Raw genomic sequence first — 560,359 nt, 5'->3', positions numbered from 1 at the left:
GTTATTATGACTACATCAAAACGAATTCCGTTGATAGGGTTGGTCTTTTCACAGAAAAATTGCTCCTTTTTATCGGAAATTGCTGAGAATTACTTCTTTTTAGAAAGTTGGTGGAACTTATTTTCGTAAACAATAAGAGTAATTTTAATAAACGTATGACGATCTATCCTAGCTTATCCTCGACGGATGGTCAATGAACCAGAATTTTTCCCCAAGCAAACTTGAAAATTTAGTTCTAGAAAATTATTCAGTTTTGTATATTTATTTTTATAAATATTTTTTAACTCATACATGTCTACAATATCCATAGATTTATTTCAGACGTTTTACCAAGATTGAAAAAAAGGTGGTAAATTTTTACATTCCGGGGTTCACAACGAATAACATAAACCATAAACTTTTGATATTTAAGCATCTCGTTTACGTCTACTTTGGGCCACCGGAATAGAAAGGATCGTCCAGTAAATGCTTTTTCAAAGAGCATTATGAACATTAATGCCGGTCAGCTGTTTCTTCTTCATTCCAGTAAATTTGTTACAGTATAGCGACAAGGCCTTTCTCTACCAATATTTCTACATATGAAGGTGTCATTGATGGGGGGGGTCTAGCCTCTTACTGTGGATCACAGACGTGTTGATTCCAGGGCTATGTAGTAGGAGGTGTAGCTACAGCAACAACTGATATAGAATTTCAAGTTTTTCTCCTCGATACATCTGACTGTACATACATCGATGACGTAATAACGGAGAACCGCAGCAATGAAGCTTAACATTGTCAATATTTCGATTTTTTTTTTTCAAGTTCTTAACTTTCAAACAAACATTTACATAACAGTCTTCTAGAAACATTTCCAGAAGCACTAAGAAAACCTTTAGGAGGGCTGTTTTTTATGTTTATATTTGCCACCTACAATTTATATCTTATACTCTAATTAGCGCTGAAAAGTGCTTTTCAGAGAACTCGGAAAAATCCCAATAATGTGGAATAAGCGAATACCGAAGGCCGACAGTATTATTTAATTATTATTCCTTTAATTTTTGTTTATTTATCATTTGTTGCTTCTCCGTCCCACATTTTTGATTTTTCATTTCTATAACCTTTTTGTTCCAGATTCAACGGCTTTGAATGGTCTTTAATGATTATTTTTTCACGTTAAAACCTGGGGCACACGTATGTATATCTAACTTAGATGATCGTGGTAAAGTTATCGAACCAAATTAATTAATTAAGTGATGAATGTTTAAAGAGGGCATTTTGGTCAATAAATGCAACAATAAATACAAATCAATCAGAAAAAAATGTAATAGTCAGTTTCAGCTTGGGTGTGAGAATATAATAAAAAGAAGTCTTTATATATATATTTGCTTCAAATAACTTATATAGTTTTAAACCAGGAGATATACATACAATTCTTTTATGATTATATAATTTCATTTTAATTGAAATTATATAATTCATTAATTCCCCGGAGGTAGTAAATTGTAACAAAATTGACAAGTTTAAACAGAAGTATGATAGACATGGGGGTAAACCGAAAGCCACCTCGTTGGGCATTTTGCCTGTTGTGGCCTTGTATTTGTATTTAATTTCTATGCTTTATAGAGAAAACGCTTGTGAGCTTTTTTTCGTTTAGAATGTTCTGGATTTGTAAAAATATTGTATTTATTTATTCATTTCATTAAAGTGTTTTTGCTTTTATTTCTCAGAGATGTTCATTAGTACGATGTTGCGTAATGTTTCGATCACTAATGGTGGATCTTTTTAGAAAAATACATTTTTCTTTAAATAGAGCTTTATTCTTTCTTCCTGTTTTTTTAAGAGTCTTGAAATTGTGTTTTTAAACATTAATGAATAATCTTAAATACGGCAATTTACGGGTTTACTAATCGGGTTTGTTAATCGTAGTTAAAAAATTTAGTTGAGGTTATCGACTCGCGCGTTGAATCCGATTAAAGTTCGATTAAAAGTCAAGTAAAAAGTTAGTAATTTGACTTGACTTATTCAACGAAACCCATTAAATGTCCTAAATTATTGTACTGATATATAACATTTTCGATAAGTAGTCATATTTAAAAACATTTGAAACAATGTTTTGATCAAATTTTTTACCATTGGGAAATACAAATCTTTGTGATCCTTTCAGTTTCAAATTGAGTTTAATGGAAGTTTTAGAAGGCAAGACCAAAATTTATTGTCTCCGCCAAGAACATTAGTTGTTCGTATTCTTAACAGTATCAGTTCCCCCCCCCCCCCCCGTCACAATCTTCATTTAGGAGGAATTTGATAGAAAACAAGTAGCATTATGATCAAAAGTAGTTTCGAAATCAGTGACTAACCTAAAATAATCGATTTTACCAAAAACCACAAGATCCAAATGAATAAATTCCAGGGTTTAAACAAAAATATGTTCAGCATACGAGTATTAAATTGCTTCAAAAGAGTGGCAACCGTAATTTCTTTATCTATACTTCTTTACACACAGCGAATAGGTGAGTGAAATGAGTAAATAACATTCTTATATCATCAATTAATATGATACAGTTATGAAAAATATCCGATTAAAATTCGATTAATTGGTCGATCAATCGATTAGAAAATTGATCCAGTTAATAATTTTAATCGATTTCCAGCCCTACATTTTACCCTGAGTTCCTTTGCAACGCACGTTGTAGACTATGAGAGATATTTGAATATATGCAGTTGTTTCTTGCGCATGATGTCTTCCGAAAATATTAAAAACAAACCGATGAAAACGTTTTCAATATCCTAATGAGATAAAGTTTTCTAACTTGATGCTTTATCGAATTTCTCGATGAAGAGATATTTTGGACAATGGAATTTTCAATTTTCATAAGAGCATAGTTCTACTTGGGAAGATTGCGTCGTAACTCGGAGAGATCGAAACACATCCAGACGTTTTTTCCACAACTGCGGCTGATTATAGGTACTCTGACGTGTGTAGACATGAAGTATAATTCATTCATATTATTCATCTGTATATCATGTCTCAAATTTGACGAGCTCATTCGAAAAAATGAATGGAAAAACTAAACGTGCAGCGAGATAGACATGCACTATTTGCGGCATTTTGTGCTTTTGAAAAACATTAATTTTTTAGTCAGACGGAATTCCAAAACCGGTCACAAATTTTTTCAACAAATAGCACTAGTGTCTAAAAAATATCTACGATATTTTCGAAAAATTTACCATTCGCAACACTCTTTAAAGTTAGACTTTTATTTTAGCATTGATAAGCTCATGTATTTTGTAAAGTTGGTTTCTCAATGGAACACGTTTCATAATACCTTTTAGTTTGAACCTGCTGAAAATTGGAAGAAAAGCCTACTGCATTTAAAAAAGATATAATATTCTTACAAAAATTGTTTCAACCTGCTTCAGTGCGATAAATGATTACTTGCGACAGTAAATTTACTCACCATTTAATTATGGAGAATAATAATAATTTTTTTTAACTAGGCCCCGGAGAGTACGGAGGTTGTGATTACTCGAGCGTCTACTGTATTTTCAAAATCCTTGCTGAGTTGTTTGCACGGGTTTCTGCGAATTTGAGACTACACCATGCGGTTGCTGCAAATACAGTAAAACCTGTCATCAACGGAATCGCAAGGGACCGAGATTTTTTTTCCGTTGAACACTTTTATCTTTGAAAACATCGTATTTTTTTAGACTGCAGTGCCATCTGTTGCTAAAAATTTGTAGCTAATTTTGAAACTAACTGACTAAAAGTTTATTGTTTTTGCCGGGCACAATGTAACACACAAATTTCTATGGTTTTTAATTTTTATTTAAATATTTTTAATAGACAAGTCAATTATGGAGCACCTTGTATATTTATCACAAATAAAAATATTGTTATATTATAAATGTCTAAATTTTCTTTTGTATTCACAATTTTGAAATTTTTTAATTTAAGACGGTTGGTCCCCCCTCTATAGGGGATGAATTCACTGTGATCAAGCTGTACCTTCAGGGGGGTACATTCTTCGGTCACACCTCCTCACAAGGTGAATCTGGATATGCCCTCTTCAAAAGAATGGGCCGTCCCCTTTCTTATCCACTTTTTTACGTATGAACTCGCCATTACATGGCGCTCAGCAATATTAATTATATTGCAAAAAAATAACTTTTTTACACTCACCACGGGAATTTCTGCACAACTGCAAAAACAATCGGCAGAATAATGATGAAGATGCCACAAGGGCACCTCGGTCAGACGAATTATGGCTTTGACTTTAGGATGAATATCTCTTCCGCTGAAAATAATACGTGGATTTTCGTAAAGAAATGTTATTCTTGAATCTTAGAACCTTGTTTTTCGTATTAATGGAAAAATATCATATCAGCTGATGCGATGCCAGTGTATATGGCCCCCACATGGGCGAGACTGACAGGGCTCTAGCCCTGCGATCCGGGACAATTCCCATCTTTTTTTCTTTTTCACGCTATAAATTAACTTCAGAAGGGCCCATAAAAAACCCCAGCCTAGGGTCCCTGCTACAGGATGTGAGGACCATCCCTGTGTGGATCACTTCTATTGTGAACCACTAATGGCGGTCTTGGAGGCAATTCTAAACATTCCTCGGAATTTCTAACGAATCGGTACGTACCAGAGTGTGTTTGTTCTGAGTGTATGCGTTGCCCCTAATGTGAATTCATGTTGACAGAATTATGATTGTCTCGTTTCAACTCTTTTGCTGTCATCTGTCTCCCATCTTCCGAAGTGCAAATGGCAAAAGGCTTCTATTACTGTAAATCAAGGATTCTCAACTTCGAGCCTCGGCACCTATGGACGTCGAAAACTTTTGTCCGAGGCAAGCTGGCGATATTGATATGTGCCTGATTAGTGTTTTCAAGCGGTATTTTATTAAACTATTCTGGGGGAGTCTTGGATAAACGTTGACTCATGTAAAAGAGAAGTGGTGGCAAAAGTTTTAGAACCAATGATGTAAAGGGTTTCTTGGAACCGTTACAGACATTTTAAAGGCCCTGGGGTCTATAAATACTTCTAACAACTTTACAATGCGGAACAACTAACTGAATTTTGTCAATCAATCGCGTCTATTGTATGGCACCGGCCCATGTTAAATATTGTTGTTGTGATTATTGTTGTGGTTATCACCTGCCAGTAATGGTAGGTTTCGTGATTTTCTTAAAATACAATAAACGCGGAGGTGTCGTTGCGAGGCGAGTGCAGGAGGCGGATCCGGTAGTGGTTTCCTGTGGTTCCAAACTTCGAGGCGCAAATGCCAGCCGATCTCCCCATTAAAAAGTCTCGCCACAGAAAGCAACAGGCCTACAACGATAAATCATTCAATCATTACACTTCACTCATAGTTAGAGAAACTGGTGGCAGATGGCAGCACCACATATAACAAGCATTACACAGAAACAAACTTCACTTCAGGTTTCACAACACGCACGCGCACATTCCAACATGTACCAATTCGTTAGAGGTTCCGCGGAGGAATATGGACGAGGTGCATGTCTGGTTTAGTAGTAGCATACTCACACCCCTTGGGGTAACCAGCTTATAGCCATGGCCCCCACATCCTGTAGCGGGGCCCCTAGGCTGGAATCTTTTGCGGGCCCCTCGGTCAGACTTTTAAAGGGCCCCCTCTGTAGTTAATTTATAGCGTGAAAAAGCAAAAAAATTATGACAACCGTCCCGGGCCCTGTCAGCCCCCCCCCCTTATGTGGGGAGCCATGCTTATAGCCCCCATGGAGACAGAGCGAGAGTATGTTTGGACGTGGTGGTGTCAATCAATTACAACTTTTTGTTGCGAATAAATGCTTGTAAATGCATTTTATGGTAGTACCAAATATGTCAATTCAGAAAAGATGCCAACAACAGTATAAATTTGGTGGCGACTGATAATGAGTACTGCTACCTCTCGATATAAAAGTATAACAATAACGGTAATTTTTCCTTAGTTCGCAGATTACATCGAGGTTCCTCAAAGTAGAAGGCGGACAGACACCCACAAAGTTTCTTTTGTGATTATTCTCAAAAGAATCTTTCGTCGAAAATACTCTTTTGCGTAGTGTTAATTAAGGGAATGATGTAATTATTATCACCTCTAAAAGCCGGTTAATTCCTTCCGCCGGGATCTTTCCTCGGAGAAAATAACGCCGAAATATACGAATTCCATTGAAGGAGACTGTTTCCCGAAAAGCACGCCTCTTATCAGCTCATACATGCATTCTTCATGAAGGATCTACCAGAAATATGTTGAGAATTTTTCACTCGAGCACCGTTGCAGCAGCAGCATTCTTCAGATCATCCCTACCGAGAGATTCTTCATAAGTCACCTCTGCTATTCTGCGTTGTGTCTTTCATGGTACGGCTCTTATAAGAGCATAGCTCATATAACTTGGGTCAAGTTTGATAAAATAACTTGAATTCCTTCACTCGCAAGACTCCATTATTCGCGTTTCAATAGAATAACCATGGAACCGGTTTAAAATACGTTACCCTAAGGAAATCAGATGTGTGTGAATATTTTGAATTTTTTGGAAATAGTCCAACTCGGTTATAACGACATCGAAGATTTCACGAAATGTTGTCGTTATAACCGAGGTGTTGTTACAAACCAGGTTGAAGTTTTTAAGACCTATTTTTGACAAAAAATATAATCAGATGAAATCAAATAACTGTACGCATTCCTCAGCGGATTTTCTAACGAATCAGCACATGCCAGATCGTGCGTGGGTGTGCGCGCGCGTGGCGCTAACGTATTTATGTTGTTGCGGTTGTGCTTGTTTCGTGTTCTGCTAGTGCTTCCATCTGGTTAGGTACAAACAGAACGGCAGACGAACATTCCCTGATCAGCTCTAAGCTTAGGAATTTCTTGAGAAAACGCATCGAAACGGAAACAAGAGCGACGGAAAATTTGTCGTTATAACTGAAGTGGTTCCTTGTGCGTGACCTAGTGTTCTCACCAGTTTCAGAACACTAAGTGGTCCGTGGCGCATTTAGAGATCCCTTATGTGTCACAGTTTTAGAGCACTTAAGCGACCCACAGTGTCGTTCTACATCACTCAAGTTACCGGCGGCTCATTCCCAGATTACTTAAGTGATAGGCGGCATATAATCACTTGAGTGACGCACAGAGTTCCAGAGCACTTGAGTGGCCCGTGACACATTTCGGAAACACCTAAGTGACCCGCAACACATTTCTGGAACACTTGAAGGATCTGACGAACATTTAGAGATCACTAAAGTGGCTCTATGAAGGACTTATCAATAGGGAGAATGTTAGTGTCAGGTGCCCACAAAATAGAAAAGTTTCCTTTTTTCGCATTCTTTTAGTAAAGATGCCATTAAGAATATTTCGTATTTTTATATAGAGGGTGGTTGATGACGTAAGCATCATTCAATCTCCCACCTCCGGTCATCAAAAGTCAGCAAACCCGAAACCCCCTCCTGCCCTACCGTTGCTGATGTACACTCATGTCCATAAATTAAGGATAATTCAGAATCACACGGAAATCGAAATCTAAAGTAAAAATTTCACCTGTAGAATTATCACATACATCTGCAAGAATGATATGCAAATTTCAGGAAGCCACCAGATGATGCCGATAGTACGTCACAATGACGAGAGTGTAAGAGGGGGGTATATAAGGAATGGTGGCAAAGAAGTGAAATTGTTCACAAGAGTTCTGTAAGGCGCTCAGTGCCATAAGCGAATAGTTATGACACAGAGGACGCACGTGGATGATTTTTTACGTGGTAGAATTATCGGCCGCCTGGAATGTGGGCGTACTCAGATGGAAGTATCCGAGGAACTTGCAATTGCCCAAAGTTTCATCTCTAGGCTTTAGCAACGATTCCAAGATAACAGAAATGTCAGTAGACGTCACAGTACAGGTCGCCCCCGAGTTACAACGCCGAATGAAGACCGGTATTTGGCAGTAACTGCCAAAAGAAGCAGACAGAGCACAGCATCCGACCTGTCTCGTCAGCTATCTGCAGCGACGGGTACCACAGTCTCAAGGCAAACCGTGTACAGACGTTTGGGAGATATTGGTTTATATGCTCGCAGGCCTGTCAGATGTGTTCCGCTCACGGCAACTCACTGTCGGCAGCGATGAGCCTGGAGTAGAGAACATGCAATGTGGAAAACATCACACAGTGGGCTTGTGTGATGTTTTCCGACGAGTCCAGGTTTAGCTTGCAGTCTGATTCACGTCGGACTTTCATATGGAGAACGCCAGGTACCCGTTACCACCAAGACAACATCATTGAACGACACCGTTACGGTGGTGCAGCATTGCTCGTTTGGGGTGGAGTTATACTGGGTTCCAGAACAGATCTGCATGTTCAAACCGGAACCATGGAAGTCCAAATTTATCTGGACATCATTCTGGAACAACATGTACGTTTGTTTAGGGGTGCCATGGGCGCAGATGATCCGATAGAGCATGTGTGGGACATGCTTGGCCGGCGAGTTGCAGCCCGTCAACCACCTCCTACATGTGTACCGGAACTTCGGAGAGCATTGCTTGCTGAGTGGAGTGATCTTCCCCAAGATCAGATCGATAATTTGATACTCAGCATGCCTAGGCGTTGTACGGACTGTATTTCATCGCATGGGAGACATACAATGTATTAACCATCATACCAACCATGTAATAGCAAGTTTTTGTAAAGGAGATATTTTTTACAATTGCTCCAGGGAGCAAAAATGGTAGTTTTTATGAATGGTATCATACATACACCATCGTTTTTGTTCTTTATCTTTTGTTTAATAAATGGGCTTTATGAATGAGTAACGTTTGTTTTGTTTCTGAGCCTTTTTTTGCCGGAGCTGGCATTATCCTTAATTTATGGACATGAGTGTAATACTTGAATGGCCCCAAAATACAAATTACTGTTATCAATTAGTAAAATTTGGGGAATTTGTTTCCAAGTCCGACTGTATTTAGTAGTGGTAGTTCACTAGATGGCACTCTGCTGTCGCATCGCATTTACTACTACTACTACTATTTAACCAAACACCAACTCTGGCCATATCGCTATATAGCAATTTACTGCCATTAGTGAGATGGGTTGGAAGTGAAGGCACTGTCTATCGGTGGTCGCCTCGAGTTCGTTAGGGACTACTACTACTACTGGGTATAACTTCCTCCCTTGTCCGAGAACATTCTCGATGATAGATGGCTGTAGTTTCTGCGGCTATAAATGGGGTCCATAGCAGATACCAAGATTTCCGGTGGGGGGGGGGGGGAGTGAAGGGTCTACGATTGAAATTATTTGGGAACCACTGCTCTATAGGAATCAGCCTAGGCGGAAGATAATTATTGACGTTAAGGCCGAGGGGTATCGTTTTAACCGTAGTCGCTATAACAGAGTATGATTGTATATCAAGAGAGAAACCATCTGACCATGAATATTTTTAAGTATACTATATATATATATATATATGTGTGTGTCATAAATCAGTTATTATGCATAATAACATATTGTTATGCAAACTTACCGATCGTCTTGGTAAGTTTGATAAATTTGCCGCTTTTTTACCGGTGATTGTGCAGGATCATCATAATTGTCACTGGTAAATTTGATAATTACTTGAAATTTATCGCGTTTATGAGTGATTATGCACATAATTCCCCTTAGTGGAATTGGTGAATTTGATAAATATGAAAAAAATTCCAAATGAGTCTAGTGTGTGTGTGATGAATATAGTCGTACCCCGATATAACGATAGCAAGTTTTACGATCGTACCCCGATATAATGATACAATACATGTGTGAATTATCATATATAGTATATCATATAGTACGATTTATCATGTTTACTAACGACGCGCTTGGGTATTATGCATAATCGCCATGAAAATGATAATTTTTAGTACATATTAAAATTAATAATGATGCCTCTCTTAGGTACTATGCACAATCGCCGGTAAAAGCGCGACAAATTTAGGGAAATTTAGCAAACTTTTCGAGAATACTCTTGCGATTATGCATAATAACCAGTTATTATGTACAATAGAATTTATCACATATTTACCGTAACACACAAATATCTCTCCTGGATTTTTAAAAATTCATATTCTCTTCACCAGACTGTATTTGCTAGGAAATTTGAAATCCTATCTTTATTTCGTCAAGGAGAGCACATACCGTGGCTATACCGTGGTATGAAACTGTTAGCTTTTCTACTCTAGGAATATATGAGCTACTCTGACGTCACCGTTGCGGGAAATTTTTCCTTGTTTGCTTAATGAAATTGAAGTTTCGTGTATAACTCGTGAATATATATATACCTCACTTTTCTAATGAAAAATTCATGCGCCGAGCTGGAAATAAGCTGTGGTCTCTTGAGGAAGGATCGCATCGAGAGTGAAGAGACGCTTATAACGAACGCCCCAGTTGCAGTATGAGACACTTTAAGTCTTCGCTATATATATATATACATATATATATATATATTTTTTTTTTTTTTCATTTTGTAAAAAATAATGGAAAAAAAATTTTTTGCCTTTGAATTATGATCAAGACAATACGTATGTCGCGCCTTGTCACGACATAGTATTAAATTAAATAATTTATTACGCAATAAAAGACAGAATATTGTGTTATACGTTTAGCGTTGACAGGTGCATGGTCACTCATTTCGGTTCGAGCAACCCGTTTCTCTTACGATTTGAATGGTGTCGCTGTGTTGATTTTTTCAAAGTGTATTGATTTCCGTGAGTAAAATTTTCAAAGAAAAGAGATTATAAAAAAATTCCCGAATATTAATTTAACCCGAAAAAAATTTCAATAAAATTTGAAAAACTTAAAATTATTTTACATTTTTTAAATTTCGTTGAAAGGTATTCATTAAAGTATCCGACAATCTTTCGTGTCACTTTTCTATAAAATGATACTCGAGTGAACGGTAACAATATTTTCTGATAGGAAGTGTCCGGAAATGGTGAAAACAATAATAAACTTTTTACTAACCATGTAATTTTTTATGAAAAGTAATTTTGATACGCCAAAATTTAAGCAAAATTCATGTAATATTCCAAACACGATTGCAGCAAAATTGCTAGAGTGGAATGTGTTTTGTTATTTTCACAATATATTCAACTAAAATGATGGTGCGGGCTATGAAGAAAACTTTAAAGAATTACGCGTGGATTTTTGAAAAAGGAATTGTTGGTATGCTTGTAAGTTACTGAATCTGTTAATGTACGTGTGGATTTTTTTGAAATTTCATTCCACATTTCGTCTATAAAACACTGCAATTAGACAAATATGTGTGATAAACTTTAGATTTTTGGTCCATAATCTTAACAATATATAGCGAAACATCATATTAAAATTTCGTAATAATACAACGAAAGGATTTTTAGAAATCATGTTCCAAACTCAGGTAAAATGTCAAAAATATCATTCTACGTAAAACGCGTTTAAAGTTTTTATTCACTGTTTACTCGCATGTAAAAACGCAACACTAAAGTGGACGTAACTTCAGTTCTGAGCGTCATATAAAAAAAACAAGGGTTGTTTAGGTGTTACGAAATGTCGGGCTTTCATAAAAAATGAAAACATGGCAATTGATATTTTCTTCCAAAATGACGTTTCCAACGTATTCGGATAACTAATGTGATTCTAATAAGCGGCGTCGACTGTATTTCGTTTTCTCCGCTTCAACAAGAAACTAATTGTATTCGAAATTTCTTCATTAATATGACGACATCAGCGGAGGTGTTTCTCAAAGCAAATAAGATAACGAAAAGTTCGGTTTTATAGTCTTTATTTCGTAGCATATTTCTAAACGTTATCATTATTTATTTTCAGCATTCTGACAGGAAACTGATAAGAGTAAGTTATTACTTCTTACAACATGTACCTTTTTATCTGACGTTACATTGTGCCTAATAGAAATTACTTCAGCCTGGTTATTATTGTGTGTAAAGGATATACCAAACCTCTCTAAAAGCTTGAAACATCAATTGCACGTTCATTTCGAACCGAAGAAAAGTGAACAAAGTCGTTGATAATAGTCGTAGATAATTTATGACATTGAAACGGGACTATGAATACTTTCCTAGCAATATTATATTGATCTCATCGACAGAAACATCTGATATACAAGGATGAATGTTTCATTAAGCGTAAGAAAACAATCATGGAGATATTTCCATTTTTTCTGCTGCTGCTGCTGGCAACAAAGTACGCGTCCATCAACGGTATCGGTTCGTGCGAATCGATTTCTTCAATATATGACAACGAGACAATGTGGATAAAATGTGAAGGTAGTTTCTTCGAATTCAGCGATCTCCAGAAAGCAGTGCCGCAACTCCAACCAATCCCGACCGTGAATTTCCACCTAAAAGATGTCTCAGTCGACGTTCTACCTCCAAATTTGTTCTCCAATATGAGTTCCGTGAAAAGAGTGATTCTAGAAGATTCGTCCGTGAAGTTCTTAAATCTCTCGGTTTCGGATAATAATAATAATAATCATCCGTTCGAGTTCTTGAAGGACGATCTCGAGTGGTTTGAGATATACGGTTCGTCTGGAATATACTCGTGGGATTGGTCAGCCGTGCCGACGTTGAAAAACTTGCGAAATTTAGTTATGGATAACACTAAAGTTATATCTCTGCCGAAACATTTTGATTTTGCTGCCGGTTTGCGTCTCGTGGAAATAACTAGAGCGGAAATCGAATTTGTCCATCCTTTCGTGTTTCGAAATCATTCCGAATTGGTGTTTTTCTCTTTGGCGCAGAATCGTATTCGCCACGTCGAACGATCCATGTTCCCAGATCCGGCTTCGAAGCTGTGGAGCTTAGATTTGAGGTACTTTTGACCCCTTTTCTTTCCCCACATTATGCAAAATTTTCTTCCGAAATATTAATTACTTATTAGTTTTGTACTAAATAATTTGTTTCAAATCAGGGCTGGACAAATCTCCAAAATTTTGCATGTCCGGTCAGGCAAGTAAATTATAAATAAACTTAAATGCTTCCCGAATCCATATTTTGTATGGGGGCCGTTCAAGTATTGCGTCAGCAAATTTTTAGCAATTTTTGACACCCTCCCTTCACCGTCAGCAAAAGTCAACAAAACTCTGACCTCCTGTCAGCAAAATTTCGTCATCAGCTCTACCCCCTGCCTCTTAACGCATATTGGTGGGATCAGAGACGTACGTTGGGGGGGGGGGGGGCATAGTGGGGCTCCTCTCGGTCCTCCCTCCCGACGATTAAAAATTTACTTTTTTAATGCAAAAAAATTTTTAATTCCCATTTCGGGAGAAAACAGCTTTGTGTTATAATCAATTTCTGCTAATTTCAATGCTATTTGAAAAGAATTCAAAATTTCTTTTTAAGAAATTCATTGCGACCCACCCTCTGAGCCATATGTGATAAGCCCTTGGCCCGCGGACCAAATGCGGCCCTGGGGGTTATTTGATGTGCTCTGTACCCCTCAAACCTAATTTTGTAAAAATGAACTAAGAGGCACATTCACAGATCGCTCAAGTGACCCGTTACGCAGTTCTTGAACACTTAAGTGACACGTTACGCAGTTCCAGAACACTTAAGTGATCCGTGTCACATTTAGAGATCCCTGGAGTGACATGTGGCACAGTTTTAGAGCACTTAAGTGGCACCCAGTGCGGTTCTACATCTCACTCAAGTTACCCGCGGCCCATTCCCAGATTACGTAAGTGATCCGCGACATAATTACGGATAACCTCAGTCACGCGCGGCACAATTCCAGAGCAACCACTTGAGCGGCCTGCGACACATTTCCGAATCACTGAAAGGATCCGCGGAACATTTAGAGATAGTTTAAAGGATCCGCGGAACATTTAGAGATAGCTTAAAGGATCCGCGGAACATTTAGAGATAGCTTAAAGGATCCGCGGACATTTAGAGATAGCTTAAAGGATCCGCGGAACATTTAGAGATCACTTAAGTGGCTATGTAGAGGACTCGCGATCACCCCTCCCAAGAGCCGAATAATATGAGAGAAATTTTCCTGTCCTGTATATATAATACGGGACTATTTAAAGCACTTAAACAATAAGTCGCTTCTCCGACATATCGCCCTGGAGAGCAACTGGCCTACAATGGTAAAATTATTTAATCATTGCACTTCACTCAAAATTAGAGAGATTGATGTCAGATGCAGCACTATACACACATATCAACCATTACAAAGAAACAAACTCCACGTCAGGTTTCACTATACGTACACGCACGTTCCAACATGTACCGATTCGTTAGAGATTCCGCAGAGGAATATGGACGAGGTGCATGTGTGGTTTAGTAGTGGTAGTAGTATCTCCCCTCCCAAGAGCCGAATAATATAGGGAAAATCTATCTGTTCCGTGGAATACGGTACGATCTAACGATTTTACACAATTTGTCCCTCCCGCCACATCGTCCTGGATCCATGCCTGCCCGTTAAAGCCTCAACGAAGTACTTTTTACAATACCGAAAAATTTTCTGATTCGATTTATGTAAAATGTAGTCTCTTTTTCTATCGCAGTTTATTTTCATTATATTTTTATACACTTTCGATATCAACAAACAGCTTGTATGCCAACTTCATAAGCCGGATACACGACCGCCGTGCTACGCGACTCTGAGCTGCGTAAAACTGGTTTTGGAGGAGTGGCTGCGTAAAATCGACCATTAAAATAGCCCACGCTGTGCCAACCACAACTGAAAACCGGTTTTTCCGTAAGTTGAATCTGCATAGCGCTGCGGGTGTGGATCCGGAATTATAGAGAGTCAGGTTCTATATAATCTACTTTCGTTCCTAATATAGTTTCAACCGAATCGAAAAGTTGCCGAAAAATATGTTTGATGGCATGAAATCGTTGAACGAAGTTAAACTGGACGGAAACCTTTTGAAGAGTATCGATGCACTTAAACCTGCAGAGCTCTGGAATCGTATCAGTCAAGTCTGGCTTCAAAGTAAGTCGAAATCTCTGAGACTAGACTCCCAAACCTCTTTATATCACAAGTGGAAACCAAGAAGTAAATTTTTTTACGGTAAATATGATAAATGCGGTTATTATGCATACTTACCAACCATTTTTGTAAGTTTTATCAATTTTCCTATAAATTTATCACTTTTACCGGCGATTATGCATGTATAATATATATATATATATTTTACATCACTGATTACTTCTGTCCTTTCCAGATAATCCGTTGATATGCTATGCCCTATGTTGGATGGATAGGAGGACGTATAGATCCTGGATACTCGATTCTGCGAAATGTTACTTGAGAGGTCCCGTGAAAGGGGAGAATGTATACGTTCCACTTAAACAAGGATCGTGCAATAATTTCAAATTCCATTAGATCTGTCTCTTTTATTGCATAGTTTCAAGCGTAAATCATCTTATTTTCCTAAATTCGCAGCTGGTCTTCGGATTACAAACAACTCTCACTCGTTTTTGAAGTATATTATCATCATCAAAATAAATTTCATTTTCAACTCGTACAATTTTGTGTCAAACTAATCCGTTCACGTTTCAAGTTCATTTTCCTGGGCGCAAATCCGAAAACGTTTCACAACCGCACGCGTTTTACCCAAAACATTAAAACTCGTTCAGGATAGATTTCCCCTCGGCGTCAGTTTTCTCACCTCGAAGTTAGAAAATAGATGGAACCACATGCGAAACACGAGCACGCGCAGTTCGCAGTTCTCAGAAGACACGATCTCGCTTCAATGCTTTTTTAAGGCACATTAAAACAGGGTTACCAGATCCGAAGACTGAGAAAGGAGGACGTCATTTATCCCATTTTTCCCAATACATAGCGCCACTGTTCCGACTAATATAAAAAACCGGCCTCTACAATAATTTTCCCAACTCTAAAACAGAACTGGTAAAAAAAAAACTGGAACAAAAAGTTCTCTGGGAATTTCGACGGCTATTGGTGAATGCGTGTGGGGGAAAAAAACAAAAATGCTCATATAAATGAACAAATTTATGTTTCGAAATGGAAAAAAATAATGAAAAATATTTCCGGAAACCTGAAAAGGGGAACAAAAAAACGCGAATTTTCCGAAACGTAGGAGGGCCCTTGAAATGACATCTAAAAACAGGACATGGTAATCCTAATCTGGTAATCCTAATTAAGATCTCATCTATAAATTCTTATAAAGAATATCTTACTAATTTCTTCCCACAGTGTCCCATATCCATATATTCGTAAATACTATAGTTTACAAATTCGTGAAAATTGAAGGAATTGGTATATTTGAATTTATTATTGCAAAGGGGGATTTCTTTTCATTTTGGAATTATCTCTCTCCCTAATTCTGGAATTATCTTTCAATACTTAAATTATCTTTCATTGATTTTGGAGAATTATATTATCGCTTTTATTTATTTATTTTTTTGGAATTATCACTTCATCATTGCTGAAATTCTCTTTCATTAATCCTAGACGTTTTTCTTTCATTGATTTTGAAATTAGCTCTTTCCTTACTTCTGGAATTATCTTTCATTACTGAAATTATCTTTCATTACTGAAATTATCTTTCATTACTGAAATTATCTTTCATTGGTTTTGAAATTATCTTTCATTGGTTTTGAAATTATCTTTCATTGGTTTTGAAATTATCTTTCATTGGTTTTGAAATTATCTTCTTCATTGATTTTGGAATTATAACTTTCATTGATTTTGGAATTATAACTTTCATTGATTTTGGAATTATAACTTTCATTGATTTTGGAATTATAACTTTCATTGATTTTGTAATTATCTCTTACATTAATTTTAGAATTATAACTTTTTCATTAATTTTGGAATTATCACATTCATCAATGCTGAAATTCTGTGGAAAAACAAAATTATCTATCATTAATTCTTTAACTATCTTTCATTAATGCTGAAATTATAGCTTTTATTTTTTTGGAATTATCACTTCATAAATGCTGAAATTATCTTTCCTTCATTCTGGAATTATTGCTTCCATTGATTTTGGAATTATTTCTTTCATTAATTTTGGAATTATTTCTTTCATTAATTTTGGAATTATTTCTTTTATTCTTTCATTAATACTGAAATTATCTTTCAATACTGAAATTATCTTTCAATACTGAAATTATCTTTCAATACTGAAATTATCTTTCAATACTGAAATTATCTTTCAATAATTTTGTAATTATCTCACACTAATTTTAGAATTATCACTTTCATTTTTTTTAATTTTGGATTTATCACTTTCATCAATGCTGAAATTATTTCTTCCATTAATTCTGAAATTATGCACTTGCCAACGCACGGATCATGCAACAAAAATATCATGTTCCAATCGTTAGCTCAGGCTGCAATCATTCAAGTTCGTTTGGAGCCTCTCCCTTTTGCTTTGATTCCCGACTACCCCCATTAGTTTCACGTCATTTGCGAATTCGCTAGCAATCCCTACGATGCCCTAATCGAGTTTATCGATAAAAAAGTGAAACAAGTATGGGATCAATGACACTTCCTTGAGGAAATCCACTTGTGACGCCTGTCCAATCAGCGAATTTCCCGTTCACCATAACTCGTTGTGACCCATCACTTAACCACGAATCTATCCAGTTCAGCAAGTTTCCCCCAATCCCAATCTCGCGTAAATGCCTCAAGAGTTTACCATGTTGGACCCGGTGGAATACCTCATGAAAATCAAGATAAACAACGACGTTTTTGCCTTTTCCCATAGATCCGGGTTCGAACCCCACAGTGGTGGTCGGATGAAGTTGGTTTTCTGTGGTTCCGAACTTCAAGGCGCGAATTCGAGCCGATCTCCCCGTTAAAAAGTCTCGCCACAGAGAGCAACAGGCCTACAACGTTACAAATATTCAATCATTACACTTCACTCACAATTTGAAGTATAGGTAGCACTACTGAAATATCAGACACAACACTAGCTACACACTCAGACTGTTAGGTGTACACACTCACTTTGTTCCAGACTCTGCCACGAAGCTGGGCTGGAAGAGATCTCGGCAACTGGATAAGTCTGGTGGCAGAGACCCTGGCATTCATTCATTGCCTTTTCCCATAGCCTTAGTCATGTGATCGTAGAAGCAAAGGAGGTTGGTTACACGACTTCCCCTTCCTGATTTCCCGACACTATTCTCGTCTGTCCACTTCACCAATTACCTTTTGATGACAATTTCCAAAATTTTCGTGATGGAACTCGTCAAACTCACTCGATGATGCTTCGACACGGTTCCTTTATACCCTTTTTATGTATCAGAACATTAACAAGCCTTCCAATCCCCTGGAACAATACCCTCAGCAACACTATTCCGGTAAATCTATGCAACTGTGTGGCCCAACAATTCACTAACACATTTCTTAAAGACGCTAAAAAATATCTGGTGTCCTGGGGCATTGCTTGCACCTACATTAGTTCTAGGTCTTCCACATCTTCCACTTAAATTTCATTGAGGACTTTGTCACCCCATGACACAGCGGTACTTTGAATATCGCCTTCAATATTAAAAACTAATGTGAAAAAAAAGTCATTGAAAGCATTACATATATGCCTACATTGCTTCCTACCCTAGACGCTCGTATGGAGAGGGAGCCAACTGTCCTTTTGCATCCATAATTGACGTACCTAAAAATGATTTTGGGCCAGAGCCAATGCTATCTGCCAACCAAGATTCAACTTCTCTTTTTGCTACCCTTTATTATCGCTTTCTTCAACGCCCTTCATATTTTTCAGTAAATGATGACAGGTTACCTTTTCCACCTTTGTATTCTCTGAATGTCCTTTTTTTTCCCAAGATAAAAATTATGCATGAACCCGATAGGGTGCGACGAACCCTGCTTTTTACGAGCAAAGGGAGGAATTACATGATGCAAAAACAGGAGTTTTATTCTGAATTCTTCTTACTGACTTGCCACCAACTTGATACCAACCGGTCCTGTGTATTCCTTTTCTTTGTGTTCATTGCCAAAAAACTATTCTCAGTGGTACAGTTCAAACAGTTCAAGAATCATTCAAAGCATCGCGCTAATTGCTGAACCGATTGTGAATGATGTATTGCATCACTCTCTAATGCATACACACCTTCAGCCAGTTCTCTTCTCGAGCTAACACACACAGCTGGGAGTTGGCTAAACTAATTCTGGTCTGGTAAATCCTTGCTCAGCTGTATATTGCTCATTAAAATTTGCGCTTATTATAGGTCGAGACAAAACGATCAAAATGAAATAAGAAAAAAATTGAATAAATGCACGCATAGAATTTGTATAAAAAAACAGCAAAAAATTTTATTAGTTCGCATCAACTATGCAAAAAACACTCAATACAAAATAAGAGCAAATCTCACTTTCTTAATTTCTGTTAATACCCTCTCATAATATTGCATTGTTTGACAACCCTTATTAATAAGATAATTTCGTAATTATCACAAAAAACACAAATTTATTAGCACACTAAAATACATAATTACTGCTGTTCATGTTGGTTTTCAATCAGTAGTTGGTATTTGGAGGTCATAACTAAAACTTAACAAATAAACACTTTTATTACAACCTTGAGAGAAACAAACTTTATAAATTAATTTTTCCGTGTTATGTTCGAAAAATAGTAATGATGGAATGATTAATACAAATTCTCCATATTAACTGAAAGGGAATACAAAAGTGTTGATTGATTGCATCAGCAGTGGCTTTCAGACTTTTGACACATGGTCCAAACATGAATTAAACAAAAGGTTGACCCCTGTAGAATAAATGTCTAGTCCTATCACTTTTGGTTTGTGACTTGATAACCCAAAAATGTTGTGTTGGTACACTGTATCTCTCTCTCTCTCCCAGTTCCAATTTATCTTAACCCACTTTTAACTGACATTGCATTTGCGCAATTCTTTGTTTAAAAAAAATTTTTAACTAATTTTCTTACAAATTTTCGTAGGAAATAAACTTTTTTTTTGGAATTAAGAGGTCTAATGAGTGTCATAGTATTTTTTACAATTTGTTTACAGAGGAATTTACTTTCAAATTAGAAATTTTATCCTGGTAAAAATAATTTAAGCTTTTTTCTTTGTTACAGGGAAGATTAGGTTTTCCAAAATATCAATTGTTAATTACTCTGGTTGAATTATGAGACAAATTAATTGAAAAATTACATCGAATAAAAACAACGTATTGGACATTAAGTCAGTTTCTTCTAAATTAATGTCCAATTTTTGTGAAAATTCTCAAATGCACACCGAAACTTTGCTACAACAATACTCAATATAATTGTTAATCCCTCTACAATACTTTTCCGAATCTTGTTTGGAATTGCCTACAGTCTAATATTAAACTCTCAATACACCAATATCCTTTATTACGATGAATCTCTTTAAAAAAGAATTTTTTAAACTTCTACAGCGATATTTCATTATATCTTGCTACAGCACCTTCAGTATATTTTGACCTTATCACCAGTTTTTGTTCTTCCGAGTGTCTCTAATAATGTCAATACTTCCAATACTTGATCCCAAAAGTATCAATGAAACCATTGATATTGCCACTTTCTGTGTAGCACACAAAAGTCTGATGCACAAATTACTCTACGGCATGAAGCATCTAACCAAATTTTATTACAATTGCATTTTCTAATGCTATTAATAACACCAATTTAGAAGAGGCATCAAAAACAGCACGAATTCAGAAGTGTGTGTTGAAAATATGGTCTGTCTGCCTCTCAATACGATAACCCCTCTACAACATTCTTTTCTTGGTCCACACAGTATTGTTGTATCAAAGTTTCACCATATGATAAGTAAACCAGTAATCATGAACACAAAAATTGTGCAATTTGGTCATGAGCTGGAAGAGCAGTCAAAACTTGGTTGATGGAACCCTGACAGGGCCAATAAATGACTTTGAGAGGCCCACATACAAAATAATGAATTTCCCTTTTGTTCAAAGGTTCTCGGGGCAGGACATTGAATCAAATTGCCAACAATTAAATAAAAGAACATAAAAATAAATAAAAAATCTTCAGTGATTTGGTGGATGCCATGTTTGACTTAGAGGCTTTATCCATCAAGTTATCATTGCTGTAAAACAATTCTCAAATGCACTATTATACATAATAACAAGCATCAAAAACCTTTTTATTTAATATTCACAACACAGATCTCAGTACAAAAGTGTTCTATTTCAAACTCATATAGATGTTTCTTAATTCTATAAGCATTTCCCATTCCATTTAATATTTCAAATTGTAAAATCTTCAGGCTTCCTTCAAGAAACCATACCATAGATAATCACATGTACTGTAGTACTTGCATATGAATGAGTTAATTTATAAAAGCACAAAACAAAATTTCCAACATGAACTGCAGATAACAAACAATAGAAACAAAAATAATTCTGACAATCGAACAAAATTATATATGTATATAGTATATTAGTAATAGACACTAAAAAAGAAATCCACAACAAAAACTTGCATTGTTAACAGTAGGTCATAAGCCTACTACTCAAAACACGTGGATATATATATGGCGATATATAAGGCAATATACTCACATATACACACACACACACAACACAATAATAGGTTCTAAATATGTATTTCTTTTTTTCATCTAACATAGGTACTGTGACCTTTGGATAAAAATTACAGCTCTAAACCTTGCATTGAAACTTGCATTGATATATATATCACTTGAATCACAATGGGAAGAAACAATTCCACACATCATCTCTAGCGCACCATAAAGTTGGAGTTTATGGCACCGAATAAATAGAACAGTGAAAATGAGAGGTTGTAGCCATTACGTGTTATAAAAACGAAGTAGAGATATATGAAATGTGAAGAGAAGAATGGGGAAATATACCACAGAATTGTTCTTTGCATTGTTTTAAAACAGGAAGAGAATAAGAATAGTCAAAACTAATACATTTAGCCACACCTTGTGCTCTATTGATCTCAGGAACAACACACCATTTCAGTGAGAAAATGTTACAATAGAGCCTATTTTATCCAGCCTTCCTAGATCTATCCCTGAATCTGCCTTAAAAAATTCCATTTCTCACTTCATATAAGTGATCTTATCTCATAGCTACTTTAAGTAGCTATAAGATAGGATAGTAGTAATTTGTAGTATGTAGGTCCTTGCTGACTTTATAAAAATACTTCAAATGTATTTGTGCAATGCAATATTTATCTTTGAAATATCTAACGGATTCGATACATAACTAGTTTAAAACATATTTCCCCTTGTTTATCCAGATTTTTCATTTAAATCGACAGTTGACCCTCTGTCCCAATTAGGCTGGATAAGAGCGGTTCTACTATACATCCAAGATATTTAGCAACAACTTGCACGTATCACTTGAAAACCAATGTAAAATCCCTGTCAATGAAATAAACTTACAAAAACATTAAGCATATTATTGCATTGAATTCTTTAAAGCATGATGAGAAAACATGCACATGAAATAACTGTTATATAATTACACAATATTTATTGCAGAAGGAATTTTAATTATATTTCACAAATTTCATATTCACCCCACAATACATTGACAGAAAAGAACCCAAACAATCAATATTTGGTAATGCTGCAATTCCTGTTTCATTCACTGATAGGATAAGGTGAATATAAATCTATTTTAATATTTGCAACTGCCATTTTGTGAAGCAAAAAAAATGGCTCAATATTTAGTTGTTAAGACTAGCACTTTGAGCTTTAAAATTGTGACATCTTTAAAAAAAAGGGTTATTTCCAAACTACAAAAGCTGTTCAAAGCAAGAAAAGTGACCTGAAGTTCATGCAAAAACAAATTTAGTTCATATTGCAATCAATATTATACTAAAACGGCATCTTTCTCATCAATCCAAATTGATTTATTCCTGAGATTTGAGTATTGTGGCTATTTAGCCAATAAGAAATCTTATATTGCTTTGTGCATGGAAATAATTTAGGATTATATAATTTTTATATAATCAAAATAATAAACTAATAGCAACATATTTCTGGGAAAATTTTCATAAAAAAAAGTTGTTTAATCAGTTAGCTGCCTTGCATCGCATTTAAAAGACAACATGCAAAAATGCAATTTACAAACGAAATCACAATCAGTAGATGGAAAAAAAAATGTGTTTTCACTGAGATCCGAAAAAAATGACTTCCTAGAAATTAACCTCATATGCTTATTTTATTATTTTAGACATGGAAAATAATTCATAACTCTTGAATTTAAGAAAAATAAATATGGCTTAATAATGCTAAAAAAGCAGTATATTTAACAAGAGTTTTTTTTCCACATCTGTTTTGCGCGTAGATTTTGAAATAATTTTTTGATTCTCAACATCATGTATTTCAAATCGATGAAATCCACCTTCATTACCTTCAGATGAGCTCCACAAATTTGCATAAATCACACACACCAATGGAAATTAAAAGAAATGAATCTGGACTTTGATGACAAAAAGCAAAAGATTTAAAGAATGTTTGAAGGAAGCACCTGCATATTGATTGTTTTTGAAAATTTATAATTACTAAAAGAAATTCTATATTTAAAAAATTAATAAAATAATACCAGCAATAAAATACAAATGATGAAAATCTCTAATAAAGGCTTTCCTACATGCTGAAAATTTTCTCCGAAAAAAAAACAAAAAATATATATAGCTTGTAATAACAAAAAATATATATAGCTATATATATAAAAATATATATACCTTCTTATGCAGCATTAAATATAACCAAATTTTTTTTCCTCTCAATAAGTTATCCTTCTAAGATTGCTCAACAACTCTGCCTTGAAGCGATTTTAGTGACAAGGTATCGTCTGGTGTTGAGAAATGGGAAAAAATCCTTTAAATAACACCACCCACTACAAATAATATTTTTTAACATTCTCCATGAAATTTGGAAAACAATGGTTTAAAAAAAAATTATTTGGAAGCATCTGATTAATGGCAACAAAATAAATATAGAGAAACGCATGTATATGTATGTAAAACAGGTGCAATAAATAAAAGTATTTGATTAGACTTTTTTCTTTTCTCTTGTGAGAAATCTGAAAAAATAACTCCTTTAAACATGTCTTTGTTTTCTGTTTAATAAGTAAAACTAAACGTAAAAGTAGATGTGCCCAGTAATGCTCTGACTTCTTCGAAAAAGACCTTGGTGGCATCAACAACACAGCCCCTCATGAGACTTAATTCTTTTTCTCGAAAAGATCTTTGATATCCTTCAAAGCCTGCACAATGTGAGAACTAAATCTCTGAGAGTCCTAAAATAAAAAGAAATTCTAAACTATACACTAAAGTCTACTACTAACAAATCCATGATACAGTAAAAATCAGTTTATGGAAATTTCACCCTGACGTGTTTCGTCCCTGGACATTTCGCTTGCCCTGCCTGTGTAAGTAGCAAAGTGAGTGGGTGAGTGGTCATATGAGTGAATGAATGACCATAAGACTGGCCAAGTGAGTGGGTGCATGAGTGACAGATTAAAGGGGTGACAGACCTATGAGTGAACGAATGACCATAACACTGAGCAAGTGAGTGACCAGATGAGTGTGTGCATGACTAAATGACCAATTCAAGGGGGTTAGTGACTCTACAATATGTATACATGTGAGTGTGTGCATGACTTGAGAGACCAAGTGATTGTGACTACTCATATACTCATTCCCTTCGTCATTCCTATGGTCATTCACTCACCCATCTTGTCGCTCACTTGATCATTCACTCATCCATACAGTCACTCCCGCATAGTGAATCACACTCACTTGGTCACTCATATGGTCAATCACCCACTTATATGGTCACTCACACAGTCAGTCATTTACTTAGTCACTCATACAGTCAGGGCAAGCAACATGTCTAGGGAGAAAATTTCTGTGGATCCCGTATAAATCAACACATTGAAAGCTGGCATCCCATTTCACGAAAAAAATAATACAAGAGGCGAGAAAATTTTCAGCTAAAATTGCATAAAATTAATAATTTTATAAAATTGTTATAACTTGAAAGTTCTAGGTTTTCTTTCAACCAAAACTCATCTTACATAGAAATACTGTAAAACTCCTATTTTGCAGACACTCGCGGGACAAAAAAAAATTTCTGTAAAAAAGGGGCGACTATCTGAGGGTAGGGGTTCTTGTTGAAACTGTAAAATATAGTATTAACAACTAAAATAGTTGATTATTTGAAAATGAACAAAATTCTGACATTATAAGATGTTTTTAAAGTCATAAAAGTGCACATAATCATTGCAATAGTCTGCAACTAAAATTGGAAAATAAATAGTATACAAAGAAAAGTTTAAGACTAAAAAACTTCCTGGACAGATCATATGGATCTCTTGGGAATAGAAGAGGATCACGTTATCTGAAGTTTGGATACTAAATCTATATCTTTTGGAAAAATCAATCAATCCAATAGCTGAGTATTCCAACTCCATAAGCTGCACGACTAAACAAAATGCCTTCCCGTCATTGTGTTCACAGGAAAATGTATTTAATTCATGTTGGAAGATGTGCTGATATAAATTCCAAACATTTTGTGTGGTTCTAAGACTCTAATTCAGCAGCTGCATAGAGAAAATTTTAGGTGTCAATACCAATTTTTCAGTTGCCGGGAATTTGTCCAGCTGTGACATAGCGAATAAAATACCCCATGATTTTTCACAGAAAAATACAAAAACCGCTTGCAACCGGAGGTTAACAAAATTCAAAATTTCATTCAAACGTTACCATGAAGTGAGAAATATACTGGAAATAATGCTTCAATCTAGTGAGCATAATTTGAATCAAAATTACACCTATTGGTGACCATACAGGGGTTTTAGTCCAATGAAACAAATGATGAAAATGGTGTCCGTGGCCACATCTGAAGGTGACTGCTAAGCAAGGGTTCAAAACGCATTATTTGAATACGATTTTTATTTGGTTATAAAACAAGGGTGACTGTTAAGAGGTGTTTTACTGTATGGATCTTTTCTTATTGCTTTCTTTTATTATTTATGATCTCAAAGAAACAAAAACTCGTCCCCTTTTACAGAAATCAGAAATAATTCCTTTGTAACAAGACAGGAAAAAGGTATAAAAAATGACTAACTATTAAACAGTTACTAGGAACGTTTAAATAAGAAACCATAAATGTTTAACAAAACAGTTATGATAAGCAATTGAAAAAAAATTAATTCATATTCATTAAGCAAAATACTAATGGCTGATCATTAATTAATTTTGCATGAAATTAATCCTATTCAATCATTTCAACAAACTACATAAAAGACATATAATCAGAGAATTCAAATTACTGTTTCTGGCGAAGATATTTTGCTTGAAACATGGAAAAACACGATGTCTTCCCCAGCAATAATGTAAGATACTCCATAGCCATCATCAGCCACCTACAAAAAATAATCTGAGTGGTTAGTAACCCTAGAATACTAACTAAAATAAAAGCTGATAAAAACTGCATGTTAACTTTCCATACATCTACGTTTCTGAGACGTAAAGTTAGTATTCTAGGGTAAATGCAATTGCATACCAGTAATATATAAATTCTTTTCTTCTGAATTTGAGACAGGAGTTAATTACATGGCAATCCTTGGCCTCTGTCTGTGGCCCAATCCCTTTGTTTTGTTCAATGTTAACCCCAATATGCTTATCCGTTTTGAACACCAATGCTATGAGCATAAACCATAAGCAGATACAGGCTATCCCAATGGAAGGGGGCAATAGCCAACCTCTCACCTCTGCCCTTTTTCAAGTGTAAACTGTCCCCCATCTCTGAATGAACTCCAACTTCCAAATCTCTCAATTTAACAAATTTTTTCAGAACTCTCTGGATATATATTTGTATTATCTCAAACCCAATATAACAATTTCTTCAATTTAATTAATAAGAGAGAGAGAGAAAGCTGGTTTCATTTGATTCGTTAAATCAGAGTTCAACTGTATATGCAGATTATTAATGATAGGTTAAATAATGAAACACTACTATGTGAGTGATCATCATCCCACCAATATTTATACATAGACATGATCCTAAAACCCAATTACTGAAAATAATTTTAATAATCAATGTGAACTTTTATCAACCGTTATAGTGGTGGGTTTTGTTTAAGGCTATGAGGAAGATTGGAGAATTTCCTGACAATAACCACTGATGGGATATAAAAAAATGTTTATCATTAATTTAAATATTAAATTCAAACTTACAGGACCAAAACCTCCACCAGCAGATATGTGATGAGGATTTTTTTTCAAATCCATAAGATCAGTCTGGCCATGAGGAGTCTAAATAAAAGCAGAAAATTGTGATTACTTGTGCCAAAAAATAATAATTACAGTAGACTCTCACCTATCCGGCTCGTGACTATTCAGCCAAGTTAAAAAATAATTACAATAGTCCTTAATAAAATTATGAATAATTTACTTTGCCAAGGCGTTACAAGTTTAATTAAAATTTGTGTAATCATTTATCAATGAAATAAATTGAAATATTTTTGTAAGAATTAAGCTTACGTTTTATGTTAATATTTTGTTTATTTTAACTCTCCCAATGGCAGAGTAAAAGTTACTAAACCTTTAGTAAAATGTCATAATTCTATAACGTCATCTTACTAATAAAGTAGGCTTTCTTCCGATTTTCAGCAGGTGTAAAGCATAGGGTATCAGGAAAAGCAGTCCAATGAGAAATCATCTATACAAAATATCTGGGTTTGTTAATGCTAAAATAATAGTCTTTTAAGGAGGCAAGAGATCTTGTCACTACAGCTGAGAGTGTTGAAAGTATATGTATTCATACTGTACAGTGGGCAGGATTTTATATATTTCTTGCAATTAAGTTGACATTATAAAGGTTAACTGTAAAAACTTATCTTACAAGGTGTAAAATGTTATTTTTTCTTGGAAAATTTATCTGTAAAAATGTATCTTAAAATACTGTACAATATTTTTATTCTTGAACTTTCTTTTTCTGTAATAAATTTTTAAAACGTACAGTAGACTTACATAATAAACATCTATGAAGTTCTTGCTTGTACTAAGAGGTCAGAATATATGAGAGCAGACTTTGGTATAAAAAGGATATCTGCGATGGTATGATCTGAATAAGAAGTGAACATTTATAGAAGTCCAACCTACCCATCTTTTTTATTAACTGGCTTGCCCTTCCACCACATTAGGCCGGATCATTCAGAGTCTACTGTAATTGAATGGTTGTTAAACATTTGAGAATGATATTTGTATTCACTAAACTTGAGCTGTCCCTGGCACACTCACAAATTTAAAGATGGTGCCTTTTTTCCCTTATCAGTCACCACTAAATAAACCTCAGTACTGCCTCTTTTCAAAGAAAAGAGTTTTTACTGTCACAGAAAGACGATGTCCTAAAAACCTTTTATAATAGAACAAACAATGACCACGAAAGCTTCTTAATATATTTCAATGCCAGACTAAACAGACATGATTGCTTGTGGACACCTAATTAGGTGGTCTGTGATTCTAATTGTAGAGTTAGTGTATCAAGATCAACCTATCCAAAATCCTTTCCCTGAACAGAAAGACTGGCAAAAAATCTACTACTACTACTACTACTTAACTTTACATACATCTCGTACACATTCCTCTACAGAATTTCTAAGAAATCGGTGCAAGTCAGAATATGCTATGTGTGTGTATGTATATGCATGGTAAAACATATGCAGGCAGAAGCAGCTATTGTCAAAAAGTGAAGTTGAATGCCAGAAAGAGAACACTTCATTGAATTGTGACAAAAAATATGTGAGACTTTGTCTTTGAAAAAATATAAGACCATGGCATTACAAATCCCAGTGTGAAATAAAATGCTTGCTAATCATATAGTTTTACTTGAATTTTCATAATTATATCATGATTTAAAAGGGAAGAAAACAAAGTACCTGACTTGTTGAAAGTCTCCATGGCTCACTAAGAACTTCATTCAAAAATGGGGATTCAACTTCCAAATAGCGTGCAACAACATACAGGCAGAACATGTGACGGTCGATTCCTTTCCCACACATTGCATCTTGATAACCTCTTTGATGTCTATCACAAGCAACTCGTAGCAGTTGTTGCTTTTCCGAGTCCTACAAAGTAGAAATAGAATGCAGTATCAAGAATACATTCGAAATGTAACTGCACAGTCGAAACTGTAATGTTTAAAGAAGTGAAGTATAAGCTGTAGAAACTAAAAAAATAACTAATACACAACTTACTGTAGCATTGGGATTCAGCATAGACCTCACCCAAGTGCAGGACTCTACAGTAACTGGTCGGACGGTTTCAGTTCTTCCTTCACGATATAACCTTGTCATAGATGCTTCATATGTCAAGCTAAACTTATTGGAATCCTTCAAGTGGTAAAATTTGAAGGAAAAAAAAATTGTACACCAACATATTGATGAAATGGGGGAAAAAAACAAATTGGCAAATAAAATATTTCACTACATACTTCGGCAATTCATTGCAATATGCCAATTAAAACCATTTTTATGTACAACCGAAAAAATATACTTTGACTTCATTTAAAAGTAGACCATATAGTAAGGAAAATTTTACATGTTTGTACTTAAATTATAATAATGAAAATTTGTGTAGATATATATTCACACACATAAAAAAGAAGTTATTACTCACCCGAAAATATGCCAGCTGCAATGCCATCTGTATGTAAGCATCAGGACTAACTTTGCATTTCTTCATGAACCCTTTTCCATATGCATCATGCATTATCAAGCGAAGATCCACATCATCAATTGCAGATAATGATGAAACAACACACTGATCAATGACCTTAGCACACTGCAGTGGAAAAACTGTGTTAAATTTGCTTATTATTAACAGAAAAATCCAACTTCACATCAGTGATTGATGAATTTTATAAATATGCTACTTCTATTAATTAATAGTGTAAGATCCTTCCAGTAATTACAGTAGAGTCTCAATAATTGGAGTTGATTGGGACCGAGGCCTCCTCAGATTATTGAAAAACTTGAATTGTCCGAAAACTAAAAAAATGCTTTAAATGTTGGTTTTACTTAGTAAAAAAAGGCAAGCAAAACCAGTACTAGCATACTTACTGCATTTGCAATAATTTTAATTGTTTCGCCTCTATCCAGTCTTTTTGTAGCTTCAAACTTAGCAAAAAAGCAAACTGTCTTTCACTTGTACAGTACTTTTCGAAGTTATTTTGTATAATTTCATAAAGATTACAAACAGCATAGTGTAGAGATCTTAGCCATATGTGTTTTAAAAAAGAATGAATGTGAAAAGGCGTGAATATGAAAGAGTGATTGAGAAGAGTTTGAGAATGCTGAGATACTGATAGCTTTCAACTAATACTACTACACTATACACATGCACCTCATCCACATTCTAACAAACTGGTACATGTTACCCATTATGAGACAGGGCTGCGTGGTCCCTTTCAAACTGAAATAACTAACTGTACAATGCATAAGTACTACATAGTATTCCTGGAACAAAAATAAAGAAGTTTGGTTCCTGGTGGAAAAAAAGAGGGAAAGAGTCTCATGAAGGTAATTTGAAAATTTTCATGCCTCCCCACAATTTTTTTTTCCGGAAACTCAAAATTTTTAGGCTCTACTGTACAACAAATCAATAATTTGAAAAGTTATTCCAACCAATCCGAATTTAAGAACTTTTTCAGTGAAATTTTACCTGTGGAGGTAAATCCCATCTCAGTCTCACTGGTGACGGTACTGAACATTCAGTATAATCTTTGCAGTTCCCATCTTCACTATATCTGAGGTGGAAATTATACCATAAATATAAAAGAACATTTTAATATACAGGATGTTGCTTTGAAGTAGCAACAAACTTAGAGGGGTGGGAGGAACAAAAATCGCCATAGAACATGGTATCATAAACCATGTTTAGTCTGTGAAAATCTCGAAAATACTTATGAAGGGTGGATGTCGAGTGGGACGAAAAAACCAATAATAAGTAGAAAAAACATTTGACAACATGATTACAACACAGCGTGTGGAATACAAAATAAAGTACAATAATAAGTACAAAATCATTTACTTCACAATATGATTACAACACAGCTTGAGCAGCACAGTTCAGTGTCAGAAAGTATTTGAGAAGAAATTATATTGAAGTTGTTGTTCAAAGAATTATTGTACATTTTTTTCCCACACTACAGGCTGTGTTGCAATAATCATGCTGTCAAATAGATGTTTTTTTCTATTTATTATTAGTTGTTTTGTCCAACTCAACATCACACCCTTAATAAGCATATTTGAGATTTTCATAGACTAAATGTGGTTTGCGATACCATGTTCTACGCCAATTTTTGTTCCTCTTGATGCATAATATCACCCCTCTGAGTTTGTCGCCACTTAAAGGCAACACCTGTATTATGCAGTGAAACACTATTAAGACAAAGTCAAAGAAATGATTGAAATATCTTGTATAAATGAAAAAAACAGTGCAATTTGGTTATGCTAAAAAAAAAACCATGAAATATATAATTCACCTCAAGGAAGTGAGTCTCAACGAGATTCACTGAACAAATTTTTACCATTTATTTGAATGGTAAAATCAGAAAAAGAAATTTTAATGAAGGAAAAACAGCAAAAATAACACATAATCATTCAAGTGAGTAGCTGCATGGATTTCTGCAATAGCATGTGGTTAATTTAAATTTAAAAAATTATATTGATCAAAATTATAATCACAAAGGTATTCACATTGTAGAGAAATTAATTCAGCAGTTTAATATGTTATAAAAAAAAGTAAAACAAGACAAGCAGTAATTGATTACATAAAGAATTTTATTTTTTACCTAAAAAAAATCAAAAAGTAGAATATTAGTAAACATACTCATTGATGTCATATGCTAAGCAGAACTCCCATAGGTGTGACATTATTGGAGCATCAGCCCTAATAAAATACAACATAATCTTTGAATACAGTATGAAACTAATTTAATATTTCAGAACATGGATGAGAAAAAGTAATGAATAATAATTATGATGTACTCTATTGAGTTTTTGATGAAACAAGATTTTTAATAGGGGGGGGGGGTAAGTATTGTGCAATCAAATAAATATTAGAGAAAATTATACAAGATTATCCTTAATTTTTATCCAAGAATTCTACAAAATAACAAATGCATAAGTAGGAATGAAAAATACAGTAAGTGCCAAACAACAAATTTCACAGGAGTGTGAAAAATAAGTTTCAGGCCACCTTACTATGTTTTCCAGGTAAGTGCTGATAAAATGATAATGGCAGCAAGGGCATTGCACAATTACTACATTCTGTAGGTACCTCCTTGTAGTACTAATGCCACTGACAGCATATATTTACTACATTTTGACACTGAAAAAAACTTTTTTTTTTTTGGTACTTACTGCGTTTTTCATTTCCAGTCTTCAAATATCCAAGATGTTATAGGAGGAAATGTGCTATTACCTACTACCACACCACCCATGAACATCATCCATATTTCTCAGTGAAACTTCTAATGAATTGATACATGTTGGAAAGTGAAGTTTGTTTCTGTATAATGCTTGTAATAGTGCTGCTATCTGCCATCTATTTTTCGAACTATAAGTGAAGTGTAATGATTGAAGATTTGTACTGTTTTAGGTCTGTTGTTTTCTGTGGTGAGACTTTTTAACCAAGAGATCAGCTTGCATTCGCACCTTGAAGTTGGGAAATACAGAAAGCTAACTTCAGCCGACCACCAACAATTATTTACACAAAACCTAGTCCTAACGTTGGCTGTATCCCATTATCTTAAAAACCAATAACTATAATTATTAATGAAGACATCTTGGAACTGTGGCAAGGAAAAAAAATACTGTTCCGGTTTTTATGCCCTTAATAATCAAAAATTCGAGGAAAAGGCATAAAATTTTGTAGAAATAAGATTCCTCAGTAAATAGAAACATTGGTCCAATGGTATAAATTTTTTATGTATATATATATATATATATATGTGTGTGTGTATCTGTGCCAAAGGTAAAGCTAAATTTTACAGAAAAAGAGTTTGTAGGTAGGGTGGGTGGGTGTGTGTGTGTCTTTCTATGGAGCTAACTTGTTTTATAAAGTGAATATCTCTGTTATTTATTGAAATAGAACTTAGTGTCCTCTGTGTAGTGTAATAAAAGTACAGCAAATTAATAGTGTTCTTCCAATATTTAAAAAAAATAGTCATAGTGTCCTTTACCTCTCTCATACAGAGATATATAAGTCGAACTCTGATAATTCTAATAATCTCTTTAAATGGAAGTTTCCCACTCAACCCCCAGAACTTTTCTGTATTGGACTGTTAAAATTTTCCCTAAAAACTTGAAGTTTTCTTCCTTTAAGTCAGGGAATTCGGGAATGAGAGAAAATTAAAAAACAGAAATTGGTAATAGAATTTCGCACTTAGCAACAGAAAAGATTTAGTACTTAACAACAGAAAGAATTTAGCAGTATAATTCAATATTTAGGATTTCATAGATTCATTTAGAGAATTAATTTGTCTGCTTGAAAAAAGTGAATGATTTTCTCACAAAAGGAGGACTCTTATTTTTTGACAGAAAATAATCTTGCATACACTTTATTTATAGTTTGTTTCATTTATATGAGTATCATGTATGTGTCCCTTTTCATATATAATGAAGTATGTACATCTAGCTTAATTATAAATTTTCTCATTCAGTAATTAAATATGGTTGAATTAGAATAACTATAGTCTGTTTCATGTTAACTTTGCAGTGAAGAGAAAGGTAGAGAGTGTATTCCTTCGCCGCAAAATATAGTTCTCATATATCGGAGGTTTAAGGTGAACCTTTATACAGAATATTTCGATTTTTTCTATGATTTTGAAAAAAAATACTGAAAAAACATCGTTTTGAACCGATGTTTACTTGTTTAAAATTTTTAAATTGTAAAAAATATTGGTTACCATTATCAAAAATCCATAGCAACGACAACGACACTCTGGCGCGATATCCTAGAAATTTTCCCCGCCAATATCACTGTCGTGTTTTTTCCGTTACACAATGTACTGTATATTTTTATTTTTTTTTCGTTATTTGGTTGAATTTTCCATAACGATACAATTTTTCATTGTTTTATATGCAGTTATAGGCTTGCATAAAAACGAATATTCAATGAGTTTTATTTTCTCCCAAAAATAGGCTCAGTGAGTTCAGATATTAACTCATAGATTACAAGAAGTGTTTCTCTTCCACGAGAGTGCCGATACTATTGTGAGAGGCTGTTTATGGGTGCAGAAGTTTTGATTAGGTTTTTCTTTTTTTTTAATTATTTATTTTTTGCCATGTTTATGGGATAGTTTTAGTTTCCAATCACAGAGAGTGTTGACAGAGTCGCGACTTCCACTCACACGAACGGACGCCATCTTCTACCCACCTGTTTCTCTCGATGCGCCCCTTGCCTTTAGTGTCTCTTTAGATAAAATAAATGAGAGGGGGGGGGGGGGTCCACAGTGGTTTGGGATTTCATCTTTTATGTGACAGTTGTGTCTTTATTTTCACCAGAGAAAGCCACGCTAAAGTTCTCGGCTCTTCCATTCCTGAATACTATATTTTTGGTTTTTGAATACGCGCTGTAAACAAAACTCGATAAGAATCATCCGTAATAACCATGAGCACCACATCAACCGTAACAAAAGACTAAAGCTGTCGTGAAAACAAGTGGCATCGACGTATACCGTTCGGGGAAAGGGGGAGGTTGAGCGACGAAAATTTTGGCAAGAAAAGTAAGTAGAAAAATTCTAAACTTTTCCGTATCATTATTATTATTTGGGGATATTCCTGCATTTACACGTGAAAACAAAGTTAATCTGCTTCTTCTCAATTTTATTTAATGTTAATTTTTTCCATTTAAATTTTTAAAAAAATTAAAAATCCCCAAGTTTTTGAGAGCCATGGTTAATATACAGTATTTTAAAATTATACGTTGCTTTCATAATATTGTTTTGGATTTTTTTTTGTAAATAAATTTCAGCTGAGGGAAGGGAAATATCGCAGAAACATATGACTGTTTTTTGAAATTTTTAGTGTTACTTACGGCACATAAATGAAGAGTAAGTGACACGCTGATAGAAGATAATTATTTTTTTTCTAAATTTTAAAACACTTTCTAATCAAAAAACAAAACAAATGATTTCAAAAACCTCACTTTAATTTCTGAAAGTATCGGCAACGGTTTTCTTTTAATTCTATAATTATTACTAATTTAACTGTGCAATTACGTTACACGTAAAAAATATTTTTCTCAGTGAGATTGGCGAGAATCGGCCATACCTTACCGAGGCAGTGCATCGATACATTGGTTAAGAGGATTTCGTTGTCATAGCAACGAGTGATGCAGCTCCCTCGTAGCTTCTGCTTCACTGCAAAGTTAACCTGAAACGAACTATAATGTTTTCAAATTTGTTTTTCACCAGTGATTTGGCATGTTTTAGTAACACAATATTCTTAAATAGCACTGTCATTTTAAAAAATCTTTCTTTTTCCCACTCTGAAATCAGAATTTCCGATATATAAGTCAAACTATTCATAACTCAAAAAAAATTTCTTTTGGCTGCTGCACATTTGACTTATCGAGATTTGACCACATAATAAAATTATAAATCTAATAGCTGCATACGACATAAAAGTGACAAAACTCAACTCAAAACTTACATCTGAAGTTATAAATGTGTGAGCGAGAGGAAATTTTATCAATTTAATAAGTACTAGGTATAGTGAAATGAGGGCTTACCAGGAATGTTCAGCATTCAATCCAACCTAAAAAATTTTGTGGGAAAAACAAAAACTTCAGAGGCAATGAACCAAGCAAGTAATAAAAGGTATTATTTTCACTAATAATACAAATACAATGCCACAACAGCCAAAATGCCCAATGAGGTGGCTGAGAAAAGAAGCTAAATTTTTTTTTTAATTCATGAAAAGAATTTTCACTAGAAACAATGGGATTTCAAGTGTGAAAACTTCTTTTAATTAAAAGCTCTGCGTTGGCTACTAATACCAAAATTTTAAAAAAAAAGCATAAAACGCAAACTTTTCATAAAAATTAGCTTTAGTGCTGCTACATTTTGAGAAAGTAAAGCAAAAAATATAACTAAAAGTGAAGTAATAAATAACCAAAATTCATACTCGTCCATTTTTGCCAACAATGATGCTGAAGGACTTATCAAACCAGCGATCATATCCTTTTCCATGGAGCATTGCTCTACCAAAATGATTTAGTTTACTTGGGTCAGCCTGAAATACATAAATAATTTAAGCAAATTTTAGAAAAAAACATTAAAATGCATAGAAATTCATGATAGCTGTGCCAGATGTAAAAATTAGCAATATACTTATGAGAGAAAGCACAGGCTGTATTAACTTACTTTATCAAATTCATAACATTCATCATCCAAAGAGACAAAAAAAGCAGCCTACAGAAAAAAATTAAATATAAATTAGAGAAGCTAAACTGACATGTTGAATAGCAAAATGATCATCAATCAACACATATTGCCTCTGTGAATACTCAGATAAGTATGCTTCACTACGATGACTGGATTGAAACAAACCAAGATGTATGTCTGCATCTGCAGCAGACACTGAGGAAAAACACAGACAAGTGTTTCAAGCATTAAAGCAGTTGACATAATAGTTTAATTTAAAACTTTCTCATGGAGAAAGCTATGATAACATCAATGACCCCTAATAAAGTCAATAAAATTCATATGCAGAATTATTACAACCTTTTTCATGCACAGAGCTGAACTTTCAACCGAGTAATTTGAATGTATTCTTATTAAACCTTTACTTTTTTTACGAAAATTCAATTTGAATTGCTTCAATCCAGCTTAATAATAAATTTTCAATCTAAAATATAGTTTCCCAAACTTTTTTTCCCCCATTGCCCCTTCTTCAGAAATTTTTTTCTCTCATCACCCGACTCAAACAAACCCATAGGATCCTATGTTATGCCCTTCTATCGCCCACCTAGACCATTCCATCACCCACCAGGAGGTGATGTTGCCCACTTTGGGAAACACTGATCTAAAAGATAATGTTTATTAATGCTCAATCAGTAATATTTTCAAAAGAAACTTAAATATGGTATGTTAATTTTATTGAAATACTATGGCAGTCTCTCTCTCAGTATTTTAAATAAAAATTATATATGTGCAGCATATAAAAAAAACTGCAACATTCCTGGCAAAGCATTGAATATTTTCATACAGAAACAGCTACATTAAAGCTATATTCAGCTTGGGCACACTTAGAAATCACCAAAATCAGTTTCAATAACTAATGTGAAAAAACATTAAAAAATATTACAAATTTATTTTTAATTTAAATTTTATTAGTCTTCAGAGTTTCATCCATTTTCATCTATTTATGCAACTATATACCTTTTCAATGCTGTCCAATGATGCCTTGTTCACACCTTTAGAGAAGTACTGTAGCCGAACTTCCGACCATAATGACCTTTAAAAAAAGATTTTATCTCAAAATTCTTTCAATTTTAAGAGAGTTTTTTACACAATAATAACAAACTTTCAAACATGAAAAAGGTTCATTGAAAAACATAAAAAATAATTAATGTTACCTTTCCACAGCAGTAAGAGCACCCAAATGTTTCTCACCAAATTCAGGTTCAGATGTATCATTCAGGATTTTTTCTATTTGCCTTGTTTTGATGAAAACAAACAATAAATTAGACAGCTTTTCACTCAGGTGCAGTTTTCATTTTCTGAATTAACTTCAAAAACAAAAATACTTCTGATAGCAATAACTGCAGCATACATAAAATGGTGCATGGTCAAAAGCAATAGGCAAATGATACAAAACTCAAATTGTTTTAAAGAATGCTATTTTAAAGTTCACAATGCAATAAGTAAAATAGTGTTATTTCAAAGTTTTAAAAAAACACTCTCTTAAACCTTGAGCAATTTAATAAAATATTAATAGTGAATAGTAACAACTAAATTATTAGTTTAAACATTATCTCAATTTGCCAATTTGAAATAAAAACCAGTGAAGCGCAGCATTTTCTCCCCAAAGTGAAGTGCTGTTGTGCACTCCCTAAAAACACCCACCACCATCTCTGCTATTGAGATTTGAATTCTCATTCTATGACCAAAAATGCTTGTTTAAGAGTCTTATATCACTTCTTAAAGATTGTCCCGTGAATTTAGAGTCACACTGTATGTTGGTAAAAGACCATCCTACCTACAACTAAGACTAACAACATAATGGGGGCAGCGATCAAAGCAACGAATGTGAAGGAAGAGAAGCGAGTTGAGAATATAGCTGCAAGCAAGGAATATAGCACACATAGTTGGGGTATTTGATATAATAGTTTAAAAAATAGTTAGTTAGTTTAAAAAATAGTTTGATCATTTGTTACGGTCTCATGTGATAAGTTGAAAATTATGAGTAGCAATTTACATTTTCATTTATAGAAATGTGTGTTCAAAAATATCATTTTTACTATAACCATACACAAAAAAACATATATACCCATATATTATGTAATTATGTGCATGGGTATATAGGAAGAATATACACCTATAAATACATGCCCATATATATCATATATATATACCATACACATACCCTTTTAAATCAAAGGAACAAAAATGAAAATGGAAGACAAATAATTTTAGTATTACTTTTTCTCTTATGTATTTCAATGTTCTCTAGTTGAGCCTAAACCTTTGATAATTTAAATCTCATTTGTAGTTTTCTCGAATGATTCAAACTAAATTTATTTCATTTAACACAACACTCATTACTGGTACATTAATGTACACTTCATACCTATGTCCGAGTTCAAAAAAATTAATCTATTTTTATAGCATGTACCCCATGTCTGGGACACAGTGTGGGATACATTTTTTCGTAAAAAAATAATTTTTCATACAAATACTATTAAGATTCATGCTTTAAGAAAATTCTCAAGTAAATATAAGTAATAGAAGGATATTCATTATTTTTATTCATATGAAAATAATATAATAGTTACCATTGTACAAAGAAACATTATCCATCTTTCGAATGATACCAAATATGCAGGGATCATGAAATACAATGCATTCAAAAAATTAAGATACAAGTTGGCCGCCATGACATACTGAGTACGTCACTCGAAGTTGAGGAGTTAAATGAGAGTTTTTTGATTTGGTTATGGAAACCAGAAGATTGAAATCACACTGAATATGTAAAAAATTTGATAAAAACCTTTGTATTTCAGCAGGCTTCATTAGACGTCCCAAGTAATACACGGTCAATTTGTAATAACGGCCATTATGATAAACAGCCACATGCTGACTATCACTCAAATGAACAAGTTTGTCTAAAAATGAATTCATAACAGCAAGGTTTTAGTTCGTGACAGGTTAACACACTGAAATAACATATACATTGCAAAAGTAAAAAATAAATAATGTGACATGATCTACAACTTGTATATTAAATATACATAGAAGTGTTTACCAAATTATTCAATACTAGCTGATACCCGGCGACGTTGCCCGCCCCGTAAAAAATTTATATATGTATAGCTTAATAATTATATCTTGATGAAAAAAATTTCTGCATCAAGTAAAAAAAAATTACTTTTATTTTTAAATATTTTAATTAAAAACTTGAGGCAATCGCTTGTGGATACACAATATTTTTGTTTGTCCATCTGGTGTGTAGATGTACAAATTTTTGCTATTACCAACACGTGAACAGGTGACGAAAAGGTGTCTGTGTGAAAAACAGGGCTCAAGTAAGTTGATACCTGGGTCATTCCATTTCAAATCACCCGGCAAAATGCCAAAATGACACCCATAGTCTCAGATTTCAATGATTTTTTTTTTATTTGTTGCATTTACCATCCTTATTAACTATGTGAAATATTATTTGCATATCTCTAAAACTTTTTGAGAAAAAAAATGTTGAAATTTAACAAAAATTGATGCAGATTACTTTTCCGAGGCTCAATTTTTAAGCGGTATTGTTTGAGAAAATAAATCATAACTTTTTCAATTTTCAATATATTCAAGTGAAATTTTCACTAAAGTGTTCACAAAAACATACAGAATATGAATGAATAAAAATAATTCATACACTTACATTTGAAATTTACATGCAAAAAAATTATGTAAACTTTGTTTTTGTGGTATTTTTCATTAGAAAAAATACAATTTTTCAAACGTATTTTTAGACCAGAGGCACAGCAGTTACCAAAACAACTTTTATTTTAAATTTCTCCTAAATATATGAAGTAAAATACTGGAGAAAAAAAAATAATGGTTTTTTGACCGTTAATATGTTTATTCTGGCTCGCAACACAAAATTCTTCAAAATAAGACTGGATCGTTCCGATTTCAAATCATTCAACTAGATACTGAAATGCAACCCATCATCCCGGATTCCAATTATTATTTTTTATTTATTGCTTCTACCATGCTTGTTGACCATGCAAAGTTTCATGTACATATCTCGAAAAAATTTTGAGGAAAAAAAATGTTTTCTAACCTCACGAATGACGTCTCTTAGGCTAACCCATTCAAGCAATATTATTTGTGAAAATATATCATAACTTTGCAGATTTTCAATATATTCAAATGAAATTTCCACTAAAATGCTCACAAAAAAATGTAGATTATGACTAGGAAAGAAAATTTAAACCTTTGCATTAAAAAATTAGATTGCAAAAAAATTGATGAAATTTAATTTTTGATTCTTTTTACAATAAAAACACAATGACTCACCTTTGCTTTTTCATTTACAAAAGCTCTCCTGCTTTTCGCACAGCATATTCAGTGACATTGAACTCTTCAGATTTTTTTCCTTGTTCCCCTTTCCTAAAGCAGGGGCCAGAGTTAAAATTTGCAGTTTTCCCCTTGTTGTGATGGTTAAATTGAGTCTTATTTCTAATTAACTTTATCAAAATAATCATATTTGCTTTCTGTTTAATATCTTCATTAAGTGTGCTTTGAGATTCATTTTCTGGTAATTCTTCAAAAACTTTACAAACATTTGGTTTGAAAGTGTTACAAGCAGATTCAACTTTTCTTTTGGCATTGTTTGACTTGCACTGTGGAGCTACCCCATGAAGTTTAATTGGTGACTCTTCTATGTTCTGTAGACATGAATTTATTTCTTCAAGTGCTTCTTGTTTAATAATTGACATTTTTCCAAGTTACTTCTCTACATTGCTATCACTGTTCATCTCTTCACAGTATTCAGTTTCTTCACCTAACTTGTTGTTTATATTCACTGTCCCTACAGGCATTCCATATTTTTTGCCCTGGAATTGATTTTGTACAACCATTTATTTCATTTATACATGAAAAATACAAGTTTACTATCCTTAAACCTTTTGTTATTTTTTTTCTTCTGACATTTTAAAGGATTAAAGCATGCTTTTGGATGTATTTCATACTTTGAGAAAAAAGCTCTATGATGCTTAAACATACAGTAGATAAATGTTCAGAACTTGCTCCACTCCTCAATATTGATGTCCGATGGGTCCAATGATGTAATGGGTAACAGATTTTACACTTTTGCGTAACACTTTTTATGACAGTCAGATCCAGTTTTTTTTTCCAACACTATAAATTTCAAGTGTCTTTTCTGACATTTTACTTTGAATTCCAAAATGATATAAAATATTTAGCTCAAATGGAAATTGTGTTATCATAAGAAAAATTTTCTAACCCTGAGTTGGCTACTGTATGGAGCACATTCTGTCTTCAGGAAGATCATAATTGAGACTTGCATCATTTTATGGGGAGCAGTTTAGTTCTAACACTTTTGTTTTAGTTTCCTCAATGAAGCAGCAGCAGTGACTTTATCATCACCTGCTGGGATGATAAAGTCTTATAATTAAATAAAACACCAGCTGCCCTCTGAAGGACAAAGACCAGTGTGCCATAGTTTATATCTTCACAGAAGCTATTATTATTTCTTACAATCATCATCACAACAAGAAACATTACATCTTATATATCACCACCAGGCAATATATACATTAGGTTTTCAATTCTACTCTCTTCCATCTGCCTCAGCTACAACAATTAGGTTGTAGCTGATAATTTCATTCTTTGTTATTTAATGCCTCATATTCTGGCTTTTTATCAGCAATTTTAAATTATTTCTTGGGAAAAATATATAGAGGCTTGTGTTAAATATTATAATGTAGATTTTTTTTTCACACAAGTATAACCATTTCATATTTATCATATACATTAAATGTATATGATGTATTAAATGTATAATGTTTATTAAAATATATGCTGTAAAAATCAAAGTAATTAAAAAAAAATTTAACACTGTTGTGGTAAAATAACTTTATAATTAAGCATATTAAAAAACTTCAAAAATTAATCTATATATATATATATATGATTAATATTATCTGGATTTATCAAATACAAAATAATTCTTTATGCAAAAATATATCAGATTGCAAAAGTTTGTCTTTGTTGCATCATAAGAAATATTTATAGATCAATTAAAAGTGAAATTAATTATTTGGAATTTGAACACTTCTAAGAATCTGAACATGAAGGTTAAATTTGAAAAATTATTTTGTTCACCTAAAACCTTTTTTTTTTCACCAACTCCCATTTGACATATTACATTAGCATTTCTAATTATTTCATAAATTCATTTAATCCTAGAATTTTAAAATTTATTAATTGTTTTGAATTATTGCATTAACTACTCCTGAAACTTAATTTAGTGAATACTGTAATAAATGTATAAGCGTACATGAAAAATAAAATATAAATTTCTCTTTACTAAGCATGAATCATTATATTAAGTCAAAATGTACAAATATAATTAATATAGTCATATAAGTACAATTGTGTTTTGTTACTCAAATGTATTAACTGTCAAAATAATGTTTACTTTTCTACAGTCTTCTTAATATATTAATAGGGTTAAATTTTAAAAAAATTGAAAATTCCTGCTGTGCATCCAAAAAAAAGTGTTTAAAAAATTGTGTTAAAAATAAAAAAACAATAATAAAAAAATTAAATTTAAATGACTTTTTTCCTCTAAGGTTTAAATTTTCTTTCCTAGTCATAATCTACATTTTTTTGTGAGCATTTTAGTGGAAATTTCATTTGAATATATTGAAAATCTGCAAAGTTATGATATATTTTCACAAATAATATTGCTTGAATGGGTTAGCCTAAGAGACCTCATTCGTGAGGTTAGAAAACATTTTTTTTCTCAAAATTTTTTCGAGATATGTACATGAAACTTTGCATGGTCAACAAGCATGGTAGAAGCAATAAATAAAAAATAATAATTGGAATCCGGGATGATGGGTTGCATTTCAGTATCTAGTTGAATGATTTGAAATCGGAACGATCCAGTCTTATTTTGAAGAATTTTGTGTTGCGAGCCAGAATAAACATATTAACGGTCAAAAAACCATTATTTTTTTTCTCCAGTATTTTACTTCATATATTTAGGAGAAATTTAAAATAAAAGTTGTTTTGGTAACTGCTGTGCCTCTGGTCTAAAAATACGTTTGAAAAATTGTATTTTTTCTAACGAAAAATTCCACAAAAACAAAGTTTACATAATTTTTTTGCATGTAAATTTCAAATGTAAGTGTATGAATTATTTTTATTCATATTCTGTATGTTTTTGTGAACACTTTAGTGAAAATTTCACTTGAATATATTGAAAATTGAAAAAGTTATGATTTATTTTCTCAAACAATGCCGCTTAAAAATTGAGCCTCGGAAAAGTAATCTGCATCAATTTTTGTTAAATTTCAACATTTTTTTTCTCAAAAAGTTTTAGAGATATGCAAATAATATTTCACACAGTTAATAAGGATGGTAAATGCAACAAATAGAAAAAAATCATTGAAATCTGAGACTATGGGTGTCATGGCTGGGTGATTTGACATGGAATGACCTACCTGCCACTGCTAACGACTGGCGTTGCGCTTTGTTGATTGTCACGACAAAAGCGCTAAATGAATCGGGAACTGTGATCGCTTGAAAGTGAATGGCATTTCTTCGCTGATAATTGGGATACGTGGAATGAAGACATTTTTCTTTGTCACATCCAGTTAGAATCGTTGCTTCAATGATGCAATTGTGCAATTTCTTCACGCAGAGTCTGGTGCCATTGCAGAGTCTCGGTGTGTCCAAATTTCTTAAAAGCATTATAGGTGCTCCGACTTTGAGGGTCAAATTGTGTGGTGGCACACCCGGAATATCCAAAAGAGTTCAGAAATTCTGCAGGATACAGAACTAAATGTCTGTGCCGTGTCTGTGACAGTGTCAACCGATTTGTAAGATGTGGAGTCTCCTGGAATAATTTTTAGGATTTTTTCGTCGATCTTGCTCACACTGTCATTTTTCAGTGCCAGAATCGCTCTCAGAAAGCCACTCATGGTTTTGGTCATTTTGTTGAATGTTTGGGAAGACTTTGTCTGCAAGTTCTTGAACTGAGTTTAACAACTGCCAAAATCCATTTGGGAACGTAATCGGTCCAGTGCTTGTGTCTACTGTTTGGTCAACTGTTGAGAAAATGATAGCAGTGCTGAGTCATTTTGCAGTTGAACTCGCATGTTTGTGGATAATGATAATTTTTTAACTTCGTGCAAGAGTGTTGATGATTCGAGGCAAGCATTGAGTTCATCAGTTGGCGTTGAACATTTTTATTCCCAGTTTTGTCAGCGTAGTTGTTGTTCTCTGTTGTTAGCGACGTCATACGTCCTGCTTGTGCAGCGAATATTATTCAAACGCCTTTTACACATTTTTTAAATTGTAACTATACCTATACGATGGGCGGTTGATGAGATAAAGGCCGCATTAGCACTTACAGGACACCCTGTATACAGGCAAGCAAAAATACCCGGCGCTTCCCGGGTTTTCTTCAATTACTGGGAGGATTGGAAATGTGACAAACCGTTATAAATGAATAAACTGTTATAATAATAGAATTAAAGGTGTGGCAAACCATTGTAAAGGCATATATTCACGTCTGAAACGCATTGTTGGAAACCACGGTAACAAAAGTAAACGTTTCGAAAGTAATTGTTGAGGCCCCAAAACCATTGTTGCCCGACAGTTTTTTGCCCATTTCAGGTATTTGCCCAGCTCTGACGACGTTTTAAAGTAGCCTACGGTTCAATCCCGGACCTGTTTGGTATATATGCAAAATCTGGTGACGATCCGTCTAAAACTGTAGATTTGTATAAAGAGCATACATACTTTCACATTTATATATAAGATAGGCTACACCTATTTTTCAATTGCATAAATAAATTATCTTAACAAAAATTTGTTTTCTGTTGTTTCTGATTAGGAAAAAAAGCTAATACAGATTGAAAAAAATACAGTATAGGATGGGCTAGTAGCCCATTCACTTCACTTAAGGTGAGAAAGCCCAGCTCACAATGCTGCAGTGCTCTATACTTACAATTTTAGTTATGATTCTAGCACATAGGTGTGGTTTGTATTTATAGGGAAGAAAGAGTTAATAAATAGTGTTTACATGTGAACAGTGTTCACTGATTCTATCTCGACTGAAAATTTTTTTTTATCTGTCTAATCTATATTTTTCAGAGCTTTCAGTAGCCGTCATGACCGCAGGGAGCTACTATAGCTCTTCATTTGGAGGAATATAAGGTGTGTCCCAAAATGATAAAGCCACATACAATATTCTATACATAACAATTTATTTTTTCGAAGTGAAAATTATTTTCTAACTAGAAATCTCTGACTGCACAGGATTAAAACTACAATAAAGGTATATCTGCATTTCTTATGACAGAAAAAAAATTAGATCAAACAGAGGAATCAAAACCTATCCCAAAAACCGCACAGGGATACTCTTAGATGCATGAAGTCTATAGTGGACATCTTTATAAAAATAATTGCGATTGTGATTCATGCTAAGTTTTTGAAAATGCAAATGCTCTCTATAGGGCCTACTGCACATAGTCTGGATAGATCTGCGACATATTTTTGTAGTGATCTTTGGAACATTGAGATAGAAAGTTCTTAAAATGGCGCCAGTCATATAGTTTTCTTTTATTGCACATACGTAGAACTCTATCTGATCTACAGGAGATCCTACAAGGTGGGATATGGTCTTGGGAGTGATGATAGAGAGTACATCTACAGCTGGGATGAGCCCCGCCAGTGCCTGGTTGTAGACCTCTGTGATGACAGAAGATAACAGAGTAGTTGGCCTTAAAGTAATTCAACGATGAATTGGATTGTTCATCTGAGGTAATAAGTAACGAGAAGTGAAGCGTAAGATGAGGCGGGTTGTCACTGTAGCAGAATGGGGGGAGTGAAAAGTATTTTTATAGAGTTTTTTTTTTTTCAACAGCACTTTGCCATAAACAAGCATATTTTCAAGACGGATTTGCTGAGATGCATGCTATCAACCATTTGAGGGTGCATATGAACATTCAGATTGGATTGAAGTTTGTTTTTCATCGTGCAAGGGCCAACAAGGTTATGCTGCACCAAACAATGATCAAGGGGTATAATGACTTGTGGTAGACATAGTTTGGAACCAAACGTAGTTTTCAAAAAAATTATCCTAAATAATGTAGGATTTTTTTTTACTACACTCAGTAAACATACTAGAACTCAGAATATACATTCACTGATATGCATGCAATAGTATTACTATGTTGTATTTTCTGCAATGGGAAGTAAATTAAATCCAACTTCTCTGTTACTCAAGGGAACTTGAATATGATGCGAATTGGTTAAGAACATTGAAATAAGAATAAGGCACAAGCTCTTACCAACATCTTTTCCAGGAATACGTGTGGTATTGAACAGTCTTTCATATTGAGCTGAACATAAAGGAACCATGCCTTGGACCATAATCTAAAGATTAAATAGTTTGAAATATGAGCAGTGAATATCACAAGGGTATGAATTTTTTCCCAAATAAAATATGACCAAAAATAACATATAAAGAGGTTCTAACACACAACAATTAGAGAATAAATAACATGGTGCCGTAACATATTTTTGGGATATAAGATTATAAATTCATAAATAAAATTGTTTCAAAAAGAATCTGAAAAATACAAGGGGAAAAATGCAAAATCATAATTTAAAAAAAATTTACATAGGAGTTAGATTTTGGGCAATACAGTAAAAGTCTATTATAACTAGAGCTTAAAAGGACAGGAAAAATTGTTGTTATAATGCTTTTATTGATACACTGTCTTGAACATTGCAAGTCGCTTCAAATGGAGAAATTTTTTCCATGCTTATTGCATCAGACATTTAATGTACTTTAGACATTACCTGGTGACGAAACAATTCTGGTCAACTGAATCAATAACCTCAATTACAGAGTCCAAAAAAAAAAACATGGAGAACTTACAGGATTCAAAGTCTCACGATCAATGGATCTTCTGAAGAGAAAACATGCATGGATGATGTTTGCTGCTCTTGCTGCTTGATTTGACGTTGGATAGACTAGAATGGCATCCTGAAATAGATTAAAAACAATAAATTTCAGTTGAATGTTTAATATTAAAAGAAAAACTTTAAAGCAGAACAGGAGAAAGTAAAAGAGTGGTGCAATGGGAGGCTTTTAATAGTACAATGACCTATAAAAGGTCATGATCTGTCAAAACTGTGATAAGTTGGATGACAATAAATTAGCATACAGAAATTATGGTATCTTACAATGCCGTAGAAATTGCTGTTGATCATGAGAGGTCCTCGACCACGTAGGTAAATGAATTCTTCCCACCAATCAGATACCTATGTATAATAAATTGATAGAGTTATATTGTAAGTATTTTACACACCAACACCAAATAATATGAAAAAATTCAGTCGCGACTAGAGCTCATGTAATCTTCGGCCACCTTATTGTAAATTTGCTTGATGTGATCTTTGTATTTATGTAAGTTTAACAAAGAATTCTAATCACTCAATCGTGTCAACCAAAATGATTTCAATAATTAAGTGTGCGAAAAACATGTGGCTGTACCAAAGGACTGGATATGGTCTATACACAGAAATAAATTGAAGAGTTCAGCCATAACAGTAACAGTTTATGTTAAATTTTTTGGGAAATTACAATTTCGATTAAATAATGTTCTATGTAGCTGCTGTTATAAGTCTCTTAAGTTCTTGCAGAAACCACCACAATTGTTGTTGCTACCACTCCATACTCGGCTGCAATTCAAACAAAACACAGGTGTATCCCTAATGCAGCTATTTTTATTGTGCCACCTCTAAAGTTCAAAAAACCACAGGTAGTCATTTAGCCCAAATCTTCAATTGATGTTTCTGCTGATAACATACAAGCTTGCATGGGAGTACACTCAAGAGCACATATTTTCATATTACCTAAGTATACTCACATAATTGGAGGACCACCATGACTTGGCAATCAAATAACGCTGCAGCCTTCGTCCAATTCCATCTTCAAACTCTTTGGTGAGCTTTTTCATTCTTTCAAATTTTTCATCATCAAGTAAAGGTCTTACAGAATGTAGATACTTTACAAATTAAGAGTAAAAATAATTAATAACCAACAATAAAAAATTTCTAATAAATTACCAGCCATTTAGTAACAAAAAATGTAAGCAATCAGCTAAAATGAATTAGAAAATCAGATTTTGATTTATCTTCTTTTATAAGAGGATGTGTGAAAACCATGAGGTGGGTATGGTATTAGATATGCCCCAATAAGCACAGGATAAAAATTCTACAAAGTATGGTGGATTCTGCTTATAGCGTTTTAAAAAAAAACTGTTGTGAAGATCATTGTAACAGGGAAAATGTTTTAAATATTGATGAGTATTAGTAAGAGTTTGGATAACAAAAATTAGTTGAGTCATTCTAAATGGGAACCTTAGCAAGATCTAATGTATACTGTTCGGAGGACAATAAATAAATGAGAGGGATTGAGTTCATTTAAATTATAGTCGACTATCGTGCATTAATCCGGCACATATCAAATCAAGGTGTGCCGAATCACTGGAAGTAAATTGGAAAAGCCCATTTGAATTATATAAACTGCTGCGCACTAACACGAGTCCAGACATAAATTTCTCCAGTGCACGCATTCTTTCAATGCAAGATTCTTAGCATCAAATTGCATAGCTAGCCAGGACTTTCTGGTTGGCTGAAGTTGATTTTCTGTGGTTCCAAACTTTGAGGTGCAAATACGAGCTGATCTCCTCGTTGAAAAGTCTCGCTACAGAGACCAACTGGCCTACAAACAGTACAAATATTCAATCATTACACTTCACTCACTCCACTTCTAAAATATAGATGGCAGCACCGAAAACTCAGACAGAACACCAGATACGAACTCAGAATGTTAGGTGCATACACACTTCCGGCAAAACTCACTAGGTAGTAAATTGCCCATGGCGATAGACCTGAGTTGTGGTCAGTTTGCAAGAAAGAGACAGAACTTTCTAAAAGCTTATCTTGTCCATTTGCATGTATAAAACACAGAAATGAGCTGATCAAATCACAAATGGGTGGGATACCTACTAATCAGACTAGATCGTGTACATAGCATAGAATATACACTTTCAGTATTTAATCTTCCTGTAAATTCAAATTTATCTAACTTTGAAACTGTTAATTTCGGCTTTGGTAGGTTTTTGTCTTTTTTATAGTGTTCTAAGTGTATATCGTACATACACTTAAAACATACGTTCGGGTAGGTACCAACTCGAAAGAAATTCCTCAGTGGAATGCTTCTGAGGTTCATGTGCAGTTGAGTAGCAATAGATAAATCACGGAATTTAAGGAATGACTGGACAAAAAGATTGACCGACTCTGTGGGAGGCAGTGAAGGTCATTTACGATCATATGTTCTACCTACATCATGTAAAAATTAAAGTAAAATAACCTTTTAAATATATTTGTAATTCATTAACACAAATAATAACACTATTTACGGAAAATGACCATGTATATACTAATAAATTCACAAAATTACGAATATTCTCTTACACACACTTCTCTTGGTGTTTTAAAAAACATGTCTTCAAATTTTGGGAAGTACCAGGAACAAACTAAACAGTTTCCCGTAGAAACTGATGAAAAATTGCACTTCAGCTAATGAATGTGTGATTCCAGAGCAAATTATCTTCATTAGCTAAGGTATTACTGTATTAACTCAACCTACGTGATACTTATTGACTATAATCAAGAAACATGCAGATATTCAAACAATAAGAAAAACATTAAGATTACATACCCGAGACATGGTGTCCTTTAGACCAGGCAGAGGAAGATTCGGCAATGATCCTTGAAAGCTGTACAGTTTTGGCTTCCTCTTTACAATCATCTTTGTTGCAAACTAAATTTAATTGAAAAAAATAATCTACTCAAATTTCCAAATGAACCACTCAATACTTAACACAAACAAAAATCAGAATCTTCTAACAAAGAGCTATAAAGAAGGCAAGATGAAAACTAACATTACTATGTTACATGAAAAAAAGCTTTCCTTAGTTTCAGCTATATAAGAATCCAATGCAAATTTGATGAGAGATTTCAAAAGCATCAACCAAAACTTGAGTACTGTCATTTCATTTGAAGCTGGACATACAGCTCAAATTAATGATTAAACCTCAGTTTTATGAGACAAAATTATTTCTTAATATTCTCAGACCGTGAGAGACTCTAAAATTTTTTTTATCAGTATCTAATTTTATGAATGTGACAGCTCATGCCTAAACGATTCCAACAAGTGATTGGCAATAAGTTTTTTTACATGAATTTTACTATACAGTAGATGAGGGTTGTTACTTACAGTTTTACTAAGTAGAACATAGTACATCTCTCACTTATGCATCGTTGCAAGGCAGAACCGTGCTTAAGGGGTGTGTAACCAATGTGGTTGCACCAGGCCCTGCACTTTCTGAGGCTCCACACTCTCATGGTAAATTATTAGAGGCTTTCACCAATTCTTAGATTATTTACTTATATTTATCCTGAATTTTCATCAATTCTGGAATTATTCATCAATTATGGGATTTTTCTCATTAATTTTGAATTTCTGTCAATTATGGAAAATTTTCTCATTAATTCTGAATTTTCATAGTCTAGGATTTTATTTCTCTAAAAATTTATTCCAAAATATTTTTCCATTATTAATTTTGGGATTTCTTTCATTAATTCTGAATTTTTATCGATTCTGGAATTATTTCTTTCATCAATTTTGAATTTTCATTGTTGCAGGAATTACTTCTTTCAATTACCTTTAATTCATCAATTATAAAACTTTTATTAGTTTCAGGGGAATTGTTTCTCTCATTCATTTAAAATTAGCTTCAGTGCTGAATTTTCATTAATTTTTGTGTTTACAGTTTTTTGAGTGGATATTACATTCCAAAATAATGAAAAGATGCTGATTCCTCTCCCCTACAAGATATATACAATTGGTGCAAAGGGGTCTTGAACAGCTTTGATTACCCAAAATCGTTGAGATGCACCAAGCCCATGCTATTTCTTTGGCACCAGACCTGCGTCTTGAAAGGGTGGCCCAAGTGCAAAGGAACAAGAAAAAAAAGAACCATAAATGAGAGGCATATAAGTGAATAGCAGTATTTATACCTATAGCTGACTTGAAATGTAGAAAATTGTATTATAACAGAGAGAAATGTATAAGTTAGAGATCACTGTATCTGTTTGTATCATGAACAGAACAGTGTGAGTATTCTTCCCTCTCCCCCCATTTAAGGTCAGCTAGTTAGTCATCTATCTGATCAGTGTGCAAGGTTTCATTAAATTATTATTGCTTACATTTCAATTTCTAAATGCAAGGTATGGTCATGAGATATTCACCATAGAACACAAGTTGTTTGAAATGACATGGCAAAATGTTTGCCCATGTGCACTAAAAAAATATAAAAATATCTATCCTTCGATATTTCAGGATAATCACGTAATAACAATTTACAATGGATGATTTAACACAACAAAATCTATATGAAAGTCGTCTTCTATTACAAAGAAAAATCAGGCATATCCTTTTGCAACGCAAGATATTCTATTCACCTCACCGAAATTATTTTAAAATATTGCAAAATTATGAACTAAAGGGTGAATTACACACATTTAAATAGATCAAACAAATTTAATTTATAACAAAGATCAAATATCATTAACACGGAAAAATTTGCTTAAAATGAATTCCAGCTTACCAGCCAAAACCGGGTGTATACAGATATTTTTCTACCTCCACGACTTTCATACATCCATCCTTTGTACATGAAAAGAAGTTTTACCATGTACCGAAGAATATTCACAAAAATCAACCATAGAACCAACGTTTCCATCAGGCAAAGCGCTACAAAGCTGAACGACTGAAAGATGTGCGCCCTGATAAAAATCAAAAGGATAGCATTCTTAGTATGCAAGTTAGAACTTCATAAAAATGAGAGAAAAATGTACTTAATATTTTTCTTCACCATCCATTATGTCAATGTAATTTTATTATTTTGCAAACACAACACGCTCCAATAAATAACAGATTTATGCGACAATAAACAACATAAATGAATATATGTTGTATAAATGGGATTTTTAAACCTTAAAATTTATGATAAAAATACATTTACACAATCAAGAAAAATTTTCATTACCAAAAAAAAAAAACTCACAAAATAGAACAAAAAAATTTAAAAAAAGTTATACAAAAAAGTCAACAAAAAAAATCAGAAAAATTCTTAGGAGCACTTCTTTACCTGCTAATAAATGAAATATAGTCATCAATGAAGTTTGCTAAAAATGCATGATGAAAAATAATATAAATTTAACCATTTTGAAAGATAGGCGAATCCGACAAGGCATTTTGCCTGTTTAAGCATTTAACTTGATATTTATGCTTGACACTCACAACATGTTACTTATATTTTTAATATTTTATTTCCCACTTGGGCAAGCACTGATACTCAGAATAATTCTTTTGTCAATTTCATTTCTTTCTTTTTCTTTTTTTGTGTTCCTCGCACTTTTACTTGTCAATTTTATGGGGACAACAGATTTCTAATTTTTCTCTGCTTTGCTACAGCATGAGCTGCATTCTCAAAACAAAGTCTTTAGATGAGTGACAACCCTCACTTGGTCTTTCATACAGTCTCACACTGTCACTCATTCAGGTAAGATACAATTTTTCCTTTTTGTTTTGGGAGAAGTTAAACCCTTCGGGGAAGCCCAGAGTGAGTTGTGTTTGCTAGGCCAGGGTTAAGTACCTTATAATCGAATCTGACATCATTAGGCTCTCCGAGACCGCCCATCCCTTTTCGAAAGAGCACAAACCATTCCAAGATGGTGTCTCTGGACGGTCACCTGTCATGTCTGTCTGTCACTCACATGATCACCCACCACTTGTCCACTCATATGGTCACTCACCCCTTCAATTGATCACTCAGTCACTGATGTCTTTACTTGGACACTCATATGGTCACTCAGCCCCACGTTCACTTCATCACTCGTGTAATCACTTACTTGGTGACTGATCCACTCCAAATCAGGGCAGGTGAAATGTCAAGGGCTAAATGTTGGAGGCAAATTTCCATAAACTAGTGAAGGTATGACTATAATAATTTGCACTTTTCTGAAGGGGAGGGGAATACTGTATATGCCCCCCTAAACCTATCACTACCATATATGCTTGTTTCCTATGATTTTTAAACATTTTTATTTCCCAGTGAAAAATTAGGACAAAACAATAATTCCATGAAGTAAAAAGGTGTAAATATGTAAAGAGATTCTTACAGTCCAATGTATGAAGTAACACTATGAGTAAAACTGAAAGGCATCTCTGTATTTCTCCAATTTATCATAGCAACCACAGCTGCAACAAAAAGAAAGCTGTATGGTGGCACAGGATACATTGTGTTCCAGAGATGATTCTAAAAGTGAGAGAAAAAATATATAATATAATATGTACCCGACAGCATTAATGGACAAGATTAATATTTTTACATATATACACACATAGGCAATAGAACCTACGGGCTGATGCCATTTGAGCCCCTCTAATAAATTTTGTAAGGGGGCTGAATTCTGCTTCACTTGGCCTCCTAGACATATCACTAATTAAGTATACACCAGAGCCAACGAGAATAACTTATAATCCTCTTTATTTACACAGACGCCTAAACCAGAGCGTCCGACATCTCTCATGTCCAACAGTCAACAATTTTCTATCTCTTTGGCCCCATGGCCTTTTCACCCGATCCGATTATTATACATCACTTCATTTCACTTCCGACACATTCCCCCCTTTTATGTTTATTTTTTTCATAAAAATGACTCTAGTTTATAGTGTCAGTGAGCGGATAGTGCTGGGGCTTCCGCACCACACGACCGTATCGTGTTGCTCTGATGGGGACGGATGTTTGTACTCCTGAAGACTCTCCAGTTGGCCTTCTCAGCGTAGTGTCGTTATCCGGAACTGTCGCACCAACGGGTGGAAGTTCTACAATTCCTGGATCTGATTCTGAACCAGGCTCGGGGCGTTCAGTCCTGTTCAGATGGAACTGATTTCTTCTCACGGATCCCCTTGGCGTCTTGATGATGAAAGATCTTGGGGTATCTGCTCTGCGCTCGATTTCGCCCCACGTCTTCATGTCCGCCACCCACACTGTGTCTCCTACATTCAGCTGCTCTCGAGTGCGGACACCATGGCGATTATCGTAATTTTTCTTCTGCTTCTCAATCCTTGCCTTCTCCTTCCCCCTTAAGCGATCTTTGTCGGGTTGGCAAGGCTTTAGCAGATGTGGGTAAATCGGAACCTTTGTTCTAAGGCGACGCCCCATCAGCAGCTGAGCTGGACTATACCCATTCTCCAATGGCGTGTTTCTGTACTGGAGCAGTGCTAGGTGTGGATCTGAATTTTTCTTCATCAGCCCTTTGGCCACCTTGACCATGGATTCGATGAATCCGTTTGCTTAAGGAAATCTTGGACTTGACGTCAGGTGCTCAAATCCATACGTCCGTGCAAATTCTTGGAATTGGGAGTTTCTCACTTTCTCGAATTGGCCCCCGTTGTCACTGCGTACCTTCTTCGGAATGCCATGGCGGGCAAAGATTGATTTGCAGTGCTCAATGACATTCGCTGAAGTGAGCGAGTTCAACAACGCGTACTCTGGGTACCGAGAGTAGTAATCAGCGAGTAGCAAATACCATTTCCCGTTCAACTTGAACAAATCAATGGCTACCATTTCCCATGGTCTAGAAGGGAAGTCTGTCGGAATTAGTGGATCATGCCTGTAGCTCCTATTCTGACAACAAACAGCGCACTTCTTGATCCTGTCTTCAATTTGCGTTGACAGACCGGGCCACCAAACACACTCTCTCGCAAGGGTACGACACTTGTTCACCCCCAAGTGACCACAGTGAAGTCGTTCTAGAATGTCTTGCTGTAAGACTGGTGGTATCACAAGGCGACTGTTTCGTAGCAGTAAGTCATCCTCGATGAACAGCTCGTCCTTGACGTAGAAGTATGGTAATTCTGCTTGGCTCAATGTTTTCTTATCTGGCCAGGTGCCAGCGATGAAAGAAATTATCTTCGAGATCGTGACATCTTTTTTCTGTCCATCTTTGATCTCTAATAGCCTAGCCTCCGAAGCAGGAAGTGTAGAGATGACAAGTCTCATGTAGGCCTTAGTCTCTTCCTCCAATTCACCGGAGTTGTCACTTTCAAGAGGGGCTCTTGAGAGGGCGTCTGCTGCTAAGAGCTGTTTACCTGGAGTGTATGAGATTGTGAATGAATATCTCATCATCCGTAGCCTGAAGCGTTGTAAACGAGGTGTTAATTCATCCAGTTGCTTCGTTGAAAATATGGGCACGAGTGGTTTGTGATCGGTCTCAAGACGCACTTCCAGTCCCATAATGAAGTCTTCAAATTTCTCACAAGCCCAAGTGAGTGCTAGCGCTTCTTTTTCGATTTGAGCATATCTTCTTTCTGCAATGGACATAGTTCTTGACGGGTAGGCCACAGGGTGTAACGTACCGTCCTTGTGTTCTTGAAGCAACACACTGCCCAAGCCGTAAGACGATGCATCCGCAGAGACGATGACCGGTAGCTTAGGATCAAACCGTGCTAGGACTGGTGCCGACGTAAGCAAGCGTTTGATTTCCTTGAAGCATCGAGCTTGCTCGGAGTCCCACACAAAGTCATTGGCTGTTTTCAGTAGCGCTTGAACTGGAGCCAAAATTTCGCTCAAATTCGGTATGAACTTGGCCAAATATTTCACCATTCCAATGAAACGTTGCGCTTCACGTAGATCTTTTGGTGGTTGAAGATTTTCAATGGCTTCTACTTTCATCGGGTCAGGCCGGATTCCTTTGTGGTCTATCAGATGACCTAAGAACCTTAGTTCAGTGACACCGAAGACACACTTGTCCTTGTTGAGGGTGACGTTCGCATCATGGAATCGTCGAAGAACTTCTCTGAGACGTCTGTCGTGTTCTTCTTGAGTGACGCCCCACACTAAAGTGTCGTCTGTCAGGTTCGTCACGGCTGGAATACCCTGTAGAAGGTCTGCAATGTCTCGTTGAAAAACTTCTGGAGCTGAAGAAATTCTGAACGGAAGTCTCAAGAAACGGAACCTTCCGAAAGGCGTGATGAAAGTTGTCAGCCTTCGGGACTTCTCTGCTAGTTTCTTCTGCCAAAACCCTGTTGTGGCGTCCAGCTTGGAAAAGATCCTGGCGTCTGGTGGTATTTGGCCCAACAGATGATCAACTGAAGGTAACGGAAAGTTCTCGCGTTGAACGCTGCTGTTTAACTTGGTCAGATCGACGCAGAGCCTGATGTCTCCATTCGGTTTTGCTGCTAACACCAGTGGAGCACACCATTCACTAGGTTCTGTCACTGACTCGATTATTCCGTCCTTCAACATCGCATCGAGATGCTGTTTTATTTTATCCATTAATGGGATAGGAACTCGCCTTGGAACATGAACTGCAAAGGGCACGGCACCGGGCTTCAGCTTGATTTCGTATGCTCCCTTCAGTTCTCCAAGGCCATCGAAAATTCGTGGAAATTCTTTTTCCGGGTCGACTTGAGTTAGGCTGTGAGCCGCCACTTCATTGAGTCGTTGAATCAACTTTAGTTGGACGCAATGTTCTCTTGACAATAGTGGATGATCGGGTCCCTTGATCACATAGACTTTTGCTGACGTAGAGACTGACTTGCAAGTTAGCTGGCACTCGAACATTCCCTTGACTTTCAAGTTCGCTGCACCGGGACTCGAAAGATTCCGGTCAGGAGGCTTGAGTTTCGGAAATCTGCTTTTATTCCGTTTGTAGAGACTGTCTGGGATGACTGTCACATCTGCTCCTGAATCCAGCAGAAAGTTGACTCGGACATCTCCGACTAAGACGTCTTCTTCCCAAGTCTCTTTGTGCGATGACGCGGATGATACCAAGTAGCCAAGGAATGTCCTCGACGTCTTCACCCCGACTTTACGCACTGACGAAATGTTCGCAGCTACCCTTGACTTGCAAACCCTAGCGAAGTGGTTTTTCTTACCGCACTTACGGCACGTGGCGTCCTTGGCCGGGCAGGAATTCTTGTCATGAAACTTTGCTCGTCCACACCGAAAACAAGATGAAGCTTCAGTCTTACTGCGAGCCTGACCCTGCTTTTCCTTCGTTGATTGCTCTTGTTTCTTGAACTGTGAGCCATGGCTTCTCCGTGGATTTCTGTGACCCTGGCCGGGTTCCTGGCTAGCTCCGAGCTGGTTTAACGCAGGATTATGTAACTCCTCTTGCTGCTTCTTGACCGATTCGTATCGTCTTGCCATGGTCGTAGCTTTCTCCAGCGTCAGACCTTGCTCCAGCTGAAGCTTCTCGGACAATCTTCGGTCGCTGACACCCACGACGATGCGGTCGCGAATCATCTCCTCTCGGAGAGCTTGATACTCGCATGACTCCGCTAGCACACGGAGAGCAGAGATGAACTCCTCCACTGGTTCTCCGGAGTGTTGAACACGGTTGTTGAACTTGGCCCGCTCGTATATGATATTTTTCCTGGGCAAGAAATGTCCGTCGAATGCCGCGGTAACCAAATCGTACTTCTCTTGGTCCGCTGATGGCAGGTGAAACGAGGCGAAAATGTCCTCCGCTTGATCACCCAACAAGTAGAGAAGCGTGTTGACTTGGTCTTTCTCGCCCTTCTTCGCTAGCCCTGACGCGTCGCGAAATCGATCGAAGCGTTTCTTCCATTTTGGCCATTCGGATGGCGTTGTAAATGAAAACAGTTCGGGACACGGCACTTGAAACGTCGACGACATGTTCTTAGCCCTAACCATAGACTTATGCAAAGCGGCGATTTAGGCTTAGTTATTCGAACGTTAGTAATCAAGCTAAGACTTACTCAACGACGTTCGAAAACTGGATCGGCGGATCTTTCTGGATCCCGCAGCTGCCACCATGCTTCGCTTGGCCTCCTAGACATATCACTAATTAAGTATACACCAGAGCCAACGAGAATAACTTATAATCCTCTTTATTTACACAGACGCCTAAACCAGAGCGTCCGACATCTCTCATGTCCAACAGTCAACAACCTTCTATCTCTTTGGCCCCATGGCCTTTTCACCCGATCCGATTATTATACATCACTTCATTTCACTTCCGACACAAATTCCCCCCCCCCAAATAATTTCTGAAAAAAACAATGCATTGCACCTCCCCTCTCCTGCATAGTCCCTTATATACGGGACAACCAGCAATTTCCAGTCCCTCCAATGTTTTCTTCATGTTCGCACCTCTGGCTACATACATTTCGTCCAAAGAAAGAAAATCAAAGGAAAAAATTTCAGTGCTTTTTTTCTTATCATTGAGTGAATTATTTTTTTACTTCATGTGCATTAAGAAAGTTTCAATTCATAAACAAAAGCATACTCTTACATGTGCTTACATCTCTCACAAGGCTACATCGACAGTATAAAAGCACTTAGTGTATTAACTTTCATAATACTCTGCCACAACATGTAAAATGTGCTGCCAATATGAAGACATAGTATGGAGGTAATGAATAACTCTCAATTCTCAATCTTGTGTTTCAAGGTGATAAGAACTCTTTAATTTGAAGCCATGTCTGGCTACACATACAGGGTGATTCCATAATTTCCTTTGCCGGCTTTTTACTAATGAACTGTTGATCCTAGATGCCTGGCTTTCTAGTCCGCAAATTATCAAACCCATTTGCTCACCAATAAGGTGTTAAACGATATGACTCGTTCCGATGGATATTTTATATTTCACAATAAGATTCTCATTTCATTTGTTTTTACATCCTATGTACATAATATGGCAAGTGTAAGATAACAGATGAGATGGCATGGGCCCTGCCTCCAATTGCTTATAAAATACACCTCCATCCTAATATGCCTACATTCATACGTTTAACGAAACCCAGAAATTTTTCTCAAACTCCCAATTCCATCTCGTCTGCAATCACCACAAAATTTGTTAATCCCGACAATACCCAATTGTCCGGGGAAAATATGTTGTAAAAATTTTGTTCGTATGTTTTTTTTCTCTTATTTTTTTCCCTTTTTGACACAAAATAAAGTGTTCCAGACTTTGCCACGAAGCTGGACTGGAAGAGATCTCTGCAACAAGGTACGTCAGAGGCAAAGTTCTGGCATTCATTCATGATCCTAGAGGCATGTTTTTAGTTAGAAAAATATCCAAATAATGTGTGGAACTCAGATGTGTCATATTCATGTTGCAAAGGGTTGTACAGTTATTAAAATATAAGCATTAGCCTTTTAAATACACACCCTCCGCTCAAAATCCAAATTAGAAAGTATTTCCTTAAGACAACAACAAAAAAATTCATGTTTCTAAGTGAAATATTCGCTGAGATATTTGAATTAACAATGGAGGGAAAAGTTGGAAAAGAACAGCATAAACTAATGAAAACACTTCTTTCATGTATTTATGCTCTTTCCCAACTGTTTTCCCATTTTTTACTTCAAATGTCTAAGCAAATGTTGCACTTAAAAACGTGGGATTTCTTTGTTGGCCTCAGGAGATACAGGATAACAACTTTCTAATTGGGTTTTGGAGGACAGGACGTCTATATAAATAGTTTTACATTTTAAGAACTATACACCCCCTTGCACCATGAGTGATGTATCTTAAACTTGCATGTTATTTGGATACTTTTTTCAATTAGAAGTATGTTTCTTGGATCAACGTTTTTCCAAAAAGATGCAGCAAGGGGATTTATGGAATATCTTATATACATGCACATAGCATTTTATAAGATATATATATATATATATATACAGAAAACTGGCTATATTTAGAGAGTTGCTGGTGTTTTTTTTAGAAAGAAAAATTTGTATCTTCACATATAGCCAGCTTTCCCTAAATCGTATGTGTGCGCCACTTGGTGGCCAGATGTCATTTATAAGCAATTTAACTGATTGTTGTCATTGTCTATTGCAAAGTGCCATTTAGCATACACACGCTTTAAGGAAGAAATATTCCTTCTCCATAGCTCAGTGGTAGATCATTCGTCTGGTGTACAACAGACCAGAGTTCGTGTCCCAGTGAAGGCAGAAAGGAATTTTTTTTCAGCAGCTCAATTAGTAGTGTTTCCCGTATATCTTGTAATTAAAAAACGTAGAGGACATCGTTGACTTTTTTTGCACTTTGTTTATAAGAAAGTCGTCATGTTGAATAAGGTATTGGGAAACAGCTCAAATTACGAATTGAAGAATTGAAGCTGATCAGAAACAACACTAATTTGTAAGTTTCAGGCAATGAAAGATTACCATAGTATACCAGTCATTAGAAATGGCAAAATTGAAATGAAATTTAAAACATGTCACCTGCCAAGTAAATCAAGAAAGACTTAGTAGGGGGGGGGGGGGGGAAATGTAACTTTTCTGCCTCTCCTTGGTTAAAATCATCTCGGAGGAATGTTCACGCGGAACTAGTGTAATTATAACCATCATTAACATACCTTTTCATGGGTTTAAAGAAAGACTGGTCTGGTACTTTCAAGAATTTTGGTGACATTTTAATGGACGATTCTTAATTTTGCAATCTCTATGAATGCATAATTATTGTATCTTTAACATTAATTTTTTGACAGTGCGCCACAAGTTACTCAAAAAAGCAATATTCTCGTTATAAGCTACACTTTATATGTCAAATTTTTATTATATATATAATTTGATGATTTGTCACTCCACATTTTTTTAGATATAGTGTGATATTTTTGGAAATTTTTTTTTTTGTTTACTTTATAGTAAACAAAAAAAAATTCCACTTACTTGAATAGGCCTACTTATTATGAAAGATACTTCTATGATACCAAAAATATCAGATTGAAAAAGTTATTGCTCATGTTATTATAAGTTATTTGACTATACCCAGAATTTTGTCATTCTCTTCCTCCATGATCTGATTCCACTTTGCCAAACAGCATAAATGAGTTCAGTATCATAGTTAATGTTAAATCCTTCATGAGATATGGTGAAGCTGAACGCTACGGCCGAATGTGCTTCCGCCATTTTCTGAAAAAGAAAATAAAAATATATGTATAATAAGTATTATCATAAACCTTGATCAACATCTCAAAATTACCATATATTTCCGGCTTAATATATTTATAGTGGTGAATTGTGAGAATGTCTTGATTTGAAAGTATAATCCACATTAAATGCGAGAAATATTATATACAAATAAGACTTGAAAGCATCAATTATGCAAAATGTGACCATTTAAAATTTCAAATCTTTGACGCTTTTCAACAAGTAAAAAAAAAATTGGCAGCAATATCAGATTGTGTAGCCTACGGCATTTATCTAGTAAACCATTCTTCAACCTTTGTAGACCTGTGGACCAGTAAACAGTTTGGAATATTTTTACAAACCAGCTGAAAATGGTACAAATAATTTGTGGACCTGCTAATGACTAACAAAATAAAAACCAATATATAGATTATATATTTATCCCAAAATTCTACAACACGTTACCACCAGAGATCACTCACAATATTAATTTATTCTCCTTTAGAAAATTTTTCAAGCAATACATGTTCTTATTTGATGGTGTACAAAATCTGTTTTAATGTTTTTTCGGTTGCTCACATGTAATTCTTAAATAACACTTGAATATGAGCCATACTTTTGTGCCAAAGGATGCACAAAAGTATGCCTTGTTCTACACATACGTGAAGCGAGCCATTAATATCTGCTCTTCACAGATGCTACTAGATGCTGAACTGAATATCCTAAGAGCAATAGCCGTTGATCAGGGCTACCGCAGCTCTCTCATTTATAATCTACACCACAAATTTATTAAAAACACTTGCGCAACCACAAAAACTTGATCATTTTGCCTTTCTTCCCAAAAACCAGCCAACGCATCGCTAAAATCCTACGAAAATACAATTTTTCTGTGGTTTTCATCCCTGTGAATAAACTTCGCTTCTCTAAACTAAAAGAACCCATTGACACACTCAACAACTGGGGCATCTACAGCATTTCATGCCAATGTGGATCATCATATATAGGCCAAACTAAATGTGCCCTAAAATAAAATTTAAATGAGCATAGAAGATACGTAACCAACCAAGACTAACCGCTCATCCATAGCCCAACACTGCTGGTCCTTTGACCCTAAATTTGACTTCTCTTCTGCCAAAATCATCCAAAAATTCCCCTCACTGTCTGACTCAGACTTCTTCGAATCATTCCTTATCAACAAAAACACAAACCAGTTGGTCAACGACCTAACGAGCACACCACCATTCTCAAAAATCTGGCAACAGTTTCAACAATAATTATTGTTCTTCATCAGCATCACTATCACATTCTCGTTTGTGATTGGCTCTGAAATTTTTTTTCCCATCCTCCTCTACTCTTTTGTTGCTGGTTCATTTTAAATTTGACTCTTTCGTCTACAACAGCGAGTAACTCCCGCTATAAGGAGTTTTTCTTCTTTGTTTCTGCGGCTGATGAAGGAACTTCATATAGTTCCGAAATGCATATAGCCATGGTTCTTTTGCAATTTTGGGTTCAACTACGTCAGCTTTCAATTGTATTATCTAACCCAAAAGGTAATTCATTTCCAATAGTATCATCTGTTGGGAGATTAACTGTTCCTGGCAAAGTACCTAAACCATAGGTAAACAACATCTTCAAGCCATCAAGTACGGATTTCACTTCATGAACTCGTTGAAATTCCTCCTCTTCCATCGAAATCAAGTTTATTTGTACTGCTGCAGAATATCCAATTAATGACTGCGTATAATCATCTTCAACTATCACAAATTCAACATTGAACTTTCTAAAATTTTTTGGATTTATCAGATATTCTCTGTGTACTCCTAGTGGCTTTAATATACTGCCATTCCACATCTTTAAGGTCTGATGAGAGGTATCTATACCACCCGCACATTTTCTAGGAAGAATATTGACAGAATCTCTGATGCCAATTTGAAATTTCACTTCCTTATCATTCACTAGCATAAGAAATATAACATCACGAGACTGTTTGGCTTTAATAATATTCACCCAATGCTCACTTGTTTTTTCATTATCAAAAGGGAAACCATTATAACGTTTGAAAGCTTCATCACCTTATGTATGTAACAGCAGCGCAACTTGATATTCATCAGTTTGATCCTGTAATTTAGCCGAAATCGAATAGTTCTTCCATTTCTGTACGAATATTTTACAGTTAGAAACTAATTCAGGGTCAAACATCAACATACTGGGAGGCCTAATCCCAGGGATGTAATTTCAACTTTTTCCGGGGGTGGAGGGGATGGGGGGTAAAGAACATGTACTCAATGTATCTGTATATATATACCATTTTTAGTGTATTTTCAAAAGCCGGGGCAACAGCTCCGACCCCCCAAATGACAGGCCTTCATAATCCCATTTATCGGAGGACTTGTTATCACGCTTTCATCTGTCATGGTGCTAATCTGATTTTTTTACCCCTTTGTCTATGGAGAAACTTCTTTCAGTAAAACAGTTGTTGCGTCTTTTTAGCAACTGTTTTTTCTCTCTTTTACTGCTGCCACCATGTTCTGTTTTGAATCTTTTAAACAAGTAGAGGCGAGATCATAGAGAGACATCTTTAGAGAGCAATACAACTTTTTATTCTCCATAACATCAACCATAATAACTCTCTCGTTGCCATACAAGTAACGCTAAACTCTCTGAAATATGTACAGCTTTGACTTCAAATAAACTTACTTCAAATTATGTAACAATTACAAGGTTAAGTCGTAAGCAGAGATAGACTCAAAACGCTGTAGGCCACATGATGATAATGTAGATAAAAGTTTATACATGGATCTGTCTCTCTCAATGCTTCCCAAATACTTTTAGCTGTGGACCCCCCCCCCCCCTCCCAGAAATCTGGATGTATGCCATGGACCCCCATTTATAGCAGCAGAAACTGCATGGTGAGCAGTTTCCGCTATATACCGCCATCTATGAGAGAGAACTTCTTGACTACCAGCACAATTTTTGTGAAGTCATAACAATATTACTGTTGCAGTCTACCAACGTTGCAGCGTGGCTTTTGCAAATAAATTTAATTAAAACTTCTTTTTAAGAAATAAGAGATATATAGTAAATATAGCCTATCTTTTTCAACTTTGCATTAATTTTTCTAATTCTACATTTGAGAAGTGAGCCCCTGGAGGTCCAAGCACCCCAAACGGGAAACTGCTGATCTATATATATTAGATCTGTTGGAGCTATCATTAATGCTGGATGACCCCACCACATAGCCCCTTCATGACCAGTACCTCCGTCCATGGATCAGGTATCATAAAAGCTAATTAATCAAATTCAGAGGTGCATTTATGGTTTTGCTCCCTGTGGGCTACACAAATTTTATTGCTCTTCTCCCATCCAGTATAATTTTCTTGACTACTCTTTTATCGAATTTGCCACCCGCTTGGCCTCCCCCTCCACCCCCATTCCTGCAAATACATCTCTAAGTCATTCTCTTGGTCACTTCCATGATCACATTCTGTTTTGGTGACTTTTGGTTGCTCACTGACATGGTTCTTTGCTTTATGGGTCACTATTGATCATTTACATGTTTACCCATAATCTAGGTCATTCAAATGCTTTCACACGCTCGAGGTCACTCTTTTGCTCACTCACTGACTTGGTCCCCAGCTGTCTGAGCAGAGAGGTAAATTTATGGAAGGCTATACAAATTTTGCTGCTCCCTCCCCCCCCCCCCCCAATTGCACTAATTTTTTTGGCCACTCATTCCTCAAATTTGTCGCCTTGGGCTATAATAAACCATTAAGCTTCCTTGTAAATATGCCACTGATCAAATTATAATAGGCCTGATCTGGTCATCTTTCGCAGCTGATACAAATTTTTTTTGGCAACATGCATTTCAATATTGTTGCTTGCTCAAATCACTCAGTTTATCAAGAACGAGCTCTAAATTATCATCAATAGTTATTTGCACTCATCAAGTTTCTTTGCTGTTGTCAACACCTTCATTTTCACGAGTAGGAAAATTTCTGATATCACCAATAAATTTCCTCACTTAAAAAAAGAATTATCACAAATTCAGCCAAAGTCTTTTAATGCAGAATCCTGTATGTAAAAAGAGGGTTGGGTAATAAACAGTTCTATTTCATTGACAAAATTGCTTATTTACAATTTGGCAATATATTGGTAGGTATGTTATGGTAAATATGATAAATCAGTTATTATACATAATAACCAGTTATTATGCATACTTACCAATCATTTTGGCAAGTTTGATAAATTTATCACTTTTACCAAAGATTAGGCATAGTATCAAAGCATTGTTGGTAAATCTGATGAATATTTGAAATTTATTGCATTTATTTGTGATTATGCATAATATCATAGTGTAATTAATTTGATAAATTCTAAAAAAAAATCCAAATGAGTCTAGTATGTATGATGAATAGAGTCAAACCTAGATATAAGGATAAAAAATTTTACGATCGTACCTCAATATAATGATACAATCATGTACAGCATATCATATAGTATGATTCGTCAATTTAACAAAAAATACAATGCTCTTGGGTATTATGCATAATCTTCAGTAAAATTTTTCAATTCGGGAAAATTTACGAACTTAAGTAATGCTCTGGGATTATGCATGATAATTGGTTATTATCAGGGCCTGTTTCTCGCATGGGCAAACAGTGCAAGTGCCCGAAAAATTGGCTGTTTTTATATTATAAGCACAGGCCCTTCTCCCCTCCCTATGCCTTTGCTTCATAGAACACCATATATAAGGGGCCACAAAAATATTGATTTGCCCTGGGGCCCCCCCTCCAAACTTATGAGAAACAGGCCCTAGTTATTAAGTACAATAACTGCTTTTATCACATTTACTATAGAATGATTAAATGAAATTTGAATAAGAGTTCCAAATACTTCCAAATAAATGAGTGGTAATATTCCTTAGAGAGCACTTCACATTATATATCACCATAAATAAAAAACCATTTCCTAACCTTTTCCACCAAATCAGTTGATCCCTGTACATAACTCGTAGCACAGCATTGCATTTCACCACCACACTCCATCTCAACCACGCACACACACATCTACTGACTTACATAACAAACCTCTCACAGTGACACCGCTCAATATAATCATTACTCAAAAGTATAACAAACCTGTTCTTACGAGGAAAGATCCTCCAACTCTGATTAATTATCAACACACAAAAAAGGTCAACAAGAAACGTTGTCCGAACAACAAAAGTTGATATACCAACCTATCACTCAACACCTTCCTGGATGCAAATCAGTCTTTCTTCAAAGCCGGATCATAAGCCTGGGAAGAGAGAGGAAAAAAATATTATAATGAAATATAATAGCTTCCTACAAACCACATATTCAAATTACTAGACTTTAATTGTGTATAGGAAGTTTTATAATAAAGGTAAGCGAGTTATGATTCCTCTTCTCCCCACTCTTAGTCTATTACACAATAAGGAAAATCATACTTAGGGGTTATGCAATGGAAAAATGATAAGAGACATGTAATGAATTGGACATCTAATATGGGGAGTGGATTGAAAAAAAAAAAGACATTGGAGGTGGCATTGAGACACAAAATGAATGTCATTAATATATAAATTACATTTAAAATTGTCCAATTTAGGGGAAAATGAGTCTGTGGTAAACAACAAGAAAATCACGTTTATACTTACTACGTTGCAACAAAAAAACTGCTTTTCTTCTTAGTATTGTTATTATTATTATCTTTTTTTTATCAATGGGAGGAAGAGGAGGAGGAGGATGGACGGAGGTGAACTCTCTTCTTCCTTCCTGTACGCGGTGATCTTTCCGCCTTGTGACGAAATAATAAAGTGTGGCCCCTTCTTCTTCTTTACCCCACCCCCCTTTGCTGAAATGGTAGGGGTCAAGGACGTGCAAGCGAAATCGAGTTTTTTAGGCACTTTCTGAGGATTGTTTCATGAAAGCTGCGTATTTAAATGGAACCTGTTTTTTCGTGACCACTCCGAGTTCCATGACGAATGGCTTCTTTTTTTTTTTTGTATTCACGGGGCAGCTTTTTAAGAGGAAGAAAAATGTAATGTCAGAAAGCGTCTTATTTGCTCTGGGGGAAAAAATACTGAGGCCGTTTAGTTTCATTTTTATATGTTTTAGGGATCTATCCCTATTTATGGAATGGGTTTCTAAGAAAGTTCCAAACGGGGTTTTGCCAAACCTCGCAATCACGATAAAGTTTTTTAGCAGGGGTTCTTTCATGGTCCCCACATCCGGGAGCAAAGCCCCCTAGGCTGGGATCGTTTACGGGCCCCCGCGGTCAGACTTTCCACGGGCCCTTCTATATTTAATTTATGGCGTGAAAAGGAAAAAAAATGATGAGAATTGTCCCGGGGCTAGCCCCTGTCAGCCCTTCCCATGTTGGGGCCGTGGGTTGTTGACACCATGGATGCAGAAGCGTGTTTACGGTTTTTCTGACTGTTGGCTACCTGAATTTTGCTCAGCCCTTCTCTCATTTTAGTTTAACACCCTTGACAACTCATTCCTCGAATTTGGTGTCCTATGCTATAGCCTGCTTAGCTACCGCCCCTTGAAATACGCATTTGTCTCTAAGTCACTCTTTTGGTCACTAACATGCCTGCACACTTTCTTGGTCACTCCTTTGATCATTTACATGCTAGCGCACTTTCTTGGTCACTCTTTTGAGCATTCACATGATTGCGCACGCTCTAGGTCACTCTTTTGCGCACTCACATGCTTGCAAACTCTCTAGGTCAGCGGTTCTCAACCCTTTTTGACTCTCGGAGCCCTTTTTGGCATATAATTTCTATGGCGGAGCCCCGTAGACCTATTTTTTACTTATTTAGCAAAATTACTCATTTATTTTTATTATTTTAAATTATTTTATAATTTTTCTTTCCAAATAACTGGTTTTTTATATTTTCCTCGAGTGGCCGCGGAGCTCTCGAGGAGGGCACAAGGAGCCCCAACGGCTGCACGGAGCACCGGTTGAGAAACGCTACAGTAGGGTGCAAACGTAGTCCGTGGACAATTTTAAAGATGTCTGTTTGTTTGTGTTGATACTCACGCATTTTTTTTTTTTTTTAACGATGACGGATAACAGAAACTGACGGTTGAGCGAGTGACGGTTAATGAGAAATAAGAATAAGTGAAGGAGTGCTGAGCAAGTGAGTGGAAAAATAAGTAGGTGAGTGAGTGAGAGTTAGTGGGTGGGTGAGCAAGTAAGTAACTAGATGAGCGTGTGAAAGAGCAGGTGAGCAAGTGAGTGGGCAGGTGAGCGTGTGAAAGAGCAGGTGAGCAAGTGAGTGGGCAGGTGAGCGTGTGAAAGAGCAGGTGAGCAAGTGAGTGGGCAGGTGAGCGAGTTAGTGAGCTGGTGAGCACATCAACACTTTAGTGACTTACTAGCTTGTTCACTGGCTGATTCAACTCTCATTCGGTCGCTCACACGCTCACATATTCACACTCACTTGTTCAATCACTCGCTCACAGATTCACTCTTACATACTCGCTCACACATTCATTCACTGGCTCACATATTCACTCACTTGTTCAATCGCTCAATCACACATTCACTCGCTCGCTCAATCATCCACCTCACTCACTCGTGACGAACTGTTTGTCCGTGAAATTTTCATATTGGTGAATTGCGTGGCGAGATGAATTGCTGTCGACGAATTTTCCCATGAATCGAGGATATAAGATATTCTTCAATAATGACTGATTTGCATAATTTTTCAATATTACTTCAATATTTTCGCTCAATAAAAAAATCAATGATGCACTAATTACTAATCTCTCACGTGATTAACTTTCGGCTTAGCAGTGTTGATAAGTTTCGGTTTTACTCCACGTTGGAGAGAATGTGGTTATGGTTAATATGTACAGTTAAATGTGAAATTGATATGTTTAGTGATACCTCGGCTAACGAACGCTACGACTTACGAATTTTTCCGCTATCGAAGATTTCTTTTCGACATTTTTCCTACCTTGGCTAATACGCTGAAACCTCCCGTTCGCGAACGCCGATGGGATAAAAAAAAATTGTCCGTAAAAGAGGGGTTATGAATCAACGGTTTAAAAAGCATAGTTTTATTATACAAGGGGGAATTATTATTTTGTCGTAAAAGAGGGCTGTCCGTTATGAGGGATTTTTCTGCAAATAAGGATTCGGCTAACGAACATTCTAATGTAAGGGTGCACAACCTTGTATATATATATATGTTACTACCAAAGCCTGAACCCGGCCAGTTCGCGCGAAGTGGCTAGAGATCCCTGGCCAAAGTCCGAAAAGAAAAGGTGATTCGAGGTCATCACCATTTAGCGTATTTTTTCGTGATAATCATGTCCACGCCCGCTAATGGCAATCCATCATTATCACAGCCCCAATGCGGTAATCATTTTTGTTTTTTCAAAATTTTACAGTCAGATATGACCGCTGACAGGTTACAGCTGTCAAAATCTGACAGAAACTGTATCTATATAATTATATAAATAATTTTTTTTATCTCAAATTTCTTTTTTCTCTCTCGTCACATGAAGCTAATCCAATGCAGCTACTATATATCGCCACGTATCACACGTTGGCGGTGCAAAAATATGGATTTGGCGCCCACCGGACCTTTTTTCATCAGCACATCGAACTTTGGCCAAAACTCTCGTCCAATTCGCGAATCGGCTGCATTTCGGGCTTTGGCAGTAGTATACATAAAATTTGAACATATGACTCATAGTTCATAACTTTCATAACTTTTTCGACTGTAAATTTCAACTTTGCTCGTTCGCCATTGACAATATCTTTTCGGCCATAAAGTGCAACTTTACTTGCCTCTGACAATTTTTTCGGTTGGTATTGGCAACTTAATTTGTCTTTGACAATTTTTTTTTCAGCTTTAAATGGCAACTTCCCTTGTCTTTAACAATTCTTTTGGCTGTTACTGGCAACTTGACGACTTTTTTTTGGTAATATCCCGTATTTTTTTTATAAAAGAAATATGGTCATGTTAGATATTTTTCGTGTTGCATGTCAACCTGGACAACTTTCGCTGGCCAGATGGAAACCACTTGGAGTTCCGAATTTGGTCAATATCTCACCAGTAAAATGCCGAGCGTGCCGTTACCTGTGCATCCTGTATATGTATAGCAATACAAGATGCATAGGTAACAGCACGCACGACATTTTACTAGCGAACTATTGATCCTAGAGAGACATACTTACATACAAAACTTCTAAATGTATTTTTTTGTTCATCAAGTGAGTCCTATGTTTTCTCAGTCATTACGTTTACAAATACGTTTTAATTCGGTTAGAACGACCACGGTTGTTACGACAACTCGGTTATAACGTCAATAAGTGGCGGTTGTAACTAATTCTCATAGAGAATAGTGTTAACGAACCTTGCCTTTTATTTTTCTCTATTTTCAACAAGGCTTAGTTGAAGTTTTGAAATCAATAATTAAGATTATTTACATGACATAAATTATATCATGATAATTATGACTCAGTATGACTATATAATTAATTATAATCACATAAATATATTCATCCCACATTATTGTCAATGAAAATGCAACGACCCCGCGGTTATAGCGACTCGTTTTTTTCCCTGTTAATCAGTGTTCTTTATAATAATTAGGGTGATAATGTTACGGTAAATGTGATAAATCCGTTTATTTTGCGTTATCACCTACCATTTTTGTAAGTTTGATAAGCTTCCCTAAATTTATCACTTTTACCGTCGACTATGCATAATACCCAAGCGTCGTCCATGACATGATGAATCGTACTAAACTCATCACATTTGTATAATCATATTATGCATAATCGACATTTCGTATTGGTAAGTGATATATCGGTCCCATTTCCGTGATAACATTTTATTATCCAGATGACTATCGGAATCAGATATAATGAACTCTGATTTAGCGAATTTTTCCGAACATCTTCGACACCTATAATTAGGTCATATTTGACGAAACCTGACCTTGATATAACAAACGCCTGTTTGACAAATTTCACGATTGTTACGATTTACATGCAATAAATCTTTTCCCCAACGTTAGGTATAAAAAACAGACGAACATTCCCGAGATGTAATCAGCTGTAATCTCAACAATTTCTTGAGAAAACGTCATCAGCATGGGAACAAAAGTGACGCTTGCCGCCTGGCAGTCGAGCCGTTAGGAAACTAGCCTCTCACTGTGCAGGTCTGGGTTCGAATCCCGGTTCGGGCATGAATGTTTACTAACAAAGTCCCTGGACGAATCATGCTGGTCCCTTGGGAACACGTGAGGATCACAAATTTAATTTAATTCGTCGTTGTATCCGAGGTGGTTGCATTTTATCGACGCTAAAAGCAATGTTCATTAACATTATTCTTTTAGGGAATGAGTACGAACAGTCAATAACTACAGCCGAGGTGTCGTTACAACCGAAGTCGTTATAACCGAGTTTGACTGTACGAATATGCACACTTCCCAGAGGAATGTTTACGAGATGCATGTGCGGTTAAGTAGTACGGTAAAACTCCTCTTAACGGGGACACTCCACTGATGGAGTCACCCCTCTTTTACGGCCAAATAGTATTTTCCCCTGGTGTAATAAAAGTATGTCATTGAAACCCTTGATAAACGGTCACCCATTTTTTACGGACGAATTTTATTTTCGTCCCACCAGTGACCGCAAAAGAGAGGTTTTACTGTACTTAATCATCTCATTAATTACACTAGTAAACGAATTAATACTTTCTAAATCTCTTAAGCTAAGCAAATGGGTGGCTTTACTTAATGGGCGGCTTTCCTTGGATCAGCGTGGAGTCACTTCGGTTATAACTGGAGAAACCGCGAGACACCCAGACTGACGCAAAAATCAACGTAAGCACTTCAGCTCTCCCAGGGTATCTCAGGCAAAACCAGAATTTATTGATATGCCAAAGATTAAATGTAGTGCATCGTAATGAACATTATGTAAATCGAAGAATCAAATAAATCAAGTGAAAGTCAAAGTGCAACGAGCACCAATAATAAATTATAGAAAGTTGGGTAAAATCATGTCACGGGAGCAATCAAAAGTTTGATCGATCAAGGATTACATGACAGAGGGGTGGAACACCCCATTCCGCTCAGACTGTTCAAACGGTACTAGTGTCCTTTCGTCGAAGCAGTCGATTGACGGTGTATTGATAACTCATGTGGTCAATCCTAATCCTATCCATCCCGATGAAAATTTTACGAGAACCACAGAAAACCAACTTCAGATGAACCAACTTTACCCCCGCTGTGGAGACGGTAGAGTTCGATGTAGTAGTCTTGAATGAAACGGTTTCTGCTCAGCTCTGCGGACCCTTAGCCCACCACCTCAAAACCCGGCACCATTGGCACAGTGACTCGAAACAACGAGCCAGTGATACCATTGCCACGACGATGTTGAGTGTAAGTGGCTGAGCAACTGACCTCCAAATGCAGAGAGGACGAACGCAAAGGGTTCGCTCACTCAAACTGCCGGGGGTCACGATGCTCGGTACCTCTCTGGTCCACAGAGCTAAGCCAAACTAACAGGGGAGAAAGAACAACGAACCACAAAAACATCAAACGAAGACATTGGGAACCTTTCCCAGAGCTACCTAACCGTGTCAATGCCCACGACCGAAGCCCTAAAAACTGTGATTCTTACCTGAATCTAGATTAAGCCTCATACAGAGGCCTTCCTTCGAGGTTAGACGCAAACACACGTCTTACCGGAATGGAATCTCCAACACGAATGATTTTCAACAGACGTTTCAACGCCTCCAAAATGTATTTTTAAGAGATTCCGTTGCTCAATAATGAGTGAGAAAGTAATTCATTTGTTGAAACACATTGTTATTCAACTATGGTAAGAGTCAATCACAGTGGTGCGCAAACCGGGGGTCGTGTCAATGAACTGAGGTGAGGTTGGGGTGGGGCGGGGGTCATGAGAGATTCTCCAAAATGATAACTTACAAATACGAAATTTTTATTAAAAGATGTGTCAAAACTAAAGAATGCCTTTGTTCAGCTGAGCTAATTACCATGTATCATACTGTAATTTGTTTTGTAATGTAATTTTGTCAAATTCTGCTTGTACAATAACGAATATATCGGCTACGTCATGCTAGAATCACGAATGTGCAATGTCCTCGCAAAAAAAAAGAACGTGGGAAATGACATTTGAATGGATTCTCTACCCATGTTACTCTATGGAAGCTATTTTCCTAATATGTTTTGTAACGTCTGCTTCAAAAGGGATGCATCTGTATGTTGTGCTGAAACATCCGCGTTTCAGGAACAACTTAGATCAGCGGTTCTCAACCTTTTTTGAATCGAGGAGCCCTTTTCAGTACATAACTTTTAAATGGGAGCCATGTTTGACTCGAGGAGCCCTTTTTGTATATAATTTTTTATGGTGGAACCCTGTAGGCCTCTTTTTTTTCATTTTATATATATCTATCAAATTTACATATTTATTTTATTTTCCTTAAGTCACCGTGGAGCCCCTAAGAAGTGCACACGGAGCCCCAAGGGATCCGCGGAACACCGGTTGAGAACCGCTGCTCTAGGTCATTCACTGACCTAGTCTTCCGTTCTCTAGGCAGATGCGAATCCGTGGTTGTGAAATTTTGCTGCCCTTCTCCCATTATGTACTAAATTTCTTGACCATTCATTCCTTTCGGACTGGCCACCCTGGGCTATAACGCGCTATAAGCCCCCTGTGAAAATACGCCACTGCATGGATTCATGGTTATATTTGCTATAACATATGCTATAACAGTCTCTTATAAAACTGCGAGGGTCCGTAAGGGTTTAGTTTTTGTCTTCGTACAAACACAATGTTATTTTTGAGCATTATCTCCTCCAAGCTCCACATCAATTTCTCGTCTCCCATGATTTTCAAATTTCTTTACCCCTTCAGAAAATTTCCTGATGGTAACTCAACCCCTGAAAGGGTGGAACACTCAAAGTGGTCATTTATAGCTGCGATGGTCTCTTCATTTGATGTAAAAAAAAAAAATTTCCACCAAGGATGGAATTATACTATAAAAGTTTGATAAAAGTTATTTTATAAAACTTCAAAAATGCAACCAATAAGCGTATCGGCTACGTCCGAGTGAATGTAATCAATAGGCTTATTGGTTGTTGTTTTTTTTTCAAGATTTATAAAAGAGCATTTATCAAACTTTTATAGTGTAATCCCGGTCTAAACTTTCAATATTGGAAGCAGAGAAAAGTCACGTGAGGCCACATATGTAGAATTCAATGGATGAGAGATTGGTGCAAAGCCTTATCCAGGCAATTTGGTCATTGCGATATGATAGATCTGTGAGATGTAGCATGTCTTAGACCGGTATAACACTATAAAAGTTTGATAAAAATTCTTTTATAAAACTTGAAAAATGCAACCAATAAGCACATCTGTTACATTCGAGCGAACTAAACTGAACCGTTGGCTGAAACTTGGTTGCATTTTTCAAGTTTTATAAAAGAACTTATTTAAACTTTTATAGTAATCCAGGCGTTAGAGCTTCAAGAAGTTTGAAATGATCTGCTGATTCATGGGCTCCATAAGAGGAGTCGTATTTGGGAGTGTGAAATTCTCTCTGAAGAAATCTGATTTTCATGGCCTCCAAAGCTTGGTTTTCAACTTTGAGGTGTGAATGCGAGCCTTAAAAAGTCTCGCTAGAGAGAACAACGGGCCTACAACGGTACAAATATTCAATCATTACACTTCACTCATAGTTAAAAAAATAGATGGCAAATGGCAGCATCATAACAAGCATTGCACAGGAACAAATTCCACGCTAGGTTCACAGAACTTGTATTCACATTTCCCAGCATGTGGCTGGCTGTTTTCTTCGAACACCCGCTTATATCTCTTAATTGAGACAAAGCGGTGGGCCATGATCTGGTTAGAAAGAGGACGTGATTTTTAGAAGAAGAAAGTTTTGACCTTTGTATGTTTTTACGATAATTTTTTCAAATATAAATCAAGTTTTGCAGCTTTCAAAATCTGCTTAGCAGATACAGTAAAGACTCTCTTTTGCGGACACTGGCGGAACAAAAAAAATTCGTCCGTAAAAAGAGGAGTGACCGTTAATCAGGGGTTTGAAATGCGTACGTATATTATACAAAGGGAAATTATTATTTGGCCATGAAAGAGGGGGTGACCGCATCTGATAGTTGTCCGTTAGGAGAGGTTTTACTGTAATAGCGAATTGTTTTAGAGGAAATAACACCTTACAGTAAAACTCGATGGCCTCCGATCGATATATGGGCGTAATACATTCAACCTCTTCCTTAAGGAATTCTGACCCGGAGAAAGAAAAATGACGTAATAGTTTTTGATTGAAAATGCAAATGAATTCAGTGCGTCGACTTGAAAGTGCTGAATATTGTTGCTGTCACTAACGTTAACGATCCTTCCGCATGGATAATAGTTTGAAAAGGAAAACGAAAATGTGCACGCGCACTCACAACACGTTCAAGGTTGAAATCTGCATTGAAGCATTTTATCTTCTACAAACGCTCGGGGCATTATAAATCGACTTATTCCCTTCACCACACTATTTATCAAGAATTTAAATCATACATGATCGGCCCGCAGTCCAAATATAATCTCCGAGTCGTCTAATGTGGCCCGCAGCCGCAGACCTAATTTTTTAAAACTAAGCGGCACATTCCCCAATCAATTAAGTTACCCGCGGCACATTTACAGATAACTTAATGGACCTGGGGCACAGTTCGAAATCACTTGAGCGGCCCATGGCACATTCTTATTTCAATTAACTCTTTCGTGGCACATTTATAGACCACTTAAGTGATCCGCGGCACTTTTCTACATCAGTCACTAGCGACACATTCCTACATCACTTAGGGCGGTATTCACCGACATGTTTTAAACTATAGTCACAATTTTTTGATAAGAGATCGACACGGATTGGTTAAATTCAGGTTTTTTACCAATCTATGTTGATTTCTTATTCAAAAATTGTGACTACAGTTTAAACCATGTCGGTGAATACGGCCCTTAAGTGACTCGTGGAACATTTACAGATAACTTAAAGGACCTGCTGCTCTGTTCCATATAACTTGGGTGGCGAACGACACCTTCTCACTTCAATAAAGTGATTTGTGGCACATTCCCAAATCATTTAAGTGACCCGCACAGGGCCGGATTAACCATTAAGCAGAATAAGCACGTCCTTAGGGCATCATGAGAAAAGGGGCACCACAAAAAGTTGTCAAAATGTTTTTTTTGCATGTACAACTTTTTTCTAGCATCAAGCATCCGGCAGAAAATCCTAAAATTTTCGATTGATTGTATAGTTGACGATATTCATCAAAAGGATGGCACAAATACAGAAAAACTGATAATATTACAAACTAGAGATCACTTTAACGCTGAGGTTTTGGAAAGAGTTTTCATGCAATTTCTATAGCGTTAACTTGTGCAATTTCTATAGCGTTAACTTGTGCCATTTTAACAGCATCATGGGGACCCTTTGACAAACTGATTTTTCTGAGGGGGCCCTCTCTACCAGCTAAAAATCCCTGCCTACCAATCTGCATACTAACTCTCGCAAATTGTAAACAGGTCTACTTGTCACGAGGTCCTCGGGTTGTGTCTGGGTGAGACCCCAAGCGTTAATAAAATAAATCATTACCATTCCCAACCAATATGATTAATGCTAAATCAATACAAAAATGACGAATTTAAGACTAAGCCAAGTTTTTACAGAATCAGGACTTGAACTTAAAAATGCTCAAATCATTGAGCCATTAGCGAATCTACTGCGTGGTTTCAGGGGGTTTTATCTCATAGTTAATTATTATTACCCGTGCGAGAGCTTCGGAGAGTCTTTGGCGTATAAGTCGCACCAGTAAAGTAACCCCGGAAACTCACTGATGTGTTCCCAGACAGATGAAATGCATCAAAAATTGTAGCCTGACAGTCCAGTTAGGGGTCATTCCAGTATTACGTCAGCATCGAGGGGCGGGGGGAGGTTTCGGATTTGCTGACTTTTGATGACAAGGTGGGGGGGGGGGGGAGGGCGTTTGAAGGTTGCTTACGTTATCAACCACCCCTTTTTGAAGATATGAAATGCTCTAAGCTGCTGACGAAATTTTGCTGACGGGGGGAGGGGGGGGGAATCAGTGTTTTGCTGACTTTTGCTGACAGCTGCTGGGGGGGGGTAAAAAATGACTGAAAATATGCTTACGTAATACTTGAATGGCCCCTTATTAGGGAGCTAGTAGCCTCTGATTGTGCAAGTCTGAGTTCGAATCTCAGTTCTTCGATGTCTACTAACACTAACAAATTTTCTTTCATAACGGATATCTTGGGAGTTCTTGAGTATCACTTAAAAAAATCTGTGCAGGTGAAATACACTCATGTCCATAAATTAAGGATAATTCAGAATCACACGGAAATCGAAATCTAAAGTAAAAATTTCACCTGTAGAATTATCACACACATCTGCAAGAATGATATGCAAATTTCAGGAAGCCACCGGATGATGCCGATAGTACGTCACAATGACGAGAGTGTAGGGGGGGGGGGTATATAAGGAATGGTGGCAAAGAAGTAAAATTGTTCACAAGAGTTCTGTAAGGCGCTCAGTGCCATAAGCGAATAGTTATGACACCGAGGACGCATGTGGATGATTTTACGTGGTAGAATTATCGGCCGCCTGGAATGTGGGCGTACTCAGATGGAAGTATCCGAGGAACTTGGAATTGCGCAGACGGAGCACAACATCCGACCTGTCTCGTCAGCTATCTGCAGCCACTGGTACCACAGTTTCAAGGCAAACCGTGTACAGATGTTTGGGAGATATTGGTCTATATGCTCGCAGGCCTGTCAGATGTGTTCCGCTCACGGCAACTCACTGTCGGCAGCGATTAGTTTGGAACATGCAATGTGGACATCGTCACAGTGGGCTTGTGTGATGTTTTCCGACGAGTCCAGGTTTAGCTTGCAGTCTGATTCACGTCGGACTTTCATATGGAGACCGCCAGGTACCCGTTACCACCAAGACATCATTGAACGACACCGTTACGGTGGTGCAGCATTGCTCGTTTGGGGTGGAGTTATACTGGGTTCCAGAACAGATCTGCATGTTCAAACCGGAACCATGGAAGTCCAAATTTATCGGGACATCATTCTGGAACAACATGTACGTTTGTTTAGGGGTGCCATGGGCGCAGATGATCCGATAGAGCATGTATGGGACATTCTTGGCCGACGAGTTGCAGCCCGTCAACCACCTCCTACATGTGTACCGGAACTTCGGAGAGCATTGCTTGCTGAGTGGAGTGATCTTCCCCAAGATCAGATCGATAATTTGATACTCAGCATGCCTAGGCGTTGTACGGACTGTATTTCATCGCATGGGAGACATACAATGTATTAACCATCATACCAACCATGCAATAGCAAGTTTTTGTAAAGGAGATATTTTTTACAATTGCTCCAGGGAGCAAAAATGGTAGTTTTTATGAATGGTATCATACATACACCATCGTTTTTGTTCTTTATCTTTTGTTTAATAAATGGGCTTTATGAATAAGTAACGTTTGTTTTGTTTCTGAACCTTTATTTGCCGGAGCTGGCATTATCCTCAATTTATGGATGAGTGTAAAAGACAATATGAAGGGCAATGTTCATGTAGGAATAAAATTTTTCCTTTCCCCGGCGTGTGTCTCAGTCCTTATCATGTCCCCCCTCCGTCCTGGCAATACCTTCTAGAGCAGTTCTCTGCTCTAGAAGGTATTGGTCCTGGAGCTTGCCTTTCCCCCCCCCCCCCAAGACTAATGAGATCTTAGGTGAAGCCTATAGTGTAAAAAAAACAATGAGGGCTGTCCCGGGTCTCCGTGCTAGAGCCCTGCCCTTGTAGAGGGACATATTGCTCACTTAAACCATTGAGGATAGATACTTGATTTCATACTCAAGAGATATTCACCGGGGCAACTCAGATAAACACTCTATGATCACCCCCCAATGATTAGCATCATGATTATTTCAGTTACAGCCAGAGTTCTTGTGCTGGTGCTTTTCTTCTGGTGATGGTTACAATCAAGGCACTTGATTCGTGAATATGCCTCCCGGCGCTGACAGGGCTCAAACCCCGTGAATCCCAATAATGAGTTCATCCGGGCACGGCGAGCAATGGATAACATCCCGTAGTAGGGGCCCCTAGAATGAGGATAAATATTCTATCTTATAAATATTTTTTTGATAAATTTTCAAAAATTTGCTCGAGTTCTATAGAACAGCCTCACTTTCATCAAGGATCATTATTATTATTATTAGTATTCCGTGGAAGAGCCTTAAAACTATCAAGGGTTCCGTGAGAGAAACTTTACGTCGTAAACCCTTGATCTACACCACCGGAGACACGACCCTGACTTCCTTATTTCATGCACTGTGTCGTGAAGTGCGGAAGTAGTCAAATTTTGTAAATGTTCCGTCTTGAAAGAAAATTAATAGAAATGTTACCTTTTGATCGAAATTGGAGCTTATTTAGTCTAAAAAAATTGAAATTCCTGCGCCACTTGTTCATTCCAGAAGGTTTCGCTTAGCCATGCAAAGTGCTCTCACTTCTCTCTCGTGAATAACGTAAGAAATGCGATCATTCTGCAATGGAATCTCCCAATAATGGACACCTACATTAGCGAAACTTTTTTGAATTACATCGACGGGACTCAATATATTTTACTGGGCATTAACGGATACGTCAGTGGACAAAATTTTTCGGTCCCATGGGTGTCCGTTATCGAGAGGTTCTACTGTAGAATGTGACTATGAAAGCGCTTCTGAAAAATGTACCGTTTTGAAAAGAAAAAATCCCTGAACTCCAATAGGACAACCGCTTTGTTTGCTGGCCCATCGGTAAAGACGCCACTGCACCTTAAGGCCCGTTTACACGACGCAAGCGCTTTAGTTGGTAACTTAATTTTTAGTTGCCAAGTACGATACGATGTATGCAGACGATAAGGGCCGTTTACACGGCTTTAGTTGACAAGTGCGCAAGTGCAGAAGTGATTTAGTTGGTAAGTCAGATAAGAACGGTTCTATTTTTTCCGGTTAAGTAGACGTATGCGCATGCACCAGTGGGCGTGGCCTGCCGCGCTGGAGGGGTCATTTTGCTCTCTCACGGAGGGGTTTATTTTGATCTCAAGCGTGAACCTGTTCATACTCCGTCGTCTCCTGAAGTTTCGCTAGAATTCCGCAGAAATATTGGATGGTGAGGTGGCCAGAGGACACAAGCTTCAAGTTTGTTGAAAAATATCTTCGCCATGAATGTTTGTTGAACTATAGAAATGAAAATTACCTTAACAAACAAGCTAAAAATTATTCGATGTTGGAAAAAGCTATAGAATATTCTGTCGACGTGATGTCAGGAGTGGAAAAAAATTGAAGATTCAAAAATATATATCGGGTGGGTATATATTAGAAACTGGAGGGGGGTTTCGAATATTTCTCTCGTCCAGAACGAATTTGCTGCCATCTGTTGTAAAAATACATGATCAAATATTTAATATAAAGATGTCGTCTATAGATTAAATTAAAAAAATAATAATGATTTCGAAAATTTGGAAATAATTTTTGTTTAATGAATTTTTATTATTTAATTTTTAACCCTTAGAATTTCCTACGAATGCCAAGAATCTTCTCCCGTATTTTCGGCTTACATAATTCATAATTATCTCCTCTTTAACATAGATTAAAATATCATATAATCGATATTTACAACTTAGACGAGAAATAGAGAAATCTTATATTTCTTCTCGATGACTTACATAAGTTTATAATATGTTGTGTATTCTTTTTTCCCCTGTGGCGTCATCTCTCGCCCCCCTTACGTGGGTGCAGAGGCGAAAAAAGGGGACAAGCGAACTGTTTCCCTTGCGTGACCTACTTCTTGCTCAGTGTGTTCCTCTCGCGCAAGTGATATAGTTTCTCCTTTTTTATTGAATAAATTTATTTAAGTGAATAAATTTATATTCTTTAAAAAAAATATCATATAATGTGGCTCTGATCACAGTATTCTTAAGTTCTACCTGATCATCTTCATCCATCGTTACGAAAGCTATGAGCTTTAAAAAAAGCACCTCTCTGAATGCCAGATAAATAAAAACTCCCGCACGTTGCGTCTCTCTCCGTGGATTTGAGTAGACTGAAGCGCGCATGCGCTAACTGCGCTCGCCTCCGTAAAAATTATCCAATGAGCATCTACTTGCCACTTATACGTGTGGACACTTTCAAGAAGAATCGGTAAGTTAAAATTAAGTTGCCCACTAAAGCGCTTGCCTCGTGTAAACGGGCCTTAATATCAAGTCCTTGTGAGACGGTAGACCTTCTCACATTCCGAAATACTTTATATGTACCAGACTATGACTTACAGTTAGGGGCCATTCAAGTATTACGTAAGAAGATTTTCGGCCATTTTTTACCCCCCCCCCCTCCCTTCCCTGTCAGCAAAATTTCGTCATCAGCTTAGAATATTTCATATCTTCAAAAAAGGGATGGTTGATGTTGTAAACAACCTTCAAACCCCCCTCCCCCTTTGTCATCAAAAGTCAGCAAATCCGAAACCCCCTCTCCCCCTCGATGCCGACGTAATACTTAAATGGCCCCTGAGCTCCTCGCAGTAAAATTATTCAGTCATTACACTTCACTCTCTTCACTTCTGAAATATAGATGGGGAAGGGGCGGATGTAGCACAGAAAAATCATACACAACACTAGATTACGCACTCAAGACTGTTAGGTACACACACACTTACACTTCCGGCGCAACTCACTAAGGTAGTAAATTGTCCATGGCGATAGACCTCAGTTGTGCTTGGTTTGAAAGAAAGAAAGAAAAAGTTATTTCCTCGCAAAGACCTACAAACAATACAAATATGTTATTCCATCATAACACATCGCTTACTTCACTTCTGAAATATAGATGGCAGCACTGAAAAATCAAACGCAACACTACATACGTACTCAGACTGTTAAGTACACACACACACGGTTACACTTCCGGCACAACTCACAGAGGTAGTAAATTGCCCATAGATGATGATAGACCTGAGCTGTGCTCGGTGTGAAAGAATAAAAGTTAGTTCCTCGAAGGCTTCATTAATTTTTTTTTAGCCCACAATGTCTGAGAGATTGAAGAACGATGTAGGCAAGGGTGCTCACAATTTAGGAGAGTGCGGGTCACTTCAATGGTTTGAAAACGTGTCCCGGACCACTTCATTAAGTGATCTGTTCTGAAACTGTACCGCATGTTATTCTAATATTCGAATTATATGTAAATGTGGTGCGGGTCACTTAAATTAACAGGAATACGCAACGGGCCTCTCGGTGATGGCCGCAGTAAACTGCACACTCAAGTGATTTGTTTAATGCTCCGCTCTTATTGTTTCCACTCGACTCGGTATATTTCTTGAAACTTGATGATCTATGCAAACTTCTTACTTCCGTCCATTGGTGTACGCAAGGGGGGGGGGGGTTCTAACCCCACCCCCAAGCCGAGATTATAGTGTTATTTTGCAGGACAAAACGTAACCCCCCCCCCCCATCCTTGAGAAAATTCTGCGTACGCCTATGCTTCCGTCACTACCTTAACTCTTTAATTTCTAAATTCAAAATTTTGCTATGTAATTTATCTAAAAATGTTATCACTGATACACATACACGTATGTAATTGCATACACAAAAAAGAAGCACATCTGCATTCAGCGCCGCAACGAGTAGGGGGGAGGAGCAGGCTACTAGACCAGCGGGGGCGCAAATTTTATTCTCAAACCTCTCCTTCAACATTACAGGGGCGCCAAAATGAGCACTTGCTCCGTGTGACCAAACATCTAGTTGCGGCCCTGTCTGCATTCACGAATATTTTTATTGGTACTATAAAATTTTTTTTTCATCCTATAACACAACATCTTTGTGAAATTTGCCCTGCTATATAGCCCGTGTTTCCTGAATTATAAACTGTACAATCTGGGATACATTTGGCTAATCAATAACAAATGAAATAACTATTAGACGATTCATATTTATAGTGAGTTTTATTAGATTTCCATGACTACACGCGTCTATTTGATTCTCATGGTTTCTGTTTTTGGCATCTCTTTGATGCTACAGCGACATCTGTGAATAAGAATTCTCACTACGTAACTTACTATAAAATACGTAAAAAATACTTATATTTAGAAAAAAAAACTCCATATAAATAATGTTATTAATGTCTTAAAGTGCAAAAATATGATTTTTTTGTAATTTTTTTTTTTTTGCTAACATATACCTGTTACTGTACCGTTAAAAAATATTGTTTTAAATATAAAAAAATGCACATAAATTAATGGATTTTGAGATGAAGCGATATCAAAAATTCCTTCTGAAACGGTTGGGAATTGAGGATGTAGCCGAGACAAATATGATAGAAATTCTAATGCCGGGATTACGCTATAAAAATTTGATAACAGCTCTTTTATAAAACTTAAAAAATCCAACCAATAAGTATATTGGTTACATTCGAACAAATGTAACCGATGATCTTATTGGTTTTATAAAGAACTTTTCTAAAACTTTTATAGTGTAATGCCGGCCTTAGATACAACTGATTGATGAGAAACGTTTGGTAACACATTACGCGATCAATTATTTTCTCAAATTTGTCGCGTAAGACGAAAACGCATAACGGGAGTTAAATTTAACATGGGAAAGATAGGGGCTGGGTTTTCGACCGTTCATGACGATGCCATGAGAAATTTAATCGAAAAAGCGGTTCCAATGAAACTGGAATTTTCATATTTGCGAGAAATATGCGGAATTCTCTGGCTTTGATACTAAAGTTTTTATAAGGAAACGAAAAATGCTGCTTGTTGGCCGAATCTCGACTGTTTCATTCAAAAGAGTTATCAGCCTATCGTGCGAGGCTGTTCAGGAAAGAAAACACCCACACTCACTAGAACGAATCAGAAGTAGTGAAGACACAAGTATTAATTTATTTCATTCTATATTGCCTAAATTCACGGGATTCATTTAGATATAAGTTTGGATAATTAATTCATTTAAAAAGGTTCCTTTGCTAATGCGTTCAATTCTTTTGATCCTTCAGAAGAAAACCCAGCCCCTGTCTTTCAATGTTAAATTTAACTCCCTTTACGCGTTTCCGTCTTACGCGACAATTTTGAGAAAATAATTAATTTAAAGTGAGACGCCTGTATTCTGCTATGGCACCCATGCTCTTCGAAATGGAGCAACGTGATATCGTGTCAATGTTGCGCAAGGTCCTGATGACTCCTACATCTTGCAGCTGGGCCACTGGGCTAGGATCACCGACGAGCCCCTTTATAGTGTGAAAAAAATTAGAAGAATAATCGTCCAGGGCTAGTGCCCTGCTCTTGTGGAGACGTTCGGATTCAGGTCCACGTTTTTACACAATTATCTCTTATAATTTCAAAGGTTACCTGCGTACGTGAGAGTAGAAACTGTGACAATACTCAATCCGCGTTTCAAGTGAGAATTTTTTCTTGGCTTTAACTGCATACTTGCCAATTATTACGGAATTCTGTTTTTTTTTTAGAAACTTTTTTGTTCAAGGATTTCTTTTAGCCTCTACCGTTGCTAGTTGATGCGAAGTACCGAGCACTGAGCTCTCGTCTTCGTCTTGGTTTCTCTACTTAGGTAGAGATATTAAATTTTAGCCTCTAGATATAGCCTTATTCTAGTCGCCTTACATTATCGTATTATTCTATGGAGTGAAAATGACTTCACACACAAGGACCGAATCTCCAAGAAACATCAAATTAATAACAAACTGACGTAAAATGGTGCGCACACACACACAGTTTGCACTAAGATAACTTATCACGGCCTAGAGTTCTTTTTGATAAATGAAGTTAAAATTTTACGCACAGATGGCGCTGTGAAACGAAAAAATTTATGTCTATATACATGTACATAAAATTAATTTTATGAGTCTGTGTGCATGTTCCCTATAAAAATCTATAATGTCGTATACTAATCTTTGCCAAATTCTGTGTGTTTAAAATAGGTTCCAACTTAAACGATAGGCTACTTTAAAAAATCGTCACAGTTGCGGGCCAAATGACGATAATTTAAATGACCGATAGGGCCAAAAAATTGTGCAGCAACAATGACTTTCGGAATGGATATTTTGATAAGGATGGCTCTCTCTCTCCCAAACAATAGTTTGTCACTTTTAATGCCAGTAAAATGTTATACGCCCTGTTTGCTCCCTGTTTTCAACCTGCTTTATAGACAGTAAATTTTATATAAAAAATGAAATTTTGGATGCTTTTGCTTTCAAATAATATAAGAGTTTAAGTTTTCTAATTTTTAAATGCATTTTATTCTTTCTAATTCAGATTCTTTATTTCTTACGGTTTTTATTTTGCGTTTTGCAGTTTTTAACTGAATAATTCGCCTGAACGCTATAAATTTGACTCCCATAAGATGGGAAGATTTTCTTCTTAAACTTCTATTTTGCGTTTTTTCCACTTCTTACTTTTGTTTATTGTTTGTTTGGTTGTTTTTCCACCACATAAATATAAAGATAAATTCACACACTCGCATTTTCAAACTTTTATTGGTACTATGGAATTCTTCGTGTGTAAAAATAATTTCCGTCGTATGTTTTTAAATTAGCACTTTTGATAAACTCGTAGTTCCTGAACATGATAGAAATTTTCGACGCATTTGACATCGATGACGGTCTCCGAGCTGTACGCTATGTTGTTAATTATCTTCTTGACGATTATCCCCATCTTTTTATCATTCATGTTGTGTTAGTTATACTCACAGGCGTACGCAGAATTTTCTCAAAGGGGAGGGGGGGTCGTTTTTTTCTGCAAAATATCCCTATAATCTCGGCTTAAGAGCCGAACCCCCCCCCCCTTTGCGTACGCCAATGGTTATACTATATGTAATACAAAGAAAGGAAGTTTCTTCCTTGAGCAGGGAAATCCATGAAAAAGTAATTGAGATAAAGAAAGTTTAATTTCATTCTTACATCTCTGACAAAAAAAAAGAAAAACGAAGTATGATAATGTGTATTTAAATTTCCTTAAAAGATTCATATCATCTAGAGATTATCGTGAACTTGAGAACCACCCTTAAGTGGTTCACAAAAATACAGTTTTTCTGAAAATCTTTTTAAAAAAATCAAGGGGTTTTCAAACTTTTCGACTGTATTGACACTCCCGGACTTTCGATATGTACACTCGCTTGAGTATTGCTTAAAAAACAAAAATCGTGAGTTAGTATTTTTAAAATTTCTATGAAATTTTCATATTATGAACCTTCCTAAGAAAAGTAAGTTGAATTATATTTTACTTTTTCCCACATCTTATGTTTTTTTAAATTTTCTTCCTGCTACACAACTAACAGTACACACACATTCGCATTAACAAACATTTATTAGTATTGTAAACTTCTCGTGCGTAAACAGAAACTTCGTTGTATTGTTCCAATTTATGATATTTTCAGCACTCTCAATAACCCCTTAACTCCGGTACATTGTAGAAATTTTCGAGGCATTCGACATTAATGACCGTCTCCGGGTTATACGCCATGTTGTTGATGATCTTCTTGACTATTATCTCCATCTTTTTACCAGTCATGTTATGCTAGTTAAAACAAAAATAACGAGAAAATTCTTAATTCACATAAGAAGTTCATTTGAACCAAAGTTATAATATAATAGCATCAGTATCTCATCAAAACATAGTATCGTCCATCTTATTCCAGAAACATGATTGTGTGCAAATTTTCAGTTTTTTTTTATCAGTTGATTGGAATCTATTATATAGCTACCTAAGTTTTACCAGAAACGCAAGAAACACATGTTGCAAAACGTTTTAGGAAAATGACCTCCATGGACTAACATGGGTAGAATAAACATTCAATCGTCATTTCCCGAGTTCTCTCCCCCACTCCCAAAGAATTTCCACATTCATGTTTCTGATATAAGGGAAAATATTTTAACAACGAAACAGATGAGATATTAAAGCAAGCAATGGATGATAGCAGGTATCGAAATACAGTAGAATCCGGACTATTCAGCCCAATATGGTGGAAGGATAGGCCGGATAATAGAAAAAAACGTATAGGCCGGAGTTCTATAAATGCTCACTGCCTACCCTCACCATATACCATCAAAAACACCATTTTAATACCAAAAACCGCTTCTATGTATATTTTGTGACCTCTTGGTGCAGGTCAGTACATAAATAAATCAGTCATACATAAATGTTAATGTAAATGTTTGTTATATGTACTGTACGATTTAAAAATTTATTACAGAAAAGGGATGTTCAGAAATGCAAATAGTTCTTGTTCATCATTTTTAATGCCATTTTTCGGCTGCATATAATCATTATCTTATGTAAAAATGAAAATTAACGAATTCCTCTGTAAACATCGCTAAATTGGCAACAAACTTGAAGTTTGGCGACAGCTCCGATGATTTGGTGACGTCATGGTGCCGAAACTAGGCAATACCTTCTAGAGCAGGCTCTGGAAAATATTGGACTAGGCCGGATAGTCGAGATTCTACTGTATTACTATATAATTCGTCAATTTCTGTGAGAATTACGAGACTTACGGGAATATCTTGGGTTTCGAGTATAATCTCAGGAATGTGATCTTTAGAGAGTTCTCTTTCGATGGCTCTCCGTATTCTCTCCACTAAATCCGGCGTGAAAAGTTGTCCGTGGCGCATCTTCAGGAATAGAACGGCCCTTTCGTCCCTTGTTTCGTTGTATTGTGAAACGCATATACTGTCCAGGACTTCCGGAAACGTATCCACTGTGTAAAATAGACATAGTATTAAAGATAGATTGTGTACATGAAATTAATTGATTCAGTGGAAATCATTAATCTACCTCAAAATATTATCACAGTTTGAAATTCAGCAACCACCTAGATAAATACACAAAAAGAGGAGATAAATAAGTTTGTGCACCTTAAGGGGTATCCGACTACGTTTAAACATCATTTGGGAAGAAAATATCGATTTTTATTTATTTATTTTTTATGGAATTCTTTGTGATTCGAAAACAGGTCTTGTTTTATACAAAAATTGCCGCGTTTTCAAGACAAATAAATTCAATTGGTCGAATGGTCGACGCGTTTCGGCTCTTCAATGGAGAGCCGTCATCAGGACCTCGTGGTCAGAATTCGCACGAATGAGTCGTGGAGGGGTCACTCGTGTCATTTTTGTGATAAGGTCTTGTTTTGTTTATATGACGCTTAGAACCGAAGTCACGTCCACTTCAGTGTTGGGTTTCCACATACATACTAGTCCTTGAATGAAAACTTTAAACGTATTTATGAAGAATACTATTTTTGACATTTTACTTGAGTGTGAAACATGTTTTCTGGAAATCTACTGACTTTATCGTTATAAAATTTCAATATGGTATTCTAACATAATTGGATTTTTAAACGGTTTTTTTTTACTAAAATATAATGTCTATCACATGTATTTGTCTAATTCATTGGTGTATGCAAAGGGGGAAGGGTTATATACCCCCCTCAAACCGAGTTTATAGCGTTGTTTTGCAGGAAAAAACGCACACCCCCCCCCCCCCCGAAAAATTCTGCGTACGCCTATGGTCTAATTACAGTGTTTTATACACACGATGTATTGAAGGAAATGTCAAAACAAAAGTTTCACTCGTACATCAACAGATTTGGGTGCAACTTATAAATTATACCAGCATACCATAAAATTCCTTAAATTTTGATACGAAACCTGCATCACCACTAGCTAAGTCTACTGTGAAAATAACAAAGCATTTAATTCGTAGAATTTTTTTGCAATCGTGTTTCGAATATTATATGAATTTTGCTTGAAATTTGACATAAAATTAATGCTTTCACAGAAAATGACATAGATAGTCCAAAATGTGTTATTGTTTTCACCAGTTTGAAGCACTTTCTATCAGAAAATGTTATTTAAGTTCACTCCAGTACCATTTTACAGAAAGGGGCTAAAAAAAAGGTAATCGGATATACATTAAATAAGCGATAAACGTCAATGACGCTTTTCCGAAGCGTCATCAAAAGTAAGAATCTTACCGACGTTGTATATTTCTGAGCTTCCGAATCTGGTACCTTTAGGCTTCAGAGTATCATCACTGCAAGTATAAGATATAACTGTAAGCAAGAATTTCTGGTAAAAACCCGTGTGTGTTCAATAAATTTCACTCTAAAAATTCGTTCGAATTGTGGTTAAATGCAGCTCAATATAGCATATTTCTGTATAAACTATTTGGGAAATTTTCCAACAAATAGTTTAGTCACTGCAAAGAGCCCAACCTATTTATTTTACGGACCAAATATGCAAGTAGGCTTCTGGACGCGGCCACGTTTAGAGCGCCCAGTGGCCTTTTCTGGACCAGTCAAATGTTAACTTCACAAAGAATATATAGGTAGTGACTGTGCCCCAAGATGATGATAAAATTCAGTGTGAAAAGAAAAGAAATGTTATGAATTTCTAAACAGATCCTGTGTGTGGTGGGCACTCTCGTTAATTTTACAATGGTGATAAATCATGGTTCTTGATGAAAAAACAACTCTATAAAGTGGAATTTACTTTTGGGTTGTTATGAGCGAGTCCGCTCCGCTCATAATTATTCGTAATTATTTGAATGAAAAGGTAATTAGTGAAAATTGTAAAAATTGTTAATACAGTATATCTAAATGGGTAATTGTTTAAGGATGTTTTGTATTTAAAAGATTATTTGGAAGGTGACTAGGTAACAAGTGTGGTATTAATTGAGGCTTGACTTTGGGTAGTTGTAAAGAACACGTGCAGGACGGCCACGAGTGATAAAAGATTATGTAAGAAAGGAAGAACGTGCTTTAGGCCAACTGCCGATGAAGCACAATTCATCTGGCAAGGTATGAAGCTATGAAATAAGAATGTAAGATGGAAAATGCATGAATAGTGGATGTCAATGTAAGATGGAAAATACATGAATAGTGGATGTCAATGTTAGATGGAAAATACATGAATAGTGGATGTCAATGTTAGATGGAAAATACGTGAATAGTGGATGTCAATGTTAGATGGAAAATACATGAATAGTGGATGTCAATGTTAGATGGAAAATACGTGAATAGTGGATGTCAATGTTAGATGGAAAATACATGAATAGTGGATGTCAATGTTAGATGGAAAATACATGAATAGTGGATGTCAATGTTAGATGGAAAATACATGAATAGTGGATGTCAATAGATTCTCTGAAAGAACCTTCACTGAAAAGAAGATGCAATTTGAACGCAACTTGAAAAGAAAGAGGGTATTGAAGAGTGAGAATATTAGAAAGAGATCGAATCGTCATGCATAGGTTACCCTATACACCCGTGTGAAAGTTGCGACTTTCACACGGGTGTATAACCGTCACCTGGCATGATCAAGGCTTGGTGACAGGAGAAAGGTGTTTTCTAAAATGCATGAATAGGAGCTGTCACGGAATGAGATTCGATTCTTGAGGCGTAGGTGTGGAGAAGTTATGGAGAGCGAGAATAATAAAATGTTAAAATTAATGAATAGTAAGAATATTGCTCACTCTTAGAAATAGATGTAAGAGAGGAAATATAAATACAAAGCGGCATTGCCCATTAGAGCACCTGTTCTTCTGATTGTAACGTGGGGGTCGCCTTAGGTATGGATATGAAGGTGACCGGTGCACGTAGGCGCTCTAAGTATTTAGGAACGGGCGAAATTTATTAGGGATGAATAGTACCGATCTTCTCCGTAATGGTCACGTGAAAGCCCAATTGAATTGCCCTTGCTTGATGCCTCAAATTAAAATGTAGCACGGAAAGAAAAATTACCAGACGGAGCAAATCCTGAGTTCTAAGGAGGAGCCGAAGAGGATGTAAAAATCAGGAGGCCCGAGGAAGAGGAGAGAGAGAATGATAGAAAGTGAGATGTAAGTTGGAAATGGGTTTGTGGATAGAGGACTTTGGTGAAGAGAGTTATGAGAGTTGAACATTGGTTTGGCGGAGAGAGAGAGTCAGACTCTATATATATATATATATAGTAGAAAGTAGCGGAATATGAAACGTCTGGAGTACCGTGTGTAAGTGCCGAGTGAAGGAAGTGCCGGAGTGTGCGGAAGCAGCAGCACCAAGGATCCAAGGATGTTAAGGAAATCACCAACGATGACCGGGATGAGTACACTTATCTACTTTTCCTGTGACCTGAATGTCCAGTAAACAATCAGGATGTTACATGTTCTCAGACGCATAAGGTAATACCTTGACTCACCGGTCGGGTATGGTAATATACATATTCTTAAATATGTATAGGATGAATCTTTCTTAAGGTTAATGATTGTAATTGATATTTATAAATTAAAGAAATTTTTTTTATACTTTAACTTGCCTCCGTCCGTTTTATCCCTGGGTTACGATAATTTTGTTTTTATATGTCTAACACAACGCAACTATACGATCGAATCTTGAGAATTAACAATTGATTTAATACTTAGTTAATTAACCCAAAAGTCATCCCGAACGGAGGGCTGACATGTTAGTCATAAGAAAAAAACTCTCTCTGAACAGCAATGCTTTTAAATTTAAAATATTGCATTATATTTGATGAAGAAACCATTCTTAGGATTAATGAATCAATATATTTTATTTACTTTTCAAAGATTATTATTGATTGTAACATTATTGATTACTAAATAGGAAACAACCTCACTTTTGATTTTCACTTACCTACGTCCATAAATAATGAAACCCCTTGTTATTGGATTAATTATACACAGATCTCCTGGGGCGAATACGCCTGCAATATCAAAAAAAAACCTAATTACCATCTTGTTTCCTGGATTACGTTACGTGAAAAGGAAGATTCTGAAATTATAAGGAATTATCAGAAGAAAAAATGAATAAATCTCATGATGGTTTCTACCCCTGTGAATTCATAACACTATGAATTAACAAAAAAAAAATACAAATTCTTCTCTGTTCCTCGTTACAAGTTTTCTCCGCCTGAGTAATTATGAATATTATGATAATTCCCCTCAAACTTGCTTTTGTGGTAACAGGATCAATATTAGTCAAGTGGCCATTTACCATTGGCTAATTGGGTAATTGGAATAGTGAAAATGAGAAAAGAAGAGGTTTTTCACACTAATAATCGTTTTAGAAACTTCAAATCACTTTCAAAATAGGTCATGTATCTAGACATTTCACAAGAAATAAAATTAGAGTTAAACTAAAACTTTAAATTTAAAAATAAAAGAGAATTGGGGCTTTTTTCCATATATACATATATTCCCATATAAACTTGATTTTCACGTTTTAGCTAGAAAATAATCTCATAAATAATATCTATGATATTTTCATTCGGTTCTACCTGATCCAGTCGAGAATTCACTGGTGATGGTGCGTTTTTGAGTAAGTGCCCATGCATTCTTTAAATTTGTCGATATGAGCGAGGAGGATGGGATGTGTCACTTGGCTAGAAATTGGGCGATGACGTATTTACTGGGGGGGGGGGGGCTTAGTGGGCTATAGCTCACTTGAGGAATAATTGTCCAAGGAAATTAGTAGAATGAGAGAAGGGCGGCAAAATTTGTATAACTCTCAATAAATCCACCTCTGCCCAGACAGCTAATGGCTAGGCAGATTGATTAAGAAATTGACCTAGAGGGCTTGCAAGCACGTGATTGAACAAAAGAGTGACTTGGAGCGTGAGCAAAAACAGTGACCTAGAGTGCGTACGAACAAGTGAATGACAAAAAAGAGTGACCTAGAAAGTGAAGCATGTCAATGACCAAAAGAGTGATCTAGAGCGTGTGCAAGCATGTGAGTGGCTTAAACAGTGTGTGATCATAGGAGTGACCAAAAGAGTGACTCTGAAACACAATTATACTTGCTGGAGTGGAGGGAGTACAAGCAGGTTATAGCACATGTGACGAATTCGAGGAAAGAGTAGTAAAAAAAATTATACTAGAATGGGAGAAGGGCTGTGCAAAATTCGTGTAGCTCACATGTGGGAAAAACCATAAATATACGCTTTTGATATTGGAAATCCCATTTTTGCACTGATTTTCCATGTTTTTGCACAAGCTCAAGAGGGTTTTGGATCCTGCGGTTACCTAGGAAACATGTGCAAACACATCTCAAGCTTCTTTTTCTCTCATCCTTTAGTTTTTTCGGAAGCTGTTTGTATATGACGGAAGACGTCACTCTCCCTTGTTGATACGACAGATACAGAAAACTGGCTAAATGAGGAGATATCGATGTTTCAGGAAAGGAAAATTCATCTATGTCACACATCAATAAAATTCATAGTGTCACTCCAATGACATTTTTATGTTAAGGATTAATTTTTCTTTTCTCTTTACCAGGAAATCTGCTGAAGTACGTTTCTTTGTATTTTGACTTGTCTTTATCACCCCATAGCCTCAATGGCAGCGACGGTGTTGGAGTTCGGACCACTAATTCACCGAGTTCACCCAAGATTGGCTTCCCTTGAAAAAAAAATATATTTTACAGTATATATATATACATTTTTCATTTTAAAACAAATAATTTGTAGCCACTTGAAATATGATATAAACGGTTTCAACACACAATATCCGATTAAGTGGGGTTTTCGATAATGTGGGGAACGTTTCAATTGCTGTCTAACACCGTTCGGCACGTCCGCGGTCTTATCACCACTGTGCTTAAACTGCAATAGCGATATAGCCTGGACGTGCTCGGTTCATTCTGTATTCTGTCTCACACCGTTAATATAATTTGTATGTTCAAAACTGATGAAAAGTATCGATATTAATAAAGCTTGTGGAATAAATCGGACATCAAAACGAAATGATAATTACAGTGTATTGAATCACATTGATCAAATACCAAGATTTTTACTTTTCATTACGGAATTTAGCGTCATTCATGGGCTTGATTTGGCAAAAAAAACACACACACACATATATACAAACTGTATATATACATTATATATTACGACGATTGATGTGTATTGATAGTTATGTGAATCATATAATTTTATTTTATAACAATTATATTGTAGAGATTTCTTACGTTCATTAGTTTATGTGAGAATCTTTTAAATATTGTTTCTCTATTGATGAATTTTGGTTCCAGAGGACATCATCCGATTAAGCAGTGCGACTGTATTTCAATTTGAACTGAACAGCGAATTCGGCAAATGTGAAAAAAATTTAGAAACACTGGTGAAGTGAGAAAGCTGCTCACCTTCATCATTGTAACAGCATACATCCATTCCTAATGAGGCGCACGTGATCTCTCCTCTGTGCAAAGGTAGAGTCTGTTCCAATATCATGCAAGCGCCCATCATCTCAGTCGATGCTGTAAGGTAAAAGGTGATCTAAAGCGCAATAAACTAACCACGATTTATCCCTGTGTTAATGAATAATCACTCTTATGTTGTCAATTATTACCCGACAAACATTCGAGTGACTTTATAACAAATTTTCCAAAAAAAAAGTTTAGCATAGATTGCCGTTCTTTCCAAAAATTCTTTGATTTCTCCAATCTTTCACGCGAAAAAGCTCACTTTTCATTTATTTATCTCAAATATACAAATCGCGGAACCAATCAGACAAGCTCTTCAAGCGTTCAATCGATCATTTCATTTCATACACACTAATCTCATGATTGTACTGTGTTAATCCGTCACTGCTTTGAGTAGTTTATATCAAAATGCGCGTCACACTCACCATAAACAGATCCAAATATAACGTTTGTCTTCAGTCTTTTGTAAACGAAGTCGTAATTTTGAGGTTTGACAACACTAGCACCAGATACGATTGTCTTCAAAGAGGAAAGATGGTGTTTCTCCGCTACAAATACCAAAGAGAAGAATCATGTAATCTCATGAAATACTTGTAAATTTCATTATTATATTACACCATATATCATTGCATATTAAAATATATCTTTCCATAAAGAGCAATTAGGCGTAAAACATTTGAAACTCCGGCATAATACAAATGGCAAAATAACCTGCCGAGTGGTTTGCTTCCGAACTCAGAAGACAGGTGGCAGCACTTAGTAGGCAATACAAAGTTCACGTTAGGTACAGAAACTTGCGCGGCATATTCCGACATGCACCAGTTCGTTAGAAGTGTGCCTGGGCCGCTAATTAAAAATTTTCATTATTATATACGCAAAGACACACACACACACACACACACACAATTGAATATTTTTTTACAAAAACATATGTAGACGCAGTTTAAAATATCGTGTGATCTGAATACTTTTTCTTAACAACAATTTTATACCCTCAATTTTCTTCCATATTGAAATTATCAATAAACAAGTTGTATGTCTGCTTTTTTAACGCGTAAAATGCAGAGTAAAGCATCTGAAATTCCACTGAGCACCAAGTGCGTAGCCCACTAAACAATTGAATGTCTAGTCGGCCGTGACCAAGTGTCAGCATAAATAACTACCGTGACTCTGATTTGCATACAATAATAAGAAATGCGGTTAGTTTTAATACGTAAAAGGTGTGTCCAAAATCATATTTACTCGGCAGATATCCTTTTTTCTCGAATTCGTCTAAGGTGCTTGGTGTCAGAAACAAGTTCGATATGCCGTATTCATCAACCATGTCCCATAGACAGGTCGGTGAGAGGTAGAAAGGAACGCCTTCGTAGACGACGATCGTTATCCCCAAGGACATCATCGAGCAAAATATGTTCCAAGAAGCCCAACCTGACTGCCAATGGGCGAAAATAAGATTTAAACTTTATCAAATTTATTCGATCATGTTCTCTCTGATATCAATTGTTATAAATTGAGGTAGTTTTTTAAATATAAACTACGCGCCATAAATTCTCATACTTTAGAATTTGAAAATGTAATTAGAAATTTTAGCGTAATTTTGTACCACTTTCGTTACTAATCGTCACTTGCTTTTTTGATCATGATAAAATTGAATTGTTTATTAAACATCCATATCATCGAAACCTACTCTATCCACCCGCTTCTATAACGTGACAATCTACACAGTGTGCATAGCAAACAGGGGATATGGTATTTTACAGGCGAACTGTTGATTCTAAAGGTATACTTCCAACTAGAAAAAGTTTCTAAACAACGTGTAGTACTCAGATATGTCATTCGTGTTTCGGTTGTTGTATATAATTATTAAAATTAAAACTCTTCATACAGCCCCCGTGTGCCTCAAAACCCAATTAGGAAGTTGTTGCTCTGTCTCTCCTGATACCATCAAAAAGCTACTATGTTTCTTAAGTGCAATATTCGCTGAGAGATTCGAATTCGAAAAAAGAGGAAATTTAGAAGAAAAAAAACCAGCTCTAAGTTCTGAAAAACTGTTTTACCCGCATTTATTTAACGCTGTTTTTTCCCAGATTTCCACAGTTTTTAATTCGAATGTCTCAGTGAATATTGTACTTAGAAACATGGAAATGTTTTCTTGGCATCAGGAGAGACAGAGCAACAACTTTCTAATTGGGTTTCGGGGCACACGGGGGCTGTATGAAAAAAAAGTTAATTTTTTTTATTTCAGTAACTACACAACCCCCCGAAACACGAATGACATATCTGAGTACTACACGTTGTTCGGAAAATTTTTCTAGTTGGAAGTATACCTTTAGAATCAACAGTTCGCCGTTAAAATGCCATATCTCCTGTTCGCTATGCATCTTGTATATACAAGGGTGGATACTATCGACCGCCCAATAATTACACTCATGATTCCTTGTAAAAAAACTAATGTGCAAGAGTTTTTTCAGTTTTTTCATTTGATCAATAATTATGGAATTATAACGCATTTTGAAAATTGATGACGTCATTTTCGAATTCTGCCAAATTCACCGAAGGTGCACCAAACGTATAACTTATCGTTTCTGAGCTGATAGCATAAAACTATATAACCCTGAGAGTAATCAAGAAAGCTAAACCTGAGCGAACAAGTTCTTTTTTCTCCTTTCCCCCCCCCCCCTTCAAATTTGACTTGACAGTGAAGAAAAAGAAATTATCACATTTTAGCAAAAAAAAGTGTTAATTTTGGCAAAACAATTTTCCCAATGAATCTCGTTTGTCTTGTTCTTTACAAATCTGGTGATAAATTTGCCAATTTGCGGGTTGAAGGGGTAACATGTGATAACAAGGTTAGCATCCTTCTACACGAAGAGGGGAAAGTGCCAATCGTGAAAGAAAATAACTGAACTTGGCTTCTAACGGATTGGGGGGGGGGGGGGGATTTTATCTTTATTGGAGCAAGAACCAATTAGGTCAAACCATAGACGGAGATAGACTTGGAAGTCTGTGGGGGGGCACGATGATGATGATGTCAATTCACATATGCATATATACGTTAGATCAGTCAATTTCACCTTTGACGCCCCCCCCCCCGTATCTCCGCCCATGGGTCAAACTGCACCAAAGCAAATAATAAATTGAAAGTAAGAAAAAACTTTTCCTTGTCTTGTCAAGAGTAAAACTACGCACGGCTTTTAGTGGGGTTGAATATTTCATTTCAGGGGCGCGGTAGCCCGGTCGATAAGATGCTCGCCTAAAGTACCAAAGGATGTTTAGAGGTGTCGCGAGTTCGATACCCGGTTCGTCCTTGTCAGAAAACTTTCCTGACACAGGGGTACAACAAAAAACGGCGACTTGACCGCAGCAAAAAGTTGCTACAGCAGGGAGTCCCCCATCGAGGGGTTAGCGCACCAACCTCTCGATGAGTATAAAAAACAAGCCTGCCGTTCGGAATCGGCAATAAATTGTAGGTCCCGGTCTAATTAGCCCTCGTGTGCAGAAAATGACCGTAGTGCGACAAAAATGATCAAAATGATCAAATATTTCATTTCATTTCAAATTAGCAGCAACCCGCTGCATGGGGGAAATGTTTTTTCGTTGGAAGTTTGGCACACGTAACTGATCGTTAGAAAACTGACCCATCACAAAATTTCAAAACGTTATAACTCCTTTAACCACTTCACGTGCAGGTTTTTGGCAACAAATTCGTATTATCTCTATCTGACGAATCAGTGATAAATCTGGGAACATCGTCCTAATCTAACCGCACTTTAGAAAAAGGAAGGGGAGAGAAGGAGAAAGTACAATAGATAATCCTCTTTTCACCCTCACCCTACGGCCGAACACATACTGGGGATGTGAGCGGAGAGGTACGAAATAGCGGCGAAAACAAATGTACTGTTTTGTTCTGCGCCTCACATACTCGGGCAGCGAGACGAGAAGGAGAAAGAGGCGGCTCAAGAGGTACGCGACTCTTTCAAGCCGGTTTGTTTTCATCGCGAGGTAAAATCAGACGCTATTTGGGGATTGGTCAGTTTTCTCCCCTTTTTTTTTTCCTCACTCTCTTGGAAAAAAAAGAGAACTTCTGAGGGGGGGATCATCATCATCACACCATTTGGTTTGGGGGGAGTGCTACGGATTTTTTTTCACTTTTGGCGCTCTCTCTTCTTTTCGATTCCCATTTTTTGTGCTTAATTTAAATCCTAATTAATTTTGTCCTTAATTTTGATCCTTAATTTTGTATCCTAATTTAAAAGTTTGACGATTGTTGTGGTAGCATTTTACGGATTAATTCCCCCCGTCATTTTTTTAGACGTGAATATTTTTAAAAATTTTACTGGGACTAACGAGATAGATATTTCGCAAATTTCCGCCCATCCCATTGCGCTTTTTGCATGGAAAACTACACTATGTGCAAGAGAACTAACTTCCTTCTGATGAACGGACAGTGCTGCAACTAGGGGGTGGGGTTGGTCTGGTTTCCTGGGCGTAGTATCAGGAGGGGCGCAAATTCCATCCTTCAAATTTCATCTTTTCAATTGTCTCTGAATAGCTTTTAATAAGAAACGTACTGCCATGGGACGTAGGCACCAAAACATGGCGGGGGGGGGGGGGCTATTTCAACCCCCCCCCCCCCAATAAATTTTGTGTTGGGGGGCTGAGAACCCCCTTCCCCAATTAATGAATGAATAAAGCGGGGCACTGCATCCTTCTACATACGGGCTCGAGGCTCGTCACGGGACGACTGGAAACTTTCAGCCCTCTCAATGTTTTTTCATGCCCACGCCTTTGCTCTGGGCTGCAAAATGTAAAGGGTGGCAAATTTCTGTCGGAAACTGGAAAACCACTATAAAATCATAAGTTATATATCACTATACATCATTATGCAGTCGCTGGGGCGGAAAAAACCTGTCCTCCCCACAAACACATCAAAAATCTTTTAGAAAGAAAACTTTATCTATGTACTGTCTACACCAGCGGTTCTCAACCAGTGCTCCACGTGCACTGGTTGAGGGTGCTCCTCAACCATTAAAGTAAAGTGAATCAGTAAATTTTATGACCAAATGAAAAAAAAAAACGTGGCGTACGGGGCTCCGTCGTAGAAATTATATTCTAAAAAGGGCTCCGTGACGCAGAAAAAAGGTTGAGAATTGCTGGTCGACATTAATTTTCTACTCAATACTGAACATGTTCTTAGAATTTCAACGAAAATTTGTAGAGATTTTTCCAGGAACGTCATTTCAACGTTTTCCAGGGAAGAGGGCAGGCAAAGAACATGAACTCAATTTATGTATATCTACTCTATAATATAAAATCACAAACTCGAAAAGGGCCTGTTTCTAAGCAACCGAAATTAGTGACGATTTTATGTTACGGAAGTGAGTGACGTTTTTTGAGTGATGGAAATCGGTTACGATTTTAGGTCAAGTATTCATTTAACTCTAGCATATTCGGGACCCATTTAACCCATCGGGACCAAGTTACGTGCATGTACTGAGAGGCTCCCACATCCTACAGCAGGGCCCCTAGACTGGAATAGATGGCGAGCCCCCAAACCAGCTTTTCGGGGGCCCTCTGTGGTTAATTTATAGTGTGAAAAATCAAAAAGTGATAAGAATCGTTCCGGCCCCTGTCAGCCCTGCCCTTGTGGGGGAAGGGGGGGGGGGATCATGCTGAGAGGTATGTATATGTATCATATACATATAACACCAGTGCTCCCAACACACAGGGTCGGGGTACCCGGGGGGATTGCACATATACCTTAATGGGGAAGTTAAAAGGTTTGATTTCCAGGGCCCTTGATGGATCTCGTTGTTTTCTTGCTGCTTTAACATTGAAAAATTTGTGATAGCGGAAGCTCAAGCTATATCCAGTCTGGGGACCCCATAAAATTTGCGAATTCGGTCACGGGTAATTGAGGGGGGGGGGGGCTGGAATTTATTCGTTGGTAAAATGAATACAAATGAACATTTGCCGTGGTACTCACAGGGGGGGATGTCGGATATTGGGTCCCTGCTGCTGAATGGGGGCCCTGGATTTCATTCGTTGTAAAATTGATAAAAATTTAAAATTTTCGTAGCTCCTCACCGGGGAGATGTCCGACAAATCTCCAGGTCGGGGCCCCATGGAAATGTTGACAAGTTTCATTTTGGGTGTCCCTTGATGAATCTCATTGATTTTTGTTGTTTAACAATGTAAAATTTGCAACACATCGGTAGCCCGAGATAAATCCAGTCTGGGCCCCACTAAAATTCAGCGAATTGGAGTCTGGGGACCCCCATGGGCAAGTTTTCTGGGGGTACTTGATGAATCACATTTGTTTTTTGTTGCTTTCTTATTATAAAATTCGCTTCTTCAGTAAGCTGGTGCTTTCACATGTCCCTTTCCATAGTACGCTGATGAAGTGGGACGAAATAAACAAGATATGTTGTGATGAGAAAAGGGGGGTGGGGGTTGGTTGCCAAAGGTGACAGGGGGGGGGGGCAGAGCCCCCTAGTATATATATATATTTGTATGTATATATACCATTTTTAGTGTATTTTCCAAAGCCCCCCCCCCCCTCCCTCGAATGACGGCCCCGTATTTGTCAACACGTTGATGGATTAGCAGGGGTTCTCAAACTGTGCGCGCCAACCTTTGTCCGGGGTGCAGTTTCGCAGTGGTCTTGACAAAGGTTTTTCAAAGAAATGCTTTTCTTACAACTGCTCTTCACGTAGACGTACGCAGAATTTTCTCGGGGGGTGGGGGTTCAGATTTGTTTTTCCTTCTGGGGGGGTTTACGTTTTTTCCGGCAAAATAACACTATAATCTTGGCTTAAGGGGGGGAGTGTTAGAACCCCAAATCCCCCCTTTGCGTACGCCAATGGCTCTTCATAAGAGAAATGGGCGGCGCGGGTGGAAAATGTTTGAGATTGAGAACCCGTTTTTAGGAAAACGGATAAATATTGTCGAAACACGGTTTCTGTTTTTTTTCTCTTTTATTTTATTGTACTGAATATCTGTTATTTCCGTGGATTTGAATTGGAATGTCGTGTGTTATGAAAGAGGCACAAGATTTTTTCTGATGCAAATAATGAACATCTCACACGCAATACATATTTCTGTATTTCTTAAAAAATCGAAACCAGTTGATTGCAGCATCCGTGCGTTCATTGAAATTGGTTATGCACAGAACATGGCGGTTATAAGCAGTGCCGTCGTAAGGCATGAGCCCACCAGGGCAAGGACCGTGGGACCTAAAGATAAAAAAGGCTTCACAAAAGTGAGATGTGGTTGAGATTTTCGGGAATTTGCCTGGTAGGGCCTCAGAAAAATCATTTGGCCCTTGGGCCCATGATGCTCTTAAGACGGCCCTGCATATAGGAGGAATCTGTAATTCTGGGATTTCATAAATAATGGATCCACACTGATCATTTGTGCTTAACGACCACGTATACATTTATCGCTAATAACAATCATTTTCATAATGATACGGTGGCCATAAAAAAATTACGGTTTCATCATCGAGGGGTGTATGGATAACTTCTCACTTCATCTCATTAACGGTGATATTTTGTTTAGAAAGTATCGAAATTATCTTCTGCGGATTATAGGCATGTATTTTTATTCAGTGTCTAACTAATTCTGTTGTCTCTATCTTGATTGAAGTGTAATTATTTAAATCGTTATGCAATAATATTATAATATAATAACATTATGCAATAATAATATTCGAAACAACGGTTTGATACAAGAAGTCATTAAAAACATATATAAACAGGACTTGTAGTCTTTTGAGGATTAACGCGTTTATTGCAGCGCTTCTCAACCTTTTTTGACCCACGGAGCCCTTTTCCGGTATGTAATTTCTATGGCGGAGCCCCAGACGCCTATTTTTTTTATTTATTCATCAAAGTTTCTGACTTATTTTTATTATTCAAAAATATTAATTATTTTTTTCAAATTTACTGGTTTTTTTTATTTATTTTCCTCGAGTGGCCACGGAACCCCTGGGAGTTTGCACGGAGCCCTAAGGGATCTGCGGGGCACTGGTTGAGAACCGCTGGTTTATCGGAATCCTCCAATATTGCCAAACTGATTGATTTGGCATGAACAGGCTGGTAGGGTTACTAGTTGGCGAGATGTCACTTTTCCCGCTCAAAGGCTTCTCTTCTTTACCCTTCGGAACGCCTGCGGTCATTTTCGCTCTCTCCGCCTCGTCAGTATGTGAGGGGACATCGAGATAAGCATCGATGTATTTTCTCTTTTGAAATCGCTCTCTTTGTCGTCTCCCCAGTATGTGTTCGGACTACGAGTTCTCTTTCGCTCTCAGAGGTACATAGTGGAAAGATACATTATATGTGTGAGAAAAAAAATCATTAACAGTAGTATAGAGAGAAAGAGGGGGGAGAAATAGCAATTTCCGTAGATAGGATTACTATAAAGCTTTGATATGGTAAAGAAAGAGGAAAGACACCACAGAGAACTTGTTTTAATTTATTTCAATGGCGTTTGGACGTAATATTACGTCCATGATCTTAAAGGGGTTAATAGTCGTCTGATCCTCAAATGAAAAACAGTTTTTCCCAGTTTTACGTGTGTAATTATTGTGTTGTCGATAGTATCCACCCTGTATAAAATAACATGTCCTGACTGACAGATTCATCATTGCCGAGCCAAAACCGCTGAAGTTATAAATATAAAATTTTGTCAGTAGTTTCGTTTCATAATTTAGGGACTGACTAAGAATGGATTTTTCATAACTCAACCCCCTAAATTAGTTTTTAAGGGAAATTTTCCTTAGGGGAAAATTTTCCTTTTCTTTAGGGGAAATTTTCAGATTGCCAAATCCACGCGTGTAAAGTCGCGGGTAAAAGCTGTTGTCCTATATAATAATTTCGGTTGTTTCCGTAGAGATGGAAGGGTCTTCGGGCATTGATTGCGACCAGAGTCTTCAAATAAGAGTTTACCACAGCCGTATTTGGTTGCATATAAATCCGCGAAAGTTTATAATCCGACTTTATCACAATTTTGTTCTCGAATTATCAAAATTTATTAATAAGGAAATCTTACTATCATAATTTGATGTTCGCTTCCTGCCCTGAAAATCTTGGTTGGATAGAAGGGGCTGCTAGTCACGTTTTTCTAGAAAAAATGTCGACTTTTGTACTCCGACTTTTATAATTACCGGCTGTGAATCTTCAAACGATGACAATTATGGCGTTAGCGATGGTATAATTCTCCCAGCTTTGACATTTTCTGCGTTTGAATCTCCTTCGATTGCCAGTGCATTAACCTCCATTGCGTAACGCAGTGACTCTCAAACTTTTGTCACCCGCGGCTTCTTTGCCCTATTCATGGTTCACCTGCGGCTACCCAGAGAATAGTTTAGCAGATATTTTAACTCATAAACGAACCATTTTAAAACATAAATGGGTACACAAATCAATATCTCTAACACCTCACGATGAACACTTTGAGATATCATGGCGTAAGGGGCCATTCAAGTATCAAGTCAGCAGATTTATATAGAAATTTTTTACCTTCCCCCCCCCCCGTCAGCAAAATCAGCAAAACACCCCATCCCTTCGAACTTAAGATCCCCCCTTCCCATCAAAAGTTAGCAAATCGGAACCCCCCTCCCCCACGTTGCTGACGTAATACTTGAATGACCCCTAATGTGTTAAAACAGCCTATAAAAAATGTTCATGTTCCCTCTGATCAAGGGGCTGAGTGATAGGTGTTGGGTTAGAAGGTACATAAGTAGATTGGCATGTGTCATTAGGTTTGAATCCATCGACATCTGGATGTCCATTATCCAGTGAGCCGAAATAATTACGGGGAAAAGACCATGAAAACGAAACCCATGGAGAAATCGGGATCTAACGTTTGCAAACTTTAACGTTAGATAGCGCTGTGACGCATCGCAAAATACAATAACTAATATGAATCCGTTTTCGGCAGGTTTTTTTTTACAGTGATTGGCATAAACAAACGAAGAAAAATTGGTTTCAAATAGTTAATAATATACTTCAATATTAATTGTTAATTTTTGATGAAATTATTTCATTATTATTAATTGGAGATGGTAACTTAACTGCATTGAAACAAAACTCTCTTCGTATTGATTATATATATATATATATAAATGAATTACCAGAATTACATTGAGTAAAATATTATGCATACTGGTGACGTGGAGAGCCAGCAGCTGTCTCTGGTTGAATCAGAGTGCAATTGGAAATCTCTGACTATAGACACGAGACCCTGAAGGAAATTTAAAAAAATATATAGAGGGTGATTCGGAAAAACATCGGCAAACTGAATTGGCAATTCAAGCATACAATAACAATCCAAAATCACATAGGATCATTGGTGCGCAAACGCCATCCGTAGCCGCTACAGGGAGTTGTAGCGTCACCAACTTTCAAAGCAATCCCGAACTCAGCAAACACGAAGTCGAAATTCTAATCCAACATGAATACGTTAGGAGGGGTCACACATGCACTCAGAACATACATTCCATCATGTGCCGATTCGTTAGAAATCCCGCATGGACTGCATGCTTGCTGCTACTACTACCGTGCATGCACCTCGTTCACATTCCTCTGCGAAATTTCTAACGAATCGGTACATGCCAGAATGTGTGTTTTGCGTGTATGTGTGGGGCTTCTAATGTATGTTTTTTTTTCAGAAATGCGACTTCATGCTTGTGCTAAGTTCGGGATTGCTTTAAAAGTTTGTGACGCTACAACTCCCTGTAGCGGCTACGGATGGCGTTTGCGCACCCATGTTCCTATCTGATTTTAGATTTGGAGATGTTGTTTTTGTGGCCCGAAATATACTGAGAAATTTAATTTTCTGGATGTTATGCCGAAACGAATATTTGGAAAGAAAAATGGTTTGTCTCCTCCGGGAATTTCGGATTGTTGTCGTATGCCTGAATATTACCCTTTCAGTTTGGCGATGTTTTTCTGAATCCCCCGTATATATATACATACAATAATGGTAATGGAAGAAACTTTATTGTAGGATTTCTTCAAAAATATGTCCATATTATTATGTAGTTAATTGGATTTTACCCCAGATCCATGGACCAATGCTTTTGGTGTCCCAGTTGTCCCGGATGTATAACTTATGTATACAGGGTGGTCGAAAGACACTTGTTCGAATTTCAAATCAGGAACGGACCCATCACTATTCAGACCAGATGCCAGAAATTCATCGAGGAAGCAGCTGCGAGAGGCATAAACAATATAAACTTATTGGCCATTGTTATCACTTCCATTTGCATTCAAACTTGATTCAAGAGTAAAACGAAAATATTTCACATAACAGTTCGAGGAATTTGATTTCGAATTATGTAATTTAAAATAGAAGGGGGAGGGTTGTGTACAATAAACTTCAGTCGTGAGATGAATCTTTCAAAGATACATATCTATATAATATTAATTAAAAACGACGTCCATGAGATAAAATATTGATTCAGAAAGTCATGTGTCACCAGAATACGAGATAGTGTAAATAGCCAGACTGAATTGAAATCCAATAGCAAATGTTTGGAATTAGTATTTTTCACAAGGGTAAGATTCTATAAAATGTTTAAACTTTCGAAACGTGGTGTAATAATCGTTATTGGAAGCTTAAAAGTTTTAATTTTCCGTATAAAAAAATGCCAGAGAGGCATAGATATCGTACTTATGTTTTCCGTTTGAAGTCAGCTATAAATTACGATTCATATCCACTTTCTCTCTCACTGGCTCTCTTAAGCTTAAAATATCTGTAATAATTACAGAGTGGTTTGATTTCTATAATTATTATAGGAATCAAACCACTCGAAAACAGCAAAAATTGACAAAAAAGCAGATGCTTGTTCATTTACGGAATGAAAAGAAGAGGTTATAAAATCAATTATAACTTGACTTGGTATAAAAAAAAACGAATTTTTGAAATGTCTTACCTTTTTCTAATTCCTGATATGTTTTCACTTCTAGATTCCGTCCTGGAAGGAACGATTACAACTTTTTCAAGACTTGGCAATCCTGTGAAAATATAATATATGTGTACATGCATGCCTCATTTCGATTTATTCTTGAACTACAATATATTACTGTCTTTTAACGTATATAAGGAACGCCAATCATTTTTTTTGGGCATGAAATTTTAAAAAAAATTTGAAAAGATATGTATTTAATACTATCCAATGAATAAGAAATCCCTCCTGTTTTTTGGGACTCAATTTTTTGGCAAAAACTGGTCCCTTATACACGTTGAAATACGGTATGTCACAAGAGACATTGAACCAGCTGGTCGGGGATGTAGAAAAAATTATTGATTCATTTCCCAGAGAGATTCTACTCCGTTTCCTTCACATATTCCACCTCATTTCCCTATCATGATAATTATACTCTGTCCAAAACGTATTTATTGACATTCTATCAATCAAAATGTCAAGTTATTCCTATCGAGTTCGACAAAAACTCTCCATGTCGCCAAAGTCTAGCCCAGGGGTGTCCATTCCGCGGCACAATTGCCAAAGTGGCAAGCGAACGCTTTCCAAACATTAAAGAAAGTTTATATTCCATTTTTCAATAAAAGAAATTCTCTCCAACTTTTAAATGAATGATGTTCTTGTAGGCTTCTAGTCCTATATTCAGTATTGTAGGCACTATTAGAACAGGATAAGATAACTTTCCATTCAATGCGTTTGTGTTCAATTTTTCATCTTTGGGCATAGGTTCTCTGAATGTCCCATGCTTACGAGATTCAAGATCGTCCGCATGGGAGAACGTGCATTGTATGATCCAAATCCACTCGTGCAGAGTGATCCAAAAGTCACGCAACTCGTTCTAAAATATTTTATTTTTAAAATTCTACAAAGAAATAAATCAAAAACCATATTGGTTTGAATAAAACATTTATGTATATGTTACTGTCAAAGTCCGAAATTGGCCAGATCGCGAATTGACCAATTTCGTTGTAAATTGACTTGGTCAGTGTCAGAATTTTGAGTTTTGGCCAGCCAGTTCGTAGCCGGAGAAGTCCGGTAACAAAAGAAGTGGTTCGAGGTCATCGCCAAGTTTGCACATTTTTTCCTAACAATTATGGTCACGTTAGCTAAATCGCGGTCTCAATTCGGAAATATTGTTTTTTTTCTTAAAAATTTGACAAAAAATTATATGTCTATTATTATTTTTATGGTTTTTCTCTCAAATTTCTCATTTTATTCTCTCGTCACATGAAGCTAATTGAATGCAGCTACTATGTACAGCCATGTATCGCACATTGGCGATGAAAAAAAAGTGGATTTTGTGCCTACCGGACCATCTTACATCAGCACGTCGCACTTTGCCCAGGGATCTATGACCACTTCACGAAGTGACCGGCCACAGCTCGAATCATTTCTGAAAATCTGACATAGGCCGCGTGTCGGGTTTTGGCAGTATAACATATACAAGGGAAAAAAAATTATTTCAAATTTCACAACGTGTGTTTAAAATGTGAGAATTTTTCGTGATTGTCAAGCGCAAATTCTTTTTGCCAGAGTTCTGGCCACTTATAATCTTTGAAGGCGAGTTCAACATTTTTCCCTCAACTTCACACATCCCACTCTGGCTCAGTAGAGCTATACGCCCATTTCGCCTGTGGTCCCCAACATTTCTAGTTTCGTGAAAACGGGACACCAATCGGAAAATTGTTGCCTTATTGGGCGCAGAAACATTTAAAAATCCATTTCTGAACGACTCAATAACGTCCTCAAATTGAAGTGTCGCAGTTTATCCCAAAACTTTGCATTTGCAATCAGCAAAAATTTGATAAATAAAATATTTTGTAACGTATGACATGACTTTTGGATCACCCTGTACAATTACATTATATATGACTGAATTCTCGGGGATGGGGAGGTGGGGGGGGGGTTAAGCCCTTTCACAACGGCCCATGCACCCCGAGTTCTTGGATTCCAGTGTCTGTGCCCAACATAGTGTAGGTAAGATGAGCCTGCTACCGATATACGAACATATACAATCTGCATTGAAATAGTTGAATTTGTGACAAATAAAAGCAATTTATAACTCATAAGTGACAAATTGGACATTTTTTATGAGAATAAGAGGACAGCCGCACAATATTTTGCAGAAATTTAGAAAATTATCTTTTCCCGTCCGGGACGTATGGTCTACGCAGACTGTCGGGAGCATCGAAATGATCTTGACTATGGCATGGCTTGGAAAGAGGATAGCCACTCCCTGATCTAGCGCTATCTTTCGTTGGTCACAGCCTTGATCTATAAGGTCGCAACAGATGTCGTTTCCATTTGATAGCTTGCATATTTTCACAGGTTGTCTACTTAGACAGTCCAAGTTCGCGATTAAAGTGTACCGCCAAGGAGTCTCCGTGCCACGATGGAACGGCGGAGTACCTTGAACCCCTTAAGCTACTTTTCACGTACAATATTCTGAAATATTTCACTGTAGCCATGAATTTACACGACAATCGCAACGAAAGGATGGATATTGTAATTATTTGCACCACGTACAATATATTATTGATTATTTTCCTGTTTGCCTCATATTATTATTTTTTTCGTGAATGTGAAAACAATTTTTGAACTTGAAAAAAAATTGAAAACTCTTTAAATCAATATTGTATTGATTTTTTTTTTTTTTTTTACCTTCGGCGATTTCTTTGATTTTCTGGAGCATTTGTTTCTCTTCTTGATCGTATTGAAACCGATCGACTGTGAACATTAACTTCGGATCGGTTTGATGGAACCTGTTCAGCACAGCCTGAGATATGATTGGAACAAAAGTGTTAGAGAGAAAAATATTATAATAATACGGGAAAACCCCTCTCTCTCTTAACGGACACCCTCCTCAGATGCGGTCACCCCTCTCTCTTTTACGGCTAAATCATAAATTTCCCTTCTATAATAAAAAAAATATGCATTTCAATCCATTATTAACGGTCACCCCCTCTTTTAAGGACGAATTTTCTTTGTCCCCGCTGGTGTCCGCATAAGAGAGGTTTTACTGTAACGCAGTTGTATTGTGTCCAATATCCAGCGAAAGCGTTCATTAAATGTTTGTTAGTTGTTTCCACTCAAACAAAATAAGAGCCATCTAGCGATTGTTTAAGTATCAACTCATATTCAAAATTTTTATGTAATTTAATATGAAAACTAAATAAATGGTTTGTATATATTAAAAAATGTAAACATAAGTTATTTGAACTTCAAATATAATATCTTTTTTATGCCAAATAATGTAATTTAATATTAGTATTTTTATGTTTCTAAATCTGCTTTTCAAGGGTTCTGTTGGAGGTAAGGATATGGACACCTTCGCGTTAGCTCAATCGAGATCTACGGTATTCGGGTGTGGCCAGCTTCAACCGTCGCTTTACTGGTGTTCGTAACGGTTTTTTCAACGGTTTTCCGTGCAAGTCAAGATGAATTCTTGCAATATCGCTGGTTCTAATACCAGTGATACTTTGTGTGTGCTGTGATCGACCAGTGTTTCTTCCCCCTCCCTAGTGCATACGTCTGCCCCATATTTTCCCTTTTTATAGGTTTCTGAATGCACTTGGATAGCGCGGATTTACAGCTGGAAGTGAAACAACGACACGCATTGACAGTGTGAATCCAGGAGAGGCTTCGACTATCATCGACTTTTTGTTCGAGTTGTGGTCATCAGTGGACAAAAGAACCCTCAACCTGTTTTGTATTTCAGTGTCGCGGATCGATCTGTGTTTTTCCGCTATCTACGGTTGTTTCTTTTGGGCGAGATATGTATGTTGTGAAGTGAAACCCGGTCCAGACCAGAGACGTGGCTCATCAGGGGTAAGTCTTTGCTTTTTGAGTGCTCACTTAAAATGCCCCTTCGTTGTCCCTATGCCGATCCGGCGGCAATCGCTGAAATTGTGGCTTTTCGCCGGATGGCAGAGAGTTTCGTTTTCGAGGGGAATCATAATTTTGAGACACTGACAGAGAAATTTCTGCCTTGGATTGAGAACATGTATGATTTGAGTAACGATGGCATTAGTGATGAATGTTCTGTGGTTGATCAATTGCAAAATCTGATAACATATTTTGTTGAGTTCAAAATGTCACATAACAATGATACTGTACTCAAAAAACTAATTAGTACAGGTTGTTTATTTTTTGGAGATCTTGAGGGTATTGATTGTGTTCATAAGCTGTCTAACAGCTTTAAGAAAACGCCTGTAAACTTGGTAACTGATCCTGGTCCCAAGTGTGCTAAATCAATTCGTAAGAGTAAGAAGGTAATGGCTGATAATTTATGTGTTAAAAACTCTGCTACAGGTAAAGAATTTGTGAATGGAAATGTTTCAAAGATAAATGATAAGGTAATCAGCCCAAATAATATTTATGATTGTGTCAAATCAATCGATAATTCTGTATATTTTTGTGATAAAAATGACTTTAATTTTGAAAAGAGTGTCAATGATATGAAACCATGTGATAATGTTAAGATGGTATTAATTCATGATGCATGTATCAACAAATCGAACGAAAATGTTATCAAATCAGTTAATGGTTCCATGTATGTATCAAACAGAGTTATTCATGATAATGATCATGACAAGTGTGGTGTAAATGAAAAGCTAGCATTTGATAATGATAATAGTAACCCAAAAGTCAATGTTAACAATACAGATGTTGTTGATGCTATAATTCTGGGTAATGTGGTCTGTAATGATGAACATGGTATCAATGATGTCAATGTAACCGATTGTTTGGTAAAAGAACTTGTCATGAATAATAATGTCACACTACTACCTAATTCTGATGTTGAGAAATTGAGTAAATTTGTTACTATCAGTGAAGGTTGTGATGATGATGCCAACATATCTGATAATTTGGTGAAGGCCTCAATCAATGGTTTCAGTAAAAAGCGTCATATTTCAAGTAAATGTAAATCACGTAAGCATAATGAAGCCCTTAAAAAGAAGTTGAAAAGATGTGTGTTATCCAAACTTGTGTCATCTCAATGCCCAGTGCCGAATGAGTGTGATGAGCCTCAGCAAAAACGATCGGACTCTGACACTGATACTGATCATGATGATCCGGCACTAGTAAATAGGATCACCAAGGAACTTTCCGACTGTGTTAAGTTATCTAATTCAACGGCTAATCCAGTTTTGCCATCTGTAACTGGAAATTCAGTGATCCCTGACGAAGGCAATGGCAACGAAAAAAGCAGATTCAACGTAGGAAAATTGAAAACCAAGAACTCTAAAAGTGACAAGCATGCTAACAAAAATATCATTGTTGCCAAGGCCCCTCCATCTAATGCATGTATGGCAAAAACTTCAGATCGTTATCTGCCGTCTCTTCAATCCAGGATCTCGAAAGAGAAACCGGATCCAGCACTTGGTTCCATGGTCACAACTGACGAGCCAGATAATCACCCAAAATTGACGAAGTCACAGAGATCAAAAGCTAGAAAAAAGGCAAAAAAGATGTCTACAAGAGCAAATGAGGTGATGCTCTCCACAGGAAATAACAACTCCACTGGAGCTACTGCTACCCCCATATTTGAAGATAAATCAACAAATGAGTTTGCAATCGCTTCAACAAGTCATCGAAGTCCAGTGAGAGACTCAGGTGGGGTTGGAGAGTGCAATGCAGAGTCGGATTCAGTGGAACCGAGTAGGGTAGAATCTAGAATTGACAATGATTATCCTAATGGTGACAACGATGAATTCACTCAAGTCAACAGAAGACGAAAAAAAGTTAATGTACCCCAAATTGTCTTATCCTCTTGGGGATCCAACTGGCTTGCAACCTTTCGAGATATAAAAAACAATTGTGAATTTGCTCCAGTGTCTAAAACGACAGAGAAGAACATTCTGTTAAATTTATTTAGTGAAAATGATCACAGGAACGTCACAAGGTTCTTGGACGATAACAGGTTTGAGTATCATACGTACCAAATGAATAGTGAAAGGTCCTTAAAATTTGTAATACGTGGTCTACCAGCAAATGTTAACCACTCTGACATCACCAATGACTTATCAAAACAAGGATTCGATGTGATAAAAGTATGCAATCTCAAAAACTATACTTCAGGAAGAGTACTCCCGCTCTTCTTGGTGGAAGTTCCGATCAACTCTAAAGAAATTGCCAACTTGGTCGACATCGACGGGGTTCCAATAGAGATTGAAAGATACAGAGGAAATCGTTTTCCCTTGCAATGCAGGAACTGCATGAAATTCGGACATACAAGTTATTTTTGCCATAATCAAGCCATATGCGCATTTTGTTCAGAAGGACACAGTACTAGAAGCTGCTTGGTTAAGGGAGATCTGAACAAGATAAAGTGTTACTTCTGTGGAGGCCCTCATACAGGAACGTATTCTAAGTGCCCTGCCAGACCTGCTTCCACAGGTGAATCTGGAAGAACCTTCATCTCCAAGCTTCCACCTTCGCTTCGAGATTTCCCCCTTCTAGGCAGCGTAGGAAATAACGTAGTTTTAGAACGAGGAAGGGACAGAAATGGGGGAAACAACTTTTCTGAAAATAAGTTGTCTACTAAAACGGAGTCAAATCCTTGGGTTAAGGCTAGTACAATCCCGTTGGTATTACAACGTTCTGTAGACGAAGTCTTAAAGGGACCACATATTCTTGGAATAGGCAAAGTGCATCTCACGGAAGCCGAACTGGTCGAGGAGCTGAACAGAAAGTTTAACGAAGCCGAGCAACAGAAAATATTAGATTACAAAAATAATCAATTTGGAATTAATTTCACAGATGTAATTCATGAATTCAACAAACATCTTAATAATCGTGATGATTCTTTCGGCGATCACATAGTTAAGCCGTCTAAACTTTCCAAATCTTATAATAATTCTGTAAACAGGCAAATGCCAGTACCTTACCTTGTCATTGATGAAACTGATGTCAATGATGCGTCTGTACATTCAGTTTGTATGTCTTCAACTACTAATGAAACAGTGGAGAATTCACAGAAGAACAACATCGAGAACTTTTCCAATGTTGTGCGAGAACTTTTGGTAAATATGGGCATTTCTGAAGATAAGGCTCATAACCTTATTCAAATTCTGATTGGTTTTATTTCAGCGCTCAAAAATTAATACACCAGTGTCAACTATCAGCAAACCGCTGAAAATTCTGGCATGGAATGCCACTGGGCTTAAACAGGAACTACAAGAATTCAAACAATTACTCTATGACCTACAAATTGATGTAGCACTGGTTTGTGAAAGTTTTTTAAAACCTTCTCATACTTCCAATATCTCTAATTTTATCTGTTTACGTGAAGACCGTCTACATGGAAGGGGTGGTGGAATTGCGGTGTTCGTTAAAAAGGACATTCCTCACCAAAAACTTTCGATTCCTTCTTCAACTGAAATGGAAGCTTTGGCAGTAAACATCTTCATCAACAGATCACCAATAACCATTTGTGCAATTTACAAACCACCTAATAACCATGTTGATATCAATCTCCTAAACTATCTCGTTAATATCAACAATCCGGTACTAATTGCTGGCGACTGGAACTGTAAAAGCCCTACATTCTTCAGCCATTCCACAAATAGACAAGGTAGAGTTCTAGAAAGATTTTGTAGGAATAATTGCTTGTGCATTCATTCATCGAACATTCCAACCAATTATCCTACTAGTCGATTTTATCGACCCGATGTTCTGGACTATGGAATCTCCAAAAACTTTAGGCACAACATCTTTTTCGAAACAACTGCCAAACTTAATTCAACTCACAACCCTATTATTTTCACCATCGATATAACTAGACCAAAGGATATTCCATATCAACTGGTTACCAACTGGGAAATCTTCCGCTCTACGCTGGAAACATTACCAGTGTGGAACTCAGCGGAATTGACGACAAACTGTATTGAAAATGCAGTAGTTGATGTGACTGAACAAATTAAAATCGCTATTCAAGCCTCTACCAGGAAGATTAAGGCAAAAGAAAACAGATTTGGCATTTCGGAAGAATTACGGGACAAAATCAGACTAAAAAACCGGGTCCGAAAACTCTGGCAAAGATTTAGAAGACGGTCTGACAAAACCACTCTAAACAGACTAGAAAAGGAAATAAGACAAGAAACAACTGAATATGTCAATGAGAGATTCACCCACTTCATTGAGGAGGCCACAGCATCCGATGGCTCACTTTGGAAGGCGTGGAAAATCTGTAAACGAAAATCTCCAGCGGTGGACAAAATTACAAACGAACAAGGTCAACTGTTGTATACAAATGAAGAGATTGTTGAAACGTTTGCTGATAACTATGAAAAGCAATTCATGCCAAACAGTCTGCAATCTCGAAGTATTGCTTCAGCTCATCATGGAAAAGTTCAAGAATTCCTGGATAGAGTTCGCTCGGATGCCTTGCGCGGAATGGGTGCTGCCGGTTTGACCAATGTTGACGAAATCAGGGGCATGATTAACAAACTCAAAACTAAAAAAGCTTCTGGTCATGATGAAATTTCAAATCTCGCTCTTAAAAATCTTCCTCTTTCTATCCTCAAATCATTCACTAATATATTTAATAGCATGCTTCAGACAAGCTATTTTCCTAATGTCTGGAAACTTTCTATTGTCAAACCTCTTCATAAATCTGGAACTGACCCACTTTTCTCTCAAAACTTCAGACCTATCAGCTTACTCAGTAACATTTCTAAAGTCTTTGAACGTATCTATATTTCACGTCTTGACGCTTTCCTGTCCTTCAACAGCATTCTTCGAAGTGAGCAGCACGGATTCAGGCGGGGGCATTCTTGCGTTACTCAGCTGCACAAAGTTACCGAGTTCGTGATGACTGCGTTCAACTACAAGGAACATGTCTGTGCTCTCTGTCTGGATATATGTAAGGCCTTCGACAAAACGAATCACACGACCTTATTATCCAAACTAATTGACCTGGGTTTGCCTGACTATTTCATCATCTTTTTAAACAGTTACCTTTCCAATCGAAGATTCCAAGTCAAAAATGGCAACTGTCTCTCAACTGTTAGACCAATAAGAGCGTCTGTCCCGCAGGGTTCTTGTTTGGGACCACTGCTCTTTGCGCTATACATCAATGACTTCCCAGCTCCTCAGCGCGGAATGCTTGGTCTATTTGCTGACGATGCCATCCTGTTGACCAATCACAAAAAAGGGAAAAAATGTATTGAAAATTTACAAGAATCAACTGAAGACGTTGAGGACTGGTGCCAAGACAACGATATAAAGTTGAATCATCAAAAATGTCAATATATTCTCTTCACAAGACGGTACAAGTTTCCAAGAACTCCCATATACATCGGCAATACGGTGTTGACAAGAAAACTCCAAGTCAAGTATCTAGGTTGTATACTAGATAAGTCGCTCTCATTTTCTCCTCAGGTGATGTACGTAAGAAATAAGGCCTCACAAGCAGTTGGGATGCTATCCAGAATCACATTCCCACAGGCCAGGCTAACGTTGAGGAATAAAGTAATTCTTTTTAAAACTATTATTCGTCCTATTCTGACATATGCTGCCCCAGTGTGGGCTCATGCCAGTCTTGCAAATATGAAACGTTTACAGACACAGCAGAACATCATTCTTCGTCAGTTTACCAGAGCCCCCTGGTATGTGAGAGGAAAAAACATCCGTAAAGATCTTGACTTACCACTAATCTTGGACTATATCAAGGAGCTTGCCAATGCTCATTTTGACAGGCTACGATCTTCTGAACACCCGCATCTTAGAGAAATTGTCTATTATGACCCTAGAATACCCACAGTACACTCTAGGCCAATGGACTTGCTGAGCGTGGATTGGGTGACGAATTGATGTAATTTGCAGAACATTTTCATGATTTTGATTTTTTTTTTTTTTTTTTTTTTTTTTTTCAAAACAATTTATCAATTTAATATCAGTTTTGTTTGATATTGCGGATGCTGTGATCGCAATTCAGAGGCATTTATATGTTTTTTTTTCGCAATTAATAATTTTTCTCATTTATTCATAATTTGAGCTTGCATAAAATGGTGCATTGGGTTCGTATCGTGTTGAAACTGATGTTATTACAATACAGAGATGGTATGTGTCATGTCTTCATTATAACTTTTTCTTTGACGTTCTTAATTATGGTTATATGACTGATGACGGCTCAACAGTACCTCAAACATCTCTGGTCAGTGTCTCTCGATTATGTAAATATTTATAATGTTGGGGTTTTTGGGTAGCATATCATCAGCTACTTCCCTTAAGACATTGCCCCCTTGTTCTTCGATTGTGTTGTGTTTTATCTCGATGAGCATTCATTTCGCGAAGATTTGTAAACAATACTCTCCTGGCTCATTCATTCTCTACACACACACATACACTACATACCTTACACACATGCACAAACTTGTCTTTTTCCTTCTCATACCACCCCTGGTGATCTGTAAGTCGCCAGACAGCCTGCAAAGGCTGGGCAGCGACGGAAACGTTCAATTCTGGTCTGGTCTGGATCTGCTTTTCAATGGCATTTATGATTCTCGCCACACACTGAGAGCAACAGGCTTACAGTGGTATAATTAATTAATTAATTGATTTATTCATTACACTGCACTCACTATGAAGGCTGGAAAAAACTCATAGTTAGGAAGGCAGATGGCAGCACTGCACATAACAAGCATTACACAGAAACAAACTTCACGTCAGAATCACAACATGCACCAATTTGTTAAAAGTTCCGCAGAGGAATATTGACGAGGTTTATGTGTGCTTTAGTGGTAGTATGGGTAGTCTGTTAAATCTGGAGTTATGAATTATCCAAAGTATGTACATGTGAGACACTGAACAATGGCCGTCTCTTACTTCAGCGCTCGATATATTTCCTAACACCTTTCCTAATCATTTTTTCTTGTTCTTCAAAAGTTACCCTCTCGTTAAAAAAACAATTAGGGCAGGGGTTATTTACTTTTTTTGCTCCACGGACCCACTGTGCCAAATGAAGGCCACGGACCCCTTTACAAAATAATATTCAGTACAGTAAATGTAGAAAATGGGTAGTGTTTTCTCATTCATGCTCACGGACATCCTGAAAAGACCACCAAGCTGTCCAGCCCGTGGACCTGTATTAAGAGCCACTTTTTTCCTTTCCAACAGAGCGCAACTCCGATCTATCGACATGGCAATTAATAACTGAATGAATTGCGCCAGAAGTGTGCGCGCCTATTGGTTTGAGGGCATCTCTAGTATTGTGCATGAATTTTTAGTGCTGCCATATATCTATTTTTCAACCAATGAGAGAAGTATAATGATTGAACATTTGTACCTTTGTAGACCTGTTGCTCTCTGTGGCGAGAGACGAAACTTTATAACGGAGAAATCGGCTCGATGTCGGAAACCACAGAAAACCCCAGAGAGGGTGCCTAGATTGTTTTCGCTCAACACAAACGATTTTTGAACCCTACAGAATAGCATTTTTTTTTTCTCGAGTACGTAGAGACATTTGTAACCATAAGGAATGGAAACAAATGTAGAAACTCTTCGTGACACCACATAAGAAATAGAAGATTGGGGGTGATGAAAACGTGATCATCCCTATCGTAACCTTTTGTGTGAAATGCAATAAATGAAAGTTTATGTTGTTAAGAAGTAAGCGTAACCTAGCGAATACCTCCCTACACATAGAAAATCTAGTTACAAACTGTTAAAACAATCAAATAAACTAGGAAAATATTTGTTTTGAAAAGTATAACCACTATGTGAAAATTGAAAGCCACTTCAGAAATGAGAATGTGGTCCCTCGAATTAAAAACTATCCAATGAGGCTCTCGCAGAGAAATAAAATCATTACATTCGGTCAGTTTTTCCCATACGCCCCAGTTTGGACGGATGCGCCCGAGTAACGCAGTGGTAAGATGCTTATCTACCACAATGAAAGTTACACTGGCAAGATCCACGGGTTCGAATCCGGGCAAGAGCAACGGAAACAAGTTCCTTACATATCGAGCCTGGGGCGACCACCGATAGATGACGCCTTCATTTCCCACCCAACTCCACTGGTTGGATATTGCCGTATGGCGGTATATGACCCGAGTTGGTGTGCGGTAAAGTATGTAGTGATTGGCAATGGAATAATCTATTTAATTTACTTTAATTAACAAAAACAAATCCCAAAAATCACTACAAACGCATGGCACGGACATAACACACGCGAGCAACAACGTGCCAAAACCACAACAAAAAACCAAGAGCCATATCACGACGGCTTTTACTTCTCCCCAACACAACGAGGAAAAATATTACATCCGGACGGCTTTGACTTCTCTAAGATATTTACAGGATAGTCCCTAGTGGTTGGCTGAAGTTGGTTTTCTGTGGTTCCCAACTTCGAGACGCAAATGCGAGCCGATCTCCCCGTTAAAAAGTCAGAGAGCAACAGTCCTACAAACAGTACAAATATTCAGTCATTACACGTCACTCACTTCACTTCTGAGATATAGATGGAAGCACTGAAAAATCATACACAACACTAGATACGCACTCGGACTGTTAGGTACACACACTTACACTTCCGGCACAACTCAATAGACCTGAGTTTTGCTCGGCATAAAAAAAAAAGGATAGTCCCTACAAGTAGTATAAACGGATGCCTTGATTTTCAAATTACCTGTGAACCAAGAAGAGGGAGCGTCCCGCTCCAAACTGCACCAATAGATGTGGTGCCAAGCATTGCGTAAATTGCCTCTTTCCGATTCGACATGTAACCTAGAAAAGAAAATTTACATGAACTTCATAGACATATTTTCCAAACGCCATATATCAAATATGAATGAATATGCATGTGAATTATTCACTCTTATCTGATATCAAATTTCTCAACCACTTATCTTAGAGCAGGGGGTTCTTAACCTCTTGTGGTCGCCCGACCCCTTGGGCCAATTAGACGAAGGCTATCCCGACTCTCTTTACAGAACAATATTTAGCTTATGGTAAGGCAAAAACAATAACTCACCATATTTTTACGTGTACAAGGAAACCTGCTGATTTTTTGAGCATTTGGAAAAAATTTGCATTAGACATTTTTTGATTGAAGGTATAAAAAAAAGAAGATACTTTTATGTATATATATATCTCTATGATGAATATATACACTGCTCAAAACAATTAGGGGAGCACATGGTTTTAACAAACTTACGCAAAGATGTATACCGATAAGTAACATAAAATGAATCATCCATAATTTAAAGCCTAGCAGGAAACGGAAGAAGAAAACTTCATATGCAAATCAAAGTTCATGACGTCAAAAACCAGAAAAAGGAGATAAGGTTTTACTGTCGTAACTGTGAAATTCGATTGCGCAGTATTTTTTTTTTGAGACAAGGTGACTTGAGGATGTCTCAACAACGTGACTTACCGGAATCCATGGCATGGCGTGTTATAGGCAGACTGGAATCCGGGCAAACACAACGTAGTGTCGCGGACGCTGTTGGAGTCGCCAGAAGTGTTGTTGTGGAATCGATTCCAAGAAACCGGAAATGTTAGACGTCGACCAGGGCAAGGTCGGCCACGCGCCACTACAGCAACTGATGACCGGTATATACGGTTAACAGCCCGTCGAAACAGAACATAGAATGCTACGCAGCTGCAAAGACGGTTGCTCTTGGCAACAGGACGAAGGGTGTCCAGCCAAACAGTACGTAATCGGCTTCATGATTCAATTTATGTTACTTATGCTCTATGCACGTAGGCCAATGGTCTGCATTCCGTTGACCCCACGCCACCGTGCGGCCCGAAGAAGATGGGCTGCTGAACATCGAGATTGGGAGCAACATGATTGGAGCCAAGTGCTGTTTACAGACGAGTCCCGATTCAGTCTGGAGTGTGACACCCGACGTGTTCTGGTATGGAGGGACAGGGGCACTCGAAATAACCCCGCATTCGTTCGTGAAAGGTCACAATACAGACGATTTGGTTGGATGGTATGGGGTGGAATCAGCATAGGCGGACGTACGGACCTGCATATCATTCGGAATGGCACTTTGACGGCCCGAAGGTATGCAGACGAGATACTGCGACCTCATGTCATCCCTTACGCTGGAGCCATTGGAGATTCCTTTGTTTTCCAGGATGATAATGCATAGAGCTCATCTGGTGGAGAACATGCTTGAAGCTGAAACAATACAGCGTATGGAATGGCCAGCGTGCTCTCCTGACCTGAATCCAATCGAGCATGTTTGGGACATGCTCGGACGACGCATTGCCGCGCGACCAAGACCGCCTGTTACTGTCCGAGACTTGCAGATTGCACTTCTTGAGGAGTTGAACAGTATTCCCCAAAGTCTGATCGATAACCTCATCGCATCCATGGCAAACAGGTGTGCAGCAGTCTTAGCTGTTCGAGGAGACCACACGCCCTATTAAAACTCATGCATCATGTCTAAACAGTACTTTTTTTTTATCGTTTACATGTAACCAAATTGTTGCCCTAAATCATCTTTTCATGTTTTTCCCATATTTTCAAAGAATTAAAGCTTAATTCCAAATTTTTTTACGTCTTTTTTCTGTATTGCGCATTGACACGCGTGTACTATCCATTGTATGCCAATACGTGGCTGTCTCGCACGGTTTTCTTCACTGTTTTGCTTGCTCCCCTAATTGTTTTGAGCAGTGTATATATATATATTCTATATTCTATTATATTATATTACTTCTCTATGATGAATATATATATATATATATATATTCATCATAGAGAGGTAATTACCCCCCCCCCATGCACACATACACACACATGATGAAAACCTCAACACTGAAATAAAAAATTATATAACATAGCCCCCGGGCTTACAAATTCCTCTCTAAACCAACTCCCCACCCCCCAGACAGAATCTCTGAAACCTCCCTTGCTCTAATATATGATAAATCACAATCAACTGCACCAACTAGCTCATTATTATCATCAGAGTCACTCTCATCGTAAATTGCAAGGAATTGAGTAATTTGTTAATATCCCTAATACTATCCGTGTATACGGTACCCTCCTATCTTCAGTACACAATTTTTGAAAAAGAAGGATTCCTTATACACGTTAAAATACGGTAATTGCTTTCTGATCCAAGCTTACGGACCTCCCCCCCCCCCCCCCCACCCGAAACCTCTCGAAGGACCCCAAATTGTTCGTGGACAAGTAGCCTTTCTTCCGATTTTCAGTGGGCGCGAAGTAAAGGGGGAATAGGTAAACGTGTTCGATGAGAAATCAGCTCAACAAATAAATATCTGGGGTGCGTCATTACTAAAATAAAAGACTTTTAAGAAGGCGAGATATCTCGTCGATGCCAATGAGAGTTTTAGAATCCCTATCATAAATAGGATAGAGGAATCATCAAATCATAAAATATCAAATGTTATCAAAAATCATCCCCGAAATCATTCCAGTGAAAAAAAGAAAAAAAAATTTACAAATTTTACGACTTGTATTGTATTTGTACATGGAGATTACAAATCTCCACCTGTAGTTTTTCAATCAATCACCTGTAGTTTTTCTCACGAACTACTCATCCGAGCACAGCCAAATTTTCAGGATATCTTAATGAGACTATGGTAGAAATATTTACGAAATAAACAAAAAAAGTTCAATTTTTGACCACTTATGAAAAAGTGGCGCTTTTTTATTGCATTTTCCTTTTCCCCCACGGAACATATAGCGTATATATCAAGTTTCAATGAAACACGTCCACCTGAACGGGCCCTACAAAGGTCTGAGTAATTTCAGTATACTGACACTTCTCAGAACAATAAAGCGCCCAATGCGATGGAAATATTCCATCGAAACCTGGTATATATATATATATATATACGTTGGAAAATTGGAAAATTCAGTTAAAAAAAGTGTCACTTATTCACCTGGTGGTCAAAAATTGAACTTTTTCTAATTGCATAAATCTCTCTCCCATGGTCTCATTAAGATATCCTGCAAATTTGGCTGTGCTCGGATGAGTAGTTTTTGAGAAAAACTACTGAGAGTACGGGAGCTTTAATTACAATCACCCTGTGCATCTAAGATTTCTTGAAAATTCATTCAATGAGATAACATAAGGAGTTGTTATATATATAAGGTGTTCCCGATAATAAATAAATTGAATCAATCACAAAATTGTTTGCGTTGGGAATGGTTTTGCATATATAACCCCTATTTTTCATCCCAAAAAAAAAAGTGTTTACATTTTAATTAGCTATAATTCAGCTTTAATTTGGTTGTTAAGTTATGGATTTGGATTTTATTCAATTTAAACGGCTGGTTTCTTACAAACAACAGTGTCTCCTTTCTTAATTCCAAGTTTTCTCATCGCAGCACCATACCGGCAGGTTTCTTCGTATACTTCGGCATAAGGTATTTTCTCGGCCTCTCGGTCTTCCCCTGCGATAATGATAAATAAATATAGCTCGGTGAATCAAAATACAAATCATTTGATATTGCTTATTGTGAAATTATGAGACTCTACCCAGTTACAGTAAAACCCCTCTTTTGCGGGCATTCGCAAGGAAAAAACATTTGCTGAAGAGGAGGGTGACCGTAACAGAGGGGGTTAGTATTGAAATTTTATACAAATACAAATACAAATACAACGCCACAACAGGCAAAATGCCCAACGAGGTGGCTGATAAAAAGATGCCCATAAAAATATGGATGTCATATGTTTCAAAAATACAGCAACCCCATTAAAAATGCAATTAACACAAATTATAAACAATATATACACATGATAAAATATTATACAATGCCCATAAAGAATACTTATGGTTGTCTTATTCTAAGAATGGATAGCTTCTCGATTTACCCCAACATGTTTATCGTATTTCTTTTTAAACGTGTAATACGTTTCTTTTAATACGTGTTTTGATACGTATTACACAGTAAAATTTCTCCTACACACCTCAGATGCGGTCACTCCTCTTCTACGCCCAAATAATAATTCCCCTTTGTATTATAAAAGTATGCATTTCAAACCGCTGATTAACGGTCACTCCTCTTGTACGGACGAACTTTTGTCCCGCCGGTGTCCTCAAAAGAGAGGTTTCACTGTATGAACAATAACTGAAATGGTTCTTATTTGAATGTTTATAAATTCTGACAATTTGAGATGCTTTTAAAGTCATGAAAATACGTTGTTAGAGATAAGATAGTTATATTATAAGATAGTTAATAGATATGCAATTAAAATTACAAAAGGAATATTATACAAAGTCTATATTATACTGAAATTGCATCTTTTGAGAAAACTGACCAATCGACTTGGTAGGTTTTGCTGAGTATTCCAGCTACTTAAGCAATGCATTTTAAGCTTCGAGACTGAAGCCAATGAATTTCCGTCCTTGTGTTTGCAGGAAAATGTATTTAAGTAATTCATTTACAAGAGCACAAACTCCAATTTTACGTTTTTCACTCTATATCCGATGACATCAATTTTTTTTTCTCTTAGTGATAGAGAGCGACGGTTACTAGAGCTGGCAATATTAAATAGCATGGTAATAATGTAAAATATACGAGAACAACCACCCAACATGTGAATTCAAATTATTAATGGACATCAGGGTTGCGAAACATTAACTTCAAGCCAAAATGTTTCAAAAGTAGCCAAATATAAAAAGATTAAACAAATATGGGTTCCCCCCTTAGGTACGGTCACGCGGACACCATTTTAATCTCTTTTTTTTCTATTGGACTAAAATTCTTATACGGATACAAAATTTGCAATTTTGGTATTAAACTTTTGCTGCCATCCAGTGATAATAAATAATTCGAACCAAAATTGCAACTTTTATATCGGTATAAGAGTTTTAGTCCAATGGAAAAAAAAAATGATTAAAATGGTGTCCGCGTGACCGCACCTAAGGGGGACCGTTCGAAATACATTATTCAAATAGGCTTTTTGCCGGGATATTTTTATTTGGCCGTAAAACAGGGTTGACCGTTAAGAGGGATTTCACTGTATGTGTTGCAGTATAAAGTAATGATGCACTTATATCTCATATACCAGGGGTTCTCAAACTGTGCGCCTCCAACATTTGTCAGGACCACCGCGGAGGTTTTTTTGAAAATATTCTTTGCTAAACAGCTCTAGGTAGCAGGCGGAGCTCACGGATAAGCATTGAATAGAGAAAAGGGGCACCTCGGGGTGAAAAAAGTTGGAGAACTCCTGTCATATACAGTGAACTCCTTTAAATGACAGCTTCTCGGCGTTCAGCGGAGGTGAATACAGGTTGTATGGCACAGGTTGCAAAACACATTTCAGGGGCATTCAGGGGATTTTGTTCTCTTCTCGTTATTTTGTCTTGCTTATTACACTCGGAAAATTATTACTGTTCGATACATTCTTTGATTGCTCTCTCTGCCTATGTTATTTAAGAAGAAAAATAAAATTTACACAGAATGAAACTTGAATATATAATACCTGCAGCAATTAAAGCTAGATGATCGTCCCTGTATCTGAGTAAGTTCTCTGCGTAATTCAGCTTGGCACCGTGAAACCATAAATGCGTATCCTCCATCTTAGCACCTTCGGGTAAAATCTAATTTTTGCATAAAAGAAAAAAAAATACTTGAATAACTTCTAGCTCATGTACGAGCTATTGCAATTCCAATGAACTGCATTAGTAATCGATGTCCTCAGTTTTAAAACCTGACATCAAATGTATACTATACCTCGTCGTATTTCTTGGAGCAGATGACGTTCGACATATCCCATATCTCCGACCAGAATATACGATAGTTCTCGACGGACCATTGGTGAAGGTCCCAGTAATCATCTGGTAACAACCAAAAAAATAATCCATGCTATATATATATAAACATCACTCATTTTTTTATTCACAATCTATAACAATTACACGTTTCTTACAATTATTTTGACAATTACAGAACTTTTACAACCATGAGTTTAATTTACATTTTGCAATTTGTGAACTACACCCTAAAATCATTGGCGATAAATGCTGAAAACGTCATATACAGGGTGTGCTGTAAGTGCTGTTTTGCTGCCTTTATGTCATCAACCGTCCGTCGTAGAGGGGGGGGGGGGTATGGTTTTAATTCAATAAATGCTCAAAAGTGTTCAAAAATTACTCTGTTTCAGTTTTGAGAGTGGAAACACATTGTCACAAAATAAAAAAATCTAAATTTTGTAAGTTCCCCCTGCGCTGTCACTTAGAAAGTAGTCGCCCTGTCTCTCCTGAGGACAACAAAAAGATTCCAAGTTTCTAAGTGCAATATTCGCTAAAATAATCGAATTCAACAAACGAAGAAAAGGACAGCATAAATAAGGGAAAGGACCGTTCTCCGTTAGCTTTTGCTGTTCTTTCAAAACTTTTCTCCGATTTTTGAGTTCAAATATCTAAGCGAATTAGAACCTAGTCCTTAATGCACTCAGAACTACAATGCACTTCGAAACATGGAATTTATTTCTGTTTGCCACAGGAAAGACAAGGCAACAATTTTGCAATTGAAACTTAGAGGACAGGGGGACCGTATAAAAATGTAGATTTCTTTATATTGTGACACATTGTAATCCCACTCTCACAACGGATACAGGGTAATTTTTGAACGCCTTTTGAGCATACCTCTACGACGAGCGGTTGATGAGATAAAGACTGCATCAGCACTTACGGGTCTGCATTTCCAAATCACATCATCTTTTCGAAGAAATGTTATTACTGAGTTTATTACAGAGAATGAAAAATACTTTACACAAAGTGTGAACATATTACCTATTTTGACGTTGTATTTTTTGCTGATAAGACGACAGAACTCTTTCACCAATTTGCCAGAATCTTCTGATGGCTCCCACAGCACCGGGACGTTTGCAAAATCCTTCTTATGCATTCCTGTCGATCTGAAAATACAACCACATGATGTATTTTTCTTTAAGTGAACTATAGAGAACAGTGTTCTCTACAACCTTTTTGCAACTGCTGACCGGCGAAAGAAGTTGAACAATTTCGCGGGCGGGCGGACGAAAATGTAAGAAATGATTTGTGGGCCGGCAAAATAAAATTAAATAAATGGGATAAATAAGTTGTGCGCGGGCCAGCAAAAAGGAAAAAATAATTTGCGGACCTTCGCAAACTCAATAAATGAGAGAAATAATTTGCGGACCAGCAAATATAAATAAACAGGGGGAAGAAATTTGAGTTCCAGCTTAAAATTTAAAAATATATAGAAAAATTATTTGAGGACTAGCAAAAAAAAACTGAATAAATGAGAAAAATTATTCGTTTGGCCTCTCGACCGTTAAAAAATAAATACAGTCGAGTACACTTATATAAGATACGGTTGTAATTCCCAAATTTTTGCCGATTCACTTCCGTATATTTTCGCCTCTATTATTACATACTCCGCTTAAAACATGCACTGCGGATATAACATACCTAAAAAACACTCCCTAAACCTAGAAAATTATTTGAATATAAAATACTGAAAACAAAAATCTGGAGAAATGTAGCCAAAAATTGTGTGTGTGTGTGTGTGTGACTCATTTGTTCAACATGTATAATGTGCAAGTGATATCTTGAATTTTTTTTCAACGAATATTGAACTTAGAAATGTGAAAAATGTTTTGTTGGCATCAGGAGATTGCCACAGGGTAACAGCTTTCGAACTGGGTTTTCGGATCCAGGGTGTTCATATAAAAAGTTTGATTTTTTTTTTCATCTTAATAACTATACATCCCCCTTGCAACATGAATGACGTATCTGAAATTCCTGACTTCGCACATTTATATTCCACAAAAATAACTTTAATATCTGTCACCATTTTCATGCTCTATCCCATTTTTAAAACCGTCAGTCGAGCTGGACACTCCGTATTCACTAATATGAAATGACGATTATGCATGTAAACGTAAATGCGATTATTTAGTATGACTTATCAACGACGTTTGGGTATTATGCATTAACCAACGATAAAATAAATAAATTTATTAAAATTTATTCCTTTTATACTTTTATCATACTCATCAAAACTATCGGCGATTACGCATATTAACCGGATTTATCACATTTATCACTTATTAATTATTCCCTCTATAATCGATCAGATTCACAAACAAAAATAGATTTTAAGCTTTAAAGTTACGTTGGAATGACACAGAATCTGATGCAATCTGACCATACTGAAATTATTACTCTTTATTCACTCATGAATAAATAGGCTTAATATGTTTTTATACAGTAAAACCTCTCTTTCCCGGATACTAGCAAGACGAAAAAAATTCGTCTTTAAAAGAATGATGACCGTTAATCAAGGGGGTTTGAAATGCATACTTTTATTAGGCCGGTATTATACTATAAAAGTTTGATAAAATCCCTTTTATAAAACTTGAAAAATCTAACCAATAAAGTTATTGGCTACATTCTAGAAAATGCAACCTGTGACCTTATTGGCTGCATTTTTCAAGTTTTATAAAATGACTTATATCAAACATTTATAGTGGAATTCCGGCCTTATACAAAACGTAATTATTATTAGGCCGTAAAAAGAAGGGTGATCGCATCTGAGGTGTATACGTTAGGAAGGGTTTTATTGTATTTCCTCCTGTGTGAAATTTTATGTTTGCTCTTCATAAGTAAGAAAGCTGCACTTCTTTATTATTTCTTTGTGGAAATTATTCACAGATTCAAATATTTATTTCCCGAAAAAAGAAGTTTGGAACATTTTCTCACTTTTTCGTACAATTACGGGAGCAAAAGAAAAGCATAAAATTAAGACTGACTTACCTCCTAAAAATAATTAGAATCGTTTCTTTTTCTATGGTTTGTAATTATTATGAATGCGATTTTCTTATTTTATCCACATTCGATCTTACTATAACGTGTTACACACATGGCCTATTCTTTTTATTTTTGATCAATGTTCTTTAGGCCACAACCTTGAGCTGAAGTTCCCGTTATCTAAGAAATACTAAAGATAATACAAAGACAAGAAGCCTCTTCCTTAAACAGAGAGTGATAAACAAAGTGTAATTTCATGTTTACGATACATCTCTGATAAAAAAAAAAGTAGTGAAAGAGAAATATCGTATATGAATTTCCAAATTACTGATAATATTTCATTTCCCTTATGTTTACAAACCACAACGGAAAGGTTGGTTACGTCGTAACAAATCATAGAGATTATCATGGACTTGAGAACTAACTACCCTTCGGAAAAGTACGGTTTCTTGATAGCATTTTCTCACATTTGAAGTACTTTCAAACTTTCTGATTGTAGTGAATTTCCTAAGCTTCCAAAATGCGCACGCTCTTAAATAGTGCTAGAAAAAAGAAAACAATGTTTTGCTTTCTTTTCCAAAATTTCCTAGAAGATTTTCGTGATATAAGCCTGTGTTCTTTCTTCAGCCGCTGGTGTCCGTGGGTATTTCTTACCAGTCGACGAAAAATTTCAAGAAATTCGTGTAGCAGCAACACGATTTTATAGGGGTTTTAATTTCAAATACTAAACCGCAGGCTACTTTAACTGAAAGAAATTTAAACTGGTGGGGCCACTGTGGGAAAAAAGGGGCACTCAAAGGCATAGTTGTCCCCGGGGTGAAAGGTGTATAAGCTCCCTATCCCCTGAAAATTGAATTCCTGAAGTGAAAAGAAAATTTTTAAATGTTTTTTTAAAAACGGAGATGTTTCTCATAGGAAAGCATGGGAAGCCACGGTTTGTTTGGACTTACTTGGTCCCTTTAATAGAGCGATCACTGGCTTCATCTGGCAGCCCTGATTCCGATACTTTCTCAAAGGACATTTCAGAACCCTTCTGGCCAACAATGCTTTTCCCCATTCTTAATGTATGTCCGCTGATTTTTGACTTTTTAATTTATTTTTGACATGTTTTTTGCAATATCTGTAAAATATTCCCTATACTTTCTGTATTCTTGTAACTTTATGTATAATTCATGCTTCATCTTGCTTATAATCTGAAGCTCTGTAATTTTTTTCTAGTATTTTATTTCTTCTACATAGTTTTTTCATTGTCATTTTTTCGTCGGGGAACAAGGGTTGGCATTTTTAATGCAATCAGGCATAGCCACTCTTTTCGAACCATAAAGAGGGGTTTCCCCTGATGACGCCCCACTCACTGCATAGGCTCTATTTCACTCTCATAAAATTCCATCTTGTATTAATTTTTTCTTCAAAATCACAATCGTTCGTCGTAAAGGTATGGTGTTTCAATTTAAAAAAATGCTCAAATGTGTTCAAAAATTTCCTTGTACCAGTTTTGAAATTGGAATTACAGTGCGTCACAAAATAGAAATATTAGTTTTCATACGGTCTCCCTTGTGCTCTAATTTTCAATTACAAAGCTCTTGCCCTATCTTTTCTGAGTCCAAAAAAGTAAATGCTTTTAATTACAATATTCGCTGAGATATATTCGAATTCAAAAATCGGTGAAAAGTTGGGAAAGAATAGCATAAATGGGGAAGAAACATTCTCCGTCAGTTTATGTAACAAAACATTGAAATATTTTGGGTATTAATGGTGTTTTGCCTCAATAGAAATGGAACATAAGTACGAACACTAATTGAAAAAAAAACAACTTTTGCAAAGCGAATTTCATGTGCTACATTTCTATAAGAGAAAGTTAAAAGATAAGTTGTCAAAATGTCTGCATAATTCAAGATTTTTTAAGACTCAAAAAATTCAGTTTTGGTCATAATTTCAATTTTTCCTGAATAATCAGTCAACATGTTGTAATTATCACAAAAAATGAGTAACTTTGCCTGGTTTTAATTTATACAAAAATTGCCACGTTTTTAAGACAAATAAATTCAATTGGTCGAATGGTCGACGCGTTTCGGCTGGCGAACTCTTCGGACGACCAGACGTAAACATCACTCTTCATTCGTGTGAGTTCTGACCACGAGGTCCTGATGACGGCTCTCCATTGAAGAGCTGAAACGCGTCGACCATTCGACCAATTGAATTTATTTGTCTTAAAAACGTGGCAATTTTTGTATAAACATGTTGTAATTTCTTTTCCATCTCGCACCCCCATTCAGGATCCAATGGCTTAAAGGCTGATAATTTTTATTTTCAGGGTTTCTCTCTCTCTCTCTTTACGTTTAGCTTTTTTTGGAACGAATTGAAAATATCGGTTATCACCAATTCTCTCCAGAGTGATCATAGGCAGAATATGATGTGAATATTGTCAAGTGCAAATTTCATTTGTTTGGAAAGTTCCCCCCACCCCTCCGCTTTTTCTAGTTTTTCCTTGACATCTTCGAAACCAATGTGAGCAACGCATCTGCTTATACTTTTAGTAGAGATGAAGCATCAAGCCTCTCTATTGTTCTGCAAATTTTTGTTTCAATGCTTGATATAATTCTGACTTCAAGATTAAAAAGTTACATTCCGATAGTTTTTTCATTGCAATTTTTCCTGGGAGAGATTCAATATTTTTCTTAGTTAAAAATTCTTATGAATTTTACATCTTGTTCCATTGCCGGAGGGTTGGCAGCCTCCTTTTCACTTCACAACATGTCTTGTTTATTTCGTCCCACTTCATCAGAGTGCTATGAAAAGTGGCAAGTGAAAGCACCAGCTTACTGACGAATTTAACAATAATAAAGCAACAAAATACAAAATAATGCGATTCATCGAGTACCCTCAGACAACTTAGTTACATTTCAGAACCCTTCTGGTCATTTTCTATTTCCCCCTCCCCGCTCCTCCTTTACCATGTGCCGACAGCTCTTCCTCCACCCCTATGCGATTTTCTGTCCGTAGTCGCGATTCTTATAACTCGTACCTCTTCGTATCACTATGTGCTCGGCCCACGGCGGGCAAAAAAAATCTTCAGCGACAATCTATCGAAGTTATTCTTTTCAAAGCCGTCTCGACAGCATTATCTGTTTTCTGTGGTTTTCTAACTTCGAAGTGAGAACGTGAATCGGTCTCACATTTGAAAAGCTTAGACAAACAAGAAAGGCTTCTGCCATTTTTACTTCGGAGAATAGATTTTCGGAAGCGAAACACGCATAACTCTGGCATCATCAATACTTCACAATCACACACATTTGCACTTTCCGGCATACACCTACTTCTTGGAAATCACGGTTTTCGAGATCCAAGGTGTAGGTAGGGTTTGACAGTAGTAATCGACGACACTTTTTGAATAGAGAAAAAAATTTTATATTTTGTGATCCGGGAACAAAAAGAAACTAGGAAAAAGACTGAATCAAAAGTTAAAACTTTATAGCCTAGCCCTTCAATCAAATTATTGCATTGGTATTAGGATTGTGATAATTGATTATAATCAATTTTTGACGTAAGTTGATAACTTTCTTTTTGTCCAAGTACGATATTCATTTTGTACCAAAGTATTCGTAGATTTCGGGGGTTGTGGGATAGGTTGGTAGACTCAAGAGGCTATAAATAGACTCATCCCACAGACAACGACCCACCCGTGAATCTTGACACACGCCCGTCCGAAATCAATCACAACCATATCGAAGATGAATCCGATTGCACACACCGCCAAAATCTACAGCGACATCTGAAACGTTTGAGAGAGATAAGACGTTCTTCTACAGAGCCGGGTCACGCTATATAAAAGAGGCCAACCACCGCCCCACGCCTCTTCCTTCCTCTTTCGTGTCACGTGGTAAGTGATGAGAAAAAAAATTGGCATGATCATACCTAGTGGCTTTACCTCCTAGATAGCTTAAGAGTACCCTGGAGGCACTGCCAGTAAGGTCACATCATGTATCTCCGCCTCCAACACACGCACACTCTTCTCTCATCATTCCCTTCCTACCCGGACCCCATTCTTCGGAAAAAGAAAACTTCTTTTCACAACTTTAATCCTAAATTTCTGAATCTTAATGCTCTTATTTTACTCTAAATCCGCCCCATTTATAGCCTCTGATTGCGATTTGTGGGAATTCTTATACATTGTTAGGATCCATTGTTGAAATTTTTTGTTTCAACAGTTACTATAGTCCGTTTCAGGTTAACTTTGCAGTGAAGGGGATGCTGCGACGGAACCGCATCACTCGTTGCTATGGAAACGAAAGCCTCTTAACCAATGTATCGATGCGCGTCTTTGTAAGCTATGGCCGATTCTCGCCAATCTCACTGAGAAAAATCTTTTTTTCGTGTAAGAGCCGTTCAAGTATTACGTAAGCAAATTTTTAGTCATTTTTGACCCCCCCCCCCCTTGTCAACAAAAGTCAGCAAAACTCTAACCCCTCTCCCCTTGTCAGCAAAATTTCGTCATCACTGCCCCCCCCCACCTCCCAACGCATATTGGTGGGATCAGAAACATACGGGGGAGGGCATAGGGGGCTCGTGTGCTTCCCCCAGACGAAAAAGAAATTATTTTTGTAATTTCAAAAATATTTTTAGAAAATTGAAATTTCAAAAGAAAATACCTATATATGTTATTATAATCGATTTCTGTTAATTTCAATGCTATTTGAAAGGTAAGAACTCAAATCTCTTTTTAAAAAAATTCATTGCGACCTTACCCTTTAAGCCATAGATGGCAAAGCCTTGACCCGCAGACCAAATGTGGTCCTGGAGGTTATCTGATGTGGCTTGCCCCCCCCCCCCAACCTAATTTTGTAAAAATGGACTAAGCGGCACATTTACAAATCTCTTAAAAGACCCGTGACACATTTCCAGATCACTGAATTGGGCCTCAAAGATCACTTTCGCATTTAAAGATCACCTAAGTAACTCGCGACACAGTTGCAGAACACTTAAACGATCCGTGCAGGGCCGTCATTTCAACTTTTTCCAGAGGGGAAGGGGGGCAAACAGCAAATGTATGCTCAATGTACTCAATGCATGCATATATATATTTGTGTATATATATATACACACCATTTTTAGTGTATTTTCAAAAGCCAGGGGGGGGCAACGGCCCCTCTGAACCCCCCCCCCCAAATGACGGGTCTGGATCCGTGACATATTAAGAGATCCCTTGAGTGATATGTGGCACAGTTTTATAGCACATAAACGACCCGGGCACATTTGCAGAGCACTTAATGGATCCGTGAAACATTTAAAGATCACTAAAGTGGCTCTGTAGGGGACTTACTAATAGGTAGAATGTTAGTTCAGGTGCCCAATAACTATCGAAAGATTTTTTTCCGTTTTTGGCGCACCGAATAAGATGCCATTAAGAATATTTCATATCTTCATAAAGGGTGGTTGATGACGTAAACATCATCCAAACCCCCCTTTCCCTGGTCACCAAAAGTCAGCAAATCGGAAACCCCCCTCCCCCATGGATGCTGACGTAATACTTGAATGACCCCTAACGTAATGCGTGCAAAAAAAAATTCACAGTAAATTAGTAATTATTATAGAATTTAGAAACAAAAAAACACATATATATATATATTATAAAATAATTATCTTATATCAGCGTGTCACTTTTAGCCCCAAAGTAGACAATTCTCATGAACGGATATTTCGTTATTTTTAGAAAAGAATGCACTAAACCTCGAATCGACTCCACGTTCCGGCCAGCCTCTTAACAAAATTTAAGATACGTGGAAGTACCGGATCATGTAAGGTCATTCCAGAAATCTTCCTTTTTGCGCACCGAATAAGATGCGTGGAGGCATTAGTGGAGGCATTACCTCCTAGATACTAAAGGAGGTGCTGGTGGAGGACACTCCAATTCTTCCATAAATAAAACTTCCAGGGTGCCGGGGGGGAGGAACGGCTACATCTCCGACGGAAACAGGAAACCTACTGAGTCAACACCCCCCCCCCCCTATAGATAAGATCTTATCTATAGGAGGTGTTGCCTATCTTCAGCGTGGCCTATTTCTTGCCTGCACGGTGAGAGAGAAGTAATGTAAAATCATATAACATTTAACATATATACACTCATTGCCATAAAAATTTGCGCACCCAGAAGAAGTCGTCAAAATGAAACGACATTTTACACATGTAAGTACTACGTTGATATAAGTAAGTGATTAGAAAATCCAAGAAAAAGGATCATTTATTGCAGAAAAAAGTACAGATGAACAGAAGTTTTAGTACTCTGTTCGACCCCCTCTAGCGCGAATGCACGATGCGATACGAGCGGGCATTGAGGCATACAAGTTCCGTATGATGTCCTGAGACATCTCGTTCCACAGTTGCTGTAAATGCGCCTCTAGTTCGACCAACCTCGTAGGGTGTCCAACTTGCCGTCCCAAATGATCCCAGATATGCTCGATTGGTGACAAATCTGGGGATAGAGCAGGCCAGGGAAGGGTGGTAATGTGGCGGAGGCAGTCTTGTGACATCCTTGCAATGTGCGGCTGAAACGTCTCTCACTAGACATTTATAAGAGTCAGACTGAAGGAGCATTCGGAATTACACAATATCATAAATGCGCTTTATTCCAACATTAGTACAATAGTTACGGAGAAACACAACCGACCGCCATGGCCGCCAGAACTCGAATCCTCACAGCAATCGAACGGCGCGCGCGTATTGAAGCTCACGCTCTGCGCTGTTGCCAAGTCATACATATAAATATAACATATATATAACACCTTCTAAAAGAAAGTCTGCACTACAATGCACGAGTTCAGTTACGCAACCCCCTACACGCCTAGTCTTTCAGGTGGTCGCCTGCAACGTTGTGATCGCCTCAGATGAGGAGGTGATGAATCAACAGCTTGAGGATCACTTGCCTTCGTCGGTTCATTTCTGGTGGACTCGGTATTCTTCGTCTGATCGGGGCCCTCTGATTTATTGGGCTGCTGGGATATCTCGGAACCAGCTGAACGCGAAGGTGACACCAAAAGCCGTTGACGCAATTGGTCCCGATGCCGAACCACGTGACCCGAAGGAGTACTTACTTCCGACATGACCCTATCCCTTGAAGCGGAGACCGTTCCTGGCATCCACCTTGGGCCACTTGCGTAGTTTCTGCACCATACCTTATCCTCAGGTGCAAACTTGGGTTTGAGATCGGGGTCCATCGCCAGATGATGACCATGTTTCAACAGGTCCAACCTGCTTCTCATGACTCTGTTGAACATCGCCGTACCAGGAGCTTGACCAGTTGATGAGACAGGTGTCCTTCGATAGTGAAACAGAAATCTGTCAAGCCTTTCCTGGAAAGGGCAGCCCTTAATTTTCCTCAACGCATCCTTCATGGAGCGCACCGCTCTTTCAGCCAACCCATTTGACTGCGGGTGATACGGCGCATCTCGGACATGGATGATCCCGTTCCTACGGAGGAAATCTGAGAGCTCCTGACTAGTGAACGATGTTGCGTTATCACTGACGATTGTCCTGGGCAATCCGAATCTCGCAAAGAGGAATCGCAATGCTGCATTTCTAATCATTTGCATATCTGCCCGACATGTACCTTCAGGCCAACTTTCGTTTCGATCCCACAATTATTTCTTGGTGCGCAAATTTTTATGGCAATGAGTGTATATATTTGTGACCATCGCAACATTCTTATAGAAAGAATTTCGGGAGTTGCCCTGGTTCGGTTGAAGAGACCCAATAGAGGTTGGTGGTCAGTTCCAGAGAGAGAGTGAATTTCCGTCCATATAAAAAATGATGGAATTTTTTAACTGCCGATACCACAGTTAGTGCCTCTGTCAATCTGAGCGTAATTTCGTTCAGTTGACATAAGTGTCCTCGATGAGAATGCAATGGGTGCCTCGCGGCCATCCGGAAGCTGATGGCTCAACACCCCTCCAACTCCATAAGAAGAAGCATCACACGTGATACTTAATCGCAATGACTCATCGAAAGGCACGAGCACCTTTGAGGAAGAAATCAATTTTTTTAAACGATTGAAAGAATCCGTATGTTTTTGTCCACACCCATGGTGTGTTATTATTGTCCAACAATCTATGCAAAGGCTTAGCAATGTTGGCTTTATTTTCTAAAAAGCTATGGTAAAAATTTATCAAAAAGGTTTGCAATTGTTGCTTGTTAGCTGGAATTGGTACTGCTTGAATTGCTTCCACCTTTGATTTCGCTGGGTGTAGCCCTTCCTTATAAACACGATAACATAGGAACTATACTTCTTTTACACCGAAAAGACATTTTCCTTTTTTGGCACGCAGTCCGGCTTTTTTTAGTCACTTGAGAACCACTCTTAACCGACATGCCAATCGATTTAGAGTCTCCGCCCTAACCAAGGCATCATCAAAATAGGGCACTACCCCTTCGAGACCTTCAAATAATTGTTCAATTAAACACTAAAATAATCCCGGTGCGATATTCACTGCAAATTGTAGTAGATTTACTTTAAACGTACCTTTGTGCATGATTAATGTTTGGGCCTTTGCCGAATCTCCATCAACTCGAAGCTGTATATAGGCTTGAGCGAGCAGGGCCGTCTTAAGAGCATCATGAGCCTCCGGGCCAAGTGATCTTTCTGAGGCCCTACCAGGCAAATTCTCGGAAATTTCAACCAGATCTCATTTTTGTGAGGCCCCCTTTTCTCTTGAGGCCCCCGGGCCGTGCCCTGGCGGGCCCATCCCTTAAGATAGCACTGTGAGGACAGATTTTCAAGCTTAGTACGACTTATTTTCGTAATCCTAACTTTTACTAACACTCATCGAAACTTCCCATTTAAAGCGTTTTCCCACCTACAACGTTTTTATGTCAAGTTTGGGGAAAACTCTATTAGTAGGATTCGCTATGTATGAGCTCTCCAATGTTATCACTTGTTTAAAACAAACAGTTTCTTGTCACAAATAAACTTAAAGATTGCAATCTCAATATTTGAATATTGAAATTCGAAATTCAAAAAGACGCCCTGGTATAGGTTGTCTAATATTAGCAACACTAGCAGCAATCAGCCTAAACCTCAGATATAATTTATTTAATAGTTGTCAAACACACACATTTTCTTATCAGAGAATCAACTGCCGTGTCTGCAAGCAACGTAGCCTACATCCTAAATTTTCGGACCTTTGTGCTCTTAAATATTTTATGCATGTGAACTCTCTGTTCATGAAACAAAATATTTCCAATGTCGGTACTGTACTAAATGAGTATTTAGATTGAGAAAAAAAATAAGAGAGAGACGTCTTACCCCTTTTTCTTTCGGAAATTCAGTAGTAAAAATTGTCAAAATTTAGAATTCATACATTGTATATCCGTTTTCCGAAATATAAGTTCTCAAGCCTCCCAGAGAAACATCATGACATTTCAGAGGTTCCTATGAAGGCATGCAATTAACACTCCGAAGGACAGTCAAAGTTGCCTCGCTCTGGGGCAGTTGTCATTTAGAAATGTCTATGCCAGAGGCTACTATGGCTAGTGGAACCACCGCGGGATGAAACTATAGACATTCACCTTGTGCGGGAAAAATTACGAGATTTCTTATATAGTGTCCCTTTTCGTTTGATGCCCTAAGCATGGTTTTTTTCCTTGGTTAATGTAGCTTTGTTATTTCTTTAGTGGCAGAAAGGCCGGAGTGTGACCACTTGCATACACTCTTTTCCTGTTTGAACTAAGCACTCTAAGCTAAGAAAACCTTTTCGAAGAAAAATCTTTGAATTCAACCTGAACCAAACACCTTCCTTACAAGACCGACCTTGTTTTTTTGAAAATCAGAAAGTTCGAAAGTGGTAGGCAGTATTTTCAACTTCATTGGATTTAATAATTTTCTTAAGGTACCTAATGAAATACTAGAATAAAATGACCCCGAATCAACTTCCATTTCAATGTCACTGCCTTTAGTTTTGACAGTTACATGCTGTTTAAGAGAATTGCATTCTAAGGAATTCAAACAATAATCAGAATCAAAAGAATTCACAACGCTTAACTCACGCAAGGGGTACGAGGTTTTTTTTTTCTGATCATCTCGTTTTGAGTGGCAAACCCTTTGAATGTGCCCTTTTTCCCGCATAATCTACGTATAGCATTTTTGAATCTACAAGAGGACCGATCATGTTTTTCCTCGCACCCAACGCCTGAATTGAATCCAGTGGAGCCCAATTTTTTTTGTCAATTCAGGTTTTTGCTGCACAGTGGAATGAAAAATTTCTTGCTTTTAATTTGATCAACTGCATCGGCACACGAATTCTTATTTGGATTTTGCGAATGTATTTTCTTTTCATTAGCAAGAGCTGCGGCATCGGCAAAAGTCAGATTTGCTTCTGCTAGCAATCGCCGTTGCACACTCCCGTCTCTAGTCCCGCATACGAGCTGATCTTGCAGCCTCCTTGACAAAGTTTCTCCGTAATTCGCATGCCTCTGCTAGTCGTCTCGAGAATCAGCTACATATGCATTTATTCCCTCACTAGAATTTAGAACTCGGCTGTGAAATTGAAAACGGGAATAAATCACAGACGATCGGGGATTGAAATGATTTTCTAAGATCCCTAAAATATCTGAGTACGACTTTTCAGCGATTGTTGCTAGAGCAATAAGTGATCGAATTATACTGACCGTTTTTTATACCGAGAAATTGATTTTGTTCGTCTTTTTTTTTTTTAATCTATGGGCTGTCTTCCGTCCGTAAGATTACATGGAGGATTAGATGGTTGTTCAGGGCTGCAAGTTTTCGTTTTCGTTGTCGTCGTCGTCGTCGTCCTGCGATGTTGGTCGTATAATTCTGGCCACGCGAATTCGAGCCCGAATTTGTATATCGAGCTGGAAAAGAAATATTTCCGACCATGGGTGCCTCGGATTTCCTGCTTCTATATCATCTGGTTCGAGCCATGGTATTTCTGCAGCGAAAGTTTCTGCCGCAGGTTGCATATCCAGATCGCCTTGGTTGAAGAACTCCGCTGACTGTGCAGCTGTCGTTTTCGAGGTATCTGGCGCGTCTGGTCCAAATGGCCCATCCTGATCAAAGAGCCGCGCAGTTGTAGTGGCATCGGATTCGACAGGTTCGGAATGAACGTTTTGTGGTCCACCATGGAAAAGTCCCGTTACTACGGATGATGTTGTCTGGCAGTCGGGAGCGTTTTTTTGCGCGTTTAGTTGGTGCACTTGCAGCGGACACGGAATTAGGTCCCTTGCCGCCCTTACCATCCGCTTTATCTTGTAGAGGCGCTCTGTTATATCGACGCCATAGTTCTTCATGGAGAAGTCTTTCAGCTGCGAGAGCTTCATATTCCCCTTGAAGTACTTGAGCGCCTCGCGAAAATCTCGGATTCATTTGGTAGTTTCTTCTCTTCCTGATCGGAGATCTTTTCCTCCATCTGGACTGTCGGCGGTGATCAAAACGCTGGAGAAAGTCCAAAACGCTGAATTTGTTTAAAGCATAACTCTGATAACACAAAAACAAAAATCCCTGCTACACACAATCACCTGTATTTGACTATATGGCTACTCAAACAGAGTGTTTTCCTTCAAAGAAAAAAAACGCCTCAACAATGTCTTCACTAATACAAGGTTTTCATTTTTATTTTATTGAATAGATTTTTGTTTGTTTCTTTTAATATTCAAGAATGTGAAATGAGCCATAGACAATGTCCGAACGGTGAGAATTCTTGAAATCATAGGCCACATTTTGCATGTAATGGAGAAGGCATCTTCAGGGCCATATTTTGCATATTCGCCAATTTACATTTGACAGTCACCGAAAGCCAAAACTTGACATCTGTAAGATAAGAAAAAACCAAATTATCATTATGTCAGTGGTGGCTTGCCGGAAAAAAATCTAGGGGTGGGGGCGCAAAATCGTTCGCATTGTATTATGATATGGGCAGGGTGCCCGTTTTCCCCAGGTCAAGTGGGGCATCTTCCATGGACTTCATGATTTTGGGACCCCCAAAATTCTGACACATTTATTCACTCCGGGTGCCCTTATCAGCTGCGGGGCCCGGTGCGAAAATTATTTCGAGCTCCTTATCCCCCATTTTATATACAGTATTTTAGGGGGAAAGTATATTCGCATCCAAAGTGCCATTCATTATGAAGAAATAGACAGGAATGCTGAAAAATATCTACTCGAAAGAACAAAAAATAAAACACAATTAAATGCAAATTAACACAAAAATTTTAATGAAAATTTTGAATCGATGAAAATTTCAAATTAATGAACTAACTAGGATCAAACCAATGAAAATTAAGGGGACTGTTATAATCTGAGAACTAATGGAAACCTAAAGAATTGAAAGTTTTCTTTCTAACACCAAAGAAAATTCAAAATAAATGAGATTAAAAAACCTCAAAATTGTGATTAAAATTTATTTTTAATGAGAGGAAAATCTCAGAATTGCGAGATGAAAATTCTCTGGTCTAATTCAGCAGGGCCGCCCTTACCTGAAGTGGGGCCCGGTGCGAAAATAATTGCAGAGCCCCTTTGTCCCGATTTTTTTTCTTCTGAAAGAAATGAAGAAAACGAAAATTCAGAACAAATGCAAGAAATAATTTCAGAATTAGTGAGAATTTAGAACAAAAGAAAGATATAATTTCAGAATTGATAAAAATATAAAAAAAATCGAAAGAAATAATTTCAGAATTGATGGGAATCCAGAATATAAATGGAAGAAATAGAAATAGTTTCAGAATATGAGTGAAAGAAATAATTTGAGAATCAATGAAATAAATAGTTTCACAGAATGAATGAAAGAAATAATTCCAGACTTTTTTTCTATCCAAATGAAAATGCAGATTTCTAGAATTGATGAAAATTCAGAATTTATGAATGAAATAATTTTTACCGTAAATGCGCCCCCCTCACTCCCCCCCCCCGAAGAAAAACCCCCTGTGTGACCACACCTAATGCATACTCCTATGGACTGCTCTGCGTCCACTAACTATGTATAGCGTCATCTTTTCTGTAAATTTCGTAAAAATTGGTTGAAAACTCGGCACGTTATAAGCAAAAAAATAATGCGATGAAAATTGGAATTTTTATAGAGAACATACATATTTTCGTGAACATTCGTGCTCTTCTCTCGAAAATCCACACAAATAACACACAGAGTTAGTAAAACATTTTGTGAACAATACAAATGCAAGTCATTTGCAGCTTTTTGTGATACAGGGTTCATCATTTTTTTTTAAATTTAATTTTTTGTCGGTCCCCTAAATGCACTGGTGACTAAATCTTAACTGGAAGTGGTGAGAACCACCATAGGGTATGTATATGACCGAAATTTAAGAACGATTCGCCTAGTATTTTTCCCAGAAATTCAAGAAAATGTCTAAACTCTAAAAAGGACACAGACTTTTGACCTCATAGTGTATGTTGTATGTTACTGCCAAAGCCCGAAATTGGCCAATTTCGTTAAATATTGACCCAGCCAGTTCACGAAGTGGCCGGTGATCCCTGGTCAAAGTCCGATAATAAAAGACATGATTCGGGATCATCATGAAGTTGGTGTATTTTTTCGTGATAATTATGGCAGTCCATCAAACCATAGTCACGATGCGGTAATAATTTTTTTTCTTCAAAATTTGACAGAAAAGCATATGTTTGTATAATTATTTTTATAGTTTTTTCTCTCAACCTTCGCTTGTTTTCCTGTGAAACTTTACCTTTTTTCTATCGTCACTTGAAGCTAATCCATACAGCAACTATATATAAACATACATCACACGTTGGTGATTGAAAAAATGGATTTGGCTGGCTCGGTCGTCTTACATCAGCATATCGAGTTTTCGCCAGAATTCTCCGGCCAAAGTCCGAATCATTTGTATAATTCGGACTTTGCCAAAAAAACTCTTGGCCAATTCGAGAAGTTGTCGGTCCTTTCGCGAATTGGCCTCACTTCGGGCTTTGACAGTAACTTATATGTGTCTGGACGTGCCACGAGATTTTTAATGGTGGGGATGGAATGGATTTTCAAGAGATTTTGAAGTAGGCAATATCGCATCCTGGTGGGTGATATTGAAGAAAATAAAAAGAAGAAATATCGTTCACACGCACACATTAAATCAGAAAATATTACCTAAAATTGCCAACAGATAGAAGCATCGTCTAGTGAAACCGAAACTAATTTTGATTGGAACGCGCAAATAACTAAAATGAATATTAATATAATGATTTCAATCATTCAGACCACGAGAAAAAAGTGAATTAAAATTGTTTTAACCGATATTTGACGATTAAATTTCTCTCTGATTGAGCTCAATTGTAATAAATATCATCAGAATAATAACTCTCGCGATGTGAATTTCTGAAAAGAAAAACATATTTGTTAAAATAAAAATGAATCAATTCAGAAATTAGTGTTATAAATCAATAGTAGATGACGCTAGTGAACCCATTTCTCTAACATGGCATTTTCATCAATCACACGCGTGTTTCCGACTACTAATTTCATTAGTAAATACACCTGTGGGCCGAACTAAGTTCGGCGCGGGCCTGTAGCCCGCAAACGGCCGCCTCGCTTCGCTCCTCCGGCCGTTAAAGGGGACCTTTGCCTGAAATTATCAACTATGTTTTCACCACAACCAGAAACATTGCAAAACTGATAAGTTCAAACAGAATGTTCCAAAAACCTGCTACGAGCAATACTATACCGCGGCCGGAAATGTTCCGAAGTTCCAATTTTTACTAGAAAGATCAGAACCAGAACAATTAAAATTAATTTAAGAGATCAAGAAATGAAGATGGAAGGGAGGAAGAAAAAGCAACAGCTGATATAAATGGGATTCAAAACCACAACTTTCGATACTAGAGCCTCCCATGTTAACCACTACACCAATTGCGGTTGCGAGTCCTATGTAAAATTAAGTAACAAATCGTTAAACGTAGCCAGGTAATATGTTGGCGCCAAGCCGGCAACCCATTCATTTTCGTTGCATTATGACCAGCCAATTGTGTCACTGTCCCTTTTGAGAATTAACGGCTTGTAAGAAAACAGAAAAGAAAGCTCAGACGTAGAAACGTGTATTGAAAGGAAGGGATGTTCTAAGACTGCGCACATATTCAGGCCGAAAGGTTAAGCGGTACGAGGATCGCAAGTAGAAAGGAAAAATCGCATTGTGGTGGAGGAAGAGATGTCTGCACATACTCCGGAGCATGAGGAGAAGAATAGAGCAAACGACCAAGGGCTTAAAAAAATGAGCTTTTTAGCGGGAAATATTGCTTACCGCGATCGTTTTCCCGTAAACAAATTCCGCCAACTAACAAAGCATCTTAGGCTGGGATTACACTATAATAGTTTGATAAAAATTCTTTTATAAAACTTGAAAGATCCAACCAATAAAGTTATTGGTTACATTCAATTTGACAGGTGACCTTATTGGTTGCATTTTTCAAGTTTTATAAAAGGACTTTAGGCCGGGATTACACTATAAAACTTTGATAAAAGTCATTTTATAAAACTTAAAAAATGCTACCAATAAGCACACCTGTTACATTCGAACAAACTCAACTGATCCGCCTATTGGTAGCATTTTTCAAGTTTTATAAAATAATTTTTATCAAACTTTTATAGTGTAATCCCGGCCTTAGATAGACTAAACAGTTGTATCTAGGAGGCTTTGGTACTGGCCTCAAAGTATTCAACTTGTTTTCAGTATATACGTGCATTGGATTATTTTTCCCCTCTGTTGATACCATAAACGGTGATGGAAAATAAAAAATCTCAGGTACTGCGATCATATGCCTATCCAAGGAAGGAACTTCCCCCTCCTCCTCGAGCCGAAATTATAGTGTTATTTTGCAGGAAAAAATAACACTATAACCCCCACCTCCCACGAAAAAAAATTTGAAACTCCCTTCCGCCCTGAGAATATCCTGCGTATGCTTTTGATTGCGATTTTTGCAATTCAATATAATTTTCATTTCATTTTGATGTCTGATTTATTGAAAGCATCATTAATATTGATATATCCTTCTTCAGTTTTCAAAAAGTGCAAACTATACTAACGGTGCGAACCGCTTGATCGGATATTACGTGAAGGAAACGTTGATATCCGTTTAATCGGGGCCAAAGCCTCTTGTAAAAAGCTGCATTAAGTTACTTTTAATGCAGCTTTGATCGGGCCGACTTGGTATCAAAATTTCTGTGTATGTGTGTGTGTGTGGGGGGGGGGGTTTACTATGCTACATTAGGTGACTTTACAAGTTCGTCAGAGCAGAGCAAATACCCAAAATTGGCGAAAAATCATCGGGCAATAATGGTTCTTATTTGTATATTGAGAAGAGTTTAACATTCCATAGGCCAGCGGTTCTCAACATTTTTTGACTCGTGGAGCCCTTTTAAGTAAAAAATTCTATGACGGAGCCCAGTAGGCCAATTTTTTAATTATTCATCAAAGTTACTGATTTATTTTTACTGTTTAAAAATATTTATAATTATTTTTTTTTATTTTACTGGGTTTTTTTTTATTTTCCTCGAGCGGCCGCGGAGCCCCTGGAGAGTGCACAAGGAGCCCCAGGGGCTCTGCAGAGCACCGGTTGAGAACCACTACTATAGGCAATTCCAAACAAGATATGAAAAAATGTCTTTGTAGAGGGATTTATCGTTGCAGCGAGGTTTCACTGTTTTTAACTTGAGTCTCATACTTCACACACTGCGGGAGACCTACATCTCTTTCTGTGTGATTTTTAATTTTTTTTTAATATGAAGAATTATACAAGGATGACGTCACTCTCCGCTACCATACGAAGGTTTTTAACAACTGGCTGTTGCGAAGATATATTTCGGAAAGAGAGAAAATTCAGCGGCCCCTGCGGGGAATCGAACCCCCGCCCTAGACCACTAGACTACAGAGGCACAGAATCTCTCAATCTTTCCTTGGAGCTCGTGTACACTGAAAGGGACCGTACATGGACGGCCGGACCAGACTCAGGCCAAGCTCACAACTGGTGACGTTGCCACCAGATGGCGACTTATACAAGGATCTTCCTTGCGGCGTTCACCCGGAAAGTGAAAGAACGTGGGTTCGATTCCCCGCAATGGCCGCTGAATTTTATCTCTCTTTCCGAAATGTATCTTCGCAACAGCCAGTTGTTAAAAACCTTCGTATGAAGAATTAGTATGACTAAAAGAAAATATCCACTTTTTCTACTCTACTGGTACTTTTGATATTGATGACGGGCCAAATATTGAACTCCAACTTGATCACTGTAGAAACATTTCTGTTACATTATAAGCCCTTGACCTTTAAACTGAGATAACGACGATAAGGGGGAAAAAAAATTCAATGTTTACAATTACAGGTTATGGTAGATTGTTTCCCTTTCTCCTAAGTGTATAAGACGATTCTGGAAAAGATGGGCAAGTAATTCCAGACGAGTCACACTTGCAAATATTAATTTTCTTTTAAAAAATTCCTGGTTTTCATTTATCTCAACATATTTCATCGTAACCTATACTCAGCTCCTCCAAAAGCCTTCGGCATTTCCCAGATTTTGATTGACAATTTTTATGACATTGGTTTGTAATTATTGCCCTACTTAAATTTAAATGACTATTGTCAATGATAAAAGTTTCCCCAAAAACAATTGTTTCATTCTCACCCCTTCTTGTTTTTGCAAACATTGTAGATTCGATAGTGGCGGAATCACTCTCTCATCATTGTGAAACACACACAGTCGCAGTATTTCTTTGTTCATTCCTGTCGAGAAGAATAATGATCAGGATTCCTGATCAGGACCCTGTGTCACCCGACATCTGATTTTAATGGTTTTATCCAAAAATAGGATGTTTCACTCCCCGTTTCCCTTGCTGACGAACCATTCACTTTGTTTCAGTTTCCTCAAATAAGGTCGTAAGAAATCTGCAATAAAAATGGGACAAAATAAACATTTTTGCTTTAAGCTTCATCTTTAACTCTCCGTCACATCATTAGGTTTCGCGATCATTAGGTATTGAAGCGTATTCGACAGAAATAAAGAAAAAGGACAGTGGCCCATTGGTGACCATTTTTTCACTTCACTGGTGGGCCAAATAGAAAGGCTAGGGGAGCAAAATACCAGTTAACATGTAGAAAAAAAGGTTTTGGATTATGCGCAAAACTTAAATCATAATATATGCACCAAAAAATTGATGGTTCTGTTCAAAAGACCAAACGGCTTTGACTTCATGGTCGACCTTGACTTGTGATTATAGTTTCTTTTAAACGATTATTCTCTCGTGGATCATCTCATAAATGAAATAAATAATTTTTTTTCATTGCCTAGGGCCTTAGGACGGGTTTTAAATAACACATTAGAGGGGTTCACAAACTTTCCCCAACCGCGAGACTCCTTTCCGCTAACCAACGTTTATCGCGGCTCTCCCGACCAGTTCGACGAAGAATCTCTCCGAAAAACCCCTTCGTGAGGTCTGGGGCTCGGCGCAACGCCACATTAGAAACATAATACAGTAGAATCCCGTTATAACGAACTCTAAGAGACCGGAGAAATCACTTCGCTATAACGAAATTTCGTTATAAAGGAATTCCAGGTTTATGCATTGTTCCTATTGGTAAGCTTATCTGAGAAATTAGGAAAGTGTTCGCTAAAACGAGATTTTCGCTATATCGGTATTCGTAAAAACGGGATTCGACTGTATATTTAGTGTGGTGTTTCTCGGCGGTGCAAAGTTTGAGAACCCCTTAATCAGATTATATAAGAATTTTAAAAAAAAAATTAACTTTCGGTTTCGTTCGGAAGACCAAGACGGCTTTGACTTTTCGATCAACATTCGAATGAATATAATTTTTTTTAACAACTATTTTCTAATGAATTATGTCATACGTAAGAAAAAAAATAAAAATTCCAAAAGAATTTCATCATTCATGCATTTCACGCAGTATAAACAATGCATTATTATTAGGCTGACCATATTCCCTCGAGAGAAATACGGGAAATTGACATTACAAATACGGGAAAATACGGGACATTGCCAATTATCGCCAAGAACGACGCCAAATGAGAACAATGTTGCTAAATATTGCTGAAATTACGGAAAAATCGCAATGGTGGGATACGAAGCATTACTGCAAATTGCAGTGGATTTCACGAAATAAAACGTTCACCAAGGCAAATGTGAGAGATTAATGTGTTGTTATTTGTAGTTGTATTTATCATAATATAATTTAATAATTCAATTATTTATTTTATAATTCAATCTTTGACTTCAATGAAGAATAAAAAATCAAGTAGGCGTCATGCAAAAAACGGGAAAAACCGGGACACTTTTGCCAAAAAGTCGGGACGGCTAGAAAAAGAAAGAAAACCAGGACTGGACTGTCCCGGGACATACGGGACGTATGGTCATCTTAATTATTATAATTATTTATCATAATTTGTGTGAGTTTCCTCATCAGAAAACTCAGCACACCGTTTGTTAGTTATTTAGGTCTGTGATCGCTTGACTGACCTTTTAACAAAAAAAAAGAAAAAGGGAAGAAGAAACATTTTTAAAAGAAAGAATAAGAGAGAGAAAAAGATGTTTTTGTAAGTGGCGGCGATGCCTTCAGGGGCGATAATTGCTGCCTTCCTCGGGCACGCTTCACTTGACGCCAGGAATAGACATGGTGGTTTACGCCACTGCCGCTTCCCCCTCGATGGTACCACCTCGACTTCTCCTCGCAGTGTTTTGTTGTGAGAATTCTTACATTAAGTGATAGTTCCCGTCATGACCCCGCCGCAGCAACTCAAGGTAACGCTTTTGTTTGAAAGACTCTACAATTGCCGTTTTAATGACATGGTACTGTCCCGCTGTGTGAGTATATATGTATAAATAAACCCGCCCTTTCCTTTATTAATAAAGCTTCAACCAAATCATCATTTATCCATTGACTCCGGATAAGTTCATGGACAATAAGTGTCATTTAAAGTTAATTACTTGTTATCAATTGGAACTGGAAGGAAAACTTTTAGCAATGAGTTGTCTTTATGAGGATGTTTAGATTCACCATTTTTTAATTGTATTTATTTTATTTATGCATTTACAAAAAGCTGGTTGCACTTACATTGGGGGGGGGGGGGTGGAGAGCACCGAAAAAGGAGCAAATAATAATGTACACAGTGGCGTATTTACAGGTGGGGGTTTATATATATATATGTGTGTGTGTGTAGCGGGAAGCAAATTTAAGGAATGAGTAGTTGAGAAAAGTTAGAATGAAAGAAAGGCGTCAAAATTTGTATAAATCTCAATAAATCTCCTTTCCTAGACAATAAGGTTCTAGATAAGTAAGTGGCCTAAAGAGTTTACATGCACAGGAATCAACGAAAGAGTGACTTGGATCATGAGCAAGCATGTGAATGACCAGAAGACTGACATACACACAGTGCCGGATCGTGAATCGTGCGAACTACATAGCCTCAGTAAGTGTCAACTGAAGGGGGCCAACATATTACGCTGCCAAATTGTAAGGGAGGGGGTAATTTTTATGTCACCAAAATATTATTCGCGTACACTTGGAAAAAGCCCAGAACCAGCTCTTCATACAGAATAAGGGAATTAAGGGACCAGGTCAGTAAATGACCTGGAGCAAGTGCAAACATATGAATGACCAAAAGAGTGACTTACAGAGCATGAGGCCAGGCCAGTTAGTGACCTGGAGCAACTGCGAGCATGTGAATGACCAGAACAATGACCTGGAGCATCTGCGAGCATGTGAATGACCAGAACAATGACCTAGAGCATATGTAAACCTGTAAATGATCAAAAGAGTGACCTATAAAGCAAGGAACCGTGTCAGTGAGCGACAAAAAGAGTGATCTAGAGCATGGGTAAGCATGTGAGTGATTGAAAGTGTGGCAGAGTGTGTGAGCATGAGAGTGACTTAGAAACGTATGTGTACTCGCAGGAGTGGGGAAGATCTAGCCGGTTATACAGCATGGTGGCGATGGTTGATGTATGTTTTGTGAGCCTAATGTGAAGTTTGTTTCTGTGTGATGCTTGTTATATAGTGCTGCCATCTGTCATTCATTTTTCAAAAGATGAATGAAGTGATGATTGAAGATTTGTACCATTGTAGGTCTATGGCTCTTTGTAGCAAGACTTTTTAATAGGGGGATCAGCTCACATTCGCACCTCGAAGTTAAGAACCATTGCAAACCAACTTCAGCCTACCATGACTGTGCCGCCAGTAGGTTTGAACCCTTGTCCTCACAATTTGAGTCCATCACTATGACCACTCTACCACCACACCGGCACGTATATCAGGCTAGATTATGCTGGATTACTGGACGGTAGTTTAAAAGAGCCCATCTTATATAGTATAAGCTTCTGCCCACCAACTCTTTCTTTCAAACCGAGCACAGCTCAAGTCTACCACCACGGGCAATTTAGGTAGTTGTGCTGGAAGTGTTAGTGCGTGCACTTAACAGTCTGAGTGCATATCTAGTGTTGTAGCTGATTTTTCAGTGCTGCCATCTACATTTCGGAAATTGAATGAATAAAGTGTAATGATTGATAATTTGTATCATTTGCAGGCCTGTTGCTCTCTAAAGCAAGACTTTTTAATGAGCAGATCGGCTAGCGTTTGTGCTTCAAAGTTTGGAACCACAGAAAACCAACTTCAGCCAACCAATCACTGTGACACCAGTGGGGTTTGAACCCTGGTCGTTGTGATGCGAGTTTGTCACTATGACCATTTAACCATGACAGCGGCTCCCACAGACATGCAGTGACATGTTTTCCTAGTATACATTCATAGGAAACATCCCTAAAAATATCAAATTACCGCTCATGGCCAGATCATCCCCCGCCTACACAAGGGTGGTGCTCACAAAGCTCCAGCCCAGGTGCCCAGGATAATTACCATAATTTTTTTGTTTTGTTATGCTATAAATTCACTTTATAAAACAGCCTGTGGAAAGTCTTTCTTGGAGCCTGGGTAAAGATTCGGGGTCGTTAACTAGGCTTGGGCACCAAAAAAATTTACTTATTTTGCCTAATAACCCTTCCCAAAAAGGGCCCCCCCAAGGAAGAGTTCGCCCTGGGGCCCAGAAAAATCACTATGGCCCTGCAAAGATCCCAGTCTTAGGAACCCTACTCTAGGATGTGGAGGGGGGGGGGCATGGGTCGGATTAAAGAGCATCTACTGTATTAATCTTTTTGTAATATATGTGAGAGGGATTATGTACTTAGTGTGTGCTGTGCATATCTGGTTATCGCAGCTCCTGTTAATTTCTTTTGTAATCAAATGAGTCTTTGATTATATTATTATATATATATTATCTTCCATTTCATTATAGATGTAATGTTTCAATCCATTGTCTTTTGATAAACCGGACAGTGCTCTTCCAGCATGTATCGAGCAAAAGGCAGGTATTATAGACCACCATTTCGAATAACAGAGCTGCTGCAGGTATGGCAATTCTTATGTTCCTATGTACCACTGTTATACTGTGGAACCTTGATTAACTGAGGCATGGGGTCAGACCAAGGTTGGCTGATCACGTCCATAAAATGAATTAGATAAATTTTGAGTGTTTTAATTTTTTTTTTTTTTGTGAATTAAAGTTTTTATTTTCACTCCCGATGATTTAAGCATGTTTTTCAGTTATCCATGTTCCCCTTTCCCACACAGGTGTAGATCCTTGACGATGTGTCGGGAGAGGTGAATTGTGTAGTTTCGTTGGCTGGTCCCTGTATGTTATGAGACAAATTTGCCTGTATTATTCAGCTCTTGGGCGGGCTATCGATCCTATCACCCCCTTCCAGATCAGTGCATCAGCAAAAGTAGCCATCTTCAGTGGCGAATGAAGCTGAGGTTGATATCTTCATCCAGATTCAGGTGAAGTAGAAACAGACATTTTCAGATTCAGGTGAAGTAGAAACAGACATCTGTTCAGCTGTGAATGGAGTGGAAACAAGTATCTTCAGCTGCAAATGAGCCGAGACAAATATCCTCACCTAAGACAGGAAATGAGGTAGGTATCTTCAGAAGAATGGAGGCAGGCGAATCCAGGGCAACATGTCAGAAAATAGACTTATTTTATAGGTGCACATTGGGTCATCCATTTTTACGGGACAGACAAATTTCTCTTATATTTGCTCTCCTCTTTGATTCAGTTGTTCCTGCCATTAGCTTGGATAATCAAGGTTCTGCAGTATGTTGATTATTTAATTGCTTTGAAATCAGGTTCCCACTACATATTCCTTTTCAATATATGAATTCACTTCTAAACTGTGAAGAAACATTTCCTTCATAGTTATCAAGATATATCTTTATTTTTAAATTTCAACCCAGAATTTTCTTTATGCAGCTAACTCATTTAGGAATTCCCTTGGAGCACATAACGTGGTCGAGGGTCACAATGACATCTAATGAATGGATCTGTGTCCGGCATCGAACCTGCAACAACAAGTGAGAATTTTTATTGATGTCATTTGTATGCAGTTGCCTTATTTGTTACCTTGATAATTTTTTAAATTGCATGATGGATTATGCTATGTAGCGCAATTTTCGATCTTTGGGTAGCTGACGTTATTTCCCAACCACTTAAGACTAAAAAGGGCAGGAAATAACAATTTTATGTTTTAGAATTTTCTTGGATAATGGATTTTTATGTAGGAGAGTCATTAAGTAAGTCACAAAAGGTAATTAAAAAATAACTTACGGCGATAATCGCTTCAAAATTATTTTTATTTAGCGTATCAACATAATCTCCACCAATATTTGTGCACTTATCCCATCATTTTATCGGTGAATCAATACCTGCTGCATAAAAGTTATTTTGGTTGCTGTCTCAGCCTTGAACTTCATCATCTGCACAGTGTTTGTCTCCAAGATTTTTTTCTTTAGTGGACTAAACAGATGAAAATTGCTTTGTGCTAAGTCGGTGGATGTTTAAGTTTCCAACCAAAGTTTTTAATTGTCTCCTGTGTTAGGAGAGCTGTATATTGATCAGCCTGAATCAGTTCTTCCACCTGCTGCACTATTGATTCTGTCTCAATCAAAATGGGATGCCCTCTTTGATCATTGTCATGAATTTTTAAGTGACCATGAGAAAATTTCTTGACCTAATGTACACTGCTTTAGGTGATAAACACTTCTCTTTTGATAAAGAGGAAATATTTCTTTATGAATATTTTTTGCATCAAGTCCTTTTGCTAACAAAAATCGGAAAACAATGTTCTGCTCCTCTATCACACAATCATCGAGCACCATCACTATTTTGAAGCTGAATTATGCATGCGTGCAAATGCCGCGAGTTGATATGAAATGAATATCATAAAACTGGATAATACTGTCATCTAGTGACATTTTTTAAAATTATTTGTTATTAGGATACTTATTCTCATATTTTAAAGGCCAAATACTTCAAAAAACAAGATTATGTTAGTTTTAAGAAACTTCACAAGAATTTTATGTGATAAATGACAGTGTTATCCCTAGAATTGCCAGTTATTGGTCTTACAAATCTTAAGAATACCTAAGAATAACCATATTTCATTGAAACTAAAGGAAGATATTGTTGCCAATCAATCAATCATCAAAACCGTTGAATTGCCTCCCATTACCAAAAACCAAGTTACGCTGGGCAAGCATAATTCTGTAGCTTATTTTCTGTAGTAAAGATTAGAGGAGTGGCTATTATGAGATTAGAGTAAGTGCAATGGTGTAGTAAAGAATTCCCCAAAAAACTCAAGGGAGAGAAGCTCTGGGTATCTTTCTTTGCATGTTTAACAGAACAGAATGGACTGAGCATGACCAGGTTCTGTTGCTTAAATGATATAAGCTCATCTCTCTACAGGGCATTGTTATGCCAGAGAAAATTCTGAGTTACAAGGAGGAATTTTAAAAAAAGAAAAATAATTGGGTCCCTATCATGGGACCTAAAAGACTCCTGGTCTCTCTCATGTATATGCATTTGTATGCAATCACAGAAAACATGTGAGATCAGACATATACAAATAGAATCAAGTTAGAGTATGCTTAACAGCTTCGTAGGTACTCGCAGGACCAAAAACCATCTTGAGCCAGTGGGGAAACAAAAATGAAATGCACAATGTCTCTCCAAGTATAGTACATTGCAGCCTCTGCGCTCATCCAAATTCACCTTTAAAAATTCAAAGAAAGTGTGGATGCTAACTCAAAAGAGCACCTACACTGAGAAATTTTTGACTTTGAGCACCTACATTAGGGACAGCACGTGAAAAATATCATGGAGGTGACTTTTGTAAATGAAGTGTATATGAGAGTAAAGATGGAAAAAGTTAAATCATTTTTTTATTTATTAAAAATTCTATTTTTAATCTTATTTTGTTTTGATTTTAAGGAGAATAATAACCCTTTTCACATAATAATCCAGGTTAAGCAAACAATTATTTCTACCCAGAAGCAAAATAAGTTTCCTCTTTTTTATTATTTTATTACATAGCACAATTTAGCAATATAATTTCTGCAAAATCTGATATTTTATTATATTTCCATTGAGGGGAAAATGCGTAAAAATTCATTTTTTCAATTTTTAAGATTAATTTTTTTTTTGGGTCAGTTTCTCTCTTTATTTTAAATTTTTTGTGATAAAATTTTGAGATTTTGTGTATTTAAATTACGTTCACATAGTATAAAAACCATTAAAAAAACATATAAGCGCATGTTCTTTGTGAGCTTCGTTTAAATTTTTGTGTGTGTTTTGTATAGCAGTGACATTCAAACTATTTTTTTTTCCATTTACATCAGGAACTTGCATCAGAAGTGTGGAACTGCCATCACTATCCTTAATCCTCAAAATTCTCAACCTCATACTTTCCAGGCGTATTGTGCCACCAGTGCCAAAATGAATCCTGTTAAGCCATTGTTAGCATTAAGAGGTACAAAACATTTCTTGAAGTTGCTTATTTTATTTTTCTATTCCTTATGCAGTAGAAATTCTTCAAATTATTATTACTCTATATTCTCATGTATAAGCTGATTCCCACTCGCACCATTTGTGGATTACCCAAGCTGTTGAGGCAGGTCAAGTTATAGTTTATTTTCTCTTAAGCATGCACGATTTTCCATTCTGGCTGATCCTGAACAAAGAAATTTCATGTCATTTTAGTTGTTTTTCATACATTGTTTCATACCAGTATTTTACTCACTTTGCTGCCTTTCTGGTCAACCAAATGGATAATAATCCCTAAAAAGCTGGAAATTATTTAATAATCGTTTTTGGTGTTTGTTGCACATAATGTTGACAAACATTATGTGCAGTATTTAAGGTTTTTGAAAGTTCCCTTCAAACTATGGTTAAATTGTCATTAAAGCCAATAATAACCAACCAACTCTGTTCTTAGATTAACTTTTAAGGTTATTTAATTTTTTTCCCAGCTATAAAATATTTAAATGTGAAGGACTCTCCAAGGATGATATCACTCTCCGCTAGACCCAAAACTGTTGTATTTTTCTATGGATTCACACATAATTTGTACTCTAATAAGAAATTTTGCTCTGTATTAAATTGTACTCTTTATTTCAGCTGATTCCAGGTTCCATGTCTATGATTTAGAAAGCAAGAAATGCTGTTACCGCTGCCGTTTGGACTTCGATGTGAATCTGTGGACTTGGATAAACTCTTCCACGATAGCTATTGTGTCTGATTGTTATGTCTATCACTGGGACCTATTAGAAGGTAATCGTACTCCATGTTCTTGTCCTTGTCACTTCATCTTTTCAGTATTTTTAATTTGTTTTTTTAAAATTATTTTACTCATTTAAATTTTCAGTTTTACTCAAATTCCCAAATGTTTGTTTTTTTTTGTAGAAAATGTTTTTCCTGAAAGGGTTTTTCGGTTAGACAGTCGTATGGAAAACACCCAGCTGATCCGTTATACCGTCAATGATGGGTTAAATTGGTTTGCCCTGACAGGTCTTTTTGTTGAGGTATATCTTGATAAATATGCTGATCAAATTGCTTAGTTTTGTTCATAGTAAACTAGGATTAAAACCCCACCTTCACTCAAAGCAGAATGCTTTGCATGCAAGCAAAAATGTTCTGTGATGAAAAATTCCCATAGTAGGGTTTTTCTGCACAGAAAAATTATTTTCTTAAAATCCTTACTGAGATTATTTTGCAGCAGGACATTTTTGTTCTGTGACGTATGTCACAATTTTCAGCATATTCTGTTTTGGGGCTTAAAGTTTTTTTTATGTTATAAATAGAAAATGTTATTTGTGCTATATTGAACTTATATATTGTGTGTATAAATCAATGTCAGTTGAAATGTTCCCTGCCACCTTACAATTGCCAGCGTTAAATGCTCGTCTTGTATCTGGTACATCCCTACACTATGCCACGCTGCCCAGAAACGACGTCCTTCCACTTCTGTTCACTGGCTGTCCATCTCCACACATCATAGATTCTTGGCATACTACATTGAGGGGGGAATCAAAAGAAAAGATAAGAAAATTGTTGTGTGAAATTTTCTTTAAGCAACATCCGCAGAAGATAAGGGATTTATCTCCTCCATTCCTGTAAATCTGGATTGAATTGGATTTCGCGTTTAATACCACAAGGACCAATAAGGTCAAAATGTGCCAAAACAAATGATTAATTAAAAATAAGGTGAACCTTATTCTCGTCATGTTAAGAAAGTAAAACTATGTATGAAGCGTAAAACAATGACATGCTGTAAATCTGGTACCAGTGCCCCGTTAAGGACATTGGTTCATCTTCACCCTGACAGTGTGGTAGTGGCACTGTTTACAAGTGAGGATCATAATCAATCCATATACTAGTGAAGCTCTGAAGAAATTTTAAAGACCTTCAACAGTGCTCAAGAGTTGAAGTTGGTTTTCTGTAGTTTCCAACTTCAATGTGCGAATGCCAGCTGATCTCCCCATTAAAAAGTCTTGCCACAGAGAGCAATAGTACAATTACTCAATCATTACACTTCACTCACAGTTCGAAAAATAGATGGCAGATAGCAGCACTGTACATAACAAGCATCAATAATTTGAAATTTGCATCAAGAAAGCTGGGTTTGGTCATCTTAGTGATGAAGGACCAGATCTGATGGTTCACTAGAATTTCAACGATTCTCAGAACAATGTTGATGAAATTTCAAGATTTTATTTATTAATCAAAAAAAAAATTAATATCAAAAAAATTCAAGCTAGAAATTTAATTCGTGATTTTGTGGAAATGGACAGAGTTCACTACAAACTTGCAGCACCTTGACTGATACCAAAATTATTGCTGAATGTGTGACCGACTCAGGTGATTAAAATACAACATAAAATGCTTCAGAGGAATTCGAAAAAGTAACAGTGTGAAATATGCTGAACACATACTTTAAATATACTGCACCGTAATTAGGACCAAACTGAGAAGATAAGAGGCCCAAAATATTTGCAACTCTTGCTGGAGTATAGATGAAATTGTGAAGGCTCAAAAGAGCAAAAGAATATGCATCAATCTAAGCTTGCATATTAATAATAAATATGCATTTAAATAAGGTATGTAAATAAAATTGAATGGAACAAAAAAAATGGAAACATATTTTAGTACATATATTATGCATATAGTCTGATCAATCATTGATTGTGTAACTTATCAAATAATTTCATTAGTATGAAGTAAAATGTAGTATGGTATTTTTTAGTTTATATCAATCAAATTTTTCCTAATTTTTGCCTTGTATTTTCTTCCCTACTAAAATAACTATTTCTCAAACTCTATCTCAATTTTATTTTGGTCCCATCAGTTTCAAGATAGAGAGATTTGACTGAATATTGCATTTCAAGTCATTTTTTAAAAAATTGCTCTTTTATTATCATTGTAGGACAATAGAGTGGCAGGTGTGACACAGATATATAATAGTGATAGAGATCTTTGCCAGACCATTGAAGCTCATTGTGTACATTTTACATCTTACGTATTCAAAGGAAACATGAATCCTTCTTGGGTTTTAATTGTTGCTTCGAGGGGTATAAATGCCACTGGGAAGGTACATGATTTAAATTACAAATTGATAGAAATATATATCAATGTATATTGTTATAAATGCATTAAACATGAATAGTGTTAAGAAAATTTTTTTAGCCCTTTACATATAAAAAGGTTCTTTTCAGAAGTATTCTAGTAAGTTTTTATTTTGTAGTATGATTGCCATTGAACTAGTTTACCAATATCAGAACTTTCATTAGGGGCCATTCAAGTATTACGTAAGCAGATTTTCAGCCATTTTTGACCCCCCCCCCCCCCCCCCACCCAGCAAAATTTCGTCAGCAGCTTAGAATATTTCATATCTTCAAAAAGGGGTGGTTGATGACGTAAACAACCTTCAAACACCCCCCCCCCCTGTCGTCAAAAGTCAACAAATCCGAACCCCTACCCCCCGATGCTGACGTAATACTTGAATGACCCCTTATCATTGAAAATGATTTGAGTTAAAACTTCGAGCACATGTCTATATAGAACTCAAAAGGTTAATTATTAGTTTAGAATAGTATGTTAGATATACAAGCAAGTCTTCATGAAACAAAGTTGCCTCATTTCATTAAAGAAAAAAAAAGACCATATGTAATTCTCTGCAAAAAAAAAAACCATAAATATTCTTAACCAGGGATGCACCACCTCTGCCCATGAAAGGTGTTTGAGTGGGAAAGTATGTGTCAGTAGTAAAAAAGCTGACTATATTTTCTTCATAAAAATGTCCAAGTTGGGACCGACTAGGGGTATTGCCAATTATTGCTAAAAGAATTGTCGAAGAGGCGTGTAAAGTTGCCAATTTTTGCCAAAAATGGTTTTTAAAATTGCCAATTATAGTCAAAAAATATTTTCAAAAGTAAATAAAATTGCCAACTTTTTACTAAAAAATTGTCAGTGGTGGGAAATTGGCTACTGACTGCAACTCACAATGGATTCATTAAGATGAATGTATTTATTTGACTATAATTAATTATGATAATTAGTCATTATTACAATATAATTTTAGAATAAAGTTTTGAGAATAATACGAATCCTTAATTTCAGTAAAGAATAGCAATTTAAGCAATCTTTGTTAAAAATACAGGGAAAAAATGGGGCATTCTATAAAAAAAAGTTGGCATGGTTAAAATTATGGCAATGTCTCATAAAATACTGGCCTGCATATGGCAGAAATTCAGTGTTTTGGCCGGCAGTCTGAAAAAGGTTGTATACCCCTGATCTTGACTGTTCAGTTTTTAAAACGTGATTAGTGAAGCTTGGATTTTTATGACCTAAAAATTGTAGAGATAAATATTTGACCTAAAAAACATAGAAATATGACCTTAAATTAAAATAGAAATAGCAGATTCTTTTTGTGATTTGCATGATTAAAAATTTTTCAATGATTTTTTTTAATTTAAACGATCTTTCCAAATTCAAATGAAAGCCGTGCCCACCTTGCACACTATTACTATTATCTTTCAGAACGTTCTAGAATTGCACTTACTGAATTATGAGGTGCATTTTCAAATGTCCAAACAAAAGGGGTAAAATAACTGCTGTGTTATTTAGTTTCACACACCTTATAACTTTCTTATCACTAATTATAGTGCCTTCATGAGTTGGGAAATGAATTCATGATTTCCTTTCAAAAGAAAGAAAATCATGAAAAAAATTTTCTATGAATAAAATTTTATATTTCAACGTATCTGACTGTATAAAGGAATTATTATTTGCACAGAGTTTTGGAACTTTATTGAATAATGCTTGTCAAAATACATTTTTTCTGCAGCTCCATGTGATGGAATTAGGACCTCATGTGAGTGGCAACCTTGCTCCAACGTCACACACTGGAATGTTAGAATTTTATGATGTTTGGTGCCATTATGATTTCCCTTCGTCCATACAGGTAATATTTTTAGTTTCTAATCAAATTGTCAGTGGCATCTGTCTGGAACTAATCATTCTTTTATGTACAGTGGATACCCGCTTATTTATTTTTTTTCAAGAAAGAAGTCATTGTAGAAAATCTGTGTTAGTGGGAAAACACTTTAAATGGGAAATCTTGATGAATATTAGTATAAGTTGAGAGAGACATCGTAACAATAAGTCTTACTAAGCGGGAAACATTCTAAATGGGAAAGTTAAATGTGGGATCCACTGTATCTTTTTTTTTCATGTCAGTCAGTAATTACATGAATACAATTATCACAAACCTTTTGACAACTTTTTCCTCCTCTTAAAATAAAACTCTTAATTTATGGAAATTGAAATCATAAGATTATTACATATTTTATATTGTTTTGATTATTTTGTTTCAAATTTCTTATGATTTTACCTTAATGAAATTAATCGGAACTTAGCTTCTATACCCACCTTTAAGAAAATCTTTAAAAAATACCTCTTTTACTGACCGAATTACAATTTGAATTGATTTTATTCAAAATTGAAATTTTATTATTCCTTAAAAATAGGTGATTTAAAAATTTTTTAATTTATGGTGCTAGTGCTGATATGAATGAAATTTTTGTTTTGTATATTAAGTTTGGAATCTTTTATGTTCACGAAAAAAAGCAAAAAAAAAAAAAAAAAATCAAGTACTTACATGTGAGAAAAATATTTTTTTCTAACTAACAAAACTTACGTTCCTGATTGGGAACATTGGCTGTTGAAAGGTTAATATCACTAATATTAAACAATTCTATTTATATAACAATTTATGATGTAATGCAATTCTATTAGAATATTCACCTCATCACTCCCTTCACATTTGAATTTTTTCTTTGTCTAAAATCCACAGGCCCCTCTTGTTGAGTTAATTGCAATCACCTTCATAACAAAATTGTTTTTAATCTCTAAGCTTTTTTTCTCAAATATTACTTTTTTTTTCATTCTAGCAAAAATTTACGATAAAAATGTAACCCAATATTACTGCCACCATCAAATTTATATACAGTATTTTGTGTTTCCTTCCCCCACCCCCTTTCAATTATTACAATTATTATTATCTGTTATAATTGTACTGAGTTTTCTATCAGTATGTACTCTACAATGTTGTGATTACCAGTATGATCCAAGTCGGCTTCTTGGCAATCCCCCCCCCCCCCATTCTTTGTATTATATTATGATTTCTAAAAGGGAATAAAAATTACTGATTGGTTGAAGTAGTATAGTGACTCACAATCACATAGGCATTTATAACTAAGCTTTTTCAGAACAAATGGTGAAGAAAGTGTCTCAAATAGACGACAATGTACAAAAAATTCAATGTGTTAAAATTCTAGTTCCCCCTATTCAGATTTTTCTTTTGCATGTAAGCTGTGTTGTATTGTTTCTCATTTATGATAATGGATTTATATTTTTCTATTTTCCATTATATTATAGGTTAGTTCTAGAGTTGGCTTAGTGTATATTGTAACAAAGTATGGTATGCTTCACGTCCATGATCTGGAAACTTGCACTGCCCTCTGTTACTTGAATATATGCCCTGATGTTGTGTTCACCACTGCATTCAATTATGAAACTGAAGGAATCATCACAATATCAAGGAATGGTCAGGTATGATTATATTACTCAAATGTGTTTTTTCCCCTCTAATGGAATGATTGGCTTTTTTTTTGTCTTGCTCAGAAAAACATTGTTTAAAATCTATTGTTAATGAAATTGAGAGTATAGTTTGGTACAGGTATGGGCCAAAACTGTCTGGTCTTCATAGGTACACCTAAGCCATGTTGAAATCCTTTGGTGCATGGATGGGGTTGGAGATAATCTTGTATTGCAATTACTGTTTGATTAAAGGTGAAGGAGTTTTTAAGAATACTCCGATAAATCCAATCCCGAGAGATTGGAAACTGGCTAACGTTGTTCTGATATTTAAGAAGGGTAGTAGAGAAGCAGTGTTAAATTATCGTCCAGTGAGTTTGACGAGCTCCCTCTCGAAAATTTTGGAAATTATCAAAAGGCAGTTTGTGAAGTGGATAGACGAGAATAATATGTTGTCGGATAATCAGCATGGGTTCAGGAAGGGGAAGTCATGTGTAACTAACCTCCTTTGCTTCTATGATCACGTGACTAAGGCTTTGGGTAAGAGCAAAAATGTCTACGTTGTTTACCTTGATTTCCAGAAGGCATTCGATCGGGTCCAACATGGAAAACTCTTGAAGCGTGTACACGAGATTGGAATAGGGGGCAACTTGCTGAATTGGATAGAATCGTGGTTAAGAGATAGGTCGCAACGAGTTATGGTGAATGGGGAATTCTCTGGTTGGACAGACGTCACAAGCGGAGTTCCTCAGGGAAGTGTCCTTGACCCCCCATACTTTTTTCACTTTTTATCGACAAACTCGATCAGGGTATCGATGGGATTACTAGCAAATTCACAGATGATGTGAAGCTAATGGGGGTAATCGGGAATGAAAGCGATAGGGAGTTGCTGCAGACAACTTAAACAGGATTGTAGCGTGGGCAAATGAATGGAGCATGACATTTAGCGTAGATAAGTGCATGGTCGCTCATTTTGGTTTGAACAACACACGGTTCTCTTACGAGTTGAATGATGTCACTATCCCGGATGCAACTAGGGTCACCGATTTGGGAATTCTCATTGACGAGCGACTTAGGTTTTCTGAACATTGTTCAACGGTGGTCAAAAAATCGAATAGAATGCTTGGTCTCATTTTCAAAAAGGTCTCTTCGCGTTCTCCTAAAGTCATTCTTCCGCTTTTTCGAGGCTTAGTTCACTTAGTTCGTTCTGGACTGGGGTATGCTGTAAGGTTTTGGAGACCATACCTACAGAGGGACATAGACTTGGTTGAAGGGGTGCAGAGAAGAGCTACGCGTGTCCTTATTGGCACACAGGGCTTGAGTTATGAAGAGAGACTTTATTTTTTGAATGTTTACATTGGATGAGCGCAGGTGTCGAGGAGATATGATCGAAGTGTTCAAAATTTTCAATGGAATGGATAGGATGGACCATGAACTTTTAGTACACCGCCAATCGACTGCTTTTACAAGGGGACACCAGTATCGATTGGTGAGGGACAATGCAAGGCTACGGTGTCGCAGGGAATTTTTCTCTAATAGGGTTGTTAATAAATGGAATAGCTTACCCCCGGAGGTAGTAAATTGTAACACAATTGACACGTTTAAAAAGAAATACGATAAACATGTTGGGGTAAATCGAGAAGCTATCCATTCGTAGAATAAGACAACCATAAGTATTCTTTATGGGCATTGTATAATATTTTATCATGTGTATATGTTGTTTATAATTTGTGTTAATTGCATTTTTAATTGGGTTGCTGTATTTTTGAAATATATGACAACCATATTTTTATGGGCATCTTTTTATCAGCCACCTCGTTGGGCATTTTGTCTGTTGTGGCGTTGCATTTGTATAAACAAAATTTTGGGTTAACTGAGGTAGTTTTTCACGAATTCATTTTAAAAATTAAAAATTAGGTTCAATAAAATGATGTGCTAAGCCCTTAGCTTTGTGACAAACTCATTAAGATAATGCTACATCACGTAAAAGAGCTCCACAGATTACAAAGGTTACACAAATGCTTCTTAAAATAGGTGATGAAGCCCTTAGGGAAGGTGCTGGAGTAGATCAGGGCTGGGGTAGAAGTAACGGATACATGAAATCTCATGAGTTGGCTGAGCCGGGGGGCAGTGAGAATTTAATTTTTCAGAAGAGGTTTTCAAGAGTATAATAATTTTTTTTAATATTTTGAAGAGCAAAATATGATTATATAATATTGTTTTCTCCCCATTTTGGATACAGGTGTTGTCCGTAGATCTGAAGATGGATCATCTGGTTAGATATGTTTGGGAGGTTTGTAAAAGGACTCATATAGCTGAACGTCTTCTTCACGTGCTTCAGAAAGACAGAGAAGAAGAGGAGAATGAAAATGAACATATGTTGACTACAAAGCTTTGAGCAAAACAGAGACAACAGGTAGAGCTGTTGACTTGGGAGAGAATATCAAGTCTTAGTTGGTGATAAGAGAAAACAAGAAGTTTTTTAATTGGAATCTGTTTCCAAGATCTCAAATATATCATCAGAGTCATGTTATTTATTTCAAATTATGATCGAAGAGTTATTGTGATTGTTTTTGCTTTTTTTTACTTGAAAGTTAAAACTGCAAGTAATTATCATTGCATTCCATTGTTTTATTTATTTTATTTTACTTTTTTTTGTATAAATTCACGATGCTAAGCAATGTTTAGTGCTTTGAGCTGATTGTTTGATTATTTTGGTGAATAATGCAGCCATATTGATAATTTTTCAATGCATTTTTCAAATTAATTGCTCAGGAAATTCATATGGTTTGGTATTGGAAATAGTTTTTTATTTCCCCCAGGTAAATGATAATAAACTTTTTAATGAAACATTCAGGTATAATGTTCTAAAGTTAACCTCAGAGCAAAAATTTCTATCACTGTGTGATTTTTCTTTTCCTAATAAGTTAACATCATCCAGCCATTTCAGCAAGAAACCTACAATATATCTCTAGATATTTCATTCCCTTCTTTCCTGTTTTCATTTTGATGTGTTCTTTCTCAATAATAAAAGCCTAGCAAATATGAAGTCACATGGTTTTTGATCTGATATATCACCAGATGTCCATATGATGCTTTCTATGAACTTATTGCCAAGAATATTGTAATGGGACTATTGTAATTCCATACTCAAAAAAAGCTTTTAGCTGACATATCACTTCTGCAAGAAGGGATTTCACTTTAAGGAGACAACACTTCACTTTATGATGACTAAGACATCAGCAAAGGAAACATGATCTGGTTTTTGATTGTTCATGGTGAGATGAAAATCAGTTTTTTTCATCTCATTGAAAAACATTGTTAGATCTTCTGTACTGTTGCTTCATTGTGTAAAAATTTTAGGCACTCTCCAGTGATTTTTGAATTGTGGCTAATTTGCTGAGTACATATTTTTCAGCACTGGTCATAGAGTTTTTATATCACTATCTGATTATTTATTATAAAGTTTCATTTATTAGAGATTAACTGCTGGCACTTTAGTGAAGTCAATCATGCTCTATTTTAATTTTAACTCTTTAATGCCCAGATTGAAAGCCTGGGAGGTTCGGGGAAAATACCAAGTTTTTTGTGTTCAAAGTGGACTCCTCCAAATTTCGGCCACTTTCCTTCTCCCCACCCTTTCTCCATGAGTTTCTATTCATGCTACCCTTTGCATTGACGTTCACCCTTTCATTTCAATGAATTTTCAAGAGATAGTTTGTCTATACTGAAAACACCCCTTTCCTCTGAGTATTATCTCTTTGTAAAATGCATTGAGTACCCTTATCTTTCTATAAATGAAAAAGACTGGTATACATGTGTGTGTGAGTGCAAGGAGGTGTGATCCATACAGGTCTATTGTGTGAGAGAGTCTACTCTGTGTGTCAGTAAGGAAGACAGTAACTTTACTTGGATATAATCAGTTCATTCTCAAGGAGCATTCTAGTACATCAGCTTTTAAAATCCCATTGATAGGGCGTTGCAGTTGTCTTTTCTGTTCCCGCCTCTGACAAGAGCTTTCATCTTCCAAGTTGGTGACAAAAGTCCACCGAAACATACCCATACCCCCGTAGCTGGGCCGACTTGATGCGGTTACGGGCCTTAACCTACTCGGCCGATCTGGGCATTACAGAGTTAAATTTAAAATTTAAGTTGGGAACTTTCTATATGTAGTTGTATTGAAAAGTTTCTCTTGTGTGAAATAATAAATGTTTTTCTTCTCGAATTATGGTAATAAGTTCCTTAAAAACCTATCATTTATGACCAGTGTGTGGTCACAAGGACTGCATTGGGACTGGGTGAGACTGTCTACTTTGGTGGGTGCGAGTCAAGCCTGGACCAGCATCAGTATCATTCTGCAGCTGCGCCGGAATGCTGCAGCTGCGCCGGGAGGGTACTCTCCGCAGTGTGCGGTATCTCATACAAGATTCTTTATCAAGGTCTTTCCTCCCCCCCTTATAAAATAACTAAATGTTCAAAATTTTTATTAAAATGTAAATGCTGATACACATGAATCAGGGTTTTATGGCTTGAGATCATCAAGTTAAAGATAGGACAAGGATTAAATCTTCAAAATGGCAGCTATATTTATAGAGACACATATATTTTAAGTATTGATAAGAAACAAAGTATAAAGACAAATGATAAATGTATCACCCAAATAAAATGACAGTGCTCCATGAGTTAATTGTGCTCTTTTGTCTAGCTACATAAATTTATCTGACTATATTTTTTTTACGTGTAATATTTTGAGTAAAGGGATTTTATCCATAGTTATATATCATATATGATATAATATATGGATGAAATTAAGCAATGGCCAGTTTTCTTAAGATTTGTGTGTTCTGATTAACCTTATTCTATCAGAAGTTGTATTAAAAATGAGTTAGAAACTTGATAAGTTTATTATATAAAGTGTAAAAAATGTATTTACGAGACGAAGAAGAAGAGGGGTTTTTTTTTTTGCATTTTGATATGTACATAACTGCCATGACTTTTTTTTATAAGCATATAAATTTTATGGCTTAATTTTTTTCAATTATGTTTCATGAGCTTGTATGTGTATGTTTTTTGTGTTTTGTAACATGTTCACATAAGGTCTAAAAATAATTCTTTAAACCGGTGCTCAAAACAACTTAAATTCAAAATTGACTTTCCACTCATGTCAATTGGTCATACAAACATATTTAAATTAAATTCATTAACTATTTATTTGTATAATTCAGTTTTGTAAGTGAATTGCCATCTTTCCATACTTTCACAGTAATGATAAAATATGTAATGAACGATCCTCTTCTCAACCAAGAATAGGGAGGTTTGTACAAAAAATTAGCTTTATTTGTTTGAAACACTTGAATACCTTCTGAGTAGGATGTTCGAGTTGGAAGATATATGTATTTTTTTACATTACAGTGAAACCTCGCTGCAACGATACTCAATGTAATGATAAATTCATCTACAATATTTTTTTAAACCTTGTTTGTAATCCCCTACAGTCTAATGTTGAACTCCTCTCCATAGAATGATATCCTTTACTGCTACTGTAAACCCCTGTATAGCAATAATTTTTGAGATTTTGAAACTGCTATACAGCAATATATTTTTTAATCTAAATATCCTTCAGTATATTTTTAAGTTCATTACATTTTAGTTCTTCTGAGGATGTCTAACAATATCAGTGTTTGGTGCTACCTGATCATCAAAAGTGTTGAAGTTTTTTGGAATCACTACTTTTTGTGTGATAAACTAAACTGTATTGCAATATACCTCTTTACGGGAGCAATACACACACACGCACATTGAACTGAATTTTGTTAGTCAACTGATCTGTTACAATTTTTTGCAGTGAATAAATACTCAAAAGCACTTTTTTTTGTGGTACTAACAACGGCTATTTAGGAAAGATGCCAACAATAGCATGAATTTGATGGCACGTGATATTGTTACCTTTTGATATATAAAACAATAATCCCTCTACAATGATATTTTTTTCTTGGTCTACAGAATATTGTTACGTCAAGGTTTCACTGTATTGATGTGTTGTTCATTCTGAGTGTATCTTGCAATAAAATAGTATTTCCCCCATAGGTAGGCAATAATAGCTGATCTGTTACAATTTACGTCTTGATATGTTCCTTATTTTTTTTAAATGTGTGACTTATGTAAACATGAAACTCAAACAATTGTATATGAAGCATATATATATTAGTGGTCGAAATGAACATTGTGTGTAAAATTATTTGGTTGAGTTCCGGTTTAATTTTTCAGAGGGTAATTTTAGTAATGCATATGCTATGTCTCTGTTTGTAATTCATTAACAAATAATATTTCAATTAAAATAAGCATAAAAACCACCCTGGAAGTTTGCCGCAGCTATATCTTTTAGATAGTATCATGGGGACTATTAAGGTAATTACTCATGCATTTATTGTAAGGATCTAGAAAATTAAGTTTTTCTAAGAGATTTAATTGTAATGTTTTGATTTTAGCTTCAAATAGCAGTAGTTTGGGATAAATGCAAGGCTGAACTTGGTCATTTAGCAGCCAGGTGTGAAAATAGTTTTGTGGCCGCCTTCAATATTGTGAGACAGATGTGATAGGGATGATGTGGCATCCTAGAGATAAACTCATTTCTGCTCTGTATATCCACTGAAATTCAGTTGAGGGTTTTTGCTAAAAGTCTTCAAATTCAGATCCATAAAAAAAAGTCTTTGATTGGGTTTCAGAAAACAAGGCCGTTTTAACACATGGGCATACTGGATAGTGCAGGTGGTTAAGGACCCTCACTTCAGTGAGACACATGCACAAGGTTGCAACTAGAAATTACAATTTACTCTCTCACCCGGGGGTCAGTATTCATTTTTGCACTCCCTCCCCATGATTTTGAACAAAAAAACTAATATCAATGCTCTTGGTTCAGCACCCAAAGCACCAGATCTCTGACCCTCCCCTATTTGCATCCCTGCATATGCAAAACAATAATGCCTAATATATGAAATAAAATTTTAAATAATGGTTTATTGCCACTTAAGTTTGATAGGGTTGATGAGCCAGTCTTTTTTTCCAAGGGCTGATGTTGCTATCAAGATTATGCCCCCTCCCCACCATTGGAAAGGCTAAAATTTTTTTGGGGACCTTAAATACTGGTCCTATATTTTTACAATATTTGAAATTATAAGTTTTTTTGAAAATAAATACTAGGAGCTAGAAAAAAATCTTAGTCTGGGGTCCAGTCAAAAACCAAGTTTTTTAAAGCAGTTACCATAAAATACTATTTTAATTAATGCAATGAAATCCAGTTTTATGGCCGCAAATATTTTGCTGCATGGTGTGATTGCACCTTTTCCATCTGCTTAAGTCCAGCTTTAGATGAATGACATTTTGAACAGCCAGAAAGTTGAATTCCAGAATTCTTTTAAAAAAGGGAGGGGGGGGGGGGTTAAAAAAATGTGAAAGTGTCTTGATGTACTAGGAGGGAATACTTTTGAAGGGGAAAAAGTGTGAACTATCGGAATCATTTTGCTGCTTAAAACTTTTAGAGTGGCCTAAGTATAGCCATATTTAACTTAACATTTATGGCTTGCATTTCAGTAGTTGGCTGCCTCTTTTGGTATTATGAAATTATTTCATTTTCATCTTTTTTGTTAAGTGTACTCGTATCATGACATTTATTTCTGTTGCTTAGTTTCACATATTTTTAATTTTGATGATTTTTGCAGCATTATTTAAATTCTAAAACATATTTCCACTGAGTTTTTTTTTTAGGATATTGACTATGTAAATCTTGTGTTTTACATATACAAATTTCTCAATTATCCACATATAAGTTTTCCGAATGTTTCTGCTATAGATTTGTAATTGGAGTCATACAATGTCTAAAGATTTTGTGGCAATTGAATATTTTCCTTTAGAGAGGGAATTCAATTTATATGCAGATCATTTTTTTTAAATATATGTGGATCATTCTCACGAAATTGGCGTAAATTGTGTCCCAGTAGTTTGAATGTATTTGACACACAACTTTTCTTTTCATCACTTTCTATATTCATATTCCAGTTTCTAAAAAGTTGCTTCTCTGTTTTTAGTTTTTTCATCAATAAATTTTTTTTTAATTTGCTTTAACAAATTTTCATTTGTTAAGGAAATGTCTTTCTCCTGACTGTCACCACTGCATTTTCCAAATTTGAAAATAACCTTTCTATCTTAATGCAAAAATATATTCTTATTTTCATTAATATATGTTTTTAGGGCCAGTATACTTTCATATTTCATCTTTTTTTTTACAATTTTAAATATTTTTTTATCGATAGTTAATAGCCAAATGAAATTTTTTTTCCCGACTTTTTTTTTTCTATTTGTGACATTTGAATAACATTGGTGCAAGACCTGTTGCCACCTATCAAATTTTTTATTGAGAAGGTTATAAGAAGAATGTAGCCATCACTTGAACCTACTTTAAAATCAATTACCATTGTAAATCAATTCATGGATTAGGTTTATTTAATTTTCATGCAAATTTGTGATTTTTTTATGTCTGGTTGATGTCAAGATTACGATTAAGAACTCTTAATGTGACTTACGTGGATTGCATTAATTCTTTCTTGTTTTACATTATGATAGTGGACAAACGATTAAAGTGCAAAAAATCTCTACCCAATTCTAATGAGAATGTGTTCTCAAATACAATGCAATCCACCATAATAGTGGGCAAATTGCTATGTTAGCATCTTGCAAAGGGTGGTTCAGAAAGTAACAATAACATACAGGCTGAAAATATTGTTTCATTATGTGCATTAGTAATGCGCATAATGAAACTTTTACAATGATGCTTTAACTTTTCACTGATGGTATTTTGTCATTACTATATTGACAATTCCAACTTGAGTATTAAGAGTTGACAATGGTGGCGGTGGCTCACAATCTCACCAGTTGTGAAGTGCACTTTGCCATACTTATCCTCAAATGAGAGCACTCAGGAGATATCCACAAAGAAATTGTCTCGTTTATGAGAACTGAATACACAAAGCTTAACGATGTGATACCATGAATTCTCTTCCAGTAGGATATATGTTTGTGAATCCAAGTAGCAATCATTAGCAATGACACCAAATATACTCATCAAAAGCCTTGAATTCAAAACTATAGAAAACCTCGATTTCAGAAGAAGAAAAAAATGCTTCTTAAATGTGATTTATTTTCTTTCTTTTACGACAAAGAAGGCATTTTTCTGATTGGCTTTTTGTCTCCCAGTGTCACAATTTAAGCTGCTGCATATTGTCAAACTTGCAACACCTTTGACGGGCAGTTCAAAACAAATGGAAGGTAATGTTAACAAGTGATGTCTACTTGCTCTGTCTCGCACAGAGAATGCCACTAATGCATAGCTCAAAAAGATTCAAGTGGTGAATTTCGGCCATGCATCATGTGGACCCTCTGCCCAGCGCCTTTCATTTATTTTTCCCACTGAATAATCATCTTGAGGCAACAGGTCCATGACATTGATGCAATAAAAATGAAGGTGCAATGTGGTTTTGTTAGCCAGCGGTAGATTTCTCTGACACTAATGATATAGAGACTATTTCACCAAACACCAAGTATAGGAACTTTCTTTCAAACCGAGCACAAATAAGGTCTATCACCATCTATAGGAACTACTTCCCAGACTAAATAAATGTTGGGACACTGGTTACAATTATGTCGAAAAATAATGCATGTGAACTGGTGAATAATTTTTAGTAGACAGTTTGTCAAACAAAAATGTTTTGAATAGATGGTAGCCGTTGTATCTTTACTTTCTGAACAACCCTTTTTACATTTTATTTTATTATTTTTTCAGCTATGATTGTTAATGCCATTTGAAAAAGCTCAAATACAATTTCTCCTTTCTCAGCATGAAAAAATACCTTCACCCTTTGATGGTACATAGATATGCTTCAATAGAAAAGTATAAAAATTTCATAATGTGATGGAGATCTTTTGTGAAAAATGGCATTTTGATTTTTTTATTTTAATTTTTTAATTACTTTTTTGCTTTTGATAACACAAAAAAATTATACCGAGCTTATTTTACTCATTTAACATGTATCTTAGGGCTAACGTGTGTACCTGAAATATGTTTCTCATATGATCAAAGGTTGTATGAATATGACACATTCAATCAAACCTGTGATTAGAATATTTATCAGAAATTGAAAGTGTGGTGTCATATTTTGTTTTTGAAACAAGAAAAGTTTGGTGATATTGTTTAACAGGAAATATGATTTTATGTGTAATCGATACCATGTTAAACTTTGCTCTCTCTTCTATGTCAGTGTTTTTCATAAGCATTTACATGGTATTGTTTCTTGTCTAAGAATTCTTGGGATTTCATTTCTGCATGCAAATTCAAATCGCCATATACTTAAATCAAGCTAGATTCATATGAAAGGACCTGTGTGAACAGTTGTATATCTCGGTGGACAAAAGAAAAATCTCTTGGTGCATAGAGTAATTATATTTGTAAACATGCTTTTGATATCAATTTGATGACCCTTGGTAAAAAAAGGGAGAAAACATATATACTGTATACCCGAATCTTGCCTCAACATGAAAATTTTGTGCAATATTTTAGTTTCGTTTATTAGACCTACTATTTTTTTATTCATTTATGTGCAGATATAATGCATTGCTGTTTGTGACCGCAGAGTACGTGATTTGTAAAAAAAAAATTGTGTAGTACAAGATTTTTATATTTGTTCTTATTTATTAGTTGTATGTTTCCTTATTGTATTTATAAAGCTGATTTAATTCCTGTTTCATTGAACTCATTCATGCAAGTTTTCTGTCTTCTATTAGGTAATCGATTTTTTCGGAACACTAGTTAATATTATTCATGGAGAAGCTGTTAATTTTCAGTGAAATCGCCTATGAACGATAGAAGTGCTAAGAAATTACATCAAATTATTATCAAGACCTTAAATTATTAAGAAATTTAATTATTAAATCAAACTACTAATCAAATTAACAATTCAAGCATTAAATTTTATGATTTTAGTTACTCTAATTAAAATTATCGTTCGTGAAAAACTATTTATATAACTACCTTACATGAAAATTATATGCAATTTAGGGTTAATATCGATTAAAAATGCTTTTATCGGCGTCATCTGCTATTGATTTGAAACACTAATTTTTGAATTGATCCATATTTTAACAATGTGTCTTTTTTTTTTTCTTTTTTTTTGGAGAAATTTACATTGCGAGTTATTATTATGATCAAATTTATTACAATTAAGCTCAATTAAAAGAGAAATTTGATGAAGTCGAATATCGGTTGAAATCATTTTTATATATTTTGTTCGTGGGATCGGAAATCATGTCCTTTATCAATTTCGGTTTCGTTAATTGCGCGTTCCAATCAAAATTAGTTTCGGTTTCACTAGAGGCATCTGTTGTCAATTTTAGATAACATTTTCTGCGTACGTGATCGAAATTTTCTCTTTTCATTTTCTTCTGAGAAGCAATTTAAAAATAAAATAGGTGCTGTAACTTATTAATTCAACAATGTTTAAGAAAGTTGAGTTCGCTTTCAACAAAATGGGAATTACACTGAAAAATATCGATTAATACTATTTTCCCTTAGAACTTCGTGAACCTGAAACCATGAAACGTGCCGTGATGAATTAGCTTTGTTTTCTAGAGACATCTATCTTTGACTTCAAATGAAATCTTCTGATTTCACGGGTATGAATATTTTTGGCATCTCTTTATTTTCCATCGTTTCCTTCAGCCAAAAAAGTTAGTTTCTCAGAAATTTACAGAAAAAACTTGATTATTAACTTATTCTAATTATTAAACTTACTAATTATTATTCTAATCTCTTATTGAAACTTATATATATATATTCAGTGGCTTTCTTCTGGAGGCAATTTATAACAACCCTTTATTTCTCGCTATTGGTAATATTTCAGTGTTTTTTCGGTGTCTGACTGCTTTAAAGATAGGTATGACCAGTAACTCATCCAGGCTCCATTGCTTTTACGATATAAGCTCATTGATAGTGAGATCGTTCGTTCCGACATCCGCAACAAGGGCCTCAATCGGCGCGTTATTCTTGACTACTTATGAAGTTATTTTATTTGTCGACATTCAAGCTTGTTCTCCTTGCTATTTCCTGCACCTCCGAACTGTCTGGTCTCTTGTCCTACTTTTCACTTGAGGAGCCACATGCAGATGCGACAGTCAAACCTGCAATTTGCCAAAAGTCGTGTGCAGAGAAATGCACTTGTGCCACATATCAAAAAATACTACAGATATATTAAAAAAACAAACCCATGTGCAGAATAAGAGTACAAACAATCGAAAATCGTGCGCTGCTTATGCATGTATGACATATAAATTCAAAAAATGGTACCACAGCACCAAATGGGGGTACAATTTACATGGGGCGCCGGTGGGCCAATCTGCCTCAATCGAGTCTATAGTTGGGTCTGGTATCCCGGGCGCTGGACTGGGGGGGGGGGTAGCACCGAATGCACCCTTTAACTGCCCTTTCTACATTACATGGGACACCAAAATGTGTGTTGGCCTTGAGAATGACCCCTCCCAATGTTGGAGTTGATATGTTTGCGGTGCGGAACGATATTTTGTTTGCTATAAATTCACTGGGGGGGGGGGGGGGGGGCATTTGAAAATTCTGACCTGGGAACCCCACGTCAGGATTCGGAAGGGGGTCAATGCCGTCTTAACCTTAGAGGAGAAATACAGGATTTTATTTCTCCTCGATGGTCTTAACACATGAGCCTACCCGGTCACGGCCCACCGGGGCCTCACAAAAATGAGACCTAGATGAAATTTTTTGTTTACTAGGTAGGGCCTCAGTAAAACCACTTGGCCCGGGGGGGCCCGTAATGCTCTTAAGACGGCCCTGGGTGGAATCATGCCTTAGCATAGGTATGGGGAAATATTTTTTTATGCCATTGGACAGTGTCCCGTTTTTAATTTGGAAATATATGGTTAGCACAAAAAATAAATTTTAATATCCCGTAAGATATGGGTTGTATGGTCAAGAAAATTATTAGGAGCATGTGCAGATCCAGTCAGTCCTTACGTAACAACTGTACAGTTTTTTCTTCCTCCCTTATTATGTCAACAAAACTGAAACTTGCCCACAATATCCCAGACATGATCATGAAATAATGATGATGGTGCGCTTCTCCATATGTCATAGATTGGTGGTAGCTCCGACCCTCGTCCATCTGTTCGCGGTACTTCTATCGCTGTCCAATGATGTCTCTTGCGAAGACAACTTGAGCGGTGCCACCGCCGCCTTCAACACAACACATTACCACAGATACGTCGATCTGAAGAGGACTCTGTTTGAATTGAAAGAGCAATATGCCGATCTCGCGGACGTCTATTCGATCGGCCGGAGCGTCCAAAACAGGGACCTCCTCGTCATCAGGATAAATAACAATCGGTCCTCCTCGGAGGACGTCAAACCCATGTTCAAGTATGTCGCGAACATCCACGGTAACGAAGCGTTGGGCAGGGAGCTGCTGGTGTACTTGGCCGAGTACTTGCTGTCGAACTACAACAAGTCCGAGCGGATCGCGAACCTGGTCGATTCCGTGGACATCCATTTGATGCCGTCGGCGAATCCGGACGGATTCGAGAAGTCCCGGGAGGGGGATTGCAGTGGATCCGGGACGGTCTCCGGTAGGGAGAACGCCAACGGCGTCGACTTGAATAGGGATTTTCCGGACCAGTTCGTGAAACTGGATTACCATGACATGACTGTCGGACGGCAGCCGGAGACCGTGAGCCTCATGTCGTGGATAGTGTCCAACCCTTTTGTGCTCTCGGCCAACCTCCACGGAGGTGCTTTGGTTGCTAGCTATCCGTTCGACGACTCGAGGGCTCATAAGGCTCAAGGTTTCCCGAGTTTGTCACCCGATGACTCGATATTCAAACACTTGGCTCATACTTACTCTGATGCGCATCCGCACATGCATGAAGGTAACGTGTGTCAGTACGATGACTTTACTGACGGGATCACCAATGGAGCGGAGTGGTATGATGTAACAGGTAGGTACGACGGGTTCTTGATTGAGATCTGTTTAAATCACACGCACTCGACCCATGGCCCGTGGAGTCATCTGAGGTGGCCCATGACCTCAGACTTAATTGTGTGTTAAAAATGAACTAAGTGGCACATTTCTGGGTCACTTAATTTCTGGGCACATTCTGGGACAAATTTACGGATTTATCACAAGCAGCTGTAGTCATATTTTCAAATGATTTGAGTGTCCTGTGGCACATTCGTAGATTGTTCGAATGACCCAATGCATACTTACAAATCACTGAGGCACACTTCCAGAGTACTTAAGCAACTTGCGGTGCATTTATATATCGCTGTATGAAGTGGCTGACGGTACAGTTTTGTATCTCTTGAGTGGCCTGTGGAATCAGTTCTAGATCACTCAAATTTCTCACTGCACACTGATAGATCACTTAAGTTGCTCTCGATATATTTACTCTTTACTTATGTGATCCGTAGGAGATTTATATATCACTTGTGTGACCTGCAGCACATTTAAAGATGACATGAGTGACCCTCTGTGCTGTCTCAGATCACAAGTGGCCCACATCTGGTATGATGTACCGTACAGTGGAGTCTTGAATGTTTGAGCTGCTGGAGTTTTTCAAAAATTTTCCCTTTCAAAACCTCTGTTTTTCGCCAAGCACAAGTTTTGTTTCATCAACGAATGTGAGTAATTTAAATTAAAAAAAAAAGTCATGGATCCCCAGGCTCCTCTATAGTCAACAGGCCTACAGCGGTACAATTGTTCAATCATTACACTTCACGCGTAGTTATAGAAATTGATGACAGATGGCAGCACTACATATAACAAGCATTACACCGAAACAAACTTCACGTTATAGGTTCACAACATGTATACACACATTCCAATATGTACCAATTCGTTAGAAGTTTGGCAGAGGACTATCAATGACATGCATGCTGGTTTAGTGGTAGGTTCCTCTATAATAAATCTTTATTGCCAAAAAAAAAATAATTAATATCGGACTGCCTGGAGCCTTTGTCAACCTCCGTTAATGAGAGTCTATGGATCTTGGCAGTTGCAGTTGTGTAACGAATTCCAGCATTATATTAAGGGCATGGAACAGCTACAGTATTATCACTTTTGGCAATTTTTTCATTGACAATAAAAACACTCAAAAGTATGACGAGAAGTCACCACGAGTAAAACAGAGTCATGTTTTCTGACGACTTTCTTGCCAAAGAAAAAAAAATAGCCAACACATCATCAAAAAGGGCTGTTATATGAAAAATGACGATGAAAAGAATAGCAAACAAAACAACATTCATAGACTAAATGAGAGATAAGATATAAAGTTTAAAAAATATAATATCCTCAGACCAGATACGGGATTGGAGATAATAAAAACCGGGACTCCTGTTCAAATAATACAACAGCCATTCCAAAAAAAGTTTGGTCAAAAAGTCTCTGGGTTCAATGAAAACACTATTGCGGGATTAAAAACATAACAGCTATTCTGAGGAATTGAATTTTCTGGATGTTATGCCGAAACTAATTTTGAAAAGTGATTTGTCTCCTCTGGGAATCGAACCTGGGTCCCCTTGCATACCAAGCAAGTGTGATAACCAATATACCAGAGAGACTGTTTTCAATTCCTTATAACACGCATTAGTAGCGTGAAGCTCTGAGTGGAGATGTAGCAGCCTCCCTTAACTTTTAACCATTTTTATTCCAGTTGGCGTTTTTGTATTAAGAGATGGTATTTTCAAATATTATTTTGAATTTCAAATATTGGAATTTTCTTTCCAAATGTTAGTTTTTCGGTATAACATTAAGAAAATTCAATTTCTCAGTATATTTCGGACCAAAAAAATACCATCTCTGAATACAAAAACACCAACTGGGGTAAAAATTGCTGTAGTTAAGGGAGGCTGCTTTGTCTCCACTCAACGTGTCATGCTACTAATGTGTGTTATAAGGAATTGTAAAGTTGTCTCTGGCGTATTGGTTAGTGCACTTGCCCGGTATGCAAGGGGACCTGGGTTTGATTCCCGGAGGAGACAAATCACTTTTCTTTCCAAATATTAGTTTTGGCATAACATCCAGAAAATCCAATTTCTCATTATATTTCAGGCTACAAAAATACCATCTGTTAATAACAACTATTACTCAAAAAATTAATTAAAATGGAAATATGACATGTAGAACCTAAGAAAAAAACAAATCCGAAGTGAGAGATATTCCGCGCGCGACAATTAAACCTTTTTACAACATACTGGGGAAACGGCAAATACAACACATAACAAACAAACAAAAAAAATTAAGTAAAGCAAAATTCCAGCAACCCCCTAGGAGGTGACGGCACCTTCAGACGGCAACCTAGTAGACTAAGGAAATAATAATAGCAGATAAATAGAAACCCCATGGTAACTTTTACTCATTACCAGAGTAGGCAATGGCACTCTATTCTGAATGGTATCAATGGTGTGTCTTGACCACGTCAGGATTTTCTCTTGTTTTGCTATTTGCCTTTATCTTTGGTCTTTTTTATATTATTTTTGGGCAAAAGATTTCTTTTCAAGGTGTGATTTACTGTGGGACTTGATTACATTAAAGGTCTACTTAAAAATAATTGTGTACCTTCCTATACTGTGAAACTATACTGTGTATATATTTTCTACCTACTTTAGGTGGCCTTCAAGATTTCAATTACGTATTCAGCAACTGTTTCGAAATCACCTTGGAACTGTCCTGTTGCAAATACCCAAGGGCGGAAAACTTAACAGAAGAATGGAATAATAACAGAGAAGCTTTGATTCGTTACATTGAAAAGGTAATATGTGCATAAATTGTGCTAATAATTATGATAAAAACAATATATTCTGCATTATAAGACACTGAAATGTTCGTGAATTGGAAGTTTCATTCTGAAACTTTGTCATGAGAATTAATTGCTCGAAAATCTCCATTGTTAATTTTTATTCTCATTGCTTAGATTTTTCATTATTTTTTATTCCAGGGAAAAAATTGTTTGAAAAAAATAAATAATTGAGGAGTCATTATATATTCGAGGAAGTATGTTAATTGATTATAATTAACATACTTCCAATATTGCTAGGCCTCTGCCGAACAATATTGAATGAATAAATAAATAAATAATGGTAATTGTGGGGGGAGGGGGGTTGAGAATGCAAGTGGTGTAAGTCGATTTGAAATCATTTTTCAGGAGCAAGAAATTTGAATTTGAGATTATTAGCTATTATCGTGTCAGGAAAATTATATTATTGCCATCTGTTGGCTGTTTCATCAACTTGAATCATTCCTAAGTAGGTACCGTAATTCTTATTATTTTATGTATCTAAGTACAATTCAACCAAATCTTGACTTACACCACTTGCATTCGCAACACCCCAATTATTATTATACACAATCTTGAGCCACATTATTGTGATGGCTAGGATTTTTGTGACGTAAAAAATGACAGAATATGCTGCATAAAAAATGCAATTATGCCCTAAAAACATATGCCGTAAAAACAAAATATGACTTTATAAATAGGCTGACCATATTTCCTCGAGAAAATTTCAGAAAAACAACAATCATTGTCCAAAGTGATGCCATAGGCACACAAATAAAATTGCCAAAAAATCACCAATCATTGTCAAAAAGGATTCCAAAGGTAAGTAAAATTGTCAGTTATTGCTAATATCATCGATAATGTACGTAATATTGCCAATTGTGCTAATAAAAAATAAGCTAATAAAAAATAAGTTTAAGGAAAACGAATACCTTTTCATCATTCTGCTAAAATATGCAAATTGATGTTCTAAAACATGAAAATATGAATTAAATTTGGAAAACTGCGAAAAATACTTTGAAATCATGATCTTGGAAGTCATGAAAAAATACATTAAAAATACAGTAAATCATAGGAAAAAAAAGCCTTAAAATACAAAAAAATCACGAAACAAACAATCTATTACTTGAAAATAGGGAAATATGCATAAACATAAAGAAATATGCAAAGTCATAGAAATCTCAGCCCTAGTGATAATCTATTTTTGACATCAACTGCATGTGGCTGATGAAACAAGACAACAGTTAAGAGCTGACTTAGTGCAAAATTATTGTCACAGTTTGAACAAATTTTTCAGCAAAGCATAGTGGCATGTCTGAAACTGTGTAATTAGTGAAATATTCATGAGTGTGTGTGCTGTTATTATTTAATTGTATCATAACTAGACAAATTGTACTATTGTGAATAACTGAAATAATATCAGAAAGAAATTACAGTGAACAAACATAACTCCATGTATTGCACTGAAGACTTATTGAAGTAATTTTTTTGGCCCTGTGGCAGCTACCTGATGATCCCCATAAACTTTTATTCAGAAAGGCTCTCATAGCTGCCTCAAAAAAACCCATTCTTCTTGGTTTTACAAAGTCTCTCACAAATACCATTTGTTTGAGGAGAATATGCTTTGGTCATAGGATCTGTTAACAAACTTCTAATTTAATGAAAGTGAAAGCTAGGAATGAAGAGTCAAGTTTATCAAAGTGCATAGATAAGTTCCTGTTTGCTTTTTTATTCTGTAAAATAGATTCTCTATCTTATAATGGTATCTATAAACAGTTTTATGAAATCTAAATTTTTTTTCTATTGCGTTTATTCATAGATTCAGAATAAATTTAAAGTTCTCGAAGTTTTTCAACCCACTGTGCCTCTTTTCCCTATTCAATGCTTATTCGCCAACTCCCCAGAGCTGTTTAACAAAGAATATTTTTAAAAAAAACCTTTGTGAGGGTCACTGCTCCACGACGCCCCCTGACAAAGGTTGGTGGCGCACAGTTTGAGAACCCCTGGCCTAAATAAAAGTTTAAAGGGTTTTATTATGAAGGTAGTGCAGAAAAAGTTATATATATATAACGAGAGCTAACCTGTGGTAAATAGAAAGTAATGTGATTTAGAAAAGGGGTTGTTGAATGAAAATTTTAAAAGAAATGTTAGTGATCATAAAAAGATATTTTTTCAAGATTTTCTTAAAAGTGGATATGGATGCTGTTTTTTTAGTAATTTCATTTAGTAAGTTATTGTAAAAATTTGGAACCAGACAGGTGGAATGCTTTTTACCAGTTGCTCTATCAATTTTTGGAATCAAATAAAAATGATTGAATCATTGGGAAGATCTAAAGCCATTAATAGGTAAATAATTTTTTCCCTTCAGAATGAAAACTGACTTATAACATATATTTAATGAATACTAAAGCTTGTGTGATCGTGATCTATTGTTTAGTTATTCTACGTCTGATTAGTAGGGCTCCAATTTCTATATATAAATACAAATACAAATACAACGCCACAACAGGCAAATTGCCCAACGAGGTGGCTGACTTAAGAACATCATGGATCCCCGAGCCCCTACCTACTACTGCTACACCACACATGCACCCCCCCCCGCGCGGAACCCCCCAACGAATCGGTACATGCGGGAATGTGCGTGTACGTGTAGTGCAACCTGACGTAAAGTTTGTTTCTGTGTAATGCTTGTTATGTGTAGTGCTGTCATCTGCCCCCAGTTTTACTAACTATGAGTGAAGTGTTATGGTTGAATGATTTACCGTTGTAGGACTGTTGCTCTCTGTGGCGAGACTTTTTAACGGGGAGATCGGCTCGCATTTGCGCCTTGAAGTTGGGAACCACAGAAAACCAACTTCAGCCGACCACCACTGTGGGGTTCGAACCCGGATTCTCGCATCACGAGTCCGGCACTATAACCACTCGACCACCACAGCGGCAACCACAGCGCTATCATTGCATATTTTTTTATTTTTTACGTATTTTTCTATTTTTACATGATAGGTCATATTTTCACAATTTTAATGCATATTTTGTACATTTCATAATCTTCTATGAAAAGTAAATTTTTTCCTCTCTATTCCAATCCTGCTTCAGACTGGTTTTTGTGGCTCTTGCCTCTTAGGAGAGCTCCTAGTGCTAGGATTTTTATGCACTAAAAATGAAGCATTGTTGCTGATTGGTAAAAATCCTGAAATTCAGGTTTTTCAACCATGGCTGAATTTTTGGAGCATAAAAATACTACCCCTTCAAGGACACTGGTGTGTAGCTGTAAATAGATTAATCATCTGAATCGGAGATGGTAACTTGTGGAAAAAATTGGCTAAAATTGGCAAATGGGGGGGGGGGAAGAAATTTTTTAGCGTTTGTGTTAAATTTCGAGAGGTTTATTAAATAAAAAGAATTATTTATTAATTTATTTTAATTTTCTGCAATACTTTTCTAAAGCTAAATACTGTACTTGGCTAGGTATTTTCACGTATAGATGGCAGCAGATTAATTCTGAATTTGTCGGGAAAAACTTACTCAAAAGGGAAATCTTGGCTGGATGAAATCAGTTAGTAAACGAAAAAGTTTTGTTCATACAATAAGTAATGGTTCAAAATAATTTAGACTGCATCAACACTTCTCATTATCATATTATTTTGGTAAAACTAATGTTATTTGATATAGGAATGAAAAATCTTTTAGGACATATTTTTCGTTTTATAGGGCATATATTTGCAGTTTTTTAAGAGCATAAATGCATTTTTTATAGGTCATATTTTAGAAGTATTTAGAGCATAAAAATCCTAGCCCTACTGATTAGTCCTTTTTTTTAATACAAATCAAATCAGATTATTTTGTTTTATGACAATGGTGTGCAAAAGAAAAGAAAAGTGAAATGGTTTTTTTACATCACATATAGGTTCATATGGGAGTAAAAGGTTTGATAACAGATGCAGTGTCTAAGAAAGGTATCAGTCAAGCATATGTAACCATTTCTACAGTTGATCACAATGTAACAAGCAGTAAAGATGGTCATTATTGGAGGTTATTGCTGCCTGGAATGTACACTATGGAAGTTTCTTCATATGGGTAAGCTCTCAACAGTTGATGCAGGATATGTATGAAAAAAAAATTAATTAATTTTAGACAAAATGTGTGTGCAGTTTTTCCAAAATTTAACTTATTCCTTCTAAATAAACTCATAAATAATAAATAAACTTATTCCTTCTAAATAAACTCATAAATAATAAATAAACTTATTCCTTCTAAAATATTTTTGCTATTTTTAGAATGTTTGTAAGTTTATAAAAATACAGTGTGGAGATGAGAAGTCCTGGACATATTTTGAAAATTAATAACAAATCTACCAATTATTAGATTAATTAAGACAAAGATGTAGGGATTGCACTAAAATACTTACCATGGCCTAGAGTTTTTTTTCTTGATAAGTTAAAAAAAAGTTCAAATTTCACTCATAGGTGGTGCTGAAAAAAGGAAAACTCAGCCTAGCACATAAAATGCAGCACAAACAGTGCATAATTAATTTTTTTGACAATTTGTAATACATAGAAAACTACCATATTTTAACATGAGCACCTTTTTCGCCTGCTTAGATGTAGCCTGATCTGAAAAGGGTGCTTATATCAAAATGTGATAAGTTTATATGTATGGGTCGTCCAGTTGCAAAACTTGTTAAACGCCAATCAGATTTTTTTTAAAGAAAGTGAAAAAGAAACTTTTTGTAGAGTGTATTTTTTAAGCTGAAGCGTGTTAAAATGTTAATGTTATACCGTTAAAATTTTAAATTTCAATCGGCTCAAAAAGTACAACTCTAGAAAAGTTTCTTTTTCACTTTCTTTTTAAAAAAATTGTGCTTAACGAGTAGAATTAAGCAATTGGATGACTCATATATGTAACATAAATTGTCATAAACATTAATTACACAAACTACTTATAATTTGAGCTTTTATTCTAATTTGTCAAAGAAACAATAACTCATGTCATGATAAGTATTTTCTTGTAAACTGCATCTTTTCATGTCGATTGGTTAATTTGTTATTAGTTTTAAAAATGTGTCACCAGTACTTCTCATCCACCCTGTATTTTTAAAATTTTACATAGTAAAGAAAAATATTCTATTCTAGTTGAATATTCTAGCTTCATTTCAGGTGTCAAGAATTTGTAGTAACATAAGCGCATTCTGCTCTTCTTTTCTTTCCTTCGTTTTAATAATTTCAAATTTCATGCTGTAAAGCAGTGTTTCCCAAAGTGGGCAATATCATCCCCTGGTGGGTTATAGAATGGTTCGGGAGCAATAAAAGCTACGTGTATAATATAGGATCCCATGTGTTGGCTTGAGTTGGGGGAGAGGGATTGATAGAACAAAAAGTTTGGGAAACTATACTCTAGCATGAAGTTCCTGAAAAAGTGAGCGAAAGAGCAATCTTTTTGGGAAACATAAGCTGGAAAATTTACAATGAATAGAATTATGGATTTTTTTTACTGGGAGGAGGGGGAGGTAATTTTTGTTTTTTGTATCTCACAGAGAGAGCGCAAAGAAGCACTGCTATGTAGACATAAAACTTAATTGACTTTGGTTTCTGAATTAAAAAAAAACTTTTTAAAATTTACAGTGTTGCTTTCATTTTGAAGAGTAAATATACTTCGCCTAATAATATTCTGAAAATCAACAATGAACAAGGCAGATACAAAACTTTTAACACATTTCAACATGCTATGGGTTTCATCTTCAGAGGATAAAAAATATCATGTGGGCCGACGATCCCGCTTGGATTTTTTACCAAGTTTTAACTTTCAGTTGCTGAGAGGAAAGAAAAATATATGCATGTCCATGTCAAACGTCTTGACCAGAATGGTTGACTTAGGCAGATGTATAGTTTTCTTTCCACTGAGCAACCTAGAGTTAAGATTTGGTAAACAATCCAAGCGGGATCCTCGATCAGTGTGATATCAGGGTATGAACAAATAATTTTATTTTTAAAAAAAATTGTATGGTTTGGATTTAAATTAGAATTTTTAAAATTTAAATTAGATTTTTAAAAATTTAAATTAGTTTTTTTGATTAAAATTAACTGACTGCTTATTAACGAAAACAAATTGTGTTCATCATTAAGAATGCACATTTTCATATCACCTAACTGTTTTTGTTCTCATAATTGCTCAAATTTAATTAAGCATTAATGAATAAACGACAAATGAAGTATTAGCAAAAATTACGAGCACCAAAAATCTGTGTTTATGTAGAGGGCGTGGTAGACCGGTCGATAAGATACTCGCCTAAAATACCAAAGGATGTTTAGAGGTGTCGCGAGTTTGATACCCGGTTCGTCCTTATCAGGAAACGTTCCTGACACAGGGGTACAACAAAAAAACGGTGACTTGACCGCAGCAAAAAATTGCTACCGCAGGGGGTCCCCATCGTGGGGTTAGTGCACCAACCTCTCGATGAGTATAAAAAACAAGCCTGCCGTTCGGAATTGGCGATAAATTGTAGGTCCCGGTCTAATTAGCCCTTGTGTGCAGAAAATGACCGTGGTGTGTCAAAAATGATCAAAATGATCAAATGTGTTTATGTAACATGAAAGGTCGTTGAGCCCAAATTAACTTCATGGATTAAAATTTTTTTGTAGGGAAAAGTGTTTTTATTCATGAACCCACTCCCATTAAAGTGAATGCGTGGTGGCAACTGAGTATCATACATATAGTGCAGGTATCTCAATTCACTCGATGTACAACCAAAGGACCATTCAGCATCAACTAAATAAAACAAATTCTATTGACAATATTGTTTCTTGCACAATGAATGAATGTTTCTGACTTGGATAATGTTACTTAATATTCTACATATTTTCATTCTTTCACAGATTTAATGATTTTGGTAAAAAAACAAGCAAACTCAAAATTTTAATACAAAAAGTAAAGTTGAAAGCCCAATGATATCTGTTGGTACAATATCTATTACTTTGAATCAGTAATTAGGGCAAGGCTATATACAAAAATTATTTTTCTGTTTTTTAATCATGAGAGAACCCTAGTGCCACAATTGCAATACATTGAATATAGTGCAGTTTATCTAAGTTTAGCTCCCTATATGTTTCTTCAATGTTTTCTGTGCACAAAATCTAGAAATAGAGCAGTTTTATTTCTGCATTGTATCTAAGGAGTAAATTTAAGTCTATATTTACCCCAAAGATCTATATTTCTTTTAATCACATATCAGTAACGTGCAAACCATACCAGGTTACATTTACTTCAATATCATTGAAATTATGCGAAAAAAAACAAAATTTAAATTTTGTGATTTAAATCAATGATTTAAAAAAATCATGTGATTTAAATTGTGATTTTAATCATAATTTAAATCAAGCTGATTTAAATCGGATTACCCTGCATGATATTTATTATCCTCTGAAGACAAACACCCATAACTTGTCAAAATACATTAGAAGTTTTGTATTTGTCTTATTTGTTAATGATTTTTTGGAATTGCTTTCGTTAGCTAAGGAATGGCTGCAGCTTCAAGCAGGCTTTTTCGAATGCTAATAAAACGAACTCTATTGTGAACTTAGTATATTCAAAATCTCTCAATACAACTGTTTCCTACATCATTCCCCAATCAATCAACTATTGCTCCTCTCTTGCTGTTGATTTACATTTCCCAAAATGTCACTCGTTGCTCGTGCACAGTCACAAACTCTCTTCCTTTTGAGCAGCTGCTCAATGGCATTTTACACTTTCCTTCATTAATTTTTTTTGTATAGTTTCCTTTAAATTTGTTTTTAATAACTTGGGTATTCCATTTAATAAAATAAATTCATGTATTTTTTTTAGATATCAATCACAGAAACGGAATGTGGCAGTAAAAAAAAATGTAGCAACTATTGAAAATTTTGAACTGGAACCTGTAAACAAGGAAAACATGTTGTATAAAGAAGCTAGTCAGCTGCATAATGCTTCTCTTTACACTCAAGATGAAGATAATGCTACTTCTACCTCTCTGACAACAGACACAACAATATCTGAGACACAAGTTTCAACATTACTGCCAACAATAGGAATCACCACAGAAAAAGTCAAGTCTGCACCTGCTGTATCAACCTTTGAATTTTCAGAGGATTTTGTAACTCCACCTGAATTTAAACATCATCACTTTCCGGATTTGGAAGCTTTTATGAGGAAATTTGCTAAACTTTACCCGAGCATAACAAGAATGTACAGCATTGGCAAGTCTGTTCTAGGGAGAGATCTTTATGTCATGGAGATAAGTGACAACCCTGGCATACATGAACCAGGTATGTTAACTACGTACTCAGTATTTGATAGCACTCAAAAAAAAAAAAAAAAATAAAAAAATAAATAAATAAAATACTAAGAAGTAGCAATTTATTCATTTAGCTATGGGTGATTCTCACTGAAATTGGCCTAAATGGTGTTCCCAGCAGTTTACATAAAATACATTTAACACAGAATTTTTTTTTCATCACTTCTTATTTATATTCATTTCTAAAACCTCCTGTCACTCTGATTATAATTTTTTCATCAATCGATTATTTTAATTTGCTTGAACAAAATTTCATTTGTTAATCCTTACAGTAGTCATCCTGCGATATCTCGTCTAACTTGATCTGTTTTGTTTCCATCACTCCAAAATATCTTGGGTTTTCAACGCGCTTTTATTTCCAATGAGGTAGTTTTAATGCAGATCAGGAAAATTTTAAAAACCACTGAAAGGGCTAAAGAAAGGACCTACTCTTGACTATCCCTAGCTCATTTTCAAATTTTAAAATCATAATTTTCAATCTTAAAACAAAATTATTATTTTGAATAATATATGTTTTTAGAGCTAGTATACTTTCATATTTCATCTTTTTTACAATTTTGAATATTTTTTATCAATAGTTTATAGCAAAATGCAAATTTTCCCCAGCTTTTTTTCCCATTTGTGGCATTTGAAAAACATTGGTTCAAGTCCTACAACACAAATTGCCACCTATCAAATTTTCTACTGAGAAGGTTAAAAAGAATATAGCCATCACTTGAACCTCCTTTTAAATCAATCAAAATTGTAAATTACTTCACAAATTAGATTTATTTAGGGGAAAGTATGCAAGTTATTTTATTAAATGTTTTTCCCCTGGCTTTTTTTTTTTTTGAGAAATATATAATTGAAAATTATTTTCACCTTTTTAGATGTTTCAGTTCAGCGACATCTATTATTTCTGAAAAGCACATGTTTTCAACATGCTCAGTCTTTGATCAGTGTTTTAATACATATAAAAATGTCTTTCTCCTAGCATTAAGTAACCAGAAGGAATTTTCGACCATAAGTTAGAGGATAAAAAATAAATCTAAATTTTTTTCTTGGTTGCAACATCCAACTGTAGTAATGTTTCGTCTAAAGACTTTGCTTTGAGAATGCAACTCATGCTCTAGCAAAACAGAGATAAGTTATAAATCTGTTGTCTACATAAAATGGATGAAAAAAAAGATAGAAACGCAAGTAAAAAAGAAATGAAAATGCAATTGATAAAAAAAATTATTCAGAGTATCAGTGCTTGTCCAAGTTGAAAATGAAATACCAAAAATATGTGGAACATGTTGCGAGTGCCCAGCATAAATATCAAGTTAAATGCTGAAACAGGCAAAATGCTTTGTCGGATTTTCCTACCTTTTAACATTGTATTTTTCACCATGAAATTTTAACAAACTTTGTTGCTGACTATATTTCATTTATTAGCAGGTAAAGATTTTTTTGGATTGCGTTGTTGACTTTTGTTTTTGATAAATTTTTTTTTTTTTTTTTGTCCTATTTTGCCAGAATGACATTTGTGCATACAGGACAGATCAAAAGTCACTAGACTTTTTAAAAATTCATAAAAATCGAGCACATCATAATAAAAGTATGTGGTTGGCATCAAAACTCATGTCAGAAATTTAAAAAAAAATAATAATAATAAATAAAATAAAATTTCATTACTATTCATTGAAATTTATTTAAAGGAAAAAAAAATTCAAACTGGAAAACATTAACACTAGAACCAACAATTTCTTCTACCTAAAAAGACAGCTGCTGGTCAAAATGATAGGAGGTTGATTTTTGCTACATACTCCCGGTTTTTTGTAATTTTTGTTATGTTTAAATAAAGGGTTGGCAAAAAGTCCATGAAAATTTTAAAAATGCATAAATCCCAGGAAAATAACCAAAATAAAAAACAGTTTGCAGGGATAGCATCGCTAGGTCACAGGAATTTTTTTAAGACAGGAAAACCCTCTCTCAAAAACAGCCAATAGGTGACGCTGACGTACACAAGTCAAAGAAAAGACATGCAAATAACGAACAGAATGCCTCCAAATCGTTTATTACAGCCGTATGTGTTCCACAGGGAATAACACATTGCAGGTGAGTCACAAATCCAGCAACGGCAGAGTGCAGCAGGTCCACATACACGGTTTACAATGGTGAATTGGTTGTGGATTAGGAGTGCAAGTTCTTATAACAATTTCATTTGCATATTCCCACAGAAGTCACTCGTACCAGCACCTATCGGCTGTTTCTCGAGTTATTTTTTTCAGGTCTTAAAAAAATTCTCATGACCTAATGATGCTAACCCTGCTAACCGTTTTTTATTTCAGTTATTTTTCAGATTTTTATTCATTTTTAAAAATTCTACAGACTTTTTGCCCACCCTGTATATGTATCAGTGAAGGCAAGCCATTAAAATATGAGAAAATAGGATTTTTTCGATTAAAATTCATAATTAAATTTTATTTTTAATATATATTGGAAAAATTTCTTGTAGTATAACAAACAAGAAATATTAATATTCAAAACAACTGTGCATCACACTTTTTACATTTTTCAAAACTTATTTGAAATGCAATTTACATTAGAAATGCATTTTCCATGCAAAGATTTCTTATCCATCGAAAATATATTGTTTGTTTTGTTATTATATGGCAAAATCTGACATTGCTACATGCCATCTGATACAGTAGTGATTGTTGTTATCGGCAAAATAAAGTGTTCCAGACTCTGTCATGAAACTGGGCTGGAAGAGAACTTGGCAACAGGACAAGTCCAGTGGCAAAGTTCTGGCGTTCATTCATTAATTGTTGTTATCTACAAAATTCTGATTTCAGCACAAATATGGTTCTCTAAGATTTTTAGCTAATTTTTACAAGAAGGAAATAACATTTCCATTTGTTTTCTGCAAATCAACCAAGCATTTATTGAGGCTAAATTGAAAAGTTATAGAAAATATTCACTGTCAATCTGTGCTTGGATACTTACACAGAGTGCTTTCGAGCTATGAGATCAACATTTTCAACGCTGTACTTTGTTTAATTGTAAAACTCAATGGTTTCAAGAATTTTTTTCTTCTCAGTATAAGAATATGTATTTCAACATTTGAATGCATTGAATTCAGTAGAAGAATATTTTCCTTTTTCTCACCCTGGAAAACACTCAATGTAACACTCAATTTTAATAATGCGATCCTCACGTATTCCCAAGAAATCTGTATGATCTGTCCAGGAAATGGAATTAGAATATTGAAACGGTCAAAATGACAGGCTGTGGTGACAGTGCCCACCACTGGGTAATGCTGTCTACGTAATAGGGAAAAAAGCGCACCTGCGCGATGGTGGAACTGAACTTCATACATACATACATTATTTGTTATATCATCAGGATCCTCATACATACATTATTTGTTAAAGCAGTAAATAAATAATCTTTTACTCCGATCTGAGGACAAGGGTTGAATAATTGAGTGGTATTAATTGGTACCATGAGTATCAACCCCCAGATGCTGAGAGTAGCTCTGGGACAACAGGCTGTGGTGACAGCACCCACCACTGGGTGATGCTGTCTACGTAATAGGGAAAAAAGCGCACCTGCACGATGGTGGAACTGAACTTGAGTTTCCCGCTCAAACCAGAGAGTCACGCTCAATCTTGTAGGTTCTGAAAGTTTAATTGCATAATAAATGTTAATTACCTATGAATTGTGAAGGAAGTGTTTGTCTTCAGCTGCCACATTCCTTCTACAACAGGGCTTGGTCCTTCTAATGTTAACAAATAATTATTTCTAATGTGTAAGTAATAAACAAAACTTTAACAGTGCTTAATTAATTTATGAATAATTTATTACATTAATAGTTAAAATACTGAGGGAAATGAGAAATATTTTCTCTTGGGCATTTATGACTGTGATATGGTAAAAACTAGGTTATCATGTACTAATAATTATATGTATGAAAAATACAGCTGTAGACTTTAAATTTTATGAACTCGTCTTCTGGTCCAAAATAATATACCATTCTTTTGAATGTCTTTCCTGACCTATTTATGAACTTTTGATTTTACTAACTAATTAGTCGACCTTGTACAGGTTTGTAAAAACGAGCATTGACTGTATATTTATTATTATAGTGTTCATGATGTATCATTAAAGCTTAATGAGATGTAAAAGTTTGTGATTAATTTTTTTTGTATAATATTTGTATTTAAAAAAAAAGGTGAACCAGAGTTTAAGTATGTTGCTAATATGCATGGCAATGAAGTGGTTGGTCGGGAGCTGCTCCTAACTCTCATACAATACCTGTGTGAAAACTACAACAGATCTGACAGAGTAGCAAACACGGTGAATTCCATTCGACTGCACATCCTTCCTTCAATGAACCCTGATGGATATGAGAAAGCTCATGAGGGTAAGTATCTTCATCATTCCATAACATCAGATTAGTGAGTTTGTGATAGTATCTACTATATTGCCATATTCTGTGTGTTGTGATCTTGTTTTTCTGTCATATTCTGTTCTGATGACTATAATTGATTTTTAGATTCTTTGAATTCTTCTCTTTATTATCAACAGGAAGAAGTTGAGTTACTGTTCAAAAACAAAATAAGATAATAACTTCAAAAAATTTATCATCTCGTACTCTACCTTAAGTGAATACATACAGTATCTGCTCGAATATGAAAGGATCTGGCATATAAGACAAGTTATGATTTTAGAAATCAAAATAAGCAAAAGTACAAAAGCAGATTTATTAATTAAACTCCTTTTGTGTGTTTATTCATAGATAATAGCATAAGTTTTTAGGACGTAAATGCAGGTCAATGTAAGTTGGGTTATTATTTATTGTGTTTGGGGAATTTCTGAATAGATTCTGGGGGTTGGGCACTGAGAAAGGGTGTTACAAAATACTGTGGGAGTTCAAGCATCCACTGTGCCCCAGGCTCTGATACCACTGTTGGGGTCCATGTATCTGGCCCAAGACTGTGAAATAAATAGAGGAGTTCCCAGAAGTATTGAAAACTTTCACAATTGTCAAAATTATGTCTGTCATAAATTCAGAATTTTCGAAATTCTGGAACTATTTCTCTCGTTGGTTTTTGATTGTTTTATTAATCAATTTTTGGTTATTTTATCAATAAATTTCCAACTATTTTACACTCCCTCTGATTATGACCTTAACTTTGTCATTGATATTGATTGCATGCTGCCATCCACACCACTTGAGACATGACCCTACCTTCCTTATTTCCTGGTTTTTTTTTTTCTGTTCTTTCATCAAATTTTTATGCAAGAAGGCATGGGTTCGAGTCCAGGCGGAGACAAGATGACCTTTCTTTCCTAGTTCACCTCGGCATAAAATCCAAAAAATGTTTGTTTCCTTGGTATATTGGGCTGAGAAAAAAGCTGTCCATCTCTATCGGTGACAGTTTTTGTTTAAACATTTGCTCACGCATATAGAACAACATAGGTTTTTAAAGCACTGAAAATTGAATTAAAACCCAGGGCCGTCATTTCAACGGGGGGGGGGGGCAAAGAACATGTACTCAGTGTATGCATATATATATACCATTTCTAGTGTATTTTGTAAGGCCGAAGGCCGTGCCCCCCCTCTCCCCCAAATGACGGCCTGTAGAAACCTCATCTTTTATGTGAGTAAATACAGTATTTGCTCACCCGAATGCATAGAGATGTTTTAGTAAAACATCTACCAACTTGTGATACTACAACCTCTGATGATAAAGTTCGGTGAATAGTTCTGTAACATTAACGTAGATGAAATGTTAACGAAAGTTGCCTTACTGTCGCTTCAAAATAGTCACCTCCCATTACTATGCACCGCTGAGATCTCCTATACGTGTCCTGGAAACTTTGCAAGAAGTCTTTTTTTGGGATGGAGTTCAAAAGACTCGTCACGTTTCATTGAATGTCAGGAATATCGTCAAATCTCTTTCCTTTCAAAGCAAGTTTGAGTTGTGGGAATAGGAAGAAGTCTGGAGGATTGAGATCTGGCGAGTATGGTGGATGTTCAATTTGCACCACCCGCTTTTTTGCCAGGAACGGGTTGACGATATTGGCTGTGTGAGGGCGAGCATTGTCGTGAACAAGAAACCATGAACCTTGTTGTGCGTACTTAGGTCGTACCCTGCGTAGACGTTTCATGAAGCGGGTCAAAATTTCAATGTACCTTGCAGGTACATTGAAATTACAATTCCCTCAGGTAGAAATTCCTTGTGGATTTTCCTGTTCTCAGTTAAGAACCAACGCACTTTGTAAAACAAGTCTGTCACGGAACACAAACGACGCTCAACTGAACAATGGTGGCGGCAGATGGTCAACACCTGCCGTTACGCATGTGCAGTGTTTTGCTTCACCAGTGTTGCCAGATCTGCTGTTCTGACTTCATTCACCGAACTTTATTGTCAGAGGTTGTATAAAATATATGGGATTTATGACAATCTAGTCATTAAACAATGCGTGAAACAGAAGAAAGTAAAATGTACGTAAAATAATTTTAACATTTTTTCAGCACAATGTGAGTCCTTTTGTCAAATAAATATATACTTAATAGGTATCCATAGCAGGAAAATCTTGACATATTGACTCGGGTTGCTTATCAGGCACAAATGATATCAAAGTTGATCTAGTCAAATATTTGATTTTTATACCTTAACATCGATTTGCCTTTCACATTGTTCATTTACTGTTAATATTTTGCTTAAGCAAAATTGTGTTATCTCAAATATTTTTCTATCTAAATAGAATCATTATACCATAATTGGCAGTGGGCTTAGCAATTGTTGCTAAAATTATAATAATTACATTTACAGGGAAAAAATTAAGACTAGAAATTTAATTTATGTGACTTAAAAATCTGAAAATATTAAACCTCTCTAACAATAATAAGAAATTAAAAACTGTATTAAACTATTGAAATTTAATATTAACAAAAATGGTAATAGTGTACTCAGTGGGAAAAAAATCGATAATATTAATGTTCAGTTTTTTTTACTCATGTTCTTAGGGAATTTCATAGGAGATCCTGGAAGAAAAAATGCAAATAATGTGGACCTCAACAGAAATTTCCCTGATCAATTCGGAACTACAAAAGATAATGCAGTTCAGCAACCTGAGACATCTGCGATAATGAAGTGGACTGTTTCTCTTCCATTTGTTTTATCTGCCAATTTGCACGGAGGAGCGCTTGTTGCAAACTATCCATATGATGACAATGCAAAAATGCATGATGGTGGTTACAGCGAAAGTCCTGATGATTCAGTGTTCAAAAGATTAGCCACTGTTTATTCCCAGGTAATTTTTATTGTCCATTCCAATTTCTATCAACCTATTTCAGATGTACACATTTGTTTTTTACTCTTTTTGTTATTGTAAATTCCTGTTGTTAAGCAACCAGAACTTAATATGCACAAAATTGAATTTTTTTAGATACAAAATTTTTTTAGATGCAGCTTACATAATACAGTCGATTCCCATTTTAATAAATACTGTTATAGCAAAAATCTTGTTTTAACAAAAAATTCTGTGATTCCCCCGTATAAGTGTACATAGGAACAATGTAAAAATCTGGAATTCTTTTATAACAAAATTTGTTATTATGAAGTGATTTTTCTGGTCTCTTGTAGTTTATTATAACAGGATTTGACTGCAGTAGTAATACCGTGTACTGTATACAAACAATTTATCAATTATCTTCACATATCTGAATCGACTATAAAGAAAAGCTTTTTGGAATTGCTATAAGCTACTACTACTAAATTACACATGCACCTCATCCACATTCCTCTTTGTAACTTCTAACAAATTGGTACATGTTGGAATGTGCGTGTACATGTAGTGAACCTGAAGTGAAGTTTTTTTTCTGTGTAATGCTTGTTATGTGTACTGTTGCCATGTGCCATCAGTTTTTCTAACTACGAGAGAAGTATAATGATTAAATAGTTGTATTATTGTAGGTCCGTTGCTTTCTTTGGCGAGACTTTTTAATGGGAATTGCTATAAGTTGTAGCTCCTAGTAATTAACACTTCACTTCTGAAATATAGATGGTGGCACTGAAAAACCAGACACAGTGCTAGATACACACTAAGACTACAGTGCACACGCACACACTTGCACAACACACTCGGTAGTAAATTGCCCATGTGGATAGACTGGAGTTGTGCTTAGTTGAAAGAAAAAGCTCCCTGTAATTTGTCCTAATATAGGTAAAATTAGAGTAATGTGACAAAAATTATAAAATGATATCAGGTGTGATAATAAATTATTTAAAATTAATCAAGGGTTTTTAGCAACCTGAGAAAGTCGAGGAAAATCCAAGAAATGAAAAATGGTGAGTGTTGAACAGTTTGTAAAAGTCAGGGAAATAGGAAAATATGTGATAAAAGTCAGGAAGAAAATTCTGCAGAGTAACTGAAACTGAAAAACATTTTAGATGGTTAAGATTTTGAACTGCTTTGTCCAGCAGCTATGGTCATTGAAAGTTAGGGAAATTTTTAATCTTTAATCAGGGAAAATGATGAAGCAGATTTTAGTGCAAACCTTGTAACTATCATATTTTAATGTGTATACGAACCTCGTTTTGCCAAAAATAGTGGGGGGTTTCTTATACATGGATACAGTGAATGCTCATTATAATGACTCCTTTCGTTTCAGGGAAAACAGGCATTATATTGGGTGGTCGTTGTGTTGAAAGGAAAACATGGGATAATATTTATATTGAAAAATTTGGTACTTATCCTACTGGTCATTGTAACAGAATGGTAGCTATAATGTGGGATTGTTATAACAAGCATCAACTGTATTGAAAATATCCTTGATGAAACTTCTTTCTTCCAAATTTTAAGCCAAAAAAAAATCAGGGGGTTCCTTTTATAGGTCAACTATTCATCTGGTTACAACGGGATTGTCGTCATTAAGATTTTTTGCCTAATTATTTAAATTTTTGAAAAATAATTATAATTATTTCAGTTATTATATATGTTTTTTTTATGATTTAAAAACACAGTTAAGAACATGATGTGTGAAGTCAGTTTCAATGTATTCATAAAAAAATTTATATAATCAGAAATATATATATTTTTTATTAGCTTCAAACCTTTAAAAGAAAAGGAAAAGGAGAAATTAATTGACCAGCTCACTGGTCGAAATACAGTATTTGATTGCCTGTTAATGTTTTATGCTAGTTTGTAACTGTTTTTTTTATTCCCCTTCATGATTTTGGATTGCATTTAAATTTTCAATGCCTGTTGCGATAAACTTGAAAATTGTAATTGTGAGTTGTAGTCGAAGAAAGTTTCACATTATTTAAAACAAAGTATTAGCTTAATCTAAAGAATTTTCATTACAGTTATAGAGATTTTATTATATTAGAGCTTTATATTCATAAAGTTTTGAATGATGATGATTTATGCATCTGGTGATTAATATCGAAGCCAATAAAAATTTAACTGTGTTTTTTTTACTTTGCTTACAAAGAATGGAACTGGGTAAGTAGGTGTTTTCAGTTTTACAAAAAAAAAACAAAACAAATAACAATATAGCCCATATATATTTTTCTCACTAATGATACATATAGGGAGATGTGTCTATTCTATTACTTTCTATGTTGAAGTCATTTGTGAAGTGGGGGGGGGGGAATACCATTTTTATAGCTGAAAATATGGAATCATTTCTGATTCACCAGATTCATTAATTTCCATTTAATTAGTTTACCTGAATATTTATTGAAATGTATGTTACAGCACCATCCCAGAATGCATCTAGGTCTACCCTGTGATGCTGGTGGAGATCGCTTGGATGATGCTTTTCCAAATGGAATTACTAATGGTGCTCATTGGTATGTTTTATCTGGTAAGTTTATTACATCTTACGAGTATTTATACTTACAAAAAACCATATTTTCATATAATTTCTGATTGATGCAATGCTATTGAAGTGAAGCTTCTTTACGAACTAAAGAGTGAAATTTTGTGAGGGAAAGAAAATCCATCACAGAAAATGTGGAACGCTTTCTTTTTCCTCAAAGCCTGTTCCATAAAATGGCTGATTGTGTGATGAAGGCTGAGAAGCAGATGGGTTAGGGTGATGGTGTTGGGTATGTCAATAGAGATTTGGCCATGTAAAAAAGTGAAGTTGGGTGGAGGGTTGGTATGGTCGCTTTGTTTTGGGCAATCGGGCAAAGACAGTTCATTACCTTTCTATACACCCCCCCCCCCATGACGAAAGCACTGGAATCGTAGAGCGTCCACTTTATTATGAGGGCCGATGCACACGATTTGGAAGAAAAGAAAAATTGGTTAGGTTGGAGTGGGAAAGAGTGCGTGTTCCCACACTATTTGCACAGCCTAGATATTAAACAACCTATAAGTTTCACTTCTATCATGCAAGATTCTCACACAGATTTTTTTTCCGCAGCAATAAGCAATAATACTGTGTATTATAATTATGCATTTGAAAAAATACAGAAATTGTTCGGAAAGTAATGTTACATATTGTATAACAAGAGAAGTAATACTTTATTGTATATGTTACCAACACTGACTTTGACTATAACCCTTCACCTTTTCTGTGGTGCTCTTTTGTCTTTGTAATGCTGAGTTTAGTTTGAGTAGCAAAAGTTCACAATGGAGCAGTGGCATTTCAGAATCCTGCTAATAGTGAATAATTTTTAATAGACTTTTATCTCAGAAGTAACCAATGAAAAAGGCAATGAAAAAGGAAAACCTAAAAACTCCTTATTCATTTCAACTTCATGGTTAATTCTGAGATTATATCAGATAAAAGGGAGGATTTTTACTTTTCCAGAAATGCTTTCGATAAATAGTAGCCATTGTATATTTACTTTCAAAACACCCTTGTAGTTCTGTGTTTTGTGTAAGCAAAACAATTATGATAAAATATAATATGCATAAAGTGTTTCTGGTGGTTATCATGAGATATGGGGTGGGTTAAAATATTTTGCTCATGTTTAAAAATTTAAATATTTTTATAGCAATATTGCATGGCCATGTTTTACTGTGTCTTTATGTCAGCAGTGACTTTTCAGTTAGAAAAGGACCATTCCCTGGATGGATCATGCTGATCCCTAGGGAATATGTGAGGATAAAGTTATTATAAAAAAAAAAAATTCTTTGAAACATAGACTGGGTCTGCGTTCCCTTAGGATGTGTCTTTATGTTCTGGTTCTATGTTAATCAATTAAATAGCTTGCATGATTTTTCTGGAATGCATGAACTTATAAATGCATCTTTCTTTTACACATCTACAACATTTTAAAGCGTTTTTGTATGTAAATGACCATCTGTGTTAACAATGTTTTGATTTATGCTTGGTGAAATTGATTAGAATTTTTTTTTTTTGAAATTATATTACAGGAGGTATGCAAGATTGGAATTACTTGCACAGCAATTGCTTTGAAGTGACTCTTGAACTAGGCTGTAACAAGTATCCGAAAGCTGTGAATTTGTCCCATTACTGGGAAGAAAATAAAGAATCCCTCTTAGCTTTTATAGAACAAGTAGGTGCACAATCTCCTAATTTATTTATAATGATTTGAAATGTAGTGAAAAATATTTGTGAAAATTTGAAAGATATTAATGAAGAATTAATACAAAAAATCTGAAGTAGTGTTATTAACTTGCAAAAATCATGATTGAGAGTCTAAGAGCATAATTTTTGAATCTGAGTAAAGTTTTCATGAGCTAATGACAAAAACACAACTTTTTACAACTTTTTTTTTTTTTAAGATTGAGCTTAAATTTTATATCAATTTGATAAATCATGTGGTAATTTATACTAATTATATATTATATTTTTGAATTATGCTTATAATAATTTGTACAGGTACATACTGGAGCACATGGTTTTATTAAAGACATCAATAATCAACCCTTTCCTAATGCAACGATAAGTGTCAGCGGCATAGATCATGACTTGATTTCTGCAGAATATGGAGATTACTGGAGACTTCTGAATCCTGGCAAATATCTTATTTCTGTATCTGCACATGGGTAATAATTTCTTTGTTGTTCTTTAATGCATATGAGCCGGTATTAGAATTTGTGAAGTATAGTGATACCTCAGCTTATGAATTTTCAGTGAACAGATTTTTTCTGCAGTATTTCTACCTCAGCTAACAAATTGGGCTAACAAATATTTTTGTAGATATGGATGCACATCTAACATAACATACCACGTTAAAGAGGGCCTGGGTTTGAGTCCCAGTGGAGACGTGATGACTTTTCTTTCAGAGTTCACCTCAGCATAATATCTGGAAAATAACTGTTTCCTTGATACCACGTTATGATCTCAAATTTTGCATCAATGATCATCAGAATTATTGTCACTTGATTAATTTGTATAGAAAATCAAAATCTCTTCCCAAATGTATCTCCACTTCTCTTTCAGAAAGTTTTTGAACCATTTCATCTAACATGAAAAATTAACCTAAAAGAAAATGGATTAAAAAAGAAAGCCTAAAATGTTTTCAGTACACATTTTTAAGAGCAAGACTCTTGAAAACAAACTGATCGGTCTAGATATTTTGTGACCTTATGTTTTCTATCTCCATGCATCAAGACAAAAATAACACCTATGAACTCAACCGGGTTGTGCACATAATATAAAATAAAAAGATCTTCAGTTTCTTATCTTCCTGGAGAACTTCTCATTTATCCAATAACAAACAATTGATAAATATTGTATGTTAAAAACATATCTCGGTACTTTTTCTCCACTCCCACTTGATTTTTACGGATGAATGATGGTGAAAAACGTAGTGATTGTATGAACTATAATTTGTTTTTACTTTAAACAATTTTTTTTTTTACTTTTAATCTCATTGGATTCATCATTGAGTCTAATTTTGATATGATGATGAATATCTGGGTTTTTATTATTTTGTATTTGGTTTTAGCCTAAATGTTTTACTCATGATTTTCTTTTCAAATTGAGCTAACTTCATTATGTGATGAAGATAGCCTCTATGGACAGTTTTTTTTATTTTCAGATATGCAAGAAACACTAAGGAGGTTACTGTTCCAGATAGTGGTTCTGTGCAAGTAAATTTCACACTGGACAATAAATTTTTGGATTGGTCTCAAGAAAAAGATTTTGGTATTATGTCAAACATAGAGAATAGATATCTCAGTGACAATGAAATTCACAAGGAAATTATATTTTTGTCTCGTGAACATCCGGACATTGTTAAGCCCATGTCTAATTTTGGTAAAAGGGGAAAAAACGTCCTAAACTTTGCTATTATATCATCAGAGGTAATTATTTTAATCAAGTTCACTTTGCTTGGATTTCCATCCCCTGAATCAATATATTTTAAAATATTTTCAATCTTTGCATCTGAAAAGTCAAGATTTTCTGTTGTTAGTGTTTATAATTAGTTTTCTCCTTAATATGCTTGTTTTACCTAATTTTCAATACTTTTATCACAGATAAAACTGCTATTGAGTAATTTTAACTACTATTTTAAACTGGTATGAATAATTTGTATTGAATCCAATTATTGTTTTCTGACCACTGAGAAATTTTTACAGGTGAAATCTATTGCGAGAAAATTGCAGATAGCAGTACTGGGTGGTTTGCATAAAAGTCAGCCTGGTGGAAGGGAACTATGCATTAGACTTGCTCGTCATTTGGTGCAAGGTATGTTGGTGCATATCACACTCCAAACTTGGTGTAAGATTACATGTCATTGCCAATGTTCAAAATCTAGTCAATAGTGAACTGCTCATACTTCGGACATTGCCTTAACACGCACACTCATGCACCGTACAAATTGGAAATCACATTCTGAATATTCAGCAAAGCAAACCAATAGCTCAGGTAATGATGGTATTAGTGATCTTAGGCTTTTTTTTTGTGATCGTAAACCTAATGCTGATAATAATTTTCATCTTGGGTGCAGTGATAGAATGCTCTGCTGATAAAGTGCAAGAAGCACCGGGGTCTGCAGATTCAATCTCAGAGCTTGACACAAAAAACATTCTTTCCACCCAAACTTGAGTTAGCTGTAGAAAGAAGATGTCATTACAAGATATTTCTTTCAAGTTCCCCCCACTGTCTACAAAACTGATCCGAAGTATAACTTAGGTCCCAAGATTAGAGGACAACTTGACACATGTAACCTGATACTGAATTGCTTGAGCTTTGAGTTGTTGTATTTGGTACAGATTAAAGCTGGTACAGATATTTAGCTAAAAAACCAAGATGATTTGGAAATTTTAGAGAGGGAACAAGTGTACTATATTTCCTTGGCTTATCCACTACTACTTCTTAACTGAACATGTACCACATACACATTCCTCTGAGGAATTTTGAATGAATCAATACATGTCAGAACATGTTGCGTAAGTGTATGTATATGCATGGCCCTAACCTATTTATGTTGATGGAGTTGTCCTTGTTTTTGTTCTTGCTAGTGCTGCCATCTGTGTTGAAGTAAAGATGGCAATGCTTGAATTTTCATGTTATGTAAGTTTCATGTTGAAAGTCTGCTTGCTCTCTGTGGAGAGACTTTTCCAAGTGGGAGACTGGCCTCAAAGTTGGAAAACTGCAGAAAACCAACTTCAGCTGACCACCACTGTGACGGCAATGGGACTAGAACCTGGATCTATGCAATGTGAGTCTGTCACTATGACCGCTCGACCACCACAGTGGCGGCTTATCCACTGTAGTGCTTATGTTTTAAAAAATGTAATTTTAAAGGCTTGCATTATTTTCACTGATGCGATGCCTACACACTCTAATTTTTTTTTTTCAAAAAAACATCATTATTAATAAATCGACTGTAAATATTACTGTGTAACATTTGAATTTCAATTAATTAAATTGTTTGTTTCAACTATTCAGAGTTATTTCTAAGTATTTTATAACAAATATTGCTAGTAGGATACAGGAAAAAAGTAAGTAAATGAAAGTTTAGTTTTATCTTAGAATGATACGGGGGATACGCCGATGTAATGCTTAGGTTCAGTGTACAAATACATTATTAAGTTCTCAGCACACTGGCATATAATCAGACATACATTATATATATGTTTTTATTGAAACAGAAAGATGTAAGATATACTTAGTTGTGAGGTATAGAAAATGCTGCATTTCTCCATTCTATATCGTTTGCATAATAGATTGTGTTAGGTATAATGGAAATGTGTGCAGAATACATAAGAATTTGACTGTACACGAGTAGTAATTTTTTTACATTCTTTACAGGTTATGTTCACAAAGATCAAAGGGTGTTAAAAATTTTGGAAATGTCTGCTATTCACATCTATCCTGATGTAGATATCACGTCAATGTCAACCTCTGGGGGCAATCTTGATGTAAATATTGAACGGGACTTAGATCTTGGAAATAAGTTTGGGGATGATTTTGATGGTGTCTTTGATGCCGTAGAAGCATTGAAACAAAACTTCAATGCTTATGAGTATTCTGCTGCTATAAGTTTGGAAGGTGAAGGTTTGAAAATCAGGTAAGTTATGGTTTTCAATTGATCTATGTTCGAAGTGTAAAGCAGTTTGATGTTTATTTTTGCTAAGAAGCTGCATCAATATATGACCTTATGTTTTAGTATATGTATATTCCAACTTCATATGAGCCAGTCTCCCACTTGAAAAAGTCCCTCCTCAGAGAGCTGGTAGACATTTAACCATGAAAATTCAGGCACCTGCCACTTTCATTTCAAAAATCATATACAGATTTTAGCACCATTTGAACACAAAATATGCATAATGCTGATAACGTTTTTACATTAGGGTCACACATATAGCCACACACACACAATCCTATCTGACATGTACCAATTGGTTAGAAATTTGTGCATGTACGGTTAAGTACTAGTATATGTGTGTTACAGTCTAAGTCTGAGCCGCTGTGGTGGCCGAGTGGTCATAGTGACGGACTCGCATCACGGGGACCCGGGTTCGAGCCCCATCGTCGCCACAGTGGTGGTCGGCTGAAGTTGGTTTTCTGTGGTTCCCAACTTCGAGGCGCAAATGCGAGCCGATCTCCCTGTTAAAAAGTCTCGCCACAGAGAGCAACAGTCCTACAAACAGTACAAATATTCAGTCACTACACTTCACTCACTTCACTTCTGAGATATAGATGGCAGCACTGAAAAATCATACACAACACTAGATACGCACTCAGACTGTTAGGTACACGCACTTACACTTCCGGCACAACTCACTAGGTAGCAACAGACCTGAGTTGTGCTCGGTTTGAAAAAAAAAAAAAGTCTAAGTCTGAAGTATGGTGTCTTGACAAAGTGATCTGCCACCCTGTGAAGATGTTAGATTCCATACATGGGCAGTAAAATATATATGACTTTAAGCCACACAGAATTAAGTTGTGAAGTAACATTTTTAAAGAAAATCATGTCACTGATTGGCATAATGCATTAATAAGTTTCTGTATTGGTTACATAAATTTCATATTTTCTCAGATATATATAAGTAACTTTATCATTCTTCTATACAGTTTTCCATCAAGTTATTATTCAGAAGATGAAAAGTTAAAATTGGACAATATCATGATACATGAAATGAATTCAGCATTTGTCCAAAGTCACCCACTTCTCTCACAAGGCGTTATGTGTAGTGAAGCTAATTCTTCAGTTTTGACAAGTTCTGGACCAGGATCTTTCCTTGATTTTGCATATAAAACTCATGGGACATTGGCTGTAAGTGCTTTTTCATGCTATATTAATTTACTTATTGAAGTTAGTGATGTTCCTTTTTTGTGTGACATTGCCTCATTGTTCTTTTTTTCAGTTTTCCTGTAGGTATTGACTGCATACAATTTCTTGAAAAATTTTGATGTGACCTGCTAATAATAGAGCATAGTGAAATATATGTGTATAGTTGTATATCTTAGTTCATTCTGGAGTATCCAATTCAACCATATAGCCTATAGTAATTTCCTTTGAACAAAAAATTAAAAAAAAGTCGAAAGCTTTTACATTACAATAGAGTCTCAATAATTGTCTCTCCGCAGTAACTTGCCTCCACTGGAATCTTCACGTTGATTATATTTTTAATAAATGTCTCCAAAAACTCGTTTTCCTTTGTTGTAACATGAAAAACTCCACCAGTCATGTCCTTAATCTGTGCTACCAGATATATATCCTCCCTGCTCTCTCCTATGCCTGTGAAGCCTGGGATCCCCATAGCCAAATCAAAAAAAGTCCACTTGCTTCATTTTTAACTCTTGGTCATCTTCATCTGTCTCCATTTCGGAGCTCAAGCGCGAACTCAATATCCAACTACTCTCCTCTCGTAGACTTATCTCTCGTTTAACTTTTCTTTTCAAAATCCGGTTTTTAATATAGACACTTCCAACATTCTAATTAAACCCTCACATTTCTCTGTTTGACTCAACCATTTCCAAAAATTACAGCCCATCTCTTTGTTTCTTCAGATTGTCACAAATTTATCTTCTTTCCAAGAACTATTATCAGCTGGAAGAACCTACCACCAAATATTGTAGATTGTACTGCGATTTCCGAATTTTCCTGTATCATCAATCGTCATTTTTGTTATACATAACTTCCATATCCTCTTGTATAGGCCTCTGCCAAACAATGTTGAATAAATAAAAAAATAAATAGAAGATTCCAGATAATCCAAGGTGTTAAAATTTTTTGAAATTCCTTCTCAAAATTTCTCATTTTTTCTAAGAATGAGTTTGTTTCATTTTATCTTATTTTTCCTATGAATGAAAGAAATTTCACTTTTAAGGGGTCAGGGTCCCTACCCTAGCATTTTCAGTAGAATCCCTCCAGTCCAGAAGTTTTTATAGGCACTCCTGTAGTAAATTTATAGTGTGAAAAAAAATAAAAGAATGATATTTATATCCAATCCCCAGGACTGGCGACCCTGTCAGCCTCCCTTAAAATGAGGTCATTGGTCTTGACAATTGTATGATGAATTAAATAGTTGAATAGAGGACAAAACAGATAAGAGAGTTAAGAACCCCCCCCCCCCCCCAACTTATAATGTCATTTCCTATCCCTTTTTGGATAATCAGCATTTTCAGTAATCTGAGGTGATCATGGTCCCGTTCACCTCAACTCATCGAGCCTCTACTGTGTATTGGAGTGTTATTTTTTTTAAAAATTTTCTCATAAAAATTATGATACATTAACAAGTACATTATTATAGCAAATTATCACAGTTCAAACAATAAAGTAAAGTATAATTGGTTACAAAATTGACAAATAATTGTAAGTGTATAAGTTGTATTTTTCATGTATTTAAACATTATTCCATCTCTAACCTTATGCTTATTTTTTGCCCCTCTTTCTATTGTACTAAAGATAGCAGCTCATATTTCCTGTTGTAGCTATCCTTTGCCAGATACTCTACCAACATTGTGGTCTAATAACTTAGAACCTCTACTTAAGTTCCTGGAAACATCCCACCAAGGTATGCATCTTTATACTTGATATTTGCATTAGTAATAGCATCTTAAAATCAGTTTTAGTTTTAAAATTAAGTTAGAACAGAGTATTTCATGAAAAATGTCTGAAAGGAATAAAAATTTAATGGTTGATTTTAAAATGAATGTGAAAAATCCAGAGATAGAAATTTTATTGTTACAGTTTAACTCCTGTTAAATGGACAGAAATACAATCGTCCCTACTTAATCACATAGATCACTTGAATGAAAAAATCCTCCATTGGTGATGGTCAATGTGAAAAATCAACCATCATTTCTCACTTTTGGCAAGAGGGCTATAGATTTAAATTTCAGGAAGTAAGAGTTTTTCACAAAGTCAAGTTGATTTAGATTTCTACGAAGGCACATCATGTACATTCAGGTCTTCAAAAATATATTAGTAAAGTATAATAAATCTACACCACCGACTGCACTTGAATTCATTACAAACAGAAATTATACGAAAATTCAAATAGACCAATCGGTAGTTCCATTCCGCAAGCATCCAATTAAGATACTGCATTAGTATCACACACAGTCTTTTAGCTTCATTCTGACCACGACGTTTGAAGTGAACAGATGTACTTTTTTCCACTGAGCAACCAAGAGTTACGATTTGGTATTCAACCCAAGTGGGATCCTCAGCCAGCATGATTAGTGGTTAAGTTTTTTCCTCTGAAGACGACACTCACTGTATGTTTAAATGCAATAGGATTTTTTGTATTTTTTGTGCATTTGCCTTATTCGTTGGTTCCTTCTTAATATTATCAGTCATATTCTGTGAAATCTATAATTAGTTATTATTGTTATTATTAATGTCAAGATTAATTAATATTGCTAATATTCCCTAGATCAGCAATTCTCAAACTTTTTCCACCCATGATTTCCTTGTCTACCCACAACTCCATAAAATTGTCTAGAAATGAATAATTTCAAAGCACTGATGGAGCACATGCCAATACATCAACCCTTTACAACTCCATTTGGAGCTTTGATGCACACTTTGAGAATCATTACACTAGATGTTTTTTTAATTTTTACGGTTGGAATGTAAAGCTTATTTTTACTGGATAAAAGCTATTAAATTTACAATCATTATTTGTATTTTTTTCTGATTTTTTTACAATTGATTATGAAAAAAAAAATTGTATGTTTATGAGCGGACAGTTAGGGAGAGAAAGAAGAACATTAACTTTGAATTTGAAATTTTCAGGCATAGTTGGCAATGTAACAGATCCAACTGGCACTCCATTACCTAATGCTATTGTGAGTCTTGGATCAAACATGAAAACATTGAAACTGGATGAAGATTTTGCTACTTTCAGAACCATCCTACCAGTTGGAGAATATACGCTTTATGGTAAATAAATAATAATTTTTCATTATCGCTATCCTTTAACTCGATGCTTCTACAAAAAACTTTTTTTTTCAAGTATCACACAATGATTAAAAAAAGAAGAGATACAAACAAGAAATATAAGGAAAAGAAAAAAACCATGAAATAATTATATCTATCATCATTGCTCCTAAAGTTTGGATGGTTACAGTATGTGGGGTAAAATGACCAATTGAAGGTCTATTCCAACTCAATAGTCAGTGTCAGAGCACATCTTCATTCTAAAAGATCTGTGTTGTCTTCAAAATATAGTGAAAATTCTATATAATGATATTGCCCGCTGGTCCTGATGTACTTTTCATACTGATAATATATATTCCATCTATGACGATATATTCCTACATATGCTTACTTGCTTTTACACTGGAGGTAATAAATAAATAAGCTAGACTTTGCTTTTCTTCTCTCATTCATGACCGAATTGTGTTACAATTTGTGCTATACAAAATCTAACAGAAGCAATGCAAGTCCCTTTGATGTGCTGACCATTGGCAGATCATTTCCTTTGATGCTTGTCTAGTGTGTGTCCTTTAGCTCCCCATAAAATATTTCATGACAACTTTACACATTGATGGGAAAATTTCATCAAATCACTCAAAGAGAAGGCATAGCATGTGCATGCAACTTTAGGGTTCTTCTGCATTATATCTTAACGAAATATAACTTTATCAAGTCTTAATGGGGGTAAAATGATCAATTGAAGGTCTATTCAAACTCAACAGTCAGAGCATATCTCCATTCCGATAGATCTGTATCGTCTCCAAAGTATAGTGAAAAAATCCTATACAATGTTATTGCCCTCTGGTCCTATAACGTACTTTTTCCTTCATAACAATATATTTCTCCAGTCCCTTGAGCATCGTAAATATTTGCGTTTCACTGTATTAATCAGATTCTGAACTGTGCTTAATAAGTGTGAATGAAAAGGCTAGTAGAAGAATGAAAGAATATTTTTTAAAACTGAGATGAGACTGGTTTTTCAACACTGAAAGAGGCTGAGACTGTTGCATGTTAATAGACTTAAAAATTAACCCATAAAATTGCAGAACATATCAAGAACTCCAGGTGAAGTTATCAAAATTTTCTTTTGGATTTTTTTAACTTTTTATGTTGAAAACTATTATGATAAGCCTACCAGTTTTATAAGATTCAGAACTATTAATAACATTTTTTTTTCATATAAATTATTTCTTGTAAAGAGCGAGCTGTAACTTGCATCAAATTTTTATCTTTTCAGTCTCACATAAAGGATACGAGAACATTTCTGAAACAGTTCAAGTAACTGATGAAGGAATAACAGCATTGAAACTGTACCTGGAGCCATCTCTCATTGTTCTTGAACCACACAAGTCATATTCTTCAATTGTAAATACCTTGAGGAAACTGCATGACGAGTATAAGAGTATCGCCTCCTTGTTCAGGTTTAGCATTACTTTATTCATCAACCTGCTTTTTTTATTCGTGTTGCTATTTTTTAATCTGTTGAACAAGAATGTTTTTGACAAAAAAGTCTATGGTTTCTTTTATTCATTGGAGAATATTATGTGTAAGTAATAAGGATTCTCTCTTGGGTCATACATGTTTCTGAAGCAAAGTGAAAATAGTGTTGTTGTTGTCGCTGTACATAATATTGGCAGTAAAATACACATGCTCCTGTTTTGAACTTTTTTTTTCAAACTTTTGATACAAATTAAAAAGACACTAGACCAAGAAAAATACCAATCACATGAAGGCAAATGATAAGAAATACAATACAATACATGTTTTTAACACACTATAGGCTATGCCATAACTAGAAATGTTTTGAAAGGGGGGGTATCAGACATGCTTATGCCGCCTTCTCTGCTGTAAAATTTTCTTTGCACTCCCAAAAATTTGCCTCCCCCCCCCCTCCCCCCAGTTCTGGCCCTGTAATGGGAGCTCTCTTCAGAGGAATATACAGTTGACCCTCATAAGGACCCCATGTTGCAGTGACCATTCTGTTAGAACAAGTGGTAGGATAAGTCCAAAATGTTTCCATATAGTAAGTTCTCTTTTTTGTTTCCTTTCATTATAAGGACCCTCCGATATAGTGCCAGTTTCCGATTGAACAATGAGGGTCATTATATCAAGCATAGCCTGTATTACCACTATCAAACTGACTGGGGATCCTACTTGTGTTAAGTGATGAGTCTCAACTCCTGGATGCTGGCAGGAAATTTGCATCTGTATACAAGTCAAATGCTGTGGTTAGAACAAAGTTGAATGCTCTCTTGATTGCTTGCAAAAGTGTTTCATTTGGTCTAGTCTGAATTTCAAATAGGTTTTATTTTAATGTTGCTGAGTTTTATTTAAATTTTCACTTTATGCTGTATTTGTGTTCAAAAAATTTCTGGCTTTTAATTTTTCGACTCAATGGAGTAAATTTGTTATAATGTGCAATTCATTTCCCCCATTTTCATTGCTGCTACTTTGTTCCCATCTTATTTGATTAACGTTAGAGATTATTCATTAGCTCATGAAAGTTATTTTTCAAAATGATAAAAATTTACCGAGAGATAGATGTTATTTTTCTTCATTTTGTATTGACCGTATAATTGTAAATATATAATTTATATGTATTATATTACATAGCATTGGACAAAGTGTACGAGGTTTAGAATTGTGGGTCCTAGAAATTTGTTCAACTCCTGGAATGGACTCTAACCATGCAGTTGTGCGTTTCACTGGTGGACTTCATGGAAATGATTTGGTGACCACAGAACTTTTGTTGCAATTTGCAAAGCATTTATTATCTCACTATGGACATGACTACCTTATCACTAAAGTATGTACATCAAACTTTCAAGGTTATTGATTAACACTGCATAAAACAACTTTTTCCATGTTCTTAAAAAAATTTTAATGGTTTTAGAGTATAATGTGGCTGCTGATTTCAAAGCTGGTGATGTTTTTGCCAAATTGGTTCTAGTTTTTGAGATAATGCATGCTCTCAACAATGTGATTTGTACGCTGCTTATATAATGTATCACCATTGAAATTTAATTTTCACTTTGTCTCAAAAACTAATACTAATCTCACAAAACCAATGCCAAATTTGGAATCAGCTCCTTAAAATCATCCTAAAATCACTGAAATATCTTTAAGAACAAAATCAGTGTTGAGCAATGTAATGAATGGAGTTTTATCTGATATAAGTTGTAGATTAAAAATGTTGTTTTACCCGTCAGCTGAAGTAAAACCGTTTTATGTTTCATTAAGTTTGGAAATACTTACAAATAATGATGGAAGCTGTTTAAAATCGGGCAATGATTTTGATAGTATGTATTGTTCTAATGAAAAAAAATTAGAAAATCAATCAATTTAACATAACCAAAATACTTCATTGCTAAATAAACAATTTTTTTTTTAAATATTTCTTTCCAGCTCATTCAGAAAACCAGGATTTATATTGCTCCTCTTGTGAATCCAGATGCATTTGAAGCTTCATCCAAAATCGGCTGCTCACCTGTTAGTGGGAATGAAGCCAAAAATGCTCATGGTATTGATTTAAACTTGGATTTCTTAGGTGAGTTGATCTTTTTTCACATGCGAGTTTCATTGTAATATACTTTTTTCAAACACCAACATTTGTTGTAAGGTATGGGATAGGGCTGGAAACTGGCATCCTCAGAGAAATGAATTGCAGCCTGTAACATCTTTAAAAAATAAAAAAAAAGTCGCTTCTTTTATTAATTTATTCTATTAAATTAGAAGCATTCAGCCAACATTTTTATCGTAAAATTTTCTTCCAGGTTGATAATCTTCTCTTGCCTTTTCATTAATGTTGGTAGGCTGTTCATAAGGTCATTACTTTTGAGATCTGTCACAGCTTGCTTTTCATCTAATATAGTTTTTTTTTATTTCAAGATATTAAAAAAATTATTGTTATTTTATTCATCACAGAAGTCATTAAATTCCTCATTTTGCTAATCTGCTATATCACAATCATCTACATTCTTCCCATTGTAAATTGCTAGGAACTGTGTATTTTGTTAATATCTATAATGCTATCCATGTGTGTATATACGAACCCCACTCCCTCCATTATTTTTGAGACCAATTTTCAGAAGGGGCTTCTTATACACTTTAAAATATGATAATATAGTCCATGCTGCTTAATCTGATTCCATTGGGACTCTTGGTTTAGATAACAATAACCATTGATTACTATATCCATAATAAATCGTGGATGCAAGTAGGTTGACCATGTCTTGTTTGATCAGATGGAACACATGGTCATCGTACTTGAGACCGGAAAATGGAACAACAAGTCATTGCAAAATGTTCAATCCATCTATTTAAAAAGAAAAATTTAATAGAGGATTTATTTCCCTTTTTTTAAGCTAAACTCCCTTATTTTATTCAGAAATGAGGAGTTGGAATGGAACTGTCTAATCACGTGAATTACAATACTTTTTATAATGTACAATACATTCAATAGATCTCTTAAGCAAGTCTTTCAGGTGAAAACTATGAATCTGGGTGATTAGCAAAACCGGTAGACATGGAGACTGTCTTAACAAAATATAACTTCATCAAGTCTTAATGGGGGTAAAATGATCAATTGAAGGTCTATTCAAACTCAACAGTCAGAGCACATCTCCATTCCAATAGATCTGTATCGTCTCCAAAATATAGTGAAAAAATCTTATACAATGTTATTGCCCTCTGGTCCTATAATGTACTTTTCACAGTGTTAATATATTCCATCTATGACAAAACTCCTTCATAACAATATATTTCTCCAGTCCCATGAGCATCGTAAATATGTCGTTTCACTGTATTAATCAGATTCTGAACTGTGCTTAATAAGTGTGAATGAAAAGGCTAGTAGAAGAATGAAAGAATATTTTTTAAAACTGAGATGAGACTGGTTTTTCAACACTGAAAGGGGCTGAGACTGTTGCATGTTAATAGACTTAAAAATTAACCCATAAAATTAGCTTTTTACGGGTTACAAATACAAATGCAACGCCACAACAGGCAAATTGCCCAACGAGGTGGCTGACTTAAGAACATCATGGATCCCTGAGCCATTTTTTGGAGGCCCTACCTACTATTGCTACACCACACATGCACCCACCCCCCCCCCCCCCCCGTGGAACCCCCAACGAATCGGTACATGCGGGAATGTGCGTGTACGTATAGTGAAACCTGACGTGAAGTCTTTTGTTTCTCTGTAATGCTTGTTATGTGTAATGCTGCCATCTGCCACCAGTTTTTCTAACTATGAGTGAAGTGTTATAATTGAATGATTTATCGTTGTAGGACTTTTGCTCTCTGTGGCGAGACTTTTTAACGGGGAGATCGGCTCGCATTTGCGCCTTGAAGTTGGGAACCACAGAAAACCAACTTCAGCCGACCAGGGGGGGGCATGGGCATCTCCGGCAAGCCAGAATTTATTTATGTGCCAAAAATTACATAGAGAGCATCGCTATAAAAATGGTGAGAATCAAAGAATCATATAAAAATTTATGTGCAGCGGGCACCAATAACAAACAACTATAAGAAATTGTATAAAAAATCTGGATTATTGAGAGAACTTGACCAAGAACTGAAAGGTTTTCTTTGACAAACATGTGCTTCACTATAGGAAGGTCATTGCAAAAGCAACTTCACACATATATGGATCATATACAACATTAAATATGGTTGTTCATGAACAAGGGAAAAGAGGGAAAATTTTTGGCTTTGTACATAATTTTGCAACGATAACTTATAGTAAAATAACTAAGCTTGGTTAAATCTAAGCTTCAAAATACAAGGGAGAAAACTTTCGACATAAAAAAGACAATTGATTAAACATAAACTAAAGTCCTAACATTTATAAACAAATTTTTTCTCTGTAACTTTTCCTCGGGTAAGGTTGATAACAAAAGACTGGTCCCTTGTTTTCGGAGAACTAACTTTGATGTTTTGCGAAGAAGGTTAGCGGAAGTTTTCAAAGACCGGTTGGAATCAGTAGGGGTGGTAAGTCAATGGGAAGAATTTAGTACGAAGCTGTCCTCTGTTTTGCACGACGTCATACCCTTTGTTCGAAAAAAGCGTGTTTGTACATCACACCCTCTATGGTTCACGGATAGCGTGCGGAACCTTTATCTTGAAAAGAAAAGAGCATTCAGAGAGTATAAAAGTAGACGAGGTGACCTATCATTGTTTACTGATAAAAGAAGACTGTTGAAGAAAGCGATAAGGGATAGTAAAAAGCAAGTTGAATCTAGGTTGGCAGATAACATTGGCTCTGACCCAAAATCATTTTTTCGATACGTCAATAATGGATGTAAGGGGACAGTTGGCCCCCTCTCGATAGGAGGCTCAAAAGTAGAGAGCAATGTAGGCATGTGTAGTGCTTTCAATGACTTTTTCGCGTCGGTTTTTAATGGAGATAATGATATTCGATATACGGGTGTTGCATGGGGTAATAAAACGCTCAACGATATTCAAGTGGAAGACGTGGAGGTCCTAAATCTTCTAAGAAATGTATGTGCAAGCAAAGCACCAGGACCAGATGATATCTATCCCAGGGTTCTCAGGGAAGGTGCTAATGAATTGTTGGGGCCAGTCGCACAGATATACAGGAGTAGTGTTGCTGAGGGTATCGTCCCGAGAGATTGGAAACTGGCTAACGTTGTTCCGATATTTAAGAAGGGTAGTAGAGAAGTGGTGTCTAATTATCGTCCAGTGAGTTTGACGAGCTCCCTCTCGAAAATTTTGGAAATTATCATCAAAAGGCAGTTTGTGAAGTGGATAGACGAGAATAATGTATTGTCGGATAATCAGCATGGGTTCAGGAAGGGGAAGTCATGTGTAACTAACCTCCTTTGCTTCTATGATTACGTGACTAAGGCTTTGGGTAAGAGCAAAAATGTCGACGTTGTTTACCTTGATTTCCAGAAGGCATTCGATCGGGTCCAACATGGCAAACTCTTGAAGCGTTTACACGAGATTGGAATAGGGGGCAACTTGCTGAATTGGATAGAATCGTGGTTAAGAGATAGGTCGCAACGAGTTATGGTGAACGGGGAATTCTCTGGTTGGACAGACGTCACAAGTGGAGTTCCTCAGGGAAGTGTCCTTGGCCCCATACTTTTTTCACTTTTTATCGATAAACTCGATCAGGGTATCGATGGAATTACTAGCAAATTCGCAGATGATGTGAAGCTAATGGGGGTAATCGGGAATGAAAGCGATGGGGAGTTGCTCCAGACCAACTTAAACAAGATTGCAGCATGGGCAAATGAATGGAGCATGACGTTTAGCGTAGATAAGTGCATGGTCGCTCATTTTGGTTCGAACAACCCACGGTTCTCTTACGAGTTGAATGGTGTCACTATCCCGGATGCAACTAGAGTCACCGATTTGGGAATTCTCATTGACGAGCGACTTAAGTTTTCTGAACATTGTTCAGCGGTTGTCAAAAAATCGAATAGAATGCTTGGTCTCATTTTCAAAAAGGTCTCTTCGCGTTCTCCTAAAGTCATTCTTCCGCTTTTTCGAGGCTTAGTTCGTCCTGGACTGGAGTATGCTGTAAGGTTTTGGAGACCATACCTACAGAGGGACATAGACTTGGTTGAAGGGGTGCAGAGAAGAGCTACGCGTGTCCTTATTGGCACACAGGGCTTGAGTTATGAAGAAAGACTTCATTTTTTGAATATGTTTACATTGGATGAACGCAGGTGTCGAGGAGATATGATCGAAGTGTTCAAAATTTTCAATGGGATGGATAGGATGGACCATGAACTTTTAGTACACCGCCAATCGACTGCTTTTACAAGGGGACACCAGTATCGATTGGTGAGGGACAATGCAAGGTTATGGTGTCGCAGGGAATTTTTCTCCAATAGGGTTGTTAATAAATGGAATAGCTTACCCCCGGAGGTAGTAAATTGTAACACAATTGACACGTTTAAAAAGAAATACGATAAACATGTTGGGGTAAATCGAGAAGCTATCCATTCTTAGAATAAGACAACCATAAGTATTCTTTATGGGCATTGTATAATATTTTATCATGTGTATATATTGTTTGTAATTTGTGTTAATTGCATTTTTAATTGGGTTGCTGTATTTTTGAAACATATGACAACCATATTTTTATGGGCATCTTTTTATCAGCCACCTCGTTGGGCATTTTGCCTGTTGTGGCGTTGTATTTGTATTTGTATTTATTTTCCCACAGTATTGGCCTGTTCTGTACTTATTGAAAGTGATGACAATACCCAAATGTTAACATTATCCGCTATTATAATAAGTAGTGTTGACTATATCATCTGGTAGAAAGATGCTTGAATAAATTATTTATCTTATTTGCTGAAAATATATACTTGAATTACTCTATTATAGGCTTTATGACATTTATCCTTTTTATATATTTTAAAAAAAAGTTTGCATTTTCGGATTTTCAGGTTCTCGTCGTGGAATACAGCCAGAAACAGCTGCTCTTATGAACTGGATTTCGGTTAATCCAGCCTGTGTATCTGTTTCATTATTTGCTGGTAGCTTAGTTGTTGCTTTCCCACCGAAAGGATCGTCTAATCCAGGCAAGTTAGACAGATGAGTTTATATGAAAAACAATTAATTACATAGAATATATAGGAATTTATCTTGTAGGTTAGCTAATTACGTACATATTTTAAATTTTTGTTTCTTCTCTTTTTATTCGAAAAAAATTATATTAGTTTATTACATAAGCAGTAATTTATATGAATTATCAACATTTTTTTCTCAGCTGTAAACCATTAAAAAAAAGTTAATTATCAGTAAAACTTCTATAAAATGAATTTTAAATTATTATAATTTCTTGGTTTTGATTTTAAGATTTAGTATGACAGAAGAAAAACCAAGGAAATTAAAAATGCTTCCCAAGTATGCAAATAAATGCTGAAAATTTCTACAATTTTGTTAAAAAAGATATTTTAATACTGCAACCAGGATAAACATGAAAATGATGCTCTCAGCGTTTGCTTTTATGGTGATTTTTTTTAAGAATTTTCATTTCAGTCATAGTTGAAGATATTTATTAGTAATTTAATGCAATTTAAAGGAAAAAACAACAAAGTTGGTTGGGCAAGCATTTGTCCCATGGATGCCCATTTTTGAGACTTTCCATTGTTATCAATCTTAGTTAATTGTTTTCATGGTTTTTTCTGAATTCAAAAATCTTATGCTTCATTAAAGGTATTTATATTATAGGAGCATTTTTGACCGGCTCAGACAGGAATTTATTTAGCTCTCTGGCAAAATCTTATTCACAGGAGCACCCAGTTATGAAATATGGAAATTTCAATTGCTTTGGTCATAATTGTAAGTTCATCATTACTTGTTTAATGGGTTTTTTTTTAATTTTTATTTTATTTGTGACACATCTGTTTTTATTAGGAAATTATTTTCTTTACAATATTCCATTTAAGTTTTTTTATGTAAGACTTTATTAACTAACCATAACTATCATAATGTAATGAATTTTAGTTTTGCTATTTTAAACTTTTTCTATTTAAAAAGTAATTTTCAGAAGCTATTATACATTATTTTACTCATTCACTTGAATACATTCTTCTTTGACAGATGAATTTCCAGATGGAATTTTGCAAGCATCAACATTGTACACTCATAATAACAGTTTTATGGTAATTATATGTATATAATTCATTCTTTCGTTCCATACAATATAAATTTCAGTATAAATATTAAATGAAATTTACAAATTTTTTATGCACTCTAGCACAGGACTTGATGATTGAAAAACAATTTAGGTGCTAAAAATGTTTTAGGAGCGATGCATAGTATTTTTTTTTAAAGAAGCATTCTTAAATACGGTTTTTTCTATTTTTTTTTTTTGGAAGTTATTGGACATTGTCATGTATTGGTTATCTCTTTAGGCTTTGTCTTTATTTTAAGGGGTCTCTGCAATTCACTTCAGGGCCTATTTAAAGGAGCATGTCAGGGGTACTTGTTCTTTCATAATTAGGTATTTTTTTGAATTTGTGTTCTGCATCTCTGCATAGAAACAAACTCCCCTGAAGTGACGCAGATCTGTCTTAATACATGGGATCAACTTTGTCTCATAATATTATGGGACTTAGATTTTTGAAAGAAAAAATTTAAATTGATAGGCTGTCATTTCCAGTCAAGAGGTGTTGGGGGGGGGGAGTATTCAGAATATAACTTTGTTCAGGGATTCATCATGCTGTAGAGATTTCCCACTTTAGAGGTTTTCTTCCTCCCCCTGTATGTGGTGCTTATAATGGCAAAGTAATTTTATGATAGCATCTGAAATATTTTCAACTTGTATTTCAAAAACCTTGGGAATGGTAGGTAGGTCTGTATAATTCTCACCTGCTGTATCAAAGGATGTTCAGAAGTGTCCCAAGTTTGATTTCATCCAAGTTTCTATTCATCCTTATGGGAATCATTCTTGATGCATAGGTATAATTCAAACAGTGATAAGAGGATAACAGAGCACATTGCTACGCGGGAATTTCCCCCTCTGAGGGATTAGTGCACCAACCCCTCAATGAGCCTGTAAACCAGCAAAAAAATATTGACTACTGCTTCACCAAACACGAACTCTGGCCATATCGTTATACTGAAATTTACTGCCGTTAACGAGTTGTGTTAGAAGTTAAGGTACCATCTATTGGTGGTCACCTCAAGCTTGTTAGGGAAAATATCTTATTATCTATATTCTTCCCCGGTTTGATCCTGAGACCCGATGGCAACCTTCATGATGGTAGCCAAAAAAATATCTACTTGAATCTAAGCTGTAAAATTAAAACAATTTATATTTATATCAATGCAATGTTTTATTGTCGTTCAATGAACTGTATTGTATCACAGGATTATGCATTCAAGAAAACAGGCAGTTATGAGCTGGCTGTTTATGTAGACTGTTGCTCTAATCCAACACCACAGAAAATGGCACAGATTTGGAATGACCACAAGCAGTCTCTCCTCAATGTGATTGCTCAAGTAAACTTGGTTTTTATTCTTTTCCGCCTTTAGTGTGCAATGTGGCTCTTACTGATTGCATAATTGTTTTTTTGGGCTAAAAATTTGCCTAATTGCAATGATGTGGATTTCATTGCAGGTACACAGAGGCATTTTTGGAGTGGCAACTTCAGCATATGGCAAGCCTATCGAAAATGCTACTATAACTGTCAATGGCTTTGAACATGTGATGCATACTAAATCAGATGGAGTATATCACAGAATGCTTTATCCAGGAGAATATGTTGTAACAGTTTCAGCGGAAAAATACAAATCTGTAACTAAGGTGAGTATTTCTCTGGATAATATTATGGACGCCAAATATCTATTGTTTGATAAGTGGCCTCTCAGCTTTATATGTGAGAGGCAATTGCAACCATAAGTGGAGATAGACATGGAAGTCTGGGGGGGGGGGGGTGGCATGATGATGATGATGTCAATTCATATATACATTTATGCATTAGATCAGTCTACTCCACTTTTGACGCTGGGGGGGGGAATGCCCCCCCCCGTATCTCGGCCCATGATTGCAACATCCGTCATTTGTAATGACAAAGCATACCAATAATTTGTTTTTATGAATGGAATAAATATTGAGAATATTCTAATCTTATATCTTTGCTTGAAAAGTTGGCTCTCAATCCATACCACTTTACCCAGCAGCATTTAGAAGATTTAGAGTTAGATTGTAGGCAGCATCCTAATTTTATGATGACTTCAAAATCCCACCAGTGAAACAAACAGAAAAATTTAGCTTTTTTTAAAACTCATTTTAAAGCTCCCTTTGGTTCATTAAGCTTAGTTTTTGCTGGTTTTTTTGCTTTGGTTTGAGGAAACAAATCGGGGGAAAAAATTATTAAGGCAGTTCCACCTGGAATTTTTCAAGCAGGCAAAAATTTATTTGCATACATGTAGATATCCTTGCTTCTATTTCTTTTCGTAAGTGATGACCGAAAAAAAAAAATCTAGCCCATGTAAAGATGATTATGAGAATGAGTTCTAATTGCAACCATGTATCAAATAATTTACAAATGAGGGCTGATAGTTTGTAAAACGGTGACACTTATTCCTATTGTTTTAAGCATTTATATATCCTACTTGCATTATATTTTTCAGCACTTCTCACAAAAGCAAATAAGTGTGGCCATGAATGTTGCTGAAAATGATACACAAGTTTTTGTGTAAAAATTAGAATTTCACCTATTCATTAATTGACTGGCATTTTTATTTATACCATACAGTTTTCAAATCTTCCTGAATTGCAAAATTTTGTCAAAATTGTTGATATTGTTTTTATTGAAGAAAAGGTCAAGTGTTTGAATCATGAAACCATGTACGATTTGTAATTTTGAATGCATTGAAAGAAAAAAACCCTAGAGTTAGTCGTGTAAATTAGTATATGGGAATTATATGAGTGTTTTGTAATCTGTAGAGCCCAAAAGTTCATCAAAATGTCATAAATGCCTTTTTTAAAATTTTTTGTGCCATAAATGCCTATTTTAACATAATTTTATCTGTGACTTTCAGAAGACATAATCTGCAAAACTTTGATATTTTGAGCAATCTGCAAAACTTTGATATTTTGAGCATTGAGAACAAAAAAAAACTGCTCTTTCTAAAATTTTTCAACTCTCAGTTAATTATCATCAGAAAACTGTCCCCTTCTTCCAGCCCCATTTAAAAGCGAATAAGAGATCGGAGAGATCAGGAACTTGGTTGTTGCTATGCATTAAATTTGCTTGGATCAGATGGTGTTGGATGTGAATGATTTTATTTCACATGAACTCAGCCAGTGTTAGAAAAGCAGAGAAAAATTATAAATTTGTTTCTCCATATATGCTTCACATATCATGTCTCGCTCAGGCATTGGACTTCATTGTACTCTATATGTATAGCTGACCGATGACTGTCCCAGAAGGCCTGAGTTAAATTCATGGCTCACCCAAAGTGGGGTAGGAGCAGACAGGGCTTTGGGGTCTCATGTTGTTTTCATTTTACTTTTTACTTCATAAATGCACTGCAAACAACTATGACTATTTATTTTCCATACAAATTTAGTATTCAATTAAATTTGCCGGAGTCATCCTTAAGGGGTGTGCGACAGATGCAGCCACTCAGAGTCCAGCATATGTGATAATTTAAAAACAAGTTACATTACAAAATTTTTACAACAAAAGAACAAAATAGCTGTTTCAGCTATAGAAATGATAATAATTATTCCAACTAAAATTATTATGATATTATTACTAAAACAAATAAACTGACCGCTGTGGTGGTCGAGTGGTTATAGAGCGGACTCGTGATGTGAGGATCCGGGTTCGAACCCCACAGTGGTGGTCAGCTGAAGTTGGTTTTCTGTGGTTCCCAACTTCAAGGCGCAAATGCGAGCCGATCTCCCCGTTAAAAAGTCTCGCCACAGAGAGCAACAGTCCTACAACGATAAATCATTCAACCATAACACTTCACTCATAGTTAGAAAAACTGGGGGCAGATGACAGCACTACACATAACAAGCATTACACAGAAACAAGACTTTACGTCAGGTTGCACTACACGTACACGCACATTCCCGCATGTACCGATTCGTTGGGGGTTCGTTGGGGGGTTCCGCGGGGGGTGCATTTGGGGTGTAGCAGTAGTAGGTAGGGCCTCCAAAAAAAAATGGCTCGGGGATCCATGTCATGTTCTTAAGTCAGTCACCTCGTTGGGCAATTTGCCTGTTGTGGCGTCGTATTTGTATTTGTATTTGTATTTAGAAGTATTTGTAAGGGCAACTCGAAGGAGCCCCACAGATACTTTTCTGCATGAGCTCAGCATCTGTTAATGGTAGTCCTGAAATTGAGCTGATTGCAATGGTATAATTTGTAATAGCATTTTACACTTTGAGCTTAAAATCACCAGTTTAACTTGGATGATAATGCAGTTGATACAAATCAAGCGTGGGTCAACCTTTTTCAAAGCAATGTCACTATCAAGATTATTCTCGATGCATGTGCAGCAATATTGCTTGGCTGTCCTCTTATTTTTGTAAAAATTTTCAGTTTGTCACTCTTTTGAGTTCTAAATAATTTTTATTTTTGAGTCTTAAATTTGATTATCACAATTTAGATTGTGTATATATGTACATGTATATTGATAGAAGTTCATCTTACCTACACCATGTTGAACATAGACACCAGAAACATAGAACTCAGGGTGCTCTTGGGTCCAGAAGCAGATTTTAGTGGATTGGGGACTCGGATGCAAAAAAAAAAATATTTGGCCCCAAAAATTACAACATTGGTATTTTGCAGGACCCTTCAGAAGTCAGGGCATGTGTCCGATGTGTCCATGGTCAAATCCGCCTCTGCTTGAGCCCCTCCCCAATAAGATTTTCAAGGGGATTACACCCCAAAGAATTCAAAGATATCCAATGTAATTGTATTGTACAATGCATGCCTCCCCCATGCAAACAATTCTGAATCTCTTGTACATGGAGTGTCCAGCAAATATTCCCAAAAATGAAAAACTGAACAAAAACACATTGAATAGCCATCTCACATAGTTATTGCATATGTATTTTAAGAGTGTATACCATACTAAATGTATTTTTGGAAGCCTACAAGACTATCATTCATAAGAAAATGATTGTTTTTGAAGTTTTTTATTTCTTTAGAGAGAATTATTCTTTGACTGAAAAATGGAATAGAATTTCTTTAGTTTTTGGAAAGTTTCGTTTGTGGAAAATGACGCTGGTTGGCCACCCCTGTTATAAACTATAATTAAAACAGTAGACGGATTAAGTGCAACCAATTTTTCAGCTAGTTTTAGAATCCTTGATACCATAGTTTTGGTTATATTTTTTTTTCCTTCCATAAATTATAAAGGGCTTTTTTTAGTGCCTATTTAAGCATTTTTTTTGTGCTCTTTTGCCTTCTTATTTCAACCATTTTTAGTGCCTAAACTTCCTGCCACTAGTTGATGTGAAATTTTTGTATTTGTTATAGATAGTACAGGTGTATCCTGGGGAGCCAACCAATATTGATTTCCGTTTGCAAGAAGATAAAACTATCGCTGGTGTATCACAGGCAATTTTCATAACAATTTTTGGTGAGAATCAATCATCGCAGGAAAGTCTAATAAATTATTTTTGTGTATTAATTATAGTGAAACCTGTCTAAGACGGACACTGTATGAGACAGAAACCTGTCTTAAATGGAATCAAAATACAGTCTGTTCAATGATTAGTGCTTTTATTTGCACCTTTATAAAATGGAAATCTGTCTAAAACAGAATATTATTTCAGTCTGTTGGCATTCGGTTTCGTACAGGTTTCACTGTATATTTATTTATTTATTGCATTTTTATTATTCTGAGTGTTTCCATAAAAAAAAATAATTGGGTGCTTTGAGATTACGTTATTTGAATAACCCACCTTAAACAGAATCAAAATATAGTCTATTCAATGATTAGTGCTTTAATTTGCACCTTTGTAAAATGGGAATTTGTCTAAAACAGAATATTATTTCAGTCTTTTGATGTCCTGTTTCGTACCAGTTTCACTGTATGAATTCTGTGATTGAGGTCTATTATGTAGTTGTAGTTTTCTTTCAAATTTTATTTTTAATGCTTGATTTGTATATTTTATTTTTAATGCTTGATTTGTATATTTTATTTTTAATGCTTGATTTGTATATTTTATTTTCATGTTAATATTTATTAAACAAAAATTATTGTCGCAATAAAATATGAGCTTTTTTTTTATTCTTCAAGGTTCCGTTCTACTTCTTGTACTTGTTGCTGCTCTTTGTGTTTATAGCATCACCCTGCACAATCGCAATAAAGAATACAAGTTCCAAAAGCTGGATGCTACTACTTTATTTCTAGATGATGATGATGGAACAGCAACATATAGCGCTACTGCTAAAAGTCTCTTCCCAGCTAAAGACTACATTGATGCCTTGAGTTCTGAAGATGAATTGTATAATAATTACGAATGGAAAAATGGCAGGTAAGAAAGCAACACAAAAGCAAAAGAATAGCGGATTATCAATACATATAGTTAAAATCCTATATAACGATAACCTCTGTTACAATATCCACCTATATAACAATATTAACCACTGATCCCATTGCTCTTTTGATAGTGTGAATGTATCAAAGTTCACCTGTAACAATTAATTCTTTATAATGATACATATCTCCAATTTGAGTATTGTTTTTGAGTAGGATTTTCACTGTATTTATGAGAGGTAAAAAAATGGAGATATAGTATCAGTAAAAGTAAGCTAATGAATAAAATAAAGTGTATGATGACAAGGAAACTGTTTGTATGATATTTATACAAAATTTTCAGTCTTTAACCACTGTATTTTTGCATCTTATTTTCTCTTTTAGAAAATCGGAATCGAAACCTTTCCATGATGATTCTTCGTAGAGCTAATGCTCCCTTTTATTTTACGAATGGCACACATTGAGAGCAATAAGTAGATGTGATAGTTATTTTTTTTTTGTTAAAATTTTTTTTTTGAAAAAAGTATTAATTTGAAATCACACTATAGCTTATAGATAATTCATAGATGTTTTTATATATTTGTAAATAAATCATAGCAATAATTCATGTGTATAGAAAAAAAAAGCTGTAAATATATATGAAACGTAATTTATCAATCAAAATGAAAAAGTATGAACCATTCCGTATTTGTTTTACATTGTTTGTGCATTACTTTTTGTTCAACGTCACTGAATAACTTCCTATGAAATATGGATATAATTTATAAAATAAACTATTAAATAAATATGAAGAAATGAAGATCGGGAAGCTTATAATATTAAAAAAACAACACAGAATCAAACCCCAGCTATAATGAACTTCAAGGGAACAAAGATTTGCTTCCCTAAATCTGATCTCATGAGATGATATGCAATGGGAATCCCATTTACGAAGTCCCTGCTTAACCCTTACAGATCCTGCAGACCCGAGCATTCAGCATTTTAGAATTTTCAAAATGTTTTTGCATTTTTGATACTCAAAAAATACATTAAAAACATAAGCTTCAGGAAATCTTTATTTTATTCAAATTTTCAGTTTTTTTTTCCTTTGCAAAGAAATAGTTCACTTCGTTCAATTTTTTTAAGCCAAAATGATGCAGGGTACATTCATCTTTACCTAAATTTTTCCTGAATTTTATTGCTAAATTGTAAGTAATATAATCACACTTTTTCCGGAGACACTTTCTTTCGAAAGCCAGCTCAAAACCCCCTGAAAGTTCAACTTTAAGTGCTGCCCTCTGATGAAAGACCCAAAAGTTCATATTCACCATATTTCTAATTCAAAACTTACACAATCTTTTTAGTCAGGGCTTAATTCCCTGAGGTCAGAAGAAAAAAAATTCTACGGCAAGAAAAAGCAGCCCATATATTTGTGGCACCATGGTCTGTAGGCTTTCCTGTTGCTTTTCCCCATGTGGAAACATTTTTCGAAAAGGTTAAAGTTTTATTATATGTTCCTGGTGATGACTTATTGAATGGGATCCTCTGCATCTTGCAGGAAATATTAAAAAAAAATTAGCACATTTTATAACTCATCAGAACTCTGTTAGTATGATGATTATAATTTTTAAAAATAGGTTAATAATATTAATGATACTTAATCGTATGTATGTTTATTTCATTCTTTCTCAGTTCTGTACTATAATAATTTACTTTTACTATCCTAAGGAGCTGTAGCTGGGAGGGGGGCTTTATGAGCAGTTTTTCAGCAAGCTAATATGTTGAAATATGATAGCGTCTTATGCTATGCTTGAAGTCATGCCAAAAGAAGAGATTACCATTTTTTCACTGCAAGTTTAATTCAAAGAAATTGGGAAAAGGTGCAATATTGGGCTTTTAATGGAAGGGGATTTGGTGAATATAAACCTGCTTGGCAACTTTTCCCCACTCATGTGGGAGGGGGGAAGAAAGGTTTACACCCCTTCTTTGGTAGATTTTTTGGAGTTTCCTATCCTTTTCTCCTGTTGCTGAGTGAAACAGATACAGGCTTTTTTGTTTCCCAGTATTTCTCTGTATAACTGCCACAATGTGTTGGGACAAAAAATTGTTTGTGGTGAGTTGAGTGATATGTCATAAATGCAGTAATGAATTTATATACTGCTCTAATAATGGCTGCATCTTTATGGGATAAAATTTAAATTGCATTTTTGCCACCTTGCAGTCGAGTGGTTAATGTAATAGCAGGTCTGGGTTTGAATTGTGGATCGGGCATGAATGTCTACTTATATAATTATATATTATCTTATATAATTATTATATTTCTGTATTTCTCAAAAGAAAATTTATCTCTTAGGAAATGCTTGCTAAATCACTGTTAACCTGTTGTAAATAGTTAAGATGCAGCTCAATTTATTGAGGTATCCCATGTCAACAAATTGACTTGAAGAGTTTCAACTGCATTTGCTTTTCAGCGCAAACTAGAATCATTGTAGGTAAAGTGAATTCAGATATGGTAACTTATGTGAAAGGCATTATGTATCTTTTTCATTTTGAAAGAAATGCATATTTTTATAATTTGAAGAAAAATGAAAAAATTCCCATTTGCAGGTTCCTGACAAATCAAAAGGTCATATTAATTGAGACTGCAATCTTATATATATGACCTGTATTGATCTTATGGAATAGTGATGCCATAATCTTGTCATACCTTTGTCCCCACCCTTGAAAATTTGTTACTTTGCTGCACATTTGAAGAAATTGATATGTCATATACAGCAATAAATTTATATACTGCTCTAACTAAAAAAAAAATATGTTGCTTGAATTCAAATAAGTTTTAAGCCCAAGAGCATTAGTTATTCGTTCATAATGGTTGTATTATTTATGAGATAAGAGATATATATATTTTTTGTTTTGATGTATTATTCAATGCAAGGCAAAAGGAAATTTATCTTAGTGCTTTAAAATGAATTTACTACATGCTTATGCTGATGTATTTTGCTCACAAGCTTCCAAAGAAGTGACAGATTGTTTGGTGCTATCATCCATGTGAGTTCTGAAAAAATTGAATCTGTAAATAAAATTTTTTGAGAAATAGATTATATTTTATAGGTAATAAATTATATTCTTATAGGAAATAAGAATATCAAAACATAAAAGGCTGTTATATGTATATATATTGTCTTTTCAAATTTTATTATTAGGTTGAGACGAATTGTGGGCAAGTTGTCTTTTTTTGTGTGCTATTTGTATTTGGGAAACAGCTATTTCCCTGCTTATAAAATTCATTCATGCTTCTTATAAAAACAAAATTGAGGATTCTTGTGACTGACTGAGGCATAAAAATGTAAAATATATATATATATGTAAGAAATACTTGCAGCATGTGCTTTGAATCAGTGATTGCTAGCCGGTGGCTGATGTGGGGGAATTCAGGCACTTGTAATTATCATTTCTATGATTCGTCATCAACTCAGGATAGGCAAAATGAAAATAAATATTGAACCGCTGCATTAGATATAAATTAATAAAATGGAACTTTTATGATGATTCTTCTGTAGTTGTTTATAATTTTTAAAAGGAAATTCATGTTAGTGTGGTTAACACAATTTAAAAATAGGAAATAGTTGTGCTCATGGGGTTTAAATGGCTGGCAATTACTGTTTTAAATGAGTGTTTTGTAAGGAATATATTTCAGTCTTTATTTTATTTTGCAAATGTAGAAAACATTATTATGAGATGTAATCACTCTTACACATATATTGTATATATGTTCAAGTGACAATTTAACCTAGTCAGTTGTAAACTGAAAATACGCCATACTGCTGTACATTAAACAAGACTTAGCAAGAGCAAATTGCCATTTATGTTTTATGGGGGAATTTATTGATAAAAATGTTTTTGATCAAAGAAACTAAATATGTAGATATTAGTGAAACAGTTCTTGCTTTCATTCTTATGCTTATTTTAAACTTTTATATTGCACATGCTGTGATATATTTTGCATTTTGTAATGAGCTTTTGATGTCTGGTGTCTTATCTGCTTAATGGCACATACTGAAACTATTTTTAATCGGAACTTTTTTGTATGCGATTCAAGGTAATGAAACTTTAGCTGTAAGATTGAAGCGAGAAATATTTCTATGTAATTGCTATGGTTTATGTGATTTTATTTTATTTTTTTGCACATTTCAAAATATGCCTGATTGCAAAAATGATAAATATTTCAGTGAGAGTAAGTACAAATACAAATACAAATACAACGCCACAACAGGCAAAATGCCCAACGAGGTGGCTGATTAAAGTAAGATTGAGAGAATTCAATCAAGCTCACATCTGAGAATTCCTGAACTCATGTTTGTTGATAACTTTTGTCAGCAATCGCATGTCATGGAATTCAATGTCAAGTATTCAACTTGTTAACAAATGTATTTTAAAAACTAATTTTTTTTGTTGTGTTTTGAAAGTTAATATCATCATAGAATAATTTATTATCGGTATATCAGTTGTTATTTTAGAATTTAGAATATATCAGTTATAGTAATATTTCTATTATCTTCATTTTATTGATCTGAGTATTTGAGTGAACAAATTTTGACATCATCTACGGAATGAAAATCGAAATTCATTGTTTTTCACAAATTGTTTTTAAAAGAATCAAAAGAGAATTTTTCAGTTTTAAACATTACAATAATCATAACAATTTGGAGTTTAGAAATTCTTCTTTGACAAATGTATCCATCATTTGTACATCCCAGTACTTCCCCATTTCCATCAAATTTGTTTCTTACACACATTTTTTCTGTTCATCTCTTGTTTTGTAATGATGGGTTTCGTTTAAAAAAATGCTCTAAGTGAGTGTTCTGGATGCAAATGTGGTGATCTGCATGTGGTGCAAACTTCTTTGAAAGAGCAGAAAAAAAAAAACTGTTAGTATAACAATTATTCCACTCATAAATAAAAAAAAAAGAAGACAAACTAAGAAAATACAATTCAGTATGTGTGTGGTAATATCTTCTTACTATTACTTCTGTTTTTTTTAATCCAATTTTCTGTAAAATTTGGGTATGCATTAGCTTTTTTTATAGTTTTCTTTTATGTTTTCTAAAATTGCAGTTTCTTCTGAAACTGAAAAAGCTGTCATCAGTAAATTTATTTTTTTTCCAGCTTTTTCTTCAGTTAAAAGAAAAAGGGTTGATTAAATATACAAAAAAAAGGTGCATAATTGTATTGGGGAATTATTCTTTTTTAAGTGTTTTTCAATATCATAACAAAGACATTGTAAAAACACACCATTATAATTGAACAACTGTACACATAAAGTAGCTGTGATCACTGCAGATTTTATTGCACTTGAATAGTTTTGGAATTATTCCTGGATTTTCTAGAAGTTTATTCTAAAGCAGGCATCTGCAGCTTGTTATTTTCGAGTACTACAGTGCTCCATGCGTGCAAGCCAGTTTCCCATTTGAAAAAGTCTCTCCACGAAGAAGCAGACAGACTTTCAATGTGATACTTCAAAATATACTTCATACAGGAAAATTTAAGCATCTCCCATTTTTACTTCAGAATATGGAAGACATGGCAGTACCACTAGAACATGAAACATGCATATAACTCTTACAATATAAATACCTTAAGGTCATACATACACTCAAAAAATTCATTACTACATGTGTGTACCAATTTGATGGGAAATTCCCAGAGGAATGCATACTAGGTGCATGCATGGCTAAGCAGTAGTGCCTGATATTTGAGCCTGATTTTGTGCTTGCAAGTCTTGATCAATGCCCGATTAAATCCACCCCTTTCAAGTCACATACAGCAATTCACATTACAATCATCTTATTTTAATCATATGTCAGATTCACCATATTGTTGATATTCGTATCATGTTCTGCGTGAATGGTGCTCATAATTTGAAGGTCAGAAACGTCTGTTCTAAAGTGATCCACAATCGTATACGGCTTCGATATTCTGAAGTATAATTGCATAAACCAAAATTTGAATCAGATTATGATCAACGTAAGTGTTTAGATAGAAAGCAAAAGAAAAAATTACTGAGGTAGATATTTTCTTTTGTAATGATAACTAATTTATTGAATAATTATCAGATGCAAATAAAATAACATGGGAATAAAATGTATCCATCATACCATTGCATACTTAAATTTGTATGTGCCAGTGCATTGACAGCATTCTTTCTAATGATTCCAATTTTTTTTTGTTATGGGCATTGTGTCATTTTTCATAAATGAACTGGTATTTTCAACATGTAAATTGCATGAGTTGTATTTTGTTTATAATGCACAAATAAAAATTTGAAAGAAAATTTTGATTTTGCACTTGATTTTTTCTTTTTACATACCTGAAAAGCTAGACCTGTATTATGAATACAGTATGCGATCACTTCGTTTAGGAATTTTTTATAATCCTTCACCAGATTTTATGTTTCTTCATTTGACGAAAACATTATCAAAAAATATTCAAGTTTCTCTTATTTCAAGCCATATTTGTCTCTTCGATAAGAAATATCGGAACGGAAGAAACGAATATAATTCGAACTCATTCAACAATGCTCTAGGAAACATAATTTATGATTCTAACATTAGCATTTTTGTTTATATACCATCAGTATCTTTATGTTCATTATCCAATGTTTTTAATTTAGTTCCTGAGGATGTGGGTCTGGTAATTCACTTCCGCGGTTGAAATGTACTTCCAGTCGGAATTCCGTCTTCTTAACTTGCGCCATCATTTGATGGTATAAAATGACTCTTCAATCGTAATCATCCTCATTTTTTTTGTACGCCAACCCTGACTTCGATGCACCACTGCATTTAATTATTAGAGTGGTTTTGAACTGTTATAACGTCATATAACGCTATTCCGATATACGAATTAAGGTTCACGGCTCCATTTTTTTAGTACAGTGACACATCGGCTAACTAACGCCAAGGCTTACGAATTTTTCGACTAACGAAAATTTTTCTCGTGATTTTTCTGCCTCGGCTAACGAATACAGATTCGGTTAACAAAGTTTTTTGCTGATATGGATGCACGTGCTAACATAAAACAGCCGCGTCGTGAGATGAATTTTAGTGCCAATCATCAGAACTATCACTCAAGCGCGATAAACTCATGTCCACCTTGGAATCTTTTTCCACGAGTAGGCCTACTTGTCTTCCTGAAAGTTTTTGAATTACTTCATGTAAAATGAGAAATCCAGCTGATAGAGAAAATGCATTAAGAAAAGAACATGTTTTTTTGGAGCACATGTTTTTTTCAGTTCAAGACGATTAGCATCAAACTGATCACTCTGGACATTTTTTAGGAGCTTATTTTTCCCATCTGCATGTATCCGACACGGAAATGAGCTGATAAAATCACGGAAGCTGAAACCTACGAACTCGACTGGGATGTGTTAACACCCATTGTTTGTGTACATCAGTGTAAAATAAAAAGATCTTCAGTGTCTAAAATTCCGGTAAATTCTCATTTCTTCAATTTTTAAAAGGTTCATTTTTGATCTTCAATCAGTTTTTGTTTTGTTTATAGCGCTCCTTGGAGTTTTAAAAAACTTATCTTTGAATATTGAGAAGTATCTTAAATTAAATGATTTCCCATAGACACCTATGGGAATCATTCGGTGTTTCGGCTAACGAATATTTCGGTTAACGAACGCAATTCCAGAATGAATTACACTCGTTAGTCGAGGTACCCGCTGTTTTTTGTTTAAGAAAAATAAATTCGTTGGTGAGCGCAGTTTCATATATAACGGGCTACAACGTTCAGTCCATTCCTCTGTAACATTGCAACCTCCCAAATCATATAGGTGCTTCAAAAATTTGACACGATGTATGACAAGCGATTGAAGGACACTGAAGCAGATAATATGTACAGCCCACGACAGGGCCGTCTTAAGAGCATCATGGGCCCCGCGGGCCAAGTGGTTTTTCTGAGGCCCAACCAGATAAATTCTAGAAAATTTCAACCAAATCTCATTTTTGTGAGGCCCCTCTTCCCTTGAGGCCCGGGTGGGCCCATGCGTTAAGGCGGCGCTGGCCCACGAAAGTAATCTTAAGTGAAGCCAAAAACGCTTGTGCACCCAATGGTATAAGAACCCATAGCTTCAGATTCATTGAATCAAAAAATAAAAATGTATTAAAAAAAAAGACAATAAGCACACGCGTAACTTTCGTACTTGCAATTAACAAGAAATTCACTCTTTTTACTTAAAAAAGTTCTTTCTTCAATGGTGATTCCTTTAAAAGAATAAAAAAATTCATCAAAACAACACAGAAACTTGAAACTTTGTGTGACCCATCGCTTGATGTCAGCAATAAGTCGATTTAGCATAGTCCATATACTCAGGAAGGCACCCTGGGTTCCGCACCGCCCCGGTATTGAGTTCCTTTGCATCAGATAGAATTAGCTTTACCAGGGATTCTAGTCTCTTACCATTGAAGTTGAGCTGCAATATATAAATAGAGTTTCAGCAAAATTACTGAAGATATCTGCTTACAGTACCGGGATGAAAAGAAAATGTATGAAATAAACGGGAATCGGATAAAACATAGTGTATATATATTACAGGTATATCTTTGACGGGAACTATGATATGAGGCACATGCATCAGAGATAGTTCTTCTTTGACCCTTTCTCTGACACGTTTTTCGAAATTGGTATCGAAAAGGCTTCCGATTTTCGTCTTTATAAAGAGAACGCCCACTTCGTGACCGCTCTTTATGATGCGCGAAACGCAAATGCTGTCATCGACTTCTTCCATAGCGTTCACTAAAATAGATAAATTCGCAAAAGTTAATATTACTTCGTTGAATATTATAAAATAAATTGCGTAAGTTCTGACTGATTTTGGTTTCATTTATATATTATTTCGAATTAGAATTACTAAAGCAAGAGTAACCTATTGAATGGGGCCGTGGTTCTTAATTGGGACCGCGGAAGAGAATTTTTGGGGGGTGTGAGATGGAGAAAAAAAATTACAACATGTAAAACTAGTATTTAGGTAATTTGGAATGGTGATAAAAATTGAATTTTTCAATTCTTGAAAAAAAAAATATAAACCATGTCGATATATATTTTGACGCCGTATATTTTAGCTTTCACTTGCAGAAATGCGTCGCAGTTGCGTAGCAAAAGTTTAGTTTTTTTTTCCGATTAGCGATGATACCTGTTTTTCATTTCGATCGAGGAAAAATGCCATTAATATCTAAAATATTTCACTGTTTATATTTGAACCTCGTATTATTAGCATATTTTACGCTTTGATTGGATGCTGTGATGAATATGACTCAGGAATAGCGTCAAAAAATTCAATCAAGTGTTAAACAAACATTTATATATTGCCGTTCTGTCAGGACCCAATAAGTGTAGAACTATTCATTGTCTCTTTTCCAATTTTCGAAAAAATGTGAAAAAATGGTAACTTTTCGTTTTTTCGGTTTAGTTTTTGAATTAATTTTAAAAAAAGAAAAGAAGCCAAAATTAAATTACTAACCATAGCCGAAAGCTGCATTAAATAATAAGTAAAAGAGTTAAGAAATTAACTGATACTTAAAGTAATTAATTACAGAAAGAAACTAAATTTTTAAAATTAGTACGGGGGTGAGTTATCCAAAGGAAGCGTATTATCCAAAGAGGCGGGGAAAGGAAAGTCGCATTGCACTTTGGGTGCAGAATGGGAAAAAAAGGTCAAGGATCACTCACACCAACATTTCTTCTATAAAAATGCTCGACTGTTTTTAACCGTAATTTTTTTTTTTCTCGAACGAAGACTACGTAAATTTTTATTCTTATTAAAAAAACTCAATTTTTAAAATTATTTTCTTGCGTATTTCAGTTCAATGGACCTTTCGAGATCAAGATAAACGACTCATTATCAGACAAAGAAAACTCTATTGACACAGGAATAAACCAATGTTAAAACTTGGGCCCGATAAATCCACAATACTTTTATGGATGATTATTCTATTTCCCAAAGACGCGATTACACTCCGACAATGCTATATTAACATCAACGAACAGAAAGCTCTTCTATCCGCTAAGTAACCACCAGGAGCTGATCACGATTATCAAAAGATGGAATGTCTACAACAATGCCAAGTTGAACGTGAACAAATGTGTGATGATATATGTCTATTACACCGTGATATCCCAATAAACACGGAATTGATCCTCATAGAATGATAGGATATCGTGCTATCATTACTCACGATACCGTGATTCAACTTCAGGGGACATCGAAAACAATCAAAAAAGCTCAGATCCTCATGGAGAATCTGAGATTCTGTTATCTGAAGTCCATTTGCGCCATATTTGAAAGAAAAAATTTAGGGCAAGATCCAAGCATCAAGTTATCCAGTTACAGTCTGTCATATGGGAACTACAATCAACACTATTCAGTATTTTAATGTAAACTGTGCCAGTTTTCCCTTACCGATGGCATATATCTCCGCACTTCCGTATCTTGCCCCAAAGTTTTTGATTGTATCATCGCTAAAACGAAACAAAAATCGAAAGATGTTAGATTATTGTTATTCAATAAACACATATAATGTTTGAAAATCGTATCATTTAAAAGTTATAAATAAATAAAATGAAAATTGGGAAATATAAAACTTAATTAAGTTTTCGAATTGAAAGAATAAAACTTTCAGAAAAGAAATTTTTATGAAGATAATTTACCATCTACCAGGAATAACGAGTCCTTTAGTCTTCGATTTTCTAATACAGATATCGCCAATCCACCATTTACCTAATGTGATGAAATTTAAATTTGTGTAACTGTATGCTTTTTATCGAAATCATTTCTTGATAACGGTAAATCCCAAACTAATTGGTTTTCGAGCTTATAGAATGACCACAAAAATTATGAAATTATTCTAAAATTCATGTTTCGCATTTCTGTGTTGAAACCACAAACAATAAGATTTTTATTAATGTGAAATATACCAGGAAATTTTTCCACTGCAATGCCGGAATATTTCTCGAGCCTGCCATTTTTGAATATGGAGAGAGGTTGTGATGGCCACGGATTTACGATGACAAGCTCGCCGAGTTGATCGTTAACGCTTTCACCTATGTAAAAAACATTAAAAATACACTGAATAGCAATTGAATTAGACATAACTCTAGTATCACGTAGCACCACCTTTCGCCCTAACAACGGCGATGATTGAGCATGGAGTCGAAAACGAACCGGGGCGCATCTTACGAATCTATAACCCTTACATTCTCCCACAGTTCACAAATATTTTGTGGAGGGGAGCCCACGGCATGGCATGAACATCTCTGTCGACCCAAGTGTGCTCGATTGAGTTGCGGTCTGGTGACCTAGCTGTCCAAGAAACCAAGTTAACGTCCGTAAATTGTTCTTTCAACCGTTCGGATACAATACAGGAGCGTTGACACGGTGTGTTGTCGTGTTAAAGAATGGGGTCGCCGACAGAATGGTTGTCAAAATATGGGAAAATATATTTGTCAAAGATCTTCATGATGTGACAAATAACTTGAGGTCCTTTTCCGGTCCGCGTAAAGAATCTCCAGACGCGAAGAATCCTGGTTAAAGAGCCTTTAACCAGCTTTGCCCAGACGAGAGTGTTACCTCCACCATGAATGAACGCCAGGGTCCCTGCCACCGGACTTATCCCGTTGCCGAGATCTCTTCCAGCCCAGCTTCGTGGCAGAGTCTGGAACAAAGTGAGTGCACCTAACAGTCTGAAGCTAGTGTTGTGTATGATATTTCAGTGCTGCCATCTACACTTCAAATTGTGACTGAAGTGTAATGATTGAATATTTCTAACGTTGTAGGCCTCCTGCTCTCTGTGGCGAGACTTTTTAACGGGGAGATCGGCTCGCATTCGCGCCTTGAAGTTGGGAACCACAGAAAACCAACTTCAGCCGACCACCACTGTGGGGTTCGAACCCGCATCCTCGCATCACGAGTCCGTCACTATAACCACTCGACCACCACAGCGGCAGTGTTACCTCCACCGGCTTCAATGGTACCCTGCTGGCATGAGTGAACCACAGTTTCATGGGGTTCGCGTCGTACTTATACCCCGCCATCGGCCTGCGTCAATGTGAATTTAGACTTTTTCGGCAACCTTTTTTCCACGTTTCTAGAATCTAAAGCCAGGTTTTTCTAGGAGCAGGTTCCTACAGCGTGCGCTGCGTGAAATCGCTGATTGGTCAGAAAAACCTGAATTTCAGGTTTTTAACCAATCAGTGTTTTCACGCCGCACACGGCGCAACAGTTCTACCTCTAGGAAAACCCGGCTTAATGGCTATGTCCCCGTGCCCAGGCAACACCTCCTATAACTACAGTACTACTCTAGCTATAGATGGCGTTGGCCCAGGCCGATCGTTACGCGTTGCAACGTGAGGTCAACAGAGGATTTCTCGTGGGACGATGACATCTGTACCCCATCGCGAAGAATTGGCTCTGGATGTTGCGGCTGCTTACACGTTTTCGTGGACCAGAATTAAATAGATGAGTAATCTGTTGCACTATCGTCCGTCCATGCGATCTAGCCATCATCCAAACGCTGCTGTTCACGGCGGTTGGCCCTGGCAGGGATTATTTTATCGGAACCGGTGTAATCAGGATTGACACTCGGTGCCATGGCATGTGAAAATCCAAGTGCCTGCACGAGTTCCGAAATGAAGTGACCTGTACTTCGGGCCCGACTTCAGATCGTCTGATCAAATTCACTTAGATAATTCGTCTTTGGCCACAATGCGTTCATATAGGACTGTTTCCATGATCAGCACTCCTTTATATTGGCGGAGCGATGATTACGTCTTGCCAGTGTCGGTCATATAGGCCACCTACACAGTGCCTCTTTCGTGCAACACCAGATCTCTTTAGTTCAATTGCTCTTAAGTGTACATCAATTCATACACCGATGTGAAATTAATTTGGATTAGAATCTTGAAAAATGATTAAGATAGCATGGAAATTTAAAATTTGAAAATTTCATTATATTATATCATATACGAATGCGCCACCAAGGATTAGATATTAAGGTGAAAATATGACGTAGTGAATACAGAATAGATGCAAGCAAATTATTGGTTGATTCTAGTTTTAAGATAGGAATAACTCTGAGTAATTAACAATTAAGATTACCTCACCTGATTCATTATAGCACAACATGTCTACACCTAACGCTATGGACGGTATCTCCTCCTTATGGACTGGTAAGCCATGGCAAGGACCACCCAACAATCCAAAAAATTCGGTCACTCCTAAAGTGATAAGAGATAAAAATAATGAATGATACTCTATATACACGTCGGATGCGAATACATTTTGATCTGAAATTTTTTCAAAGTCCAGAGCAAAATAATGTATTGAAGCAATGATGATTTGGTGATGGTGGCAGGGGAATAATACATGGCTTATCCGTAAGATCAGATAATTCTACGATATTTCACGAAGTCTAGGCCTTCTGTAACCCCTTCAGATCAGAGCATTCATTTTTTTGGAATTTTAAAAATTTTTCTGCTCAAGAAATGCTTGAAAAACATGAAAATTTCAGCAAATCTTCATTAAAATTTATTTTTTCAAATTTTTAATTGTTTTGTGAAGAAATAATTCACTTCGTTCAAATTTTTTTCAGCCAGGATGATGCAGTGTATACTCATTATACTCATTTCCACATACAATTTTTTCCAGAAGTTTATTGTTAAATTTTTATGTAATAAATCACACACACTTTTCCCGGAGTCACTTTCTCCTGGGAAAAGGTCTCCTGAAAGTTCAAATTTAAGTGCTGCCTTCTGATGGAAGCCACAATGTCCATGTTCACCATATTTCTAACTCAAAACTTACACAACTCTTTCAGTCAGGGTTCAACTTTCTGAGGTCAAAAGAAAAAAATTCTATAGCGAGAAAAAGCAACCCATGCCCAAGCAACCCATGTGGCACCAGGGTCTGAAAGATGAATAGGCAACTTATTACAGCGAAATATAGAATCTAGATTAGGTGTCCTTGGCGAGATTTTAGGAGGGTCCGTGAGAGATTGGATGAGAAAAAAACTAACTCACTGTTTTTACATTGCTATACTGTATATTAAATACTATTATTTTTTAATGGGGGGTTCTTAGCTACCATTTTATTGTCATAGGTGCAATGACTTACTCCGTGGACTTCATTTGGTACAAATTTGAACTCCTGATCTAGATCAGTGTTTCTTAACCTTTTCACACTCATGGTCTCCTTTGGATCATAATTTCTTCTTGTGGCACCCGGTCTTAACCAACTCTCCTCCTCCCAATCATCCAGGTTCTATAGGCAATTCTGCTGGTTTCTGAATATTTATATATACGTATATATAGTCCAGCTTTTTTCTATCATATTTCACACATTTAGAAGTTTTATTTCATCACATCGGGATTTTTTTCATAGCTCTTTGTGACCTCCTCTCAACCATCGGCCATGGCTCCCGTTACTCCTGATTTTCCTCCGTGCCTTCCTTCTATAATATCCCGGGGACCAGGTCGAAACTACTGGTCTAGATGGATCAATTCATCAAATGAAGCAATCCCTACTCTTCTGCCAACAATTAGGATGTTAATCAATATTGTACCTATTCATATTCGATAATAGCCGTTTAATATCAATGTAAAATTGTTTCAACTGATCTCGATACTGTTTTACGGATGTACATTTCACAGAGACACCCCCCTTCCCCCGCCCCGCATGTATTCTTCTGAAAAATTCATTTTTCTGAATTTTCAGAAGAATGAATGAAAATTATTTCTATAAAGAACCACTGGAGCAGGACCACACGTCCTTAATAAAGCAAACTATTGCAGCATTACCTAATTATATAAGTAGTGCAAAAAATTATAACTGCAGTTTACCAAAAACATATAAATCAAGTAATTAATACTTGAATTACAACTAATATATTTGAGACATTTAATAAATTATTTTTAAATTAAGTAATTTTCGGTATCAAGAGATCAGTGCGTATATCTATATAATTTCTACCTTTTTTTAAATATTTCAAAGTATTAAATTTTGTTCATGATCACATGGCTAAGTTTATAATCACTGCCAAGTTTAATTAACAAGTTCAAAACTGATATTAAAATACAGTGGAATCTCGATAACTCAGTATCCCAAAAATATCAGTGAATGTGTCGACTTCAAGCGATGTCAAATTAACGCGGTTTCATTTGATCTCTACCTCCAGATTATTAAATATAATTTATGTCATATGTGTAGTTGAACACAATTCCATTCCATCGTCTATAAATTAACAAAAACAAATTATCAGCAATTTTCTACGGAATTTTTCCGAATAATCTCGAATTATTGTGAAAAAAAGCGTAGATGTATCGAAATATCCGTTATTTGCAAATGAACAGTGCGATTGCCGAAAGGTAAGAAAACTTTCCCTTTTACCTTAAAAAATTTCGATCTAAGAAAAACCTTAACATTTTCATCTATCTCTCGTTCAAAAAATTTCATATATCATCCGCGCTTTCAAGTGACTTTCGTACTCCACAGGTCGAGTTTCCAAGCTCCGAAATAAGTGGAAAATGACACTACTCCAATGTATAAGGAAGTATTTTCGACCAACTGCAAAAAACAATGAAACGAAAAACTGTTGAAACATACGAGAGAAATATCGGAGAGAAAAAATTCCTGAAGGGGGCGATGGAACAAAAAGTTTGAGAAACTACGGGTTAACTTGTTTCGAGTTAAAGAGGTTTCTTCTCCCCGTTGAATTTAGTATTATGCCAATCAAATTGAGAATAATAAATGTCGAGTTATCGAGGTCCTATTGTCGATATTTCTTTTAACATAATCTACGTGACTAAAAAATAATTTGAATACATGTGTATAAATGCATATTTTAACCCATTAACGGCGGTTGGTAAGAAAATTTGCCATTCTAAATTTTAAGTTTTTTCTTTGCCAATAAATGGTGGAAGTGTGGTTCCATTCATTATTTTTTTGTTTAAAAAAAAAATCAAAGTCGTCGTTAAAATGAATTAAGTAGATAGAGATATTCTTACCGTAAAGGGAGCTAAATACAAAATCCTTGCCGATTCTATTACGCACGATATCATAAACGTAGGACAGCACAGGGCTCGAGCCAGACGCCAACGTACGGAGTGTCTTCAATGAGTTATGTGGGCCTGTGGAAAAATTTATCTAGATCTTACATGAGTGAGAGAATAATTGCTATAAGGTTTCTTTTCCAAATCTTTATAATATCTTGGAAATGAGATAAATCACAGAACATAATGTCATTTTTTATTCACTTTATTTTGTTATCACTTTATGTTATGCAATTTAAAATACATAAGAGACTATCGTACCTGGAACAATGTCCATTTTATCCATCGTTTCTATAACTGTAGGCGTTAAAAATGCCGAAGTCACCTTGTACTCATCGATGATATCCCAATACGACGGTTTCTTGTTGTAATACGGCATACCTTCGTAGATGATATTCGTCGCGCCGAGAGCCATCCCAACTAACAGGCAACTGAATGTGGCCCAGCCAGGCTTCATAGACATGCAGAAAAATGCATCGAATTACAAAATATCCGAAAATAAAATTTTTATTTATCTTTCGATTGAGAAAAAATATGTATGCGCTTTTTATGAGACTTTTTGCCTGTCTTTTTTGGCATTTCTTGTTTGACGGGTGCCGTGTGTGACCCCTGAAGTTCAAAAATGACTTTAAAAAAATATTTCATTCAATTGCAAACCAAAATTCGTGTGAATCGGTTTATTTGTTTTTTCGAAATAAAAGAAAAAATGAATATTTGATATACTATATGTACATAACGATTTGATATTAACTCAGAGGTGGTTCTACTCTAATGATTGAAAATTAAATTTTTACAAAAAAAAAAAAAAAAACTAAAGACGTTAATATTAATCTTATACAAACTGATTTACATCTTAATCTTAAATATCACACTCTTGCTTGTGATTTTCAAACTCATTGTAATTGCGGTTCAATTCAAGAAGTAAAATATTAAATACGTGTGGATTTAAATGTAGACAGCGATTTAAAATGGCAATCCCATGTTCATGAAAAACTTGAAAACTTCGTTTTTGTTATATATATATAATTTTTATTATATTAGTAAGAACTTATAGATTTCGGTGCAATTAATGCACGCAATTAATATGGGGTGGTGATTATAAAACTAATTTACTACTTTTATATTCAATCCAAAAAAAATTTTCAAAATTTTGAGTTGCGGTCAGTCTTTATTCAATTCTTTTACAATTATTAGACATCTTAATCTGCTTCGTTTGCGTCATAATCTTTCCATCTCTCTTTTCCGTATATTATTCTTTTCTTAAACCGTAATAAAGGCTTACGCAATTTGAAAGATAATGTATCCCAGCGAAGACTTGACATGATTTACCAAGGAAATAAATTTTTCGCAAACAATTTTATTATTTAGCTCCGAAATTATATAATTCATTACCACTAGAAATACAGCATATACCCACACGCGGGCATTAAAAAAAAACATTGTTCAAATTGTTAATTTGAATAGACGGTGTAGACCAGTTATTCCCAACGTGGGCGTTAACGCTCTCTGGGGGGGGGGGCGATGGAATGTTCCAGGGGGCGGTAGAAGCTACGGGTATAACATAGGATCTTATGGGTTAGATTGCGTTGGTGGACGATGGTAGAAAATAATTTCTAAAGAAGGGGGCGATGTGTGTGTGTGGGACAAAAAATGTTGGGAAAGTGTAGACTCTTATTTTGACCTTTAGAAGGAGCAATTATATTTATCAACCATAGTTTTGCCCCATTAGTTATGTAGATTTTTTAATTAAAAAAATTGCTCTTGTTTGTGTTGTGTATGTATGTGCGAGTTTCATTTTTTTCTCATATAAATATATACTTTTTTTTCAATCAATGAAACCAAATTTATTCGTTTTCACACATAAATAAAGACTGAAAAATATTTTTATTCAAAGCTTTGTTTATTTTACATTTCTCGTCATGCATTAAGAATTGTCTTTTTTGTGTTGTTTATTTTTGTCATTGATAATTTTGTCTCATTTATGTTGTATATGCGTCTTTTTTTATGCTTCTCTGTTCATATCGTAGTTTATATATATATATATATATATATTATTCCTTAATTATCATGTTTTCACACAATAATAAGTTTTCAATCATAGCCACTGGATGGTAAATATGCTTTATAAAAATTAGGTACATTTTTATTGCATACATATTCCGGTATTTTAAATATATATTTGAGCATTTTTGAATGCATATTTCCGCATTTTCAAAATACATATTTCAGAATTTTATGAATTTTTTTTCGGCATTTTTTCAAACGGATTTTTTTCCATTTTTTGCGCATATTTTCCTTATGTTGGGGAAACCTAAGCGTTTTTGAATGCATACTTTTCATTTCACGTATATTTTTCAATATACTTGTAATGTATATTGTTTATACAGTACGTCTATGCCTTTTAGAGCATATTGAAGAATTTTTAAGGCATATTTTTCATTTTATGCATATTTCGGTATTTTTAAATACACATTTCAGAATTTTACGAATTTTTTTCTGCACTTCCAAACGCATTTTTTCTCAACTTTTTTCGTATATTTTTCATTTTTAGTGACATACATCGGTTATAAAAGGAATTAGTTTTCATTTCTTGCGCACATTTATGATTTCATGGCATATCTCGACATATTTAAATGCACATTTATATTTATTTTTAGCGCACATTTCAGAGCTTTTTTGGAGCATATAATCCGGACTCCTAATAATCAGAAACGGCATATTACCGGAATTTTATTCGGTGAACGAAGGGATGGGATACCCGGAGACAAAGAAGCCATAATGCATCGACATTTAAAGATATTCTTCAAAAATCATGGACATAAGAAAACTTTAAAATTCCACGTCACCAATCTCTTCAAAATCAGTTCGAACTATGCCATCAACGTTACATTCCGGAAGAGCCAATTAGACAGAGATCTAAGGTTTAGAACTTTTTTAAATCCGAATAGTCGGTCAAAGACATCCCAGCCGAAATTCAAATCTAATATTTGATTGTTCTGACTATCAACAATCGGTTGTGTGAGAATCGGTTCTCACAATTTTTTTCTTTCTTTTTAAAATGATAGTCAATTATGAAATAACAAAAATAATAATTACCAGATGAACAAAAAACACAACTTCGCCGGGACGGATGTCGAACTCAAAGCACAATTCTTTAATGGGAGCGAGAAGAGCTGCCTGGAAAAAAATTAAATAATACAAATACAACGCCACAACAGGCAACAACATAGCAATAACAAAGCAATTAAACTGCATTGCTTTGTACACGTTGATGAAAAAACTGAATGGTTTTCGGATCGTGCAAGCTGTAAAGTAAGTCCGTTTCAGTTCGAATAAGTCTTAAACCATTGGTTGTAGAGGCGTACTTTTAATTACAAAAAGTATCCAAATAACTTGCTCGTTTTAGATACAGGGGTTGGACAAAATAATATGAACACCTGTGGAAAAAAACAACACTCGAGGGAACCTGTCGTATACTCCAGCCCTCTAGTGAAGAAGGGGGCTACCTAACGGGCGAGAATGGGCACACGTCAGTCTAGTAATAGCAGTGATAGCGTTCGGATGCGAAATAGTGTATTGGGGCGTTAAAACTTCGTTATATGGCCGACCTCACAGATTTCGAAAGAGGCATGATTGTTGGAGCCCGTCTTGCCGGGGAACACATTAACGAAAACGGCAACCCATGTTTGTGTCGGGAGAAGTACCGTGTCGACGACAGCCTGTAGCAAACAGCCTATTAATAAAGATTTTGTCTCATTTCACAGGTGTCCATATTATTTTGCCCAATCCCTGTATGTTATTAATTTTACTAGGGGGCCATATATGTAACAAGATTTAAAATGTAATTTTCTTTGTTTCCTCCCCTGTCCTTTAACTTCCAATTGGAAAGTTGTTGTCCTCTTTCTGCGAAGCCCAACAAAAAAATAATTTCACGAAGGAAACAAATATTTTCTTGATAGTAATGCTGAGATGAACTCGGTAAAGTCTTCTTTGTTTTCACCAGGACATGAACACGGACTCTCTTGCACACCGGGTAAGCATGCTACCATTTACAACACTGGAGACATGACCCTGTCTTCCTTATTTCAGGCACTGTGGCGTCAGGCTCTGAAGTAAAGGCAGTAGTAGCCTCTCTAAACTAAAAGTTCCATGCTTGTAAGTGAAATATTTGATGAGATATTTTAATGCAAAAATGAGAGAATAAACAGCATACATTTACAGATAAGCTTGTTATACGCTTCATATGCTGTTCGAGCCCCCACTTTCAACGATGATTAAACTTAAATATCTCAGCTAATATTTAGAGTTTTTTCTGTCGGGCTGATCAGAAACAGAGCAACAACTTTCCAACTGAAAGTTATGGGGCAGGGAAATGAAAAAATTGGGGGATAAAAAATTGCATTTCTTATCTCGGTACATATACGACCACTTCAAGACCAGACGAAGCCCAGGCTATGTCCCATGAGGGATATAAGCCCTTTACCCCGAGGGGTTGGACCACGCTGAAGGATATAAGGTCACTGGTATGGTAAACCTAAAATGTTTGTAAAAAAAAAATCACGTTTCTAAGTGCAATTATTTAGGCGAGTCATTCGAATTAAAAATGAGCTGAAACTGAGAGCAAGAATAGCCGAATATTACCGACTAGGATTGTTCTACGTTTTATACAGGGTGGGCAAAAAGTCCGTAGAAACTTTAAAAATTCATAAAACTCGGAAAAATAACCGAAATAAAAAACGGTTTGCAGGGTTAGTATCGCTAGGTCATGTGAATTTTTTTGACAGGAAAAAACCTCAGAAAACTGCCGATAGGTCACGCTGATGTACAAAAGTCAAAGAAAAGATACGCAAATTACGAACAGAATGCCTCCAAATAGTTTGTTACAGTAGTATGTGTTCCACAGGGATAACACATTGCATTCAAGTCACAAATCCAGCAACGGCAGAGTGCAGCAGGACCGGATGTGTACATGGCACCTCTCGGCGGATCGCATCTTTCCGTTCCGACAGATTGGATGGACCGGATCGATACACTTTTCTTTGACTTGTGTACGTCAGCGCCACCTATTGGCTGTTTTTGAGGTTTTTCCTGTCTTAAAAGAAATTCCCGTGACCTAGCGATGCTAACCTTGCAAATAATTTTTATTTCGGTTATTTTTCCGGTTTTTATGAGTTTTTAAAGTTTCTCTCTACGAGCTTTTTGCCCCCTCTGTATGTTGTTTTTAACCTCGTTTTCAGTGATTTTGAATTTAAATAACTGAGCTAATACTACACTTGGAAACGTGTTTTTTTGTCGGGATCAGGAGAGACAGGGCAACTTTTCAATTAGGAATTAGAAGACAAATGACGGTTCATCTCAGTACATTTACAGCCACATATAAAGGCAGTCCCGCTTAATCGAGTATCAACGATTCCAGCACACAATATCCGATTAAACGGGGAGCAATTAAATTGCCACTTCACAACGTTCGCATGGTTTGAAAACTGATGAAGGATCAATATTAATAACGAATCTCGAACAAATCAGACAAAAAAAATGGGATTATATTTAATTTCAATGATCACAATACCTAAGAATCTTACTTTTAATTATGGGAGTTAGCGCCGGCTATTGACTCAATGGAGAACAAAAATAAAATATTTAAATGCACGTGTATTAAAGACAACTTGAATACTTAGAAGCTGCCAGTACCTACTCTCGGATGTATATATCGTAATATCTCACAACATATTCTCCATTAATTTCAAATGTTTCATTTATTAAAAACATTATGTGTATAGAGAGAGGTTGATGCATTAATAGCAGTTGACGTGTAAAGCGCAATACTCGATTAAGCGGTGAAGAGTAATTGAAATTATCATACTAAGGAACTTTAACATTGTCTCTATGGGAGAAGTTTTGGTATTTTATATCACGGATGATTTTATCCGTTTAAGCGGAGTCGACTGTACCTAAAATGTGCGCGTCACTTGCATACTCTTTGTATTTGAAAGTATATTTCTACAACCACCGGTTCACGAGTAATGTGAGCTGAAACGGACTTCACTTGTATAGTCTGAAACCAATAACATGGTTTTTAATACAGGATAGACAGTAATGTCTATTCTTAACAGCGTTATAAATATATTACCCCGGCTGAGTGGAGAATAACTTTCGATGGACCACTTGTACCAGAAGTGAAACTCATAGTGTAGGGATGGCTGAACGGTAATTGCTCATAATATGGTTCTGGGATATTCCCGTCCTCTTCCAATCCCGTAGACATGAATTTCGGGTAGAAACAGCTGGAATATTAAACAAATAAATATTTTTCGACCATCCTATTACATCATATAGATACATCAATCGTAATTACACGATTTTAAAAAGTAGTTCATACATCATTATCACATATTTATGAACTCAGTTTTACTAGAAAGCAATACCAGAAAAACATTTATGTTTGAAATATTTGCAGCGAAAAAGATGCAAAAGACACTTCAATGTTAAATCCTTTTAAATAACATTGTTAATTAAGTAGTAACATTGACATTCATTGTCATTTTTATCAATGTATATTGTGTACGCTAGCGCAACCTATCGGGGTTTTTTATAACTATTTCTTTCCAGAAAAATAAATAAATAAAACTAACTGAAATTTATTGTATTAAATTTAGTTGAACAAATAAATAAAATAAATAGAATATTCTAATAAAACTAAATCTGTCGATTGAACCTGAACAAATGATGTTTTTTTAAAAAATTTATTAGAATATTTTTTATAACTTTGTCTCACAGCTTGTGTCATGTGAATACAGTAGAACCTCTTGATAACGGGTTCTATGGGACCAAAAATAAACTCTCTTTTACGGACACTGACGGCAAATAAATATTCGCCAGTAAAATAAGGAATAACAGTTATTAAGAGGTTTGAAACACATAATTTTATTCCACACAGTGCAAGTTATTGTTTTGCCATGAAAGAGGCCATATAAGGGGGGGGGGGTTTCACTGTTTACTGTACTGTATTCTTATATAGTAAAACCTCTCTTGCCCGTAAAAGAGGGGTCACCGTTAATCAGGGGTTTGAAAAGCATACTTTTATTACACACGAGGAAATTTTTATTTGGCCGTAAAAGAGGGATGTTCGCATTTGAGGGGGTGTCAGTTAAGAGGGGTTTTACTGCATACGTGCTCAACCAGCGCCTCCTAGGAGGTGCTGGCTCAACCCGTGACCTCAAACCCACTTTTGCAAAAATGAAGCAAGTGACACATTACCATATCATTAGCTCTAGGGCACAGTTCCAGAGCAGTTAATGCCTTCGGAACATTTCCAGATTACTTAGTTGATCCGCGGCACATTGCAAGACCATTCAAGTGACCTGCAGTGCAGTTCCAGACCACTCAAGTGACCCATGGCACATTTCTAGAGTACTTAAGTGGCCCGTGACACATATTCAGATCACTTATATGATCCGTGACACATATTCAGATCACTTATATGATCCGTGGCACACTCGAAGAGCACTCAAGCGGCTCGCGCAAACATTTAAAATACTTTAAGTGATCCGCGGTACATTTCCAGATTTCTTAAGTGGCCAGTGGCACAGTTCCATATCACCATATGACTTAAATTATCGGCGACGGCACTGTTCCAGACCATTCAAGAGGCCCACGACACGTTTTTATACCAATGAAGTGGACCGCACTTTCGAAAAGGTTGAGCACACTCACAATAGGACCTCGCTTAAGGTAAGATAACCTAGCAAGTCTATCAAAAAAATAAAATCATTGAGTGTGCGACCAAATTGTCAACATAACATTCGTCAGGAAAACAAAAACATATTATCTTTTCCTATCCTTTTTTGATAACTTACCATATTGAAGTCACATTTCCATGGTGTCCTCAATATGGTACTCTTATGGGTTCAGTATTCTGTACAACGTCCACGTTCATACTTGAATCTATGATCTCAATTGAGCGAACGAGTTTCAATTCATGAATTCAATAATTCATACGAATTTACGCGAATTTTATGCATGAAATATACCTTTTTTGCACGTGGGAGATGTCTTTGAGCAACGAATCATCGTTTGAAGGAACAATCACTACGAGTTCCAGTCCTGGAATACCTGTCAATAATATTATAGATCCGTTAGCAATTGTGAAAACCATTCCTGCAAAAGTGATGATAACATGAGTACGTGCTCTAATACTATCTCTGAACGTTATAAAACATCAAGTATACAGAGTGCTTAGGAGAGTCCCTTTATCCTGGAATAACTCGCAAACCGTTGATTCTAAAAGCATATTTAAAGTTGAAAAGTATTCAAATAACGTTACCCCAACAGGAGGTATGACATTTCACTGGCGAATCGTTGATCCTAGAGGTTCTCCAATTAGAAAAAGTTTCCAAATAACGCGTGGTACTCAGATAGATAGATGGAACCGCTCATAACCCCGGACTGATGCAAACACAGAGTAAGAATAATAGATAGAGTTTATATTTTTAGTCTATGGATGCAAAGCACCTTACTTCCGTTAGAGGTAAGGTACTCCTCAAAAGAGGCAGAATTGGGTCGGAAAAGTTGGCAAAGATTTGGTTGGAAAAGTTGGTACTCAGATATGTCATTCATGTCTCAAGGGGTTGTATAGTTATTAAAATAAAAAAAATTCTTTTTATACAGTCCCCGTGTGCCCAAAAAACCTAAATTAGAAAGTTGTTGTCCCGCCTCTTCTGATGCCAAAAAAAAAAAAAAATGTTTTTAAGTACAATATTCGCTGAGATAATCGAATTCCGAATATGGAGGAAAGATGGGGAGAAAACAGATCTAAATGCGCAAAAACCGCAATTATTATCCGCAATTATTTTTTTCTCCAAAATTTCTTCCGTTTTTCGAATTCGGTTATCTCGGTGAATACTGCACTTGGAAACATGGATTTTTTTTGGCATCAGAAGAAGCAGGAAACAACTTTCTAATTGGGTTTTTGAGTACACGGGGACTGTATGAAAAAAGTTAATTTTTTTATTAAAAAAATACTTTTTTAAATTAAATTTTCTACTATGCAGCCTCTTGAAACATGAATGACGTATATGAGTCATTCTATATATTTGGAAACTTTTTCTCTAAAGTGTACTTCCAGATACTTCTAGGATCAACCGTGCCTGTATGCATCTTGCTTTGTTAGACTTATTTCGGGGGATGTTGTGAAAAATTCGTTGAATCAGAGTTCGTTATACCCGGTTCAGACTTCGGTTGACAAGTACGTTGTCTAAATAATTATCACAGCAATAACACCGATTTATCATATTTACCAATACGAAATGGCGACTATGCATAATCGGCTAATGCGTAGAATTTAGTACGATTTATCATATTTATACGTCTACATACAACCTATAAATAATCACCGGTAAAACTGATAAATATACCGAAATTTATCAACTCACCAAAATGGTCAGCGATTATGCATAATCACCGGATTTATCATATTAACCGCAACATTTTTATTGGGTTATTTACAAATGAAACTGATTGAAGCAAGACAATAATATGACAAGAAATTTACCTTTGACTATGTCCGGCAGATCTTTTAATATGTTTTTCTCTTCTTTGTCATAAAGATGTCGATCAATGGTGAAGAGGACTTTCGGAGAAACTTGCCCCAATCGACTGATCACGGCCTGAAATTTTGAAACTATCCGTTTGTAATCATTCGTAAGCAGACAAAAATGCTCTACCCAACTTTATTACAGATGTGCCATGTTCGATGATTCGGTAGTGAATTAAATTTTTGGTATGATTATGGTGCCATACGATCGAGCTTTGAAGTGTTTGCCCATAACCTCTATCTATTTCTATTGGGCATTTTATCTCCACTGTATACCTCCGAATGTAGGGGTGTGCACAGAGGCGTACTCACGGGGATAGAGGAGAGCTAAGTGGACTATAGCTCAGGCAATACCTCCTACAGCTACAAAGATACAGGGCGTCCACTCCTATCGTTGTCCAATGGCTATTTCCTCAAGCGTTGGTTTTGGAGAAAATTTTTCCAGTAGAAAAAATGTTTCAAATGATTTCGCCCATCATCTTAGATGCCGTTCAAATGAAAATACATATAAATATTTATAAAAAGTAACAAAATTTAGATTTTTATACGGTCTCCCTGTCCTACAACTTCCAATTGAAAAATTGTTGCCCTGTCTCTCTGAAGACCAACAAAAAATTTCCACGTTTCCATTTTTCCCTCATTTATGCTGTTCTTTCTCTTTTTTTCTGGTTTTTGAATTTAAATATCTCAGCCAATATTGCACTTGGAAACTTGGAACTTTTTTTGTCGGCCTCTTTCACATAACGTCGTTACCATGATACACCATCGATACCGTCTTCGTTTCCATCACACTGCATAAACTTCTCTGTAAAAAAATTTCATTTCCATTTTGTGCATTAATGATCTAGCAGGTATGGTATGCTATATGCGCTCATCCCCCAAAAGGGCTAGTCACCTCGATTCTAAACTAAGTGGAAAGTCCGATTGGGAATCTATCTGTGGGAGAGTATTTGTGCTTACAAATGCAGTATCTACTCTAAATAAACCAGCAGCGGGGGAATATGATAATGAAATAAAATGTATTTTTTGGGAATGTCGTGTGTCTCTCTTTGCAGCATACTGGGGATACCGAGTTCGAACCCTACCGTAGCCATAGTGGTGGTCGGCTGAAGTTGGTTTTCTGTGACTCCCATCTTCGAGGAGCGAATACGAGCCGATCTCCCCGTTAAAAAGTCTCGCGACAGAGCCCACAACGATTCAATCATTACATTTTACTCATAGTTAAAAAAATTGATGGCATATATAAGCACTACGTACAAAAAGCATTACGCAGAAACAAACTTCACGTCTGGTTCGCTACACATACACACACGCATTCCAACATGAACCGATTCGTTAGAAGCTGCGCAGAGGAATATGGACGAGGTGCATGCGAGGTTCAGTAGTAGTAGCAGCTCACTGTCATTTGTGACCAGGTAAGCCATCTTGCTGCCGCCCTTCGAAGTTGAGAAACCACAGAAAAACGTTTTCAGCCAACCATCACGCTTTTATGAGTGCAGTACAGGCACTTTAAACTATACTTGAGTGATAATATTTAATCACACAATTTTTTATACTTCCGATAAGACTTGTATTGAGCTATATCCAAAATCACCTCAATTCCAATCAATGGATTCACTGCTGCGAAAATAGCTCCGAGGGCACCAGCGGCCAGCTTTGCAGCTACAGCCTCTTTTCTGGAGGATATGTAGCCTATGGAAACGTGAGAAACACCAGAAATTGATTATAACTAACATAACGTTATAAACATTTTTGATTTGCGAATTGAACAAAAAAGGGAGGAAAAGACCTGTGATGATAGAAATCATCTACGGCCAAAGATATAATATTTTTCCACGTCTGATATATTTTTCAACACATGTGCAGTTATAACAACACTTACACGCAATAACATCACCCGGTTTGACACCAAATTTTCTCAGAGCCGAAGTAAGAGTGGAAACTTCTTCTCTGAGCTGTTTGAAAGTGACTTCCTCTGCAGACTCTCTTTCTTCACCTGAAATATGATTAAAATTTTTGTATGTGAGAAGGCATTGATTTACCGAACAGAAGTTCTATGTTAAACTGGAACTTATCCGTGTATATTTATTTTGTGTATCACACAATCGAAACGCTACCAGTTCGCATTGAACTCTAACATTATGAGGTGTGAGCTAAAAACTTCGGAAGATTTGCATTCGAGCATCGTCTGTGGGACGTATATAATGTAATCGAAGAAAATCATATCTGGAAATCAACCATTCGAAAATGTAACTAATTAAAGGTAGTGGATATCTCACAGAAGTAGATGGCGCAGTAAATTTCCCCATGTGAGATTTAATAGACGCAAAGATGAGTGCACGTCTAATTCTATAATATGAGTATGAATTGAGCCAGAACGTAATGGAGTTCACCCGAAAAATTTGTTTCGTAAAAAGTCAAGATACAGTTTTGACCATATCACAAAAATGAAGGGAAATTGTTGTAATGAACTCTAAGATCAGACGAAGTGAAATAGACCAAAAGATTTGAGATAGATTCGGATTCAAATCTGATAAGTAACGCTCCGATTTATCAAGCTAGCGTCGTGCCATCTTCCTGGAAACACGCGTCGTCTCCGATTGGTTAAAAACCCGGATTTCAAGTTAAAAAAAGTTTAAATTCGGGTTTTTAACCAATCTGAGACGACGCGGGTCTCCAGAATCGAAACGCACGTGCACTATAATCGCACTTTTAGGCAGGGTGCACTCCAGCACGATACTGCAAGCAATGCGGCATGCAACTCGACGTGAATTTGTTAATAAACCTGAAATTCAGGTGTTTAACCAATCCGTGTTGAATTGCAGGCTGCATTGCTTGTAGTGTAGCACTAGTATGGAATGCGTCAGTCACTTTGGCGATGAAAGACAAAAATAAATTAAAAGCAGTTCTTCTGAAAGTTTTATCAAATGGTGGAGCTTTGTTGCCCTTTGATCACTTAAGATTCCGCAATAGTTCTCCTTCGTCCTGGAAATAACAGCTGTGTACATCAGCTAAGCATTGGTGCTTCTTAACCACTGACTAGGCAAGCATAAACATTTTTTACTCGCAACGATTTTATGACAAAATTTTAAGACATTTGAGGAGGGGACCACGGCAAAATTTAGGAAACATTGAGTAAAGAAATACAGGTTGTTACAAATTGTTTGCACAGCAGGTGTCTCAACAACCGTTGACTTTATAAACATACTTTCAATTGCAAAAAAAATTTAAATGACGTGCAGTTAGTTAAAATCGAAATTTTTTTGTTCAATACCATACCGAATCGGTCGTATACATCAACAATAAACGTTTTGCACAGTTTCCGTATGCTAAAAGTGTCCGTTATTGAGATGTAGACCCCGCTTTGAAAAGTCACTTGCGAAAAATTTGCATATTTTTAAATGCAATATTTATCGAGATATTAATTAAGATATAAAATCAAGAGAGATTAAACATATAAAATCACTATACTACTATGTTTGGCAGCTTATCACTGTACAGACAAGTTTCCACTGGCTCAAAAGTTGCCCTTTTTAGGGATTGTGCACAAATGTATCAACTATTTTATCTTTTCATTCATCACAAATGTATCAACTACATTTTTGGGGACAGAAATTTACAGGGTGTTGCGAATTCTCAATGATTAAGCATAAACTAAGTAAATGAGAATGATACTTCACCTAACAGCAAGAGGGCAACACCTTCTTCTGGGCGTAACATATTTTCAGTGTAGTTCAGTCGAGCTCCCACGAACCATTCGGTGGCGTCTTCGAGTTTCTCATACTTTTCAAGAACCTACAGAACAAATAGAAAACCTTCAACCTTTACTCGCATATCGGCGGTGCCGTAGATGAGACTTTAACAACTCATACCACCTTCATTATCGCTCTGTCAATTAATTGCAGTAGTGGTGCATTGAAGCCATGGTTGGTATAAGAGAATAGGGATGACGACAATTTAAAAGTCATCTTACACCATCTCTAAGATGGCGAAAATTTTATTTTTTGTAAATGTGGCTGGAAGTACATCTTTATCCCGGGAATTAACAGCCATCTTCACAGGAACTAATGAACACCATATATATATATATTGATGATAATTGATGCTATAACTAATTATATGCGATAATATGATATAATATGAATAAATGGCAATAAAGCCACAATACGTTACGTAAGATGCTGGAGACGCAACAGTGATGTAATCAATGCTATATGAATATGATAATGTAGATAAAAATAACAATGGTGAATAATACTCAACTTGAGGTTAAATGGGGGAATATATAATATGTGTAAATAGGAAGTATTTACATTGATATATTCAGTGTATCAATTTTGACAGTACCAGAAGCGAGAAATTAGACGTATAGTACAAGTACATATCAGAGACCCGGAACACTGGGTCTTGACATCTCGAGAAAATTTTTAGGCTTTTAAAATCTAAAAGTGTCAGTGCTATTATATAATTGAAGACTTCATGAAGATATTTTCATGGTCAGAGTTGTGAGAGAATAATAGCAGTTTCTGGAGAGCGTTTTGACGTAATCCATGATTGTGTTTCAATCTTGGTATCTCTGCGTACATGCCTGTTTCTGATGAACCAGTGGGACCTTTTAAAACTTCGGACTGTTACGTTTTGGAAACGTTCAAGAGCAATAATATTAGGATTTCTAGCATACATCCAAGCAGGACCTGCGCGAAGTAATGTAGGACGTATGATCAATTTATTCATAATGAGTTTGTTGTCAATAGAAAAGGCCGTATTTTACTTGCCGATTTTGCTATAAATGTTTCGTCCCTCGCATATGAGTATAGCTGGTATTGAAAAATAAATAAATGCCTATGTATAAATAAACCCTGAGTAAATATAATCCGCACATTGGAAAACATTTAAATGAGGAAATACCTTTGCGTATGGCCGAGAATGAACGATTTCAAAAAATTCAAAGGATTCAGCCCAGATTTCTTCGTAATGCTCGACCGACCATTTATGGAACTGCCAGTAATCATCTGAAAAAAAATACAGTAAAACTTGTCTTCAATGGAACCTGGATGAAACGGAACCTGTCTAACGCGGAAACGGAAAGGAAAGTTTTACCCTTTAACGGAAAAACTTCATACAAACACCTCGACTGTTTCGCGAACAATTGGTCAAAAGATCATACAAAATATTAGTTCTTCTCTCGAAATTTTTAATACAATGACTGCTTGCCAATACGAGTTCTACTTACTCACCCTTGGATTTGTAAAAACCGTTACCGTATCTGATGCTGCGGTTTCTAAAAAGCTACATGTAGTGGAACAGTTGCTTTCTTTGTGAAATTGTAACAAAATTTTTAAAAGTTTTCGTAAAGCAGACTTTTCTGCAGGAAAAATCTGTGTAATGGTTAAATTTCCAAATGATATACAATGACTTACAAAATTGCATGCAAACTACTTTCCGTGATAGTAAGTGCTGAGCAGGGCCGCAATTATAGGGAGGTGGGGGTGAAATTGCTGAATTCAGGGTGGCAAAATTTAGGAAGTTATAAGTTTTACGGGGGAAAATCATAGAATTTTACAGTAGTCGGGGCAACGAAATCGTGTTGCCCCCTCCCCACCCCCCCCCAAAAAAATCGTAGATACGGCCTGGTGCTGAGGATTACATGAATATAGACGACAATGTACAAACTGAACCTGACACGACTGATATTGACACGCTCATTGTAAATTTCAGAGAAAGTCAAAAAGGACGTAAATGTAATAATTTCAGATGAGGAACAGTGTGGGATGAAGTTTCATACAGATGCTGTGAAAACCTAAATACTATTTAGTAATCATAGAATAAATAATGTACATTATTTTATGTACATTTCAATTAATTAGTTTATTTTCAAGTGATTTATTTTATTATACTGTACTTCAATTACAAACGAGATCGTTACATAATTTTACACATTATGACAGTTGAACTTCTATTAAGCTGAAACCCGTGTTCAACGGAAAAAAATGTCGGTCTCTTGTGATTCCGTTCAAGACAGGTTTTATTGTATTTAGGTGTAAATTCTCCATAAACCTTGAGATGCAATGGAAACAAAAATGCAATAAAAACAAATGCGGATAATAACAATACTTCAATTACCGAATTTAACTTTGTTTTTTTCTTCTATTCTCTTTTGGAATCGCTTAACTGCCACTTCTTGTTGTTGTGCCATCCCTAAAAACAAATAATTTCTGTATATGCATATTGTTATGCTCCATCTTTGAAAGATGGTGCACATATGTGTACTTTTTGTTTTACTGGAAGCACACAGATATGATTACAGGTACAATACACGTTTGGCACAAAAGAAGAAGACACTCACAATTTTAAAATTTCATAGAAAATTATTAATTATTAATTATCGCAACATATGCGAATTATTTATGATTCTAGGTTTCTTACTCATGAACTGTAGCATGTATCTGCGGTTAATCACTTTAACCCTGTATGGTTCACCTCCATAAAACCGTATTGATTTTTTTTTATAAATACGGCTGTAAATGGGTGCTGTAAGCATAGTTTTAATCAAAACAATGAAACACTGCAATTTAATTATGTATAGTGTATTTTTTAATTAGTTACACACACAATCACAAATTAAGTGTAAGGTATACAGGTTTTCTTTTTTTTATCATAACTGTTATCTATAAACCGATGAAATCTGGCTTAGCAAAGTTAATAGTTGTTACCTTGAAGTTTCTTTCCGATTCCCCCTCAATTTGAAGGGATTTTATAAATATTTGAACACGTAAAATTTCACTGGTTCTCAAAAATAGCACCGACAATTAACCAACTCTATCTAGTTAAAAAAGTATTATACTAATACAGCCGTATTTTGAACTGAAATTACATCAAAAAGTGTACTTTCTAAAATACCAGAAACATTTTGGTAAAATGGGTTTTTCGACCATGAATTTATCATGCATATTCAACTATATATGGGACCATCGGTTAATTTTCAGGAAACGCAGGAGCAAAAACTTCTTGATAAAGTAATAAAAATTCACAAAGTGATAGCGCTGAATTTCATTGTTACATTTGTGTCTGCTTTGACATGTCATGTCAACGCCTAGGTAGATTGACATCCAAATACTCGCGACATTCTACATTCCAGTGACACAGAGCTGGGCAAGAATGAAATCGATCCCATCTTCGTTGAGCTGCCAATTTGAGTGGCTTTTTCTTCGCCTTGAAATCAATATTTGACCAAGCATCGCAAGAAAAAGCATTTTTCACGAAAACTTCTCATTTCATGAAAAATATTTTTTCTTGCGACGATTGGCCAAATATTGATTTCGAGGTGAAAAAAAACGCTACATAAATTGGCAGCTCAATGAAGATGGGATCGATGATATTGTTGCAATAGTATATCTTTAGTCTAAATTTTAAAATATCAACGTATAGTAAAGCAAAATAAGTGATCATGAATGCGCCGTGGCAATTTGAAACTGAACACACACAGGGTGCATAGCTATATGGCATACTTCCAATTAGAAAAAGTATCAAAACAACGTGAAGACTTCAGATAGGGGGTTATAGATTATTCTTGTAAAGGGTTGTACAGTTATTAAAATAAGAAAATTCACTTTTCTTTTGATCACCTTACCCTGCCCTAAAAACCCATTAAAAAGTTGTTGCACATGTGAGTCTCTCCTGAGTTCAAAAAAAAAAAAAAAAATCCACGTTTCCAAGTGCAATATTCACTACGACATTTGGATTCCAAAATCGGAGAAAATGTGGGAAAGGACCGGAATAGCTAAAGAAGCAACGCTTCTTTCCTTCTTTTTTTTCAGATTTTTAAATTCATATATGATAAAAACAGGAAAATGGGACATTTTTAGAATACAGTCAGGATGGACAGGAAGAGAAAAATTACGGAAAACTCCCGCGTATATATGGAAGGTGATATCAATGAGCAAGTCAAACATGCAATAAATATATATATTTTATCATTTTTATGCATAAATAGAGTAACAAACGAACATCTTCTGGAAGTCTAATTTCTAGGAATTTCTTAGAAAAATCCCATAAAAACGGGCGAAAAAACGTGTCGACGACGTTATAAACAAAGTTAATTATCGTTATTCACTATTTTCATCAACCGGGACCGTGAATTATTGATGTTATAAACAAGTTAGACTCTTTTGTGAAATTCAACCATAAGTGTCATAAAAATATTTCCATAAATATATGAAACCATGAGATAAAACTCGTGGAAAAATAGTTAAAAAAAATAGTAGATGTGTATCGCTTTATCAAGCATTAATTCTAGTTTTTATATGATAACTATAGAATATTTGAAGCAGTTTGTGATGTAGCATGTTAATACATATATAGAAATTAATGAAATATGGAGAGGTTTGCATATTGATATTCTTACCTGAATATTACTTCGAGTCCTCACAAGTTACAAGTTGTCAACAGTCAGCACACAGGATAACATAGAATAAATACTATGCAGACGGAAAGACATCAAGGACAGGCACACGAAAAGAAAAGAGATAAGGAACCCCACATATGTGTTAGTAATTGACTGATAACATAAGCGCTATCGAAATTTCGAATCTCAAACATAGCCGAAGGAATGAAGAAGGTCATATTGCAATAAACATAGTCAGATATCTTGAAAAGACCTTCGATTTCAACCAATTGATGAAATAGTATAAGTTCGCGATGAGAGTAAAAGGGGGAATCCATAACTACAATAAAAAATCATTCTCCTGAATACGTTTTATTTTTTTCATTAATTTTATTCTTTTATTCATTCTGAAATTTGTTTCGATTATCAAATCAAATTTATTACCATCATTAAAATATGAGCAAAATATAGAAAAAAACCCTTTACCAAACAGACAAGTAAAAAAAATGATCCATTCTGGTAAATGGCTAGTAAAAAATATTAGCATGGACAAGGGACAATAAAGTATTAGTGAGAATATGTAATTGCTTGATACATTTGTTAAAGGATGATAAATTAGTATTGGGAGTGATTTCTTTTGGTAATGTATTGCAGAATTTTGGGATAAGTGAAATGTTTCTTAAAAAAGCGTTTTATGAGGTGATGGAAGAATACATGTTACAGTCGAATCTCGTTATAACGAACTACGAGAAACCGGAGAAATCATTTTGCTATGACTGGGCATTTCAAAGCTTTTTTTTTTTTTAAATTTCCATATACAGTAGAACTTCGGTTAACGAGCTTAATTCGTTCCGCCAACGTGCTCGTTATACGAATCACGCTTTCTCATAGGAAATAATGGAAATTTGGATAATTCGTTCCACAATTATTCATTCAAGTGACAGTGACTGATAAAAACATCATTCACTCAATAATGCAACATAATACTAATATAATAAATAACACAATAGCATATTTAAAAAAAAAAATGCTATAAATAAACATACAGTACGATAATATATACAAATTAATTTACTCTAAACCAGCGGTTCTCAACTTTTTTGACTCGCGGAGCCCGTTTAAATTAAAAATTCTATGGCGGAGCCCCGTAGGCTAACTTTTATATTATTCATTAAAGTCATGTTTTTACTATTTTTATTATTTTTATTATTACACTATTTTTACTATTTAAAAATATTTATAAATATTTTTTTTAATTTTACTGGGTTTTTTTTATTTTCCTCAAGCGGCTACGGAGCCCTTGGAGAGTGCACGAGGAGCTCCAAGAGCTCCTCGGAGCAACGGTTGAGAACCGCTACTCTAAACAACCACAGAGAGGAAGACTATCGTTTAGGACGGCTTACGCACTGCACTCTGGATTCACCGTCTGTAAACTTATTCTTTTTGTGTGATTTTAAAAAGAAACTCTGTGAAGGAACACTTGGTTTTGCCTTTTTTTGGTTTTTTGGAAAATGGGAAATCGCACTACCGTTGGACAGATTTATTGCTCGTACTGCTACAACTTTATTTGAAGTGATTCTCTTCAAACTGATTATTACGTTCTGCTCATCTCTTAATCTCATTTGGAATGACGGACTCCTCATTTGTCTCTTCACCTTCCTCAGACGAGATCCCGTGCATAAGCTCTCGCTTGTTGCGCGCAATGGAGATCCGTCAGTTCGTCTGTGGATATGATTATGTTCCTCCACTAGTTGTTGAATGTCGGGCTCATGAACCTCCAGTCTCATGGTCTTGCTCAATGACTTGCTCTTCAGAAATGGGGGCCCTTGTTCATGAGCTATTCCTGAAGTTACGTTCAATAATGCAATCAGTCCACAGTTTTCTCCAAGAATAATAATAAAAAATAAAAATTCAAGTGCACATACACGTGGTTAAAATGCGAAAAATTTTCGTATCGTAAACAGTCCCGTTCGTACGGGTGTTAATTTTTCGAGTTGAGCCACTACTGCTCAACTTCCAGACCAATCGTGACCCCCGTTATGTTCCCGTAAAGGATATAAGCTGGTTCGTCTCGGGAGACATGGGTACTACTACTTAACCGCACATGCACCTCGTACACATTCCTCTACGGAATGTATAACGAATTGGTACTTGTTGGGAAAAACCACCTGTTCATAAATTTTTTTCCTGAGATGAGCGGTGGTTTTGGGGTCGTCAATTTGGAAAAATATGATTTCTAAGGAAGGGGGGGGGGGCCGAAAGAGGAAAAAAAAGTTTTAGAAAAGTTCTCTCTTATAAAACTTCAACCAATAAGCGTATCGGTCACATTCGGGCGAATGCAATTAATATTCTTATCGGGGTTCATTTTCGGTTGGTTTCTCTCTCAGTTTTGTAAAAGATCTCTTATCAAGCTTTTATAGTGTAATCCCAGCCTAAGGCCGGAATTACACTATAATATACACTAATTTTTTTTTTCGAGACTAAATGAGAAAAATATATTTTTTTTATCTTCCTGTAGCCAAAGTTTGTTCACATATTAGTCAATGATAATAAAGAAAAAAAGATATCCTGTACTGCCATCTAATAGTTTTATTGAGTCTTTGGCCGGGATTACACTGTAAAAGTCCTTTTGTAAAATTTGAAAAATGCTACCAATAAGATCATCGGTTGCATTTTCTAGAATGTAACCAATAATCTTATTGGTGGCATTTTTCAAGTTTCATGAAAGTACTTTATCAAACTTTTATAGTCTAATCCCGGCCTAAGACTCAATAAAGCCATTAGATGGCGGCACAAAATTTATTTATTTTTTATTACCATTGACTGATATGTGAACAAACTTTGACTACAGGAAGATAAAAAAAATTTGATTTTTCTCATTTAATCTCGAAAAAATATTAGCAATAACCTGGACAAATTTTTTCAGCTGCATACTCTCTCATTTGCTAAAATCATAACCAAGGAAAATTATTGGTAATTTTCGATACATATTTCGAAGTTTTTAGGTTGTTACGTGGCTAAACCACTGAGCTAAGAAGTGTGACATTTTCTTGTTGCTAGACTGTAATATGATGTGCTTGCTAGTGGGACCGAATTGTGTGTTTCTGGGGAGGTTGCTGTCTTTTCCTTTTTTTGAAGAAAAAGACAAAACGTAACATCCACGTACCAGTAAAATGTGCATCTTAGAAATGTGCTTTTTTTTTAGTACCAAAGAGAAGTCCCACTGAACAATTACAATGTGCAGTCAGTGCAGTCGTAACGCATGGGCCTACCCGGGAACCTCACGAGAATAGGGTCTAACAAAAATGAAAACATTGAAATTTTCAAGAATTTTCCAGGTACGGTTTTAAGAAAAATCACTTAGCCCAGGGGCACATGATGCTCTTGAGACGGCCCTATGTACAATGCTTGCAAAGTGCCGGTGCGTTTTTGTCAGAAGGGTGTCTCACGTTTTTCAGAAATTTCGTGATTTGCAAAAGTATGTTGGAAGAAATGAGTAACATGAATGAATTTTGTATACAAATTTTTAGTGAATAAATCTAGATAACTTTCCTGTATACTTTATGATTTTATTTCGCACGTTTTGTGTTCAGTACTGGTTGATATAAATTATAATAGTTCTTATCAATTTCGAAGCTGTTAATAATGAATTTCCATCGATTTCATATTTACCAATTTCATTAATTCTAAATTTTCCTCAACTCTGGAATCATTTATTTCATTAATAATACATTTTCATCAATTCCGGAGTTAATAATTTCATTAATAATGAATTTCCATCAATTCTAGATTTTTCTAGATTCTAGACTCTATACCAATTTCATCAATTCTGAAGAGGTACCTTTCATTGATTAATTTACATAATTGTTGGAATTTATTTGATTGTGTTCTAATTTTCGAAGTTTTGAAGACGATTCCCTCCTCACCCCAATATATATATGTAATATCGGGGATAAAGGCCCGAAACATTTTTGAATCCACCAAAATTGTGAGTACGCCCCTGGATTCGCTATTATTTCCACCCCAAGTCCCGCGTCTGGTAAGGGCGGTCCTGTGTAAGCATAAATAACATTGCATAGGCTGTTATCCTGAAGAACCACGAAGAAATGCTGGGGATGTCATGATTCTTCCGGACCACACATTCGATTAGCAGAAAAGAGCCCGCTAGATTTAAAATAGTGTTATCACGTCGTGAAGTTTTCTTTAGAAACAACGATATTTTCTCACTCACTCCGATAATTACAATATTATCAGTTCCTATTTTATCAGTGAAAAAGCAATGAATTTGCTTTTTCTTAGGTCTGGCAGTGATCTATCCTGAGTCAAAGAATAGGTAAAAACTAGAGCTTGTTCGGAGGAAGTTTTAAAGTAAGAAAATTCAATTTTGATTATTATTCGAATTTGTATGAAATAGCTTCTTTATTGACTCAAGTACTTTTGACGTGATACATCAGTATACGTGTATATTCACGAGAGAATCTGTCTTGGATAGATTATGTAAACGGTAACTGTGAAAAATCCGGTTATTATTCATCGACCATTTTGGTAAATTTGGTAAATTTCCCTATCAATTTATCACTTTTACCGACGTCTAAATAATACCGAAGCGTCGTTGGTAAATATGATAAGTCGTACTGAATCCGTCCCATTTGCAGGTTATTACGCATAATTGCCGTTTCGTGTTATCAAATATGATAAATCTGTCCCATTTTTGCGATTAGATTTATTATTTAGATGATCGTACGTGTGAGAAAAAGTCCGAACCGGTTATAACGAACTCTGTTTTAACGAATTTTTCCCAAACATCCCCTAAATTACTCCTACAATAATACGCCGAAATAACTCCTGTTTCACGAATTATAGAACTCGCTATAACGAACTCCTATTTAATAAATTATACGATCGCACCCCGAATATGACGAACTGTCTTTTAACAAATTCAAGGCCCTTCAAGGCCATTCCACCGTATCTTGACGAATTTTGCTGTTAAATTGTTCTCATTCTTTTTTGACTACACTACATGTTAATTTTATGTTTATTTCAGAATGAGTACCGAGAATCAAGAATCGAACATAGTTAAGTTCCAGCGGAGAATCGAAAAGAAATACTACTTGAATTTCGGTAAATATTTACAGGGTGTCCCACAAATTGGTGAATAGTTCAAGAATACATTACATTTTTACTTTGTATATTTGAATGCTGCTGGTGAAAATAACTTTTTCGTCAACAGCATTCAAATATACAAATAAATTTGTATACTTGAATGCTGTTAGCGAAAAAGTTATTTTCACGAAGAATTAATTTGTTTTCGTGCAGAGTTTTTTTATTTCATTTCAAATCATATTATTATTATTTAAATTTTCAAATATTCGTCGATAGAGGACGCTGCACAAGCCCTCTATCATGACTGTGTAGTCGTATGGATTTGGTGTCCGACTCGCGTCGAATGGAGTCGGGTTCGAACCCAACCGGCGACCCAGTGGTGGTCCGCTGAAGTTCGTTTCCTGTGGTTCCCAACTTGACGGCGTGAATGCGAGCCGATCTTCCCCCTTCTTGCAAAAGGGAGCAACAGGGCTACAACGGTATAAATATTCAATCTCATTACACTGCACTTATGGTTTGAGGAAACAGATGGCAGCACTAAACTTCACTCACAACACTGGATGCGCACTGCACTCGGACATATTCATATTTTACACACAATTTACTCATTTCGGTAGTAAATTGTCCATTGTGATAGATCGGAGTTGTGCTCGGTTGAAAGAAAGAAAGCCATCTATCGACCTGATTAGGGACCTGAACTTTTCTTTATCTCTTCTTTGTTCGAAGTGTTCTTAAAAATTCCTCCGGCGATTCATTTGACTGAGGTAAAACCACTTCACCAATTAGTGCTTTATCCACGAATGTCAGAATCACAATTAAAACCTCATGAAATCACCGGCAACAGACAGACAGACAGACAGACATGACCGCCCATCTTGAGATGGTTTGCGCTCTTTCCTAATCACCGGTAACAGGAAAATTCAGAAACGATTCATTAATCGCACATATTTTACAGGTAGGGGTACGTAGACGTCCTCTTTTTCAATATCGTTTTTAGCGTCCTCCCAAGTTTCGCAAAATTCAGCCTTTTTTGTTCTTTTCTGGTTTCCAGAATTATTTTTCTGAGAAAAATTGTTTTTTCTTACACTCTGAAACATTGATATGAAAGGTTTTTATGTGGGTTTCTTCCCCCACACGCATTGACCAATAGTTGTCGAAATTCCCCAAAAAAATTTCTGCTTTTGTTTTCCTTTCCTTTATCGATTCTGTTTTAGTTCAGAAAAATTACTATTGCCCTCCCCCCCCCCCCGGTATTATTAGTAAGTGGCACCATCTGTTGCGGAAATGGGGAAAAGTGATAGGGTATACGCGCAGGCGTCTTCATTTTTCAAATCTGATAGCCCTATAAAAAAGTGTGTAGGGTTACCAGGTTCAAAAACTGAGAAATTAAGACACCTGCGATTTATCATAATCATCACAATAGATGGCGTCACTATTCCGACCAATAAAGCTGGCCACAAAAGTAATTTTTCCCAATTCTGAAACAGAATCACAAACAGAAAGCAAAAACAGGAAAAAATTCTGCAAATTTCGACAACTATTGCTGGATGCGTGTGGGGGGAAAAATCCGCAAAAACACTCATACCAATGAAGAAATATGTTTCAAAGTGGAGGAAAAAAAATTCCCACAGAAAAAAAGTAAATTCCGAAAAATTGAAAAGGAGAATAAAAGGGGGACGGTTGGTAACCTATATATAGGAGGGTTAGTGTATTTCCAGCGACTCACTTGCATGCAGCGTCATCTATCAATGAAAATTTGAACTTAGCTTTTTTTCTGTACAGAAAAGAAAAAAAAATTTCTTTGTCGTGAGAATAACTTATTTCTCTCTCTCTCTCTCTCTTCTCGAATCTCATTAAAATAAAACCAATTCCTTCAATTTTTATGAATTTTCAAACCATTCACGAATTTATGTGGCACTGTATTTTAACCACGTGCTTCATATTACTATTGATATAATTCCATAATTAAACGATTTAATAAAACGATGCAATCTTAAAATTTTTCCATTCTTATCTTAATTTATGCAGCCAACTACTGGGACTTTCACAAGTGGTCTGTTGAAAATTATGAAAAAATTTGGGCAGAAACCTTCCATCATTTTGATATTATTCATTCGCAGCCGTATACTAAGGTATGAATGTAAATTTTTACTGAAGCTTCTAGTATTATAACCGCTTAGTGTAATGTTAAATATGTTTTAAGCACTTTACTAATTCGCTATTAGATGTAGTTCATAGGCAAGCTATAACCCTTTCATACTTCGATCATTCATTCTTTTAGAATTTTCAAAATGTTTTTTCATTTTTGATACTCGAAAAATGCATTAAAAACATAAAAATGTCAGCAAATATATTTTTCAATATTTAAATTTTTCTTTCTATGAAGAAATAATTCACTTCGTTCAAACTTTTTCGGCCAAGATGACGCAGGATATATTCATCTTTGCATACAATTTTTTCCAGAATTTTATGTAATAAATCGCGCTGTTCCCGAAATACATCTTAAAAAAAAAAAAACGTCCTGGAAGTTCAACTTCCAAGTGCTGCCCTCTGATGAAAGCCCCGAAAGTTAATATTCACCATATCTTAACTCAAAACTTACGCAATTCTTTAAGTGAGTGCTTAACTCCCTAATGCCCAGAGAAAAGATTCTACAGTGAGAAAAAGCAACTCACATATTCATGGCATCGGGGTCTGAAAGGGTTAAGTTGAATAATAAATACTCAAGTGAGTTTCTGATGATAAATGCTCAAAGCTAAAACATCCACGTGAATTATGGACGTTATCTGGAAAATCCCGATTGAAATGAATAGTCAGTTGTGTGTGTGTGTGTGCTAAAAATAACTTTCTTTCATATCTAAAGCGATTCCTTGTCAAAATAAGCGAATCGTATTATTTTGAGATGAGATAAGTATTATAACAATATACGCGATGTATAATAATTTCAAAAAGGGAAAAATAGTGCACGATGAGGTGCCAATACGGAATGGATGAATTCTTAGTGATGTGAGGTCATTTGTGCGTTACAATTTCACCTCGCTTGTAGAATCATTGCCGATTTAATGGTACTGTGCCAGACTTGGGCAGGCTCAGGTCTAGGATATAGTAGTCAGATCATAGGAGTAAGAAAGCGGGATTAATCCTGATAAAAACCGTGACGACATCTTGAAAAAAAATTCAGAAGATATTATCGTGTCAAATTGTGTAAGGCAATGGTTAAAATTGTTATTATACTGTATTATACTTATTATTTTTATCATTATTATTATCTATAAAACCTGGGCCTCGTACTGTTTTATTCAGTGTTCTTTAAAATTTTTCTCATTACAGACCGGTATTTGCCTATAATTATGTAATTATTAAGCGGTATTGCCTATAATTATATAATTACCAAGTGGTATTTCCTATAATTATCCGTCACACTAATTATGTATGTGAGAGTAGGTAGACTGCCTTATAATTTCAGGAAGCGGAAGTTTTCCAACAAAGTAAAATTCACGGCTGATTTAGATTTCTACGAAGGCACATATATTTGAGCCTTGAAAAATAAATTAGTAAATTACCATAAATCAACACCACCGATCGCAGCGCCATGGCTTAAGATCATTACAAGCAGGAATTGTAAGAAAATTCGAATAGACCAATCAGATAGCTCCAGTTCGCAAAGCAGCCAATCAGGGCGTTATAGAAGACACACGCAGGCGCTCAGCTTCATTCTGGTCACAACTTGTGACTTGGACAGACGTATATGTTTTCTTTTCTGCTGAGGAACCGAGAGTTAAAATTTGGTAACCAATCCAAGTGGGATCCTCTGAAGACGACACCCATCGTGTCGTAATGCACTAGGAGTTTTGTATTTGACCTTTTTGTTGGTGATTTTTCTGAATAATTATGTACATAAGACATAACTTTGATAGTTTGCATTATGGAATTACCTACGTGTCTTTCGTTGACCAATAACGGTTAACCACTAATTGATCCTCTAACGACTAACTAGACGAAGTTGGGAGTATGTCGGTTTAGAGAGGGTTCGTTATAGTTATAAATAAAGTATGGAATAAATTGTTAGAGGAAACTGACAAATAACAATAATGAAGTCATAAATAACATCAACCATGTAAAATCTAAATCCTGGCATTTTGGTTTAGGTCATCGGTGATCCTGAAAAGAGATCGAAAGCCATGGACTGGTTCATCGGAGCTCGACTGAATTACACGGAGAACATTTTACGCCGCACAGAAGGGGTCGCTCTATTGCTTTTAGGTATTTGAATGTTTATATTTGACAAAATTTCAGTGTTCTTTTATATACATAATTATCTCAAACAAACTGACAATACATACACAAATAATAATTATTCCTAAATTGGCCTATCTTTTGATTGATGCAAATAAGGGCACATTCATATTCAATTTATCTCATCCTGGTATTGTTATTGAATCAGGAGAAGAAAGAGACTCGGCTGAGGAAGTCACTTACCCACAGCTAATTGACGAGGTATCGACAGTAGGCTCGGCTCTTCGGAAAGCTGGTGTCAAGCCTGGTGATGTGATCGCTTGTAAGAAATTATAATTTTCAATTTGCGTACAAAAGAAGTATAGAACCGTAAAACTAGATAATTCTGTCGACTCTCGTTATAGCGACCATTCGATTATAATGACAGGTAGGATAAGTTCCAAATGTTTTCATAGAACATTTCATATAACGAATAAGTTATTATTTGTTGTATGAAACATGTAGATTATGCGGAATAATCTATACATGTTATTCCTTGCGATACAACGACCTTCCAATGTAACATCCGACGGGACATTTTCGAAGGGAGGGTCGTTATAACGACCGTCGATTGTATTTCGCATGTTTGTACGGAAAAAAAATGGCTGGCCAGAGTTCAGATACCGTTCTTCTTTGAGAATAGTCTCATTTTCATTTTATGTCTAAAGTAACTCGAGGCATCCCTTAGCTCAAGGACGCACAAGCTTTTTGATCGCGGGCCAGATATGCGGTATTTCTGCCGCACGAGGGGCAGAACATTTCACATATAGGGGGGTGACCATATGACCCGTACTTTATACGACATCTCCGTAATTTTGGCATCTCTACTTTTCTGTATAAAATGTCCTTTTTTCCGCTGTATTTTTAACGCAGCTTGCTTGAATTTTTATTTTTTACTGAAATCAAGAATTAAGATTATTTTCATGACATTAAATTATATGATAACTATGACACACTATCATAATCAATTACAGTCATATAAATACGTATATTCGTCGCACACATTTGTCAAACATATGCGTTTTTTTTTGTGGTAAATAACATTTTGACTTGCAATACCCCTCATTTTCCGCGACTGGTGATTTTTCACCAAATTGGTGATAGTTATCAACTTTACTTCTTTTTGACAATTTTTTTTTTGGCTGTAACTGGCAATATTACTTACATTTGACAATGTTTTTGGGATTTTGGTCATTACTGGTAACTTTACTTGCCTTTCGAAATTTTTTCGGCTTTGAACGGAAATTTTACTTACATTTGACAATTCTTTATGGATGTAACTGGCAATTTTACTTGCATTTGACAATTCTTTATGGATGTAACTGGCAATTTTACTTGCCTCTGACAAGTGTTAGGTAATATCCCGTATTTTTATGAAAGAAATATGGTCAGCGTAGGTATTTATCGATTGTTGATACTTGCGGAACAACCAGGCCGATGGAATCCCCTAGACGGGTCGCATTTGGCCCGCGAGCCGGAGGTTGTGCATCCATGTCTTAGTCGACCTCACGGCATCCTACGATACCACGGCACTCGTGGTTTGAGTAATAAATAATAGAATTCGAATAGAATATTTGAGAGTATTTAAGAATTTAAAAGTTGCCGTGGTTCCTTCGTCTGGGTAAATCCAGAAGTACTAGAGAGAAGTACCTTGACCTTCATAACCGATCGCACCCATTTCCCAAGATATACCGGAATTTTAATACCAGAGATACTGTGTTGTTTTATCATAATAATATTCACATTTGTTCAATGAGCGAAACCCAAATTTTAATACAGCATATTCTTAAATTTTGAACCGTAAATTGTTTTCAGAAACATGCAGTATAGGTCTACATATTTATTTGATGATATTTAAATTACCATTTTCAGGCTACATGTCTACGCGGAAAGAAACTATGGTTTGTAAACTTGTTTGCGGAGCTATCGGTGCTGTTTACACTGCTGTTAATCCATTGATGGGTTCGCAGGTAGGAAATAATTACCTATTTCAAGGGGAACCGTGTATGTATGCATATATTGCGGTAAATACGATTAATCCCGTGATCATGCATAATCGCCGATCCTTTTGGCGAGTCTGATGAATTTTGCGAATTTATTGTTTTTTGGCTGGTGATTACGTGTAATCTCCAGCTCGTATTGGTAAATATGATAAATCGTCAATGAAATGAAGGGCAAAGGTAATAAACGTTGTAAATGTCAGTATAGAAAATGTTGTGAAATCACCAAAAAAAAAAAGAAAAAAAATGTTTTTGCAACCATTCGCATTTGCGCCCTCTTTACACTCCCTTTTGACCACGTTAGAGAACCATTATGCACTTTTCATGTTGATAACATCATAAATCATTACTGATTTGACACTTTAACGTGAAAACGGTGTTTGAATTTTTTTGGCACTTACAGTGTGTGTGTGTGTATGCTTATCATTTTTACCCTTCAAGTAGTTAAATTTAATGAACTGTCGCACCATAGTGTTGCAGTGGTAAGATGTTCGGTCAATAACATCAAGATTGCCGTTTTGTTCGATCCTGGAGAGGGAAAAATATAGGCAAGAAGTTCTTTTTCCCTAACGCATCCGAGGCGACCAACGATAGATGGCGACTTCATTTTTGACCCAACTCGTTTGGTAATGAATTGCCGTAAGGCATGACCAGAGTTAGTGTGTGGTAATGTAATCGTGTGGGTTGGTGGAATCGATAGGTGTTGATTATGTTGATAAACGTGAAGAAAGTTAACATTACAAGACTGATAGTAATTTATATTTTTTGTATCCTTAACACACTTAATGATTTAATCCTTAACACACTTAATGATTTAATCCTTAACACACTTTTGATTTAATTCAATTTCTGTAGTAAAATATGCGTAGCGCACCCATCACGTACGGGAAAGAACTGATAGTACGGGTTGTATTGATAATAGTTGAGTTTAGAAAAGATATATCTGCTTCCTCCATATTTATCATACTTACCAACTTCATTCGGGGATTACTTATGCAAGAGTGATAAATGTGGTCAAACCGAAACGTTTGGTGGCTATTTATGATAACTAGTGATTATGGATAACCACCGATTTAACATATTTACCGTAATATACAGGGTGCCTAGGAAAGCCCATTTATCTTAGAATAACTCGCGAACCATTGATCCCAGAAGCAAACTTCCAATCCGAAAAAGTATCCAAAATAGCGTGTGTACCTTATACGTCAATCATATTGCAAGAGGTTTGCATAGTTATTAAAATATAAAAAGATTAACTTTTAATTCCCCCCCCCTCCCCCCATGTGCTAAAAAAACCAATTAGAAAGTTTTTGCCTTGTCTCTTTTGAACCCAATAAAAAATAGCATTTTAAAAACGCGGCAATATTTGCTCAGATATTTGAATTCAACAATTTTCACTGAAAATGGGAAAGGGGGGGGGGAGGGAAAAAACAACATATGAAACGTAAAATGAGCTTGACCGTTATTTTTTATGCGGTTTTTTTCTTCATTTCCAGCAATTTTTGAATTCAAATAACTTAGTGAATATTGCGCTCAAAAACATATTTACTTTTTTTGGGATCGAGAGAGACAGGGCAACAACTTTCTAATTCAAATATTTATCCCGTTGCAATACGAATGAAGTACAGTCAAACTTCGTTAGTGCGTTACCCGGTTAACATGTCACTCCGCTTACCAGGTCACTGTTTGGAAGTCCCAATTGTCCTGAGGCAGGAATTGGCACAGCCATGGCTAACTCCGTTTAACGAGTCACTCCGCTTACTAAATCATATTTTTGCTCTCTCAAGAGTGACTCACTAACGAGGTTTGACTATATCTAAGGTATACACACTGTTAGTGGATACTTTTTCCCGATTGGAAGTATGCTTCTAGAATCAACAGTTCGCGAGTTATTCCAAAATAAAGGACTTATGGAAGAATTGATCAACTTTGCCCAAGAATATTAAGAAGACACCAACGAATAAGACAAATACACGAGAATACATTTTACATTTACAAAATTTTGTATTTTCGTGAATTTGCATCATTTGTTGGTGTCTTCTTAATACAAAGCACTTACCAATGCATATGTTACAAATTTTAGAAAATGAAAAACCATGATTGAAATGATCTCAAAGCATTAATATAGTATATATGAGTATAATATATATGAATATAGTAAGGAATGAAAATAAATTCAAGCAAACGAAGTAAGTAGCTCATTTCTTAATAGTAGTAAAGTAGTATAATGTATATAGTAACCGAGCACACCCAGGCTCTGTCGCTTTTGCGATATGAGCTCATTGATCGTGAGATCGTGGGCATGCCGGAAAAAACTTGTACAGCATCAGCAACGAATAGAAGTTGTGTAACAAATGATTTTTCAACGTGTCATAATCTTCCAGCTTAAGAATATTGTGTTTAGCCTATTTTATACTCTTACGTAATCACATTTCTTAACATTTTGCTTTTAACAGGCTGTCATTAATAGACTACAGCAAGTTTCTCCTAAAGTCCTGTTCACTATTGACAGATACCGTTACAACAACGAGGAGAAAGATGTACTGAAACTTCTGTCTGAAATAACTAAAGGTCACTAATTTTTTAACTGATTTCCAGATATTCGATTGGAGGTTTTCGCTAAACTAAAAAATTTCTAAGCAATTCTTGCCAACGCCCTGGCAATAGAAATTGGCAATGTCTGTGTGTGTGTGTATCTTACCACTGAAAAAGACGTGGGTTCTTGCTGCAAGCTTTACGCATTTATGAAGGATTTCCTAGAAAGGTGATCATTCACCTTTGGCGATAGAAGGTAGAAACTTTCCAGAGCTTTGGTTTTCAACCAGGGGCCATGTGATTCCTTTTGTGATCCTGGGATAGTTTGGACGAGGGGGTACGGGGGAAATAAAGTTTAAGGGGGTGCCTTGAGGATAAGGAGTTAAGGGATACTTATCAACGTTATGCTTGTTATAGTTAAGGAGTACTTATTAAGGAGTTTAAGGGAAACTCTCTCTCTTTTTCCGGAATGGAAGTATGCCTCTAGGATCCACGGTTCACTTGTAGAATGACATACGCTATGTTACCAATGCACCCTGTACTTTCAGAATCAAACAGAACTGCCCATAGAACCAGGTCCATTATAATGTACTGACCTAGCCAGACATGACCCGGAGGTCTAATGTCCATCTCCGTAGACACTAGATCATGATTAGATCTAGTACACAGGTTTCCAACATAAAGCTTCTCGCGGAACCCTTGGTGATAATGAGGCTGTTTTACGGAACTCAAACATATTGTTGAATATTTATTTTGAAAAAAAAGTGCCCCAATCGCCACCGTCTTAACAGCATCATATCCCCAGGACAAAATGAAAGAGGTGCTAATTCATTACATTACCTATGAATTTGATATATTTATTGTCATAAATCATTGTGCCTCATCTCATCGGAGAAGTCTCTATGCACCTGAGGTTCCCGCATGACCCCCAAGTAGTATAGAATTGAGAGTTTGAGAACAGGGGCGCATCCGGGGACGCACCTCTGTTCCGGAAGTGGTTTACCCCCTCCACCGCTGTTCTCGTCTCTATATTACTTATAAGGAAAAACATGTTAAATTAATATAAAATTTCTTGATGAATTACTTTATTAAGGTGCTCAGTTAGCATGTATAAAAATATTGTGCAATTCGGTCATGAATTTGAAGGGGTGGTCAAAAGGGGTGTGTGAATAACTTTTATAGTCCTTATGAGAGCTTCGAGGGTTGAATTTGAATGAAAAACCACTCATGAAAATAACCCGAACATGCATGTTTTAAAACAAAACAGTTTTTTGTTCTCAAATCCTCGTTCTTGTGAATTTTCACGCATCGTCAAATCTACGGCATAGAACCCGATAGACATTCGTTTGAAGGTGCAGTAGCATGCATTGCATGCTTTTTCATGTTCATTGTTGCACGAATCGGAAATTCCGCCTTTGTTGTTTGTGATGGGAATTTTTATCATTGTTGTCCTTCCACTGGAGAAAACAAACAATGGAAAAATAATTCTTCAAACCCTATATAAGGAGTTCCGATGACGGTTATGGTTGCTCCGGTTGTTCGAGGCTTGTGTGAATGTCATTATAATAGTTATTCTTATTCTAAGCTCTCAAGATTTTAGGTCCTTAGCTGGAATACTTCACACAGTGGGGGATTCGTGAGTTCAAGGAGTGACACAGTGGCATTTAGTCGATGAAGTGGAGGATTGGACACATTTTTTCGGTGATTCGTTCTCCATGGTCATGCTCAACTTCCCTAAGCATGCTATGAGCGGGGGCTTTTGCTTGAATTAGGTGTTCACTCCGAAGCGGAGGCTTCCGACGTAAGTTGTGATTTGCGATATTTTGCTTCTAGTTCTTGTGTTTATCCACGGAAGTGAAGCCTTGCTTGAGACTCTTAGTTGTTTGGGTGCCCAAACGTAAAATAATTGAAGATAGCTCTGACTGTCCAAGCAACAATCGGTGGCCGAACGTGAGATTACGAGTCGACTCTCCCGGGGAGTTGGGAACTAGTGGCACGTTCGAACTGGTAACAAACACAAGTACAAACACTTGACAAGAACTAACGAACAACGGTCTTTTTCCCGACTTTTCTGCGGTTTTTTTTAAATTCGAATATCTGAGCAAATATTGTACTTTATTTGAGCTCTCAAATCTGGTACAGTGTAATTTTTGAACGAATTTTGAACATTTTTTAATTTGAAACTATACCTCTACGACGGACGGTTGATAAGATAGAGGCTGCTTTAGCACTTATAGGGCACCCTGTATATGCTGCATGCATTTTATTTTTATTTATTCCTCGTAGATTTTTTAATCCAAAAAATGCTTATTTTCCTGTCGTGCAGGTATTCCAGATCTCGAATTGGTTATAATTGTTCCTTCGAATGATCAGTCGTTGAAGAAAGATATCTCTCACATTCCAAACAGGTATATATATATTTCGAATTTAAACCACTTCACGTACAAGCTTTTATCAACAAATGTGGATTATCTTTATTTGACTAATCGGCGATAAATCTGGTAACCTCGCCCTAACCTAACCGCACGTTGGAGAAAGGAAGGGGAAAAGGGAAAAGTATAATAGATAAGAGAATTTTTTTGAGCCTGTCTTCTCACCCTCATTCTACGTCTTCTATTTCAATCTTACATGCATATACTAGAAAGATATATGTGTGGAACAAAATCATTAACAGGAGTATAGAAAAAAAAAATGATGGGAAAAAGCAACCTCGTTTCATAGGGTTACTGTAAAGCTTCGCAATGGTGAAGAGAGAGGAAAGAAAATACAGATTACTTGTTTGAATTTATTCCACTAGCGTTTGGACGCAATATTATGTCCGTGATCATAAAGGGGTTTAACAAATTCCATTTAAATTTTTCTACTGATTCATTTTACACACAGTACATGCTGATAATTTCAGGTAAAGAGTTATTATGGAAGAGTAGATCAACTTTGCCCAAGAATATTAAGTCCCCAACGAATATATAAGGCAAATACACGAAAAATACACAACTCCTAAAGCATTTCGACACACAATGGGTGTCGTCTTCAGAGGGAAAAAGTATATTTAACCACTTATCACGCTGACTGAGGATCCCACCTGGATACCAAATCTTAACCCTCGGTTGCTCAGCGGATTCGTTGCCTTATTCGTTGGTTACTTCTTAATAAATAATTATTACTAGAGCCCGGATTACATGCACTAAAAAAGTGGCAAAATATGCAAATATGCACTTAAAATTGCAAAAATATGCACTTCAAAATGCAAAAATATGCACTTCAAAATGCAAAAATATGCACTTCAAAATGCAAAAATATGCACGTAAAAATGCAAAATGTGTACTTAAAATGCTAAATATGGACTGAAAATCCCAAAATATGCATTAAACACCTCAGAATATACACTAGAAATATTGATAAAGTCAAAAATTCCGAAATATGTACTAAAAATGAGAAAATATGCATTAAACACCTCAGAATATACACTAGAAATATTGATAAAGTCAAAAATTCCGAAATATGTACTAAAAATGAGAAAATATGCATTAAAACAATCTCCATGCAAAAAAAAAAGTAGATGCATTTTTAAAATGCATCTTTTCTATTTCGTAGTGCATATGTATTCATTTACAAAAAATTACCCCCCTCATATATATATATATATATATATATATATATGTATATATATACACATTTTTTATTCAGGAATTTTTTAATTTTCATTTCGATGTAGTAGCACAATAACGAAAATACCAGTAGAAAAGAATTTAAACACTATTTCTAAAAAAAATCTAACACTTCGACATATCTCTAGAAATACAATAAAACGGTTAATATTCGCAAAATACTTTAAAAATATGTATTAATTCACTAAATTCCACCTGCGGGGAAAACAGCCGATGTTATGAAAATATTATAAACAAATTTATTTGAAAAATTATTTAAAAAAATTGAATGAGCTCAAATAAACCTTCAAAAATATGCATTATATTGAAAATTCTTTGATTTTATGCATTTATATGCATTAATGCTAAAAAGTGTCAAAATATGCAAATGCATATGTGCATATGCATTTGCATATAATCCAGGCTCTAATTATTACTATTCCACTTGCATACCTCGGAGCGAGTCCTAAAGAATTCCATAGCCAAAGTATCACTTCTGCAATATGTTCTTTTAGCGATGGAAGTGATGCTCAAACATAGCATCCAATCTCGTTTTAGTTTTATTTGAATTTTTTTTTGGTATTCTATTGCCACTGGTTTATGACATGAAATGAATTTGTGTTCTTTAAAGCTGTTTTTATCCGGCTTTCATGGCAAATGGACTGGAGAGGAACGGGACGATTCCAGAGCCGTTGTACGAGCAACTGCCGTTCAATCATCCTTTCGTGTTGAGTTTCACTTCGGGAACAACTGGTCCACCAAAAGGAATCGTTCATTCTGCTGGTGTAAATTCAGCTCCTGTTTATTTCTTCTAATCCCATATGTAGGGACACATACTTGTTTTGTAAATATAAATAAAGTCGAGACCGGATATAACGAAGTCATATGATAATAATGGAGCCCGGACATAACGAAGTCGGGAAAGTGAAAAATATTAGTTTTATCCGATATCTGTTTTAACCAGTATGCTTGAGTTTAATGAGAAAAATATACTTGAGGCAGCGTTTCTCAACTTATGATCCGCGGACTAGACATGATAGACTCTTGAGAACTTAATTATAATTGAAATTAAAATATTAACGTGTGTCATAAACATTAGCAATATTGAATAAAATATTAGTCCAAATTTTAATTTTAACGCCACCATTTATTTCGCATAATTCTGGTGCTGTAACGACTTTGGAAGAATTAGAAATGGAAGAAATGTTCAACACTCCGAAAATTTCTGGCGCTACGCGGGTTTGGCGTGATATCATAGGGCGCTCTAACGAAGTTCCACTGTACATTGTAAGTCAGTGGTTCCAAAAGCGTACGTCACGGCTCCTAGAGGCGTCGCCAACCCTATATCAAAGACAAGCTGTCGATATTAGTGTGTATTTGTTCAGTGCTTTGAAGGGATTTTTCATTCGACTATTCTGGGGAGCTGCGAAGAAACGTTGCCTATAGCAAAGGAGCCCGTGGGTGACAGAAACTTGAAGAACCACTGCTGTAAGGGGTCCGTTCAACTGTTACAGACATTTTAATGGTCCCGCGGCTTACAAAACCTCAGAAACGCTGACATAAACGAAACTGTGATTATGCCGATCCTTCTTCATTTGAGCTATTCTGGGAGGTAACACAACCTGAGCTTATCTGTAGCAATAAATCGTCAACTAGCTATAGATGGCACTGCTGGACTCTCATTATGAGGATCTAGGTTTGAACTCCGTCGACGGCGCAGTGATGGTCGGCTAAAGTGGGTTTTCTGCGATTTTCCACTTTCGAAGCATGAATGCGAGCCAGTTTCTCATTTGAAAATGTCATTTCGCAGAGAGAACTGATAGGCCTTCAACATGATACTTATATAACATGAAATTCAAGCATTTACCATATTTACTTCAAATATGAAACACAGATGGCACGAACTCGAAACAAGCACAACTCTAACAACAAACATACGTTGTAGCCATGCATATACATATGCTCACACTAAGGTCCGACATGCACCGATTAGTAAAAATTCAGCAGAGGGATGTGTACGAGGTGCATGAACGGTTAAATAGTAATAGTAGTATAGATGGCGCTGGCAGAATATGCCCTTGGGGCTTCTCTTGGAATAATACGGTAATACTTCGCAATCTTATTCTGTTTCTGAAAGAGAAAACGTCTGGTTTTACGGAACTTAATCCTACAAAAAAATCCATTCTTGTCAAAAAACTTCGTTATATTCGATATTCATTATTACTGCAATTCGTGAAAAGCGATATTTTAAACATTATTCCAGTATTGCAAGTTACTTTGTAACATAACGATTTCGTTATAAGTGGGCTCGACTGTGCTCAAAAACTATTTAAATTTTTTTTTCTGAGTTCTTGGAAATGCATTCGTTTGAAGAAGAAATGGTCTTCATAGTACTATATTCTGCACTTTAACATGAATGCAATTGCATGAGAAAAATCGGGAGATACGTATCAAGATGCATCCCGGACACTTCTGAGAATCATTTTCATCCAGATCGATGCTGAATGTATTATTTTTTCTTACACAACAGGCAGTGCTCATTACAAACATGAGAGAAATGTATTTCTCTTTGGATATTCGCCCAAATGATGTCATGCTCATGATTCACTTGGTACGTATTTATTTTCTAGATCGTTATATCATGAATAGTCGAATTCATTCGACCGTTTTATTAATATTTTCCTAATCACGTTTCACTACTGCTACGTACTCCCTCTGCTTACCTCTTCACGAAAGACTTGGAAAATGTATTACAAAACATTTCTCTTCGGGGATTTCTAACGAATTGATACATGCCGCACGTATTGTTCTGACTGTTAGTGTGGCCGTGTTTGTGTTCTCATAGTTATGTGTGTAATCATTTTCTACTTAACTGTGAATGTACCTAATAAATATTCTTTATGAAAGTGGGGGTATGAGATCGCTGAGAAGTTTTAAACTTCAAAATAGAAAATGATTATATGTCGTTTTCCTCATGCTGTAATTATGAATGTGCAGTGTACTTGGGGGAAAAAAACCGCAGGAAATGACATTTGAAATGCTTACTCTACCCATGTTACTCTATGGATGTTATTTTCCTAAAATGTTTTGTAACTTGTGTTTCAATAGGGATACATTCGCGCTTCAGGCACAATTTAGATAGCAAAACAAGGTATCCAAACAGCTGATTAAAAAAAAAAAAGTAAAAATTTGCACATTCGTGCTTCTAGCATGACGGGGACGATATGATATCCATACGTTTGTTCTTTCGCTTCAGGCCGGATGGGCATCCTTCAATATATTCAGTATTGGCTTGGCTTTTGGTACTCGGAACATTCTGTACGAAGGGCTGCCATACTACAACGAGAAACCGTCATTTTGGGACATTATCGATACATACGGTGTGACAACGGTTTTTTTGACGCCAACGGTATTAGAAGAGATGGACAACAAGGATATTGTTCCTGGTAAGACTATGTGAGAATTTCTCAGTTTTTTGAGAAAATAATATATTTGCTCTATATATATAATATTAGCACTCTTCTACTTTATTAATTGCAGTCACTCAATAATTACATTTTTCTTTCTTCTTTTACATGGAAACATAAATTATATGGTTAATTTTCCATTCACAAGCTATTTGATTCAATGATGGTGTTGCGATTCCGTAAAATTTCGAAGCCTGCATCAGATTTGACCGACATACCCAGTCTCATTACTTCACTCGTTTTACCACCATTACTCAATATTTTTTGCGTGCACGTAGGGGAATGCGTACCAAAAGTTGTGGGGTCTACTGGGTTAGATTTATAGACGTCGAGATTATGGTAAATACTGATAAAAAAACTATAATTTCCATAGGTCCTCACAATTCATTGGAAACTCTCCGTATAATAATCTCTGGATCTTGTCCTGTTAATTCTTATGTGTATGACATGGTTAACAATAGGATCAAAAAAGACGTTTTCTTCACATCATTATATGGTGAGATATTCATAGAAATTCCGATTACATAAATCGAATCATTCGATTAACATGAAAACAAGAATTCTTTAACTGTATACTTTGATACATTTCATTTGTAATTCTAGGATGCACGGAGCTTTTCAATTTCTTTGGTTCGAACCCAGATTTACCTGTACACAAAGAAGAAATTCAGGTTCCTGCATTAGGCTTGGATTTCTTAGTTTTTAGTGAATCAGGTATGAGATGAAGGATGTTTAACATTACATTGGGTAAGTGATTAATATTAAATGCCTTTAAATAATTTATTAAGTTAAAAAGTGTTTAAATTTTTTTTCTTTCTCAATAACTTCGTAAAGGTGAATGTGTTTTGGATCAAGTTGGCGAGATGGTCGTTTCGAATCCATGGCCGGCGCAACCTCTTTTCATGTGGAAAGACAACAAATTCGTGAAATATTCTGGCTCTGCTCTAGAGAAATTCCCAGGTCCCTGAAGATTATTCTTATATTAGATTATTATGAGACATCACAGTCATTTTAAAGGAAATAATTATTTGTTTGAGTTCTAATTAATTATTTCTTGACTTTTTTGTTGATATGAAGAGAGGCTTGTTTTTTTTTTTAATGTGCTTAAATTGGAACAGCACAGGTGTCGGGGGGGGGGGGATATGATTAATGTGTTCGAAATTTTCAACGTGATGGATAGGAAGGAACACACGCAGGAGTTATTTATACACCGTCAAGGGCGCGTTAGCCCAGGTCGATAAGATACTCGCCTAAATTACCAAAGGATGTTTAGAGGTGTCGTGAGTTCGATGCCCGGTTCGTCCTTGTCAGAAAACTTTCCTGACACAGAGGCACAACAGAAACGGCGACGTGCCCTCAGAAAAAATTGCTACCGCAGGGAGTCCCCCATCGAGGGGTTAACGCACCAACCTCTCGATGAGTATAAAAACAAGCCTGCCGTTCGGAATCGGCAATAAATTGTAGGTCCTGGTCTAATTAGCCCTCGTGTGCAGAAAATGACCGTGGTGCGACAAAAATGATCAATGATATACACCGTCAACCGACTGCATCCACAAGGGAGCACCAGTATCTATTGGTGAGCTTATCGTGAGGGTACACGGGTCGATCCAAGAAAAGCACATAGATAACAAATTCTTTACTTACCTAACATGGGGTTCATTTCTCACTCAACCACATCGGTAGGAAATTGCCGTATGGCGATACGACCTGAATTGGTGTGCGGTAGAGTAATATTGATTGGTAAGGTACAACTCCAGGTTGTGGTGTCGTGGAGAATTTTTTCTATAATAGGGCTGTAAATAAATGTAATAGCTTACTCTTGGGGAGGGGGGGGGAGGGAAGGACGTGAATATATATGCTAACACGACTGGGACGTTAATACGACTGGAAATAACATAAACATGCTAGGATAAATCGAGAAGCTATCCAGATAAAGCAACCATGCATTTTCATGGGCATTGTATTATTGAGGAATTTCAACAGAGCCTGGGTTAAAAGTTAAAAAAAGCATATACATCGTATTTTTATCATAACTATTAGTTTTCGAGATAATTGCTCTTTTATTGGGTTGCTGTTTAGATATAGTTGACGTCCATATTTTTTATGGGCCACCTCGTTGGTGTTGTGGCCATTATATTTGTATTTTTATTTGCATAAATATTTGGTCGGGATCAAAATTTTAGCTCATCTCCAAATACAATTGGCTTGGTGCATAAAACCTTTGGGCTATGGTGACCATGGACAACTGTTACTATAACCAATCATTGTCCTGAACATTTCTCTCTGTGGAATTAACGTCCGAATTTCAAATGTAAAATGAACAGATGGATACAAATAAAAACCGCAAGTGACAAATTGACCAATGGCAATAGAAACATTTATAAATGCTTACAAATAAATGTAAAATTTTTCTTAAAGTTTCATAATCAATTTTCAGTGTGTGAAATCTTGTCAAGCTTTCAGCAGAAACAGAGAAAACGAGTTGTTCCTTGTAAACATGCTTTGAGTTTAATTAGGATCCATATTGGCTAATTTAATTGGTGTAATATGAAATTTAAAGACATGAATTCAAGGAGCAATTTGTCGTACAGGTGTCCCTCACTTTATGCCATTAATTGGATCCACAAAATAATCGCTTAAGGCGAAAAATTCAACATGGGTGAGATAGTAATAGGGAGAGTTTCTTCAGAAGGATAAAAAAAGTCAACTTATATCTCCAACAGCAAAACAAATGTTTGTGGATCAATTATTTAGTTAAACTCATGTGCAAAACTCAACAATTTACGATGTATGGATAAATTTAATTAACATAGTTTATTATTTCTGAGTGTTCTCAATTAATGGACTGGTTATGGTGGGCGAGGATCTTTTTCTCCTGAAGGTCTTGGAATGACAGGCCAACTTTTCGAAATAGTCGAGATTCACATGATGAGTAACATTCTCTGTCCCTATAAAAACTGACGTTGCAAGCCAGAAAATCCCGGACAAATAAGAAAGTTCGTCTCTTTCTGAACATTTTTGTCTATTAAAATTCTGATGACATTATCAATGGAATAGCAAAAGTCGCAAGCTTTGATGACTACGATTTGATCGTTTCTCAAGTGCACATTTGTCTCATCTACTTCCTCAAATCAACAAGTTTTCATTGCAAATATGCCATATCTTTCATTCTCGAGAGAACATTTTAAAATTACTATCAAGCTCCACGCCGAATTTCGCAAGTTACTATTTCTTACATTGAGTTTTTCAAAATTGCGATGCAGCGAAAACGCGTAAAGCGAGGAATATCTGTATTCGGTCATCAAACGATATTCTTATTGAACAGACTCTCGCCACAGAGAGCATCAGGCCTACAACGGTACAAATATTCAATCATTACATTTCACTCATAGAATGAAAAAAAGATGGCAGCACTAAAAATTCACGCACATCACTAGCTACGCACTCAAATTGTTAGGTGCACATGTACACTTCCAGCAGAACTCGTTCTGTAGTAAATTGCGTATGGCGACAGACGGGAGTTGTGCTCGGTTTGAAAGAAAGGAAAAACTCTCGCTCGCACAACACCTCCGAAGACGTATATGGTTGTGTGTGAAACGTTAAAACTGAACTCTTCCAAACCGTTTCAGAGTAGTTCGAAAGTTTTATGACTGCCTGTATTGCCCATTTAAAAAGTGTCATAATATTACCATACATATTATATTGTTTCTTTATCCCAGGTGTATGGTGGCTCGGAGATATGGGTATTAAGAGCTCGAAAACTGGAGGACTCATTTGTCCAGGAAGATGGTAATCGAAAATCTCCATTATATACAGACTGTCCCGAATTGTTTGCACAGCTGATGTTTCTGCGACCGTTGACTTTATAGAAACATGATTTCAATTCCAAAAGGGTTTCGAATGACGTGCTGTTACTTAAAATATTCAAAATTTGTTTGAGAAATCGTTTACGTAGAAAAATGGAGAAATTAATTTTTTATGCAGTCCCCGTGTGCTAAAATTCCAATTATTGAAATGTAGATCGCGCTCTGAAAAGCCATTCACGAAAAAATTAATATTTTCAAATGCGATATTTATCGAGCGATATCAAATACATAAAATCGCTGTTTTGGCAACTTAACACTGTGTTGTAGATTTTTCAGTGACCCATAAGTAGCCATTTTTAGGGATTGTACACAAATAGAATGAACTCAACCATTCTATTTTTGTTTATTCACAGTAAATAACAATTATGATTTTGAGTTAAAGTTTTGACAATTATTTTGACAATAATTGTCAATTTGACGAAAATTACATTTTCGACAATAGCTTTGACACACACTAACAGAATTTTTAAAACTTCGAATTTATTTACGTTTCGCAATTGATGAACTACACCCCCTAAATCATTGGCGATAAATGCTGAAAACTTCAAAGTCAAATATCGCCGTTAATAAATATTGCATTTAAAAATATGAACTTTTTTTTTTTGTTAATCACTTCTCAGAGCCGCATTTTCATTTCACTAATTCGAAGTTTTAGCTCACAGGGGTAATAAAAGGGTTGCTAAAAAAAGTTACAGAATGTAAAAAATGTTAAGGTTGTCGAAAAAGTTATTATATTTTCTATTTTTTTAATGTATATGACCCCCCTCCCTAGAAATATAAGACATTTTTAATAACTGCAGCCATTTGAAATCCCTTTGCAATTAGAAACAGGTTATTAAAATCACGATTGCAGAGATATCCACTATGCAAAAAATTTGGGACAGCCTGTATAATCGACTTATTATGCACAAAAAGTTTGATCAGTAAAAGACAATCATAAATGTTTTGATTTTAAAATAGTAATGGGATTTCCCTTATTCTTGTCATTCCATTTGATTTCAACTGTACAGTGATGACACTATAAAAAACCGTGGAGCGAGATTCGGAAGCTCTGAAATCTATGGTATAGGTGAGGAAACTATATAATTATTATTTGAGCATTAGATTTTATTTTTCTTATTGAGAATATTTTTAGAATAATTAACTGAGCTGAATCCGAGTATTTTTATCTATTTTACAGTGAATAAGTTTCCCGAAGTGGACGACAGCATCTGCGTTTCGCGGATCATTCAAAGCGGCCACGAAGTCGCAGCTCTGTTCATAAAGATGAAACAAAGAAAAGATTTCACGCCGGACTTTGTCGAAATGGTCAAGCTGAAGATCAAAGAAGAACTTACCTCACGGCACATTCCGCCGATTATAGTCCCCGTCAAGGCCATACCGGTGATTGATTTTTCATTTTTTCTCGTATTCCAATTTCACTGTATTCATTCAATTTCTTACATAAATTGAGAAGAGGATCAAAAAAATATCCAAAAGGTCAAGAGACCCATAATGGTTTATGCGTTGCAAATTTATAATGACTGATAATGAACCCACGAGTACGTATTACGAACAAAATAACAGAACGAAAAAAAGAAAACATTAAAAAAGCATAATTTTTGTTAAGGGGTCTCATACCTTTTAACATGTTGAGAAACTATAGAAAAATTGCTCTAATAGAAAAATACAGTTAGAATTTTCAAAAAAATGCATTAAAAACCGCTTGCGCGCATGATATAATACCATGAAATCAATGTAAATGAATAAAAATTGATTCAAAATAAAGGAAACTGTTTAGTTCGTGAAGTGAAGCAAAATTCTGAAACTGCATTGAGTCAATCTTATTTAAAATTAAATTTTATATACAAAAATTTTTGAAATTTAAATTTTAAATAAGATTGAATCAATGGAATCTCAACCTTTTTCGATTCATTTCATGAACTGAACAATTTCATTTATATATGTTTTGAATTAATTTTTACTCAATAACATTAATGTCATGGTATCTTTTCATGCACTCAAGCTGTTTTCGATGCATATTTTTAAAAATTAAAAAAAAATAATTAAGTATCAGAGACGTGAAACTTTATACTGGCATATATGATAGCACAATCAAAAACATGTGTAAAAAAATTGAAATAAATCAACGGTTAAATAGCATTTTTAATGGTATTTCTATTAGAGCATAGTTTTTCACTATGTTTAAAGGTATGATACCCCACTGAATGTAGAGGTCAATATGAGAACAAATCAAACGTCTATGCTATACTTTCACATGATTCGTAGTATTTTTGGCAATAGAAGAGGGTGCAACTACATGAAATACGCATTGTATGATTTTCAGATTAGTGAAACTGATAATGAAAATCAGTATAATGTTGCAATGTGTGAATTGATTCATAGTTTAACTGAAAAAAAAAGGAACTTAGAACATATCAAAAGAAACTCTCGAATATCACTGATTGAAAATAGATATTGCTTCGTGTGTCTTTTCACAAGTGATAAATTAGTAATGGTAAGAAAATTGGGTGGTAAAGAATTTCACAATTACGGGATGAGGTAAGTAAAATGCTTCTTCAGAAGTGTTTTGTGAATCAGGTGGTAATTAGCACACATATTTTTTAACCTTTTTTTGAGAAATAAGAACTGTTTGAAGGCAACGAAAAAATTGGCGTTTGAAAATAATGAAAGTAAATTTCCAGGAGATTATTTACTCTCAGATGGACATCAACATGAATAAGAAATGAAATGCATATTGAAAATTTCAATAACATATTTCTTCAATATGTTATTTGCGTTGGATAATTAAAAACTTTAAGAAACATATTCGTTAATAATATTGTGCTTGTTCTTGGAGTTTGATCCGATTTGTATTTCAACTAATCTTCATTATACTAGGGAACTGAATTTCGACTCTTTGTTTGGAACAGCGAGTAACTCCCGCTATAAGGAGTATTTTTCACCATCTTCCAATTCTTTTCTTTGCTACTTATAAAGGAACTCCATACAGTTCCGAAACGCGTCCAGCAGGGGTTTCTTTATCCAATTTTGGGTCTACACACGTTGTTTTTCCATAGTATATTGAATCCTCACCCAAAAGGTAATTTATTTATAATCTTCATTCTTTCAGCTCAATGTCAACGGGAAGAGAATGGAAACACTGGTGAAGAAGATTTTAGCTGGTGCAAAGAATCTTCCAACCGAATCCTTAATGAATCCACAATGCATCGGCGAATACATGGAATATGCCAAGTCAACATACTAAGCTTAGAAATGTATTCCTCTTCAATGAATTTCCTCTGAAAACGAAAATGAATTTCCTCTGAAAATGAAAATGAATTTCCTCTTCAGGCTTCAAGAATATCATTGATGTAATCACTAGTCCATTTGGAAAATTGATACCAGTTATTCATATTGTGAACAGTAGAATATATACATTTTTTACTACAGGCAATATTTTCTTAATTACGCATAGAATTTGACACCAACTAGGGATGGTCCAAGAAATTCTGCTGCCATAGGGGCGCCGATATTTTGCTGCCCTTAAGATACGACTGTCTGGAAAGAATTTTCTCTTTCTTCTACTCTAATATCTTGATACAATGGTTCCCAAAGTGTTGATCATGACCTTGTTTGGGAAGGGTGTTGATGGTTTAAGATGTCGCGTGAGAATTTCCTCTATATATAAAAAAACGTCCTGATGAGAGAAAATATATCAAATCAATAAAACTTTTCTTTGAAGGGGGTGCACTCATTTACATTTTTTTGCATGGGTTTTGGAAAAACGCTTGCCTTTCAAAGGATTAATTGAGCTATTTATCGCACGCACACACACTATATCATATACGCATACGCATTAAAATTCTACATTAAATTTACTAAAAAGAAATTCGAAGAAAGATCTTGTTCAATCCAGTACCATAAATGTGTTTTGCGCAAAACAACATTTATTGAAAATCTAAGAATCGCTCTCCTCATTTCCGAGTTTTTGGAATCGTGATTCTCCGCTTTATGTTGCCTATAAACGCGTAGCATAAAGATAAGTTTTTCCTACGCTCTTATTTATACGTTGCTACGAAATTTTCTAGCGAAGTAACATCCCCGAGTCCATACGTTTGTGATGACTAGAGGCGTAGTACGCAGGAGAGCCATTTATTAGGAAAAAATACCCATCTAGTTGCTAGTTTTTTCTGAAAAAATTTTCTTGTTTACTGGAGTAGTCCATTATTAAATTACGTGAAAATACAGGACGTATGGTCATCGGAATAATCACCAAAATCCGGTTGTTTTCGATGTAGAATCTAGTTGAAAATTTTATTGACTTTTGGCAGCATTGTTTCGTGGCCTTTCTGTAACTGAAATGAAATACCATAAGGAAGTTAAGGTTAATAGTTTTTCCAAGTACTATTTTACAAGATGAAAGTAGCAAATGTATGCTGATTTTAAAATCACAGAGTTATAACTACTTTCTAACTTTTAGTTCTCATTTAATAGATGGCGGAAAGGGTCCTAGATTATTTCCTTCATGTAATATAATATTGTAATGTATGATTGTTTTCAATGTTTACTTGAAAGCGTATTTTTGCTGATGAAATTCATTTTTACTTGCCTAAGAAAGGCACCATTTTTTTCACGGTGGGAAAAATTTACAAAATATGGACGCTAAGAATCTGAGAATACTTCCGTGGACATAGAGTTCTTTGCTACGCAGAAACCCCCCCCCCCCCAATATTATATAAGATAGCATGATATTTTGTCATTCCCCTCGGATATCGAAATTCTCTGAGCAGAGAAATAGGTCTGTGCAGGGGAAATAAAAGACAATATTTTCACCTACCTGAGAAAAAATTAGAGGGCACAATTCATGTAAGAATGAAATTTTTCTTTTCTTACCATAAGCATCTCAGTGCTTATCATGCTCCCCTCCATCCTGGAACCTAGAGCTAGCCACCGATTGATAACCTCATAAACAAGTCAAAAGGCCTACGTCACAAAGCAAGCGAAAAATTCATTTTTCGTTGTTGTTAAACATACCATCCTGGAGTTATTTTCTTCTATGGAATAATAGACAGCGATTGCAAAATAAATATCAATGGTTTTTCGATGAAATATGGCAGCTACAAAATAGCGATAAAAGTAAAGATGAAATGAAAATATCTATCGGTTTCTCTCACGAGAAAATATTTATCGTCTAAATTCATACGCATGTAATCATGTTTGTACTCGTATACTTGATATCACTATAATATATGTCGTCAGTCTACCATCACTCTGACCGCTTAGACAGTGTTTCCCAAAGTGGGAGATAGAATGGTCCAGGGGAGGCGATAAAAGCTACAGACTTAACATTGGATCCTACGGATTCACTTGAATTGGGGGGCGATGAGAGGAAAAAAATTGCTGATGAGGGGGTGATGGAATACAAAGTTTGGGAAACTATGGCTTAGAGCAGTGTTTTCCAACCTTTTTTTGTCCCATCACCCCCTTTCTTCAGAAATTTTTTCTCCCACTCCCCCAACGCAATCTAACCCATAATACAAATACAACGCCACAACAGAAATGCCCAACGAGGTGGCTGAGAAAAAAGATGCCCATAATAAATATGGATGTCATATATATAAAAAAAAATCTTTTCTAAGATACTGTGTTATACCCGTAGCTTCTACCGCTCCCCTTAGAACTTTCAATCACCCCCAGGGGAGCGTTAACGCCCACATTGGTAATATATGAAAACTTTTTTCTCTCCTGCTATTGAAACAGAACTTTGTTACATGTATTGCATTTTTTATGTCATTGCTGGGGTTTTTTTGCGTCACGACTCCCATGTGATGTTTCCCCCCCCCCCCCCATTCCATTTGGAATAGATGTTGCTAGCTGCAGATTGTGTGACCTGCTATTATTCTTACTCTGTGCCTGCTTCTGTGAACTGTGATGACATTTGCCTGCTTATAGCCAGATCATGACTTTTAACCAATTTGACCAGTTCTTTTTACATACACTACGCATTCATGCAAACACATATCTATCTACAAACATGTACACATTTTGTTCCTCACAGGCCTTCTTGGCCAGTTTTTATGCCGGCAGTTGGCCCTCGCGGGCTGGGAATCGGCTCTAAGTTCAATTCTGGTCTGGTGTATTCATAGGCGCTTTCTAAAAATTCAACAAAAAATTGAGGCCGTAGCATTGTCCTATGGCACTGACAGTTGCGCAGTGTTCGTATCATCAGATTCCTAAGTCTGCATGTTGTTTTAATTTTTTTTTTACATATTTCACTATTTTTACGAGATAGAGCATATTTTCAAAATTTCAAGGCATATTTTGTACATTTCATGATTTCCGATAAAAAGTGAATTTTTCCCATCGCTATTTTAATCCCGCATCAGAGTGGTTCTTTTTTTCGGTTACCGCCTTTGACGAGAGCTCTTAGAGCTAGGATTTTTGTGCACTAAAAATGGAACGTCGTTGCTGATTGCTAAAAAATCCTGAAATTCAACCAATCAGCAATGACATTGAATTGTTAGAGCGTAAAAAATACTAGCCCTCTTCAACGGTCATCGGTGTCGGTGATCAAACACAACATTCACACACTCTCTGACATACACCAATATAACAGTCTTTCTTTCATCTTCTTCATAGGCCTACCTGGCCCGTCAGTAATCCAAGCTGGTCTGGTCTGGCTGGTGTCGGTGATGCTAACTCGTGGGAAAATTTTTTAAATGGGGAATTTTTTTGCGTTTGTGGGAAGTTTTTAAAGTTTTTATCAAATAAAAAGAATTATTTATTTATTTTAATTTTGCTCTTCTTTTCTAGAGCTAAATATACTACTTGGCTAAGTATTTTTACCTATAGATGGCAGCACATTAATTCTGAATTTCGAGGGAAGAACTTGCTGAAAAGGCCGTTCAAGCAAATTTTTAGCCATTTTTGATCCCTTCCCCCACCTCCTTGTCAAAATTTAGTCATCACTGCCCCATACCTCCTAACGCATATTGGTGGTTATCAGAAACGTACGAGGAAGGGGGTATAGGGGGCTCGTGCCCCTCTCCTCCAGACGAAAAAAAAATATTTTAAAATAATTTCGAAAGAAAATACCTTTATTAGGTTATTATAATATATTTCTGTTAATTTCAATGCTATTCAAAGGGTAAGAACTCGAAATTTCTCTTTAAAAAATTCATTGCTACCTACCCTTTAAGCCATATATGGTAAACCCATGGGCGGAGATACGGGAGGGCGTGGTTTTGTAAAAATAAACTAAGCGGCGCATTTACAAAGCGCTTGAATGACCCGTGGCGAAATTCCAGAGCATTTAAGTGCCACATTTTCAGATCACTGAAGTATGCCTCAACGATCACTTTCACATTCAAAGATCACCTAAGTAACCCGTGACACAGTTACAGAACTCTTAAACGACCCGTGGCACATTTAGAGATTCCTTGAGTGACACGTGACACAGTTTTAGAGCACTTAAGCGGCCCCAGTGTGGTTCTACATCACTCAAATTACCCGCAAAACATTCCCAGATTACTTAAGTGATCCGTGGCACAGTTCCAGAGCCCTTAAGCGGCTCGGAAACATTTCCAGAACACTTGAAGGATCCGTGAAACATTTAGAGATCATTAAAGGGGCTCTGTAGGAGACTTATCAATAGGTAGAATGTTAGTTCAGGTGCCCAATAACTATCGAGAGGTTTTTTTTTCCATTTTTGGCGCACCGAATAAGATGCCACTAAGAATATTTCATATCTTCATAAAGGGTGGTTGATAACGTAATCATCATCCAAACTCCTCCCCCCCCCCTTGTCATCAAAAGTCAGCAAATCGGAACCGTCTAATTTCGAATGTCCTGCGTGAATGTATAGGGAGGGCCCCCCCCCCCCCCGTAACCTTTGATTTCTCTCCTGATGTTAGGGACGCATCAGAAAAATTTGGTCTTGTCGATTGGCACAACGGATTTCTAAAATCTCCAGTTAGCTCTGAGTGTTTCATTTGAGGTTAGGAAATTAGCGTTCCGAGATTGTAGTACTGCTCCTGGATAAACTTTATTCCCTCCACAATTTCCTGGATTTAAACCCATGTGAATGAAAGTGTCTGAAAAAAAATAAAGCTATATCTAAATGCTATAATAATCACCACTTTCATCTTTCATTTTGCATTTCCAACTGTTTAGCACAGTTTAAATATGCGGCATATCTGCCTCTCGCGGGCCAGAAACTTGTATATGTTACGGTGAATGTGAGAAATTTCGTTACTATACATAATAACCGGTTATTATGCACAATCACCGACCATTTTGGTAAGTTTGGTAAATTTCCCTAAATTTACCACTTTTACCGGCGATTATGCATAATACCCATACTTCGTGTCGTTGGTAAAAATGATAAATCGTACTACCTGATATACTATACACGATAATTCATCAGGTGTTGTATCATTATATCAGGGTACGATCGTAAAATTTGTTATCATATCGGGGTCCGACTATATTCCTCACACATACTAGACTCATTTGTAAGGTTTTATTTCATATTTATTAAATTCATTAATTACACTAGAGCATTACGTATAACTACAGAAAAAATCGATAAATTTCAAGTGCTTATCAAATTTACCAACGACGCTTGGTTATTATGCATAATCGCCGGTAAAAGTGAAAATGTTTTCAGTATTTATAAAATTTTCAAACGACGCTTTTCTTTCCATGACGGCTATTATGCATAATTGCCAGTAAAAGTGATAAAGTTATCAAACTTACCAAAACGATTAGTAAGTATGCGTAATTATTTATTTATTAATTTATCACACTTTATCACATTTATCACATATGACCTGGATTTAACGAGACATTCCCGTTTTTTGGTCATCCCAACTTTGACATAAAATGTCTCGTTTCCTTCCTTATTTTCAACGATTGAATTCTTGATTTTCGAAATCAAGAATTAAGATTATTTTCATGACTTAAGCATCATAATATACTCTATATAATGATTAATTACAGCCATATAAAAATACTTATCTCACATATTTGACAAACATCTACGCATTTTTATGGTGAATTACGATTTTATTCATGGCAACTTGGCTTATTTTTCCCGTCATTGGCGACTTTTCAGTAATTTTAGCGATAATTGGCATTTTTATTTCCCTTTGATAATTTTTTTTGTTGTAACTGGCAACTTTACTCGCATCTGACATTTTCTTAAGCCGTAACTGGCAACTTCACTTGACTTTGACAAAATACTTTTTTGATCGTAATTGACAACTTTATTGGCCTATAACAATTTTTCCTGCTGTAATTAACAATTTTACTTGCTTTCGACAACTTTTCTGGCTTTAATTGACATCTTTGACAATTTTTTTTGGTGGCAATTGACAATGTGCCACTTTGGTTCCAATTTTCAAGTATTTTTTATGAAGGAAATATGGTTATACCTGTCGCGGGCCAGAACATTATTTTGCCGGAAAACATAGAAATTGATAGGTGGATATTTCGAGAGCCAGGTAGGCCCAAAACATTATTTTGTCTGGTGATCTATGGCGCTGTTAATACGGACCTGATTTGTCGGTGTATTTGATCACATTCAAATTATCGGTGGGGGGAGGGGCTTTTTGGACGAACGCCATGTTTCGCTCATGAGGAAAACATTCCATGTATAGTGGTGATCCTCAAAATTTTAGAGGTCGCGGCACCTTTCGGAATCGATTAGAATACCGCTTTATCCTGTCGGCAATGGTGTTTGATCTTCCGGCACTTCAGCTATATCCTAAATTCATCTGGCGCAGGAAATCACAGCCCGGGGTGCTACTATTAAGGGGGAGGTGGACCTGGTGTCGCAGGCACCGGACCAGATGAGAGCGCCAAAATATTCACCTTTCCTCTCTTTCAACATTACATGTTGTGGGAAGGGGATGTTTATTTGTCCCCGGCTGAACAAGTATCTAAAACAAGGGTGCTCAACGTTTAGGACAGAGGTCTTCAACCTTTTTCTAGTCGCGAGCACTGCCTGCAACGATCATCAAAAGAAGAGCACCCTTACAGCAAGCTTGACATAGGAATGCATGAACTCGGGATGACTTGAATGCAATTTGTACAAGGTGTTTAATAGAAACGCTGTGATCAAGTGCTGGCGAACACGGAATAGGACACGGCCATTGAATCCCCTGGTTATTTCAGGAAGCACCATGGTGCTCGAGAGAAACGGGTTGAAGATGCCTGGTGTAGAGTAATGTTGCGATCAAATGTATATTGCGAAGGATTTCTAATTTTTTTTCCCCACATGAAGAGGGGGGGGGGGTCTGTGTCGAATATTCAAAAAGCTTTGATGAGTTTAAGGCAGGGGCGTATAGTGAAGACTGGTACACAAGCTTATACAAGCTGCATGCATGGTACGTACCTTCTGTTTCGCTTGTGCGAGCGTGGTTTGTACAAGCATGCATAATCAAAATTCGTTCAAACTTCAAGCCGCTTGCGCGAAATTCCCCGACAGACGTCCGAACATGCTGGTTTCAAAAAATTGAAACATCCATGCTTGTCACGATTGCAGTTACGTGTGAGTTGCGTTCAGCCTCGGGTTCCGGTACATATGGCTGCAATCGCTGCTTCTCTCGTATGTTTCTGATACACGGCACCGGAACTTCTTCATCATCACAAACATGAACGGTTATTCCCAATCATGAATTCCCATTTCTTTTAATATCGCAAAAGTTTTAGTTTATATAGTTGGCAACCAAATTATAAAAAATAAAATGGATATCTCTCTCATCGCGCGTGCGAATCAAAAAATATTTTTCATTCAAATGCCCATATCTCATGAAATATCGAATGGTTTCATTTTAATATTTAAATAATTTTAATCCAGTTAAATTTTCTTGAGCTTTTTTCTTTAGTTTTTCAAATTTGGTCGAAAACTCCATTTGTTATAAGCAAGGCCCGGATGTTGTTGACCTAAAAAATCCTGAAAAATTATCATAAAAAATAACCCAAATACTCGAAAAAATTGAAAAATGCCTTAAAAACTAAAGAAATATTCCCCGAAAAATGACACAAAATGCTATTAAAATAACAAAACAAATATTACAAGATATACAGAAGACTGGATGTTGTGAAGATATTTATTATTTTAGATGTTAATTTTTTAAGGAAGGAAAAAACTCATCTCTGCCTCAACCGGGAGTCAAACCCGGGTCCCTCGATTGCCGGACGAGTGCTCTGACAAAATTAAATATTGACAAAACAAATATTCTTCAGATACTGATCCAGTCATTATATTGACTGGAGGTCAAAGGGAAAAAAAATCTCATAGTATCTCTATTGAAAATCACATTCATTTTCAACATTAGATTTCATCAAACATTGCCAATGAAATTTTTCTATTTTCTATGAATAAACAATTCATAATTCATGAGTGGATTAGGGGGTATCTACATGACCAAATAGAAATTTTTGAAAAAGCAAAATAGACTTCTCTCAACATCAACAGATGTTATTGAGGATATTTTTTTTTGGGGGGGGGATCTGATCTATATATACTCACAGCATTAATTTCTCTTCAGTTTCAAAACTTTTAGACGTTCTCGTAAAGATCTGTTTTTTTCCCATTATTTTTTGAAATTTCATAATAGCAAATTTTCCTATCCCACTTCTAACACATTGACTTAATAGCAACAATAAGCTCCATACTTTTCTGCAAGGACTGAATGGTAGAAACCAGAATGCTGAAGATTGATGTTACGTGCGTCATCAGTTCTTCAATACTCCCAAAGCAAAATAAAGCTTACGAAATCTTACTGCATGCAGCAATAGAATCAGAATTTCTTGAATTCTCTCATTTTCATTCACTGTTTGGCCAGCTCTTGGAATTTTTACTAAATACTGAATTTACATAGAATCGATTCTAAACTTATGTTTTTGCACAGTACTACCTTTTAGAGCAGATAAATTGCTCATAAAGTTTGTTATGGGTGAATTTTCTTTCCGCTATCTCATGAGAATATTTACTTGTTGTAGCCTCTGTATCTGTAACAGAATGCATACTTGGCATTACTCACTGCGACGAAATTTTTCCGCAGTGGACGCAAACTCACTATGACGCTTCGAAACTGCTACAGAATGAGCTACGGAGACGCAAAAAATTATAAAAAGCAAAAAAGTGTCATTTTGGATAGTCGAGATCATATTGTGTCAGGGAGTTCCACACTGGGACGCGATGATTGTTTTCGTGGGAAACAGAGAAGCAGTCATAAGGCAGTTTGGTGAAATTCCGTGTTCCACCAGACTGGAAATTCTTTAAACTAAACCATTCTGATTAATGAAATAGCTCACGTAATAAGAATACATGTATCACGAATCTGATCCCGTGTAATTTTATGAACGTACAAGAGCATCAGGTAATATTCACTTTTCACAGGTTTCCCCCAGTCTCCCTTGTTCACGCAAAACAGGTCCATCTTATTCAAGATCCAATTATTACGTGTTATATATATTATTATATATTATCACACACACACACACGCACGCACGCACACGTGTTTACTCATTCCAGATGCCTTCGGAGTGAATGGTAAATACGATCTACGTGACTGACTTTATAGCAGGGGTAATAAAACTCATCTTGAACTCGACAGGTGAGTGAAACAATGCTTTGAAATAACGTGTGCGGCCACATGGGTTGCCACTATAGAGGGATACAAATCGGGAGAAGGCGAAAAAATAATTGCAAAAACATTTGAAAAAACGTTTTGTCAGTAAAATTTAAACTATCGATGTATTGGCTAGACTAATTTTCACAAGAACATGCGATTTCTGATGCATTGTATCTAGCTGGGAACACAATCAGATAAACATTGAATAAGTGTCAATTTATGAAGTTGAGGAATACGAAGCCCAGAGTAAAAGTTTAACGACTAAAATTGCCCATGTTTCCCCATATTACTTATGGCGTATACACATATGTGAGTTTTCTGGGCCATTTTACTGATGCGGCTTATACGCCGGAAGGTGCGGCAGCTGATCGCTATGTTGGCCCTCGAACAGAAAGAGGTTGGCCACCTCTGTCTTATAATGAAAACCGATTTCAGCAAAATACGCCTATAACAAATTTTCAAGCATGCAATCATGAGGAATGTCTTCGTAATCTTATCTAAATCTTCTTTTATCCGTAAATTTACCCTTCTGCAACTGATGTCTCCTTTCTTTACTCGGAAGGCATTCATAATTAGTAGGGTACTGGTATATAAATCCCATCTCGCTTCTTTTTTTCTGCTTTTCTCTGTTATAACTGTATAAGGAACCCCTTTTTCGCCAAAATTTGAGTCCCAATATTAGAAGGGGTTTCCTATTACATGGATAATATACATATCTTTTCAACATTTTTTTCTTCCAAATTTTAAGCTAAAAAAAAAAATCACTGGGGTTCCTTATACGCGTTAAAATAAGATAAATCTAATTTTGCTTGCGGAATGCCTCATTAGGGAAAAGGAAGAAGTATAAAGTTATTTATTGTGAAGAATCTAACCTCCAAACCATCTTTAGTGCGTGCACATTTGCCATTCTCAAGCTTGATTCGGACGTTGGTTGTGGGGGTTTTATCGTATTGAAATTAATTTTGAGAATGCCAAAATGGAAAACGCTACTAAATTGCTTCAAAATTTTTTCATTTTTGATTGTTTTCAAATCAAAGTGTTTATCAAATTATAATAATAATAAAATCTGAATTACTGGAATTCATTATTTTTTCTTTAAATGGTTCGAAAAAATGAAACGAAGTCTCCATGCTTTTACTAAAAGAAAAGACACTATATTTTGCCTTCTCATTTGCAAAAATGATTTAAACGCAAAACGTTCAAAGTCCCGGAAAATAGCAAGGGGGAAAAAAAACAACAACAATGGTTGACACATATTTTTTGTTGAATTATTCAATTGCGTGAGATTTCAATTTTTATTCTTTCAGATTGCTAAAAAATGCTCAATGCTGTATGTATGTTAAATGTTTTATTTTGCCTACACTCATCGTTTTTCAAGCCGGTACAGATAGAACAAAGGTTGCGTATAACGAATACTTTCGATGTTTTTCCCTGAGTTCGTTGTGAGCGGGTCCGAATGATGATGCAATTTTCACGAAAATGCATACAAACATTGGATATACAGTAGCGGTAAAGTATTTCACGAAAGTTACACAAATCATTTACAGCTTTTTTTTTTATACACGGTGAATCAAAACGTTGTAGTTGTTGTTCTGTCGGTCCCCTCTAAATGCAATTGTTACTGAATTTTCACTGGCAATTATGAGTACAAGCATAGGGTTCATATGACCAAAATTTTAGAATGATTCATCAAGTATTTTTCCACAAATTCTAAAAAACCTCTGAACTCTAAAGTGTCCACTGATTTATGGCTATATAGTGTAGAATCATATTATCAGTTGTTTCTGTTATCAGTGAAAGCAAAGAAAACGTGTACGTGAATCTGTTTTTGCACAACATTTTTCTCATTGACTTAAACCAGCCAGTTAATCAAGGAGATAACCAAGGAAACAGCCGCTTTTCGCACACATCAAAGCAATTTCTCAAGTAAAGAATACGTATTGTTTTTATTTAATTAACTTGGAAATTAATTTTTTTTTTCACTTCTTGGACATTTTACTTGCCTCTGACAGTTTTTTGGCTGCAATTGGCACTTTTATTTGCATTTAATTATTATTTTTTTTTTTGCGATATAGGCCTACATGGTATCTTTACATGAACTTGACCTGTTTTTTGCGATCACTATGTTCAGAATGGATCCCGATGCATTTTTTACTTGATTATTTATTTTAGTATCTTTTACTTGATTATTTTAGTACCTTTTACTTGATTATTTTAATATCTTTTACTTGATTATTTAAGCATTTTTTACTTGATTATTTATTTCAGTATCTTTTACTTGATTATTTATTTCAGTGTCTTTTACTTGATTATTTATTTCAGTATCTTTTACTTGATTATTTATTTCAGTGTCTTTTACTTGATTATTTATTTCAGTATCTTTTACTTGATTATTTATTTCAGTATCTTTTACTTGATTATTTAAGCATTTTTTACTTGATTATTTAAGCATTTTTTACTTGATTATTTATTTCAGTATCTTTTACTTGATTATTTATTTCAGTATCTTTTACTTGATTATTTATTTCAGTATATTTTACTTGATTATTTTAGTATCTTTTACTTGATTATTTAAGCATTTTTTACTTGATTATTTAAGCATTTTTTACTTGATTATTTATTTAAGCATTTTTTACTTGATTATTTATTTCAGTATATTTTACTTGATTTATTTCAGTATCTTTTACTTGATTATTTTAGTATCTTTTACTTGATTATTTAAGCATTTTTTACTTGATTATTTAAGCATTTTTTACTTGATTATTTATTTAAGCATTTTTTACTTGATTATTTATTTAAGCATTTTTTACTTGATTATTTATTTTAGTATATTTTTACCTCATTACTAATTATTAATTTGCTTGCATTCGACTGCTTTTCTTTACATGAATTTTTTAACACGCATTGTGTATATATTTTTCTATGCTCAGTGTGAGTGCTTTCAAACAGTGTAGGGTTGCATATGAAATAAATAAATTTAAAGAACTGAAGTATAAATATACTAAATTTTCATTTCAGGATGAGTCATACTGTACAGGAATCGAATATCATGAAGTTCCAGCGCAGAATCGAAGAGAAATATCAAGTTAAATTCGGTACGTAATTATGAAGTGAGGTTTCAGTGAAGAAAATTATCACTTTATTTTTTTTTTTATGTGATGAAATATGTGCTTCATTTCAAAATTAAAAATATCTGCAGACTTGAAAATTCCATTCATTTCAATTATAGAAAACTACTGGGACTTTCATAAGTGGTCAGTTGGAAATTACGAGAAAATTTGGGCAGAAACATTCGCTCACTTCAACATCATACATTCGCAACCATATACGAAGGTACGTTTTTTAGCAGAATATACTTCTATTTATAACTTCTTCCAGTGTCGCAGTACTGCAAAGGGAAATTGCATATACAGTAAAAATCTGTTATAACGAGCAAGTTATAATGAGAATCTCGCTTTTAGGGGTCATTCAAGTATTACGTCAGCATCGATGGGGGTAGGGGTTCCGATTTGCCGACTTTTGATGACAAGGGGGAGGGGGGGGGGGTTTGGATGATGCTTACGTCATCAATCAGCCTTTATGGAGATATGAAATATTGTTAATGGCATCTTATCCGGTGCGCAAAAAACGGAAAAAAACACACCTTTCGATAGTTATTGGGCATCTGAACTAGTATTCTCTCTATTGATAAGTGTCCTACAGAGCCACTTTAGTGATCTCTAGATGCGTCACGGATCCTTCAAGTGCTCAAGAAATGTTTCCGGGCCGCTCTAGTGCTCTGGAACTGTGCCACGTATCACTCAAATGACGCGTAATTATGTCACGGATCACTTAAGTAATCTGGGAATGTTCCGCGGGTAACTTGAGTGATGTAGAACCGCAGTGGGGGCCGCTTAAGTGCTCTAAAACTGTGCCACATGTCACTCAAGGGATCTCTAAATGTATCACGGATCGTTTAAGTGTTCTGGAACTGTGTCGCGGGTTACTTAAGTGATCATCGAATGTGAAAGTGATCTTTGAGGCCTACTTCAGTAGTCTGAAAATATGCCACGAGCCACTTAAATGCTCTGGAATTGTGCCACGGTCATTTAAGTGATTTGCAAAAAAATGTGCCACCTAGTTCATTTTTACAAAATGAGGTTTGATTGGGCAAGCCATATGAGACAACCTTCAGGGCCACATTTGGTCCGCGGTGTCAAGGGTTCACCATATATGGCTCAAAGGGTGGGTCGCAATGAATTTCTTGAGTTTGAAATTTTGAGTTCTCACCCTTGAAATAGCATTGAAATGAACACTAATTGATTATAATGACATGTAAAAGTATTTTCTTTCGAAATTTTAATTTAAAAAAAATTAACATTAAAAAAATTTTTTTTTCGTCTAGGGGGGCCCCCCCTCCCGCGTACGTTTCTGATCCCACTAATATGCGTTAGGAGCGATGATGACGAAATTTTGCTGACAAGGGGGGGGGGGTCCAAAATGGCTTAAAATTTGCTGACGTAATACTTGAACGGCCCCTTACGAGTAATTCGCAAGTGATTGTCGAACAGCAAATGTAAAAAATACAAAAAACATTTTTACTTATAGCGAGTTACTTATAAATGAAAATCAGAACACATTCGCTATAACGACAACGAATTTTTGTATGAATATTTTGCATAACGAATGTATATATGTATATATAGTTTTGAGAACACATTTTTGCCGGCTGTTCCTGCGGCCTAAGGGTTAAAAGCCAATATTCTCTTGCTAGGTCTTCTTATTACATGTAACTGGTTCACAAAATATGTGACTGGTTCAGATAATCTTCCTTGAGTTTTTAAAATGAAGTTCTAGCTCATAAATAACAGTTCAGTTGACTTTCGCTTCCGAGTTCTGTAAGAAAATTATGAAAATAGTCCACAATTCGGAACGGTCTAACTATCTATTCACGCGAGTATCACAGAGAAAGCTGAGAGTCCTTCGGATGCCAAGTCGTTTGTCTTTATCTTCAATAGTATTTTATTTTCAAAAGGGGTCCGGACTACCGGACTACTCTGTATTGATCTATGGCAGTGGTTCCTAATTGAGGGTGCCTGAACCCCCAGGAGTCCACGGCCTCTCTACCAGGCCCAATTGTAGAATTTAAAATAAAAATATAAAATAATGCTAAATTGAATAAATAATGATTCTAATAAATTACTTGCAAAGAAAAGTTTTTCTTAAATTAACGAGCATCACTGCGCCCATTGGTAGTAATATTGTTATGATTTTGTGAAAATTGTGATTGTTTACTTCCTCGATAAGAGTATGAAACGTTGTTTTAGTTCTTTTGCAGTCCAGTAGATGGCATTGCTATCGCATCACATTAACAAATACGGCACTGGAGAGAATTTCAATCCATTGTTCGAGAACATTCTCGCTGTAGTTTCTGCTGTTGTGAATGGGGTTCTACGATAGATGTCCGGAAATGGGGTCCATGACTAAAAGTATTTAGGAACCGCTGTGTGTTCTATGATATAGTCGACATTCGATATAACGACCACAGAAACGGGAGTTAATATTGAGAGGTCGTTATAACGAAATTTTGAAAAAATAAACTTCCACGGAGAATATTTGGTAGCTTTGATAATTTTTTTTTTAAATATTTTTTAAAAAGGGGTTAGGACTTTTGCACCACTATGTACTACATTTATGTAAGAAAAATTATTCGGCGTTTTATTTCAAGGTCATCGGTGATCCTGAGAACAGATCGAGTGCTACGGAATGGTTCGTAGGAGCTCGGCTGAATTACACTGAGAACGTGTTGCGCCATAAGGAAGGAGTTGCTCTACTGTTGTTAGGTAATACGAATTCACATTTCGAAGGTTGCGACTGGCTGACCTACAGTGGTGCGTTTTGCGAAAAACGTGTGGTAAAAAAATCTTCACTTTCCCTGAAATACGTTGCATATTTTTGAAATTTGTTCGGATATTTTTTAACGGCAGGGTGCAGATTATGTTAGTCAAGGGATTTTAAAGAAGTAAAATGAATACTGTCAAATCCCGTTTTAACGAATACCGTTATAGCGAAAATATCGTTTTAACGAACACTTTTCTAATCCCTCAGATATGTTTATATGGAAACAATACAAAAACATGAAATTCTTTTTTAACGAAATTTCGTTATAGCGAAGTGATTTCTCCGGTCTCTTGGAGTTCGTTATAACGGGATTCGACTGTATAAGAAAAATGATATGTTTTTGTGTGTTATGACTATTGAGGAAATTTCGACAAAAATACATGGATTTGTTCACGATAGCCCATCATCGCATATTTGATATTTGAATAACATCTTAGAGTATAGAGAATAACTGTTAACGGTCTCATGTTTTTATTGTATATCGAGTGTGACCCTACTGCAACATTGATTCTAATCATCCCACTAAGGTAAACATCCCAAAATGCCGTGATCGAATTTTATTCATAATCTTACGAATTTTGTGCTCCATAGATATTCATTGCGCAGTGAATCTAAGTCAATAACCACAGGCCCGTGTAAATGACAAGTCCAAGGAAACAAAGATAAAACAGTTAATTAATCTTTAATTATTAGGCTACTATAAATAAGGGCATTAAATATACGATTTTCAAATAGAAGCTAGGATAGTGCATTACATAATTTCAATTTACATGGAGAGTGATAAATGGTTCGTAAAGTCGGAAGTGTGACTTACCCCAAATCCGGTGAAGATCAACTTCACTCTTTCAATGGTGCCCATTTCACGCTTATCTTGTGGACTTCCACAACCTCTCTCTATCTCACTCACTCAGTCTCTCTCTATCTCTCCTTGAGTATCTTCCTCTGTGTCCCTCAAACTTCATATATATATTTTTCTTTGGCTATCCGCCTACTCCTACCTATATTCCATAAACTTCATTTCATTCGCTAATTCCGATTTTCTTTTCTAAATTTTCTTTACCGAACTTCTCTTCACTTTACATTATTGGATAACATTTTCCTATGGACATGCGTTTCATTGGCTACTGCTATCCCTTTGGTTCGGTTGACGTTCCTGTGGGAACTATTCCCGGAATTCGCAAATCTCCTTTCACCTAATACCATCTGCTCTAACCCTGGACTTTCTCACGCTTTTACATGTATACAAAATTCTGACCAGCTGCAAATATCATTGAAATATGAGCGCGGCCGCTGAATTTTATTACCATATTCTTCTTATACAACTTATACCGATTTCTTTCATAATGTCCTGCACCCTTTATACGATTCATTTCAGTCCCCATATTTATAGATCTGTTTATCGCTACTTTTTATACTACTTCTTCGATTCTGTATTCCTTACGTGCTACGCGCAAAATTTATAGGTTTCTTTCATGATCCATATTCTTTGGGACTCTAACTCCTAACACCTGGATAACACCTGGCTGGTATGGCTTTGAAATACATAATTTCAAAGTCCATCCTTTCATACCATTATTCCTCGACCGATACGATTATTTAACTTTGCTAATTTCTTTACAGTATAACATAACATCATTTGAGTAACATCTTAGAATACAGCTGGCATAGCATCATAAACTTAAAACAACATAAAAATGCTGCATTAAAAAAAAAAGATAAAGAATTCACAGAGATTTGGACCTGCTGGAAGGACTTTTAAGTCCGTTGGGGTCACAAAGTGTTCGTATTTATGCGTTTTTATGTTTGTACCTACAGCGAATAAGCCCTTATTTCAAAATTAAATATCTCTACAACAAAAATCAATAGAATTATGCGGTAAACGGTACGTTTATTAGCAAAACTGTAAGAATGTTGTACAGAAATTTCGAAAATTTAGTTACAAAAACTGTTAACAGATAGCGCTGTAATCGGAATGATACCTATAAATAGCCTCTAAAACGTGCTTCGAAGTCTAAAGCGATCAGTACGACTGTTGGATAGTGAAAAGAGGCTAGCGTGTAGAAATTGAAATAATGTATTCCATTGAACAACGTGTTTTTTTGGAACTGGAATATCACAGATTGGAACACAGCCCTACGGCAACAAGGCGCAGTTTTCAAAACCGATTCAATGTTCCAGTTGGACCCGATGCGAAAACCATTCGCATGCTCTTCGCCAAATTCGAAGGGACTGGCAGCGTGGATGATGATCGAAAGGGAAATGTTGGGCCTAGGCAAACTGTAGTCACTCCTGAAAATGCAGTCAAAGTTTCTGAAGTTGGTTTTCTGTGGTTCCCAACTTCGAGGCGCAAATGCGAGCCGATCTCCCCGTTAAAAAGTCTCGCCACAGAGAGCGACAGACCTACAAACAGTACAAATATTCAGTCACGACACATCACTCACTTCACTTCTGAGATATAGATGGCAGCACTGAACACTTACACTTCCGGCACAACTCACTAGGTAGAAAATTGCCTATGGCGATAGACCTGAGTTGTGCTCGGTTAAAAAAAAAAGTCAAAGTTTCTGGAATTGTTCAGCAAAATCCTAGGGAAAGCATCCGAAGAATTGCATGGGTATGGCCTGATGACTTTGGATTTTGTATGGAAACATCCGTAGGCTATTTCTCAATATTTTTTGCGTGCTCGTGTACTTCAAACCAGTACACGAGCACGCAAAAAATATTGAGAAATAGCCTACGGATGTTTCCATACAAAATCCAAAGTCATCAGGCCATACCCATGAAAGCTGTTCGACAAAGGGTTGACTTTGCGAATCAGATTCTCACAATGATCGACAACGAAGGATTTGATGTGGGCTGCATCTGGTTCACAGATGAAGCACATTTTCACTTGAATGGATTCGTAAATAAACAAAACTGGAGATTTTGGGGTTCCGAAAATCCTCATTTGTGTGAAGAGAAACCACTGCATTCGCCTAAAGTTACTGCATGGGCTGCGGCATGTGCCAGAGGCATTATCGGCCCCTTCTTCGTGCGAGAAACGATTACTACTGAACGTTACGTTACAATTTTGGAACAATTTGTCAGCACACATCTAGCGTTGGAGGATCGACCAGATATCGACTGGTTCATGCAAGATGGGGCTCGACCACATCGAACAGATAAAGTTTTTCGCTTTCTTCATGAATACTTTGGGAATAGAGTAATTGCGTTAGATTATCCGAAATTTACTGACACAGGAATAGATTGGCCTCCATATTCTCCCGATCTGACTCTTTGTGACTTCTTTCTGTGGGGCGCATTGAAAGACACTGTCTATCGAAACAATCCCGCTACTCTGGATGAGCTTTAATCGTTGATTGGTGTTGCATGTGATTCCATTTCCGTTCAGACATTGCAAGACGTGATGTCAAATTTCATTGTTCGTTTACGCCACCTCATTGTTACGAACGGTGAACATTTTGAAAAAATTGTGTAATACATATCTTACGGTCACAATACTGTTATGATCATAATTATTGATTTATTAAGAATATCGCCCAAATACGGTCAAGCCTCGTTAATAAGCCACTCTCGGGATACCAAAAATATGACCTCGTAAGCGGAGTAACTCGTTAAACGGAGTAAGCCATGACCGCTCATATTTTGCTGAATTTTAGCTTTTAAAACTCCATCCTGTACAAATTTCCTTAAGTGATTTTCTAAACCGAGACATTGCTGCTTAAAAATTGAGCTACGATCCTTTATAAGTCAAATTATTTCGGTCAAATTTTTTTTCAGGGCACCTCGAGTTTGAAACTACAAAGACAAAAATACACACACACACTGAAACATATTTTACACAGTTCTCAATAGCTCTTTAAAGCTTTAATCAATAACCTGCAATTTTTACAGAAATTTTTCTGAAATTCAGAGCTATTCTACATTTGTTAGAATAACATAAGAATACATTTGTTTCTGCCTCGGCTATGGTGCGTTGAAGAGAAAAGTCGCTGCGGTCAGCGGAACAGCAGATATTAGCAGCTCTTCGCTTCTGTCATAAACCAAACATGCTGAAGTATATATAAATAGACATAGACGACTTTTTTGCCAACTCCAACTATAGAAGAAAGCCTGCGCACGAAATTCGTGACGTCACTGAAGAAAGACATCTCACCTATATCCATTGGATATAGCAGGCCGAAGCATGCGCCATCTTTACCCTTTTTATAGTGTAGCCAATGGCTATAGGTGAGATGGCCTTCTTCAGTGACGTCATAAACTCCGTGCGTGTTACTTTTTCTCACCACAAGATATCAATAAAACAGACATTTACTGGCATTATGCCGAGGACGTTTAGAGTCATCTGGTCTCCACCGGGACTTGAACCTAGGACGTCTTGCAAACTGAACAAGCATGCTACCATCTACATCACTGGAGACACGACACTAATGCCTCTTCTTCACGCACTTTAGTGTGAGGCGCTGAAGAAGAGGCATTAGTAGCCTCTCTTAACTTCGGCAAATAGTGCATGAAATAAGGAAGGCAGGAATAAAGAACATGCTTCGAGAAGCCAGGGTTTATTCACTCTTCATCTGTGAAGAAAATCAGGTTCGAACGGCAAAACTTTCTTCTGGGAGGTTTTGGCCACGATTTTCGCAAAATGCACCACTGGACCCCGTTCCAAATGGACCCGTTTAGCAACGAAGTATTATTTAATTGTGATTAGAGTATTTGCTTCCTAAGCTTTGGCACATTATGAATTCCTCTTTTGTAAAACAGGTGAAGAAAGAGATGCAGCTGAAGAGATAACTTACCAACAGCTCATAGACGAAGTTGCAACGATGGGCTCGGCTCTTCGTAAAGCTGGCGTCAAGCATAATGATGTGATCGCTTGTAAGCTATATTTCATGATTCTGTCTGAATTAAAATGGCTGTAATTAACAGGGTTACAAGGTGTTTTAAAATTCATGATGCATACGTTACGGGGAGGTAAAACACAACTAGACAAGCAGAAATCTCCCATACAACTAGGGATTAACGTTTTCCGGGTTTTTCGGGTTTTTCATTGTCCCAGGATTCGTTTATCGTATACATATGAGCAATATAAGTAAATTTAATGACATTTAATAACAGGAAAAAGTATTAATATTAAAAAGGTATTGATATTTAAAGTTTATTAATTAATATCATTAATACAATTACTATATGTGCTGATTAATTTGTTGTTAAAAAATTTAATAATTAATACATTGATTTGTAGAAACACTTTGTTCTCTTCTCACCGAAGGTTCGGCTCCAAAATAGGGCAGGGTGTGTCTGGGAGGGGGTGAATGTATCGCGCGGATAGCCAATAGTGCTTTAAGCCTGAGGAATACTATTTAGTATCGGGTGCGGTGGATGTATTATTATTATTATTAAACTATTACACTATAATATTCACATTAATTAGAAGAATTATCTCAGCGTAAACTATTCTATAATATTTTTGAATGTATGTAGTTTTATAAAAAAAAAAATTCTTCAAGAAATATTTAGGATCGAAAACTAAAAATATTGTTCCAGGTAATCTCAGCACAAGTTCTTGCATTTAGTAAGGTCACGAAATCATTCAATTCAGGACGTGACTTATTTATTTTCCGAACAACTATTTACATTGACTATAGCAGCGAAAACGCTACGAAACCGAGACTTTCTCTCGTTTCTTTAACATACCAGGGATCTCGTATTCAACTACACAGTTCCGTTTTGGCGGCGCTTTTATACAAAGAAAAAGTCCTGTTCTTTCCTTTTTTTTCCTAATTTAAAAAAATTAAAATTTCACTTTAAATTAATCAAAATTTCACTTTGCGTTATGACATCACCAAAAACTCGCTAGTCTGTCGCCAGTTTAGCGAAATTTACAGAGACGTGCGTTAGTTTCCATTTTTTCCATAAGGTAATAAATATTTCCAGTATTTACAGGTGAAAAATGACAGTAATAAATGATGAATAAGGACTATTCACATAATTTTCGCAACGATATGTTTACATGTAGTTTAATTTTATTAAAAAAAATAAAGTATCGAAAGAAAATACCTTTCATACGCAATTTTTTATAATTTCCGTTAATTTAAATACTTTTTTGAAAGTTGGTAACTTAGAATTTTTCCCTGGAAGAAATTCGTTAGGCCCCTTTCACACGGAGCGGATGCGGGTCCGCATACCCTTTCAAACGAGCATGAAGTTCGAAATTCATGCATAAAAACTGTTTTTTCGCAATTTTTGTAATTATTTTTCTCCTTCACCCCTGATTCAGTGCCCATAGGCAGCCTAGAGGCATTCTTCGGTGGTTTAATCTAGAGCCACATAGAATATGAGAATAAAGATGTCTTCATTCCGATCCTCACAAGTAGTCGATGGGAGGAAATGTCTTCAAATATTTTCAAAATATTTTGAAAAAAAAAAATCCGTCTTTTCGGAAAAATATGGAAGAAAAATTCCAAAAACATCCAATGTTCGAAAAATCAAATCCAAAACATTCGATGTTCCAAAATAAAGAAAAAAAAATTCAGGAGATATCAAAGAATTTGCAAGTAGTAAAAAAGGGGAGGGGTAGAGACTTTCAAAATGCCTGTGCTTAGAAATATTCACATCACAATTCTGTCTTAGGCCGGGATTACACTATAAAAGTTCGTTTATAAAACTTGAAAAATGTAACCAATAGGCGGATCAGTTAAGTTCTCTCGAATGTAACAGATGTGTTTATTGGTTACATTTTTCAAGTTTTATAAAATAACTTTCATAAACCTTTTAGAGTGAAATCCCATCCTTAGATTAGTCTCACTTCTGAAATATAAAATTACATTTTTTTAAGTTTATAGACTGAACATCGAGTAAAATAAACTTGTAGGTATCGGGGGAACCACCACAAATATTCAAGCGCTAGGGTCTTCAAACGTCTTAATCCGGCCCTGAGTGAACACCGTATGTGGATAACGTTGTTTAATAAAAGTATTTTTTTTAAAGTTTAAAAAAATTAACAGTTAAAAAATTTAAAAAAATAACAAATATTTAAAATAATATTTCAGATATTCATATTTAAGTATGTACGTTATTAAAGTATGTAGTCAATTAAATATTCGTAATGAACAGAACGGCTTATAATTTTGGTCCCGTCAGTGGCCGTTGTTGACAGGTTTTTTGTATAAAATTGTGAAATATGGACAAAAGGCAGTTGAAGTTGCTATATTTCCATCTCAGAAGGAAACGGAGGGATAGACGTATGTAGGTACATTATATTAATGAGCAGGGACCATCATATGGTGTTTTTAAGGGTATTTATGGCAAATAATTAAAAAAATTCCGTGAAAAATCACCTTCAAAAAGTAGCCAAAGATGCGGACGAATTCGCTCCGCATCCGCATCGTCTGAATAGCTCCGAATAAACCTATTGTCAAAACTTCTATGTGCGGATGCGGAGCCCGCACTTAGGTTTTGACACATGCGGACGACGTCCGGACCCCCATGAACATTTCCTAGGTGCTGAGATTTTTCGGCTCGTCTGAAAGGCGCAGTATATTCCAATTGTTAAAACTTCTTCCGGACCCGCATCCGCGTCCGCATCCGCATCCGCTCCGTGTGAAAGGGCCCTTACGTTCCCCCTTTATTGGCCCGTCTATAGGTCGATCTTGCGTGCGTCTTTGGGTGGGGGAGTAGGTGCTGGAGGGTCTAACCTAATACAGATATTATGAAAAAAAGTGAGGTTTTTTGCAGTAAAAAAAAAAAACCTTTAAAAATGGAAATAAGCCGAATCTAATAGGGTAAATAATGGCATAAAGGGAGAAATTGAGAAATTAACTTCACAATGTCTGGGCTTGTCAAGGCTGAAATGAGAAGTGAAAAACAGACGAATTATCTTGACAGTAGAAAAATAATAGGAAAGTAAAAAAAATCAACCGGCAATTTGACGGCATCAAATTTTTCTGAGCTCAACCATAATAAATTTCATCAGGTAATAGCTAACAATGTAAATTCCTTTCCCCAAACAAAAGAAAAAAAAATGAAGAGAAACATATTATGATCTGTATCAATTCAGAAATTAGTGTTTCAAGTCAACAGCAGAGGACGCTAGTTGAGAAAATTTTTTCGGCACTTCACATCATCAACACATTTTTGATTGCTTTTCCAATTTCTTAACAAATTGCACATAATTTCTACGTATAATACTGGTTACTTATACCCCCCCCCCCCCGTCAAGAAAATGTTTTTTTTTTAATTTTATAAAAATTAAACGTAATACTTGATTAATACTTACTGATTATTGTGTAATACTTGAATGGCCCCTTACCACCTGCATTATTACGATCATAATTCATAACTCTGGTGGATACTTCAAAATTTTATCTCCAGGTTATATGTCTACAAGAAAGGAAACAATGGTTTGTAAACTCGTTTGTGGTGCTATCGGTGCTATTTTCACTGCTGTTAATCCCTTGATGGGTTCAAAGGTACGTGATATATATTCGTGATCTTAACTACCGATATTTATAACGATAACTACCATCTCGAATTTAATAAGTTTTTTGAATACGCGAAAATGAATACACGATGAATAAAAGTGTAGACCTAACATAAAAATTCATCTGTATCAGGGAATAACATTTTTTCTCGTATTATCTTATGCACAGGCCGTCATCAGTAGACTACGACAAGTTGCTCCAAAAGTCTTATTCACCATTGACAGACACCGATACAACAACGAGGAGAAAGACGTATTGAAGCTCCTGCCTGAAATAACCGAAGGTTACAATTTTCCTGCCGATTTACATATACATAACAGCGTGATATATAAAGAAGTATGCCATTTGCAGATGCAAATACGACGCCACAACAGGCAAAATGCCCAACGAGGTGGCTGATAAAAAGATGCCCATAAAAATATGGATGTCATATATTTCAAAAATACAGCAACCCAATTCAAAATGCAATTAACAAAAATTATAAACAATATATACACGTGATAAAATACTATACAATGCCCATACTTATGGTTGTCCTATTCTAAGAATGGGTAGCTTCTCGATTTACCCCAACATGTTGATCGTATTTCTTTTTAAACGTGTCAATTGTGTTACAATTTACTACCTCCGGGGGTAAGCTATTCCATTTATTAACAACCCTATTAGAGAAAAATTCCCTGCGACACCATAACCTCGCATTGTCCCTCATCAATCGATACTGGTGTCCCCTTGTAAAAGCAGTCGATTGGCGGTGTACTAAAAGTTCATGGTCCATCCTATCCATCCCATTGAACATTTTGAACACTTCGATCAATATTATAAAGGTTCGATATAATTATAAAGGTTTCGTCCGCCACTTAGGTAAGTGACGGGGACGGTAGCGCGTGTTTCGCGTGAATAGTCTGTTCTAGCGCTGTGTTCCTGATGAAAATGTACGGCCTTTCTTTTTTTCAGTAAGAAACTGAACTGTCACGGGAGGCTCTTTTCTGGATATGCTGAGTCTTCGGTTGATGCCACAGTTGCAGAACGACAGTGGCAACTTTTTTCTGCAATTGGATTGAAAATTTCGTTGCATAATAGTTGCGGATTCCGTTTTTCTCAATTCCAGAACGCGAAACGCTTAATCCACTGCAGACACGACAATTTTGACACGTGGAGACGTAATATCTCTTGGGATCGCTGTTGCTTCGCGCGTGCCTGTCTGGATGTCGAGTCGCATCACGTGCTCTCGTGTCTGTCCGAGACTTTAGTAACATGTAAGTCACGGAATAATCGATGACGTCGATAGCCAAAGACTATTTACGTGATAACCTCGCTATTGCAAACGTCACTTCCCTCAGTAGCGGCAAAAATTTTATTATTATAGCGACCTAACGGATCTCAGTTGTGGTCGTTGTCTCCAATTGTCGTGGTTTTACAGCATTTGGAAACTGTATACTTCTTTGTGAATCACCCGGTATAAATCTTCAACGTATAACTAGAGACAAACGTACCGGATTGTCATTGAACGTACATGGGAAAATAAAAATATAAACATGGCATTCTGAATTTCATAATATAATCTTCATTATATTATGTATACCTTCACGCAGGTATACCTGACCTGGAGCACGTTATCATCGTTCCTTCGAATGACCAGTCTTTAAAGAAACAGATTTCTCACATTCCAAACAGGTATTTCAATTTGTCTCCTACACAAAGTCATGAATCGTGGTAGTATAGACGTATAGTTTTGCATTAAAATGTATGTTAATTCTTTCTCAGTTGCTTCTACCCGAATTTCATGTCGAATGGACTGGAGTCGAACGGAAAGGTTCCGGATCCGTTTTACGAGCAACTGCCATTCAGTCATCCTTTAGTGCTGAGTTTCACTTCAGGCACAACTGGTCCACCAAAGGGAATCGTCCATTCTGCTGGTGTAAATTCAGCTATTGTTTATCACTTTAGAATGTGTTCATATGGCGTTATATAATTTGATGTTCAGGGAGTCCATCATAAAGTTGACATAGTCTAAGCTACCTACTATCGTAACTATTCATCAGAAAACTACGAAACTTTGAGAATGTATTGATGAAGAGATAGAAAATAAATTGAAAAAAACAACACATTCGCCCTCAACATAAACTACTGGAAGGCTATATTACCACATATTTTTATGAAAATGTACACTCATTGTTGGTTATAATTTGTGCCATAAATGCGAATGTAAGAATGTCTAAATATCTCCATCTGAGACAACTTCCATTATAATTTTTTTTCACTAAAGAGTAGACAACGAGTTTAGAAGAGCTCACTTTTGCCGGTGAAACTCTTTTACGAACTCGCTGATTTCGTAAAGAAAGCTCTCCAGAAAATTTAGGCCCACCAAGAGCTTTGGAAATTTTTTCCCCCCATCCCTTCATCAAGACGTTTTCTTAATGTTTCACAATTTTCTGATGAATATTTACGACTGTAGACAGCCTTGGAACAAGGAGGAGGGAACTCTATTATGCAAACACTTCGTTTTACATTTCGATATTACTTCGTACTTTACATTTTACAGGCGGCTCTACTCGCCACGATGAGAGAAATGTGCTTTGGGTTTGACATTCGTCAAAATGATGTCATGTTTCTAATCCACCTGGTGTGTATAAATTTACATTTATCATTCAATTTGCTGTCATTTATCAAAAATTTCAGTATTCCACTCCGATTTGAATGCATTTTGAATACATATATCACATATAGGATGTTTCAGAAAGGTCTCTCTAACTACATTATAGGAACGACATAACTTGGGAATGGCGATTGATAGAAGTACCAAATTATAGTTCGTTTAATTGGCAGGCCTGGAATTTAAACTAAGCTGGTTTGTGAAATTGGTAGCAACTTCAGCCAATATATGGTGCCACAGTATTCTAAAAACTGGGTAGTATTGTCTTTGACAAACATGGGTCGAATGAAGAATGCGAGTAGTAGATTGTAGTTTAAAGCCACTCCCCTGCAAAGTCTCCAATGCAATGTGAATGCGTACACCTCACAGATGAACTGTTCAAGCTGATACAGCATTTGAGGACTCGTGCTCGAGAAACCAGGGGTTCTTAACCTACTAAACCTCACATGCACCTCGTCTGTATTCTCCTGCGGAACTTCTGACGAAATGGCACATATTAGAATGTGTGTGTACGTGTTGTGAACCTAACGGGCAGTTTTGTTTCTGTGTAATGCTTGTTAAAAGCGTAGTTCTGCCATCAGTTTTTCCAACTATGAGTGAAGTGTGATGATTGAATAATTTTACCGTTGTAGAGGTATGTTGCTTCCTTTGGCGATACTTTCAGTGTGCAGATCGGCTCGTATTCGCGCCTCGAAGATGGGGAACCACTGAAAACAAACTTCCTCCGACCACCACTGTGGCGATGTTGGAATTCGAACTCAGGTCTTCGCGATGCGATTGTGATCACTCGACCACCACAGCGGCTAGGGTTCTTAACCTATGGATCACAATTCAAACTTGATTCGCTGGGTTTTCTTAGAAGGATCACACAAATCCACTTACAGCCAGAGATTAACTTATGGGTCACGACTCAAACTTGGCTCACAGGAGCTTCGTGGATGAGTCGTACAAATCCACCCACTGTCCTTTTATATATACACTAATTGCTTCCCTGGGTTCACTAATTTCGAAAACAAACGGTGATATGGGTCGCGAAGGAGTCCTTTTTGATGACTTTGGTCACGCCTGAAAAAGGTTAAGGACCCTTGCTGTAAGCAATGATTTACAAACAGCTCCACAGAAAGAATCCGTGAAGTAACACGACTGTGGCACCATCTGTTGGTTGAAATAGTAATTAATGAAAACCGCGTGTATTTAAAATTTCAAGCCTGCCCATCATTTTATCATTGTTTCCAAGTTATGTCATTGCAAAGTTGGGTGGAGTCCCTTCTGAAACGGCCCGCATGCATTATGGGAAATGGTTGAATTCATGCTATTTGCTTTTTATTTCGCCTCAGGCTGGTTGGGCATCTTTTAATATATTCACTGTTTGCCTCGCATTTGGTACTAAGAACATACTGTACGAAGGGTTGCCGTATTACAACGAGAAACCTTCATTTTGGGACCTCATCGATAAGTACGGCGTCACATCAGTTTTTTTGACACCTACAGTAATAGAGGAGATGGACAACAGAGATATTGTTCCAGGTAAAACCATCAAATGAAATCATGCTTGAACTCATGTTGAACTCGGCGATGCCAAGTAGTATTGTTTCGCGAGATTTCTTTGACACAAGCTGTAAGGTTATACAGGGTGTCCTGTAAGTGCTAATGCGGCTTTTATCTCATCAACCGTAAATGACAGAGGTAAAGTTTCAATTTAAAAAACCCTCAAAAAATGTTAAAAAATTGCCCTGCAACCAGTTTTGAGAGTGAAAATACAGTGTTTCAAGAGCCCCGTTCACATGTGCAAGATTGGGGGTCGCTTTGGTGATAATTACCGGCATGAAAACTTTTTCCCCTCGTAGGGAGAAAAAAAAAGGTTTACAGAGAAGCTCATCGTTTTATAGGGAGAGAGGCTTATCAAAAATAGCCCATCTTTCTTGGGGTGGACTGGTAGTCGACACCGACCTTCTCTCCCATAATCCTTTGCGCCGCGGAAACTACTGTAAACTCCTTCGTCAGCCATCTTGAATCAACCACTTCCGTTAAACCTACGTAAACAGTGACGACTTCCGGGAAGAAGAGGGTGATTATCGGCATACACTGAACGTTATGTGAACGGTTTGTAGCGAAAATCCCCGTTACCGGGAACTTCCCGGGATGTGTTATTGCCTATGTGAAAGGGGCTAAAATATAAAGAAATCTAAATTTTTAAACGGTCCTCCTGCCCTTTAACTTCCAATTGGAAAGTTGTTGCCCTGTCTCTCTTAAGGCCAACAAAAAGAAAAATCCAAGTTTCGAAGTGCAATATATATTCTAATTTAAAAAATCAGATAAACATTAAGAAAGGACAGCATAGGTAGATGAGGGGGTAAGGAGCGTTGTGTGTTAGATTTTGCTGTTCTCTCCCAACTTTTTTCAGACTTTTAAATTCGTTTATGTCAAAAAATATTGCACTTAGACACTCGGATTTTTTTTTTGTTTGCATCAGGGGAGACAGGGCAACAACTTTATATTTGGAAGTTAAAGCACAGGGGGACCGTATAAAAATTTGGTGGTTTTTATTTTGTTATACATTGTATTTTCACTCTCGAAACTGGTGCTGGATGATCTTTGCAAACATTTTGAGCGTTTTTTAAATTGGAATCAAATCTCCACGACGGACGGTTGATGAGATAAAGGCCGCATTAGCACTTATAGGACACCCTGTATACACGGTGTCCCATAATTTCGTAAATATTGTGAAAATTTACAAGCATTGTAGGAATCCGTGCGTTTTTGAATGAGGTTTGCGGAAAAGTTATTCTCGCGGAGAATTATTATTGTTAGGTAAAGAAAAGAAAATGATTCACATTGTTTTGATAGAGGGCGCTGCATGAAAGTGAATCAGGGAGTCCTATAAAATGCTGGGTTATACGATTAATTTCTGAATTTTTGTATTACTGGCGCTTACATAAGGTTTTCATTGTTCACATTATTGAATAGAAGACTGTTGGTGAAGTTGGTTCACCTCGGCCATGAATCACCGGTTGAAGCTCTGCGAATGTTTCGGACACAGAAGAGATTGACCATTTGATCATTTTTGTCGCACTGCGGTCATTTGCTCCACACGAGGCCTAATTAGACCGGGGCCTACAATTTATTGCCGATTCCGAACAGGCAGGCTTGTTTTTATACTCATCGGGAGGTTGGTGCGTTAACCCCCTCGATGTGGGACTCCCTGCGGTAGCAATTTTTTCTGAGGTCACGTCGCCGTTTCTGTTGTGCCTCTGTGTCAGGAAAGTTTTCTGACAAGGACGAACCGGGCATCGAACTCGCGACACCTCTGAACATCCTTTGGTACTTTAGGCGAGTATCTTATCGACCTGGGCTACCGCGCCCACAGAAGATATTGAAGAAAGGTTCGAGTGCAATCACTCCTAATGGACTGACGTGCAGCACTCTTTTATCACCAAAAATTGAGCTCAACTTGTTTTCTGTATCAAACATTTTCGCAAACCACATTCGAATGTACCGCAACTCCTTCAATTTTTATAACTTTTTAAATTATCTATGAATCTATGTGCCACTCTGTATAATACATTTGTGACAAGTGTCATTTGTTGATAATAGATTGTTTTTCAGGGCCCCATAATTCATTGAAATCTGTTCGGACTATCACATCAGGATCATGTCCGGTTAAATCATACGTATACGACATCGTGCATAACAGGATCAAGAAAGACGTTTTCTTTACAACGTTGTACGGTAAGTAAACCATAAAAACTTGTTCTTTCGAATCAAGGATATTCGGCAAAACTCGGTTATAACGACACCTCCGTTATAATCCCAATAAATAGTGGTTCGAGATGATTTCCATAGACACTTATGTTCATGACGCCGCTTAAAAACGTCTATGAAAATATCACAACCATGCATATAACGATACATTTTTCGTCGCTTTTGTTTTCGTTTTATGACGTTTCCCCCATGAAACAAAATTTCTAGAATTAGAGCTCATAACATAAGAGCGATTATTCTCTATTGTTCCAATGACGCAAAACGTTAAAAAAAAAAAAAGATTTGACATGTTTAACACTCTGACTTTTGCCCTATAATCCATCTGCAAAACTCTTCCCGACTTTTCTTTTGCATATTAATGTCCCATTTCTTCAATGTGACTTATAGGATGTGTCATAAATTCGTCAATACAAGTAGTTTAAAAAATCATAAAACTTGAAGGAATTGGTATATTCAATGTACTTATTGCTGGCAACATGAAAGTCTTGTCATTTCGGGGTGATTGGTGACGCACAGTGCACTTCAGAAACGGCTTGAAAAGCCATTGGATGGGCCGGTTCCAGCGGGATTTGATACAGTTTCATTCAGTAGCTGATGAGTCTCAAGGGATTCTGTTCCCACTGGAATAAGTGCCTCCAATAAGCGAGGTCGTAGAAGTAGGCCACTCGTGGTAGTAAGAATGTGGTTTGCAAAAACAGTTATTTTTACGAAGGGGCATTTCCTTATTGGTACAGAGAAGAAAAAAAAATCTGCACTATCTAAAAATCTTCCTTCGTGAAAATAACTTTCTCGAAAACTGCGTTGAAAATTCAAATTCTCTCAATTTTTTATGAATTTTTGAAGTATTCACAAATTTGTGCGACACCCCGTACTTTTTAAGTCATAAACTTTTACTATAATCGAGAATAAAGGTAATTTACATCAGAATTATATGCTTTGATGACTAAGTTTCCGGCGGAGATCAAATGACTTTTGTTTGTGAGTTCACCTCGGCTTAAAGTCCAGAAAACGTTTCTTTAACATAATTTCTGTCAGTCATTCCAGTTAATTTCTCAGAGTATAGTAGCAAGGTTTCCTCTATACCAATATGTTTTACATGTGAAAAACAAAAACAAAAAATGAAACGTACTACAGATGGGTCTATTTCATGGAACAATCCATTGACGATTTAAACTTACGAAACCTTTGCCATGTTGTTAAAATGAACTTGCCTTCTAAATATCAGGATTTTCAGATTAAATAATGATGGCTATAGTGTACCAGTTATGCAATATATAACTTGTGCATAACTTTTTTTATCGCACCCAGAAAAACATCACTTTCTACATGAAAGACATATGGATCCAGGGCTATATAGTAGCTACAGCAACGGCTGATCGAATTTTATGTTCTTATTTCTTGATATGTGTGCAATGAAACCTGCCAAACGGAACGTGAATAATAGACTGAAATAATATTCCGTGTTAGACAGATTTCCGTTCTATAAAGGTGCAAATGAAAGCACTAATCATTGAACAGACTATATTTTGACTCCGTTATATTCCGAGATTACACTATAAAAGTTTTATAAAAGCACTTTTGCGAAACGTTTAGGTGTAATCCCGGTCTAAGGCCGGTATTACACAATAAAAGTTTGATAAAAGTCCTTTTATAAAACTTGAAAAATTCAACCAATAAAGCTCATAGCTTCCATTCCAGCGAATGCAACCGATCAGTTTACTGGTTGTATTTTTCAAATTTTATAAAAGTACTTTTAGAACACTTTCATAGTATGATCCCCCAAGACAGGTTTCACTGTATTTGATGCCGTAACAACGGGAAACAGCAGCGCGGATAATTAGCAGCATTTTCTAGCTTAAATTGCGATGCCTCGCGATAGTCTCGAATAATTAAGCGTGCGTGTCCTAGTCATAATAAAATTACCCCACACGCATAGCTTTACATTACATCTGATTATATTTTTTCGTTAAAAAAAAATCTTGGAAGCTTAAACGTCGATTATAACGGCAAAATTTTCGCGGAATCTTTGATGCCGTTATAGCCGAGTTTGTATCACATAAAATTTTGAAAATAAAAGTTTCATTTATCATAATGGCTAAAAACTTAGTTAATTTTCTCATGCAGGATGCACGGAGCTGTTTGGGATGGTGTTTGGTCCAAATTGCGATTTGCCTGTATACAAAGAAGAAATTCAGGTCCCTACGCTGGGTGTCGATTTGCTGATTTATAACGAATCAGGTGAAATTTTCTTGACTGTTCAAAATGAATATACTGCATATACCGCTTTGCAGGAATCCTCGTGCTTCACATTTCAGTTTGATAGACAGCATTGCAGGTACCGTCGGGACAAGCACAATAACACTACTACGAAAAAAGTTGATTCTTATCGTACGGTTTCCATCGTAAAACGATCTCCAACGATCAGGAATCATCTGGTCCAAACGCAAATGAAAGAAATTCATTAAAACGCTCTTCCTGTCTTTTTACTTCTTTTTTCTCATTATGGCGAAGCTTTATTGTTACCCTATGAACGGAAGGTGTTTTTTCCCGTCCCTTTTTTTTCTATGCTCATGTTTAGTGATCTACCCCCCCCCCCCCCCGTATAATGTATCTTTCTACTATATATTTATAAGAGAGAGATAGAGAACAAATGAGGGAGAGGGGAGTGGTGACAAATGGAAGATGAAGGCGAAAGTTAAATCTACTGCACTAATTTGTAACATGCGAGCAAGGAAAGCAGTTTTGTGAGTTTTATCGCTGATATTTCAAATGCAGATGTTCCATATCTGTTGCCAAAAATTTTACAGTAGATTTCAAATATTTCACTCTTGCTGATTTACTGCCGGTGTCAGGGAAAAGAACGGACGTTTCAGTTGACATAATGAAAAATACTATACAATCATGTACTACAAGTAATTGTTGTATAACTATCACACACAATTATCGTTATAAATTTTAATTATTGTATAATTATCATTATAATTATTAATTGTTGTACAATTATCATTATAATTATTAATTATTGTATAATTATCATTATAATTATTAATTATTGTATAACTATATTATCATTTTTGATTAACGTCTCATACTTTTACATGAATTTTATGAAAAAAAAAATGAAGCTGGATTAATATTTCACACAGGTGAAAGTGTTCTGGACCAAATAGGTGAGATAGTCGTATCAAATCCGTGGCCATCGGTGCCTACGCTTATGTGGAAGGACAACAAATTCGTGAAATATTCTGGTTCCGCTCTGGAGAAATTTCCAGGTAAGTAATAGTTTTTTCTTCGATCTGAAAATTTTTCTTGTTACAAGGAAAAAAAAAACGAGTTTCATGTTTAAAAAACTTTTACTGTATTTCTGGACTGTGTGTCTGGTCTTTTTTCCCTCTATTCTTCTTCGTTCTAGGAGTATTCTGGATAGGTGATATGGGCATAAGAAACTCGAAAACTGGAGGACTTAAATGTCCAGGAAGATGGTAATTCAGAATCCTCTTCTCTTTTACTCAAATTTTTCATCACGATTGCATTTCAGTAAAAGTTATAAGTAAAACCCACCTCAAAAAATACTTTAATTAAACGCATAATAACAATAATACCTATCGATTGATAGTTTCATCTTCAGAAGAAGGTGTGTGTGTGTGAGTTTGTGGCAGCATCTGAATACACGTATATGCTGAAAAGCAACAATAAATTAGGGTTACTAATTGTCCTCTTTTTAAGAACACACGTCCCCCTTTTTTCGATGTCTTTACAGGGTGATTCAAAAAAGATGGGCCAAACTCTATGAAGTGGTAATACGTAGGGTGACCATACGTCCCGTATTTCTAGGGACAGTCCCTGTACTTTCCATTTTTTTTTTTTGTCCGGCCCAACTTTTTGGCAAAAGTGTCCCGGTTTTTCCCGTTTTTTACGTGTAACCTACTTTAATTTTTATTCTTTATTGAAGTCGAAGATCGAAATTGTTTTTCAACTCATGATATGAGTAATTATGATAATTACAACTATAAATAAGAAAATTAATGTCCCACATTTATCTTGGTGAACGTTTTTCTCGTGGAATTCATTTTAATCCACTGCCATATGAAGTAATGCTTCGTTTCCCGCCATATTGTTTTCCCGTAATTTCAGCAATATTTGACAACTTTGTTCAGTTTTGGCGACATTTTGACATATTTTCCCGTATTTGGAATCCCAATTTCCCGTATTTCTCTCAAGGAAATATGGTCAGCCTAGTAATACGTATCAAACTCAACATCTTTCATCACTGTTCCCCGGATCAGAAATGAAACAAAGGCGCTACAGGGGACGCTTAATGGCGAAATCAGTGAGTAAGGTGAAAACCCAAAAAATAATTTAGAGAAATTACAAAATTACATTTAACTCCTTCAAGTACAGGCTTCGGGAAACAAATTTAGATGACCTCTATTGGAAGTATTGGCGATAAACCGTGTAGCCTTGTTCGCACGTCAAAAAAAGAAAGAAGAAGGGGAAATAAATGAATAAAAAAAGAATTACATTAGACAGTCCATTAATAGATATTAGAGTAAGCTTACAGTAGATTTCTCTTTGTGAAGGTTTTAACAACTGGATGTTGCGAAGATATATTTTGGAAAGAGAGAAAATTCAACTGCCCCTGCGGGGAATCGAACCCACGTCCTTTCACTTTCCGGGTGAACGCCCTAGACCACTAGATTACAGAGGCACTGAATCTCTTAATCTTTCCTTGGAGCTCGTGTACACTGAAAGGGACCGTACATGGACGGTCGGACCAGACTCAGGCCAAGCTCACAACTGCTGACGTTGCCACCAGATGGCGACTTAGACAAGGATGACGTCACTCTCCCGGCCGCTGTGGTGGTCGAGTGGTCATAGTGACGGACTCGCATCGCGGGGACCCGGGTTCGAGCCCCACCGTCGCCACAGTGGTGGTCGGCTGAAGTTGGCTTTCTGTGATTCCCAACTTCGAGGCGCAAATGCGAGCCGATCTGCCCGTTAAAAACTCTCGCCACAGAGAGCAGCAGTCCTACAAACAGTACAAATATTCAGTCACTTCACATCACTCACTTCACTTCTGAGATATAGATGGCAGCACTGAAAAATCATACACAGCACTAGATACGCACTCAGACTGTTAGGTACACGCACTTACACTTCCGGCACAACTCACTAGGTAGTAAATTGCCTATGGCAATAGACCTGAGTTGTGCTCGGTTCGAAAAAAAAAAAAACTGGATGTTGCGAAGATATATTTTGGAAAGAGAGAAAATTCAAAGAGAATGCCAAAGATTTCTCTTTGGCATTCACATAATATAAACGTATTTTCTTTTTCCCTTACTTAGATATAGTAGAAAGATTGGTCCTTAGAAAGATGCATCATACGAAATGACTAGCCAGGTGTAAGGTTACTTGATATAGCCCCTATTCTAGAGGCTATAGCCAGGTGTATAGAAAGAACGAGAAAGGGGAAAAACAACTTCAATGCATAGAGTTACAATGAAACTCCGCGATGATAAGGAAAGTGGCGAAGAAAACATAGAGAATTGGAATGAATTTCTTCCAATTGCGTTCGGATTAGACATTTCGAACGTGATCGTAAAGGGGTTAATAAACAATAATTGCAAGAATGGTTCAAAAGAGTGACCGCCAACCTGAAAGCAGGTCTCACAGCAACGATGTAGGAATTCGCGAACTCTCTCGAACTGCTTTTGTCTCGTCAAACCGAACGAGCCATTCATAGAGACATACATTTGACGTTACGATAATTTGCATAAAGGTGTTTTTTTTTCATCATTTCTGACTTGGTGAACTATGACGATAAATGTTTGGTATGATGTGTACTCTGATCTCGGAAAATTAGTTCCACATTTATAGAGAATCACCCTGTATAGGTAGTAGTAGTGTTTTTTATTTCTGCTTTAGGCCGAATCCTCAGACTGTATGAGTAATATGTAATAAGAAAAACTGATGCGATAATCTTTACATTCCTTAGTAATTATATTTTCTTAGTGACGACACAATAAAAAACCGTGGAGCAAGATTCGGAAGCTCTGAAATTTATGGTATAGGTAAGAATTTCAAAGTATACATTCTTTCAATATTTAGATTTTCATTTCGAATTTTTTCAGAATTAATTAACTGAATCGAATCCGAATATTGTTTTCTTCTTCATAGTGAATAAGTTTCCCGAAGTGGACGACAGCATCTGCGTCTCGCGAATCATTGGAAGCGGCCACGAAGTCGCAGCTCTGTTCATAAAGATGAAACAAAGAGAAGATTTCACGCCGGACTTTGTCGAAATGGTCAAGCTGAAGATCAAAGAAGAACTCTCCTTAAGGCATATTCCGCCGATTATTGTTCCCGTCAAGGCCATACCGGTAAACACGAATGCCAAAAATAGTATATTAAAATCTTTATATAATGCAAAACTTTTAAAGAAATTTTTCAGTGAGTGACTTTTCAAAATTTGAAAGTTGTTTGAAAAAAGTTATCGTGAGTTACTTATTAGTAGAGCTCGGATTTTTACGACCAAAAACCATAAAAACATGACCTTATAATTTTCACATTATTTTATATTTTACTTTTGAGATATTGTTTCTTATCTTATTAAGACAAAAATTATGCATAAAATTAATTGATTTACCTTCTTAATTAAAATTCTGTCACCTAATTCGGGCGAAAACCACGCCTATCCTAAGCATAACAACGGTTTTTTAGTACTTTTCTCGTTTCTTTCTTCTTACAGCTCAATTTAAATGGGAAGAGAATGGAGTCGCTGGTCAAAAAGATTTTAGCTGGTGAAAAGAATCTTCCAACCGAGGCCGTGATGAATCCAGAAAGCATTGCCGAATACATAGAATATGCCACATCAACATACTGAGCTCTAAAAAGCATTTCTACGTAATTTGAAACACAACGGTGACATTATTGTGTATTTTCATGGATAAATAAATACATACCTCGAAAAGAGATGCAGATTCTGTCTTTAGTTTTTTATATATGGGAAAACCTTACACGACGGACCTCCGCACGACGGTAACCTCTAAACAACGGCCACATTCTCTTGGATACGTGCCTTTGGATTAACATGAAGGTTGACTTCCGAACAACGATTTCCGAATTAATGAAAAAAATTATTTAAGACTTAATAAAGTTTAGAATTGATGAAAATTTATAGGAGAAATAAAACAGAATAAAAGAGAGAGATTTTCTCCTCTTGAAGCTGAATATTTTGTCGCAAAAAAATAATTTCTGAGGGAATTAGTAATTGATAAATTCAGAAATGCAAGTACTATAATTATGCCTAGAATGTGATTACCATCTAGTGACTTCATTACGCGTCATGTTTTCAATTTTTTTAATGAGATTTATTAATAATATTAACTACAAAGTGGATACAATTCAAATTTTGTATAATTTTTAATGAATGATCTAAATTAATTTTTGTTTATGGGGAAATATATAATTGTAATTTTTTTTTTAAATAGTATTTTTTTTGTTATAACGTTATAATGTCTTAAATCAACGTTTCACGAAAAAAAAAAAAAAAAACACTAATCAAATTACAAGATAGACGAAAAATCCATTACAAGTTTTGGAAATTATTACAAATGAATCAATTCATATGAAAATGCACGGTTTGCACAAAAACACTTATTAAGTTATCACTGCACTTTTTTTTCCTTGATGAACTGAAAAAAAAAATCAAATTTACACATGGCTCAGTATCGTAAAAAAACTGGATATAACAGAAAACTCGACATAAATGGCACGAAAGATAAACTGTATTTGCAAACCTTGTGGATCCCGTAAAATAAATGAGTTTTTTTGCATCTTGTCATGCTTGTATGCAGCTAGTTGCTGCGCGCAATGGAATGCGATGTTTTCATATTCTATTCCATTGTGTTTCGAGCTACGAATGGTGCTCCAATTCAGATGTGACAGCTTTATGCAATGAAAGTCTCAATAAACATCAATTATGTCTATCTGTTACGTCGAGTTTTTTGAAGTGAAACTTCTTTAGCGAAGCCTTCTAAGCTTCTCAGTCTAGGAGTTGAACAAATTAGTTCCATTTCTATCGCTCCAGATTCTCACGCAGATTTTTATGATGCAATGCAATCTGGGAGTGAAATTTTCTACTATTTTTAAAATTAATAAAAAGGAAAACTACCTCAAGTATTTTGGTGTAAACCCCAATTTTATGTCAATAAACTGTTTCGTACTACTAACTTTTGACATGTGTCATGAACTTTTTTGCCCACTCTGTATTTTTACTCAGAATTTCCGAAAACATTTCAGTTCTATTCATTCCTCAAAAAATTATTAATTATACAGAGCGATCGATATATAACCTTTTGATACCATTGCTTTCATATATGAGACCGATGGGATTCAATTAGAATTGAATCAGTCAACGAGACCTTCAGCTGTTGAAGATTCTGTATTTTGAGTCTGTATTTTATGACATGTTCTCAATAAAAGTGGCTCCACCAACCACACAAGTGCTGTCACAGCTGATACACCACCAGTGACGTAGAAAAGTCCGTCGTAGGATCCAACAGAATCTCTGAAGTAACCTGTCAAAATATCTTTCATTGTTATTGTTTATGCATAAAAGTAGGAGAATATATAATGCATATGTATAATATGCAGGGTGGTTCAAATTGTTTTTCCAAAGGACTATATCTCTGCAACCGTTGACTTTAGAAGTATACTTCCATCAATGGAAAGTTCTCAAATGACCTGCAGTTTCTGAAAATGTAATTTTTTCAGAGTTCATATACATATAAAAATATATATAATAAACTATTCATTAAGCTCCCGTGGGTTAAAACTTTCAATTAGTGAAATGTGGAACCAGCTACGAAAAGTAATTTACAAAAAAATCCATATTTTTAAATGCAATATTCGTCTAGGTATCGAAGATGAAAAATTTCAATGTTTTGGCAACTTATTGCTGTGTGCTGGTTTGTGTGAATTTGCTTGAGAATCACCATTTTTAGGGACACTACAAAATTAAATGACTTCAACTATCGGTTATTTTATTTATATTATTTTATTGTGTGTTGTTACACAATAGAGAGCGTCAAATTGTGTATAGAGATACAAATACAATAGAGATACAATCAAATTGTGTGAAACGTCGCTATAATTTCAACGTGAAGCCACTGGCAAACGCGGATCCAGAAGGGGGCGAGGAGGGTGATCGTCCCTCCCAAAAGCCGGATGTTGTGGGGAAAAATTGGTCTGTCCTGTGTAAAATGTCCCGGGCGATAATACCCTACGAACCAACACAATATAAATCGTCTTTCCTAACACATCGCCTTAGATCCGCGCTTGACCACTTTTCAATCAAAAAACGCAATTGAAAAATGGTTTCGTTGTTAAACAACTGAAATGGAAAGGTTTTATTATTACAATCAGGGCCGCAACTAGATGCTTGGTCACCCGGGGCAAGTTGCATTTTGGCGTCCCCCTTGTAATGTTGAAAAAGTGGCTTGAAAGTAAAATTTGCGCTCCCTCTGGTCCAGCGTCAGGGGCACGAGACCCGCCTGTTCCCCACTAATTGCGGCCCTGATTACAATTACTGAAAAGTGAAACTATTGTACTTCTTTAATCACAATGACATTACTTTTTACAGAATTTTCACACTTTTAATTTAATCATTATCAATTGAAGACTGGAGTTAAAAAAAAAGAGAGACGATTGGTTATTTTGTTGTAGCTCCCACTAGGTAGCGCTTGCTGTATCCTCTAATAAGTCGGTTTGTAATTGAAAGTTTACTTCTGAATTGAACGGTTGCAGATATAGACCTACGAACAAGTAATTTGTATCACCCTGTATAGTAATGCAACTAAAAGTCATACGACAATGCCAAGCTTCAGAAATTTGTTCTCTCTCTCTCGCACACACACACACGCACGCACGCACAAAATATCAAACATTACCTTAATACTATTAGATACCAATTTATAATGTTGAAGTAGTTGGTCATATAGGCATGATAATAGACAAAAATACATTTATCGCTCACCAATCAACGAAGGGACAGCAATCATGACGATGCCGGATGCAAAATTACCACAGCCGAGTGCCAGAGGCTGCTCGTTTGGCGAATACTTGGCGACGAGGACGGGCAGCATGGCAAACAGGGAACCGCTGATGGCACCGTACATCACCAAAATGCATGCCAGGTGCTGCGCTGCGAAAACGAACGGCAGGAACACGAACAAAATCCCTTGCAGCATCTGTACGACGACCATGTAGGCCGGAATTGAGATGTACTCTTTGTCCGTCAGCCAACCCAAACATACGCGGCCGAAGAGATCTCCGATCGACAGAAGCGTTATCAGGTACTTGGCGATTTCATGTTTCATCCCTACGGAATAGTTTAAGAGACGACCAGAGATTACTTTTCAATTTATCATAAAAAAATTTTATAGTGCGATCACGTGTTTTGGTTGTGAACAATCTTCACCTTTGTCTTTGACGTAGTCCGGTAAAACGGTCATTAGGGGATCGAAGAGAAGCGAATACGTGGCGAATGATAAACTTATCATATAGAAGACGGGGTTTCTGAAAACTTCGTACAGTCCCGTTCTGGTTTTGATGTCGAAGACGAACCATTTTACCATCCGGCTACGTTTTGGTTCTTCCGGGGCATCTTCAAGTTTCTTATCAGCGGCGCAGAAGCCAACCTAATGAGACACGAAACGCATTTTCCTGTGTTAGAGAATATCATGAAACACAAGGTGATACACACATGAAAGTAAACACAAGAAAGTACATGAAAGTAAACACAAGAAAGTACATGAAAGTAAACACAAGAAAGTACATGAAAGTAAACACAAGAAAGTACATGAAAGTAAACACAAGAAAGTACATGAAAGTAAACACAAGAAAGTACATGAAAGTAAACACAAGAAAGTACATGAAAGTAAACACAAGAAAGTACATGAAAGTAAACACAAGAAAGTACATGAAAGTAAACACAAGAAAGTACATGATAAATTTTGAAAAAAGGATAGAAAATCAATCATAAGGCACAAAAAAATGTGGTTTGTACTAAAATGCTCATCATGGCGTAGAAAGGTTTTTTTTTTTGGATAAGTTAAACGAAATTGTTGAAAACTTCCCTCAAGATGGCGTTGCATCATAAAAAAAACATTGACAAAACATAAAATGCGACACAAACAGTGCAAAATTCATGTTTATTACGATTTTGCATTGCATAAAACTACCACTATCTCTATTTAGGCACTGTTTGTAGTTCGGGCTACATGTAAGTGATACTCAACTTCAACCAACGCATCTGTGAAGGCAATGTTTTCGGATTGTATTCCATTGTGTTTAACTAACGGCAAACAAGCATGCCGAAATACAAAACAACTCATTTCTGGATCGCAAAGAATAAGGTTTTCTCAAATGTCTTTGAACAAACTGATGCACCGTCTACACCAGGGTTGGCCAACCTTTTTCCAAGCCGCGCCACACAATCGCGATTATTTACAACGCTCGAGTTATTCTACGAATGTTAACATTCAGACCACACGTCCTGTTTTAACGGGACACGAGCATTCTCAACGTTCGCCTGCAAGATATTGTTCGTCTGTCTTCTAATTTTCCTGAAAATTCCAGTGTGCCACTCTCTTGAGCTCTAAATTTTTTTTAATAACGAATATAATTTAAATTTTATCCTATTTTTAATCAAAAGATTTTTATTTATTTTATTAAATTTTAGTTAAAAATGAATAACCGATTAGAAAACGCACTGAATACAAAGTCATGACATAGTTATTATTTTAAGAGGGCCTGATACACTAGTAATATGCGTTTGGCGGTCTATAATTTTTTCAAAGCGTTCATGTGCAACTTCTGATACCATGGCGTGCCGCGGGTTGGCCAACCCTGATCTACACCGTCGATTTTTACCCTGATCTACACCGTCGTGAGTAAAATTTCGGACAATTTTTTGATCTATATTGAAAAGAACAAAAACTCTGCGCCAATTCAGTACAACCTGCACATTTGTCATGTAAATTGGTTAAGGTTTTTATTAATTTCCAAAATGTGTCATGAACTTTCCGTCCACCTTGTATGTACAGCTTACAAATGTTACATGCGTTTAATGTCTTTGGATACCATTCAAGTGAAGTAAGAACTTGGTATACGTATTAGTACCATCTATAGAGTGGAAGAATGACAAAGTTAATAAAAATGGGCAATGTGTCCCTACTTGTAGGCCACGGTCGCCATCAGTGACGGAAGGAATAGCTGCAAGTGCCGCTTTGCTGGTTTCGTTCCCGACATTTGAAACTTCGTCTCTTCTGAAGATTGTTTCGTTATAAATTCGATCGAGTTGGTGGAAAGATGTCAATTTGGCCTTGTTGTCTATAACGCTCATTTTCGAGTTGGCAGGTACGAAGCATTTTCTATTGTCTAGTTTAATTCTCGGTGACGACAGCATTCTCGTTGGTTCTCTTAGAAACATGGCCGCCGGTATGACGTTCATCAGCAAGCCCGCAGTCATCAGAAACGTCCCGGATAATCCGTATTTGTCCAGGAAATACTCCAGGGCGAATGGGAACACGAAAGATGCTACGCACGCTCCCGAAAGTGCTAGTCCGGAAGCCGTCGATCGATATTTCTCGAAATGCTGGTTCACTATAGCTGGGAAAAGAGTGTTCGACATCGCAACTCCTAATCCTGAAATTGCCGAAAAAAAAGGAATCAAGAAAAGCCTTTTTACATAGAATGAAATTTGCATTGGAAATTCTACGGGGTGTTTCAGAAAATAATTCTTAACTTTGAAATAACAACTTCGAAATGATGATGGGTACAAAGATGAAACAAGTTAATAAGTCGTTTATCTTTTTCAGCGACAATCCCGAGATATCTCGTCAACTTGATCTGCTTTATTTCAGTCAACAACGAGATATCTCGTCAAACTTAATCTGCTTTATCTCAGTCAATCCCGAGATATCTCGTCAAAATTGATCTACTTTATTTCAGTCAACAACGAGATATCTCGTCAAACTTTATCTGCTTTATCTCAGTCAATCCCGAAATATCTCGTCAAACTTGATCTGCTTTATTTCCGCCAACCCGAAATATCCCGTCTTCTAAAAACGCGTTGAAATTGTTTTACTGTAAAACATGCTTTTCATCTCCCCCTCCAATCAATCAACTGCCAGTGGGTGGAGTCAGCTCTTGTTCAACGTTAGATAAGAGAAGGAGCGAGAAAAATAAAAGAAAGAAATATATACGCTCAGTATAAATAATACAAAAATATTTTTTTTCAAAAAAAGTATTTCTCTTCTTAGAAAGCCACACACGTCATGGCAGGTGCTTTTGCATCATAGTGAGGGAAGATAAAAGTGATGGTGGAGTAAATTTTCTTGTTGTGAGGGGAACAGTTATCACAAGTCGCAATCGGAAAAAAATAATTCTTAAAAATAGGTGGCAATTTGTGAGGGTTTCGCAATTTAAAAAATGTGGATCAGGAAAATTTTAAAAACAGGTTAAAATTTAATATGAGCAGGCCTGGAATTTTAAATTCATGAAATTAGTTACAACTTTGGGTAATAGATGGCGATATAATACATAGATAGAATTGAACAGTGGGTGGCGTTGTCTTGTACAAAAATGGGTCAAATCACATTGCGAAGGATTCGAAATGGTCACCTTGCCTAGCGAGGACATGACAAATGTGAAGAGAGTGTTGTTTAAAGCCACTTTCTCCTACAACGGATGCGTATGGCTCACAGATGAAAACTGTTCACGTTGATACAGCGTTTGAGAACTCTTTCTGTAAACAATGACATTCAAATGGTCCCACAGGAAAGAGGTCGTAAAATAAAACGACTACGTCGTCATCTGTTCGTTGAAATAGTGATTTATTCTCCAAGCCGTTGTATTGGGAAATCCCAGGGCTACCCACCAAACGTACTGCACCACTTGTTCCCATCTTCCTCTGTTTCCAAGTTACCCCTTTCAAAGTTTGGGAGTTCTTGAAACATCCCTTGTATGAGTTATGCTCTTTCAAAGTTTGGACTTCCTTTCTGAAACATCCCTTGTATGAGTTGGCAGATATCTAAACAGAGCAGTGGTTCTCAAACTTTATCGACCCGTGGCTCCGGATGATCGTTTATCCGCGGTTCTCCAGATCGGTGTGACTAGGTAGGAGGTTTCCTTAGAGCACTGAACAGACGCACATTACTGCTTTACCGCACACCAACTCCGGTGATATATCGCCATACGGCAATTTCCAACCAGAGGAGTTGGGTGGGAAATGAAGGCCCCCATCCATCGGTGGTCGCCCCAAGCTCGGTAGGTAAAGAACTTGCTTCTAACGTTCTATGCCCGGATAAGAACCCATGGACCTTGATGGTAACCTCAATAGTGGAAGAGGAGCATCTTACCACGGCGCCACTCGGGCACAGTCGCACATTACTGTCTCTAGTTCCTCTCGACGCCCTTAAGAATGGTTGGGGAGGCCCCGAGAAACCACGATGCGCAGAAAAAACACTACCCTAATCATAAAGAAATAGAAACTTCATACACAGTATTTGATTGTCTCTGTATTTTTTCATCAAAAGGTCACAAAATCGTCATCTTATTTCTAACGACACCTCGAATATAACGACAAAATTTTGTGAAAACTGCGATGTGGTTATAACCGAGTTTGCCTGTATATGAAAATCGTTAATTTGAATCTTGTATTTGAATGCATTGCCAATGTGTCATAAATAGCCCCCCCCCCCACTCCCGGAAATCCCTGTACAACCTGATTATTTCCCATATGCGTAACTTTGCGCAATGCACGTGCACATGCTTCTTGAAATTGTACATGAATGAACATGACTCAGGATCTTTCAGTTCACTAGCCAGGGCCCTCGAATGAGAAATATATTTATTGTGCATTCTATATTTATACTAGTACATGTTACTTTGAATCTTTGAATGCATATTGGCTGAGAATATGCATTTCTCAGCCCCCTCGTTGGCCATTTTGCCCGTTTGTGGTGATGTATTTGTATTTATAAAAAGATTCCCAAATTTCTTGTATGACTTGGTTATTTTCGTTATGTCTGACCTCGCACATAATTTTTGAAATTGTATCTGAATGGACATGACTCTGAGTCCTTTAGGTCCCGCACCAGGGTTCCCATTATTTCATTGTACGGACCCGTACTTTTGTTCATATAGTTACACTTGCATACGCTTCTTTTTGTATATGAATACACATGCATGACTAGGGGATCCTTATATCCCATGATAGAGGGACCCCAATTATTATTTTTTCTCCTTGTAACTCAGAATTTTTTCTGGCACGACCACGTTCTCCACAGCAATGAGCTTATATCGCTTAAACGACAGAGCATGGCCCTGATCGGTCATTTTTGTTCTGTTCTGTATATGAAAATACTTTGATTGAAACACGTCAAACCAGTAGTTCTCAAAGTTTTAGTTCATGGCTGCTCAACCGCGGCTCCTTTGCTCAACTCATGGTACGTTTGCGGCTCCGCAGAATAGCTCAGTTTTTATATTTTCACAAAAAAGCGCCACTTTAAAGTATAAATAAGCACACAAATCAATATCCACAGTGATCTGCAACACCCCTGACAATGGTTGACGACGTCCCTTGGAGCCGCGAAGCACACTTTGAGAAACACTGAAATAGTGACACATGAGTCTCGTAGTTTACTAACATTCATGTAAATAAGAATGATGAGAGAGAAAATATAATGTCTTAAAAGTAAACTAAAATATAAAGAGAGATAAATTTTACATTTGTTCAGAACTTTATAGCTGTTAATTGTATGAAAAAGTAATATTATCTCAATCGAAATACCTTGCAATTTTTAATTGTTCATTAATTCTATGGTTAACGTGTATTATCTTTACTGCTGCGGTGGTAAATTAAAATATTTGAAAATTGTTCAAAGAGCTTACCATGAACACCACCCCAAAGCGCAACTATCCAGGTAAAGTTGGGAGCAACGCCACACAAGGCTATGCCAGTTACTCCCAGGCTGCATCCTATGATCGTGATCCTCTGAACACCGTATTTGTGTCCGATAATTCCTACGGCCGGACCTAAACGGGAACACATCAGCAAGGAATATTTAATAAAATAATTCATTTTATAAATCATAATAAATCACTTCATTAGCGTCAAATAGATCACTTAATTTTATCACACTTGAAACAAATTTTATTACCAATAAATCCATATAATCAACAAATTCAATTGGTGAATTTGAATTTTAAAATTGACATTTTATACATTTTTGAGAATTTTACTCTCAAGTAGTTTGTGGTTATTATGGAAAATGCTATAGTGTCATTTTGTATTCTCTACGTACCCGCCAATTTCCTTACAATGTTTCTTATGGTGAACGGGGCGTTAGCTTGTCTCCTAGTGACACCGTAAACTTGAATTATGTCCACGTACAATATGCCTGTCGCTCGAGCTATACCCGACATCGTGAAGCTGATGGCGAAACCGCATAGAGCCATCAACCAGGAATCAAACTGATCCGGCCGGCTTGTCCAGAAAACCTTGAAAATGTAATAAAAATCCCATTCAGACGACATAATAGTATATTTATGCCATTGCAGAAAATATTTCGTGTTGAATAACATCGGAGAGAAAATTATGATCCTCGATCATTCTTTCTCGGACTGCAAACAAAGTCAAGTATTTAACCATACATATTTATAATTTGTAGCATATCGTATACTTACCATCGATCGCTTTCTAAAATGCATGGCTACGAACAACGACGTCCACTAATGAAATAGAAAGGTCGAATAAAACGTATCACAATCTCACAACAAACATGATAGATTCTAATTGCACTGGAGTATCGTTGACTAACTGAACTGAAAAATCAGGGAATTCCCAATAAAAAATAAAGCATGTATCACTTTTTTTGTGTATGAAATGACAAGCTACCTTTTCAATATCCAAATTATTGTATACAAAAGGGGGAAAAAAGGTGAAAGAGAATAATTCTTTTCAGTTGGTATTTATAATAATATAGAGCGTTATATTCTCGTGATTTCAACACCAACCTAGATTGACACTTGCGGACAATCATCTACTACTATCCCTATTGTAAAACGTAAAAGGTAAATTACACGCTTCTTGTCGAAACACCTGAGAGTACGAAAGAGAACCACAGCAATAACAAAAGAGGAAAATAAATAAACAGTATTTTCATCACGTTCATAAATACATAAAGCTTTGCAGTGATCACCTCCTTCTAATCAGATCATGGCGCACCGAAGCGGTGCGCCATGATCTGCAAGGAAGATACATCTATACGTCTGAATCTACGTCTCAAGGAAGAGATTTTAGCAGGTGGTCGAAAAAGACCTGGGACATGTATATGTTGTGCACCTAACGTGAAGTCCGTTTCTATGTAATGCTTGCAATGTGTAGTGCTGCCATCAATTTTTCTAACTATGAGGGAAGTGTAATGATTAAGTTTGCGTAATGATTGAATAATTGCATCGTTGTAGGCCTGTCGCTCTCTGTGGCGAGACTTTTCAACGGGGAGATCGGCTCGCATACGCACCTTGAAGTTTGGAAACACAGAAAATCAACTTCAGCCGACCACCACTGTGGCAACGGTGGGGTTCAACCAGCACCTCCTAGAGATAGAAAGCCTCTGCACTGTTTGCCATAAACGTCATTCAGACAACCTATCAAGTATGCCACATTTTGAAACACAGCATCCTATTTCGTTTCTTCTTATTTTAGCGTAGCATCTTCCTGATTGGCTCACAAATACCGCATAGTGATTGGATGTGGGGCATAGAAATCGCCAATTCTGAGCCCGATAGTTTCTTTTCCTCACAACGATGATAATGGCACGAGCAGGGAATGTTTTTCCTAGAATATATATTCTTAAAGAAAATGGATTACTTACTGACGTCACAAGCAGACTGCGGAGGCCTTTTATCTCTAGGAGGTGCTGATTCCACCCGAGTCCTCGCAATGCGAGCTCGACACAATGACTACTCGACCACCACAGCGACTACTTTTCGATTGACCGGATTCTTCATAGTGAAACCTGTGAGTAACGATACTGTGTGTCTATAATGATAAGCCTGCCTATAACGGTATTTTCTTTGGTCCCGTCGGAATTCCTATTCAATAGTAAATAACGCAAATGCCCAAACTATCCACATTGATACCTGGCTGTAACAATATTTTCCTAGGTCCCCACGTTATTGTCATAGACAGGTTTTACAGTATTTTTGTCGACAACCACGGCAATTGATTAATTTGCGGTGTTATTAAGAGTGTGTTTACACAAAATATTACACAAAATATCCTTCGAAATGTTGCAGCTTTTGTGAAACAATACGAGAATTTTCACAAAAAAAATAATTATTCCAACAGCTGTAAAATATTCAATTCCGAACATATATAGCCAGCTCTCCTAGTTCATTGCACAACTAATATTATCTGGAACGATGTTCGAAAATTTAATGAGAATATCTTGCATAGCTTTTAAGAAATTCGATTTCGCGTGGAATAAAGTAACGAAAAAACGAATCTTCAAAAAACGCTTTGAAAAATTGTTCGTTGCCTTTGAAACTATATTGTTCCAGATGATTTTAATCAGCCATAGCTTTGTTCGCACTTATTCGCATGTATAAGAATAAAACAATTTCGGATACTGTATGAAACATTATACAAATACAATACAAATTCTTCCAAATAAATTTCTAAAACCATTTTTGAAAAATGCATTTGAACGCAGTCAGTTGCATTAAAATATGCGGTACATGCTTGAAGTGAATGAACCCGAAAGAAATTCGAGCCATAAACGCAACCATATGAAACTACGATACGTTCCACATGCACATTCGCGTATAGTCTCAAAAATATTGTAATCGATAATGATGTCAACAACCGAATTTTTCTATCGTATAAAAGGAACAGTGATGAATGTTATCACGCACATAAACTGTATCTATTTTAATACGTTTCCCCTCTAAAGAATATTTTATTTTAATGACGACAAGCTTCACTTTTGTTGTGAAGCTCGAGACTAGTGGGAAAAATCTAGAAAAGCATTGCACGGAAGAAACTTCGGTAAGATTTCTCAGAAATCGTTCTTGAATTAAGATTTGCATATATCTTTGGATGACTGTGTATATAAAATTCGGATGAGACAGTTGCCATTATAGAGTAGCATTTGCACTATAATGTGGTAAGGATTTTATGTAAATCGTGAATGTTAATTTGGGTTTTAATATTTTATTGAGACAAATGGACCAATTCTACCAATTTTCGTAGATGAAAGTCTCGTAGTGAAGTAAAGGGTGCGTGTCGAGTCAATTTGGAATGCCACGAGATTAGCCATGCTATGACATGTTGAGGATGAAATTACAGTACGCCAAAACTATCTGAAGCATCGTTTCTTAACTAGGTACCATTTTCCGCATCTTCTCCGAGGTGTTGCCCGGTACCACGAAATGGGAAACCATTGCCTTGAAAGGTGCGCGAAATTATCTAAAGATCGCGTAACGATGGGTTTGTAATCTGGCTCAGCATCGCCTATCTAAAATCAAAAAAGGGGTCAGTAGGTATAGTACTTTGCATTTATCATTTTCATTTCAAAATATAGAAGCCAGATGACACAGCACCAGTGTAAAACAAAACTGGCATAACTCTGACAACATAAATATGTTAAGCCCACTCGTTTTCGTGCACACATGTTCATACACGTAACTAATTCGTAAGAAATTAAGAAATTCTTCAGAGGAATGTTTGTATACGAGGTGCATGTACGGCTTAGCATAGTGATAGTGTATTCTGAAACCGTTTTGCAGATTCTAGTATTCAGTAAGTTTCAATGCAACACTTACATATCCGTGGAAGTTAAATTAATTGATCCGCAACATGAAAGTTTTATATTGTAAATTTGAATCATCCATGCCAAACATCTTCAAGGTGGAGCTTGATTCGGGACCACCAAAGATAGATCAGCAAAATAATTTTGTTCGTAATTTCAAAAATTCTCAAGTCGAACAAGGTATTTAATTCTTTGCGGTCCAGTGGCCTTTTTGGCACTTCGTTGTTGCAGTTCGTACTTTATATAGCCTCCCCCATCCCCCGCAATAAAGGCTCCTGGATGTTTGCCTTTTTGCGGTTTTCATATAGCTTATGAGTTTGCATAGGAAGCTAATTTTTTGCAGGGGGGAGACCCTTTCTATCGTAAGGGGCCGTTATGACAATGAACCTAGGTCGAGGCGGACTCGCAAAATATCAAAGGGTGTCACAATCTCTGAAGTCGATTTTTCAAAAATGACTTTAACGTATTTCTTTCAATTGCGAAAAATTTCGTATAAGTCGGTTAATTTTTTCTTTGAAAGATGAAACAAAACGTAGTAATGAATCGAATTTTTTGCAAAATTTTTGAAGCCTCTGTAAGGTTAAAAAAACTACTACTTCAAAAATTCTGAAATTTCGCAAAAATTTTCATTTGACATGTTTCAGTAAAATGAACTCTGATTTTACAATTGACGAATGAGAAGTGCTTAAAAAGAATTTGGAATTCTGATTTTTGAAATTTATATTTTCTTTCAAAGTTCAAAAATCCATAAAAATTCTAACGAATAGTCAGATATCAAAGTTCGACGTTCATTTTACTAACACACATATGTCTATTAAAAATTTTTTGCTAATTTCAGAATTTTGGGTGCAGTAAATTTTTTTAAACATTTTCGATGAATTCAAAAACTGCAATCGAAGAAAATGGCATTCAAAATGTTTTTTCTTCTCTGCATTTACATTACACTACAATTCATTACATCTTTCTTTTGTTATGAAAGAACAAATTAACCGACTGGCACGAATTTTTTTTTGCAATTGAATGAAATATTTTTTCAAGCATTTTTGAAAAATCAACTTGAGAGGTCGTGACAACTGGCAAGTTTTAGTAAATATGTCATACTCAGAAAAATCACCAGGAAGCAATGATTTCTTAGAAATATCATGGTTTTTCTACAAGCCGCAGCTTCACGTAATTTCCATTCAAGAACTAAATAAAATGCACTAATATTTTAATAAAATTAGATATTCATTGCGCTTTCTTTTAGAATTTTATAATATGACTGAATAAACATGAGACATTTCTCACTCTTGTATCATTTTTTTTTCAAGTGTTTCTGAAAGAAATTATACGTGATCAAAATTCGTTGAAACCACTTGCAATGAAAATTCCAGAGAGAAAAAAATTTAAGAAAAATTGCGGTCACAAGAGCAAAAAATGGACTTCCAAGCCACTAAAGCTACGTCTTTATGACGGGAAATTCCAGTATTTTGTTTTTAAGGGGTCACATACCTTTTAATATGGAGGAAAACTATAGTTAAAATATCATTAAAAAATATATACTATATATATTTAACCATTTATTTATTAGAAAATTTTTCACATATTTTTGATTCAATATGCTATCTTATGCTGGTATACTATTATTCTACATACTTTAATTTTTTAAATCTTCATTTTAATTTTAATATTATATAGTTATATTGATGACGTCATTTATTATGCATGAAAGCTGTTTTTTATGTATTTTATTGAAAAATTAAAAAAAAATTAAGTATTAAATATATGTAAAACTTTATACCACAGCATAAGAAAGCATATTGAATCAAAAATATGTGAAAAAATTTTCTAATAAATCAATGGTTAAATAGTATTTTTATTGATATTTTAACTAAAGCATAGTTTTTCAGTTTTTCTCCACGTTAAAAGATATGTGACCCCTTAAAGAATCAAAAACAAAGAAATCGATGATCGAATCATTTTTAATCTGTATTTTAGTAGACGATCCCGATGTCCGACAAACGCATAATTTTAGTTAGGGAGAGAAAAATATTATTTCTGATTATAATTGCATCATTCATGAGGTTAAAAAAATGAACAGAAAATCAGCATTACAAAAGAGCGTAACAAACATTAGAGGGAAGTTCCGTGAACTTTGGCTAATTAACTGCAATGTTCTATGGTCTTCGATTATTTCTGTGGCCTTCGCTGCATCCGCTTCACCTTGTGGTTCCCCTTCGCGCTCTTCCTTTGTAAACATAGTAAGTTAAGGGAGAGAAAGTGGGGAAAAAACATGCCACATGGCTGGATGAAATATTGTTTTATCGAAACCATATATGAGTATAACGTGACGATGCCGTATAGTAAAATCCCGTTCGTCATATTCATTGTGAAAAAATAGTGAGAATAGAAGCAATCACATAATAGATTCGTATTCGTGGTTATGTGCCATGATACCTTTGAAGTTTACTAACAAGTGAGTATAACTATGTAATTTACCAATTTTATATGATTCCTACAGAAAATCAGTAAAATTTGTCCTAGCTACACTATATTTCCAAAAGTCTGTCTTTCTTGGAGTTTCGACATTTTTTCTCAAATTTCTAGAAAAATACCGGGTAAATCGTTCTGCGATTTTGGTCATGTAAACCTTATGCTTGTACACGTAATATTGAAAATTTAGTCATGAGTGAAATTAATGGACCGACAAAAAATTAAATAAGAAAAAAAAAGGTTTTTGATCAACCCTGTATGAAAAAAAGGGGGAAGAAAGACTGCAAATGATTTGCAACTTCTACAAAGTATTATACTGAGTTGGTACAATACTTGTGTGCATTTTAGTGGTAATAGCACGTATATTCACGAAGATATAAAAATGTTTTCTATGAAAATTTCAATTTCCACCGCATGTTCTTTGCCTAGAATATGCGGAGATTTTAATAAATTTTTTACGAAATTTACGAAAAAATTGGCACTACACATGAGACACTCTATATAGAAATTTAAAATGTGGCAATTTATCATTTAATTAGATGTGAGCATTTATAATACATTATTTTTTATCGCGCATGCGCAGAAAGTATCTATTTTGTTCTTTCATATTTTGATTCCCAGGTATAAAGCGCAACTAACATAAAAATTTCAATTAAATGTGTCATGAAAATTTAAAAAGACATACGCGATGTCGTGGACTGTAACTTAAGTTAGCAGTTGAGAGTGCCTGGATGATAAGGAATTTCCCACAAATTGACATTTCGGTCATTCTATTTTATTAAAAATAAGCCCACAACTTTATGCGAATGGACGAAGACGCGTGTTTGATGCTATATGAGAGAAATGCTTGAATATGACAAACGTGTTTGATGTCAAAAGCAAGAAACTGAACGAAATAATCAAATGACAGAAAATAATCGAAATATGAATTTTTGGAAAATCCCTTATCATCCAGGTGCTTTCTCATTAAATTACAGCTCACGATCTCGCGTATATCTTTCTGATTTTCATAACATTCATCTGAAACTTTTATACAGGGTGATTCAGAAAAGATGGGAAATACTTTAAGTGGTACTACACGTATATAAATTTCATTAATACTGAAAAAGTAGACATGCATTTCATTTACGGAGCTGCAAACTGAAGTACCACAGAGGAAGAACGAATGCACGGTAGAATGGAAATGCATGTCTTTGCTTTTTCATTATTACTTAAGTGCGCCATTATCTAGTACGTTACAGCTGTTAGAACGCGCGCGGTTTGCACGCTGGAATAACTTCACAGGGCTGCCATCCGCGTCTTTCATTCACTGTGACGCAGATGTGCATACGGTTTCTTCTTCTTCTCCTCCAGGTTACATTTGCATGCATGTGGTGGTGTTTTTCTCCCGTTAAATTTCAACAGGGATGCTGTTTTAACGTTTGCGGAGTGGCCGTTTCGAAACGCGCGTTTGCGTTTCGTGTTAGACCATGCATTCTTTGATGATAATTGTTTGTATTGGTGTATACCATAGTTTCCCAAACTTTTCATTCCATCACCCCCTTCTTCAGAAATATTTTTCTCTTATCGCCCGCACACCAGGAGGCGATATTGCCCACTTTGGGAAACACTGGTGTATACTATCACTCCTTGAAGTTTTTCCCATCATTTCTTAATCACCCTGTATAAGTTGCACTAAATATCTGGAAATCAAAACAAGAAAATTAAAATCGGTATTTTCTGCGCATTCGCGATTATAAATCATTCATTAAAAATGCTCATATCTCATTGAATAATAAATTGTCACATTGTTAATTCCTACACAGAGTGTTTCATGTGTAGTGCCAATTTTTTTCGTTTCTTAAAAATTTATTGGAAACTCAGCATGTTATAAACAAAGAAAAAACATGTTATTATATTTGGAATTTTTATAGGAAACATTTATATCTTTATGAATATACGTGACATTCTCACGAAAGTGCACACAGATACTGCACAAAGTTAGTACAATATTTTGTGAGAGTTGCAAATCATTTGCAGTTTTTTTTCATACAGAGTTAATCAAAATCAAAAACCTTTTTTCTTATTTAGTTTTATGTCGGTCCCCTGAATGCACTCGCGACTAAATTTTCGCTTAAAACTGTGAGTACAAGCATAGGTTTACATGTGCAGGTTAACATTCCCGAAATTTTTCAGAACGATTTGCCCAGCATTTTTCTAGAAATTAGAAGAAAAAAATGTCGAAACACACCAAAAAAGACAGACTTTTGGACTTAATAGTGTATTTGGGGGTAGCATACTTTTTTACATGGTCAAAAAAACTTCGAAAACGATGTAGTAGTTAGAATTGAAAATAAATCCATTTTTATAACTATTTTGTAAGGTTATAACGCTTGAAGAGGGTTGTTAAAAAACGTCCCACCAGACTTATGTTATAACGGGAGATCTACTGTACTGATGGTTAACTCTTGAACGTGGTATAAGATGGAATATAAGATAGAAGTATAAAACATGGTTAAGATTAATCTTAATATGGTATAAAATGGTTAACTCTTTTAATCTGGAAATTTATGCACTAAAATTTCTCCCCAGAAACGTTTGAATTTTGCTCTACCCATGTTATTCTATGGAAGTTGTTTTTCTAAAATGTTTTGTAACATGTGTTTCATTAACATACACATTCGCGATTCAGGCAAAATAAGGTATCAAACCAGCTGATAAAAAAAGAAAAGAAAATTCGCACGTACGGGGGGTGCGTCTGGTATGCGGGGTACGATATAATTTTCTGAAACACCCAGGGAATTGCTCTTGGACATACAATCCGTACAGCGTACAGGGCACCGCTCTAGGAGAATCACTAAATCCGAGTTGAGAGGGCAGAAAAAAACTTTGTTGACCCAAAAAACCATGATCAGAGGGTGCAAGAAATAGGTCCTTCAATCACTGTTAGAGATTTTTTTCTCGAACCGCTCATGATAGCATCTGTAAATTTCAGTCACAATCAATATTTTGTAATAAGGATTTCTTAACTTTTTTGCGTTCCATGAACCCCCTTGGTCCAATAAAATGAATGGCAAGGACTTCTTTTGACAATGAAAATGAAGGCATTCGGTCAAGATGAAAGAAATGTATACCCTCGTAGGTCTGGTGCTCTACATCAACTAATTCACTGCTGTGGTCAGAATAGTTGGAATGTAGCGTCATCTTTTGTCTAGTTATCTTAACTAAATATAATATCATTTTTCTCTGGATGTTTTCTCTCATCAAAAAAATAAATAAATCTATGAATATATATAATGATATCTGTCACAAAATAAAAAATTGAATAGAACAATTGTTCGGAATTGTACAGCTGTTAATTTTATATACCGAAAAATTATATAAAAATAAATTTATTATCAAATTTCGCCTCCGTCCAAGATTATGAAAAATTGTTTAGAGTGCCTTCAACCAATTAAGAGGGTACATGTGTGTAAACGCTGTTTGATCGTTAGACGGGAAATATCGATGCCGTTTATGACTCTTCCAGGCCGCATCCTATGTTTGTGATCCTTTGAACAACATCGTTTTTGTTTCCGATAATTTGCAAGTTTACTTACATTTGACAATGTTGCGTAAATTTCAGGTTAGCAACTGCCCTTATTTTTATAAGTGAACTGGATGTGTATGGTCAGCATTTTATTACGGATACTTTTCTACCGGGACACCTTGCGTCGGTCGGATGGAAATCCTTGGTGGGCCCGAGGTTGTGCACCTCTGCTTTGAATGAATTTAAACATTGTAATGCGATGATTTTTTCTTCTCCTCGTGAGGAACTAAATTAAAGATATGAATATGTGTATACAGCGTGTCCAGAAATCCTTACTCACGTCTTTTTCTTTCATCCTTTGTCATGGAAAATAAATTCCAATTGCAAAAATTTTTCAAATCAAGCGTTCATATCATTGCACATTTATACAAATACAACGCCACAACAGGCAAATTGCCCAACGAGGTGGCTGACTTAAGAACATCATGGATCCCCGAGCCATTTTTTGGAGGCCCTACCTGCTACTGCTACACCACACATGCAACCCCCCCCACCCCGCGGAACCCCCAACGAATCGGTACATGCGGGAATGTGCGTGTACGTGTAGTGAAACCTGACGTGAAGTTTTTTCACGTCAGGTTTCCATTTATATTAACAAAGTATTTTTTGAAAGCTACAAAATTCCACTTTGTAAATTTGTCTCAGATTATATATTCGATTTTTTTTTTGTTGATGCTGGGAAGCCATCTTTTCAGCTGTTATTGAGGATTAGGTACAACCAATATTACTACTCGTTTGTAATTTTCTGGCACCTGAAAATGTCTAACAATTTTGCCACATATTCCACTGTAAAAAGTGATGAATAAAAATAATTGATTTTCTAATTTTCAAACAAATTATTCCTTAAATTGTATTGATAAAAATATTTTTTAAAAACAGAATAGCGGTGATAATCCCTCGAGCAGAGACCGGTTAGAAATTGATTCCTCAATATTTCGTGAAATACAAATCTATTATCTATTTATCTATTTATCTATTTTGCTGTTCGATGACCCCTGAATCCTCTCCTAATCTTTAAATTTTAATATCTCTGTCAATATTTGTCGTACGACAATGTTATGTTTTACATGTTTCTGAAACGAAAAACCTTTTTATAAGTTTGAATGTAGGGACTGAAAATGAACATGTAAAGTTAAATTTTGTATTTTATTTTTTAAAAATTTATTTATTTACGGAAAATACTTCTATATGAATATTTACCTTTTCAAATCATTTTTGGGATCGGAAGTTTTGTCTTCTAACAACGGTTGAGAACAAAAAGACTGGTAAAGTTTTCGTGGATACTCTGTATACTAAAACAGTGGTTCTCAACCGGGGGCCATATGGCCCCCCCTAGTGATACTGGGATACTTCAGGGGGGCCACAGAAGAAAATGGAGAAAGGGCCATGACAGGTGGTTTGGAGGGCTACAGAGAGCTGAGAAGAAAAATTAAGGTGACTATTCACTTACAGAATCTAACAAAACCACCCATAAAACTCAGGGCCGTCTTAGGGTATGGGCCCACCCGTGCCTCACGCCTACATTTTGCAGCAGGATCCCTAGGATTGGGTTTTTTTTTTTGCAGGCCCTCGGCTACATTTTGCACAGACCCCTCTTCTATATTAAATTATAGTGTGAAAAACAAAAAATTATGAAAACCATATCACGCCCCGGGCTGCAGTTCTGTCAGTCCCACTCTTGTGAGGGGTCATGCCTGGAGGTCTCATGTCCATAAGTGGATCCTACCTTATGATATTTTGTATTGTACAATAAATTTTGAAAATAAGTAGGAAATATGTAGGCTGCTTATTTCCAGCTAACTATGAGACTACCATAGCATCACTTTGCTTAGGGGGCCCATGATGTTGAGACGGCCCTGAATAGAACTCGGACTAACGGGGAGCTCAATAAATTATAGGCCAGTGGTCTGGAGGCCAATCTTATTTGCAAAATTTTCGTTCAGTATAAATTCAGTGAAAAAATCAATTCGATACGTATAAAGGATCTTGCTTCCAGATGAGGGTTGTAAACTCTGGGTAAGACAGGGGGGCCACGAGAAAAAAATATGGTTCAAAGGGCGCCACGGGCAAAAAAAGTTTAAGAAACATTGTACTAAAATACACCTTAAAATTATAGTTAAATCCGGCGACGTTCGAGAGCACTTTTCTATAAACTGGTACTGAAGTGAACTTTAGTAACACTTTCTGATAGAAAGAGTGTCTCAAAATGTTGAAAACAATAATAAATTTTGGACTACCATGCTAGTTTCTATGAAAAAGTCTATGTCGAATTTCTATGTCAAATTTTAAGCAAAATTCCAAACACGATTGCAAAAAATTCTATAAATGGAATGTTTGTTATTTTCACAGTACATTCAACTTCAGTAAGTTACCATTCAGGTACCACGTCAGCAGATTTTTAGCCTTTTTTGACCGCCCCCATCGTCAGCAAAAGCCAACAAAACTCTGATCCCCCCCCCACCCACCCCGTCAGCAAAATTTCGTCAGCTTTAACCCCACATGCATATTGGGATCAGAGACGTACGCAGGGGGCAGGATAAGGGATCGTTTGATTTTGTTCCACAACCTCAACAATATGTAGCAAAATATCATATCAAAATTTTGTAATGATACAATGAATAGATTTTCAGAAATCATGTTTCAAACTTGAATAAAATGTCAAAGATAGCATTAATAGAATTCTTTGCAGAAACACGTTCAAAGGTTTTATTCAAGAATTACTTGCATGTAAAAACGCAACACTAAAGTGGATGTAACTCCGATTCTAAGCATCATATAGACCAAAAAAAAAAAGCATGGTGTGAGATCATGACAAACAGGGCTTTCACAAAAATTTGAAAAAAAAATTAAAATCGTTATATTCTTCAAAAATGACGTTTTCAACGTAGTCGGATACCTTAAACGGGAGAAAAAGGAAATAGCAGAAACATGTTGTTTCTCTGACATTCATCACGTCGATGAAGTTCATTGCAATATGAACTGCATAAAAAAAACATTCATTTCTTCCTCTTCTGAACAATAGAAAGTGTTTTCATCGTAACAAATAACACGGTAATCTTCGCATTTTTTGAGAAGGCGTTTCCCATTTACGATATTGAAAAATAGCTCAATGAATAAACCCGATAGAACATCTGAATCGTAGGAGGATGAAAAGGAATTTAATCAATGAAGGCTCATGAAAACAAGATGCACCTGTGACCATGAGAATGAAGTTTACTTATTCTAAAAGCATAACACAAAGAAAGGAAAACAATCTATTTGTTCTTTTTTTAATAAATACAGAAGAAATACAATTAATACTAAAAAAACGCATCTGTGGATTTAACACAATTTAATACTTATCCTTCTTTTTTCAGGGAAACTTCTAACACATAAAACCAACGGTGGATTATAGTTTCGGCCTGTCTGCTATTTTGGAGAGACTTGGACGACAGACGTGATCATAATTATGTGAGTATTCTGTAAAGCTTTTTTTTAGATATTTGTTCCATGTGTTATGGGGATTTAGGGAAAATTTGTGTAAAAAGTTTAAATCGTGAAATCTTGCGTGGTAGAATGAAAGCCCTTGCTGAGTATATCATATCCATATCCCGGATGATTCGAAAACATCAGTGCGCTAAGCAATAACTTTAATGGTTTACAATAGGAAATACTTTAAACTTTTTGGCGCCCCTTTTTTGGGCTAGGAAACTACAATTTGTTTATCCAGTATAAATCATGGACATTGGACTATGGCTTCACCAGGTAAAATATTATCATAAGTTGTATAAAATGAGAAAAGCGGTGATGGTATTATGCCATAATAAAGGTGGATAATCTTGAAAATATTATGGAAATGAGATATGATCGAAAAGAAATTTATATACATATGCACAGTGAAACCTGTCCAAGACGGACATTATATGCGACAGAAACCTGTCTAAGGCCGGGACTACACTGTAAAAGTTTGATAAAAGCTCTTTTATAAAACTTGAAAATTCCAACCAATAAGCATATCGGTTACATTCGAGAAAATGCAACTGATGATCTTATTGGTTGCATTTTTGAAGTTTTGTAAAATAACTTTCATCAAACTTTTATAGTACAATCCCAGCCTTAAACGGAATCAAAATATAGTCTGATCAATGGTTAGGGCTTCGATTTGCACCTTCATAAAACGAAAATCTGTCTAAAACGGAATATTATTTTAGTCTCTTGACGTTCCGTTTCATACAGGTTTCACTGTACCACCACTTAACATATTATCATGATAAAATATTTATGTGCGAAACATATATTATGCTAATTGTGGTGTGTTATGACAATATGGTGAAATTGTGTAGAATCTAAAGTGAATATATGAGCTATTTACTTACTTCTCAATTATAATCCTTTTGTGTCAGGCCTAATGAACGTAAGAACTTTTTTAAGTCTAGAAAATCTGAGTCTTTGTGTGTACAGGGGTAAGGAATAATTTCCCTCAAATGTTGAAATTCTGATTCATCCAATGGGTGGTAAAAAAGTTTTGCAAAATGTGTTGTTTCTCCGATATGAGTATCCTTTCTGTGTTCTATAAACTTTGCTGCATTAGCCGGCATGCCGTAAAAATCGCAGGACACCAGCCTTTTGAATGTAGGAGTGTCGTTCATTCCCTTGTCGGGAAAAAAGAGGTTCAAAAAGAAAATTGCCGATCGGCGATTGAGACTGGGCCTTGTTCGTTCAAAGGAAAGGGTTCAATAAGGATCACGTTATACATTCAAAAGACCGAAATCAGTCAATATTAAATATTGAGTAAATACGCGAATCAAAATAAAATAGTATTTTTTACTGTAGCAAACATGTGTGTGTTTTGTCCAGATATTAATTTAATTTATTTATATATACACACATCTCAACAATCAAGCTTTTCCCAATTATAGAAATGGACAAGAGATGAGAAATACAATAAAAAATACAAATACATAAACGAATGGAATGACCTATAATCGAGCATTCAATAATCACATATCATAACTTTTGAGAAATTCTCTTATACATATCGGGTTTCATAGGGCATTGGTAAATGAAATTATTTCATTAATTAATTAATTTCTAACCTAATTATCCCTAGCCTAATACGAAATGCATATTTCCTCAATATCTAAACATGCAAAAAACAAAAAAAAACCGAGCAAAATACAGTGCTGTATTTGCATATCGTATTAGAGATTGAAGAAATACAAGCTGTCGATTGGGTACTACAAAATATCATGTTTTGCAATGCAATGCAATTCATTAGCTTTTTTGCTAATGATTATGAACAAAATAATAATGACAAAATACTCCGCCCTCTACCGATTTTTCCTTTCAGCTCATCTAATCAAAAAGAACGAATATTCTTAGTATCCGACACTTGCAATAAACCAGAATTAATGGTAACAAAAGCAAATGTGAAATTCCAGCAAAATCCAATGTAGTTTGTAAAACATGAAGGATCCTAAAATCAGCCGATTCCCAAAGTCTAGTAATTCAAGAATTTTTCGGAATCTGTGACTCACATTTGCCGGCATGTTGGTCTCCCATATTCCTCACATGCCGGCTAATGTGGGGGAGAATAATACAGTAGAACATCACTATAATGGAATTCGTTTATAACGGACAGCTAATTAATTGCAAAATTTTTATCTGACAAGTGTGAAACTCGTTTTAAGTTCGGTGAAACATCGCTACAATGATAGTCGATATAACAATAAATCCCTCTATACAACGATATTTTTTTCAAATCTTGTTTGGATTTGCTTACAGTCTAATGTTAAACTCCTGTCGGCACAACGATAATTTTTGCTACGATTAAACCTCTATATCTTTACGAGATAAACCTCTATATATATAGTCAAACCTTGTTAGTGCGTCACCCTGGTAATACGTCACTCCGCTTAACGGGCCACTTTTTCTAAGTCCCTCAGGCAGGAATTGGCACAGCTATGGCTCACTCCGTTTGAGTCACTCCGCTTACTAAGTCACATTTTTGCTCTCCCAAGAGTGACTCATTAACGAGGTTTGACTGCATATATACGATAAACACCTTTCTAAATCATTATAACTATTTTTTTCGAGAAAAAAAATTGAAAATGCTACAACGATATTTTTTTAAATCTTGCTAAAATCGCTTTCAATAATTTTTAAAATCTTCATCTATATTCGTTCTTCCGAAGCATCGGTATTTCGCAACACATGATAACTGAAAGCGCTGTTGAAGATGTTTGTGTTGCTAATTTCTGTGCAAGACACAAAAATACGGTGCAGTAAACCTTTCTACAGAGAAAATACATCTAATTGAATTTCGTTAATCAATTAAAATTTTTCGCAATATTTAAAAGCACATTTTCAACATGTGGTACAATGTCGATTTAAGAGAGATGTTCACAACAGCATTAATTTGGTGGGACATGATGGTAATGTTGCCTCTCGATATAACGATAATCACATTACAACGATATTTTTCCTTGGTCCGCAGAGTATCGTTGCATCGAGTCTTCACTGCATCTAAAAAAGTATTAACTCGTTTGAAAAAAACATTTCCAGGCAAAGCGATTAAACATCGATTATAGTTTTACGTAAATATGGATGCACTGCATGACTCATACCCTTCGCCAGCTAGAAAAAGTAAGATTAATCAGTGTATACATACGCATCTCTTTCAATTCAACCTATGTTGCGTGTGTGTGTGAAGGCTGTTTTTTTTATTTCATATGAAATAAACACTCTTTGCAGCTAATTACTGTATTTTCATTGTGATGTACACTCTGTAACATTACATAGTGTAAGAATTAATGAAAGTATAGTAGTACAATAATTCTTACCCCTTCTTCTTCAAAGGTTATAGACCGGACTTCCATTATAACGGACAGCATCTAGCCCCTATTAACAATTTGACTGCGGAGCCTAATTTGTTTTCCGAGTTTTTCTGAGAATTTTATTTTATCAATAGGCTAATTTTGGTATATACAACATACACACAACATTAAAGTTGACTTTGTATAATATAAAATATTTCAATCAAACAATCGCATGACGTCAAGGTCGCGTCTGCCACCGGTGGAATTAGGCCAGTTGTGCAAACCCGCAACACATGAGAGCGAGAAAGTCTCTCGCCCTATGAATGGTGGGGAGGCCGCGAAACCTGGCAATCAATGGGCCCTTCCTGCCATGAATTTGGGATGAAAAATAGTATTGTCTTGCAAACCTCTTTCTTACCTGAGTAATGAAAGGAAAGAAACAATGAACTGAAAGAGGGTGAAACAAATGGAAAAATGAACAATCTTAAGACCAGTAGTGTATTTACGGAGGGAGCGCTTAGCGGACTATAGGCCAGGGCCGCAAGTTCAGAGGAGCGGCAAATTTAGAAAATGAGTGGCCAAAAAAAAGTTGTCCCTCAAAAGTTGCCCACAGAGCGAGGGACGAGGTCAGTGAGTGACCTGCAGCATGTGAATGGCCAAAACAGTGTACAAGCATATGAATGACCAAAACAGCATGGACATTGTTTTGGCGCAGCTTGACCAAGATGGTCCTTGCGCCAAAAAAATCAAAATCCAATCCAATCAAAACAGCGTGCAAGCATGTGAATGATAAAAGAGTGACGTTGAGAGTGCGAGAGCATGGAAATGACCAAAAGAGTGACTGAGAGTGTGAGAGCATGGAAATGACCAAAAGAGTGACTTAGAGACACAGGTGTACTTGCAGGAGTAGTAGGGCGGGGTGAAGGCCAAGTGGGTTATAGCACAGAAAAGTGAATTCGAGGAAAGAGTAGTCAAAAAAATTAGACTAGAATGGGAGAAGGGCGACAAACTTCGTGTTGCCCAAAGGCGAAAAATTCGTAAATCCGCCTCTGCCTAAGACGGTTAGAGTTTTCCTAAAAGCATTGATTTCATTTTAAAACAGTGAAAGTTTTCATTTTTTTTTCTTCATCAGCTTCTAAATCCAAATTGTGGTCATTTCTGATATTTCCTGATCCGTAAAATATCTAGCCTCGTCATAAAGGTATTTCTTTTTTTATTCCCGACGGACTAGCAGTGGAGTCACAATGAGAGGAGGCTAAAAAATTAAAAAAAAATGCAATGCAATAATCAGTGGGAAAACCAAACATAAAAGGAATCAAAGATTCAAAATTTATGTAATAAGAAATAAAAACTAAAAAAAAAAGCACTGAAAAACGTCTACCTAAAACTGTCAAGAAAAAAATGCTATCAATCGGATTTAAAGTTACATCCTCACAACTGAAACTTTAAAGATGGAAACAAAATTATGTAAAACTAACTGATTGGTAAGTTTAAAAATTGTTTTAAAAATTAGAGTCGTGTTTTTGTATGCGAAGAAAAAAAAACTTTATTTGGAAGAGTTAGTTATTCGGATGTGCATATATACATTGAAACAAATAAATAAATAATAATGTAAAACTTGACTGCGACACCACGTGAAAGAATTGTTATATCAAACGGAATTTTCAGTCACCTCTATAATCAAATGTTTTACAAACTACATGATATATGATTTTTCTTTTCATACCTAAAACTTGATATACAAGTTGGGAGAAAATCTTAGATACACTAAAAAAATAAATTTAAAAAAAGTGCAATATTTATATCAGAATACTCATCGGAGCATGAACCTTTTCAAATAAATAATAAAAAATAGTTAAAATTTTGCCCACAGATGATGCTAGATAGAATGCGACACAAATATTGCATAATAAATGTTTATTACGATTTGCGTCACATAAAACTGCCACATTTCAATATGAGCGCCCTTTTTAGCTCGCGCAACATTTAAACGGGTGAAAAGATGTTCATTTTGGAAATATGGTAGCTTCGTATAATGAAAATTGCAATCGCGAACCGCCCGTTTTTGTGTCATTTGGTTGATTTTTTATTAATTTTTAAAATGTGCTCAGGACTCTCGTCTACCCTGTATATCTCTAAAAAAACTTCTGAGGCTTTTATACAAAATACAAGGACAAGAACAGACAAAACGCCCACACGCAAATAATTTATTAATTACTACTGTTTAATTTGCGAATTATTACTATATAATTATTGCATTGAATTTTCATCATTACTCAACCTTTTTCCATCATCATATTAAGCATTTAATTTAGAATTAGAAGCGATGTCATCGGAAGAAATGTGTTTTTCTTTTCTACGTTAGTGCTAAATGTATGTACGTACTTAAGCCAATATCATGTGGGCTAATGCATCTCAAGGACGGCAAATGTACTCGATTTATGCATAAGTAATTAGTGTGTTTTTTTCATCTCTCACAGTGACCAAGATGTTTAGCCGTTACATTTGGTTTGTCGCTTTTGGGCTAGCAAATGCGTTGTTGATGATCGACGCAACTTCAAGCGAGATGTACTTTCTCCATAAAAATAATGACGGCAACATGCGTTTAGTAATTGCAAACATCTCCAAGGACGAAATCCTAAACGATTGCGAAATCATAGAAAACAAGTAAGTTGTGAGCTTGCCAAACACGAGGGTATGTATGTTTTTCATGGTTGTAAAATGATGCATTTATTGTTCGTGAAATTGCATTCAGAGTGATGAATGGATAACTCAAAGCTCTAGCAAATTGAGTTTTTTCCCCTTCAAAAAATACTCTTTTTTATGTACTTTTTATGGAAATGATATTATAATTTGTAATAAGCGAAAGCAGAAAAAAGTTAATCCATCATGGCATAAGCGTGTATAAATCCTCTACTTTAGATCATAAAGTGTTAGAGGTTTTGATGAGACAAACGAGAAACAATTGTACATATCCTTGAAAACACGAGAGAGAAATAATGAAATTTGGAGTCTTATGCATTTCCCATGGTGGATTTCAACCAAATACTGCGTTAACCTTTACAGCAGCAATCCCGAGATATCTCGTCAAACTTGATCTGCTTTATTTGAGTCACTTCGAAATATCTCGGGTTCTTAATACACTTTTATTTCGGCAACGACGATAACAAATAGGAGTTAAAGTTGCTTTTACAGTCAAACATGTTTTTCATTTCTTCCCTCCCCCCCCCCTCCAATCGATCGTCTGGCAGTGGAAGGAGTCAGCTTTTGTTCAAAGTTAGATAACAGATGGAGAGAGAAAAAGAAAGAGACTGTTTTTCCCCCCTTTCTTTCAGCACAGAAAAGAAATATACGCTCAGTCATGAATAATACAAAAATACTTTTTTCCAAACAAAACAGTATTTCTCTTCCTAGAAAGCCATACACTTCATGGCAGGTGTCTTTGTACCATAGTGAGGGAAATAAAAGCTATGGACGGAGTCAATTTTCTTTGATTTTGGCTGTTTGGGGAATCATTTATCAGTTCACAATCGGAACAAAAAAGTATTTCTCGGTAATAGATGGCAATTTGTAGATGGTTTTGATTTCCAATGTAGCAGTTATAATGCGGATCGGGAAAATTTTAAAAACCGCTTAAACGGTTAAATAGAGCCTTGCATTGTAGATGGGACATAAATCATATGAAATAATCCCTGTCGCTTCAAAACACCATACCAGTGTTTCTTAACTCTTTTCGCCCATGCCCCGCCCCACTTCCGACCACATTTTCTTTTCGTGTGTGGCCCCTCTGACCAAACAAGGAAAGGGTCCCAAGGTGTCGTACTCAAAAAATTTTGAAAAAAAAAATTAAAGTAAATTCATCTCTCTTAGAAACACATAAAAACAAAAAACGGCGGAGTGAATTATTATTATTATTAAGTCGATAAGATACTCCCCTAAAGTACCAAAGGATGTTTAGAGGTGTCGCGAGTTCGATACCCGGTTCGTCCTTGTCAGAAAACTTTCCTGACACAGGGGTACAACAAAAGAACGGTGACTTGACCGCAGAAAAAATTGCTACCGCAGGGAGTCCCCCATCGAGGGGTTAGCGCACCAACCTCTCGACGAGTATAAAAAACAAGCCTGCCGTTCGGAATCGGCAATAAATTGTAGGTCCCGGTCTAATTAGCCCTCGTGCGCAGAAAATGACCGTGGTGCGACAAAAATGATCAAATGATCAAATGATCAAGTGAATTATTAACCACTTCATGACCGAGGACGTAATATTGCGTCCAAACGCCACCGGAATGCATTCAAACAAGTCCCGTTGTCTTTCCTCTCCTCTCATCATCTACCCTATTTTTTTCCCTCTTCATTTTTTGTATACCCTGATAGAGGGTTTTCCCCACATATGATGTATCTTTGTACTATATAGAAGTTAGAGTGAAAGAGAACAGGTAGGGTGAGGCTGAAAAGAGAAATATACTTTGTACTCTTTACTATCTTATCTTCTTATCTATTATAATGTTTTACTCTTTCATTTGTTTTTTTTTTCCTCCCTTTACTCTTCTACTTTTTTTTTTCTCCTTGTTTTCCTTTTCTTAACGTGTGGTTGGGTTTGGAAAAGGTTAGCATATTTTTATCACTGATTCGACAAACAGTGATCATCCGAATTTGTTGCCAATCACTTGTAAGCGAAGGGGTTAAAACCGCGGAAGAATTATTAAAAATTACAACAGTTGGCTACTCATCGTCTCTCCCACTCCTTGGTGGTATCTATAAAAAATTTCTTTTCACATTCTTTACGCACTCTAGCTCTCATCTTTCTTAATACCTTATTATTTTTATCTCTTTCTTTTTCTGTGGCTGTATCTGATCTTGTGCTGTTTGAATGACGTCACTCTAGAGTGGCGGGATTTCCAAACTGATTCTTGGTTTCTCTTGCCGTTCAAAATTTAAAAATTTTTTGAATGACAAATTCTGTTTTCAATATGTTTTTTCGGTTACTGGCTATGTCATCATGCGGCTTAAAAGTTCTTCCCTATCCCGAAAACATTACACTATAAAAGTTTTCTAAAAGCTATTTTATAAAACTTGAAATATTCAACCAATAAACTTATCGGTTGCATTTACTTGAATGTAATCTATGAGCTCTATTGGTTGAATTTTCAAGTTTTATAAAAGGGGATTTTGTCGAACTTTTATAGTGTAATCCCGGTCATAAAGCCCTAAGAAGAAGGGAAGGAGAAAAAACTGTTAGAAAAACATTTTTATGTTAGTTATTTTATGTAGCGCATGCAGATGTGTAAGTGAATGCGAAAATTTTAATGTCTAATTTGAGAAAAGGGGTAAATTTTAAGAAAACTAATTTTGGTCAAAAGTTGGGTGAAAAATTTACTTCTTGCGTCACCACCTTACAACGCTGTGAAGTCACACTACGACAAACGACCATTGGCTTACAGATAATCTTGATCCTCATTGGCTGAATTGAGAATTTGAAGTTCTCCGGATTTTTCCTTCAGGATTTCAAGTCAGAGTAACTGCTATAAGTTTGGAAAGGGAAAAAACACCACACAATCGGGCGTTACGAAAAAAAGCGAAAAAAACAACCTTATTTATATTTCTTGATTCACCTTTGATAAAGTCATGGTGTGTCGAATTGTTGACAGTGCCTCGTTGATCTTCTCTTGTAGAAGTTGTAGATTTTGTACAGGATTCATGTTGATAGTCTTCATTTTTCACCAATTTTAATGACTTTCATTAAAGAGTTTTGTAGTATGGATTCCGGTCTGTCTTCAGAACCATCTTGGATCCCCTCGTTTTCGGGTTATCCAGAGACCTGAGTCTTCTATGTTGAGTACTTCCGGTTCGCTGACTTTTATTCCCGCATCTGTTGGGTGCTCAGATGCCTTTTCTTCAGTATATACACCAAGTTTACCCGGATGGTCCCGTGATGGGCGGGAGCTTCTCAGGATTTCTCTCCAGCTTTTTATATGGCGGAAAGGCGCAATTCCTATATTTTACCGTATGGAAGAGACCGTAGTTGACGCACTGAGACTTATCCACCCCACGTATGTTTGGACAGAGTCGCCTTGGGTGTGGCTGGGTGCACTTTATTCATCATTCCTGTGCTGAACATCCAGAGCTATGATGGCCCCATGCCCCATATACCGGGAACATTGCAGAAGTTTTTGTCGAGAGCTCCTGAAGATCTCTACCCTGACCTTCAGATGGTGAAGCTCTTTCAGTTCCAGGATCTTGTTTGACTCGGTGGTCTTCGGCAAGTCCACCCACCAAATGGGTAGCCTGATTCCGTCCCTTCGTTTCCGCAGCTGCTGTACCTTGATTGCCTGAAAGTTTTACGTCCTCAATTGAAGAACTGGGATTCAAATCCTTGATAACAAACCTCTCAGCTTTTTCGCTTTCGAGCAAATAATCGCCAAAGACAGTTTGACTGTCCTCACAGAACTTTGTGATGGTCCTATGGTCAGCTGAGTTGGCCGGAACAAAGACCACTTTCTCTTTCTCGAATTTTGCTTTGGCAGTTGAACAGATTTTTCCCAGATTTTTGGATAAATGCCTTCATTTTCCTTCACTAGAAACGTGAATCGGAAGTATTTTAACTTGTTTTTTTTTCGGAATTTTGGTAGAGCTGTGTCCCTATTTTCTCGTCGTCAGAATGAAAAATCCTCATTGGCTGTTTCGGCTGCACAGCTTTCCTTTAATTGGGTGGTTCACCATTGCTCCGCTTCTTGGTGATTTCACAGGAGTCATGATAAGTAGCATTGTAATAAATATAAAAATTCTCAAATATCTCGTCAGCCGTTTTCTGAATGCTGCGTTTGCTCGTGAGACCCTGGACCTTCACATGAAAACGGAAGATTCTTCATTATCCTTGCAGACTCTAAACGAAGCGTGATTTTTCATGATAGTCTCGGCATCGTATTCGAATCTGGCCAGAAATTCACGAATTTATCCCCATACAGCCTTTATCTCAGCAGCTTCTGTTGAATCACCGTAATTATTAACGAAGTCTTTCATCTTTTTTATTAGAATTTCCCAATCATCATGTTCCGTAATAATTAATGTTGAACGGAAATAATTTTTCATGATATTACTAGTCATGATTAGTTTTAATTGATAACTGTGCGAACAACCTTTTTCTTTTGTTCCGGGAAAACAACAGAAACAGAGACGTCACACACAGAAGTGCCCTCTTTTATATTCTCGGACTTTGCCGATGTACATACGGGACACGTGACTTATATTACTTCCACTGAATAACTACCAATGCCAATTTGTCGTTGGGGGTTTATCTGACAGGAACTTACAGTTTATAAAGTCGTCTCGAACAAATCATGCCAAAAAATACCTTTCGACTACCGGAGAGATGTTTACGGGTCCATAAAGCTATGACATTCAACAGCGAAATGAACATTGTCCGGTCGATCGGTTTATTAATTCTCAGAATACGAAATTCTATGCAAATAAGGTTCAAAGAATCAACTGCTGCGAGTAAAAAATCTGTTTCACTTTCTGTAATACTGTTCAATCGCTGATATGAAGGTGAAACAAATATTAATTGTGAATGCTAAAAGCCTATTACAATGCAGATAAAGCAGGAATGCTCTGCAATTTATCACCTGGGAGAGAAAACAATTTTAAATTCACTTATAACGAGAAACACGTTTTAATAAAAATATTTTATTTACTGAGAAATTGAATTTTCTAGATGTTATACCGAAACAGATATTTGGAAAGAAAAGTGATTTACCTCCTCCGGGATTCACTTGCCCGGTATGCACGGGGATCCGGGTTCGATTCCCGGAGGAGGCAAATCACTTTCCTTTCCAAATATTAGTTTCGGTATAACACGCAGAAAATACAATTTCTCAGTATATTTCAGGCCGAAAACAATAACATCTCTTCATATTTTATTTGATTGACAGCATTTAAAAAAAAAATCGCAAAAAGATGTAGTCATTTCACTAATTTTTAGACTTAAATATTTCAACTTTCTTCCGTATTTAAGGAGAGAAGTACGCGAGATCCTGACTAGATTAGCTTCGGAAAATATACAAGAGGTCAAAGCTATCGAAATGGAAGAAATTATCGAAGAATGTGAAGCCGTCGAAAAGATATCGTCACCAGATATCGGCGGACCAATGTCCGGCCCGACAAAAACCACAACAGAAGGTTACGATGGATGGAACGTAATAATGCCTGGTAATATCATATTCCATTCTTTTATCCTTAATCAGTTATTCTACGTCGCCCAGAGGAAAAGATAAAAGGCCTTATTTAAGGCTTTAGTACGTAGGATATGCAGTCGAATCCCGTTTTAGCGAATACTGATATAGCGAAAATCTCGTTTGAACGAACACTTTTCTGATTTCCAGATAAGTTTACATAGTAACAATATAAAACCATGGAATTCCTTTATAATGAAATTTCGTCGTAACAAAGTGATTTCTCCGGTCCCTTGGAGTTCGTTATAACGGGATTTGACTGTATATATATATATATGTATTCGTAAAACAGTTTAAAAATTCGAGGAATTCGTATATTTGAATGCAATTTGCGAAAAAGTTTCGTATATCTGATAAATTTAATTCACATCTTTGTCTACAGAGGGAGCTGCAATAAATCACTGGAAATATGGACATCGGAGTTATATATAATGCAAGGTGTACGATTAACCTTCATTTGCGAATTTTCCTGGAACTGGAGCTTCATAATGTTTTCATTGTGATGTTGACATGGGCAGATAAAGCACTATGAGTGAAGTTGTTAAACCTCAACGAGGAATGGCTGGATAAAGCTTTACGAACGTTTCGGATACAGAAGAGGTTGAAGAAAGGTTCAGAGCCAATCACTCCTGCCTGACTTCCGTGCAGTGCCCTCTATCGAGAAAAATCTGAACTAATTGTTTTTTTTGTAAACCGAAAAATCCTTCTTCGGGAGAATATCTTTTTTTCCAATCACCCTAAATTTTCCTATTCCTTAAATTTTTATGAACTTTTAAACTATTCACGAGCTTATTGGGCTCCCTGTACATTCATCTAAAAAAGTCATTAAGCTTTTCATGACATTTTTATTCTAAATACGAAAAAAATAGAGATATACAATGTAACTATAAGGTACTATATAAAGCCACTTTCCCTACTTACAAGTATCTGTAGCAAAAACTGATAAACTTAACGAAATAAAATTTAATATAGTGAATTTTTGAAAGCACATGGAGGATGAATTTTACACGCACGCACGCACGCACGAAATCTGTACCATACAAAGCACAGTTCTTTCGATGTTGGAGTCAAAAACAGACGTATAATTATATTGTGCGTTATCTCTCCATGCTTTTGAAGGTTTCAATACAAAATCTGGTTTCATTCCGGATTTACATTCGAATGAAGAGGGATCTACCAAAAAGCGAAAGTTATTTCATGGCCATCCCGTATGATATGGCTTCTTTGCGTTGGTTAATCGTGCTCTACTGACTGACCAATGGTTACTGTTATTAACTCTGAATAGATTTCAGACTTAATTAATTCACTATTCACTGAATAGATTTGAGATATTCATTCTCTGAAGTATTTTATTTGCCCTACAATTTCAGGTACAAAATGGTGCGGTGCTGGTGACATTGCCAAAAACTACGATGATCTCGGAATATTAGCCGACACTGACAAGTGTTGCAGAGCTCACGACCTCTGCAATGATACCCTCGCTCCTGGTGCTGAAAGAAACAACCTGAAGAATACTTCTCCATTCACCAAGTAAAACGAAGAAAAAAAAATTTACTTTTATCGATGTTTCCTATTCACTGAGAAATTCGTATGTAGTAATTCACCCCTTGATGTACAGGTGTATATGGGAGTACCTGCGCATATGCGAGAAATGCATTCGCGCTCTCTCCCTTCTCTCGAAACTTCATTTTTCGGTAACCCTGAAAACAAATATTGTTTTTGCCTTTACCCTCGTTACGGTTTGACGAGTAAAAAAAAAGAAATAGGGAAGTGTGAGGCAAAAGAGAAAGGAAAACTCGTTTCTCTCACATTTCTCCTGTGTGTTTACAATAATGCAACTTTTTGGGATTTATCTCTGCTAGTTCAACACTAGCCGTACATGCAACTCGCGCACATTCCTAGTTGCACACTCCTCTGCTGAATTTCTCGCATTGGTTATGTGCAGGAACGTATAATGTGTGTGTGTGTGTGTGTGTGTATATATATATATATATATATATATGCGTGCGCCTAACGTGTTTGTGTTGTCGGAGTTTCACTTGCTCGTGTAATGCTGGTAATGCCATCAGTCTTGGAGTGAAGATAGGGAATGCTTGCATTTTCATATCATGTATGTATAATTTTGTAGGTCTGCCTGCTCTTTGCGGAGAGAATTTTTGAAATCAGAGACCGCCTCACATGTCACATTCACGCCCCGAAGTTGGAAAACCGCAGAAAATCAACTTCATCCATCCACCACTATATCGCTAACGGGGTTCGGACCTAGATCCTTACGATGGCCTCATGACCGCACTGCGGCTGGTAGTTCAACTGCATTTTGTCCGAATTTGTTACCAAAAAAAAAGAAAACTGTAACATCCCGTTAATTGCGTAATAAAACGTAATTGCGTATGACTTTTCAAAAAGCGGGAGATCTACATTTCAATTCGGAAGTTTTAGCACGGAGGAACTATATAAAATTTTATTTTTCATTTTTTTTATGTATACGATCACTCAAACAAATATTTGAGATTTCAAGCAATTGCTCGTCATTTGCAATTTTTTTGTAATTGAAAGTATGGTATCTAAAGTCAACGGTTGCAGAGATATCTGCTGTGCAAACAATCTAGGGCTGCCTGTACATGCTGTATATATTCAACATAAAATGATTACCCAAAGAGTCGTTTAAAGAAAGAAAATTAAACAGTAAAACCAAAAGCAAATGAAATACCAATGTTCAAAACTAAATATAAAACAGTTCTATAGAATTTCCATAATTAACCTGTAATAGTGTACTGTAACCTCGAAAAGACTGTCCGTTCATCACTAACTCTGCAAATTAACCCATAAATGTACTAGCTGCCTCTTTGCTGAACATATTTTCTCACACACCGCACGAAACTAAGTCATGCCGCGACTTGAAACGATGCAGCCTATCTCGTGAATATTCATACTTATATTGCAATACTAGCACTTAATGGAAACACTTTGCCAAAATAAATCACCACAAATTTCCACACCTTCAGTTACACCAGGGGGTTCTTAATGTTCGGAGTTCCAAGGACCTTTTGTGTCATTAAGACGAAATCCAGGTACCCCCCCCCTTCCCCCTGTTCATAAGAAATTTCCGCACCTTCAGTGTGGAAATTTCTGGTGATTTATTTTGACAGTTTCCATTAAGTGTTAGGATTGTAACATAAGTATGAATATTCACGAGATGAGCTGCATCGTTCATAAATGTGGTTATTAAGTTCATAAATGTTCATTTTCTTGATGTCATTGTCAATATCTAAGGATTGGGAACAATTGTTTAGAAGATTTTTTTCCAACATGCGCAATAATCAAGGAAACAGATATTTTCTGGATTTTATGCCGGTCTCTGCACAGTCATCTGGACTCTGCCGGGACCTCAACTCAGGCCTTCTTGAATTTCCGGCAAGCATGCTACTATCTGCACCACTGGGTACAGGACCTCGAATTCCTTATTTTACGCACGCATGAGGCGGTGAAATAATAAAAGATAGGGTCGTGTATATACCCAGTGGTGTAGGTGGTAGCATGCTTGCCCGAAATGCAAGAAGGCCTGAGTTGAGGGTGAACTATGTGGTATTGTATCACGTAAAGTAATTTAAGATGTGTTTTTTTTTTTTTTTTTTTTGGTAGCCTATATATTATACTAAAACGGTTTTTTTTTCTACCCACAAGGTTGAGCTGTAAATGTGACCATGACTTCTATAATTGCTTGGAAAAAGTCGATACCGTGATTTCCAACAAGATCGGGAACATTTACTTCAACATACTGAGAAGAAGCTGCTACGAATATGATTATCCATCATCGAGGAGATGCAAATCTTACAGATCGTGAGTAAAGCTACCATGATTTTTGTATAGAAAAAGAAAACAAATTGCGAAAATTTACTCGGAAAGATTGAGAATCACTGATTTTTGAACGAAAATTCTAAAATGATTCCAATTTTCAATGATTTTTTTTTTTTGCAATAGATTGAATTTAAATTTCCTATGAAATAACAGTTTATATGTGTCATGGAATTGATGAGAATAATTTTAACTTAGAACGCGTGGCGAAATTACTATATAGTGAGACAATAAATAAGATATATATATGTTTTTTTTTTTCTGAATATATAATTTTTGTATTTGAGAAAAACCACAACAGGACAATTAAAAAACACAAGGGAGTCCCATAAATTCTTAAATATTTAAAAAATGCAGAAAATTTTAAGGAATAGCTTTGAATGTGTGTGTGTGTGAATGAGAAATTATGCTGACGAAGGGGAACTTTCTTGGTACAGAAAACGTTCAAATTTCAGTCAGTAAAGAGCGCTGCACGAAAGCGAATCACAGAATTCCATGAGAAAACAACTTATTTGTGTCTGAAACATTCGTAAAGCTTCAGCTGGAGATTCGTGGCTGAGGTAGAGCAAACTTTCCCAATAGTGCTTTATCTACCGATTTCAACATAACAATGAATAAAAACCTTAGGAAAGTGCCAGAAACTGGAAAAATTCAGAAATGAGCTGTTAGTCGTACATCCTGCATTTATATAACTCTGATTAGCATATTTACAGTGATTTGCTTCCCTGCAGCTTCCTCCATCGACAAAATTTTGAAATATTTTTTTTTTTCTGCACAGAAAAAGAAGATAAATAAATCCTCCGTCTTGTGCGAGAATATATTTTTTGCAAACCGCATTCAACTTTAACGATTCCTTCAATTTTATGCATTTATAAACTCTTTACGAATTCATAGGAGACACCCAGTATATAATTTCAATTCAAAATCCAGGAATGGCTAATGAGAAAACAATTACAGTACGTAAATAAGTTTCACACCTGAATATTTAATTTTTATGATGGAGGAAACACGTGGATGTATTTCACATTACTTTTTAATTATTATTATAATAGTCAGAAATTTAGTCAAATTTCCAAATTTATCGCGAAGATCAAAATGATAAAATTCGGAGCAAATTACTCAAATAATCGGCAACATTTCCAATAGATAAGTGACAACCGTAGCGTAAGTGACAAATATTTTCAGGATTAAAAACACTAAGACGCAGAGAACTTGTGATTTCCGAACGAATTATATTTTAAAATTACACGAATTAAAATCCTTTTTTTTTTCTTTCTACAGGTTCTTGAAAATAACATGCAAGGAATATTCAAAGAACACAAGAGCCCCGAGAACGTACCAATGGAAACCGGCTAAACTTTACAAGAAACTTCCCATTCCAGGACCGTTCTCTGTCGAAATCCGTGGCCTACCCTTCATGTGAATCTCTTGTCATCAAATTCAGTCCAGATGTTTTGTTTCGAAGTATGAATAAAAATTGTTTTTAGTAAAATCTCTCTCGGAGCATATATTTGATTACAATTCGCGAACCTATCCTGTAGATCGGTGGCCTCACACACGGTGTCCGTGGGACGGAACGACCAGCAATATAAGAACTAATAGGCGCGTATACATTAGCGCGTGGATCATGCAATGAAAAGATTCGCAATTGGTTGTTCAGTAATTTGTACGGTGTTGTGAACGTATCTTGAGCTGTTTTCACTGGACCCACCTGAAATCGATTTTTTTTCAACGAACACAAAGGAAAGAAAGGAACACTAAGGAAGTTTGTGTAGCCACGACCGTATTAGACCGTGACCTTCGAAAGTACTCACTCACGTAGGTCACGCTTAGACCCGCTGTAAGGGGTTCGTGCGTTGCAAGATCGGCGCTTTAATGTATAAGGCCGGGACTACACTACAAAGGTTTTTTAAAAGTTCTTTTATAAAATTTGAAAAATTCAACTAATAAGATTATCGGTTGCATTTGCACAAATGTAACCTATGAGCTTTATTGGGTAGATTTTTCAAGTTTTGTAAAAGGGATTTTATCAAATTTTATAGTGTAATCCCGGCCATAAGGAAGTAATCATTTTTGACAACAAATTTGGATATTCACGTACCCGCTGTCACGAATATTTGCACAAAAGATTGAGAACCACTGATTTTGATTGAAAGCTGAGGAGTTTAGTTTCATAAACGGGACATTTAAACTTTTGCTATACGTATTTGTGCATTAAGAGGATATTCCTAGGGGTAGGATTTCTGCGCAGCGTGTAAACGCTGATTGGTTAAAAAAAAACCCTCAATTTCAGGTTTTTAAACCAATCCCCCTCCTTCACGTTACACACGGCGCAGAAATCCTGCTACTATGAAAATCCGGCTTTAGAAATAAAAAGCAGAACAGAACAGAACAGAATCAAATTGTTACCCCCCATGCCCAGTTCTTGGCTGATTGTGGGGTTACGAACGGGCCCAGTAAGGCCTATGAAGAAGGGGGAAAAAATAGACTGTCAGTTTTGTAAGATAATTAGTGTGTGTGCATGTATGTGTTTTGTGTGGGAAAGAAAGCATAGTCAAATCCAGGTCACGGTCATAGCTGTACAGAATTTAGCCTAAATGCAGATAAATCACTAAGAAAATGCCACCACAACTCTTCGATGACACGTCACTGCCGGATGGAGAGAGGTCCAACCCACATATTTATCTTAGTGGTAACTGCATGCGTCAAAGTGAACTCAATCAGAATAAAAGAATGGTGGTTATAATCCAAAGCTTTAATTTATACACTCGTCAAATTAAATGCCATTCGTCCGGGTGGCTTTTTATTATTTTTTTTCCAAGTTCCAATATATGTGCCTTATAGTAATTTCCATATGTACAAGGTGTTAATTAAATACGATAATTAGATGCGGAAAAAAAATGAAAAAAAATAGGTGCCAAATAGATAAATGCGATTAAAATAGGTGCCACATAGATAAATGCGTTTAAAATAGGTGCCACATTAGTAGAGAATAAGTGTATATATATAATATTTACAGTCCTAATTATAGCCTAGGAGGCTTCCAAGTTATTCCTGCATTATCCAATCTCCTCCCAAGGGAGGTGGAAAATCTGTTGGGGTCTCCTATACACTGTTCGAGCCGATGTTTTTGGTGTAGGTGCTGAACTATAATCAACCAAGTCTTTGATATGTTGATGGCTGGAATTTTTCATTCTCTCAAATTGATTTTTATTAATTTCTTTGATATATTTGAATATATGAGGAATGCCCAGATCTTGGCGAATATTAATATTTCTGATGAACCAAGGTGCATTCAAAAATCTCCTTAGAATTTTATTTTGTTCAGTTTGCAAGATTTTAATATTGGTTTTGCATGCATGGGCCCATGCAGGTGAGGCATAAAGCATCGTAGGGCGAAGTATTGACTTAAATAAAAGAATTTTATTTTTAATAGATAGCTTAGCCTGGGGAAATGAAATTTTGTTAAGAGCACCCATTACATTGTTTGTTTTATTACGTACATAATTAATGTGCGGTAAAAATGACATTGTTTTATTTAAAATGCATCCCAGGTATTTTATTTTTCTAACCGGACTGATCTGGTGATTACCTATATATAAATGCCTATCCGGTATACCATGTTTCCTAGTAAACCATATAAATTGTGTTTTTTCACGGTTCAATACAATGTCCGACCTCTTGCACCAGTCCATAATTCCTTCTGTGGTTTCCTGCAGATTTTCCAGGGCCTTGGAGGGGTCTCGGTTATCACATAGTATAGCCGCATCATCGGCAAACAAGGCAAGTATACCCACTTGAGGAGCTGGAAAATCATTGATGTATATTAAAAACAACTGTGGACCCAAAACACTACCCTGTGGTACTGATGCTTTGATGTTCTTAACAGATGAATTAGAGTCCCCTATTTTTACCTGGAATGTTCTGCCGTTCAAATAACTGTAGAAGAAAAGTATAAAGTGTGGGGGAAAATTGAGATCAATCATTTTGGCTAATAAAGTGGGGTGGTCACATTTATCGAAGGCCTTTTTAATATCCAAAAAGGCGGCCACCACATAATCAGAATGGTTGAATGCATCGATTATATATTCAGTCACCCTAATCAATTGAGTGACACAGGAATGTTCCTGTCTAAAGCCATGTTGTTCTTTTCGAATTATGTTATTGTCATCCAGATATTTTTGAAATCTAGGAGCTAAAATCCTCTCGAAGACTTTTGAACAATTAGATAAAAGGCTAATGGGCCTGAACGATTCAGGAAGTAACGGGTCAGTTCCTGATTTGGGTATTGTTCTAATGAGTGAATGTTTCCATATCTTTGGAAAGTGGTTAAATTTTAATGCTGCGTTAATAATGTTCGTGAATGTCAAAATAATATGACAAGGCAGATTTTTGAGAGCTTTGTTACTTATACCATCATAGCCACTAGCTTTTCTGTTGTTTAATTTGTTTATAATGTCAGTGACTTCAGCCAAGTCTGTGGGTTCAAAGCTGGAAATATTATTATTAATGTGAAAGTGTATATAACGAGCAACTCTACGACGGAGCTCAACTTGAGTCGTTAACGGTTGTACGTGATTGGGTGTAAATTGCTTTTCATAGGCGGTAGCAAAGGTTTCAGCTATTTCTTCTGCTGAAAAAACCAGACCATTGGGGCCTTGTATTTTATTGATTATACGAGTACCACCAGGTTTGCAAAGATTCCATGCTTTCCATATGTTTCCATTTTCTGAGGTAGCATTCTCTACAAATTCGGTAAACCTACCATTTACAAAATTTTGCACTTCTTCTTTAATCTCACGATTGAGACGATTTAGTGTAATTTTGTCTGAACGTCTACGAAAGCGTTGCCAATTACTACGTATTTTGTTTTTGTGTCTAATCTTTTGCATGATTTCTCTAGAAAGTCCATATTTATTTTCAGGCTGCAGCACTTCTGTAGATGAATCATTTAATGCAGCTTGTATTATTTGTGTTAAATGTGATACCGCCTCATCTATATCCTGAGCGTTGTTCAGTGTCAGCCCTGCTGTTTGATTTGTTTCCAAAATTTGTCTATACATGTCCCAATTAATACGTTTAATTGTTCTCCTGGTGCAAGAGCGAAGAAAATCCATAATAAAAAATACTGGATTGTGCGGTGAGCTGAGAATTGATTTTGTGTAAGTTTGAACGTCAAAGAGAATATTTTTGGAGATGCCAAAATCAATTACATCAGGTTGATATCTATTTTGAGGTGGTACATGTGTTGGTGTAGTGGATGAATGTATATTTAGGAAATTATCAAGGCAGAATTTTCTTAACACTCGACCACATCTGTTGGATTTTTTACTAAAGAATAGATCGTTTTTACTATTCCAATCGCCCCCTACAAAAATTGGAAGCCCTGTTCTGAATAAGTGTTTTAGTAAGGAAATATCTATGCAATTATTGGGGGGCTTATACATTGCACAGAAAGAAATGGGTGTTCTATCTATGTAAACAGTGACAGCAGTAGCTTCCATTTGAGTGGAAGGGGGAAGTTGTAGTTCTTGAAATGGAATATCAGACTTCACATATACAGCTACTCCTCCCCCCCTACCATGTAATCGGTCTTTTCTGACGCCAGTGTAACCATTAATTTTGATTTTTTGTGAGGGCAATAACCATGTTTCTGATAGAAGTAAGATATCCACTTGATAATTGAATAATTCTTCTTTTAATTCCCTTAAGTTGTCTTTGAGACCATTAGCATTCCAGGCCATAATATGTAATGGCCTGTTATAGATATTTCTTGTTGTGCTAATTGTTGGGCTGTGAAAGAATGTCAATCAAAGCTTTATTTATTTGACTTATTTTGTCACTAGATATTCCAGCGGCACTCAAAACAGTGTTGAGTAGGTCATTAAATTGTAAAATTTCAGGAAGAACAGCTGATGAGTTGGAATTATTGTTACCCTTTGGTAAATTTGACTTACTCAAGGACTTTACCTCATCAATAGACTTAATTGTGTATGTGTTATTTGTGTTTGATTCCGCGTTCAGAGGATTGTTATACAGTTCTTCATTTACCTCTGTTTCTGTATTATTTCTGTTATCCATTACATCAACATATAGTTCAGAGTCAGAAGTAATATTGTGTCTATAAGTTTGTGTAATCAATTGATGTAACACATTCCTATAAATTAATCGTGAATGTGCTTCAATAAGATCCAATTTAATTTCTGCAGTAGTTGGGATATTGCCCTTATTTTTTGCAAATGGATGAGTTCCTTTCCTAATTGTGTTGTGTAGAATTGTTTGTTTTTCCAAATTCTCATTTTGAGATTGCTCATCAGAAATATTGTTATTTATAGTAATGTTCCATGATTTTTTAGTTGCTTGTGGAGTAATTGTAATTGGACCTATCCCTGTGTCCAAATTATCAACATCTTCATCTTCAGTGCGAAGATTTTTCTCAGTCAAAGGCACTCTCCTAATAGGAGATCCTTGCAGCCCTGGCGGAATTGTAGGAAGGAATAATCTTCCTCTATTTTTATTTAATGCTGGCCGGGCTTTACATCCAGAGAACGTCGATGTGTGAGGACCCCCACAGTGACAACATTTAATCATCCTTGAGTTACCTTTAACTCTACAATCTCTGGTCTCATGTGATCCGGCACAAAATGCACAGGTAGGTGTATTTTTACATCTATATGAACTGTGCCCATATAATTGACAGACCCTACATTGAATGGGTCCTTGAGCGCCTCTGTATCTTTCTATTTCTATTGGAATTTCAGCTATTTCCATAATATTAGCAATGTTTTTGTCAGCAATAGGTACCTCAACTAAGAAAAGGGGAAGACATCTACCAGTATGGTAATTTTTCATATTTGACACCTTAACCGGCTTAAATTGTTTTTTTTCCAAGTCAGCAATAATTTCCAACGGGTTCACATTCGTTGGAAGTCCCCTGATTACAAACTTTAGTGTTCGTTCCGAATGAGTGTTATATGTAAAGTATCGAAATTTTTTGTCATCAAAAAATTTCGTAATTTGTCGATGGTCTTTCTCAGTGAAGACCTGAAATACAATTGTGTTTTCCGTTGCTTTAAATTGTGGAGGTATTTCGCATATTTTCTTGGCAGCTGCAAAGTCAGAAATCCAGCTTCCACCCCATTCTGTGAGAATAATGGACGGAATATTAATTTTACGTGAGAAGTTAGGGGCATTTCCAGTTGGGTTAGAGATTGATATGTTTCCGTTGTTTGTCCCTTTATTAATATCAATGTTGTAGTTATGTGTCTTAGTTTTTTTCCGAGTAACAACCTTGAATCCCTTATCATCACTTGATTTATCAGATGCATTACTTATACAAGCGTTTCCCGGTGCGATTTTTTTTACAGCATTCGTGAGCATATGTGCTTCAATGGGGTCCTGAGTGGTCTTATTATGTGTATTAGATGCATTTGTTTGTCCGGAAGTGCTAGGCCCAAGATTAACCGGGAAGACCTCGTTACTTGTTGTAATTTTATATTCGTGAGTGTTGGAGGGTGTTACCTGTTTCTTATTCAAATTACTTTCTTGTTTCTCCTGTGATATTACCGTTTGTGTAATTTCCACTTCCTTGTTACCGCAAGAAGTAATATTTTTAGGGAATTTTGGAACAATATCAAGCTGTGTTTCGAAGGAACCATTGACAGTTTCTACCGTTAAACTGCAATCACTTATGGAACCAGTAGAAGTCGACTCATTACTACTATCACGATGGCTCAAATTTTGTGTAGATGATCCCGAAGTTGACTCGTTAGAAGTATTTAAGGAGTCACTAGATTTAACGTTTTTATCTTGTACAGGATTTTCATCCTCCCTACATCGACCAATTTTGGAGATGTTTCTATCAAAAGATTTACATAATTGAAAGTTGGAATTTCCATCATTGTGAATGTTTTTGGTCCTAATTTTCTTCTTTTTTCCCTTCTTCCCATTATTACTTGCACCCCCACTAACTGGAGTGGAAGTCACAGCATCTTTCCTGAACGTGAGTGACATTGCATGTCGACAAGAATCAAAATTTAGGGCGTCAAAAAAAGTAATTGAATTCATTACAAAAGATTCAAAAAATGTTTCCTTCTGCTTTGACACTGCATTTTCCCAGTTAATGAAATCAGCTAACACAATGAGATCGAATTCTCGAGCCAGAGTACACTTATCACTCACATGGCTCAGGTTATCTCCCAAACGTTTTTTTTCCCCAACAAAGTCAACCAGTAATTTTTCAAACTTCTCTCTAGTGGCACTACATTCTAAGGCATTACTAGCCCATACACATAAATTCTTAACCACCACCTGATTTGAGTTCACAAAAGGGCAAGTACGACCCATTTTAGACGCATACAATACCACTTACCTTGAAATCCAGTAATTTAGCAGCTAAATAGCCACAGAGATTGCACTCAAAAAAAAAAAATTAAAAAGAGGGCAGACGTAACACTGGGGGTAACACAATTAGCAAGCGAAGACTCCAGATGACCGTTACGCCGCATTGCAGATATCCATTAGGCCAACGGTTGGTCGTTGCCGTAGACTTCCGTTATGCTACTGACGGAGAGAAAACTATATGCGACCGATCGTGACGAAATATAAACACCTCTAAAAAAGCAGCACTTTCAGTTTACAGAATACGGATCAAGTCCAGAAATAAAAAGCATATTCCTCCGGAATGGACTGGTTTACAAAAGTGTAAAAATAGGCCAACAGGTAACATGTGCTAATGGTAGAAGAATACTGCTATTTAAACGTACTGGAACCTCGGACACGTTCCTCTACGGAATTTCTAACGAATCGGAACATGCCGGAATGTGCGTTCTGAGTGTATGTGCGGTGCGGCCCTAACGTTTTCGAGTTGCGCTTGTTTCGTGTTCATGCTGCCATTTGGCTTCCATTTTCTAAAGTGAAGATGGAAATGCTTGAATTTTCATGTTTTGTCAGTATCGTGTTGACAAAACATGAAAATATTTAACTTAAATATTAACTGCACTACGTTTTCTTGATCAACATTCAAGTGAGCTATCTACATTTAAATTTTGCGAATGTTACGTTATCAAAAGAAAACCGGTGTGGAAATGTTACATTATGATTAAAATTGGAGCTGCTTAAGTTTGAAAAATTGTAAATTCCTACGCCACCTGTTGATTCTAGAAAGTTTTACGTAGCCAAGGAAGGTACCCTTACTGTCCTCTCGTAAACTTGATCATTCTAAAATATGACTTTCGAAGCACTAATGAAAATGTGCCGCTACGAAAGAAAAAAAAAAAAAAAATCGTTTAATGCCAGTCGGACATCCGCTTTGTTATGTTCCCTTTTGAATGAAAAATACCGATTTGAATGAACAAGGTGGATATGTTCTCTTTTTATCAGAAACGAATAACGGTGACTTTACATCAACATGACACTCACCGTGTCACACACGGCAAACATTCTTCGACATAAAAATATTTGTCTGCGCCTACGCAGTCCCGATACGATAGATATGAATAAGTTCATTGGTTTTATGTTAAAGAACGCTTGCCGTCTTTTGCACGACGCGATAAGTGGTTGTAGATGTAAATCAACCCTAACACTTTACGTTGTAACTTCAATCAAAAGTATTCCCGTTTGAATAATCCCTGTTACATTAATCCGACAGAGATCATCCTAAACATTCAGAAACCATTGAAAAGTGAATTTCGAAAAAATAAATTGAAATGTTCTTTTTTGAAAGTAAGCTCTTCAATTTTTTACTGATTTCTAGGAAAATCCCTCATTTTTATTTTTAATGATTTTTAACAGTAAATTGGATTCTAATTTTTTTTGAAATTTCCATTCACCCTATTATCCCTTAGCAGCAAGGCCATTTTACATGTAAAATCGAAGGCTGCGTAAACCTTAACCTATACCATTTTGTAACCAATCTCGATACGGATAACAGAATTCAACCGTTGTCACATTCGTGACTCGAGCATTACTACACAGACGTGAGTTTGTATATCTTTCAGATATTTTTCGAGTGGACAGCAGCAATGCTCATGTCACGAATGGCAGTGAATAGTGCTATTTGCGGTTTTTCGTGAGTACTTACACGTAACTGTGTCAGAGAGAAAAAATTCAGTACCATCTATAGATGTGTAAAATTGAAATGACTTTAAATTTTTTTTTTGGTTTTGGACTCATCAGTGCGGTGATAATCAGCGTTTCTGTTCAGCAAGACACGCTCAATTTTCTCCAGCAAAGTAACAGTGGTAACAACACAGACCAACTGCTGTTGGTCGTAACTGTTTCCGTGGATCGAAACTCCAGCAGTTGCGAAGTCTTTTCGGATGAGTAAGTGCAGCAATACTTTACAAAATCTCAATGGTCATTCAGCATTTAAGGGCGGTATTCACTGACATGGTTTAATACAATTTTTGGATAAGAGATGAACATAGATTGGCTAAAAACCTGAATTTAACCAATCCGTGTCGATCTCTTATCAAAAAATTATGACTATAGTTTAATAAACCATGTCGGTGAATACCACCCTTAATCGATCTTTCTTAGCACTTTGATAAAAATTTATGAATTTGCTTCTCTCAGAACATGTTATGAAATTAGGGGGAATCGCAAATTTTTTATAAATAAATTACTATATAGACTAAATTGAAATGGTTTCTGTCACTATTTGCCCATAAAATAAACCAATTAATTTATGATAAAAAAAAATTGCCAGTTCTTCCATTTTCCCCAAAAACAATTCTGTGGCAGTTACAACGTGAGCTTGGATGAGAAAACAATTAACTTATTGTTTTAGTACCTTATTCAACTGAATTTATTGTTGTGTTGAATATTGTTTTTTGTGAAAGGGGTTCGTGGCTTTCACCTTATTAAAGGAGAGGTTCCATAGCCTTCGGCTTATTGGCTGAAATTGCATATAATAAAAATAGATTGTTAATTTAAAAAATCCATCTAACTCAAGACTGAATCGAGTCTCACGCATTTACCTTAGGGGCCATTCAAGTATTGAGTCAGCAAATTTCTAGCCATTTTTTGACACCGTTTCCCCCCCCCCTTCCTTATCAGCAAAATTTCGTCATAAGTTCTGCCCCCGTCTCCTAACGCATATTGGTGAAATCAGAGACGTACGTGGGGGGAGGATAGGGTAGCCTCGTGCTCCTCCTAATTTTTAACGCAAAAAATATTTTAAAAAATTTATATTTAGGAAGAAAATACCTTTATATGTTATTATATAATCGATTTTTCTCTGTTAATTTAAATGCTATTTGAAGAACTTAAAATTTCTTTTTAAGAAATTCATTGCGACCCACTCTCAAAGCCATAAATAATAAACCCTTGGCCCGCGGACCAAATGTGGTCCTGGAGGTTATCTGATGTGGCCGCCCCCCCCCCCCCAAAACCTAATTTTGTAAAAATTAACTAAGCGGCAAATTCACACATCACTTATGTGTCCTGCGACACAGTTCCAGAACACTTAAGCGATCCGTGGCACATTTAGAAGCCCCTGAGTGACATGTGACGCAGTTTTAGCGCAATTAAGCGGCCCCAGTGTGGCTCTACATCACTCAAGTTACCCGCGGCGCATTTCCAGATTACGTTACTTAAATGATCCGCGTCATAATTACGGATCACTTGAGATGGGAAGCTCACCGAGATGGGAATCAGGGTGTGTCCGGCAGGGCTGTAACCTAAATTTCACTGCCCGGGCAGTTGTCCCTCCCCCCCCCCCAGTTACGGCCCTGGTGTCCGGTCCTCAAAAGCCAGGAATCTCCGCCGGGACCAGAACACAGGTCCTCTTGGTTTCGAGTCCCAGTGGAGGCCGCTGTGGTGGCCGAGTGGTCATAGTGACGGACTCGCAGGTGCGAACCCCCACCGTCGCCACAGTGGTGGTCAGCTAAAGTTGGCTTTCTGTGGTCCTCGTCTTCGAGGCACAAATGTGAGCCGATCTCCCCTTTAAGAAGTCTCGCCGCAGAGAGAGCAACAAGTCTGCAACTGTATACTATTCAATCCTTTCACTTCGTGCATAGTTAGAAAAATTGATGGCAGGTGGCAGCACTACACTTAACAAATATTACACAGAAACAAACTTCATGGAAGGCTCACTATACGCACACGCACATTCCAACATGCACAAATTCGTTAGAAGTTCCGCCGAGGAATATGGACGAGGTGTATGCCCGGTTTAGTAGTAGTAGTAGTTCCTTGGTATATTAGGCAAGAAGAAGCTGTCTATATCAATAATTTCCCTAATTAGCAGTTATTAAAGTGGGTAGAGATCATACTATGAACGGTATACAGGGTGTATAGGTAACAGGGGTATGACATTTTACTGGCGAACCGTTGGTCCAAGAGGAATACTTCCAATTAGAAAAAGTGCCCACATAACTTTTAGTACTGAGACATGCCATTCATGTTGCAAGAGGTCGTATAGTTATTAAAATAAAAATAAAAAATTTTAATACAGTCCCCGTGTGCCCGAAAACCCAATGGAAAGTTGTTATCTTGACCGGCTTGATGCCACTAAAGAAATTTCACGTTTCTAAGTGCAATATTCACTGAGATACTCGAATTAAAAGAACGGTGGAAAGTTCGGGGGAAAAACAGCATTAAATGCAGATAAAACGGGTGTTCCACATTTAATACTGTTTTTTCCCAACTTTCCTCAGATTTTTGAACAGAAATATCTCATTGATTAGAGGACTGAGAAATTTCCACTTAGAAACGTGGATTTTTTTTTTTTTTGGATTTGAAAAAAAATAGGGCAAAAACTTTGTAATTGGGTTCTTGAGCTCTTGAGCACGGGGTGTCCGTATAAAAATAACTATACAGCACCTTTCAACATGAATGGCATATCTCAGTACTTACACGTTATTTGGATATTTTTCCTAACTGGAAGTATGCCCTAGGACCAATGGTTCGCCATTAAAATGCCATACGTCCTGTTACTCATGCACCCTGTATAATTGTATCAATTTGTCATTTTTAATGACAATTTTTTTTGGATATATTATAATATTTATTGTCTGTGCATATGCACTGCATGTGAGTCGTCCAGTTGCAAAACTCGTTAAGCGCCAACCAGATTTTTTGATAATTTGATAATTTTTGTCGCACACGAGGACGAATTAGGCCGTGACCTACAATTTATTGCCGATTCCGAACGGCAGTATTTTTTATACTCATCGAGAGGTTTGTGCGCTAACCCCTCGAGCGGGGACTTTCTGCGGTAGCAATCTTTTTCTGTGGTCATGTCGCCGTTTCTGTTGTACCCTTTTGCCAGGAAAGTTCCTGACAAAGACGAACAGGGTATCGAACTCGTAACAGCTCTAAACATCCTTTAGTACTTCAGGCGAATATCTTATCGACCGCTCCCACCAGAATTTTTCAGAGAAAGTGAAAAAGAAACTTTTGTAGTGTGTATTTTACGAACTGAATGGTGGAAATTTAAAAATTTTATTTCATAGTATTAACATTTTAACAAGCCTCATCTCAAAAAATACGCTGCGAAAAAATCTGGTTGGCGCTTAACGAGTTTTGCAAATGGACGACTCATATGTAGATAAAATGTTATAGATTGATAGAACCGCTCACAACTCTCCGGACTGATGTAAAGCAACTTACTTCCGTTACCTCAAAAAGAGACAGGGTTGTGTCGGAAAAACTTAGCAAAGATTTTTTAGCAATAACCCTTTCCCCATGTTTGCAAGTATCAAATCACTCGCGTCATTCTCCCCATGGAAACAGCTATCAACTAGATGTAACGTAAAAGCCATTTGACTAAAATGGTTAGCTGAACCCCATGACTAGGGAGAAATATTGCACATGCGCCCAGTGGCACATAAGGGCCGGAGATTACAGCCTGGGATCTCAAAAGAAGAGTGGAGAATACTTGTGGGGCAGGTAACAAGAAGAAGTTGGCGTGTTGAATTGGAAGAGGTTTGAGAATGGAATAGAACATTATACACTGCTCAAAACAATTAGGGGAGCAAGCAAAAAAGTGAAGAAAACCGTGCGAGACAACCACGTATTGGCATACAATGGATAGTACACGCGTATCAATGCGCAATACAGAAAAAAGACGTAAAAAAATTTGGAATTAAGCTTTAATTCTTTGAAATATGGAAAAAACATGAAAAGATGATTTAGGGCAACAATTTGGTTACATGTAAACGATAAAAGAAAGTACTGTTTAGACATGATGCATGAGTTTTAATAGGGCGTGTGGTCTCCTCGAACAGCTAAGACTGCTGCACACCTGTTTGTCATGGATGCGATGAGGTTATCGATCAGACTTTGGGGAATACTGTTCCACTCCTCAAGAAGTGCGATCTGCAAGTCTCGGACAGTAACAGGCGGCCTTGGTCGCGCAGCAATGCGTCGTCTGACATGCTCGATTGGATTCAGGTCAGGAGAGCACGCTGGCCATTCCATACGCTGTATTGTTTCAGCTTCAAGCATGTTCTCCGCCAGACGAGCTCTATGCGGTCGGGCATTATCATCCTGGAAAACAAAGGAATCTCCAATGGCTCCAGCGTAAGGGATGACATGAGGTCGCAGTATCTCGTCTGCATACCTTCGGGCCGTCAAAGTGCCATTCCGAATGATATGCAGGTCCGTACGTCCGCCTACGCTGATTCCACCCCATACCATCCAACCAGCTCGTCTGTATTGTGACCTTTCACGAACGAATGCGGGGTTATTCCGAGTGCCCCTGTCCCTCCATACCAGAACACGTCGGGTGTCACACTCCAGACTGAATCGGGACTCGTCTGTAAACAGCACTTGACTCCAATCATGTTGCTCCCAATCTCGATGTTCAGCAGCCCATCTTCTTCGGGCCGCACGGTGGCGTGGGGTCAACGGAATGCAGACCATTGGCCTACGTGCATAGAGCCCTCCATCATGAAGCCGATTAAGTACTGTTTGGCTGGACACCCTTCGTCTTGTTGCCAAGAGCAACCGTCTTTGCAGCTGCGTAGCATTCTCTGTTCTGTTTCGACGAGCTGTTAACCGTACATACCGGTCATCAGTTGCTGTAGTGGCGCGTGGCCGACCTTGCCGTGGTCGACGTCTATCATTTCCTGTTTCTTGGAATCGATTCCACAGCCTTGCAACAATACTTCTGGCGACTCCAACAGCGTCCGCGACACTACGTTGTGTTTGCCCGGATTCCAGTCTGCCTATAACACGCCATGCCATGGATTCCGGTAAATCACGTTGTTGAGACATCCTCAAGTCACCTTGTCTCAAAAAAAAATACTGCGCAATCGAATTTCACAGTTACGGCAGTAAAACAGACGTTTCTGCAACATCCCGATTTCTGCCCTCATCTCCTTTTTCTGGTTTTTGACGTCATGAACTTTGATTTGCATATGACGTTTTCTTCTTTCGTTTCCTGCTAGGCTTTAAATTATGGACGATTCATTTTATGTTACTTATCGGTATACATCTTTGCGTAATTTTGTTAAAACCATGTGCTCCCCTAATTGTTTTGAGCAGTGTAGTTGCTTTATCAGAAAAATTGAAATTTATTATTATAAATTATTATTGACCTTCTGCAAGGATAAGAAGCCCCTTGAAAAAGTATATCCACTTTTTTTTATTTTTTGTGCATTTTTTGTCTTGTTGTCTTTCTTATTTACTTTATTAAGTGTTCTGTTCGGTCCAATAAAGAAAAAGGTAATAAAATACAAAAAGTTAAGGATCTTTGGTTTAAATATTCACTTTTAACGAATGATTTTGACCATGTTCTCAAACCGATTTGTAATGTATATGCGCGAAAACTCATGCAATCGATTGGAAACGAATGCTTATTTTTTAAAGGGCAGATATACGACGAAGAATTTCCAGCGCAAAAACATCCAAAAACATACAAATGGTCACGGCGAATGAAATGGAGGTCATCATCGAGGGATGCAAGGATAAGTGGAATACATCATCGCCGCTAGCAGAGACGACAACCACTCTTGCGGCCAATGCAACGCAAATGCGACCATTCGAAATCTGGAATGATTGGAGCGTGATATACCGTGGTGAATTATGTCATATACTTCTATTACCTTGTATTTTATCATTGATCGATAATGGTTTTCTTTCTGTCTCCTCTGGCTCATAAACTCAGATGATAATCGTTTATGAGTATTAATGTATAGCACATAAATATTATTATTGTATTAAGACACAAATATTTACAGAAAGATTTCTTAGTTCTCCTTGTCGCGTTTCACTGGCGAATCGTTGATCCTAGAGACACTTCCAATTATAAAAATTATCCAAATAACGTGTAGAACTCAGATACGTCATTCATGTTGCAAGGGGTTGTATGGTTATTAAAATAAAAAAAATTAACTTTTATACGGACACCTTTCCTCAGAAACACAATTAATATATAGGGGTTGGACAAAATAACATGACCACCTGTGAAATGAGACAACATCTTTATTAATAGGCTGTTGGCCATTCTTTTGCATTATTCCAGCTTGTATCCGTGGTGGGATGGACAAATGCAAGTCATGCACAACAGGATACGTAGCCACTCCTCATGCAAAAAGGTCACTAATGAAGAACGTGTCTTTGAGGTGGAAAACCTACTGCGCAGTTTGGCCTCCAAAATACCCCCAAAGGTTGAATTATATTAAGATAGGGGACTGAGCGGGCCACACGGAGTTTTTGCAGTTCATCATCGTGTTCATCAAGCCAGTCTCCGACAATTTCAGCAGTGTGAACGGGCGAATTGTCATCTTGTAACACATGTCGAGAATTAGGGAACTAATATTGCACCACTGGATGAAGATGGTCGTCCAGAATAATGACATAAACTGCTACTTTAACCAGCCCATCTAGGACAACAAGTGGGCCGAGACCACGGTGAGACATGACACCCCACAACATCACTGATCCCTCTTCATGCTTAACAGTAGGAAGGAGACAGCCAACATCATAAGCTAGGGTGTGCTGGCGTTCAGTCTGGAATAATGTGAACGACGATTCGTCTAACCAGATGACATTCTCCCTTTGTTGTTGTGTCCAATTCTTATGTCCGTGACACCATGTTCGGCGTTTTAAGGCATTGATTCATGGTGTCACCAATGGTTTTGGAATAATCGCTCTACCTTGTATGTTTGTTGCATGCAGTTCACGGCGGATAGTTTTTGTCGATACACCTTCCTGTAGATGTGTGTTCATCTCAGATATTATCTGGGAAGCTGTTGTCTTGTGCTTTCTGGCCACAATCCGCTTCAAAACCCTTCTGTCTCTACCAGTCATCTTCGACTTTTGGCCACTCTTATGCTTGGCAGATGATGTCTTTCCCTGTTTGCTGTCATTACCATCGACACGGTACTTCTCCCGGCACCAACAAAGGCTGATGTTTTCGTTCCTGTGGCCCTGGCAACACGGGCTCCAACAATCATGCCTCTTTCGAAATCTGTGAGATCAGCCATAAGGAAGTTTTAACGCCCCAATAGACATCGCATCCGAACGCTATCACTGCTACTACTAGACTGATGTGTGCACATTCCCGCCCACTAGGTGGCACTCTTCCACATTAGAGGGCGGGAGTATACGACAGGTTCACTCGAGTGTTGTTTTTTCACCGGTGTCCATATTATTTTGTCCAACCCCTGTATTATTGCCCTGTATCCGCAGAGACATTTTAAATTCAAAAATGAGTGAAAAGTTAGGAAATAGCAGCACAAATCAAGGGAAGGAAGCGTTGCTCGTTAGTTGGAATAGAGGAAGCTTTGTTCCTCTATTCTTTCCCAATTTTATTTCATTTCTCGATAAATAATGCATTTAAAAATATGAAATGATTTGCCAATAAAATTTCAGCGTGGGATCAGAGCACTTCAATATTCGGAAGTTTTAGCACACCGGGACTGTATATAATATACATTTCTTCAAACAAATTTGAGATTTTACTATCTCCTCTATTCCAACTAACGTATACTCCCGCCCTCTAATGTGGAAGAGTGCCACCTAGTGGGCGGGAATGTGCACACATCAGTCTAGTCGTAGCAGTGATAGCGTTCGGATGCGATGTCTATTGGGGCGTTAAAACTTCCTTATGGCTGATCTCACAGATTTCGAAAGAGGCATGATTGTTGGAGCCCGTGTTGCCAGGGCCACAGGAACGAAAACATCAGCCTTTGTTGGTGCCGGGAGAAGTACCGTGTCGATGGTAATGACAGCAAACAGGGAAAGACATCATCTGCCAAGCATAAGAGCTTTTCATACGTCATTTGAAAACTTTTTGTGATTGAGAGTACGTGTCTCTAAACTAAACGGTTGCAGAGATATCTACAGTTCAAACAAGTTGGGACATCATCTATAGAGATGATTACACAAGTCTGCAATGAAAAAGCTTTCGCAAATACATAACCAGTGTATTCTATAGTTTTTTGGATGCTAATTACTGGAAAAATAGTTTAAAAATTCCATCACGTCTAGTTTCTGAGATAAAGTGAAAATTAAATTTTAATAGTAATGCATAGGCAGCATACAGACCCTATTGAAGCTGTGTTATAAAATGTATAAAATGATTTCCAAAGATAATTCAGTGGTTTTAGAATGATTTAGGGGCACTGATTCCGAATCTGACATTAGTTTTATATTCATATTGGCTACTTCTAACCCTTTAAGCAGTAATGACGAGATGTCTCGCCTCCACAAAAGCCTCTTATTTTAGCACTGACAAGGCCATATATTTTGTAAAGTTAATTTCTCAAATATTTTTTCGCACCTTGAATCGTGTGGTAGGGACTGACATAAATGAAATTATCACCGGCTTTTTCTTTGGGATAGCTAACAAACGATACCAACGCCGTCTATTTTCATTGTGAACTGTTCGAGATACAGCGGAAAGCAATTTGCTACGAATCAGGACAGCGAACCTGGTGTCCAGACAAGAAGGGATATTAAAACCGTAGCGATATCATTGAATTTGTCTTTGGAATGTGCATCTGACAATACCATTGCTTTCGACTTGAGTTGCGTGCTTTTCGAGATATAGCGCAAAACAATTTGTTACGAATCAGGGCAGTTTCTCTGATTGCCCGGACGGGAAAATATATTAAAATCGGAGCGATACCGTTGAATGCACCTTTGCAATGCGCAGCTGGTGGTACCATTGCTTTTGGCTTAGGTTGATTACTTACTGAGATACGGGCGTTTAAAGAATTTCGTCACGAATCTTTTTGCGAATGCTCCAAGTATCGTAAGGTTATTTAAAAGACGTATTCACGTCGGAAAAAGGAATTGCTCTTTTGGAATCGGCACTGAAAATAATATGGAAATCAGTTATCAAAATTTAAAAAAGTAGTTTTGTAGACCTGTGTTATTTCATTTCTAATGTTCACAGTCGCCAGCGATATAGCATTTGGCCGTGTTTCTTTGAATTTTCTAATAACGTCATTCGACACATTCCAGCTACTACACAGGAGCGTTGGCTGACAATCGCCAATGATGTGACTTGGCATGTACTGCTGTTAGTATGTAAGATAAGGTATATAGAAGTGTCAGAGAATAGTGATGCAAGAGAATCAAAGTGTTTTGATCCCCAAATTTTGACTTTTTTTTTCGACAGGTACTAAATGGTGCGGTGTTGGTTACATAGCGAAAAGCTACGACGATCTCGGAGAGTTCACAGACGTTGACGAATGCTGTCGGGACCACGATTTTTGTGATGATTTCATCTCACCGGGTGAAACGAAACACAATCTGACAAATAATTCCTATTTCACAAAGTAAGCACGTCACTAAAACTAAAATACAGTCGAGTATCCGTATTGGTATAGCTCTGGACTAGCCTGATATCGCGTTTGGTGAGGTGTCATTTAATTTGTTTTAGTAAATTCTATGAATCTTTTGACAAAGAAAAGGCAAACAGTAATTACAGTCGGCCCGGCTTAATCGGATATCAATGATTCCTGAACATAATATCCGATTACGAGGGCAACAACCAAAACTAATGGAGGATCAATATTAACAAAACTTCTAGAATAAATCAGGCGTCAAAAATGAAATGAAAATCATATTTAAGCACAGAGAGAAACGATGTCTGTGTTTCCACTGTTCATACAAAGTGCGAAAATGGATCCCAATCGGAAATGAATTTCGGGAAAAAGATTCACATGCATCCGTGGGGAATCGAACCACCAAGTTCTCTCAGTCTAGCGAGTTCTCCTCCATTTATCTACAGAGAGGACTGGTATTTTCTTTCCTTGGAGCTCACATGAACTTTAAACGGGACCGCATATAGACAGCCTCCTAGCTCTGCTAATAGCTCGTGACAGCATTAGTCCCCAGATGGTGATGTATAGAGACAAACGATGTATCTCTGTGTTCAAACAAACTGCGAAAAACTGGATCTCAAGTGGAGATAGAGCACTCACCCGAACTGCGAGAAATCGGTGGTTAGATTCCTCGTGGAGGCATATGTGTACCTTCTATCCGAAATTCATCTCCGCTTGATATCAAGTTTTCCGTACTTTGCTGTAAATCGATGTCAAAATTGCTCTTCTTTTTACCACAAAATGTCGGAGGCATTTGGCTAATAAATAGCTTAAAAATAATGAGAAACTATTGAAAATATAGAGACACTTCAAGAACCTTCTAAAAAGTTCAAAATCACTAACTTTGGTTGTCAAACAGCTTAACGAGAGCGTCTTAAATTCCAAGACGCCAAATGTTGCGAGGTGATTTCCCTGTGTGTATTCAACGAAGATTGGACTAGCCTCTACTCCTAGTCGATTCCTCATAATGAGAGGCAATTAAAAGGTCTTCTCCTAGTTAACAAGTAAAGACTATTCAACAGCCCTTGAAACTATGTAATAACATTGAAATTCATAACTTTGAAACTAAGTAGGTACCTATGTGGAAATCCAATGGGATGAAATGAGTGGGGGGAGGAGGAAGGCTGGAATATTTTTAGAATTTGATTTCATTTCTGTACTATAGGGAGATATTTCAGCCAGAATTGTCATACGAAAGCGTAAATTAGAGAAACATTCATTGTTACCTATCAAGTACCTGACTGCACCCGAAAAATTCAACTTTGAGATCACAACGACCCTTTTAGTAGAAAAGAAATATCTCAACCGTTTTTCAATGGTTCTTCAATTTTTTTTTTTAAACAGTCCTCACACTTAGGACTACAAAAAACATTCAAATCGCTTTTTTACAGTTTGTCGATAGTTTCAAAGTTATGAAGCGAAAACAGATCAACATTGAATTTTAACCAGGAAAATTTCGCATCTTGACATCAAATAAACCAATATTTTTGGCTCATTTATGATTTTTTTATTGGTTAAACCTAGGTATAAATCAAAACAAGCATTCTTACAGAAAATACACAGGTTTTTCCAGAGTTGAAAAATTATGGTTTTTGACTAAGATATATGGGGGGGGGGGGAATCACTCAAGACATAAAGTTCCATTTCCATCCAAAATCCGCCATTTTGGATGGAAGCGCACATGAGAAATTAGGGGGCTTTTCAGGATCCATTCTAAACCTGTTCAGGAGCTAATCCTGAAAATTTTAGCTAATTATAAATTTGTGGCATATAAAATTCTAAATTTACTGGACTAATGTCCAATAATGGGAGAGAGAGAGAGAGAGACGCCAGAAGAAGACACTATATTTACGAATGTCTCTATTGAAAGTCAGAAAGAGAGAAGATCATACCAGTAAACAAAAGAAACCTCGACATCCTTACACTACTTAGAAACAAGGAGATAAAGTATATAACTTCTACATAGGAGTGTTGAAAGAAATCCATGGGAAAGTATTTGGAATACTGGTAGAGTCTAAACTAGTCATTGTATTTTATAAACGAAATGACCAAATGCGATAGTGCATATGCGCTGCATGGAGATGTATTGCTGAGATATGACGATTTATGAATTGGGTAATTATGTTTAATCATAGTGCTGTAATGTTTTTCTGGTATACCTAGCTGTTCAGAATGGTTTAGAGTGATTTTGACTTCTATGTTATAATCGAACGGTACAGGATAAGTTTTCCCATTAGTGGCAATATCAGTTTGAGAGACGATTTTGATAAATTTTTAAAGCGTCTTAATTATATTTTTCACAGTATCATTTGATAATGCACAAATAAAATACTTTGAAAAATATAATTAAGACGTACTGTGCAATATATTGCATAAGGTTGTACCTAACATTGTATGGAAATGTTCTTTTTTGCATTTTGTTGTATTATATTATTTGACCTACTGTGCTGAAATGAGGCTGAAATGATGAAAAATTTAGATGTTATGTTATTGCACTGTATAAACTGGATAGGTATATTTTTATGGTTAAGTGATTTGGGAAATTTTTTGACTGGTTTGGAATTGTAAGTAGAGTCAACATTTTTCCCACTGAAATTTTATAGCTTTGCATTAAGCTCTGAAGCTCACATAACTTAATCCTTAATAAGAGTAATTGCTCCTCATAATACCACCGCTAAAACTTTCTCATATTGGACGGATTGGTCCCGCAACTTGAACCACGTTGCCTTGCCACCTTGAAAATGCCTTGAAACGCTGTATGCCTCCAGGGGCGGGACGGCTTACTATAATTGCATATCCAATAATGGGCAATTTCGCTGACACCTTGTAACATTTGGGTGCGAATTGGCGATATTCCGTGTTCATATGATCCCAATTTCTCACATTTTTCTCGATAAAGTGTGGTTAATGACCATATAATGTATTATTGCATCTGGTTATACAGTAAAAGTCCAACATAACGAGTGATTTGCAAGTGGTGGCCAAATACCTAATTCGGTTATAGAGAATTAACAGTTATAGAGACCAAAATCAATTTCATGACTAGATTTCTGTTCATTCGTCAATATTGGAACAACTTGATTTGAAAGACGTTTTTTTTCAATGCAGATTAAAGTTTTCTACAATTTTATAACCTCACAGGGCGAAAAATGTATACTCGCTTATAACAAGAAGTACGTTGTATTGCCAATTTTTCTCGTGATTGCGAACTGTCGTTATAACAGACTTTTACTATACTATACATATATTCAAAAGGTCTTGGAAATTTTAACATAAGTAGCAACGACAAAATTTCACCGAATCTTCGATGTCGTTATAACCAAAATTGACTGTATTTAGCATTTATGTTGAAATTTATTTCATCATTCTCTCACAAGGATGTGTTGCAAATGCGACGACAGCTTCTACGAGTGTTTGGCCAAGACCAATTCTCAAACAGCAAACACCATCGGAAATATTTATTTTAACCTAATGAAGAGAGAGTGTTACGAATACGATTATTCTCTGACGAAGGAATGCAAGAAGCACATGCCGTAAGTAATCAAGTTCTTTGCAATAATCTGAAATGGACACTAACCACTACGTATGACAAAATCTACGGCTCGATTAGTGTGTTTGATTATTGTCATTTGCCGTAATACTTGAACAATTGCAATTTATAAAAACAGTGTTCTTCTATTTTTATTTTTTACGCAGATTTTTCAAATTCATTTGCTTAGAATATGAAAGAAATCGTGAATTGCCGAAAGAATACCAATGGAAACCTGCGAGAGCTTATAAAATATCCTGAAATTTTTTTTGACATCTGAATAATTATGGAATATTTATCATGTAAAATTCTTTATGTATATCTTCTTTTATAATTTAATTTTCTCAGAACACCGTTTCTAAGTGTTTGCAGAAACTTTTAAATTTTACGCTCATACAGGATATTAATTGAGAATAATTAATTTAAACATATGACATGAATGTCGCTCTCCACTTGTTAATACAAGATATACAGAAGACTGGATGTTGTGAAGATATTTATTATTTGAGATGTTAATTTTTTAAGGAAGGAAAAAACTCATCTCTGCCTCTACCGGGAGTCGAACCCGGGTCCCTCGATTGCCCTCGATTTGTAAAAAAAAAAAAAAAAAAAATTAACATCTCAAATAATAAATATCTTCACAACATCCAGTCTTCTGTATATCTTGTAATTTAAACATATTCTGTTATCTAAAATTTCCTATGTTATCCTGAAGCAGAACACTAGTGGTGAAGACCAATGAAACTTTCTTCATGAATATGTTAATTGTCGTTACTATTCAGTGTAAAATATCACCATGTAAACACATGCATACGCTATAATTCGTCTGAAAATATTTTAATGTGACTATTAAATTATAAAATTCAATGAGAAACAGTCGAAACTATAAGTTCATATGCATGTACAGTAATGAATAGACATAAGTGTGCATCAAGGTGTTTTTTCTGGACGTTACGTTGAAATGTACGAGCATTATGTTCTTTCTACTCTTCTCAATGTACCTTTGGTCCCATCGAGGATCACCGTATCTCCTACAAAAAGAAAAAAAAACCGTTCAATAAACAGCATGTCCAGGCCAAAGGTATGCAAAAGTAGCAGCTTATATTGACAGACTATTTATGAATTATGCTTGAATTAAATGTGACAACTCCTCAAGTTTATTTGCAGGTTAATAAACTTCAATGCATAGATATAATTACTGTAACATATAACTGATATAATCTCTTATGTCTATGCCTCAATGTGAGCACCACGTTAGTCGCTCTGAAGATGTCCAAACGGTAATCAATCTCTTGCCAACTGCTTAAGAGCATTTCTGGTGTTATTAAACCAATATCTGAAGAGATACGCAGTTCTGATACGGATATCGGTGGCCCCACATTACACTTAGTTCGGACACAACATTTAACACACGTCACTGATTTGAATTCAGCTATCATAACCACACGTTGGACTTCACATTGTGGTGTTTACGTGCTGACTGGCAATTGGCGCAGCTTCTCTTTCTTTCAAACCGAGCACAACTCCGGTCCTATTGCCATGGGCAATTTACCGCCAAATGAGTTGTGCCGGAAGTGTGAGTGCATGTACCTAACAATTTCAGTGCGCATCAAGTGGTATGTCTAATTTTTCAGTGCCGCCATCTATATTTAAAATTGCGAGTGAAGTATAATAATTGAATATTTGTACCGTTGTAGGTCCGTTGCTCTCTATGGCGAGACTTTCTAACGGAGACATAGGCTCGCCTTCACGCCTCAAAGTTGTGAACCACAGAATTGACGCGACTGTTGTGAAAAGCGCCCCCAAAGCAGCTTTCAACAGTGCGTCTGCATGACCTTGGTAGAAAACTTGGAGCAATCCCTTATCGATGGTGCAGCACTTTCATGACAAAAAATTATGGTTCTCTCATTATAAGCATACATTACTTTTAGATACCTTTCGTCTGAAAAACCCCTACTTAGTATCAATAGCAAAGAAGAAACTTGCTTGTAAAGGAGACAAGTTGGGGCATGTTAAACTTATGTAAACTATTAGCAAACTTATATTAACTATTTTTTTATTGTACCATAAGAAGAAAGGGTGTCAATCTTTTCAGAGTGTGGGCCACTTCATTGGTTTGAAAACATGACGCAAACGTGCTATGGGCTGCTTAAGTGATTTGGAACTCTGCTGTGAGTCACTTAAAAGATCTGCAAATTCTTTATACGCAGTTTATGTAATCTGAAATAGCGCACAATGTTACTTGAGTGATCTGTAAATGTGCCGCGGATCTAGAACACTGCGCCTCAGGTCACTTGAATGATCTATTTGTATATGTACCGCTGGCCATTTAAGTGATCTGGTGTAATATGCCACTTCGTTCTTTTTCCCAAGAATTAGGTTTGAGGTTGCGGGCCATGTCAGTGACGAGGCCACATTTAGTCGGTGGGTCATAGAGTGACTATATGATATGAAGTATAATTAATGAACAAAAAAAAATATATGAAAGGGATACCCATACTTAAGTTGCAGCTTCTAACGACAGCACTGAAACATGCATAATTATATTAAGCTAAATAAATTTCATTCCATTTGAGAATTTTATTATTGCATCACCGTCAATACTTCTCAAGCAGAATGTTGGAGCCCGGCCATCAGATAAAATGATAGTAATAAAGTAAAACTAGATTCTATGTGTAAGATAAGCAAGTCGCCGCAACCAGCACAATAATCGCCTAAGCCAGTTCAGATCCAACTTTAGGAACCAAACATCAGGAATCATGGAAGATCCTCGAGAAATGTTGCCGCTCAAATCTCGAAATAAGCTCTTCTAATTAGCATTAGGGCTTTTCGTTGTAATTAAACAAAGCAATTTCCATTTCTATACTTTCTTGAGTCATTTACAGCATAAATCTTTCTTGACGTATTAGATAATCTGTCCTATTGTTTTTATATTATTGCTTAGAATTTCATCAGCAGATAAAAGACCTGCAATTAAGAGCGAATGTTTGCTCTTGGCAACAGAATAATGTTTGGCCGTGGCTATTTGAAATCCTAAGCAATAGTAAAGAAGCAACAGGACAGATGCTTATCTAACACGTCGAGAGAGATTTATGCTGTAATGACTCATGAAAGTCTAAAAATGTATATTGCTTGTTTAATTACAAGGGAAATTCCCAATTGACTGCAAATTAGAAGGTTTTTTTTTTTGGGATTCGATAGACAAATCTTCTGGGGCAACTTCTGTGAATATAGTCACGAAATTTTATACAGCTTCCAAGCTAGATGCAAAGTTTCTACTCTCCGATAAACGTCGAATAATAAATGTTTCATTTCTAGCGAAGAGTGTGTATCATAATCTGTAGGTATATACACTTGAAATTTAATTACATTTACGAGAGAGATATCAAACGCCGAAGCAGATAAAAGACGTGCAAATCATCATGCAATTAACATATTTACCAGATTTGAAAGCTCTAGTAGCTCCATGTAAAGCAACGACACACGGTAAACCATATTCTCTGGCAACAACTGCACCTATTATATACGTGTTTAAAAACACATTTTTAATAATCAGAAATGACCGAAGGAAATACTATCATCACAAATTTTTAAATAATCTGATGACGTAAAGGAAAATATTCATCTCGTATACGTAATATTTTGTAGATAAATTTACCAACTAGAAAAATGTACTAAGAACAGTTTTGTGTTTAATGTAGGAATTTTTCTCCACTGATTACGGCATGAAGTATTTATCAAGCAAACGTTCGAATCCAAAATGTAAATATTTCAATATTACCGTATTCCTCTTTGTTAGCCGCCATGCCGGGAAACAGCGAGGAAGACCCGTCATGCTGGGAATACCTGTATTTTTCGGTACGCCGGGCAATTCGAATCACAGATTCCGAAAATTTCTTAAGTAGAAGAAAACTCTAGACTAAGATCGATTACATTGGCTGATTTGAAACTTGTCTGTTCTCAGCATTTTACAGTCCCCTCCGCTTTAAGCACTGCATTAGAGATAGGCATGGAATACAGTATAATACTACTAAGTAGCACGAAAGCACGCCACTTTCGAGCAGTTGCTACCAATGGACGTATTGGAAACATTTGCTCGAATGCTGCTACCAATAGTTAGCAAGTAAATAATATATGCATGTAATTCAAATGTGAATGCCCAGCACTGTCAACGGAGGCTCTGTTTGATTATTCCCGTTGCAGTGCCGGCTCTGTGTGAATTCTGTGTGTGTGTGTATATTGCATATTCTGCAATAGGACAGGCAAAACTGCTCAGCACTGTGGACGGAGGCTTTGTATCTTCGTTTCCCGTCACAGTCGAGGCGCTGTATATATGTAATTTGTATACATTGTGTATTGTGTATTTTGATCATTCTCAAAGCTCTCCCACTTCAACTTGTCAGCTTCTTCCTCTTCTTTCTTGCCCACAAGTCTTTTCCACATTTCTTTCGGAATCCCAGGCTGCGGTCTCCGGCCCTTATGTGCCACTGGGCGCACGTGCAATTTTTCTCCCTAGTCATTGGATTCAGTCACCCATTTTTGTCAAATGGCTTGTATGTTGCATTGGTTGATGGCTGTCTTCCTGGGGAGAACGACGCGAGTAATTCGAAACTTGCGAGCACGGGGCAAGGGGAGCCACCACTATAAATCTTTGCTAACTTTTCCGACTCAACTCTGCCTCTTTTGAGGGAACGAAAGTAAGGTGCCTTGCATCAGTCCGGGGTTGTGAGCGGTTCTATCTATCTATCTATCTACCTACCAATAGTTAGCATGTGTGTCCCAGACCTAAATCTAGGTTTATTGCAAATGTTGAATACTAAGCATATTCGCTCTCGTAGACTAGATGAGCTAAGTGTGTAAAATTCTTTGGAGCATATACTTTTGATCGTGTACTTAAGATTTCACTTGACAGAGTAAAAAATGAAATAATTCACTGAAAAACATGATATTATAATACAAAAGCAACAGCATTTGCTTTCAATCTCTGAACATCCAAAAAAAAAAAACCCCCGTGCAGAACACAATATCTGGATTTTATGTTAGGCTAATGATAATTAGGTTTAGAGTGATAAGTGAATGCTTAATGTTTGTTACCATTATTGATTTCCTGCATAAAACACGTTTGCTAGTGAAAAATATTATTTTATTCCGATTCGAGTATTTATTCAGAGAGAGAACTATTATTCCTAAACTACAGTCGAATCCCGTTTATAACGAACTCCAACAGACCGAAGAAACTCACTTCGCTAAAACAAAATTTCGTTATAAAGGAATCCCAGGTCTTTGTATTGTTCCTATGCGAACTTATCTGTAGGATTAGAAAAGTGTTCGTTAAAACACTTTCGCTGCCCACAACAAGGCCACCTGTAAATGTTAAATGTTTCATCCAAATTATATATAATAATCAATTATAATTATTAAAAATATCTATATAAAATATTTTCAAATAAAATTAAAATGTCAAAAATTAAGTGATTTTGAACGATATTATTAACAGATTTAAATTTATATATACCAAATATTATGAGCTTTAATACGTATCGAAAATATACAATACTTATAAGGTTCTGAGATAGAGAACGCCGTGTGGTATTATTTTGTACATGATATATATATATATAGATCGCGTGTGAAAGCATTAAAGATTTTCCCTATTATTTGCGTTCATTAACATACTAGTAAAAATATTCTGCTCTTGCCCGAGTTTTCTCAACATACTACGAGCATCGAAGAAGTAAGTGACGAACAATTGTAAACGAATAACCATGTCTGAAACGCATTGTTTGCGAACTACGGTGGCCAAATTAAACATTCCAAAAGTCATTGTTGAGACCCCCAGAACCATTGTTTCTCACTCGTTTCGGGCACTTGCCCAGCTCTGGCAAACTTTTGATGTATCGTATCGTTTAAGTTGAGCGCGCGCACGCACGCCTTTTATAGAGAAAATCAATTTCATATACAGTATGAGTCCTAATTCGGTCTATATCTCAACCGTTCGTCGTAGAGGGGTTACAATCTAAAAAAATGTTTAAAATGTGTTCAAAAATCACCCTGTACCAGTTTTGAGAGTGAAATTACAGTGTATGACAAAATAAAAAAAAATCTAAATTTTGATACAATCTTCCCCCCCCCCCCGTCTTTTAACTTTCAATTAGAAAGTTGTTGCCAAGTCTCGTCTGAACACGCATTAAAAAAAATTCAAGTGCTTTAATGTGGTGTAATATTCGCAGAGATATTTACACTTCAAATCAAAGAGAAAGTGAAAGGAACAGTATAATGAGCTTGCCTAATACAGTCGAATCCCGTTATAACGACTTCAAGAGACCGTAGAAAGCACTTTGTAAAAACGAAATTTCGTTGTAAAGTAATTCCAGGTTTTTGCATTGTTCCCATGTAAACTTAACTCGAGGATTAGGAAAATGCTCGTTATATAAAACGAGATGTTTGCTATAACGGTATTTGTTAAAACGCGATTCGACTGTAGTTTATGCTGTACTTTCTCGCGTTTTCTCCGTTTTTTTTTTTGTTTTAAACAAATATCTTAGCGAATATTGACTACAATAGAATTTTTTTTTTTTTGTTGGGCTCAGAAGAGACAGGATAACAACTTTCTACAGTTATTGAAAGTTGGAAGACAGCGGGTCCCGTATGAATATTTTTCTTATTTAAATAAAAAGTTCGTGACACACTGCAATTTCACTCTCGAAACTGGTTTCAGGGCGATTTTTGAAAGCATTTTAAACATTTTTTCTTTTTAATTGTAACCATATATCTGTGACAAACGGTTGGTGAGATAAAAGACGAATTACGACTTACATGACACCCTGTGTATAGATTTAATATTGATTGATATAGGACTACTCAATGCATAATGTGAACCTTATTAAAGCTTGAATAGATCAAAATTTAAAATTTAAAAAAACCTTTCCCCCCCCCCCCCGATTTTTACGGCATGCTGGCTAGTGCGAGGAATACGGTAATATTACAAGTCCAAAAAAATTAAAAATGACGGACAGCAAAAGAAAACTTATTCTATCCAATGTAATACTTACCATGGGATATGAGACCACCGAGTTCGGTCACGACACCGGACAGCAATGTGAAATATGGACTCCAGCCAATGTCCGTTGAGTACGTTATTAGCACATCACCTGCCTTTGGATGAAATACAAATTTCACGCAACAATTTATAAGCAAATAATCTCATTTTGAATCTCCATTTAACTCTGTGTTTCTCAAAATGTGTGTCGCGACTCCCGGGAGTGTCGCCACGCAATTCTCCGAGAAAATATATTGTTATATTTTTGTATGTCTTTTTGACTTAAACCTTACCACAAATACAAAATTGGAAACCAAAACCGGTAAATTGCCCAACAAGTGTGGGTTGTTTTTTCTCACTGCAGAATTTTTATTTTCTCCTCAGGGAGTTGAGCCTCGACTTAAAAGATTGGGTATGTTTCGAATTATAAATATGGTGAATATGAACTTTGGGGTTTTTTTAAGATGGCTTCCAGAAGTAAGTAAAAGCGGGAAAAGTGATTTATTACATAAAAAAAGGGATAAAATTCTTGAAAAAATTATATGTGAAGATGAATATACCCTGCACCATCTAATCTAAAAAAACTGAAGTGAATTATTTCTTCGCAAAAAAGGAAATTTGAAAAAAATTAAGATTTGTTGACATTTATGTTTCTAATGCATTTTCTGAGCATCAAATCTACAAAAACTTTTTGAAATTTATTAAAAAGGAATTCTCGAGTTATTACACTTTATGGACACTTTATTATTAATCTCTCAGATTAATAATAACGTTTAATAATAATGTCTTTGACTATACCACGAAGCGCTGGGTTGGAAGAGACGTCGGCAACGTGATGAGACTCAGAGTTCTGGTGTTCATTCATTTATTGGGAATGTCCCTAACCTTTGTCAAGAGTGTCGTGGTTAGCTGCCGATATTGAAGTGTGCCTGTTGAATGCTTTGAAGTGGCTTTTTTCCAGAATACTCTAGGAAGTCACTGCTAAACAATTACTAAAGCAGGGGAGTCACTAGTGAAAAAACTTTGAGAACCGCTGATTTTAAATGTCGATCGATTTTAGTTGATTTATGTACCGTTCTAGCTTTTCACTTCTAAAGGACTAACGTTTGGTTTGGAGGTGGTCAACTTTTTAGTGCCTATATGACCTCAAGTTGTATCCTCACTTTCTACTAAATACTTGGTACTTAAATTTTTAAGCTCTTACTGTACCCAAATGCAACGATATTTATATAAAAGGGAAAAAATACTCTTTGCACATAATACCTGTATCGATGGTGCCTCATCCAAAGTCAGCACAACTCTTGCTGTAGCTTTAACTACTCCTTGACTGACAGGAACTCCTAATGACAAATTCAAAAAAGGTGGATTTTTTGTGATTATTAATCATGGTAAAAAAAAATATATAACGTTCTTAACACTGCTGAGTGATTTTTGGAATGTTTACCTATGTTATAAAAGTCAGACGTGATCACCGGATACATATGCCTGATTAAGAACAACTTGTAAAACCTGAATATTTTAATATTAATTTATTTCTCAGAATTTTCATCGTTTCATTATTCTTTTTCGATGGTGAATTAATTTACCTGTCATCACAAGTTCAGTTCCCGTTGGAATATATTCTTCTTGTAAATTCATCTAAAACAAAAAAAAATTATTTTCAGCAAAAGTTATATACTAGTATGCATACAATGTACAGTTTACACAGTTTATTTCTCAACCTTTTTCTGTTCATGGCCCCCTTTGGAACATATTTTCTACTAATGCCTCTCCTCCACCCAACCTTATTTAAGACCCTCACTCTCATCAAGGACAGAAAACATTTCTTCTTATCGAGTAAGTTTATACCGATTTTTGTTTCAATAAAAGCGATAATACTCTGGGTATAATTTTTGAAGGCCCATTATCTGGAAGTGACAGCTAATGTGTTGTTGCATATTTACATATTAAATACGAAAATCATAGCACCGGATCTCATTGCATAGCTCTCAAATGGACATGAGGGGCGGTAGGACTACCTTAACAGCACCATGACCAAGCAAACTGATATTTTGGCCAGAAGGAACCTTTTAGTGGGCTACGTTGCCGGAGGTTGTGGACCCCTGCTCCAAGACACCGCTGTAATTAAGTTCTCGTGAAGTTTTTTCTGAGTAATACCCGTCACTGGCTACAGGGATGCTGTTATCTGTCTTCTAAATTTGGAAGCAAGCAACTTAAATTTAGCAAGCATTTTAAATGTTGTAGGCCTGATTGTGTGCGCTCTCTGTGGAGACTTTTCTATCGGAGATCGACTCTCGAATTTGCTTTTTGAAATTGGAAGACTCCAAGCGTTCCTATGCTGGCAGTCAGTGCAACTGCTGCGAAAAGCGTCTTAAAGCAGCTGTTGACAGTGTAAATACGCGACTTTGATAGGAGACTTATGTAATTAACGAAGCAATCCTTTATAAAATTTTTATAACTAAGCATGTGTAGTTCCCTCAGTAGAAGATTTTCTTCTTTAATACTTTCAGCACGGACACCCAATTGAAGAGTAATCAGGCCTACAACATATTGAAAAAAAAAAAATTCACGCATAATGCAACAAGCAAAATAACATGCCGCATTATTTGCTTCCGAATGCAGAAGTCGGATGGCAACGCTTCTCGCACAAAACGACACGCATTCATCAGAAACAAACTACACGTTCATGAGATGAATATTTACGAGGTGCATGTGCGGTAGTAGAAAAAGCCTAGACTCCCTATATTAAAGCGAAATTAAAATTTCTATTCACGAGTAATAGGATACGTACTGGTTTAGGTAGCCCACACGTTATTTCTGGATAAATCAGCTTATCCAATTCTGGATAGCATTTTTGTCTTTTCAAAGCTCTGGAATGAAAGCAATAAAATATATTGTCATATCGATAAATTAGTGATCAGAATGAGCATAATGATTGTATGTAAGGAATGATGATGTGAAATGTATGAGTTTTACATGGATATGTATTTTTTTACCTGGTGACAATTCTTGGAGATCTAGTTTTTAATAGCTGGTTGATCTCTTCGACACATAGGAAGAATATTAGGTCTTGATTCGGCAACCTTCCTTCTTCCACCATCAGTTTCGCCAAACGGTGGAGAGGTTGCCGCAACTTGTTGAATGATTGGATCAGCGCTGACTGAAAATGTATTAAATATTTTAAAGAATAAGGTCATGTAGAAGAATTCTTAGAGCATTAAAATACACTGAGTGACCACTTTATTATGACCAACTCGTAAATATATCGTTAAGCCATCTTTTGCCTTTGATAGAGTTGATTCTTATTGGGATGAACTCTACGAGATGTTGATAGGTCGTTTGCGAAATCTGAGAACATGCTTGAGGAGTAGCACTTTACGATAGTGTATTTTGCTCAAGTAAAATATTACTCATCAAGTCATCATTCGGAATTTCATTTCCACCTCATCATTATTTTTAATCGCAACACTATTATCATGTTGCATCTTCACTTATCATATAGAAACTTTATAATCATTTATTCACATTGCATCATATTATCATCATTCATTCAAATATAGCAACATATTACCACATTAGTTAGCATCAATTATCATTATTAGATGTTATCCATTAATTCCTGTGTAGGTGGCTGGCAACGCTCGGGGTAAGGATGCACTTCCAACCACATTTTCTTTCCAAAATTTTGCACCATGTTAGAGATGATGTGGGATGCCTCTTAAATTGTTCTCCCCCCCCCCCCGATTCTCTCATACCAGCCGTGGCTTCAATGCACTACTACATTTAATTGGCAAAGAGATGATGGAGTGGGATATGAGCTGTTATGGTCTAATCTACGACATTCCGGTATATGAGTGAAGGTGAAGGTATAGCCCTCACATACTGCAACAAGATTCCCTCCCCCAGGTTATGATCTTTGGTGGGTCATTGATCAAATTTTTCACGCGCCCTACAGTGGATTTATAGTGCGAAAAATAAAATGTAGAGACAGATATACTCTCTCTACTTGCTAATACAAGAGATACGGAAAACTGTCTAATATGCAGTATAATATAAAACACCAACTCCGCTCACATCTCCATACGTCAATTTTCAGCCGATGGAGTTGGGTGAGAAATTGAGGCACCGCACCATCTTTCTTGTATATCACCATATATATCTTGTATTAAGGAGTAGAGAGGACATCTTTCTCTCTACATATGTGCCACCTGGACGTCATTTACGAGCTATTAGCTAATTGTTGTCACTGTCTATCGCACGGTGCCGTTCAGTATATATACGCTCCAAAAAGGAAATATTCTATCTGCTTTCTTACCTTAGTTATAAAGCACTCGTCCAGCATGCGAGAGTCCGGGGTTCGAGCCCCCGTGGAAAAGAGATGAAATTTTCTTTCCAAAAGAAAATCCGCCGTTTCTCCATGCATTTTGGCCGTTTTCTGTATATCTTGTGAGAAAGGAGATAAAAATCTATTCTCTCTCTCTCTCTAGTGCCCGGGCTGGAGGCCTGTCAGCTGCACTCTTGTGTGGGCCATGACCTACAGGGTGTTCATAATTAAGTTTCTGTGCTCTGTCTAAAGTATCTACAGCCTTAACCACCCGTAAAAAAATTACGAAACTTTACGAAGGTCTAATGAAAGAATGGGAAGAATTTACAAAATCCCAATGACCAAAAAATCTCCATATAGTTTTTGGTGCAGAGTCATAATTGGTGATTTGAATTCCTTAATTTGGGGTTTGCAAGACAGTTTTTCCAGCAAAGCACATTCTCGTTAATCAACTCAAGTGAAGTAATGAGAATTGTGAAATGATTCTGTTGGATGTGTTTAGATACCCTGACACGAAGCTTGGGCAGATGAGCCATGTTTTCAAAAATGTTAAAATATCGCCCTCTAAGAATGAATGTTACAGAATTATTTTTTCCCCATCTCAACTTCTTCCTATCATTTATTAGTTTTTATTTGTTTGAGTCCGACATACACAAAAACTTCTGGTAAAACAAGGGGATCTTTGTTTCATGCAAAAAACTAGTTATTTTTTACTATCACGCGTATTTTCTCGTCAAGAACTCTCGTTGATTTTTCATTTGATCAAGCGAATGTATGAATGGTAATAATATGGGAGCATAAAATGTTTCATAATGAATTAAATATGCTATCAACTATATCATAAACAAATCCCATTCCGCATCAGATGAATGGTCTTAAAAAATAGATCGGATATACTGCCATCTGTTGACAATACTAAAATTATTATTTTTTGAATAATTTTAATACATTTTTTTTATATTTATCGGAATAATATTGTTTTTAATAAAATTTTAATTAAATTATTATGGTCTTTTTCATTTTATAGAAGCTTTTGATTAAAAAAGGGTATATTTTATCATATAAACCCAAAATATGTATATTTAGAATTCAACAAAATTATACTGGAAAAGGTTTGTTGGGTTTACCCATTGGGACCCTGTACCACTAATTATGGTTTTCGAGAATTTGAAATTTCTTGTTTATGTGTGTGACAACTTAAAGCCGGGTTTTCCTAGGTGTAAAACTTTTGAGCTGTGTGCAGCGTGAAAACGATGATTAGTTAAAAACCTGAAATTCAGAATTTTTTGACCAATCAGCATTTTTACTATTATTTGCGCTGCGCGCGCTGTAGAAACCTGCTCCTAGGAAAACCCGGCTTTACAAAAGTTATTGCTAGAAATCGTATTCAAACATCTCCCCCACCATTAGGCGGAGATGGGCTTGAAAGTCTGTGGGGGTGGGGTGGGGGGGGGGGCAAGATGATGTCAGTTCTTATATACACATATACTTTCGATCAGTCGACTCCACCTTTGACGTTCGGGCCCATAACCATTTTTCTGTTACACTTGTACGTCGTAAACTCGGAATTTTTTTATCCTCAGGAATTCGCACGTTCAATCACCAATATTCAACAAATTTCCATTCTGTTCTTACACATTAAATTTATTTCGGAATAATAGGAAAAGCCTCGAATTCTATTACTTAAATGTTTTTGATTGCCGGGCAGGTAAAAATTTTCATATTTTGTATTTTCCCAATAATTATTTCATGGAGGTGCCATTATAACAGCTGAATTCCCTTTCTTTGAGTTGGCATTTTTTTTTATACACACATACATTTAATACTCTTTAATTTTAGAATAAACCATAGGATTTTTTATTCTTTTCGGACACGTTGTGAAAAACCCTGTACGTAATATGAAAACGATAACTTTAAGGAAAAACATTTGGAATCGGCGATAAAAACTCCAGGATCCAGTCTAATTAACTTTCACAAGTACAAGATTCTCGAAACGATTCGAGTTTTATACGAACCTTCGCTGTTTCTCTGTCTCTGACTCCTCGTCTACAGTTCGGTAAAATAATATACATCAGGAACCTGTGGGAAAAGCAGCAGTGTAGGATTTTTAATTCTATGTGGAAAATAAATATATTAAATCGTTTCAGTTTTCAGAGAAAATTCAACAATCAAGGCAAAGAGTAATTCTGAAATACAACACATTAAAGTAACGTTAATAAATTTACAATTCGGACAACGTTTTAAGACAAAAAGTAATTTAAATAACCTGACGCGTTTCAGCACTCCTGGTTGTCATTTTCAAAGGTATCATTATATGAAAATAACAGTCAATCTACAAGAACGAAACGTCCGTTACTTCACTGTGTTCCGTCACGCTTGGCCGTCATCCCGATATTGTAATTCGGTGGTTCTCAACTGGTTCTCCGCGGAGCCTTTGGGGCTCCGTGTGTACTTCCCAGGGGCTCCGCGGCCGATCCAGGAAAATAAAATGCCAGTAAATTTTATAAATAAATAAAAAAAAAACGAGGCCTACAGGGCTCAGCCGTAGAAATTATATACTAAAAAGGGCTCTGCGAGTCAAACAAGGTTGAGAACAGCTGCTGTAATTCAATGGTTTTCCATCCACGGGCCACATGTGGCCCGAAAAGGTTTTTGCTTTAACATAAAAATGTGTGGAAGAAGTATACTTTTCGACCATTCAAGTATTACGTCAGCATCAATGGGGGGGGGGGGGGGGGAGATTTGCTGATTTTTGATGAGAAGTTGGGAGTGGGGTTTGAATAATGCTTACGTCATCAACCACCCTTTACGAAAATATAAAATATTCTCAATGACACATATTTACTGGGAATGACAAAAACTAGGAAAAATGTTTCCTAGTTTGTGGGCACCTGAACTAACATTCCACCCACTCCCACCGCTGTACCGTTTATGGCCCTGCATGATGTAGACGAGAAAACAAGCTGCGACGATTTACGGGGCAAGCAAAGAGACTACTACTCACGAAAACAATTTTCTTGTATGATCGGAAGCTGTAATCGCAACTGGTTTGTGCGTAGGTAGGATATTAAAAAAGAAGCAAACATTTGGTGTATTTATCGTTTGATTAAACGTTTGATCACGCGTGATGTGGAGCCACCTTGCACTCGAAAAAAAAAATAGGTAATCATTGGCCAGCCAAGCCTACAACATAGCCACATCCGCAATAATTCCATTAATCGCAACCACAGCTAAATAGAAAGGAATTACTTCAAATTACACAAACGGTTGTTTTTAGGCAACCATCTTGATATAATTTAGAGGAAACCATGATGAAGAAGACGAGAGCTCAATGCTCGGTACTTTGCACCAACTAGCAATGACAACTTATGCAAATCCTTCAATTAATGCTTAACTTAATACTTATGCTTGGATTAAACCAGTAATTAATAAACTTAAAACACAAGCTGAAAATACAGTTCGTTCAGATAGACGGCTTTCTCTCAGCCCAATACATCAGAGAAACCGGTAATTTCTGGATTTTATGCCGAGGTGAGCTCGCAAAGGTCTCCTGGTCTCCGCCAGGCCATCTTGCCCAGTATGCAAGAGGGTCTAGGTTCGTTTCCCGGTGGAGACCAGATGATTTTTTTTCCGAGTTCACCTCGGCATAAAATCCAGAAAATATGTTTCCTTGATAGTGTGTTCAGTCTATAATCATGTGAAAAATAACCCCTGTTCATACATAGTAAAGTCCATCGCTACAGCAGTGTCAGACGGTGTTGGCCAGACTCTATGTATATTCTTGAATGGCAATCTAATCAGAGGCGTACACAGAAGATCAACCTACGGAGGGGCACAAAAGGCTTATAGCAGCGTTTCTCAACTTATGGTCGGCGGACCAGAGTTGGTTCGCAGGCAGACTTGATAATTTAATTACAACTGAAGGAAAAATTATTCAACCATTGTGGTTGATAGTCCTTTTAGTGATAAGATATGGAGTTATATAAAAGCTATGCCTTCACAAAAAAAGAAGCAAACTACATGTAACAAAATAGCATGTAGTAATAATGACGTATGTAAGTTCACCGTACATCATCGAGGAAAATGTAGTCTTAAATCCGGGATATCTCTAAAATTTGCCAAAAAATGCAATTCATTACCTCAAATACAAATTGCTGAAGTGTGGGGAAATAAATGGCTACTACACAAATCACAGTTAAAAATGTAGTGTACAAAACAAGTTCCTGATGCCAAGAAAAAAAGTTCCAGGTTTCTAAGTGCAAATAGAACGAGACAGGGCCTTTTTAATTGGGTTTTTAAACGTGTCCGTATAAAAATATTTTTTTTTATTTTAATAGCTATATACAACCCCATGCAACATGGATGAGTGTGACGTATCTGAGTTCTACGCGTTATTTGGAGAGTTTTTCTAACTGAAAATATGCCTCTAGGATCAACGGCTCGCGAATGAAATGTCGTGTATGGTGTTACCTATACATAGACATTATACATGATAAATAATCCAGAGTCTTTTCGAAGTTCCAAGACTGTATTAGAACAAAGACAGTGATTCAAAAAGATGAAAGGGGGAGTGCTGGGAAATTTTCATGGATACGGCAACTTTAATTTTGCTTCTGTATGACAATTAAATTCATGACACTTTATAAAAGATAAAATAATAATTCAATAGTGAACGAAACTTCTTGTGAGACGAAGGACTTGAAAAAGATTTAAAAAGTTTTGAGATCCTATTTATACACAAATAATAGAGCAGATGATATTTGTGAAAGCAACATTGAACTACGCTATGGGCCAATGACACCCAAATGGTGTCCCAAGGTAGACCATTTTCGCTTTGAGATTAGTCAAGGGTGCCGTGAGGTATTACATTACGACAAAATTATATGGGACATAGTAATGTATAACTTCTAACTCTGAACAAGTCTGTCATGCAACTTCTGGGTGCCGAAAACATGTCTAAAGTTTGCATTAGGGTGCCACAAGGTGCCATTAGGGTGCCACAAAACTGATCTGATGACCAATAGCCCCGCGAACCTGAAAAGCTTTTTAAAGTGAGACAGGAATCACAGGTTTTTAACTTTGTATCCGGATAATAAAAATGCATGAACTTTATCTTTCACTGTATGACTGTAATAAATGCAGTGTGTGAGATATCAATTATCAAGATTTTATTAGAAATAAATTTGCGATCCTATTTTTCATTGGAAAAAATTTGTTTTTCTTGACGTGCACGATAACCGATCTCTATATAACGGTAGCGTTATAGGGCATAAAATAAGTCTCTGTTATAAATATGTGAATAACATAAAAAAAAAAGAACTACCTCGAAAGTCCTTTGAGTTTTACTTTCATATTAGCCAGAAGTTCAGATGTCGAATATGATTCGTTTCTGATCGGTTGCTTATTTTTCACAGTCACTAAATTCTGTAAAATAATAGTTATTAATTATTAAATTGCCATTCAAAACTCATCGCATAACATGAGAAATATTACAGTGCACCGCAAAAATTTAGGCACTTGTGACATTCACTCTTAAATTTTAAAGAAACTGAGAATTGAATATAATAAAGATTATCAGAAAATTCCCTCTTTCTCTAAAAATATTATTTGGACATTTGAATATCAAAAGCAGCGCTGCAACTCATAATAAAAATATTTTTTTGCAAAAATAGTGAAATTTTCGTGTGTGCAAAGGTTTAGACATAATAAAGAATTACGATGATTGTCGAAATATGTAAATTGGCTCCAAATGACGTCGCCGCTGTTCAGTTCAGCGTGTTTTCCGGGGGTTAGCATAAGTTATATGAGATACCGCGAGCTACAGTGAGCAGTTCTGAAAAAATATAATTTAAAAGTTGAAATCGGAAGGGTAGACTGTTTCGGAAATTGCAGCTCTCACAACGTTCTCAAATGTCTATCTACCGAGTATTATCTGGAGGAGATACATGTGTGTAGTGCCCAAAACCGATCAGAAACGGGTTACAGATAAAAGAGATGAGACAGAAGAATCTAAAGACTGCCATCTACGCATAGGATGACTGAGTAGGAATTTAAAAGCTTGTCTAGACTTTCAGTGTGAATGAATACGATGAGTACACGTATACGAGAAATAGGTACGGCAGCATTTCGAAAATTTATGAAGAAATTAGCTTTTGCGCTCAGGTTTTCAACTTGAGCACAAAATACAAAGACAGCAGTAGGCTCGCAAATGTGTCCCATATGGGCTAAAATGGTATTCGGTTATTTTCAGCGATGAGAAAAATTGTAATCTAGATGGATCAGATAGATGAGAATAATATTTGCACAATTTGCGCAAAGAACTACAGGCTAATTTTAGTCATAGACAAAGGGGTGGTTTACTGATGCTTCCAACTGCATTCTGCTGCAATGAGCAGGTACCAATAGCCTCTGTTCGAGGTCACCAAAATGCGCAGCCTCACATACAGACACGGGAGCATGATCTGGTGAGTCTCTAGCTGGTCTCCAGTGGAAGTTTCAGCAAGGTTATCAGGCAGGTCGTAGTCGTAAGCAAATCATGCACCCAGCAGATCGTACAAAAGGTTAGTTTAATGCGCAAAATATTGAAGTTCCGGGCCAGGCAGCATGTGGCCCGATCTCTCAAACTTTTTAAAATCTTTGGGCAATTTTATCAAGAGATAGGCTATATGAAAATAATCGATAGTATTTGTCCATAAAAGATCTTAGAACTTCCATTGAGTGGCATAAATTTGAGCAGCAAATAATGCAAGACATAGTTTCTTGGATGAAAAATCCCATCAACGGACTTATTAAGAAAAAAAACCTCGACCAGATTATAGATAATTTTTATTTTGCTGAAAATTTGACATTGTCTGAACATTTGCGACGATATGTGATTTTTGTTTATCTTGTTATTATGTTGCTTTTAAAGTGTATAGTCTAATTGTATTACATTGAAAATAAAGTACATGTTCCCTCTAATACGGGGTAATTAATTGGTAATTTTGCAATTAGAGAGAGAGAGTAGTTTTCAGATACTGTGTGATCTCTTTTTTTTTAATGATAACGTGATCTTCACGTATTCCCAAGGGGTCAACATGATCCGTCCAGGGAATTTGTTAGTGTTAGGTTAGTAGACATCCATGCCCGAACCCAGACCTGCACAGTGAGAAGCTAGTTCCTTAACCACTCGACTGCCACACACACACACAGGCGGCAAATCTCAACTAGTATTTAAACTTTTGAGGTGTGCTGTATATGATTGGTAATTTTGATTCAAACCCTTTATATGCTCAATTTTTTTTTCGAGCTGATAGTTTTTTTTTTTTTCTTTTTCATAGAAAAAGCACACCTATAAAAAGCCGAAAAAATGATTTTAAAAATTTATTTCGCATTCCACTGCTTATACAGGGCCTCAAAAATCGCATATAAAATAAATGTATTAAAGTAATATTATACCGTTGACAGATATAACTATCTTTTTTTGTGATTCAAAAACTAGTACGAGAAGAAGTTCAGATCGCAAACTTCAAATTAAAAAAAAAAGAAATGAAACAAAACACATTTTGAGACAAATTAGGGAAATCACAATCACACATACTCTTCAACAAACAAAGAGTATTTGTCGTTAATTGGGACATGTACCAGCAAATTCAAAATATCAAATGCAAAGAATATTACTTCACCTTATGTACAAAGGCAATTTTGAATTTTTACCCTCAAAACTGGCTGCTGAAATGAATGTTTAAATAACTTGCACAAATGCAAAGCTTCGCAATTTCAAGGGTTAAAAATCATCAGTCCGTATTGATATAGAAATTCCCATCTGAACAGATATGTTATCAGTTTCGCCTCGATAGTTTTTTCCGCCTCTTGGACTACTACCATTAAACTTTTATTAATATGTTGTGAATTTAAGTATTTTTGAAATTTAAGTGTGAATTATATTTTTGAATTAATAACGATTCCAGTTTAATCTTCATTGCATGGAAACATAATCGGCAAATCGACATGATTGTATAGCAAATACTGCCCTGACCTGAATCATCTTGACCGGAATTGCTGGCTTCTCACCCCAAGGTGACGAACGGACATCAAACTGAAAGTGAAGATTATCATCTCATTAATGATCGAGTAAAAAAAAATCAATAATTTCGAAATCACGTGATTTCTTCCTTATACACACATACAGCTTTTTTTCAATAAATTATCATAAGTAGTTAAAGTCGAAATTATAATTGTAAAGCTAAGAGAAAAATTGGAAGAGAGGGAAAAACCAACTTCTTTAAGACACCGGTGACCATGTTTCTGAAGAAAATTACGAAATTTTATTCCAGCTTCTGATTGCGATTTTTTCAACCATTCAAGGGCCTCCTGGAAAAGGAATCAATATCAATGGATACATTTCTTTCTTCTTTAAAAAAATTATATATATTAGGAGCTAGAAAGAGATTAGTTTTACTGGATGATCACATATTAATAACCTTCCATCAAATTCATTTATAAGAGGTTTTTACGTAATAAGAGATAGTTTCATGATTTCTGTAGAGAAACATAATTTATTGTATAGGTCTAGTAACCTACTTCTGCATGCATTTTCTTGAATTCTTCAGGATCCATGCTTTGACTGACTGCATACGCGATTTTCTAAAAAAATTCAAAAATTTGAATGACATAAGTATATATCTACTCTATAATATAAAATCACAAACTCGAAAAGGGCCTGTTTCTAAGCAACCGGAATTAGTGACGATTTTATGTTACAGAAATGGGTGACGGAAATCTGTTACGTTTTTGTGTTACGGAAGTCGGTTACGATTTTGGGTCAAATATTCATTTAACTGTAGCACACATCGGGACCCATTTGACCCATCGGGACCATGTTATGTGCATGTACCGAGAGGCTCCTACATCCTACAGCAGAGCCCTTAGGCTGGAATTTAGATGGCGAGCCCCCAAACCAGCTTTTCAGGGGCCCCTCTGTGGTTAATTTATAGTGTGAAAAATCAAAAATGTAATAAGAATCGTTGTGGTTCCTGTCAGCCCTGCCCTTGTGGAGGGGGGGGGGGGGGTCATGCCGACAGGTACGTATATGTATAATATACATACAACACACAGGGTCGGGGTACCCGGGGGGGGATTGCACGTATAAGTTAAAAAATTTCATTTCCAAGGGCCCTTGATGGATCTCACTGTTTTCTTGCTGCTTTAACGTTGAAAAATTTGCGATAGCGGAAGCAAAAGATATATCCAGTCTGGGGGCCCCATAAAATTTGTGAATTCGGACACGGGTAATTGGTTGGGAGCCCTGGACTTTATTCGTTGGTAAAACGAATACAAATGAAAATTTTTCATGGCACTCACACCGGGGGATGACCGACAAGCTTCCAAGTCGGGGGCCCCATGTTTACAAGTTTCATTTTGGGGGCCCTGGGTGAATCTCATTCTTTTCTGTTGTAGAATTTGCAACAGCGGAAGCCCGAGATAAAGCCAGTCTGGGGCCCCACCAAAAGTATGCGAATTGGTGTTCCGGGTAATTGGTTGGCGGCCGCGGAGTTTATTCGCTGGTAAAACGAATACAAATGAAAATTTTTCATGGCACTCGCAGAGGGGGATGACCGACAAGCTTCCAAGTCGGGGGGACCCATGTTTACAGGTTTCATTTTAGGGACCTGGATGAATCTGATTCTTTTTTGTTGTTGAACATTGTAGAACTTGCAACAGCGGAAGACCGAGATAAATCCAGTCTGGATTCCCCACTAAAAATCTGCGTATTGTGTCCCCGCTACTGGATGTGGGCCCTGGATTTTATTCGTTGTAAAATTGATAAAAATGAAAAATTTTCGTGGCCCCTCACAGGGGGGTGACCGACAAGCTTCCAGTTCAGGGCTCCGTGGAAATGTTGACAGGTTCTAATTCGGTGCCCCTGGATGTATCTCATTGATTTTTGTTGTTTAACATTGTAAAATTTGCAACACATCTGTAGCCCAAGATATATCCAGGGTGGGGCCGCACTAAAATTCAGCGAATTGAATCTGGGGACCTCCATGGGGAAGTTTTCTGGGGGTACTTGATGAATCTCATTTGTTTTTGTTTGGTTTATTATTATCTTTATTAAAATCTTCTTCAGTAAGCTGATGCTTCCACACGTCCCTTTCCATAGCACGCTGATGAAGTGGGACGAAATAAATTAGATATGTTGTGAAGAGAAGTGGGGGGGGGGGGTTGGCCACCAAAGGCGGCAGGGGGGCAGAGCCCCCCTAGTATATATATAAAAACGTCATGCAAAGTTTACTTTGTGCATATGAACATAATAAATTACTTATGAGCTCTAGTTAAAGCTCATATGCTCGTTACAGACTGAATTTGTATAGTTTTGCAGGTCTATTGAAATCTTTGCTCATCTCTTTAGGGCAGCGGTTCTTAGCTTTTGTTTTAATCGAAACAAAATCAACAACACGATCAACTTCATAACCTATGGGTCTATTTTGAATTAACACAAATACAAAGGCCACAACAGGAAAAATTCCCAACGAGGTGGCTGAAAAAAAGATATCCATAAAAAATATGGATATTAAATATAACTAAAATGCAGCAACTAAAAATAACAGCAATTATACCACGAAAAAGCTAATAACACACTGAAATAAAACCTATCAAAATAAATGATTATGATAAAATGCACTGCCCATAAAAAATTATAGTTGTTTTATTTACGTATAAATATCTTCTTGATTATCTCACATTACAAACATCGTAGTTCTTTTTAAACGTATCAATTGGGGTAGAATTCAACAACACCCAGGGTAAGCTATTCCATTTATTCACAACCCTTTTTAATGGTAATTAAACAGGGTAATGGTTATTTTACACAACCATAAGTATTCTTATGGGCATTGCATAATATTTTATCATGTATATATATTGTTTTAATTGCATTTTTAATTGGGTTGCTGTATTTTTGAAATATATGACATCCATATTTGTTATAGGAATCTTTCTTTAGCCACCTCGTTGGGCATTTTGTCTGTTGTGGCGTTGTATTTGTAATACAGTAGATGTTTAATATAATGACCCCTTTCGCCCTCATCGAAAATGGGCGTTATATTGGGAGGATCGTTATATCGAAAGTAAAACATACGATAGTAGTTCTATGAATACATTTAGGACTTATCGATCATTGTAATGGAATGGTTGCTATAACGTAAGGTCGTTACAACGAGTGTCTGTCGACTGCGTTACCATTTAACTCGTAAGTGATAACACTTATTAAATATTCCTTATTAATGAAATGTTTAGTTTTCGAAATCAGTGTCAAAAAACAAATGCGTGGATTTATACGATCCATCTTGGAAGGTTCTGTGACCCAAGGCGTAACATAAGTTAAGAACCCCTGTTCTAGGGTGTATTCGATCATTAACTCATTTTGTGTTTTATACTCTCTCGTATTAATCGCACGAACGTTTGTATAAAAATGCATGTTCTTAATCTACCTGCGATTACTGCTTACTAATTATTGTTATAAATTTTGCAATGATATCATAAGAAAGATCTTTATTATTATTGAAAATCAGTCCACATCGATATTCCTACATCGATGGACAAAAGTATCACCTCAAGACTCGACGGTACATCAGCGCTCTCTACTTTCTGGCAATTGGATAATAAATTAGCGAAATCTCCAAAGACGACATTGTCAAAACCTTAAAACCAACAAATCAAAAATGAGAATAACTAAATGAACGTTTTCTGAAACATGTATTCAAAAATGAACACATGAATTGAAAATTTGAATAATTTATCATAAATTTTAAACTATTTGTCAAAAACTGATACAAATTTGTAGATAGAAATTTTTTTGGTAGTATAATTTTTTGTATTCAAGTACATCATCATCACCTCCATGTGCTTTTGCTAAGATAGTCAGCATACAGTGATTCCAAAACGACGCAGACATTACGCAATCTGAATTACCATCCATCCCCTGCAATTTAAAACAAAATATATATTGTTTGTGGATCAATTTAAAGTACCAATCAGATAAATTAACCGCTTCGCTTACGAGCGATTGACAAGAAATTTCCGTTTGGCGAAGCGGCGATAAATACGGTAACCTTCTCCTAAGCATGTTAGAAAAAGGAAGGGGAAAAAAGTAGAAAAGTAAGATGAAAAAGAAAGAAATGAAAAGAAAACAGTTATAATGTACAGTCAAATCCCATTTTAACGAATACCGTTATAGTGAAAATCTCGTTTTAACGAACACTTTTCTAATCCCCCCCAGATAAGTTTTCATAGGAACAATACAAAAACCTGTACAAATTCCTTTATAACGAAATTTCGGTATAACGAAGTAATTTGTCCGGTATCTTGGAGTTCGTTATAACGGAATTCGACTGTATACTATATATACTCCCTATTATCTGTAATACTTACAGATAAGGGAGTAAACTCACAAAAATATTTTGGATTATTTTTTCCTTTTTAAAGGGCCCCAAGAAAATGTCTGCCCCGGGGCCCCGAGAAGGTACGCTACGGCCCCGATTAGCTCCACCTTCAATACGCGCTTGATTGTTTTTATTTTAATCACCAATTGAAAATTCTTCCCTCTTTAAGGAATTCGACATTTTTTTTTAAAGACACTGCTGAGATGGAAAAATGTCTGTTTAGTCTGAAGGACTAATATGGATATGAAGACAGCGGCACGAGATAGAAAGGAGGGGTACATCAAATGCCTCCAGGCTATTCTAGAAACCTTAGCCTCTAGGTCTGTTCCACTATTGTTCCGATTTTTCAAGGGGTGGCTTGAAAAGAGCGGGATCTTTTAGTGGGCCAGTGGATCCCTAGAAACAGCGGGGAATGTGAAAGAATGGGATTTGACACGGAAGTGAAATCTTCGGAAGGGGCAGTTCTCAGTTCACTGTAAGCGGGCTTTCATTTTCTCAGTAGTTCACTATAAGCGTTTAAAATTACATTAGTTAGATAGGTGCTCAGTTGGGACCACTGAAAAAGTTCACTATAACCGAGAGTTCACTATATCCCGGGTTCACTATAGCGAGGTTTGAATGTAGTGGAAGGATACATCAGATGTAAAAATAACTACTTATTTTTTAATAGACTTGCAAAAAAGGTTCGCGGTGATAAAGGGAGACGAAAGAAAACAGAGAAACTCGCTTGAACTTATTCCACTGGCGTTTGGACGCAATATTACGTCCTTGATCGTAAAGTTGTTAATGGTTTTAGACAAAAAAATAAATTACAGATTCGAATGGCTTCAAAACTGATATCTTACGTCAGCCGTTACATGACATCTCTGTCCAATCAACTGAAAGAGATCTTTCGCTGTTCTTTTGCTCATGTAAGGGAAATATAAGTTTTCTATTTTCTTGGCTATTCTTTTACTGATCCAGCCTGCCATAAGCATTGACTACACGAGAAAAGAAAAATGGATATTTAGCAACAAAATTAAAGCTAACAGAAAAATTACACAATAGAGATGAATTATTGAAACTATTCTGAAGTGCCCTTCGTCTTTATCTTTATTTCAAAGATCTTTACTTCCTTATTTAAGTTTTATATTCAAGTCTATCTTTACCGAAAAAGAACTTTCATTTCTGTCAGAAAGGATATTCAAATCTTTATCACCTAAAAGATTTTCAAGCCTAACTTCATCAGAGAAGATCGACAAGTCTTATCTTCATCAAAAAAATAATAATAATATAAATAAATAACTGCAAGGCTTTATCTTCACCTGAAAGATTTCAAGTCATCATGTGAAAAATCTACAAGTGTTTATATGAAACACCTTCAACTCCATCTTTATCAGAAAAAAATCTTCAAGTATTTATCTTCCCCAAAACATTCTCTTATCTACCTTTATTAGAAAAGATCTCCAAGCTTTACCTTCACAAGAAAGATCTTCAAGTCTTTATCTGAAACACCTTCAAGTCTATCTTCATCGTAAACATTTTCAAGTTTTTATCTTCATCGTAAACATTTTCAAGATTTTATCTTCATCGTAAACATTTTCAAGTTTTTATCTTCATCGTAAACATTTTCAAGTTTTTATCTTCAACTGAAAATTTTTGAAATCTTTATCTGACAGATTTTCAAGCCTTTATCTGGAAGATCTATGAGTCTATCTTTATTGAAAAAGTTCAAATTTATATCAATTAATAGAGTACCGATAACTCCTATATTTGAAAATCTCAGCGCTCTCTTTTTTACTATGCATTTTACTTCCTATTCTGATTAATTCAGATTCTTTATAGTCATTTAGAACATTGCTGGAATCTCCAAGTTAAGTGATTCTTTTGTGAAAATTTTTATTTGGAGTATTTTTATTCGACGAAAATGAAAGGGGAAATAGAAAAATACACGTACCATAAGTGTGTACAACTGCATCTTGAGGCCATTAATCATCGTTCTTTTATTATGTACCAGATGTCTTTCGCGGGCTAAGGGCTGCATTTCACTGTCGTCGATGACCCTTCCGAAAAATGACACAAGCATCGATGCCTTCAATGCTTTCTCATTTTCCGGTGTAGTTATGAACCCCTTGAATAATGGAAACATTTCAAACTTACATCTATACGGTACGTGAAAATATTTACGGTATAAATTCACCACCAGAAAATTCATTGCGGAAAATTCATCGCCACGCCATATAGCGATAACAAAATTCACCGCTGGTAAAATTCCCAGACGACAGTTCATCATCAGTGAGTGAGTGACCTAATTATTGAGCTAATAAGTGGATGTGTGAGCGAGTGACCGAATGAGTTGGTGAATGAGCGAATGAATAAGTTAGTGAGTGAGTAACTGAATGAGGGAACGGATAAGCTAATGAGTGAGTCGTATGAGTGGCTACATGAGTGATGCACTCACTCACTGACCCTCTCACTCACTCATTCCCTCATCTGCTCACTTGCTCGTTCATTTTCTCACCTACTCACTCAGTCTTTCTCTCACTTTCTAACTCACTTTTTCTCTCACTTTCTCACTCGCTCTTTCTCTCACTTTCTCACTCACTCGCTCATTTTTTCACCTGCTTACTCACTTGATCACTTGCTCGCTCACCTGCTCATTCACTCACTCACTCCCTATGTCACTTTGTCGCTAAATTGCTTGTAGGTGAATTTTCCTCTCGGTGAATTGTTGTCGCTGAATTTTCAGCAAGTGATATAAAAATATATCGGGAAAAAACAGAACATAAACAGTCTATCTTGTCTAACTTCACTAGCTCTTCAAAGAATAATCTTTCTAACGTAGTATTTCGAAACAACGCAACACATAATGTACACAAAAAAGATCAAAAACTCACATCCACGATGTTGAAAAATGTGTGGCAGCCATAATTTATGAAAATATTTTCAAAATACGGTGTATTTGGTACGTTATCATCTTGCCATTTCAACAACCTTGGTCTCTGGAAATAACAGAGATGTCAAGTTCAAAAAATGAAATTCAATGGGGAAATACTCATATAACCATGCAAATACAATTACAGATACAAAGGACACAACAGACAAATTGCTGAACTAGGTGGTTGAAAGAATTATGTCCATAAAAAATTTGGATGCCATTTGGATGCCAAATATATGCAAAAAACAGCAGTCCAATATAAAAGCATACATCACGAAAGAAAAAACAAAGTGCCCATGAAAAATATTATGGTTGTCTCATCTGCAAGTATGGATAGCTTCTCGATTGATCCCAATATGTTTAATATATTTCTTTTTAAACGTGCCAATTGTGTTAGAATTCAGGACTCCCGGAGAGGTAATGTAATTCATTTATTAACAACTCTATTGAAGCAAAAACTCTCTGCGACACCACAACCTGGATTTGTTCCTTGATAAACGTTTCTAGTGTGATTGGCGGTGTATTAATAAAAATGCCCGTTGAAAATTTTAAACACTTCAATCATACCTTTCAATCTAACGCCTGCGTTCCACCAATGTAAACATATTCAAGAAATCAGGTCTTTCTTCATAGCTCAAGCCTTGTGTGACAACAACAGCACGCGTAGCTCTTCTCTGTACCCCCTCAACCAAGTCTTTGTAGCTCTGTAGGTGTGGCTTCCAAAATATTACGGCATACTCCAGCGCAGGATAAACCTCGGAAAAGCAGAAGAGACCTTTTTTAAGAATGAAACCGAGCATTCTATTCGATTTTTTGACCACCACTAGACATTATTCAGAAAACCTAAGCTGCTCGTCAATGAGAATTCCCAAATTGGTGACCCTAGATGCATCTGGGATAGTAATACCATTCAACTCGTAAGAGAATGTGGGGTGTTCGAACTAAAATGAGTGACCACGCACTTATCAACACTAAAGTTCATGCCCCATTCATTAGTTCATGTTGCAATCATGTTCACGTTCATCTGGAACAGCTCCCTTTCGCTTGGATTCCCGACTACACCAATTAGCTTCACGTCATCTACGAATTTGCTAACAATCCCGTCGATACCCTGATCGAGTTTATCGATAAAATTCTATATATTTTACCTGTCCGATCAGTAAATTCCCTGTTCATCATAACCCGTTGTGACCTATCTCTCAACCCGAATTTCGGCCCCAATTTTACCGTCGAGATCCACCGGTTCGGATTCGGGCAAGAACATCAGAAAAAAGTTCTTTACCTTGACGACCACCGATAGATGGTGCCTTCATTTCCACTCAACTCCACTGGTTGGAAATTGCCGTACGGCGATATATGACCAAGTTGGTGTGCGATAAAGTATCTCTCAAGCACGATTCTATCCAATGGCACAAGTTGCCTCGAATCCCACGTAAACACTTCAAGAATTTACTATGATTTACCCGACCGAATGCCTTCTGGAAATCAAGATAAACTACCTAGACATTTTCACCATTTCCCAATGCCTTAGTCATGGGATCGCAGAAGCAAAGGAGGTTTGGTTACACATGACCTCCCCTTCCTGAAACCATGCTGGATTATCCGACAATATGTTATTTTCATGCAATTTCCTTTTGATAATCCCCTTCCCCCTACTGCTACTTCTGTAAATCTGTGCCACTGGTCCCCAACAGTCCATTCCCCTTAAGGACCCTAGGATAAATACCTGGTCCTGGTGATATTTGATTGTAATTTTTAATAAATTTTAGGACTTCCACATCTTCCATCTCAATATCCTTGAGAGAGTTATTACCCCATGACATACATCCATATTTTGAATATCACCTTCTCTATTAAAAACCGACCTGAGAATATCGCTAAAGCACTACACATGTCTACATTGCTCTTTACCCTAGATCCTTCTATCGTTGAGGGAGGATAATTGTCCCCTTACATCCATTGTTGGCATACTTAAAAAATGATTTTGTATCAGCGTCAATGATATCTGCTAGACTAGCTTCAACTTCCTTTTTACTTTCCTCTAATGGCCATCTTCAATGCCCTTCTTTTTTCAGTGAATGTTGACACCACTTTTATGCTGTCTCTCTCTCTGTAAAAATGCCCTTTTCTTTTCAAGTTAAAGATTACGCACTTCATGCGTGAATCACAGAGGGTGCGACAAACACACGTGCACGTAACATGATTGATATAATTACACCCATGCGCGGATTCACAGGGGTAAGATCGGGGGGGGGGGGTGGAGTTCGAACCCGGATCCTCGCGATGGAGGTCCGTCACTATGACCACACGACCACCACAGCGGCATTTTATATTGACAGGATTTCTTTCGCCTTTTCTATTTGATCAAATGAAACTTACTTTTGTGGAAACTTCAAGAGCTTTTATCATAATATCTATTCCGAGAAGACTGGTCGCACCAGGCATCACTTCCCTGTAAAGTCATCAATATTATACTAATTAGCTTTCATGTAAAGTCGTAATTAGGTTTAAAATTTTTGAATAATTTATATAGTTGTGATAATATAGAATGATAAGAAAATTCATAAGAACATCGGAAATTTATTTAAAAAATTGAGATTTTTTTTAACTCTTAGAGAGGTGCTATTGGCAAATTTGGAATTCTTTAGCATGAGAATATTTTTTTTTTTGAGTTGGAAAAAATTTGTCAATAGGTGACGTAACCAGCAAAACTACACCATTAACATCACTAAGCTGTGTATGAAAGAATGATATTTAAAACAATTTTATCACAAAAAAGAGAAAAAAAAAATACACCACTGTAACGTACATAGTGTCCCACAATCGACTGACGGTTTTCAGAACGGGACAGCAAGAAAATGGTGACATATTAAAGTCATTCTTGCAGAATATAAATGTACGAAATCAGGAATTTCAGATACGTCATTCATGTTTCAAAGGGTTGTATAATTATTAGAATAAAAAAAATCGATTTTTATATGGACACCCTGTGCCTTTAAAACCGAATTAGAAAGTTGTTTCCCTGTCTCTCCAGATGCCATCCAGAAAAAAAAAATTTCCTGATTATTAAGTGCAATATTTTTTTCCGTTGAGATATTTTTGAATTCAAAAATCGGAAGAATGTTGGGAAAGAACAACGAAAACACTGACGGACAACGCTTCTTTCCCAACTTTTCTCCGATTTAAAAATTTATATATTTCTGCGAATATTTTACTTAGAAACGTGGAAAGTTTTTCGTTCGCATTAGGAGAGACAGGGCAACAAGTTCCTCAATGTGCTTTTGGCGACGTATATGTCCGTATAAAGAGTTAATTTTTTTTCTTTTAATAACTATGCAAAACTCTTTGCAACATGAATGCTGTAACTGAAATTCCTGACCTCGCACATTTATTTTTCACAAGAACAGGGGCTGATCTAGAGCTCGTTATTAGGAAGGGGGGGGGGGATTTTTTTTATATATAAGCAAACTGTTGCGTATATGGGGTGACTATATGTCCCGTATTTTCCAGAACACTTCCAAATTTTTTCTTAGTCCCGATTTTTCCCGTTTTTTAGTCCAAGTTTTCTTGAATTTGTTATTTAATCGAAAACGTTGATACTAGTAATTTTCAACGGATTCATTGAATGCAATATTATTATATAGAAGTTACGAAAATTTCTCATGAATTTATTGCATCGAGGACAATATTGCATATTTTGTTGGAGGTAGGAGGGGTGATCTCCCCCTTCCCCATAGAGTAGATCCGCGCCTGCACAAGAATGACTTTAATATTTGTCAAAGTTTTCTTCATATCCCATTTTAAAAACCGTCAGTCGATTGTGGGACACACGCTGCATACACTATACATACAACTCGTAATTTCTAATGAATCGGTGCATGAAGGAACGTGTTGTGTGTGCAATATTTGTGGGCCAACGTATTCGTGTTTTAATGTAAGTTTCGTAATGGAGGTCTGCCTGCTCGATGTGGAAAGACTTTTTTTTATCAAAGAAGTACACCGCAGGATGTAAATATAAGATGTTGATTAAAAAGTATCTGATAAACTCTTCATTCGTGCAAGATGCATGTGAATAACGCATTTTATTAATTAAGAAAAAAAAATGGTCAGCCAAAAAAAAGTTATTTTAAGCATGAACACTTGATGTCGTAACATTGTCCACAATAACACAATAAGCACAGTCGACGTTATTTTTACAGTCAGATTCGGGACACACCTATCCTTGGGGAACGCGTCGATATCTCCTTGAGATGAGAAGCGGTGGTGTGTGTCCAGTCCTTCAATATTTAATGCGTATTTTTCAGTTGTCTTTTTGTATACACCATTGCAACACTATCGTCGATTTTTGCAAATACATCTTCTCTCCGACGAAAAAAATTTCCACGCTTTGACACGTTTAACATGAGGTTAATTACATAGATGCTGTTTGGAGCCTATCTTAACTATTTTTTTAGGAAACTAAGTACGCGACATCGACTATTTATGGATATGAATAATTCAGTTGAAAACGCTGAAAAATTAAATACATAATTTATTTAACTAGAAAATTTATTTCCCATCACTCACCCAATATTAGCCTTTGTCAGATATTCACTGTCTGTTCTCATATAAGTGTTAAAGAAATGTCTCGTCTCATAATCGGTATCAACATCCAATGACGTCACTGGACGGGACTGAAAAATAATTTGTACATTATTTGCTTCGAAAGTGATGCATTGTAATACTCTATAAATAAATTCTGTAATAAATTCTATATATATATATATATATATATATATATATATATACTGACCCCATTTTCAAAAAAATATATAAATTATTTTATTAATTAAGAAGTCCTGACAATAAAACCATAAAATTTTAGTTAACTCTGATATTATCATGCGTAAAATGAGTATGAATTGCGAGTACTGTATTTATATTTTAGCATTATTGCGCTGCTCATATTATTAAGAGATTAAATTGGATTTCTTCATGAACATTTTAGAAACTAATACATTTTTCCCGTTCTCAGAATTTTCCCATACAGATGTATATTCTAAATCTCCACTATTTAACCTAAAATTTATTCAATTGTAATGACTATATGCATCGTTATGAAGATATCAAGAAATGCTGTAAATTTGCAATAATAACTATAGTATTACCTGGAATAGATACACCGTCTCGTCAACGATGCCCCATTCGATATCCCTTGCATTACCAAAACATTCCTCAACCTGTAAAGGACATTAACTTGAAGATTCTATTATACACAGAGAGACCGAGTATTTATATGTGCTTATACATAAATAAGTTTAAACTAAATGTTGCCGAATGCAAAAGTTTGTCTTTCAGTGAGAAAAAGTCATATTCTGCATAATTATAGTATTGATGGTCAAATGCCAGAGATAGAGTGGAGTGCATGAAGGAATTAGGTGCCACAGGTCTTTTACTTTCAATCAGCATAATCCAGAAACATTTCTGTTTCATTTTAATTCTCATATTGGATCTGTTCTAGAATATTATTCCATAATCTGGAATAATTATTCATTCAATAACATTAGGTTTGAACCAGAGTCGCCCTTACGGGTGTGCGACACGTGTGGTAGCACCGGGCAAATTCACGGGAAATTATTGATTTCCTTTGAATAATGATGATGATTGATTGATTTCCTGTGAATTCCTTTCAAATTATTTTTTTTGCATTAATTTTGAATTTTCGTTATTTTTGAAATTTTTTCCCCACTATTAATTCTTTTTCATCAGTTCTGAAATAATCACTTCCATTAATTCTGAATTTCCATTGGTGCTGGAATTTTCTTTAGTTTCTTCAGAACTTAAGAATTTTAATTAGTTTCGGGAATTGTTCCTCTCATTAGTTTAAAAATTACCTTCAGTGCCAAATAATTATTCATTCTCATCAATTTTTGTGTTAATTGCGTGTTTTAAAATTTTTTGTAAGGATATTTCTCAGCATTCCCGTCTATTCTGAAATAATGGATGCCGATTCCTCCCCCCCACCTCCCCCACACACACTCACACGCCAAATGGATAAAATTGGAGCAAATGGGAACCTAAACATTTTTGTTGCCTCGAAACTGTTGAGACGTAGGCCCACCTGGCCCCGCTATTATTTTCGCAACGGCCCCCTCGTCTGTTAAGGGGGGGCCTACGTCTGGACGCGCGCAAAATATAGGCTTTTGCGCTACCTTTATTTCAAGAAATTTCACATTTTTGATATTCGTATCTCTACTGAAACATTTAAAATCTCCTTTCAACTACGAATCAGCCAGAGTGCGTCGTAAGAATGCATTGATCATCCGTTTTGTGAAAATTCTGCAAACCGACTTGGACGTACCAGACATTTTAGCGCCAATCAGTTTTTACTATAATAACATCAATCTTCGTAACCGCAGTCTCTTCTATGTCTCACCATACCGAACTAACTTGAAAAATTCTCCTCTTTTTTGCTTCCTCGGGTGTGGAACTTGATCATGTGCGTTTTTGATATGAAATTATTTTTTTCCTCTTGAAATGAATCTAAAAATTGACATTTTTGTTTGTTATTATTATTATTTGTGTATTATTCCTAGCTTGTTTGTATCGCAATGTACTATTTACGTTCTTTTTTTTTTCAACTTCACTGTAATTGGGCATATGCCTGTTGTGTGAGATGAATAAATAAATAAATATGACGTCCAATTCCTACTTGAATTGCGATTCTTCCAAGTTTCAATACGGCTTCATCGGTGAGGCATAATGTTTCGGATTCATGTCCCGTTTTTACTTCTTTTGTCCCGTGGTCTCCTAATAAATACATTAAGAATACATAAAGGAATATATATATATTACATGAAAGAGTTCATATTATACGAATATTTTTGCTTCTTTGGAGCAACCACATTCACTTTGTGCCTGGCAATGGTGACATTAGCTGATGATTTCTAGCCCTTGCTAGATGTGTCAGGTTTGAAAAGACGGTCTTTTTGCTTTTAAGGCTACGCACAAATAATTTGTACTCTTAAATTAACAAGCATAGAAATATCCAGGAGGGAAATGTTCTGAGTGTTGTATTAAGCAAATGAGATACCCTAAATGCTGTTACATGAGGAAAAAAATTATTGTCACTGTATTTATATGATTTACATAGATTTGAATATCATAAAAACGGCATTTATTGTTTTGCTAAATTGCAAAACATGTGAAGATTGCAATTTTTCTATCATTGTTGAAGAATGCTTAGCAGCAATGGGGCCGTTCAAGTATTACGTAAGCAAATTTTTAGCCATTTTTGACCCCCCTCCCCCCCCCCCCCTTGTCAGCAAAATTTCGTCATCAGCTCTGCCCCTCTGAATCCTAACTCATATTTTCATAAAGGGTGGTTGATGATGTAAGCATTATCCAGACTCCCTCCCCCCCCCCGTCATCAAAAGTCAGCAAATCGGAAACCCCCCCCCCCCTCGATAATGACGAAATACTTGAACGGCCCCAATGTGTCTCGTCTACATATGATATTTCCGCTTCAAAATGCAAGGGTCAAAAATCGTTCTTGCTTGGCTTGTCAAGAAGTAGGAGACGTGTGTACCTTTGAGGCATTCTGCTGATAATTATAGAAACTTCATGAACACCTTACATGTAAAAATCTAATGTTCACCAGCTGCTAAGAAGAATCAATGCCGAAACGAGCTAGAAACATGAAATGCTATGCCAGAAGAATTTCGAGTGTGGTGCTGTTTCGACTCCAGAAATGCTCTGACTGCCCGTTTCTGTACACCTATATCTGTTCTTTATATCAGAGGTTCCCAACGTGAAGTTTGTCGTGGAACCCTTGATGATAATGAGGTTGTTCTTCAGAACTCTAACAAATTTTTGGATATTTATCCAAAAATATATCCCTACGGTCATCCCAAGAACATCATAGCCCCATAGCAAAATGGATGAGGGCTTAGGCACCACCTCTTCATTTACATATTTATTGTCATAAATCATTGTGCCAGATCTTTTCGTGGATGGTCCTATTCAAATGAATCCCTACATGGGCCCACACAAAGGGGGGGTGCTGGGTATGGCAGGGCCCCTGCCCGGGTGACCGATCTGATTCTCATCAGACTAAAAATTCTTCACACTGCAGATTCATATTAGAGTGTCCCGTGAAGAGTCTGATCTGGGGGCGCGCCAAAGATCTTAGCCTTAGGGAGCCTATGCGACCTATTGCGGGATGGGGGCCATGGGTTTCCGTGCTGTGTCCGGTTGAACTCATGGTTGGGACTCAAAGAAAAGCAAAGCAATATGAACAAACAACGACAGTACAAGTATTTTAAAATTTTTTAAATTTTACTATTGTTGTTTTACCATACGTAAATGTGAACGAACTGTTGAAATTTCAGGCAAACTTGACGATTTATAAATAATATTATTATAAGATACTGACATCATTTCATATCTTTTTTTACGAAGCATATTAATCGATATCCGTTTTGTTAATTTCAGTCGAACAGTTTTATTTGATAGATGGTGGAAAGTGTTCTAGTTCATTGATGTTTCTCGATATAGGATGATTCTCTAAATTCATGGGACAAACTTTAAGAGGTGATATAAGGCAGATAAATAACCATTTTTGATCATTGAACGTGCAATTGAATCAAAGTAGCAAAGGTGGTAGAAGGTGTATTTAGAGAGTGCTCAACAGCGTTTCACCAAAAACAAATATCATATTTTTCCGACGAATTTGCTGAGTATGTGTTCTATCAACTATTCCAGGGTGCATATACACCTTCGGTTGGAGTTTGTTTTTTATCGATGCAAGGACCATCAAGGTTATGCTGCTCCAAACAATGATATAGTGGTACAATGACTTCTGGTAGAATTTGCATGAACCCGGGTTGCACTATGAGAAGACCTACCACATTGCAATACCATGAACCCTACTATGTTCTTCTCAATTGCGTACGACGATGGTCACAAACGTATGAACCCAGGGCCGTTATTTCCCTAGAAAATTTCACAGCAACGTATAGATAAAAAGATAAGGCGACATAACGCGGAGAGTCACGATTTCAAAAAATTAAGAAATGAGGAGAGTGATTCTTGGATTTTGAATAAATAAATTTTGTCTTTGGATGCAGAATAAATATTAATTTATTAATTTTCATGTTTTCCCATAAAAGTGCGCTAAAACACATTTGTGATATTTGTGATTGAATATGATTTTTCTTCAAATCTAGATTTCTAGTAATTTTTTCTTGAATTTTAGCGTTACATGATATATATGTGCTAAATAGCTCAGTTAACCCTTTGAATGGCAGACATTTATTCCAAAATCCATAAGAGAAAATTTAAACAGGTGTCCGTTCACTATGGGACCATCTTTCCCCTTCAAAGAAGAGTTATTATATTGATTTGATATATTTACTCTTCAAGACGTTTTTAAGTTTTTATTCCGGAAATTCTCTCGCGACGTTTTAAATCATCAACGTTACTTCCCCCGAAAGAGGGCGCGTGTGTGCGCACGTGCAGACACTTACAACACACATTAAAGCATGTACGGATTCGTTAGAAATTTCGCAGAGGAATGCGTACAAGGTGCATGTACGATTAGTAGTACTCATAATTGAATTAAAAGTACAAACAAACACATACACTTTTTCATGCCTTCTGGGGTTATTGTAAATAAATAAAAACACAATATTACACAAACCATCCATGACAATCTTGGTACTCTTCCTTCCTGAATTCTTTTCCTGAATCTGTAATTCATTACTTATATCACGTTTCAGAAGGAACGTGTCAGGTTCAGCTGCAGCAGACACAACCGACTGAAATTTATTTAAAAAAATTTACAATGTTACATCAATCACTAGTGAAATTCAATGTCGAATAACAGAAAATTGAAAAGTAGTTGATTTCGCTCATTGAATAAAATATATTTATTGGAAATGATATTAAATTTATATATATATATTATCAATTGGTGATGGATATTTCTAGATACTTCTCCGAGTCCCCAGTTTCCTGTCACGCTAATATGTCGTGGATCACCATTCACGGGATCGCAGGTGAATATTACACCGGCGACATCGCATGGTACCATCTCCTGGATAACCACGGCCATTGGACTATTCAAAATCTGACCGTAGTGCCTGTAAATGGAAAAAAACCCAGAGATTTCATATTCGGAAAATGACAAAAACGAGCCTATTACAATATCTTTCATCTCATAATTATTTAGGCGGGTACGATTAATCGGATCGGCTAATCCATCGATTGTTGATGTCAGTTAAACGTTTAAGTTGAGTAAATTAATTCAATCAATCCTATTAAAATTCGATTAAAATTTGCGTAAAGAGTTTGTTATATACACTCATCGGACACAAAAATTAGTCACCCTGGTGAGCAAGCACAGTGTTGTCATTAAACCGGTACAGACAGTACAGCGGTCAAGTCAAGTGCTCAACTGTGCTCGCACTGCTTCTACGTGATAATAAGGCAGTAACGTTGGGTGAAACATTTTTGTTTCAAGCGGAAATTGTTCGTCAAGATGGGTAAATGTAACGATATGACAGAGTGACAAAATTGAGCAATCTTGTTTGGCCGAGCCCATCGCCATACGGGTCAGTGAAGTTGCCGGGTTTGTTGATGCGGACTGTTCAAAGTGTCTACAATAAATGGTGTAACACGCGTGGCCATGAAGCACGACGCCAGAACTGTAAGCTGTAAAAGATCCTCCCGAGACGAGTTTCACGGCTTGTGAATCAAAATCGCTTCCAAAGCCGACAGTAATTGCTACAATCAGTGAATGGAGGTCCATCCCAACCTGTTTGCGAGAGAACATTGCGACGAGAACTGTATGCAACGGAAATTTGGAGTCGGGTACCTCGCAAGAGGCCATTGCTCGCACAGGCACATAAAGTTGCACTTCTTTCCATGAAATCACCGAACGCGGGGACAGTAGCTGACTGTTGGCGTGTAATGTGGTCCGACGAATCACGTTTCTGCATTTATTCAAATGACGTATGGCGTCGAGTGCACCGAAGGCCCAATGAAGCATTTCGTCTCAATGTATAATCTGTATTAATCCGAAATCAGCATCCCCGCAGTTTAGTGGATTTGCTTGATCTAATCCTCATCTTGTGGCTCAAACTGCATGCGACGTACCCGCAGAACCTTGTGAACCCTCTTTCTAACCGAATTTAGGCTGTTATCAAGAACAGAAGCGGAGTTACACAGCGTTAACGTGATTTCTCGAGGAGGTGACTAATTTTTTGTCCGGGTGAGCTCATTTAACTCATGTTATTTAACGAAACCGATGAGATGTCTTAAAAAATTAAGCTACCCATACATAACATTTTGGAAAAGTGGCCATAAAATATTTGGTTCAATATTTTGATCAAAGTTTTCGGCATGGGACATGCAAGTCGGGTCAATGAACATTGATCATTTCAGTTTCAAATTGACTTTATTCGGAGTTTTAGGAGGCAAGACAAAAACTTTGTCTCCACCATGAATAGTAGCTTTTTTGTGTTCTTGAAAACATTAGCTCTGTCCTAAAACAAGTATTACCATTTGATAGGAGTTTCTAGGCAAACAAGCAATGCATACTATGATCGAAAGTAGTTTTGAAATCAATGGCTAACCTAAAATAAACTAACCTGAAAAAAACGACGAGATCGAAGTGAAGTAATTCCAGGTTTTGACAAAATATTGTGCAGCATATTATTTGCTGAACATATTCTGTCAAATTGTTTCAACCGGGAAGCCTTAATTTCTTAATTATTCCTATATTACTTTGCATCTGCCAAATAGGTGCTTGAAATCAATAAAATATATTTTTATAGCAATATTAATCCCAGGGCACTAAATATCTGCCAGTGCAATGCTAATGGTGCTCCATGGGGTAGGATGTAATGGTTTTAATTTCTTTTTTCCGAGAGAATATGCTTCCCTCGGGGAACCCCGTATGGTAATTCATATTCGTCAGGTCAGGGAGAGTATCACATATTTTCATACCATCGATCATTATTAATGCACATGGTTAAGAAGAATATAGTACTACTAAAATTCGATTAATCAATTAAAATTTTTAGTTAACCAGTTAAAAATTTTAATCGATTCCCCACGTTATAATTATACTAGACCAACCACGAAGTATTATACATGGATGTTCACCTTTTGTATTCGACAGCTTGATAGGAGAACTGCGATGCCCAACACTTTTTGACTGCTTCCAAAATCTAATAATCGTATGATCAAAGAAAAAATGTTATAAAAACGGTGCCTATGCATGAAATTAGAAAAATAATAATAATTGAATGTTTAAATAAACTGAAAAAAAACAGTTTTTCATTATGGGAATAGGTATTAGTATCAGATTTGCGTCACTGAAGTAAATATGAAATGAAAATTCAACGTGTGCATTATCACGATTTGATAAAGCTATCAGTCACATTGCTTTAGTTGCTGCTCGAACAAATATTTTTCTTTATACAGGATGTCCTGTAAGTGTTAGTGCGGCATTTATTTCATCAATCGTTTGTCGTAGAGGTATTGTTCCAATTTAAAAAATGCTCAAAATGTGTCCGGAAATGACCCTGTACCTCCTCCTAACCAGATCATGGCCCACCGCTCATTCTCATTGAAGATATTTTAGTAGGTGGTCTCGAAAGCATGTGTAAAGTGTGATAATTGAATAATTCTACCGTTGCAGGCCTGTTGCTCTGTGCGGCGAGACTTTTTAACGGGGAAATCGGCTCGCATTCATGTCTTGGAGTTGGGAACCACGAAAAACAATTACTATGTACCTGTTTTGAGAATGAAATATAGTATCACAAAAATATAAAAATCTAAATGTTTATACAGGATTCCCCCCCCCCGTCTTCTAACTTCCAACTATAATGTTGTTACTCTATCTCTTCTGAGCCCAATAAAGAAATTACACGTCTCCAAGTGCAATATTCGCCGAGATATTCGAATTCAAATGAGAGAAGAATTGGAAAGAAAAGTATAAATTAACGTCATCAATTCTTTCCCTCATTTATTCTGTGTACTTTTCCAACTTCTCTCCGACATTTGAATTCAAATATCTCAGTGAATATTGCGCTCAGAAACAAGGAACCTTTTTTTGTTGGGCTCAGAAGACACAGGGCAACAACGTTCTAATTGAAAGTTATAGGACAGGAGGACCGTATAAAATTTCGATTTTTTTCATTTTGTGACACACTGTATTTTCACTCTGAAATCTGGTACGCGGTGATTCTTGAACACATATTTAGCATTTTTATATTTGGACTATACCTGTGCGACGAACGGTTGATGAGATAAAGTTTGAGCTAGGACTTACATGACAACCTGTATATGCTACAGCGAATGTAATAAATCCGGTGATTATGCATAATCACTTTTCATTTCGGTAAGTTAGATTAACTTTGTCTATATATTGTGAATTTTTCACTCCCACTGAAGAAATGCGATAAATTTATGCATGCACATATATTATCACAACTTCACCACATACTCCGACTATATCCTTATTTACTGCTGTTAACGAGTTGGGCTGGAAATGAAGGGGTCTATCATCTATCGGTGGTCATCTCAAGCTCGTAAGGGAAAATATATATTGTGCTATATCATTCCCCCGGTTCGAACGTGTGGCCAAACAGCAACCTTCACGGCGGTAGACGAGCATCTTAGCACCACTCCACTCGGGCGGTGCATATAGTCACTAAGTGGTGTAAGTTTGATAAACTTTATTTATATATATATTTTGTTTTTCCTTATGTATAACCTCCAGCAGGTCATATTAGTTTATATGAAAAATCGCCGATGAAATTAATCAAATTTATCGGAATTATACGCAAACCTTAGTCTAGGAGATGATGGGTTCATTTGTTCATTTTTGTCGCAACACGGTCATTTTCTGCACACGAGTGCTAATTAGACCGGGACCTACAATTTATTGCCTATTCCGAACAGCAGGCTTGTTTTTTATACTCATCGAGAGGTTGGTGCGCTAACCCCCTCGATGGAAGGACTCCCTGCGGTAGAAATTTTTTCTGCGGTTATGTCGCCGTTTCTGTTGTACCCCTGTGTCAGGAAAGTTTTCTGACAAGGACGAACCGGGTATCGAACTCGCGACGCCTCTAACATTCCTTCGTTACTTTAGGCGAGCATCTTATCGACCTGGGCTACCGCGCCACATGATGGATTCAATTGATAATGTTGGTTTTGTTTGCACATGGTGTAAGAAAGTCAACATTACAAGACAGATAATAATTTTATGTTTCTATCTTTTTTCATATCTATTTCCATTAAATTTTTAGACACTGTGGCAAAATGCGTCCTGGTGGAAAAGTACGCGCAAAATAAATACACCCATCAAAGTAAAAGAAGGCATCTTATCGGCTTCATTTATGGATTTTGCATAATTGCCGGTAAAAGTGATAAATGCAATGAAATTTATCCAACTGTCTCAGATGATTGGTGATTATGCATAACTACCGATTTACCATATATACAGTTGGCCCTGCAAAACGGATAAAATCCTCTAGAACAAAAATTCTCACCTCCCCATAGATCATTTTCTCCGCTTAAAAACTTGGTTTCCTTAACTCTTCCCCATTTAATCGAATATAACGAGTCCCCCAACAACAACTAATAATGCATATCGACCGCTATGCATATACTATTTTTGTTGGATAAAACATTTAAAATTATTGGAAAATATGTCTTATGTTAAAACCTGGCAAAAATCCAGACTTGAGAGCGGATACTGGTCTCGCGAAGTATCTAAGTTGTCTCCAGCACGTATATTTAATTATTTTATTTTAGTTTCATGTTAAGCCCATAGAGGACGATTACTTTCGCAATTAAAAGTAAAAATCTTATGTGTGTGTGTATCGTGATAGAGATCTTTGTAATTCAATGTAATTTTCATTTTATTTTGATATCTGATTTATTTCAGAAGCCTTATTATCATTTATCCTTCATCAAAGATTTTTCAATATACAAACTATACTAATGATGTTAAATAGCAATTTTAATTTGTTTCCCGCATCATCGAATACCCCGCTTAATCGGATATTGTGCGCTGGAACCGTTAATATCTGTTTAAACGGGGGCAACTAAATATGCTCTGTATCCGACTACATGGAGTAATTAAATACTCAAATAGGAAATTGTAGTACAGTCAGCCCCCCCCCCTCCCCGTATTCGCGAGGGTTACGTTCCGGGGGTGTCCGCGAACAACTGAAACCATAGGTTTTTCTGTACATCTCGTTTTCTGAACATCGGTAACGTGGCAATGCCTTTTATAATCTCCTCAGTTGGCTCTGTAGAACTGGTTATGTCCTGGAGCGTACATTGTGGCCAAAGATTAATCCAACAAGTTCTGACTGTTTCTCCCGTGAGGGTGTGAACATAGTGCGTATGTATTTCCGATTCTAGAAACCCGCGCCGTCTCTGATTGGTTACAAATAAAAATTTCAACTTTTTTTTAGCTTTAAATTCGGGGTTTTAACCATGCGGAGACGACGCGGGTTTTCAGAATCGGAAATACGTACGCACTATGTTCTCACCCTAAGAGCTGCCACGGCTCTAGTGATGACAGTAATGGCATTAGCAAGCTATCCAAAAATGAGTCATTCTAAACATGATGTATAACTCAAATTTTGTAAACAAAACACATGAAAGACGATTTGTGAGTGTTGCCAAAAAAACTTTTTCCAATAAAGGAAAAAAAACCGCAAATACCGAAACCGTGAATATGGAAATCACGAATACGGGGGAACGACTGTATACATGGTATTATACATATTGTATATGGTATTATGCATTACTTCATGAAATCCTTTCACTCCTAGAAATGTTTCCATTTGACCTGCGGCTGACATCTGTGCTGTATCTTCACCTTAAAAATGAAAAGATTTGGCATTAGCAAAATGTTATAATAATAATAATAAAGGACATTGAAAGATGTGATTTAAGTAGTATATTATTTATTCGTTCAAAAGAAATACTTTATATAAGTAAATACTTACATAAAATTATGTACGCAGTTATCTCATGTGCATAGTTAAAATACATTTTTATAATTAAAAATATACGAGTAAATGTAATTGAGAGAGTCTATGATTATTAATTTATTTAGAAAATGTAATACAGTTAGTAGACAATGCAATACAGTGAAGAAGTGGTGAAAAAAACATTTGTAATATATGCAATAATTGTGTTCTTTGCTATTCAATATTTTATTTTTAGACAGAACTATATTCATTGTCACTAGGACCAAGGAATTTTGGATCTGCCTTGTACAGGGTGATTCTATAATTAACATCACTGCATTTTACTGACAAACTGTTGACTCTCGAAGCGTACTTCCGATCGGAGAAACTATGGAAATGATGTGTAGAACTCAGATATGTCATTCATGTTGTAGTTATTAAAATATAAAAATGAACTTTTTTCATACGGACACAGTGTGCTTAAAAACCCAATTAGAAAGTTGTTGCCCTGCCTCTCTTGATACCAAACTTCCACGTTTTTAAGTGCAATGTTCGCTACAGTACAAATATTGAGACTTTGAATTCAAAAACTGGTACAAAATTGGGAAATAGCAGCGAAGTCTAACGGACAACGCTTTTTTTTCCCTCGTTTATGCTGTTCTTTCACAACTTTTCAATGCTGTTCTTTCAACAATTTTTTAATTTAAATATCTCTGCGGATTTTGCACTTATAAACGGGGAAGATTTTTTTCTTCGTTGGCCTCGGAAAAGACAGGGCAACAATTTTCTTATTGGGTTTTTGAACACAGGATGTCCGTGTGAAAAGTTAATTTTTATATCCACACTCATTTTGAAATCCCAGGCTGCGATGGTGTCCAGCCCTTATGTGCTACTGGGTGCACGTGCAATTTTTCTTCCTGGTCATTAGGTTCAGCTATCTATTTTTAGTCAAATGCTTGTACGTTACATCGACCTGATAGCTGTCTTCATTTGGAGAACGACGCGAGTGATTCGATACTTTCGAGCAGGGGGGAGAGCACTGCTATAAATCTTATCTTTGCAACTTTTTCCGACACAACGCTACCTCATTTGAGGTAAAGGAAATAAGTGGTTTTGCATCAGTCCGGGGTTGTGTTCGGTTCCACTTATTTATCTAATTTTTACATTTTTATTACTATACCACCATGAATGACGAGTCTGAGTTCTACGTTATTTGCATAGTTTTTCCAATTGGAAGTGTGCCTCTCGATATACCTCTACTGAACGGTTTGCCAGTAAAATGTAAATTATGGAATCACCCTGTATGCACGTACAGTAAATTATTCTCACCAGTAGCTGAAGATCTCACAGCAAACTTCACCTTGTCAAAATCTTCTCCAAAGATGGATACCATGTTGGTTTTTATAGCTGCTTCTACAATTTCTGGAATCACTGTTTCTGTCACTTTCTTCATGACGCTGGGAAGAAAAAACACGAAGTTTATGTTTTATAGATTATTTAGCTGAAAGCCATTGTCGTGATAATGCACAGTATCACTCACGTATACTGCATAATTACTTACTCATTTATAAAATTATATAAAATAAAAACTGGTAATGTTCTTTGTATTATTATTATTATGTATTATTATTTTGAATAGATGGGAATGATTAATGCTGATTTCAGTGATTACATATCAGTGTGATTAAGATGAAAATTCAAAGAAATAAGTTTCTCTTAGATTTTTCTACCTTATTTTAACATTACAAGGCTTAGTCTGATAATAATTTTTAACAAACCTTGAATGTTTGTATTAGCTCATGGTGATATTTGTTCCTAACATGCATTATCTTCATGGTAATGTTTATGTACATTCCCAATAGTATAAATAAGGGAAATTTTTGTAATGTAAATAATGTATGTGCGTAATTCAACAAAACTGCCCATCTCTGTGGACCGAGGCTTTGTTTCTTGGTTTACCGTCACAGTGGAGGTGCTGTATATATATTTTGTATACATTGTGTATTTAGACCATTCTCAAATCTCTCCCACTTCAACATGCCAGCTTCTTTTTCTTCTTTCTTGCCCACAAGTCTTTTCCACATTTCTTTCGAAATCCCAGGCTGCGGTCTCCGGTCCCTTTGTGTCACTGGGCGCACGTGCAATTTTTCTCCCAAGCGATTGGGTTCAGCTGTCCATTTCAGTCAAATGTCTTGTACGTTGCATCGAGTTGATGGCTGTCTTCATCGCCAGAACGACGCGTGTGATTCGATACTTGCGAGCACGGGGCAAGGGGAGCCACCACTTTAAATGTTTGCTAACTTTTCCGACACAACTCTGCCTCTTTTGAGGTAACGGAAGTAAGGTGCTTTGCATCAGTTAGGGGTTGTGAGCGGTTCTATCTATCATTACAAGGCTTACATCAATATAAATATTGATATAAATTATGCAAAACCAAAAGTTATAGATGTACATACATGAACATACAGGATATCCTGCATGTGCTAATGCGGCCTTTATCTCAGCAACCGTCCATCGTAGCGGTGTGATTCCAATTTAAAAAATGTTCAAAAGACCTTCGAAAATTACCCTGTAAGTTCTAACTTTCAATTATAAAGTGGTTGTTCCGTATATGCGGAGGCCAACGAAACAAATTCAATGTTTTTAAATGCAATATTCGCTTAGGTATTTAAATTCAAAAATCTGAGAAAAATTATGAAAGAACAGCAAAAACACTATCGAATAACGTTCTTTTTCCTCATTTATGCTGTCCTTTCCCAAATTTTCTCCGATTTGGAGAATATCTCAGCGAATATTACACTTAAACACATGAAATATTTTCTGTTGGCCTCAGAAAAGATGGGGCAACAACTTTTTAATTAGAAATTAGATGACAAGGGGACCGTATATAAATTTATATTTATATATTTTTTTTACTTTGTTGCACACTGTATTTTCGCTGTCAAAACTAGTACACGGAAACTTTGGACGCCTTTTGAGCATTTTTAAATTGGAATCATATCTCTTCGATGGACGGAAAATGAGATAAAGTCCGCATTAGCACTTTCAGGATACAAGTTCTGTATAATATGTTTTGCATAATGTTTTCAAAAATGACCTTTGATATGAAACCACTTACTTTCTACAAAGCTCCGATCCACCATTCTCAGATCCCCTAAAATAACAAAGTATTTGGAATAACATGTATGTGTGTTTTTTGCTTCTTAATTTTATTCAAAAATCTCATTTAAGAAAAATGAGTACTAAATTTTACACACCTAAGAATTTGATAAAAGGCAAAAACAATGAAATTCCTACCAGAAATGTTTTTCGAATTCTTTTAGAGCAGATTCCAGACATCCTTCGGTAAATACTTGATACGACTCTGTGGTCACTACAACTCCTTTTGGGACTTCAAACTGTTTAATATAGTGTATTACAATTAGAGTTAATAGTTAATAGTTCCATTATTAATGAGACTTGTAATCAAATATTAATATTTTTACAAAATTTTTAAAAACGTCTGAATATTAATTACATTGACCCCATTCGATTCATTTCCTCGATTGTGAAGGCTCCAAAGTTTTCCCAAGGATGATCCTTTGCCTCCTGTGAGTTCAGATTCTTGACACGTCACATCTTCAAAGGTGACACATAATTGGCATTTGTGAACTACATTTAGAAATAATTGTGAATATAATGGGAGAGTTAACACACTCACAGTTTATATATTTCATTTTAATAATACGCTTTCATATAATCTTAATTAACTTACGAGGGCTTCTTTGATGCGATGCGTTTCTGGCTCGCACTTGTCTCTTTTCGAATCTTTTTAATGACCTAAAGTGAAAATATCATATATGTGAGTAAGCTGTGTAATGTAAAATTCTAAACAACATTTTGTGCATTCTAATTGTGTTTAAATCTGAATTGTGTTTAAATTTAAATTGTGTTTAAAAATCTTGGAATAATTAAGATGAAAATTCATTAACAGCGTCAAAACGTGTTCATTGAGACGTTTTGACGCTGTTAATGAATTTTCATCTTAATGATTCCGAAAAATATCTGGAAAAAATTGTTTATCAACTTGTTATTTTAGTATATGTTTGTTTTTTTATTTTTTATTTTTTTGTGAATTATTCTGATTGATACCTTGTACATATACAAAGTACGTATAACTTACCCAGAGAAAATGATTCCGTAACCTTTTCTTTCATCAAGTTGCAATTCTGTGAATTTAGCAATCATGTCACCTTTGAATTCTTTTTCGAATTTCATTGCTACACTGTCTATCTCTTGGATGGATAATTTGTATTGATGATTATCTAAAAAAATTAATAAAAAATATTTTGTAGAATTTTTACACACTATACTGGAAATAGTTGAATTACCATTTTCATAATCACATTTTCAGAAGTGGTCAAATACTCACGACTAAGGAAACGGAAAGTTCTCTTATTCTCCGAGTGAATATGCTGTACGCAATTCTCGATAGGAAATGTAAAGCCATCAGATCTTATCACATAGCCGTAAGTAAACCTGTTATAAGTTTTTTACTAGAAATTAACTCCTTAAAATAAAAACAAACGTTTAAAGTAGGCCTACTGTACTGTATACTGAACTTGAAATATTTAAGTTATATATTGAATATGTATTACACTATAAATGTTCTTTGATAAAGATCTTTTATAAAATTCGATCATTTTTGTCGTACCACGGTCATCTTCTGCACGCGAGGGCTGATTAGAACGGGACATTTTTTATAAAATATGTTTTGTGTCAAAGATCTTCCATAGTATAATACCAGCTAGAGGGTATTTTTTTAAACAAAACAGTGTATTAAATGATTTAATCCCCTCAATATGAAAAAATATTTGAAAAATAGGAACAAAATGAATCTTATAACCATAAACCATGATCGAAATTTTATATATGTGATCATAAATATTTAATATGAATTCATATAAATATTTAATATGAATTCATATAAATATTTAATATGAATTCATATAAATATTTAATATGAATTCATATAAATGTTTAATATGAATTCATATAAATATTTAATATGAATTCATATAAATATTTAATATGAATTCATATAAATATTTAATATGAATTCATATAAATACTTATTTAATAATAATAAATTTAAATAAATATTTTATAAATTATAAATGAAAATAAATATTTAACCCTTAACTGGAGTTGTGAAAATTTTGTGCGTAACTGGCGTTCTGGTGCCATTTTGACCAAGTATTAATATCTGTAGTGTGGTTTTTGCTAAAGATAAGGTTTTTGCATCAGTCCGGGGCTGGGTGAGCGGTTCTATCTATATACAGATCTATAGTCTTCGACAGCAGGGCTTAGCACTACATAACGGCACCAACTTGATGATAATCCCGAATCATATCTTTTGTTATCGGACTTTGGCCGGTAATCACCGGCCATTTCGCGAACTGTCCGGCCAATGTCCGAATTTCGGACATTGCCCGGGTCAATATTTAACAAAATTGGCCAATTCGCGAAGTGGCCGGCCACTTCGCGAATTGGCCAATTTCTGGCTTTCGCAGTAACATATATATGTATGTCCTATGCATATAAATGTTTTCATGCAATGAAGGAATGTAAAATAATCATTATAAATCCCAGGGGCACTAAATTGCTTCTCGTGATATTTTAATTGTGCTCCAGGTGGTAGGATGTAAAGTTTTAATTTTTTTTGTCTTCCCCCATTAGGGGAACCCCGTATAACGAATTATATTTGCCAAGCCGGGGTAGTATCTCTTAATAATCCGTTCTCTTGATCTTCACCAGATCTGAGAGTAAAGTATCTCTACAGTCCTTAGACAAAATCCAATAATTAATTAATATAATGATTAAATAATTCAGTAGTTAAGTAAGTTATCGTTAAATACTCCAAAATTAACGTGAATCCATTTGTCATTCAATGTTATTTTGAGAATACTACTATCGTACATACTTCTTACCAAGTTCAGGACTGTTCAGTATTCCCAAGTGAACAACAGCTCCATCCTGACGAACAAGAAGTGTCATTAATGAAAATATAATAAGCATCACACTCTTCCATATTTTAGATGAACATTTTTTTTTCACATAAATCATGAGATAAGCACCATTTGATTACACTCGCAACTCGTTATAAACTTTTTTACCATGAAATTTATCGAAACGATAATTCAGTTTTCAGTTCAAATTGAGATTATTTCAAAAAGGTATTATATATTCAATGAATGATGAATTGAAGTCCCACAGTTCTTTCGTAATCCCTTGGCAGTCAATTCGCGATAACTGGAACTCCGATACTTCGAATATCTGTGTAAGTCGAAGTTTTTACTCGGGCCCCCAGAACTTTCTTCGTATTTGAATGTTAAATTTTTCCCTTAACTCGAAGTTTTCTTACTTTAAGTCGAAGTTTTCAGGATTGGGAGAAATTTAAAAAATAGCATTCCGCCTCCCAGTGACGAATGAGAGATGCTGCTATAAATATAAAGGACCTACTTTCTCCCCCTCCTATTCCAGTTTTTTTGGTTTTTGTCTTAATGATAAACGCTCACCAAATGACAATGAACTTGGTCATCTGTGTTGTTTACAATTCATTTGCTGCTCGTCTGGTCTTGTCGAAATCGTCCAGTTGCGAGTGAATTTAGAGTTCAAACGTCAGTTCAAATTCTGATTGTGCGCAGATTTGAAAGCTTTAGATTTGAAAGAAAAAACAACTTATGGATGAAAGAAATACAATTTTCAGGAAAAAGTATGTAGTTTCAAAGTAAAGTATATAATCCGAATACCGTGTCAAAAATTTTGAGAAAAAAAAAACAAGGACATTATTCGAGCAAGACTCTCTTCAAACTAATTATCCATTCAAACGAATTACCCATTCAAACTAATTATCCATTCAAACGAATTACCCATTCAAACTAATTATCCGTTCAAACGAATTACCCATTCAAACTAATTACCCATTCAAACTAATAATTTGATTCCCAGTTAAATATGGTTAATTGATTGTAGTAATTCATCAAACTTTCCACGTAAATCATCAAATGTGCAGTGTTTTCAATAGCACTCAACAGAATTTTGGGTGTTCCAGACGTGGAGCAAATGACTTTCTTCGGACTTGCGATATCAATATTATCATCACTGAAGAATTTTCAGAAATATTTCTATTCACTAAACCACAAAAGGAGAAGACATTGTCAAAAACATAAATTCTACTTCAAGACTTACTGGGGAATTGAAGGAAATTTATTTAGGTCTGATTGCACTATAAAAGTTTGATAAAAGTCCTTTTATAAAACTTAAAAAATGCTACCAATAAGATCATCGGTTGAATTTTCTAGAATGTAACCAATAATATTATTGGTGACATTTTTCAAGTTTTATGCATTTACTTTTATAAAACTTTTATAGTGTAATCCCCGCCTTAGACATTATTAAAATGAATTTTTCCCCATTGCGTCATTCATCCTTTGCTGAAAAGAGTTGGAAAAAAGCAGCAGCGTTCTCAAGCCTGTGACAAACACTTCGAACTTCATCCGATCCAGAGGCCTCAAGTAGTGCATACTCCCTCATACTCTTCATTGAAAAAATGATAACACAAATGTCAAAAGATAGACCCGAGATGAAAGAGCTAAAATCCACAGTTTTTAGGTCTTTTAAAAGGTCCTTGATCTATATCATAGTGTCCCTAAGCTTTTTGTTCCATCGCCCCCTTCTTCAGAAATTTTTTCTCTCTCATGGCCCCCCAACTCAAGCGAACTCATAGGATCTCATGTTACACCCCTAGCTTCTATCGCTTTCCTGGACCATTCCATTGCCCACTTTGAGAAACACTTTTTTTTCAAACCGAGCGCAACTCCGGTCTATCGCCATCTATGGCGATTTACTACCTAGTGAGTTGTACCGGAAGTGTAAATGTGTGTGTACCTAAGAGCTGAGTGCGTATGTAGTGTTGTGGTTGATTTTTCAGTGCTGCCGTCTATATTTCAGAAGTGAAGTGAGTGATGTGTTATGATTGAATTACATTTTTAATGTTTGTAGGTCTGTTGCTCTCTGTGGAGAGACTTTTAAAAGGGGAGATCTCGGCTTGCATTCCCGCCTCGAAGTTGGGAACCGCAGAAAACCAACTTCAGTCGATCACCACTGTGGTGACGGTGGGGTTCGAACCCGGGAACTCGTGACGCGAGTCCATTACTATGACCACTCGACTACCACAGCGGCTTTTGGGCAACTCTTTCTTTCTTTCAAACCGAGCTTTTCACCGATTCAATTTTACCCATTTATACCCCATTAAGGCCCTTTCACACGGAGAGGATGCGGACGCGAGTCCGGAAGAAGTTTTAACTATTGGTGCATACGGAGCCTTTCAGACGATGCGGAATGCGCCCGCAACATGGAAGTGTTCATGCGGGTCCAGATAGCGTCCGCATGTGTCAAAACCTAAATGCGGGTTCCGCATCTGCACATACAGGTTTTGCACATTAGGTTATATGGATCAATTCACACGACGCGGGTCCGGGTCGAACTCGCCCGCATGTTTGGACATTTTTAGAGATTATCATTTTGCATGGAATTTTTCATACGCGTGCGTATCACTGGGCTTTCCACTCACATAAAAGAAATCAATCGGGCCGCGGTCTTCCAAAGGTGTGTGTGTGGAGGGGGGTCTCTCTCTCCCTCCACTTACTCTCTAACCCGAGCAAAAATTCAGTCCGGTTTTGAGGTGTCGCTAGCACAGCGAAGGAGAATTTAATGATCAATTTTGTGTAGCCACACCCTAAAACCAGTTTTTGTGCAGCTTAAGTTTCTACGTTTCAAGTACAAACTTAAAACGAGTTTTAAACTGGTCAGATAAAAGTTTCACAATTTTCACAGATTTTTAATTTTTGTATTTAGCTGTCCATTATAGGCGAAATCTTTTATATTGAGGTTCTATTGTATTTTGATTTTGCATTGGGTATCGTATTTTGATAATATATTGAGTATATCGTATTTTTGATAGTATTGGGTATTGTATTTTGATAAGTAGTGAATATTTTTTATATTTCAAATAAGTATTAATTATCGTATTTTAATAGTATTGTAATTGTTGATCCATTGCTATGAAAACTATCGAATACTCTTAATTTCAATAAGAAATGAAAAAAAATCATCAAACATCGATAGAAGAGCATCAGCAACTCGCCGAAGAGACAATGATTACAACGTACTCGTATGGCATCTCAATTCGGCGAAAATTTTCCAGTAGTAAAATATCATGTACAAATTCAAATGCATCATACTCACAGCGATATTTCCATAATAGTCCATGATGGTGCCTCTCTCCAATTCCTCTTGTGAACCTTGAAGTTAAAGAAATACATAAATTACTTTTTTTTTTCCGGAAACTTCATTATTTTCTCGAAATTGTACATTTTCCTGCAAGAATATGTCTATATAAAGGGGGTATCCGGGCTAAACGTACTCCGGAAGTAACGGATGGCAGTGAGAGAACCATGTATGGTTACTTGCAAATGTAATTTGCATCGAAGAGGGCAACATCTCGAGTTTATTTGCAGGTTATAATAGAGTTCAATGTCAGCACTCTTCGTGGCTTTCCAGATGTCTAAATGGTACTAAATCTCTTACAAACTGGTGTTGGGGTTTCATAATGCGTTTCAATTCTTACCTCGGCTACGTTGTCGGACGCCCCACAGGTATACGGTCCTCTCTTCTTCTCCTTCCATAATTATAGTACCGTGAAACATGCCCGACTGTTCGTAGGAATCGAATGCTTTCCTTAACCTGAAAATAATTCCCACAATAAATAATCAAGCACTCTCACAATCGTGAACAATTACTGTGGAACTTTGTTAATTCGATTTCGCATGAATTCACCTTGAGTGAACCAGAAGGTTGATAACGATCTCAGCTACAACGACGCCTCGGTTATAACAATCACAAATTGTGGGATTTGTGAGTGGCCTGGGCTGATTCCAAACGAAAATGAAGTTAACGAACCTTGCTTACGACACCGATGACAACGCAACGATATCGGATGTAACGACGCATTTTTCCTCACTTTTTTGCTACCGTTTAATAGACATTCCTAAAAACTTTCTATAAAAGTGTCTCGAACTTTCAATGAAGCTTGTTTTACTACAGTTAAAGATAGCTAATTAGCATAATATGCAAATTTTACAAGAATTTTTTCCCCCGTAATATAATTTCGAATTCTTTGTGGACTTCCTATATAGCATCTTATTTCCAGTTAAGGGTAATTTATGAGCAATAACTGATATATATATAATTTCACATTAACACTTTTTGGCAAGTAAAAGCGATGTCCCGTGTTGATGATTCCAACGTCTCATACTTTTGTCGCTAACATATGGACACATTCATCACAAATACAACGCCACAACAAGCAAATTGCCCAACGAGGTGGCTGACTTAAGAACATCATGGATCCCCGAGCCATTTTTTGGAGTCCCTACCAACCTACTACTACTACACCACACATGTGCCCCCCCCCCTGAAACCCCCGAATCGGTACATGCGGGAATGTGCGTGTACGTGTAGTGAAACCTGACGTGAAGTTTTTGTTGTTTCTCTGTAATGCTTGTTATGTGTAGTGCTGCCATCTGCCACAAGTTTTTCTAACTATGAGTGAAGTGTTATGATTGAAGGATTTTTCGTTGTAGGACTGTTGCTCTCTGTGGCGAGACTTTTTAACGGGGAGATCGGCTCGCATTTGCGCCTTGAAGTTGGGAACCACAGAAAACCAACTTCAGCCGACCACCACTGTGGGGTTCGAACCCGGACCCTCGCATCGCGAGTCCGTCACTATAACCACTCGACCACCACAGCGGCGACCATCGCAGTGTAAATAACTTGATAACTTAATTTTTGTTTGTATTTGCACATTTGAGTATATTGTATTTTAGCTCCACACATTTAAAATGCCACGTCGTCCAAAACGTCCGCATCGGCTGTAATGACATCTCGGTTATAACAACAATTAAGAACCTTTATGTCGTTATAACTGAATTTGACGGTATAAAAAATCCATAGTACTAATTAGTAAATTTTCAGTGTGTATATATTGATGCTCATTTTAACATTATTCAACCCGCGTGTATTGAGATTTCGAATTACTTGATATAACTAATGTAGTTCAAATTACGAATCAAGATACAATCCAAAATCTGAAACATTTTTATCGTCTTTAATACTAAGCGTGTGAAAAATTTCGGAAATCATAAATTCTAGTATCAAAATGGAAATAGATCTCTTTGATACTTCTAGAATTATTGAAGATAGGGAACCACAGTTTTGTAATAGAAATCACGGATCCTTTTCGTTAATCGCTGCACCTTTAACTTCAAATTTACCAAGCTCGACTGTGTTTACTAAAACATGCATATAGGAATCGTACTTACTTTCCAAGGAAGTTTGTCGGTAAACATGACCACGAAGAAGACTGGGCGGTGACACTTGCGATCTCCCTCTTCGATACATCTCTATGGAAATCGAAGATGTCTGAAGATGTTGTCCATCTGTTTGAAAATAAAATTTAGTTTTAAAAATGTAAGAGGCAATATGTGTGTGTATTAACCCTCTCAGCGGCATTGACGAGATGTATCGCCCCCTTGAAAGCTTCTTATTTCAACATTGACAAGCCTAGATATTTTGTAAAATTGATTTCTCAATGGGGAACACTTTCCCCTATACTTCTAACTTCACAGCCTTCAAAAATCAAAAGAAAGTCTTTCGATACTTCATTAAAAAAATATATGTAATTTTTTTGAAAGGGTGTTTTTAGTGATTGTTGCTGTGTTGCTGAAAGGTTTGAAAAAAATATGACATTTTGCAGGTGTTCGGTGATTTCTGATACGCCGTGGAAAGGGTTAAGGGGATTCAAAAAGTACTCTAAAATAAACTCTAATAAAGGAAATCATACGTATATATATGATGACATGTCCTGAATGACTGACTGATTCATCATCACCGAGCTGAAACCACCAAAGTTATGAATATGAAATTTGGTCAGTAGTTTTATTTCATGAAGTAAAGACCCACTAAGAAAGGGTTTTTCGAAATTCGACCCATAAGGGGGTCAAAAAAGGGTTCAAAGGTTGCATAGAGAAATCATGCTGAGCCAAAACCGCTTAAGCTATAATTATGAAATTTTGTGTGTAGTTCTATTTTGTAATGTAGAGACTCACTAAAGGGATATTCCAAAATTCAACATCTAAGGGGGTCATATGTGTGTGTGTGTGGGGGGGGGGGGATTCCAAAGTTTACATGGGGCAATCATCGCTGAGTCCAAACAGCAGAAACTATGAATATGAAATTTGGTGAGTATTACATTTTATAATACAGAGAATCACTACGACATGATTTCTGAAAATTTAACCCTTGACGGGTGCAAATGCTATATGGGGGAAATCGTTGCAGAATAATTTTCAGATGACCAAATTCACGAGAGCGAAGTCACTTACAATTCTAATATCCATCACTCAAACTACAATTATTATAATCATATCACTGGCAGTTCAAAAGGTTCAAAGATCATTCTAGATCAGCGTTTCTCTACTTCTATTTTTTACCCTTGTGTGTAACCCTTTCTATAAATATCTATGTTTTGTAAAACATCAGTAGAACTCTTGCCAATGCAATGTCTCGTTAAGCCATGGTTGAGAAACGCTAATCTAAACCAAGGAGCAGTACTATAAAGTAATGTGAGGGATAAATTAGAATCAATACATTTGACATGAAACTCACAAAAATGTAAACCGCACATGCTTGTACTTGGGAGGTGAACCATCATCATCTCCTGGAACTTCTCTGCATAGAAAATGTCATCGAGTCAACACTTTTAATTTTCAATTGAAACGATAGGTTAAAAATGTTCTACAAATCTAATAATGCAACTTTTATAATCAATTTCTTTTCTTTCATACTTCAAGATGCCGTTGAAAAATATCCTCCATTTTCTCATGGGAAGCAGACATTGCACCTTGAGCCTCTGAGATCCGAACGTGTTGCTTTCTCCATCCGCTTTTTCTTCGTCCGCTTGATAGACGTGTTCTTCGGGAATCGTGAACGTCTGACCATTCGACAGACGCAACAACAGCGAACACTTTACACCTTTTTCGTGAGGTATTCGGGACACGCTGACGGCCAAGCATTCATTGCTCTTGTTGACACCAAAGCAAAAGACGTCATCTGATCTACCTTCCTAAAAATAAATTTTACTTTAGTAAAAGTATTTGAATATAAAATTGTGAAGAAAAAATATTTGTTAAAATATTCATTAAAAAACATTATTCGAATATATTTTTGAGATTACTAGTAACAGTTTTTGCTAGCACCGCATTTAATTAAACATCGATTGTCACGACTGTAATACGCACTTGATTTCTTGATCCAATAATAGGAAAGCATCTCAATGTTATTATAAGTGGCACAGTATAGTGCAGTACTATTATAATAATACTCCATAAGGGACACTCCCCGTGAGCGAACACCTTCTGTTATGTTCGCCTACCACCATGAGGACTACCGTTAGGTCCATGGGTCGATCCAGGGAAAGAACCTAGATAAATTCTATCTTTATCGGACCTGAGTAGACCTCCGATGGATGGCACCTGAATGCGCTCTCGCGGGAAGTGCCCGCCGTCCAAGACGAGAACAGAAGTATAACATGACTTTCTCTCTGGAAAGAAAGATTTCCGACCCAACTCGATTCAAAGCTGCATTAAGAGTCTCTTTCTCGTCTTTCAAGCATCCGTCGCCGCTTGAAAGATGCGAGTCTCGCATCTTTCAAGCGGCTTTGACTCATTCGTAGTAAATTGCTGTTTGGCGATATGTTCGGAGTTGGTGTTCGGAAGTAGTATTAGATAATAAGATGAAAAGTAAGAGAAAAATGCATGAAGACAGAGCCTCTATCCATTTCGATACGTATTAACGGGCGAAAATTTCGGTCTTAAGGTGTCCGTTATCGTGAATGCCCACTGTAATAGTATAGCGTACTCTATGAGTACATAGGCGTACACAAAATTTTCTCAGGGGGGGGGGGGGTGTCGAAGAAAAAAAGATTTTTTTTCTTCTGAAAAGGGAGGGGGTTATGTTTTTTCCTGCAAAATAACACTATAATCTCGGCTTGAGATGTGGTTGGAACCTCAACCCCCCCCCCCCTTTTGCGTACGCCAATGTATGAGTATAATAATTCATGGTTGTTTCTTAGGATATGCCCTTACCGAATATAGTATCAAAAAGGTTACAAGAGCATATACATTAATAGAAATTTCCTCGTGAAAATAATTACTTCGAACCTTTAATACACACCAAAATGAAAAGCTAGATAGAAATGCATAAATAAATATTTACTTGATATTGAGAGATCCCGATTGGACTCTCCAAATCCCATTCCTGAGGAGGTATCAAGAAATGGTTTCTTTCCGGGTTGTCCTCATCACAATAATCGTATAAATCGAATCGATCCTTTTCACGATGCTTGTACAGCCACAAGTAGAGGTACGCCCACGAATAGTAGATCCAATACAGGGCTCCTGAAATTTAAACCTTTATATATTCTGTGCATATCTTTTACTTCAGTTAGAGTAGTAGTTGAGCTGTGTTAAAGGTGGAGGTACTCATCATCATGTAATGCATATCCAAATAAATTTTCACCGAGAGTGTGACAGAGCATGGGTGTCTCTAGGTTCCTATTATTATCACTCTCATCATCAAGTTTGTATAATAATGTATGTTTTTGTCCTTATTTGGTAGTTATTCCCCTTCCGCATTTTACTGGCGAACTGTGGATCCTAGAGGCGTACTTCCAATTAGAAAAGTATAAAAATAACGTGTAGAACTCAGATACATGATTCATGTTGCAAGGGGTTATACAGTCATTAAAATAAAAAATAATAATAACTTTTTATATGGGCACACTGTCCTCAAAAACCAAATTAGAAAAATATTGCCTTTCCTCTCCTGATGGAAAAAACCCAAGTTTCTATGTACAATATTCGCTAAGATATTTAAATTCAAAAATCGGTAAAAGTTGGGAAAGAACAACATAAATTAACGGACATGTAGCCAAAGTTGATAAACGTTCCTTTTCCTCGTTTATGCTGTCCTTTCTGAACTTTGCTCCCATTTTTAAAGGACAGGGCAACGAGTTTCTAATTGTGTTTTTGAGCACAGGGTGTCCGTATAAAAAGTTAATTTTTATATTTTGATAATTATACACCCCCTTACAACACGAATGACGTATTTAAGTTTTGCACGTTTTTCGGGTGCTATTTCAATTGGACGTATGCCTCTAGGATCAACGGTTTGTAAGGAAAATGCGGCTAGGGTAATTATGGAATAGCTCAGTATAAGCACGTGTTAAATCTTCACAAGTAGAAATGATCAGCTAATCTTAAAACTCTTTGCAGGTTGTGTGTGAATTGTTATTTTTTCTTCAATTTTTCCTTTTGATCATAGATTCTATGATCACTATAAAGTTTAGAAAGTTAGCAACTGAGAAATTCACGAAAATAAAATTTTCCTTTATGTTTTTTGCTTTTTGAATTCGCCCATGTCCATAGCAAAAAAATAAAAATACATTTTCTTCTTACTTGGAAATGTATAATTTCATAAAAATCAATAAATGAGTGCTGATATGTGAATGAAATTTTCATTTTCTAAATTTAGTTTCGAATCTCACGGAAAAAAATTAAATGTGCTCATGAACTAAAAATATATATTTTATCTATCTATATATATAAAATTGATTTTCTGTCTGTGTGTGTGTATGTTCTCTATACAAATCTACAATTTTAGATCGATCGTCGCCAAATTTTGCATATATACTAAATGGGACCCGACTTGAACGATAGGCTATTTTAAAATTTCGTCAGACCAGGGCAAATGCCCCAAATGGGCAAAAAACTGTCCGGCAACAATGGTTTTTGGGCCTCAACAATCACTTTCCGAACGTTTACTTTGGTTACCGTGGTTCCGTAGCAATGCGTTTAAAACGCGTATATGCCTTTACAATGGTTTGTCATTTCTTCAACGCTGTCAGTATATGTATAATATTTATGCCTTTATAATGGTTTGCCACTTTATTCAATCCTCCCAGTAATGAGAGCTTTTTGAATAGACGCCATCATCAGCATCACTTTGATGGTAAGGCAAAGGGTGATCCCCTATAGAAATCAATGTTAAAATTGCCGATTTTAATGTAGAAATGAGGAAATTTGGTTGGGTTTTCTGTCACATCAATGATTTTAAAAATTGTATTAAATACTCGATTTTTGAAACATTGAGTTCGCTTAGAAATATACGAAGCCCAGGAGATTAAATATGAAGTAATTAGCCGGACCTGCTTTCGAGTTGGACATCCATGCAATAACATTGATTTCAACTTTTTATTTACATCTTCTCAAGCATGAAAATTAATGTCTCCGTATTGTCTTTTGATATTTAACTGCATAAATTCATGTGGTTTAGGATGTTTTAAAATTAATTATGGACCCATAAAGTACATCGAAAAAATTCCACAGCTTTAATTAAACATTTTTGGAAGCTGAAACAGGCAGAGATGGATAGCTTGAAGTTCAAAAAGGGGGGGGGGGATCGAAATACCTTGCACCCTTTAAAAAAAGAAAAATATATATTTTTTTTACGTTACTTTAAATCTAGATTTGTTTATTTCATGAGTCGCGTAGGAAGTCGCCATATTGGTGAACTTGGACACGGTTTGCATGTCCCTCAAAGAAAGAGGAAGATATCAGGTGATCCAAAAAAGCCTCATTGAAAAAAACCCGGGCAACGCCGGGTATTATAGCTAGTAAATTAATAAAACTTATGTTAATAGTTAAGGACATTGTCCGTGAAAAGGTTTTAATCATGGCCCCCACAAGGTTGGGACTGACAGGACCACGGACAATAATTATCTTTTTTTTTTCATGCTATAAATTCATTATAGAAGGGGCCTGTGAAAAGTCTACCTTGGGAGGTTCACCAAAGATCCTAGCCTAGAGGGGGGGGGCTTGCTCCAGGACGTGGGGGCCATGGTTTTAATCAAAGTTACTTGAAAAGAAATGGTATGTAGCTTCCCAAAAAATGCAAAAGCTAAAATAATGCAAGTTCAATACACGTTCTTCATTCAATTATTTTTCCGATAACCACGTAATTTTTTTTAACATTTTCATAAACCTCTTCCAACTTGGATTTTTTTTGACATAAGAAAATAAAATTTCTATCAATTTATTGCGTTTTTAGCCTAAATTGTCGCACTCTCTACTGATTAGAGGATGAGACAAGAAAAGGGGTGGCAACCCACTTACAACGTCGTATAAACAATGGCAAAAATGCGTAATTTCACAGGGTAGTTATTTCGAAAGAAACACCAAATAAACAGGTTCTATCTGTTTTCATTCATCCGTAATAAAATAAGTTCGGGAAATTTTTGAATGCAGTGCCAATTAGTATCATTTCCCTGTGAAGAATGCGTTGTAGAAGCCACAAATTTATCAGGGCAGAAAAGATTAAATTAGCTATTTCAACTTTCAAAATATTTACTTTTTGTTCACCTTACATAATTTGTAAGTGAAATTTATTTTATAGTTCTATCGATTATTATATAATTCACATCGAATCCCATATACCTAAATCTGATAGAATCTACGAGCGTACTTAATTTCCTGATCTTTGAATTTATATCAAATTTTTGTCTTTGAAGACCTTTGAAACTATAAATATGGTTAATTTTTAGATGTTCTAGAGTTTCGTGTTATCAAACAGGTTGCACTTGTCACGTGTTCTTGACAATTTGAAAGATTTATCTAGTTATTTCAAAAGACCTAACTCAATCATCGAAATTTTTATTGCTATAACTTACCATGACCGGTCAAGTACTTCAGTAAAGTAGATATCCCCAGTACAAAAAGAATTGAGATGATCATTTTTGAATGGAAATTCTCTCAATGAACGTATAATGATGATATGCCGTCAGCTCGTACAGTTTATCTGTAGCGAGTCCAATTAAATAACAATTGCATCCATTTTGTATTATCTCGACATTTGTTTTGCGCAATCGGTCGTGTTTATTATCTCAACGGGGTGAAAAAATATATCAAATAGTCCTTGAGTAAACGTTTTTTTGTATGTTATCACGTTTTTTCCTTTATGATTTTATTTCATTATTACTTTGATGCGATGCAACTTTATCAGTTGAATAGTAAAAGCAAAAGTTGGAATGAGGACACTCCTTGTTGACAATTTTTTTCCATTGCCCTTTCTTCTTTCACGATTCTCCCTACTACCTGTGTAGACGAATATACAGGGTGTTTCAAAAAGAATCATCCGATTTAAAAAAATCTTAACTATTCAGCTTTTAATCCGTTTTGATCGAATAATATATAGGTAGAAAGAGGAAAATCTCGAGTTTCACGCAGTTGCCGACAGGTAGCGCTAACGCTCTTCCTTCGGCCGCCACTTCAGTGTTTGTCAAGATTGGTTTTTTTCCACTGTTGGAAACCGATTCGGATGACTTCATTTTCCAGCAGAACGGGCACTACCACACTGGAGATTGGACGTTCGAGAATTTTTGCACAATCGCATTCCTAAACGATGGATCGGCCGTACGGGACCTGACGATTCAGTTAAACATCACTGGCCTCCAAGATCGCCCGACCTAACAGTGCGCGATTTCTTCCTGCGGGGGGTTATAAAAGACTACGTTTATGTGCCTCCCCTTTCCACTACATTAGTCGAACTGAAGATGAACATAACAGCAGGCGTGGAAGCAGTGGATGCAAACATACTCGCAAAAGTTTGGGACGAATTTGACTACCATATATAGACATATGCCGTGCAGACCAAAGTGGGCATATTGAGCACTTTTAATTTGGCTTGTAAAAAAACTATATGATTAGCCATGTAATATGAAATTAATTTTAAGTGACTATGTTCAATAAACAACGTCTATACACAGGGTAGTCATAAAATGAATACATATATAAATAACATATACAAGATATAATGTTATTCATGTGAAATAACATATAAATAACGATATATGTATCGGCAAAGCCGCTTAGCTGCCGCAAAAACTAATTAATGCGATGCAAATTAAAGATATTGGTATTTCTCAGAATATGCGCTCGGCATCTCGGTCAGATCTGCGAGCTATGTTCTGGTTAGGAGAGGAGGATGTAAGAGATCTCCCGAAAGTCTCCAACCAAGTGCCATTTGAATTTTTCAAAATTTATTACTGTAACCGCAAGAGCTAGAATCTTCTCATTCTAGCTCCTCTCATCTCATTCTCGAACGAAAATTGAGAGAAACCCCTATATATATATATATATCTCGAATTTCATTCGCATTGGTTGTTTTTTGTTTTTTTTTCGGCCGCCAAGGGTTCGTACATCGGCTAAGTTATTTTATGACCACCCTGTATATATATATTTTTTTTTATTTATTTATTTAGTAAAAAGTATCTTTAGGGGGTTCCTTTAAAGGAGCCCCCCTCCTCCTCGGACAAAACAAGTGGTAGCAACGGAGAAGACAAATGGAATTTTCGCGTGAAATTTTAGTTATTCCATGCTGCAAAATGAAACAATCTTTGCATGGATTTTAATAATGATTAAGTTTAAAATTAATTGTAGTAAATACGTTTTTTTTGCAAATTTCCAAAATTAATCTACAAAAAATTAGATTTATTAGGTTATTTATCATTTCAAAATTTTCAAGTACAAGGCCACAACAGGCAAAATTCCCAACGAGGTGGCTAAAGAAAGATTCCTATAATAAATATGGATGCCTTACATTTCTAAAATACAGCAACCCAATTAAAAATGCAATTATGAAAACTGAAAACTATATATATATATATATATATATATATATATGCAAAAATATGCAAATCTCCTACTATACACACACACACATGATAAAATATTAGTGTAATGTTTTATTATATATATATACTGCCCAAACAATGCCTATAAAACATATTTATGGTCATCTTATTCTAAGTATGGATAGCTTCTCGATTTACCCATGTTTATCTTATTTCATTTTCCATGCGCAATCCTCTGATTGATCTATTCAGTTTTGGTTTTGTGAAATGTCTGAGAAAAGCCTATATGTGAAATTTTTTAGTGTTATGAAAACTATTTCTGCATCTCATAAGCACTCTTAGCATTATTGGTATTCAATATAGAGTTGAAGTTGTACAATATTCAATTAAAATCACATAAATACGCTCTCAATTACTCAGAAATTTTTATTATACGCTTCAGATATGATATACACTACCATGGAATACACAAATAATTCGAAAATATAAGTTCCTACATAAATATGATGTGTGCTTTAAGATGTATCTGTCTGAAAGTCACTCGAAAATTATAAATTATGAAGTTTCTACTCTTCTTAATGTACCCTTGGTCCCATCGAGGATGACTGTGTCACCTGTAAGGAGAGAAAATGAATCTATCATTAACCTTCTACCGGCCGAATTAAGAACTAGATTGAATTCAAAAAATTCATTGAAAAAAAAAATTTCTAGTATGTTTTTTGGATTTGCCCATGGCCATAGAAACAACATTGATATAATAAAAACAAAAAAAAATTAAATTTTATTGCTCCTTAAAAATGGGTGATTTAAAAAAATTAAATTTATGTCATAAAAGTGCTGTAATGAATGAAATTTTCGTTTTGTGAATTAGTTTGGAATGCCACACCTTCGAGAGGCAAAAAAAATCAAAGCGCTTCATGTACGAAAGATATTCCTTCTAATTTATGAAACTGATGTCCCCAATTGGGAACATTGGCCGTTAAAAAGTGAACTGTATAAGGTAATTGAATAAAGCAAGTTTTCTTGATAACAATAAAAAATTTCTCTCCATGATTGGTGTGGGGCTAATTTCTTCCAACTCAATGTTCGTAAATGCCACGTCATCAGCTATACAAGAAAATTGTCATCGACCGAATTTGACTACACCACTGATGCTGTCTCGATCAGTCGTGTTTCCGTAATCAAAGATCTTGGTGTTTTCTTTGACTCCAAGCTTGTGCATTCACCGAGATCACATATATGATCTCACCAATAAATGCTTAAAACTGCTAGGATTTGTTGTGGGAGCCGCAACAATTTCAAATCAATTGCAACAATCGCGACACTTTTCAGGACTTATGTGCTCCCGAAGCTGGAGTACTGCACTATTATATGGAGTCCTCACAACCTAGACTCACTGATTCTAGAAAGAGTCCAGAACAGATTTCTACGCTACATGTTCTACAGACAATTTCACGTCTACATCAATGACGTAAGTACAACTGAACTGCGACGTTTTTTCCATTTCCAATCATTGGAATGCCGAAGAAGTTACCTTCGCTTTTTGTATAAAATTGTCAATAATATAATTGATGACTGCTACCTTCTTCAACTTGATTTTTCTGTGCCAATTGGAAATAGGCCTATTCGACGGACTTTTCGCCTCCCTAAACCCCGAACAAATATTTTACGACGGTCCCCTATTTTTGAGATGTGCAATATACATAATCAGTGCGATGTAAAACCCGATATGTTCAATTCAACTATAAGAGAATTTCTTAAAAGTTATATGCGAGTATTGAATATTCATGTTATGCTTTTCCGTATGTATTTCTAATATTGTTCCACTCGATTTTTTTTTTCCTTTTTGTAGTTTGTTGTATTTGTGTTTTTGTATTTCTCTTCTCTTGTCCATTTCTGTAACTGGGCAATCCTTGCCTGTTGAGAAGTGAATAAATAAATACAAGGCCACAACAGGCAAAATGCCCAACGAGGTGGCTGAGAAAAAGATGCCCACAATAAATATGGATGTCATATATTTCAAAAATACAGCAACCCAATTAAAAATACAATTACAAACAATATATATTACATGATGAAATATTATACAATGCCCCGTAAAATGCATTTATGGTGGTTGTCTTATTCTAAGTATGGAAAACTTCTCTATTTACGCCAACATGCTTATCGTATTTCTTTTTAAACGTGTGAATTGTGTGATAGAATTTACTACTCCCCGACGGTAGTAAATTTATTTATTAACAACCCTATTAGAGAAAAATGCCCTGCGACACCACAACCTAAAATTGTCCCTTACCAAACGATACTGGTGTCTCCTTGTAAAAGCAGTCGATAGACGGCGAATTAATAAATCATGGTCCATCTTCTCCATACCACTGAAAATTTTGAACACTTTGATCACATCTCTCCGACACCTGCGTTCATCCAATGTAAACATATTCAAAAACTGAAATCTCTCTGTATTACTCAAGCCGCGTGTGCCAACGAGGACACGCGTAGGTATGGTCTTCAAAACTTTACAGCATACTCCAGTCCAGGAAGAACTAAGCCTCGGAAAAGCGGAAGAATGACTAGGAGAACGCGAAGAGACCTTTTTCAAAATAAAATCGAGCATTCTATTCGCTCTTTTGACCACCGCTGAACAATGTTCAGAAAACCTAAGCCACTCGTCTATGAGAATTCCTAAATCAGTCACCCTAGTGGTATCCGGGATAGTGACACCTTTTACATGGGCGGAGATACGGGGGGGGGGGCCTGAGGGTCATTGCCACGACCACCTAGATAACTTAGATGTGTAATTTAGGAGGTCATGGCATTGCTACCCCCCCCCCCAACGTCAAAGGTGAAGTTGACTGATCTATACAAATACAAATACAACGCCACAACAGACGAAATGCCCAACGAGGTGGCTGATAAAAAGATGCCCATAAAAATATGGTTGTCACATGTATAATAATATGTATAAATGAATTGTCTCATCATCATCATCATCGTGCCCCCCCCCCCCAGACTTCGAAGTCTATAACCGCCTATGAGCTTTTAACTCGTACGTGGAGAGCGGGTTGTTAACGTTACGGCCACGCATATACACACGTTCAACACGTTTCTGCATGCATTTAACTATAATTCGTTAGAAGATTCTTGGAGGAATGTTAACGTGGTTCTTGTACGCTGAAGTAAGTACAGTAGCTACCGCTTATGTAAGAATCACTGATTATAAGAATCAACCGCTTATACGAATCAAATCTTCAAAACGAAAACCAAATGCTGTTTTTAACATGGGAAAATCATCGGTTATACGTAGAGCTCCGGTTATATGCAAGTGCATATGCATTTGCATATTTTCATCTTAATGCATATTACTGCATAAATTCAAAAAAATTTCTGAATAAGTGCATATTTTGGAAATTTATTTTGGAATTTTTTTATATATGTATAATCTCAATTACTTTTTTTTTTACAATTTCTCAAATAAATGTTGCTCGTAATATTTTCACAATATTGGTTTTTTTCCGCAGGTGAGATTTAATTAATTAATAGCGACGTTTGTAATACTGTATTTTCCCAGATTTGATTTTCCACAAATGACACAACCCGGCACAATATCAACTGGCCCGAAATAATACATCACCCAAGCAAAAAAAAATTAGGTCAGTGTCCAAACAAATTGCTACACAACATAAGATCATTAAATTTTGAATTCCGTTAAAAAATAAAAATAAAATGCAGAAAATATGGGTCATATTACCGTCAGATACCATAAATAAGTCCTTACCAGATTTGAAAGCTCTCGTAGCTCCATGCAAACCTACGACACACGGCAAGCCATATTCCCTCGCAACAACTGCACCTATAATTAGATTTTATTTAAACATCTTTTAAATATTTAAAATATGAGTAATTTTCTTGAGAAACCCGAATCCTAAATTTAAATCCTTAATCCTAAGTTTTTAATCCTGACATTCTCGTATTCAACTTCAAAGTTGCTCTATCAGATATTAACTCACCTCAGTCTGCCGGATACTTAAGCAAGATGTTTCGCTTTCACAAGTACTTTATGCTTCAGAATGCATATATTCATGATCACATGATAAAATTTCATACAAATATTTTCACTTTTTTTGTTTGAAGAATGTATTATGACCATATGAAATGATTACGAAATGTATCCATCGAATGTTTCCTTACGAATTAGATGAAAGGACAATGTGTCATATCGAATATTGCAAATATGAGAGGAATAAACTAATACCAGAAGATTACAGGAACATATGCGGTACAATTCAATAAAATACTTACCATGGGATATGAGACCACCAAGCTCAGTCACAACACCGGACAGTAATGTAAAATACGGACTCCATCCAATGTCTGTGCAGTACGTTATCAGCACATCACCAGGCTTTGGAAGAAATAAAAATTCACAAAATGATGAATCGCGTAAGAACTCTAGTAATTTAAAAAAATGATAATTTAAAAATGTTAACCCTTCAAGTGGCATTGTAATATGTCTCCTCCTTAAAAACTTCTCATTTCAGCATTGATAAGGGCAAATATTTTGTAAAGTTGGTTTCTCAATGAAACACTTTTCCTTTAATCCTTACTTTTTACACTTGTTGAAAATCGGGTGTGAAAGCCTACTTCATTAAAAAGACATGGAATTATATAGAACGGGATTATGCTGTGATGCTAAAATCGTGATTATGTGTGATGTATTTATCACCAATAATCGGCTCATTTTTTAAAGCGCTTACTGTCAACATCTTCTATAACAGAAAGCTCTTTACCTTTTTTTTTTGTTGTATATTCAATGACTATAGGTAAAATGGACGACTTCAGTGACGTCACGAGCTTCGCGAGGAGGCTTTCTGCTATAGACGGTGATGATACCGTGAGTGTGAATGATATAATATTTCCCAAAAACTACCCTATATATTACCTGTATCGATGGTGCCTCATCCAAATTCAGGACTACTCTCGCTGTGGCTTTGACAACTCCTTGACTCACAGGTACTCCTGAATATTGAATTTAAAATATACAAAATAAGCCTTGTGTATGTTTACGTCATTCGTGTTGTATATAGATACTAAAATGAAAAAAAAAAACCTTTTTAAACAGAAAAATCCGTTAAATTAAGGTTTTTGTGCTCAAAAACAAAATTGTAAAGTTGTTGCCATGTCTCTACTGAAGCCATAGAAAGGTTCCACGTTTCTAAGTGCAATATTCAGAGATAATTGGACTCACACAAAACGGGGGGAAAAGTTAGGAAAGAACAGTAATCCAACACTTGTTCTCACAAGATAAAACACATTAAAAACTTATCAGTTTATTAATATATGTATATTGAAAACGAAGTATAACGAGAAGGGAGACGTGTTTACATATCAGTGGTACAAGTCAGTGATGGTAACTTCGTCCAGCGAAATTTCCCTGAAAAATTTCGCTTTCGACGTAATTTTTCCGACACGTTCTGAAGAATGTGCTGCCATCTACTGAGAAAAATACGTAGTCAAGTATTTTACATTACAAAAAGTACTATATATTGCGTTAATCTTTTTTTTTTCCCCCTTCAAAAAATTATTTTGTTTGATGAATTCTCAAAATTTCCCCCTGAACAACTTTTCGCAAATTTTTCCCATGAATATGGGACATTCCCGTACGAGTTGCCATCACTGGTGTAAGTCAAACTCACTTTCTTCAATCACGAACAAGAAGCATGGGGAAGAAAGGGGGGGGGGGTGTGCTCCATCTATACCATAGTTTCCCAACCTTTTTTGTCCCATGGTCCCCTTCCTCAGAAATTTTTTTCTCCCATCGCCCCCCAACGCAATCTAACCATAAGATCCTATGCTATACCTGTAACTTCTACCGCCTCCCAGGGGGCGTTAACGCCCACGTTGGGAATCACTGATCTATACCAGTGGTTCTCAACCTGGGGCCATATGGCCCCCTTGCGGTCCTTGGATATTCTAGGGGGGCCACGGGAGAAAATCAGAAGAAAGTTGATCCACGACAGGTGGTGAAGGGAGTCATAGAGAGCTGTAAAGAGAAAAGCTTTAAAAGTGAAACATGGTTGAAAAATATTGCTACTTTCAGAATTCATCAGATCCGTCCATACAACCAGGAGCATCTTAACCCTTCGGTCTATGTGGGGCATGACCCGGGTCTTCATGTCTATAATGGGGACTGCACTATATATGGGATCTGGTACTATGATTTTTATATGTAAGCTGTTACTTCCAGCTAAGTATGGAGGGCCGCCAGAGCAACGGTTGATATGTTGAGAGGGTCGATTTATCGTGCATATTCGTTGGATCGTCCCGTATTTTACACAGACCGTTTTTTGAAATATAATTTGACTCCTGGGAGAGATGATAATCCACCATTTGAATCCGTGCCTAGCCAGGATTCCAGAGATTGATCTGATTTATTAAAATTTCATTCATAATAAAAAAATAGAAAGCATCTCACATTTGGATGATGATAGAGGGGGCCCTGGATAGGGGACAGGGGAGCCACGAGAAAAAAATGTGATCCATAGGGGGCCATGAGCTGAAAAAGGTTAAGAAACACTGATCTATACGGACAAGAACGCACTACAACAGCATAAATCAGGACAGTATTATGGCCATCTTTCCTCAGCCACTTCGTTGGGAATTTTTCCTCTGTGGCGTTGTATTTTTATTGTATTGTTTTTGTATTTTAATAAGTGTACAACCCCCTTGGAACATGAATGTTGTATCTGAGTTGCACACATTATTTGGATACTTTTTCTAATAGGAAGTATGCTTCTAGGATGAACGGTTCGCCAGTTAAATGCGGCAAGGGGAATTATGTAATCCCCCCGTTATAACATTATATTTTATTGCATTGAGTATTGGCATGTTCAGCTACGCTAATATTGTCATCGTGATAGTTCGATAGAATCATTATAAATCAAGAATTTCTCAATTTGTAATAGTGGGTAGGGGGAAGAAATGATTATAGTCAATACATTTTCGTCATATTTGAATATTGTATTAATTAATCAATTATAATAAAATATATACATGAAAAGTGTCCCATTGAAATTTGGTATTTTCATTTCAGATTTTTTGTGGCAAATTTTGAATGAGTTTGCACTCCATTAAAACTTTTCATAGTTCGAGATATTTTTAATTGAGATGTTCATTGATTACTAAGGAAATATTCAATTATTTAAGTAATTTAAGTGAAGCTTTTGAATTGGAAAACTAAAATCATGTGATTTCCATAAGAAATAATTTTCACAAATGAAAAAAAAAATACAATAAAACTACATTTAGTAGTTTTCCGTGAATGGAAAACCCTGCAACAGGAATACGATTATACGTATTATAATGCATCGTAATATTTATTTTCTGTATTTGATATGCCTTTTTCTGAATCATGTAATTAAAATCTCAATAGCTAATGGGTGTAATTCTTTTCATTTATCAGCGTATGTATTATTGACCAAGTAATTTACCTGTCATCACAAGTTCAGTTCCAGTGGGAATGTACATTTTTTCCATGTTCATCTTAAATAAACGGAATAGAAGAGCATTAGTAAGTACTACAACGGACATGATAATCATATACATGGTGGCCCATAAATTTGTAAATTGTTTAAAAATTCATAAAAACTGTAACATAATCTTTGAATGCAGTTTGTGAAAAAGTTATTCTCACGAAGGGGAGAATTTTTGTTTTTTATGTACAAAAAAACGTTCAGTGGAAATTTTTGTTTACGCAGAGAGTTGTGCACGAAAGCAAATCACTGGAAATATTCAAATCAGAATCCTATTAGATTCAAGGTGTACGATTAACAGTTCATTTCTGAATTTTCCTGTTGCTGGCACGTACATAAGGTCTTCATTGTTATGTTGATATTAATGGATAAAGCACTGTTGGCGAAGTTATTTTACCTCAGCCACGAATCACTGGGTAAACATTACGAACGTTTCGAATAAAGAAAAAGGTTGAAGAAATGTTCAGATCCAATCCCTCCTGTCAAACTGACTCACAGCGCTCTCCATCGACAAGAATTTGAACTTTTTTTCTGAAACAAAATAAAATACCTACCCCCTTTCATGAGGATAACTTTTTTTGGAGAAACCGCATTCAAATATCCCAAGTCCTTCAATTTTTATGATTTTTTGAACTATTTACCATTTTATGGAACACCCTGTAAATTGCAAAAAATTAATTTCTACAATTTTATTTATTTTTTATTAGAAACTATCTAGCTTTTTTAGCAGCATCTGCAAGCTGTATACAGTAGATCACGCTCACAATGTTCCGTCTTAAGTTTCCCGCTTGGTGCGATTTATTTCCGTGGTGCCAACTTTCACTAATACATATTCAGATTGCTCACTGGAAGCATTTTTCTGCTTACAACGTTTTTCATGCATTTTTTTTTTTTGAGGATCTGTATTCCTCAAAAAACCGGGCTTCACTGTTCTTCTTTATGAATCAACCGGAAGAATATATGTATTATTCAGCGATCGGACGTATACTTACTGGTTCTGGTGGCCCACAAGCTATTTCGGGATAAATCAACTTATCCAGTTGTGGATGTAATTTCTGTCTTTTCAATGCCCTATATAAGTATAAAATAAGAGAGGCAAACGTAAGATACGGCCAATTATTTTAAGACTCAGTGGGAAGTAGACCAGGAATCTCACTGGGATATTTTACGAATATGTAAACAAATATTCAAACTAAGAAGTGAGTGCGGGTAATATGGAATACCATTTGTATTTGTATTTTCGATTCCAATTTGAAACATGATAGAAACCTAAAAAGTCTGTATTTCTATGAAATATAAATTCTTGTCGTTGCATAGACTTGTGCATCGTATTTCAAATTAAATGTTAGGGCTGAGAAAACAGGCATTTAGATAAGTTGTTTTTAGGGGTTAATATGGAATATTAAAAGTAAAGAAAACTAAATTGAAATTGATGGCAAAGATTTAATGAGTCTATGACAATGAAAATGAAAATTTCATCGTTTATTTTTGTAGTTGATGATGGGTTGGTGTCATAGTCTGCTTAAAAGAGCCACAGATGCAATATTCTTTCTCTGTCCAAAACATTCCCGGTTGGCCCACGCAGAAGGCGACATACATCAATTTTAGACGGTTCCCTCTCCTATTTTACTAAACTTTCCATCTTGAAGAGTGATATTCTATCCCAACTCAGACAATACTTATAATATCTCATTATCTCATATTACCCGCGCATAATCTTAGAAGAAAATACACTAAAGTGCCAAAAGTCATGGGCTCCCTCTTAATATCGCTGCACTTCGCCGGATGAAAGGAGGTCCCACACGATATTAAGAGGTATCCCATGACTTTTGGCACTTCAGCACTGAAGTCATGGGATACCTCTTAATATCGTGTGGGTCCTACTTTTATCCGGCGAAGTGCAGCAATATTCAGAGGTATCCCATGACTTTTGGCACTTCATTGTAGTGTCTCATCGAATCACGAAAAAGCCGAAAATCGTTAGCCGAAAAATTAGCAGAGCACAATAAAATGCAGCACTCTTGCGACGTACATTGTGCTTAGTTTCATATTATTGGGCATATTTTCAATAACTAATAAACAATTTTGAAAACCTGCCTGAGTAAATTTCGGGTGTAGAAAAACACAAATCTTCTTCCATAGCACAGCCGTGATGGTGATGACAACCAAGTGACACAGACTGCATAGAATCACGGGGGACATTTTTGAAGTAGTTTATCACTTCAATTTGGAGGCCATAACAGAAGGCGGAGAAATCCCGGTGTTTCATATCACTCGATTACAGTAATCTTTCACTTATGCGTCGGTGCAAGCGAACAAGGAGAAAGGACGCATAAGTGAAGAGCATTATCGTCCTATTTTTGAACGAAAGTGCAGAAAATCGTCTTATAACTGAGAGAAACGTATAGATGAGAGTGTGTATATAAGACCGATATTACACTATAAAAGTTTGATAAAATACCTTTGACAAAACTTGAAAAAAATAACCAATAAGAGCATTAGTTGCATTCACTCCAATGTAACCAATGTGCTTATTGGCTGCATTTTTCAATTTTTATAAAATAACTTTTCTAAAACTTTTATAGTGTAATGCCAGCCTGAGTGAGATATCACTGTAGTATTCCATAATCCCTGTACTTCCGATATTGTTTCATGTGTGAGTTTGTTCATGAAATAATATTTACCTGGTGACAATTCTAGGAGACCGAGTTTTTATGAGCTGGTTGATCTCTTCGGCACATAGGAAAAACATAAGATCCTGCGACGGTAACCTTCCTTCTTCCACCATCAGTTTCGCCAAACGATGAAAAGGTTGACGTAGTTTATTGACAGACCGGATCAGCAGTGACTATATAGAAACGTGTTAAATAATTATTTTTTTTAAATTCATCAAAAGATATAAAATAGTACCCTGTGCTGCTCAAGCAATGACACATTTTTTTTCTTTTGCAAAAAATCTATAAATTTACAGTAGAATGTAATCATTTGTGTTTGAGAATGAAACACCTGCTCTTAAAACAAAAATAATGAGAGCGTTATATATTGAATTTAAGAAGATACTTATAGATGTGAATTTGCCATTTCAAGTTCAAGCTTTTGCCAATAAATTTGGATTATCTTTATTTGACGAATCGGCGATAAATCTAGTAACCTCGCCCTAAACTAACCACATATTAGAAAAAGGAAGGGGGAAAGGAAGTATAACAGATAATAAAATTTTAGAGTCTCTTTTCATACTTCACCCTACGTGTACTCTTTTGCAAAAAGCAGAAAGATGTATCATATATGAGAGAAGAAAAAAAAATCAGTAACAGGAGTATAGAAAGAAAGGAGAGAAAGAAAAAGCAACTTCAGTTGATAGACTTACTATAAAGACACGCGATGGTGAAGAGAGAGGAAAAAAAACACTGAGAACTTGTTTGAATTCATTCCACTGGCGTTTGGACAAAATATTATCCGTGATCGTAAGGGAATTTCCAACGAATTAGTATGTACCGGAACGTGTGTGTGTGTTAGAAAAGACATTCCATGAGAGAAACATCGAAACGATTCGAATTTTAACACGAACCTTTCCTACTTCTCTGTCTCTCACTCCTCTTCTACAGCTTGGCAAAATTATGTACATCAGTAACCTGTATACGAAATTATGATGCATAAATTTGTTTTTCAACAGAAAATATTTACTCAACATTACTTCAATTTCAATATAAATTGTATCAATCAAGAATTATCATCTGTTGAGCTGCAGGAAAAAATTATTTGGAATGTATCGGAGTAAATTGATACTATTAATTATCACCGGTAATATGTACGAAAATTATATTTCAAGCATAATACAACACAGGCTGTCTGAACGCATAGGCCAAGAAATAAAAATTTCCAGGAAAATAAAATCCGATTTTTGAGAAAAATTAACCTGTTAATCGGTAGGCGTTTCTAAACAGGTTGAAGCCTTAGAAACTTACGGAGCACATAATGGTCTCTATCCGATCCTGTTGCGTACTAGAAGAATAGAGTGGATTCTGGGCATTAGCCGTAACATTTTTTATTAATTGATGCACAACAACGCATATTTATCCAGGGGCCGAAACGTGTGTGGTCCTCACCAAAATTCTTGCTTGGCCCAGTTGACCAAGTATGTATGCTACCTTGTTTAGTGCCCCTTCTCCACCGTAAATAAGCCTCTGGGTTCACCCATTCACGACCGGAGACGGGTTCCTATTAGTTTGTATCGCGACTGACTGTTTGACGTGTTTGACATGTAAGGACTTGGGGCCCACGATATTTTTAAGTCCTAATATCCATGGCCATCTTAACGCATGTGCCCACCCGGGCATGGCCTGCGACCCTCGTGATAATTAGATTTGGTACTATGATTTTTCTATAGTAAGCGTGTAGACAGGGGCATTTTCAGCTAAATGAGGGGGCTTTGTCCTGGTACGTTTAAGACAGCCTTGAACAGAGTGTTTTTTTTACAAATATTCACATGTATCGATACATAAATAAAAAATTTACTTTGAAAATCCTTTCAATTCCACTTTCATGTTGGACAAAAGTGTGGATGTCGAATATGATTCGTTTTTGATTGGTTGCTTTTTCTTTGTTACAGTCACCAGATTCTGAAAGACGATAATTTTAATCTTTTATAAAAGTTTTAATGTATGAAGTTTCAAATATCATATTCACGTGGCTGGAGAAATATGTAAGCGATGATATACAGAAAACAGCAATGACCTGAAGCATCTTGATCAGAAGGATTGGCTCGTCACCCCAAGGTGATGATCGGACATCAAACTATTGAGAGAGAGGATAAATTTTTATTTAATATGGTGGTAAAGTAAAAGAAATTTTTCAATTTAAAAATCTCTGATATACATTTTCAAATTTACTGAACAAATTACCGCAAATAATTTAAAGACAAACTCCAAATGAGATGCAGAAATTGAAATAAAAAAAACTAACTTCTTTGAGACATCGGTGGCCATGTTTTCGTAGAAAAGTTTTGAATTCTAATCCAGCTTCTGATTTTGTTCTTGTCAACCATTCCAGTGCTTCCTGCAAAACGATTCAAAGAATATATTTTGATATCAACTCGATATAAATTGATCTAATTTTGTTTTCCAATAAGACGAGTCTATACTTATTTAATACTTTCCTTATTATTTTTAAGTTTGCAAATCTAATAAGAGTAAGGAAAGCGAGTTTTTCTGAATATTTTGCCGAAAAGAAATCGGAAAGAAAAATCATGTAGTCACCGTCGGGAATCGAATCCAGGTCCTCTTGTAATCCGGGCAGGTGCGTGACCATACACATCATTAGAGATACGACTTCGCTTTACTGTTTTCACGCACTGCGGTTGTGAGCAGGGCTATATAGTAAGGGCTGCCTGATCCCTTTGAAGTTGCTCATGCCACTTTGGCTCAGTGGGCGTGGTCTAGTACCAGGTGCGGGACGTCCCTGGTCAAAAAAATTTTAACTAAAGAGTGACATTGTAATACCCGGGTATCCAATGGCAATTAACCGATTCTTCATTCGGGGCGATGACGTCAGCTGGTACCGACTCCGGCGAGTCATGAGCCAACCCTTATTATATTGCCCTGGCTATGAGGTGCTGAAGTAGAGGCTAAACAGCCCTTAACTTTTCCTCTCAGCCCCAATATATCAAAGAAAGTGACTTTTTCTGGATATTATGCTGGGTGAATAAGAAGGGAAGAAAAGCCATCTGGTCTTCACCAAGAATCGAACCCAGGTTCTCTTTTCTTTCTGAGTTCACCTCGGCATAATATCAAGAAAAGGTCTCTCTCTTCCCTCGATGTATTCGACTCTGGGGGAAGTGGAAGGGGGGGGGGCATCTCACTCTCTTTAAGTAAGATTATTTATTGAAAAGGTAATTATCCATCTACTATTGTTGGAAATTATGTAATATTAAATTTTATAGTTATAATTTTAATTAATATTGTCTGTAGTCACTCATGTTAATGACTTGCCTTTGCATCCATTTTCTTGAATTCTTCAGGATCTATGTTTTGGCTTATAATGTACGCAAGTTTCTGAAAATGAATACAAAGTATGAAGATAAAATAAGATATGGTACACTCATTAACTAACGAGAGTAACGAACTAAACGAGAAAATTTGCAAAGAATATACCGTTGGAACCCTGTTGAGCTATGCAATTGAGCAAAATTTTACCTTGCATTTCACAAAGGGCTCTAGCATAAATGGTCAAGTTAGTAACATCATGTCATTTAAAATTTGTACTTGTCGTATCCTTAAAATACGTTGAATAGTATCGAAACATAAGAAAAAAGCATCACCTCAAGACTCGACGGTACGTCAGCACTCTCTACTTTTTCACAACTGGATAAGAGATAAGCGAAATCACCGAAAACGACATTGTCGAAATCTAAAAGCAAAAATTCATTCAAATTTGATCTTAAAATTGGATCTTTAAATCAATAAACTTGATAATTTTCAAGCTTGGTTTTTGATGAATTTCATAATATAAATAAGACTTTACGAAAAAAAAATTATATGTTGATTAATGTTATTTCATTATGAACGCTACTATTGCGTACATACATTGATATGAGATGGGGGGGGGGGGGTTAAAGTAAAAATGGTGTAAGTCACATTTTCAACAATTCTGAATCAAGTCCAGAAATGAAATCTAGAAGTGCTTAAACTATTAAAAGGGGAAAAAATGAACTGAATTCAAGCTCCAATAGTTCGCCACTGGATTATGAAAGCACAAAATTTTCAATATGGGACGTTTAAAAAAACTGTTCTAGTATATCCTTTTTTTTAAATTAGGATTGTTCGACATATACCACTCTCACTTTAAACCCCTCGTGTAATAGAATAAATGAAAAAAAAAAATTCCCATTTTAGTAACTGTTTATGGCCCTCTGAAAGATCATATCTCTTAAAAATCATATTTTGTAGTTTTCTCTTGGTCTTTCTGTCTTGTATGTTTTTGTGATGATTATTTGCCTAATAAATAAATTACAAAAACAAAAGAACAAAATCTGAAAATGTATCATTTTCCATGATTACCTCCCCGAGCTTTCGCCAACACGGTCAGCAGGCAATGGTTCCAAAACGACGCAGCCATGATGCAATCGGAATTACCATGCACTCCCTAGTGAAATTACATTATGTATAATATACTTTATATAATGAAGTGAGTGTCAAGTAACGAATAAATTGAGTAATTACATTTTAATAAGAATAATATTATTATTTCACAGGGTGATTCAATAATTCACCCTTGCACATTTTAATCCCAAACCATTGGTCCTAGGTGCATACTTCCAATTACAAAAAGTATCCAAATAAACTATAGAACTGAGATACATCATTCATGTTGCAAAGCGGTTGCATAGTTATGAAAATAAAAGAAATAACTTCTTATGCCGGCACAATGTCCTCAAAAACCCAATTAGAAAGTTATTGCCCTGTCTCTCCTGAGGCCAACGAAAAAACTTCCGCGTTTCTTGGTGCAATATTCGCAGAGATATTTGAATTTAAAAACTGGAGAAAAGTTGCGGAAGAACAGCATAAATCAGGGAAAAGGATTGTCTGTTAGCTTCTCAAATATCTCCGCGAATGCTGCCCTTGGATGAGTGGAATTTTTTTGTTGCCCTCAGAAAGCAACAACTCTTCAATGGATTTTGAAGTCAGGGTGTCCGTATAAGAAGTTAAAAATTGTTTTATTTTAATAACTGTACAACCCCTTCGAACATGAATGACGTATCTGAGTTATAAACTTTATTTAGATCCTTTTTCTGGCTGGGCGTATGCCTCTAGGATCAACGGTTCGCCAGTAAAATACGACGAGGGGAATAAGTAATTAAGTAACCAACCCTGTAGAATGTACATGAGAAGTTTCCGCTTTTATAAAGCAAATAGGTTTTCCAATTGGTTGAAAGCGTATTCTTACTTCTGCCATGACATGACATTTCTGTCCAATCAAGTGCAAGAGCTCTTCAGCTGTTTTGGGGTTCTTGTAAGGAAAGTCAAAATTTTCTATCCACTTGGCTAGTTTTGTGTTTGTCCGTCCGGCCATGAACATGCACTAAAAACCAACAGAAATCGGCGAATTTAATAATAAGAATAAAGGCCTTCATAAATTTAGTAGAAAATATTGATTTTTCGGGAAGTGATTTTCGCACTCAAATGCCGCGGGAAAAGATGTAAGTAGCAAAGTGACCGAAATATGAGGAATATTTCCGTAGTATAGCAATATTCACACACTATTATTTCTAAACTGGTAAAAAAAACTAAAAAAATAATGGAAACAATCTGGTATAAGGGCAGTTTCGAATGTGTTCGTGAATTTGAATATGCTATATTTCAAATAGAAGTTCTATTATTCAAATTAGACCAGTATCTGTCAAGTGCAACTGTGGATGATAAATTATCTAATCAAATAAATCTGTTAATTAATGGTTGCATAATTACTGAAATGCTTAAGGATTCCGGGATGATTTGAAAACAGTATTTCATATTCGTTACAGGCACACACACTGTTACACAGGTACCACTGGCATTTTAGAAAATGTAAGGCTCAGACCCTACAGAAATTGTAGGGTCTGAGCCTTGACTTGACTTTTTTTTAAGTTTTCTTCAATTATTTCCAGTGGGATCTGATGATACTCTTCGAAAGGCGATAAGGTAATAGAGTAGTATACGCAAGTCATCCCTTCATGTGGGGTGACTTGGGTATATGACTTTTAACTCTTTTTTCTCCGTTATAATAAATTTCAAAACAATCATCCTTGTATAAAAACATAGAACAAAACTTCTTTCTATAGTGGTGCTGCTTATAGTGAAAAATTTTAATTCATGAGGGAAATAATACAAAAAACGCCCAAAATCTGAACCCAAATCACCTCACTTTCCGGGTAATTAGTTAGTTGCAATTCTTTTGCATTTACACATTTTTCATCGAGACTAATCCTCATTTACTTAAAAGGTATTAAATACCTACATACCGCAAATGTGTACAACTGCATCTTAATGGAATCAATTTTTGACCTTTTATTGTGTACTAAATGTCTTTCATATGCTATGGGCTGCATTTCACTGTCGTCGATGATTCTTCCGAAAAACGACACATACATCGATTTCTGTAATTCCTTTTCGCTTTCCGGCATTATTATGAATCCCTTTTCATCCGAGAAAAAGAAGCAAATGATGTAAACAATTACATTGTGATTATACAGTATGCATTCATATGAGCATATAAAAGATAGGTAATTTAATCAAAAAGGGTTTTAGGATAGGTTCAATTAAAAAAGAAGTCTTCAACAAATAATCACCGTTGCTTTTTTGAGTAGAGCCCTAGTATGCAACTCAAGCATAGCATAATGCTAATCTTAGTATAAGAAGCGAATTATTGTTCAAGAAGACTACTCAAGCATGGATTCAGGCACAGGCAACGCCGTCTTAATGCATGGAGCCCACCCGGGCACGACTCGAGAGCTTCAAATGCAGAAGGGGCCTCAGGAAAACATGATATGGTTAAAATTCTCGAGAGTAAGCATGTGAATTCATAGACAAGTGTTTCTAGCCGGAGGGGCTCAGAAAAATCGCTTTGCCCGGAATGGGCACAAGTACATTAGCAGGAGCAAGAGTAACATTATTAGCCAAACTCCGAACTGTGAGCCTTGCATTTTACTCCCCTTTAATGACGAAAATAGTGGGTATTAATAAATTTTTGCGACTACTTAACACATTGTAACATGCAATGCACACACACACACACACACACACACACAAACATAAAAACTTACATCTAAGATGTTGAAAAATGCTTGAGAAGCATAACTAACGAACAAATTTTCAAAATATGGTACATCTGGTATGTTATTCAATTGCCATCTCAGTAACCGTGGTCTCTGTAATGAAAAGATTTGGATAAAACAAAAACAAAAAAATAAGAAGAGATATAACATATTTAATAAATTACGACAAGAGCTTAATTAATTACCATTTTGGGGAATATTAGCTTAGATTGGATATATTGAGAGGATACAAGCTTCGCCTCTATATATTAAAGGGATATTAACAATACAATTCTAAATAAAGTCCAGAACTTACTTGTGTAGACGCTTCGAGACTTTTTTCCACCATGTCATACCCTAAAGGACTGGTCGCTCCAGGCATCACTTCCCTGCCGTCACATAAATGACATTATGAATATACGGGAAGAGAAATAATTACATCATTTACCCTTTAATCGAGTTTTAAAATTTTCCTGATCCGCATTGTAACTGCCACAGTGGAAATCACTAAATCCTCTGCAAAATGTCACTTGTTGTCGAGAAGAATATTTTTTCTTCCCGATCTTTCACAGCTAATAAATGCCCTTCCCCCTAAAATAATAATAATAGAAAAAGTAGGGAAGAGAAATACTCTATCTTTCTCTATTGGTTATACTGTACACATATTCCTATACAATCCTGAAGGAAAGGAAAAAATACAGTCTCTCCCCTTCTGTTATCAAACTTTGAACAAAAGCCGACTCCGCCCACTGGCAGTTGGTCTGACAGGTTCAGGAGGGGATAAAAAGTATATTAATTATTTGACTGAGGATAAAAAAACATATTAGGCATAAACTGTCGTACAGATCTAGCTGGGCCAACACCAACTCCCCTTGAAAAGATTTTTTTTGGAGGGTGTTCAGAGGGCTTTAAGGAAGCGACATTACTCGGAATTGCCATTTAAAATAAAAGGCATCAAGTTAGGCGAGATATCGCGTCATTGCCTCTGTAAGGGTTAATGTTGGGGATATAGTCTAATACTTACACAGTATTTCATATTTGTGTAAGGGTGGATCGAATGAAAACGTAACAGTGGTTATAACTTGGTTTATTTTTGTATGAGTGTGGTGACATTTGTGAAGAGGTAGAACGAACGTAAGGAAGGCAACGCCAACTGGAGAATGGACTTGCCTTCAATAGTCGCTCGGAAGCACGTGATATGTGCTGGTGGTCAGCCAACAGTATCGTCTGGCAGACAATCGGTTGTTTTTCATCTGCGTCTGTGGAATGTTTGCGAGTAAAGAAGGTTAACGTGGTGTTACTCTTTTTTTTAGTGGCAGAAGGAGTCGGAATTCTCGAAATGCATCAGCGAACGAAGGCAGTGTACGGAGAACATGCACTGACTCGTATGCAGGACTGGAATAAACGTTTGCACTGTTCACTCCCTTTCTTGTAGTGGAGTTTCTGTGTAATGATGGCACGAATGGAAACTCACTCACTCTTTCTTGCTGATGTCCTTAAAGGTACGTCGTCGTTTGAGTTCATTTTCTGGTTGACTTCTTCCACTAAAGCGTCTGTGATGACGAGGTGACCTCCACCAGGTCGCGTATAATCGTCCGCAGATTCCCGTCCCTCTCAGGAACGCTTGCTCCAGTACTGCATACGAGTCCGTACATGTTCTCCGTACGCTGCTTTCGTTCGCCGATGCGTTTCACACGAACGAACTCCTTCTGACACTGAAAAAAAGAAGAAAACACCACGTTGTTCTTCTTTACTCGCAAACATTTCGCAGACGCATATGAAAAAAACCGATTGCCTTCCGGACGATACTATCAGTCGACCGCCAGCACAAATAAGGAGCTTCCAAGCTACTGCCTGGGGCAGGTCCATCCCCGGTACGGGTTGCCTTCCTTACCACCGCTCTACCTCTACAAAATATATGTCGCCCCACTCATACAGAAAAAACCAAGTTATAACCAACGTTCCGTTTTCATTAATTTGATTCATCTTAATTTACCATAACTCACATTGCAACTTGGCGAGCTTATCACATTTGCCTTAATTCATTAGCTTAATGTTGTTCACCTCAAATAGAGGACAACGTGGTCACAATCATGACTTCACCCAGAGCCGTCTTAGCCCCCGGGAAAGGTGATTTTTCTGAGGCCCTACTCGGCCAATTCTCGAAAAATGCAACTACTTCTAATTTTTCAGAGGCTCCTCTTCTCTTGAGGTTCTCGGGCTGGGTGGGCCCTTGCATTAAAGACGGCACTAACTCCACCTCATTTTATATACTGTATATAGTTATGAATACATATATATATTTTTTCGAATATACTCACCCAATATTACCCTTCGTGTAGTATTCAGAGTCTGTCCTTACATAAGTATCGAAGATGTGTTTTGTCTCATAATCGGTTTCACCATCCAGTGATGTCACTGGACGAGACTGAAAAATGAATAATGTTTCTGAAAGCAATGTTACTGTAATATCTAATACTCTGAAATTTGAGTTCAAAAATCATGAGCAACAGTAATAAACAGTAAAACACATTAATTAGTTCTGTTTTTATCTTTTATATACATTAGCTTATATAATAAATGCATTTAAAAAAATGAAATTTCTTCAGTATATTTTAGTTCTCAATTTTCTGATAGCAAATATATTTTATTTTCTCGTGCATTACGTAGATCTAGATCCGTGGTTTCTAACGTGAGGCCCACGCCACATTGGGGGTGAATATGATCTTTTAGGGCTGCAATTTGATTATATGATTTTTAAGAAGGGTGATTTTATTTAAAATGGCAGCAACTTGATAATAGGTTGTTGACAGAGAATTCTTTATTATATGGTCCTTTTCATTAAATCAGTTTGTTTATATGGTGATGTATTTCAGTTTTCCATTATGTGTTTGAAAACTACATTTTTGCTGTTTTCGGTTCAAATAATTAATTAATATTTTTTTATCCCTTTACTTCAACGTTTCTTTCTTTCTTTTATTTTTGGCTTTCATGGATGCCATGTTCTTCGTAGACCAGGGGGTCTTCAACGCGTGGACTGTGTGCCACGTGTGGCCCTGGAAGCTTTTTGGAGTGGCCCGTCAACGAAAAAGCTTATATAATTACAGAATTTTTATAAATTGGGAGAAAATCCCAACTGACAGGGAAAATTTATGGAATAAAATTATGCGAAAATCCCAAGAAATGATTGGGAGAAAAATCTCATTAAAGAAATAATATTCAGAATTTTTGGAAGAAATAATTTTAGAATTAATGAGAGAAATGATTGTATAGTTATTGGAAGAAATTATTTCGAAATTGGTAAAAAAAAAGTATTTCCCAATTCATAATTAATGAAAAATTCCAGAATTATTGAAGATTGGTGTGTAATGAAAATGCAATTTCAGATTTAACGGAAATTCATGTTCAATGAGAGAAAATATTTCTCAGAATTTTAACGAAAATTCATTTTTTTGGTATAAAAATAATTTACAAACAGATGAAAATTCATATTTAAAGAATAAGTAATGTAAAAATTTTAATGAGATTCATTTTCAATGAAAAAATAATTTAAGAATTAATAAAAGTTCATATTTAATTGATAAAATTATCTTTAATTATCATTATCTTTAATTATCATTATCTTTAATTATCATTATCTTTAATTATCATTATCTTTAATTATCATTATCTTTAATTATCATTATCATTATCTTTAATTATTATTTTTTCTAATTGATAAAATTATCGAAAAAATAATAATGAATTTTGAGTTTTCGATTTTCAATGAGAAAATTATATAAAAATTAATGAGATTCATTTTCAATGAAAAATAATTTAAAAATAAGAGTTCATATTTAATGATGAAATTATTTTAGGATTAAAATTTTTTCGACCTTTCAAAATTCTTTTTAAAAATTTTGTAATTTGTCATCTAAAAAAAATTAAATTAACAAAAATCGATTGAAAGAGTGTTCGAAGAATTTTTTTCGAATACTTTTACTTTTTTTACAATTGCTTTTTAATTTCTGATCACCATGAGAGAAGGGAAAGGGAGTTGCAGGGGTATCCGTATCCCTCCCCCCCCCCACCCCCACCCATGTGTCTTTTAAAAGCGAGCATCAATATCTTACAATCTGCTTTGGCGAGTATATATTCGAAAAATACGTTGGGAACTACAGATCTAGGTTATGTCAAGTGAAGTGAGAGAACTTTCTTTCATTGCTATGAGATCAGTCTTTTATGCTGTGAATAGTGAGACTTTTATACTGTGAATAGTGAGTCTTTATACCTGGAACAGATACACCTTCTCACCGACAACACCCCATTCGATATCTCTGGCAGTACCGAAGTATTCTTCTACCTGTGAACATAAATGGATAAATCAGTGCTTGAAATAAAACTAAAAGTATTTATTTACGCTTTTTTACTCAAATTATCATCTGATTAAATTTATACTTGAATAGATATCTTTCCGAGTTTTAGTACGGCATCATCAGAGAGGCATAACGTCTCAGATTCGTCTCCGGTTTCCACTTCTTTAGTCCCGCTATCTCCTAATGCATATACAGAACATATTCACATAAAATGACTCGTACTTCAGAAATATTTTTAGAGCAATTTTATCTAGTAATCAATCACTACCGAAAAAATTTAATCGAAACCCGTGTATGGAAGCATAGAGCATTAAGTTTCGATCGATTCTAATTTATCGGTAGCACAAGATCACACTAACCATCCATGATGATTTTTGTACTCTTCTTTCCTGGATTCTTTTCCTGAATCTCTAACCTGTTTTTGATATCACGTTTCAGAAGGAACGTATCTGGTTCAGCTGCAGCGGAAACGACCGACTAAAATTCATAAAAAATGCACTAAATTATAACTACCGTGTACATTGAATACAAAAGAAAAGTTAGTAGTAAACTTTTCAATCATATATTTATAAATTATTGAATTTAATAAAATGTGATATAAATGACTATGTGATTCAGTTTTTTTGAAAATGGCACGGTTGTGTGTGACGGAATGTAATCGTCTAGATATTTAAGCATTTGAGAGACTTTTCCATTCGATTTAACTGTTCAATAGCTTAAGATAGGTTAATAAGCGTCAAATAATTTAGTAGTTAAGAAAATTTTAAGCCGCCAAAAGTACTTTAAATTGTATGCAGGCATGAATGGCTGTTTACATGGGTTCAGTTGTGAAATTTTCAAGTGATTTAATTGTGAATCCGGAGGTGGCAGTGGGCGGAGAATCGTATTACCTAATGAGCATTCACTCCTTGATTACTTACGTTGGGACAGATTTTAGAATTTGACGAGGCAACTACTTAACTACTAAATCATTTGACAATCAAAATACCTGACGTGCGTAAAGTGGACCTTCAGTAGAAAGGATGTCGAGAGTAATTTGCAGCCTCATCGAGTACTAATTTGTATCTTATGACAGATAATAACTCGATGTTAATAGCAGTGAGATTTTTAGAACTGGTATTGAATATAAACAGAGATATAATGTAGTTACTTCTCCGAGTCCAAAGTTTCCAGTCACGCTTATATGTCGAGGATCGCCATTCACAGGATCACATGTGAAGATGACACCAGCGACATCACATGGTACCATCTGCTGTATCACCACAGCCATTGGGCTATTCAAAATCTGACCGTAATGCCTGTAAATGGATACGCAGGATTTCATGGAAAAGTGATCAACGCGCGGTCATTTTCATTTCTTTGTATCATAGTGATATAAAGAAACATGATGCAACAAACAATATGCAAATTTTCATTGCATTCCTTATTTCGCTAAATTTTGCCTGAAACACGAATGTGCATCCCTATTGAAACACGTCACAAAACATTTTAGGGAAAATAACTCCCATAGAGTTGCATGAGTAGAGTAAACATTCAAACGTTATTTCCCCCGTTCTTTTTTTTCAAGATTCGTGATTCTAGCATGGGAGTAGGGGGACGATTTGCAATCATAAATATTTAAAAACATGATACAAAGGAAATAATAAAATAATTATTTTAGTGATTTATTCTTACTTTTTGTATTCGACAGCTTGATAAGAAAACTGAGATGCCCAACACTTCTTGACGGCTTCCAAAATCTAATAATCATATGAAAAACAATATCATTGGACATAATCTATATACCTAGGAAACTACAATTTCAAAGGTGCACACTACAATTCATGCATTGTAATTAATGTACGTCACGTTCTTGGAAACAGGATTCATCTTGATTCAATGAGTCAAAGAAAATAAAAGAATGATATTCTTTTTTGGTTGAATTTCATATTAAAATAATTCACGTATCATTTGATTGAATTATGAAGCGATAAATATGAATATTTATGAACAGATAAAATGATTTAATTACAATTAGGTGAAAAAATTCTGTATTATAACGGAGAATGTCATCTTTATCCAAAATAAAGGTGTTAAATTGGAATTATCTTTACTAGTTTTTGATACACTATAAAATCTCAAAGAGATGAGGTAGAAAAGTTATGTTGCACGTAACGAGAAATGCATAAAGTTATACATAATTTTATCACAGAAAAAAATTTATACACAATTTACAAAAAAATTTACAATAATTCATAAGTAGACACACATTATAAGTGTAACACATATTTACAATTAATAATTCATTGTCTGAAACATACAAGCATCGGCACCATTTGTCACGCGTATAATATCCAAATCCTCCATTTTAGATCTTAATTTATTTAAAAATTAGTAGCAGTAATAATTAAATAATAATAATAAAGCTTGAAACAAAACCTTTGGGTACTTGCAACTTGGGTACTTTTGCATTTAACGAACAAGATTCAAAGTTGTAAAAAATTTTCTTATATATCCTGTGAACCAATTTGTAATATCGAAGACCGGAAATAAGAATGATAAAATAGCTTAATTCCTATTTTATAAGGCCAAGAATGTATAACAATTTTTACTATTATTAATCTGAAAATTTCTGTTTAAAATCTCTTTGGATATGCCCTTAATGGAAATAAACTGAAATTTAGTACTCTGTATAGTATTATTATTACTTCATCGAATCCTACAACTCCTAAAAATGTTTCCATTTGACCTGCGGCAGACATCTGTGCAGTATCTTCCCCTTTGAAAAAAAAATTAGGCTTTTAATAGTCTTTCTTATAATGTCAAAAGAACATAATATAAAGGGTCTATTCAAATAAATTTGCAATAAAACTCGTATTGTAAACTTACCAGTAGCTGAAGATCTTACGGCAAACTTCACTTTGTCAAAGTTATCGCCAAAAGTGGAAATCATGTTGGTTTTTATGGAATTTTTGACTATTTCTGGAATCTGTGATTCCGTCACCTTTTTCATGACACTGAGAAAAGACGTATGAAATTGATATTTATGCATTATTTAAATTGGATCAGCATATTTTTACATCAATGATGCAATTGAGAAAAACATCGACAAAAACTATGCGATTCAGTCATGATAAATGCATAGTTACTTTTTGCATAGATCTGCTCCACCACTCTCAGATATCCTGAAATGAATAAAAATAAGCGTTAAATTTTCCTACGCGAATACTGGAATTTGATATATTTATTATCTCATTAACAAAACTTTAACAAAACTACAATGAAATTCCTACCAGAATTTCTTTTCGAATTCTTTCAGAGCAGATTCAAGACATCCTTCAGTAAATTTTTGATATGCTTTTGTAGTCACCACGACTCCTTTGGGAACTTCAAACTGTAAAATAACAATACTATGTCTCCATTAATATAACCTAATTGTCATAATTAAATGTCATAAATTTAATGGGATGCATTAAGATAGAAGACAACATGAACTTGCATTGATTTCCGAGCCTTTTCCTTGTTTTTGAAGGCTACAAAGTTTACCCAGAGATGATCCTTTGCCTCCTGTCAGGTCAGATTCCTGACACTTCACATCTTCGAAACTGACGCATAATTGGCTTCCGTGAGCTATGGAAACAATTTTTAACACATAATATAAACACAGGATACACATATTTTATGTGCATATTTAATAATTAACCAAACTCATGTTTGTTATTCTAACTTACAAGCACTTTGTTGAAGTGGAATGTTTTTGGTTTGCACGTGACCCTTTTCGAATGGGCTTAATGACCTGAAATGAAAATATCGCAATAAAATATTGCGAAATACGTATATTATTGATATAATTTCGTATGAAATAAAATTTTGAAATTTACTGATTATGGTTGTTTTTTTTAACTTTTTTAAAGAATTTTTGCATATATGTCCATTTAATTCATTTTTATTGATACATTTAACAGGTTTAAAGAGATTTTCAGAATAAGAATACTATTACTACTTTACTCTGTTCGTGATACTCGTAAGTCATTCTTCCGCTTTTTCGAGGCTTAGTTCGTCCTGGACTGGAGTATGCTGTAAGGTTTTGGAGACCATACCTACAGAGGGACATAGACTTGGTTGAAGGGGTGCAGAGAAGAGCTACGCGTGTCCTTATTGGCACACAGGGCTTGAGTTATGAAGAAAGACTTCATTTTTTGAATATGTTTACATTGGATGAACGCAGGTGTCGAGGAGATATGATCGAAGTGTTCAAAATTTTCAATGGGATGGATAGGATGGACCATGAACTTTTAGTACACCGCCAATCGACTGCTTTTACAAGGGGACACCAGTATCGATTGGTGAGGGACAATGCAAGGTTATGGTGTCGCAGGGAATTTTTCTCCAATAGGGTTGTTAATAAATGGAATAGCTTACCCCCGGAGGTAGTAAATTGTAACACAATTGACACGTTTAAAAACAAATACGATAAACATGTTGGGGTAAATCGAGAAGCTCGATCCATTCTTAGAATAAGGCAACCATAAGTATTCTTTATGGGCATTGTATAATATTTTATCATGTGTATATATTGTTTGTAATTTGTGTTAATTGCATTTTTAATTGGGTTGCTGTATTTTTGAAACATATGACAACCATATTTTTATGGGCATCTTTTTATCAGCCACCTCGTTGGGCATTTTGCCTGTTGTGGCGTTGTATTTGTATTTGTTGTATTTGTATTTGTATTTCTTTGGGGGAAATTTTTTAACTAATTGGTCTTGCTGGAACGTGTGTTATTGTTATTAGTTGTATATGTAGCCCTAACTCATTTATGTTGTCAGAGTAATGCTTGTTTGTGTTATACTGGTATTGCCATATCTTTCCATATATGGAAGTGAAAATAGCAAATTTCTGGATTTTCATATTATGGAATTATCTTGTTAACGATCACAAAGAGTAAAACTGGTAAATGAGTATGAAATTTTTTTAAATAAGAGTAAAAAAACAAATTCTTGTCTCACAGTGAAAAACTAACTAACGACCCTGATTTATGCTTCCTTTTCAATTTTTTCCAGTTTTTAAATTCAAATATCTCTGCGAATATCATACCTAGAAACGTGAATTTTTTTTTTTTTGGCCTTAGGAGATATCGGGCAATAACTTTCCAATTGGGTTTTTGAGGACAGGGTGCCCGCATAAGAAATTAATGTTTTTATTTTAACAACTATACAACCAACCCCTTGCAACATGAATGACATATCTGAGTACTGTACGTCATTTGGATACTTTTTCTAATAGGAAGTATGCCTCTAGGATCGCCAGTAAAACTCCATATGCCCTGTTACCTATGCACCCTGCATAATTGTTTATCAAAATTTTCTCCGACATAGTCCCGCCCCTTAACAAGAGCAATGGCTAATATTGGCTGTTTCGGCCGTGTTTGGTTTGAAAGAAAGTATAAGAAATCTTAAAGTTTTATTTTCTTTTCGTCTGAAATGTGTAGCTTCAAATCTAGCAACATTTGAAATATTTTGCATAATGATTCGACGGAATGCCGAAATCATCCTCTAGATCTCGAATAGGTTTTTCTTTTTAATTGAAAAATATTTTATTTTGTACTATACAGTACTTATATGTCAGCCTTGCCATCCAACGAATCTTTTTCCTCGAAAGAAACTCTAATGCGTGTAATTTTAAACGCGAGGAGCACACAAAATATTTTCACGCATACACTTATGACTCACCCGGTGACGACGATTCCGAAGCCTTTTTTGTCACGAAGTTGCATTTCTGCGAATTTCGCTGCCGTGTCACCTTTAAATTCTTTTTCGAATTTAATAGCTTCAGTCTCTGTCTCTCGGATAGAGAAAGTGTATTGACAGTTATCTACAAAAATAATACGAAATAACAATATGAAGAGAAGATAAGACATTAGTATGTAAATACAGTTCTATAAAGTTTTGTTATGCACTGAAGTTTAATTCGGAAATTCCTCATTTTCCGAAAGTAATCAAATACTTACGACAACGGAAACTGAAGGTTCGCTTATTTACTGAATGGATATGCTCTGTGCAATTTTCCACCGGAAAACTGAAGCCATCAGATCTCATCACATAGCCGTAAATAAACCTATAATAGATCCTCAGTTGAAATAAAGTCACTAAAAAAGGGAATTAATTTTATTTAATTTATTATAATCCACCTCGGATCGATTCACAATCGCGGTAAAATATTGTGAAGTTATTTGCCCACAAGAAATTTCTCTCTCCTCTTTTAACATTGCAACAAGATTGAGTGCAGTAATCAGTGTTCATTCGGATCTGACTGTATTTTTATCACAAAACACCAAATCTTATTCAGAAATGTTTTAGTATAAAATAATGTTATCACATACCTGTTTTGACCAAGTTCGGGACTCTTCAGTATGCCCAAGTGTATAATAGCTCCATCCTGAAAAATAAGAATTCAGAAGTTGCTCATAACTAAAATATCTAATTTAAAATATGAATTACGTTACTCTCTTGGCAATAATATTCACGAAGTATTAAAATGTAAGCCTTTGTTTTAATGATAAGCTTAAACTGCACTGACTGAAAGTCAAAATCACTAGGAAATTAATGCGACTAATATGAGTACCTGATGCTTTTCTGCGTGATATGGAAATGCAGTATAGTGATATGCTTCAATATACACCAAGCATCTTCAGCCTATTGATTGCGAGTGTACCGTAGTGCTCAATGAAGCACTCACTGAAGTGCTCGATTTAGAACTGGAGATATCCTGATCGACACAATTCCAGGATTTAGTGATATACGTATGCTAACCTAAATTGGATCATATACTGTATCAGAAGAGACAAAGAATCGCCATGTATGACTTCTTTCCCTTTAATACAAGGTCACCATTTTTTCTTGCCGGAGTTTCGCCTATTATGATCATTCAAAAAATAATACCTATAAGAGATAAATGGTATAACATATGCTCTAATTCAACTGGGCATGATGCTAGTCCTTGAATGCAGTTTGAATGGGGTTATGAATTTTTCAGAATCGAAATTAATAACTCGCGAGTCTGGTGCGTCAGTGAGCATCAAGAAGCTGTGGAGTAATAGGTTGAAGATGTCTATTCAAATTCGTGGCATAGATGGTGTCCTGAATTCGAAAAATACAGACGACGACCTGATGTACATCAATTTTATGTATGATGATTTCGTATGCGGGGAAGCATTCTAGGAAAGAGTGTGGCTATAGATGGATGCAGGTTATCTAAAAATAGAGAACATTAATTGTGACTGACCCACGTTCTCGAAAAACAGGCTTATTTATGCTTTGTTTTATTGACGTGAGACATAACCGAATATTACTTCAGTTTGTTTATACTCGAAGGTTATTCAATCGCATAAACAAATATGGGATCGAAGTTTTTTTCCACACAGGTTTATTCCAAGTTTAACTGAGCAAACTTTCCTTATGATTGGATGCAAACAGATAATAAAAATTATTAAAAGGTTTTGGAAAAAAAATTCATCATTTTTGTTTTATCCTAAAGCTGTAGCAAACACATATTTATTATAGTTAATAGTGTTTATGGGCAACTGATAAAAATGGTGTTTTTCTAGGGTTCTTTTTTTTTTTTTTGGTGGAAAATAATTTTCGCTGTCACATTCTTGTGTGCCTTTGGGTGTTTTTCATAAAGAAGCACCGATGTCTACATCACTAACAACAAATAGATCAACTAAATCTGGTTGCAGTTAGTGGTGGTCCATGTCCACAGGTCGCGGAACAAAATTTCATATCATTATAGAACTGTCTTCAAAAACACTTTCTCCAAACACATTTTATATCATTTTCTTCCAATTCATTACCAACAGTTAACGAAAAAAGGAACAAATTCTCAGTGTCCAATATTAGTAGAATAGAATATTAAAATTCCGATCAAGGAATACAAGCTCTTCATACGAGAGAAGGAGCAATTAAATACTTTTCATAATCCAAGACCAAGGGGAAAAAACCCTCATGACCAACAAGATCGTCTTTCGCATTCCCTAATTTTCATTCAGGCTTCATTACCCTAAAATACCCATGGATGAGAGTATTAATAAGAGTATTAATGTCAACGACTACCATCACATCTCCCACACCTGTATAATCAATGAGATTATGCAATTTTATTGCTGTATAATAATGTATTACATTCTTGGCTGTCCACAGATGCAATTACGTTAGGTTACATTTAAAAGATAATCTATTTAAACTTAATAATTTAATGAATATACACGCGAAATTAATAATCATAATTGTAGTGTTCTGTAGCGCGTCTCTCAGTTGACAACCTTGACGAAACAATATGGTATAAGGCTCGAGAGCATAAGAAGAAGAAAAGCCTCAGGAGACCGGAGGTTGCAAAAACAGAGAGAGAGAATGGTGTGGAAAAGCGATCGAGTAGGATCGTCGTCTGATGTTAACGTTCTTATTTTATTTTTTTTTATTAATAAATTTCTGTTTATGCTTATGATCATGAGTGCTCACTATTCAAAGAACATAAGGTCACTACAATAATAGTTATAAAATGATTAATTTTTAATTTTTTTTTCAAAATAATTGTACGGAATACATTCCAACATAAGACACGCATGACCGAAAATCACCTATCACGAAATTATTTTTATAGTCTGCAGAGATCAGCAATAGACAATGTCTTACGGTACAATCAAAATTTTGAAAAATTAAATAAATATAGACGCAAAATATTTTATTTCTTTTTCTTTTTTTTCGGGAATAACATGAGGGAACAGAAACATTAAATAAAAATTTTTCATCGTGTTCCTCCCCCCCTCACCTTTATTACTTTTACACGTGGTAAATCAGAAATTCTGACCTGTTCTGAATAAATTATTTAAAAAAAGCTGTTAAAGATAGAGACAAACGGGTTAACCCTTTATATCCGACATTGTGTAAAATAGAATAAGAAGAAAATTATAATGAATAAAAGTATAAATGTGATGATGATGATAATAGTGAATAGCTATCGTTTAAATTGTTTGGTTGGTCATTTTAGTTCTAATTAAAGAAGAAAAACAACGTTTTTGAAACAATTAGTTATTTCAAAACAAATTATCTAACCTGGTACTTCTAAGTACCGTCAGGATATAAAGGGTTAAAGCATTTGAAAGGGGAGATTTCAAAGTTCTTTTTGTTTACTTCCATCCTTACTTTCATTCTTTGTAACACCCATGTCACGAATAACATGGCGAGAAACGCTATATGGACTTGACATCCTCCGCGTCACTGGAAGGTTAGTATGTAAAAATTTTGCTATAAATGAAAAAAAAAAAACCTAAAACATTTTCTTTCGAATTCAAAAAGTCATTTGTCTCTATTTAAAGAGTTTTTTATTTTTATTTTTTTTTTTTTCAAAATAGGTCAGAACTGCTGGACCACATCTATATTACATACGTAAGTTATAACGGTAATATAGCTGAATGGTGATTGTTGCTTCACCTAATGTTAGAAATGATAACTATCACGTTTCTATTTTACAAGAATGATGGCAGACTAACTCTCACAAATTAAATAGTGGATACACTCAGTGTTGTAACTAGCCATTCCTGGGCCTTGTGCAAGAATTTGCAATTAGGTTTCTTCTGGCGCATTCTTGGGCCCAGAATGGCACATTTAGGCCCATTCTAGGCCCCCTTCAAAGTGGGCCCTTTGCGGGTGCACCTGTTGCACCTGCCTAGTTACGGCCCTGGATGTACGGAACAAAAATCACCAGCAATGAAAATATTCAAGCTTTGGTTCTGAAAGATCATTAACGTAATCCTGGGATTTTCTTTTTACAATTTTCTAATTCATCCTGCTGTTTTACCAGATATACCGTAATGTGATATGTTGCACATCATGCGTAAATGATTTTAAAATGAAAGAGTCTTTTCAGAACAATTCTTTCATTTTACATATATATTTTTTTAATTATTCATCATTCAAGGTCGCATTAGTGAGTCACGGAAACAATGATTGCAAAACAAAAATAATATTATAAAATAAGGCAAAAAAGAAATTACGGCCCGATCATATACTTACAGTGAAATTTCCATAATAGTCCATGATGGTACCCGTCTGTAATTCCTCTTGAGATCCTGATATCACAAAAGGTTGAGCGTATTTGTTATATTATATTCACCTTAACATGTCATAAAAGTGTGTGTATCATTAATAAGTGTGATTGTATAACATCAATTTTACCATTTATGAAATAGTGTAAGCATTTACAGGGTGATCAGCGAATAAGCCCTTATTTCAAAATTAAATATCTCTACAACAAAGATCAATAGAATTATGCGGTAAACGGTACGTTTATTAGCAAAACTGTAAGAATGTTGTACAGAAATTTCGAAAATTTAGTTTTTTTTAATTTTTTAAAATTTAAAAAAAAAACAACGAGATTTTGGATTTCCGAAAATCCTTATTTGTGTGAAGAGAAACCACTGCATTCGCCTAAAGTTACTGCATGGACTGCGGTATGCGCCAGAGGCATTATCGGCCCCTTCTTCGTGCGAGAAACGATTACTACTGAACGTTACGTTACAATTTTGGAACAATTTGTCAGCACACGTGGCGCATACCGCAGCCCATGCAGTAACTTTAGGCGAATGCAGTGGTTTCTCTTCATACAAATGAGTATTTTCGGAACCCCAAAATCTCCAGTTTTGCTTTTTTTTATTTTAAAAAATTAGAAAAAAAAAAAAATTTCGAAATTTCTGTACAACATTCCTACAGTTTTGCTAATAAACGTACCGTTTACCGCATAATTCTATTGATCTTTGTTGTAGAGACATTTAATTTTGAAATAAGGGCTTATTCGCTGATCACCCTGTATGTAGCTTACGCACCTACCTTCATGTTTCCACAATTTACCCCACCCGAACTTTTCTAATTTTTCGCCAGAAAAATCAAACGATATACAGTAAAACCTTTGCAGATACCAACGGGACAAAAAAAATCGTCATTAATAGAGGGGGATGACCGTTAATCAGAGGTTCATACTACAGTCGAATCCCGTTTTAACGAATACCGTTAATACCGAATAGCGAAAATCTCGTTTTAACGAACACTTTTCTAATCGCCCAAATAAATTTACATAGGAACAATACTATGTAACCTGGAATTCCTTTATAACGAAATTTCGTTTTAACGAAGTGATTCCTCCGGTCTCTTGGCATTCGTTATAATGGATTCGACTGTATTGCTCTACTATGGGAAATAATTCTTTAGTCATAAAAGAGGGTTGACCATTAAGAGGGGTTTTACTGTAATGTGTGTCCCAAAACTCCACCATCGAAATGGAAGATGTGATAGTACACACCAAGAAATACAGTATAATTTTTGCAAGGAAATCCAGAGTCACAACCCACTCATTTGACGTGCATCACCCCACTTCAGATTGTCTCCAAAATCTGGCAACCTAGCTGGTTTTTTTGTACATTTGAGATGACAGGGAAATTTCACCCACGGTGTGGAAGGAAAAAATGTCTTCTTTCATAGACAACTATGGAGAGGGGGGGGGGAAGGAATATAGTTTTGTTTCTCTTTCTCGCTTATAGTTTTCTGTGGAGGTATTTCTTCCCTATCAACATGCGCTAAATAAAAAAGTAATTTGCTTCTCCAGGTTCCATTGCTGAAGTTATTTGTCTTGACATGTGTTAGCACCTTTCTACAGGGGGTTCTGTTAATGGACCGACACACTCAGAGGGTTGTCAGCAGGCATCAAGAGGAAGAAAAAATTGCAATGGAACATGATGTCGCAAACCACGTTGAGAGGGTGAAAACCGCGAAAAACGCAGGCAGGCTCTGAGTCCAGAGGAGACGAAAGGTGGATGTCAGTTGATCGCTGAATGCGTTCGTGGGTTCCTATTGGGTCACTTTAAATCACTCATTTATGCGACGCCTGTGGGCACAACGGAGGATCTCATAGAGCGGATTGTCGTCACTGCGGCAGACATCAAAAGCACGCCTGGTATCTTCGAGCGCGTCTGGGAATCGTTTTTTGCGTCGTTGTAGACTATGCAATGACGTCAGCGGCCGCCACTTCCAACAACTCGTAATAATTAGTCAAATAAATCTTTTTGTTATTATATTGTAGTTTTTGTCATTCCAGAATGACGTCGAAACCTTCATGCATTTTTCACGATTTTCACGCTCTCAACGTAGTTAGCGACACTATGTTTTATTGCAATTTTTGTTCCTCTTGATGTCTACTAACAACCCTCTGAGTATGTCTGCCCATTAACAGACCACCCTGTATATTAGCAGCTTTATCGAACATATCTTGTATTTTGGTGAAAGGAGTTGGGGTGAGGTCACCCCATACACAGGGTGATTCAGAAAAGATGGGGAAAACTTTTAAGAGGTGATAGTACGCATCAATAGACAATTGTCATCAAAGAATGCATGGGTCTAACGTGAAACACAAACGCGATAGCGCGTTTCGAAACGGCCGTTCAGCAAACGTTTAAACGACATTCCTGTTGAAATTTATCGGGAGGAAAAGAAAAAACACCATGCATGAAAATGTAACCTGGGGAAGAAAAGAAATCGTATATTATATAACCATATGCAAATATACGTCATAATGAATAAAAGGTACGAACGCCAGGTGTGGTTGCACTCTGCAAAACCTTCACTGGGCTGGCGTCCGTGTCTTTTATTCACTGTGACGCAGATTTTCATACGGTTTCTTCTTCCCCAAGTTACATTTGCAAGCATGGCGTTCTTTTTCACCCGATAAATTTCATCAGGAATGCCGTTTTAACGTTTGCGAAGCGACCGTTTCGAAACGCACTAGCACGTTTGCGTTTGGTGTGTTTAGAGGTGTACTATAATCTCTTCAAGTTTTTCCCCATCTTTTCTGAATCACTCTGTATACACAGAAGAAGCATCAAGTGATATTACCAGTAAAAAATAATAAAAAAATATTAATTTACAACTGTTAGTCGTTCTTATGTGAGTTTGTACTATAGCTGGAACGGGGGGGATGAGATAGAGGGCAGCCACTCCGGTCAGAAATCGTGAGAATGCAAAATATTCTTTGAGAAACAACACCGTTTTGAGCTCATTAACTTTTACAGCGAAGTAGCAAATTTACGTTTGCTCCCGCCTCTGACACAAATGATCTCGGTTCCTAGATACGACCCTTGCATGTGCTACCTACAAAAAATTGCATGGTTGCATTACAACCGTCAGTTGACACGTGAAAGAGACCACGTTTACCCGCAAAAATCCACAAATGACCACTACATCGTACATTCACCTAGTAAGAAATCCACTGAGGAATTTTTAATGGATCGGTGCATTGTGTGCTGAAGTGTCTGTGGCGTAGCATATTTATGTTGTCTGAGTTATATGTGTTTCGTGTTCTATTTGGGCCGTCATCTGTATTATATATTTTGAAGTAAAAATGGTGGCTGCCTGAATTTTCGTAACATGTAATTATCGCTTTCAAGTTTTTCGTGTAATTATTATCGTGTGATTATCCTGTTCTCAGCGAAGGGACTTTTTCAAATGGAAAACAGGCTTGCGTTCGCGCCTGGAAGTTGGCGAGATTACTTATTTTCATCTATTCAGTAAGCACGACAGGCCAACTCTACCCTGGAATAGCGAGTTCGATGTGCGACATTAATGTGCATTCAATTCTCACCTCGGGCACGTTGTCGGACGCCCCACAAGTACACGATCCTCTCATCTTCGCCCTCTACGGTTATAGTGCCATGAATCATACCAGACTGTTCGTAGGAGTCGAAGATTTTCCTTATCCTGAAAAATACTTCTCACAATGAAATAAAAAACAGGAAGTTTAAAGTATCCAAAAAATAATAATAGTACAATATGAATCTGTATTTCTATTTTATACCGTATACCATACGTTTTGAGATACTTGGTCGGTAAACGTGACCACGATGCGGATTGCCCGGCAAAACTTGAGAGGGCTTTCTTTGGTAAATCTGTCTGAAAATCAAAGATGTCTGATGATGCAGTCCACCTAGTAAGAAGTGAAGTTTTATGGAGCAAAGGTACAATATGAAATGAATTGTTTTCTTACATTTGGAAACGTTATCCAAAATTTTAATTTACTTTATCCCTCAGTCACAGTGTATTATTGGTATTATACACTGTGATATTACTCATACTTCCTATTGGTATTTACAAATCATTACGCGTTATTTACTGTAGTACTGAATGGTTTTAACGTATCTGAAAAATTTGTATGTGAATTTTTTAATGAAATCTAGCCTACGAAACACATAAACACTGAGTCTCATTACAAACTATTATGAGCAAAAAATTAGGTATCTAAACTCTTAAATTCAGAAAAAACATATTTTACTTTTTTTTGTTGCTGCAAAAGTTTTTGACACAAACAAACAAGAAAGCAAACAACTACAGTAGCGCTCAAAAGTCTTTTGACAAATGCAATAATTTTTGTAGCGCTAGCTCATTAGCATTGCCCTGACTTTGACAAATGTAAAGCAGAAGGAATATACAACTGTATTTATCGATATCACTGTAGCTGAAATTTGTTTGTTTAGCGGTTACTCAACTTTTATTGTCAAATTTTTCTTTTTGGATGGATCGAAAGGGTTTTCACAAATACAGTTTAATCAAATATAGAGTAATTAATTCTTATTTTATGTGAATTTCTGATAGGATTATGCACAATGAACACTCTAAAATGTAGAGAATATCCGGTGGATTTTTTCAAGAAACCGTAATTAAGGCTTTAAATATGTAGTGAAGTTCGGCTTAGTGATTAGCAGGTGATTTTGGTATTTCGAGATAGTTCATAAGCTTGTGGAACCATGTTTAATAATCTGAAGAACCTGTAAAAAGTAATTTTCTTTCTATACGACCAAAGAAGACAACATATAGGATAGATAGAACAATCGAAATACAAGCAAAGAGAGAACCTCGAAATGTCCACGAAGCGAAAAAACCTGATGAGTTTAATTAGAAATACGGACTGAATGTGAGTGTATCGCGTGTAAAAAAAAAACATTGGGTGAACATTATGGATTTGTTTGGTTGTCTTCCGCGAGGAAAAAAAGTTGTTATTATTTAATTACAGAAGGAAAAGAGAGAGGGAGAATTACGTCAAAACTCCCCAATGACTCCCCTTTGTTTGTTGTGGTTGTTTCTTCTTCAGAAGGTAAAAAGTGCCATTATCTTTAGCAGAGAAACATCCAGACTTTCATCTTCGTGTTTAATAGTAAGAATCTATAACACCTTGATAATTAACTCATAATTTTTCATTTATTTTCACCTATAAGAACCAGTAATACCTCACATATTACCTATTTGAACCTTGTTTCTCTTGTCAATGCGGAGTGTGGCATAATTCTCCCTCTCCCTGGCCTTTCTGTAATTATGTAATAACGATTTCCGTTTTTTTCACGTAAAAGAAAACCAAACACACCTTATTACTACTACTAATACTACTACATCAAACAAGCCCATAATGTTCAGCCAACGTTTTACAAGTGGTACACTGAAATTCAGACCGTGTTTTGAAATAAATTCATCAAATGTATCGCCTAGTGGCCATTTCGAAGTTCTCTCTTTGCTTGCATTTTGATTGTTCTATCTATCCTATCTGTTCAATGGTCCTATCTTCAATGGTCGTACTGAAAGAAAATTACTTTTCACACATTCCCGAGATTATTAAACAGGGGTTTCACAAACTCATGAACTGCCTCGAAATAACAAAATCGCTTGGTACTTGAGCTTGACTTCACTGCTTCCTTGAAGTCTTAAATACACTTTTCCGAAAAAAAATTCCACCAAATATTCTTTACGCGTGTTTCAGAGTGTTTATTATGCGTTATGCATAATCCTACCTACTCCTAACCAGAACATGGCCCTATCAAAAATTCATATTACGTAAATAACAATTAACTACTTCTATATTTGTTTAAACTACATTTCTCAAAATAATTTCAATGTGTCCAAAAACAAAAATTAGGCAATAAATGCTCACTCTCCCAAAACAAACAAATTTCAACTGCATTCGTCGATAAATATTTTCCTTCTGCATAACCTATGTCAAGGTCAGGGCAGCGTATACAAATGAATTGGCGCGCTACAAGCATTATTTCATTTGTCAAAAGACTTTTGAGCGCTACTGTATATTCAAATGGCAATGGTTTCAATCACGTAGTCTATAGTATTTCGTGTGAGAAATCTCTTGGAAATAATTATTTCAAGAATCTGTGATGCACCATGTAAAATAATAATATGTATATGACTGTTATAAATTAGCTTCACTGGAAGATTTGAAGATTTAATTTTCAATTGCCTTTGAAACTAAAAATTACGACTGAGAAAAGATTAGTTGTTAGTGTCTTTGATGGAACTACACTACGTGGGTGTAAGAATTATTTATTTATTTAACTGAATATAGAACGTGAAATACCTAGATAACTTGTAATAATTGCTTTGACTTGAAACTTACACAAATGTGAATCGTACATGCTTGTATTTGGGAGGAGAATTATCAGCTTCGCCTGGAATTTCTCTACAAAAAAAAAGCATAATCTAAATTATTGAAATTATATATTGATAGTACTTCTCAAATCTCCAAAAAAAAACACCATATTTTCTCTTTGGGTTTTTGAATCTTAAGGTATCCGACTACGTTCGAGAGCATTTATCTGTAAAATGGTACTGCAGTGAAGTTTAATAGCATAGCATTTTTTGGTAGAAAGTAAAGTCTCGAAATGGTGAAAACGGTACAAATTTTGGTCTACCTATGTTATTTTCTATGAAAAAGTCATTTTTATGGCAAATTTCAAGCAAAATTCATGTAATATTCGAAATACGATTGCAAAAAATAACAAAAAATTTTTACAAATGAAATAAATAAAATAAAAGGAAAATATTTTGGCGAATTAAATTTGGCGATTTCATAACAAATTAAATATTTTGTTATTTTCGCAGTAAATGTAGTTAGTAATGTTGCAGATTATGAACCAAAATTTAAAGGATTACTCAATAGGCTCATAAGTCTCAAATACGTTAACGTACGTGCAAATTTTTTTGAAAAATTTCATTCCACATTTCGTCTATAAAACACTGTAATTTAAAAAGTATATATGTACATATGATATACCTTTTGAGGTCCATAACCACAACAATATATAGCAAAATATCATGTTAATGACATAATGAATAGATTTCTAGAAATCATGTCACAAACTCAAGTAAAATTTCAGAAATATCATTCTTCGAAGATTTTATTCACGGATTACTTGGATGTACTATGTACTATTACTATGTACAAACGCAACTCTTAACGTGAACGTAACTTCGATTCTGAACACCATATAAACAAAACAAGAATTGTTTTGGAATTGCAAAGAATAACGCTTTCATAGTTTGAGAATTTTAAATACACAAAAGATTTCAAACTCATAAGAACTTAGAATATAGAATCATAAATAATAATCAAAATAAGAATCAAAAATTATTCATTCCTTTTCAAAAAATCTTCCCTTAGATGATATGCAATGGCTCCCTCGTTCAATTCACTCAGTGATGGAAGTCAACACGTCGTGTTTCAACCCCTTGTTCATTCCCTCAAAATTCCCTCAAAAAATTTCCCCTTTGTGAAAAATTTTCTCACAGATTGAGAACAAATATGCTGCCATGTATTGTTAAAAATATTTATCTAGTCAAGTATAATAAGAGTCCGTTATAACGGGTATGGCTTATAACGACAATCTCGATATAACGAGTGATTTGTAGGTGATTGTCAAAGAGCTTATGTTACAAAAAACATCCGCTTATAACAAGAAGTCCATTATAACGACAATTTCTCCCGTGATTGTGACCTGTCGTCGTATAACTGACTTCTGTATTTCACCTTGGAAAGGCATTGCACGAAATTTGAAAAACAACGTTTTGAAAAGATTTTTTCTAGTTTGGCCAGCTCTCAAAATTTCCCACAAACGCAAATAAATTTTCCACGTGGAAAAATTAAAGTTCATTTTACCCTCGAATACGCGAAATTTCCCCGGATTTGCCATTACTGAATTCACTTTTCAATGCAAGTACAGAAAGCTTTTACTGGAAGTTCTCTCTGCCTCAGAGAATGCTGAACAACTGAAATTCCTACCAGTTCACGACGCGTTCTCAATATGTGTTGTCACAAAATTTTCAAAACTGAAATATAATATTGAAATGTATGCAATATTAAAATCATGTCACAATCCTTTACAATCCGAATCTTGCATCATGCGATTTCTGGCTGTTTCCGACGTTAAAGGAGAAATTCCGTGGGAGGATAATTAGTTATTTCAGCTGAGTATGGTTGGTTCACTGGAGCAGCTTTCAGAAAAAGCCTTCCCCTTACTTCTTCCTTGCTTTGAAAAATGGATTGAACGTTGAAACCATTGCATGTCTGAGAGAAGATACAGTCAATTCGCGATAAGTCGAACTCCGATAGCTCAAATATCTAATTAAGTCGAAGTTTTCACTCGGGACTAGAAACGCTTCCGTATTTTATTACTGAATTTTTCCCTTAACTCGAAGTTTTATTATTTTAAGTTTTCGATGATAAGAGAAATATAAAAAATTTATCAGAGAAAAAGACAAAAAAATTTTTGCTCTTTAACCGAATCACTCCTTAACCAAAGTTCCACTGTACCAATATTTCTGGATGTTTTATGACTTTACCCTAAGTTCTTGTGGAATTCATTTTGTATGTGGTTTACCTTAAAATGCCGTTGAAAAATATCCTCCATTTCCGCATGGGAAGCAGACATTGAACTTTCAGTCGTTGAGACCCAAACGTGTAGCTTTCGCCATCCTCCGATTGGAAAACATGCTCTTCGGGAATTGTGAACGTCTGACCGTTCGACAGACGCAGCAACAGTGAACACTTTATACGTTTTTCGTGAGGATTTCTGGATACACTGACGGCCAAGCATTCGTTGCTCTTGTTGACGCCAAAGCAAAAGACATCATCAGATATGCCTTCCTGAAGCAAATAATAAGTTCAGATTTGATAAAAGATCAAATCCGTAAAAGAAACAAATACGAATATGAAATCCATGGAAAATTTTTATAGATCAAATCCGTAGTTATGTATAAAAATCAGATTCTTATCAGAATGAGAAGGTGGTACATCCCTCTTGGTACACGTGCATATTTGTGGCACCACACATAGTCAATCTCAGTCATAACGACATCGAAGTTTCCACGATATTTTGTCGTTACCACCAAGATTGACGTTATCAATACTTTTTTTGGTGAGGAATACAATCAGATGCAATCAAATACTGCGCATGAAATTGTTTCATATTCTTAGCGTTTCCATACTTTATTCAGAAAAATATGAGAAATTGGGATGACAAATAACGGACCTCACTGATTCTGGCCAAAAACGTTGTCAATTGTCGACTAAGACAACAAATATTTCTTATAAATGTAGCCATTGGTGGAAAAATACCATGTTACAGCATATCCACAGTGATTTAAAATGTATTTAACAAAAAAAAATTGGTCGAAGAAAAACATGGAATATATTTGAGATGACTGACAATACAGTGACCTCTCTCTCTTATGCGTCTGTGCAAGGGAATGAGAAAAAAATTCATAAGTGAGAGAAGCGTATAAGTGAAATTCCATAAAAAAAGTATTTTTTCACAAGACAAGACACAAGTAGGAGAAACTTGTACCTTGATCCATAGTGAACTTTGAAACATTCAAAAAATAATAATAACAGTTTCAACAGTATTGCTTTCTAGCTGAGGGTTTTGGAGTGCAAGAGATTAGAAATGCGTAACCTCACAACTGAACGTAGTTTCAGCTCTTTGGCGTTGACAGACATTTTGCAACTGGCACATTTTAGTAGAAAAATTGTGTTCTTGTTTTTGCTTTGTTTCTTCTCAACGTTTCAAGTTTAATGAATTATATTTAGTATGTGTATAATGTATGTATACATTCTCTGATAAACCGTACCAAGTGCTCAATCATACCAAGCATCATAAAAAAAGTTTTAATATTTTCCAAAACAATAGAACATTGTGTACCTTGAAACAAAAAATATTGTGTTCATTGGAACAGTATAAGACTTGGAATTTTCCTAGTTTACCTTGGAATACTTGACTTACACTAATTTTTAATACTTCTTTTTTATGCAATTTATGTTCTATTTATAAGTTTTATAGTTCTATATTTTTTTTTTCATAAAAACTTCAACTATATCCATTTCTTCTCTTCCATTCATCTTTTTCCTGGTCAAATTTGTTGGAAAAACATAATGTTTACTGTCAGGGATGCGTCCCAACATAAACTTTTACCAAATTAATTTCTTTATAAAGAGAGGTTAGAAAATATTTTATTGTCTTTATCAGGACAAGATACAGCAAATGTTGACATCACGAATATTGTACCTCTAATGCTATGACCTAGCATCAAAGAAACTGACAGAAATAGATTTAGAAACACAATTTTCCTTTCTACAAGCATAATAAGAAATAATTATGCATTTCATCTATATAAATACGTTCCTTCCTCCATAATTATTACTTTTGTTTATATATATATTAGCAATCATATTTGTGCCATTATTTCTATATTTAATACTTCAATATATGATTTGTATTAAAAATACTTATTACATTATTTATCCTATAACATTTGTATTTTTTCATCTTTGTAATTTTACACTGTTTCACAGTACAACATTGCACGCTTCAAGACCCCCTTGTTGTACCTTGAGATATTTTTGCTTTTCCAAAAAGACCATATTTCATGATTACAGTAAGAAAAAAATGGTAATTTAAAATTTATATGATGTTTCATACAGTATACAGTTACTAAAAATGAAATTAGTGAAATGTTTTCGTAAAAATTGGCTGAAAAGAAAAAAGTTTGAAAAATAATGTACCAAGGTTTCCTCTTTCATTAAAATTTCGGCATACGTTGGTAATGTCTGTCTTATCGCACTTAAAAATTCTGTAGTGTTTGGTCAGAACAGCATCTCCAAAAAATGGCTTTTCGATCTAGTAGTAAGTCTTGCTAATTATAACTAATTAGAAGTGAGATAAATGCACAAATACGTGCATACGGCTAAACAACATGCTGACGTATATTTTCATTTGCATTTGTGTGTATGCTTTATTTCTGATTTTTAAATGACAATGAAAATGATTATTTCTCAAAAATCCAATTTTGGAGTTATCATGTTCTGACCAAACACCACAGAATTGTCTTTTTGTAGTCTTTAATTAAATTAGCTAGAGATGTAATGGTCATTGGTTCCATACTGGAACAATGTTCTACACCTGCTCCATGATCCCGCGATCATCCTGTTCAATCACGCATTTTCACCTCTCATATGCGAGTTGATGACAAATGCCTTTTTTTTTTAATTTTTCAATCCATCCATGTGAGATGCGGAAAAATATTCAGTTCCTGATGTCTGCGGCAATTCGTTCATCATGATAGTGTCACAATTTTTCGAAATCCCTTTTAGCATTGATTCAGTCAAGGTTGTTAAAATGATCCAACGTAGAATTTTTTGGAGAAGTCGAAGGTTATTTTCTTTAAACTTTTTATCACGTTCATTTTGAATGAAATCAATAACTTCTCTTCCGTGTACCCATTTCGGAATGTAGCAAAGCTAATACAGGATGGAATAAATATGAAAACTCGAAATGCTGTTGCCTCTAGCAAATATGGATGCAATATTTATCTTATCCCGTCGTGATTGTTTATACTGAAAATCAATTAGATTAGTATATTCTAGATTGGATGAATTCAATTGAATTGCAGATTCTATCATATACAGGGCAAGATTATTGTGCGACTATTTACATAAGGATATTGTACGATTATGGACTGATTAGCTGTGGACGGTGATGATTATGATTACAATTTTTATTGCAGATTCTTTATTATACAGATATGTATATATGAAATAGATTTAGATATGTATATATGAAATATCGTTATTTGCTATTTTCACATAAATAAATGAATTTCCGGATACACCCATCCTACGGGAAGATTTTGTTATTTCTCTGAGAGGGGAAGCGGGGTGTGTCTGGTCCTTCAATATTCAATCTCTCTAGCAAAAAAACGAAAACGCGTTGCGTTTCTAAAACGACTCCTATTGGTAGTGTGGAAAATAAAATAAAATAAAAATAAGCCCTCTTCATAAAATATATAGATGTGTAAAAATCTATATACACGGTGTCCTGTAAGTAAGTGCTAATGCGTAAGTACTAATCCTTTGATCTAGAGTGATAGTTTCGATTTATAAATTGCTTAAAAGTTGTTCAAAAATCAGTTTGTACCAGGTCTGAGAGTGAAAATACAGTGAGTGAAAAAAAAATTAAAATCTAAATTTCTCCTGTCCTCTAACTTCCAACTAGAAAGTTGTTGCACTGTCTCTTCTGAGGGTAATAAAAAACTTCCAAGTCTCTGAGTGCAATATTCACTGAGATATTCGAATTCAGAAATCGGAGAAAAGGACAGCATGAATGATTCACTCATTCATCGTTGTGTTCGTTAGTTTTTGCTGTTTTTCCATAACTTTTCTCAGATTTTTTGCATTGAAATATATTAGCGAATATTGCACTTAGAAGCATGGGATTTTTTTCTTTTAGCCTCAGGAGATGCAAAGCAACAACTTTCTAATTGGAAGTTAGAAAGCAAGGGGACCGTATAAAAATTTAGATTTTGTTATTTTAAGACACACTGTATAAAAACTCTCAGAACAGGTACAGGGTAATTAAAAAGTAAATAAAAAGCACTTACAGGACACCCTGTATATTATTTTCCTGTTTTTTTTTATATTTACGAATCGAAAGGTGAATCATAATGAGTTTTCATTCAACAGATTTGTATCTATTCTATCAACTAAATCGATAAAATACATGAAAATTAACTTTTGACTATATTTTTAAAGACATAACCAAACGAAACAACAATCCATTTTTTCGCAATAGAACACAGCATTCAATTAAACTACGCAAGTACCAAAAAAGGACGTCGCTATCGATTAGAGAAATATATTTACCCGATATTCGGAGACTTCGGTCGGACTATCGAATTCCCATTCTTGATGAGGGACAAAGAAAGCTTTTCTTTCCGGGTTATCATCGTCAGAATAATCGTACAAATCGAATCTGCGCCTCTTACGGTACTTATCCAGCCATAAATAAAGATACGTCCATAAATAGTGTATCCAATAAAGAGCACCTGAAGGAAAAAAAAAGATTTGAGAGTAAATCTCATTTCTTGTACTAAACGTGGAAAGCTCACCATCGAGTTTTCGAAATATCAGTGACGCCGCAATATTTTTATCGCTAAGCAGACAGACCCTGAACGTTTTTCGATATAAGATTAAGTTACTTCTTCATGCATTGTTACCGGTGTGCAAGTAAATAGGATAGACGTCTTCAACCTTTTTGCAGTCACGAGCAGTGACTGTACCCATGATCGAAAGAAGAGCACCCTTTAGGAATGCATCAAATCAGGATGATTTCAATCATCCTTTGCAATTTGTACAAAGTGTTTAGTTGGTACGTTGATCAAGTGCTCGCGAGCACGAAATCGGACAAGAGCATCGAGCACTCTGGGTGCTTCAGGGAGCACCGTGGTGCTCGCGAGTAAGGGCCCTTTCACACGAAGCGGATGCGGGTCCGGAAGAAGTTTTAACAATTGGAATATACTGCGCCTTTCAGACGAGCCGAAAAATCTCCGCACCTAGGAAATGTTCATGCGGGTCCGAACGTCGTCCGCATGTGTCAAAACCTAAGTGCGGGCTCCGCATCCGCACATAGAAGTTTTGACAATAGGTTTATTCGGAGCTATTCAGACGATGCGGATGCGGAGCGAATTCGTCCGCATCTTTGGCTACTTTTTGAAGGTGATTTTTCACGGAATTTTTTTAATTATTTGCCATAAACACCCTTAAAAACACCATATGATGGTCCCTGCTCATTAATATAATGTACCTACATACGTCTATCCCTCCGTTTCCTTCTGAGATGGAGATATAGCAACTTCAACCGCCTTTTGTCCATATTTCACAATTTTATGCAAAAAACCTGTCAACAACGGCCACTGACGGGACCAAAATTATAAGCCATTACGAATATTTAATTGACTACATACTTTAATAACTTTTAAATTTAATTTAAAAATTTTAATTTTTTTTCTTTTTAAATTTTTAAAATGATTTAAAAAAATAAATATTTGAAATATTATTTTAAATATTTATTATATTTTTAAATTTTTAATCTTTTAATTTTTTTCAACTTAAAAAAAAATACTTTTCATAAACAACGTTATCCACGTACGGTGTTCACTCAGGGCCGGATTAAGACGTTTGAAGAACCCTAGCACTTGAATATTTTTGGTGGTTCCTCCGATACCTACAAGTTTATTTTACTCGATATTCAGTCTATAAACTGAAAAAATGAAATTTTATATTTCAGAAGAGAGACTAATCTAAGGATGGGATTTCACTCTAAAAGGTTTATGAAAGTTATTTTATAAAACTTGAAAAATGTAACCAATAAACACATCTGTTACATTCGAGAGAACTTAACTGATCCGCCTATTGGTTGCATTTTTCTAGTTTTATAAACGAACTTTTATAGTGTAATCCCGGCCTAAGACAGAATTGTGATGTGAATATTTCTAAGCACAGGCATTTTGAAAGTCTCTACCCCTTCCCTTTTTTACTACTTGCAAATTCTTTGATATCTCCTGCATTTTTTTCTCTTTTTTTTGGAACATCGAAAGTTTTGGATGTTTTTGGATTTGATTTTTCGAACATTGGATGTTTTTGGAATTTTTCTTCCATATTTTTCCGAAAAGACGGATTTTTTTTTTCAAAATATTTTGGAAATATTTGAAGACATTTTCTCCCATCGACTACTTTTGAGGATCGGAATGAAGACATCTTTATTCCCATATTCTATGTGGCTCTAGATTAAACCACCAACGAATGCCTCTAGGCTGCCTATGGGCGCTGAATCAGGGGTGAAGGAGAAAAATAATTACAAAAATTGCGAAAAAACAGTTTATATGCACGAATTTCGTTTGAAAGGGTATGCGGACCCGCATCCGCATCCACTCCGTGTGAAAGGGGCCTAATGGGTTGAAGATGCTTGAAATAGAAGATAGGAGAGGTTTCATAATTATCGAAAATTAGTAGTATTTAAACATGATCATACCTCTCTCCCCATTTTATTAATGATCATGATCATAAACAAACTTTATAAAAAGTAATTCTATCAACTCTGCAGTAGTATTTCCTTTTATCGAAAAGGTATAATATTGAACAAATAAGGGTCCCAGATATGATCATTAATGAAACGAGGGCCCAGATAGGATGTATATACTACTAAAATTAGATACAACTTATTTGTCTATTTCTGGTTTTCAATCCGGATACATGTGGTCGATGTGTGCAGGAGCGTTGGAAGTGGTTTGGACGTATGGTGCTCGACTAGAGTTTTAGTAGGAAGGTTAATTTTCATAAAATATCTGGAATGTTTTTGGGGTGCTCTGACGCGTGATACAAAATACTATGGGTGCTCAAGCACCCACAGCACACCCGGGTCCTACGCCACTGCATGTGTGGTCCTGGAATATTCTAAAAAGGCTACGAGTGAAAATCAATGGAGGAGCTTATTTTATGAAAAAGGAACTTTTTTTTGTAAATTCACTTTTCAACGATTTCTGAATCATTGTGATGAGCTCTGTCATATTATGCAACAGGATTTATTAAAACGGGAACATTTTTGGTATAAATTTACAATGCAAAGTTAGTCATTTCTACCAAAAAAGTTGATCATATCCACGTCATTCATTTACTTCGGTATTTTCCATTGAAAGGGGGAACGTAAGAAAGATTGCCGTACTTGCGTTATTCCTTTGAGGGACGCTGCACAATATTTATTGAAATTTCTTGATAAATATAATACCTGGGCCTTATGAATGTGAAATATGGTGAGAATTTTTTTCTGCATGTCTGAGAGGGAAGGTGAGTAGTATTAGCGGCGTAACCAGCGCCCCTGTGCAACTTGATATAGATGAATTTTCAAGATGTTTACATAAAAATTATGAATATAGTGATAATTATTTATCATTTCGTTAATAGATATTAATTTTGTGAGCCAGCAAGGAGTTCGCGTCAATGGATAGTAAAATACATTGAGTCCCGTTGACGTAATTCAAAGAAGTGTCCGTTAGTGGAGGTATCTCCTAAAGTCATTCTTCCGCTTTTTCGAGGTTTAGTTCGTCCTGGACTGGAGTATACTGTAAGATTTTGGAGACCATACCTAGAGAGGGACATAGACTTGGTTGAAGGGGTGCAGAGAAGAGTTACACGTGTCCTTATTGGAACACGGGGCTTGAGTTATGAAGAGGGACTTCATTTTTTGAATATGTTTACATTGGATGAACGCAGATGTCGAGGAGATATGATCGAAGGGTTCAAAATTTTCAATGGGATGGATAGGATGGACCATGAACTTTTAGTACACCGCCAATCGACTGCTTTTACAAGGGGACACCAGTATCGATTAGTAAGCGACAATGCGAGGTTATGGTGTCGCAGGGAATTTTTCTCTAATAGGGTTGTCATGCAAGTGTCGTCCTGCAAGTGTGGCGTCAACCGAAGACTCAGCATATCCAGAAAAGAGCCTCCCGTGACAGTTTCTTACTGATAAAAAGTAAGGCCGTGCATTTTCTTCAGGAACACAGCGCTAGAACAGACTATTCACGCGACAGACGCGCTACCGTCCCCGTCACTTACCTAAGTGGCGGACAAAACCTTTGTAATTATATCGAACCTTTATAAATAATATTGATCGAAGTGTTCAAAATTTTCAATGGGATGGATAGGATGGACCATCAACTTTTAGTACACCGGCAATCGACTGCTTTTACAAGGGGACACCAGTATCGATTATTGAGGGACAATGCAAGGTTATGGTGTCGCAGGGAATTTTTCTCTAATAGGGTTGTCAATAAATGGAATAGCTTACCCCCGGAGGTAGTAAATTGTAACACAATTGACACGTTTAAAAAGAAGTATGATAAACATGTTGGGGTAAATCGAGAAGCTGTTCATACTTAGAATAAGACAACCATAAGTATTCTCTATGGGCATTGTATAATATTTTATCATGTGTATATATTATTTATAATGTTTTTAATTACATTTTTAATTGGGTTGCTTTATTTTTGAAATATATGGCATCCATATTTTTTATGAGCATCTTTTTCTCAGCCACCTCGCTGGGCCTTTTTCCTGTTGTGGTGTTGTATTTGTATTTGTATCTTGAAAAAAATGGTCTGTTGCCAAGTATATACAAATCATGGAACCCAGCCGGATCATAAACCCATTAGGTGTAATATTTAGAATGCAATATGTATTTTTTATCCGTGTGATGTGTGTTTGTGTAGAATAAATTTCAATTTTAATCTGTGAAGGTGTTTTTACTCAAATATAAAGTAGAATTAGTTCTTCATTTTATAATTATTTAGTTCTTAATTTCTTGATCTTGGCTTTGTTTTCATCACAGTTATCTCTATTTTTTGTGTGTGTCTTCAAAGACCTTTAGACCTGCAAGTACAGTAAACTTTTTCCGCGTAAGGGTAATCAGATACGTATCAGCTGCGCAGCTATTTGATTTTCCTTCATAAAATTTAGCTGTGTTTAGATTTTTTTTCGTCGGAGAATAACCAATAATTCAGAAATAATAATTCTAATAATTTCTGAAATTTTATCATAACAGTGTAAAACTCGGATAAATAAAAACTTACCGTGACCGGTCAAGTACTTCAGTACGGCAGATATTCCTAATGCGAGGGGAATTGAGAGGATCATCTTTGAATGGAAATAATGCTTACGGGTCGTCAACTCAACACAGAGTGTAGTTTATCTCGAAGAAGTGCAATTATAAGCACAACAATAGAATATATATCTGAAATTATCTCTACATTCACTTTACGCAATCGTATGTGTTATCGAAACATAGTTTGTATAAAAAAAGTAAAAACCCGTCCTTGAATTTTGTTTTTTGTGTTATCACTATTTTGACACGATCTTCGTCTTTACAATTGGTACTCTAGATGCATGTTCAAAATGTCAAGCATCGCAATATCAATTTCAATTCGTTTTGATAAAAAAAAAAATCTTGAATTGTAACATTTATTGTATTGATAAAAAAATTTTTTTGATTGTATAAAAAACGGAACTCACCATTATTGCCTGCAGTATCAGCGGAAGTTTACTTGGACTTTTAGTCTTTGCTACTACTGTACTACTACTAGTTAACCGGACGTGCACTTCGTACACATTCATCTACGGAATTTCTAACGAAATGGTACACGCTGTAATGTGTGTTCTGAGTGCATGTATGGCCCTCACATATTCATGTTGTCAGAATTGTCAGAATTCGCGTTCAGCTGGAGGATTTTAAGGTATTTGCCAGGCAAGTGAGAGGACGTGGGGTCGATTCAACTGCCCTCGTTGACCTTTCTTTCTCTCCTGAATTCATCTTCGCATTAGCCATCTGTTGAAATCCTCCGTATGGAGGATTCTTGCATGTTTGTGAAACAAAAAAATTTTTTCGTTAATTACACTTTAATACGATTCGATTTCGATTTTTGCATTAGCGCTGAATTTCTTGCCATTAGTGATTTTTTCGAGATAAATCGCAACTTTACTTACCTTTGACAACGTTTTTAGCAATAACTGTTAACATCTCAATTTCCCGTATTTTCATCACGGTATATGATCAGGCCACTCATAAAATCCGTCTGGCACTCCTTCTCAAGATACCACTGCCCAAAGGGCAGGGTCAATTCTGAGAATCTGCACAAGGCGTTGGAAGCAACACCTGTGCATATAGGTGCCTTACCTATTTCTATACAGGGATTTGCTCATTTCTGAATAAAGGTCCGACCCAATTCCCAGACTGTCTGACGTCATAAATATAATTATATTCTAATCTAATAGAATTCATTAAAATTAAGTTATTAGGGTGAATTAATTATTAATTAATAATTCTAGAAATTATATAACAAGCTAGCGAGTAGCTTATTACATTAATTGACCCTGGGCAGTGGTATCTTGAGGAATGCCAGACGGATTTTATGAGTGGTATGTAGACATCGGGGAGGCAGTGAGATTCCAGTAGGGGATTCGAAAAAGTGGTTTGAAAAGGGAGAAGGAACTAGGTTTCATTGAGAAGTGGTTGTCCCGTTTTTCGTTTTTAGTGGAAAGTGGGAAGACGGAGAGATCAAGAGAGCGGAAAGATGACCAAAGCTTAGGGTAAGTCTTGATCGATTGCTTTCTCCATTCCTCTCTCGCTCAAGAAGTAGTAGCATAAAATACATGTAGTAATTTATAAGTGTGGAGTTTATAAATATCCCCATATATACATTTTTATAGCTGTAAATAAATAATCCTTTACTCCGACTTGAGGACGTAATGTTTGAATAATTGAGTGGTATCACTAGTATACGATCATTAGTCAGCCTCAGATGCATAGAGCAGCTCTGGGACGCCTTTATTTCTTATATTTCAAATATTTCAGTGAATATTGCACTTAGAAACTTGGGATTTTTTTATTTGGCATCAGGAGAGACAGGACAACAACTTTCTAACTTGGTTTTTTGGTGCATTAGCCTGCTCGATCACCGGATCTATCATTCCTTGATTATTCCGGAGTCCTCAGATGGGGACATATCAAAACATTGGTGTATGACACCCCCTGTTTACAGCACTGAGGAACTTGTTGCCTGCATTGCTGGGAAATCCTGGACATGCCAGAATCTTCCAGAATGTTCGAAATTCAATGTGCCTGAGAGATGTGAGACCTGCATTACAGTTCATTGATGACACTTTGAACACCTTTGACCTCTGTTACTTTTTCGATGCACATTTTTTATTACAACGCGTATTCACTACGTGGTGTCCTTTCACTTGTTTTGTTTTCTGTTTACCCTACCGCATCAGGGAAGCATTTCCAACCATGCATTGCTATGTGATTCCGAGTTGTCTAGGCGTACCCTACCCCTCTTAGATGTTTATAAACTTGGTGTGCTGAGACACCCTGTATGACATGTAGCTTACCATTTAAACATAGAAAAATTACAATAAAAAAATCGTTTATTTTTATTTTTTTAGAATATCAATGTAACATTTTTTACCATGTCCACACGCGGTTCATACACTTGTTCAACTCTAAAAGAACATTGTAGTCAACTTACGGAGGTGGACACGGGTGAAAAGTAGAAAATAAAGTCACATTCAGTTTTATCATGAGGAACTCGAAAAATAATCTAAGCGAGAGAAACAGAGTTTCCCATACCAACACTTGCAGAAACTACGGACATATTAAGGAAAAAAGGCAATTAGTCAATGCTTGAAAAGGTCGTGTCATAAATTCTCTAAATCAACTGGAAGATTTTGTGCAATATCTAAGAGCATTCAAAAACATTACAAACTTATGAATGAAATAATTTTCATGATCGTTTACGCTTTATACAAACGATAGTTGCAACAAAGGGAAAATTAGCATAGAAAGTGATAACATTCAATATATTTGTCATTATTATTAAGCGTTCTTGAGTTTTTTAATGAAAATATAATCATCCTATATTCATGAGTTAAATCATAGCCGTAACTAGGATTTTTCCCTTCCCGAACAAACATTATTTTGCCGTCCCCACAACTTTAAAATTCGGTAATTTCATAATGGTGTTTTTTATCCCCCCCCCCCTTCAGTCCCGGTCCTGAATTAAATAATTCGAATTTTGTTTTGGATGGTTCGGACTTTTTTTGCTGTCCCCTTGAAGTTCAAATTAACCAAGTGCTGCAGTATATAGTGTGTCACATAATCAAGGTACCCCGAACCATAACCAGAGCTCTTTCCAATATTTTTGCAGTTTCAGGGAAATATGTGATGCCACCGTCGTTCTGGAACATGCCAACGTCTTCAGGAAAATATCAATTGATAGATAAAGATGATTATTAAGCATGCTAAAATACTCAGTAGACTTAATTTTAATCTAGAGAAACAAACAACCTCAGATCGCAACACTTCCTCTTGAAGCTTGCACAGCAAGTGCGATAAAATAGGTTACTTGTTTTTGGCCAATGTAAGCAATTCTATTTAAGGTAAAGCATTTCCAGGATTTGTAACATGAGCTCTATGGATACATTTGTATATATATTTATAACGAAAGTTTTATTTTTTGCCTTCACACAGGTTTTCCGAATTGCGTTGAACATGGAAACAGTTACCGAAAGTGTTTCAATAGAAGCATGCCAAAATTCACTATAGATGTTCAATATATTTCGACAGATGATAATCCCAATGTGTGGAAAAAGAGTAAATTTCTTTATTTTTTTTTAATTTCATCCAAAATATTTTGTCATAATTTTTACAGACCTGTCCCTGATTTACGTAAAATTTGCGACTTTCTCCCAAATTCCCAAATTTCACTGAAATTTCATAAATTTCGAAAATAAACTGATCCGATTCATTCTTTTCAGTTCCGGTATGCGGAAGCTCCTTCAATAATTTTCAGTAGCATTTCCAGTTTTATTAAAAATAAAAATTACGTGAGAATTACACAATCTCTATTGCTATGAGTATACAAACTTTAATATGATCATTTTATCGCATATATATTACAGTACAATATAAACAACTCAAGTATAACTTCATACGGTCATTATATCGTCGTCGTCCCTTCCCGCTAGAAGCATGAATGTGCAATGTCCTTGGAAAGAAAAAAAGAACGTGGGAAATGACGTTTGAATCCTTAATCTACTCATGTTACTTTGTAGAAGTTATTTTTCTAAAATATTTTGTAACATCTGTTTCCATAGGGCTATACATTTTCGTTAGCGGCGAAACATAGATATCAAAATAAGGTATCGAACCAGCTGATAAAAAAAAAGTGAAAATTTTCACATTCATGCTTTTTCCATGAGTGGGACGATATATACTCCATAGCAAAATACAAAGAAGTTCATATGCGAGAATATAATATAAATAATGTGGACTTCAAAATGTGTGTTCGCGCATAAATTACTGTGAAATTTAAAAATTATGTGATTCATGAGCTCTCTACTCTTCTCAATATACCCTTGGTTCCATCGAGTATCACCGTATCACCTGTAGGAAAAAAAAAATACGTATTGATCATATTAATCAGAAGAAAGGGAACATGATTAATATCCATGATGGTCTGCTTAGTTATAAAACAATTCGAAAAACTAAATTCTGTTAGATTCAATATGCAATACATTCAATTTAAATTTGCACCTACCGGAAAAGCATCATGAAATTAATTACAGTATTAATGTGCGTGTAACGTTCATATATTTACGGTGATTTTGGATACAGACTATCTGCGAAAATGAAATCGTGCTGCTTTTCTATGAAAAATACATACTCTCGTAAATCTTTTTCTGTAAAAGAAGTAATACGTATAAAATGCATCTGCTCATACATCGACAGACTTTCAAATTGATCCTACTGTATCGAGCTCTCTTAATTTAACTTCATATATGAATACGAGTATAATCCGTAAAAAATCAATTGCAAATACTGTAATTATTACTATTGAATTTCTGTAGTTCAGTATGTACATACATGTCAGGTTATTATGTCATCTGCTCTGAATTTTAAAAGGTATAGGAGCAACGAAACGCGGTAATGTACAGGCTGAAGCAAGTAAAAGAAATATGAAGTCATTGGGTAAAAACTAATCATTACCAGATTTGAAAGCTCTCGTAGCTCCATGCAAAGCAACGACACACGGTAAGCCATATTCTCTGGCAACAACTGCGCCTGTAATAATTAGGTAATGTATATGAGATTTTGAACATTCAGAGTTTGTATAATTTCAATTAAAAACTGAAAATCAAGTTTCACTAATTTCATAAATATACACGATTGAAATGGCAAATAACTGAGTAACATGTCATTGTGGGTATAGATTAAAATTTTCCAAACATTTTATTCCATCGCCCCCTTCTTCAGAAAAAGTTTTCCCTCATCGCTCCCAAACTTAAGTGAGCTCATGGGATCCTATGTTATATCCGTAGCTTCTATCAGCCCCCCCTCCCGGACGGTATTGCCCACTTTGGGAAACACTGGTGTAGATGATTATCAGGATCTTTTTTGCATCGACATGCATATTCTCTATCAGTAGTCAAGCATGATCACAACAAATTGTCTCACTTTTATGAGAACATTTTCGTTCGACATCGTGGGAATAAGATTTTTGTGATTTTTCACTCATTCAATAATGAAAAGTCATTTTATAAAACTTCATAAGAAAAATATCTAAGAACGACAAATCAGAGAACCACATTTTTGATTATAATATAATTTTTTTTACCATGTGATATGAGACCGCCGAGCTCAGTCACAACACCGGACAGTAAAGTGAAGTATGGACTCCATCCAATGTCCGTAGAATACGTTATCAGTACATCACCAGGCTTCAAAAGAAATGGAAAAGTAAACACAAAAATGTATCGCATTAACTGTATTATCCTTGAAATCACTAAACCATGCAAAAATCGCTCATCGTTGTCTGTATTAAACCAAATATTCGATACAACTTTTTTTGAAGCTTTTACTGTGAGTAAATGAAATAATATTCAAACAAAAAATACTACTATATACATGTATAGAAAGGATGGCTCAAGTACATGTATATAAAAGATCGCCCGAATGGTGTTGTCGTAAGATGCTCGTTTACCACCATGGTCTGGTCCACGGGAAAGAACACAAATGAGTTCTTTCACGATTAATTTGAGGGTGACCACCGATAGATGGCGCCTTCATTTCCGACCCAACTCGTCCGGTGGTAAATTGCTGTATGGCGATTTCATCGGAGTTGGTGTGCGATTAAGTATATAACTTTATGCATTTACATGAAGGATTTTTTTATATACGTTACCTGTATCGATGATGCCTCTTCTAAATTTAAGACAACTCTCGCTGTGGCTTTGACCACTCCTTGACTGACAGGAACTCCTTAAAAAACAACATTTTTTAATTAAACCATTCAATTGATAATGAGTATTCAATCATTTAAATAACGTTGAAATAATAATAAAAAGATTGAATGATTTTAACATCTAGGTGGCAGCAGAGGTTCACTAACCTCTCAGTGAGTATGAAAAGGCTGCCGTTCGAAATTGGCAATAAATTGTAGGTCCCGGTCTAATTAGCCCCCATGTACAGAAAATATCGTCGTGCAACAAAAATGAACAGTGATACCTAGAACATGCAGCTGTTCTAGCTTAACCACATGCCAGATGTGTTTTTAACTTTCTTCCGCACAGAAAATGTAAGGTTTTTTTATTTCTTCATTCTATATTCTTATGTCTATGCCTAGGAGTAACAGGCAATAACAGAAAAAATCGCACATAGTTTTGAAATTTAAAAATCTCAAAATTTTGATTCACTTGTTACCTTCTTTTTTAAAATTATAAAAAAAATTGAAAAGCTCTTACTTGAATTTTTTGCATGGAATATAAATAATCTAGTTTTTAGAATACTATGTAACTCAACTAGAGGTTATATATCTATGTAATTAGATTAGCAATATAATGATATCTAAATTAATCTAGATATCATTATATTGCTGTTGCATGAAGTCGTATCGTGCAAATTTAGTTAAATGTTTACTTTCCGTTAGCGCTCTCTGGAGGCAAAGATTCGATGCCCTTGTTAGGCGCAGATAAATTAATTTCGGGGAAAAAGTGGATGTCTCTCCGTATCTGACACGGGCAAGTTAGCAAGTGGTTGAAGCGGTTTCTTGCATTTACAGTAGTAAAGTATAAAAATATGAATATATATAAAACTTTATGAATATATACGTCCAAATGTTAGGATTTTCACCGGCTCGCTAATTACTTTTTCCATTTGTGCTGGTTAGTGAAGATTTACACTTTCAGTAGCCAACAGGTAATCTAATCTATTGCCTTACAATGCGACACGATAATGCCCTCTAATTACCGGTTTTTATCAGTGTGTAGGCCCGCTCCTACCCAAGTCTGGTACCATAAGTCGGCTATGATTTTATGAGCGAGGTGAATTGTAATTGGTGACTTCTTTTCCAACGCTAACAGCACAGAAAATTATAATTAGCGGGGGGGGTTCACTAATTTTCAATCCCCATTCCTTTTTAATTTTCGTTTTTTTTTTTTTTTTTAAATTTCGATTTGAAAAAAAAATTATACCACTTTTTTTTATGAAAAGAGATTAATTTGTTTTTAAAAAAATTTTCAAGTAAGTAAATCTAATGATAACATTTTTCGGGCATGTAAAATATTGAGATCCGGGCATCTATTATTTTAAGTTATTTTAATTTTTTGGAGATTTGTCCAGCCCGGACGAATACTATTTGCTTGAAGTAGGAATATAGCATGTACGTTCACATTCAATGTAATCCCAATGAAAAAAGTCTTAATCAACATTCAATATCATTTCATTATATCAATACATATTTCATTAGAAGAAAGAGGAATTTACCTGACATCACAAGTTCAGTTCCAGTAGGGACGTACACTTCCTCTAAATTTACCTACGATAAACGAATAATAGCTGTGAGTATAATGCATAATATTACAAGCACTTTACATCGACAAATAACGAATTTTTACTTCTAATGCATACAAAAAAGAAATGTTAGAAATAATTGGGTTTTTTTTTTTAAATTCCTCTCCTGCAACTTAACACATTTACGTAATAAAACTCATAATTTTCTTTGAAAACATTTCGGACCATATATATGGGGAAAACTGATTATAACTGGTCCATACCACACGTCTATGGTCCATACCAAGACCAGAAAGTGGTGTTAAAATATTTTTGTAATTAAGTTGGTGACAAGAATTTCAAGGACAACCGAAAAACTATTATATCACGAAAATCTGTTGATGCGACTACATGAACATTTTGAGAGATGATTAATTACAAGGAGAACTAAACATTTTCTAATGAAAATAATTATGTGATGAGTACTTTCTTTTCCATAATCTGACTTTTAATACTTCAATAATTCTTTTCTAAAACAGAGCAGAACTCATCGAAATTATTTAGAAAATGTTTAGTTCTCCTAGTAATTATCACTCTAAAATTTTCACATGTTTACATTCTTTTCAAAATATGTTAGAATAAAATAAAATATGTTAAATAGTTTTTTTGGTAGTCATTAAAACTTTTTTCCAGCCTTGATGATTTATTCTTCATAAAAGAGGAATTCGCTTTTATCAAGGAACTTTTCAGTGGATCTTTTTTTTCATATTATAAATTTAAAATCAAAATAATTTCATTCGGTGACTTCACGTATACTTACAGGTTTTGGTGCCCCGTGTGTTATTTCCGGATACATCAGATTATCTAATTCTCGGTGACATTTCTGTCGTTTCAAAGCCCTAAGAGGAAAACAGTAATACAAGGTGTTTCAAATTGTTTGTTCATGGGATAGTTCTATATAGCAGTTGACTTCAGAAGTGTACTTCCAATTCGATTTGAAAAAGGTTCAAGTGACATGCGGTTTTTTAAAATACCGTAAATCTTTTTTGAGGGATCGTATACATAAAAAAAAAATTTTTTTAACTTCTCTTAGCGTTTTTCAAAGAAACTAAATAATATGAATAAAGACACTAATAGTTGAGGTCATTTCGTTTTTGTACAGTCCTAAAAATATAGATTCTCAAGCTAATGCAACCACTCGAACACAGAGATAAGGTGAGAAAATATTGTAATTTTTCATCTTCAATATCTCGATGAATATTGTATTTAAAAATATGGAATTTTTTGCAGATACCTTTCAAAAGCCGGTTCCACATTTCACTGATCGGAAGTTTTATCACACGGGAACTGTGCAAAAAGTCATTTTTTTTACATTTTCCTATTTATATGAACTCTCAAAAAGCATTTTGACATTTTAAAACACTGCATGCCAATTGAAAACTTTATGTACTTAGAAGTATACATCTTAAGTTGAAGGTTGCAGAGAGAGTCCATATGGGCAAACGATTTGAAAACCCTTCATAGTTCGACGATCAGATAATGTCATTATATAGTATTTAATTATGATACAGTTATATACAAATACAGATACAACGGCAATATGGATGTCATATATTTCAAAAATACAGCAACCCAATTAAAAATGCAATTACAGACAATATATATACATGATAAAATATTATACAATGCCCATAAGAATGCTTATGGTTGTCTTATTCTAAGTATGGAATAGCTTCTCGATTTACCCCAACATGTTTTTATCATATTTCTGTTTAAACGTGTCAATTTTGTTACAATTGACTGCCTCCAAGAGTAAGCTATTTCATTTATTAACAACTCTATTATAGAAAAATTCCCTGCGACACAATAACCTCGCATCGTCCCTTACCAATCGATACTGGTGTCCCCCTTATCATCATAATTAAATCCTAATACAATTCCAGTTGATTAAAATAAATAGGAATTAGCAAAAAATTATCGAGAAATTTTCTAGTTGTGTGGGAAGATAATAACCTTATTATTACGTGATACTTATTAGAATTATGTGTTTGTTAGTACTTTTCGCATGAAAATGCTTACCTGGTGACAATTCTAGGAGACCTAGTTTTGATCAGTTGATTAATTTCTTCGGCACAGAGAAAGAATAGGAGGTCCTTGTTGGGTAACCTTCCTTCTTCCACCATTAGTTTTGCCAAACGATGAATGGGCTGCCGCATTTTATTAACTGATCGGATCAACACTGACTGAAAACGTATTGAATAATTAAAAAACGAGAGAGAGATCATATCATATAGGTTGTACCTGGTGTTGTCCAGGATTGTTAATGTAATTTTAGAAGAAATGATTGAATCGAATTTCTATTTCAGTTCGACTGAAAATGATTATGAAAGAGAATTAAACTTTCGTGGAAACAATAGAAAAACGATTAGAATTAAACACGAACTTTTGCTGTTTCTCTGTTTCTCACTCCTCTTCTACAGTTTGGCAGAATGATATACATTAGAAACCTGTACGAAAATACAATATATTTATTGTATTCAGCAATAGGTCCATTTATTTACTGATAGTGTGTACTGAAATCTCGTTTTTAGAACACCTGCTGATGCCTATCAAATAAAACCAAAACTTTTTGTCATAAATTTTCCAAGTGAAATTGACTGGTTTTTTACCGGTGAGCAGGGTGAAAATGAATGATATGCGGTATGATACCATATATTGTTTATTTTCATGCTGTTTACCGATGTAAATTTTATGCTCTGTATAATACCGGTTACTATATTTTTACACTTTACCGCAAAATTATTTTATGATAAACAGTAACCGGTACTATGGCACATAAAGTTTACACCAGTATGTAACATAAAAAAAATTGAAAAATGTATGGTTTCATACCACATATATCGTTCATTCCATACCGCACATCAGTTTAAGACTAACAATAAATTTTCCTTTAAGAATTACAGGAATTAGCTTATTTTTTAATAGGTGGCAACAGAGATCCCCCAGCTCAACAATGATTTTCACAAAAAAAAATAAGTTAGAGAGTTAGCAAATTTTTCTCCCAAATTTGTTTTTTGCCTGTTTTTTTTTCCATACTCCCGGTCATATTAAAGAATAATTTAGAATCTTAAATATGGACAATATTTAAAAACAATTATAGCTTGTTCACTTAAAAAAGAATACCTTGAAAATCCTTTGAGTTGTATTTTCATGTTAGACAACAGAGTAGATGTCGAGAACGATTCGTTTCTGTTCGGTTGCTTACTTTTCGTTGTCACCAGATTCTGAAAGAGTGTAATTTTACTATTCGTAAATTGTAGTTCATTCATAATTACGTAATCAAAAAGTCCATTCAATTCTGTACGTTAATTCGATGTATTATGACATATCCACCTTTTCTTTTTAGACTGATAGTGATAGGAACCGAGAGACACCCAGGCTCTGTCACACTCAGTGATATAAGCACATTGTCCCTGGGGACTCGGGTGCCTCCGGGGAAACCTAACCATTTATTGATCTTGAGAAAGATATATTACATACATGGGCAGGTGCCATTACGCACCTCGCCAGTAAACAAGTATAAAATTTGTAATCGAAAAATGGTGATTCTGTAAATAAATCACAATTGTAAATCACAGGTTATAAATCTCATAATAATCGTCATAATCGGGAATAGTTCTTGATAAAATTTGATCTGCTTCTCTTCAGGGATTTCCATTGGATCAGTAACTATCACATCAATGAAAGCTGTCAATCTACTGCTGCGTTGATCTAATCGCTGCACCGTGTGGTTTGATTTGGTCAAAAGACATTCGTCAGTAATTGCTGCCTGTATCCAGCTTTTCGATAAGCCAGCGTGGATCAAACTATTCTCGACTACTCATGCTCCTCTTCTTCTTCCTCTTCTCTAAACAGATGTACGAGATCGCTGTCTGGGTGTAGTTGACGTCGTAGTCTAGTGGATCTCCTAACTGGCATAGGTGGCTCTCTATCTGGTTCTGGCTCCGGGACTGTAGTTCTGATATCCTCAGGGTGCTGCTCTAGAAAGCGGACCAGTTTACTTATTTTACTTTTCGAATCTTCCCGCTTCAGGATGCACTCAAGCCAAGGTATTCGCAGATGTTCAGCTGGCTCTCTGAAGTGGAAAGCCGTTGTCTTGGCATAGAGTTGCGTAGTGAAGAGGCGTGCCTATGGCCAAACATGAGCATTTATCACTGGGGATTGATTTGAACCTATGAAGGTTAGCCGGAAATGGACCATGGCCCGTTACGAACATAATCATCTCACGTGACCATTTATGGTTCCGAGGCATTACATGTCGCAGGATCCTATGAGTTGATCGACCGGGCTCTGCGTTGTCATCCCACCTCTGTTGCCATTTATTCATTAGATCCTTCCATAGGATTGCTTTGGCGTGTGATGCGGGAAGCAGCAGATCTCCTGTAATGATTTCGCATTCGGTAGCTTCCTTCGCCGTGGTATCCGCCAATTGTCATTAGCCGCCTCCCCATTGGCCTATATGTGCTTTTACCCAAGAGAGGCTTATTCTGGTGTGATTGCAGAGAAGCTGTCTTATTGTCCTAGCCATTTCATGACTAGACTGAGGATTAGAGACCGCCAGTATGCTAGAGCGACTGTCAGATCTAATTAGGGCAGCTTTTCGATGTAAAGAAGCATCTAAGACTGCGTTGTAGATGGCGAAAAGCTCAGCCTAAAACACTGAGTTATCATCCTTTAGCTTGACCGACCATCGGGCTATTACTTGTTTACCTTTAGTCTTAACGTATGCTGCTCCAGTCCCTTTTTCCGACTTTGATCCATCCGTGTAGTATATAAGTGTGGATGACTGAAGCAGCTCACCTTCGTTTTCTGGTTCGTCAAAACGTATTTGGCTGTTCCGCAGCCCGACTGACGGGTGGGATGAGCAACCCTTTATTTTTCGTTCATATGCCTGAGGATCCAATGTATTTTCCGTCGTTGAGACTGTCTTGCGGAGCTGGAGTAGGCGAGCCGACTTAGCTAGAAACTCCATTTTAAGGCTCAACGGAGGGAGGCCCAAGATAGTCTGGAGAGCATTTGTCGGGGTTGTACTATAAGCTCCTGAGGTGTACAACAGGTATCCTCTCTGAATTGAGTTCAGTCTGTTTGAAAGCTGTACCTGAGGCGATGCACACCAGATTGACGCACCGTAAGCCATAGTTCGCTCTGCCACCGTCAAATAGAGGATTCTGCGCATTTCTTGATTAATGCCCCACTTTGCTCCGGCCATAAGTCGCATCTTCTGCAGGGTAGCAGCAACTTTATCCTTCATTTTCTGGATATGGGACTCCCATTTTAGATCTTGGCTAATGGAAACTCCTAGATACTGCAATACCGTAGTTCTTTTTATTGTCTTTCCCATCATCCAAATCGATGGGAGGCGCTTCTTTGAGATCCAGAGAAATCTCGTTTTGCTCGCCGACAGGCAAAGGCTATGGGATAATAACCAATTTGTGATGGATTGGAGCGCCTTTTCCGCTAGCTCTGCAGTTCCTTTGATCGTCTGGTGAGACGCAATAACAAGTATATCATCGGCAAAGGCCTGGACACGGATATTGGCTGGCCACTCCATTTTCAACAGCTCGTCGAGAACTAGATTCCATAAAAGAGGACCCGAGCACGACCCTTGTGGTGCTCCCTTTTGCAGATATTTAGTAGTCGATCCCGCGTCAGTCACAATCGCAGCTTGTCGATCGTGAAGAATGTCACACAAAATTGCCTTCAGCTGTGGAGGGACAGGCATTTCCACGATTCGGCGAAGGATAGATTCGTACCTTATGTTATCAAAGGCACTTTCAATGTCTAAAGATATGACGGCTACATCGTTTCCTTTGTCTCGCTGAGACTTAATTTCTACCATCATATCTTCCAAAGCCATCTCAGCTGATTTGCCTTGTCGGAACCCATACTGATGAATGTGCCACCAGTCAACCCTTTCCGTGTAATACATGATGCGCTGAACTATAATTCGCTCCAATATTTTACCAACAGAGGAGAGTAAAGATATTGGCCTATATGACCTCAAGTCATTGGGGTTACGGCCTCTTTTAAGAAATAAGAGTAGCTTTCCGATTTTAAAATGACTTGGGAAACATTCGATCGAGTAGCACTTGTTGGTGTGCAGTAGATCTGGAAAGGATCTGTTGATTGCCTTGGTCATTCGATTATTCACTCTATCCAATCCAGGCGCCTTGTTATTGTCTAAATTGTCTATAATCCTTCTTATCTCTGATTTGGAAATTGGTCTATCACGATATCTAGGAGAGTCAGGGTGTGCTGCTACCTTATGAGAATCTTGTGTGGATTGGGTTGAAGAGACTGGGACATCTGGATATATTGTTTGAAGTTGTCGGGTGGCCGCTTCTAGGATTGTCTCGTTACCTGTCTTCCCCATCATGACTTGGGGAAAAGATTTACTTTTCATTGTTGCTCGATAGTTGGTGCCGTAAACCACCGTTGCATCTTCACATGACTTTCTCCAAGACGCAATCTTAGTTTTACGTACCATTTTTGTATACATCGCCCGGTGTTTACAAAACATCGCCCGCAACCTGGGTTTGTCCTCTTCTGATGCCTTCTGGAAACGCCTCTTCAAGGCTCTTGAATGTTTCCTTTCGATTTCTAACTCTCTGTTCCACCACTTCGACTGATTCTTTTTGTCATTGACTCTGTCATTGGTCTCGGCTGCAAGAAGTGTCCGGTCACTCGCCGTCGTCAGTACTTGGAACAAGGATTTCGTCGCTTTCTCCAGGTCTTGTGAAGTATAACACCTCTTAATATTAGCTATTTGGTCTGGAATGCAATTTTTAAGATATCCTGTAAAGTTTTGGAGCCTTCTTTGTGTGGTGCGATAGCTTCTTCTTGTCGTAGTCATGGTAGTCGTTTTTATAGACATATGGATATAAGAATGACTACTCTGTGTCGTCTCCTCCCCTACGTACCACTCTATATTTTGTGCCAGCACTGGAGAGTTGGTCAGGGTTAAGTCGGGCCATCCATAGCTTCCTGTGTGGCCATATGTGGGTGTCTTATTATCGGCGTTCAACAAAATTAAATCTTTCGCCAGAATGAGATCTAGTATCATTTGACCTCTTTCATTATTATCATCATAACCCCATAGACTATTATGGCCGTTCCAATCAGAAGACATAATGATTCTATGTTTTGAGTTCTTCGTGATCATTTCCTCCATTTCTTGTATGACCTCGTATAAGTTCTTGTAAGGGGACGAGTAAGAACTTATTAGGACAAGTTCTTCTCCATCCACATGTAATTGAATTGCCACTGAATTTTCCTTGGTTTCCAAAGAAGCCCCATGGATACAGGTATTCCTAATGACAATTGCAGCCTTACCGTTTTGCGATAACCACCGCGGCCAGCTTGTCGGAAGACCCTTTAGCTCATAGCCATGCTCCGTGCGCCAAACCCATGGCTCTTGTATCATCATAATATCGATATTTTGACCATTTGCTGTTACTTCGAGTAAGTAGCTGGCCGCCTTGGCTCGATCAAGATTTATTTGAATGATATTGATGTCCATTAGAAGCATCAAAAGTGTTTCACTTGGTATTATAAGTCTTGTGAGAGACACTGTTTTTCACATTTAGCAACTCCGACTCCCGGCCACTAGGCCACGCCGGCCACACACTAACAGGTGTGAGGAGCATTTTAGGCCCATTACCTTATGATTGATGTCCATTGCCGTCTGATGTGCCATGTTCATCATCCAACAGTTGATACACCGCCGTGCCTTGCATCCCGTCTGCCCATATTCAGTGGAAATATATGGGTTGGAATGACGCCACTGGTTTTCTTGGCACCGCCAGTGCGCCTCTCTCTGAATGCGGCTGAATCCAGTCTGCACCGACCTACGATCCGGCATTACATTGGTAGACCCACAGAAATTATAATAACGGTATCGATGATTCTTTGATGGCTTTGTTTTTGCCATAGTCCTATTAGCATGGTGACTCTCACTTCGAAGTTTGGTGGATAATGACCTTCTACTACTGGTGAGAGTATCATTCAACCTAGTGAATGATTTGTCGTTGTACACTACTTTGTCGTTAAATGTTACTTGTTTGCGGCGCCATTCTTCTACGATAGAATATTCATCACCATGACTAGGGAACCAAGTTTTACTTTGTTCACTGCAAGGACTTGGGTTCTGTTGTTCCTCCTCGCTATACATTACTTTGTCACTAGGTGTTGCTTGCTTGCGGCGCCATTCGTCCATGATAATGTATTGATCATGCAGTCCAGGGAACCAGAAGTTTGTTTGTTTATTGCTTGAACTTGAGTCCCACTGTTCCCGTTCGTGAGCCGTAGTTTCCAGAGGTTCGTGTGATTGGGGAAGAATAGTTTCTGCTCGCTGCTTTGGAGAGGTGCTCTGAGAATAATCATCGATGCCCATACCAGTGACCTCAGCAGTTGTACAAGCTGTTCTCACATTTCCGTCTCTCTGTAGGGAGCAATGAAAATATGTGTTATTTTTTGATGTCCCAGGTAGTACTGGCCATGGCTCAGCTGTTACATTGTCATTCCGCACTGGCGGATCCTCGTCGCATTTCTCAGTACTGCTGTCCCGTATTTTCTTTGCATGACTGTCGTCTTTCCTCAGGACGACAGGTGTTTCTTTTCGCGGCCTGGAGTCATCTGTTATATACGGTACATCATTCGTCTTTCGGGAGGAAGAGTGATCATCTTGACATATGGTATTCAAGTCTAATATCACTCTCTTACCCAAGAGCACTATTGGATTCAGTGCTATTTGCTTATTACGAGTCGTCGGTGTAAGATGCTTTGGTGTTTCTGTCTGTGTGGTTAGTGACGAAGCTTTATCCTCACAATTAACCGTAGTGGTAGCCGAAAAGTCGCTGGCACCGTCACTCACTTGCACTATCTCTGCTGTGACGTCCTCATTGGTTTTCTGCGGAAGGCTGGTATAACTCCTTGTTTTGTAATCATCTTTGGCGATTTCGCTCACAAGAGCAGACAAAAGTTTCTGTAACTTCTTCTGCACACCCAATGGCACACGGTTACGAATCTTGCCATTACCATTCTCTACCGACTTAACGATCGTGGACCAGAGATCTCCAGTGGCATCTATGAAAGAAACTAATTGATCTTGCAGGGTTTTTTGTTCATTCTGCGGTATTCGTGGTCGATCTTTTCCATTCCTGTCCGTACGGAGGTCAGTAAGTGTCGTCCATATTTCCTTGGCAGCATCAAAGGCATAATTACCGTGTTGCGGTTCTTCCACAGAACGTGTAGCGGAATCATTTTTTTCTTCGATAGTGACTATCGCCTTCTTTTCTTGAAGGTTTGCTGCCATTTTCCTGATGTTTTCGCCCGTTGTGCTATTAATAGCTTTTTTCAGCAAACGAAATTTCATCCTGTTCCCATTTATCTTCAGATGCGGAGAGTTCGAGTTCGTTAAGTGCGGAAAATTTAGGCTTAAGTAGTAGCCTTGAAAACAAGGCAATTCCGAGTATAAAAAGTATAATAATTCATTAAAATCTACGATTGAACATAAGTAAATAAATTTTTCCCATCATTTTTTTCCGCAGCGACCAATTGCGAATCAGTCTAGGTATCAACCAGGCTTGACTTTCAATTTAGGCTCTCGCCTCTCCGCGAAACACGTTGAAAGAAACATGGCGGCGTAAGAACTCATTATCATCACACAACGCATCGTTCACCAGCTAGCACCATAATAGTTTTCTTTGTACCCACTGGGGTTAGCTGGCCAAAATTGATGTCGTTCGAATCAGGGATTGAAGATCTACATCGATATTACATAATCTTAAATAAACAACACGACAGATTTTCTTTTTCTTTTTAGACTGTGTACATGTTTCCGACATTTTTCTACTAAACCGATGCTTGTTTTTACGAGCATCGAAAGTTCGTAAATGGGAGAAACATCGAAAACCAATGCGGGAAATCCAATATATGTGTGAGTTGGTCATTCTCACCTTTATTGATGATTTACGTAAAAATTCCTTACTCTTTGTTTGTTTCATCGCAACATTTTAGTAAATAAAATATCCCATAGAATTTTGATGTAGGATAACATTTCACGCGAATCTCGTTTCTCTGAAACATTTTCAGGACTATGAAATGCCGCTAAAGCCACTTGCTACAGAAACAATCTTTTGCTGATCTTTGATTAGAGGACTCAATGTGATTTTTTGAATCCCGTACTTTTTGGAAATTTCTGTCTTTATAAGAGTTCGCACGTTATTTTCAAAATATTTTTTTTTCATCCACTATCAAGCACAATGTTTCCCATTTTGTTGGTATTGCGAAGAGGGAAATAGTCGAACAGAAGTTCACTGCAATAGAGTTCGATCGACTATCGACTTTTAGAAATGGCCTATCAATAACCTACAGTATTATGTAATTTCTGAAACCACCAGTTTATAAAATCATAATTCACAAAGAGTGAATTACGGTGTCAATGCATCTCCAATTCGCGGTCACTCCCGCCAACAATCGAACCCTCCCCCCTTCCTAGCACGTGTTCGCAAAACACTTGTAGGTATGTTAGTGATGCTATAAAAAAAAAATTGGTGAACTCTCTTACTCTATTTTCTCTTAAGACACGTAGAACGTTCGAATTGATGTTTACTTTTGATTACATCGAACTCGAAAGCGGCTGGAAGAATAAAATAACCAAAAACAAAATAGCGGAAGAAAATCGAAGTTCGTGAAATAGGGAGTTACTAGAAATGAGAATTAGTAAAATAGAGCGGATTTCAACATCATCTTTATGGCATGCTGTTCGGGGCAGTGGACCAGTTAATGAAAAGTGCGTGTTCGTAAATTGGGGATTCGTAAAATCGAGCGTCGACTGTACTGCATATGTATATGTTTCTTATAGCATTTACTTCATTTTTTCTAAGAAATGCTGCAACAAATAAACTTTTGTCTTTTAGCATTGAAATATAGGAGGTTAACTAACACCGTTATACACGTTATTTCAATAAAAGTGTCCAAGAATGAAAATTATACGATTTACTTTATAATTCAAGTAAGATATACATGTATAAAAATTAATAAGCAAGCGATGAAAAGGGAATTAGTTCTGAATGATAGTTTAACTTTCTGAAAATAATTACCAAAATTAATGTAAGAATTAAGTTTTTATGGTACGAATCAAAAAATTGTCAATCAGTCAAATTTGTCTGTTCCTTTATCACAGCAAAAGAAATTCCCTCTGCAATATAATTATATAAAAATTTACTTAGATATCGGTGATTGAAATTTTTGGTTTACAATTCTTCAATTAAAGGCGGTACAAAAATTTAAACTTTTGCATTTTTTTCCGAACAATAGCTAAACACAGAACTATTTTTATTTTCTCTGATGATCATTTCTCGGATTTCTACAAACCATAGAATTTTCATTACTTTCGCACATTATTGATGAAACATTCCGTTTAGTTAACATGACGAAATGTCGAGAAATATCGCTGCACTTCTACAGAAATATCTTTAAATTCGAATCTGGATTAAATACGAATGTTTTGGATACGGAATTTTTTTCTCAAGTGCATTGTACCCAAGTTCATTCATTTTCTTTAGACTGTATGTAAATTTCATCGTGATTTTTCCACTCATTCTCTGTGTTGCACGTTGATTGAGCATTTTACTGCGTTTTATACAACTTGATGCTATAAACCAGGAGTCGTAGGAACTATTTTCGGGTGTCCGTGAACATGGATTTTTAAATTGCTATATATATACTCAATAATATTTTGCAAAAAAGTCCGTGGCCTTCATTTTAGTGGTGCAAAGCGTTCATGGAGCACAGAAGGTTAAATACTCCAGCTCTATAAACAAATCATATTTTGTTCGCATGTCATAAAGCATAAAAGATTAATGCACACACATACACAGTAACAAAATTGCTCAGACCTGGAGTATCTTGACCAGAATGATTGGCTCTTCACCCCAAGGTGACGAATGGACATCAAACTGTAAGAATAAAAATCAGTATATGACTAATATTCAAGTAAAAGGAAAAACCAATATATATAAATTACCATATTAACAAATTTTACCGTAATTCACAGTAAAACTCGGTTATAATGACCTCAGTTAAAACGACAATAATTGGTGGTCTTGGCTGATTGCCATAGAGAATAATATTAAAGAACTTGCTTATAACGTCAATGAAAATGCAACCACCTCGGTTATAACGACAAATGTTTCGATGCTGTTGCATTCAAAAATTCCTAAGATTAGAGCTGATCACATTCGGGGTAATGTTAGCGTACGAAATACAGATGACTGGATACCAAGCGAAGATAATTGGAAAGGAAAGTCACATTCCCTCTGTGGAGAATCGAACCAGCAACTTCGCAACTACAATGTTCGTGTGTTGTTCTATTCATACCTAACTCAGGGGGGAAAAAGACTAGTAACGTGTTTGATGTTTCAAGTTGCTCGTTGACTTTGATCCCGTATATATATATATATAAGGGACATTCCAGCAATTTTTCCCCCTCCCGATTTTATCTTATGAAAGTGTTCCGTTTATCATAGTTTTTGCCCAAAGAAGCTTATTTTATTTTTATTGATCTTTACTAGAATCGAAGATTAAAGTAATTTTCATAACTCATAAATTGTGGGGAAAATTCATCTCATATATATTTGCCATGTTCATCCCCCTCGTAGCAGACTTACTACAGCACTGCATTTGTCGCAAAGCAATTTATATGCAATATTTACTCACAACTGACACACCATATTTGGCGAGGATGGGTGATGCTCTGCATTTATGAAACGTCTTGAAAGGTCTACAACCTCGCGGTTGAAACGCCTTGGTTATAACGAAAAAATTTCGTAGAATCTTCGATGTCGTTATAAGATAAACGACTATGACTATTAAGAACCAATAAATAGCAGAATATGAAAGTACTAACTTCTTTAAGACATCGGTGACCATGTTTTTGTAAAAATGTTCGGAATTTTACTCCAGCTTCTGACTGTGATTTTTTCAACCATTCCAGGGCCTCCTACAAAACAATTCAATATCGGAATTTATTTCTTCGTTCAATTTTACAAGGAGCATACAAAAGTCTACATATAAAAAATAAGTCTAAAATATCTGAAAGCGTGTGTGTGTGTGTGTGTGTATAAAATATATATATATTTTTTTACACGTTATTTGGATACTTTTTCTAATTGAACGTATACTTTTAGAGAAAAAGATCCCATGACAAATTTGGATGTCGAATATATATCTAAACTATCTATATCAAAAATACAGCAACCCAGATCTGTATTTTAGATTATTGTTTATTTTGATTATGTTATTTTGAGCACTAAAAAACCAATAATTATGGTGAAATATAAATATACTGCCCATAAAAAAATTATCGTTGTCTCATCTAAGTATGGATAACTTCTCGATTTACCCCAACATGTCTTCCGTATTTCTTTTTAACGTATCAATTACGTTAGAATTCACGACTCCTGGAGGTAAGCTATTCTATTTATTCACAACCACCCTATTAGAGAAAAAAAACCCTGTGACACCATGACCTAGAATTGTCCCTTACAAATCGATACTGGTGTCCCCTTGTCGAAGCAGTCTTTTGACGATGTATTGATAACTCATGGGTCCATTTTATTCGTCCCGTTGAAAGTTTTAAATGCTTCCATGTTTACATACCCCCCAGACATCTGCGCTCTTCCAATGTAAACATTTTCAAGAAGTCAAGTCTCTCTTCATAGCTTAAGCCCCGTGTGTCATCAAGAGCACGCGTGGCTCTTCTCTGCACGTCCCCCCCCCCCCCAGACCAAGTCAATGTCCCTATGTAAGTATGGTTCTTAAAACCTGAAGGGGTACTCCAATCCAGGACGAATTAACCCCCGGAAAAGTGGAAGGATCACTTTAGGAGAACGCGAAGAGGCCTTTTTTGAGAATGAAACCGAGCATTCGATTCGATTTTTTTACCAATGCTCAACGATGTTCAGAAAACCTAAGCCGCTCATCTAAGCATAAATTTCCCTCAAAATAAGAATACCCACCTCGGTGACCCCCGGTTTCATCATGAATCATCATGTACTTAAGTCATTGATATTACAAGAGGTTTTATAGTTATTAAAATTAACTTTTTAGTTGGTTACTCTGTCCTAAAAGACCCAACTAAAAAAAAGTTGTTACCCTGTCTCTTATGAGCCTAAGGAGAAATATTTGTTTCGATTTTTGAATTCGACTAGCTGAGAATTAGAGAAAAAAACATATGTGAAGCGTACAATGAGTTTGACCGTTAAGTTTGAGCAGTTCTTTCCCTCATTTTGAAGGATTTTTCGAACCCAGACATTTCAGCGAATGTTGCATCGAAAGTTGCGGAGTGTTTTTCAGCTTAGAAGAGACAAAGCACATTATAATATCAATGATATATATAATAAAACCCCTCTTAACGGCCGTTAACCCCTGTTATTTACGGCCAAATAAAAATATCCCAGCAAAAAGTCTATTTTAAATAATATATTTCGAGCCCTTGGTTTGTGATAACGGTCACCCTCAGATACGGTCACGGATATCATTTTTATCAATCGTTGCATTTGACTAAAGCCCCTGTACCAGTGATTCCCAACGTGAGCGTTAACGCCCCCTGGGGGGGGCGGTAGAAGCTACGGATTTAACATAGGATCCTATGGGGTACATTGCGTTGGGGGGGGAGGGGGATGGGACAAAAAAGGTTGAAAAACTATGCCCTATACGGACACCAATAGTTGTAATTTTGGTTCGAGTTATGCTCACTAGATGGGAGCAAAAGTTTAAATATTTTATCCAGTTTTTATATGTGGCTACTTTTGAATGAAATTTTGACTTGCATTTTTTTAATGTTTGGCACCTCTGATGTCCGTTTAGAATCTGAAATCATGTGTTGCTGATTGTGCTCCTACATTTTACAATATTCCCCCTCTGTTTAATATGGCCAGCTCTGATATAATCGTCGCTCTCCATCACTAAGGGAAAAACTCATGCCTTAAATACAGTGAAAACGAAAAATTGGAGTTCGTGCTCTTGCAAATGAATTCAATACATTGATTGAATATATTTTCCTGTAAATACAATGACGGAAAGTCATTGGATTTAAATTCACAGCTTAAAATACATTTTGAAGTAGTTGAAATACTCAGCAAAACCCACCAAACTGCAACTGATCAGTTTGTCCAAAAGATGTCAATTCAGTATGTAAATTTTGTATAATATTTCTTTTGTAATTTTAATTTCGTATCTATGCAATAATTATATACTTTGTGACTATATATTTTCATCACTTAAATTTCATTCATATTCAAATAAAGAACTATTTCAGTTGCTATCGATGCTATATAACACAATTAATACAGGTCAACCGTACCGTTCTGATACGGTCAACCATCTTTTACGGACAATTTTTTTTCGTCCCACCAGTGTCTGCAAAAGAGGGGTTTTGCTGTATATATATATATATCTGAGGTGTACGCTTTTTTGAATACTTTCTGTCACTCGAATTATACATCTAACATCAACGGTTCAAGAGTTATTCCAGAGTAAAAGAACTTTCCTATGTGACCTGTGCACTTTCAATTATATTCCCGAGCACTATTGTCGATTATCACTTCAATGATTAGATCGATAGCCTTCTATGGTTCACTTATGTAGATCAATATTTGTAATGGAAGATATCTAAGATAATAAACTTAATTTTCTTTTTTGCGAATCATATTTATTGATGAATATCACAGAGAAAAAATTGATTATCGACATCATGGATCATTTTAACATCACTTACCTCTGCGTGCATTTTTTTGAATTCCTCAGGATCTATATTTTGACTAATTGTGTGTCCAAGTTTCTGAAAATTATGAAAGTTTTCAGGTGTATAGAAATATATTTTTTCTCATATAAATTGTTGGATGTTTCTATGAGAAAAAATCAATGGCATATTCATGGCATTTTTATAGAATATGTCTTGGAAATCGTAATTGTGCAATAACAATGATTTACATCTATTAAGACAAAATGACAAAAATTTTTACTTGTTTTGTTACTGAAAATCTTCGAAATTTAAAAGAAAAATATATTTTAAGTGGTTTTCTTCCCATGAAATGTAGGAAAATTTAAAATGAATTCTACACACATAATCTTAATCTATACAATCAAAAATATCTAATTTTGCAAAATTTATTTTTTTTTACAGGCCGTTCTACATTATTTGCACAGAGGATGTCTCTGTAACCGTTGACTTTAGAGAAATATACTTTCAGTTACAAAAAGTTTTCAAATGACGGTGGGTCTCAAATTTCCCAAGGAGTCGGATGCATGAAAAAAGGAAATCAATAAATGTTTTACGTGGACCCTGTATGCTAAAACGTCCAATCAGTGAAACGTCCAATCACAGATATTTACAAAACATTGCATATTTTTAAATGCAATATTAACGGAAATGTTTGGCGTTGAAGTTTTCAGCATTAATTGAAATGATTGAAGGTGATTGAGGTTATAATTTAATTTACGATTCACAAATTGTAAAAAGTAAATTAAATTTAAAGCTATAAAAAAATTCTGTAATTGTCAAATTAATTGTCAAAAAACGTAGTTATTATTTATTGTGATTTAAATAACGTAAAATAAAATAGTTGAATTCGTTCTATGTGTGTACAGTCCCTATATGGAAAATTTTTGAGCCAATGGAAACTTGTCAACAGAGTAATAAGTTGTCAAAACATAGTTATATTTTATACATTTAACATCTCGACAATATTGCATTTAAAAATATGAATCTTGTTTGTAAATGTCTCTTCACGGTGGAATTTACATTTCCATAATGGTGACTTTTAGCACGCGGAGATTCCGTAAAAGGTTCCTCATGTATACTACCCCTCAAAAAAATTTTGAGATTTTAAGTAATTGCACATCAGGGCTCTGGACGAATATATTGCCCAATATGCCCGGGACGTGTAAAAATTTTGACCGGGCGTATATGTTTTTCGACCACATGCCCGACACATGCAACAATCATGCCCGAGACACATAAACAATTTCGTTTAAAAAAAAAAAATTATCCACTATGATTCCAAGTGTTCCTGCACACATGCGTGAAATTTTATAGAAATGCTTTCTTTAGCAGCCACGATGCAAATGCATAGTCAACACACATAATTATTTAGATATATTTTCACAGTCCTAAGTTAGCGGCCCGGTGCGGTCGTTGGCACCCGCCAATATACTGCAACTGGGCTTTTTTGGGAAACGGAAAACCTCACTTCCAGCAAAATAGTATACCCTGATGGTATTCACGGATAAAGAAAAAAAGACTTCGTAGTTTGTGCATAAAAACGTTAAAATATATTTTTCCAAAAAAATACTATATATGACCCTATTATACGGTATTCAAAGTGTTTGCGAAGAGATAAAATAAGTCCGAAAGTGGTAAAATAATTCTGAGATTGATTCTATATACAAACAGGTACGGAAATATTTGTGCTCTTTTCTCTTCTACACAAAAATATCGCAGAAAATATCTATAATAGACATATGTGACCCCGACAGAGAGCTCTCTCTCTCTCTACCAAGTGAATAAAAAGTAAGCTGTCTAATAATTTTTTAAGAGAAGTTAGTTTTTGGTTTCAAACCGGTAGAAACATGAAAACGTACAAAATGTGTTATAATATCATTTATCAGTTGTTTCTATGCTGCATACTCGTGTAAATTTTATGCGCTACAATATCGGTTAATATAATTTTACGTCAGATGCTGAATTAGCTTCTGTAAACAGCATAAAATATAGTAATTGGTATTTTGGGATAAAGAGAAAATCCACACCGGGTATGTAACATAAAAATGAAACATATAGTTTTATATCACATGTTGCTCCTTTTTATTCTGTACTTCGGTTTAGAACCAACAAACATTTCATTTTGAGAATTGTAACAGATAGTTTTCAATTGTGTTTTTTCAATTTTTTTATAATTCAAACTATTTTTTATAATTTTTTTTATTTTATTGTATTTTTTTAATATAATTTAAATTAAACGTGCTATGTGTAAAAAAGGTACTGCTGTTTTTTTTTTTTTTTTTTTTTTTTTCGTTCTTTCCAAGAGCCAAAGAATAGATGTGAGGTCTTTTTCGGATGTTTCAATTGTTGCCCTCCAGAAATTCTAAATACCATTGTTTGTTTTCCGCGAGGTCTATTGGCAACTCGTAGGCTTGAAAGGCCCAGCATACGGTTTAAGATTCACACATCTAAGTTTTCCCACCGTTCAGACTGGAGCCAGTAGCCAAGTATTTGTGCGCGGACACAAATATGAGATCAATAAGTGACATCATCATAGGTTTCTAGTTTAACTCAGTTTTTCGTATTTATAATTGCAAAGTATATGTTTTTTCGAATAAATCCAGCTATAATATTTCTACGGGCATGTGAAATATTGATTCGATTTATAAATTCGATTATTTTAAGTTACGTGCCCGATAGGGCATGTGAATTTTTGTAGATTCGTCTAGCCTCGCTGCTCGTCATTTGAAAACTTTTTGTAACCGAAAGTGTATGTTTCTAAAGTCAACGGTTTCAGAGATAGCTGCTGTGCAAACAATTTGGGACAGCCTGTATGCCATAGCACAGGGATCTTCAACGTTTGGTCCACGGAGATTTTTGTCGTGGGCCGCCGATCATTTTCAGAAAATGGTTGAAAACATTGAAAAACGATTAATTCTGGAATTAGTAAAAGAAATAATTTTTGAATTAAGGAAAGAAATAATTATGAAACAGATTGATGAAAACTTAGAATTTTACTGAAAGAAATAATTTTTGAATTTTTGAAACTAATAATTTTAGAATTAGTGAAAAAAATGACTTATAAATCAATGAGAGAAATAATTTCGCAATTCCAGATAGGAATTGTTTCACAATCAATAAAAGACTAATTGCATAATTGTTGAAAGATATGATTTCAAGATATATTCAGATGGAAAATAATCTCAGAACTACAGGAATAACTAATTAAAGAACCATTTAAAGTGATTTCAGATTAAAATTAATAGCAGAATTAATTAATTTAATCAGTAATTAACCCCCCAAAAACTTTTTCAAAATTAGTGAAAAAATTATTTCGTAACCAATCAAAATTAATAATTAATAAAAGAAATAATTTCAGAAAAAATAAAAGTCTTCAACTATTTTTGCCCCTGTTTAACACGGGGCTCCATTGGTCCCTTCTACTGTATTAAGCTGTCACTAAATTACATGAGTTGGTGGCCCGCGGGCCTCGTAGGAAATTTCAATTTGGCCCACCGTATCTGAAAGGTTGAAGACCCCCTGCCATAGCAGATGAAATTGAACTATGTAAATACTCAAAAAATGTCACCTCAAGACTCGATGGTACATCAGCGCTCTCTACTTTTTGACAACTAGATAAGAGATTAGCGAAATCACCCAGAACGACATTGTCGAAATCTGTTAGTAAAGATTCGAAAAATTTATCAAATTTACATTCAAAATTTGCTGTTTTATTGAAATTGTATTTCATTCTTAACGGGGGGAAAAAACAGCTAAAAACACATAATTTGTTATCAAGTTTCATGGATTACCTCCTCGAGCTCGTGCCAAGACTGTCAACATACAGTGATTCCAAAACGACGAAGCCATTACACAATCGGAATTACCATTCATTCCCTGGTAAAATTAAAATGCAGGTTGATCATGGGTAAAGTATCAAGCGACGATTCAATCGTGCAATGATTGCGTTTGCAGTTAGTTAATAGTGAAATACAAGTGAAGAGTAACTCTCACGTATAGGTTCAAAAACTTATTTCTTACATCAGACATAACATGGCATCTCTGTCCAATCAAGTGTAAGAGCTCTTCAGCTGTTTTGGGACTTTTGTAAGGAAAATGGAAGTTTTCCACCACCTTTGCCAGTCTTTTAGTTGTCCATCCTGCGATAAACATAGACTGTAAATGGAAATCATAAGAGAATAATTAGCGGTATAATTTTAAGAAACGCAAGAACACACACAACAGAAGCAATCTACTGAAATCATTCTTTCAATTATATTATTTTAGTTAAAATAATAATAATATAAAATTATAGCTTCAAAATATAATAAATTTGAACTTGCTTGCTACTGCAAGATTTTTTTTTTAACATGCTAACTTCTATTTGACCCGCCAGTGAAGAGCGAAAACGGTCCCTGGTGGGGTTATGACTTTCTTATATATCTGTGACTTTAATAACACTGTACAGGTTTTTTCAAATCATTTATTTTGCATCTCAATCTCTTGAGACAAAGAGGGGTTCTAAACCTGTGTTTCTCAATCGCCAGGCCGTGACCTGGTACCGGAACCTGACTTCAGACAAACCGGACCGTGAGTGGTTCTCACCGTTTCATTTTTACTTATTTGTTTCCGATTAGTCGTGTATATGACAGGGTCATCCACTCACGAAGAAGGAATAAACGGGACGCGGATCTGAAGTCGCTGAAGGCGACTCCAGTGATGGGTCGCACATCTCTAGTGATCGGTCGCAGATCACTGCAAGAGGTTCTTAACGGCTCCGAAGGTCGAAGGGCGGGCTTTATAATAAAGTACTGTTCAGAACGCCATATTATTGCAATTGACTATGGCACATCGCAGGGGGTCCTTGATTCCTTTAGTGTTTTACCAAGGGAGTTCTTGAACTAGTGTTGTAAATAAGAAAAGAACTGCCTCTAAAGCAGTAAATCCCTAAAGGTATACGGTGCCCTAAGGTACCATAAGATTGTTCAACGGTCTCATAAGCAGAAGCGCCGCGATACATATAAAATTGTAACCATACTCTCAAGAGTGCCACGAGCATAAAATTTTGGCAATGCCTTAGCAGCAGTGATTAGTTAGAGAAGTGATTTCTGAAAGTTGTACCACGAGATCGTAATCGATCTCACGGTAAGGGTGGCGTGAGACATCTTGGAAATGGCACATTTGAGCTCCAGAATAACAAAAATTCACGCTCTCGGGTTCACAAGCTAAGTTTAAGACCCAAAGTTGCTATTTTCAACCCTTTTTGGCCGAAAGTCATTGGGAAATAAGGCTGGTTACCCAGGAAAAAAATTGTGTTACATGATGCTATTTTCAGTACCCCGATTGAAGGTAATGCACCCTTTCCTGCAATAAAAAAAGTTAGAGGAAAAAACATACAGAAAATGTGTATAACTGCATGTGTAAGGCTTCTGTTTTGGATCTTTTATTGTGTATTAAATGTCTCTCATACGCAATTGGAGTCATTTCACTGTCGTCGATAGATCTTCCGAAAATTGACATCATCATCGATCTCTTCAATTCTTTCTGATTATCTGATATAGTCATGAACACCTTTATATCAAAAAAAGATATGAGAAAAAGTATCATTGTACTATGCTATCTCATGAATAATTATGTATTATTAGAGTATATACTGATACAAGCGAAACGATTGATATGATAATGAGTGATACTCGACATAACGGTATTCTGTGAACTGAGAAAAAATATCGTTGTAGAAAGATTATCGTTGTATCGAGAGGCAACATCATCATCATCATCACGTGCCATCAAATTTCTGTTGCTGTCTTCTCTAAATCGCGTTGTTAGTACCACCAAAGCATTCACTTCTGAAATATTTATTCACCGCAATTTCATTTGATTAATTGATTTATGAAATTCAGTCAGATGCATTGCCCCCTGTAATGAGTTTTATCGCAATACACTTTGGTGAATCACAAAAAAAAAGTAGTATTACCGAAAACTTCATCAACACTGTGGGTGATTAAGTGGTACCGAATACCGATGCTATTGGACGTCCTTGGAAGAACTAAAATATCTGACAAGTTTAAAATATATTGAAGGATATGTCGAATGAAATATAAAAAATATCGTTCTAGCGGTTTCAAAATCTTCTCAATAAATATCATTATAGAGGGGTTTATCGTAGTAAAGGATATCGTTGTATCAAGAGGAGTTTAACATTAGAGATCAGGCGATAATGAACAAGATTCGAAAAAATATCGTTGTAGAGAGATTTTTACCGTTATATTGATCATCGTTGTAGGTATATACCTTTTATTTCTGATACACTGTATTTACTGATTTACCTTGTTATACGTCTGATCTCGCACATTTTTATTGTAATTGTATATGAATGCACATGAGACTAGGGGTACTTTAGTTCCCATGACAGAGACCTCAGTTATTTTTTTCTCCTTATAACGCCTTGGCACGACCACGCCCTCTTGGGCAATGGACATGGGCGGAGATGCGGGGCCCACCAGCGTCGAAGGTGGAGTCGACTGATCTAATGTATATATGAATTGACATCATCATCTTCTCGAGGCCCCCTAGAAATAATGACCGTGTCCCCCCCCCCCCAGACTTCCAAGTCTATCTCCGCCTATGGCAATGGGCTTATATCGCGTAAGCGACCTAGCCGAGAACGACCGAGTCTGGCCGTGCTCGGTCCGTTCTGTTCTGCATATGCCTCTGGAATGAGAAAATAGGATTTTGCGCACTATTAAATACTGTATTATAAACATAGAAATTATATCAATCAGAATTGGGAAATGATCAGGGTTTGTTTTCGTAAACGGTATAAGTTGAATAATATGAATACGTATACAAATTTCAAAAGGTGTCGATGTTTAGAAAATAGTCACAGGTCAGGGATAACTTACGTCTAAGACGTTGAAGAAAGTGTGGCAGGTGAAATTGGAGAACGTATTTCCAAAATACGGCACCACTGGCACGTTAGTCATTTGCCATTTAAGTAACCTTGGTCTCTAAGAAATGGAAAAAAATAATGTTGGCTTGATAAAATAGGCCCCAAGCAATAAATTGGACACAAACGTGGACACAAACGATTGGCGATGACAACATTTCAATTATAAGCTGCTGAACTTACTTTGGCGGACATTTCGAGACATTTTTCCACCACGTCATACCCCAAGGGACTACTTGCTCCAGGCAAAACTTCCCTTTTGTAATGATATTAATAAAAAAATACACATGGAAAAAATAATAATTACATCAATAGCAACTATTGCCGAAAAAATTGAATAAAATAGATAAATAAACACCGACGATATTAATAATTTGTTTCGTCAAATTGAAGCACGACTTAACTGACAAAAAAACACTACGGAAACGTTTGAGCCTGCAAAAAAATTTCACAATTTTTGGGTGAAATATAAGAAAGCAACTAGGTAGTACAGGGTGTCCCATAAATTCGTAATTAGATTAAAAATTCATGAGAATTGAAGGAACTGGTATTTTTGAATGCGGTTTGTGGAAAAGTTATTCTCACGAAGGTGAATTTTTTTTTAATGAAAAAAAATTAATTCGAGTTTTTCACGATTGTTATATCGAACCACTGGAAGAATATATATATATGTAATTATCAGATTAACCCAGGCTCCTAGTGGTCCAATATACATTTAGAAAAAAAAAAAAACGATGACTCATGAAAAGAAGGAATCAGTTAAATTTCATTAGCTTTTAATATTTAATCAAATGATCACATGAAAAGAACGAGTTATATTTACACAAAATAAAAGTCAATTAGAAAAATCCATTTCCACGATATCAAATTCTGGATAATACATAAACAAAATACTGTATGTTCAATTATAATAATTTTAATTTGATGTTGGAATATCTCTCTTTTAATCACTTTTTATACCTAATTTCACCATCTCTGCCCCCAGTTAATTCCTCCTAATTTAGGTTTTAACTAAACGTCTATAATTTACTAGAATTGTGGTAAGAATTTCTTTCCTACCTTTTCCTCCATCTCTTTCATCACGGATGATCGCCGCTCCTGATGCTACAGTTGAAAAATGTGTTTACAAAAAAATTCTCCTCTTTCTACATTTTTTTTCCAACTTGATTTCTAGTTTTCACTAATCAATCTGCTTTTAAATTTTCAAAGATTCCAAAAAGTAAAGTTTTGAGGGGTACCAACCCCCTATTTCTAATTGGTAGTCCGGCTTCAAAAAAAGATCCTTCCATTGGGTGATGAGGATTACGTAGGTACAAATAGTATTAAATTGACATCATTGGTCAAGGTTCACCCCCTACGATCTTTCGAAGCATATGGGAGGAAGACGTTTTCTGTGGGGGGGGGGGGGGGGAAGCTGTACAAAAAAGAAGGAAAAGAAAAGTAGAGAGGAAGCAAGAAAGTCAGAAGGCACATATTCCCAAGAAGGGATGCGTACAATAGATGAAATAAAGTCAATCGCCTGCAGGTGGCAATTACAAAGGTCAAGAGGCTTCAGTATATAGGGAAGAGAGAGAGAAAAGAAGAATACGGAGCGGCTATTACGCAAACTTTGAAGGGGCCCTTTAAGTAAGTGGCCATAAAATTAAGGAGTGTTGATGGAGGCGAAAGAGCATGTTTTTTACAATTTAAATGGCTCAAGTCCCCTTTTCCCTTTTCTCTTATTATTATATTATATTGGGCTGGAAATTGGACCTCTCCCGCTTCATCTGATAGCGATGGCTATTGACGCCATAGCACGATAGAGGACACTGCATAAACGCTAATCAAGAGTAATTGTACCTAAACCTTTCTTCAATCTCTTCTGTGTCTGAAAAGTTCGTAAAGCTTCAACTGACGATTTGTGGCTAAGAAAAAACAATTTCGCCAATAAAGTTTTATCCACCAATTTGAACATCACAATGATAACCTTACGCAAATGCTAGTAGCAGGAAAATTTAGAGATAAGCTGTTTATCGTACATCCTGCATTTTATTGTACTCCGATTTGCATATTTCCAGTGATTTGCTCCGTTCAGTGTCCACTATCGACAAAAATTTTAACTATTTTTTTCGTGTACTAAAGAAAATCCCTCTTTGGGAAAAACAACTTTATCGCAAACTGCATTCAGCTGTACGAATTAATTCAATTTTTACCAAATTTTAAAATATTTACGAATTTATGGGACACCCTGTGTTTAAGGTCTCGATAGACAGATGACACCATTACTCACCCAACATTAGCCTTGGTCAGATATTCACCGTCAGTCCTCATGTAAGTGTCAAAGAAGTGTCTCGTCTCATAATCTGTTTCAACGTGCAATGACGTCACTGGTCGGGACTGAAGGAAAACACAAGTATCACACACTTAAGTTGCATCGCACTGCAATATTAATCAGTTTACTTTCAGATACTTTCGCTCAGTTATACTTTACGATGGTCCCTTAATAAATGAGATAAAGCTTTTGAATCGAAATTTATTCTCACATTAAGAAGAGAAGTTTAAATCACAATTTCGCGTTTCACCCGCACACTTATCATATACAGGGTGTATAGGTAACGAGGCGCATGACATTTTACTGGAGAGCCGTTGATCCTAGGGGCTTACACTTCCACTTAGAAAAAGTGTCCAAATAACGTGTAGTACTCAGGTGTGTGGTTCATGTTACATGGGTTGCGTAGTTTTTAAAATGAAAAATTACTTTTTGAACGGACACCCTGTACCCAAAGACCGAATTAAAAAGTTGTTGCCCTGTCTTTCCTGATGCCAACAAAAAAAATTCCACGTTCGTAAGTACAATATTCGCAGAGATATTTGTGTTTAGAAATCGGAAGAAAGGTGGGAAAGACCAGCATGAATATCAGGGAAGGAAGCGTTGTCCGTTAGTTTATGCCGTTTATTTCCCCCCCCCCCAAACTTTACTCTGATTTTTGAATTCAACATGTCTGTGAATATTGCACGTAGAAACGTGTTTCATGTGTAAACAAGGATCCTTAGGAGAGACAGGGCATCTTCCCAATTGGGTTTTCGAGCACAAGGTGTCCGTATAAAAAGTTAATTTCCCTTTTATTTTAATAATTATACAACCCCCTGTAACATGAACGATATACCTGAATACTACACCTTACTTGGGTACTTTTTTAAATTGGAAGTATGCTTCAAGATGTTACGGTTACAGCATCAAAATTTCAAAAAATTCAAAAAGCAACACTTACTTTTATGCATTGCAAATGTGATCAGCACAGTAAAATATCATGGATGGCGTTAAAATGGTACCTGTAGCCACAGGCGCTGAAACTGAAACCTAGGGTCTGAGGCCCTTTGAGCCCCTCCAATAAATTTTGAAAGGGAGCTGAACTCAAATAATTTCTGAAAAAACAATGCAATGCACCTTCTCTCTCCAACGTACGTGCTTCAGTCCCGTATATACGGGACAGAAACTTTCAGTTTCCCCCCACCCCCGAATATTTTTCTCACGTCAGCACCTCTGCCTGTAGCACCATAAACGCCGACGCAACACACAGACAAAGAAAGATCTCACCGATGAGTTGGTGCTCTTGGTGAAGGACTTCCGACGGCATTATTAATGTGATTTGCATTGGTTGTTTCCACAAGTTTATTTGTCTGCGTCACCACCGCGTCTATCACGCTACAAATACCCCCCGTTCCAACGTTATTTATGATTTTTCACTACGCTGTGAGATCACTGGATAGAAGTTAAAGTGTTTTAAGTGCTAAAATTTTTTCTTTTTTTTTTCATTCTCGAGAGCATCCTTTCAAACCATTATATTTCGAATTTCATTCGCATTCATTGAGTTTTGCGGCCGCTTAGGGGGCTCGTATATCGGCAGTTATCTTATGGCTACCCTGTATATTGTATTTATACCTGGAACAGATACGCCATTCCACCAACGATACCCCATTCAATATCCCTAGCACCACCAAAATAGTCTTCAACCTGTAAACACCAAAAAATGAACGAATCAGTGAGCAAATTAGTCTGCAGAAATCAAGCATGTAAGTACAATTTTGTGATGTGAATATATATATACATCGAACTAAACTCATACTTGAACAGCTATTTTTCCAAGTTTTATCACAGCTTCATCAGTGAGGCACAAAGTCTCGGATTCGTGTCCTGTTTCTACTTCTTTTGTCCCGCGATCGCCTAATCGATTCATACGAAATATATTCAAAATTGAGAAAAATTTCAGCGCTATTCAACACTATTCGCAAAAATTTGCACAACTTTTAAGATGTGCTGTAATTGATTATAGCTCACAGTAATTACACTAACCATCCATAACGATCTTTGTGCTCTTCTTTCCCGGATTCCTTTCCTGAATTTCCAATTTACCTTTTATATCACGTTTCAGGAGAAATGTATCAGGCTCAGCAGCTGCAGATACAACCGACTGAAAATCATTTCAAAAAATGGTGCAATTTACTCTCTCTCTCTCTCTATGTACTATCAAAATTCAATAACAGTAAAATCCAATTATAGTTTTCTTTCTCAATAACAAAAGTTAATTAAAATAGAATTTTAATTAATCTAATTATGAAAATTTATACCACAAAAATGAGAACTGAAATAATTGAATTACTTCTCCGAGTCCGAAATTTCCAGTCACGCTGATATATCGAGGATCACCATTCACAGGATTGCACGTGAAGATGACCCCTGCAACATCACTTGGTACCATCTGCTGTATCACCACAGCCATAGGACTATTCAAAATCTGACCGTAGTGTCTGGTGAAAAGAAATAATTTCAGATCAATTCCATCAATTATTTTGGGTTTTCTCTTCGGGGCACCTTTGGCCCACGTTAAGGTATGACTATACATTACACTAATTCCTTATAAATCTGAATTCTATCTTACAATTCTAAGTATCTCAGTATGTGTTGGTGGCCCGTTGACTTGCCAGCGTGAGAAGCTTCAACGTGGACGCGATGTGTGCAGAGGCGCATTTATGATTTGGTCACCTGTGCTTCTAAGTCACTCATTTAATCATTCACATGATCGCACACTGTTTTGGACACACATGCTCGCACACTGTTTTGGACACTCACATGCTCGCACACTGTTTTGGACACTCACATGCTCGCACACTGTTTTGGTCATTCACATGCATGCACACACTGTAGGTCACTCTTTTGATTGCTCACTGACATGGTTTCTTGCTGGGTTACTCATTTGATCATTTATACGTTTATACATGCTCTAGGTAATTTTTATGGTCATTCACAAGCTTGTACACTCTCTAGATCACTCTTTTGATCATTCACATGTTTGCACGCACTCTAGATCACTTTTTGGTCAAACGCTGGCCTAGCCTCTAGCTTAGGCGGATTTATTGAGGGCTATACAAATTTTGCCGCCCTTCTTCTATTCCACCAATTTTCTTGGCCAATCATTTTTCAAATTTATCACATCTCCGAACTTACCGCCCTGGGCTTTAGCCCACTAAGCCCCATGTAAATACGCCAATGGATGTGTGGAGACACCCCATGATGAAACGTTATTTATGAATTTTATGCTTACTTTTTGTACTCGACAGCTTGAAAGGAGAACTGCGATGCCCAACACTTCTTGACGGCTTCTAAAATCTAATGACCAAAGAAAAACGTTAAAATCTGTTTAAAAAAAAATACATTCAAAAGTTAATGCATTCAATTCATAATTAAGTAATTAAACAATAAAAATTGCAAATCGTAAACGTGTGCGAATCAATATTTAGAATTTTCTCGATTGGCAAATTATACTTAAACGGGTCATGCATGCTAACCTTGATTGATTTAAGTACATTTGTTGACTGGTAAAATTACTAAAGCTTAGTTGATTTTAATGCATTTAAACACATATTTTGCTCCATATATACAGGGTGCATAGCTAACTCCTCTCGCCGCAAATTACTGGTGAACAGTTGATCCTAGAGGCATGCTTTCAATTAGAAATAGTATCCAAATAACGTGTGTAGACTTCAGATAAGTCATTCGTAGTGCAAGGAGTTGTAATAGTTATTAAAATGAAATAAAAATAGTTTTTTTATGGATACCCTGCTGTTCTCAAAAACCCAATTACAATCAACGCTCGTTATAACGACCCCACGTTATAGCGACCGTTCCATTGCAACGACCGGTTGGATAAGTCCCAATTGTTTTCATAGAATAACTATCATATACGTTTTACTTTAGTATCACAATATAACGTCCTTTTTCGATGAGACGAAGGGGGTCGTTATATGGAGCGTGGACTGCATAAAGTTGCCCTGTATCTCCTGAGCCCAACAAAAAATCACACGTTCCCAAGTGCAATATTAGCCAAGATATTTGAATTCAAAAGTCGGAGGGGAGAAAGTCAAGAAAGAACAGCATAAACGAGGGAAAGAGAAATTGTCCATTCGTTCAGGGGCGTAGCCAGAAATTTCGTTCTGGGGGGGGGACCACTTTCATTTCGGGGGGGGGCAAAGTGACAGAACAATGTATTTGGCCATCTTTTTCCCTTTTTTCGGTCATTTTCTCACATTTCGGGGGGGGGGACTTGGGGGTCTGGTCCTCCCCCCCTCGCTACGCCCTTGCATTCGTTTATGTTGTTGCTTCGCCCATATTATCTGATTTTTAATTCAAATATCTTGGCGAATATTGCACTTAAAAGCGTAGAATTTTTTTTTTCTGTTGGCCTCAGGAGGGACAGGACAACAAATTTCTAATTGGGTTTTTAGGACAGGGTGTCCGTGTGAAAAGCTGTTTTTTGTTTATTTTAATAACTATACAGCCCCTTGAAATGTGAATGACATGTCTGAGGTCTACACGTTACTTGGGTACTTTTTCCCGTAGGAAGTATGCCTCTAGGATCGACGGTTTACCAGTAATTTGCGGCGAGAGAAGTCAGCTATGCGTCCTGCATGTAGGGCAAAACGGACGGATGACAAAAATGGATACAAAAGTGGATGATGAATAAAAATGAATAATGAATAAAGATGGATAATGAATAAAAATGAATAATGAATAAAGATGGATAATGAAATAATAAAAATGAGAATCATTACTTCATCGAATCCTACAACTCCTAGAAATGTTTCCATTTGACCCGCAGCAGACATCTGAGCAGTATCTTCACCTTTGAATGAAATTTTAATGGTTTTAAAATGTCAAAAAAATAATAATAATGTAGGGAATATATATTCACATAAGTAATGCAATTAAATCTTGTATTAAAATTACCAGTAGCTGAAGATCTTACAGCAAACTTCACACCGTCAAAGTTATCACCAAATATGGAAATCATGTTCGTTTTTAAGGAATTTCGGACAATTTCTGGGATCTGATACTCTGTCACCTTTTTCATGATGCTAAGAGAAGATACATGAAACTGATGATTCATGAATAATTCAACATAAATTATTTTGTTATCGTCATGATCCATATTGGAATCATATCATAAATTTTTATTCATTCGAATTAAAAATTTGATGTGAGCGGTTGAGGAAAAATATTCATGTTATTTTATTCATAGCGTTTGTTTCTAAGCTGCAAATAGAAACAACTTTTCCACCATTTTGAAACAAATGTCACAAAACCTTGGTAGACTGGGACTTATCCAACTACATTATAAAAGTTTCATAAAAGTTCATTTATAAAACTCGAAAAATACATTCAATAAGGTGATCGATTGCATTTGCTAGAATGTTACCAATGCTCTTATTAGTTGCATTTTTAAACCTTTCATAAAAGTACTTTTATAGTGTAATCCCGCCCGTAGAAATTAATAATTAAAAATTTTAAGCTTTTATTATGGACATTCAACGTACTTTTTGCAGAGATCTGCTGCGCTATTCTCAGATATCCTAAAAGAACAAAATATATAAATTAATACATCGGGCTTTTATTAAACGTTCCACTGAAATATGAAGAAAATCTTTCATAAAAAAACGAATGTTCATAAATTTTGTCATTAACTATTCATTTAAAAAAAAAACATGTAAAACTTTTACCAGAACTGTTTTTCAAATTCTTTCAAATCGGATTCCAGAGAACCCTTGGTAAAAACTTGATAAGCCTCTGTGGTCAACACAACTCCTTTTGGGACTTCAAACTGTCAAATAGATTATAATCAATACAATGATAAAATGATTTCGTTATCATAATCTAATCACCGTAATTGAAATATCATAATTTATAAAAATTGTTGTTTTTATCAAGGGGTTCTCTACTTTTTAACATGGTCAATGTGCCACAAAAATAATGCTGCAGTAGAAATACCAATTAGTAGAGCCCGGATTAAATGAAAATGCATATGCAATTGCATATTTTAGCAATTTTTTTTTGTAAGTGCATATTACATGCACGAAATCACCGAAAGTTCAGAATAAGTGCATATTTTTAGGATTTTTTTTTTTCTATTTATCTCATTATACTAATGTTTGTAAGATTATTTTTAGCTTTTTATTCTTCAAATTTAATCAAATTCCTTTAAGTTTTTCGAGAAAATACTTCACCACTTAGTAATGTGCATTTTAGGCATTTTTAAATACATATTTTTGCACTTCTAAATACCTGTTTATTTATGCGCATATATATTTTTCAGTTTCACTACATATACTCTTCTCGTAAGTTAAGCTATACTTCAGCGATGTTAATATGGGCATATTGAATTTTAATAAAAGGTATATTGAATTTTCAAGACATATTTTTTATTACATGAATATTTCGTTTTTGAATATTTCAGCATTTTTAAATGCATATTTCATCATCTTTAGTGCATATTTTGCCACATTTTTAGCGCTTATAATATGGGCCCTAATCATTATGAATATCATTTAGCCATTCATTTATTCAAAATTTTATGAACATATTTCCCATTTTTTTCGGAATTGTTAAAGACTTTTTACCGGATATATTACGCTGAGGTGAACTCGGAAACAAAAGTCTACTGTTCTCCACTGAGAATCGAACCCAGATCCTCTTGGAAACCGGGCAAAAGTGTGCTGTCTGTATACACTACAAGAAGCGCAACAATAACCATATCATAAAAAATTTAATAAATTACAATTTCACTTCACATTCGTGCAATGGCAGTAAATGAAAATGATCCCGCGGATTCCTTACAAATCCCCCACGAACTCTTCAGTGTCCGCGGACAACAGATTGAAAAACACTGTACTAGAGTACAGTTTTTAAGGCTTTTTGACCATGTTATAAATTTTGAGACACCCCCCCCCCACCCCTCAACAGGTTTTAAAAATAAGACGAAGAACTTGAAATTTTACAGAGATTCCATTCGATTCGCTCCCTTGTTTGTGAAGGTTGTAAAGTTTTCCTAGGGATGATCCTTTTCCTCCTGTCAAGTTGGATTCTTGACACGTCGCATCTTCAAAAGTAACACAGTATAATCTGCTTCCGTGAGCTATAAAAAATATTGAAAATTTTACGTGAGCACGAGTCACCCTTAAATATTTTCGAATTTTATAAGGCTTCTGAAAAAATGCAAAACATAGTTTTTCCAACTTACAAGATTTCCTTTGAAATAGAATATTTTTCGTTTGTCCTTTTTTGAATGGCTTTAATGTCCTAAAGTAATAATATCAAGCAGCGTTATGATATTTAAATCCCAATTTTTTTAAAATTATAGTTATTATTTCGAATCATGATTTTGTTATCATCGTGAATTTTTGCTCATGTAGGATAAAGTTGAGTAAAAGTACACAACTAGTTGATTCTTGATTATGAAAACATGAAACTTGTGTGTGTCTTTTTTTTTTATGGACACGTGTGATATGATACTTATACAGTATACGTGTTTATTGTTTCAAACTTTATGTGGCGAGGAACAACACCAAAATAAGTATTAAATGAGACATTAACAATAATGTCCTCGATGATTTCCTATATGTAATATCCGAGATAAAATGATCGCGGCATGCATGCATAACTTACCCGGAGAAGATAATTCCATAGCCCATTTTCTCATCAAGTTGCATCTCTACGAACTTCGCAACCATGTCACCTTTGAATTCTTTTTCGAATTTCGCGGCTACGGTTTCCGTATCTCGGATGGATAATTTGTATAGATGGTTACCTAACAAATATATATCACATGTGGCTTGCTACACAACATTTCATATTTTTATAGGAACACGATCAAAGTAATTTGTATAAAGAAGGAAATAATAAATAAATGAAATATAAATTTCAATTTTTTATGGAAAATTAATAAGTAATTACCACAAATGAAGTTAAAGGTCCTCTTATTTTCGTCGTGAATATGCTCTACACAATTTTCAACGGGAAAAATGAAGCCATCAGATCTCATCACATAACCGTAAGTAAACCTGTAAAGGGTTCTTACATGAAAGGAACTATCAAAAACTGAGCTTAATTTTTTCTATAATGTAACGTTATGTAAAATGAGGAAATGGTTATTTTCTATAAGCTTCCGAAACTATAGTAATAAGTACATACTTCGAACAAAAGTCAGGACTGTTCAGCATACCCAAATGCACAATAGCTCCATTCTAAAAATGAATGTCTCATAAATATCTTACTAGACAACTACTAAAAATAATATACAAATCATACTGATCTTGTCCATTAAGTAGATCTTTCCAAAATATCAGTCACATTAATGTTTTCGAAAAATTAAAAAAAAAACGAGGAACATATTTAAGAGAAATTTCGATTTACCGACCTTCATAATGCATTTAAATTAATATAAATTGATTAAAATAGCATATAATGGTATGTTCTTCACATTTATGAAAATGTTTTGCAATAATATTCAAAATATTTATCAATTTTTGATCGTCGGGGAAACATGAAAACTATGTTACAGTTCTCGCAAATACTGTATATAAAATGTTGTAAAAATACTTAAATCGTAAGCATAATTAAAATTGTTCATACTCACGATGAAATTTCCGTAATAGTCGGTGATGGTACCTTTCTCCAATTCCTCTTGAGAACCTTAGAAAAATAGATTAAGCGTATTTTAATAATTTTGAACTTTATTTCTTATACAGTTAAACCTCGCTACAAACGAACTTCGATATAACGATAAATCCCTTTACAATGATATTTTTTCGAATCTTGTTTGGAATCGCCTAGAGTCTAATTCCTCTCGATATAATGATAAATCTCTCTATAACGATATATTTTTATAAATTTTGAAACCGCGTGCGCGCTCTCTCTCTACAACGATATTTTTTTTTATATTTCACTCAAAATTACCTTTGATATATTTTAAAATTACTAACAACTTTTGTTCTTTCCGGAGTGTTTAATAACATCGGTATTTTGCACTATCTACCCTCCGAAAGTGTTAATGAATTTGCCGTGCATTACTTTCTGTGCAGTACACAAGAGTGCTGTGCGGTAAGCCACTTTTATTAATCAACCAATATTTTTGTTGCAAATAAACACTTGTAATCCCGTTCACATGCGCAATATTGTGGTATCATTGGAAGTTCTGACACCCGATATACGATTTTTTCAGTTCGTAAGGGAAAAATTAGGAGCAGACTTTGCCCCCTCTTTTTTCCGGATCTTTAAAGGTTGTAACTTCCTTGCCCATAATAATTTACGCGTGTAAATCTTTGACAACATCATTAAGGTTTTGTTGAAATGCTGGTTCATGTAAACGGGTTTTAGCAACAATTCTTGAACCTGGTTTTAAACAGGCTTTTTCCAGTTCCTATATCAGTTCTTATGGGTGCATCTTATGGAGAGGTACTAACAACGCTAATTCATAAGAGATGCCAAGAACAACATAAATTTCGTTGCGACTAATGATAACGATACCTTTCGATATAACAATAACCTCTATGCAGCCAAATTTTTTCTTGGTCTTCAGTGTATCGTCATATCGAGGTTTCGCTGTATTTTTGGGGGTTGAGGGGTTCCTATACGACTCAAGATCGCAATTGCTGACTCCCAAAAGTAAAAATTGAATATAAACCGTTCCGATATTGTTTTTTTTTTTTTTTTTGCTTCCTTCTTTCAATGGAATGCATTTTTTCTTCCCCCATGCAAAGATTCACCAAAAGTGAAAACGTGGTTTCCATGAGAAAACTAGAAAAAATAGATTATTCCAAGAAGAATTACTTTTTTTTATATGCTCGCAAGTGCAGAATTTACTTGCACAAGTGCTGTTTCAGCAATTCAATAACAATAAAAGATGAGGATATTAAGGGATGTCTATGAGTTATTATTCAGCATTAAAGTAGGTTACGGTTTTCGGCCGAGAAACAAGTATTTGTTACCATTTATTTCTTGTTTTAAAAAATAAGCCTTTTTTTATTTTTATTTTTTTAATGAGAGATTTTAAAACTTCATACATAAAGGACTATTTATGTAACTTTATAGGTGAAACTGCGATGTCAGAGTGACCCCCAGTATTTTTTAGCATGCTTCCGAGCACACCAAAATTTATTTAAAAAGCAGAATTTTTTTTTACATGAATCTCAAGCTGAACACTGGTGCCTATGGGTCTAAAAAACTTCCGATGCCATTTAATTCAATTTTCTCCACTAAAACTGAGCTTTTAGATTCTAGCACCGTACATAAATCAGGATACACGTGAACCATACAACTTCCAACGTAATATTACGTCAAAAACATTGAACGGGTTAATGCATATTGAATTCTTACCTCTGCTGCGTTGCCGGATGCCCCACAAGTACATGATTCTCTCCTCTTCAGCTTCGACAATTATAGTGCCGTGAAACATGCCTGACTGTTCGTAGGTATCGAATATTTTCCTGAACCTACGGAACAAACCTCATGCATATAACAGAATATGATAGCCATCTCGATCAATAATATCTAGTGTTTGAATCGGTGTAGAACGACATAAGTTTTTTTGCCACATGATACGTACTTTTCGAGGAACTTTGTTGGTAAACGTGACCAAGATGAAGAATGAGCGGTGATGGCCGCGAGCTCTTTCTTCGAGAAATCTCTATGAAAATCAAAGATGTCCGATGATACAGTCCACCTGTTCAAAAGTGCAATACAGAGAAATATTTGCAACATTAATTTACAAAAAAAATAGTTTTTCAAAGATTTATAGATGACGTATAGAGGTGAGTAGAAAAATCGACAATTCTTCTCAAAACTTTGACAAGAAAAAGATTTCATTTCATGAGATTTCATCATTGATGAATGGAATTTTCATATGAGATTACAAGCCACCGCCGTGGCTCATTCGCAGGAAATTACGAGTTGCAGTAATTATTAAATAATTATATATGGGTCGTAAAACTCACACGAATGTGAACCTGACATGTTTGTACTTGGGAATCGAATCATCACCTTCATCTGGGACTTCTCTGAAAAGAAAATATTATTCATTCTCAAAATAATCATTTTACTATGACATCATAATCACACCGAGGTATTCACTGAATCTGAAAGATATACATGTTACGTGAAATGTGATAAAAATCGCTTATTATGCCATAATCGCTAATCTTCTCGGTAAGTTTGATAAATTTATCTTTTACCGGCTATTATGCATAGTACCCAAAGCGTTGGTGGTAAATTTTATAAATACCAAAGAAGTTATCACTTTTACTGGTGGTTATTATACTTGATACCCAGGCGTATGGCTACCCAGTGCTAATGACTTCACGCGCATTCGCTAAGCAGGTGGCGAAGAGAGACGAAGGGGGTATGGGCACTACCTCCTATATACAAAGCCCCTGCACACGTCACAGCTGACGTGGTCACGTGACTATCCGAAGGCCGACGACAGGAAGAAACCAGCTATGGCGATGCTGTGTGATATTTCGGATACCGCGTGGTTATATAGGAGGTAGTGGTATGGGCCGCTAATACAGCGGCGATTGGGACCCCAGCTCACCAAATATGGTCATGGTCATACCTGGAGAATTTGGTAAATTCCAGTGCTGGAAGAACCTATTGCATGATATGTACGGATAATGTAAAATTTCGACCGGTTTATTTTTTTCGACCACTTGCCTGACGCAGGCATAGGCCTATATAAAACAAATTAAACTCTTCGGCTCTTTCAATTTTTTTCATTGACAATGATGCGCGAAATTTCACAGAAATGCTTTCTTTGGCAGCCGTGATGCTAACGCATTTTGAACAAATTTTTATGGTCCTAATATAGTCGAACCTCGATTTTACGAACACTCTATTTTTTACGAACTTGTTCTTTGTCCCGAACAGCACGCCATAGAGTTAATGATAAAATCCGCTCAATTTTACGAACTAATCAACTATCATATTTCTATAAACTCTCTATTTTACGAACTTTTTGTTTTTGTTTTTCTTCCACTACTTTTTTCCCGTTTATTCTTCCAGTCGGCTTCGAGTTCGTTGTAATCAAAAGTAAACTTCAATTCGGACGTTTTACCTTGATCTATAGGTTGAAAAGAATAATCGGTATTAACCCCTTCCGCTTACAAGCGAATTGGCTAAAAGATAAAGTGATAAGATGTAGGAAAACAGTTATAGAGAGTATTTCTTTTCACCCTCAACCTACCTGATCTCTTTCACTCTTATAAGAAAGATGTGAGGGAAAAAATCACTATCAGGATATACAAAAAACCAAATACAAAAAAAATTGTAATGTTGCAACGAAGCTTCGGGATCTGCGTGTGCGTGCGTGCGTGTGTGTGAATTCATTCCACTAACGCACGTTTAGACGCAATATTACGGCCTTTGATCGTTAAGTTGTACATTAAGTTGTACAAAAAGTCTCGATACACTCCAGCTAAACAATGTTAAAATGGGCATTAAATCATCAAAAAAAGAGTAGAAGGAAAATTTAATTTTAAAACTTTTTCAATCTTTAAAAATTTGTTGTTTAACACAACGACCTGGTCGAAAAAATCGGATTCTGGCTTACGTAGTAGAATTTTTTTCACGCTAACTATGCTCATCCAAAAAAAGCATGATTTTTTTTTTTTCGCATAGTTCGAATTAAACCAGAAATGTTGACATTAAATTAGATGGAAAACTCAAGAGGAGTTCGTAAAACTTCGCCAAGCTGTACTGTATCTCTAGAATGTTTTATACCTCAAGATACCGTTGAAAAATATCCTCCATTTCCTCATCGGCAGCAGACATTGAACTTTCAGCCTCTGAGATCCGAACGTGTAGCTTTCGAAATCGTCCGTTTGAAAGACGTGCTCTTCGGGAATCGTGAAGGTCTGACCGTTCGACAGACGCAGCAACAGTGAACACTTGACACATTTTACGTTGGGAATTCGGGACACGTTGATGGCCAAGCATTCGTGGCTATTGTTGATGCCAAAGCAAAAGACGTCATCTGATATACCTTCCTAAAAAAAGAAAGAAGTCGAGTGCGAAAATAGGCAATATACAGCGTGCCCAGGAAGTCTTTTCCCAGACGTTTTTCTTCTCGACCGTTTGACTATAGAAGTATAGTTTAGATTAGAAAGATTACCCAAATAACATGCTTATTTCAGATACGCCAATAATTTTAGTAGAAGCCGTATCGGTACTAAGAAATTACAAAATTAGATTTTTAATTCAATTTTTTTTATATGCCCCCCCCCCCCCCATATTTTTAAACTTCTAATCAGAAAGTTGCTGTCCTTGTCTATTCTGAGCCCAAGAAAATGCATTCTATGTTTCTAAGTGCAATATTAGCCTAGATATATTTTTTGAAAATGAGGGAAAGAACGACGTATGTTAAGGAACACACTTCCGGAAAAAAATCCATGCTTATAAGTGCAATATTCGTTCAGGTACTGCTTATTGAATATTGAGGGGGGCAACTTAGAATTTCGAAAAGTATTAATAAATTGGAACTGCGAAAGAAAATTTTTTGAACCTTTTTCTCTTCTTTCGCAGTTCCAGTTTATTAAAACTTTTCGAAATTCTAAGATGTCCCCCTCAACATTCAATAAGCAGTAACTGAACGAATATTGCACTATTAAGTATGGATTTTTTTTTTCAAACTCGGAAGAGACAGGGAAACAACATTCTAACTGGGAAGTTAAGGACAGGGATCCATATAAAACATTGAATTAGGTATCTCAGTATGCAGGGTGCATAGCTCCCTTGCAAAGCCTCCTAGATACTACATCTAGGAGGCTTTGTCCCTTGTCACAAATTACTGGCGAACGTTGATCTTGGAGGCATAATTTTAATTAGAAAAACTATCCAAATAACGTGTAGACTTCAGATACGTCATTCATATTGCAAGGGATTGTATAGTTACTAAAATGAAATAAAAATTAACTTTTTATTTGGTGACCCTGTCCTAAAATACCCAATTAGAAAGTTAGGAAGTTTATTGTGTCTTCTAAGATCAACAAAAAAAAAATCACATTTCTGAGTACGATATTCGCTAAAATATTTAAATTCAAAAATCGGAGAAAAGTTGGGGAAAAACAGCATAAACTAAGGAACAACGCTTCTTTCCCTGATATATGCTGAAACTTTTCTCTGATTTATAATCCAAATATCTCAGCGAATTGCCCTTAGAAACGTGGAACTTTTTGCTGTGCTCAGGAGAGACAACGCAACACCTTTTAATTGGGTTTTTGAGGACGGGGGGGAGGTCCGTATAAAAAGCACATTTTCTTTTATTTTAATAAATATACAACCCCTTGCAATATGAATGACGTATCTGAAGTCTACACGTTAATTGGATACTTTCTTCTGATTGGAAATGTACCTCTGGGATTAACGGGGTTCGCTAGTAATTTGCCGCAGAGTTAGCTGTACACCCGATATATACGGCTGCTACTAGAATAATTGCCGTATCCAAAATGAGCACGTTATTTGAATATACTTTTTCTTATTGAAAGTACTTTATGTTTTTTCTATAACTAACGGTTGAAAAGAAAAAGTCACGATTAAGGTCTTTCTGGTCACGTTGTATAGTTTAGTTGAAAAAGAGCATCCAATTTATAAAAATCATAATTTGGAAATCTTGATTGTACACAAGAATACGAAAATTCGTGGAAAAATTATAGGTTTTCGATTAGAATATATATATGGGACATCATCTAACTTTCACAGTAGGTTCGTTATTTTCCCAAATCGGAGCTACTTTGCAGTTTGATTGAAACAGTTGAAACGTTGAAACAGAAAACTCGTGATTGGTGTTGGAACCCGGCTTGCCTTCTTGGTCTCCAGACATCTAGGGTGACTCGAAATTTCTTTCTCCACAAATATGTTACAGATCAGGTGTTTGCTACATCAATGCTCAAAAGTTCTATATCGATTCTCTTTCGGGAATGGTAATTATATATTACACTAACGTACTGAATGAACTCTTGAGTCAGAAAAGATGAATTACTAGAAAGTAAAACTGAAAAATACTCACCCGATATTCGGATATCCCTGTCGGACCATCCAATTCCCATTCTTGATGCGGAATAAGGAAGGCCTTCCTTTCCGGGTCATCATCAGCACAATAATCGTACAAATCGAACCTGTCCTTTTTGTAGTACTTGGAGTGCAGCCATAAGTACAGATACGTCCATGAATAATATATCCAATAGAGGGCACCTGAAACGTAAGATGCAATTTGCGCAATTTCGGATTTACTGCTATTTATTGCTAAAGACTTGAAGTAACCAAAACGTTTGGGTAATATACAGTGACCGCCGCTTATCAAATTCACTTCTATCCTGATGATTTTGATTTTATTAAGCGGCTGATTTTCATAACCGGTGAAACAAAAGCAAAACTTTTCGAAACATATATATTTCTGAAGGAAAATTCTGATATAAAATATGATATATATTCTATATCGATGAAATTATACTTGTGTTAATCAGTAATTTATTGTATCTTCTAAATTGGATTTTTCCACAGACGTTTACAATTCCTTTTACGGTGTTTGAAAAATACTATAATTGCTCATAATAGCGATAGACCGGGATTGCGCTCGGTTTATTAATAAAAAAACTTTTTCTCGAGTTGTCATTTTTCCAATTTCTCTTGTGGGCTCGTGGACGATGTCTTAGAGATTGCATTTTCAAAATCAAAACTAATGTAGGTGCCGCATCACTGTGAGCGCGCCACCAGCCTCCAAAATTACGTACGTCCATTAAATTTTGAAAATCACGGTGGATACGATAAAACAAGAAATACGGCAAATAAACTAAGAAATTCGTAATTTTCACATAATTTTTAATTTAATTTATGAATTTCTTTTCGAATTTCAGTTCGAAAAGAAATTGCAAACGTGAAGTTCGGATTCCAAAAATTAGACTAAATAATTCGCCAGGTAAAGTTTTCTTTTAACTTGGGTTAAAAAAACTTGTTAAATTTTTTCGAGTTTCACACAATTTTTCTTTGTATCCAAAATTTATTTCAAAAATGTTTCCGATTATTAAAAGTAGTTGATTTTATAGATCGGAAATTTTGTCATGTGTTTGGCACTAATTTGATTTCGTTTTCGGAATTTTTTTTTTATAAATTGGCTGATTTTACTGACCGATGAATTTATTTGCGACTTGTATTGTATCAGGTGTAGTTATATATTTTTTCTGTTGAAACTATCTCTATATAAAAAAAGGCTTCTCTCTCTACCTATAGATACGATAAATTTATCTTGTTTCCTCGTAGAGTATCAACCTTTAAGATTAAGTCCCGTGATACACATGCTACTAAGTAGCACGAAAACATGCCACTTTCTAGCATATCCAATCAATGAGATTATTGATAACATTCGTGCGAATGTTACCAATTATCTCATCGGTTGCATGTGCTCGAAAGTAGAATCACGAACTCATAAAAGACTAGCCATCGAAAACTCACCGTGACCGGTCAGGTATTTCAATAAGGCAGATATTCCTAATATGAGGAGAGGAATCATCTCTGCATTGGAACAACTCAAAGGGTAGACGTGTGACTCCCACAGAATCGTAGTGTATCTGAATATAGTCGAACTGAATAACAATTGCGCATCTATGTTACGTTATCTCTACATTGACTCCATGAACCCATGTATATTATCTCAATGAAATGGAGGGGGGGAATGAAAGTTGTGATGTTTTGTTTTATTATCAGCTTTTTTTATTGTTTTATTACGTGATGTAATCAGAAGTGGATTTTTACGGTTTTGCCGCCTGTGAGAGCAATACAAATTTTACTTCTCCCTCGTCCCAGGCTAATTAAACCTCCAAATTTGCTACTTGTCGCTCTGGTCTATAGCCCACTTACAGTACCCCCCCCCCCGCCCCTAAGTACGCCTTTCTGAATGATAATGTTTAGCAATACCATTGGAACTCGGCTGAGAAAGATACACTAGAAAAGAGTGCTGCTCTTTTTTGGAATGGGACTTTCTTTCGAACCGAGCACAACCAACACCATCTATAGCAGAAGGCCTCCGTGCGAGACTCATGACGTCACCGAAGAAGTTATTTCACCAGTAGCCATTGGATATAGCAGGCAACCCCTTGCGATATCTTCAACTTTTTTTCGCAGTATATCCAATAACTATAGTTGAAATAACTTCTTTCGTGATATCACGAGCTTCGCGTGAAGGCCTTCTGCTATAGATGGTGTTGGCACAACTCCGGACTATCGCCATGGGCAATTTACTACCGATTGAGTTGTGCCCGGAGTGTGCAAGTATTGGTACTACACACGCGCGCAAGATAGGATCATCAACAGCGGTCCAAACAATGCTACGGAAGTGCACCTATCACCGAATAAATTCTGCTCGCTTTGTTGATAATTTTTCATACATATAATATATATACATGAATGAACGCCAGTACTCTGCCGTCAGAGTTATCCCGTTGACAAGATATTTTCCAGCCAAGCTTCAAGGCATAATCAGAGACAGCTGTGTGTACCTAAGTCTGAATGCGTGTCTAGTGTTGTGCCTGATTTTTCAGTGCTACCTTTCTCCGTGTACAGTAGGGTTCACTTACAATGAAATCGGATAAAATGAATTTTTTTCCGTCCCAGTAACACTTAAATACTACACTGAAGAGCCAAAAAAAAACTGGTTCACCTGCCTAATATCGTGCAGGGCCCCCGCGAGCCCGCAGAAGTGCCGCAACACGACGTGGCATGGACTCGACTAATGTCTGAAGTAGTGCTGGAGGTAATTGACACCATGAATCCTGCAGGGCTGTCCATAAATCCGTAGGAGTAAGAGGGGATGGAGATCTCTTCTGAACAGCACGTTGCAAGGCATCCCAGATATGTTCAATAATGTTCATGTCTGGGGATTTAGGTGGCCAGCGGAAGTGTCTAAAGTCAGAAGAGTGTTCCTGGAGCCACTTTGTAGCGATTCTGGACGTGTGGGGTGTCGCATTGTTCTGTTGAAATTGTCCAAGTCCGTCGAATGCACAATGGACATGAATGGGTGCAGGTGATCAGACAGGATGCTTACGTACCTGTCACCTGTCAGAGTCGTATCTAGACGTATCAGGGGTCCCATATCACGCCAACTGCACACGCCCCAGTTCCCTGTTGACATGTAGGGTCCATGGATTCATGAGGTTGTCTCCATACCCGTACACGTCCATCAGCTCGAAGCAATTGGAACCGAGACTCGTCAGACCAGGCAACGTGTTTCTAGTCCTCAACAGTCCAATGTTGGTGTTGTCGGGCCCAGGCGAGGCGTAAAGCTTTGTGTCGTGCAGTCATCAAGGGTATACGAGTGGGCCTTCGGCTCCGAAAGCCCATTGCGTGTTGAATTGTTTACACAGTTTTAATTACTTGCCTGCAGTGAGGAGAGAGGTTTTCTTTCTTCCTTTCCCCCCCCCCCCTCCCCGACCTTCAGAAGCATTTTCTTTCTAGAAGGGTTGCCTTTTGGCCCCAGGCAATTTTAGTTGAGGAATCAGCATTTAGTATTGAAATAAAAAAATTTAACCACCATGTTTTTTGCACCATTTATCCAAATCTTTTCAGCGTAACCAGCTTATAATAATTACAGTGCTGATTTTCACATCACAAACAGAAAGAAGCAGAAATATTTGCAAGGAAATTATTTTTTAGAAAAAGCAGCAAATAATTTATTCAACTCTGTGATAAAACATAAATCACAATAAAATTGTATATTAAAACACATTTAAGTTACCTGAAAAAATAACTTTCATACCTCGATAAAAGGAAGAAAACAAACTGGTTAACATGGTTAAAATTTATCATCATCATTGTGATCCATTAACTGAGATTTTTGGTTTTCTGATTTTCATGAGACAAATATTTTTACATTACACAAAAAAGAAAAAATTATTTACATTTCTAAACAAAGATTCATGAATCACAGTCGCTTAATGTTGTACATTAGTTGTAAAAAATATGACGAGTGAAATATTGTACTAGATGAACTGGCATGTATATAAAAAAATGAACGAAAAAAAAAAAAGAAATGCAATAATATAATATCTATACTTGAATACATGGAACTAAAATATGATGAAACTGCACAGGAACAATTTTCGAGAGAAAAGGTCATCTGGAGGTTAAATTGTGATTCCTTATTTGTATTGTTAATAATTACATTCTGCTCCATGAATTGGTGGAAATGTTAGATGTCAAACAATGTCAAAATTATGTTTTCCATATCTGAAGTTAACCATTACGAGATACACCATACAATAACATAATTGAACTTGTTAAATTAACGAGAGGAATCAAATATATGCAAGCAGCGATGCACTGTACATTCTTTCAATAAAACCAACTACTGAAGCTAGAAAAACTTTGCAAACAACTCAACAGTATGACCTCTACTCGAAAAACATGCTTACTATGACCATGGGGGAAAACTCTATAAGCTGATCAAGAGTATCAAAAAATTCTGAGACTAGCTCCCTGAAAAACCTACACATTGCAACACATGAATGTGTGCAATGTGCTTGAGAGCTTAAATCGTCTACACTCAGTATATTGTGTGCATAGGCGTAAAGTTATAGAAAATATTGGGAGTGCTCAAAAATATTGAAAGGAGCTCAAGTCCAATTTCTCAATAAATACAATGAAGATTGTTGCAAATATAAATTTATATCTATGGCTGTGTGGCACCACTGTAAGAAAATAAAGAATTGCACAACACAAGTTCCTGTAACCAAACACATGCTTTCACTTTTGCAATTAAAATAATGTACCATCTGAATACAAGAAAAAACATTGTTAAGTCTATTGCCAGAACTCTGAGGGAGGAGGAATCTTAAGCGAGCAGCAAATTTTAGGGGAAACAAAAAACCCTGTTATAAAATCATAGGCTTGTGGGAGGGGGGGGGGCAAAATTATGCTTACTCTTCTTTTTTTTTTTAGAAAAAAATTTGCCGAAGTATGTCAAAAGGCTTTGCCTCAATGCCCATCATTGAGAACCATCACTATACCATTACTATGGACAAGACTTTTTTTTTCCTTCGGGATCATTTATGAACCTGAGCAGCAGATTTGCATGTGCAACCACACTTATGTTTCGAGCATAATTCTAACTGCACACCACTCGTTTCATGTTCATATTGGAATCACAGATGTGAAAGCTTGTATGATCATGCTCTTATGTTTGTAGAGTAGCCAACCGAAAGCCAATGAATGGATGCTTGGCCACATTTTGAGCTCGCTTGGCTTCACACTCACGATGTCTTCACTTCCACTCGCTGTGTCACAGCGGAAAGAATATGCGCACAACCATCTGGAAATTATGTACCGCACATAAATTTATTTTAATAAATTTCATTACATTTGTTACATTTTCAGTTGCCAGTCACTACCAGCCCGAATGGCGTGGTAGTATGATGCTCGTCTACCACAGTGAAGGTTGCTGCACGGTTCTGGGTTTGAACCGGAAGGAGGATATAGATAAGATATTTCCCCTAGCAAACTTGAGGCGACCACAAATAGACAGCACCTTCATTTCCAACCCATCTCATTAATGATAGTAAATTGCAATATAGGGGTCAGAGTTTATGTTTGGTGAAATAGTAGTCACTGCCAGCAGGTCTGCAACTAGATATTTTGGTCAGCCGGGCAAGCTCAAATTTTGGCCCCTCCAGTGTAATGTTGAAGGGGTGGTTATAGAAAGAATGACTCCTTACTCGCTTCAAATCTGCAAAGGCTTTTCACAGTTGATGTATTTCAATCCATTCCACAAACATTTGCTTCCTTTTCCCATAGATTACTGTTCTCTTATAATGGCAACTAAAAACGCAAAAAATATACTAAAATTCAATAAAATAAATTCATGTACAATACATAATTTCCAGATGGTTGTGCGTGTATTCTTTCCACTGTGAAGTAGAGAGCAGGAGTGAAGATGTCATGGGTGTGCAACAACGGGAGACTTGCGGCAGGGTTAAACATATCAGAGCATGCATGCGTAAAGTGAGAGGAAGCAATTTCTCCAAATAATATATGTTTTTGGCTACTATCGCCAAATGCCACAGTTGATAAACGATTAATTAACAATTTTGCTTTTATTTTGTCATAATGATGCGCATTGATCCACCATCCCATGCAGCAAGCAAATCATTACCTGCGCACTTCTCCGGGCATGTCGGAATACTTAATCAGTGCCATCTTAATGCACGGCCCAGGGGCAAAAAACCAGAAGCAGTTGAATTTTTTGGGAATTTTCCAGGTAGGGCCTCGGAAAAATGACTTGGCCCAGGAGTTCATTATGCTCTCAAGATGGCCCAGCGTTTAATATCAGCTTTGATTACAATTGAAACAAAACTTGGTTACGTGTCAGCATTAAGAATAAACCACTTTTAACTTATGCAACAGTTTTAAACAAAAAAATTTCTCACATGTACCCCTGCCATGGATAGCAGGTGTCTAGGGTATTCAGTCAAACATAGTGTTCAAGTTATATTGTACGTTGGTTCCAAAATGGAATTAACGTTGAATTTTCATTATGCCTAGAATAAGTCATTAATCATTTTAGTTGATTTTCGATTTTACAAGTATCAATTTTCGGGATATAGATGAACTAAATTATTTTTAAAAGGAAGATGCATCTTGAGTGTTTTCATTTTATGAACAGAAGTTACTTCCAGGAATGAATCAAACACGTAACTAGAGGTACACCATATTTATAAAATATAAAGTTAAAAGGTTTATCATGAAAAAAAAAAAGCCGCACAAACCAATCAAAAACTTTGTTATGTGCATACTTCTCTGGAATTAGTTATCAGAGCAATGAAAATGGTGCAGATTGTGAAGGACACGTTCATTACAAGTGGGTTTAGCTAAACAATTTTCAACGGCATGAAAAAATTAATTCTAGAGTGCTCGATTTCCTTAAAATATGTTCCACAATAAAAATTTTGAAAGGTGATCACAAATTATGTGTCGAAGTTCTTATTCGCATTAACTATAAATAACTTTATAATTAATGATCTTTCAAATAGTGATTTTAAACAAATTAGTATTTTCACATCATCCAACATTACCATAAATAATGTAGAATCATCTTTGTTTTAAAAAACAATGCTCAAGAGAAGGTAAAACATGAGTACTAGTTGGTTATTGAGATGACATTCGATAGACTGTGATTGGTTTAAGATAGCTGATAGTTTGACTAAGATTTCAGAATATCCTTATTTTTCCTGGCATTTTAAGTATTCTCTATGGTTTTTGAAGCTTTCCTTTGTTTTAATTGTCAGGTATGTACATTTCTTTATGGAAAAAAATAACTTGAACAGAAAAATATATAGGGTGAGGGAGAAAAAAATCCTGGACACATTTTAAAAATTAACAGAAAATCAACCAATCGCCATAAAAAGTGTGGTTTGCACTAAAATACTAATCAAGACGTCTAGTTTTTTTTTAATAAATAAAAGAAGAATTTGAAAATTTCACTGACAGATGAGCTTTGCAAAACAAAAAACTTGACATGATACATAAAATGTGCACAAACAGAACATAATTAATGTTTGTGTTCGATTTATGTGGCATAAAACTACCACATATAAATATGAGAATCCGTTCACTGATTGAGATGTAGTTCCAGCTAAAAAGGGGTGTATACCCCAGGAAATGCATCGAGTCATTCCCTCTTGAAACACACAGCTAATGCACTATACACCTTGGGGACCAATGGAAAACATTAATGTGTAAAAGATAATAAATTAAGCAATCCATTTGCTTAAAATACAAGTATAAAAGCAGTATCATAAAAATGTGTATCCCTTCCAGACCCTGGTGCCACAAACACGGGGGTTGGTTTTTCTTACTGTAGAATTTTTCTATTTCGACCTCAGGTAGTTGAGCCCTGACTTAGAAGATTGTATAAGTTTGGAGTTAGAAATATGGTGAACATGAATTTTGGGGAATGTGGTAGTTTTATGCAACATAAATCGCAATAAACATTGCTATGCACATTGTTTGTGTCACATTTTAAGTGTTGTGTCAAGTTTTGTGATGCAGAGCCATCTGTGACTGAAATTTTCAAATCTTTATAATATATTAAAAAAATGAATGCTTTGATAAGTAATTTGGTGCAAACCCCACTTCTTTTTGTGCATCAGTGAATTTTTTTATTGATTTTTAGAATGTGTACAGAACATTTTGCCCATCCTATATATCTCTCCATCAGTTTGTGTGCTTGTATGGTTTTCTTTTTATACACATTTACAGGGTTAATCATAATAAAAATTCTCAAAAAAAGCAAGAACCTTAGTTGCTTCCAAACAGTTTTGTATAGTTTGAAGAACTATTGTGTTCTTTTTTTTTGTCAGTGCAGTGACGCCATCTGTTGTGAATATTTGCAAGTGATGTCAAGGGTGTATGATCATACAGTTTTATTACTATGTTATGTATTTTGGTGAGGTTGGCTAAATCATAAGGTTCAAAATATATTTTGCATTACCAAAAGTTTAGATACACTAAAAAGAATATGTTGAATTTCTTTTAAACTAAACATTCAGATCAAATATTAAAAACAAATTTTTCTAACACTTGATTGTTTACAAAAGCAATACTTCACGGTAACCCACCCAAATTGGTGTTACTTGGTAGGTTTCTGATGAGGGGGGAAAAAATGATGGATCATAGTGAAAGTGTGACTGGCAAAAAAAATCATTACTTGCAAAGTGAGCTTCAATAGAAGGGTAGCAATAAAATCAAAGTGGCATGAAATAATGGTATGGAAGGTGCTTACATCATTTTTTAAGTTCACTTCTACTGCATTAATGACATGTTTAATGCTGTAGATTCTTATTTATTACTTCACCTTTTATATATGTAAATTATAAAAAAATAAATAAATTCTAGATTTAATGGGGAGGAGAATAGATGGTTCATTAACTTTTACTACTAGGGGTTTGTTATGCAATGACCTTCTTTACAGAGGGTCAGCAACATTGCAAAACACTGCTGTATAATATAATTATACAGCAATGTTTCAGCCGGTACTACAACAGCGGATTATGTTGGTGATAAATCGCTATTTTAACATATTTGGAAAACTGGCCGCAAAAAGCTATCTCCAAACCCATGGAAAAAATGACGCTAATAAACACAAAAATATAATATGGGGTATGCATTGAAATTATAAGAGCCAGCAAATGATAGTCCAGAAAACCAACCAGTACCAAAAATGTCTGTTTTGGCTTCTCTTGTACATGTTCAACAAATATCTGTAACAATACTTGATACATTTCCCCCCATTCGACTTTGAACATATCAACAGCTTGAAACTATCACTTTCCCCCCTTTCTTGTAGTGGATGAAATCACATGAAACATACTCTGAAAAATATACACTCGCATAATACCAACTCTCGCTTATAAAATACATCTCTATCCTATCTCAATGCAAATATAATATCAACCTGCGCTTCTTCACATGAAAGTTTCCCTGAATTAAAAATAAATGTGTCGAACTATAAACATATTTATACATGAGTTGTGAATGACGTTAAAAAGTAAGTATCATCTTCCCGACAATGGTGATAGTCAAGTGGCAATATCTCCGTTAGAGTCTACCATATTTTCGACGTAACAGTCAACCTCAGCCGTTTCTTGAACTTCCAGCTGAATGCCCTGGTAGTGGACATTTTTATTTTGTACTTTGTTCGGGTTGCGGCACCCCCTACATCTGCACTGAACACAGGCACGTTGATCAACATAGCACGGGCATCTCTGCCCGCAACATGTGAGTTTACCAGGGTTAGGGGTCGCAACACCACAACGACAGTTTTTCCTCTTGGGTCGAAAACATCCAGACAGCTCTAGGGGGATTCGAGTTGAATCTTTCCTCAGCGCAGGGCTTCCAATCAAGTCTGAAACATCATTCTTAATGCCATCGCAACCCTCTTCTCTCTTGTGGACAAGTTTGCCGGATTCGTCCTCGTTTGTACTATGCAAGGTGCTGTTACCATTGGTGAACAATCTCCCATCTGGGCTTTCATCATCCTCGAACTTGATGCCGACTTTGGGGCATAGATTCATGATGGCATTGCGTAAATTCGCAGTGTTGACGGTCTGGTTGACGAGGGCCGACGCCGGATGGAAGTCCGAGGTCAGTTCGGCACCCTCTTGCACAATCTCGGCGAAATTCGCGGTGGTGCCACCGTTCAAGTTGCCCAACCTGCCGCGATGGTGGGACGCCGCGGAGTTCATGATGTACTCGCACAATTTCTTGTAGCACTGGATGAGGACCTTGACGGGGCTGTTCTCGACGAACTTGGTGTGGTCGTTGCAGCGGTTGCACGTGGGTTTTATTCTCATCTTGCCACCGATGCAGTCCTTACAGATGCTGTGGTTGCACGTGGACACCGATGACGTTATCGGTGTGTTGAGGATCTTCGAACATACGCAGCACGTGAGGGACTGTCGCAAACAAGAGAGAAGCCTGCTGATGTCGGCCCAGGCGCTGTCATCCTCGGCGCTCGACTGCAGCACCATCCGACAAGTCGTGATGTAAAGATTCAGCGGATTCATCATATGGTTGTGAATATTCAAAGTTCAACGATTTCCAAAATATTTAGGTCGTTGGTTATTTCTGTTAGGGATTTCCAGCTTGTAAACAATATCATACATAAACATTGCTGCCTCTTCGGTCTTTTCACCTAATTCCTGAAATGCTTAACACAGGCGAACCAAGCTTTGGAAATAATAATGGTTTCATTCAAAAATTAAATAGCCATATATTTCTGATAATCTTGTGTTTCAAAAAGATAAAATTCATGGAATTCCCATACAGCGTATTTCAAGATTACGCAAAAAAAAATCGTAATCGTTTCAATTATAAAATGCAATGGTAAGAAATGTTCTTTATGTGCTGCCCTCTAGTATTAAGTAATAAATAGTAAAACGCATTTTGTATCACGTGATATTTCCCTCTTTTTGAGGGACATACGAACCGTATCCAAGGCAACGAACATAGCGATTTCCCCGGCGTGAAAGATATGGAAGAACAAATAAGAATTAAAGAAATGTAGAAATTCGATTTTTTTTCATTGATGAGTGCTAAATATATTCCGACTTTTTACCCCTTTTTTGTTTGAAGTTCAAGTTATCTATCTGCCTGTCCAATTATCTCAATTGCTGAGAAATTATTTCAATGTAATTTATGAGCTATTATTATTTTTTTTAACCGCATGTGAATTTTTTGATGCATTTGAATATTAAAAGGCAACAAAGAGACATAAACATGAATTTTCACACTCAAGAAGATGTAAATTGAAAAGTTGAAATCAATGTTATTGCATGGATATCCAACTCAAAAGTAGGTCCAGCCAGGGCCGCAACTAGGGGGGAGCAGACGAGTCTGCAGTCCCGTGCGCTAGACCAGAAGGGGCGCAAATTTCACACTTTTACCTCTCTTTCAACATAACAAGGGGGCGCCAAAATGCATTTTTGCCCCTGCTGACCAAGCTTCTAGTTGCAGCTCTGGGTCCAGCTATTTAATTCCCTGGGCTTCGTATCTCTAATCGAACTCAATGTTCCGAAAATATAGAATTCAATTCAATTTTTAAAATTATTGATGTGGCGGAAAACCCACTCAAATTTACGCATTTCTATAATGAAATCAGCAATTTTAATATTGATTTCTATGGGGATCATCCTGTGCCGGCCCATCAAAGTGATGCTGATGATGATTATGACGTCTATTCAAAATGCCTCTCTCATTGAGTAATCCAAATTTGTAAGAGGGCGCAATTAATTTTTTTTTCCGATATAACTATGGTTACCAGACGTTCTCCTTTAGGAGGACATGCCCTCATTTTGATGTCATTTCAAGCATCCTTCTACGATTTAGAAAATTCGCCCGTTCGTCCTCCTTTTCAGACATCAGAAAACGTTTTTCCTGGAAATTTTTTTTTCAATCTCCTCCTCCTAACCAGATCATGGCTCGCCACTCTGTCTCAATGAAGATATATTAGCAAGTGGTCGAGGAAGACCTGGGCCATGCTGGAAAATATGAGTGTATGTGTTATGAACGTAACGTGGAGAGTTTTTTTTCAAACTATGAATGTGAAGTGCAATGCTTGAATAGTTGTACCGTTGTCGGCCTGTTGCTGTCTCGGGGTGAGACTTTTTAAAGGGGAGATCAGTTCGCATTCGCTCCTCGAAATTGGGAATCACAGAAAACCAACTTCACCCGACCACCACTATAGCGACGCGGTGGGGTTTGAATTCGGATCGTTTTTTTTTTCACTCTGAAATATAGGCTTACATCATATGCATCATGTTTTATTTCACACCCATTTTTACACGCTTTGAATAATCATCGTGGAAATTTCCAGAATACAAGAATCCAAGGTGCCCCCCCCCCCCCCTAAGCAGGCAGATGCTATTTTTACCATGGATCAGCTTGCTCCAGGATAATATGAAAAGACAGTCCGAAAAAATCGTTGTGAAAGAACAAACCCGCAAAATTCATTTCAAGAACACTATTGTATGCTCACCAATAGTTAATGTCTTTGACTGAAGTAGTGGGAGATGTTAACTCCTCCATTAGAAATGAAGAAAATATGATGCAGACAACACTCAATGCTGATTCCTGGTGAAATCACCTCTGGCCAAAAATCAATGCTCCGGAAAGAAAAAGAATCCTTCTGAGGGTCGAGAAAGAAAACCTCTCGCCTTGCTGCAGGCAAATAATAAAACTGTGTGAACAATTTATTGAAAAGGACGGGAGAGAAGCAATCGTTATTTATTCTTTTCTGTCTCTTTGCTGGCAGCTGGGTTATTGTTGGTATAGTAGCGCCATCTGTTGTTAATATTCAAAATTCAATAATACGAAAGATGCCCGTGCAAGCGTCCTCTTTTCTTGGTTTTTGAATCTAGTATCCCTAAATTTGAGTCAAAAATTTATTATTTCTAGGTGAAAATTTGTGTAAAAATAGCAATTAATTCATGTCATTAATCAGTTCATGTAAACAAAATTAAATTTTAATTGAAAGGTATATGATTTGTTACGTGACCTAATCGGCATAGATTTTTTAATCTAATATAATTGTCAGATGTTCAAGAGTTTCATAATATGATTCTGAGGAGTGTATTGAGGTTCTGTAAATTATGATGACCATTTGTAACCTTATACTCTATTTTTCTATTTTATAATTATATATTTTTTAAATATATTTGTTAAATGTTTAGAAATCATATTGAATGGTTTTGGTGACATTGTTGGAGTTTTTCATGTATATACACATATCATTTTTTTGTCTAAATGGAAATATATTGCAAAACATGCTGTAAACTTATGTTGTGTTAATCACTTTGTGAAACTGATTTGTTTAATACTGTAGATATTGGGAATGTTTGCAATCGACGAGATTTATTTTTGAAAGTAAGTGTAATCTGATGGGGTAGAAGATGTTTTAACCCCTGAAAATTGTTAACAGTATATCGATATTGTTTTGTATTAGTGAGAATATTTTATATATAAAGGGTTATATATAATTTTTAAAAAAAAAATGTACTGGTGGTTGTTTTTAAGCAACCATTTTGCCATTGACTGATCAATATCACCAAGACGAAGAAGACGAGAGCTTAGTGCTCGGTACTTCGCATCAACTAGCAACGGCATCGGGGGAACAAGAGTAAAATTCTAACTCAAATTTTCAATGTGTGCAGGAATATTTTCTGCATAGTTACCGGACCACAATCAATAGTACATTATCAGATTTAGAAACCTTGTATTGAAATTTTCTCAGCCGTTACCGTACCCTCCACAGTAGCTTACACACTAGCCCCGTTTATATATGCAATATTGCTGTAGCATTGGGAGTTCTAGCACCCATAAAAGGAAAGAAACGGACAGCAGGAATTGGTGGAAATTTTTGAAGCGGGTTTTGAACCCGCTTCTTCCATTTCCCATGTGTCCGTGAACAGTGATGTAGAGCGCCAGGCCCATTATAAATTAATTAAGGGTCTACATCTCTTTCATCATTGAGACCACAATTGCCATGATCACTATTAAAACTTTTAAGGGATGTCCCTCAAGTTCATGTCATACAAGTATTATTATTTTACTTCCCATGTAAACGGATAGATAGATAGAACCGCTCACAATTCTGGACTGATGCAAAGCACCTTACTTCCGTTACCTCAAAAGAGGCAGAGTTGTGTCGGAAAAGTTAGCAAAGATTTACAGTGGCTCCCCTTGCCCCGTGCTCGCAAGTTTCGAATCACTCACGTCGTTCTCCCCATGAAGACAGCCATCAACTCGATGCAACGTAAGACATTAAGTCAAGACATTTGACTGAAATGGACAGCTGAACCAAATGACTAGGCAGAAAAATTGCACGTTCGCCCAGTGGCACATAAGGGCCGGAGACCGCAGCCTAGGATTTCGAAAGAAGTAGTTTAGAAAAGACTTGTAAACGGAGGTAAAGAGTAGGTATACGGCTTTTTGTCCACTTGGTGCCCTTTGCCTCTGAACAAAATGTAACATGATATCTTTTATAAAGTAAATACTGTATACCGGTATATGTTATTTATTTTGAAATAGGACTTGATGTCCTAAATGTCTGAGCAATGTAACGAAAGTACAGCCAAATAACAGCGTGTGATCTCAGTTCTGACAAAAAATGGACACACACATACCTTTCCTCCCTCCGGCCTAGACATATAACAACAGTGGCAGCTCGTGGTCGAATATTTTTGGGATAGGGGCGTAGATTTTCAAATACATACCGCCATCTATCTGTGATAATATGTAGTCAAGTACATGCGGATTCGTAACTAGGATTTTGTCGCCCCCACCAATTTAAAATGCGATAATTTTATACAAGGGGTCATTCAAGTATTACGTCAGCATCGGTGGGGGGGGGGGGGGTTTGGATTTGCTAGCTTTTGATGACAAGGGGGGGGGGGCTTTGAAGGTTGTTTACGTCATCAACCACTCTTTTTTGAAGATATGAAATATTTTCAGCTGCTGACGGCAGGGCCGTCTTAAGAGTATCATGGGCCCCCGGGCCAAGTGGTTTTTCGGAGGCCCTACCAGGTAAATCCTAAAAAATTTCAACCGGATCTCATTTTTGTGAGGCCCCTTTTCTCTTGAGGCGCCCGGGTGGGCCTATGCGTTAAGACGGCACTGGCTGACGGGGGAGTCAGTGTTTTGCTGACAGGAGGGAAGGGGATCAAAAATGGCTGAAAATCTGCTGACGTAATACTTGAATGGCCCCTAGTGGTGTTCTTTGTTTTCCCCCTGAAACTTGCCAGCCTTAAATTTTTCCGCCCGGGGCAATCACCCCCTTTCTGCCCTCCCCCCCAGTTCCGACCCTGAGTACATGTACTATTTACAATTAGCAAAGTATTGCACTGCATTCTATAATTTTTTTTAATCAAATTATTTTTCACATTATCGGTATATCTATGCAGTACAAAAACAATAATGCTCCATCAACGCAGCATTAACGTAAATAATTTGCGTAATGAGCCTTATCAGTATCATAACATCAACGTTGGAAATCATTGTTTAGGTCCAGCAGTTGCCATCGGCAATGATTTTTTTGTAAATTGTGAAAAATTCATATTCTTATTATTCGAATTTAAAAGATTTATTATATTTCTTAATGATAAAGTTTTAAGTATAAAATTATTTTTTTATATTCAAATACAGTCGGATCCCGTTATAATGAATACCGTTATAACGAGAACTTTTCCAATCCTTCAAATCAGTTTACATAGGAACAATGTATTGCGCAATTCAGGTACAACAAAATGAAAAATCCGTTATAACCAACTCGAAAAAAGTATCAGAAAAACAAGAAAGAGTGAATCTCCATCTACTCTTTCAACGTTTTTGAAAAATTGGTCGAAATCGGAATTGCAAATTCAAACAGTAGTTATATGATCCCATAGGAAAAAGATCTAACTTTTTCGAATTTCCGAGATATGGATGCAGAATCCCTGCAATGCCTAGTTGATTTCAGGTCCTTTAAGTGGTTGTTGAAATTTAGATAATTATTTAAAATTTACGTAAAAATAAGTAATTTTTTTCCTTAGAAACAAATTCCGCTACATCCAGTTTTTTTTGGTTTTTTTTTGCGCATGTTAAAAATCGTGAATTCTTCGTTATAACGAAGTGATTTCTCCGGTCTCTTGGAGTTCATTAAAACGGATTTGACTGTATATTCTAATTTAAAAAATGCAAAAGATACAACAGATTCAAAAGATAGCTGATAGATGGCAGCATGATCATCCGCGGCGTGGTTTTTTTTTTTTCACGGCCAAAACGAGCGCAGTAACTTGCGTTAACTATCCATCCCCCTTTCTCCCGTGTTTCTCAGCAATAAAAGTATCTCGTTTGGCCGCAGGACGGTAAGTGCATAAAGAGGAAAGAAGAACATGTATCTCATCATGGAAATCTCCGCCGAACCTTGATCATATGACCTGTACTTTGCGGGATAATTTTTTTTTTATCAGTTCTTTTCGAAAATATTTATTTTCTAGTTTAACAAATTCATTTAAAAAAAGAAAGAAATTCAATAGTATTAAGTTGGTACCAAATCCATTTGAATTATTAAATTAATGACTCTCCGTCATGCATCCTTCACGAGCTGCCCCTGTATAATAAATACCGTAATGGATCCAGCAGGGAATTTAAAATGGCTGATCACGGTGGTGATAATAATACCATATGTCTGCGCGATTTTTGTCTATAAGAAGTCAACACCCAATTTGATGCACGATATTGACTATGAGTGCGTACGTAACCAACACCTCCTATAACTACAGCTATAGATGGCGTTGACGTAACCCATGTCATGAACAGTCAAGTATTTACCATGCTTACTTCAAAGTATGGAAGCCAGATGGAAGTGCCAGCAAGAAACGGAACAAGCACAATTCCGACAACATAAATACGTTAGGGCCACACATACACTCAAAACACAATCCGGTGTATACCAGGGCTGGACAAATCGCACAAAAATCTAGGCAAAAAATTGTTTACCCTCTTTCATGTTGACAGATATGCTGCTATAAATTCCAAACATTTTTGCTGCTCTCAGCCTGCAATTTAGTAACTACACAAAGAAAATTTTAGGCACTAATACGAATTTTTTAGTCGCCATGGTGGCCTGGGAGTACATCAATTCCGAAAGGAAATGTGTACGACGTGCATGCACGGTTAAGTAGTAGTAGTGTTTATATAACCCTAATTAGTTAACTGATCGGTTAGGAAAATTTGGGCACAACATATCGGCGGTGGCTAGAGTAGAAAATTCTCACCGTGCCGGACATCTTTACTGCATTCCTCTGGCGTATAAACCACACTAGAAAAACTTTAGATTTATACAGGGTGAATACTATCGACCGCACAATAAATATACACGTGATTCCTTGTGAAAAAATAATATGCAAATAGAAATCGAGAAAGCAAAAGCCAGTTTTTTCCCGTGCGCGTACGTGTGTGTGTGTGTACTTTTAAAAATTTTAGGTGGTTATTATACCCAAAAATGAAATGTTTTGTTTTGATAAAGTTGCACATTTCTTCTGCGTTCATTTGATTTGTCTCGTTTGTAAGATTTAAATATTAGAAGCAGGGCCGCAACTAGATACTTGGTTAGCCGGGGCAAGTACGCATTTATATACCCCTCGTAATGCTGAAGAAGTTAAAGGGTTGAATTTGCGCGTCCACCTTTTTGTCCTGCGCCCGGGGTACCAGATCCGCCTGCTCCTCCTTAGTTGCGGCTCTGATCAAAAGATAGGAAGATTAGATAGATTTAATTTGAATATTTCATGTAGCATCACAGCTTTTGATCGTAATTCTGCAACACAGT

The 560,359-nt window shown here is 36.0% G+C and overlaps 16 protein-coding genes and 1 long non-coding RNA gene across 23 annotated transcripts; 8 read left to right on the top strand and 9 right to left on the bottom strand.

Annotated features, from left to right (window-relative positions):
• The first annotated feature begins 11,910 nt into the window (after positions 1-11,910).
• Positions 11,911-15,484, top strand: LOC149089636 (uncharacterized). The gene is made up of 3 exons (XM_089235280.1): positions 11,911-12,823; positions 14,802-14,950; positions 15,183-15,484. The coding sequence occupies exons 1-3, from the start codon at positions 12,153-12,155 to the stop codon at positions 15,341-15,343; spliced, it is 981 nt and encodes a 326-aa protein (XP_089091406.1). The 5' UTR covers positions 11,911-12,152; the 3' UTR covers positions 15,344-15,484.
• Positions 15,485-23,690: 8,206 nt separating this feature from the next.
• whd (carnitine O-palmitoyltransferase whd) lies at positions 23,691-67,326 on the bottom strand. 3 transcript variants are annotated; one of them, XM_089232412.1, is made up of 24 exons: positions 67,198-67,326; positions 66,760-66,818; positions 61,380-61,523; positions 53,752-53,888; positions 52,176-52,353; positions 50,225-50,326; positions 48,366-48,503; positions 47,680-47,757; positions 47,372-47,479; positions 46,779-46,863; positions 39,224-39,338; positions 37,590-37,670; positions 37,393-37,468; positions 36,376-36,423; positions 36,137-36,244; positions 35,742-35,767; positions 31,836-31,895; positions 30,666-30,750; positions 29,622-29,786; positions 29,201-29,335; positions 28,883-29,071; positions 27,180-27,257; positions 26,273-26,365; positions 23,691-24,235 (listed from the first exon to the last, which is right to left on the bottom strand). In XM_089232412.1, exons 3-24 carry the CDS (start codon positions 61,518-61,520, stop codon positions 24,161-24,163), a joined length of 2,301 nt encoding a protein of 766 aa, XP_089088538.1. In that variant the 5' UTR covers positions 61,521-61,523; positions 66,760-66,818; positions 67,198-67,326; the 3' UTR covers positions 23,691-24,160. The 3 variants fall into 3 exon arrangements, with proteins under 3 accessions (XP_089088538.1, XP_089088540.1, XP_089088495.1); XM_089232414.1 differs by lacking the exon at positions 67,198-67,326 and adding an exon at positions 67,128-67,184 and having other exon boundaries at positions 24,036-24,235; XM_089232369.1 differs by lacking the exons at positions 66,760-66,818; positions 67,198-67,326 and adding an exon at positions 66,494-66,592 and having other exon boundaries at positions 24,036-24,235.
• A 19,229-nt stretch (positions 67,327-86,555) lies between these two features.
• LOC149089634 (acetoacetyl-CoA synthetase-like) lies at positions 86,556-128,763 on the bottom strand. Of its 2 annotated transcripts, none has more exons than XM_089232204.1 (18): positions 128,583-128,763; positions 126,576-126,700; positions 125,515-125,618; positions 125,264-125,381; positions 123,118-123,228; positions 119,479-119,576; positions 109,509-109,623; positions 106,797-106,878; positions 105,919-106,072; positions 105,026-105,103; positions 96,101-96,290; positions 95,284-95,406; positions 94,799-94,912; positions 93,931-94,056; positions 92,294-92,363; positions 89,636-89,694; positions 88,158-88,360; positions 86,556-87,180 (listed from the first exon to the last, which is right to left on the bottom strand). In XM_089232204.1, the coding sequence occupies exons 2-18, from the start codon at positions 126,688-126,690 to the stop codon at positions 87,046-87,048; spliced, it is 1,995 nt and encodes a 664-aa protein (XP_089088330.1). In that variant the 5' UTR covers positions 126,691-126,700; positions 128,583-128,763; the 3' UTR covers positions 86,556-87,045. The 2 variants fall into 2 exon arrangements, with proteins under 2 accessions (XP_089088330.1, XP_089088415.1); XM_089232289.1 differs by having other exon boundaries at positions 86,895-87,180; positions 126,576-126,692; positions 128,583-128,760.
• A 19,276-nt stretch (positions 128,764-148,039) lies between these two features.
• LOC149089633 (clathrin heavy chain 1-like) lies at positions 148,040-164,771 on the top strand. 4 transcript variants are annotated; one of them, XM_089232025.1, is made up of 10 exons: positions 148,040-148,405; positions 150,889-151,001; positions 151,903-152,003; positions 154,326-154,456; positions 155,104-155,256; positions 155,389-155,507; positions 157,409-157,573; positions 159,329-159,445; positions 160,921-161,094; positions 163,322-164,771. In XM_089232025.1, the coding sequence occupies exons 2-10, from the start codon at positions 150,942-150,944 to the stop codon at positions 163,475-163,477; spliced, it is 1,176 nt and encodes a 391-aa protein (XP_089088151.1). In that variant the 5' UTR covers positions 148,040-148,405; positions 150,889-150,941; the 3' UTR covers positions 163,478-164,771. The 4 variants fall into 4 exon arrangements, with proteins under 4 accessions (XP_089088151.1, XP_089088160.1, XP_089088204.1 ...); XM_089232034.1 differs by having other exon boundaries at positions 148,232-148,342; positions 163,322-163,566; XM_089232044.1 differs by having other exon boundaries at positions 148,321-148,390; positions 163,322-163,566.
• A 9,426-nt stretch (positions 164,772-174,197) lies between these two features.
• LOC149089632 (carboxypeptidase D-like) lies at positions 174,198-229,676 on the top strand. Its single transcript, XM_089232437.1, has 26 exons — positions 174,198-175,143; positions 177,812-177,954; positions 181,886-182,055; positions 185,818-186,278; positions 190,506-190,697; positions 193,311-193,597; positions 196,046-196,154; positions 197,678-197,820; positions 198,147-198,313; positions 199,312-199,576; positions 199,853-199,961; positions 201,531-201,789; positions 202,797-202,998; positions 204,634-204,742; positions 205,969-206,115; positions 207,389-207,572; positions 208,765-208,957; positions 209,557-209,698; positions 214,578-214,712; positions 215,365-215,475; positions 215,737-215,798; positions 217,009-217,140; positions 217,259-217,444; positions 221,145-221,247; positions 221,911-222,148; positions 222,535-229,676. Exons 1-26 carry the CDS (start codon positions 174,255-174,257, stop codon positions 222,572-222,574), a joined length of 5,178 nt encoding a protein of 1,725 aa, XP_089088563.1. The 5' UTR covers positions 174,198-174,254; the 3' UTR covers positions 222,575-229,676.
• A 662-nt stretch (positions 229,677-230,338) lies between these two features.
• On the bottom strand, positions 230,339-256,452 carry LOC149089631 (acetoacetyl-CoA synthetase-like). Its single transcript, XM_089232510.1, has 18 exons — positions 256,227-256,452; positions 253,946-254,020; positions 252,731-252,834; positions 251,503-251,617; positions 249,705-249,818; positions 249,417-249,514; positions 247,781-247,895; positions 246,261-246,342; positions 244,361-244,514; positions 241,327-241,407; positions 238,492-238,681; positions 238,186-238,308; positions 235,288-235,401; positions 233,104-233,229; positions 232,837-232,906; positions 232,589-232,647; positions 230,723-230,925; positions 230,339-230,602 (listed from the first exon to the last, which is right to left on the bottom strand). The coding sequence occupies exons 2-18, from the start codon at positions 254,016-254,018 to the stop codon at positions 230,465-230,467; spliced, it is 1,959 nt and encodes a 652-aa protein (XP_089088636.1). The 5' UTR covers positions 254,019-254,020; positions 256,227-256,452; the 3' UTR covers positions 230,339-230,464.
• A 6,889-nt stretch (positions 256,453-263,341) lies between these two features.
• LOC149089630 (acetoacetyl-CoA synthetase-like) lies at positions 263,342-284,529 on the top strand. Its single transcript, XM_089232014.1, has 16 exons — positions 263,342-263,440; positions 265,457-265,571; positions 265,753-265,866; positions 267,456-267,553; positions 270,040-270,154; positions 272,445-272,526; positions 274,397-274,550; positions 276,296-276,376; positions 277,022-277,211; positions 277,606-277,728; positions 277,836-277,946; positions 278,067-278,192; positions 280,952-281,021; positions 282,109-282,167; positions 282,279-282,481; positions 284,211-284,529. The coding sequence occupies exons 2-16, from the start codon at positions 265,490-265,492 to the stop codon at positions 284,343-284,345; spliced, it is 1,743 nt and encodes a 580-aa protein (XP_089088140.1). The 5' UTR covers positions 263,342-263,440; positions 265,457-265,489; the 3' UTR covers positions 284,346-284,529.
• Positions 284,530-293,685: 9,156 nt separating this feature from the next.
• LOC149089629 (acetoacetyl-CoA synthetase-like) lies at positions 293,686-321,471 on the top strand. The gene is made up of 18 exons (XM_089232425.1): positions 293,686-293,706; positions 296,743-296,819; positions 296,954-297,057; positions 299,432-299,546; positions 304,366-304,479; positions 307,975-308,072; positions 308,253-308,367; positions 309,677-309,758; positions 309,849-310,002; positions 310,627-310,707; positions 312,075-312,264; positions 314,344-314,466; positions 316,624-316,737; positions 317,646-317,771; positions 317,912-317,981; positions 320,512-320,570; positions 320,677-320,879; positions 321,248-321,471. The coding sequence occupies exons 2-18, from the start codon at positions 296,744-296,746 to the stop codon at positions 321,380-321,382; spliced, it is 1,959 nt and encodes a 652-aa protein (XP_089088551.1). The 5' UTR covers positions 293,686-293,706; position 296,743; the 3' UTR covers positions 321,383-321,471.
• A 1,437-nt stretch (positions 321,472-322,908) lies between these two features.
• Positions 322,909-331,275, bottom strand: LOC149089628 (putative monocarboxylate transporter 5). The gene is made up of 7 exons (XM_089234461.1): positions 331,252-331,275; positions 330,870-331,065; positions 330,457-330,600; positions 326,738-327,207; positions 324,980-325,199; positions 324,536-324,880; positions 322,909-323,078 (listed from the first exon to the last, which is right to left on the bottom strand). Exons 1-7 carry the CDS (start codon positions 331,273-331,275, stop codon positions 322,909-322,911), a joined length of 1,569 nt encoding a protein of 522 aa, XP_089090587.1.
• A 5,271-nt stretch (positions 331,276-336,546) lies between these two features.
• On the top strand, positions 336,547-360,791 carry LOC149089627 (phospholipase A2 hemilipin-like). Its single transcript, XM_089232002.1, has 7 exons — positions 336,547-336,834; positions 343,776-343,869; positions 349,697-349,883; positions 355,228-355,421; positions 356,815-356,974; positions 359,129-359,284; positions 360,581-360,791. The coding sequence occupies exons 3-7, from the start codon at positions 349,705-349,707 to the stop codon at positions 360,720-360,722; spliced, it is 831 nt and encodes a 276-aa protein (XP_089088128.1). The 5' UTR covers positions 336,547-336,834; positions 343,776-343,869; positions 349,697-349,704; the 3' UTR covers positions 360,723-360,791.
• An 8,564-nt stretch (positions 360,792-369,355) lies between these two features.
• Positions 369,356-382,995, top strand: LOC149089626 (phospholipase A2 hemilipin-like). Its single transcript, XM_089231934.1, has 5 exons — positions 369,356-369,622; positions 375,116-375,324; positions 378,876-379,035; positions 382,461-382,616; positions 382,780-382,995. The coding sequence occupies exons 1-5, from the start codon at positions 369,423-369,425 to the stop codon at positions 382,871-382,873; spliced, it is 819 nt and encodes a 272-aa protein (XP_089088060.1). The 5' UTR covers positions 369,356-369,422; the 3' UTR covers positions 382,874-382,995.
• Positions 382,996-383,435: 440 nt separating this feature from the next.
• Positions 383,436-443,310, bottom strand: LOC149089624 (uncharacterized). Its single transcript, XM_089231870.1, has 40 exons — positions 443,179-443,310; positions 439,668-439,849; positions 438,239-438,516; positions 438,060-438,122; positions 436,715-436,831; positions 434,962-435,077; positions 434,580-434,635; positions 431,254-431,306; positions 429,703-429,809; positions 429,454-429,595; positions 429,046-429,110; positions 428,809-428,942; positions 428,589-428,689; positions 428,410-428,445; positions 426,621-426,748; positions 425,127-425,197; positions 421,462-421,526; positions 419,288-419,435; positions 418,994-419,111; positions 416,006-416,103; positions 414,462-414,533; positions 413,881-413,987; positions 411,694-411,766; positions 409,274-409,378; positions 408,334-408,507; positions 407,243-407,377; positions 405,853-405,937; positions 405,568-405,656; positions 402,538-402,600; positions 402,235-402,327; positions 401,993-402,052; positions 399,299-399,399; positions 395,991-396,054; positions 392,648-392,811; positions 392,443-392,521; positions 391,238-391,289; positions 390,915-390,991; positions 389,665-389,767; positions 386,054-386,128; positions 383,436-383,643 (listed from the first exon to the last, which is right to left on the bottom strand). Exons 1-40 carry the CDS (start codon positions 443,240-443,242, stop codon positions 383,585-383,587), a joined length of 3,972 nt encoding a protein of 1,323 aa, XP_089087996.1. The 5' UTR covers positions 443,243-443,310; the 3' UTR covers positions 383,436-383,584.
• On the top strand, positions 420,481-438,366 carry LOC149089625 (uncharacterized). Its single transcript, XR_016192614.1, has 3 exons — positions 420,481-420,565; positions 429,685-429,799; positions 438,245-438,366. It is a non-coding gene; the product is annotated as an uncharacterized LOC149089625 (long non-coding RNA).
• Positions 443,311-445,549: 2,239 nt separating the features above from the next.
• LOC149089623 (uncharacterized) lies at positions 445,550-457,720 on the bottom strand. Its single transcript, XM_089231788.1, has 11 exons — positions 457,632-457,720; positions 457,404-457,463; positions 457,185-457,288; positions 456,238-456,301; positions 455,354-455,517; positions 453,662-453,740; positions 452,628-452,679; positions 450,080-450,156; positions 449,440-449,542; positions 448,916-448,990; positions 445,550-445,754 (listed from the first exon to the last, which is right to left on the bottom strand). The coding sequence occupies exons 2-11, from the start codon at positions 457,410-457,412 to the stop codon at positions 445,696-445,698; spliced, it is 786 nt and encodes a 261-aa protein (XP_089087914.1). The 5' UTR covers positions 457,413-457,463; positions 457,632-457,720; the 3' UTR covers positions 445,550-445,695.
• Positions 457,721-458,608: 888 nt separating this feature from the next.
• On the bottom strand, positions 458,609-494,753 carry LOC149089622 (uncharacterized). Its single transcript, XM_089231719.1, has 29 exons — positions 494,624-494,753; positions 489,858-490,039; positions 485,542-485,807; positions 483,282-483,344; positions 480,699-480,815; positions 480,474-480,589; positions 476,861-476,916; positions 473,173-473,228; positions 472,801-472,907; positions 472,523-472,664; positions 470,522-470,586; positions 470,290-470,420; positions 470,084-470,184; positions 469,940-469,975; positions 469,680-469,807; positions 469,499-469,569; positions 468,486-468,550; positions 467,962-468,109; positions 467,171-467,288; positions 466,894-466,991; positions 466,727-466,798; positions 464,778-464,884; positions 462,773-462,845; positions 462,466-462,570; positions 461,665-461,838; positions 460,611-460,745; positions 459,725-459,809; positions 458,986-459,074; positions 458,609-458,719 (listed from the first exon to the last, which is right to left on the bottom strand). Exons 1-29 carry the CDS (start codon positions 494,685-494,687, stop codon positions 458,645-458,647), a joined length of 3,045 nt encoding a protein of 1,014 aa, XP_089087845.1. The 5' UTR covers positions 494,688-494,753; the 3' UTR covers positions 458,609-458,644.
• A 3,706-nt stretch (positions 494,754-498,459) lies between these two features.
• On the bottom strand, positions 498,460-544,072 carry LOC149089621 (uncharacterized). Its single transcript, XM_089231596.1, has 40 exons — positions 543,961-544,072; positions 542,519-542,703; positions 540,235-540,500; positions 538,455-538,517; positions 538,067-538,183; positions 537,838-537,953; positions 536,099-536,154; positions 535,654-535,706; positions 535,417-535,523; positions 535,129-535,270; positions 534,704-534,762; positions 534,462-534,598; positions 533,187-533,287; positions 533,004-533,039; positions 532,417-532,544; positions 532,242-532,312; positions 530,735-530,799; positions 529,793-529,940; positions 529,486-529,603; positions 529,259-529,356; positions 529,075-529,146; positions 527,422-527,528; positions 525,336-525,408; positions 525,109-525,213; positions 523,601-523,774; positions 522,245-522,379; positions 522,016-522,100; positions 521,793-521,881; positions 518,219-518,281; positions 515,348-515,440; positions 514,338-514,397; positions 505,561-505,661; positions 504,821-504,884; positions 504,457-504,620; positions 503,198-503,276; positions 502,372-502,423; positions 500,792-500,868; positions 500,225-500,327; positions 499,597-499,671; positions 498,460-498,993 (listed from the first exon to the last, which is right to left on the bottom strand). The coding sequence occupies exons 1-40, from the start codon at positions 544,016-544,018 to the stop codon at positions 498,935-498,937; spliced, it is 3,954 nt and encodes a 1,317-aa protein (XP_089087722.1). The 5' UTR covers positions 544,019-544,072; the 3' UTR covers positions 498,460-498,934.
• Positions 544,073-546,145: 2,073 nt separating this feature from the next.
• LOC149089620 (uncharacterized) lies at positions 546,146-553,141 on the bottom strand. The gene has a single exon (XM_089231473.1). It carries the CDS (start codon positions 553,062-553,064, stop codon positions 552,075-552,077), a length of 990 nt encoding a protein of 329 aa, XP_089087599.1. The 5' UTR covers positions 553,065-553,141; the 3' UTR covers positions 546,146-552,074.
• Between the last annotated feature and the right edge of the window lie 7,218 nt (positions 553,142-560,359).

Source organism: Pholcus phalangioides, unplaced genomic scaffold (assembly GCF_987345545.1).
Source record: "Pholcus phalangioides strain wild (caught in Gottingen) unplaced genomic scaffold, Ppha-v1.0 ptg000001l_1, whole genome shotgun sequence".
Taxonomy (NCBI): Eukaryota; Metazoa; Arthropoda; class Arachnida; order Araneae; family Pholcidae; genus Pholcus; species Pholcus phalangioides.
The sequence above is the reverse complement of the archived record's forward strand: the minus strand, read 5'-3'. Positions and strand labels throughout refer to the sequence as shown.

What these genes read in the sequence shown, in the direction of transcription:
- LOC149089629 (XM_089232425.1), top strand. Translation starts at nt 296,744, where the DNA reads ATGAGTCATACTGTACAGGAATCGAATATCATGAAGTTCCAGCGCAGA. An exon ending in ATTTCTCACATTCCAAACAG is followed by an intron (nt 309,759 to 309,848) that starts GTATTTCAATTT and finishes ATTCTTTCTCAG; the next exon opens with TTGCTTCTACCCGAATTTCA. An exon ending in CTTAAATGTCCAGGAAGATG is followed by an intron (nt 317,982 to 320,511) that starts GTAATTCAGAAT and finishes ATATTTTCTTAG; the next exon opens with TGACGACACAATAAAAAACC.
- LOC149089620 (XM_089231473.1), bottom strand. Translation starts at nt 553,064, where the DNA reads ATGATGAATCCGCTGAATCTTTACATCACGACTTGTCGGATGGTGCTG.
- LOC149089628 (XM_089234461.1), bottom strand. Translation starts at nt 331,275, where the DNA reads ATGCATTTTAGAAAGCGATCGATG. An exon ending in GGACTACGTCAAAGACAAAG is followed by an intron (nt 324,881 to 324,979) that starts GTGAAGATTGTT and finishes ACTATTCCGTAG; the next exon opens with GGATGAAACATGAAATCGCC. An exon ending in TGCTGTCCCTTCGTTGATTG is followed by an intron (nt 323,079 to 324,535) that starts GTGAGCGATAAA and finishes ATATTTTGACAG; the next exon opens with GTTACTTCAGAGATTCTGTT.
- LOC149089634 (XM_089232204.1), bottom strand. Translation starts at nt 126,690, where the DNA reads ATGCATAAGAAGGATTTTGCAAACGTCCCGGTGCTGTGGGAGCCATCA. An exon ending in CATTGGTCCATGGATCTGGG is followed by an intron (nt 105,104 to 105,918) that starts GTAAAATCCAAT and finishes AATTTCCTTCAG; the next exon opens with GGTCTCGTGTCTATAGTCAG. An exon ending in TATATTTGGATCTGTTTATG is followed by an intron (nt 94,913 to 95,283) that starts GTGAGTGTGACG and finishes TTTACCTTACAG; the next exon opens with CATCGACTGAGATGATGGGC.
- whd (XM_089232369.1), bottom strand. Translation starts at nt 66,586, where the DNA reads ATGTGTGTGTGCGTGGTTGAGATGGAGTGTGGTGGTGAAATGCAATGC. An exon ending in TGCAGCTGGCATATTTTCGG is followed by an intron (nt 29,336 to 29,621) that starts GTGAGTAATAAC and finishes TACCACTTGAAG; the next exon opens with GATTCCAATAAGTTTAGCTT. An exon ending in AAATATCTTCGCCAGAAACA is followed by an intron (nt 24,236 to 26,272) that starts GTAATTTGAATT and finishes TTTTTATTTTAG; the next exon opens with GACTCTCAGAGATTTAGTTC.
- LOC149089630 (XM_089232014.1), top strand. Translation starts at nt 265,490, where the DNA reads ATGGACTGGTTCATCGGAGCTCGACTGAATTACACGGAGAACATTTTA. An exon ending in GGTCGCTCTATTGCTTTTAG is followed by an intron (nt 265,572 to 265,752) that starts GTATTTGAATGT and finishes TTATTGAATCAG; the next exon opens with GAGAAGAAAGAGACTCGGCT. An exon ending in CTCATTTGTCCAGGAAGATG is followed by an intron (nt 281,022 to 282,108) that starts GTAATCGAAAAT and finishes TCAACTGTACAG; the next exon opens with TGATGACACTATAAAAAACC.
- LOC149089626 (XM_089231934.1), top strand. Translation starts at nt 369,423, where the DNA reads ATGTGTAAAATTGAAATGACTTTAAATTTTTTTTTTGGTTTTGGACTC. An exon ending in AATAATTCCTATTTCACAAA is followed by an intron (nt 379,036 to 382,460) that starts GTAAGCACGTCA and finishes TTCTCTCACAAG; the next exon opens with GATGTGTTGCAAATGCGACG. An exon ending in GAATGCAAGAAGCACATGCC is followed by an intron (nt 382,617 to 382,779) that starts GTAAGTAATCAA and finishes TTTTTTACGCAG; the next exon opens with ATTTTTCAAATTCATTTGCT.
- LOC149089622 (XM_089231719.1), bottom strand. Translation starts at nt 494,687, where the DNA reads ATGATCCTCTCAATTCCCCTCGCATTAGGAATATCTGCCGTACTGAAG. An exon ending in CATGTACGATTCACATTTGT is followed by an intron (nt 480,816 to 483,281) that starts GTAAGTTTCAAG and finishes ACTTCTTACTAG; the next exon opens with GTGGACTGCATCATCAGACA. An exon ending in TGCAGTTGTACACATTTGCG is followed by an intron (nt 460,746 to 461,664) that starts GTATGTAGGTAT and finishes GTTGGTTTTTAG; the next exon opens with TGCATGTTCATGGCCGGACG.
- LOC149089631 (XM_089232510.1), bottom strand. Translation starts at nt 254,018, where the DNA reads ATGGCACAACAACAAGAAGTGGCAGTTAAGCGATTCCAAAAGAGAATA. An exon ending in TGCAGTGGAAAAATTTCCTG is followed by an intron (nt 232,907 to 233,103) that starts GTATATTTCACA and finishes TCATCACATTAG; the next exon opens with GTAAATGGTGGATTGGCGAT. An exon ending in CTCGTTATTCCTGGTAGATG is followed by an intron (nt 232,648 to 232,836) that starts GTAAATTATCTT and finishes GTTTCGTTTTAG; the next exon opens with CGATGATACAATCAAAAACT.
- LOC149089636 (XM_089235280.1), top strand. Translation starts at nt 12,153, where the DNA reads ATGGAGATATTTCCATTTTTTCTGCTGCTGCTGCTGGCAACAAAGTAC. An exon ending in CTGTGGAGCTTAGATTTGAG is followed by an intron (nt 12,824 to 14,801) that starts GTACTTTTGACC and finishes TTCCTAATATAG; the next exon opens with TTTCAACCGAATCGAAAAGT. An exon ending in CAGTCAAGTCTGGCTTCAAA is followed by an intron (nt 14,951 to 15,182) that starts GTAAGTCGAAAT and finishes TGTCCTTTCCAG; the next exon opens with ATAATCCGTTGATATGCTAT.
- LOC149089632 (XM_089232437.1), top strand. Translation starts at nt 174,255, where the DNA reads ATGATGATGGTGCGCTTCTCCATATGTCATAGATTGGTGGTAGCTCCG. An exon ending in TTGCTATTATATCATCAGAG is followed by an intron (nt 199,577 to 199,852) that starts GTAATTATTTTA and finishes AAATTTTTACAG; the next exon opens with GTGAAATCTATTGCGAGAAA. An exon ending in AATTTTCATAACAATTTTTG is followed by an intron (nt 221,248 to 221,910) that starts GTGAGAATCAAT and finishes TTATTCTTCAAG; the next exon opens with GTTCCGTTCTACTTCTTGTA.
- LOC149089627 (XM_089232002.1), top strand. Translation starts at nt 349,705, where the DNA reads ATGTTTAGCCGTTACATTTGGTTTGTCGCTTTTGGGCTAGCAAATGCG. An exon ending in ATGGAACGTAATAATGCCTG is followed by an intron (nt 355,422 to 356,814) that starts GTAATATCATAT and finishes CTACAATTTCAG; the next exon opens with GTACAAAATGGTGCGGTGCT. An exon ending in AGATGCAAATCTTACAGATC is followed by an intron (nt 359,285 to 360,580) that starts GTGAGTAAAGCT and finishes TTCTTTCTACAG; the next exon opens with GTTCTTGAAAATAACATGCA.
- LOC149089624 (XM_089231870.1), bottom strand. Translation starts at nt 443,242, where the DNA reads ATGATCATCTCAATTCTTTTTGTACTGGGGATATCTACTTTACTGAAG. An exon ending in CTGACAAAGGCTAATATTGG is followed by an intron (nt 411,767 to 413,880) that starts GTGAGTGATGGG and finishes ATGACTTTACAG; the next exon opens with GGAAGTGATGCCTGGTGCGA. An exon ending in CATTTTTCAACATCGTGGAT is followed by an intron (nt 408,508 to 409,273) that starts GTGAGTTTTTGA and finishes CCATTATTCAAG; the next exon opens with GGGTTCATAACTACACCGGA.
- LOC149089621 (XM_089231596.1), bottom strand. Translation starts at nt 544,018, where the DNA reads ATGATTCCTCTCCTCATATTAGGAATATCTGCCTTATTGAAATACCTG. An exon ending in CCAACAAAGTTCCTCGAAAA is followed by an intron (nt 537,954 to 538,066) that starts GTACGTATCATG and finishes TTTGTTCCGTAG; the next exon opens with GTTCAGGAAAATATTCGATA. An exon ending in TATGGAATTATCTTCTCCGG is followed by an intron (nt 534,763 to 535,128) that starts GTAAGTTATGCA and finishes TTATTACTTTAG; the next exon opens with GACATTAAAGCCATTCAAAA.
- LOC149089633 (XM_089232025.1), top strand. Translation starts at nt 150,942, where the DNA reads ATGTATCGAGCAAAAGGCAGGTATTATAGACCACCATTTCGAATAACA. An exon ending in TGACAGGTCTTTTTGTTGAG is followed by an intron (nt 155,508 to 157,408) that starts GTATATCTTGAT and finishes TTATCATTGTAG; the next exon opens with GACAATAGAGTGGCAGGTGT. An exon ending in ATTTCCCTTCGTCCATACAG is followed by an intron (nt 159,446 to 160,920) that starts GTAATATTTTTA and finishes ATTATATTATAG; the next exon opens with GTTAGTTCTAGAGTTGGCTT.
- LOC149089623 (XM_089231788.1), bottom strand. An exon ending in GAGACAGAGAAGTAGGAAAG is followed by an intron (nt 455,518 to 456,237) that starts GTTCGTGTTAAA and finishes GTTTCTATATAG; the next exon opens with TCACTGCTGATCCGGTCTGT. An exon ending in CTTGTGGGCCACCAGAACCA is followed by an intron (nt 452,680 to 453,661) that starts GTAAGTATACGT and finishes CGTTTATTTAAG; the next exon opens with ATGAACATGGAAAAAATGTA.